The following is a 576,716-nucleotide window of genomic DNA, read 5'->3' on the forward strand; positions in this document are numbered from 1 at the left end:
TGTGCGTGTTTTCTGTCAATAGACGGAACATTTTAAGAGGTGAGAAAGTGGTGTTTATAACTGCACGCTGAATCCAGAATGAGTTCAAATGTATTACACGACATTGACGATCACCAACTTTAAGGACATTTGGAGTAGCTGATCTCTGGTTCATGAATAATGAGTTATCTTGGTTTTAATAATTTACTTTAAAAAACCTTTTCCCTCTACTCTTTATCTGTGAAGTTGCAAGAGCTCTCTACCTCACCTTAGATGATTACTTAGTTATATTCCTAGAGGGCAGATATAAGTTAATGAACAACAAGGGAGGGGACAAGGAAGCAAGAACAAAAACAGCATATTGCCTTCAAGACTATTAACATCCCTTTGTGGAGGATGGCAACAGCTAATGTCTGGCAAGAGCAGTGGAGGAAGAAATTGCTGCAAGTTCAGGTGGGAGAGTGAGTCACCTTGAGGCTGGCACTGCTGATGAGGTTTGGAGAATAATCTTTCCATTAGGAGTGGGTCCTCCTTTGAGGATGGGGGTATTATTAATGTCCAGTACTTGAAATGTTTGATTTACTTCTTGTGTGTTGCACAGGAACAAAACATTAAAGCCCCACACATCACAGATCCATGGAGGGTTTCTGTTAATGCATCTGTTCTCAAAGATATTAGGAGATTTTTAGAGTTTGGAGCATTTCTTCTGGCATGTGGACATATTACAGAGATGCAAGCTATTTGAATGGAGAGAGAAATAGGTAAACAGGTAGGTGGGTTGATACATAGACATCATCACTTAGGATTTTTAGTAGAAAAAGGTCTTGCCTATACTGTGTCTCTCTGCCAAGTTCCTGTTTATGGGAAAACTGTTAAATTTAGATATCAAAATAGTTAAATCACTTCTAATGTACTTGCAACCACAGAGAGTGTCTAGCAGATTTTATTAATAAGTGATTTTCATAGAGCTGGATTTGGAATTGTGTGCTTGCTTTAAATGTCAAGTCATTGTAATGAGGTATTAGCTTGCTTGGCTTAAATTTGTATATTTTATTCTTACTCACTTTTAAATACCTTTTCTTAATCCCTTATTTTTGGCTCATTTGGTATGATTATCATTCCAATTTCTTGCCTCCTGAATAATAGATTCTAAATCATTCTCATTTTGGTCTTTGATTCCTTATTAAAAATCCTGAAGCCTAACAGCTAATGATGCTATTGATGCATGGTAATACTGCATTTAATCAAGGTTCCCCCCCCCCATTATTACACCACATCTTTCTCATCCCAGCAATGATAATTTTTGTATTTTTCCATTTCCCCTTGTTATTTAATTGAAGCTGGGAACATACATTTACAGTCAGTGAGCCCCCCAAATGACCTTATACCTAATAAGGTGTTTTCACTTCTAATCAATATAATTTCATGGTTGACACCTCTTTATTTGAGGTGGCTTTGGGTATTTCTGCATACAGCTGTTTTACATCCCTCTATTTATGTGGATTTTTACCAACTGAGCTATCTGGGAAGCCTATTTAAGTCCATAGGCATTCTATTAAAAACAAAGGAAAAAAACATTATGTGTAGAAGGCAAGTCCTCTCAGATACAGGATTTCCAATGCTCTTACGAGATATCAGAATTCTTTTATGTGAAAAATGTGAATTTACAGAACATACGTACTTTCCCAAAGAGCTAATCACTTAAAAGATGCCAGATTTCTCAGTGTGAGATAGCTGCCTTTTGGTTTTAAATTGGTCAAATAGGTTTCAAATTGGTCTTGTTTTACTGGTTACAATAGTTGAACAATAGTTTAAAGAAAGACTTCTGGTCAGCTGGCTGGTTGTAAAAGCAAAGTTTGCCATTCATTTGGAGTTTTTCACTTCCTAAGGAATTACTCAAAAAATTGATCTATGAAAGATAAAGGTGTTTAATAAATACTAGTACATGTGAATTATGTGGCATTTGTTCCATTATCTGAAAAAAAAAAAAAAATTGCCCCATCAGTTATGAGGAAGTCCTGAGCTGCTGCTGCTGCTAAGTCACTTCAGTCATGTCCGACTCTGTGTGACCCCATAGGCAGCAGCCCACCAGGCTCCCCCGTCCCTGGGATTCTCCAGGCAAGAACACTGGAGTGGATTGCCATTTCCTTCTCCAATGCATGAAAGTGAAAAGAGAAAGTGAAGTCGCTCAGTCGTGTCCGACTCTTCGCAACCCCATTGACTGCAGCCTACCAGGCTCCTCTGTCCATGGGATTTTCCAGGCAAGAGTACTGGAGTGGGGTGCCATTGCCTTCTCCAAGTCCTAAGCTATCAGTGCTAATGAGGTCAAATGTTTTGGTTCAACCTGGGTTCTCTGGTTCTGTTCCCAGCTTCAAAATGCACAAATGTGTGCTGGGGTCACCAGAAGGACCACATCACAGTATGAAAAGGGAAGGAAAGTCTATTTTACCACTGGAGGAGAGGGAAACCTGTGAAGTCACATTTTCTACCTTTTGTCAAATAGGCATTATGTCGTTTTATGAAGACAATTACAGAACTGACACAGGATGATATTAAGTAGGAATAAACTATGGGAAAGTCAAAAGATCATTTCCAGCTCCTAGAACAACTTCTTGAAACTTCTTGGTACATTTGTAGAGGGACAAGGATTGAAAAGGGGGCAAAATAATTAAACATCCCCTCTTAGATGTAAACTCCTAGTCAGTGTGCCTCTCTTCCAAAACTTAATAAAAATCACTAGAACTAAACAGGATTAGGTACATGCAAAAATGATTTTAAATTCAGTGGCTCCAAGAACAAGACTTGCTGATGGGCAAAGTGGTAATATCACATATCTAATGAGTATGTGAAAAGTGCTACACATGCCCAGGTGTATTTGATGTGTATACAGGGAAGAAGGACAGTAACTCAGGCCTCAAGGGAGGAGTTCTATGTAAGGTAGGCTATTTGATTGTATGTGTGTTTGTAATAAAAATACCTATTAAAATACTCTACCACCTTGTGCTCCGACTTCAGCTACCATCAGTCAACCTACTGATTACTAAGAATCTCTTAGGAATAGGAGTGTTCTGGTTAAGAATAATTTTGAAAAGATTTGATTAAAAATGAATTGAAATTCTAGCTTAAACTTCGATCTCTTAGAATACTGTTGACCTACTTCTGTTGAACGATGGTGACAGCTATACATCAGGCATCTTTTCATTTGAAGAAATAATAACAATGAACATGGTCATGACTGATTTTCTCGTGGGTGAAGAGACAGTTATCATCTTTCTCTATGCCACCCTTGTCAACATTCTGTCAAGAGGTCTGCTGTCTCTATTTGCAGAAGGTATCCAGAGTCTGATTACATCTTCACCTCCCCTGCTACCCACAGTCTTCTCATGTGTGGATTTCAGCTATGGTCTCCAACAGGTCTTGTGCTTTTTCAGCTATGTCACTCTCACACATGGTCTATTCTGAACAGAGCAAGAATGATGCTTTCATAACACAAGTCAGACTGGTATTTCTCTGCTCAAAATCCTGCAACGTCTCCCATTTCACCAAGAGTAGGAGTCCTTACATTGGCCTAAAGGGCCTGGGCCACCAACTCATTTCCTCATCCTTTCTCTTGCTCATTCTCCAGCCACATCGACCTCCCTTTCCCTTCCACAGGCCACACACACCCAGACCTCCCTCAGAACCTTGGCATGTGTCCTGTCATGAGAACAATCTTCACCCAGTAATCTGCTCTGTTTTTGCTCAAATGTTACATTCTCTTATGAGGCCTTCCATGGCCACACTCAAAGTTACAATCCATTCTCTAAGTACTCCGAATTCTCTTTACTTGGCTCTATTTTTTTCTATTTGTATTTATGTAAAATTTTTTTTTTTACTATGGTAAAAGTCACAGAATATAAAACATACTATTATAACCATATTTAACTATACAATTCAGTGGCACTAGGAAGCAACAGTACGAACTGGACATGGAACAACAGACTGGTTCCAAATAGGAAAAGGAGTTCGTCAAGGCTGTATATTGTCACCCTGCTTATTTAACTTATATGCAGAGTACATCATGAGAAATGCTGGACTGGAAGAAACACAAACTGGAATCAAGATTGCTGGGAGAAATATCAATAACCTCAGACATGCAGATGACACCACCCTTATGGCAGAAAGTGAAGAGGAACTAAAAAGCCTCTTGATGAAAGTGAAAGTGGAGAGTGAAAAAGTTGGCTTAAAGCTCAACATTAGAAAACGAAGATCATGGCATCTGGTCCCACGACTTCATGGGAAATAGATGGGGAAACAGTGGAAACAGTGTCAGACTTTATTTTTTTGGGCTCCAAAATCACTACAGATGGTGACTGCAGCCATGAAATTAAAAGACGCTTACTCCTTGGAAGGTAAGTTATGACCAACCTAGATAGCATATTCAAAAGCAGAAACATTACTTTGCCAACAAAGGTTCGTCTAGTCAAGGCTGTGGTTTTTCCTGTGGTCATGTATGGATGTGAGAGTTGGACTGTGAAAAAGGCTGAGCGCCGAAGAATTGATGCTTTTGAACTGTGGTGTTGGAGAAGACTCTTGAGAGTCCCTTGGACTGCAAGGAGATCCAACCAGTCCATTCTGAAGGAGATCAGCCCTGGGATTTCTTTGAAAGGAATGATGCTAAAGCTGAAACTCCAGTACTTTGGCCACCTCATGCGAAGAGTTGACTCATTTGAAAAGACTCTGATGCTGGGAGGGATTGGGGGCAGGAGGAGAAAGAGACGACAGAGGATGAGATGGCTGGATGGTATCACTGACTCGATGGACGTTGAGTCTCAGTGAACTCTGGGAGTTGGTGATGGACAGGGAGGCCTGGCATGCTGCGATTCATGGGGTCGCAAAGAGTCGGACACGACTGAGCCAGTGATCTGATCTGATCTGAAGTACATTTACACTGTTGTACAACTCTCACCATCATCCATTGCCCTGGTTTTTCACCTTCCTAAACTGAAACTCTACCCATTAGATACCAACTCCTCATTCTGCCTCCTCCCTCACCTCCAATCCCTGGAACCCACCAATATATATATTTTTAACTCCAGTATACTTTCTGACTATGAATTTGACTATTCTAGGTACCTTGTCTAAGTGGAGTCAAACAGTATTTGTCTCCACATAAAGTACATTGAAATGCATTTTTAAGCTTAATATATGTTCTACAGACAGACTACCTTTTCTTCCTGTAGTGCTATAGAGTAGGTTCTCGTTACCTATTTTATAGATAGCAGTTATATATATGTCAATTCCAATCTAATTTATTCAATCTCCCATTCTCCCCTTGTTTTTCATGTTTATTCTCTTCATCTGTCTATTTCTGCTTTGCAGATAGATTCTTCTGTATACTGTTTTTCTAGATTCCACATATATGTGTTAATACACATTTTTCAGACTTACTTCACTCTATGACAGCCTCTGCTGCTGCAAAGTCACTTCAGTCGTGTCTGACTCTGTGCAACCCCATAGACGGCAGCCCACCAGGCTCCGCCGTCCCTGGGATTCTCTAGGCAAGATCACTGGAGTGGGTTGCCATTTCCTTCTCCAATGCATGAAAGTGAAAAGTGAAAGTGAAGTCACTCAGTCGTGTCTGACCCTCAGTGACCCCATGGACTGCAGCCCACCAGGCTCCTCTGTCCATGGGGTTTTCCAGGCAAGAGTACTGGAGTGGGGTGCCATCGCCTTCTCCGTGACAGCCTCTAGATCCATCCAATAGAATAGAAATTCTATTTTTAAGAATCACTTTCTCATATACTATATAATGTTCAAATTTATTATTTGTTTTTATCTAGAACACTAGAACAGAAGTCTTTAAGGCAGAGATTTTATTCACACACACACACACACACATATATATATATATATCTGACAGTGAGCTTTGCACATAGCAGGCATTTACTAAATTGACTGTTTAATGAATGAGCCAAGTAAAAATAAATAATCAAAAGTTGTGACAATAATTGACAAATAATGCCCATGATTTAAGTGCTTTACATATAAACTTACATAAAATTACCTTGAAAACAACCCTATGAGACAGATGCATTATCTCCATCTTAAATATGAAGTAACTGAGACACAGAGAAGTTAAAAACATGTTACCTGCTAATATAACTTGAGTTAGGGTTGAAAGGCATGCAGTTGGGCTCCTAAGAAGGCCACACTCTTAATCTTAGCATTTCAAATGCTACCACTTTTCTGCTGTCAAGATGCTAGCACTGTGACAAAAAGACAGATATAGCTGGGGAACTGGATCTGGTTTGGAGTCTCAGGGGAGGTCTCCCAATGAAATGGCTTTAAATTGAGAAAAGACAAGTAGCACTTAGCTGGTTGAAAAGAAGGACCAGTCTAAGTCAGCTCAGCTTTTGAGCGCTAAGAAGGTGGGAACTTAGCAAGCTGAAAATGCAAATTCAGCTAATACCAGCAGGTAAGAGAGTTGCTAGACATACCTCCGGTAGAGAGGTTAGTTACTGACCAGTTTTGGTGGAGAATTGCTCACACTGACTGCGTAACTTAATTATAGAGTCACTCCACTTTTCAAGGTGTAGGACAATGCTTGGAGATAGTAAAGATAAGGAAAATCATATCCGTTCTGTTAAGTGGACCAAGGAGGACCTGTAAATAGGTTTGATCATGATCCCTATGACTGAGTGGGTTTCACTAGTAAGACTGGGGTAATAGGAAGAGACTAATTGGTTCTTGGAGGTGGCTTTGACTGCTTTACAGAAAGTCTCAGCTGCAACTATTCCAAAAATTAACAGCATGAGGCAATGGATAGACCACTCATTTATATGTTAGTGCTTAACTGCAAATGGGGGAAGTAACTGGAGCATGCATATATCGAAAGTCTCAGATGGGGATGGCATCTGGATTCCTTTTTCCCAGTACCCACCCCAACTATGCTCTTTGTTTTCATGGAACCCTCATAAGCATTCACTTGTGGTTCCAAGCATTCTCCTACAGGCATAAGAGGTGAATTACAAGTAGGTTCCAGAACTGTATTATATCCCACACGCTTAAGGATCCCATCTCCATGTCATGTCACACGTCCTATGGTTTATTTAATACGAACATGGCTATGAATCATGGGTAGAAAAGTTTATGCTTTATTGGGTCTGACAGAGCAGCTGATTTCTGGGTATCCTTCTCAACAAAACTGCGTTTCAAATTGAGGCACTAAAATTCATGGGTATCAGTTTTTTCAGTCCATGTCTTCTTATGAAATTATTCACAGCAACTCCTATGTAATACTAGCTTTTTAAAGATAAATTAAATCTTTAAAATAAATATTATATACACTTGGTAATATGCAGAGATTTATGCTTTACACATTGGTTTTTATTATGAAGGTGGTAAGATTAGGACTCTAAAGTCATTTGCCTTTCAAGTTTTATTTCTTTTTGTCATCCTAATGAATCCATTCTAATTAATTCTCTAGAAAAACAGGTCTAGAGAATTATGACTTTTGAATTATGAGTTTTATGTTCTAAACCCATGAGTTATGACTTTTATGTTCTAAACCCATGCCAGCTTGTCTAGAAAGCCCCCTTTCCCATCTCTGATTCTTAAAATTCCATCTCTTAAGACCCTTTCTGATCTACCCAATAGGAAATGAATGTCAGAGAGAATGTAAGTATTTTCTATGCTGATTGTGATACTTATAATGCCTTCATTTCCCATTAAAGAAATATCTTATAGTCTTATTTTAATATTATTATACTGTTACTTTAATACTGTGATACGTCTAGGGATATAGCAGTGAAAAAATTTAGTCTTACACTTATGAAATATAGAAATAATCACAGATACGTATAAGGAGAAATTGTGGTAAGAGTTGTATTGGAAAACTATAGGCTATCATGCAAAAGAATAAGGTTAAAGAAAATAATAGAGAGGCACAAGTCAGAGAAGACTTCCCGAGGAAGTGACATTTCAGCTGAGATCTGATGGATGAATAAAAGTTATTCAGGTTAAGGGAAGAGGGAAGTATTTGAGACACAGGAACTTGCTAAGTTCTTAGGTGGAAAATGTCTTGGTGCATTCCAGGAACTGAAAAGTCACTTGTCTCATACTGTAGTTATATATGGACCCTTCTTATCTCTCAGATGGAAGAAAACTTTATTTCTTCCCCATAAATAATGTACACACTATTTTATACATAGAAGGAACTCAAAAAGTATGTTAGAGAACTGTGGCTTCCAGAAACTGTAAGTAACTTGTTTTGAACTTACTCTCCTATGTAAATAATTATGAAAACAGGAAAAAATATGAGAATAACTTTCAAGCATTGGAAACTGAGCAGCCCTATTATCCTTGAGAGAAAGGAAAATCCATGAGGTAGGCTTATTATTCCCAAATGTCTATATGGGACAGTTTCTACAACTTTGCACTAACAAGTTAAGTCCAGGACAAAGCAGAAATCTCAGGGGAGGAGTTGTAGATTACATTTGAAGTGGTCAAGGCAGGTGGAACTGGAGGAACACAGGATGGAAAGTGAAGTATTCTTCTTGTATCCTGTACAGGGACGGCACCCTGGGAGTTTGCATGAGGGTTCACTTTCTGTCCTTGGCTGAGGGCCAAGTGCTCATGAACAGGGCATTGTCCATGAGGTCTAGCAGACAGTGACTTTGAGGTGATATCAGACATTGCACAGGACTAAAAGAAGTCAGAATTTGGACCAGCTAGAGTAGAGAGACCTCACTGAATAATCTAGACATCCAATCAAGATTCTGGAAAAATCATTACCCAGAGGAAAGGAAATACCCCAGCTCTAACTGGGAGAAAAAGTCCTGAAATCAATGCTTCCTACAAAGCACAAAACCAAGTTTAAAGGATCAAAATAATCTATCAGTCAGTTGTCAGATAAAACAAAACTTAATAGGACTAAAATGAAGATAACGCACATGAAACTCTCCACAAAATAACATATACAGTGGAAAGTTATGAGACAAAAGCAGGAAAATGTCTCCCCCATAGTCAAGGAGAAAAATAATTTAAAAAATAGATATGAGTGATAGCAGATATAGATTTTAAAACAGCTATTATAAACACATTCAAGGATTTAAATGAAAAGGTGGACAGATCTCAAAGAAATAGAAACTAAAAAGAAATGGAAATTCTAGAGCTAAAAATAAAATGATATCAAATAAAAGCATTCTGGATGGTTTAAATTATCTATCTAACAAATTAGATTATATTAGACAATAGATTAGACACTATGTTAAGAAAGGATCAATAATATTATTCAAACTGAAGGGAAAGAAAAATATTTGAAATACCAGCAAAATCTCAATTACCCATGAGATGATATTATGCAAATATAAGTACAGAGTACCAGGAAGGAAAAATTATCAAGAATGCATCAGACAGAAATACTGAGTAAACAACTGAAAACCTAATGTTTGGTGGAAAATAGGACCACAAAGATCCAAGAGTTTCACGCATACTCAATTAAAGGAATATTACTATGTACAATTTAGCAAAAATAAATTTGACAACTTAGACGAAAAAGACAAAAATTCTAGAAAAAAAAAAACTTTCTAAAACTGATAAATATAGAAAACCTGAATGCTTCTCAGCTTATTAAAGAAATGTAATTCATAGGTAAATATTTTCCCACAAAGAAAACATTAGGTCTAAATAACTTCACTGGTGAATTCTACCTGATATTTAATAATAATTAATATTTTACATGAATCATTTAGGAAAATAAAGTGTGGCAGTATTTTCTATGTCTTTTCATGAAACCAGCATAACTTTAAAACCAGCCTAAACAAAGATATTAAAATAAAAATAAAATTGCAGACCAATATTTCTGATGAACATAATAAAAATTCTTAACCGAATATTAACAGCAAATGGAATCTAGCATTATATAAAAAGAATCAAATGGAGTTTATCCCCAGATTGTAAGGTTGTGACAAGATTAAAAAGAGAAAAGTCACATTAGCAGAGAATAAAAATCATAATTACCTTAATTGAAGCAAAAGAACAAGCAGATAACATTTAACACTCATTCATGACAAATTCTTAAACTAAGCATAGAAAAGCATTTCAATTATAAATGACATCTGTGAAAAACCATCCTTTAACATGATAGTTGAAACCGACATATACTCCACTTTTTCCCTACTATCAAAAACATTGTGAAGGTATTCATTTATACCATTGTGTCCAAAGCTGACTAAATCTCCTCAGTTCAGTTCAGTCGCTCAGTCATGTCCGACTCTTTGCGACCCCATGAACTGCAGCACTCCGGGCCTCCCTGTCCATCACCAAATCCCAGAGTCCACCCAAACCCATGTCCATTGAGCAGTGTAATATGGCACAGAAAAATGAATGTATAAAGATTGGAAGAGAAAAAATAAATTTGTCTATGCATAGATGACTTAGTTACATCATAATGTATGTAGAAAATCCTATGAAACCCAGAAAGACACTATGACTTAATGAGTAAGAAAGATCCTAGAATACAAGGTCAACATACAGAAATCAACTGATTTTAACACCAACAAAGAACTGGAAGATATTAATAAGCCACACAGTTTAACAGCACCAAACAATCCCATGAAATACTTAGGAATACATTTAATGGAAGATATATTTAAGTCTTCTATATTAAAAATTATAAATCTTTAAGACAGAATTTAAGGACCTAATTAAAGAAGAAACATGCCATATTAATGAATTGAAAATTCAGTATTTTTAAGATTCCCATTCTTTACAAACATAGAGATTCAAAGTAATTGAAGTAAAAGAAAATTAAGACATAGCATAGATACTGACAACCTGATTCTAAAACTTAAATAAAATCAAAAGATCTAGAATAGATGAAGCAATCATCAAAAAAAGAGAGAAAGGTTTGGAGGCTTAATTAAGTAATTAATTAACACTACTTGATTTTAAGCATTACTATTAAGTGACAATAACCGGTGCAGCATTGAAATACAAATAGACAAATAGATCAATGGAAGCAAATAGAACATGCAGAAATAAATACTTACATGGTCTAATGACGTCACTGCAGTTTAATGGGGAAAAGAAAGTCATTTCAACAGTTTCAATGAAAGTAAGGAAAACAGTGATTCCCACTTCATGTCACATACAAAAATTAAAAGCTAAAACTATAAAAGTTCTACCATACACTACAGAGTAATATTATGACCATGGATTAAACAAAAAGGCTTTTTAGCCATGAAACAAAAAACTCTAAATATTAAATTATAAAGATAGATTTGATTCAAATTTTAAAATATCTGCTCATCAACAGATGCCCTAAAGAAAATGTTAAGACAAGACACAGGTGGGAGGAATGTACCGACAATACTTGTATGTGATAAAGGATTTATCTCTAGAACATACTAAAAACTCTTACAAATAATAAGCAAACAACACAAACAGGTCAAGGTCTTGAACAGGTATTTCCCAGAAGACTTAGAAATGGACTACAAGTACATGAAAATGTGCCCAATAGCATTAGTCATCAAATCAATACTACAATGGGATAATAATTCACTCCTAACAAAAAGGCTAAAATTAAAAAATGAACAACACTAAATGTTGGCAAGGTTTTAGAGCAACTAAATTCTTATGCATTGTTGATGGGAGAGAATGTAAATTAGTATGCTTGAAAAAATCCAGTAGTTCCTTATGAAGTTAACTATAGGCCTACCATATGACTCAGCATTTCATTCACTGATATAACTTGCTTGTTGTTGGAATTATTGCAAACTTAGTGGCTAAAGTCAAAACAAAGTTATTATCTTACTGTTCTGGAATTCAGAAGTCCAAAATGGGTCTCATTGGGCTAAAATCAAGGTGTCGCCAGGGCTCCATTCCTTTCTAGAGGCTCAAGGAGAAAACCCACTTTCGTGCCTTGCCTTTTCCTTCTTCTAGAGGTCACCCACATTTCTTGGCTTTACAGCTTCCTTCTACCTTTAAAGCCAGCAACGTTCAGTCCCTTCTTTCCCACACCACATCTCTCTGGCACTGACTCTCCAGAGTTTCTCTACCTTATATAAGGATGCTAATGATAATATTGGGCACACCTGGATACCCAGCACATTCTCCCTTGCGCATCCCAATGCTCAGTCGTGTCTGACTCTGCAACCCCATGGACTGTAGCCTGCCAGATTCCTCTGTTCATGGAATTCTCCAGGCAAGAATACTGGAGGTGGGTTGCCATTTCCTCCTCCAGGGGATCTTCCTGACTCAGGAATCAAACCTAGGTCTCCTGCGTCTTCTCCATTGGCAGGCAGATTCTTTACCACTGAGTGACCTGGGAAGCCCTGCTCCCTTTAGGTCAGCTAATGATTAGTAACATTACTTCCATCTGCTACCAGAATTTCCCTCACCATGCAACTTACTCACTGGATCTGGGGATGTGGATATATGAGAGGCCATTACTCTGCCTACCACAAGTATTTATCTAAAGCAAATGAAAATATATGCTCACGATACACTTGTACAAGACTGTTTAAAACAGCTTTATTCAGAATAGCCCCAAACTAGAAACAACTCTGATGCTTATCATTGGAGGAGTGGATAAACCAATAGTAGTAAGTTATCAGAATGGAAAACTGTTAAAAAATTTTAAAAAGAACATTTAATTGATGCACTAAACAATCCCTAAAAAGTTACAGTGAGCAAAAGAAGCAAGGTATAAAAGTAAACACAGTATGTTTCCACTTTGATGACATTCGAGAACAGCAAAGCCAAACTATGGTGATAAAAATTAATATACTGGTGACTTTAGGGGCAAGATTGATGAGAAGCGGGAAGAGTGAAATTTCTGAGATCGGTGATGGAAATACTTTATGTCTTGTTGCTTGATGCTGTGAAATTACACATTTAATTTTTCAAAGTATACCCTTCAAGTTCAAATGTAAAGTCTATGTAAATTTTGGGGACAAATTTAAACATGAAAACCCTACCTTTCACTTTGCTGGAGATAATTCAGAGATGTTTTTAAAAGTGCAAAGCAGATTTTTTTCAGTTTTATTGAGGTGTAATTGCCAAAGTTATAATATGTTTAAAGTGTACATGATGATTTGATAATGCATACATTGTAAAAAGATCCCAACAATCAAATAAGACATAATTTTTGAAAGTTAGGGAGAAAAATTTTATGAAGTTTTCCCGCATGCCACAATGGGGTTACACTTCTGTATAAAATGAAGTCAGAGCTCTCAGTGTGTGCATGCGTGCTGGGTTGTGTCTGATTCTTTGTGACCCCATGGACTGTAGCCCACCAGGCTCCTCTGTCCATGGAATTCTCGAGGCAAGAACACTGGAGTGGGTTGCCATTGCCTTCTCCAGAGGATCTTCCCGACCCACGGATTGAACTCTCCTGCATTGGCAGCTGCATTCTCTACTGTCTGAGCCACGAGGGAAACTCATATATGTGTATATATTACATATACATATATATGTAATATCAGCCAGGGTGCTGATGCAAAGAAGATGATAGAAATGATCCAGCAATGGGGTGTTCCTGGGATAACCTTCTTTAGCCAGTTTACTGAAGAGTCCATGATACTAGGGTGCTGGTTAGTCAGCACTGAAGCATCCCAAGGTAGAATCTTGGAAGAAATAGATGGTTTGGATGAACTGAGAAATGTTGAAAAATTAAAGTTTTCACAAAATTCAGGAGCAAGTATCATGCATCCAAGGTAGTGAATCATAACAGGTATAAAGGATTTGAAAGGTCTCAGGCATTCATCAGTGAATGAGGCTGCTGATGCAAGATCAAAAGTGAGCTCTATGACTGCAGAGTAGAAACACAGAGGAAGCTGCAGTACTGAATTATCAACATAAGCAAAACGAAAGTATCTAAGAAATAAGGTAGAGATCAGAGGAGGAAAAATGATGGTGACACTGGCTGCCAGCAATGTACTGACACGATGTTAATCTTGGCAAGGCAGCAAAGGGAGTGTTGGTATAGAGGGATGATTTATGTATTTTTTTAGGGCATTCGCTTCACCTCTTTACCAATCTTAGATATAAACATCCTTCAAAACTTAGCTCAAGTTACTTCTCTATGAGAAGTCTTTTATGGCTGGGACTCCGGCTAGTTTGTTAGCTTGTTCTTTTATTCAGTCACACTTTTACTCTCCTAATGAGGGTGCGTCATCTGGCAGACACTGATGTCCAAACTCTTCTCCTAGACTACAAGAGGCAACACCTCTGAACTTGACTTAGGTTCCTGGAGGCCTGGGCAGTTACGGCAGGGGCATATGGACCTATGAATTGGCAATTATTGAAAGGTTGTTGTTGAATCACATGAAGACACCGGGATTCTTGGCCCCCGGAGGAGAAGAATTCAATCTGGGGCCAGAGACTAGGCTTGATCGCTCAGAGCTTTTGTGTAATAAAGTTTTATTAAAGTACAAAGGAGATAGAGAAAGCTTCTGACATAGGCATCAGAAGGGGGCAGAAAGAATACCCGCTTGCTAGTGTTAACAATGAAGTTATATAATCCAAAGAATGTCTGGAGGTTGTAAAGACCTCATCAGACCTACTCCCATAATTTACATTTTAAGATAACACTGTCCTCAGGCAGGATACATCCTTGTAAAGACCAGGTCTACTCCCATAATTTACATTTTAAGATATCAGAAGGTTTAATCCAAAGACTGTCCTCAGGCAGGATACATTATTGTTATATAATCCTAAGGAATGTGGAGAAAGAAAAAAAAGTTTGTCCTTTCTTCCTCCTTGAGAATTCCAGACCCCTCTCCCCTTGGGGACCCCTAGACTCCCTATCAACCTGCCTAGGAAATGACTCTCTCATTATGGACCTATGAATGCAGAGCATGGGAGTGAGAAACCATCACAGAGCAAAGAGGAAAGAGTACGCCATGCACACAACTATGAAAGGCCAGTGGGCAAACACTTGCGGTGCAGATAAAATTCAGGTATAACACTGTCATACTACTGCACAAAGGGTCAGAACAAGTGAGCAGAAGTCAAAACTAGGAGACAACCTACACATTTTCCTACAGCCTATACAAGTGTGTTAGTCACTCAGTCATGTCCAACTCCATGTGACCCCATGGGCTGCAACCCACCAGTCTCCTCTGTCCATGGAATTCTCCAGGCAAGAATACTGGAGTGGGTTGCCATTCCCTTCTTCAGGGGATCTTCCTGACCCAGGGATCGACTTGTAATCTCCTGCATTGCAGGCAGACTCTACTGTCTACAGTATTTTTTGACTTATAAACCTTTCCACAGTTATATATACAGTCATGAGCTCCCTTAGAATTTTTTGAAGTGATTTGCTCACTTTTGAACAGTATCATCTGGCGGGATTCCAGTGGAGAAAGAAAGAGCACTAGACAACCACTCTTGCGTGGATTGCTAAGTGGAGACAAGGTGGCTCATGATGGAAAGTTAAAAACAAAACAAATCCAAAAACTGTCAACCATAGCCCCAGGGCATGACAGGGAGAGAGTTTCATTTTTTTGCTCCCATTGTTTAGAAAGTTCACTGTTTGACAAGACAAAGGGGAGCGATCCTGTTTTAGCCATTTTACTTCGGGTTATGGTGGAGAGAAAGACAGATAAAGAGATAACAACAGAGACAGAAACTGCAAAAGGTGGGTGAGAGAGAAACGAAGATGGCCAGAGTGAGGAAGCTAACAGCATTTTGATTTGTAAGTGGCTTGGGCACAGCTGTGTAAGGTGATAGCACAGTGTGGGAGGGACTTGTTAGTTCACCTGTTGGTTCCTATCAGCTGCTTCTCCTTCTCCCCAGTTTTTGATTTGTGACAATATCTTACTCATAAATAAAATGCTATACAGTTGCAGCTTGAAGACAAGATCCATAGTTCCTGCTTTCAACCAGACTGTCCCTTCAAAGCTTCCTAAATGGCTCTGGTTTCTGCTCAAGGATGTGAGAGCATCTCTCTCACCCTGATAATTAAAAAATAAATGAATAATTAAAAATCCAGAAAATGTGCAAATTTATGACTCTTTTTTCAAGTCCACTGGAGAAAGGAGGCACAGGCAATACACGGGTCACAAATCCAAGGAGACACAGGCACCTAAGGGAGCAAAGAGATGTGAATGATTCCTTACGTGAGGACAGGCCCAGCGTCAGGAAGGAGAGTTCAGTTGGAGTAGATCACAAGGCGGTATAGGGTGCACGTGGCTGGCAGGAGAGTGTGAAGGACGCTCAGGTTTCTTCTCCATTAACCTCATCATGCTTTCACAGAATAATGAGGAAAGAACCCTTAAAAAGACTTTGTTGCGGCAGTCGTGGTGACAGGGAGAACAGCAGCTTATGCAGGATAGGTATTTTAAGACTCCATCTAGACAATTTCCCTTATCTTCCCTATAAAGAAAGCCTTAATTTGTGGCATGAAGGTCAACAAACATTTTTACCCTTAGGACCTACGTGAAAATTCATGGACTCTGGGAAAAGCAACAGAGAGACAAATATCTCTATCATTCATGCTGCTGCTGCTGCTGCTGCTAAGTCACTTCAGTCGTGTCCAACTCTGTGTGACCCCAGGGACTGCAGCCCACCAGACTCCTCCATCCATGGGATTTTCCAGACAAGAGTACTGGAGTGGGGTGCCATTGCCTTCTCCGCTATCATTCATGAGGGACAGGAATACATGGAGGGCCCAGGACTAAGTGGTGGGACTGGGGAAGAGCACTAAAATGGCACCAGGGACAGGCACCTGCCTCAGAGTCGGGGTTAATCAGAACAACAGAAAATGCTCCCCACTCCCTCCGTACCATGGCTCTCCCTTCCCCCTATCCCACTGATGAGCTTGCAGGAGCAAGTAATAGCCAGATACCACTGATAGACCTAAAAGAGATCCTGTCTTGGAATAGTTGAAGGGAAAGAGCTAAAAGGTAAAGTAGATATTGCTGTCAAATCAGCTCCTTGGCCTGCAAACACAGTTACTACAGGAATCTGATGCCTGTGGTGCCCTAGGGATAACTATAGCAATATGAGACCTTCAACCCACACCAACTCTTAAATATAATACACTCAAATCTGCACACTAAGGTCCTATCAGAGAGGAAGGAATGCTTATTTCTAGGCATAAACTATTTATGTCAATCTCCAGTGACTACATAAGACATCTGGCTTTCAAGAAAATATGGTAGATAAAGTATACAGAAAGTGAGTAAAGATACAGAAGTTATAAAGAACAATTAGACCTAATTCACATTTGTAGAAAACTCTACTGAATGGTACCAGAATACATATTTTCACTAGAGCACTGGGAACAGTCTCCAAGATAGACCATATTGTGGCTGTAAAACAAACATCCACAAACTTAAAATACTAGAAAGAAATGCCAAGTATATGCTTGATTATAACAGAGTCAAACTAGAAATATAAATAACAAAAAATTATCTGAAAAATCCCTAAATATTTTTGAAAACAAACAACATACTTCTAATGCCCCCATATGTTACTGAGGAAATTTCAATGGAAATTTTAAAATGTTTGACCTCAATGAAAATAAAAATACCACATTTCAAAATTTGAAGGACGCAATGTAGCAGCGCTTAGATAGAAACTGATAGCAATAAATTCTTCTCCTCACTTGAGCTTTGCTGCTGCCTCTGCTAAGTCGCTCCAGTCGAGTCCGACTCTGTGCGACCCCATAGACAGCAGCCCACCAGGCTCCCCCGTATCTGGGATTCTCCAGGCAAGAACACTGGAGTGGGTTGCCATTTCCTTCTCCAATGCAGATGACACCACCCTTATGGCAGAAAGTGAAGAGGAATTCAAAAGCCTCTTGATGAAAGTGAAAGAGGAGAGTGAAAAAGTTGGCTTAAAGCTCAACATTCAGAAAACGAAGATCGTGGCATCCGGTCCCACCACTTCATGGGAAATAGATGGAGAAACAGTGGAAACAGTGTCAGACTTTATTTTTTGGGCTCCAAAATCACTGCAGATGGCGACTGCAGCCATGAAATTAAAAGACGCTTACTCCTTGGAAGGAAAGTTATGACCAACCTAGATAGCATATTCAAAAGCAGAGACATTACTTTGCCAACAAAGGTCTGGCTAGTCGAGGCTACGGTTTTTCCTGTGGTCATGTATGGATGAAGAAGGCTGAGCGCCGAAGAATTGATGCTTTTGAACTGTGGTGTTGGAGAAGACTCTTGAGAGTCCCTTGGACTGCAAGGAGATCCAACCAGTCCATTCTGAAGGAGATCAGCCCTGGGATTTCTTTGGAGGGAATGATGCTAAAGCTGAAAGTCCAGTACTTTGGCCACCTCATGCGAAGAGTTGACTCATTGGAAAAGACTCTGATGCTGGGAGGGATTGGAGGCAAGAGGAGAAGGGGATGACAGAGGATGAGATGGCTGGATGGCATCAGTGACTCGATGGACGTGAGTCTGAGTGAACTCTGGGAGTTGGTGATGGACAGGGAGGCCTGGCATGCTGCGATTCATGGGGTCGCAGAGTCGGACATGACTGAGCGACTGATCTGATCTGATCTGATCTCCAATGCATGAAAGTGAAAAGTGAAAGTGAAGTTGCTCAGTCGTGTCTGACCCTTAGCGGCCCCATGGACTGCAGCCTACCAGGCTCCTCCATCCATGGGATTTTCCAGGCAAGAGTACTGGAGTGGGTTGCCATATATAATTGGCATATAACACTGTGTATCTTTAAAGTGTACAACATAATGATTTGATATATGTATATTCCATGCTGTTCTGTTGGGTGAAGTCAATGGCCAGGTCAATGGCCCACTCCCAGAGTGGGTGAGGCTGGAGATGCTTCACTGTCAGGCTGGGCTGCTGTCTAATCTCCTTGGTCAGGTGAAGCCACAGGCTATGCAGAGTCCCAAGCCTCTGAGGTTGAGCCTAGCACTATCACTTGCTAGGCTCTGAAGTAGGATGGAGTTGTAGACTAGGTTCCAGAGCTGAGAGGTACCATAGGCTGGACTCCAAGGCTACTCAGGGTCACTGTTCAGATTTCCTGGTTATGTGGTGCCAGAGGCTATGTTCAATAGTTAACAGGGTTGCTGACTTAACTTCTGGACACACAGGCCTTCAGATATGCTCCATGGCTGGCAGACCACGTTTCCTGCCAGGGCAGGACTGGAAGATATGATCAGCATTGGAAGAGGACTACAAATTTGCTTATCTGACTGGTTAGGGGCCTAGAATGGATTCCATGGCTGATATGGCCCACTGGCTAGGGATCTGAATCAAGTAGAACTGACATCTGAGCTTCTGGGCCAGATGGGGTCACTGACTTGACTCTGCAGATGAGTAGAGCTGCTGGCTGGGATCTCTGCTCAGGCACCACTGCAAGCAGAGATACAGTCAGCAAAGACCCAAGCTCTGACAATGGTAAGCTCTGCCTCTGTTCTAAGTCTGTATGGGATCCCCAGTGGCCAAACTCTGTAGGTTCCTTCTTTCAGTGGTTCCCAGGTGAGAAACAAATGAGCCTCCTGGGAAGTGTCTTGTAACACTAAGGAAGCTGTGTGTCCACCTTGGGCTCTTTTTTCCACTGGAGAAGCTGTGACTTAGAGGAGCCCCTTTGGTACAGGGGTGTGATGGCCTGGGAGAGATGGTTTCTCTTACTCTTCTGACACAATCTGCCTTGATCTGTGTTGTCAGCCTCATCTTTGGGTTCTGGGATTTTTGCAATGGTATGTCTGGTCTATGAATAGTTGACAGGTGGTCATTTTTGTGAAGGAGACTGAAGTTGGGAATGGCCTATGTCACCATCTTGATGATGTCACTTCTCTAAATTTTTATACTGGAAAAAAAGAAAGGTTTCAAATCAATAATCTAAGCTCCTATCTTAAGAAACAAACAAACAAAAGGAGAGCAAAGTAAATCCAAAGGAGGAAGAAAACAACAAACATAAGAGTGAAAATTATTTATTAAAGAAAACTCATTATCATCTTCAGAAGACAGAGTATTTGATAAGATTCAACATCAAAACTCATGATAAAAACTCTAAGGAAACTAGGAATAGAAGGGACGTTTCTTAATATGATAAAGTATACCTATAAGGTAGTTGCAGATAACATCAGACTGACTGGTGAAAGATTGAAGGCACTATCTCCAACTGGGAACAAGACAGGAAATACTTTCTCAATGCTCCCATTCAACGTTGGACTGGAAGTTCTCCCCAGTACAAAAACACAGTAAGAAAGAAAAGGATGGTGAAAAGATGAAATAAAACTGTCTTTTTTCACAGACGACTATGCAAAGAATTCCAAAGAACTTATAAAACTGTGTTCAAACTAGCAAGTGTGTAAACAAGATTTCAGGACACAAGATTGATATTCAAAAATCAATATTATTTCTATTGATCAGCTATGAATGACTGGAATTCAAAATTTTAAAAACTAATTTAAATAAAATCCCCCAAGTGTTATCTATACATCAACAATGTGTGTATTGAATTTGTATATTGAAGATATAATACGTTGATAAAAGGGTTTTTTCTGTCATTCTAAGTCTTGACATTTATTATTTTTCTAATTGAAGTATAATTGCTTTACAATATTGTATTGGTTTCTGCCATATATCAACATGAATCAGCCATAGGTATACATATGTCCCCTCCCTCTTGAATCTGCCTTCCACCTCCCACCCCACCCCACACCTCTAGGTTATCACAGAACACTGGTTTTGAGCTCCCTGAGTCACACAACAGATTCCCACTGGCTATATGTTTTACATATGGTAGTGTATATGTTTCCTTGCTACTCTCCCCATTCTTCCCACCCTCTCTTTCCCCCGCTGTGTCCATAAGTCTGTTCTCTATGTCTGCATCTCCATTGCTGCCCTGCAGTTAGATTCATTAGTACCATCCATTTAGATTCCATATACCTGAGTAAATATGTGATATATTTTTTTCTTCTTCTGACTTGCTTCACTTTATATAATAGGCTCTATGTTCATTCACCTTATTAAAACTGACTCAAATGCATTCGATAAAAAGAATTTTTTAAAGGCCTGTAGGTCAATGAAACAGAAATAGATATACCCAACTATAGTAAGTTATAGGTGTTGATTTTTGTCAAAAGTGCAAATGCAATTCAATGGAGAAAGACTAGTCTCTTCGAAAGCTATAGTGGGAAAAGTTGGACATTTGTAGGCAAAACAAAAGTTTCAACCTATATGAAAACTAACTTAAAGTGAACTATATACCTAGAGTTAATACGTAAAATTATCAAACTCTCAGAAAACAGTCTAGAAGAAAATCCTGAGTTACAAATTAATAAAGAGGATGGGAAATAAATGAACCCAGGTAAGTATGTTTGATAAAAAGTGATTTGATTAGATTCTATAAGGCTCTATAGATAGAAATAATTTTATACTACCTTCACATTTTATTTGGTAAATGTTTTTCTCCCAGAAGTATAGTTTATCAGTTCTTAAACTATACTATACTAAGCAAGTAAGTAAGTATGCCTTGATAATGCGAGTGAAGGTTCTCATCCTAGGAAAAAGAAGTTGTAGATAGGCAAAAAGGGGAGGCCCAAATGAATCATGTAGTTGATTTTAGACTGTAGTCAGAGGTATCAACATGAACTCATGATGGCCCAACTAGATACAACTTCAACAACAAAATAAATAAGAGTATTGCCAGGGGGATGGGGGAGGGATAGTTAGAGAGTTTGGATTGACATGTACACACTGCTAAATTTAAAATGGATAACCAAACAGGACCTACTGTACAGCACAGAGAACTCTGCGCAATGTTATTTAATAACAGAAATGGGAAAAGAATTTGAAAAAAGAAGTAGATACATATATATGTATAACTGAATCGCTTTGCTGTACACCTGAAACTAACACAACATTGATAATCAACTATTTTGTTGTTTAGTAGCTCAAGCTGTGTCCGACTCTTTGCGACCCCATGGACTAGCTTGTTGAGCTTCTCTGCCCATGGGATTTCCCAGACAAAAATACTGGAGTGGGCTGCCATTTCCTTCTCCATAATCAACTATACTCCAATATAAAATAAAGAGTTAAAAAAAAGAAAATTTAGCTTATTGCTGGTACTCAGTGAATATTAAATTAAAATCATATTGCTATGGATATTCAGGTTCTCTGACATGGTTACAACTTTCTATTTGGTTTTCGAAGTGTGCAAGAGCCTATAAAAAATGTTTTCTGGAAGTGAAAATAATAACAATGAATATTGCTATATAACCCCAAAGCATAACATAGGTACACATGAATCCAAAGAGATATACAAAGAAAGCTGAATACATAAATAAATGGGGAGTTAGGGATACCACAGTAGTAACTGCTGGCTGCTAAATACAGCGAGTGAAAATTTATACAGAAACAGGATAACTATTTTACCCCAAATATTTGTTAATTATGAAGTGTATCTCTTCCTACTGGAGTGGGTACCTTTCCCTTCTCCAGGTTTTTCTCAACCCAGGGATCAAACTCAGGCCTCGCGCATTGAAGGTGGATTCTTTACCAGCTGAGCTACCAGTGAAGCTGTATGTCTCCATAATACTTATTAACTGTAAATGGAAAAATAGTAATTTTACAGTGAAGAAACCTGACAGACACCACCTTATCTAAGTGATCAGCGTTAATGTTACTGGAAATATATATTGCTATCGTCTACTCCTGACAGGTACAAAGTACCTGTTATCCTTCCCAATATTACAGAGACTCAATCTAATAAAGAGGAAACAGCAGGTCATGAAAGACAAGAAAAGCCTGATGAATCATCACAAATTAGAGGAGACCAAGGACACGTGGCCACTAAATTAAATGTGAGATCTTGGATTGGATCTTGGAACAAAAGGACATTTATGGAAAATTGGTGAAATGTGACTAAAGTCTCTAGTTTATAGTACTGTGCCAGTGTTAATTTCTTACCTTTGCTAATTCTCCTGTGGTTAGATAAGTGTAAGAGGATGGGTAAAGGGCATCCTCGGCAGTCTTGCCTACCACTTTGCATTTGCAAATTTACATTAAGTCTAAAATTAGATCTAAATTAAACATTTAAAAAATGACCAAAAAGCTCTCTATACTTCAAGAGAGGCCATTAAACATATACAACGTAAAAGTTTTCAAAGCTTTTCATGAACTTGCTTAGCATTCTATGTTTTACACTTCAAAAATCAAGGGGCTTATAATTTCCACTCTTTAAAAATGGTGAAACAAAAAAATGAAGGTTTTAAACTGTGATTTATAAGCTCTTCTCTTCAAGCAACAGATTGTGGGTGGGGAGAGCTTTTATTCCCTACAAATGAAAAGCCAAATTAGATATAATCATCACTAGAATTTATCTGTTTAATTTCCATAGTACTAGAGGCATCTTTCGATACTGAACAGAATTTAGAACAGATAAATGTAACATATGGAACTGGATCTTGCATAGAACCCATGAAGCAAATTTGTAGTTAGCATTGTTTTTATACTTCCCATCAACTTGTACTTTAGCACTGGCATCCCTTATTTCTCTTTGATCTATCCAAATGCTCATCGTGGCTATAAGTTAAAAATTAATATATTATTAAAAACAAATCATAAAACTAAAAATTATCATGATGGCACTAACATTAAATTGGATGAGAGATCTACTAGAGAGTTAAATCAACAGCCACCTCATTTTATTTGGGCTTTACTAACTGCTGGAAATCCTTATCTCAAAAGAATTCGGAGATTCTCCAGTTTCTCCATTTTAAATTTTTTTTAAAATGTATTTTTCCATTGTTTAATCTTAAAAACTAGCAACTGGAACAGATGACAGTGCCGACTTTAACAGCTCCCTGAATAATATTAAATCTCTGATATTTAGTGTTTGAAAAATACAGGCCTGGTGATTAACTGGGGAGTCAACCATTTGAACTCCTTAACTTGCTTATACAGAACAAAACAGGAAAAATGAAAGAGGCAGTTTTGAATCATTTTGGATACTTCCAGCTGCAGGTTACAAGATGCTCCTAGGCAGAGTGGCTCTAGACTTTGTTATTCACCCAATTAACGAAGACTGAGAAAACCCAGCTTCTTTATATATTTCTGTTGCCACATTTTCCTACAGAATTCCAGCCATAATGAAGTCCAAAGAAAGACTCTGTTCCTCTGTCACTTTTCAAAAGAGGAGAAATCTCTTCAGGAGTTTTTTGCCACCAGTTGACAGCCTTTCATGTCTTGTCGGCCAGATTGTTTTTCTTTTCCATCCCTAAACCAATTACTGGCAGTAAACCAATATACTAATCTAGGATTGACTCCTGAAATGAGAATACACTTTCCCTGAAAGATGAATACTTAGTAAAGCTAGTTTGTGTTGACAAGGAAGACTGAGTTAATGAGTATTGAGTGGGCAGCCTACCGTGTCTACTAAAAATGTCTCCTGGAAGAATTTAAGTTTACCAAACTGCACAGAGAAGGAGAGTGCATAAATAATAAGAAACACTTAATTCAGTGTTATGAGAGCTATGAAAGAAATACAACCAAGATTCCATGAGTGTACTCAAACGAGGAGCAGTAGCCATTTTTGTCACCAGAGACGGTTTCTCGGCAAAGGTAACATGTGGGCTGGATGAGGCTGGAGTAATACAGGGTTGGGTGGGGTATGGGATGGCAACAGTAAAGACAGATGCGATCCAAAGGGGTTTCCTATTCTAAACCTAGTTTGTGGACCACCCTAGAATAAACTAGAAGCAGTTGAAGGGCTCTAAACATTTAAGGAACATTATGAGATTTGCTTTTAAGAAAGATTGCATTATACAGCAGGGACAGACATTTTACATTCTTTATTATCTGATCTTATTTAGCACTTTTGCATTCATGTTCTGCTATGATTTAGTTTTCGTGTGTGAGAGAAAGAGAATCTCATCTCCTAAACTTCGTCATCAATGCTAGAAGGCAGAAATGAATGGCTGGTTGCTTCTCAATACATAGAACAGTGACTAGCATCTAGAAACCGCTCGTTTTGGTGCCAATTGTCAACTACTTCTGTCACATTCCTTCGACAAAACTGCACTAGCCGTAGCTCTGGATGTCAGTGAAGGATGTAGAGAAAGGGTAGGGACGGACTCCGTTAGATAACAGTGTGCGATGCAGTTTCCTCGTCGGGAACACAGACGACTATCATCTTTCTCTTTCAGAATTTCAAGGATTAAATGTATTTCAGGTAGATCATCCGCACACTGGGGGCAGGATGAATACAATTTTATCTTGTTTATTTCTTTATTTTCTCTCCCTCTATGGAACATAATAAAAAGAAAAGTTTTTGCTCATCTAGCACATCCAGCTATCCAAGGGAAACACTCAGTAAGATACCAGAATAAATAAATGAATGACAGTCTGCAAAAATGACTTTCCATACGATAGTTAAAGATAATGGCACACTGAAGAGAGCCTTGGGCAGAAAGACAATGATCTTAGGCCTTCAATTTGGTAAGCTTAGATGAAATACAATTTTTTAAAGGGTGTTTTATTTTCATTTATTTAGGCAGGACAGGGCTGCAGGTATCTACATTACATCCTAACTACCTCTGAATATTGATTGAATTTCCTCTCCCTTACTCCCATGCTTTCCATACATCTTCCTCCCTCACCTTTTTGCAGGGATCTTCAGGACCAGAGCCTGAGCTGCTCGCTGAGCTGTTTCCTATTGCCTGGTTTACCTATAAGTATAGGAAGTTAGAAGAATGCCCCATAGACCAGAGTAGTGGGTCTTAATCCTGGAGGCACCTGGTGAGCTCTTTAACTAAAGATGCCAAGCCCCACTTAATACTAGAATCTTTGGGAGTTAGACCTCTGATAATATTTTCATGTGATTTTTATGAGAATTAAGTGTTGAGAATCACAGATATACATGATAAGTTGCTTCAGTCGTGTCCAACTCTTCGCGACCCTATAGACCATAGTCTGCCAGGCTCCTCTGTCCATGGGATTTCCCAGGCAAGAATACTTGAATGGATTGCCATGATCTCCTCAAGGAAATCTTCCTGACCCAGGGATCGAACCTGAGTCTCTTGTGTCTCCTGCATTGGCAGGCAGGTTCTTTACCACTAGCAGAAACTGAGAAGCCCCCCAACCACAGATATAGTACTTCCCAAAGTGTTTTGGTTCATCTATGAATTCAATTGTGGAGAAAAATCCCTGTAACATGCCTACTACTATTCTATTCAACAATTTCACTAGCAATTTGAAAGATGCTGAAGGCGTAACAAATTCACCAATGGCAGCAGAAAAGACCCAGTGTATTAAAGCCAAACATAAGGTTTTAAAAAAATAAAACCATTGTTTAATTAGCATTGCGTATAAAATGGAACCAAGGATCTAGTTGCTAACATATTAATGTGACCCAACAATATGATAAAGGCTATCAACAAAGTAAGTGCTATCTTCAGACACATGAATCAATGTGGCACATCTTTCTATTTGTCTGCTCAAGATTGGTTCAAGATGGCGGAGTAGAAGAACGTGTTCTCATCTTCTGTGAGAGCACTAAAATCACAACTAGCTGTTGAACAACCATCAACAGAAAGACACTGGAACCTACCAAGAAAAGATACTCCACATCCAAGGACAAAGGGGAAGCTGCAGGGAGATAGTAGGAGGGGTGCAATCGTGGTAAAACCAAACCCTGTAACTGCTGGGTGGGCAACCCACAAACTGGGGAACAATAATATCAAAGAAGTTCTTGCACTGTTGTGCTAGGCCCCACATTGGGCTCCCAGCCTGGGGATCCGGAAAGGGAGTAGGAATCCCCAGGGAATCTATTTGTCTACTCATGGTATAAGTTGGCAACTGGGTTAAATCTGGCTGCTGCTTGCTTTTGCAAATAAAGTTTTATTGGGACACAACTACATTTATTTATGTATTGGCTATGACTGCTTTTGCACTGCAACAGCAGAGTTGAGTATTTGCATCTGAGATCTAGTCTTTTGCAGGAAAGGTCTGTCTGTCAACACCTATTCTACTCTAAATCTCACCCTCCCCATCTTCCTTAGTAGGAGGACCTACAACTGTTATCTGCACATACGGCTGCTTAACGACTGCATTTCTCAGTATCCTCTGCATCAGGTATCTCATGTGACTGCATTCTGGCCAGTGAGACATGTATAGAAGAATTTTGTTCCAGCTTTCTGGAACCTTTCTTAAAGGATGGTCCCTTCACCCTTCATGCCAGTTGGAAATGAAACCTGATAGCTGGAGCTCAAAGAGCTATCTGGGTCCATGTAGATAAAGGCCTAGGTTTGGCAGTCTGGAACTGAAAGGGGCCTAAGATCCTGAGTCTTTAATGACTTTGTAGAATTTCCATAATAGCACTCCACTGCCATCTGCCAGGCCGTTTTTACATAAAATTAAAAGAAGTATTGGTGTGTTTAGGCTACTATTCATTGGACTGGGATGCTCTGTCACCTACATATGAACCTGCCTGATAGATACAGATGTATGATGTCCAGATTCTAGGACTGATTCTGCTAGTTTAACACATTTGGACCCTTTCTTTCCTTGTGAAGTTACAGAACTCTCCATCTCGGGAAGGTTTTCAGTTGATCCTGAGTAACCACCTGTCAGACAAGTGATGCAGAGTTCCCTGAATTGGATGGAGGTTAAATTATATGACCTCCAAGATTCTAAGTTGGTTATTCCTGGACCACATTTTTCTTTATTAATGGAAAGTGTTAAATGGGTTCTTAGTTCAAGCACTTAAAATGATTAAAGTAACCAGCCAGAAAGCCACGCTGCCAAAATGGAAAGTGCAGAAGGAGTAAAATATCAGCACAATTTTAACTTTCTATTTGCAGCAAAGCAATGATCTGGATGGTACATTAGGCTCTCATTGAGGAAAGCATTGACACTACATCAGAAGACAAAATCTCCTGTCCAATAAGCTAGAGCCATCCATTTCCATAGAAATGCTGGGACAAGGGAAATATCACTCCATAGGGGTGATTCCTTTAGCATAAAATGTGTTTTGTTTTCTGCTTATTTTTTTACAATGTAGTTAAATTGAGTCCAGCCTGAACACCAGTGAATACCTTTACATATCCTTTATTAAATAAACATGAAGGAACAGGAAATTCTTGAACTCCCAGAGGATAATAGTCAGGGATTATGTGACTCTGGCACAAACATACCTTCCCAGTGTTGATGCATCTTTCTGTTTTTGCAGGATTCATTGTAAATATAGTTCCTCAAGGATCATGCCATGACCCAGCAAGACAAGCCATGTTTTCTCATTATTTGCTTTCATAGTGTCTTATATTTATCCTTCAAGAAATGGCCACATATATAATCAATCAATCATGAGATCCCCTCCTAGTAGACCATAAGGTCCTCAAGCACAGTGGCCATGTCTGTCTTCCTGTGCTCTTGTCCTTAATGCAATGACTGGCAAGAGGCAATCAATAAAAACTTGTGAACGATGATGATGATATAGTTAGGAAAGGTAATCCTGTTCTTTATTATATGCTACCTTCACACTGGGGTGTAGCTGAAGGTTTCTCAACTTTAAACAACCTGAGGTGGGATTATTGTTTTTGAAAGAAGTTATGGCATTTTAACCAAAAATGACAGCCATATCAATGACAAGAAACTGGGAATCCTAGCAGTGGAAACTTGTCATCTTCTTTTTGGGTTGTGAACATCTGAGAATGCTTTCATGTTTGGGGAATTCCCAAACCTGTGATACTGCTTTGGGTATCAGCTTTGGGATACAGCTGAAAGTAGCAGACACTTCTCTCCCAGGCTCTCATCCACCTTGGATGATCTAGATTCTAATCATTAACAAGCTTTTGACTTTGAGTCAGGAACTCTGACAGCTCTCGTGGCTTGAAAATAAGACCTATATAAAATTTGGTACCATAAGTTGGTACTCCATAACAGAAAGAGAGAAAAGGTTTGAAGTGATGATGCTGGGAAGAATGAAGACTTGGCATGAGTTCAATAATATGGATTTCCTTTAGGAAATTTCCATTAGGTCAATCAAGCTGCTGCTATTGGTGAGTTTCCATTTGTCAACAGCACCAACCCTAACTCTTGATGGGCATCTAGATGCTGGATGTCAGGCTGATTACATATGATTTATTTAACCATGAAAGGAACTTCAATTTTTCCATATTAGAACAGATAGCTGATAGCTTATGGTGAACGATGTTGGATTCGTGATTTCCAAAGAAAATTTAGCTTTGGGACCAGAGACCAGGGTTGACCACCCAGGGCTCTTCTGTGGCAGAAGTTTTATTACAGTGAAAAGGGACAGAGAAAGGGGGCACAGAGTGTCCCCCTCGCTAGTCTTAGCAAGGGAGCTATACACTTTTTAAATTGGTTATTACAATAAATCAAAAGAATGTCTCAAAGTTGTAAAGGTCTCACCAGACCCAACAATATACATTTTAAAATGACAGGAATAGTCAGAAGGTTCTCAAGAAGGAGAAACATGTCCTCAAACAGGACAGATTATTGTTATATAATCATAGGTACAGAGTTTAAGGGAAAATATATCCTTGAGCAAGATGAGTTGTTTTGTTGTGCAATCATCAGTTCTGGGCTTAAAGGAAAACAACAACAACAACAACAAATGTTTGTCCTTTTCTCCTCCTTGAGAATTCCAGACCCCTATCTCCTCTTCAAAAGCCCCAGACCCCTCTCTCCTCCTTGGGGACCTGGGACTTCTTATCAACCTACCTTGAAATTGACTCTCTCATAGCTATTATTGGTTTGAGCTTTTTCCCTCCACCTATCATGTTTCTTTCAACAACCATCCATGGAATTACTGATACCCTACACCACACAATAGTGTCTCACATAGCACTGGTGATTACTTAGACTTATGCTTAAAACATAATTAAGGCAATAAAATGGTTATTGTCAAAATTTGCTGCTTGACCCAGAAACAACCAATGGCATATACCAGTAGGATGTTTTATTAAAGTATATTTGAGTGTCAGCTGCAAACAACTTGTGAGGCTGAGGTATAATCTTACAAAGTGATATATACTCTGAACCAGAAACCAATACACCTATCCCTTTAGTCAAGACACAGAGTTCCAAAAGCCAAAGTATGGGAATATAAGTAATTCATATCTTAATTTGGGTATCCTTAAAAGCACAGTGATGAAAGTGAAAGTGGAGAGTGAAAAAGTTGGCTTAAAGCTCAACATTCAGAAAACAAAGATCATGGCATCTGGTCCCATCACTTCATGGGAAATAGATGGGGAAACAGTGGAAACAGTGTCAGACTTTATTTTTTTGGGCTCCAAAACCACTGTAGATGGTGATTGCAGCCATGAAATTAAAAGATACTTACTCTTTGGAAGGAAAGTTATGACCAACCTAGATAGCATATTGAAAAGCAGAGACATTACTTTGCCAACAAAGGTCCGTCTAGTCAAGGCTATGGTTTTTCCTGTGGTCATGTATGGATGTGAGAATTGGACTGTGAAGAAGGCTGAGCACCGAAGAATTGATGCTTTTGAACTGTGGTGTTGGAGAAGACTCTTGAGAATCCCTTGGACTGCAAGGAGATCCAACCAGTCCATTCTGAAGGAGATCAGCCCTGGGATTTCTTTGGAAGGAATGATGCTAAAGCTGAAACTCCAGTACTTTGGCCACCTCATGTGAAGAGTTGACTCATTGGAAAAGACTCTGATGCTGGGAGGGATTGGGGGCAGGAAGAAAAGGGGATGACAGAGGATGAGATGGCTGGATGGCATCACTGACTCGATGGACGTGAGTCTCAGTGAACTCTGGGAGTTGGTGATGGACAGGGAGGCCTGGCGTGCTGCGATTCATGGGGTCGCAAAAAGTCCGACACGACTGAGTGACTGAACTGAACTGAACTGAAAAGCACAGCTTGTGGAGAAGGCTGTATATAGGCTGTTTGGTAAGTGTACTTGAGAGGAGGAGGTTAAATAGAAGGAATGAAATGCAATAAATGTCACAGCTGATACAAGTTTGTATTTTCCAGTTCACCACCACACTGGGCAAACGGTTCTACGACTTGCATCTTATGAAAAGCATCTTATGATGTTCCTTTTGGGGAAAACATTCCCTATCCTCCACCCCAACACGGACAAAGGTGGCTCCTAAGCTTCTGGTCTGCACATGCATGACAGCTGAGGAGGTTCCTGCACTGTTTGTGGCACAGAATGAGAGAGGCTCTGGAGGAGGAAACCAGAGGGACACAACACAGACCCAGACTGCACCATGCCCAGAGCTTCTCAAAGCCCGTACGGGCCTGGTCATCACTGAGGTGACTTGAGAAAGACATGGGGCTGAGAGGATTTGAAGGACACATAAGTGAAATGTTTGAAACATCTCACTAATGTCTTTAATAGAGTTACTGTCACTGATTAACATAACAATCCAGGAAGTGGAAGTGTTAGTTGCTCAGTCTTGTCAGACCCTTTGCGATCCCATGGACTGTAGTTTGCCAGGCTCCTCTGTCCATGGAATTCTCCAGGTAAGAATATCGGAGTGGGTTTCCATTTCCTTCTCTAGGAGATCATTCTGACCCTGGGATTGAACCCAGGTAGCCTGCATTGCAGGCAGATTCTTTACTATCTGAGCTACCAGGGAAGCCCAACAACAACATATGATCCTCAAAATATTTTTGCTCTGAAGACTATGATTCTTGGTGTTAACAAGTTAGAAATCTTAACATCAAAGAGGAAATTCTTCCACCAGGGGATGAGGAATAAAGTAAGAAATTATATATATATATATATATATATATATATATATATATCTCCATCCTGCTGGCTCTGTTTCTCTGGATAACTCTGACTAATAAAGGGTACACTAAATAAAAGTGTCATGAACGTGATTTCACAGCTTCCCTTTCTGCTATGACATAGGCTACTTATCCAGATACTACCAGGAATATTTGCCCTAACTTTGAATGAAGAACCAAAGTTCTTTTTGGCTGACTACAATTAAGACTCTTATGATCATAATGTTGGGAAGATAAAAAGACATTATACTCTGACTGACTGAACTTCATATACATATCAAATTTAAATATATAAAGATATGTACTTTATAAATATACATACACACACATTAAACTTTAGTCATAATCATGACTGGTGATGGCCTACACATTGTGGTCAGCCCTTTCTCTAAGGAATATTTGCTGTTTTATTTCCTATTATGCCTTAGCTGAGGCTATCTGAGAAGGTAGCTAGCCAGTTCACAAGATTGGAGAGTAAATTAGATTTATAAATAAACAATTAAAAATGCCAGAGAAATGCTCTGCTATTCCCATGAAGCAATGACATGCTTATAAATTTAAAAGAAAGCAGGTTATTTGTGGTATGAACAATGCTAATTAAAAGAATCATACATCAACTACATAGAAAAAATTTTGAAAGAAAACCTAAGGACAAACCGTGCTCTGTCCCTCTCTTTGTAACAGCTTATAATACTGTTACTTTGACTTACTTTTCCTAATTCTATGCACAACTAACTAAAGATTCTATGTACTTAAATGCTTAATAATAATTCTCATTATAGTTATCACTTTACCCACTTTTTTGTGGAAAGTAAAAACATCAGGATTATCTTTGGAAGAAAAAGGAAGATGAAAGAGAACTACCCTGTAACAGTCATTAGGATACCCTCAGAAATGGAGCAACAGAAATAAGAAACTGAATATGGCTTCCATTTCAGGAAGGCACTGTCTGGTCAAAGCTCACTGATATTTTCCAATTCATCCATAAATAATAATAATTTTGCCTTCTTCATTCAAATTCTGACACCTATGTTTACAATTTCCTTCTTACCACTTTGGTTGTGCAAAATTTGCGGTGATAAAATCAGAATTGCTTTTTGACTAGCCATGCCAAAGATGGATCAAAGAACTGATGGAGAGGAGGCCAAGCTGGGACACTGGGCGGCAGTTAGTTTAGTTGTGATGTGCTGATGAACTCTAGAAGGAAGAGTAATGAAATGAGTAGGAAGGGACACGACTGAGAAATATTTTAGGTATTTCTCTGTGAAGAATTAAGGGGGAAAGAGGAAAAAAAAAAAATTCAAGCCTTCCCTGCAGCAAAAAGGTTTAATTGTTATTATGTGCAACAGGGACCAAAATTGATAATAACCCATTCATCTAAAAAGATGTGAAAAAAAAAGTACACTAATTCAACTTTGTGGTATGTAGTTCTACATAAGTGATTTCAAGATCAATTAAGAAATATTTTTATTCTTATACATTAAATGATCTGACAATCTAGCTATATTTGAAATATGATAATTACATTAACAGTATTCTTCTACAATTTCCAAAGCAATTTTACATGGATTATTTCAGAAAGTTTGCATGAGATAGAAGTGTTTTAGTTTATGTAGCTCTTAAGTTATTTAATACTCAAATACCTATATGCTTCCTTTTAACTCACTGTATTCATTCACTGACAAAACCTTTGAACTTAAGTTTTTATAGAGACAACCTACTCTCTAACTTTATTTCCTAGCCTATCTATCTAGAGGATATCTAACTAATCCTTTAAAACCTGGTTACTGCAGGAGAGGCTTTCCTTTGCTGGGTGTGTATGCTCTTTTTACATGTGTGGGGTAGGTGTAAGTTATCAAGAGGGCAGAAACCCAAGTGTCTCATTTGCTTGGGTCCATGAAGTCAACCAGTCATCTTTGGCTTCTATAGACTATCCGCTGCAATACCTAAGGTCATGATGAGTCAAACCCACACGGAGGTGGAAAATCACAGCTGAAAAAGAAGTGCAGCTTTATTAAGATACTCAGCTTTATCAAGATAGTTGAGAGGCCCAATTTCGATAAGTTACACCACAGGTATGCAGACATGTGCTGGCCAATGAACTGAATTTTTTTTTAAATTTCACAAAAATAAAATGTTTTTAATTTTATTAAGTTTAGTTATAGCAAAAAACCTGAAAAAGATGTCTGAACTTTGCTTCTTCAACACAATAGATATTAACTCTTAAAAGTTTTTTCTTAAAGTTATGATCATAGTTTGAGTTCATTTTTGTTTAAACTGTGTACTTCTTTAATAGTTTAAGGTTCCAGGGAGTAAAACTGAGTCCGTTTTCTCAAAGAAATCAGAAGAAAGTGCTTATGTGATGTAAATATCAAATAATTTGAAACCTTTTTGATTGTAAAGAATAGTTTTCAAAACTTACACTTACTTTCATGATGATTTTACAAAAGAAATTGATTAATATGTAAACAAAATATCCTATAAAAAAGATAAATGATGTTCAGACTACCAAAAAAATACATCATGGAGAACTGATAAATCCAAAATGACTACTTGTTAACTCAGCTATTTGTCAGTCTTTTCTAAATTACCTAACCAGTGGGGTTGGGTCTATCGTTCAGGACACTGAGTCAGACACTTCCCATGCTTAGACTCAGACCATATTTTATCATGTTTCATATCTGAAACATGCCCTTATACATGTTTTTTCCCCCTTCTTCTTAAAATTTTTAACTCCCTAGCTCTCTTCTTATTCTCTACAGAAAAGGCATATGCCTTCCTCTCTTAATCGTTAATCATAATCATCTGAATCAAAAAACCCATGTAAAGGTATCAATTTTATTGTCAAGAATATTATTCATAGGGCTTACTGACTTTGGGTTCTAACATGCACCAGTGGAATTTGTAAATCTACATCTGCACCAATTTCAATTGTAAATCATGTTTCTTAGTCTAACATCTATCCTTTCCCATGTTCCTTGAAGAAAAAGGTCATATTTGTTGCTGTTAGTTATTTATTTAGTTTTCAAGTAACAGGGACTTCCCTGGCAGTCCAATGGTTTGGAATCCACCTGCCAACGCAGGAGGCACAGGTTCAATCCGTGGTCCACAAAGATTCCACTTGCTATGGGGCAACTCAGCCCACGCGCAACAACTGCGGAGACCGTGTGTTGTAACTACTGAAGCCCGTGTGCCCCGGAACCCGTTCCACAGCAGGAGAAGCCACCGCAACGAGACACCTGCACACCGCAATGAAGAGCAGTGTCCGGCTGTCACAACCAGAGAAAGCGCATGCACAGCAATGAAAAACCAATGCAACCAAACATTTTTAAAATTCAAAAAATTAACTACATAAAAATTTTTAAAAGTAACAGATTTATTAAGATATTATTGATGTAAAAAAACTGCACATATTTATTGTACACAGTTTGATGAACTTGGACCTGCTGCATACACTCAGGAAACTTTCTGTTTTCTCTTAAACAATCATGATAATCTTATTCTCCTTGCTAGTGATTGGTTTAGGGATATACAAATACTCTATTCTGGCCAATGATAATTAAAAGTGAATATGTTAGAGGCTTCTGGGATATTTTATCTACTGAATAAAAGTGGAGAGAAGGGGGTGAACACAGAGGAAGAGACTCCCTTTTCTCTCTCTCCCCTTCCACTGCTGGACTTTCTCATATCTAAATGTGACATCTGAAATGCATTGGCCATCCTGTGATCCTAGCAGGGAAATTTTCAGAAGGTGGCAAAGTAGAAAATTGAAAAGAAATTGGATTCTTGGTGACAAAATTGAACCAATGAATTAATCAACCCTGGTGGTTCACTAACTCATAATGTTCTCATTTTTCAAATAAATTTTCTTATTGTTTAAACCAGTTAAGACTTTCTGCTATGTGTAACTTCTACTAACAAACTCAGTTCATAATATCCTTTAATGACAATCTAGGTTTATTCCCCAATTCTTCATCTCTTATATCTTGCGTTTATTTCAATTCCTTTTTTTTTTTTTGCCTAAGCTTACCTTCAAAAAAAATACATCTGAGTTGTGTGATGTACACTTTTTAAGTCATATGCCTGCAAATATATATATGTGTGTGTGTGTGTGTGTGTGTATTTATTGCTACGCTTGATTGATATTTAGCTGGACATACTATTTTCTTTCAAAGTCATTTTCCTGAAAAACTTTGAAGGCAATGCATCATTGACCTCTGGCTTCCAATGTTGCTCATGAGAAGCCTCAAGCAAGTTCGATTTTCATTCATGTTTAGGTAAGCTGTAGTTTTCTTCTGAAAAATTTCAGAATTTTTTTTCCTCCTGATTCTTATATTTATGAAATTTCATAAGACAGTTTGTGTTTCTTTTTAATTTTTTTTTTTTTTTTTTTGCATTGCAAACTCACAGGAATAAAATTTTATTTCTTTGTACTCGGGAATCTCTTTTAATTTAATAACAGATATTCACTCAGGGACATTTTCTATTTCTTTCATAATTTTCTCACTTTCATTTGCTAGTGGAAATCTGACTACATAGATGAACCTATTTTCCACATCTTTTAACATTCTTAATTGTCTTTTCTTCTTTAATCTCTTTTATTTCATAATTTCTCATCTGTGTTCCTGTTTTCTTACACTAAGTTTCTCAACTCTTCCTTTCAAATTAATAATCATAATTCCATTATAATAATAAAAAAACAAACATACAGTGCTTATCTATGTGCTGAGTACATATACTAGTTTATAAAATGCAACAACCCTAGTAGTAGATACTAATATAAATCCATTTTACAGGAAAGGACATTGAAGTAAAGAGAGCTTAAGTAATCATGTAGTGTTGCACAGCTACTAACTTGGCAAAATTTAGATTAAATCCAGAGATTGTGACTCTGCACTTGGTCCTTTAAGCAATTATTCTATCCTGGTTTACAATTTGATAGCAAAAATGTTGTGAAGAAGAGGTAGAGGTTCAAGAGATGGAGAGAATAAGTGAATGGACACAGCTGGATTGTATCACAACTTCCCCACTCAGACTTCCTGAGGGTCAGTGGTCAGTGCAGCTCTCCAGAATGAGAGTACTACTATGTCAGGAAAGCCCCAAGTTGTAGCTTCTACCTTTGTACTATCACAGCACTCCAGTTTCCATACTAACAATATTTGAAACATGCTGTTGTATCCCTGCTGCATTCTTCCAAATTCTTTTTCTTGCTATCACCAGGCTAGGGTATTGCTGACAACATGTTTACTCTGCCTTTTTCTTTCTTTCCTTTTTATACCCTAATTAAGGCTTCCTAGGCTTCCCTGGTGGCTCAGTGGTAAAGAAACTACCAACCAACACAGGAGACCTGAGAGATGCAGGCTCAGTCCCTGTCAGGAAGACCCCCTGGAGAAGTCAATGGCAACCCACACCAGTATTCTTGCCTGGGAAGTCCCATGGATAAGAGGAGCCTGGTGGGCTACAATCCATGGGGTCACAGAGGAGACAAAAATAACTGAGTGACTAAACAACAAGGAACCAGGCCTATGCGCTGTGATAATTTTTTGCCATATGGATTTTGGGTCGCTTTCCAGTTTCCAGACATTGTTTCAACTGTCCTAGACATTTCGGGCAGTCTTTCTTATTGCCACAAATGTTATAGATTTATTAATTTCTTGTATAATTTTATTGTTATCATTTTAGTGGTAGGGGGAATGGATGTGTTCAGCCACTTATTTCCAATCAACTGCGTGGTAGTCTGAATTCTTCCAGTTTCCTGAAATACTCATCCTAATACTCACCTGCTGCTGCTGCTGCTAAGTCACTTCAGTCGTGTCCGACTCTGTGCCATCCCATAGATGGCAGCCCACCAGGCTCCACCGACCCTGGGATTCTCCCGGCAAGAGTACTGGAGTGGGTTGCCATTTCCTTCTCCAAGGCATGAAAGTGAAAAGTGAAAGTGAAGTCGCTCAGTCGTGTCTGACTCTCAGCAACCCCATGGACCTCAGCCTACCAGGCTCCTCCATCCATGGGATTTTCCAGGCAAGAGTACTGTAGTGGGGTGCCATTGCCTTCTCTGAATACTCACATACTCTCTATGAAATCAGGAAAGTCTTTCCAGGAAGCCCACTTCTGACAATTTTTTTTTTTTTCTGAAAGGTAGTAAGTAGGCACATTTATGAACCCTGCACAAAACCAGTGCATCCGCTGGAGTGCAGATCCTGTTGAATGTATCCAGGTCTACCAGATAGACTGTCCAATTTTCAGAGTGCACTTTGGAGTACAAAGATTTTTATCATTCTACTCTTGAGTGAAGAGGAGGCATACCTAGTGCTTGCTTTAAAACATGATTGCATTTGGCAGCAGACATATAAGATAAAAATCTTACAAAAAAAAAAAAAAAAAACCAAAAAACTTTTGGCCACTTTTGCAAATGGCATTATTAGTTTTTATTAGTTCAGGCAGCACTTGTAGAGCTATGATTCATCTGTTCCTCATATAGGAAAAAAAAAGATTAAATTCAGTAAATGAAAAATATGAACCCTCAACAAAAAAGGAAACAATATGTCATTTAAATCAACAGTGGCTTTGACTTACTATTACCAGAACTTTCACCATAATCTGTGGCACATATGTTATAAATTACATTTTTCTCCAGCATATGAAATACTTCAATTTAGTTTTGGCATTTAATCTACTAGAAAGTCCATTTATTTCTACTTCTATGTATGCCCCTGAAGTCATAGACATTGTTCTCTAAGTAACTTTCCTTTTGAATCCAAATTGAAGATACAGTTAAGCATATTTAGACCACTCTGTTTGAAATGTTTCTACAAGTTGTGACGGGGGATCAGAATCAAACTTGATAGAAAAAGATCTTGGATAATAGGCAAAGATGGTATCAGGTTAGAGAGAGAGGTTCTTTTCTACCTGCCTCAAGAACGCTAAGGAAATTTTTCACCAGCAGTCCTGCTCAATGTAGACTATCCATATTGGCAAAAGGGAGCTGTCACCCAAATTAATAGCTGGAACCCCTTAGATGTGGAGCACATGACTGTTGTTGCCTGTTGCAAGAATGCAGCTACTGACGCTCAGAACTCTGTCTGCCAGACCACATATTGTAGGATATGCCATCCATTACATCTTTTAATTTTTGTCCTTGTGTGGACCCCAGGTAACTTAGCCAACTAGAAATGAGAATGAATTGTTTGCTCCCTGAGTGTTCTCCCTGAGTTCAGCGCCAGTGATTTAGATCTGGGCACTGCTGTCTCTTTGTCCGCTGATTGTACCGTTTGCAGTGCTCAAAAAGAACGATGCTTCAGTATGAACCAAAATGGTGAGTCAAGACGTACAGCAACTGTTGTAATAATCTTAATGACAAACAAAAATAACGCTGTCACTTTATGCTTAATCTGGTTGCCCTGCCCTTTAAAAATGAACTTCTTATGACTTTGTTTTCCCAAATACTGCTTTTTAACCTTTATTTTACTCCTCAGTTTAAAGTAATGTAAAACCCAGTATGACAATATTCATCACAAGATAATTTTTATTATATTTTTGCTGCTTTATCAAGACCATTTTCTCTGCAAAAACGATAGGTAGTGTAAGACCATAGAAATAGAGTTAATTTTAATAATTATGGACTCACATTTATATTAAAGTTTCCTAATGCTCTGAGATGATGTTTGAGTTCTGTATGCATATTTCCTTTGTCTATTTCTTATCCATTGCTACCCTAGGCTTAGACTTCATTTTCTTTCAAATTGTATATGATATTTTGTGCAGATGTTCATATCTATTTATTATTTTCCTCATAAATATTAATTATTTATATCTGAACAGAAAGAACCCAGGAGGATTGGAGATTATTTTTTTCACTAATGCAATACCTTCTTTTATTGAAGTATTAAATATTTGGATAACCAAACTACTAGAAGTAAATTACCTGTCTGCCTATATTTTATTATAGTATAATTTTACTATATTTTTATATAGTATATATAATATAGTATAATATATAATATTTATAATAGTATCATATATAATATATAATAATATAATAGTATTATATATAGTATAGTAATACTATATATAATAGTCCCTATATTATAATTTAGTACTATGAATAGGTTTTCTGCTAGAAGATAGAAATTGGATAAAAGGTTGGAGACACTTTTACCTTAAACTGTTAATACTGCAGTTGCCCCCTTCTCCTTGCTTGGCCCTGCCATAAACCTTTATCTCCTCCAAAAGAAAAAATTAATACTGAGCCAAATGACTGTCCAAAATACAAATGTAATCATATTAATAATGACAATAAATATATACATTGCAGCTTGGGCAACATAGGTGTTGGCTTTTATAGTAATGTTTGATTAATCATTATTTTTACCCTTCCCACTAGAAAATAATTGTGGAATATATTTTTTTTTCCATAATGATCCAGTCTAAGAAATACAAATCTAAGAAAGCAAAATTACATCATTTCTAAAGCCTATGAAATCTAGAACTAGAAGAGTACTTAAAGTCATCATTCTGTGCATACATATTCTTTCTTCCTTCTCATCTGGGAGCTAGAGACCATTAACAGTCATTCATATCTAGCTTGTGCTTCCATGGTATAAACACACTTGTTGTTTGTTGGCCGGTTGACACTTCCTCCAAAAAAAGATTTTTTTTAAACTTTAAAAGGCACAAAAAATGCAATTAGGTAGTATAGGAACAAAGAAAAATAAGAATTGAAACATAAAATAGAGTCAGGAGTGAGGTTAAAAATTCATGACAAAAACAATCACACAGCTGACATCAGTGTGTATGTAGCAATTACTGAGAAACCTTTAGCATAGGTTTTGGGGGGAAACAGCTATTTTTTTTCAATATTGAAGATACAATGTCAAGAAAGATTGTGACTTGAAAATCTTAGATTTAAGTGTTGGTGTAACTAACCAAGGGAACAAAAAAGTTGTAAAGAAATCAGAAAAGTATGTATTTCTGTATGTCTCCTTTAAACAGGTCTCTCTTTTGAAAACCTGAAATATATATTTTAATTCAAAAGAGTAAATATTTTTAAAAATGTTAGTGAGAAAGATTATAATATTAACAAATATCATGAGGGAAGAATACACCCAAAGTAAGAAACCACCAAGATATAATCAAGTAAAGTTCAAAGATATACCAAAATATTATCAGTTTTTATCTTCGAGTGATGTGATGACAGGTAGTTATTTTTAACTTGTTTTTTTATGATTATTGCTATTTTCTACATTTTCATTCTTCTACTGAGGTATAATTGACATAATATATTAGCTTCAGGTACAGAAGTTACTGGTTTGATATTTGTATATATTGAAAAACGATCACCGCAGTAAGTTTGGTTAACATCTGTCACTATTGTCTCCAGTGAAGTTGTATTTTTTATAAAAAGAGACAAACAACACATGTTTTTTTCAAAATGAGTGAAAAATAAAATGATCATAGCTTTGGCTTCAAGAAGATTCAGAATACATATCAGACATAAATTACATACAAAAACACTAAATAATAATAGAAAGGAAACACAGGATAGCATATGTAAGTAATATAAAATTTGCATGCATAATCTCATCATATTTCATCTTTAGGTCAACTCTGTTGAATAGTGTAAGATTTACTATTCCCATCTTATAGCTGTATACCTCCAACTGCCTATATATATATATATATATATATATATATATTTTTTTTTTTTTAGCTTGGATGCCTAAATGAAATCTCAAAGTCCAAGTAGGTTCAGAACTGAACCCCTAATGTTTGCCTTCCTCTCCAAATTGCTTTACCCAGTCTTCCCCGTCTCAATTGATGGTGACTCCATTGTGCCATTTTGCCAGAAATCTTGGAATCAATCTTGACTTCTCTCTTTATTTCCATATCACATTCAGTCCATAAGGAAACCTTGAAAATACATCCAGATTTTGTCTACTTCTCCTTACTTCCATTGTTATTGTTCTCACTTAAACCATCAGCATGTCTTGCCATATTCATATATACACTCCTGACTGGTCTCCTTGCTTCCACTTTGTCCACCACAGTCACAACAGAGAAGTCAGAGTGGCCCTTCTAAAATGCACATCAGATTACTTGGATATGCCAGAAACCTGAAGTGGCTCCCATTTCACACTGAGAATAAAATAAAAAGTCTTGCAATGGACTGCAAGGCCCTTCAAGTCTTTTCTCTGTTCTCATTATCTCTTTAAATGTTTCCCTCTTTAGTCTCTTCCTTACTCATTCCACTCCAGTCAGTCCTAATTTTTTGCACTGGCTGTTTTCTTTGCTGGGATTGCATTTTCCCCAGATAGACATGTGGTGAACTCCTTTGCCTCCTTTAAGACTTTGCTTCAATACTATTTTTGTAATAAGGCCTACCCTGATAACTTGCCTCTGCCTCTCCCATCTTCTGTGTTCTTTTCTGCTTTTTAAAAATCATACTAAGGATCATCTTACAACATGCCATACCAGTTATTCACTAACTTTGTACATTTTGAAATGTCTGCGGGTTTGTCTCCTCTTCCCAGAATGTAAGGTATTTGTTTTGTTCATTGACACATTCCAAACATAGGGTTGATTCTTAATAAATATTTGTTGAATTTAACTATCTAAACTGAGGTTTTTAAAAGGTTACATGTCTTGCCCCAATTCATAAGAGACAAAAGTAGAATAGGTCTTCTTATTCTAAGTCCTTGCAATCTTTAAACTGTTCCATGGGGTTATGATCTGTGCCATAAGAGAGGTATAAATAACAGAGATAAATTATGTTCAGTAGAGGAAAGTCAGGGAGTGTTCTATGAAGCGTTTCATGACTGACCTTGGAGAATGGGCTGGATTCTGAGCTAAAGTAAGGGAAAAGGACATCCCAAGAAGAAGGAAAAGAATGAACAGAAACACAAATGGAGCTACTCAGGAAATGTGGCTTAGGATTGACTCACAGTCTAGACTGACCAGAGCATAAGGGGCATGGAAGACTAATGGGATAGGCACAAATGAGCAGCTAAGGCTTACCCTCGGGAGCCTTGAATGCTAGGGTGAAAACTTAGTATTAATTTAGTAGTCACTGGGAAGCCATCTGACATTTTAGAGCAAGAGGTGGATATGATTAAAGAAAGACTTTAGCAGGATTAATATGTCAGTTGTGAGTAGACTGCACTAGTGTTTGGAAAGGGTAGGTGAGGAGACAGAAAACTATTACAGTTGTCCAAGTGAGGAGTAATAAGGGCTTCTGTGAGGACTATGTAAGTGAGAGTAGAAAGAAAGGAAGAGATAAAGAAGACATTGTGAATTCACTGGAAGCAGAATGAACATAAACTGGCAAGTAATTTAAGGGGTCCTAGATAACCAGATTAACCTGATGTTGAAGGTTTTAAGCTGGAGTGATGGAGCAAACAGAAAATCAGAAGCAGCTGGTTTAGGAGGAGCTGCTGTATTCTCTTTCGAGATGTGGCATTTAAACTACTGAGAAGTTTGGACTGGCAGAAATTCAGCCCTCTGACATGGGAAGGTACCAGTCTTCCAGCATTTTTCTACCCCCTCAGTCACGTCTATACTGTCCCCTATGAATAGCAAAATGTCTCTTACAGGACTGTTTTCAAGCCCTGGTGTGGCTTACTGGCTACCCAAAATGCAAATTCACTTTCTGACATACAGGGAAGTGTTTCTGGGGGTTGTTTTTTATTTGTGCTCTTTTTTTCTTAGTCACTTGCAGTTGACTGCATAAACTCCCAACTCTGTTCCAAACGGCATTTATTTCTAAGGATTTTTAACTCAGCCATAGTTGCCCTCCTGCCTGGTACTGCTGTTTATTACCTGGTTCCTCAATTAGGTCAGGACAGCATACAAAAGTGCCTTGATTGCCACAATATTGGGAACTGAATTAATCCATAGCAGATGAACGAGGATAATGAAATCAATTTCTTTTCTCTCAATGGTGTGTGCAGCATCATCTCTTCTGATACACTTCAGTGTCTGACCTTTTAAACTGACAGGATGTTCACTGCTGAGGCTTTTTAAAGACATCTATCTCTCCTCAGAAAAATGGAAGCCAGACATCCAAGACCGCCTTATATTTGTCTGTGAATCAAGCTGTCATTTTTGTTCTGCCAGAGTCTGTTATCACGTCTGGACAAGTAATTATTCTCTAGGTTAGGTTCTTACAACCTTGAATTTTTAGGAAAGTCCTTGAGACCGAAGGCAGTCACTTTCTTGCTGCTACAGTTCATGCATATTAGTGAGTTATGTAGTGACTTGGCAGCTATTACTGCTATTAAGCATTTAGTCTATTAAGCACACCATTCTTTTAACTTTGCAAAAGCTTCTAGCCTCCATCTGTTTCCCCTATTTATCAAGATCCTATTTAGTTCTCTGACCGCATTTAGGTAACTGGCAGCATATTCCTTGTAGAGCAGGTGTGAGCTGGGACACAGAAGGACGGGATGGAGCGAAGACAAACGACTAGCTTCTTTAGGTTCGTGTATCTTCTGGCAGGAATCATGCAAGTAGAGAAGAGAGGGCTTCCTACTCAGTACTCATTTCCGCTGGAAACAGGGCACCCATTTCATGCTGCTGAATAAAGCACAGCCATGGCACAGTGAGGTGGGGCTGGCAGAGGACAGAAGGTCCCAGATTTTTCTGGCAGACACTGGAAACACACTTTAGTTCGTGCAACATGAAATCTAACTCAAACTGATGCAGCTCATCTAAGTTGCTAGGCACTCCAAATCAACTCAGAATTCAATAGTTTCCAATGAAAACCTTAGGTCAGATTTCAGGGGAAAAAATCCTCAGTGAGAGATTTAATAATGTATAAAGAGACCGGCACCTCCTACAGAATTCTGTTTGAAATAGAGAATTGCTGGAATAAAATTCTCATTACCTACTTCTACTTGGAGGAGAAACCATTTGCAAGCAGTTAGACAGTAGGTCAGTCACAGATATTACACAGTGTAAATTTAAGCTTGGTAGTTTGACAACAGTATTTCGACTATATTTTGAAAAGGTGTTTCTGCTTTTTCATGCTCATTTATCCATAGGAAGTCACATCCGTGGGCAAAAGCTCACTCAGCCCTCTCTGACTCCCCACTCCCAATTACCCTGCTTCCGGGGCTGTCATGATAAGTAAGATATGGCACGTTGTCCAGAGTTTTAATCTTTAAAACATCATTCATAATATAAAAGCACAGCCCAGCACACACAATAAAGACTGTAAGGAACCAAAGGAATCAGAGTGCAGGCTCTCAAGTCTACACTGCAGATTTATAGGAAAGAAGAGAAAAGCATGTTTTCCACCTCTGAAGGAGAACAGGTGAGGGGGCTACCCACATCGCATTACACTCTTTTGTTTCCAAATGACATGTGATCCTGACCATGCTTCAGGCTTTAGGATGAATGACAGCCATTTCCTCTCCGGTCCTTTATGTACAAATGGTCCAAAGAATCTTAGTACTATTAGGAAAAAATATTAAAACAAAAATATGCTTATTACTTTACTACTTGTTTTCCCCTACAATTATTGGAAAGACACAACGTTTGAGGAAATAAACGTGCTCCTGAGAAGAGCACTTTCTTATCTAAAATCTCACCCTTTTTTAAGGTATGGAAATACATTATTTATTTTGTATGGGGTTATCCTCAGCTGAATACTTTTAACAAAATAAAGTAAGAATACAGGGCTTCCAATTCATTAAAAAATTGGCATAAAACCTGAATACTACTATGGGTATCCTCATAAACATACAGACCGGCAACCACCATTGAGTTGACATCAGTGTGCCACAGCGTCATGCTTATCATTTCTTTCTAATCTTCATGGAGGCGTCTCTTCTGTGGCATTTAGAGTATGGTGGACCTATTTCCCTTGGCTCTGCTCTCACTCATACCTCTTTCATTTAGGACTGCAACAAGGATAACTGCCCTTGTCAGTGGTTTTATACTTAGTCATTGGATGTGCAGAACAGTGATCATCAACACTGTGGTTGTTGCCAAATCATCTGTTGAGTTTATAACGTTGAGAGACTCATGGTAGTTCTCATGGGTAGTTACTGTCTACCAATATGTCCAGCTGAAACAAATAGGAAATTCTAAGAGCAAAACTATTTATGTACCAGGTGATCTAAATAATTTGATGACTGCACCAATATGAGAAGAGAGACTACTTTCCATTGTCTTTTAGGCTTAACTTGGGTGACATCAAGAAATAAAATGTTTCTTTTTACTCTTCCTCTTTCGGTTGGAGCTTTTCTAAATATTGGACTCTCAAGGCCTTAATTATCAGAAAGAAAATTCAATTTCTTTAGGAAATTATCTCCCTCTTGCTTTTAAGAATCTGAGCTCTGCCAAACAGAAACAATAAATAGGAAATAGTGAGTCTTTTAGATCCGATTGGAAAAGCCAGGATGCCATCTTTCAACTTGCAATGTACATTACCAAATGGGGACTGTTTTCTACAAAACATTAAAGGCTCTTTTCCATGTGTTACTTGGCTCAGTGCTTGGGGAAAAAAAAAATTCTTGCATTTAGAAAAAATGCATTAACTGAATCTGCAGTGCGTTTCATCCAATCCTTAGGAAAATGCTCTGTCTTTGCAGGAAGGGCTGGGAGCGCAGCAGTTATATGTAAGGTAGGCTAAACAAAGGGATGTGCATCATGAGATACCATGTACTGGTTGGCACTGCAGCAAGAAGGAAACTGGAATAAGCTTCAGGACAGATTTCTCTAATCGGCAACTTCAAAAAATATTTTTGCAGTTGAAAGCTGCTTTCAGAAAACTGGAGGCACAGACCAAATGCTTTTCCAAGGTCATTATGCTCGAGTTCTGTTCTCAGTTTTGGTGTTGCTTTCTTTCTTCTTAAATTCTTTCCCTGAAATATGGAAACACCCAGAATGCATTACCTTAGAACACAAGCAAACCCGACACAGCCACTCTGTTCTTGAAGCGTACACCGGGCATCCCGTGCTGGTAGTGGGACTCAAGCCCGGTGTCCTCAAAAGAGATTTTTCCTTGAGCTGTCCGGATTAAAAGAGGTTCTTTTAATACACATAACTGAGTTTTACCTAAAGCTACCTCCTCTAGTGGCTATTACCTAAGCCTATTGTGTAACCATTACCCTTGGTTTGCGGAAGGACATGTCTGTCTCTGCTCTTGATCATACCATCTGCCACAGAAGGAACATTTCCAGGCCAGTAATTATGTTTTGCAACATCCACATTTTTACCATTCCCACTATGTAGCAGGCAGAGAGCGATTGTTACAGCGGAGATTACCATTTACAAATCTGTTCTGTCTATTAGGGATTGTTCCCTTTAGCAGGTGGTGGCTATATGGAGAGGCTACCATTTGGAATTCCCTACTTGCTAAGGCAGAGGCAGGTTCAGAGGGGCCAGAGCTGTTTCTGACTTTGAAACCTGGTTGACTGGTCCAATCGGGATGGACATTCCAGGAGTGTAAGTAACTGGTACAGAGACGCCCTTCTAATCTTTTACAACACTGCCCACTGAAGTCAGAGCACAGTGGGCTCCTGAGGGGAGCCAACGACATTTTCTGGACAGTGCTCCCTTATGTGCAGAAATCCTTCAGAATGCCACCCCTGTGACTTAAAACTAACTTCAAATAAATAACTGCACTCCAATCAAGTCAGAGGAAGTTAGTCAACATCTCTCTCTCTCTCTCTCCAAGACACTGGGGATTTTCTCGTAAGTCATAATTCAATCCTTCATTAGAAGGAAGAAAAAAATGTAAATTAAAAATATCTCAGCCAAGCCATTCCCAGAAGCAATAACTGAAATCTCTGCTGGCTAAACAAGAGGCCGCCAGGCTGCTATCAGAACCTCTCTGTTTGCTATCAGTTTAGGCCACAATTAATTTAAAAATTTTACTTCCAATGTAAAGTGAGGGAATACAATAATCCCAATTTACTTTTTTAATAAAAAGCTTAAGTGGAAAGGGTCCTTTGGGAAGGCTCAGCCCAGGCCAAGGTAATTCTCATCATGAGGAAAGGCCCCTGTTTAAGATGCAGAATCACAGGACCGCCTGTGTTTTCTTCCCAGAATGCTTCCTCTGAGCTGAAGCCAATTCCTTTATCTTTTTTTTTTTTTTCCTTTTTGGTTTTGAAAAAAAGTAAAGATGAACTTGCAAACACCAGCAGTAACTGCCTTATAAAAGCAATTCTAAGGAGTCAGGAGGCTCTGCTGAAAGAATACTCTCCAAAAGTGATAGGGACAGAGGAACGAAGGAGCAGGGCATGAAACAGAATGTATCAAACATGCAAAGCATCCAGAAAGGAGCAGGGATCTCCTTCCAGAAGCAGCAGGATAAGATGCACAAGGGACAGCGCTGGCAATCAGAGAAGGGGGCAGTAAGCAGAAGGTCATAGAAGGTTTGTTCAAAACAGTGGTCTGGATTAGAGAAAATCAACCTCAGGTCACAGAGGGCATCTGAAAAGGTGCTGATTTAGCATGAGATTCTACTATCTGGGCTAACCATTAAGAGCAAACAAGGCCCTTCTCTGCACTATCAGAACTAGTGTAGCAGGTGGACTATTCTGGGTCATGCTTAGGCACAGTGGAAAAAAGGATGTGTGTGTGTACTAAGTCGTTTCAATTGTGTCCAACTCTTTGTGACGCCATGGACTGTAGCCTACCAGGTTCCTCTGTCCATGGGATTTTCCAGGCAAGAATACTGGAGCGGGTTGCCATGCCCTCTTCCAGGGGATCTTCCTGAGCAGGGATCTAACCCATGAGTCTTATGTCTCCTGCATTGGTAGGTTGGTTCTTTACCACTAGCTCCACCTACGAAGCCTGGAGCAAGAGATGGGCATAACTAAATCAATGAAAGTTAATTTAAGATGGAGGTACTGTCCTAGGAATAATTCCCCAATAACATTCTAATGCCCAAATCAGATTAATAAAATCTTTATTTGAACATTCTATGGCTGATAACAACCATATTTTTGTTTCTATGACAACACATATTTGTTTCTCTTCCCACCCCTCAGCCTCTTCCCAGTCTCTTTCACTCTTTCTCTATGTATGGGCCATCTCAGTGTTCCCATGGGATCCATCTGTGGCCCTCTTTTTATCACACTTGTTCCTTTATATCTATACAAGCAATAAATAAATACTTCCAAATCACATCTCACCCCTCACTCCCCCATCACTTTCTGAAAATTCTAGTTACATAACCAGCTGTCTGCCAGAAATCTTCACTTGCATTTCCTAAAGGCACTCAAAATTAAACACCATCATATCCAAAGCTAAACTGATACTCTTTAGCCTTACCCCCTATTCCTCCTGGGCAAATTGTCTTTCTCCTTTACTACTCTTCACATTTTCATATTAACATCTGCTAAAGAGTGAAATGTGCCCTAAAAATTCATATGTTGAACCTCTAACTCCAAAGTGATGGTATTTGGAGGTGGAGCCTTTGGGAGATAATTAGGGTTAGATGAGGTCATGACGGTATGGCCCTAGTGGTGGGTTTAATGCCTTTAAAAGAGATTTCAAGGAGTTTGGTCTCCTCTCTCTCCTTCAGGTAAACAAAAGAAAATGTCATGTGAGCCTGGAGCAGCCACTGAAAAGCCAAGAGAAGAGACCTCAGAAAGAATCCTACCTTGCCGGCACCTTGCTCTTGGACTTCGCAGCAGAAGACTAATCTATCATTTAACGAACCACCCAAGACAGAGATCAAACATTGATTCCAGGCCCTTTCTTCTCACCTGCTTTCCATATTTTAATCAACTGTGACATTCTCATTCACTGTCATTTCTCTTGTCCTTTCTCTAATTCGACTGTCTCTCTTCTAATGCAGGACATACCATATCACATCCGGATAATTTCAATAGCCTCATTCTTGATCACTGTGCTTTAGACTGGTCACCTCCTTAACATGCCCATCTCTGCAACTATCACTCCTTCATGATGGTACCATAATGATCCTTCCAAAATGCAAAACTGACCCTGCCATGTACCTGTTTAATATTCTAATGTGTTATCAATAACTTTAGGGTAAAAATCTGAGAAATTTAGTATTTTTTAAAAGAAAAATCTTCAATGTCTGATTGAACAAGCAGAACCAAGCAGAACCCTGGTTGGGGGTGGGGGCTTTCCCAGGTTCCCCATCTATTGTTTGCAAGAACTGAAGTCTCTTAAACCTTCTCTCTGAATTGCAAAGGGTAGATTCAAAGGGTTACTGCTTAGGGAGGTGAAGGAATGCAGAAACAAAGGAAATGTAGTTAAGAAACAATAGTTTACCAATAAAGCAGAGCCCTAGTTCCCCCTCAAGGAATATACATAGTATATATATTTGAGTTCTTCTAAAGGAACTAAGGCCCCCATCCAGGAGGCAGGATGATAGCTTCAGGCTGAGCACAAGGTCCCTGGAACATCACCCTCCCTGCAGCCCTAACCCCAACTTCTCCCTTTGAAAAATCTTCCTTAAATAAATAAACAATCTCCCTTAAAAACCATTAGGGAGTTTGAGTATTTTGAGCACAAGTCACATGCTTTCCTTGCTAGGCCCTGCAATAAACTTTTCTCTGCTCCAAATGCCAGTGTTTCAGTTTGCTTGGCCTTACTGCATGTCAGACACAGAAACGTAGGTTAGACAACATGATCACTACTTATTTTCCAATTTTATCCCCTGACACAATGTCTCATAATACCAGATTACTTGTGCTTCCGCAAACACATCATGTTCTTTAATATTTTGCTGACTACTTACGTTGCTCCCTTCACTTCAAATGCTGTCCTCCCCAAAATTATCCTGACAAATTTCTATTTATTCTTCAAAATGCAGCTAAAGTGTCAATTTCTCTTTAAAGCATTTTTCTAATTCTTACTTTTTCTCACTATACTTTTCCACTTTTACAAAACTTCATTTCCAGCAAGTATTTCCCTATATTGGATTTTTTTTTTTGTTTTTTTTTTTGAGAATCATCTATAAAGTTGTATTAATTGTAATTAGTTTAGCATGATATCTTTAGTATTCCATTTTTAAATTTTTATTATTATTATTTTTTACTTTACAATATTGTGTTGGTTTTGCCATACATCAACATGCATCCGCCACGGGTGTACACGTGTTCCCCATCCTGAACCCCCTCCCACCTCCCTCCCCATATCATCCCTCTGGGTCATCCCAGTGCAGCAGCCCTAAGCTTCCTGTATCCTGCATCAAACCTGGACTGGCGATTCATTTCTTATATGATATTATACATGTTTTAATGCCATTCTCCAAAATCATTCCCCCCTCCCCCACAGAGTCCAAAAGACTGTTCTATACATCTGTGTCTCTTTTGCTGTCTCGCATACAGAGTTGTCGTTACCATCTTTCTAAATTCCATATATATGCATTAGTATACTGTATTGGTGTTTTTCCTTCTGGCTTACTTCACTCTGTATAATAGGCTCCAGTTTCATCCACCTCATTAGAACTGATTCAAATGTATTCTTTTTAATGGCTGAGTAATACTCCATTGTGTATATGTACCACAGCTTTCTTATCCATTCATCTGCTGATGGACATCTAGGTTGCTTCCATGTCCTGGCTATTATAAACAGTGCTGCGATGAACACTGGGGTACACGTGTCTGGTTCAATTCTGGTTTCTTCGGTGTGTATGCTCAGCAAGGGGATTACTGGGTCGTACGGCAATAAACTTTAATAGATGCTTTCCACAAGTTTTGATTTGTAAATATTTTATTGTTGCCAAGTTTAAAATATGTAATTTTATTATGGTTTCCTCTTTAGTTCATTGCTTTTTAGAAGAACACTTTTAATTTTTAAACATAAAAATGCTATCACCTTTGAATTGTTGATTCCAAATTTAATTAAATTGTAATAAATATGTCCTGTATATTATTTACTCTTTGAAATATGCTAAGACTTCTTTTTCTGAGCTACTAATTGGTGAAATTTGTAAATATTTTATGTGAGCTTCAAAATGTTTTTATGTCCTATTGAGTCAATAAAAAATTATTAGTTTAAGTTCACTGATGCTATTTTATATACTTGATTTATAAGTTTCTGATAGAAATGTGTTAAACTCTCCTTTTAGTTTCAATAGAATTGACTTTGTACTTTTTTTGAGGCAGTATTATTAGGTGTGTGCAAACTTGTGATATTGATATCCTGGGAACTGTTTCTTTTATTATGTGATATCTTATTTTTTTTTTTCTATTAATGCCTTTATACCTTGGTGCATTTTGCAGTAAAATTTGAGTATTTTTTTCTGATATATTTGTTTTTTCAATCTCAGTGCATATGTTGTCTATTTTTTTCTGATTAGTATATTATGGTATATGTTAACTCTTAATTTTCAAATCTTGTGTATGAAGACTAATTGGAAGCAGATACCTGTTAACATTTTTTACCTTTGAATAGGAAAATTTTTTCCATTCCCATTTCTTTTTTACTGCACTGTGATTTACTCATATATACTCAATGGTTTCAGGATGTAGCCTGTACCACAGCACAAAAACTGATTGTGCACATCTCTCTGCTTTCAGTGACATCACAGTAGTACTGGAAATAGGCTATGGCAGCATGGTAGAATTATTTACACCATAGAAATTCACAAATTCCACAAACCAGGGCCTTTTATTCTTCCAAAGAAAACAGCTGTTAAACATATTTTAGCATACCACTAGCAGAAGGAAATGGCAACCCACTCCAGGATTCTTGCCTAGAGAATCCCGTGGACACAGGAGCCTGGTGGGCTGCTGTCCACAGGGTTGCACAGAGTCGGACACAACTGAAGCGACTTAGCATGCATGATGCGTTGCAGAAGGAAATGGCAATCCAGTCCAGTATTCTTGCCTGGAGAATCCCAGGGATGGAGGAACCTGGTGGTTGCCATCCATGAGGTCACACAGAGTCGGACACGACTGAAGTGACTTGGCAGCAACAGCAGCAGCAGCATACCATTGGACATATTTGTTATGACTATCATTGTATTTTGTGTTTTTTATATACCATTCTTTTTCTGCTTCTTTTTACTTTTGCCTCTGTTCAATTGAGAAGAGTTTTCAATATTTCCTTTGAAGGCATTTTGTTTCGCCTCTCTAGATTGGATGTTCATTATTTTTAAATTCATTTTTAATGGAAGTTTTTAATCATGTATGGGTATCGATGCTGTTGTTTTGGTATTTGGTTTCTGATTTTTGCCTGCCCTCTTTCATATCTGTCCACATCCAGAAATCCTGTGGTTGCCTCCAATCTGATGTGTCATGCCTATAGTTCAAAACCAGATCTTAAAAGATTTTCAGAGTTCCTTACTTGCAATGATATTTATGTTATCACAGGTGAGATTTGAAAGGAAGGGAAAATACATGCATGCTCAGTATTGTCCAGCTCTTTCCGGCCCCATGGACTGTAGCCCTCTAGGCTCCTCTGTCCATGGAATTTTCCAGGCAAGAATACTAGAGTGGGTTGCCATTTCCTACTCTAGGGGATCTTCCCAACCCAGAGGACGAACTCGCTTCTCTCTTGTGTCTCTAGGTGTATTCTTTACCACTGGGCCAACAAGTGAGATTACTTGCTTATTATGCCACTTGACGGAGGAAATATTTTTAAATAAGTGTTTTTTCTGACCAGAAACTAATACATATTCATTGCCAAACTCTAAAAACATATTAAGAAGAAACAAAAGCCCAAATCCCACCCTACAGATTTAGCTACTTCTAACTATATGTTTATAAATTTATATTTATACCCTATTGTTTAATTTTGTGTCTGGTGTTTCAACTTCTATCACTCTATAAATATTATACAACATATCTCATCTTTTTTGAAAAATAATTTTAAGTTATGTATAACATTATCAGATAGAAACACCATAATTTAAAAAGCCATTTCACCATTGCCGAATATTTGGGACACTTTGTTTTTTGTTTGCCTACTAAAAAATGTTGTCAGCTATAGTGCCGACTTATATATCTTTAGAAATTATTTTTTCCAGTAAAATAACTATTTCAAGAATGTGACCTTTTTAGAGAGTATATTTTCATATTTCCCCAGTGAAAAATTATATTAATATATACTCCTATCAATACTATAGGCATATGCCAAGACCAATATATTTTATAATTTATCTCCAATACTACTGAATTCAAGATTGTTCATCCTGTCCTATTATTTCTTCTTATGTGGCTTAGAAGAGGCAATGTAAAGAAACTTGAGTTGCTCAGTAAATGTATTAAAATATTAAAATGGTTAGGTAGATATTCTTTGGATTTTATCTTAAAGAAAATTAATTCCTCCAACTCTTACTCTCTGTCTTCTCCTATAAGATATAAAGAAACATATTAGATAATATTAGAGGGAAGGTGAATGTACACCATTTCCTAAGAGCTAGGAACACTGGATACCACATTTTATTTATAGCTTTTTTTTTCCTGCTTTCCCCTCAGGGAGTATATGGACTGCTGTCTATCAAAACCAAGCATTTCCTAGACCTGTGGACATATCAATATACCATGTCAAATACTATAATGGATATTTTTATCTCTATAACAATAAGAAGAGTTAATAATATAAATAAATATTATCTGATTTTTTAATCAAGGATTTTAACAAAAATGAGACCTTCTTTTTTTCCCTTACATATACTCTCCTTTTTTTCTACAAACAAAGTGAAATCTTAAATAATTTATCCTGGGCAATTTTCCATACTACTACAGTAAACTCAGTGTCCCTCTTCTGTTTTCAGTGTAAATAGTAATCTTCGTCATTTCATTGTCCTCTGAGCCATTTTAAGACTATCTGTGTATAGTTGCTAGATTAATCATTTGTATTAACCTGACTCAGTGAAAAAATTTATTTAGCTCAATTGTATTTCATAGACTGGACACATTTTTTCATTTGTTTTAGAACAGTGTAATGACATTAAATCTTCCTTAGATATTTACTTTCAAGATTAAGAGATGCAAATCACCCTATGTTTCTTTAAAATCTTATTAACAAACTCTTTATATCTTCTCCTGTTTCTGTTTTGAGTTATTTAAACATTGTCACCAAAAATGTTTAGTATGAAACATAAACTTGACCAATATATTACAATGAGTATCTGACTAGCTCTGAATATAACAGAATCATTGCTTTCTGCAAAAAGCTAGTAAAAAAAAATTAATAAAATGTGCATTTTTTGAAATTTGCACTATTAATAAAAGAAAAATGTCATAGCATAGACTTCAGTAATCAATCTTCTTCTACATTAAAGATTAAAAAAAATAAGAATAAGTTAAGAAAAATATGGTACAACGGTTCACTATTAAGAATGCAATGAAGATGTTAATGCATATATGCAGATTTTTATAATATATTTAATATTTATAGAACTCATAGCATTAAAGTTGTTCACTAAGTCTGGGCCTGTCTGTTTCCTTGGTAAGGAAAAATTGAAGAGATCATTTTTTTCTTCCATTTCCATGAAATTCCTCCTCACCACAACAAAATAGACAAACAAAGACACAAATGTTTCTTGATTACTTGTTTGGTTGGAAGAGAAGGGCTCTAGGGTGTTCAAGAATGTCCTAAGTAAAAGACGCTACTATGAGATGAAAAGAGTAACTTCTTTATGAAAATATTAATAGCTCAAAAGGAAGATTATATAATTATTAGGAATAAGATTCACTTCCCCAGAAAGATTTCTGTTTTGATTTTGGTTTTTAAGAAAAGACATTCATTAACTTTGTAAGAGATACTTCATGGTCTTTATAGGACACCTGTCATTATGTTTCTATGAATGCATGATTTCTAAAAATAATTTATTGCTTCCATATCTATGCAGAGTATATCATGTGAAATGCCAGGCTGGATGAATCTCAAGCTGGAATCAAGATTGTCAGGAGAAATATCAACAACCTCACTGTAATGATAGAAAGCAAAGAGGAACTAAAGAGCCTCTTGGTGAGAGTGAAAGAGGAGAGTGAAAAAGGTGGCTGAAAACTTGACATTCAGAAAACTAAGATCATGGCATCCAGTCCCATCACTTCATGGCAAATAGATGGGGAAAAAGTAGAAACAGTGGCAGATTTCATTTTCTTGGGCTCCAAAATTACTGTGGACCATGACTGTAGCCATGAAATTAAAAGACGCTTGTTCCTTGGAAGTAAAGCTATGACAAATCTAGACTGTGTATTAAAAAGCAGAGACATCACTTTGCTGACAAAAGTCCATATAGTCATAGCTATGGTTTTTCCAGTAGTCATAGATGGATATGAGAGTTGGACAATAAAGAAGGCTGAGAGTCAAAGAACAGAAGCTTTCAAATTATGGTGCTGGAGAACACTCCTGAGAGTCCCTTGGACAGCAAGGAGATCAAACCAGTCAATCCTAAAGGAAATCAACCTTGAATATTCATTGGAAGTACTGATGCTGAAGCTCCAATACTCTGGCCACCTGATGCAAAGAGCTGACTCATTGAAAAAGATCGTTATACTCGGAAAGATTGAGGGCAGGAAGAGAAGGGGGCGACAGAGGATGAGATGGTTGGATGGCATCATTGACTCAATGGACATGAGTTTGAGCAAGTTCTAGGAGATCATGAAGGACAGTAAGCCTAGCCTGCTGCAGTTCATGGGGTCACAAAGAACTGGACACGACTCAGTGAGGGAACAATGAACAACCATAGTTAGTCAACCTCAGACTTCATCTATTTTCAGATTTAAAGTATGTTCATTCACTTTCAAATTATAAAGACGGTGAGGAAATATTTCAGTTCACTTCAGTCGCTCAGTCATGTCCGACTCTTTGCGACCCCATGGACTGCAGCACATCAGGCTTCCCTGTCCATCACCAACTCCTGGAGCTTCCTCAAACTCGTGTCCATCCAGTTGGTGATGCCATCCAACCACCTCATCCTCTGTCATCCCCTTCTCTTCCTGTCTTCAATCTTTCCCAGCATCAGGGGCTTTTCCAATGAGTGAGTTCTTCACATCAGGCAGCCAAAGTATTGAAACTTCAGCATCTCTCTTTAAAAAAACAACCTACCTCCTATGTGCTAGTTTAGCACAAATATGAAAATTTTAACACTTATGATAAGAGTATCATCTTCTCGTAAGCAAAGCAGGCAAATGAGCTTGCATTTAAGGCTTTAACTTCTTCCTGGGTTGTCAAAACCTCAGCAGGAACTGTTCTCCTCTAATTCTGTCAAGGAAAAGCCTAGCTACTCCAAAAGCTACCCTCTTGTTTTCACCTTTTATATGACAGTCAGGAAAGCACATGGCCAAATCATTACAACTTGCCACAATCTTCACACCCTCTACCCTTCTTGGGACCTATCTTGCATATTAACATTTACAGATTGAGAGATAATAGTGGAAGAGAAGAATAAAGGGTAGGATACCGGATGGACTGAAGCCATTGTTTTTCACTAGAGTACAAATTAGGATGACAGACCAAAGATTAGGCACCATTAATTTTTGGTGGCCTCCATCAACACACTAAAAATCCACATTTCCAGACATGAGTGGAGAGCTGGAAAATTCCACATTGGCCCTCTCCACATGCCTGGAAAGCAAATGCTACTTCTGCATGTCTTACTTTCACACTTCACTGCTGATTCTTTTTTAAAAAAATTCTATATTATAGCAGGAAATAACAAATGAATAAACAAACTACTTCACCCAAACAGGCCAAAGGGCCCTTATTGGGAACAACGTCAATGCCATATTCTCTACTATCCTCAACTCTTTGTCAGCTGAGACCTGTCAGACATGGCCTCAAACATAGTCTGAGTTGATGGGCCTAATTAAGAAAGCTAAATTTTTACAATGTTCTCATGTTTACTCACAGTGAGACTTCATATTATCATGAAATCCCTATTCAATTTGTGCTGCTTTTCTCAGCCTTTACATTTCCTTAAAGGAACTCTTTTAATGTTCAAAATCACAGTTAGAGAGCAGGATATAGCCTGCTATAGCTTTGATTCCCCAAGGGACATGAAATGGGTCTTCTGATTAATGTTTTGTTTGGGTGTATATCACTTACCCGGAGCAGAAAGGCTTGTTGCGGAACTGAAATGCCTTTGATGTAGACTGTTTACTGTCATGTTTATACTCTCCTGGGAGAAGTGGGTCTGCTGCTGATGGTTGCCTTGTGCACTAGGGAGAGACCTGTTAATCAGGCATCAGGATCAGTCTTACTGCTAAGTTTTTGTTAGACTGTAAGTTGGTAGGACAATTGTCAGCAACATGCATTCGTATGAATCTGTTGCCTGACACCCCAAAATAAGTACCTCTATTTTGGCAAGAAAAAAACAAAAAAAGGTGGAAATTAAAAAAAAAACATAACACCCAGAAACAGAGAACAGAACTCTCAAAATTAAATCTACGTGAGAAGATATTGCTGAAGGAGACAAAGATCAACTGAAACGATATGGGGAAACTAGCTGACAAAGAAGATGAATGTTGACCAAGAATCCCTGATGTTCCATGAAAATGTACCATAATAAGCAAAAAACGGAAATACACTAATTCACGTGTTAATATCTAAGCTTGAACGGGATGGGATATAGGAAGTTTTGCAGCCGGAATTCGGAGCGCCAACATCACTATCATTCAGATACTTGACCTGAATGAAATATTATGTAATTCTTATTTATTTCAAAAAAATGTATCAAATACCTCACTTTTTAAAGAAAGATTTTTTGAGTTTTGTGGATCTGTTTCTGACTTGATCTGCTTTGTTTATTTATGGGATTAGAAATAGTCCATGGTTAAAACATTGAATCCGTTTTGGATTTTATTTTACTTTGGTTTCAAAAAGTCTTTCAGGCTGATCCCGTTTAGAGTTCAAGTTTTTTCTAGGTGAAGTATTGCTCCAATATACTGTTTCCAAATTGGTGCAGAGCATATCCTGCAAGGATACTGCAAGGACCTAACACACGACTCTGAATGTGACAACTGAACCTTTTAGTTATATTCCATTAGGTTAAGTTCATAAAGTTTGATCAGCAATAGTTTACTATCAGTCAGGTACAGTAATACTGAAATGGGTCAGGAATGCTGTGTTCTAAGGTACCTAATACACATTAAGGGTGGTTACTATTTTAATAAATGAAGGAGAAAGTGACAAGTATTAGTGAGAATACAGGCAAATTGGAATTCTTGTGCACTGATCATGGGACTACGGAATGCTGTAGCCACTATGGAAAATAATTAAATAATTAAGAATAGAACTACCATATGATTCAGTAATTCCACTTCTGGGTATATACCCAAAAGAACTGAAAGCAAAGACTTGAAGAGATATTGGTATACCCTTGGGAATACCAGACCACCTGATCTGCCTCTTGAGAAATTTGTATGCAGGTAAGAAGCAACAGTTAGAACTGGACATGGAACAACAGACTGGTTCCAAACAGGAAAAGGAGTACGTCAAGGCTGTATACTGTCACCCTGTTTATTTAACTTATATGCAGAGTACATCATGAGAAACGCTGGACTGGAAGAAACACAAGCTGGAATCAAGATTGCCGGGAGAAATATAAATAACCTCAGATATGCAGATGACACCACCCTTAATGGCAGAAAGTGAAGAGGAACTCAAAAGCCTCTTGATGAAAGTGAAAGTGGAGAGTGAAAAAGTTGGCTTAAAGCTCAACATTCAGAAAACGAAGATCATGGCATCTGGTCCCATCACTTCATGGGAAATAGATGGACAAACAGTGGAAACAGTGTCAGACTTTATTTTTTTGAGTTCCAAAATCACTACAGATGGTGACTGCAGCCATGAAATTAAAAGATGCTTGCTCCTTGGAAGGAAAGTTATGACCAACCTAGATAGCATATTCAAAAGCAGAGACATTACTTTGCCAACAAAGGTTCGTCTAGTCAAGGCTATGGTTTTTTCCAACGGTCATGTATGGGTGTGAGAGTTGGACTGTGAAGAAGGCTGAGCGCCAAAGAATTGATGCTTTTTAACTGTGGTGTTGGAGAAGACTCTTTAGAGTCCCTTGGACTGCAAGGAGATCCAACCAGTCCATTCTGAAGGAGATCAGCCCTGGGATTTCTTTGGAAGGAATGATGCTAAAGCTGAAACTCCAGTACTTTGGCCACCTCATGCGAAGAGTTGACTCATTGGAAAAGACTCTGATGCTGGGAGAGATTGGGGGCAAGAGGAGAAGGGGATGACAGAGGATGAGATGGCTGGATGGCATCACTGACTCGATGGACGTGAATCTGAGTGAACTCTGGGAGTTGGTGATGGACAGGGAGGCCTGGCATGCTGTGATTCATGGGGTCGCAAAGAGTCGGACATGACGGAGCGACTGATCTGATCTGAAAAATGCTAAGAGCACAAATTTTATGTTGTGGGTATTGTACTACAACTAAAATTGAAACAAATAAAATGCTCTTCTGGTGAGATTATGGAAGAAATTTTAGTACCATATTTTATTTGCATTTATCATTATCTTAAAATACTAAGATAGCATAAAGAAAGGAATTTTCTGGGAAAATATTAAGGCTTTGTGTATTTGACTCAATCAACTGGTTACTTCATTTAAAAAAAAAGTAATTCATTTTTAACATCACAGATGGTGATGTCATGTAAAAAAATACTTGATTAACTAGCTTTAATGAGCTATTTTAAATATTCAATCACACACTTATTTGTCAAAATATAAAAAAATACCAAGTCTTCTAATTATTGATGTAGGTTTTTCAACTCTCTTTGTAAAGAAGGGAGTAATAAAATTATTTTTAACAAGGCACTGCAAAGCAAAATCTCCTTAGGTACCATATCTCTGGGGTGAATTAAAGTTGTATTTCAAATACTCTGACCATGCATGTGAATACTGATGCATTGCCCTTTGTTGAAAATCTACTTGAATTTTAAACAGATTTATTGAGATGTAATTTGCATACTACCAATATTCAAGAACTGTAAGTGTACAATTTAATAATTTTTTAGTAAATGTAAACAGTTCTGCTGTCAACACTGCAACCTTGTTTTTGAATGTTTTCATCAAACCATAACTGTCCTTTGGGCCAATTTACAGACATTCTTCGCAGTCACCCTTAAACCCAGGCAATTACTGTTCTTTCTTTATAGTTTGGCCTTATCTAGAAATTTCACATGAACAACATTTTCTAGAAATTTCATGGGAACAATATGTGTCTGGCTTCTTTCACTCAGTGCAATGATTTGAGGTCCATCTCTGTTGTAGCATGTATCAGCAAGTCATTTCTTTTTATTCCTACATAATATTGCATCATATGAACATACACACTGTTTATGAATTCACAAGCTGATGGGCACTTCGTGTTTGTACTTGTGGGCTATTATGAAGAACACAGTTATGGATATTTACATTCAGGTCTTTGAATGGACAAAAGTTTTCACTTTGGGTAGATAGTGGAATTGAGAGGAGAGGAACTTATGGGTCATGTGGTAAGTTTGTGTTTATTAAGAAACTACCAAACAGTCTTCTAAAATGTCAATACCATTTTACATTCTCATTTCAACATGCGACAGTTCCAGGTTCCCCAAGTTCCTTAATAACTCCTGGTATTGTCCAGTTTCTTGATTATAGCTCTTCTAATGGCTGTGTAGCCGTATCACACTGAAATATTTATTTGGATCTTCCTCATAGCTAATACCTCTTCATGGATCACAGCTTTGCTGGGGCAAAGTGGCTTATGTAACTTGAAGCTATGAGCTATGCTGTGCAGGGCCACTCAAGATAGACCGGTCATAGTGAAGAGTTCTGATAAAACGTGGTGCACTGGAGAAGGAAATGGCAATTCACTCCAGCTTTCTTGCCTAGAGAACCCCATAAACAGTATGAAAAGGGAAAAAGATACGGTACTGGAAGATAAGCGCCTCAGGTCAGAAGGTGTCCAATATGTTACTGGGGAAGAGCAGGGAAAGGGCAATTACTAACAGCTCTACAAAAAATGAAGTTGTTGTGCCAAATGGAAATGACATTCAGCTGTGGATGAGTCTGGTGGTGAAAGTAAAGTCCCATGCTATAAAGAACAATACTGATATGACACTGAAAGATGAACTCCCCATGTCGGTTGGTGCCCAATATGCTACTGGAGAAGAGTGGAGAAACAGCTCCAGAAACAATGAAGAGACAGAGCCAAAGCAAAAACTATACCTGGTTGTGGATGTGACTGGTGATGGAAGTTAAGTCCGATGCTGTAAAGAAAAATATTGCATAGGAACCTGGAATGTTAGGTCAATAAATCAAGGTAAATTGGATGTGATCAAGCAAGAGATGGAAGACTGAACATCAACTTTTTAGGAATCAGTGAACATAAATGAACAGGAATGGGAGGATTTAATTGAGGTGAACATATATTTAAATCTGTGGGCAAGAATCTCTTAGAAGAAATGGAGTAATCCTCATAATCAACAAGGGTCTGAAATGCAGTACTTGGGAACAATCTCAAAAATGACAGAATGGTCTCAGTTCATTTCCAAGGCAAACCATCCAATATCACAGTAATTGAAGTCTATTTCCCATCCACTGATGTTGAAGATGTTGAAGTTGATCAGTTCTATGAAGACCTACCTACAACGCTTTCTAGAACTGACACCAAAAAAAAAAAAAAAGATGTCCTTTTCATCATAGGGGGTTGGAATGCAAAAGTAGGAAGTCAAGAAATACCTGGAATAACAAGCAAGTTTGGCCTGGGAGTACAAAACGAATCAGGGCCAAGGCTAACAGAGTTCTGTCAAAAGAACATGTTGGTGATAACAAACACCCTTTTCCAACAAGCCGAGAGACAACTCTACACTTGGATATCACCATAAGGTCAATACCAAAAAAAGACTGCTTATATTCTTTGAAGCCAAAGATAGATAAGCTCTATACAGTCAGTATAAACAAGACCTGGAGCTACTGTGGCTCAGATCATAAGCTCCTTATTGCAAAATTAAGGCTTAAATTAAAAAGGAAGGGAAAACCATGAGACCATTCAAGCATGACCTAAATCAAATCCCTTGTGATTATTCAGTGAAGATGACAAACAGATTCAAGGGATTAGATCTGGTAGACAGAATGCCTGAAGAACTATGGACAGAGGTTAGTAACACTGTACAGGAGGCAGTGACCAAAAACATCCCAAAGAAAAAGAAATGCAAAAAAAAAAAAAAAAAGAAGAAGAAGAAGAAAAGAAAAAGAAACGCAAGAAGGCAAAGTAGTTGTCTGAGGAGCCCTTAAAAATAGCTGAGGAAAGAAGAGAAGTGAAAGGCAAAGGAGAAAGGGAAAGATACATTCAACTGAATGCAGGTTTCAGAGAACAGCAAGGAGAGATAAGAAGGCCTTCTTAAATGAACAATACAAAGAAATAAAGGAAAACAATAGAATGGGAAAGACTAGAGATCTCCTCAAGAAAATTGGAGATATCAAGGGAACATTTCAAGCAAGTATAAAGGACATTTCAAGAACAATAAAGGACAGAAGCTGCAAGGACCTAACAGAAGGAGAAGAGATTCAGAAGAAGTGGCAAGAATACACAGAAGAACAATACCATAAAGGTCTTATTGACCCAGATAACCACGATGGTGTGGTCACTCTCCTAGAAGCCAGATATCCTGGAGTGGAAGTTAGGTAAGCCATAGGAAACATTAGTACAAACAAACCTAGTGGAGGTGATGGAATTCCAGCTGAGCTGGAAATCCTAAAATATGATGTGTTAAAGTGCTACACTCAATATGTCCACAAATTTGGAAAACTCAACAGTGGCCACAGGACTGGAAAAGGTCAGTTTTCATTTCAATCCCAAAGAAGGGGGATGCCAAAGAATGTTCAAACTACCATAAAATTGTGCTCATTTCCCATGCTAGGAAGCTAATGTTCAAAATCCTTCAAGCTAGGCTTTAGCAATATGTGAACCAAGAGCTCCCTTTTTTAAGCTGGGTTTAAAAAAGGCAAAAGAACCAGGGATCAAATTGCCAACATTCACTGGATCATGGAGAAAGCAAGGGAATTCCAGAAAAAACATCTATTTCTGCTTCACTGACTTTTGTGTGGATCACAATCAACTGTAGAAAATGCTTAGAGATGGAACCAGGCCACCTTACCTGTCTCCTGAGAAACCTGTACACCAGTCAAGAAACAACAGTTAGAACCAGACGATGAACAACTGACTGGCTCAAAATTGGGAAAGGAGTACGACAAGGCTGTGTATTGTCACCCTGCTTATTTAACTTCTAGGCAGAGCACATCATGTGAAATACTGAGCTGAATGAATCACAAGCTGGAATTGAGATTGCCAGGAGAAATAACAATAATCTCAGACATGCAGATGATATCACTCTAATGGCAGGAAGTGATGAGGAACTATAGAGTCTCTTGATGAGGGTGAAAGAGAAGAGTGTGAAAGCTAGCTTGAAACACAACATTCAAAAACATAAGATCATGGCATCTTGTCTCATCACTTCATGGCAAATAAAAGGGGGAAAAAGTGTAAGTGGTGACAGATTTTATTGTCTTGGGCTCCAAAATCATGGGGGATGGTGACTGCTGCTGCTGCTGCTGCTAAGTCGCTTCAGTCACCATGAAATTAGAAGATGCTTGCTCCTTGGGGAAAAAAAAAAAAGCTATGAAAAACCTAGACAGCACATTAAAAAGCAGAGACATCACTTTGATGACAAATGTCCATATAGTCAAAGCTACAGTTTTTCCAGTATATGTATGGATGTGAGAGTTGAACCACGAAGAAGGCTGAACGCTGAACAATCTATGCTTTTGAACTGTGGTATTGGAGAAGACTCTTGAGAGTTCCTTGGTTTGTTAGGAGAGCAAATCAGTCGTTCCTAAAGAAAATCAGCCCTGAATATTCACTGGAAGGGTTGATGCCAAAGCTCAAATATTTTGGCCATCTGAGGTGAAGAGCTGACTCATTGAAAAAAAACCCCGATGCTGGGAAAGACTGAAGGCAAAAGGAGAAGGGGGCAACAGAGGATGAGATTGTTAGATAGCATCACTAACTCAACGGAGATGAATTTGAGTGACTCCAGGAGATAGGCGAGGAGAGAGGAGCCTGGTACGCTGCAGTCCATGGGGTCGCAAAGATTTGGACACAACTCAGCAACTGAACAACACAATGACCACATGGCTAACAGTGCTGAGCACTTCTCAAGGGCTTGTTAACCTCTGTATATCTTCTCTGGTGAACTATTTTGCCACTTTTTAAATTGGGTTGTCTGTATTCATATTAATGAGCTGTAAGAGCTTCTATATATTTCAGATTATTAATTATATTATTTTCAATTATTTTTCTCAGTCTACAGTTCACCATTTTGTTTTTAGTGGTGTCTTTTAAAGAGTAGAAGTTTTCCAGTTTTTTCTTTATGGAATGTGCCTTGTATATCATACCTAAGAAACCTTTGCCTTGTCTAAGATCGCAAAGAATTTTCTCCATTTTTCTCTGAAAATTTTATAATTTTAGCTTTTGTATTTATGTCTACAACATGTCTATTTGACTTTTATGTACAATAGGAAGCAAGGGTCTAAGTTATTTTTTTGCATATGAATATTTAATTGTCCTAGCATCGTTTGTTGAAAAGACTATATTCTTTCACCAATGAATTGCCTTGACATCTTTGTCAAAAATCAACTGACCATAATTTAAGGGTTTATGTCTGGATTTTGCATGCTATTTCACTGATGTATTTGTCTATTACTATGCCAACTGCACAGTTTTGATTACTGAATCTTTACAGTAAGCTTTGAAAGTGGATGGTATAAGTTCTATGTTCTTCTCCTTTTAAGGATTTCTTTGTTTCAGGACTTTTGTGTTGAATCCATAGACAAATTTGGGGAGAACAGCTATCTTAACCCTCCTACACTGTTAGTGGTAATGCAAACTGTAATGTGTAAATAACCACTATGGAGAACAATATCGAAGTTCCTTAAAAAACTAAAAAGAAAATGTTTATGATCCTGCAAATCCACTCCTGTGCATATACCAAGAGAAAACCATAATTTGAAAAGATACATGCACCCCAATGTCCATTTCAGCACTATTTACAATATCCAGAACATGTAAGCAATCTAAATATCCATTGACAGAATTATGGATAAAAAGATGTGACACATTTATTTATGCAATGGAATATTACTCAGCCATAAAAAAGAATGAAATAAGCTTATTTGCAGCAACATGGACCTAGAGATTGCCATACTGAGTAAAGTAAGCCAGACAGAGAGCAACAAGTATCATATAATATCACTTATATGTGGAATCTATAAAATGTTACAAATAAGTCTATTTACAAAACAGAAATAGAGTCACAAATGTAGAAAATAACCTTATGGTCACCTGGGGAGAAAAGTAAAGGTAGGGATAAGTTGAGAGATTGGGATTAACATATACACACTACTATATATAAAATAGATAACTAATAAAAACCTACCGTATTATGATAAGAATTATTAATAAGAACTTACAGGGAACTCTTCTTAATACTGTGTAATGAGCTACATGGGAAAATCACTTAAAAAGAGTGGATATATGTACAACTGATTCATTTTGCTGTAGAGCAGAAACTAACACAACATCATAAATCAACTATATTCCAATAAAAATGTAAAGCAAAACAATATTGAGTCTTCCAATCTATGAATCTACAATGTCTCTCTATGGATCTTCTTTAATTTCTCTTAGCAATATTTTGTAGTTTACAGTGCACAGGTCTTGCTCATCTTTTGTTAAATTTATTCTTAAATACTTTTTTATTTGAATATGAATAATATAGTTTTCTCAATTTGAAATTCATACTGTTCATTGCTAGTATACAGAAAAAGTATTGATTGTTTTATACACTAATCTTTCATCATATGAATCAAAAAATAAAAGCTTACTAGATCAAGGTCTTTTCCCCTTTTTGGTTCTTTTTTAAGGATCTTCTACTTTGAAGATTATGCTCTTTGAATAAAGAGTGTTTGTTATTTATTTGCATCTTGAATTTGCATCTTTCATTGCCATACCCTTAACTCCTTCAATCTGCCTTTTGCTCTGAACACTCAACAGCAATTGTCACAAGGATCTGTCCTTTGCCTTATGACTTTCAATAGCCTTAACTCTGGCCTAAATGATGCTGTAGAAAGAAAACTTTCTAAAGAACCAAAAGTCGGAAGTGAAAACTAGTGATACAAAAGACAAAAATCAGGAATCAAAATTCCATGAACTGGTAGAAAAACAAAAAGGAATAGCAAACACAAAGACAAATATTTAGTTTCTGAAGACTAATTGCACAAGCGTCAGGGTGTGGATTCCAGCCTCTCTGCATTGCTTCTCTCCCCATTTTCATCTTCACAAGCACCCCACCAGGGGGATTTATGTAATGCCTAGGTGCGAGTTCACATCCTCTCTCTCATTATGATGTTTAAGCTCTTCCATCAGATGATATTCACGGGTGTGTGTATTACAGTGCTTGTCATAGACTACACTCAACAAAGGAATCTTTATTTCAAACCAGCTGTTCTCTGAGTGTTCTCCTAACTCCTTCCTATGCTTTCTTACTAAAAATTGTAAGCTTCTGTCTGTGGAATCACAATTTTCCCTGACTGTTGAAGAAAACCAGGAAAAACATTGGTTCCTCCTCATTTTTCAATCCCATACCCAGTCATTTAGCCATCTTTTGGTATTAATCAGATCGGGCTGGTATAATACATTTCATAGACTGACTTAGATAACAAGCACTTATTTCTTACAGTTCTGGTGCTCAGATCATCCAAGATGAAGGTACCAGCATATTGAATATCTACTAAGGGCCTTTTTTCTGTTCTTAACACGCCCATTCTCTAATTATGTGTTCTCTGTGTCGCAGAGAACACAAACTCAGGGCTCTTTTCTCATAAAGACACTAATCTCATCTTGAGGATTTTTCCTTCATGACCTCAGCTAAACCTAATTACCTCCTGAAGGCCCACCTCCTAACAGCATCCCACTGAGGGCTAGAATTTCAACATGTGACTTTTAAGGAGACATTTGGTCAAAAGCAAGTTATGTTAATTACTCTATCTCCAAAATCTTACCTTTTTAATTTCTGCTTCCACTACCCTGGCCAGGCTTATAGTACCTTATGCCTGTATTATCACAATAGCCTTTACTACTTACCTGAAATCAGTACATAGGCTTCATAGTTTTATATTGAAGAATAGGCAAGAATGAGCAGTTCAAGTTCTTTATGTCATCTTACTCTTGAGGTATTTATAAAGCACTGCAAAGTGTATTAAAAAGATAACAATGCAAATATGTGTTTTACCAGCTTTCTTTTCTGGAGGCATGAACTTGGCAGCCCACATTGATTTGAGATGTTCATTAGGTGAAAGAGGCCAAGGATGATGATGTAACTGTCATTTATATTCCAGCCACATCTGCATCCAGAAGCAACTTACTTCATCACGTAAACTCTTTCTGCTACTCTAACATTTAAGCACAGGGCTCTGAAGTTCTTGCTGGGCTCTAAAGGAGTTGTTCCTACCCTGCCCTCAATTTTTTCCCATTCACTCTTCAATTTACTCTAATCTAGCTTTTGTGCCCAGTGTTCTATCAGAACTCCACTTTTCATGTTCTTCAGTGAACTCCACATTGCTAAACCCTGTAACAGATCTCTGTCCTCATCTTGTCTGAGGTCCTTGCAGATTTTAGCACAACATATCACTCCATCCCCCTTGATACACTGTCTTCATTCAGCTTCCAGGATATGGGTACCATTTACGTTTCATTTGCCCTTCAAGAGCCCCTCTTTTCTCCATTACTCCTTTTGGTGCAATGGGGCTGACCTGTATGGATAACATTGATAGATTGTGCCCCCTGCCTTCTAGCGGCATCTAGTGAGAAGGGAAGGATCAGAGGAGAATGAGGTCAAAGGATGTATGCTCTGGCCTCCTGTCTTCAAGGCTACCTTGAACTGGCTATGTGCCTTCTCTTACAGAATAGACTTTACAATAAACATTCCCCTGCTTGTCTCATCAAGTCCAGAGACTGTATTAGCACCTGGTCACCCCATTATCTCCAGAGGCTTCCAAACACACACATTTGGAAACAATTCTGATTATTTCTCTCCACTTCCACTGGGACGATCCTATGCCAGGCCACATGACTCACATGGATGTTTGCAAGTCTCATAATTTATTTCAACCTGTACCTTCCCAACATCACTCATCATCTATCCTCAACACAGCAGTCCGAGTAACTCTTTTAAGATCTAAGGTAATACCACACATTAATCTGTTTGAAACTGTTTAGTGTGTTAAGTCATTCAGTCATGTCCAACTCTTTGTGGCCCCATGGACTGCAGCCCACCAGGCTCCTCTGTCCATGGGATTCTCCAGGCCACAATACTGGAGTGGGTTGCCATGCCCTCCTCCAGGGGATCTTCATGACCCAGGGATCGAACCCAGGTCGCTGGCATTGCAGGCAGATTCTTTACTGTTTGAGTTACCTACAAGGCCCTACATGGTCTGGCCTCTTTACTTTGGTGATCCTATCCCCTATTAGTGTCCCCTGGCTGGATCCATCCCAGACTCACTTCCCCACGTGAATTTCTTGCTGTTTCTCCTCTGAGTTGCACTTCCCTTGCCCTAGGGCCACTGTGCTGACTGCTCTGCCTGAAGCACTCATCCCCCAGACGTCTGCAAGTCTTTGCTCACCTGATACTTTATTAACGAAGCCTATCCTACTTAACTTTTAAATGTACAACCCACTCTCTCCCCTTTATCGTCAATCCCCCCATTGAGCTCTATTTTTTCCCCCATATCTCTTATCACTTCTAAACTACTTGGTTATCAAGCCATGTACTTAATATTATATTTACTGACTATAGTTTTGTTTCTCCTAGTTAGAAAGTAAGTTCCAGGAGGTCAGGAATCTTTGCCTACTACTCTGCCTGGTACACAATACAAGTGTGATAAGTAATTGTTGAGCGAACACCTAAGCCCTGGGGCAAACTCCTTTTATCCTTGCCTTTGGTTCAGGGCACAGGAGCATTTTCATTTAGGTCCTCTGGGGCTTTGCACTCTTCCTAGAGACTTTTTCATTCAAGCTTCCCACAACCTAATTTACTTTCACATTGGTATTACTCTTCCCTGCTCAGGAGCCTTCAAGTGATATAAAGTAAAGTAGTAATTGTTCAGTCACCTCCAACACTTTGTGACCCCATGGACTGGAGCCCGCCAGGCTCCTCTGTCCTTGGAATTCTCCAGGCAAGAACATGGGATTGGGTTGCCATGCCCTTCTCCAGGTGATTTTCCTGACCCAGGGATTAAACCCTGGTCTCTTGCACTGCAGGCAGACTCTTTACTATTTGAGCTACCCAGAAGCCTTACTGACTTTTATATAATACTTCAGTCTGTATACCTGTGGCAGATTCATTTTGATATATGGCAAAACCAATACAATATTGTAAAGTTAAATAAAATAAAATTTAAAAAAAAAAAAAAGACTTCCATTCTGGTCAAATGGAAATCTCTCTCATTTTTACCAAAATACATTCTAACACTAGACAAAATATCACATTATACTTTTGTGGTATTTGTACTATATAGCCCTAGATAGGGTCTTTCCAACAAGTTTATAAGCTTTTTGACAATAGTCATACGATGCCATTTTTTTGTAATCTCCAATTGTCATATAGACAATGTCTAAACTATGCTGTCAAATTTAATTGGAAATTTAACAATAATTGATAGATCCTTGATTCATCCACACTCAAAATATTTCTCTCAAATATAAGATGAAATTTTGCTAAATTTATACGGCTTATTAATACGAAACTCATAATATGCTTTTCTAAGAAAGTTGATTTCATGCTTTGAAACATATTTTCTAAAATCTGCCAAACATTTCTTGAGGTGTGTACAAAGTGCATATATTTAATTTGAATTCTGAAGGTTAAAGCCCTTAGAATATATGTTGTGTACATGCTCTGGGTCAATCACATAATGGCAAACTACATAAAGATGCAGAATAACATCTAAGAACTCTTGTCTTGAATAAATTACATGCTCATTAATGTTACATAAGTGATTCCACATATGTGTCTTGGGACATGGAGCCACTTTTCCAATTTGTGTTTATTACCTAAAAGTGTTAATGTGTTATTAATTCCACACAGGATTTGGGAGGTCTGGGACTTCATTGTAACATCCAGTTTAGTTTAATTAATAATATATCTTTCTTTAATGATAAAATATCAATTAATAAACTTATACATATGAGTCTTAGAGGCCCTGGTGAGAGTCTCAGAGAAGTTAACTCCAAGAGGTACTGCCCAAGAAATTAAATTCTTTACCAGCATTGTTTCTAAAGCAGAAAGGAATAGAAATGTGGGGAGAGATGGAGGGACAGAATTGCAATTTGGATATATAGACCAGCACTTTGGAGTATATGTCTCTTTTTTGTAATTAGATTTCTTCACTTCTCTTGATTAGTAATTTGTTCATCATATGATCACCCCAGAATTGGTCACTTAGTTTTATTAATTTCCTTCAGTTTTCATTCTAATGCTTAAGATCATTAGAGTGACTTATCTCCTGTTTAAAAAAATTAATGTGGTTGTATTAATTTTTAATATTTTAATATTCATTCTAATGATCTGATAGCCAAGCAAAGATTTAATATCTATGTTGTTGTGGAAACAATTAATATTTTAGACTAGATTATTAATAATTATGCAATTTTCACATTCCTTCTTCTGGGAGTTATGTTCAGAATTATTTTCTTACTGCTGGGGCCGGTACCCAGAGTCACACTGTCTAAGACACTTAGCTGGCTTATCTACACTCCCCATTTCCTTCACCCTGCCTCCCAAGTCCGACTCAGAGGTATCTGCCTATTCTTCATTTTTCCTCCTCTCTGCCCCTCTTCCAGACTTTTTATACATTATCTGCCAGGATTTCATGAGGTTCATATAAAAGAGACATTTGGTTGGGAGAATCCTGTTGAAGTCCTCTCATAAAAAGCTAGATACCAATGAGAAAAATCTTGCTTTAGTTTAATCAGCAGCAGAACAGCATAGTGGTTAAAACCATAGAATCTAAAGCTTGAATTCATATTCTGGCTCTGCCTCTAGTATATGATTTTGTTTATTAATTTCTAAGAGGCTCAGTTTTCTTAATTGTAAAATGGAGATGAAGTTCCTACCTCATAGGGCTGTATAGGATTAAATATGTCAATATTTAAGTTAATATATAAAGTACTTAGAATTAACCTTGGCACATAATGAGTACTAGTTATGCTATTATTATGTAATCATTAGCATGCTATTACGCTACTGCTATTACTATATCTAAGTTATAGCTATATACATTTTAGTCAGCACTACTATTAAACTTACAATAAAGAAGAGAATGGGTTTTCATGGCAATCATGCTAGACTGTGTTCTCTATTATAGAAAAATAAGAAACTTATAAACAATGTCTCCAAATCTTTAAGCCCATATATAGCTTCTACTAAGACAAAACAAACTATAATTATAATTAGTAATTACAGTCACTGTAAAATCTTGATTAGCTTTTGTGTTCTTTGCTTAAATTTATAAAATTTGCTTTCATCTTTGATAAACATGGTATCAAAATCCCTAAATCTATAATTTCAGTGTGGTCTACAGTTGTAACTAGGAAAACTTTATTAAAAAAAAAAATACATATATATATATATATATATATATATATATATATATATTTATTTATGCAGGTACAAGTACATTTGTAAAAAGAGATTGTAGAAAATTCAGTACTTCTGTAATGTTCAATCCTTCTCATAATTTGCTGTATTCATATTAGGAATCAGAGTATCTTCCTTCCCTATCACATCATCACTAGGTCCCTTTCATCACTTAATACTATTTCCAGACTCTTGGTTGAAAAACTAAGAATCTTCTCTCTCAATAAAAGCTAAATAGACAAAGAAAAATAGGCATGTATAGATTATATACTAAAGATTGGCATTTATGGATTGAGATGTCAGCAACATTAGAGATATAAGTTAATATTTAAAAATAATTTTGCCATCTAAGAATCAACACACATTTATAATGGGCTGATAAAAGGCTGGCTTTTTAGTCAATCCTATGGTGGATAAAAAGAGATGGTACTATTTTATCATGATCTTAGGCATTGCACCAGGTGCTGGGGAGACAAAGATGAATAAAACGCAGGCTGGGCCCTCACAGCCAAGTGGGAAACAAAGCCATAGCTGTCAAGGGTCTTCAGCTTAATTTTCAAAAAACTCCATGGCCTGCAGAATCTCAAAAAGTGCTGCGTGAGAGAAACCTGGCCCCAACTTTAGGTTTGCATTTGAGCAAGTTTCAAAAAGAGGCAAGACCAAGCTATGGTGTTAGAAATTATGACTACCCTTGTAGGAATTAGAAGGGAGCACAAAGCAGGCTTCTGTGATGCTAGTGAGACTCATTTTTTAAAAATATGAGTACTGATTAAAAAGGGTTCCTCACTTTATGAATATACACCTAGGATTTGTATACTTTTCGGTTATGAATATTATGGGGCTTCCCTGGTGGCTCGGATGGTAAAGAATCTGCCTGCAATGCAGGAGACCCGGTTTTGATCCCTGGGTCAAGAAGATTCACTGGAGAAGGGAATGGCAACCCACTCTAGTATTCTTGCCTGGAGAATTCTATGGACAGAGGAGCCTGGTGCTCTACAGTCCTGTCCAAAGAGTCAGACAGGACTGAGAAGCTAACACTCTCACTTAAAAAAAAAGAAAATCCCATTACTTAGAATTCTAAAATATTCTTCTGATATTTCTCCCATTTCTGGGGAGAGGCATGATAAGAAGTCTCTTGATTTTCACTTCCTCTAGGCCTTCTGCCTTTGTGCTTTTGGAGATTTGGGAAGTATATGGGAAAGCACTTTATACTGTAGGAGTGTACTAAATTGTAAATGTAATAAGATCACTGCCCAAGAACAAGTTCTTTGTACACCCCGCCATTATGGAATCTAGCTCCAGATTCCCCACATGCCTCTCATTTGATCTTTTCCCTGTGTATTCTCCTCCCTTCCTCTGGACCGGCTCTCCCTTGTGCAGCTTCTCCAGTCTCTACAATGTGCCTGACTCCAGGTGTGGAGTTCCGAGTTTGTTTTGACTCACTTCATTCTGACAGCATCTCCCTCAGTTACACATCAAAAGTTGCATGAGGCCCTTCCTAGCCATGGTGTGGGAGGCAGGGAAGCTGATGCACAGGCCCTGGAATAGGCCAAGTGTGTGGTGGGGGACTGGGGGCTGGGGGCGGGGGGGGCAGTGGAAGGCAAAGCACTGGGCTATTCCGTGGTTCCAACACATCAGTGGACAATGCTGAGTTTATGATTATGAAGTTGGCTGACGTTTTGCACTTTGGAAGAACTGAGCCAAGAAAATGACAACATTAGATCAGACAACTATCATCTCAGGACATGCTATGAAAGACAGAAGGTCTTCCAAGGCAGTGTCTAGAGAGACACTCACTTCCTGCAGCTACTGCGCAGATTTTGCTCAAAATCAGACTCAAGGGTTTCAAAAGAAAGTATAAGTCTAGCCTTGAAAGGTTTCCCATGCTCTATTTTGTGGAGCTATAGCTTTTCTCTCTAGTCGTTGCAGTGCTTACACAGTAGGCCATGGAAGAAAAGGCAAAGGTGGCAGAGTGTCAATGATAGATGGTTTGAGAAATATGAACTCTCTTCCCAAGACTGATCTAGCTAATACACATCTGAATACCTGACTGTCAGCATCAAAGACTAATGGTGACTTCTCCCTATGGTGTTATCCCGGAGAAAACCAGCCAGCCATTTGGGCGGCTTGGAGATTTTGCCAAAACCTGTCCACCTTGGAAGTGGCAGCAAGAGTTTATAGAGGGACTGACATCTACTCCAGATTTGCTTTTACCTTTTCTGCCCATGTTCCTCCACCCCACCATCACATGAGAACTTATACAATGCCTTATTGACCGGGATGGTTTTTTGTACAATATTGTCTTCAAATCAGGGACCCAATTTATAGCAATCACTCTGTTGACCATGGAGCAGACTAGTCCTAGCATAAATACATGTATTCCACAGAAGCAGCCAGTGAGGATGAAAATAGCCTATTCAAATATCATTTGGGTGCTAGTCTAGAAACAAAACCCTGAGTGTTGAAGTGCTAAATCAAGTCAGTATACGGCATTGTGTCCTCAAAATTTACAATACCCAGGTTGAAAATAAGCCTTGGATGTAAGATTGGCTCTCTCACCACCATTTCCAGGGATCCATTTGCAGAATTTGTATTTTCAACCTTAAGGTATGTAGATCTAGAGGTCTTCATTCCCAGAGGTGACTCCTATCAAAGAACAGAGAACTGACAAGGGGTAACACCCCTACTTTCCCTGTTGGTTGAAGACTGTGTTGATTTTCCTGTACTTATGGGCTTTGCATGTGTGTGTGTCTAGTGAGTTTCCTCTGCAATCTCATGCCACAGTTTAGGTTTTCTGCTAGATTCAAGATTTCTACTGACGCTGACTCTATGGTTGTTTCCAGGTCACTTTAGGATGGCCATGCTAGTGTCCATGCCAGCAGACCAAGAAAGAAGCTCCTGAGCCATGAGATGCTAGGAATGTTGCTACATATAAGGACAGGAAGGAGACTATCTGGAACCAAAGGCATTAACTGGAACATTCCCTGCTACTTTTTAACCCTCAGTTCAGTTGCTCAGTCGTGTCTGATTCTTTCTGACCTCCTGGACTGCAGCACGCCAGGCTTCCCTGTCCATCACCGCCTCCCGGAGCTTGCTCAAACTCATGTCCATCGAGTCGGTGATGCCATCCAACCTTCTCATTCTCTATTTTCCCCTTCTCCTCCCACCTAGTCACATTGGTAAATGGCAGCTGCCATTCAACAATGGCAAAACCACTGAGGCATCATACCTTTCGGGGTAAAGGTTTATGTCACCATAGGCAAGCAGTCAGACTAGTTGAAGTTATGGTTCAGCTTGAGAAAATTTCAAATAGGTGATGGAATTAAGGCCTCATGATCTTTAGAGCAGAAAAAGGGGATCTTGTTTCACAAACCCTTCCCCTATCAAGTCCTTTGAAGGACTGAACTTAATGAAAGGCAGGAACATTACAATGGGTGAATTGTGTCAGATGACTCTTATTCACCAACTACACTTTCTTGGCCTCCCTTATCTGTGATATCAGTCATGTCCCGAGCAAATTCATTCTGTGTAGGCTTCAGTTTACCTTTAGCTGACAGTATCTTATCTCAAAATCATGCACCATAATCTTTCAAGCCCTTTGTGACACTGTATCATGGGGATGCTGATGGGGGTTCATTCAGGGGAGAGACAGGCACAAGCTGAACTGTGAGGGAGCTGAGTCTGTGCCCACTGGGGCAAACCAGAGCTAATGCGGTATGGGAAATAATCAGGAAATTCTTATCATTTTTTCCCCAATTCTCAGGTAGAAGTTTCTTTGAAGTTTCTTCTTCCTTCCCTAACTAAGCAGAATTCATGCACTTCTTTTCTTTCTTTCAGTTCAGTTCAGTTCAGTCACTCAGTGTCTGACTCTTTGCCACCCCATGAATCACAGCACGCCAGGCCTCCCTGTCCATCATCAACTCTCAGAGTTCACTCAGACTCATTCCATTGAGTCGGTGATGCCATCCAGCCATCTCATCCTCTGTCGTCCCCTTCTCCTCCTGCCCCCAATCCCTCCCAGCATCAGAGTCTTTTCCAGTGAGTCAACTCTTCACAGGTGGTGGCCAAAGTATTGGAGTTTCAGCTTTAGCATCATTCCTTCCAAAGAAATCCCAGGGCTGATCTCCTTCAGAATGGACTGGTTGGATCTCTTTGCAGTCCAAGGGACTCTCAAGAGTCTTCTCCAATACCACAGTTCAAAAGCATCAATTCTTTGGCGCTCAGCTTTCTTCACAGTCCAACTCTCACATCCATACATGACGAGATTTTCTTTAGCCTATAAATGGGCTCAATTTAACCCCAACTAAAACATTTATATACCCATATACAGAGACACGTCTATTCACACAAATTCCAAGACAAAACAAAGTCATGAAGGACACAAAAACTACTCACCTTTGACTTTATATTTTTCTTCTTCTCAAAATAAATGTGTTAGTAGCTTAGTCGCGTCTGACGCTTTGTGACCCCATGGTCTATAACCCACCAGGCTCCTCTGCCCATGGGGATTCTCCAGGCAAGAATACTGGAGTGGGTTGCCATTTCCTACTCCATCTCAAAATAAGGGCTGACATTTATTGAGTACTTACCACATGTCAGGTGTCATTCTAGCAGATTAGTTGTAATATCTCATTTTATTTCCACAAAACTCTAGGTGGTACTATTCAGTTCAGTTCAGTTCAGTCACTCAGTTGTGTCTGACTCTTTGCAACCCCATGAATTGCAGCACGCCAGGCCTCCCTGACCATCACCAGCTCCGGGAGTTCACTCAGACTCACGTCCATCGAGTTGGTGATGCCATCCAGCCATCTCATCCTCTGTCGTCCCCTTCTCCTCCTGCCCCCAATCTCTCCCAGCATCAGAGTCTTTTCCAATGAGTCAACTCTTCACAGGAGGTGGCCAAAGTATTGGAGTTTCAGCTTTAGCATCATTCCTTCCAAAGAAATCCCAGGGCTGATCTCCTTCAGAATGGACTGGTTGGATCTCCTTGCAGTCCAAGGGACTCTCAAGAGTTTTCTCCAACACCACAGATTACTATCCCCAAATATACAGAGAGAAACCTGTAGCTGTTTGATATTAATTCACTTGCTCAAGGCCATACCTTCAATGTTTGAAGAGGGATTAAAACTTATATCTCTCTGTCCCTGGAGTATGCATTCCAGGGCTGTCTAAGTATCATGGTTACTATTTTCAACTCCTCACTTCTCATTTTTTTCAATTTATTACAATGACTTCCCATTGAAACAGTATGTTCTAGGGTCACCAATATTGTCGATATCCAGTTGATACTATTTATTCTTATATTACTCAAAAGTCTTCCTATTTGATAAATAATAAGTCTCTTATCTCTATCTGAGTTTCTCCTAACTGATGACTCTTACTGCTTGTTCATGGTCTTTTTTAAAAGCTCCCCACTCCTCTCCTTGAATTTAAATACTATGATTATACACCTTAATTCTCAACTTTCTTTTTACTTTATCATCTCTTTTTGGGTGGCTGCAACTACTATCTAATATTGCCCTCTTGAAAAGCATTTTCAAGAACCAAAATCTTACCTGAATTTCCTACAAACAATTTGTATTTAAAATTGAAATAATTAATGTTTTCTAAAACCACCATTTTATCTTTTAACTCGGTCATCTACCTACCAAATGTAGAAATATGGAATCTTCATTGGGGTATGTAGGAAAGCTCATGTCACATTTCTTAAAGATTATTAGCATTAGGGGAAAGGTGGGGAATCATCAGAGAAATCTAAGTTTATTCAGACTCTTAACTGCAAGAGCTGGGATGTAAGTAAGTACTTCATGCTCAGTGAGTAGTAGGAGCAACTTCTGTGGGTAATGACTAGTTGTCTCAGATTTCCTTTGCAGGTGATTCTGAAAATACAGTTAGTCTGAAGAATATGGAGTCATACACGGAGAAGGGACTTTCTGTTTAGATAGCTTTTGATTGCTTGCTGCTATTACCATTTTTACTAAATAGTGATGCTGTTTATTAAAATGTTTTCTCATAATCTATTTCCACCTAAAAGCTTTGAACTGTGGGAATATATGAAAAATCTCTTCTGATTTGCCTCAGCTCTGGGACTAACCTTAATAGAATATGCAGCAGTGTTTATTTGCAAGCTGATTATGAAACTTGTTTTCATATTAACTCTTCTTGATTTATTAACCTCATTTAGAATTTTACAGTTTCAGATCCTTCGCAAGTGATTAAAACAAAATACTGTTGTCCTTCCAAGAATAGAAACGGTGTCTTCCTTCCATTCTATGTAAAGTTAGCTTTTCAAAACCAGGTTTGTTTTATGGTTTTGACCCTTGTATCTTGTGAACAGTTGTACTTTGCCAACTACTAAACATTGAAAATAAAGATATTGGAGATAGTTAGGAGAGCTTTCTGGAATTATTAAATGCAAGTCCCTTCCTGGCTTGCTTTTGTCAGCCAAGTCTACTTGCTAATCATATATTTGAAAAAAAAACAACAACCCTAACTAAGAAGGAAAGAAGAACCTTAAGTTCTTATGAGTAGAATCAGGTGAATCCAACTATTTGGACTGCTTTCATAAGCTGCAATGGACCTCTTCCTGGGGCACATGAGACCACTGGGAAACCCACAGACCCTATGATTAGCTCACCTGTGGGCCCTGTGTGTTTGAATCTCAGTATAGACCTTGTATTGATCTACATGTTCCTCATTTGATATCTACTTCAAAAAGCATTTCACTTACTTCATCAGTAGTATTATTAGTATTCTGTATTCTTTTCCAAAGAATAAAATTGGGAACCTCATTGACTTAATGATATGCTGCTGCTGCTAAGTCGCTTCAGTCGTGTCTGACTCTGGGCGACCCCAGAGACGGCACCCCACCAGGCTTCCTTGTCTCTGGGACTCTCCAGTCAAGAACACTGGAGTGGGTTGCCATTTCCTTCTCCAATGCATGAAAGTGAAACGTGAAAGTGAAGCCGCCCAGTCATGCCCGACCCCTAGTGCCCCCATGGACTGCAGCCCACCAAGCTCCTCTGTCCATGGGATTTTCCAGGCAAGAGTAGTGGAGTGGGTTGCCATTGCCTTCTCTAACACTTGCTTATTTCATCACTGTTTTTTAAAAAAAAAAAAAAAAAAAAGACTGCCTTTATGACTGAGGCTAAGAGTACCAGAAAAAAGTCATCTGAAATTATTTTCAAAATTCATAGTCTTATTGAACCAGTACTAAGAATTTTGGTTCTTATTTTACCCTTCTTCCATATTACACTGCTGTTTTCAAATGTCATTCTCACAGATCAGTGGTTGGTTTTTAAATCTGTTCTCTCCCCATTAAAAGCAAATAGCTTAGATGGTATTTCTTTTAAATGTAGACCAAAAATATCTTTAAGCGAAGATTATTTAACCTGACTGAATTTTTTAAAAAAGAATTTAAATTATAAAATTTTCCTGTTGACTACCTAATCAACACTTTAGTGCTTTAGTTGTGGAAGAAAAAGACTCACTTTATCTGTGTTTGGTAAATATTTTAAAATGCAATGCCCATACACACAGTTTGGTTCTTCAATTACTTTTCCTCCACACTGACAAACCATCTAACGCTATTTAATGGCCCTTCCTAGAGCGCTTCATGATTCAGAGTCTTCCAGCTGTGACAAATCAAAAGGCACCTATGTATTCTTTGGGGTTTTTATTTGCAAAAATGTCAAAAATTCAATTTAGTTTTGATTTTGATGTACATTAATCTTCACAACCTTTTATGCATCAATTAACTGGTAAAAGTTATGAGGGCATCTTTTCACGGAATGTGTCATGAAGGCCTTTTAGTCTATTTTTTTAGTATATATTCTTTGCTGTTTTTGCAGTGAGCTACACTTTTAAAGGGCCCATTCTTGGCTTCTCTTTTTGGAAGTCTGCTTTATATGAAAACAAGTTTAGTTGGAGTTCCCTAAAAGTGCGTGCTCTTTATCTAGAATGGTTCTAGTGAAGCAGGATCATAGCAAGGACATGCAAAACTGAGCTTAAAGATGTTTATTTATGTTTTATTTTTCTAATTTTAAAATATTATTAATGTATATTATAGAACTGTAAGAACTTTAGAAAGCATTCAGCCCAACTCATTTTTATAGATGAGAAAAAAGGGGTAGAGTTAAGCTGGACATCTTGTATATTCAAGGCAAAACCTCAGATCCTTTTAGCTTCTCTAGAGTTATCACCCTGCTCTTGTCAGCCTGAAACAGATTTTGTGGTTAAGAGGTTACAATCCTTTCCTGCCCACTTTCATACAGTTAACTGAGCTTCTGAAACTGAGCAGGACCCTATGGGGCTCCTGGGCATGGAAACCTTTCCGTGTCCCCCATTTCTTGTGGAGAATAGACTCCAGCCTCCATGATTGTCTCAAAGGGTAAATTCCAAAGGGAGATCTGAACAGTTGCTAATCGGGGAATGGAAGGGATGCAAAGTTAAGAGAGAAATAGCCAAGAAACAATGGTGCAGCCTTGGGCGGCACAGTCATATAAACACGTCTTTAAGTACTTTATAGAATTAAAACCCAGCAAATGGAAGATGTCAACCTTCTTCATACCATAAAGATCACCTGAGCCAGTCTAAAGGAATCAGAAAAGCTCAAAAACCATCATGATATTGTAATTATCCTCCAATTAAAATAAATAAATTAAAAAAAAAAGATTACCTGAGACCAGATTAGAGGAGCAAGGGCCCTGTACACACCATAATCTTATCAGCAACCTCACCTTTGAAGCATTGCCATAACACCCCTCACCAAAGCGCCCTGGGTTGGAATACACAGGGGAGGCGCCTGCTGTGTCCCCTTTTGCCTTGCAGAGCAGTAAAGCTATTGTTTCCTGCTTCACCTAAACCTCTGTCTCCAAGAATCAACTTGGCACCTGTGTACAGAGGCCAAGCTTTTCAGCATCACTTCCACATTGATCTCCAATGAGAACTGTGAGCTCCTCAGAATAAAACTGCCTAGGATGTCTCCAGCACACTCAATAAGACATTCTGACTTTAGCCTAACTAACAAGAATGAGAGAATTTCTAAGTGTGCGCAAAATGTGGAGCTGCCCCTGTTCCACTAGAAGAAATGAATACCCTTTTAATTTTATACCATTCCTTTGGCCTAAACCCTTTAGCATAGAAGCCTGGTGTGGTTATTTGGCTTTCCTCCCTCAAATTCATCAGTAGGACATAAATCACTTCTGGATACTTCTTGCTTCTTCCCATTCTTTAACTTTTGGAGCCAACTTTCCACTTAATCTATTATTCCTGGACCCTAGACATGGTAATTAACCTCAGAGATGGAATTTAGTCAAAAATGCACTTTGCAAACTGCTTTACATTAGAAAAACTTTAATTGTGTTCAGCAACATTTCTTAATTTAATCTGAAAGGTTACAGTATCTTCCATATCAATCAATAACCATTTAATTTCTGGATGAAGGTTGAAATGATTTTCTCTGACGTAGGAGCTTGGCATAAGGTTGTGTTTTGGGCTGTTAATCCACCTCGCAAAGGCTTCACCTGAATTCCTCTGGGTTCTGAGAGAGTGGGGCACCTTTTAAAAAGTGGGTCATCTTATTACGATAAGTCATAAGACAAACTCAAGAGTTTCTCTCTTTGAGGAACATTAAGTATAAGATGGTGGGCTTTAAAATTATGTATAACACTTGGAATGGGAGGATCCGGGGCGTGGGGGAAAGGCTCTGGGATTCATTCTCTCTCTCCCTCATTGCAGAGCCCAGAGGCTGAGTGATTTGAGATTGTTTTTGGAAGACTGTTGTTGTAAGATTTTACATTGCTGTTGTAAGAATTCAATGTTCAGATGTTATATCCTACTTAGAACATAATCTCTTCAAATAATGAAGAAAATTTTACATTATGTAGCATCTCTCTTCATAGACACTATTAATGATGACTGTTATGTCACTAAATTAAAATGACAATTTGAGAAAACTTTCACCTAGTCCTGACAAATTTTCTTGTATTCCCAGTGTGTCGCATCATTTTTCTAGTCTGTGGAACTTGTTCTCTGTAATGGTAGAAATAGAGAGAAATGCCAAGGTCTAATTACTGATGACTTTGAGGTGCAAAAGTCGGAAATTTCTGGAGTCATGAAGTTGGGATCATCATTAAAATGTTTTTTCCCATCACTCACATTTGGGAAGCACATGGCACAATAGCCTATGATATGCTTCAATTAAAATTCTCTAATCAAAGAAACTAATCCAGTGAGAATCACTGCATTTGAAAGCAGGAAAAAGAGACCTTGGAGATCTAGTTTCACAGATGAGGATGTCAAGTCTGACTTACATTAAGTGATGTGCCAAAGGTCACATAATTAATTAGTGGCAAATTTGGCACTGAAATCTTACTACGTCAGAACTCTTTCCATTAAAACCTTACATTTCTTGAATATTCAGAGCAGTTAAGGAAAAAAAAATATCTTGAAGTCTGAGTGAAGACATGCCAAGAGTTCCATTATACTGAAGATTTTAGATGTTGCTCTTCTTTTGGCCTCTGCTCCTTGGCTAGCTTCTCTTCTCCCTGTATACAGTTTTTCCTGAAAGATCTTATACGAATGCTGATGACTGCACTGAGGGTGTGCCTCAATTTCCTGTAATGTCTACAGTCATCCCAATCCACCCATCTTGCAAAATAAAGACCTAATTATGCACCTTGTTACCTTGTCAATAAAGGTCTGTATAGTCAAAGCTATGGTTTTTTTCAGTAGTCATGTATGAATGTGAGAGTTGGACCGTAAAGAAGGCTGAGTGCCGAAGAACTGAAGCTTTTGTACTATGGTGTTAGGGAAGACTCTTAAGAGTTCCTTGGACTGCAAGGAGATCAAGCCAGTTAATCCTAAAGGAAGTCGATGCTGAATATTCATTGGATGCTGAAGCTGAAGTTCCAATACTTTGGCTCTAAAGAGCCAACTCATTAGAAAAGATCTTGATGCTGGGAAAGACTGAAAGGAGGAGGAAAAGGGGATGACGGAGGATGAGATGGTTGTATGGCATCACTGACTCAATGGACATGAGTTTGAGTAAGCTCTTGGAGATGGTGAAGGACAGGAAAGGCTGGCGTGCTGCAGTCCATGGGGTTACAAAGAGTTGGACATGAATGAGTGACTGAACAGCAACAACAATGCACTCCAAACATATCGTTTGCCACCAGTTTCTGCTAACTGCACTTCGAGAGGGACTCCAAAATCTGTGCCTTGACCTCTACGGCCCTGTCATGTTTCTCCCAGATCTTTGCAAAGCAACCCTGCCCCTACCTTGTGTCTTCCCACCACATGTTCATCTCCCTAAGCCTATACTCCATTTTCCCTTAATTCCTCCTTAACACAAATCTGGTCACAGGCATTTCTGTACTTACAGAACTGCATGAGTCTGCAATGCCTTCACATCCTCGCTCAACCCACCTCCCCAGGGTAGACCTGCTCCCTGGCAGACCCATGCTGTGGTTAGACAGTCCAGCTTCTCAACTTCCTCTGCACAAGCCACAATGTTTCATAACGCCCAGGCTTGGCTTCTGACTTTCTTCTCCTGGAACACCTTCCTTCCCTCCCATTCACTGCTTCCAAAACTCTTATCATAGCTCAAACACAGCTTTAAAAAAAAAAAAAATACTTTTCAGTATGACATTTCCTGAGACCTTTGGCAGCAGAGTCCCTGCTCCATCTCATTCTGTTCATGCATTTCTTATGACACTTATGGAACTATTTATTGCAATTTAATATCACTCTGATATTATTCTATTTAAAACATATTGTGCATTCATGTTGTGTATTCAGTCACTCAGTCATGTCCGACTCTTTGCAACCCCATGGACTGTAGACCACCAGGCTTCTCTTGTCCATGTGATTTCCCAGGCAAGAATACTGGAGTGGGTTGCCATTTCTTTCTCCAGAGGATCTTCTCAACCCAGGGATTGAACCCAGGTCTCCTGCATTGCAGGCAGATTCTTTACCATCTGATCCTCCAGGGAAACCCTTAAAACACATTAGGGCCTAACAAATAAAAAGCAGTTACTTGGCTTTTTTAGAGGCAAATAGATCTGAGTTTGATATCTACTCACCAGCCACTAACAATGACTTGATACAATCTTGACAATCCTGTTTATTGATTTGGTGAAGGTTGATATTATTAATACCCACCTGTGAGTCTGATGTAAGAAACGGCAATGACATATGCAGCGTGCTTCATCTTGCATCAGCACCATTTGTCAATCAATAAACAGAGATGTTCACCCTTGTATTCTCATCATTTACTTGCCAAGTTTATTTCCTGAAATGAAAATAGCATATGTATTTACTCTTTACAAACTTAGTTTAAGTGAAAATACATTTCATATTTTGTTTCTTTATGCCTGGTTAACCTCTCAAGTTCTCATTTCTGCTGAGGGTGACTCAGAGTTGAGATGACACTGTTACTTTCTCCTATGAGAACTAGTATTTTGGAAACTACACATTCTATTCAGGATTTTCTCCCTGATCCACTTTCCTTCCACCCAGGGCAGAGTAGAAGGATTTATGTACTCTTCAGGCATCTGAGAGACACTGAATTTGCAAGCCATCTGTGCTGCTGTCTGCCTTTAGTTGAGGTGTGGCACTTCTCACCTGGTCTTGGACTTTATAGTCTCTGGCCTTGTTATTCTCACTACTATCAGATGACAGAAAGATCAGTGGAAAACCCTGAGTAAATTTGAGAGGGTCTCAGAACAGAAAGAATCATAGTCTGACCTTCCAGGCTGTATTTCCCCTGCAAGACTGCAAACTAAGTCTCATTTCCACTTGATGTTGGAGGCTAGAAGTCTGAAATCAAGGTGTCAGCAGAACCAGTTCCTTTTGAGGGCTGTGAGGGGAGGATTTATTTCGGATCTTTCTGCTTGGCTTAGAGATAGCTGTTTCCTCTTTGTTTTCTCCTTCACATTGTTTTCCTGCTATGTTTGTCTCTCTCTGCATCCAAATTTCTCATTTTTAAAAAGGACAACAATTATATTGGATCAGTGCCCACTCTAATAACTTCATTTTAACTTAAGTGCCTTTGTAAAGACTCTATCTACAGGTCAGGTCTATCTACACGTGAAGTCGTAACTAGGGTTTAAGGTTCCAGTATATCTTTTAGAGGAGGGGCAGCACAATTCAACTCTGACCATTTGGTTACTCTAACTGCAAGATCTTCATGTTGATTGCCCACCCTCTCAGGCACCATTATACCCTCTGAAGGTGCCCCCTGGTGTACACAGGACTGTGAGGCTTTCTAAGGTACATCTCTATCTGTGCCTTCACTGGCTATTGCTCTTCTATTAGTCTGGAGTGATGGTGAAATGGGTTTTCTAATGAGGTCTGCGGCATCCTGGAGGTGAAACAATCTGGAAATCAAACCATCGTTCGACCTGTCCGCTTTGGAGCTTTCCAGCGGTGTTTCTGCTATCCCACCATCTCCCCTGGTTAGCATGGGTGGAGTTCTACGCCTTGCTCAAAGACCCCAAATCACTCTACACCAGTCATGTGCTTCCAACAGTCTGCTCTCTGGTGGGCCTCTTATCTGTATTTGAGTGGGAAAAAAAAAGGACTACTTTATTGTATCTTTTCTGTAATAAAAGCAGAACTACTCAAAATTTATTACAGGTAAAGATAATTAAGCTACTGGAATTCACATTCCTGTCCTTGTCCTTTTAGACTCAGCGTAGGGCTCCATAACCTGCATTTTTATGACATACCCTAGATGTTTCTGATATGCAGACCACACTTTGAGAAATGCTGGTTTTAGTTATAAATTCATGCTCTGCAATTTGTCTCTTAGTATATAAAACTAAGTGTTTGAAATAAGAAAGTGGAAAAAAAAAAGAAATATTTTCTTTCTTAAGTACTTGGCTCTTGAAAATAAAACCCATGACTTTAAAGATCATTACTTTAGCTAGAGATTTTCAAAATCTATCTAAAAAATCTAATAAATTGACCCTTTGTTCTTTCACACTAGCTCTTCTTTCAGTTCACTGTATATGGTAAGCTCTTCCTTCTGCTTGAATGGTGAGAAAACAGATTGAGGAAAAGGATTTAAAAAAAAAACAAAACACTGAGTTAATTATTCAATATTACTCTGCTACTTTTATGCCTGCATATGCCTGTATGGGTATGACGGAGAAAGAGGAACAAAATGGAATATGGGAAAGAAAGTGAGTTACAATGGAGAAAAAGAATTGTATGTGCAACCAGTCACGACTTATTTGGAATTCTGGCTCTTACATTTCTCATTTGGGTCAAGAGAGAAAATGATTTGATTTATTTTCATTTCAGTCAGTTTCCTTCTATGTAACTACAAGATTCTATCAGAATACAAGTACATTTTACTTTAATTTATATTCTTTAATCTGGCACACTATAGAGAAATCGTCATTATTTGTTGAATGAATAAATGGGTGATGTCATTTCTAATGAAAGGCAATAGAAGAGTTCGTTTTACTTCCAATTAAGTTCTGTTCAGTCCGAATACTGTGTTTAAGGAATGAGCCTCCTTATGGCCTTATCTTCATTTCAAAAGCCACGTGACAGTCTTTAGGAATGTGCTGACGTTCTGGCTACTCCAGTGAATGTATTTTTCCTCCTTTGAATGTCAGCAGAACTTACTTTTTTCACTCATGACTTAATGTGTTATGTCATAAGTGCAAAGAAGGGGTCACTGGCTCTCCCAGAAGAGATACCCACTGGGAATGCGAACCCTGTAGTGATTCAACTATTGGAACCGGTCTGGTGGTGCTAGGCCTAATTGGGTCTTGCAGCTAGGGGTGAAGCGGGGAAAAGAAAGGATCTTCCATGGGTTAAGGCTGCCTTTCCAGATGGTCCAACGACTAAGTAGCCAGTTTCCAAGGACATCTGCATCACCTATGGAAACATCAGATCAGTGCACACCAGACAGATCCTTGGTGACTCATCCCACCATCCCTGTGCACAAGAGTTACTACACCCGCAGACAAAGAAGGCGACCACTGAGTTTCTTTTCATTACCAAATAGATATAATATCTCTGCCAACAAAAAAACAGTACACAAAGTGTCTCTTCATGATATTGCAACCAGTTGAGACCACGCTAAGAAAATCAGCTTGTCTAAATGATGACCCCTTCTTTTCTTTGGTAGCTCGGATTTGAAGGAGAGACTCTGACCTGTGTCACTGGAGGCTACTGGAGGATGTGGTTCATTAAAACAAAGGAGTAATCTAAGTAAGAAAGCATGGTGTCCTGAAAATATAAGATCTCACAAAGGAAAGCAATGAAAGAAAGTCCCATGATGACTACTGTGTCAACCTCTATAGGCTCAAATTGGAGAAGGAAATGGCAACCCACTCCAGTATTCTTGCCTGGAGAATACCCCAGACAGAGGAGCCTGGCAGGCTACAGTCCATGGGGGTCGCAAAATGTCTGACATGACCGAAGCGACTTAGCACAAGCATGTCCTCTCTCTACTAAGTGCTCAGCTTCTTCTTAGCAGAGACCTTATAGACCTGTTCTTCACATTAGCTAGCAAACGGCCCTTTACTTAGTAGGTATTGAGCAGGTTATTGTCCTTGAGGATGATAGTGATGACAGTAAATTTAAATAAGTGAATAGATTCTTTAACAAATAATGCTGATATAATTCTTCTCTAAGAAGAAGAAATCCAGACTCACATGGGTTCAGTGCGTTGAAATAGGCCCACAGCTAGGAAGAAACAATGACTTACAACTTCAGATTATGATTCCAGGGCTGTTTTCATTACAGCATGATAATAAGGTCTGTTCTTTGTGTGTGTGTGTGTGTTTTTAATTAGGATATTTGATATGAAGTTGTTAGGTCTGACAAGATTTTTTTCTAATAGGAACGACTGAGATATCCTTAAACAGGTCATCAAAAATTTTGGGTGTTATTTACCTTCTCTTTATGGTTTTTACAAGGAAAATTAATTTCTGCCTTTCAGACATGGTCTAAGGCATTGCTCTGCAGAAGTAGAGAAATTAACTAAATGTTTCTCAATATTCCTTTTGGCTCTGTACTCTTTTAAATGGAATTCTATTCAAACATTTTTTAAACTCTGAGTTCTATCTTTTCCTGGGTGTTTTGTAAATAATATGCAAGTAACAAAGTGAAATTAGTATGGATGAGTCAAAGTTGGGAGGTCAGGGAAAACAGAACGAAGTTTCTAGCCAGTGGAGTTCAGTATACATGCACCACTATTAACAGATTGAAATGGAATAAAAATACACAATATTCCTCTTCATGCCTGGGCACAGGCTTTTGAAAGTGCTCTGGCATATTCCAGATATTAAACCCCAAAGCTCAGGAGTTTGTGGAGGTCCCAGGAACTTGGAAAAGTCTTGGTTATTTGCTTTGTAAATCTCCAATCCAAATTGTGCTTTCCCCACTCTGAACATAACTTCATTTTAAAATCTCATAACTTCATTTTAAAATCTCTTTTGCAGCTATTTTTACTCATTTGTTGTATTGCAGACTACAATGGTCAGTGTTCATGTGAGATCAGCCAAACAGTTACTATTCTATGCAGCAATTACAGGAGTTTTGAAAAGCAAAGCATGTGGAACCCCATTAGCAAATAAAGAACTCAGGACTGAAAGAACCAAAGAACAAATATTAATAGTTTATTTCAGTATATCTCGTATAGCAACGCGTTACCGGAGGCAATGGGTATGAAAGATCAGATTGGCACTGGAAGTGCTAAATGATACTCATTTGCCACCATCACCAAAATAATAAGATTGCCTGGGAATATTTTTTGATTGTCAAAGATAATTTAAATAATGTGATTTTTTTTGGACCCACAGTTTAAGTCAAAGCCTTATCCCACCAGGTAATAGAGATGAGATGAATTAGAGGACTATAGCCAGACACGGAAATGGGGGGAAAAAAAAGGAAGAACCTTTTAAATTCTAATAGATGAAACATGTAGTTCAATAGAGATAAAAGTAGAATAATGATGCTTTTCATGGGTCTTTATCACAGAAGACCATGCTATTCACAAATTATGAACCATAAAAAAGGAATTTTACTCAAAAGACAAGTCTGTTTGTATCATCAATGAATGATATGAAATAGAAAGAAAAAAATGCACAGGAAAACATAAAATGGTAACGGCTTGATAACTCTATCAGCTGTCTCTACACATTAAAAAATACAGAAGAATGAAAGCTTACTCAGAATAAAATTCCAAAGACTATCCAAAATGGCACACGTATTTTCACTTTGGAAAAACACAGAAAGAATGGTTTTTGTGTAAAAAAAAAGTGGTCTGTCTAGCTTATACTGAAGTCAATTTCACATGTAGATTTTCATAATACTGTCTTATCTCAGAGGGCATATGAAATATACTCGAAGTTATACTCTTTTATGTGGACTGGTATTCATTTTTTTAATATTAAAATACTTCAATTTATACCCAGATGTGCTCCTAAATATTCTGTCACATAATTATCACATAAAAAGTTTGATAGTGACTTTCTTTAATGTAAAATTAATTTGAGCCTCTGGTAGATTATAAATTGGAGCTTTGCTATTTATTTTTATTAATATACCATGATGAATCTTTGACAGGTAAGTAACCACTCTTACATATTAAGAAACAATACTATTTGGAAAAAGATTTTTAAAAAGGTATGTAGACTTCTGAGTCCAAAGGGCCACAGTTTAAGAACAAGAGCCCTAATTCCTGCCTTAGCAGAATGGCTATATAATCCTGGGAAAGTTCTAGTTCTCTGTGCCTCATTGTTTTCAAGCTTAAAATAATGCGGCTGAAAAAAAAAAAAAAAAAAAACTTAACACTAAACTGTTTTTTAAAACTTACTACCCTATGTTTTACTGCTGGTATATTTTTGGTGTCTTTTTTTTTTTTTAAATCAGTGCTTAATCCTACTTTCCAAATTTATTCCAACTTGTCTCCTAACATCAAAAGCAGCTGTCTTTTAAAGCTGACAGGTGTGGGGGAAGAGAAGATTTCCAATCACCCAAAGGGCTTTTCCAGCCCCCTCACCCTTTCTGATCTGCCTCCATAACTCAGAATCACTGCTGCCAGGGGACATCAGTGTTGATGGGTCTCTTCCTCCTCCCCGTGGTGTGCTGGGGTGGAAAAAGATTGAGGTCCATCGGTCTAAGTCCTTCACAGAGAGTGTTCTCTGAGGACAGAAGTGCTTGTCAGGCATAGGCATTAAGGAAAGCATCCCTTCAGGGGGATGTTGTCTTCTCAGCATCACTTTTACCTCCCAAGACTCCTGGAGTAAGTGTGAGGACCGACATACAACAGCTTTCTTTATTTAATGGTCTGATTTAAAATTCTGTGTTACTGACATTGAGCCTTTCTTTTTCACTCTACATTTTATGTCCTCTCAGTTCCTAAGCTGCCTTAAAGATTCCATATGTCATAATTCTTTTGTTGAAAGCAACAGAAATGGACTCTGGCTAACTTTAGCAAAAGGAAATTTATGGGACAGATATAGTAAACTCAGAGAATGTATAGGAGCCTGAAGACCTGGGCTTAAGAGTGAACAGGTACCAATGCAGCGCTAGGAAAAAAGAGCAGGAAACACAATACAGTCCTTCAGCATCATGGGGATTGGTTCTAGGACCCCTGTGGATACCAGAATCCAAGGATACTCAAATCCCATACATGAAACAGCACAGTGCAGTTGGTCCTCTACATCCCCTACTGGAAAAAGTGTGGATATAGAAGGCCAACTGTAATAGCAAGAGATTCTGACCAGGAGGCTGACTCCCAGTAGAGAACTCCAAGCAATTTCTGTCTCTTTATCATGTTGCTCCTGTTAGATTCCAGGGAGTGAACATCCTTTTGACTTGGCAAGGCTCATATACCCACCAAACAGGTAAAGGGAAAGAGGTTCTTCTAGTATTCATTGGGAAAAAAGATAATTCCCAGGAAGGATCCAGGAATTTTCTGTTGGGAAAGGCATGCAAATGCTGAGCAGATACTAAAAGGACAAACACTCATGTGTGTTCATATGTGTATCTTTCTCCTCGTTAAGGCAAAGCTATTTCTAAGAATAGGCACATAGTCCACATTTTCTTTTGACAAACTGGGTTAATTTCTCTACTCATCACTTCTTTTCTAAAAGCATGATTTATCTTCATTTATGATTCCAATTTCATCTAATAGCGTTTTTCTTAGAAAAGTACAGGTGTGCCCCCAATGAGGAAATTGCTATGTAACCATGTTTAAAATCTGTTCTACATTAATAGTCAAGAGAGATTTAAAATGTTCAAAAGTTAGATGGGGCAAGCTTCCTTTAAAAATAGAAATTATTTGATAAGATAGCTCTTTTTTTCTTATCACCCCTAAGGATATTACTGTCTACATTCATATGTAAGGTGGTCTCAAACTGTAAGTAGCATAAAAGAACATGGCATGTAGGTAACATGTAATAGGAGTGTTCTGCAATATTTCCAGATGGGGTCATACATTATCCCATATCTGTGGAAAATTCTGAAAGAGATGGGAATACCAGACCACCTGACCTCCCTCTTGAGAAACCTATATGCAGGTCAGGAAGCAACAGTTAGAACCGGACATGGAACAACAGACTGGGTCCAAATAGGAAAAGAAGTACGTCAAGGCTGTATATTGTCACCCTGCTTATTTAACTTCTATGCAGAGTACATCATGAGAAACGCTGGGCTGGAAGAAGCACAAGCTGGAATCAAGATTGCCGGGAGAAATATAAATAACCTCAGATATGCAGATGACACCACCCTTATGGCAAAAAGTGAAGGGGAACTCAAAAGCCTCTTGATGAATATGAAAGAGGAGAGTGAAAAAGTTGGCTTAAAGCTCAACATTCAGAAAACGAAGATCATGGCATCTGGTCCAATCACTTCATGGCAAATAGATGGGGAAACAGTGGAAAAAGTGTCAGGCTTTATTTTTGGGGGCTCCAAAGTCACTGCAGATGGTGATTGCAGCCATGAAATTAAAAGACGCTTACTCCTTGGAAGGAAAGTTATGACCAACCTACATAGCATATTGAAAAGCAGAGACATTACTTTGCCAACAAAGGTCCATCTAGTGAAGGCTATGGTTTCTCCAGTGGTCATGTATGGACATGAGAGTTGGACTGTGAAGAAAGCTGAGCACTGAAGAATTGATGCTTTTGAACTGTGGTGTTGGAGAAGACTCTTGAGAGTCCCTTGGACTGCAAGGAGATCCAACCAGTCCATTCTAAAGGAGATCAGTCCTGGGTGTTCATTGAAAGGATTAATGCTAAAGCTGAAACTCCAATACTTTGGCCACCTGATGAGAAGAGTTGACTCATTGGAAAAGACTCTGATGCTGGGAGGGATTGGGGTCAGGAGGAGAAGGGGACTACAGAGGATGAGATGGCTGGATGGCATCACTGACCCGATGGACATGAGTTTGGGTGAACTCCGGGAGTTGGTGATAGACAGGGAGGCCTGGCGTGTTGTGATTCATGGGTGGCAAAGCGTCAGACACGACTGAGCAACTGAACTGAACTGAACTGAACTGAATACTTTCACAAAGTGATAGTTTTCTCACATGTTTTCTGATATACCTTTGATAGAAATAGCGTGGCATATTTTTCCCTCATTATCTCTGTTCACCTATTGGACTTTATGGTACTTTTTTTTCCCACTACTACAAACAATCTCCACAGGATTTAGCTACTTTTTAAAAGGCTTCTGTGTTTTTTATGGTACTCTATTATTTTCTTTGATCATTCAGTCCTTTTTCTTACCTTTGAGATAACTTCTTCTGTAAAGACCAATCTAGATTGTACTCGGCACAAATCCAGTCACACAGAAAACCCTATACAAGCAAATCCAAGCACTAAGTAATTTGTGTCAGGATTCTGGATAGCCTTAAGATTGGAATTTGCTAACTATTGATATGAGTCTGATGAAAAAGAGAATATGAATTCACTCAATACTAGATTCTTCAAGGACTGATTATTTATTTGGTGAGGTTTTCAGGCCTTTTGTTTGTATACTTTTACCACTTCCATTGATCAGACTCTTTTGGGGATGAAAAAAGAAGGTGAGATGAAATTCACGCTGATTTGTTTTGTTGTTTAGCTACAGCTCTGGTTAGGGAGAATAAAAAAAAAGATGTTTTGTTGAAGAGAGAAGACGAAATGTAGAAATTATTGGCTCAATTTAAACTAAGGGAATCACTCTGGAAGTTGTTGATTTATGCAACCCCTGCTTCTATTTGCATAGATAACTGAGTTAGCTTTATAAGAGTTTAGAGTTCCCTCACTCACAGATATTTTATTCATGGGTTATTGCCCTTAAAAACACTTAACTATGAAGGAAGTCCTCTAAAGGAAATTCAGCCTCTGAAATGAGGCTTACAACTATTACACCAAAGATCTGACAGGCACAACTTACCTCCTTCGGTTTAATGATGATGTTGTTGCCTTGGTCACAATCTTCCTTTTGTTCATTTAAATGGCACAGGAGCAAAAACACCATTTGCCACACTGGTTTGCACGTTAATGAATACAACATAAGGGGCTTCCCAGGTGGTGTAGTGGTAAAGAATCCACTTGCCAATGCAAGAGATTAGGACTCAATCCCTGGGTCCAGAAGATTCCCTGGAGAAAGATATGGCAACCTGCTCCAGTATTTCTGCCTGGAAAACTGAATGGACAGAGAAGCCTGGTGGGCTCCAGCCCACTGGGGACCAAAGAGTCAGCCATCACTGAGCACGCATGTATTCGTAAGACCAAATTACAGGGCTGTACTCTTCCTCAAGCTGATAGCTCACTCTAATGTTTTTCCGTGGCAATGACAGATGCCCTGGTACCTATATAACCTCCAGAATAGGAGTTCAGTAAATGTAGTATCTACACAATTTTGGAAGCCTTGAAATCAGTGAAATTCATTTCTGTGATTCCTTAAAGTGAAAAAATAACAGTTTTTGCAAACAATAACTTTCTAACATTTTACCTCATATCTTAAGAAAAAAAAGACAGTTCAAACTGAGAAATGTAAAGGAAAAGAACAAAATAAAAACCACTTTTAATGAACCACACTGCTGCACTCTCTGATGAATAGGGAAGTCTCAGCTTCTAGGTGCCTTTAGTCCCCACCCTGCCACTGTCCTGTTTGTCAAACAAAGCAAGCACCTGTTGAGATGGAAGCTCTGCTGGGAGTCTCCACAAGTTCCAGGATCCAAATGATGGAACATCATGAGCCACAACTGCACTGGCAGAACATTATCATAATAGCCCGACCTCCTGAGTTTTTCCTGATTACCTGGATCTTACCTCCCAAAGGGAAAATGACTTCAAAGACTGAACCTCTTGCCTGAGTTTTTCAAAGATTCAGCAACTTGAAGCTACAGATTCTCCCCAGCTTGTTTTCAACATGCACAATAATGACAGAAAATGAGCTGAGTCCCCTTAAGAGTCCAGGAGGATGTGGAAGCAGCGCCCTCACCACTGGCCAAGTCTCATTACACAGAGCTGCACTGGCCTCTGTCATTTTAGGTACAGGAAGAGGAAGGCTACAGACTCCTTTGTATTTCCTTCAACAGTTGTTTTTACTTTAACATATTTAAAAGGGAGCTGTAGCTTCCAAAGTCCATTTGGAAAGCCGAACAGATTAAAAAGAGTTTCCAAAGAGTGCTAGCCCAAATCCTGTTGAAACTTTTAATTAGTCTGATGTTATTTTTAGACTCTCTCAAAGCTCCATAATTGAGCCCTTTGCAGTTGTACAAACAAATAGAAACCTTGTAAGATCTTGAAATTCATGATAGTTTACTAATGAAGTCAGCTTGGAAAACTCGTCATTGAATATTGTAATTTGATTGCCATCTTATTCTGATTGGACCCTGGTTTTGCATTTAAATGAGTATATATTATTTGAAATGCAAAACAGCATGTTATCTGGGGTATTTTGCAGGAATAGACAAGATTAAAAACATCTAATGTTCCATTTTATAAAAACATTACAAAATGGAAGTGTAGAGCTGACTTTTAAAATTTATTAGTTACAGCTTACAATAATTGGACATTAATTAATCCTAAATTGCAAGACATTTCTGCGGAAATGCATATTACATCCTTCTCATCAGTACTTAGCAGATACATTAGTATATTATTTTTGTTTGGGATGCTGAAGGCACGAAGGGCAATTTCTTCCTAAAGCAGTTGCTGCTACAGAAATTGACTGTTGCTCATGTGAGTTTAACACAATAGATCACCAATTACTGATTTGCAACAACTGACCTTGAGTATCCAATTAAAAAAAAAAAAAAAAGCTGCAGCCAGAGCTGAGGCAAGCTGAATTCATGAATTAGGTTATGTGTCGGCTTGTTCCAAGCTTTGATTTTTGTCCGCCTTTGTGTTTTTAGATGGCTTGGAAAGAAATTTTCTGATGCTGTAACCCTTTATTATTCTTCTCAACTGTGGCTTTTGTGTCTTACATAGAAAATTGTTTTCAATCACATCATCTAAAAGAGAAGATCTCTGTTTGAGAAGACCATGGAGGTCTCTGGAAGCCATCTCTGTATTTGATTGTTTGGCTGTCAGAAGTTTCCACTACATCTATTCTCAGACACATGTAGTTACTTATAACCTATTATGCTGATTTTTTTTTCCTCCCTTCAAGGCCTTGTTGACAAAAGATTGTCAAAACAGGACCTGGGATTTATAAGTATGTTATCCAGGTCTTTGATATAAGTTTTAATTATTTAGATATTATATACAGTGAATTGTAATCTGTGAAAGAAAACTATGTGGAACTTAGACAAAGACATTCTTTCCCCTCTTTCATATTCCTGAGCTCAAATCTAGGGATGGAAAAACAAGAGTTCCTAGTGGCTTCAAGAGGAAGGAAGATGGTGGCAATGACAATGTCTACAACGGCGGTAGAAATAGCAGAGAAGTGGCGTGACTCTACACCTGGGCTTTTGTCAGGCCTATGCCAGCATGATGTTAATTCAACCTCAGGTCAGCCCTAATGGGCAGTTCTAAGAGTTTTCACGAAATTTTCTGCCATCTGTAAAGTGCACACAAGTACCACTGTCGTATAATCCATTTGGAGAATTCTGCTGAAGTAATTTTGATTTCTGAGATACTAAGACTAGGAAAGTCTGCATTTAATCCTTCACTTTCAACCCACTGGCCAAAATGCATGAAATACCAATTTTTTAAACTAGGATAAGTCGAATTTTCTGAACTCAAATAAAGCTTAAAATCAAACTGCCCTAGTTTAAAGAAAAGATACTTAAATGTTGAGAGAAAATCTAAATGATCTTTCTATTAAATAGGGATCATGTACTGGATAAGGACAGATGTGGGCTTGAGCAAGGTCATAGGCCCACATCTTATGAAACTTACTGTAAGTGAATGAGAGCTGCCAGCTTCCTATATGGCCCTATATGCCCAACCAAGCAAAATGATATGAGGATTAACATATTAGCTGGTCCAACAAAGTCTCTCCTAGTTTTTTTTTTACTGGAACAGAGGAAAATATCCTCTTTTCTCTGTTGGAAAAAGTGAGAATACATGAACCAAGTTTCCAGTTGCTATGACTCAAGCATCATCGATAAAGCTGACCAAAGAGAATATAATTGAACTGAAAGAGAAGTATGGGCCAGGGATAAGGAGCCATGCTATCTGAGTCCATTGTTCCGGTTGTTCCAGAGTCATTGCTTTTCTTCCCCAGGTTTACTTATTCTTGCCAATAAATCCCCCATTTTAGCCTAAGCTTGTTTGAGTTGTGTTTATCTCACTTGCAAGGAAGAACTATCCTCCTTCATACATAGAATTAATTTCTCCTTTCTGTCCCCTCCATGGCAAAGGAGTGAAGGGAAGATTGGCCATACAGTATGAGTTTTCTCCGAACTAAATCCCCATCCAAAAGTAGAGCTAGAAGATAAATATGCTTAACTGTCATCTCACTTGTCATATGTCAAATACAAAACTGCTTTTCTGTTTTTCAGATTCAGCCACATTCTTGATTTTAATTTATTACTTATTTGAGGTTTTCCAGAGTATGCACCTTGAACATCTCAGGCTTCTAAGAAGAGACTGACATGTTCAAATTGAGTAATACATGGCAACACAACTAGTTAAATGTGTACCTTGCCCCCTAAAAGAACACTTTAAGACTTGGGCACTGATGGCACAAGGGATACAAAGGCAAGGGAAGAATCAAAGTTCGTTATGAGTCTGTGTGATTAACAGTGTAGGACAAGAAGCCCAAAATGGGATTTTGGTAAGAAGTAATCGCTGCCATCTACGGGGTCGCACAGAGATGGACACGACTAAAGCGACTTAGCGCGGCAGCAGCAGCAATCAAAAAAGTAATGGAATCAAAATGCGATGGTATCCTAAAAGTTATTGTTAAAAAGGATGTAAAAAGAAGGTGATAAACACGGTGCTAAAATGCAAACGTTTAAGAGAAATACAATTTAAAAAGGCTTGGCTTTGACAGTTGTGACATTATTAACCTTCAAAAGAGCTACTTTTGACATGTGAAGCAGATGAACGTCAAACTACAACAGACAAACAACAAATGAAAACAGAAGAGAGAAATGGGAAGAGGAAACAAAGGGGGACACACAGAAGAAAGAGTCAGAAAAAGGTTCTCGAGACTATGGGATAGAAAGGAACCAATGAGTAAGCGCATCACTTAGCTGACAAAGAAGGACAAACAGAAAAATACAGAGAAGTAACAACGCAATGATGTTCTGAAAAGGGAAACCGGGAGCTAAGGGAACTCGAGTTGGGTTATCTAAAGTTCACAAGTAGGTTAGGTCATCTAATGTGCTTGAGGAGGACGAGTATGGAGTGCTGGGGACGCTGAAGATCTGGAACATTTGGAGGACACACCCTGTGGCAGGGTCAATAAGAATTAACTGAATACTATCATTACATATGCTCATGAAACATCAGTTATTATTTTATAAGGTATGTTTCTTTACACATAAAAAATATGCCTTTAAATTTTTTTTCCACCAACTATTGACAGTCTAGGAACTTGATCAAGGGAGATGAAGACAAGGTAATGTAAGAATTCACTAACATAGCTGACCATAGGGTTCAGGTTTGGTAGTTAGGCAAACAGAACAAGAAGGAGGCTGGGATCTTGGAATTAGAGATAGGGCTTGAAGGACCAGAGAAGGCAATGGCACCCCACTCCAGCACTCTTGCCTAGAAAATCCCATGGACGGAGGAGCCTGGTAGGCTGCAGTCCATGGGGTCGCTAAGAGTTGGACATGACTGAGCAACTTCACTTTCACTTTTCACTTTCATGCATTGAAGGAAATGGCAACCCACTCCAGTGTTCTTGCCTGGAGAATCCCAGGGACGGGCGAGCCTGGTGGACTACCATCTATGGGGTCACACAGAGTTGGACACGACTGAAGTGACTTAGCAGCAGCAGCAGCAGCAGCTTGAGGGACTGGAGTTCACCGATTATTCATGTAACTACAAATAGGTTTTGAGCTCCTACGGTGTTCAAGTAGTGTGCAGAGGACCTGGGATAACAATGATGAACAAGATGGGTTTCCCCTCTGGCAGCCACAGTTTAGTTAAAGAGATAGCTACATACAAAAGCAGAATTCAGTAGAAGTGAGGAACTGGGAAATAAGGAAAGAAATGGTGGTCAGAAAGAAGAATTTCTGAATTAGGTATGTAGGGGGAAAATGCTAAATAGCAAGGAGATTTTAGGTGTCCATTTTAATTGTATATACTGTATTTGTGTAGTTTGTATACGTATCAAAAGAGAGTTGAGGGCAGGAGTGGAGGGACGAGGGGCTTTGACTTAGAAACCAACACTCTCTTTTTATTGTTGTTCTTGTTGTGACCACAAAAGGAATTGGCTCCAAGTCATTTTTGGCATTCTCATTCCTTCTACTCTAAACTGAATTATGATCCAATGTCAATTTCTTAATCCATAAATCTGGCTTGACATTTCATGTGCTTCTAATAGACGGTACTAGAAAAGCTATTTCTGACTTAAGCTCCATAAAGGAAATGAGGAAAATGCAGAGAAGGCTTCAGGCTAATCTATAAAGTAATTTGAGTTCTATGCCAGAAAACTCTTCCTCAATTCATCTCAGGAGGTGATCTGAAGACTGTCGCTTCTTTGTGACACACAGAGGTCTAAGACCACAAGTTCAATATAATTAACTACATTTCTGTGTCTATAGAGCATCACTGGAGATTTCCGGAAAGTAAAACAGTTAAACCATTGGATGGCACCATGTACCCAATACCCCTCACCCCTACTCACTGTACCATCTACACTTTTGTTCAATTTTTAAAAAACTGAATTCAGGTGTATCAGTTTGGATGTGGACAAAGTTTAAAGACAAGCTAAGGTTGCAAACACAAGTATCTACAAGGGTCAAGCAGTTGGAAGAAGTGAGTGAAGCAGAAAAAGCAAAAGCTGGACAATAAACACCGTCAGCTTCCATGTTCAGCTGATGTTAGGTGGGGTAGGCACTGCAGCAAGCTGGGTAAGTCTTGGGGCAGTTGCCTGTCAGTAATAGCCTATTATTGCCATGGGGAAATGTCAGCCCAGGGTTACCAGATCTTCCAACTTTTTCCACAGTCTGGAAAATACAATTTTTACTTGCAAACTGATTTAAAAAGTTGGTTTCTAATTCAATTCAAAGTAAGTTATAGGCTGAACTAAACCCACTTGTCAGCCTCAATAAACTTTTAACTGGTTTGTATTCTCTGCTTCAGAATTCAGTTCTCACATGGATGTTTGGGAATTGCATGGCCATGGTCTAAAACCCTGATGTGCACACTCAGGTTACCGCAACCAATCTTGGATGAGCTTCACGGGAGGTAACCAGATGCAAGGGACAGTTTATTTTAAAATGTTGCTTCTACATCTCCTCTATTTAAGAAACTATTTCAATGCTGTGTATATAGGCTCTTAAGATACATAGATCAATTGTAGAATGGCTCTGTTCCAAACATGTAACAAAGACAGGTAATTTCTGTGTTCATCACTACCACTCTGGAATTGTTTTCTCCTGTTGCCATGGTTTCCATTCTGAAAATCAGAAGCATTGAACACTTCCTTCCTATTCATCCTCAGGGACAGAGTGGAAACTAACTTTTGAAAAGAAAGAAAAGCTTGTGTGCAAGTCACTACAAAGTTTGGCCCACTAATGCTCTTATCTGAAGAGGTAATTTAGCCCCTGGCCTCCAGGAAGTAATAAAAACATGGGCTCCTTAAGTCTGATTATCCTTCAAGTTCTAGTTCAGCCTCCTCATTTCTTAGAAAAATAAAACTGAGGAGTGAAAAGTATTAGCTGTTGTGTTGTTCAGTCACTAAATCATGTACAACTATTTGCGACCCCATCAACTGCAGCACGCCAGGCTTCCCAGTCTTCCACTATCTCCTGGAGTTTGCCCAAGTTCATGTCCACTGAGTCAGTGATACTATCTAACCATCTCATCCTCCGCCACCCTCTTCTGCTGCCTTCAGTCTTTTCCAGCATCAGGGTCTTTTCCAGAGTCTGCTCTTCACATCAGGTGGCCAGAGTATTGGAGCTTCAGCTGGTGGTTATCAGATGTCAACTCCACAGACTCTCATATGTCATAAAATTAGTGCTGCAAAGTCTTCTGAAATCAATGCTCCTTAGGTAGAGTAGCAATTGGAGCCAGAATTCATTTAAGTCACAGCCTGGTGGTGTTTCTGTAGTATCCATGCACTACCCACAGGCTTCTCAGCCCTGCCTAAGAAGCTTCAAATAATAGGAAAAATGAACACAAAAAGGCTTTAAAAATGGAAGCAGTTTGTTGGCTCTTTACTATTAAATTTTCAGAGGTAGGGTGGACTTCAAACACAATTTGATCAACCATTTCATTCCCGTCATGGTGATCATGATCATCTCTATCACCATCATAGCAAATTGTTAAATTACGTTTATATGTGTTAACTACTATTCTAAGTATTTCACAAACATTTACTCTATAATTTTCACCATACTCCCATGAGATGGGTACTGTTATAACCTGATTTTATCCTTGAGAAAACCGAGGCACTGAGAGCTTAAACCCCCCAGGTTTGCATTGTAGGGCCAGGATACAAACTTGGGCTACTGATTCCAGAGCCCTTGCTCTTAGCCTCTGCACAAAGATTCAGGTTGAACTAGTCAAGGATAATCCTTAGGGATCAGTGGTTTTAAAAATATCTCTCAGGTAGGTTGTGATATGCTCCCAAGGTGGAAAACTAATGCTGTTAACAGGGGGTTAAGAGGTGAAACTGATGTAGAGTAGGCAATCTGAAGGTCCACGGCAAGGAATACCATGTTGGAATTTAGGCCTAACTGCTGCTCTGCGATGCTTACATCCCAATGGAAAAGAGGAGTAAACACCATCAACTGATGGAAGAAACTTCTGGATGGAACTGCTGAGCACTGCTGAGCACAATGACTGCTCCTGCAGGGACCCTTTGCCCGAAGAACTCAGATATTACAGCCACAGTATGTTTGCAGGGTGTCCATTACCTGGGTATTACAATTTTTATATTATGGCAGTCAGAGACTGATTATAATTAGGAAAGAGAGAAAAACTTCCCAGGGACATGGTGCTTCACTATAGATCCCCTGCCTCTAACTCTCGATGCAGAAATCTTTGCAAGAGTACTTTCATGGATCTCAATGACAACAATTAAGCTTGAAGAGCATGAGAAGACATTTTAATCAGAAGCTAATTAAGAACAATGGGGGCATATGTATTACTGATGTGTCTCGAGTACTCTGACTGATCTGGGAGATTATTCCATTAATATCTGGATGTAAACAGACACCGACATTTTCTCAGGATGAAGCAACTGCACTCTGAAGTTTCCACCTCCAAATCTGGCTTTTACTTATTAGATGACAAATAAAAATGAGCAACATTTACCTTTCTGGGGAAGATGTCAGGTGCTGATTCCACATTTTAGGACAGCTCAAGTGTAATACCTGAAACAACGGTGGTCAAGAAACCAGTGCTAATCATATTTAATTGTTGCTCCATTATAAAATAAGACTAAGAATATATCTGGCCATAAACACAGAGGGATAGATTCTGTGAGTAATAGAAATATAAAAATAAAAAATAAAAAAGCCAAAGTAACCATCGTAGTAGTATTGTGTAGGTTTTACCTTCTGTTAGTGTTGGACACAATACAAACACAGTAGGGCATTTTCAGGGAGGAGGAAGTTCTCTTTGGCATACAGTCTCTGCTTCAATCAAGCAATCAGTCCATAGTGTCTCCCCTTACCAAAACAATTGGGTTGTTTCCCTCTAAATTAGCTTGGCATTTTTAAGTCCATGCTCTCTCAGGAACCATGCTTGCTAATCAATGGTGCTTGCTCTGTGACCCCAGTTTTCCTGGTCATGCTTCTCATAGAGGCTGTCCAGGAAACTTCATTCTAATCTTGTTTACACTGCTGGTAACAGATAACAGAGATCCTCTTATGTAAGGAGTGAATTTTGCATATGGAGAATTCTACCATATGACTTCTGACTGACTTCCCAGCATTTTCTTCCAGTCCCTTCTCAAGTGAGCACTGAAACATGCGTCAGGCAATCTGGGTTGTAATCTCACAATGTCTACCACTGTAAGCTATTTCAACTTCTCTGAGCTTCACTTTTCTTGCTTCACAAAACAAAAAAAAGATGAGATGATTTTAGCGTCTTCCAAAATTAAAGGTGTTTGGATGCTATTTATTTTTCCTTCTGGCTTTCCTGTCTCCTCTTTAGTCCCTGTCATAGTCATTTTGGTTTCCATGTTTTATCAGGTCTTTTTATTCAAGGAGTAATTTTTTTCTCATATTCATTGATGTGTTAATATTCTACCCATTCTTTTAAAAAATTTATTTATGTGTTGGTTACAGTATTTTCCTCTGAACTCTATATTAGTTTTTTTTTTTTTTAATTTATGGCTCTGCTGGGTCTTTGTCGTGGCGCACGGGCTCTTCGTTGTGGTGCACAGGCTCTGCGTTCTGGTACAAGGGTTCTTCGTTGTGGTGTACGGGCTCTTGCTGCAGTGAGCGGGCTTTTTCTAGTTCTGGTGGGCAGGGGCTACTTCCTAGTTCCGGTGGGCAGGGGCTACTTCCTAGTTCCGGTGGGCGAGCTTATTGTCACCATGGCTTCACCTGTTGTAGAGCACAGGCTCTAGGGTGCACACGCTTCAGAAGCGGCAGCTCGCAGGCTCTAGAGCGCAGGCTCAGCAGTTGTGGCGCACGGGCTTAGTTGTCCTGCGGCACGTGAAATCTTAGTTTCCAGACAAGAAACAGAACCCATGTTCCCTGCACTGGCAGGTAGGTTCCTAACCACTGACAACCAGGGAAGTCTCAATATTCTACCTGTTCTTTAAAGTTCTTCTCAAGTCCCAATTTCTTCAAAGAATTTTTCCAACATGTGTGAGTGTGTGTATGTGTAAAGGCAGGTGGGCAGGACAGCTATTTGTTGGGCCACGTGCCAGGGTTATAAAGATGAATGAGAGACATGTGATTCTTTCATGGAATTTAATTGAATGAGATAATAGCATCACTGGTAAATCCCATTAATAATTCTTGGGAAATAAAAACAGAATCTAGGTGATACAATAAAGTCTAACTGTCTTTTCCTTTGTGCTCATTCTAGTTTCACTTGCTCATAGAGTGCCACATGCATAGGCCCTGCACGTGGCACCTCAGATCAAGTTTCTAGTGTGAAATGGCTGCGTCCATCACTTCTGCTCGTGGACCATGACACCTCAATTCAGGATGGTGGAGGCAGACTGTGTGCACTTCAATCTGGAGTGCCACGGGCAGCACAGCTATGACTGACCGGTAAGAATTCTGCCTCCTCTCCACTGACGAGAACCCTATGAAAGAGCCTCACTGATGGCCTTTTGGGGAGAGCAAGTACTCCAGAGTATAAGCTTGCAGCTCTATATTCTTTGATTAAAGAATAAAGCTATCCTTTGCTTCTGAATTGAATTCTATTGAATGATATTAGGTAGAAGGACCCTTGTTTAGGACCAACGCAGGAGGGGAGGTAACAAAATTCTGGTGACCCAGATGGGATAGATCATGGCCTTTTCCATCTGCATGTACCCACTAGGCTCTTGACTCACCCCAGCTCCAGAGACAGGATGGCAGAGGCTTTGGGAGGTTACATGAGGATGACTGACTCTGGTCTTTGCATTCACTCTGATGGGGTAGAAGGGTGGCAGCCTTTGGTCAAATCCAGAGCAACTTGGACCAGCAACCTGATATCCAAGTGGTACAGCATTGGCCCCAGAGTATCCTCTTGAATGCACCATACTGTGGCATCACTGGGGATCAGAGACTGAATCTCATGTGTGCCTGCCTGCTGCATCTGGCTGGTCTTCCTGAGGTCCCAGGCACCTGGGGATGCTGAGGATCTGTGGATAAGAGAGAGCTGCAGCAGTCTTGCCCACTGTTTTCACCAGTAGCCCTGTCGTCTTGACTCCTGTGCAAGGCAGCAGTGGCTACACCCAGGGCTTTATAGTTCTCACCAATGCCCAGGAGTCAACAGTAGCATTCTCCATAGGCCCTTTCAGTTTCGTAAAGAAAAGTAGCCAACCTCATGAGCCAAGAGGCAAGGCTGGGAAAAGGCTCAGGTAATGAGGACTGCCTAAGATGGAATGAGGACACATAATCTGAGTTCAAGGAAAGGCACAAGGGATGCCTGAGTATGAAACGTGTCAAGGCAGGTGTGCAACCAGTAACTCGATCTCTTCTAGTCAGTGCTGGGGAACCCTGTGAGCCACTCTCAAGATCAGGAGCCCCATTATTGGGAAGCCCTGGGAGCTACTGGCAAGAACAGGAAACACCCACCACCCAACCTCTCCTCCTCACACTGCTTATGAGATGAACCTTGGGTGATTCTTTACTGATCGAGATTCCACAGGCTCCCAGTATCAGTATAGGATACCAGCTGCCTCCGCGATCTGTTGAGTACCCCATGGGAATCCTTTCTGATTTCTAGCCTTCGCTTTGTGTGAACTCTGAAAACTCCTTTTCAGCTGAAAGGAGGAAAAAACTGCTCTCTCAGACAGACAGGATACTCCCCAACAGAGCAAACCAGTCAGGGATTAATGTTGCTAAGCTGCTTTGGCTCAGATGTGGCCCCGTCTAATCTTCATGGGACATTCTCACTGGGGAGGGACTGACACTCTCAAGCAAATTCAAACTACAAATTCAAACTACAAGGTGAACCCCAGTTGTATCAGGTGTACTATTCAGACACCTCCTACTGTGGTCTTTTGAGGAATCCAATTAAGAGTGTGGTGCTGGTTCCAAATCTCCTGAATCAGACAATCTTATTTGAGTCAAATCTTTTCGCATTTGCATGTCAACAAATCACTCCCTCGCTAGTTGGAAACAAATTCATAATAGAACATCTAAGAGACAGAGAAACAAATGTCCACCAAACTGAAGGACTGACCATTAGGGTACATCCTGAAGTATTTGAAGTTTTTCAGTTATTACTCCTTGACCCCAAAACATGTAATCATGAGTAATACAGCCTGGCCCCAGTACTTCTAGGAGATGGGGAAAGGTGGCCTGTCCATGGGTCTCTAAATTACAACACCATTTTATAGTTGGACCTGCCATGTCAGAGACAAAAGAAATGGGATGAAATTTCCTATGTCTAGTTTGTTATGGTCTTATATCAGAACAAAGAATTTCAAAAGGGATGCCTGTTCTCCTCCACTGAGGAAATACCAAAGGAGACTAAAAGCTTCCTACCAGTCCCTTGACCCTCCCCATGAGGACCTTCTTGATCTCTTCCCTAACCCTATCACCCTAACTTCTTCCCACCCTTCCCTCTTCCTTCTTATGTCACAATTTGGGCCACATGCCCAAGGGGCTCCCTCCATAACAAGCCCTCTCCCCTAGAACCCAGTCTAGCAAGTCCACAAAGTGGTACTAATTACCAGTCAGGGTCCACAACCCTCTAGGAAAAGTATTCCTTTTGAGGCAGGTCCCTGAAAGAGAAGCAGGGCTCATTCAGGTATACATCCCATTGACCACTTCTGATCTGCATAACTGGAAAAGTCCTAGTGAGGGATTGAGGGAGGAGCCAGAGACGTTTCTGAATCTGAGTAGGAGAATCTTTCAGATCCATGACCCGACCTGGGTTGACATCTAGAGCTCCTCAAAGTATTCCTAAAAAGGAAAGAAAACCCTATGGTATTTCCTAAAGCATGAGATGAAGCAGACACAGAAAACAGAAACAATGCAGGTCACACTATATTCAGACTGAGGAATCAAGAGGTCCCAGATAACAAACCTAACTGGGACCACTGAGACAATGGAGAAAGAGGGCGAAAGATGTATTATAAAAATATGATCCTGAGATCCTAAAAAGAATCCAGGCAGCAGGAGAGAAACTTGTCCATTGGAATAAGATAAAGGAAATCAATCAGGAGCCAACAGAAACCCTTTGGCATTTCTACAGTGCCTCAGGGAATGCCTCTGAATCTATACTTCCATTGACCCTGAGTCCTTGCAAGGGAATGCAATCCTGAGATCATATTTTATTTCACAAACTGCCCCTGACATTAGGTATAAACTTCAGAAACTGGAAATAGAACCAGATAACCTCTACTTCTTGCCTAGCCAAGGCTGCCTACCAGGTGTTTAATAATGAAGATGTACAGAAAGGAAAGTCAGAAGATAAAAAGCCTGGAGGCCAGCTCACACACCAGTCGCCCTCCAATGTCAACTGGTTGGGACGGGAATCTGGACTAACCACCTACTGAGACTCGATTCCAGTGAATGATCTCCAGTCTCCACCAAGGGCTAGCAAGCCAAGGAAACTGGAACCCAAACAGGGCACCATATGTAAACAAGGAGGACCTGGAAGAGACAATGCTTTTGCCACCCTCAAAAGGGACAGAAATGGCAAATCCTGGCCACCGGTCTTGAAGGTAGATGGTCCAAATATAGAACGAAGGGGCTAAGGGCTCCTAACCTGGAAGTCCAGTTGACCCCTAAAGAGCCTCAGCTGACGTTGAACACGGGAGTAAAGCCTGTCCAATTCTTAGTTGACACTAGTACCATTTACTCCCTTCTGAATACTAAGTCAGGGATTGTAAAACTATGAGGCTACCAGGGAAGTCCCAAGAACAGGTATTCACAGAGCCATCAGGATGTAAACTGGACAAACACACATTCTTATATGCCCCCCAAGGCCCTATATCCCTGCCAGGAAGACATAAATCAGGGGCTACTGTTCACCTAATGGGAGACTAATTAGAGACTGGTGTCCCTTTAGACAAAGGGCACAGGATGATAATGCTAATGTCTAAGGACAAAGCTCCCAGACAGAGCAAGTCAATCTCTCTGGACTAAATCCCAAGGTCTGGGCCCAAGAACAGGTAGAATGAACTGCAGGCACCAGGCCTGTGTTAGCCCATGTAAACCTGGACATACATGACCCAAAGGAAAGCAGTACCCTCTCCAATGAGAGGCCTTATTGGGCACTGCCCTGTTATACAGGGCCTAATTGACCAGGGACTTATTAGACCATGTCAGTCAGTCTGTAACACCCCCATTCGTCCTGTTAAGAAAACCCAAAGGGGAATACCAGATGGTATGGAGCTCTAGGCAGTCAATGAAGCCACTGAGGATATACACCCAGCAGTGTCTAACCCCTGCACCCTGCTGGCCACTTTACTGTCCACCAGGACCTGGTTTTCTGTATTAGAAATGGGAGTCACAGGAAATTTTTGCTTTTGAGTGGCAGGACCCAAACACACAACAAAAACAACAATACAGGGATTTCCTTGGTGGCCTAGGGGTTAAGACTCTGCGTTTCTAATCCAGGGGCCTCGGGTTTGACCCCTGGTCAGGGAACTAGATCCTGCATGCCTCAACTAAGACTCCCACAGCCAAATAAAAAATGAAAAACAGTACTGCTGCTCCGAGGGTTCAAAAATTCCCCCACCATCTTTGGGGAAACTTTTGCTAAACACCTAAAAGATCTATATTTGGAGAAGGGAATCCAGAATATAGACAACATTCTGATTGCCAGTTCTAACTTATAGAGACCCCTGAAAAAATTGCTAACCACCCTGAACAACCTAGTCAATACAGGATAAAAGGTGTCCAAGACAATGCTTCATTCTCACAGGTCAGAAAAGCCTATCCCAGCAAAGAAGCCTTTTTGTAGCTCTGCCCCTCCTAAAACTGTAAGACAGTTTAAGGGTTCCCTGGGGATAGCCAGATTTTGTGGCATCTGGGTCTCTATTTATGGTCTAATAGGTAAGCCTCTATACGAAAAGTCGAAGGAAAAGATAATAATACTTTTATAGAACTGAGAATACAAAGGATTCCTTCAAGAATTGATCAACCAACTACTTTACGCCCTTGTTCTGGCTCTCCTAGATTTAGCTAAACTTTTTGACTGATACCGGAGAAGGCAATGGCACCCCACTCCAGTACTCTTGCCTGGAAAATCCCATGGATGGAGGAGCCTAGTAGGCTGCAGTCCAGTGGGTCGCTGAGAGTCAGACATGACTGAGCAACTTCACTTTCACTTTTCACTTTCATGCATTGCAGAAGGAAATGGCAACCCACTCCAGTGTTCTTGCCTGGAGAATCCCAGGGACAGGGGAGCCTGGTAGGCTGCCATCCATGGGGTCACACAGAGTCGGACACGACTGAAGTGACTTAGCAGCAGCAGCAGCAGTTTGACTGATACATTCATGACAGAAGGGGAACTGCCCTTAGGGTATTAGCTCAAAAACTGGGACCCCTTACTGGAGTGGTTGCTTATTTCTCCAAACAATTATATCTAACTGCTAAGGGATGACTTCCTTGCCTACGGGCAGTAGCAGCTACTTAACAACTCTGCTTAAGAAGACTGAAAAGTTAATGCTTGGTCAGCCAATCACTATATGGCCTCCACCTCAGGTTCAGGTTCACTAAAGCTCCGGTGTTCTTGCCTGGAGAATCCCAGGGACGGGGAAGCCTGGTGGGCTGTCGTCTGTGGGGTCGCACAGAGTCAGACACGACTGAAGTGACTTAGCAGTAGCAGTAAAGCTCTAAGGGAACACAATGGCTATACTCCAGAAGTTTGATTCAAGTTCAGTCTATGCTTTTAGACAACCCAGGGACAACCATAAACCTGTCACCCACTAAATCCTCTCACCCTGCTACTCACAGAAACAGGAGCCCTGGAGCATCACTGTATAGAAATCATGCTGCTGCTAAGTCGCTTCAGTTGTGTCCGACTCTGTGCGACCCCATAGACGGCAGCCCACCAGGCTCCCCCATCCCTGGGATTCTCCAGGCAAGAACACTGGAGTGGGTTGCCATTTCCTTCTCCAATGCATGAAAGTGAAAAGTGAAAGTGAAGTCGCTCAGTCGTCTGACTCTTAGCGACCTCATGGACTGCAGCCTACCAGGCTCCTCCATCCATGGGATTTTCCAGGCAAGAGGACTGGAGTGGGGTGCCATTGCCTTCTCCATTAGACACGATCTATTCCTGTCGCCCTAGCCTAGGAAGTGAGCCTCTCCCAAACACCTAAGAGCAATGGTTCACAGATGGAAGCAGCTTTATGAGAGAGCAAAAAAAAAAAAAAAAAAAATTGGAGCAATATGTAGTGACCTTCCAGAGTCAAGTCACAGAAGCAAGAAGTCTACCCCAGGAACTTTTGTACAAAAGGTAGAGTTGAGAGCCCTCACCTGTGCTCTGGAGTCAGGCCAGGGAGAATCTTAAATATTTACATAGATTCCTGGTATGCTTACACATATCATCCTACACATACACGAGACTATTTAGAAGGAAACAAGTATGCTTACTGCAGAGAATAAACAAGTAAAACATGGCTTAAGCATATTAAAGCTCTTCAAAGCAGTATAGCTTCCAAAAAAATAATAGTGATTCACCATAAGGGTCACCAAAAAGAGGATGCAGAGGTAACACAGGGAAATAACAAGGCAGATGCAACTGCCGGAAGGGTGGCCCCAGAGCTAGTAACTTGGCAACTATCCCTCATGCCTTAAAGACGGATCCATCCAATCACTCTCCCATCTACACAAAGGAAGAATTAGACAAAGCGTGAAGATGGAGCTTCAGCAGACATCTAGGAGGCCATGTGTGGCTAGTTATCGAACATGGGCGATACTTTTTTCCTCAAACTGTAGCTTGTCAAGCCTTCAGGGAGGCTCATCAAGGAACTCACTATAAGAGGGAAGCCTAGGTAATTGGCTAGTTAGGTCGTGGTAACTTCTCACATGGAAAGCGTAGTCAGTTGGATAGTTGAGACAGGCCTCATCTGCACTATGAACAGCACCAACACCAGAACCCCCCCTCCTCGCTGAGAGACTCCCAGGTAACACTTAACGCAACCAGAGGGACACATGCTAGAGAAGACTGGCAGATTTTCACTGTCATGCCAAGAGTATTGGGCACTTTCAAGTATCTCTTGGTGGTAGGAGACTTAGTTTTCTAGGTGGGCAGAAGTATTCCTTGCTAGGACTGAAATGGCGGCTGCAATGGCTAAGACATTACCTAAAGAAATAATCCCCAGGTTTGGGCTCCCAGGATTTCTACAAAGTCATACCGGTCCAAGTTTTGTCTCAAGTGACAAAGGGGATAACGAGTGCCCTGAGCATAAAGTGGAGCTACCATTCAGCATGGAGACCCCAACTGATGGCGAAAGTAGAGAGATCCAATCAGACCTTGAAACCAGCCTTAGTCAAGCTAAAGAAAACTGGACTAAGTTGGTCTGACTGCCCTACTTTCGCAGCAGTTAGCTCCAAGGTGTAAGTTAAAGTTAAGTGCATTTGAACTCGTGTATGGTAGACCCATTTCCCAATCTGAGACAGGACACCTTAGCCCCGCTGAAATGAAACCACTCAAGTATGCCTTCTAGGTAGGAGAAACCATGAAATCTCTCATACCATAATGCTAATTGAGTGCTGCCAGCACCCAGCCACCAGGCCTTCCACCTCTTCTGGCCAGAGACTAGGTGAATCTGAAAACCGGGAAAACCAGCAGCCCTCAAGGTCAGCTCACTCCTAAATGGAATGGGCCTGCCTTGGTGATTCTAACCACACACTCAGTCCTGAAGCTGCAGGGATCACTCTGGGCACATCACACTTGAGTGAGGACACTTGAGGGAGACAACTTGAGGCAATAAATCCCTTGACTACTCACATGAACCCCTCTCTGACCTGAAGTTCTTATCTTTCAAAAAACAACACAAGGGAGACCCAGGATATTCAACCATGACATTGAGCCTCACCATCAGGGCACACTTGTGCCTACAGGCAAAAGATCTGGGCACCGTCATTTTTAGGAAAAATGTGACATGTGACCATAATTCTCTTGCTAATATTTGGACCATATATCTTAAATATATCTTGACATCCTTTGTCTCCAAAAGGTGGTCACCCAGGGATACAAATGGTCAGGGGTGAGGCCTGGTCACAATCAAACAGACATAAAGGCAGCTGGGGAGAAGCTCTGTTCATTCACCCAGGGTTATGATGACACCTCAAATTAGCAGGAAGTAATTACTGAAGATGAGAGGAGGAATAAGGAGCAGGACAAAAGACAGAGGAGGGATTTGTCACTGGCAAAACCCATTAACAACTTCTGGGGAATAAGATTAGAATCTGGATAATAAAGTCTAACCTTTTTCTTTTCCTTTATGCTTCACTCGGTGTCACTTGTTCATAGGTTACTGCAGGCAGCAGCCTTGCACCTGACTGTTCAGACCAGTGGTTCTCTTGAAAAACGGTTGTGCCTAGAATCTCAGTTTGGGGATCTATGAGCAGAAGCTCTGTGCCCCTGACACCTTAATTGAGGATGGAGGTGGAGTCGCTGTGCTGGGCACTGGGATCTGAAACCATGAGCAATGTGCATCTACACACAACCGTGAGAACTCAACTCGCTCCCTGTGGACAAAAACCAAATAAAGCAGCCCTGCAGGCCATGGTCTTTTAGGGAGAGCAGGTACTCTGCAGTGCAACTCTGCAAATCTCCATTCTTAGTAACTTGGCCACTATCCCTCATGCCTTAAAGACGGATCCATCCAATCACTCTCCCATCTACACAAAGGAAGAATTTGCAGTGCAACTTTGCAAATCTCCATTCTTTGATTAAAGAATAAAGCGTTCCCTTTGCTTCTGAACCAAATGCAGTCTGCTATTGGCACAAACGGTGCCAGGCAGAGAGGCCTTTGCTGGGGACCCATCTGGGAGAGTCGGTAAACAATAGTACCTCCACTTTTCATTTAAAAAAATTGAGGCTCGGACAAGTTAAATAAGTTGCCCAAGGCCCAGAATTAGCAGAGTTAGCCTGGTGCACTGTAGTCCATGGTGTCACAAAGAGTTGGAGATGACTGGGTGACTGAACAACAGAGTTAGCAAAGAGCAGAATTCAGGTCTTTTAGACTGCAAAAATCTTTTCTTAACCATCCTGCTATTATGTAACTTACTATGTAGCCAGCTCTTGTGCCATGCTGAGTCCTGTATGATTCTTTGCGACCCTATGGACTGTTAGCTCTCCAGGCTCCTCTGTCCATGGAATTTTCCAGGCGAGAATACTGGAACGGGTTGCCATTTCCTACTCCAGGGGATCTTCCTTACCCAGGGATTGAACCCACGTCTCTTGCATCTCCTGCACTGGTAGGTAATTCTTTGCCACCAAACCACCTGGGAAGCCCACATAACTAGCACACCATGGCAAAGATGTGGCAAGTGCTCACACTTCCCCTTCCTATGGCATGATGAACATTAGTCCCGAAGTTACTTCCTTCTGAGTCTGGCAAAGTAAGATAATCCCTGGCTACACAGTTTTCCAGCCATTTACTTCCAGTTGGTAGGAAGTGGCGCTTGAGATGAAACTTTCAGTATGTGCTATCTTAACCGATGTCTGTTCCAGAACATCAAGAATCACTGATAGAATAATTCACTGAGAATTAATTATGTTTCATTTCATTGTTATTTAACTATTTCTGTTGTAGGATACATCTCATCTTTCAACAACCTTTAATTTCCACATGAACAGAGACACAACGTCTTTTATTAATATACACTCCATTTTACCTAACGTTATTGACATGGATTATGTGTGCTCAGTAAGCACTTTGCAGGAGGCACAGGGAAGAGAAGTGAATGCATGAACGCACTCATGCTGTTTTCAGTGTAAGTAACGCCTGAAGCAAAGGTTTCCTTCTGTGACCCAAGTCCCCAGTACGTGAGGTAGGGAAACATTAGATTTTTTTTCCCCCTGTCCTTTGAGCACTGTAAAAGTGTGGAGGGATATAGTTCCAGGATTTTTAGAGAGAAGAGAAAGAAGACTTTGTCCTCTAACTAGTTAGAGGCAAACTGATGCTCATCATTAAATAATCCAAGGGATTCTGCATTGATAGATGAAGAGAAGTCTTTCCTACTGCCATGTCCTCCCCTACAGCAGACTGGATTAAATTCCCCTTCCTGGTGTTCTCACGCTCCCCAGTTAATACGGAGCATCTCCCCTGCCTTGTTATCTTTGCCCTCTCTGAACATCCAGGAGTCTCTGACACATAGAACACTTCAATAAATATCTGTTGCATGAATGAATGTATATTGCTGCGACTTCAGAGGCTTTAGGTATGGGCTGGGATAATAGGCCTCTCATTTGATTATAAACATTGTGAATTCCCTAATTGTTTTTTTTAGAAACAGCACTTTTCTTTCTACAGTAAGAAATAAGAGGTAAATAAAAAGGATTCCGTCGGGGCAATGTTTTGTGGGGACACAATTACACAAACAGAAATGACTCAAACTCTGGCTGGAAATGAGAAGAAGGAAGATACAGGGGAGCACCAGAAATATGGAATGAGGGGGTCTGGGAGTAGGGGATAGTTACTGAATTAGTGGGGTAGAGACCCTGGAGACTATAAGAATGGCTAATAGTTATTAAGCTCTTACTGTGCGTCAGCTTTATTCCAAGCAATATTTCCTGGATTAACTTTCCATAGCTTTATGGATTAACTAATATTATAATCTCTACTGTATAGAGGATGAGCTTGAAGCATAAAAGATTGAACAATGTAACCAAAATCACAAAGCTAGGAAGTCTTCAAGTAAGGTTTGGAATCCAAGTAGCTTACCTCCAGCCCATGCCCTTGACCTCTGCACTCTCATCTCTCCTCAGAAAATAAGCTTTTGCCTTCTTTCCCATTCTGCTTAGAGCCAGCCCTTAAATGATTGCATCTGATAAATTCAAGGTTTCTATTCCTAATATAATATGAAGGCAAAGTCTACTTACAATTGTTCTCTTACAGTTGTTCCTAATTTTATTCTATTTGTGTTTACTTGGAATGCCTGGGGGATTTAATAAAGGTATTCCAATACATGTGCACAATCCTGAAAAAAAAAATCAATAGATGGAATGGAAATGAAGTGAGATGTAAGCAAAATTTCTGTATTGAAATCATATCATTCACTGAAGACTACCACTCTGCTTCTGTGAGGAAGTAAGCAGCCCCATGCTTCTGCCTGTTTAAGACGTCCTAGCCTAGAAAGCTGTTCTAATCAACTAGTAGCTGGAAGCTATATTACTGAACTTTGCGTTACAAGCCATGGTGGATGCCATGCTGACACACCATAGTTTTCATCTGATGATCTCAATCTGCTTAGAGTATAATAGCGTCTCTCAACCTTTACCATCTTAAGCGCCACTCAGAGATTGAAGCATCACAGGGAGGCCAAATGGAATGCATGCAATGGGTCGTATAATGGGATGGTTGTTTTGTTATATAATGTAACAATCATTCCAAATAAAAAATGCTGGGTGTCTAAGGAGTATATTTACGCTGGAGCAAATCTGTAGGCTGGGGTCACTGCAGGACAAGCAGAATAGGCACTATGGGATCTAGCTATGCAATATTATTTAAGGCCTTTAATCCTACTGCAAGAAACTCTCTGTAACACTTGGACATTCATTCTGCCAACAGCAATTCTCTGAGTTCTTGTTATGGGTCAGACATTTGCAGTCGAGGTACAGAGTCATGTTTGAGCTAATACATAATTATGATAATGTGTGATGAGATCTGTAATAGGAGGGAGGTGCTGTCCATCCCAGGAACTCAGCACAGCATATGAGATTTTTCCCTTCTGGGTGCCGGTAGCTTCATCTTCCTCCTCTTCTCCCAATTTGACCTAGTTCTAGACACACTGGAATTCTGGAAATGTCATTAAAAGGCCACTGTTTTTCACAATATCATGGTGTCTACAGCTGTTACTTCTGCTTTAAATGACACTCTTCATCTTCTCTGCCTGCTGAACTTTTACTTATCTTTTAAGGTTTAGTTCAAATGCAAACTCCTTGTTGAAGCCTTCCTTTATTTCTCCATCTTTCTCATTCTTTCATCCCTCAGTCAACCTTTCCTTCTATCAACTCCAGAGCATTTTGTCTTTTCCTCTCTTATGACATTTATTATTTGACGTATATTCTATTTTAGCAATTTATAGACATTTTGATTTTTACTCTTATTGGCTTACAAACTCTTTAGGTCAGAAATCATGCATTTCTTCCCCTCTGACACTTACTATTGGAAACTGCATATTGTTCAAAATGCTTTTTGATTAGAAAAATGTCATTTGCTTAAAAGCTATTATCAAATTTATATGTTACATCATTTAATTTTCAGAATCACCCTGCAAGATAAATTTTTTTCTGGCTTCATTCACTTTATTTTTCTCATAAATCTAGGTGGTGGCTACCAGCTAGAGCCTGGGCTATCTGCATGGAAAGTCTGGTGTGGGTCTTTATAAGGTGGTCAGTGAACTCCTGATATGGAGACCTGGGGAACACTTTATAATGAGATCAGGGGTGAACTGCCAGTAGATCTTGGAAATGGCATCAAAGTGGCTTCGGTGAAGTTGCCCAGGGTGGTGGTGCAGCCCTCAGCAGAAGGGTAGCAGTTTTCAATTCTGGCCATCAGCAGTAGCTTATTGGGCACAGGGGCTGAGATGATGCTAGTACCCCTGGGGCAGGGATGAGAGGCACCAGCACACAGCCACAGCGGGCAGTCACCTTGCAGGGGATGGTATGGGGTTTGCTGATCTTGTTACCATAGGAGCCTCATCCAACAGGGTCAATGGAGAGCTGGCCAGGATGATGGTCCCACAGACGGCCCTGGCTACCTCCTGAGAACACTTGACACCCAAAGCAATATGTCTGTCATAATCCCTAGTGGGGACAAATGCCTTCAACCTGGTTCACTAGCCAGCACAGGTCTGCTTCAGCACAGCCATAATCTTCAAACGCTGGGAAAGATTGAGGGCAGGAGGAGAAGGGGACAACAGAGGATGCGATGTTGGGTGGCATCACTGACTCAATGGACATGATTTGAGCAAACTCCGGGAGATGGTGAAGGACAGGGAAGCCTGGAGCCCTGCAGTCTATGGGGTCATAAAGAGTTGGACACAAGTGAGCCACTGAACAACAATCTTCAAAGCTCTGTCCTTGAGGGATGCCCCCAGGAAAGTCAGTGATTCCTTGATGAGCAAAGAGAAGAGACAGATCTCCAAAGAGGTGATTTCATGTCCTTAACCAGGCAGCCCAGCTTGGTGACAGGGAGCCACTCCTTGTCCTTGCCTCCGTAAGCTCTCGAGCGGAAACCTGGGTCCCAGATGCCACTACAGAAGCCTCCACAGAGGCTATTGTGGCCTCCCATTCCAGGGCTCCCAGGGCCTCGAGCCCTCTTGCAGCACCAGCATCATCTACCATTTTGTATTTTTATGGAGAAGAGCAAGAGAAATATCATCATCATTTTACAAATGAAGAAGCTAAATGGGTTAAATGAGTTGCTCAAAACCACACAGATCAGAAATGGTGACCTGATCTGGTTTTAATGGTCATTTTTATTCACGAGCCTACAAAGCATAAATGAGACTGGTTGTGCAGCTGCACCTTCATTTTTACATCCTTGTTACTCAAAATGTGATTGACAGATGATCAATCAGAATGGCATCACGTGGAAGACTGTAAGAATGCAAAGTCTTAGGCCCATCTTACACCTAAGAAATCAGAACTTACATTATGAGCACTCACCTCAAATATTCTTACAGACATTAAAGAATCAGAAGCACAAATCACTTTCAGTTTTAATCCTAGGTTCATTATGGTTCCTGTTTTTTTCAAAACTTCCTAGTTTATACAATTTACTTCAGACACACAGAAAATTGATGCTCATTAAGACACACAATTGATAAGCAGATGAAAGCCTACAATTATGGATTTGGGCATATCTATCCCAGAAGAATAGCAGAACCTTCCCTAACTTTCTTCTTTTCTTGTTTTTCCACCTACTCCAATCATTCTTTGAAAGAAGAGGGTTGGTTCAAAGTCTGAGTGACTCACAGATGTGAAAATATTTTGAGTGCCTCTCATGAGGATCCTTAGATTGTAAGGAATAAAGTATGACTCAAGTTAGTGACAAAGAGGGGCAGCTTAAGAACACATCTGGAGTGGTCTAAGTAGTGGGCTAAGTACATGATTGTAATAAACACGTCCTTGCGGAAGTGCTTCTGAACTCCATGTCTTTACAGATCTCAGGGACAGGGGTTTGGGGGTCTCCTCCTAGTGATCTACCACTAATGAAGTTTAGCCACTCCATCTCCTCTCTCCCCATGTCTAAAGTTACCATTGTCTGTTCCTGTGTCATGCCTTTAAACCCAACTCTGACCTTGATCAAAGCACCAGCTTTCAAAGTGTTATCACACACTCATGGTGGTGGTTCTGTTTCTAAGTGATGTGACTGAGATGGACTGTTCTACTCATTCAATATCTATTTTATAGCATGGTTAGAACTTGGCAAAGGTTGAACTAGAGTGAGTATTAAAGATTATGCTGATTATACTATTATTATCAGATTATTAAGCTGCATACATTTGCAGGGAAAGTATTTTTAAAAGCACTTTCAAAAAAGAACAAGTGGGAAAACTGGGTAGTAGGTGGGAGGAAATGTCTAAAAAGATCATTTCTAAGATTCGTCTTGGTGTCCTCTATCTTGGAGGAGAACTGAGCTTATAGTAAATATATAGCAAGGAGTTGTTCTTATTTTTGCTTTCTCTTTCATTCAGTTGATTAGGAACAACTTCCAGCACAGAATATTCCCCATAGAGCTCTGGAGAAAACATAGGGAAAGCACAAGAGTCAGCTGTTGACTTCTTTTTCTGAATGCTGGAATTGTTTTTCCCTCTTCTATCTGTTGGGTGGCTTTGTAAGGAAGAATGTTCATGTTCACCCTCATGGCACCTCAACACTGATAAGAAATTCATGTAGCTAGAAATTCAATAGCTAGTTTTTAGTTTGCTCTTCCTTTCAAAGAAATCTTATGCAATATGTCTACTCCTCTATCAGCAGCAGATGACATATCTGTAGCACATTTGCTCAACATGCTTACTATTTTCTGGGTCCATCACCAATGGCAATCCATTTTGGCAGATGGACCCAGAAAATGAAAGCTTCTTTGGGAATTAGATTTAATAGAACTAATTCAGATCTCATGGAGGGAACTGGAGCAAAAGCCACTAGTACAAATAAATACTTTGGTTTGTTTTCATCAGGTAGGTTACTTTGATCCACACTTGCTTAGGTTATTACTCTTTCAAATGAACAGTCCTTCTAGAACCTATATTTATTTTCCTCTAATTATTACATATTGTGAAATATAAAAACAATCAAAGAGTAACCTTTCAAAATGGTCACCAAACTAGCAGTGCATTTTAGAAGTGACAAAGGGTAAGAGTGGAAGACTTTCACAATTGTCTATAATCTCCTTTAGGCCAACTGGTGTTATCCCCTCATAGACATACAGTCTTACTACTAAAACAATCTTCTTCTTTTTCCCTTTGCTCAGTTGTGTCCGACTCTTTGCGATCCCGTGGACAGTAGCCTACCAGGCTCCGCCATCCATGGGATTTTCCAGGCAAGAATAATGGGGTGGGCTGCCATTTCCTTCTCCAGGGGATCTTCCCAACCCAGGGATCGAACCCAGGTCTCCTGCATTGCAGACAAACGCTTTATCGTCTGAGCCAAATAGGATCACACAATTCCTCTGCTATCTCTTTTGATCAGACTGCCACCTACAATCCACTACAAAATAGAAAGTTTAGAAGTACCATTGTTGCCCTTCCATCAACATTAGCTGGAATAGTCAACTGTTAATAGTCAACTGTCACAAATACATTCCTGATGGTTTGTTATCCCTGACTCTCTTGCTCAGGACAAAAGAAGAAAATAGTAAAAGATCTCTGGCAAGTTCCTCTAGTGCAGACTTAGTCAAAGATGTTTTTCTCTTTTTCTAGCCATGTTGTGGACTTTTCCACAATATAAGAAAAACAACCATCAGAAGCCAGAAGAATCTCCAGATTCAGGGATGTTGTTGTAACTGGGTCAGTTGAACCTGCTTTCAGCTCATTCCACATTGCAAAGCTGTCATAAGACCAGCAGCTTCTTTGGAGCAAATACATTCAAATACCACCAGGTTGCAAGCCTAGGGCTGCAAAAGGTAAACCAGTGTCAGTGACCACATCGTGTTGAAGAAGCGTCATAATAATTGTATAGACAGCAAAAGATTGCTTTTCACTACCATGAAGCAGCCAATTTATAAGGCAAATGCAAACAAGCTATTGTCACCTCCCAGGATTGAAACCCCAGAGTAAAAACTCCTAAGCTGTTCATTACAAGCTTAAGTGAGCCCATTAGACTTACATTAGACTTAAGAGAAAGGAGAAAATAGTGCTACTGAACTGTCAGGGATATAAAATTTCTAAATGCAAGAGCAAGATCACCACAAATTCAAAAGCTGAGCCTTATGGTATTATCTATCTTATTTTCAATTTGGAAAATTCATAAAGCCAATATGGGTATTGCTTTTATGAACTTGTTAAAAGAGATGACAGGAGAAATATCTTAGCATCATTTCCATATTTGTCTTTGCTTTTTATTTTTTCCCTGCTAGGAGTACTGCTGAGACAAAATGGGATTCAGGAGGAACTTGTTTGTTTCTAGTGTATCTGGTGCTGATCAAAAAGAAATCAAACAGAAAAGAAACCCATGGTAAAATTTTGAAACCTCATTTTTGTCAGAAGTTTATTTTGATTTTATTATGTTTGATGCTAGTGAGGGATAAGACAGACATGAAAGGTTTTGAGTATAGATTTTTAGAACTGAGTGATGAGCAAAACTGACAATTCATATTCTTATCAAATCCTTTTGAGTCTTACAAAATAGAAGTTTTCTTGAATTTTCTGACATTTTCACATCTCATCCTGCCCCAAACTTGGAGACTCTGACAAACATAAGAGTTGAAAAACATTAGTAAGAAAAAATGTTCAGCAACAGACTTGTTTAGCAAAAAAGGTCTGATTTAGTTGAGGTTGAAGTCTCTCTTTATTGTAAGGTTTTTGGCTCCACAAGGGTATTTGACCTAAAATCTAACTATCATAAATAAAGAACTGAAGCAGAATGTAAATTACAATGCTGAGACAGAGTTTTATATTGCTAGTTTCAGGTTTGTTCAAAATACAAACCCAAATCAAGAGAAAGTTATCTATGCTGTCTGGGAACTGGCAGCATTTTTGCGTAGCCAGGTGATCCCAGGAAATCTTCAAGATGATTACTCTTAGTTTTTTAAAAAAATTATAAAGCAAAGAAACAACTAAATAACCTTTGTGTGTTCTGCACATGGCTCACGGAAGTCCTCTAAGCTCTTTTGACGTTCTTTGGCAAAATGAAAACTTTCCAGTTCAAGGATGCTTTCTTCTTCATCATGTCATCATGTGGCTATCATTACCACTATTATGACTACCACAATTATCTGAATATTTAATAAGTGTACATCTAATGAGCTCCATTAGGCAGTGGAAGCATGAAAGACCTCCACGTCATTAGGCAGGGTAAGTTATCAGAGTTAATCAACAACTGATGGCTGTGGTATGTTCCTATTCCTATTGCATCAGCTCCATGGATGCCACATGATTCAGGAAGACAGCTTCCGATTCAGAGAGCTCAAGGATCTTATGGTTTCTGAGAACTGAGCAAGCATTCTCTCATGAAATTCTATGCTCCTTCTCAAAAGCACTCCGTCCCTTCCAGATAGAATCTCAGAGAACAACTGAACAGTTTGTGAGTTGGAATCCTGAGACAAATAGTGGGGGGAATTATATGCAGCAACCAAGGGTGTTGTTTCTTGTGCAGTCTGGAAGGGGAATATAATTTTAATCATATTCCCAATGCTAAGAACAGATCTAAAGAGTGTTAACACCACTGATGTTAAGTGTGTGACCTACCTTTTGAACGCATTACACCATTTAGAGCACTCTTTGGAACACTACAGGAGAAATGTATGAGGAAAGAAAGCTTGAAGGGTACTGGCTTTAATTTTCATTTCGTCTGAATTAGACTGCATTCTAACATCTCAAGTGTACAGATTAGCTACAAAGAGGGAAATAATTATGAAAGTGTTCTAGTCACCACTGCATATGGCCAGACTGCTTGCTAGAAGCAAGGATAGGCGACAGTGCAGAGTGGCAAGAACATTTTGTCCTGCATTAAGCCCTGCTTCCCTCAGAGGTAGTGTGTCAGACGCCTGGTACCCTGGTTCTTTGAGCGGGTGAGCCAATTAGCACATTCCCTAGTCTGGAACTGTGGTTGCTGTGTATGTGATCTGCATACTGATTCAGCTGAGATTTGACCTTCTGGGTGGAGAAAACAAGAATCCCAGGTGAGAGAGAACACTGGCCTAGATTTGCCTATCCTTCTCCACTGTTCTTTATTTCCAGGCATACCAAGTATTTTTTTTCTGACTAATTTAGAAACTAGAAAGCAGTTCTGCTTCAACTGAAATTTTAGATCAATGTATACACTAAAAACTATTAAAAATCATGATTTTGACTTCCCTTTGCAAATGTCAAAAAAGGAAAGCAGGTAGTTCCTTGTAATAGTGACACCCTTGGCCCACATGAGGGCAGTACTAGGTAGTCAAAAGTCTCCAGGAGCTTCCAGGGTGTGCGAAGAGTCTGGCTGGAGATGAAATGTGAGTGCATAAAGCAGAATCAGGTTAGTTTTTCATAAGCACAAGATTCCTTAAAGCCAATCATTATACTGTTCTAAATGTTCCTGCTGCAGGAATTAGGAAGCAAAGATGTCTACCAAATTTTCCACCTGCTGGTGCAATCACTTGCCAGGAGATGCTGGAGAGAGTTTGTGATTATTCTGTTTAATGCTACTTTTAACATACAAAATAGGAAACAGACAAACAGACCATTTTTTAAAAATTACATTATCAAATGCTATTCTACATTTGTTTGGGACAGTAAAGGTGTATCTTAGGTACAGATTTTCAGTTTCTTATTGTCTGATAGGATGAGTTGCTTTTTTTGATACATTTTCAAATAAAGAATTCTAGGGAAGATGAAAATATAAGTGCACATTCATTGTCAGTGGAATTTTACCACTATATTTAGTGCATGGAGGTTATAAGTGCCTTAATGATATTGAACAGGTCTTCTTCAGACAGGTCTCTTTAAACAGTTACATAAATGAACATTGGTGTAATTATGCATTCATGTGATCTGAAGAGTTTTCAACGTTGGGAGGAGAAATCTTTTCTACCAAGACTGTTAGGACAGATCATTTTGGTTATCTGTTAGGCATGCTTTAGAAATTCAAGCAAAGACCCACTTTTTAGATGGTGATGTCCCAGTCCAACCTCCAGACCACAGACTTGGAATTAGCTGATGGGCTCCTGATAACGTTAGGTCATGTGAAAGCAGTGACAAAAGACTATACTAGCCTGGGGCACAACATTACGATGCAAGCTGGACAACTTTTAGAGAGGACTCAATAGGCTCCCCTGCTGGTAGTTCGCACTGACCTGAAGAGAAGAGCATTTGCCTCTGATGTCATTAACATTGGCTCCTGAAGTCCTTCTCCCTCGCTGAACGTCCTTCCTTCTCTTCCTTTCCTAGTCTCTGATCTCTGGGATAAAATGAAACACTGAACTCTCTCCAACTTCTCCCGTAACTTTATCCCCTATTCTGCTGATACACATACCAGAACATTCATTCACACCCATGGAAACTGTTTATCCCCGAGGGGATCATTTGGTACTCAAATGGCTACCCATCTTGTGCCAGAACAATAAGATTATTGGAGTAAACTCAGTGTCTGCCTTTACATTCATTTTCAAAATCTCGTTAGTACAAAGGTTATTTCTCCCATTAAATGGCTACTTAGAATAAGGTATATTAAGAAGTACATCTTTTTGCTTGCTTTAAAATGGTAGCTTGGAATAGTATGATAGGAACTGTCTTCCTGTTCCATGAATGCTTTAAACATGGGAAGGATCTATTTGCTTTGCCTCCGTCTGGGATTTGGCAAGTAAAATTTCCCTGACTGATTTTTCCCTTTTAGTTTAGAAAATGACTAAAATGGCTATGAATTTGAACCTTGCCATAAGATTACCTTAGTGTCACCTGGCAAGTTGTGATAAGCCAGTGTTATGTAAAAATTGCTGCCCCTACCCCAACCCTTCTGGAAGGCAGTACACAAGCTCCATTAACACTTGAGCATTATTATATAATCGCTTTGTCTGCGTGGCTATACTATTTTAATGAGCATACAGGGAAGTGAATTGCATAGAAGATGTAGTGATAAACAACAGATTAATCTTTTTAATAACTTGGGACTTTGGCTGGCTGGATTTTAATTTTCCCCTCTTCTAAAATACTAAGTAGAATCTATAACATGGTAAAATGCTTTCCTATTGCTTTTGGGGTAGAGAAGATGGGATTAAGTTTAACCTATCTCTTTTCACTTGTCAGGTCCCTTAGGGCACCCACATTAAAGCACGGTCTCCTTTGTGTTTTCTGCTCTCGCAGCACCAGACTCCCAGCTCTCACTTCTTCCCACCCTACTTACTTCTTCCTCTTCCTAGTTCTAAGTCGATCATTAACAAGAGAGAGGAATGAATAAAAAGAGAAAGACAAAAAGTAATTAATTCACTGAAGTGCAGCTGCAAATGAATTTTTGATATAAATTATTAATTTTCTCTTTAATATTTCTGCATTGATACTGCTCTGTATCTGGGGATCGGGAGCGAGAGACTCTTTGCTTCACAGCAACAGTGCCTTGGGTAGAGACAGCAGCGCCTCACAGTAACTAGAGGGCCTTGGGCTAACATGATATGACTCCCGTTCATCAGGAGCATGCTTTTAGCCAGCAGCATTTCAAACAGGCGTGGGTTTTAAAGTCTATGGTGGGGAGAGCAGGCACAAAGGATCGGAATAGTTGGAATAAAAGAGGTCGAATGCCTTATCTTCTGTGTCTTCTGGTGTCAGCTTCCTAAAATACGGAGACTATGACAAAAGCTTAACATGTATGATGATTCTTAAGGAAAAAGGTGGCAGTACAAATTCTGCTCACGTAGGAGGGAGGAAAAAAAAAGTGCTGGATTGTGAAGCAGAAGTTAGAGTAGGTAGGGCTGGGTGTCAAAGGCAAAATAAAGAGCTACAACTCTTTGTGCTTGCTGACCAAGCCTGGGCAGAGGTCTGGGAATGGTTGTGGGGTGGCAAGAGCACGGGGCTGCTGGACTCCTCCTCTGGGGTCCACATCCTCAGTCGGCTCTAAACCCAGATTACAGAAGGCGCCTTTATCACTCCCTTTGCTCAAATCAAATGTTATCAGGAAATCTGCTTTTCTTGACCTCGGCAGCATGTGGATGGAATGTAAACCTAAGCATACTATGGAAAAACTAAAAATAGTAACAGAAAGCAATAGTACTGCTTCTGTGTTCAAAGATGTTGGCTCTAAATGGCAGAGGAACGATTGTTTCCACTTAAAGTGATTGATATGTCTACATACACTTGAGAGATAGAATTTCATTACCTATTCTTTCTGCAGGGACTGACTGAACACAGTTTCAAAGGAAATAGGGAGCATATTTGTATAACAGAGTACCACTTTCTTCCACAAAATGGAGAAGGAAAAAAAAAAAAAAGCCAGCATAGAAAGGGAAAAATTGTGGATGTTAAATAAAGAAAATAAAGATATTGAAAGAGCGAAGAAATTACTACCACAGAAGAACGTTCAATACATACAGTAATTAGGCTTTTAGCTTTCTGTTCAATGACAGTGAAATATTTCTATTGGTTCACTTGCAGAAGTATTTATTTTTAAATTACCTGTAATGATTAAGCACAGAAAAAAAATAAGGATTACAAAAGGCAACCTAACAAAATTCAATTTATTCCATAATAATACTACTTAAGAACTAATGCTTTCATTTTGTGTAAGGCATTTTGAAGACTTAGAAACTCAAGTTTCCCAATATCTTGCAGATGATTTTAGAAGAGAAAATTAAGAACTCTAAACTCTAATTTGGGGTCAAACATAAGGGAAAACAACTTAATGAGCTCCTAAAAATGCAATGTTCTTTTATAAAATGAGAAATCCTTCTGTAACCTGAAAAATCTGTTTTCTCTCAAATATTTTTCTCTAATGCTGTTTGGTTACCTCCTAAAGTCATTATTTCCAGCAGTCACAGAAATCCTCAGCTGTGTAGGCGGTCCCAGTAAATTTAGCAGCCAAGCCACATTGTGACATGTTAAGAATAGGCGTCCATAAATCTTCTCCAGCTTCTCTTGAAAAGATTAAATCTTTCTTTTCAAGAATTTGCTAAATTTCTGGAAATGCTGTAATATAATAAATGACTTGTAGACAAGTCTGAAGAGAGAGTAGAAGATAATGGAACCCCTTGTCTCACGAACCAAAGCAGAAGCTGAAGAAACTTCTGGACCTTTCACTTTACCCAGCAGTAAAAGGGGGAAGAGCTGCTTGCAGTAGCTCTTGGACATGAGCAGAGCCCTGTCAACACCTCCAAAGAAGCCCCTCTATTGTTAAGAGGGGTTTCTGTTTTCAGGACCAATCTCTTTAGAACGGAAATGTTATAAACAAGGTTTCAAACAAAGTAAAAGTTGCTTAGTCATATCCAACTCTTTGTGATCCCGTGGACTGTAGTCCATGGGATTCACCAGGCCAGAATACTAGAGTGGCTAGCCATTCCCTTCTTAGGGGATCTTCCCAACTCAGGGATCGAACCCAGGTCTCCTGCATTGCAGGCGGATTTTTTTACCAACTGAGCCACCAGGAAGCCCTTCCAACAGAGGAGACCTTCAAGAATCTGAATTTCATTGTTCTTCCGTATACATATTTGAGGAAGATGATTTAGGATCACTTACTCTGTCCCCCCAAATCTACTTCAAATATATTTCCTAAGCTTCCTCTGAATAGGAGGGCTTCCGTTGTGGCTTAAATGGTAAAGAATCTGCCTGCAATGCAGGAGACCTGCGTTTGATCCCTGGGTTGGGGAGATCCCCTGGAGAAGGGAAAGGCTACCCACTCCAGTATTCTGGCCTGGAGAAATTGGAGAATACTTCAGATATATTTCCTAACCTTCCTCTGAATAGGAAGGGCTCACTGCATTGAGATATACATGGAGGAGGCTTTATCTACTTAATATGTGTCTCTGTGAGTGTGGGCTGCCTTAACAAAGTGCCATAGACTGGTGGCTTAATACCAACAGAATTTTATTTTTCCCAGTGCTAGAGGCTGAAAGTCTGATATTAGAGTGCCAGTATGAATGGGCTCTGATGAAAGCCTTCTTCTGATGTGCATACTTCTCACTGCATCCTCCCAGGGTGGAAAGAGGCTAGAGAGCTGTCCAGAGTCTCTTTTATAAGAGTGTTAATCCCATTGGTGAGGGTTCCAACCCCCATGATCACATCACCTCCCAAAGGTCCCACCTCCTAATATCATCCCATCGGAGGTTAGCATTTTAACATATGAATTTTGAGATGACAGAAATATGCAATCTATAACAATGTGAGTAGGAGAAGCCTAGACTGTCTAGCATAAGCCGATGAGGAATTTACTCACAGAATACTGGACAGGTAAGAGAACTGAAGAGAGGCAATGAATGGGCTCTGGGAAAGGAGGATCCAAAGTTGCTTCAACGTAGTCAAAAGAAGGGCATTCTTACTGGGGTTTGCAACATGGAGGACTCTGCATCAGCTGTTCTCAAAGCATGTGTTTTGAAACTCTGATACTTCTAAATGCCAAGGAAATCCAGTCTCACTTACCAGGAGTCACGGGTTCTCTCACTGGCTGAGGAGGGCACAGCCATCAGGGTCATATGGAATGATGAAGGCACAGTTCCCTGGAAGAAAAAAAAAAAAAAAAAACTCCTCTTACCAAAAGAAGAAAGTGGGGATTTTGAACAGCAAGAAATGTACATAAAAGAAAAAAGAAATAATGCCATAAAAAAGCAAGTTTAACCACTCAGTCAGATAATTCTGGTTTAAAAAGCTGATCTTCAACTCTCTCGTTAGCACTTGCTCCTTTCCCCTATACTGCATTCTTCCTAAAATAGGTAAAGTTGCTCTTATTTGTATCCCATTTGATGGAACAGTGGAGAAGAAAGAGTCTGAGAAAGAACAGGAATGCTCTAGCAGGTACACACCGGCTCCAGATACCATGTGAAACCGTACCAACTAGACAGATCCATACGCATTAGACACGTTTATCTAGACATGGCTCCATACCCACTGAAAGACCCTAAAACCACATGGCTATTCTTCTCTTATACCTTTGAGTATCTTCTGACTCTTACCTTAAGAGGTAGAGTCTTGCTATTTGATTTTAGATCATTCTGTTACCAGGATGTCTATTTAACTGCAATCTATTGGCACTACTCTTTGTTAAAAGTCCCCCGAAGTGTGGTTATGTTGTGACCCTCAGCATCTACAGTTTCAAGATTAGTTTCTCAGGACATCACTTTGGACAATAAATGTTTTTTCTACTCTCCAGCAACCTCCAACCCCACATGCCAAGTCTGACTCATAAAAAAAGGACCTACAACCTGAAGAAATGGTTCTTGAGAAAATACATTTTCACCTAGGGAAAAATATATATCTCAGTTCCACTAGTCTCCAGGCTCTTTATTTATCTCTGTATCCTTGGAGCACCTAATGTGTGCTTAGCGTGATCATTAAACAAATAGCTGAAGAATCGAGTTAGCATATGAATAAACATTTACACGTGGCTGGCTATCAACCAACTTTCATCCAGAAATGTTTAGAGAACAAATCTTAGAGATTATCTCATGTAACTCTATCACTTATTATAAGCTTGGACATAGAGGCCTGGGAAAGGAAAATGACTATAGTAGGAGAGGAAATTAGAGTGAAATGTTCTGATTTTAAGTTCAATACCTTTGCCATTATAATATCCAGGTAATTCATAACATGTTCTCAAAGTGTGGCATCTCCCAGGTATACCTGTTTTTTGTTTTAATAGATACCTCTGTAGACTAAAAACCAGGTTATATTTAAACGAAGAGTGTTAGAATAATAAGGAAGCAGCCTTTGAGACTGAGGTTTGGGACAGAGACTGCCTAATTTTAGTCTTAGCCCTATACATGGTCAGTATGAGATGCTCCATTCGTATAGAAGGGACGAGCACCGCCCTGCCTTCTCAATCTACCCATAATCTTCACGGTTCAGCCCCCAGACTAGGAAGAGCTGACTCAGGGGGATATTTCCTTGGGATGCCATGATAACCAGAACCTCTATCTATTGGCAGGCTTAAGTGATCTTTGACGGAAGGGGGTTGCATTTCTGCGGTCTTTGTCTTATATTTTTGCCCCATTCAAAGCAGAGGGCTGCTGCCGGTGCCTCCGTTGTGAGAGGGAATGCATGGTGACAAGAGAGCCACTCCAGCAACCAGCTCTGATCTGCCATTGATCACCTTCACAGTTGGGTGGTATCTTAAGCTCAGGACCTACCCCCCCCCCCCCCCACAATTAAAGTGTCTCTTCTGGCCCCATCACATTTAATCTGCTAAACACCCTTCAATTTAGGTTATATGCTAATGACCCACAATTATCTATTTCAGAACTAGACCTCATTTTTTAGTTCTAGACCCATTTATAATATATCCTAATAAACTTCTCATAGACATCCTAAGTTTGATCTACCTAAAATGAAATTCATGATAAAATCTACTTTTTATATCCTGTTTCCAAGTCAGAAATCTGAGTTTCATCCTAAAATCCTCCTTTTACTTATCAATCACATCCAATTTATTGATAAGTCTTATTGACTCATTGGAAAAGACCCTGATGCTGGGAAAGATTGAAGGTAGGAGCAGAAGGGGATGACAGAGGATGAGATGGCTGGATGGCATCACTGACTCAATGGACATAAGTTTAAGCAGTCTCCGGGAGTTGGTGATGGACAGGGAAGTCTGGTGTGCTGTGGTCCATGGGGTCACAAAGAGTTGGACAGGACTGAGCGACTGAACTGAACTGAACTGATTGATTCCAGTGGTTTGAGGAACTGGTTTCAATGCCTGGTCTCTCTTGTCTAACTGTAGAGTGGTTTTCTCAGACTGTTGATATTGGCATAATTAATACATAAAGCTATTCTGAAAAGAGATCTGGTGAAAAGTAACTCTAGCTCTGAAAATTTTCTCGGGCCAGTTAATTACCTACCCAAATGGGTTTCAACCTATCTTCCTTTCAACCTATTCAAAATGGGTTACCTAAATAATTTTTTTCACTTTGAACAAATTTGTATGAATAATATGGAAGGAAAAATGTTATCAAATATTCAAAGCAGAAAACAAACAAACTTTTCCTCCTCTGATCCTTTTGGGTTAATCATGTTGCACGGGTTTGATATCACTGAATCTACTCTAACACAAACAGGCAAAATGAGAGTCAACTGCCTGATCTAAGAGGAAGGGTTATTTTGAATCTTAAGCCAAACTCTGTGTCTTCACCAAACACCAGCGGGTAGATGTCAAATCTATTTAATTTTTTTTGTTTGTTTGTTTACAGAAACCACAATGATATGGGTAAATTACATTAAAAACATTTTGGTGATTATACTTAGCTTCATATAAAAGTACAAGAGCCACACCAAAAAATCAAGTGATAAAACACCCAGGTTACTACTGGCATTATAATATCCACCATTTTTATATAGGCTCTAAACTAAGAAAAATGAAAAGTCAAATTACATTTGCCTATACTGCTCATGAAGGGCTCTGGTAATGCCTCTGTAAAGCAGAGACCTGTGACCTAATCTGCCAATACAGAGAAAATGACATGGATATGAATCTCCACTCTTAATAGTCTAGGAGCTGCCTGGATATACTTTATTCTCATATTCACCTTTGAAAATTGGGGTCTGGTTTAAAACAAAAAGACACAGTCCCCAAAGACTTCTCATCACACCTACAATTTAGAAAATATTTTCAAGGCAATTTTCAGTACAACCTTCTGATACAAGAAACAATTCCAGACCCATTCCCAGCCCATGAAAGGAAAGTATGTCACCACTATTTGAGCCTGGACTGGGAGGATCATTTTAAATCTAATCCATTCTCTGTCACTGCAATAGTTGTCTGAAGCTCTTTCTCCTCATCTGCTAAACAAGATCATCTTCACCCACTTAAGACTTCTTGATGAAGTGTGATGGCTTTTAAGGAAATTTAAATATAGCAAATATGTTTTTAAGAATACTCTGAGTATGATTTTGTGCTTTCTACCTAAAAATGTAAAATGACATTTAATTTTAGATTTGTGTTTCCTCCAAAAAGCATTCCTTTCCCAAAATAATGGTTGCTGGCTTGAATGGTAAGGTTATGGATGATTTTGGTCTCTCTACGTTATAAACTCTGTAATACTGAGTCAACTTAAGAATTAAAATAAATTTTAAAAATGAAAAGGCTTCCCTGGTGGCTCAGATGGTAAAGAATCTGCCTGCAATGTAGGAGACCCAGGTTCGATCCCCTGGGTTGGGAAGATCCACTGGAGAAAGGAATGGCCATCCATTCCAGTACTCTTGCCTGGAAAATTACATGGACAGAGGAGCCTGGCAGGCTACAGTCCATGGGGTTGCAAAGAGTCGGATGTGACTGAGCAGAGTATGTATTGAACACATATATGTTGGACATATTCTTTAAATTATGCCCAGTATAATAAAGTTGTAACAAATAATGAGTAAAAGGAGGGAAGACCAGTAAAGAGATGGTAAGTATAGAATGGGGTAAGCATACGAATTATATGGAGAGAGGGACAGGCTGTCCTAGAAGAAAGAAAAAGCTAAACATTGCAAAATTCAGATGAAGGATAGTTCTTTAATTTAGTATCTGCTACAATTCTACCTTGCACAGCATTGTGAGTAAAAGAGTTAATTTAATTTCTCTCATGATAGGAAATATTTTCCTCCCAGGAAGAGTTAACCTCAGTTCTCATAAGGACACAATTCCAAAGAATAAATCTCAAGGAAATGTTCTCAACAATGGACGTCCCTTCCTCAAATAAACACAGCTATTTAGTGTCTATAGTTTTTCAGTTTTTGCTCATCTTTTTCTAACCCTCTCACATAAAAGGCACTGCAGGATGGGCCCAGAATCTGACTTTCAGCTCTATCTGTGTTCCCATCTACCTTTCTGTAAGTAAGCTTCAAAGAGAGGTCTAATTTAAGACGTACGGTGTGTTCAAACTTGTAGTTTCAGATAAGGATTCTCCCTCTTACATAATGCATTTTAAAATGAGAGCAAAAAGCCCATGTCAGCGTTGGATTTTCACTGCTTGGCTCTCAGTATTCTTGAGGGCTTAAACTGAAGGAGATCAGGGTTTGTGAGCCACAGTAATTAGTGCTGGTGGCAGTAAGACTCGTAGAACTGTTGATGAAAAGAAACCATAATTTCTGTTAAACTCCTTAGGGTCTTTTTTCTGAAAGGGAGCCTTGCTATATTTCTTTTTAAAGCTTGGATCAAATAACTTAAGCAGACGCTATGACAATACTATTTGAAGGAAAGAAACCTATGGTATGACTCACTCACCCACCAAAAGAGACTCACTCTATACACCTACTTTTTCCTTGGCTTTACTTTCTGAGTCCTCTGAGTCAAAGCCTTTGAAAATCAGTCTGCATGTCAAATCCCCATGAAAATCTACTTGCACACATCTTTACTGTTCATCCTTATCCATTTCACCTTTTTCAGTGTAGGCTGAAACAATTTAGTGATTCATTAATAAGGTCCACATTTACCAGAAATCTCATTTTTCTCTCCAAGCTACCACTGCTTTAGTGCCCATCACCTCATTTGCTGAAGACTAAGAGAAAATTCCTTTATCCTCAGAATTTTACAAATCCTCCAGTTCACCTCAACTCTCCTCTCTGAGAGCCTCGGTTACTGAAGAGACAAACTTGCATATCAAGGTCAGAAAACTGTCCTTAGCAGCTTCTACTCTAGTATATAAAATCATCTGATTTCATTTGCCCTTGAGAGTACTGGGAAATTTTTTAATTGAGTAGAGGGTACTCTTTAAGAATTAAATTTGGTGCTCATATCATATCCAAATACCACTGCAAATAACAGATATACTGCCTGCCACAGAGTAGGTTTGCTGAATGAGTCCTTGTAAAGATTGTAGAGCTACTGTCTGAGATTATCTGGTTGTGCAATATTTTATTCAAAAAAATTTTACTGAACATTTGCATGGCAGGCATAGATGCAATGTGCACTGTGACCTCGAATCCATCATCCTGCCTCCAAACTGAAAAGTAGCTTCGTCATTTTTAGATAGATGAAAATTTATATTTCAGACATACTTCATCTTGCAAAGTATGTCTGATTCTAAAAAAAAAAAAGTATGAAAATATCCCTTTATTTTGTAATTCTAGAGACATCTTAAATCAGAAAGAAACCAAATGCTTAAAAATTATCCTAAAATAAGGTAATTCAACAATCCTACTTACATATGAGGAGACCGAGGACTAGACTAAACTTATCTAAGGTAAAGAGGGCAGTTATAAATACCTTTTCTTGGGAGGTAAGGTGAAAAGGAAAGTTACAAATAATAACTCATCCTTTCCTCTCAATATTAGGCTGTCTCTGTGAACCCTTTCTTCTTATTAATAGTTTTCTAGTTAATCAAATAATTCCCCATATTTGTCATATATTATTTTAGGAATGTTAGTTTAACTGCAGGTTCTCATTGATTCTGCTGCCCTAAAATGGGACTATATCTGTCTTTCCATAAACCTCTGGGCATTGTCTCCAAGAAAAAGATTCTAGATTTTAACCATTATTATTATTATTAGGTTTTTCTTTATGCACTACTCGATTCTACACACATTTCATTGCGTCTTTCAGCAGAGGTGAAAACTAATAAGAAACCATAATTTATTGAATGAAAGCAGTTCATTTATTTGAGGACAATTAACTAACCCCTTTTTAGCATTCCATTTTTCCAGTTAATTTATCTCAATTACCTGGCTTCTTTATGAGATAACTTGTTGATACATTTTTGACCCAGAGTGAATGCATATTAAATGGGACTAATGTATTAACATTATTTGCCTTTACCAAATATTTCCAAGACATCTCCTTCATGAATATCAACAAAGAAGGAGAGAAACAGGGCATGCACTGGGAGTCTGTTATACAACAGCAACATTTTAGTTATGCCGTCACATTTAACCCTGTATCATAGTGAAAATTGCTTCTGGAAGCTTTAAATTTTGAAACATGAGAACAGTGGGGCCCAGCAAGGTTCAACAGCTGGTCCAATGACACACAGTTAATGAGAGGTGGGGACAAGACACAAGTCCAAGTCTGACGATAACAAAGCCTATTATCTTTCCAACACAGTACTCTGACTCACAGGCAAATGAGAAAACAAATCCCCTCTAGAGATGAGATCTGGTGTCTGGAAAGATTAAATGACATACAGCAAAGGGACACTTTGAGTCATGGAGAGCCAGGTGCCATTCCTGTGTTCTGGACTGAGGTCTGCCTTGAATGTGTCCTTAAAGCCCAATCCTCCGTAGGGAACCGTGTTTTCCATCTGTGTGTTGCAAGCTTCCCACTCAGGAAAGGTTCCAGATTGACATCTGGCAATTTAAAGTTCCCCTAGAGTTATATAGGATGAGAATCTGGCTTATATTTTCTTTTCCCAACATAGCGGCTCATCATGACTCGGCTGTCACGGGCTGTTACAGTGGTTGGCAGGCTTGGTGTGTGCAGGAAGTCGGGGTGACAGAGCCAGGATGCCTCAGTGGTTAAGGATGAGAACAGAGGTCCCGAGCACTGCCACTGACTCCAACTCCTGCTTTAGGCAGTCACTTAACCTCTCTCTGCCCAGTCTTCCCATATAGAATGGAAACAGGAACACTGATAAAAATCCTCAGAGAAGCTATGAGGCAGAGCCCCTCCACAATTAACACACAGAGAGAACAATGGAAAAGTTTAAAACCATTTCAGTGCGAGATCATTCGGTATAAATGTCATTAAAATGATTACTGTTTGGCAATTCTGGTCCAGCAAGTCTTCAATATAGCATTGGCTGCTGTGTGTAGCCAGCCTTTTAGGAACTGCTGAGGCAAGAACTGCTTTGTGGAGATTTTGAAGGACAATAATAGAAAAATCAAATTTTTAAGAAGTGCATTAGATCCTCTATTCTCCAGCTTTCCAAAGGCTTCTTGATGCCATTTTCTACATCTTCTTCAAGTTTTGCGTGATCCCTAGTCCCTGCATTAGAGTTTGCATCAAAGAAACTATCAGCTGAGAGTCACTAGTTCAATGAATCAACAGTTCAAGGCCAAGAGAAACCATAATGAAAGGTCCTTGGGACTTTAACTGTTGGATAGAATGGCTAATGGCTCTGACTTTCCTTGTATTATGTGGAAATAATTCCTAAGTGCCAAATTGTTAAGAGGTTTCATATTTCTATTTCCAGTTTCTTTGGGCTCTCTAAACATGCAGTCAGTTGCACAGGTGTATAGCTTGGGCAAACACCCACTAAAGCTTTACTGGACCCTCAAGCTCCTAAGAAAGTGACCATCCACACCTGTTCATGCCTGGGTGGCGTCCTCCTTCACTGCTTTGCTTCTCCCATCTATGTGAGAAATGAGACTTGCTCTCCATAAGATGTGCTTCATATGCTATGACTGCACTTTGGACCCTCTATTTTTTTTTTTTAAGTCAAGGTAATGAAAGAAAGAAAAAGTGAAGGCTTTTTAATAAATGCTGCTGTGGCCCAAAAATGTGTTATGCAGTACTGTGCTACTGAGCAGGGTTGGGGTTGCAGGCCACTTGCATAGGTATCACCTGGAAGTTGTATTCAGTCCCACCGAGAGCTTCAGAATCGGAATCCTTGGTCTAACAATATCTCCAGGTCATTCGTATGTACATTAAGAGTGAGAAGCACTGGTCTAGAATCTGTGTTTTAGGATAAGTAGGAAAGGTTAAGATTACAATTAAAAACCAACTACTTTTGAAATTAGCAGTTAGTATCGAGCCCCATCATTGCTACTGAGCATGTGTGCGTGCATGCTCAGTCGTGTCCAACGCTTTGCAACCACATGGACGGCAGCCTGCCAGTTTCCATTATCCATCAGATTCTCCAGGCAAGAATACTAGAGTGAATTACCATTTCCTTCTCTACGGGATCTTCCCAACGCAGGAATCAAACCCTTGTCTCCTGAATCTCTTGCATTGGCAGGCGGATTCTTTACCACTGAGCCACCTGGGAAGCCCCATTACTCCTGGAGCTTTGTCTCATATATAAAAATTGTTCACTCTTGTTGTCTGAGACATTGTGGAGAGCTTGAAAACTAATAAGGCATAAAGACCATCTTCCCACCTGTGCAGTTTTGACGACCCCCCCCTCTACTCTTCCTATTTCTGCTTTGATACTTGAGGATTTCTCCATATACACCTGATGCTACTCTCCCCTCTTTTCTAGGTAAATAAGAGGCCAGAGTGTCTTCCTAACTTCCAATCCTCTCTTCTGTCTCACCTGCATCAAACTGACAACTCTCAGAAGAGCTCAGACTAGTTTTCTTTATAAATAACCCTGAGTCCTTTAGATTTGTCATAAGAGGAGGGAGAAAGAAGCAGTGGAACTCTCTAACTAGCTTACTTTGGCTCCTGGATGCCAAGGCAGATGTTACAAATGACACAACATCTCTGCTTAGGGCCTCAGTGTGGAAATTACTCAGCAGAGCAGACACGGGCCTTTCTGTTTTACTGCCAGTTATGAGCTTGTGAATAGCACACCACACTGCCCTGATTAGTGGGTGCTTCCCCTCCCTCCTCATAATCGCAGGGACTGGAGCAGAATGATAAGAAGAGCCTCCATGATAGAGTTGGTGTGGGGCTGCCCTCTCTCTTCTCCTCTTTCATTGTGCTTTTCTTAATGCAGACAACCCTTTGAAGTGTGATTTTTTTTTCTTTTTTTCTTCTGATTTTGACCAACTCACCTGAGCCATCAGAAGCTCCATATTTCCAATGTAGTTCCCTCATCACTGTCCTGACTGAGGCTTGAAAGCACCCGAGGGAGAGCTTCGATGCTAGTGCACAGCTGTTGGGTTGTACCATTCCCTGCTGCCTACCAGGGAATGGTGGTTCTCCTATTGTACTGCAATGAATAATCACCTTAATTTTTATTAGAGGCTTATCTGCAGACCTTGCCTAACTTTTCTGAAAAGCCTGAGGGAATTTGCCAGTTGATTTAGGAGTCCTGTTAGTATAGCTGAGGGATTTCTTCTGGGAAGCTCATCCAAGATTTCAACTCTGTCCTTTTCTTTTTTTGAGTATGCAGGCAAGGGCGGATGAGTGAGCAAGAGAGGATGTCTGGGCTGGAGCTCACAGTGCTCAGGTGTGTATGACTCATTTTCTTTGGATCCCGGTGGTATAGAGCTCTGACGCTAACCTTCCTTGACTTACTGAAGGGCACAGGAGAAAAACAAGTGGCAAGTGGCTGCATTAAGGTTCTGAGAAGAGGGCACAGATGCTGTCTGGCAATGGACAATTTACCCTGTCTGTGTGATTAGGTACAGAGTTAACCTGTTAAGCAGTGTCGGACTATTTCTTTTACGATAATGAGCATCCCTCTAATCTTAAACATACACAGCTCAGAAATGTGACCTTTCAATATGTAATTCTAAAAGAGAAAATAGCTCTTGAGTCCTTTACAATGATGAAGACTTACTTTAAACCAAAGAAGAAAACTGCTTTCATCTTGAACTGCTAACTGTGATCAATTGGTAGTGGTTCTTGGAGTTCTATGTTGGGGAGAATATTGAAGCAACCTCAGGGCTCATGGAAAAGAAAACTAGAGTAAATTACATAGAAGGGAACGGCTTCATTGTACCTCATCCTTTCTCTATACCATTCATACATATTCTAACTCTTAATTCATTACTGTTTGGAAGAAAAAGAAAATCTCCAACTGCAGAGATATAGCTAGCTCTGATCAGCTCATAGGTGTTTTATTATTTCAAGATACAGGGTTACTGGGGAAAAAAAAAAAAAAAAGATACAGGGTCTACTGGATAGACCAAAGCAGCTTGCCTGGATAAATGTTACCAGCCTGTTCTAACTATACTGTACTGTTTGAACAAAACTATGCAGTTTTCTTTTTTTGTTCTGTTCTCATATTTCTCTGGATTTGGTGTTAGAAGTCTCAGGCTAAAACTGCATGACTGTGGGCTAGTCCCTCAACGTCTCTAAGCTTCAATTTCTTCTTTTGAAGGCAGATGGAAAGTACAGATATGTCAATAAAGTCACAGTAGAAGTCACTAGATATGAATTGTCTCAAAAGACTTATGAGATGGGAAAGGAGAAAAACAGAATGGACTTAGCTTGAGCATAACATAGATACTGAGTAAATGGCAGTTTTATTTGAATCCTACTAGTCTCCTTATGAAATGGAAACATCAAAATATATGGAAAAGCAAACGATTTTAGTTGCAGAATGGGTGTTAAATATTTGGAAAGAATATGGGCATTTATGTGTGGACTAGGTCCCTCTAATGAGGGGAACAGATGCACATAAATGGTTTATTCTCTAATATTTGTGAATAAATATGTGACTCTCTGGAGTCACATAGAGTTTCTTATATGGTATATCTTTTCTTTTAATGTCTAGAGGCAAAGGCTCTCTTCTAGTTTATACTGAATAGACACATAAATGTACCTATACTTTTTTTACATATCTGAGTCAGTAGGCAGTGACTGTTGATAAAGTTCATTGTAAAAGATCATCTGTAAAGAAAACTAAGAAAGCTAAAGCAATGGATTTGGTTAAGTTTCTTCAACCAAAGTGAGATAAAATGAAAATGATGAAAGTAAGGAAACAGATGTTTATAGAACAGGTATTTTCTCCATTAATAACTAAAACCTAAGTACTGTCAAGACAGGCTGATAGTGTTTATCCAGGCAAGCATAACCTTGATAGATAACTTTCCATCCACTATTCCTGCTGGCGGACCATCTCAGATGTCCTGGGCTTCAGTTCCTAGGTGATGCCTCTTCCCATTGCACACATCTCTCACTTCCAGAAAAAGGTCTGAAGGACAATTCTTACTTTGACACTTACCAACTTTGTGATCCTGGGTGAGTGTCTTAACTTCTTTCTACCTCATATCCCTCACTTGTGAAATGGAGATAATAATAAGTATTACCACTCTCATTTTCTGGTGAGGCTTGAAAGAAATATATTTGAAACTCAAAAACTTTGCGGCACAAAAATGTTAGCTTCTCTCTTCATGTTCAGTTCAGTTGCTCAGTCGTGTCCGATTCTTTGAGACCCATGGATGCAGCATGCCAGGCTTCCCTGTCCATCACCAACTGCCAAAGCTTGCTCAAACTCATGTCCATGTCCATTGAGTCAGTGATGCCATCCAACCATCTCATCCTCTGTCATTCCCTTGTCCTCCTGCCTTCAATCTTTCCCTGCGTCAGGGTCTTTTTCAATGAGTCTTCATGGTAATAATAGCATTAACTTCAACCTGAAAACCTCAATACATGAACACTGGATGGGGTTCATCAGAGGTTCTCAGGGTACAGTCTGCAGACCCCTAGATTTCCGATGCCCTTTCAGGTCTGTGAGGTCAAAATTTTTTCAAAGTAATACTAAGGTGTTATTTGCCTTTTTCACTTTATTGGTTTTGCACAGATAATACAAAGGCAGTGATGGGGAACTTCTGCTTTTTCCACATCACCGCTCATTCTAACACCACCAAAAAAGCTGAACAGACTGAAATATCAACTCTTCTTGGATCTCGAAGACAGGTCAGGACACAAGCTCCAAGACTGGAGAGACAGGCGAATACAAGGAGTCACAGAGCAGAGACTCAGAGCAGAAAATGCAGTGGAAAGCAGTGCTAGAGTAGCAAAACCTGGACTGTAATTGATGAACTGCTGGAGGCTGAATGTGAACAAGTTCTGAGAGCTAAAACTCCAGGAGGACCAAGTCACAGGGGCAACTTCACAGTTTTGTAAGTTCTACCTTAACCAGGTTGCCACAGTAAATAAAAATCTTTTTACAATTCTTACAGGGTAGGGGTGGGGAAAAGGAATGATTTTGAAATAGAACACTCTTTGCTTAACAAGGCCTCAAGAGAAACTAGTTAACCAGGACCCAATCTGATGGGGTTAGGTCATGAGAGCATGACTGATCTAGGGAAACTGATCATGAGAAACACTTGCGAAATTCACAGTCCACAGGCATAGTGTCACCAAAAGCAGTGGTGGGAAAAACTGCTATAATTTACGACGGATCAACATAGCACTGCCAAAATATACTAGTAGTTATTACATTCTTTACCAACATATCCTCTAAGTTAGAAAAGTTTGTAAAAGTTAGTAATTTCATTAAATCTCAATCTATGAATACACATCTGATGAATATTTCTATCATGAAATGAGAAATAGGAATAAAGCATATTTACTGTACACGAAAGTAAAATGGCTGTCTCAAGAAAAAGTACCTGTTTTTGAGTTGTAAACTGAACTAGCTACCATTTTCATGAAAAATTTATTTTTAAAACACTTGAAAGAATGACTGACAGATTTATGTATTTGCCATTCATTTTTTCTAAAATTAAGTGAGTTTGTTTCTTCAAGGAAAATAACTTTCAGCATTTGTTGCAAGCTATAACGTTCAAGCTTTCACATAATAATTAGAACTGTGGGAAAAGTTTATGCATTATTACAAACTTGGAAGTTTCTCTGTATGTTAAGACTTTTCTCCTAAGAACAGTGGTGAAATTAATAAATGTGGTATGACTCTTTGCTGTTGCATGATAAAAATATATCAATTTTAGAAGGTTTGTATAACTAAAAAGTAAGATTTCACAAATTAATGTCTGCCATTACAACAATATGCATGGGTAAAGATACATACAAAGTGTAAGGCAAGCTAATGTATTACCTTAGATATGCAGATGACACCACCCTTATGGCAGAAAGTGAAGAAGAACAAAAGAGCCTCTTGATGAAAGTGAAAGTGGAGAGTGAAAAAGTTGGCTTAAAACTCAACATTCAGAAAATGAAGATCATGGAATCCGGTTCCATCACTTCACGGTAAATAGATGGGGAAACGGTGGAAACAGTGGCTGACTTTATTTTTGGGGGCTCCAAAATCACTGCGGATGGTGATTACAGCCATGAAATTAAAAGATGCATACTCTTTGGAAGGGAAGTTATGACCAACCTAGACAGCATATTCAAAAGCAGAGACATTACTTTGTCAACAAAGGTCCGTCTAGTCAAGGCTATGGTTTTTCCAGTGATCATGATGGATGTGAGAGTTGGACTATAAAGAAAGCTGAGCGCCGAAGAATTGATGCTTTTGAACTGTGGTGTTGGAGATGACTCTTGAGAGTCCCTTGGATTGCAAGGAGATCCAACCAGTCCATCCTAAAGGAGATCAGTCCTGGGTGTTCACTGGAAGAACTGATGCTAAAGCTGAAACTCCAATACTCTGGCCACCTGATGCGAACAGCTGACTCATTTGAAAAGACCCTGATGCTGGGAAAGACTGAGGGCAGGAGGAGAAGGGGACGACAGAGGATGAGATGGTTGGATGGCATCACCAACTCAATAGACATGGGTTTGGGTAAACTCTGGGAGTTGGTGATAGACAGGGAGGCCTGGTGTGCTGCGGTTCATGGGGTCACAAAGAGTCGGACACGACTTAGCGACTGAACTGGACTGAACTGAATGTATTCTAAGCTAAGGAGAACACACAAGATTTCACATGGTTTCAGATTTCTCACTGCAGCTAAACTTTTAGAAATGACCACTTTCTGAGTTTCAGTGTAACACCAAAGAGCAATATGTACAAATACTTGAAAATGTTATTAAAATATTCTTCTTTTTTCCAATTAAATATTTGTTTGAGGCCAATCTTCTTGATGTATTTCAATAGAAACAATATATTTCATTAAATTCAATATAGAAGTATACATGAAAAATCAGAAGTCTTCTATTAAGATAGACATTTGTTGTTGTTTAGTATATAAGTCATGTGTGACTCTTCTGCAACCCCATAGACTATACTCTGCCGGGCTCCTCTGTCCATGTGATTTCCCAGGCAAGAATACTGGAGTGGGTTGCCATTTCCTCCTCCAGGGGATCTTCCCAACCTAGGTATTGAACCCATGTCTCCTGCAGCTCCTGCATTGGCAGGCAGTTTCTTTACTATCGAGCCACCAGGGAAGGCAGACATTAGGATGTCCAAAAATGCAAAACAAGGTTCATCTTCCCCCTAAGTTTTTTTGTTTAAAAAACAGCTTTTTCAAATTAATGTTGACTATAACCTGTAATGATTTATTACTGTTATTTTAAATAAAATTTTCTAAGTATTTATAATTCAGTAAATGCTGCTACTGCTGCTAAGTCGCTTCAGTCGTGTCCAACTCTGTGCGACCCCATAGACGGCAGCCCACCAGGCTCCCCGTCCCTGGGATTCTCCAGGTAAGAACACTGGAGTGGGTTGCCATTTCCTTCTCCAATGCATGAAAGTGAAAAGTGAAAGTGAAGTTGCTCAGTCGTGTCCAACTCTTCGAAACCCCATGGACTGCAGCCCACCAGGCTCCTCCATCCATGGGATTTTCCAGGCAAGAGTACTGGAGTGGGGTGCCATTGCCTTCTCCGATTCAGTAAATAGTGATATATATAACTCTCATGGACAAGAGTTCTTTGGTGTCCTCAATGATTTTTAAAAATAAAAAGGGATCCTGAGAGAGATTTGAGGATTTTTGAGCTACACGCTAGGTTAGTGTTTCTCAAATGTCTTCTTCAGCTAACTGCTTCATAAACATCTACATTTCTTTTTAAAAAGTTAATTTCCCCAGTCCAAGGTCAACTGGATCAGAATCACTAGGTGGGGCCTATAAATCTGAATTTCAATTAAGCTCTGCTGGGTGAATCTCTTGCATAATAAAGTATGATGATTTATACTATAAACAGGAGTAAGTCCATACTATCCAACATATGTAAATTAATCTAACAGCAATCACAGCTCATTGTGAGTACTCTTCACTCAACATCCCTACTCTGTAACCCCACTTCTTTTCCACAGATAAATGGTTAATGTTATCTCATCATAGTTCAGTTCAGTTCAGTTCAGTCACTCAGTCCTGTGCGACTCTTTGTGACCCCATGAATCACAGCACACCAGGCCTTCCTGTCCATCACCAACTCCCAGAGTTCAAACAAACTCATGTCCATCGAGTTGGTGATGCCATCCAGCCATCTCATCCTCTGTTGTCCTCTTCTCCTCCTGACCCCAATCCTTCCCAGCATCAGAGTCTTTTCCAGTGAGTCAACACTTCGCATGAGATGGCCAAAGTACTGGAGTTTCAGCTTTAGCATCATTCCTTCCAAAGAACACCCAGGACCGATCTCCTTTGGAATGGACTGGTTGGATCTCCTTGCAGTCCAAGGGACTCTCAAGAGTCTTCTCCAACACCACAGTTCAAAAGCATCAATTCTTCGGCACTCAGCTTTCCTTATAGTCCAACTCTCACATCCATACATGACCACAGGAAAAACCATAGCCTTGACTAGATGGACCTTTGTTGGCAAAGTAATGTCTCTGCTTTTGAATATGCTATCTACGTTGGTCATAACTTTCCTTCCAAGGAGTAAGCGTCTTTTAATTTCATGGCTGCAGTCACCATCTGCAGTGATTTTGGAGCCCAGAAAAATAAAGTCTGACACTGTTTTCACTGTTGCCCCATCTAATTTCCCATGAAGTGATGGGAACAGATGCCATGATCTTCATTTCCTGAATGTTGAGCTTTAAGCCAACTTTTTCACTCTCCTCCTTCACTTTCATCAAGAAGCTTTTTAGTTCCTCTTCACTTTCTACCATAAGGGTGCTGTCATCTGCATATTCTATCTCATCATAGATGGAATACAAAAAACTGAGTTTAAAAGAGTTAGATTCTGGTCCTTTCCCCTTCACTCATGTATACTCTAGGTGCACCTGTATATTGGGTCCCTGTGTTCACATATACTTTCAAAAGGAGATGTAATCTTGAATGAAAAGGGGAAGACCCAGGATAATCTGGCAAAGTTTTAGAATGATGATTTTACTTTGGATATCCTCACCAAATTATTGATACTGCCTTGGGGGGCAAACCCAGCCACTCAGAGTGAGAATATCTGAGGTTTTCTTTTTGATTTTTTTTTATTGTGGTAAGATAAAACAAAATTTCCCATTTTAACTTTTTAAAGGATACAGTTCTGTGGCATTAAGTACATTCACATTGTTGTACCACCATCACCACCATCCGTTACCAGAATATTTTCATCTTCCTGAATTGAAACCCTACACTCATTGAACATTAACTCCCATTACAGCTTCTCCCAGGCCCTGGCAACCATTCTGAATTTCTTTTGTCTACCATTCAATGTGCAGGACAATTGTGGCAGGTGGTAACTGGGATGAATCTACAAGAGAACACCTACATCAAAGTGATAGACATGAGGACCACCCTGCCTTAGTACATACATATTTTCGTTCAGTTCAGTTCAGTCACTCAGTTGTGTCTGACTCTTTGTTACCCTATGGACTGCAGCACTCCAGACTTCCCTGACCATCACCAACTCCCGGAGCTTGCTCAAACTCATGTCCCTCGAGTCAGTGATGCCATCCAATCATCTCATCCTCTATCATCCCCTTCTCTTCTCACCTTTAGTCTTTCCCAGCATCGGGGTCTTTCCCAATGAGTCAGTTCTTTGCATCAAGGTGGCTGAAGTATTGGCGTTTCAGCTTCAGCATCAGTTCTTCCAATGAATATTCAGGATTGATTTACTTCCGGATGGACTGTTTGGATCTCCTTGCAGTCCAACGGACTCTCAAGAGTCTTCTCCAACACCACACTTCAAAAGCATCAATTCTTTGGTGCTCATCTTTCTTTATGGTCCAACTCTCACATTCATACATGACTACTGGAAAAACCATAGCTTTGGCTGGACGGACCTTTGTTGGCAAAGTAATATCTCTGCTTTTTAATATGTTGTCTAGGTTGGTCATAGCTTTTCTTCCAAGGAGCAAGTGTGTTTTAATTTCATGGCTGCAGTCACCATATTTACAACTTATTAGAAGTGAAGAAGAGTTTAACAAAAACTCCTGTCACACATGCTAGGCAGACAAACTTGAAGCTCCAGACATTCAACTGTCCAGATGCATTACGGATTTATGTTTTAATGTATCAGTCCATTATATATTTAATTATTTTTGTGCCAGGGATAACTATCATGTGTTCTGGAGCAAATTCACAGTGTTATAGATGAAATTCAGAACTGACATCAAAGGCTAAATAATTTAATTATCCATCTGAAAATTGGATCCAGCCATGGAGCACTCACTATCCACAGAAACAAAACATTTCTCTTTGGAGTACTAAGATTATTTAAAAAGTTTTTAATGTATTCCACTGGAACTTCCCTGGTAGTCCAGTGGTTAAGACTCCACATGCCCAATGCAGGTGGTCCAGGTTTGATCCCTCATCAGGGAACTAGATGCCACAAGCTACAACCAAGAGTTCAGATGCTGTACTAAAGATCCTACAAGAAACAACTAAAAAGGAAAAAAAAAAGATCCCACATGCTGCAACTAAGACCAGGCGCAGCCAAATACAGATAAAAACACATAAATATTTTTTTTAAAGTTATGTCACACAAAAATCTGGCCTCTGTAACTTCAAAACATCAGTCCTAATTTTGTCTCTGAGGAGATAGTGAGGACAACTATCAGTCTTCCCTTGGTCTCCTTTGTCTAGGCTCAGCATCACACCTCTATCAGATACTCTCCATGGAACAGGCTTTAATTCCTCCTGAACTCTCCTCCCATTTCTGGTATCAGTTCAGTTCAGTTCAGTCACTCAGTCGTGTCCAACTCTTTGCGACCCCATGAATCACAGCAGGCCAGGCCTCCCTGTCCATCACCAACTCCCAGAGTTCACCCAGACTCACGTCCAACGAGTCAGTGATGCCATCCAGCCATCTCATCCTCTGTCGTCCCCTTCTCCTCTTACCCCAATCACTCCCAGCATCAGAGTCTTTTCCCATGCATCAACTCTTTGCATGAGGTGGCCAAAGTACTGGAGTTTCAGTTTTAGCATCATTCCTTCCAAAGAAATCCCAGGGCTGATCTCCTTCAGAATGGACTGGTTGGATCTCCTTGCAGTCCAAGGGACTCTCAAGAGTCTTCTCCAACACCACAGTTCAAAAGCATCAATTCTTCGCTGCTCAGCCTTCTTCACAGTCCAACTCTCACATCCATACATGAACACAGGAAAAACCATAGCCTTGACTGGACGGACCTTTGTTGGCAAAGTAATGTCTCTGCTTTTGAATATGCCATCTAGGTTGGTCAATAACTTTCCTTCAAGGAGTAAGCATCTTTTAATTTCATGGCTGCAGTCACCATCTGCAGTGATTTTAGAGGCCCCCCCCCCAAAAAGTCTGACACTGTTTCCACTGTTTCCCCATCTGTTTCCCATGAAGTGATGGGACTGGATGCCATGATCTTAGTTTTCTGAATGTTGAGCTTTAAGCCAACTTTTTCACTCTCCACTTTCACTTTCATCAAGAGGCTTTTTAGTTCCTCTTCACTTTCTGCCATCAGGGTGGTGTCATCTGCATATCTGAGGTTATTGATATTTCTCCCAGCAATCTTGATTCCAGCTTGTGTTTCTTCCAGTCCAGCGTTTCTCATGATGTACTCTGCATATAAGTTAAATAAGCAGGGTGACAATATACAGCCTTGACGAACTCCTTTTCCTATTTGGAACCAGTCTGTTGTTCCATGTCCAGTTCTAACTGTTGCTTCCTGACCTGCATACACATTTCTCAAGAGGCAGATCAGGTGGTCTGGTATTCCCATCTCTTTCAGAATTTTCCACAGTTTATTGTGATCCACATAGTCAAAGGTTTTGGCATAGTCAATAAAGCAGAAATTGATGTTTTTCTGGAACTCTCTTGCTTTTTCCATGATCCAGCAGATGTTGGCAATTTGATCTCTGGTTCCTCTGCCTTTTCTAAAACCAGCTTGAACATTAGGAAGTTCACGGTTCATGTATTACTGAAGCCTGGCTTGGAGAATTTTGAGCATTACTTTGCTAGCGTGTGAGATGAGTGCAATTGTGCAGTAGTTTGAGCATTCTTTGGCATTGCCTTTCTTTGGGATTGGAATGAAAACTGACCTTTTCCAGTCCTGTGGCCACTGCTGAGTTTTCCAAATTTGCTGGCATATTGAGTGGAGCACTTTCACAGCATCATCTTTCAGGGTTTGGAATAGCTCAACTGGAATTCCATCACCTCCACTAGCTTTGTTCGTAATGATGCTTTCTAAGGCCCCCTTGACTTCACATCCCAGGATGTCTGGCTCTAGGTCAGTGATCACACCATCGTGATTATCTGGGTCATGAAAATCTTTTTTCTACAGTTCTTCTGTGTATTCTTGCCATCTCTTCTTAATGTCTTCTGCTTCTGTTAGGTCCATACCATTTCTGTCCTTTATCGAGCCCATCTTTGCATGAAATGTTCCCTTGGTATCTCTAATTTTCTTGAAGAGATCCCTAGTCTTTCCCATTCTGTTGTTGTCCTCTATTTCTTTGCATTGATCGCTAAAGAAGGCTTTCTTATTTCTTCTTGCTATTCTTTGGAACTCTGCATTCAGATGCTTATATCTTTCCTTTGCTCCTTTGCTTTTCGCTTCTCTTCTTTTCACAGCTATTTGTAAGGCCTCTCCAGACATTTTGCTTTTTTGCATTTCTTTTCCACAGGAATGGTCTTGATCCCTGTCTCCTGTACAATGTCATGAACCTCAGTCCATAGTTCATCAGGCACTCTATCTATCAGATCTAGTCCCTTAAATCTATTTCTCACTTCCACTGTATAATCATAAGGGATTTGATTTAGGTCATACCTGTATGGTCTAGTGGTTTTCCCTACTTTCTTCAATTTCAGTCTGAATTTGGCAATAAGGAGTTCATGGTCTGAGCCACAGTCAGCTCCTGGTCTTGTTTTTGCTGACTGTATAGAGCTTCTCCATCTTTGGCTGCAAAGAATATAATCAATCTGATTTTCCTGTTGACCATATGGTGATGTCCATGTGTAGAGTCTTCTCTTGTGTTGTTGGAAGAGGGTGTTTGTTATGACCAGTGCATTTTCTTGGCAAAACTCTTTCAGTCTTTGCCCTGCTTCATTCTGTATTCCAAGGCCAACTTTGCCTGTTACTCCAGGTGTTTCTTGACTTCCTACTTTTGCATTCCAGTCCCCTATAATGAAAAGGACATCTTTTTTGGGTGATAGTTCTAAAAGGTCTTGTAGGTCTTCATAGAACCATTCAACTTCAGCTTCTTCAGCGTTACTGGTTGGGGCATAGACTTGGATTACTGTGATATTGAATGGTTTGCCTTGGAAATGAACAGAGCTCATTCTGTCGTTTTTGAGATTGCATCCAAGTACTGCATTTCAGACTCTTTTGTTGACCATGATGGCCACTCCATTTCTTCTGAGGGATTCCTGCCCGCAGTAGTAGATATAATGGTCATCTGAGTTAAATTCACCCATTCCAGTCCGTTTCAGTTCGCTGATTCCTAGAATGTCGACATTCACTCTTGCCATCTCTTGTTTGACCACTTCCAATTTGCCTTGATTCATGGACCTGACGTTCCAGGTTCCTATGCAATATTGCTCTTTACAGCATCGGACCTTGCTTCTACCACCAGTCACATCCACAGCTGGGTATTGTTTTTGCTTTGGCTCCATCCCTTCATTCTTCCTGGAGTTATTTCTCCACTGATCTCCAGTAGCATATTGGGCATCTACTGACCTGGGGAGTTCCTCTTTCAGTATCCTATCATTTTGCCTTTTCATACTGTTCATGGGGTTCTCAAGGCAAGAATACTGAAGTGGTTTGCCATTCCCTTCTCCAGTGGACCACATTCTGTCAGATCTCTCCACCATGACCCGCCCATCTTGGGTTACCCCACGGGCATGGCTTAGTTTCATTGAGTTAGACAAGGCTGTGTTCCTAGTGTGATTAGATTGACTAGTTTTCTGTGAGTATGGTTTCAGTGTGTCTGCCCTCTGATGACTTCTTGCAACACCTACCGTCTTACTTGGGTTTCTCTTACCTTGGGCGTGGGGTATCTTTTCAAGGCTACTCCAGCAAAGCGCAGCCATTGCTCCTTACCTTGGACGAGGGGTATCTCCTCACAGCCGCCCTTCCTGACCTTCAACGTGGGACAGCTCCTCTAGGCCCTCCTGCGTCCATGCAGCCATGATCCTTTGACGTGGGGTTGGTCCTCCTGGCCGCCACCCCTGGCCTCGGGCGTGGGGTTGCTCCTCCCAGCTGCCACCCCTGACCTTGGATGCGGGGTAACTCCTCTCTCCGCTGCCCCTGACCTCGGACGCGGGGTAGCTCCTCTTGGCCACCGCCCTTCGGGCATGGGGTCCTCCCGACTTCTGCCCCTGACCTCAGACATGGGGTAGCTCCTCTCGCGCATGCGCCGGTCATCGCAGCCACCTGTGCTTAGTGCTCAGGTCGTTGCAGCCGCCTGCGCTTAGTGAGCAGCCTGAGTCTCTTCCCCAGGAGATTCTGTATCTGTAGGTGATTCTCAAGATCAGTGGGGTGAGCCTGTTAGAGAATGTTTGACCAGCTAGATTACAGAGAAACTAACACTTTCTTTATTCAGAATATCGTAATTATGCCCAAGCCATTTTCCTATTTTTAGAAGGCAGGAGGAGAAGGGGACGACAGAGGATGAGGTGGCTGGGTGGCATCACTGACTCAATGGACATGAGTCTGAGTGAAGTCCGGGAGTTGGTGATGGACAGGGAGGCCTGGCGTGCTGTGATTTATGGGGTTGCAAAGAGTCGGACATGACTGAGTGACTGAACTGAACTGAACACAAGACAAATTCATACTTTTATTGTTATTAAAATTCGTAAAAATAATATTTACATCTTTCCCTAGATGTTCTTTCACAGATGTTTCTATTTAAAAAAAAAAATCAAAGATTAGGCACGTGCATTATTACTAAACTTAACTTTGTTGGCTCTAGCCACTGTCCCAAGATAGTATCTTTTTGAAATCAGATGCTACAGTATAATATCTTTTCAATTTCTTATAGCATAAAATATACCATTTGAAAATTTGATAATCATGCATTTAATACTCCGATCTAAGTAGTTGGCAAAATATGTGAGCAGGACAAAGCCACAGAGACAGAATCTCTTGACACTTTGTAAAAACCTTTCTCCAAATTAATGGAGATACTATAATTTACATACTTAAGATTTAATCAGTCAGATTTTGTTTTTCTATTTTACCTGTAAATAATTACAGACAATTTGACAAATGTCTTGCTGGGGCTATTTTATATCTCTGGGTTTTATTTACCCCCAGCAATTTAATGGAAATTTAAAGTGTATCACGTCTCAGAAACAGGGTATTTGTGAGATAAGGTCAATTGGATGCTTCAAGTTTCTTAGAGGAGAAAGGACTATATATGTCTACGGTTATTAAGAATAACAAAATAATTTACTTTGGAGAGTCCTACTAATCTTTCTGTAACCATTATCATTTACTGGGGAAGTAACTACACTGGACAAGGAGACTAAGTTACTACAACTCTGAAACACTGTGATGAAAAGATTTTGAACTTAAGAGGTGTGTGTGTGCGTGTGTGTGTTAAGATCAAAGACATTCCATTTTCTTGTTAAAAAAAAAAAAAGACAGTAGGGAGCATCACTAACTTCATTTTCCCATTCATCTTTCATTTATCCTTTATACACACTTAGATCAATTATTGCTAGTATGTCTTCATGAAGGGGTAAAAACAGACACTTTTAGACAAGGACCTGATTTTCAGACTCAAGTGAATCATCTAGTTATAAAGACTGGGAAAGCGGGCCTTAGAGGAGAGAGCCCAACAGACCCTTTAGCTACTGGAGTGTACTCTAGATTTGAAGGTCGAAGTTCTTAAGTATTTTTCCTGGTCCACTTAACTGCATCATCTAAACTTGATAAAAATGACCTTACAATGGCAGTCATTTTCTTGAAAATATTAGGAAGTGCTGGAAAGCAACTGAGAATAGTAGGAAGGCCAGCATTTAATGGGCTGGGCCATCATAAATACTATTCATTGGTTAGGGGTGGTGGGGAGTGCTCTGCTGAACAGAATCTGAATCAATTACAAACAAACTCTCGCCTTCCAGGTCCAGGAGCCCAGAAACCCCTTCACACCGGAGTAAGGATGCCAGGGAAAATCAATAAGCTATTGAACTGGGTTCTCTTGGGGAGAACACAGTGTATTTTGTAATTTCAAAATAGCTCTTTTATTAGAGAGCTGAAGAGGGTATAGCAGACATTACATTTATATGAAATATAAGCCAAGCAAGGTTCAGATCTGTTTTAAAATTAATAGAGCTTCAATCTTTTTTATTTTGCCAATAGATTGAGTTGTGATGCCTGCTAACTCTGTCTTCATTCTGATTTAGTAAGCATTTATTAAGAACAGTTTTATATTTCTCTAACTGCATCACCAAAGCCTCTCTCTGTCCCCTGGACATTAAATTAAATATAAAATAGATTGCACCACAGCTAAATAAATAGATCCTTAATTTTCTCAAGCAACATATACACACATGTATAAAATAAAATAAATGTTATAGCGTTGGGCGTTGGGAGTAGAGAAAAGATGGCTCGCATGTAGGTTTAGTTATCAAAATCCACAGCATATAGGCTGACAGCTTTTGAAATACATAAACTGTTTCTCTCTCTCCTGTTTCCATAGCAACAGAGTGCACAAAGCCTTCGTTTTTGCACATAGAGAGAAAAAAAATTGGGAATGGAGTCTGGAATTGTCTGAAACAAAAGAAAAATGTAGAAAATGGAAAATTAAGCATCTATCGTCCTCAAGACCTTCATACTTGCTCATGCCCCCTTCACGTTTGTTATTTAAAATATCTATTTGAATACATGTTAGCATAGCTTTGAGGAGCTGGGTCAGGACCTAAAAGATTAGAGCATTACACCTCCCCTCTGCAAGTCAGAAGTCATTGCTGTCTTTGTTTTGGTCAATTTCATTATGACTCCCTCCTACAAGGCATTCTCACCAGAGTTTTGTTGACTAGCTTTTGTCTGTTCACCACACTTCAGATTAAGATTTATTTTCCCTTCTCCAGGGGATCTTCCGAAGCCAGGGATCGAACCCAGGTCTCCCACATTGCAGGCAGATTCTTTACCAGCTGAGCCACAAGGGAAGCCCAAGAATACTGGAGTGGGTAGCCTATCCCTTCTCCAGGGGATCTTCCCGACCCAGGAATTGAACCGGGGTCTCCTGCATTGCAGGTGGATTCTTTACCAACTGAGCTATGAGTGAAGCCCAAACAGAAGGAATAATAGAAAACAGATCTTAATCTGAAGTGTGGTGAACAGACAAAGATCTATTTTCTATTTACTCTTTCAGTTCATTCACTTTAAAGGGTCAATGACTATGCCCCCAAATTCAACAAATAATAGGAGATGTGACACAGCATTTAAAGAAGAGTGTCACAAAGCAAGGCATGGAGCCCAGCAAGCAGCCAAAACCTAAGGGGCCCCTCGCTGGGGACATCCCTGATAGGCAAGGGTTTAAAGGGCTGCATCGTGTATCTTACTTACTGCCCCATCATCTACATATATCTGTTTTAAGGCTCCTTCATATCCATTCATAACCACTTTTTCTGAGTTTGCCTTAGATTTCACTTCCCACAGGGTGGTATCTTGGGGATGTATATACACAAAAGATTAACATACAGCCAATAAAATAAATATTTTACCAAAGTCTCATTCCTTCAGCTACAAGGGAAAAAGTTCAATAAGGAGTATCAGTGTTTTAAAAAATAAGCCAGAACTTGTTTTTTTTTTTTTTAATTGAAGGATAATTGCTTTACAGAATTTTGCTGTTTTCTGTCAAACCTCAACATGAGTCAGCCATAGGTATACATATACTCCCTCCCTTTTGACACTCCCTCCCATCTGCCTCTCCATCCCACCCCTCTAGGTTGATACAGATCACCTGTTTGAGTTTCCTGAGCCATACAGCAAATTCCCATTGGCTATCTATATTACATATGGTAATGTAAGTTTCCATGTTACTCTTTCCATACATCTCACCCTCTCCTCCCCTCTCCCCATGTCCATAAGTCTATTCTCTATGTCTATTTCTCCACTGGTGCCCTGTAAATAAATTCTTCAGTACCATTTTTCTAGATTCCATAATTATGCGTTAGAATATGGTATATATCTTTCTCTTTCTGACTCACTTTACTCTGTATAATAGGTTCTAGGTTCATCCACCTCATTAGAACTGACTCAAATGTGTTCCTTTTTATGGCTGAGTATATTCCATTTAGTATATGTACCACAACTTCTTTATCCATTCATCTGTCGATGGACATCTAGGTTGCTTCCATGTTCTAGCTATTGTAAATAGTGCTTCAACGAACAATGGGATACATGTGTCTCTTTCAATTTTGGTTTCCTCAGGGTATATGCCTAAGAGTGGGATTGCTGGGTCATATGGTGGTTATGAAGGAAATAAAACTTAAAGAATCTCTTATAAGAAGCCCAGCTGAGATTAAGTGGAAATGAGCACTGCCCAGTTCCTAAAATCTCTTCTCTGTCTGGGGACCCCAAAAGCAATGCACTTCACAGATACCAAATAGCTGATAGTTACTTTGTAGTGACAAATTTGTGTCTGTGTTCTCCCTCGACACCGCTCAATGTCCAAAAGTCTCCACTGTTACCTGTTCAGCTGGGGACAAGTTCTGGACGGTTACTGAAAAGTAATTGAAACCAGGTATCTGAACTGTTTTTGCTTGAGTACTCCTGGAGCAAGAAGTGAATTGCCAATCTTTGCTTAGAGAAAAAAACAAAAAGAAAAACAATGCATGTAACACCACAATCAGGAAATTTGATGAATACTATTGTGGTTCTTGGCACTCTGTACAGGGTTCTCACAGGGAATTTTTTCTGAATGCAGGACATGCCCTAAATATATAATGACATAATGAACTCGATTAGCTCAGATAAAGTCATTACTGTCTGTCTGTAAATAACAGACCTTTAAGAAGCATATGAATGAAACCATACTTAACCAACAGACTACAATGGTTCCTAAGGGGCTTTTTGGTTGGTTGAGAAAATAAATAAAACATGCTTTCTAAAATTTCCAAAGCATGTATTGACCTGCTAGACCACAAGGAAAATCACTGGGTTCAGAAAACTTGCTTTTAAACATAAACAAAGAAAGAAAGTAAACCCAAATACAAATCCTCTGTAACCAGCAGCTCTTGGAAAAGCAGCTTTAGAAGTTTTCAACTTTCACAACACGGAAGACATGTTACTTTTTGACTTGCTGAATGAATTTTTTTGCTGGAGATGGGAGAAATCTATAGTGGTCTGTCTTCAAATAGTCAATGCCTTCTCTGGCACTTCCTGCTATTCCTCTTGCCATGAGTTAACATGACCTGAGAAACAACTTCTTTTCCTTGCTAACCTCTTATTTTTAGATTCTTAAAATAATGTTTTATCTCTGCTACTAAAAGCAAGACCAAAGGACTTTCTTCTTGTGAGTCGACGCTGCCCCTAAACCCCAGCTACACACCTGGCCCTCATGTTTTAAAGCACTTAGAAGAAGTGAGACTGAGGTCATAGCCCCGATTTTGTGGGAGTCTCTTAGACCAACTGTGGCTGCGGCAGTATCTATTAACCCTGTGGCAGGCATATGGACCTGTTCCTGTGAGGATGGGATAAGTCTAAAATTCTACCCACTTTCCTTTGGCCCAGACCCCACTTGTCATGGCTGACTCTCATTTTTGGCTGTATGAGAACCATTGTTCTTCTCTTTAGTCATCCTCTCCCTTTTTAAGCTCTCAAATCATACCTTTTAAAATCTCTTGTTTTTCTTTGTATTCTTTAGTGATTTTAAAACTGTTCACCTCCACAGGCCCGCATTGTTCTCTCCTTGTCATTACACGCCCCTTCCGTTCTCTTTTCCCACATTTTCGGTAACCTCTTTCACATTCTCAGTGAAGTGGCTCCAAAGCACTTGTGCTGAGAATCCAGAAGGTAACACTGCACGCTGGGTTCATCTGCATGTGGGTCAAGTAGGAAATCCAAAATTTTGTTGTATGTTTCTCTCTGATTTTCAACACTGGATGTACTATTCTCCAATAGGCTTCCTCAGCATTTTCTTTTCTTTCTTTATTCCTGTTTTAGTAGCTTCTCCTAAAGCAGTCCGTGAACTTCCTGAAGAAGCCGGCTGCTCCTAAAGTCTCTCACATGTTCTTCTAAGAAGCAATTCCCGAATGTGGTTCTTTTACTTGTACACCTGTTTTTGGCTGAACGCTTCTATGTGGGCCAGTGCTTAATATGACCCATACAATGCTTGTTCCCCCTCTAGAAATACAACCCTATTTTCAAGAAAATATTTTACAGAAACCAAATACTGGAGCCTGCGTTGCTGAGGCTGGGGTGGTGGCTGGAAACAACTACCTGGTCTCGTAACAGCCTCACCAGCAAGGCTACTCGGCACCCATACTAAACCCTAGGTCTTCCAGAACAATGTTTTAAAAATGTTGCCGTGACCCATAAAATGACCATGGATGAGTCAAGTATGTTATTAGTCAAAGTGTAGGGTTACATAAACAATTCTACCAGTTGCTCCTAACTCACTCTTGCTGACACTGTTTTTACCAGCTCTGATCGTGACACTCACCACTCATTCCATGGTGAGTAGCATAAGATGGCTTCCAAGTTACTGATCAATGAGATCCCTCTTACAAGCCTTGTATGGTTCATCAGCCACTGGTTGTCAGCTTTTAAGTTACTGCATTTGTATTCAACAAATGATATCTTAATGACCTGAAATACTGAATATCATTTCCAAATTGCCACTAGGAATTTATTGTTTTGGGAAAAGCTATCCTACTTAATTACAAAAATAATCATAATATCACCTCTTCACTAAATATTTTCTATGATGTCACTCTTTCTAAACTTAGTGAAAGGTCAAGAATATAGTGGTGAGAGGGAAACAGTATGTTAAAATCAAATCATCTATAGATACATTTATTTTCTGGATTTAGATTCTTATTCATTATTTTTCTTTATTAATTTTATCTTTAATTATCATACAGCAAAATTACTCCTGATGTAAAAGAAGTGTTACAAATTTTTAACATATGTATACATTTGCTCCGAGATGGCACTAGTAGTAAAGAACCTGCCTGCCAATGCAGGAGAGGCAAGTTTGACCCCTGTGTCAGGAAAATTCCCTGGAAGAAGAAAAGGCAACCCATTCTAGTAATCCTGCCTAGTGAATCCCATGGACAGAGGAGCCTGGCAGGCTACATTCCACAGGGTCACAAAGAGTCAGACACCATTAAAGTGACACACCACACATATGTTTGTGCAATCATCATCCGAATCAGGATACAGAACAGCTCCATCATCCAAAAAAAAATTTCTCCATGTTGTATCTTTATTCACCTTCATTCCTGATGTAGAATTCTGAGTTGACAGTTGCTTTCTGCTAGCACTTTAAAGCTATTTTGGCAGTTCCTTCTCATTTCCAAGGTTTCTGATGAGAAATTCATCTTCGTGTGAATACTGTTCCCCTCCAGGAAATCCACCATTTTACTTCGGTTGCATTCAAGACTGTATTCATCTTCTTTAGTTTGCAACTGTTTGATTATGCCATGTATAAGCACAGATTTTTGGAGGTTTACACTGGGGTTTACGATTGATGTTTGTCATGTTCCCCCAAACTGGAGATATTTATCTTTAACCAAAAATGTGAACCTTTCACTCATTATTTATTCAACTATTGTTTAAAACATTACACTCTTTCCCCTCTTCTTCTAGGACTCTTCATGACACAAATATTAGGTCTTTTATATTATCCCATAGGTTTAAGGCTTGTCTTATATTTAAAGCTCTTTTTATTTCTACGTTTCAGACTGGATAATTTTTATTAACCATTTAAGTTCACTCTTCAGATTTAAGTTAGTCTCCAATCTGCTATTGAGTCCATCCAGTGAGATTTTTATTTCATTTATTGTATTTCAGTTCTATAAATAACATTTGAGTATTGTACATATCTTATACTTTGCTGTGCTTAGTCACTCAGTTGTGTGCAACTCATTGCAACCCCATGGACTGTAGACCACCAGGCTCTTCTGTCCATGGAGATTCTCCAGGCAAGAATACTGGAGTGGGTTGCCTATCCCTTCTCCAGGGGAACTTCCTGACCCAGGAATCCAACTGGGGTCTCTTGCATTGCAGGCAGATTCTTTACAAGCTGAGCTACTGAGGAAGCCCACTTCTTTGCTAAAACTTTCTATTTCTCCATTCATTTCAAGATTGTCTGTCATTATTTACTGAAGCACATATATATATGGGAATACCAGACCACTTGACCTGCTTCTTGAGAAATCTGTATGCAGGTCAGGAAGCAAAAGTTAGAAGTGGACATGGAATAACAAACTGGTTCCAAATCGGGAAAGGAGTACATCAAGGCTGTATATTGTCACCCTGCTTATTTAACTTATATGCAGAGTGCATCATGAGAAAAACGCTGGGCTGGAAGAAGCACAAGCTGGAATCAAGATTGCCGGGAGAAATATCAATAACCTCAGATATGCAGATGACACCATCCTTATGGCAGGAAGTGAAGAAGAACTAAAGAGCCTCTTGATGAAAGTTAAAGAGGAGAGTGAAAAAGTTGGCTTAAAGCTCAACATTCAGAAAACAAAGATCATGGCATGCAGTCCCATCACTTCATGGCAAATAGATGGGAAAACAGTGGAAACAGTGACTGACTTCATTTTTCTGGGCTCCAAAATCATTGCAGATGGTGACTGCAGCCATGAAATTAAAAGACGCTTACTCCTTGGAAGGAAATTTATGACCAACCTAGACAGCATATTAAAAAGCAGAGACATTACTTTGCCAACAAAAGTCTGTCTAGTCAAGACTATGGTTTTTCCAGTAGTCATGTACGGATGTGAGAGTTGGACTATAAAGAAAGCTGAGCACCAAAGAATTGATGCTTTTGAGCTGTGGTGTTGGAGAAGACTCTTGAGAGTCCCTTGGACTGCAAGGAGATCCAACCAGTTCATCCTGAAGATCAGTCCTGGGTATTCATTGGAAGGACTGATGTTGAAGCTGAAACTCCAGTACTTTGGCCACCTCATGCGAAGAGCTGACTCACTGGAAAAGACTCTGATGCTGGGAGGGATTGGGGGCAGGAGGAGAAGGGGACGACAGAGGATGAGATGGTTGGATGGCATCCCTGACTCCCTGGACATGAGTTTGGGTAAACTCCAGGAGTTGGGGATGGACAGGGAGGCCTGGTGTGCTGCAATTTATGGGGTCGCAAAGAGTCAGACACGACTGAGCAACTGAACTATATATATATATATATATATCTTTTTAAGCTTGGTTTTACTTTTAATGGTTTGGATTTTTCACTGAAGTATAATTTACAGTGTATTAATTTCTGCTATACAGCAAAGTGATTCAGTTATACATACACATATTTTCTTTTTTATACTCTTTCCCCTTACAGTTTATCAAAGGATAGGGCATTTAGTCAGAGAAGGCGATGGCACCCCACTCCAGTAATCTTGCCTGGAAAATCCCATGGACGGGGAGCCTGGTGGGCTGCCATCTATGGGGTCGCACAGAGTCGGACATGACTGAAGCGACTTAGCAGCAGGGCATTTACCTCCTTATACTATACAGTGGGGTCTTGTTGTTTGCCTATTCCATATATACTAGTTTGCATCTGCTAACTCCAACCTCCATTCTATCCCTACCCCACCATCCTTTCCATTTGTCAACAACAGTCTGTCCTCTGTGAGTCTGTTTTGTAGGTAAGCCTGTACGTGTCATATTTTAGATTCCATGTATAAGTGATATCATATGATATTGGTGTTTCTCTGACTTACTCCACTGAATGTGGTAATCTCTAGGTCCATCCATGTTGCTGCAGGTGGCATTATTTCGTTGTTTTTATGGTTTTGTAGGATTCCATTGTATATATGCACCACGTCTTCTTTATGCATTCATCTGTTGATGGACATTTAAGTAGCTGTCATGGCTATTGTAAATAGTGCTGTTGTAAACACAGGGGTGCATGTATCTTTCTGAACTATAGTTTTGTCCGGATACATGCCCAGGAGAGGGATTTCTGGTTCATATGGCAACTCTAGTTTTAGTGTTTTGGGAAATCTCCATATTATTCTCCAAAGTGGCTGCACCAACTTACACTCCCACCAACAGTGTAGGAGGATTTCCTTTCTCCATACCCTCTCTAGTATTTGTAGACTTTTTATTGACGGCCATTCTGACCAGTGTGAGGTAGTATCTCATAGTTTTGATTTGCATTTCTCTAGTAATTAGCAATGTTGAAGATCTTTTCATGGATGCACTTATATATTAACTGCTTCAAAGTATCTGTCAGAAAATCCAGCACCTGTGTCTTCTTATCACTGGTAACTATTGTCTTTTCCCATGAGAGTTGAGGTTTTGCCTGTTTTTAATATATCTTGAGTAATACTGGATAGTGTCCTGGACATTCTGAATATTATAGGACTCTGGACCTATTTAAATTTTATGGAAAATATTAGGATTTTTGTTTTAGTAGGCAATTGGCATGGTTAAGTTCAATCTGCAGGTTCCAACCAGTTTTGCTTCTGTGGACCGTGGTTCCCATGGCAGCTCAGTTTTCAAAACTTTTGTAGTGTTATTCAGATCTGCCCTACATATGAACCACTGTTAGCAGTGATCTGTTAGTTTGATTCTCAAAGTCTCTGGTATGCTGATTAGATCCATACATGCACAGCTTGAGTGAATGAAGGTGTTCATAAACAATATTATGGGGTAGCTATCTTGAGGCTCTCCCTCTCTGCCATCTCTCTGAGTTTCCTCTTCTCTAGGGCTCCCCTGTGTGGTTATCCAGCTAAAAATCTGAGCCTCTAGTTGCCTCATTTTGCCATGCATTTCTGTGACCGCATTGGGAGCCAAAAGGCAGACAGATAGAGAGAGGACAAAAAAACAACAAAGGTTCATGCACTTTTTTGGGACCATAGCTCCACCAATTGAAGAGGGAGGTCCCTCCTTTTCTTTTTGTTTCTGTGGCCACCCCCTACATTTCAGACAAGATCGTTTAGTTGCTAAGTTGTGTCCAACTCTGTGACTCCACGAACTGCAGCGTGCTAGGCTACCCTGTTCTTCCACTGTCTCTCAGAGTGTGCTCAAATTAAGGTCCACTGAGTCAGTGATATTGTCCAACCATTTCATCTTCTGTTGCCCTCTTCTCCTCTTGACCTCAATCTTTCCCAGCATCAGGCTCTTTTTTCAATGAGTCAGCTCTTTGAATTAGGTGGCCAAAGACCAAAGTATTGGAACTTCCGATTCAGCATCAGTCCTTCCAATGAATATTCAGGGTTGATTTCCTTTAGGAATGACTGATTTGATCTCCTTGCTGTCCAAGGGACTTTCAAGAGTCTTCTCCAGCACCACAGTTTGAAAGCATTGGTGCTCATCCTTCTTTATGGTCCAACTCTCACATCTATACATGACTGGAAAAATCATGTATAGATATATAAATCTATATAAATCTATATAAATCTATATAAATCATGTATAATCAAATCAAAAAAAGCTTTGACTAGACAGACCATTGTCAGTAAAGTTATGTCTCTGCTTTTTAATATGCTAAGTTTGTCATAGCTTTTCTTCCAAGGAGCAAGTGTCTTTTAATTTCATGGCTGCAGTCACTGTCTGCAGAGATTTTAGAGCCCAAGAAAATAAAATCTCTCACTGTTTCCACTTTTTCCCCATCTATTTGCCATGAAGTGATGGGACTAATGCCATGATCTTAGTTTTCTGAATGTTGACAAAGTGGATTGTGCTTATTCCTCTATCATCTCCTAAACATGGGAAATCCTCAAACAGGACTGTCTTGTATGATTCTACAGAGGTGCACTGTCCCTCTATATGAGAGTTTTATCATATCAAATATGCTCTGAATGGCAACACCTGAAACTTGCAGTAGATAACATGTAATAAATACACAGAGGAATCTTCTGTCCATGTTCTCCTGCTGTTATGTACCATCCCTTCAGTGATCACATCAATTTTTAAGCTTTATTATGCACCTGGATCTCAGTGTGTCTACATCTTCACACTGACTTCTAATCCCATATTTTCAATCACCTGATGAATATTTCTATTGGGATACCTCACTGTTTCCCTTACACACAACACAAAGCAAAACAGATCTTGTCATCTTGCCCATAATAGCTCTTTCTAACTTCACTATTTCCATCTGGAGCATCATCACTCTTTTTTCGTTCACCAAGCTGAAAATCAGCATTGATGTATTTTCTCTCACTCTGCAGATACAACTAGTCATAAAGTACCATCCACTCTTACTTTTGCATTTTTTTATTCACCTGTTCACTTCCATTCTCTGACTATTAGTCGAAGCCCTTAAGCCCAAGTCAAGATATCAGCAGTAAACATTACAACTAAAATTACTACTACTGTTGCTGCTCACTATCACCATCACCATTGTAATCACCTTCACTGTTATTCACTGGACATCTAATACAAGTCTCCACAACACCTGGGTATATGACTTAACCACAATCCTAAAGGCAGGATCAACAGTCTCAATTCAAAGCTAGGTGAACATGATTCCATGCCTGGCTAAGTGGAGAGTGAGGGATAAAACCCAACCTGGGTTACACTCAACATGTTCCCCACACACATCACACTGCCAGAATCTACTCAGTGACCTGGAGGAAGTGTTTTCTTTGTACAAATGTGCTGTCTGGTTCTGCAGTGTGCTTCTGGGTGCTGCCTGACCCACACGGCTCCTTTTCTAATTCACACAAAGGTCTATTTATGTTGGTGGTAGGCTAAATCCCACAAAGGAGAGGAAGAAACTTTTTCAGAGCAACATAAATAGTTTATTGAGATGGGTTTGGAATTTTGTCTGTCTCTTGTATAAACTTCCTAGATACAATTTCCCACAAAACTCTTTGGCACAGTATTATCAGAATCATCTTCCTGAAGTCTGATTTTGCGCTATTTTGCTCTTAAAGACCTTCAATGACTTCACATTCCCTCTAAGATTATTTAAATACTTGGCCTTAAATTCAGGGTACTTGATGATTTGATCTGATCTCATTGAACTTCCTTGAGTTTTCCCCTCAAACTGTCCACTGTTGGAATCTAATCTAGGAGATTGGATTGTAATCTAGGAGATTCCAATATTCCTGGATATAACATAATTTTGTTTGTTACATTTGTTTTTTATAAATTTCTATATCAGAAAATCTCCTTGCATTCTTGCCCATTTTACCTGTCCTACTCATTCTTTAGGCTACTTTCCACCAGAACCATTTTATTCTTGCTTCACCACAAGTCACCCACTCTGGTCTTTCATCAGGTTTTCTGTGTTTCCCTTACGGCTACATTATTGCAGTCATGCTGTATTACATATGACTAAATTGTATTATCTCCTTTTACGAGACCCAAGTTAAAGTTGTATCTGTATTTATCATTAAATTCCTATCCATCATACCCAGAGTGATACTGGATATGTATTAAGTATCAATAAATATCTCTTGAATAAAGGACTCTTTTAAAACTATCAAAAAATATCAAGCAGGGGCAGTGCAAAGGCCCTAAAACATGCCACCTTGTGAATTTTAAAGAATGGTAGTTGAAATACATTTTCTCACAAGTTGGTGCAGACTTAACAGAATCCTAGAACTAGGCATGTTTTTATGAAACAGATTACTTCAGTTGTGAGAAGGCGAACAAGTAGATTCCTAGAAGTGATATTACCAAGGTCAAAAATATTAATAAATATTTAAAATATTTGAGATTTTACTGCATACTAAGGCTCTCCTATTTCACAAAATTTGCTCTGGTGGATAGCCACTTTGTTTTTATCTAGTGAATTGAAAATGTGAAAGTTCAAGTGTTTCTGAATGAAGTTCTGCCTTTATATTTCATTATATTTGATACACCGGATCTATTTAGCAGTATTCCTATTCTTGGCTATTTAGATCATACAAAAGTTGATTATGATAATAATTCTGTACTTTGATATATAAATTATTTTTACCATATCTCTTTTTATTTCCCTAAAACAGATTCCTAGAAGTGAAGTTACTGATTTTAACAACACTTTTTAAGGCTCTTAACACATATTTTTCAAATGCTTTATAGAAACTGAGTACCAATTTACACTCTCCTCAGCAGTATATCATAGTGGCCATCTCACTGCACCTTACCCATCACTAAGGATCATAGTGAGAAAATAACTGCCAATATGACAGGTTTTATTATTCTTATTTAACTTTGCATTTTTAGTAATCAAGGATGGAGTCCTTTCCAGATGCCATATATTTCCTAAAAAATTATTGTATGATTTTAATAAAGGGTAGACAAAGCCCAATTTTTTTTTTTTTCCTGCCAGGGAATTTTGGTTCTCACAGACTAGTGCTATGTTGAATTAGATGAGGACTTTGATATAACATGTTAATAACTAACATTAATGACACAGCACTTTGTAATTTATGAAGCATTTCAATGCATTACATCATTTGATCTTTCAACAATTCCAGGAGCTGCAAAGGCAAGATAATATCATTTATAGGTAAAGACACAAATCTTAGGTTGCCCAGGTAGTTAGAAGAGCCACATAAGGACATTTGTATATTCCTAAAAACACAGAACTAGGACACAGACTCAAATTCAAAACGTTACGATCCTTAGGCTGGCATCCTTTCTTCAGTCTATAGCAACACCTGGCCCCTAGAGGCACAGCATGGGCATCACTTGGGAGCTTTGTAGAGTTACAGCATCTCTGGCCCAGGAGCTGTCTACACAAACTGATAAGTGCTGCTCTGGATCGTGCTAAAAGCACATATGCACTCAAATGTGGACAGACTTCACAGATAAATTACACAAGGACGAAGGGAATTACTGATTTGTGTATTTGTCAAGTAATTTGTAAACTACTGATGGAACTTTAAAGGAACCAAATTTTTAATTTTTCTTTAAAGAAGGAAATCGAGGTTAAAAAGAATTCCATGACATCCATCAACTGGTCTATTTTTTTCAAGAAAACATAGGCATTAACCAAGAGCTCTGTCTACTCTTCAAAATGTTGATGGGTCCATGAGAAACATGTTCCTTTCCATATACAGGAATCACTGGTGGAGGTTTTCCAAAATACAAAGTTATCTTTGCTAGGCTTCCACTTTAAGCCCCATCGGACACCGAACACATACACAGAATCACTGCACTGATGTGACCCACATTTTCACAATTAGTAATATACACTTTTGGCTTAATGATTTACCTATTAATGAAAACAATGCCAGGGGAACATACTGCATCTTATCAATCAACAAAGGAGGTTTCCTGTTTGAGAATCAGCTATGAAGCATCTGAGTGACATTGAGTGATTCAGATAACACGTCAGAATGTCTTTCCTTACTTTTAAAAGTAGTGTGTTGAGTAAGTTAAATAAGAACATTTCCAAGTCCAACAGTCTGTTACTTTTTTTCTTATAAAGAAAGTGAGCACCCTAGATGACTGGGCCTAGGATAAAAGAGATCAAGTAGCTAGTGGGGAAAGTAGCCAGTTGAAAAGTAGAGTAGAAATGCAAGTCATGGAGAAAACAGAGATAAATTTTATTTGAGTTATAATTTTGAATTTGGAGAAGGAAATTGCAACCCACTTCAGTACTCTTGCCTGGAAAATCCCATGGACAGAGGAACCTGGTAGGCTACAGTCATGGGGTCGCAAACAGCCGGACACGACTGAGCGACTTTACTTTTACTTTTTGAATTTGATTTATAATTTTGCATAGAACCAGACCTCAGTTACAGGCAATAAGTTATAATAATTTGTAATCACAATGGGCACTAAATTTAATTGCAAAGCTTGTCACTATTTACATGTAGTCATTTTAGAAGTCTTACTTTAATGTCTATTTGATATTCCTCCAAATATAAAAATCAGTGGATATTGATCTCAACAGAACTTTTTTTCTTTTTTTGCTCTTGAAGGACATTATCTACTTAAATGGTTTCTCTATAGTACTCCGACAGAATTGCTTAACAAGTTTGTGTCCTATGCCCACGAATCTAACTAACATGTCTCAAGAGGCCTGGGCACAGAAAATTTCTGGTCAGCAACACCACGCCTCATGTGATTCCTGTAGATTTATAGCAGCACAGTCCCCTGGTCAAATTTGGCTTATTGCTCTGAATCCATTTTTGTAATAATGATGCTGGTAATGCTGTAATATATTATTTTAATAGGATAATATATTGAACTCTAATTTCTAGGGAATAAGTATATTATTCAGCCTTGGCAGCAATTACTATACTGTGCCCAAACAAAGGGAGAGGAAACCAGAAAGAGGGCTCACTATTATGAAAAAGTGGTTAAGAAATGGTTGGATTATCACGTTTATATTGAATAGCTGCCTACTTTTCATTCCTGATTCTCTTAATATTGCATTTACTGGCATTTAAATTGACATTTTTGGCAAACTGTAAGGGCCCAGAACAGTAGTGATTCTAACTACAGGATCTGACATGCAGAATATACCTTCTCTGTAGTTAGAAAATCTCCTTTCTAAAGTAAACAAAGCTGTCATATGTGCCAAGAACTATAATCATGAGATGTATAAATGTTTTAGCATCTCCCCTTCTAAACATTTTCTAGTAAGTCTCACCAGGTAAAGGTCATCCAAACAAGAAATATTTGTCATTACTCTAATCTTAGACTTCATCCTTTGTATGTTAAGAGTTTGCAAAACTAGAATGGGGCTTGTGTATGTCTGTGTGAGTCATGTATGTTTTATGTTTTAATTATAATTTGAATAGAATTACCAACAAGCAAATGGTTCTACCTGGATAATTATCCCATTTTGGAAAGGTATTGGCTTTAAAAAGGTATTGGAACTTAGTTTGTCTTTAATATGATTAAATACATAAAATATGGCATGCTCTTTCATGTGATTTTACTCTATCAGAAACCATATTCTACCTATAAAATCCATGAGTACAAAACTCTGCATTCATGGTGCTTTTAAAATTTTAGAACTTAAAGAACAATCACCTTACTTAATATTGCGTTCATTCTTTGCATAACTCACACCTGATTTCATCTCTATTTGGGATGCATTGAGGAACAACAAAAACAAGTTAACACAAAATGAAATATAACAGAAATCAGAGAACCTCTGTTTTCATCTTTCTCAAGACAAAAAAGTTGTAAATATAGTGATTTCTCTGTGTAGGCATTTGGCAAGAACTAGGAATTATATTATAGGAGCTTATAATATATCCTCACCTTCTTTACACTTATAATTGTTTAGGAAAATATTGTATTTATCAAAACAATTTGGCTTCAACTAATGGCAGTTTATTTAGTAAATATAAAGGCTTGAGTTTCTCTCCCCTTTACCTTGGAGGGTTCTCTGGCCCCTGCTTCAGAGCAGTTTTCTTCCATCCCTGATCTGATCTGTGCCCTTTCTTCCTTGCCAGTCATTATTCTCAATTAGCAATTGCTATGGACGGTCATTATCTATCGAACCCATTTAGAAACTTGGCCACAGACTTCATCAACTCTAACCTTTCAAGGATACTGAGTTTGCTGGCAAGAAGCACGGCCTTTGAATAAACAAGCCAGGTTTGCTCCCAAGTATTATATTATCAAGTTTCAACCAATGTTCTTTTCTCTGGGAGTTAGCACCTGATTAAAGCTGTTCTTTTTGCTAATTCAGCTCTCTGGGTAATAAATATTTTATCTTATCAATAAACATGAATTTCTGTGATCCAAAGATATTTAGATCCTTAATTAGATAGTACATCTAAATTGGTTAATCAGAGTGTTTTCTGGCAGTTTCTGAGTCAAAGTTACACTTCTAGTTAGCCTTTGTAATATTCAAGCTGAACAACTTAAAATTCTTAGTTCAAACTACTTACAATCTGTGTTAATCAAAATGCTGTAATTAAATTGGGCATGGACTTATTCTGTAACCTTATCCACTTTGCATTTAAGTTGTCTCTACATGAATGTTTGACACTAGTACAGTCTTTAAATATTAATGCACAGGGAAAAAAAGAAGATGAAAGAAACAGTTGGAGTCAAGAGAAAGAAAAACATAGCAAGGGGCAACTGTAATAAAAAAACCTTCAGAAAGTTAGGAGAGTACCTGAAAAAAAATACACTTGTCAAAGAGGATTGTAACCGGTATAAAATAGCACAATTCATACACAATCTAAAACTCTAAGCAATGAGTAGCCATAACAAGCTTTTGTGCAATACAGATTAGAATCTCTATGAAGCAGCTTCCTGTATTTTTTTCTCTGCTTTTGAATTTTACTTTCAAATGGTCACAAAACTACATGTTAAAAATGAAACAAAGCAAAACAAAGAGAAAAACCTATTTTTTTTCTTTTGCATATAAAGAAAGCAGTGTGTACCTGAAAGTCTGATTTTGCACCTCTAACCTCAAGCTCCCTGTGACGTTGGTATAAAATGGTGTGGCTCCAAACAACATCACAAAATATTGTGTTTGTGTTCCACACACAATGGAAGGTTCTTTTGCATAATGTGTAAAAGTTTCAAGTGGCTATATTGCCAAATAGTTTGGCTTTTACTATGAAAAAAGGACGGTGAATGTATGAAACTGAATGTATAGCTGGTGTCTCCTTACACCAGATAGAGAAATTATATTTGTTGAGACATTGCACTGCTGAGATTCGAGGAGAGAGTATGCCCTCAATTTCACTGCACTGTACTGGTGTTCATTCAACTGATGAAGTTCTCAACTCAAAGGGCAACATCCACTTTGTTCTAAGTTCCTGCTGGAATGGAAAAGCTGACAAGGGAAAACTTACACAAAGGATATTGTGCTGTTAAAGTTTGTTCAAAGCCACACTTGTCAGATCTCTTTGAAATGAAATTGAAAAGGAAAAACCAATTTTCTTTGAGGACAAAGTTCATCTCATTTGGTGTGCTGCACCTGTCTAATTTTCTTCTTGGAGAAAGAAATCTTGACTAGGAAAATTTTAAAAAAATAGTTTATAGTAGTGTAGGTATGTATCATAATGTTTAATTCAAACTAGTGTTACATTCTGAGAAAATAAATATAAGTGAATTACTGTCTGTTTGAAGCTGTGATAAATACCTAGCTTGGCTGAAATTATTAGATACCATTATTCTGTTTCCAAAACGTTGGTGAAGGGCAACAGTCTGAACAACGCTGAAGTGAGCACTCTCCAATGTTTTCCTTTGTTAGGGAAGTGCAGGTGTGCTGTATGATGGTGGGTGTTATCACACTGAAAACCGACACATACCCCTCAAAGGTGTTCCAAGTGAATACCTTGCCTGCTTCCAAATTTGGAAAAAAATAATCAGCACCTATTTTTAGAGTAGCATGTTTATAAATATTAAAATTCACAATTGACTTTTTTAAATGCCACTAAATAAATGCTTTAGATAAGTCTGTATCCGTAGCAAACAAGAGGGCTTTGCTATCTGAAGTTACGACTTCCTGTAAATAAGAATGCTACAAGATTACAGATCAACACAAAATAAAATACAAAATACGAGTGAATATGTCATCTAAACTGGAAGGAAATATAGCTGTGACCCCAGACAAGGATTTATGTTCAAGATAGAAAAATGATATTTTAGTCAATGGAAAAAAGAAAGTAATGAAAAACAAACCCAAGGGTAATCCTCCCCTTTAATGCATCTTGTCTCCTATTTCCTTGCCTCTTTGGTCTTTTTCTATTTCCATGTCAGCTCTCCTTGTTCAATCTTACCTGTGCGATTCGCTACATGTTTATATATAAATCCCATATATAGGAAATAGATGCATGATTAAAAATGAGAAAGCATTTGAAAATAAAAAGGACAAGCAAAATTTTATCTTATCTGTTAGATCATGGGAAACAGATGATCTCGGCTTTTGCCAAATTCGCCTCAAAAATTTATATTCCCTAGCTTCCTTCTTTGTGAATGTTTTCCATTTGGAACTACACTGTCAGTGCCTTTTTATTTGTTCTGTATCCAAATGTGGATTCAGCTGGATTCCTCTGATTTTGTTTTCATTCCATTTGTATCTCTGTAGAAGACTGTTCCACATATCCACACCCTTTATGCAAAATGTAATAGCTATTAAATACAGTGTTCACCATGACCTTCAAAAATGAAGACCTACTATTTTAAAGTTTTGGACAGTAGCTACTTTCTTTTTAAAATCAAAACTCAACCAATGTCCTGATATCAAAGAAGACTTGTCTTAGGGTAGAAATAACTAAATGAAAAGCACACTTACTCATTTTCATCCCTCTTTTAATTTTTATTTTCTTTGTGCTCCATCTGTTATAGAGTAAATGTGTTTCAATTTAGTGAAAACAAATTCAGAACTGAAACATTCCTCTTATAGCTTAAAAGCTGAATGTTATTTGTGTTCATTATTTGTCAGAAACACAATTTATTATGTGCTTATTTATAAATTAATTCCTCATCATTATACCTTCAAAGTTCATGAGTTGAAGGCAGTGAATTCTGGAGAACAGCATCTTTACCTCACACATGCTTTATTTCCTTCAATGCCTGTTTATATACTCAATAAGTATTTGTTGAGTAAATGAAAGTATGTGGCTTTCCCTCATTCCCTTGAACATCACTTTTTGGTCTTTCCCTTTAACAATGCCCAGGGTACTAAAGTCATGTCACAGGAAGAAGTGGTGTTTCCTCCTTCACAGTTCACACACTAATTAGACAGTCCTCTTTCTGCCCCATCTTCCCCCAGGGATAGTTCAATGAAGCACCTGCTGTAGGAGATCCAATCTTTTGCTATCTCTGGGAGAATGTCTACAACCTACATGCCTACTTTACTAGAGTTTTTTCCTTTGTAGTTCTACATCTTTAGGCATTAAAGGATCTCTAGCAGAAAATGATGGAGAAGGCAATGGCAACCCACTACAGTACTCTTGCCTGGAAAATTCCATGGATGGAGGAGCCTGGTGGGCTGCAGTCCATGGGGTCGCACAGAGTTGGACGTGACTGAAGCGACTTAGCAGCAGTAGCAGCAGCAGCAGAAAGTGAACCAATAGCATTGCATTGTATTTCATGTCTCTACAATGGAGCTGGTCATCACTATGCCTTGCATCCTTCTTTTCTTTCTATAAAGGCTTATGACTTGGGATCAGAGCATGGGTACACTTTATAGTACACATTTACTACACAGCACACAGTATCAAAGCATGCATATACTTTGCAGTACACATTTACTGGTCATAGCAAACACCCACTGCCAACAACACAAGAGAAGACTCTACACATGGACATCACCAAATGATCAAAACAGAAACCAGATTGGTTATATTCTTTGCAGCCAAAGATGGAGAAATTCTATACAGTCAGGAAAAACAAGACCAGGAGCTGACTGTGGCTCATGGACTCCTTATTGGCAAATTCAGACTTAAATTGAAGAAAGTGGGGAAAACCACTAGACCATGCTGGTATGACCTATGATTTGTTGAACTATAAAGAAAGCTGAGCACTGAAGAATTGATGCTTTTGAACTGTGGTGTTGGAGAAGACTCTTGAATCTATTTGTGGAAGTGACAAATAGATTCAAGGGATTAGATCTGATAGACAGAGTGCCTGCAGAACTACGGACAGAGGTTCGTGACACTATACAGGAGGCAGTAATCAAGACCGTCCCCAAGATAAACACAAAAAGGCAAAATGGTTGTCTGACAAGGTCTTACAAATAGCTGAAAAAAGAAGAGAAGCTAAAGGCAAAGGAGTAAATGAAAAATATACCTATTTGAATGCAAAGTTCTAAAGAATAGTGAGGAGAGATAAAGCCTTCCTCAACGATCAATGCAAAGAAATAGAGGAAAATAACAGAATGGGAAAGACTAGAGATCTCTTCAAGAAAATTAGAGATACCATGGAAACATTTCATGCAAAGACAGGCTCTATAAAGGACAGAATCAGTATGGACCTAACAGAAACAGAAGATATTAAGAAAAAGTGGCAAGAATACACAGAGGAACTACAAAAAAGATCTTTATGATGCAGACAATTACAATAGTGTGATCATTAACCTAGAGCCAGACATCCTGGAATGTGAAGTCAAGTGGGCCTTAGGAGGCATCACTATGAACAAAGCTAGTGGAGGTGATGGAATTCCAGTTGAACTAGTTCAAATCCTAAAAGATGATGCTGTGAAAATGCTGCACTCAGCACATGTGGAAAACTCAGCAGTGGCCACAGGACTGGAAAAGGTCAGTTTTCATTCCAATCCCAAAGAAAGGCAATGCAAAAGAATGCTCAGACTACTGCACAATTGTACTCAGCTTACACACTAGCAAAGTAATGCTCAAAATTCTCCAAGCCAGGCTTCAACATGAACCATGAACTTCCAGATGTTCAAGGTTGGTTTAGAAAAGACAGAAGAACCAGAGACCAAATTGCCAACATCTGCTGGATCATCAAAAAAGCAAGAGAGTTCCAGAAAAATCTACTTTTGCTTTATTGACTATGCCAAAGCCTTTGACTGTGTGGATCACTACAAATTGTGGGAAATTCTTCAAGAGATGGGAATACCAGACCACCTTAACTGACTCCTGAGAAATTTATGCAGGTCAAGAAGCAACAATTAGAACTAAACATCGAACAACAGACTAGTTCCAAATCGGGAAAGGAGTATGCCAAGGCTGTATATTGTCACCCTGCTTATTTAACTAATATGCAGAGTACATCATGTGAAATTCCAGGCTGGAAGAAGCACAAGCTGGAATCAAGATTGCCAGGAGAAATATAAATAACCTCAGATATGCAGATAATACCATCCTTATGGCAGAAAGTGAAGAGGAACTAAAAAGCCTCTTGATGAAAGTGAAAGAGGAGAGTACAAAAGTTGGCTTAAAATTCAACATTCAGAAAACTAAGATTATGGCATGCAGTCCCATCACTTCATTGCAAATAGATGGGAAAACAATGGAAACAGTGAGAGACTTTATTTTTCTGGGCTCCAAAATCACTGCATATGGTGACCGCAGCCATGAAATTAAAAGATGCTTGCTCCTTGGAAGAAAAGCTATGACCGACCTAGCCAGCATATTAAAAGGCAGAGACATTACTTTACCAACAAAGGTACATCTAGTCAAAGCTATGGTTTTTCCAGTAGTCATGTATGGATGTGAGTGTTGGACTATAAAGAAAGCTGAGCACTGAAGAATTGATGCTTTTGAACTGTGGTGTTGAAGAAGACTCTTGAGAATCCTTGGACTTAAAGGAGATCCAACCAGTCAATCCTAAAGGAAATCAGTCTTGAATATTCATTGGAAGGACTGATGCTGAAGCTGAAACTCCAATATTCTGGCCACCTGATGTGAAGAAGTGACTCACTGGAAAAGACCCTGATGCTGGGAAAGATTGAAGGCAGGAGCAGAAGGGGATGACAGTCGATGAGATGGTTGGATGGCATCATCGACTCAATGGACATGAGTTTGAGTAGGCTACAGAAGATGGTGATGGACTGGGAAGCCTGGCGTACTGCAGTCCATGGGGTTTCAAAGATTTGGACACGACTGAGTGACTGAACTGAACGGAACACACTTACTACCCAGCACATAGTATCAAAGCATGGGTATACTTTGGAGTATACCTTTACTACACATTGGTACAAGAGTCATTCTCCTGACAAAACTTTTGTGTACACCCACTCTCTCAGCAAATATTTCCAGCCCCTACTGTGGGCTTAATACAGTGCAATGTGAACTACGAGGAGGCATAAACCAAATAGTACCTACACTTAAAAACAGAATTTTGCATTTTCTAGAGTATTTCCATATTAATTATCTCATTTGATTTTCTACAGAAGCCAAGAGAGGCAAGGAGGATAATTATTACTATACACATTTTCCAAATGAGAAACCTGCAGTCTAGAAGTCTAAGTCACCTACCAGTTATGCTGGGACCTCAAGAAAATACCTAAGGGTTTGATTATACCATTTAATAACTCTTCCTTTCTACTCCAGAGAGAACCATCCATTTTCAGTGGTAAATTGCCTCTCAGGCTGCATAAGAGTATTTCTTCTGAATGTTTCTACCTTACAGAATTTAAGGCAGGTCAATAATTAAAAGTACTATGGCTCTAAATGGAACCATTTAGTTCCTATGGCTTGCAATTCCTAGACCTGTCATGTTTCAAACCACAATCTATTATTTGAGGATGAGTGGTAAGAATCCTTTGAGTTTGTGGAGTTTGGAAGACAGCTATGGTACACAGTCCCTCCTTCCCCTTCCTACTTCCATTGTCCCAGTTCAGATCATTATCCTATTATATCAACAGCCTGTCACAATTATCTTTCAGGCTCCCCTCCCACACCTGTCCATTTACATGCTGTTGCCAGGTAAATCTGGAGTATAATTATATTTCAGTCAAAATGTTCCTCAGAAAACATACATGGCTCGCTGTAGCCTACTGGGTTAAGTCCTAACTGCTTAGCCCCTCCATAAACTAAGCACAACTCATCTTTCCATCCTTCACTCAATCTACATAAAATCTACATAAATCTATATAATTTTCTGCTTTCTGTACACACTCATCTCTTATTTTTGTGCCTTTCCTGTTATTCTTTCCACCCGGAACGCTCACCTTCTTCTGGAAACTTCACTAACTCTTTCAACATAAATAACACTGAAGTCTTTATTGTAAGCTCTCCCTTGCAGTATCAGCTAGGGATAATCACAACTTACTTTGAACCCACACAAAACTTCCTCAGAATCTCTTCCCTGAAACTTATAAAGTAGCAAGTATTTTATGGACAGACAAGCATATGGAATTAGGTTTAAATCCTGAACTGGTTAAACGGGCAAATAATTTAACTTCTCCAAGCATCCATTTTGTTACCTGGTTTTTGGTAAATATTAGTGATTATCCATACAAATACCTTTTGTAATTCTCAGCATATATTAAGAATTAGCAATAAATGGCTGCTCTTATTTTTAGATTCTGCTTTACATTGTAATTATGTCTGTACATGTTGTGTAAATGTCTGTACACTGTCTGCTTTCAGGAAGGCTGAGACCATAATTGTTGCTTTTATTTTTCATCTTTGTATCATACAGGTCTTGATACAAAAGAAAAAGTCTGTTAGTGATGAGCATCACCTTCATTGTACACCTACCTCATCATTGGAGAATTATGGACAATACACATACTGATGAATTACAATTCCCTAATTTCCCTTAGTCCCCTGGAGTAGGAAATGGCAACCCACTCCAGTATTCTTGCCCAGAAAATTCCATGGACAGAGGAGACTGGCGGGCTACAGTCCATGGGGTCACAAAGAGCCAGGCACGACTGAGCGACTGAGCACAGCACAGCACACGGTATCCCTTAGTAGTGATATCATGGAATAGACTTCTCTTCAGTTTCAGAATAAGAAAAACAGTAGGCTTAGTTTATGAATTTTCCAATTACAGCTTCTTAATTAAAATTTGGTGGTGTAAGAAATTTAAGAAAGCTTAAATGCAATTAATATAGCCCAGGAAATCAAGCATTTCTATAGCATCGTAGCCTATAAAAATGGAGCAGGGCTAGAAAATTGTATGTTGTATTTCTTGTATCACTGGGTCTGCTTTTTGTATCCAGGCTGTGCCCAACCATGGAGAACATGTAGTGGTAAACACAAAGGTTGTAAAGCTGACTGCACCCAAACTAAACTGGGATAAGTCTCAAACATCACAAATAAACTCTCTGTTGGACTGAAAAGAAATGGGATGTCATAAAGATTTATGGAGGAGATTAGATGATGTAATTGCAACCCTCTCTGTGGAGGAACTATTAGAACATTCTTAATAATAATTTTATATAATTATATAAATTGTATGCAATTATGTTACATTATAAAATATCCATAGAAATATTTTATGAGGACATTCTTAAGATCATGTAAGCTACATATAATCCTGTGTGTATACGCACACACACAATCATGTCCAACTCTTTGTGAATCCATGGACTATATAGCCTGCTAGGCTCCTGTTTCCATGGAATTCTCCAGGCAAGAATACTGGAATGGGTTGTCATTTCCTTCTCCAAGGGATCTTCCTTACCCAGGGATCAAATCCATGTCTCCTGCATTGGCAAGTGGATTCTTTACCACTGAGCCACCTGGGACTCAGCCTATATATATATATATATATATATATATATATATATACACACACACACACACACATACACACACACACACACATATATAAATATATAACACTAATTATAAATAATGTGTATTTATCAGTATTTATCAATATCAGTATCAGTTCAGTTGCTCAGTCGTGTCCAACTCTTTGCGACCCCATGAACCGCAGCACGCCAGGTGTCCATCACCAACTGCCGGAGTCCACCCAAACCCATGTCCATTGAGTCGGTGATGCCATCCAACCATTTCATCCTCCCTTGTCCCCTTCTCTTCTTGCCTCCAATCTTTCCCGGTCTTTTCCAATGAGTCAGCTCTTCGCATCAGGTGGCCAAAGTATTGGAGCTTCAGCTTCAACATCAGTCCTTCCAATGAACACCCAGGACTGATCTCCTTTAGGATGGACTGGTTATACACAATTTAATATGAAAATTAATTATACACTATTTATGACTACATATATGGTTGAAAGTGAAAGTCACTCAGTCCTGTGATTCTCCAGGCCAGAATACTGGAGTGACTAGCCTATCCCTTCTCCAGCTGATCTTTCTGGCCCAGGGATCAAATCCAGGTCTCTGGCATTACAGGAGGATTCTTTACCAAATGAGCCACCAGGGAAGCCCCATATGTGGTTATATACAAACATACAATATATGGTCATTGAAAGAATACTGTCATTGCTAGTTTTTGGATTTTTTTTGTTTTTTTTTTTTTTTAGCTTTAGAAGTGATACATCTCACAGAAAGACAAACCATTGGCCTAATGAAATAAAGTGTTTAAGAAATAAGACAGTAGTATCTAGCACTGTTTTTTAAGTTGGGATAAGAGTTTTGTTTTACAATGTGGTAGAAAAAGAACTTTCTGATACTTAATGGGCATTTATATATCCAGGAATTTTTTTACAACCAACTAAATCTCCTTATTTGGGGAAGTAACTAAATCTCCTTATTTGGGGATGAGCTTTCACATGCAAAAGCCTCTAAGATATTTACAATTATTTGTTTTCTTTTCATTCTCAAATACTTCTGGGTCACTCTAACTGCAGTGTGAAACACAGACCAGAGGTGTAAATCTATAGGCAGAAATACTTGTTAGGAGGTTGCAAAGGTGATCCAGGTAAGAGGTGATGGTGGCCAGATCTGTGGTAGGGCAGTCAATGGGACAAAAGTATGACACAGTTGGGCCACACAATTTAACTTCAAACCTAAAGGACTCTGAAATTTAGGCTGCTGCTTTATGTTAGTCTTCCCAATCTGTGCAGGAGATTAGTGGCTCTTAAAAATATTATGTACATCTAATCTGGAATTATTTTAATGCTTTTCTGGTCCCAGGGAAATATGAAGTGACAGGATATATCAAAGACTGAGGGGACTCAAGTTCTCCACACTTCCTTTCCCTGGGTCACAGTACTATTCATACAGGCCTAAAATTAAAGACAGGAAAAAAAAAAAAAAAAAACTGATACAGGTTGGACATGAGGCAGGGAGGGAAAAAGTGCAGATGAAGATTTCACCAAGTCTCCAGCTTGGGCAAGCAGATGGATGATGATACTATTTACTGAGACAGAGAACAGAGAAGGGAGAGTAGACTTTGGAGTTGATGAAGATACTAAATTCACTTTGGAACAATTTAAGTTTGAAGTAGGACAGGAAAATACACATGAGCTGAAGGCAGTTAGGCTTTCTGAGTTTAAAACTCAGGAAGAAGTTTCTGTTGTATTAAGAGTCATCAGCATATAAATGTTGAATGAGATTTCCCACAGGAAAATTATGTAAGTCTAGAAGAGAACAGAACCCTCAATAAAATAAACATTTGATCTTCAGGCAGAGAAAGGGATGCCTGTAAAAGGAACAACCAGGGACATGGGGAATTGGGTGTCACTGAGGTCAAAAGAAGAAAGTACTTCAAAAAGGAGGAGGTCATCAGTGGTGCTCAATGTTGCTGAGATTTCAAGTAAGTTGAATTCTAAGAAGTTTCCATTTGTTTTACTGGGAGAAAAAAAAAAAAGCATATATGACTTTCAGTAGAAGAAGTTCCAGTGGTGTCATGGGACTGGGACAGCTTTTTGTATAATGAAAAGTGTCTCTGGGAATTCCTGGCGGTAGAGTGGTTAGGACTCCGTGGATTGCATGGGGCACAGGTTCTATCCCTGGTTCTGGCTGAGGAACTAAGATCCCATGTGCCTCACGTTGGAACCAGAAAACAAGAAAAGAAAAATGTCTTATTAAATGTACTCTTCTGTAATTAAGAAGTCTGGCTGTTAAGGGAAGGATAAAGACATGAAATAGAAGAAAGTTTTAAAATTTCTTCCTTCCTCTGTTTCTGATATATTCTGTGTTCTTTTATTTATGGTTCACTAATATAGGAATGAGTTGGCTTGTAATGGCAAAGAAGAACTTTTTTTTTTTTTTTAACAAATGCCTGACACACTCCCTTGGCATAGTTCTAGTTCTGGGATTTTATATTAGGCATCCAGTGACCAAGAATAGGAAAGTTTTTACATGAACCCTTCTGCTGACTTCTTAGGAGTAAAAATAAAAAAATCAAAACTTACATATATTCCCTCCTTTGGCTACACTATACTCAACAATCTAGTCACTGGAATTTGCCTCCACTCACCTACAGGCAATGAAGAAGTTATTTAGTAGAGTTCCATATTGAGTCATAATATTTTATTAATCCTCAGAAAATAAGAATAGAGAATAAAAATGTTAGCAATGAAAATTTTAATGGTTTTAAGTTGAATTTTTCAGGTTTTCAAAATATGTGTTGAAAGAGATTTGGGAAAAACTAGTATATCATCTCTCACCTTTATGGAAAATTCCATGAATCTAGATGTTGGAATTATGAAAAATATTCTTCTTAAAGAAACATTTTCTTATTCAGAAGATAAAGCAGGTTTTATCTCATCAATATGAGGAAATATATAAAATTATATTTTCAATTCTCATGGTCTATAAACTACAATTAGAATTACATGAAATATTTTAGAAACTGATTTTTTATTGGAACATAATTGCTTTACAATGTTAGTTTCTGCTGTACAACATGAATCAGCCATATGTATGCATATATCCTCTCCCTCTGGGACCTTCCTCCTAAGCCCCCATCCCACCCACCTAGATCATAACAGAGCACTGAGCTGAGTTCCCTGTGCTATTTAGCTGCTTCCCAGTAGCTATCTGTATTACACATGGTAGTGTATATTGTCAGTGCTACACTCACAATTCATCCCATCCTTTGGTCTTCCCCTCCTGTGTGCACAAATCTGTTCTCCATATCTGCATCTCTAGTCTGGCTCTGCTCACACCAATCAGAATGGCCATCATCAAAAAGATCTACAAACAATAAATGCTGGAGAGGGTGTGGAGAAAAGGCAACCTTCCTACCCTGGGAATGTAAGCTGATAGAGCCACTGTGGAGAACAGTATGAAGATCCCTTAAAAAACTAAAACACAGAACTGTCATATGACCCAGCATTCCCACAACTGAGCATATACAGTGGGAAAACCATAACTCGAAAAGATACAGGTACCCCAGTGTTCACTGAAGCTCTATTCACAATAGCCAGGACATGAAAGCAACCTAGATGTCTACATGGAAGCAACCTAGATTTCTACTACTAAGTGAATGGATAAATAAGATGTGGTATATATATATATACAGTGGAATACTACTTGGCCATTAAAAAGGAATGAAATTGAGTCATTTGTATTGATGTGGATGAATTTAGAGCCTGTAATACAGAATGCAGTAAGTAAGCAAGAAAAAAACAAATATCATATATTAATGCATGTATATGGAATCTAAAAAATGGTACTGATATAGAAACTGCTTATTTTTCATATCATGAACAAAAAATTATTTCAGAAAACCAAATATTTAGCTACCAATCTCATTATAATAATACCACACAAAATAAAAACTACTTTTGGACATCAGCTATCAGAATAATAGCACTTAATTTCTGTATAGGACTTAAAAACTCAACAGGACTGTTGAGATCTGATATCTCACTCAAGCCTTAGAATGAGCCTATGAATTAATCAAGGCAAGTATAATTATTGTCACTTAATAGAAAACAAAACTGAAGTCCAGTGTTATTTGTAGTTTGTCTTGCCTCACTGGATTTAGTAAGAGATAGAGTTGGGTTAGGACTCAGTCTCCTAATTACTAAACTGATATTTTCCACTATATGTCAACAGTAAACATCAAACATTGTTAGAAACAGTGAAAGAAACACCTAGACATGCTTACAACTGGGCTGGGAAGATCAGACATGTAAGACATTAGCGGCCAATACAAACAACATACAATTAAGTGCTAAATACACTTCATTCTACAAAAATCTGACGTTTTTAACTGGTGTCACAGACTTACAAGGTCTCTTCCTGTGATCAACATGGCTACTGTGATGGTTAATTTTAAGGATCAATTTCGCTGGGCTAAGGAACACCCAGATAGCTGGTAAAATATTATTTCCAGTGTGTCCTCAGAAAAGATTAACATTTAAATTGAGTAGTAGAGACTGAATAAAGCAGATGGACTTCACCAATGTGGGCAGGCATCATCTAATCCACTAAGGGCTTGAATAGAACCAAAACGTGAGAAGGGTAAATGTGCTCCTTCTGAGCTGAGACATCTCCTGCCCTTGGACACTGACTGCTTTGGTTCTCGGACCTTGAGGCACAGGTTGAATTACACTAGCAATTTTTCAGGGTCTCCAGCTTACAGACAGCAGATCTTGGGACATCTATGCTTCCATAACTGAGTAAGTCAATTCTCTAATAAATCTCCTCTTATCACCAATTATCTGCCTATCTGTCATCCCCTATCTATTATTTATCTGATCTATCCTATTGGTTTTGTTTCTCTGGAGAACACTAATGCAGCTCCTAATGCCTTCTGCTAATAAACACTCCTTAAAAAAAAAAAAAAAAGAGGTCTGCAAAACATAATCAGATTATTTAAATTTCATGGTATCTGAAAACATACATCCTAAATAAGAAGAAATAAAATATGGATCTATGATGTCAAATGGAGAACTAAATCACTGCCAATATATGCTTATGTTTTCCCAAAGTCAACAGTGTTTGAAAAGTCTTAAAAATGATAAAAGTAAACTTCATTTAATTGTCTGGAGTTTTTTCTATCTATTGATCTATCACGTCCAAGGTGCTTCTTCACCTAATCTAGAAATAATATATTACAAATGCTTCTATTTATTGATGGTTTAATCCAAATAGTATTCAGTGTGACATGACCACAGGAGCCTGTCTTAAGCTTATTCATGCTAACCATGATTTATTAAGGATTATCTCTTAATTATTAATATATAAGAGAGTATAGACTGTAGTAACATGCTAAATATTTTAGGGGGTTGTGAGGAAGGTGAGATACAAGAGAAGTACAAGTCATTGTTCCTACTATCAAGGGGGAAACAAAACATGGTTCAACCAGAAAAGGAAAGGCATTAATTATAACATAAGTTCAGAGAAGGAACATAGTCCAGAGATTGATCACTGTGTAATAGAGCAGTTAGAAAATGCTTCATAGAGGAAGTAGGATGTAGTCTGGACCTCAAGACATAAACAGAATTTGCTTAAATATAGGGGAAGAAGGGAAATATTCCAGTTACATAAAAATGGATGAATGAATCTTGAAATGTGTGGGAGCTCAGACAGTAGAACTTTCTAAGCAGAGAAAACCCTAGTAATAGAAAACATTTTAATACATTTTATTACATTTGAGCACATGAAGCATGACAGAAATTTTACAGGCAGCTTCCCTGGTAGCTCAGATGGCAAAGAGTCTCGTTGTAATGCAGGAAACCTGGGTTCAATCCCTGGGTCCGGAAGATCCCCTGGAGAAGGAAATGGCAACCCCTTCCAGTACTCTTGCCTGGAAAATCCCATGGACAGAGGCGCCTGGCAAGCTACAGTCCATGGGGTCACAAAGAGTCAGACACAACTGAGTGACTTCAATTATTACTTATTATTCCTATTTGTGTGTTTATGCATTTTTCTTATGAAGCATGCATGACCCAGAGAAGTTTGATAAACTAATCAATATCCTATTGTAAGTGGTATAAACATACAGGTCAAGCCAATTTCACCATCTAGTTCAGTTCTTCCTGCTATACAATGCTATCTCTATTACACAAAAACAATGCCCTGAGCTATCACAGAATTTCAGCAAATCTAGCCCTGCAATTTAAAACCAGTAATAAAATAACACAAAAGCAAAATAAGGATGGATACATATTCTCTTTGCTTTCCATAAATAGAGCTTCAGTGGAAAGATAAAGTCTAGGGATGTAGATGCCTTATAGTTTATAGTGAACCAAGGTAAAAGTAATTCCAAGAGCATTCTGGACCATCAGTATACCAGGGATAGAGTTAAGAATACCCCAAGTTTATTAGGGTGCAAACTCTATTACATGGAATCATCACACTCACAGACTGCAGAGGGTCCTTGATATGGTCACATAACTAAATGTCAAGAGACCAGTTACCCTGAACCTCATTAACCTTCACCATTTCCTGTCTTTTACACACCATAGATGTCTACATTAGTCGTTTTTCAGATTTTCTGTTTCCAGACTTCATAAAAGAAGAATTTGCAAATAAGTTTTTATCATCATGAACAATACTATTGCTAAAGGGCATATGTGAAGTTTTATGATGGTTTAGCACATTAATATTTTACAATCAGGCTTTAACATGCTTTTATCCTTTTTACACAAGATTAATATCCTGCTTGAATTAGTTTTATTACATGCATTTTCAATTTTCACTAAGCTGATTTTCCTGCACTAGAATTTAAGTTTTCTTCCTTGCAACTTTTTTCCTTCTCATTTGTAGAATTTAATACATTTTACCCATCTTAATATTTTTTTTCTCACAATATTGCAAAGATTTTCCTGTTGCATTGCCATTTGCAATGCAGCTCCATTAGTTAATCACACTGTTTGGTGTTAAATCTTTCATTCTGTTACAACATTTACAGTTTTGTTCTTTCTGAAGCTTGTACACTTACTGCCTTGTCCATCAAGTCTAGGCAAGAAGGTAGATTTAGTAAGTAATGAATTTGATAAATACAGATGATCTAATCAAGTAATTCAGGATCATATTTTTACTTTATGGCAGGTTAGCCCTTCTATCAAAGATTGCCAAAACTGACATCTTATATCTTATTTTGGAACCATTTTAAAATACCAAGAAATATTTTAAAGATTAAAAAGTAAGTATACTTTGAAATTAGTGCTTCTCATTCTAAAAAGTCTTGTTATCTCCAATATCCATCTTATTGAATGGCAGGGTGTAGGCATCGTCTCTCAGTCTGGTCTACATTTTGGTAGATCAGAATGTGAAAATCAAGTTTGGGGTCTCAATGGAGACTGAAAATCTATTCTTGATTGAATCTCAGTCTGGCCAGAAACTAAGGGTAATAGACAAGACAGAACAATTTATGAGTCAAATTACAATGGCAGAGAATGACTTTTGGAGTAAACTAGTTGCAGTGATACAGATGGGGCTTCCCAAGTGGAGCAGTGGTAAAGAATCCACCTACCACTGCAGAAAATGAGGGTTCAATCCCTGGGTCTGGAAGAACCCCTGGAGTAGAAAATAGCAACCCACTCCAGTACACTTGGATTAAAGATTTAGGGAGCATGGCCCCACCCATCAGAACAAGACCCAGTTTCCCTGCTCAGTCAGTCTCTGCCATCAGGAAGCCTCCTTAAGCCTCTTATCCTTATCCCTTATCAGAGGACAGAGAGAAAGAAAACCACCATCACAGAAAACTAATCAAACTGACCTAAATTAAATCCTTATGACTATACAGTGGAAGTGAGAAATAGATTTAAGGGACTAGATCTGATAGACAGAGTGCCTGATGAACTATGGACAGAGGTTCATGACATTGTACCTGAGACAGGAATCAAGATGATCCCCAAGAAAAAGAAATGCAAAAAAGCAAAATGGGTGTCTGAGGAGGCCTTACAAATAGCTGTGAAAAGAAGAGAAGTGAAAAGCAAAGGAGAAAAGGAAAGATATACCCATTTGAATGCAGAGTTCCAAAGAATAGCAAGGAGAGATGAGAAAGCCTTCCTCAGTGGTCAATGCAAAGAAAGAGAGGAAAACAATAGAATGGGAAAGATTAGAGATCTCTTCAAGAAAATGAGATACCAAGGCAACATTTCATGCAAAGATGAGCTCAATAAAGGACAGAAACAGTAGGGACCTAACAGAAGCAGAAGATATAAAGAAGATGTGGCAAGAATACAAAGAAGAACTGTACAGAAAAGATCTTCACAACCCAGATAATCACAATGATGTGATCACTCACACTCACCTAGAGCCAGACATCCTGGAGTCCGAAGTCAAGTTGGCCTTAGGAAGCATCACTACGAACAAAGCTAGTGGAGGTGATGGAATTCCAGTTAAGCTATTTCAAATCCCGGAAGATGATGCTGTGAAAGTGCTGCACTCAATACGTCAGCAAATTTGGAAAACTCAGCAGTGGCCACAAGACTGGAAAAGGTCAGTTTTCATTCCAATTTCTAAGAAAGGCAATGAATGCCAAAGAATGTTCCAACTACTGCGCAATTGCACTCATCTCACGTGCTAGTAAAGTAATGCTCAAAATTCTCCAAGCCAGGCTTCAGCAATACATGAACCAGGAACTTCCAGATATTCAAGCTGGTTTTAGAAAAGGCAGAGGAACAGAGATCAAATTGTCAACATCTGCTGGATCATGGAAAAAGCAAGAGAGTTCCAGAAAAACATCGATTTCTGTTTTATTGACTATGCCAAAGCCTTTGACTGTGTGGATCACAATAAACTGTGGAAAATTCTGAAAGAGATGGGAATACCAGACCACTTTACCTGCCTCTTGAGAAACCTGTATGCAGGTCAGGAAGCAACAGTTAAGAACTGGAAAAGACCCTGATGCTGGGAAAGATTGACGGCAGGAGGAGAAGGGAACGACAGAGGGTGAGGTGGCTGGATGGCATCACCGACTCAATTGACATGCTGCTGCTGCTGCTGCTAAGTCGCTTCAGTCATGTCCAACTCTGTGCGACCCCATAGACAGCAGCCCACCAGGCTCCCCGTCCCTGGATTCTCCAGGCAAGAACACTGGAGTGGGTTGCCATTTCCTTCTCCAAAGCATGAAAGTGAAAAATGAAAGTGAAGTCGCTCAGTTGTGCCCAACTTAGCGACCCCATGGACTGCAGCCTACCAGGTTCCTCCATCCATGGGATTTTCCAGGCAAGAGTACTGAAGTGGGTTGCCATTGCCTTCTCTGCAATGGACATGGGTTTGGGTAAACTCCGGGAGTCGGTGATGGACAGGGAGGCCTGGCGTGCTGTGGTTCATGGGGTCGCAAAGAGTCGGACACGACTTAGTGACTGTACTGAAGTGAACTGAATCAAACTGATTAGACCACAGCCTTGTCTAATCCAATGAAACTATGAGCCATGCTGTGTAGGGCCACCCAGACAGTGGGTAATGGTGGAGTGTTCTGACAAAACGTGGTCCACTGGCAAAGACAGAGTGCCTGAAGACTATGGATGGAGGTTCCTAACATTGTAAAGGAGGCAGTGATCAGGACCATACCCAAGAAAAAACAAATGCAAAAAGGCAAAATGGTCGTCTGAGGCAGCCTTACAAATAGCTGAGAAAAGAACCTAAAGGCAAAGGAGAAAAGGAAAGATATACCCATTTGAATGCAGAGTTCCAAAGAATAGCAAGGAGAGATAAGAAAGCCTTCCTAAGTAATCAATGCAAAGAAATAGAGGAAAACAATAGAATGGGAAAGACTAGAGATCTCTTCAAGAAATTAAGAGATATCAAGAGAACATTCCATGCAATGATGGGCACAATAAAGGACAGAAATGGTATGGACCTAACAAAAGCAGAAGATACTAAGAGGAAGCCTTAGGTTAAATGTAGTTAATACCCCCTCTTTTTTTTTTTTTTTTGCTGTAACTATTACAGTAGAACAGTAAGAGAGAAAGATTCTACCAAGCAAAATTCCCACTCCTCAAATTCAGCCTTCCAACTAGATACTGCTAAAACAAAACAAATACTTCTCCATATAGTCAAATTGGAAAGAACTTCTATATAGTCAGAATCACCTTTCATTATATTTCCCAACCAAAACAAAGTATGATTATCAGAGGCAGAATAATTAAAACTGACTGGAAAACATGGGTTAATAATGTTCTCCTCTCCATGAAATGAATATATTGCATACTAAAACAATATTAAAGGAGGAATAATTGTATAACAAACATCCACGTTCAAATAAGTTATCAGCAAGTGTATCTTGCATGAACAACATGCACTAGTTGGGATCCCCGAAGATACACAAAAAAGAGAGAACTTACTTTCAGAGAATCAGATACTTTTGGAGATGGAGTTGACAAGAACCGAAGTTCAGGATTTTCTCAAACACAGAAACCAAGACAAACTTGCTAGACGGCGGTAGCCGAGCACGTCCCGGAAGGGGATGCTGATGCACTTCCGGGCCTGCCCCTTCTCCCTGACCATCTATCATATCAAATAGAAACATATGTTCTTTTTTCCAAAAGCGGGAGGGAAGGGTCCCCCATGGCTGTGTAGGCAAGAAGCAGATGGCATTTTCAAGGAGGATGTGGAGTCAGTACTGACCAGACCCCTTTAGGAGAGCTGGGTGCCTCTCCATGCATACTAACTACTTCGGTCAACACCAGGATGGATGAGAGGCGTAATTAGTATAATACGGACTGAGAGAAAACAACTGTGGAAATTTTGAATTGTGGCAATGCAGATAAGATAACTCCTAAGTGCTAATTCAATTACTATTAGAATTCATCTGCCACTCTCCCCTCCACTTCATATTTAATTATTACAATAAAGAAATGTGAGTGATTTTTATCATTTTCATTCAATTCCCCAATGCACTTATTTCCTTCCTGGACACATTTTTCTACTGTATTCTCACTGTCTTATTGTATAGATTTGGAAAATGAACTCAAAAGACCAAAAAGCTGAGGATAGTATCAGACGTCTTTTCCCTATAGATTTAAAGGAAAAATTTTTTTTTTACCATTTGTGGTTGCCTCTTTTGAAATGTAACTGTTTAACTGGGCAGAGAAACCCAGGCTTTTGTTTCTCAGCTTTGGAAGCCCCATGTATTTGTTTTCAGTTAAGTCAGCGTCTGCTTATCAAAGGTGTCTCCAAGGTTCTGTTTTGAAAACTGTGTATTAATTTTAGGCACTTCCATTTATTACTTTCTGTGAAAAAAAAAATCAAGCATTCAGCAGCATCTTACCTTTGGAAGTCTACAGAGATTATCTTCTTATTTTCAGTCTCCCCATGAAATGAACAGGTGTAGAGACAATTAATTTTGTGTTGATAAACTGGTCCTGGACGAGCAGGGAGTGAGTCTCTGTCTCCAAGGAGCTCCTCATCTAAATCCAGTGGCATCTGGAAGGGAAGGTGAGATGGATACACACTTATTCCATATTTTCAACCTACTTCATAACTGTCACAGAGTTTTTGGTTTTTCTAAAATTGGCAATTAGATAGTTAACTCTGTAATCTAGTCAACACAGCACTAAGAAAATAGAGCCCTTTTTATCTCCTAGACACAACCTGTTTTCACCAGCACTGACTCCTTCATAAATATCAAATGATCAATTAATTCAGATTCAAAGCCCTGAAAGAGGTTCAAAAGCACCCCCTCATCTAAAGCTAAAGCTGCCACTCTGCACCCCCCTTGAGTTGCTTGAGAAAGTAGACAGTAGGATGAAAAAGAACTTGCTCTCCAGGTATAAGGACATGGCTTTAGGGTCAGACTGCTGCTGCTGCTGCTGCTAAGTCTTAGCTTCAGTCGTGTCTGACTCTGTGCGACCCCAGAGACAGCAGCCCACCAGGCTCCTCTGTCCATGGGATTTTCCAGGCAAGAGTACTGGAGTGGGTTGCCATTGCCTTCTCCAAGGGTCAGACTACCCAGGCCTAAATCTTAGCTCTTTTACATACTGGGAATGCATGTGTGAATTAAATAAGCTAAGGCTCAGTGCTATAATATTCTAAAGCAAACAGAACAGCAGCTGGCATCAAGTAAGTGTTAAACACTAATTACTATTATTGTTTGTAAACTTTGTCTTTTGAAACTTGTTTTTCCTTCACAGGCTGCTCTCCGTGTTGTTATTATCCTATGAAACCCATTGAGGTTAGGGAGGTAGCACAGAGGGATTATGACTTGCAGGTAACTGTCCAGCTCCCATGTTCTAGCCTATCCAGTCCTCATTTATTGTTTTGGTTGGAGATTAAAAAAAAAAAAAGTAATAAGCAGGGATATCCATGGGGCATTTAGGGACCAAATTCAGTTAGGGAGAGGGACAGATAGTGGAAACGAATGGAAACTTTCCTACAAACATGATTTTACTAAGATAGTAGGCTTATTGGGGGTGATTCTGTGGACAGATGGAATATAAAGGGAGCTACAAATTTCATCAATTCCTTCCTGTTGCCAGTAGGAGGAATGAAGATGAACACAAAGAGATCTTGGAAGAGACATACAACACACATTGTGGTGAATCAGTATTGCTACTTCTGCTGAGAAGCAGCAAAACACGATAAATGGTCCTAAAACTTTAGAAAATTTTGAATCTTCTCCTAGCTTTCCCTCCACTCCTGTGAATCCTCTTTCATTTATCTCCCACGAAGAGACCTTGTTAAGAGTGGAAAACCACAGTGGTTCTGTCCCTGCCTTAGCAATATTTGGCCAAGTGAGATGGGATTCTGCAAATGGTGCCACTGGGAACCACAATTTTGATCTTACTAGTTAAAGTTGTTCACCAGGTTCCAGTATCGTATGTACAATAGCCAAAAGATTCTTTAACTTGGCATTGTGTGAAGATGACAAAAATAATTTTATGAAGATGGCTTAACAATCTTAAATAAAAGTGTATAGACTCCAATAGACATACTTAAAAAAACTAAATTTGTAAGATATATAGTGTATCCTTAAATGAAACTCTAAACCTTCACAGTAAGGAAATGACCATAAATTTTAAATGATGTGACTAAGAGAATAAGAGTCCAACCTGACTCTTCTTTTCTATAATATATGCTTTTTTTTTTTTCCTTTCTGTATTAACTGATCTGGTCTGCATTTGTTGATTCTTGAAGTCATCGATATGAAGCCATGATCTTTGCTAAAGCATTTAGTGAAAGTGCACTTCTAAGGTTTGAATGATTACCAGTTGATTTCTATGAACACTTTCCTTCCACCCATTAAACTCAGAAAGGTTCCATATATTCATCTTCCTCTACAACTGAACTATGAGTATTTTAAGGACAGGGACTCACTATTGACTTGTTATCATTTCTATCCTAGTCCCTGACATTCAGAGCTCACTAAGAATTTATGAAATAAATGAATTAATGAAAGCGATTGCAAGTTTCCAACTTTAAGTTTGTTTTTCCTCGTACCCTGCAATAGGCATATATAGAGGAGGCTTCTCCAATTTTAAGCCCACACTTCCTTCTCAGGAGGCCATTTAAAGTAATTTGGCCTAAGTTTCTCCAGCTGCTATTGGTTTCTATTACCTATCAAAGGTACCTGACACGGCTCCAAAGAAGAAAACACTTCATCCTCATTCTGGAAGAAAGAGACTTAATCAAAATCAAAAGATTCGTTTCTCCCCAGAGAGGCTATACAATACTGGCAACAGTGATCAAATAGGGGGAGATTTCCTAAAATACTTTCCGGTAACGAGCCACTAAAACTGTCTCAAATGACTGATAAAGGAATGAAAGTTTTAAAATCCTTACCCATGCATCAATCCTGCATTTTAGAGTGTCTCATTTTATTGTACTGATTAATCATATGCTCAGAGGAAGTTGGCAAAAGCTATTAAAGCCAACCAGTTTAACTGGAATGCCAACTTCACAAAATAATCAGGGTCTGGTGGGATATGTCATAAAATATGCCAAGATGGGTCATTCTCATGCACTCTTGAAAGAATTATACATATTCATCCTCCTCGTTTAGCACCTGAATGACAACAAGCAGGTGAAAGCATCAGAACCAATGTATCAAGCCAGACAGTTGCCATTATGAACAAAACATAAAAAGAGAGTGACGGTGCTGAAAAATGGTAGGAGTCTTCTACTCAGACCTTGCAAGCACTGCTCTCTTTTGATAGGGAAATGAAGCTTGCTGGGAGAGAGAGAGAGAGAAAGCTATGTTTCATTGTCATGAAGGCTTTCATCTTATGGCAAATTTACATGAAATACACTTTTCTTAATAGAATTCACCATAACTTTTTAGTTTGTTTGTTTTAGAGACATCCTAAGAGTCGAAAAACTGTCAATCTAAACTAAATGCTTTCCTTAAATATCTGAGATCATCTCTGAGCAATGGCGGGCTCTATTAATTGCTAATGAACTCCTAAATGCCACCTTCAGCTGAAATAATGATAGGTAAAATTATACCATGACACACTGAGTGACAAAAACAGCCCCCTTACCCAGTTTCATAGTGTGTTATTGGATTGCAAGGCACTGATTTAAAGGAATAAAATAAATTGCTAATGGGCTCCAGTAGAATCATTTGTATTTCACTGTGTGTGTATGTGTTTATATGTATGCATTGTATGTGTATTCTTTTGCATAATTTTAACAGAGAGTTGTCCAGAATCCTTCTAGCCACTGTCATTATAACTTCTCTCTCCTCCTTCTTTGCCATGTTTCAATGAAGAGAGCCCTCTTCTCAGCTATTAAAACAACACCTCTTAATGACCGGGACTATGCAAAAGCACAGATAAGCTAAGCACAAATAATCACTCAAACTCTGGAAAGCATTAATATTTTCACACACCTCCAGTGTTCTTTTAATTGCTCTATTTTGCTTTGGAGAATGGGACTGATTGAGAGAAGATCCAACTACCCAATATGACTTTTGTATTTTAAAAGATACAGTGAAAGGGCAAGTTGCCCCTTTAAGCAGAGTTTGAAGAGGCCATTCTTAGACCTTAACAAAGAATGCTGCTGCTGCTGCTGCTGCTAAGTTGCTTCAGTCGTGTCCAACTCTGTGCAACCCCATAAATGGCAGCCCACCAGCCTCCCCGTCCCTGGAATTCTCCAGGCAAGAACACTGGAGTAGGTTGCCATTTCCTTCTCCAATGCATGAAAGTGAAAAGTGAAAGTGAAGTCACTCAGTCGTGTCAGACTCTTAGCGACCCCATGGACTGCGGCCCACCAGGCTCCTCTGTCCATGGGATTTTCCAGGCAAGAGTACTGGAGTGGGGTGCCATTGCCTTCTCCGAACAAAGAATGCTAGTCCCTATAAATTAAAGAGAATACTCTAAACTGCCCTTGTATGACCTGAGTGCCTGCCCCTGACCAGCTTTCGTTCTAGTTAGCTTTTACCCCAAATTGCCAAGGGGAGGGTGTCTCATGTATTTGATTGCTGGGATTCTGGTGTGTCTTCTTGGCTCTTCTAGGAGTGGCTTCCTGGCCCTGGCCCCCAACATTTCTCCTTCCACTGGACCTGGATTTGTTATTCAACTGTGCCCATTCAGATTCTTCCATTTTGACCTAGCTAAGGTCCAAGTAGATGTCTTGCACCAGCCTCACAGAGACACCACTAACACTGAACTGAAAATTAAAGCCAAGAAACCAGATGACAGGCTAGACTGGTGAGCTCATCTAACAATAATCTCTATACATCAATGGGGAAAGTTCCCAGAAAATTGTGTGTGCTATGGAGATAGGAAAAGCTCTTTGGAGATACTTAACTTTAGCCTTTTATTTTTTTGCTTTCAACATTTCCTATAGTCTAACTACTTTGTAGCTAAAGCTAATCCTTTTCTTTCCCTCTTACTGTTAATTTGAAGATATTTAGAGAAGCCATAATAGAAGGATCTGAAGTTAGAACCATTGCCTATAAACTGCCTGGACTACTTGGTTCCTGCCTGTGTTCTTCACCTTTTTTAACCCCCGCCTTCTTTTCCAATTATTATGGCTCCTTTTATACCATCTAATTTTGAATCCACAAATATTACAAACTGCCACCTAAGTTGAGACCTCTTGTGTCCTTTGAAACAAAAGTAGTTCATGTAAACCCTGTTCCCCTGGGCTGTAGAGGATTCTAAGGATTTCCCTGCAACCCCTCTATGAGAGGTTCGGAGAAGAGCACCATCTGAATGAGGAAAGTTTTATCTGGACATTTACTGGTTCTATTAATATCTTCTCCTATTGAGGTTTGAACCAAGTTAGTAACTCACTGTTTCTTCTGGGAAGCCCATGATTGCCTACTAGGTGCATAATAACAGATGGTCTTTAACCATTTCTCTCTATACCCAAACAAAGTCTCATTATCATGGGGGAGTTGAGAGAATTAGAGGGTGGCAAATAAGAGACCAAATTGAGTGAAGGCTTGTCTATGAATCTGCAACTCTGTCCTATCTTCATCTTTTGCTGCCCTTCTGCCAACAAATATTTCTGCCCATGTCTTTCCTTTCTCATCTCCTTGCTTACAACTCTGGCCTTAAAAAAGGGTAGGCCACTTCATTTGCCTCTTACCAAGCTATCATCAGAGAAGTACCCTACTCCAGTACTCTTGCCTGCAAAATCCCATGGACGGAGGAGCCTGGTGGGCTGCAGTCCACGGGGTCGCTAAGAGTCCGACACGACTGAGCGACTTCACTTTCACTTTTCACTCTCATGCATTGGAGAAGGAAATGGCAACCCACTCCAGTGTTCTTGCCTGGAGAATCCCAGGGACGGGGAGCCTGGTGGGCTGCCGTCTATGGGGTTGTGCAGAGTCGGACACAACTGAAGCGACTTAGCAGTAACAAGCTATCATTGGGCTTCCCTGGTGGTTCAGATGGAAAAGAATATGCCTGCAATGCCAGAGACCTGGGTTTGATCCTTGGGTCAGGAAGATCCCCTGGAGAAGAGACTGGCTACCCATTCCAGTATTCTTGCCTGGAGAATACCACGGACAGAGGAGCCTGGTGGGTTACAGCCCATGGAGTCGCAAGGAGTCAGACATGACTGAGCAACAAATAACACAGACACACACAGACACAGACACACACACACACACACACACACTCAAGCCATCATTAATTCCTTCATTTAAAAAATATTTGTTGAATATCCATCAGTTTGTAGGTATTGTTAAAGATGTTGCAGAAAAACAAAGAAAATCTCAGTTCTCATAAAACTTATATTCTATAAACTGCTTATATTGCTAGTGGTGGAAGATAGAAAAATAGGCAAGAAGAGATTTATTGTATCTTCTATTATATCCATAGATTGAGTTTTTAGTTACGATTATTATAATTTTCAATTCCATAACTTTGATTCTTTTTAATAGATTCCCCATCTTGTCATCTGTATTCCTGGACATATTTATCATGGTTATTTAAAAGTCTGTGTTTAATAATTGCAAAATTTGTATCTCTCATGGGTGTCTTCCTACTATCACTTACATTCCCATTATTTTTTGCCATTTGGCACTGTTTTTTGCTGTGTATGGTTAACTTTTGACTAAATAATAATCACTGTGTGTGAAAACTGTCATATTTTGAGAGTCTGAAAGATTCTGTCCTCTTCTATCAAGGATTTAATAGTTTTTGTTTTTATTTTTGACAATTTTAGGTTGTGAGGAAAATGTATTAATCCAATCTGTGATTGAGCTGATTAAAGCTAGGTTTCAGTTTCAAGAAGGCTGATCAATTTTCTGATTTGCTCTTTCTCATAAGATATTCCACAGCTCTCTCTCTCACACTCACAAGATGTATCTTTAGAAATCCCAACTAGAAGCCCAGGCATCTCACTTTGACAGTCCCTAAACTCTGATGCTGGGAGGGATTGGGGGCAGGAGGAGAAGGAGATGACAGAGGATGAGATGGCTGGATGGCATCACTGACTCGATGGACGTGAGTCTGAGTGAACTCTGGGAGTTGGTGATGGACAGGGAGGCCTGGCGTGTTGCGATTCATGGGGTCGCAAAGAGTCAGACACGACTGAGCGACTGAACTGAACTGAACTGAACTGACAGAACTCCAATATTTGTCTCCCAAGCTCTAGGACACTGAATAAAGTTTTGCTTAGCTTTTCCTTGGCCACTTCCACGAATGAATAAACACTAGGAGGAAAAAGCAAATCTGAATATTAAGCTCACCTCTCTGTTACTCCACTCTCTCCAGTATTTCTCTAAGATCTCAGCCTCTGTAGTCCTTGCTGACTTTGTACTATTTCCAGTGCATTCAAATGGACTTCTCTTCATCTTATCCAGTCTTACTTATTCTTACAGGAAGAAAGGCTAGTCTTTACAAATTAATTCACCATAGCCAGAAATATAAAACTCTTACTACAAGAATTGTTTTAAAGTAGCCAAGGTTCATTTTATCACCATTAGGGCCTGGTAGCTTTATCCTATTCTCTAGTCAATGATGATAGCTCTCTTCACCATCACTTATCTTATAAATAAAGGCCATCATACTAAGGAACAATTAGTAAGATGCTATGGATGGATCATGTATCTTCATCACTGAAATAAAATGCAGAGTACTACTGCACTATTGAATATGCATCGATAAGAACCTTATATAAAGACAACAGTTTAACTTTTAGGTCCCTATAAATATTTCCAGACTACCAAAATGGAGCATTTTGTTTTCAATACGTCAAGTGATTTTATGGCTTTTGAAAAATAGCTACAGATAAGCAATTTAGTCACTAGAGGGATTTCAAATGCTGAAATATGTTCTTTTTTGCTTTACCTGACAGTAATGTACAAATAAGACTCAGGATAGCTTAGTAGACCTTTCACGGTATCTAGGTAACTTAGCTGGGTTCATCTTGAGATTGAAGTTCACTTATCTTCTCTGACATAAATATGATTTATTATTTCAACACACACACACACACACACACACGCATGCCCATTTGTTTCTATTTCCAAATTTTGAGTAGCCATTATATTTAGTGATCTTGTTCATTTATTTCAAATACCCAAATAGGAAACATTTTTTGCTACACAGTATGCTAGTTGAACAATCAGCTTGGAGTGCATTTCCAGCACAATCCTATTGTAATGCAAAATTACAATTTCAAGATCTAGAATACTCCATTTTGGGTCATTCATTTTTGGGGGATGAGTGATAATTATCAGAATTCTTTATAGTAGCAGGATGCAAGAATTTTATTTGCCTGACTGCAATGGATACTGTTAAATATTCTCATAAGCCTTATAACTACACAAAAAAATAATGAAAAAAACAGGGAAGAGGCAAATGGTACAGAGTACCATGGTATTAAACAATCTGATTAGCCAGCTCCATTTTTCCATTTTTCTGACTAAAGTAAAATGTAATATGGAAAGTGAAAATCCATCGACAGAGGAATGGATAAAGAAGATTTGGTGTGTATATATATATACATATATATATGTGTGTATATATATACATATATATATATATATATATAATGGAATATTACTCAGCCATTAAAAAGAATGAAATAAGGCCATTTGCAGCAGCATGGATGGGACCACAGAGTGAAGTAAGTCAGTCAGAGAAGGAGAAATATCATATGGCATCCCTTATATGTGGAATCTAAAAATAAATAATACAAATGAACTTATTTAACAAAACAGAAAGTGACTCACAGACTTAGAAAACAAACTCATGGTTGCCAGGGGAATGGGACAGTTAAGGACTTTGGGAAGGTCATGTACACAGTGCTATATTAAAAATGGATAACAACAAAAACCTATTGCATAGCACATGGGACTCTGCTCAATGTTATGTGCCAGCCTGGGTGGGGAGGGGTTGAGGAGAATGGATACCTGTATATGGATGGCTGAGTCCCTTCACTGTTCACCTGGAACTATCACAACATCGCTCATCGGCTATACCCCAATATAAAATGTTTTTCATGTTAAAAAAATAAAATAAAGTAAATAAAAATTCAAGAAATCATTATAATCATAGACAAGCTTTCAACATGCAGGATATGAAAGAGTTAAACAGAAGAAGTGCTGCAGAAATGGGAGACGAGGTAGAAGATGGAAAACAATAAAAGGGTCAAGAAGTGCTTCACTAACAAAGAGGGACTTTAAACAATGTAGCAGGTAAAAGGTTAGATATTATTTTTGAAAGTCATTTTCAAATGTTGCTTTCCATTAGAGATTCCTAAAAAGAGTCTCAAGAGCAACAGAAAAGAATGGGTGGAATAGAAAATGGGCACCTAGCCCTATCATCCTCCACTTCAATCATTCGATTTATATTTTATGTTCTGTAAGATTGTGGAGTGGAAGGGTTTCTAAGGCTCTCTCACTCTCTCTCCCTTTATTTATTTAAACATAAAATCAAAGTCAGAATCTGTACTCTGGAAACCTAAAGCCCAGCCTTTCATACCATTTCTCTTTCCACTTCTTCCTACAGCAATAATGAATAACACTCACTACCGATCACCTTTTCTCAAAGTCATCTGTTATGAAGGAAGATCTATCTATGTATCTGTCTCTCTATCATCTATGTCATCTATCTATAAGAGCAAGCATGCCCTGAAATATACAAACTTATATTAAAGTATATGAGAAACCACTAGTCTGTTCCTCCTTCAATAATTGAATCAATGAAAGTTCAGTGAGAGGAGTTGAAACACCATTCCAAGGTGATTTAGCTAATTGAAATCTGAATCTGAACTTCCAATTGTCCCTGTAGTCACTGAGTAATATCCACCACTGATCAGCTTTTCTCATATCCACCTCTGAGAAGGAAAGTGACAATTCTATTCTAATTTCTATCCACAGACTTTAGAGACTCTTTGTTCATTCAGTCCCCACTGATTTTATTTACTAACCATTTCCAGAAGTTTCTTAAAAGGAGGTTTCTATGTTTGTCAGAGACACAGTACATGAATGGATAGGTGATTAAAAGTATAGCTTGATTAACTCTTCCTTTAACTTGAACACCCATATCAATAGAATAGTGGGAATTTTCCAGTGATTGAAATACTGAGGCTTAATGAGAATGTACTCTGACTAGAATTTATACATATTTTATCAACCCACACATCTAATACAATTTAAATACAAAATGGATAAATATATTACACGTTTTAAAACATAAATTTATAATATATTAAAGTATATTATCTTTCTAGTACAAATTGTTAGCAGATAATACATTATCCAAATAATATGATAAAAACTGAAACCTGCCCTCTAAGGTACCTGACTAGTGGTGGTAGGGGTTTAGTTGCTCAGTCGTTTCCGACTTTTTGTGACTCCATGGACTGTAGTCCGCCAGGCTTCTCTGTCCATGAGATTTCACAGGCAAGAATACTGGAGTGGGTTGCCATTTCCTTCTCCAGGGGATCTTCCTGACCCAGGAACTGAACCCAGGTCTCCAGCACAGCAGGCGGATTCTTTACCACTGAGCCATCAGGGAAGCCCCTAATAATATGATAATTATTATCTAAAATGAAGGGAATTTGATCAGTCATTAAAACTGAAAATAAAATAATGTGTGATTTTTTTAATGGTAAGATTAAAAACAAAGTGTGTCAAACGTAATTATTCAATTAGAAGTATTTTTGTGCAAATTTTTCTAGCTACTGATAAACCTGTTCCTGACTTTACATGAGTTGGTAGAAAGGTGAAGAGACAATTATTTCTGTAGTACAGAGAGCAGTATAATTTTTCTATTAAGGGCCAGATAGAATATGCTTTCAACTTTGTAGGGCATACTACTTAACTCTGCTAGGCAACCATAGGCAGTTTGTAAGTAAATAGCCATGGCTTTCTTCCAAGAATGTTATTTACATTATAGCCTATGGGCCAGACTCCTATAATTTTGACTATAATTTCTCAACCCTTTCTCTAGTTTCAAGTATTTTCTTTTGACTCAATTTTTTTGGTCCAACTCTTTTTTTTTTGTCTCATGTCTGTGCCTATTTAGAGTTCAGGGGTTTCCCTGGTGGCTCAGATGATAAAGAATCTGCCTGCAATGCAGGAGACCTAGGTTCGATAAGGAATTCCCTAGATAAGGGAATGGCTACCCACTCCAGTATTCTCGCCTGGAGAATTCCGTGGAGAGATGAGACCAGGGAGCTATAGTCCATCAGGTCACAAAGAATTGGACACAATCGAGCAACTAACACTTTCACTTTCTTCACTATACTTACTTTAGAACCTGAATGAACTATTTATTGAAAAATATTTTTAAACTTATAATGGATTGTACATATTATTTTTAAAATTAGATTTCTTTATTTTCTTCAATTTTATCTCATGTAGATGGAACTTCTATTGCAGAATAACCGATATCAATTTCCATACTAGTTTTGGAAGGCTTCAAATTCAGGAAAAGTATTTTTCCAAAACAAACTTTTAGTAATACAGCTATACAGATATATATCTGTCTAAACTTTCAATCTACGCAAATGTGTATCCATTTACACAGTTAGTGAGTCACTGATCTTGATTTTAAGCTGTAAATAACTGAGCTTTCAAATTTTGCTTAAACACCTAAATAAGGGTATTTGTGGCAGAAATAGCTAACTGGATACCAAAGATCTCTGATCCTATTTCATGCTGTAGCACTGTTTCTGGGCAGCAGCTGCCTGGACAGGGACTACCTTTTCCAGATCCCTTGAAACCCAATGGAACCACGGGCCTAGTTCTCACTGCTTTGTGCTAGTTCCAGGTAAGGACATTTAGGAAGCAGGTGTGCCTTCTCTACTCTCTCTCTTCTCACCAACAAGCTAGATATCACTGACTAGACTGGCGTTAGAAGACACTCTGCCAAATGGACTTTTTTTTGATTAAGAAATAAACTTCTATTGAATTCAGTCACTAAAATTCAGGCTTTATTTGTTGGGGTAGTAAGCATTATCTTAACTAATGAAATATTAGACAACAAAAGGAAAACAATTCTGGTATTTTTGGTGATACATCCTGGTATTTTGGTATCTAAAAGTAGCACATTTTATTTGAAATCCTGAAATCCTGAAAGTGACTGTTACAAGCATTAGACTTCGCAGTGAATGCTGTTCTCACATGTAATTCACCTCTTATTAATAATTGATATACAGTCATACAGCATGAATTTGTGTTTAGACAGAAAATGTGAGGAGTGTTATAAAAATGAAACTCCAAACCAATGCATAGAAACTAAAAATACTGAATTAATATTATATTAAATGTATCTAAGAAGAGACCACTGGTTAAAAATATAAAATGATTTAGATATTATAGTTGACTCCATATCTTGAAAAACTCAATAAAATAGCACTATAGGCATTCCCCAGAGAAACTGGTTTTGTTCTAGATCACTCACTTCAATAAAGCAATTCATATAATTTTTTTATTTCCCAGGGCATATAAAACTTATGTTTATGCTAAACTATATTGTCACCCTGCTTATTTAACTTATATGCAGAGTACATCATGAGAAACGCTGGGCTGGAGGAAGCACAAGCTGAAATCAAGATTGCCAGGAGAAATATCAATAACCTCAGATATGCAGATGACACCACCCTTATGGCAGAAAGTGAAGAAGAACTAAAGAGCCTCTTGATGAAAGTGAAAGTTGAGAGTGAAAAGGTTGGTTTAAAGCTCAACGTTCAGAAAACTAAGATCATGGCATCCAGTGCCATCACTTCATGGCAAATAGATGGGGAAACAGTGGAAACAGTGGCTGACTTTATTTTTCTGGGCTCCAAAATCACTGTGGATGGTGGTTGCAGCCAAGAAATTAAAAGACGCTTGTTCCTTGGAAGGAAAGTTATGACCAACCTAGACAGCATATTTAAAGGCAGAGACATTATTTTGCCAACAAAGGTCTGTCTAGTCAAGGCTATGGTTTTTCCAGTGGTCATGTATGGATGTGAGAGTTGGACTATAAGGAAAGCTGAGCACCAAAAATTGATGCTTTTGAACTGTGGTGTTGGAGAAGAGTTTTGAGAGTCCCCTGGATTGCAAGGAGATCCAACAAGTCTGTCTTAAAGGAGATTAGTCCTGGGTGTTCATTGGAGGGACTGATGTTGAAGCTGAAATTCCAATACTTTGGCCACCTGATGTGAAGAGCTGACTCATTGGAAAAGACCCTGATGCTGGGAAAGATGGAGGACAGGAGGAGAAGGGGACGACAGAGGATGAGATGGTTGGATGGCACCACCAACACAATAGACATGGGTTTGGGTGGACTCCAGGAGTTGGTGATGGACAGGGAGGCCTGGCTTGCTGCGGTTCATGGGGTCACAAAGAGTCGGACACGACTGAGTGACTGAACTGAACTGAACTGATACTTTATTAAGTGTGCAATAGCATTACACCTAAAAACCAATGTATATACCTTAAATAAAAAATACTTTATTGCTAAAAATGAGCCATCTGAGTCTTCAGCAAGTCATAATCGTTTTGCAACAGTAACATCAAAGATCACTGATCACAGACTACCACAGTAATACCATAATAAGGAAAAAATTTGAAATAGTGTAATAATTACCAAAATGTGACATGGAGACAAAAAATGAGTAAATTCTATTAGACACATGGTGCTGATAGCTTTGCCCAATGCAAGGTTGCCATGAATTTTCAACTTGAAAAAAACTCAATATCTGGGAAGTGCAATGAAATGAAACACAATAAAGTAAGTTATGCCTGTATTTCAGAAAAGATAACTCTTCTATACTGAGAGAATTGGGGATATTTCTTGATCTAGTGGCCTTCTAGTCCTTAAATGAAGCTACCTAGTTACACATTGACCAATTTAGTTTCTGTGAATTCTTTTCCTTTTTCTGACTATCCATAGGCCAATCTTGAATACTTAATGCATATACATAAACACGTATGGAGAAGCTTGGCATCTGTGTTCTAAGTGCCTAGAATGGCATGTTCATCCTGATTTTTACCATAAAAAATAATAATGAAATGAAAAAGTGCCCTGGAAAATGAAGTACAAAGACACCTGAGGAGTGGGCTCAGCAAAACATAAGTACATTTCTCTCTGAATTGCATTTTCTCTTCCATGGCTATCTGTGATTCCAACTGATCCTGCAAGGAACATTAGTAATCCCAGTGTTTTCTTTTCACTGAAGCTTAAGTAGCTGATTTTACCACCTCTTCTTGAATGCAGACAAGTTTGTGAGTAATTGTATTTCACAGTCACACGACTGGATTGACCAATGAATAAATTTCCAGGAGTCACTTCGCAAGATGGCTCCCAGTTTTGTTTGCATGACTATAAATTGATAGAAGTTGCTTTTGGTTTAGGTAGTAGAAAACATTAAAAGATGAATAAGCCCGTATGGACTGGGGACCACAAAAAGATAAACACTAAGATCTGACCTAATGGAAGATTTTTAAAGACCATGAATGGAGATACTGCCTTTCCCTCTTAAATTCTTTCATTGTCTTTCTTACTATCACTTTTTACACCATTGTCAAGGCACCATTCCAATAAATCTGGGACACACTCTCTTCCTACTACTATTTTTCTTACTTACTACAATTTTAAGAATTCTCCAGTAACCCTAAGTGGTTAAAATCAGTAGGGTCTTTTATAAAACTAAAAAATCTTGACAACTTGAGTGTTAAAGAGTATTTCCAGTTCTAGAGTGGATACTCTTAGGACCAGGCAGATAATGGAGAGTCATTGAAGATTTTATACAACAGGGATGTGCTTAGAGTAGTATTTTAGGAAACTTACCAGAGGACCACTGAGTACCAAAGAATGAAGTTGGGAAAAGGGTTAAAATGGCATTTAGTTAATAAAAGCCGTGACAGTAGAAATGAAAAGGAAATGATAAATGTAAGAAACACTTCAAAAGAAAAGAAGGGTAACTGCAAATCAAAACCGCAAAAGATATAACTTCACATTAGTTAGAATGTTGTTGCTGCTGTTCAGTTGCTCAGTCTTGTCTGACTCTTTGCCATGCCATGGACTGCAGCCAGGCTTCTCTGTCCTTCATCATCTTCTGGAGCTTACTCAAACTCATGTCCATTGAGTTGGTAATGCCATCCAACCATTTCATCTTCTGTCATCCCTTTCTCCTGCCTTCAATCTTTCCCAACATCAGGGTCCTTTCTAATGAATCAGCTCTTCATATCAGGTGGCCAAAGTACTGGAGCTTCACCTTCAGCATCAGTTCTTCCAATGAATATTCAGGATTGATTTCCTTAGGATTGACTAGTTGGATTTCCTTGCAGTCCAAGGGACTCTCAAGAGTCTTCTCCAACACCACAGTTCAAAAGCTTCACTTCTTTGGCACTCCATTTTCTTTATGGTATAACTCTCACATCCATACATGACTACTGGAAAAACCATAGCTTTGACTGTATGGATATTTGTCGGCAAAGTAATGTCTCTGCTTTTTAATATGCTGTCTAAGTTTGTCATAGCTTTTCTTGTAAGGAGCAAGTGTCTTTTAACTTCATGGCTGCAGTCACCATCTACAGTGACATTGGTGCCAAAGAAAATAAAATCTGTCCCTGTTTCCACTGTTGTCCCACCTATTTGCAATGAAGTGATGGGACTAGATGCCATGATCTTACTTTTTTGAAGGTTGAATTTTAAGCCAGCTTTTTCACTCTCCTCTTTCACTTTCACCAAGAGGCTCTTTAATTCCCCTTGGCTTTCAGCCATAAGGGTGGTGTCATCTGCATATTTGAGGTTATTGATATTTCTCCTGGCAATCTTGATTCCAGCCTGTGCTTTATCCAGCCCAGGACTTCACATGATGTATTCTGCATATAGGTTAAATAAGCAGGGTGTCAAAATACAGCCATAACACACTCCTTTCCCAATCTGGAACCAGTCAGTTGTTCCATGTCTGGTTCTAGCTGTTGCTTCTTGACCTGCATACAGATTTCTCAGGAGGCAGATAAGGTGGTCTGGTATCCCCATCTCTTGAAGAATGTTCCACAGTTTATTGTGATCTACACAGTCAAAAGCTTTGGCATAGTCAATAAAGCAGAAATAGATGTTTTTCTGGAACTCTCTCACTTTTTCGATGATCCAACAGATTTTGGTAATTTGATCTCCAGTTCCTCTGCCTTCTCTAAATTCAGCTTAAACGTCTGAGAGTTCACAGTTCACATACTGTTGAAGCCTGGCTTGGAGAATTTTGAGCGTTACTTTACTAGCGTGTGAGATGACTGCAATTGTGCAGTAGTTTGGACATTCTTTGGCATTGCCTTTCTTTGGGATTGGAATGAAAACTGACCTTTTCCAGTCCTGTGGCCACTGCTCAGTTTTCCAAATTTGCTGGCATATTGAGTGCAGCACTTTCACAGCATCATGTTTTACGATTTGAATTAGTTCAACTGGAATTCCATCATCTCCACTAGCTGTGTCCATACTGATGCTTCCTAAGGCCCACTTCACTTCACCTTCCAGGATGTCTGGCTCTAGGTGAGTGATCACACCACTGTGGTTATCTGGGTCATTAACATCATTTCTGTATAGTTCATCTGTGTATTCTTGCCACCTCTTCTTCATATCTTCTGCTTCTGTTAGGTCCATACTGTTTCTCTTCTTTATTGGGTCCATCTTTGCATGAAATGTTCCCTTGGTATCTCTAATTTTCTTGAAGAGATCTCTAGTCTTTCCCATTTTATTGTTTTCCTCTATTTCTTTGCATTGATCACTTAGGATGGCTTTCTTGTCTCTCTATGCTATTGTTTGGAACTCTGAATTCAGAAAGGTATATCTTTCCTGCAAGGAGATCCAACCAGTCCATTCTGAAGATCAGCCCTGGGATTTCTTTGGAAGGAATGATGCTAAAGCTGAAACTCCAGTACTTTGGCCACCTCATGCGAAGAGTTGACTCATTGGAAAAGACTCTGATGCTGGAAGGGATTGGGGGCAGGAAGGGAAGGGGACGACAGAGGATGAGATGGCTGGATGGCATCACTGACTTGATGGACGTTAGTCTGAGTGAACTTCAGGAGTTGGTGATGGACAGGGAGGCCTGGCGTGCTGCGATTCATGGGGTCGCAAAGAGTCAGACACGACTGAGGACTGATCTGATCTGATCTGATATCTTTCCTTTCTCCTTTGCCTTTTGCTTCTCTTCTTTTCTCAGCTAAATGTAAGGCCTCCTCAGACAACCATTTTGCCTTTTTGCATTTCTTTTTCTTGGGGATGGTTTTGATCACTTCCTCCTGTACAATGTTACAAATCTCTCTTCACACTTCTTCAGGCACTGTTTCTATCAGATCTAATCCCTTGAATCTACTTGTCATTTCCACTTTATAATTGTAAGGGTCATCCCTTACAATTTAGGTCATCCCTGAATGACCTAGTGGTTTTCCCTACTTTCTTCAATAGCCAGTTAGAATGGCTATTATTAAAAGGATAAGAAATAGCAAATTGTTGGTGAGGATGTAGAGAAGAGGAAATTCTTGTTCACTGTTGGTAGGAATTTAAGTTGATACAATAACTATGGAAAACAGCATGAAATTTTCTAAAAAGTTAAAAATAGAGTTGTAATATGATGTAACAATTCCACTTTTGGGTATTTCTCTGAAAAATACAAAATCACTATTTGAAAGATGTCTAGCACTGCCACGTTCATTGCACATTTACAAAAGTAGACAAGGCATGAAAACAGCATTGTGTTCACTGATGAAAAATTGATAAAGAAAATATAGTCTCTCTCTACATATACACAATGGAATATCATTCAGCCATAAAAATGAGGAAATTTTGCCATTTGAGACAACATGAATGAACCCTGAGGGCATTATGCTAAGTAAAATAAGATAGAGAAAGGCAAATACTATATTATCTCATTTATTTGTGGAATCTTAAAAAAATATAATACTCATAGATATATCAGAAGCTCATCCACAAAGAATTATTCTCACATGCGCATGGAACATAATCTAGGGTAGACCATTTGTGGTAGGCCACAAAACAAGTCTTAACAAATTCTAGAAGATTGAAATTGTACTAAGTATCTTCTCTGATCATAATGGCATGAAACTAGAAATCAATAACAAGAGGTAAACTGGAGCATTCACAAAAAATGAAAATTAATCAACACTCTGCTGAACATCCAATGGATCAAATGAAATGAAAAAGGAAACTGAGACCAAAGTTACCAGAAGAAAGGAAATAAAGTTTAGAATAGGAATAAATGAAACAGAGAATAGGAAATCAGTAGAAAAAAATAATCAAATTAATGGTTGGTTCTTTGAAAAGATAAACAAAATTGTCAAAGCTTTAAGCTAGACTAACCAAGGAGAAAAGAGAAAGGACTCAAATGAATAAAATTATAAATGAAAAAGGAGACATTACAACAGATAACATGGAAATTCAAAGATTATAGAAGGCTACTATGAACAGTTATATGCCAACAAACTGTACAACCTAGAAGAAATGGAAAAAAAATTAGAAACATACAACTTACTAAGATTAAATCAGGAAGAAATAGTAAATCTGAATAGATTAAATACAAGGAAGGAAATTAAACCAGTAATCAAAACTTTGCCAACAAAGAAAAACTCAAGATCAAATGGCTTCACTGGTGAACTTAATCAAATATTTAAAGAAAAATTAAACCAGTCCTTCTCAAACTCTTCTAAAATTTCAAAGAGAAGGGGACATTCCTAAACCTATTTTAGAAGGCCAGGATCATACTGATTTCACCAGAGACTCCCTGGTGGCTCAGATGTAATGCAGGCTCCTGCAATGCAGGAGACCCCAGTTTGATGCCTGAATTGGGAACATCCCCTGGAGAAGGAAATGGCAACATACTCCAGTATTCTTGCCTGGAGAATCCCATGGACAGAGGAGCCTGGTGGGCCACAGTCCATGGCGTCACAAAGAGTTAGACATGACTGAGCAACTAACACACATACTAATACCAAAACCAGAAAAGGATGATACAAGAAAAGAAAAGCATGGCTCAATGCCGCTGATGAGTACAGATACAAAAGTTCTCAATAAAAATCTAGCAAACCAAATCCTGAAGCACATTAAAAGGATTAACCATCATGATCAAGTAAGATCTATCTATGGGGTGCAAGGATATTTCAACACATGTGCGTGCTAAGTCAGTTCAGTTCTGTCTGGCTCATTGCAACCGCTTGGACTGTAGCCCACCAGGTTCCTCTGTCCATGGGATTCTCCAGGTAAGAACCCACTCTCCACGTGGGTTGCTATGGCCTCCTCCAGGGGACTATTTCGACCCAGGCATTGAACCCACAACTCTTATGTCTCCTGAATTGGCAGGTGGGTTCTTGACCACTAGTGCTACCTGGAAAGCCCCATATTTCCACATATGCAAATCAACGGATGTGACACTTCACATCTCTTTAACAGAATGAAAGAAAAGGATCATGGTAATCTTAATCGATACAGAAAAAGCATTTGACAAAACTTAACATCCATTCACAATTTTAAAAAAGACCACTTACAAATTAGGCATAGAAGGAAAATACATTAACATAATAAAGACTATATATTACAAGGCCACAGTTAACATCCTATTCAATGGTGAAAGGTTAAAACTTTTCCTCTAAGATCAGGAATAGACAAGGGTTCTCACTCTCACCATTCCTATTTGACATAGAAGTCCTAGCTAGAGCAATCAGGCAAGAAAAAGAAGTGAAAATCAGAATTGAAAAGGGACGCAAAACTGTCTTTATTTGCAGATGACATAATTTTATATGTAGAAAACCCTAAAGATTACCTCCCCCCAAAACTGTTATATTTAATCAATGAATTCAGTAAAGTTTACAGGATACAAGATAACATATAAAAATTCATGATTTTCTGATACACTAACTATACATTTTGTGAAAAACAAATAAAGAAATCTATTTCATTTATAATATTATCAAAAACAATAAAATACTTAAAAATAAATTTAACTAAGAAAGTGAAAGATCTCTACTCCAAAAACTACAATATACTAGTGAAAGTAATCAAAGAAGACATAAGGAAATGAGAAAGTATTTCATATTCATGGATTGGAACACTTAAAATTTTTTAAATGTCAATACTACTAAAAGCCACCTATAGATTCAATGCAATATCAATATTACAATGATATTTATTATAGAAGTAGAAAAAACACTCCTCAAACTTATATGGAACCACAAAAGATCCTGAATAGCCAAAGAGATTCTGAGAAAGAAGAAAAGAGCAGGAGATATCAGACTTCCTGATTTCAGGATATACAAAAAGGTACGGTCATCAAAACAGAATGGGGCTAACATAAAAACGAATAGACCAATGGAAGAAAATCAAGAGCCCAGAAATAAACCTAAGCATACATGGTCAGCTAACATTTGACAAGGGAAGTAAGAACACTCAGTGGAGAAAATACAGACTTATTAATATACAGTACTAGGTAAATTGGATATTTAAATGTAGAAGAACAAAACCGGACCCACATCTTATACTACTCACAAAAATTAACTAAAAATGCATCAAAGACTATAATGTAAGACCTGAAACCATGAAACCCTTAGTATAAAACACTGGAATAAAACTCCTTGACATGAGTATCATTAATGATCTTTTGGATATGACACCTAAAGCATAAACAATAAAAAAAAAGTGGAACTGCATCAAGCTATAAAGCTTATACACAGAGCAAAACATCTTCAAGGTGAAAAGACAACCTACGGAATGGGAAACAATATTTGTAAACTTTAAATCTGATATACATATACATACAGCTTAATAGCAAATAAACAAATAATTTAAAAATGAGCCAAGAGCTGAATAGACATTTTTCCAAAAAAGATATATGAGTGGTCAATAGTTACATGCTCAATCAACATCACTAGTCATAAGGGAAAGGGAAATAAAAGCTACATCACACCTGTTAGAATGGCAATTATCAAAAAGATTAAAGATAACAAATGTTGAAGTGGAGTAGAGAGAAAATCCTTGCATATGGTTGGTGGGATTATAAATTGGCACAGTCACTATGGAAAGCAGAAGCTTCCCTGATGGCCCAGTGATACAAAATCTGACTCTAATGCAGGAACCACAAGAGACTGCATGGAGCTGTGGGCTCAATTCCGGGGTCAGGAAGATCCCCTGGAGGAGGGCATGGCGACCCACTTCAGTATTCTTGCCTGGAAAATCCCATGGACAGAGGAGCCTGTTGGACCATGGGATCACAAAGAGTTGCACAGGACTGAAGTGACTTAGCACACACACACACAGAAAGCAGTATGGAGGATCCTTAAAAAATTACAAATAGAAATACCATATGACCTAGCAATCCCACATCTAGGCGCATATCCAAAGGAAATGAAAACATTAACTCAAAAACATATCTGCAATCCTATGCTCACAGAAGCATTGTTTTTAATGATCAAGACATGGAAACTTTCTCAGTATCCACCAATGGATGAATAAAGAATTCGTGGTATATTTATAGCTACAAATGAATATGATTTAACCATTAAAAAGTGAAGAAATCCTACTATTTGCGACAATACGGATGGACCTTGAAGGCATTATGCTAGGTGATAGGTCAAAGATAAATACTGTATGATCTCACTCCTGTGTGGAATCTTAAAAAAGAAAAGAATAAAAATAAAATTAACTCATAGGAAGAGATCAGACTTGTGGTTACTAGAGGTAGAGGGTGGAGGAAGGTGGTCAAAAGTTCCTTGCAGTTATAAGATACTTATACCTGTGGCGGATTCATTTTGATATTTGGCAAAACTAATATAATTATGTAAAGTTAAAAAATAAAATAAAAAAATAAGATACTTAAATACTAGGGATGTAATGGACACGTGGTGATTATAGCTAATGTTGCAGGAGGACATATACGAAAGATATTAGGAGAGTAACTCCTAAGAGTTCTCATCACAAGAAAATTTCTCATTTTTGCTTTATTTAAAACTGTTTCTATATTTAAAAGATGGATGTTAGCTCATAATCATCTCAGAATACATGTAAATTAGACCATCTAGCTATATGCCTACCCACTCCAGTGTTCTTGCCTGGAGAATCCCAGTGATGGGGAGCCTGGTGGGCTGCCGTCTATGGGGTCACACAGAGTCGGACACGACTGAAGCGACTTAGCAGCAGCAGCAGCAGCTATATGCCTTAAATTTCTACTGTGACCTGCGTCGATTATCTCTCAATAAAACTGGAGAACAAAAAAGCAAAAATGAATATCTAGATACAGAAAACAGATTAGTGGTTCAGAGGCAGGGGGCATGGGAATGAGGGAATCGGCAAAGTGGATGAAGGTGGTCAGAAGGTACAAACTTTCAGTTATGAGGTAAATAAGTCGTGGATAAATAATGTATAGCACAGTGACTATAGTTAGTGATAGTGCACTGTATACTTTGTTAAGAGAGTAAATCTTACAAGTTTTTACCCCAGGAAGAAAATTTTAACTATGTGTGGTGATAGATGATAACTATTTTGATAATCATTTTGCAATATATACATATATTAAATCATTACTTTGTATACATAAAACTGGTATATGATAGCATATGTCAATTATATCTCAATTTTTAAAAAGAAAAGAAAGGTTAGATTTGGTTTTAAACATAAAGAGTTGGGTGTGAAAATGGGATACTTGGAGGTATTCAACAGGCAACTAAAAATGCAGGATATCTATCAGCTTGTCAGGGCATCAGGTCTGAACATATAGATATGAAAAGAAACCTGATAAGTGAATTCAACCAAGATGACCTTAATGTTCCCCTAAGCCTAACTAAACTTTAGACAGATTTCTTTTAGTCTAAATACTCTAACTTCATTTTTCTTAGAGCATTTACTTTAGAAAATGTGTAATTGTAAATTATGGTCTGGCCCATCAAGAGGTAAATTTTCTCCCAGCCTCTTGCTAGTTTTATAACTCAGGAAAGTCTTGTTCAAGGACCTGGGAGCCATCTCTTTGAAATGTAATCTTCAAGAAAGATAGTGTTTTTATCCCTCAGTCTCTATGGGAGGGTATGAGCCTAACTTCAATAAGCCCCAATCAGCAAACACAGATGGTCTATACACATTGATCAACCTCCCCCTAGTACTCTTTTCTATGAGTTTTCCACAAGCTCACCCCACTGCTTTAAGCTCTCTTGCCTTTTGTCTCAGCAGAGTCGAGTTCAATATCTCTCATCTATTGCAAAGGTTTTGAATAAAGTCTTCCTTTTCTGTTTAACTTATCCAGTACAGTTTTGCAGTTTTTCTTTGTCACATCCATCAGAGTCATGGGAGTATCTGAAATACCCAAGAAAGACAATGAGAAAATGAAGGACAATTATGTAAACTGGGGAAACTCAACCATTTAATTATAGGACTGGAAAAGGAACTGAAGAAGTAGGAAGAAAATGCAGAATATATAAAACAGAATTTAAAGGCCAAGAGAATTTCAAGAAGGGATATGTCAACAGTATCAGTTTTGCATTAAGATATGGAAAATTGATTAGTGAAAAAATGAATAAAAAGCAATTAGACAAAATTAGTAGGAGATGTATTGATGTTTTTTCTAACATCTTTATTGAATGTACACTGTGTGCCATGAGATTTTTAAAGTTTGGGTTTCCAAGGTGAGTGAGACAAGCAAGATCCCTGCTCTTATACAACTTACATCAAGTTGGAAAAGACAAAAAAAAAAAAATAAAATGACAATACTAATAATAAAAGAAATATCAGAAATGATATATGCTATCAAGGAATTTGAAGAGAATGCTCCACTAGAAAGTGACTCAAAAATATTTTTATTTTTGATTGGTTTGGCCTCTCTGAAGAAGGGGTAATATGGCTGTGATCCGACTTACTGGGAGGAGCCAGCCATAAAAAACTGACATGCTATGGCCAAGATCCTATTGCAGGAACAACTTGGTTAAGTTCAAAGATGCAGAGGGTGGCTATAGTGCAGTGAATGAGCCTGAGAACTGTATGAGATGAGATTTACAGAGACCATAAAATTGCAGACCAGAGTATGGTATTGGGATTTTATTTTCAGTGTGAAGTGAAGCCAGTGGAGGGTTTAAGCATGAGTGACATCATCAAGTTTATGTTTTAAAAGGATAACTCTGACAACTTTATGGAGACTGAATTTTAGAGATGCATGATGGGAAGTGAGAGATCCTTTAGGACTCTGAAGCCCTCCAGGCTAGAAACTGTAGTGGCTTGCACCAGGGTTCATGAAATAAGCAGTTTCAATAAAAAAGAGAGGCCAGGAGTCAGATTTGTGTTAGAGGAAGTAAAGATGGGTGATGTGGGAGCAGGGACAACAGATATCATCTCTTCTTACATGCTTTGAATGTGAGATTTGGAGGCCAGAAGTGAGAAGCATTAAAAATCTTTTTCATGTAAAGGAATAATGGGATTTTCAGAAGAGGAAAAACAAATGGATGTAAAGGAGAAAATGAGTTTACTGCAGAAGGAAATGGTTTAACTTTTGAAACAGAAAGAGCAAGAATAAAGAAAGCTGTTCCAAAGAATGTAGATGATTCTTGGAATGTTGTAAACCTTTCTGTAGTTTAATAAATGAACAAGAACTCCTTCCTTTCTTTCCCTTCTACTTTGGAAGAAGAAAATACAAAATGGGTAAGATAAATAACAATGGAATATAAAGCCTAGCAAATGTTAATTTGTACTGCTAGAACCTTAGTTATTCTGGAACTTTGCAGATTAGCATCAGTGACTACATCCTGTATGAGCTGTCACTGAACCCTCTCTATGGATCTCAGAGGAACTGCACAGGAAAATCACAATGTAAGAGGACCAGAGTGAAAATAAAGTAAAATAAAACTCACTGCTGCTGCTACTGTAACCACTACTCCTACTACTACTACTGATAATAAAAACAAGAATTAACTGTTACAGATTGAGAAATTCCGAAAGATCTCCCTTCTGAATAGAACTGGTTTATTGAAAAAGGCCTAAAAAGACTGTACCTTTACTAAAAAAGGAAACCAGTGAAATTCTGAAGGTGTTTCTGAATATGAAATTTATGCTGGAAAGTAATTCAGAGCATGTGACCCAACTCTTCACTAATGTGTCCTCCTAGCTCCTCAACTAACTTAAGAGTAAAGATTATGAATACAATGGCCAGAGGGGAATTCTTCTTTTTCCATAATCTATTTTAAAAAAACTTTCAAAAATAGGAGAATCTCTAGCAGTTGCAATAGCAACTATAGCCCACAGGATGAAAACATTTTTTTGCCTTGGTGCCCCTAAAAGACGAGGCATGTTGAGCTTTGATATTTTTGTTAGAAGATATTCCCTCAAACGGAATTGATCTCTCAGTGCTTTTTATTGTCACTCTAATAGATACTTTCTGGGAAGCTAGACTAAGAGGTAAAATATTTTGGTGGCATTATATGAACATATTATCATTGTCATTCATTTCTGAAATCACATCATGATAATGATTCCTTATCAGGTATACCTTTTGTTTCAAGATCACTAAGTTCTGCCAGATTTCCAGTATGTAGGATTTATAGTTGTGTTTCTGACAAGGAGTAGAGAGATGTTCATAGTAGCTTAGAGGTTGGACCAGAATATCACCAATATCTCTTAGAGTTCCAAGATTATATGAAGTTTGTGCTTCCTATGAGAAGCAAAGGACTACGAACCTGTGTCATCTTAGCTTCTAAGCTAAACTCACAAGGCCTGACTCCTCGGAAGATATTGTAAGTTGGGGGCAGAGGGTGTGTGTGGGGGGAATGTTTACAGTACTCCAAGCACAGTCTGCTGCTTGATCTTTGAAGCTCCCAAGATATCTAGATGATTATTTCCTTCCATCATAAGCTTATGAAAGGTGAATTTTTGTGGCCTGGGGATTGGTGTGAGTTTCATTCACAGCCTGCTTTGCTGTACTCCCTTTAAGAGCGGAAAGTATATATGTCATCTTTAATTGGAACTCCCAGACAGAAATGATGCCATCAGGGAACTTAAAATATGTGGCCATTTGAATTACCCTGCAGACCAACCATATTGCTATAAAGCAAATAATTTACATTTAAATAACTTATCTGCATTCACCTAATTTAAAAGTAATCTTTATTCTTTCTCAACTAATCCCCAAACTTATGGACTAGTTTGATCATATTTGTGCAATAAAATTGAAATTTTCAGATATGGTAGGTAATCAATTTTAGTCACCTCATCTGCGTTTCCAATCTCATTACAGATTGCAATTTTCAGTGCAGATTACATGATGACCCATCAGTGGCTTTGTTGTTTCTGAATTACCGATTCCTTGCCTACTGCCAGATAAGAACAAAGCCTATGCATCAGCCTGACAGCTTGCAAACAGAAAATGGGCTTGTAGGATTGGATTTAAATCCCAGGTGTAGGGGATAATTACCACATCACTCATGCAGTAACTGAAAAATGGTATTTCAACAAGAAAAATTACATTCCTTTTATAGTGCCAACAGAAATCATTATTTGAGGCTTCACACTGATTCACTGTATCATTACATGTGCACTGTACTCATTAAATGTAATGTTTGTTGCAACATAAAAAAGTTATTGTTTTTGGTACTTTGGTGGAGCAGGTAGCTTAAATTTAAGGTTTGTGGAACCTTGATGGTGTAGAGGTCGTTTGGACTCTAATATATACCATGCAAGAGAAATGACAACCCAGACGCAGAGCTTTCCAACCGGCTCCTATTACAGGAGGCGTGGATGGATAGTACGAAAGAAAATGGAGTATAAATCTTTTGTTTCAAAAACCCCAACCATTTAACCCTACAGTCTGTCCAGAGGAAGAGGACAAATAATGATTCAAATCTTCTTGACAGAGCGATGCTGCAGAGTGCATATTTTACCATTAGCTTTGAAATCATTGAAGCTCAACACACACTTTCTAAAGGACGGAAGGATGGAGACCGTATTCGTTTGAAAAATCGTTAAAGAAAACAGTGGCAGACATACTGGAAATGCACTCCTCACGCTGGTGTTTGGTCCGTCAGCCACGAGGCTGCAGTTGTTTCTCAATGATTGTGCAAGCAGCACAATAATGAGAGAGATGGGCGGATCATCTGTACAAGCAGAAGGCTATGTGTGAACCGCTGAGAGCAGCAACCCAAGCTGTATTCATTGGAGCCCTAGTTATGTTTATGGCCAACTGGCTTTCTCATGAAGATGATCAGAATAGTACAAAAGAGGACATACCCTCAGATTTGCTGTGTCTCTGCACACACTCCAAGGGGAGGCACTGATGATAGATAGATAGATAGACAAATTATAGGATTTTAGGTGTCAGCTCACAGCTTCTCTGCCTTGAATTCATAAATTAATGTAATGAGCCTAACTTTCTTTCCACGGGTAGAGAATAAGACACTTTGTGGAGAGGCTTAAAGTGGAAGCGTGAAGAGCTGAAATGTCTTTCTAATTCTCTATTCCTCTCATCTGTATAGTCTTTTTGTCTTGACAATCTCTTTAGAGAGGCTAAGCGCTTACCAATGCTGATGCAGGCTGTGTGTGTGGAAATCATGCAAGGTTTTCTAATTTCTTTCCAAGTCTGGGAAGATACTGCCAGCAACAAACTTAATTTTCTGAGTGCTAGTTCCTATCCACTTGTTTTCCAGGAGAAAATGCACCTATCAAACTTTAAAGTGGTATGTATATACAGATATGCTACCTGCCCTCAAAGAGCGTATAGCCTATTTCAAAAAGAGGGATGTGGGAAATATATATACACAATAACAAAAGGTTAAAAGTCTCAGGGGCTGAATAACAGGGTCACAGGTCCTACAATAGAGGCAGTAACCCAGGTGAAGGAGGGTGTATGCAGGAGGAGGAACAGTAAGGGAGACAGCCTTTAAATGAACCAGGGAGACCCGAGGGAGCTCCAATAATAAAACCTTCTTTCACGATAAGACCACAAGGTACTATGCTACTCTCCTAGACATAAGTTTTCAAAGATGGAAACTGGCAATGTTGCTGGTACTTATCAAGCATTCAAAACACATTAATCTGACCCTTAATCACGATAAAAGTAAACATTTATGTATGTGCACATTTTATGTAAGGCATGGTGCATAGCCCTTAAGCCAATTTATCTCAGTTAACTCTCAAGCCAATCCTATGAGGTTATTATCACCCCACTTCAAATAGGTGGAATTTGTCACTCTGCCAAGGGACAGAGCCAGGATTTGAACTGAGCATGTCTTTCTACAGAGCCTGTTCTCTTAATCACTCCCCTATATAGTTACAAGATCTTCAAGGCATTATGCTGTAACATTTTGTTTTCACGTATAAAGCTAACATTACCTGAAAAGTAAAAGTTCTAGTTACTCCATCGTGTCCAACGCTTAGTGACCCCACGGACTACAGCCTGCCAGGCTCCTCTGTCCATGGAATTCTCCAGGCAAAAATACTGGACTGGGTTGCCGTTCCCTTCTCCAGGGGATCTTCCTGACCCAGGGATCGAACCCAGGTCTGTACTGCGAGCGGATTCTTTACTGTCTATGCCACCATAGGATTTTCAACACTACCTAGCCCCAGTCATTTGATAAATAAAACACTCATGGCATTGATGGCCATTTTAAAATGATTTGAGGATCCAATTAACAGTCATAACAACACATATCTCAGGTATGGGTCAAATCAAATTTTCTTTGAAGAGCACACTCTGAGCTCCAGCTATGCACTATTTAAATTCTGTGTTGTTGGTGGCATTTCGTTCTATTTCTTGAAATGCAAAGCATAACCTATTCCACCTACTCAGAAACTCAACAAACTTAAAGAGATAAGTCCCTTTGCAAAGATGCCTTAGAGGAATTTTTTCCCCTAGGCTTATCAGGGAGAACAATGCGCGTTCGATTCTGGATCAGGTGGTCATATTAGAAAATGCATTAAAATGCAGGCTGACAAACAAGACCAAATGCAAAATTACCATTCTATTCTGCTCCTGACAGCACTGTGGAGAATGGGATTTCTCTGTATTCATGCCATTGGGGTCTTACATGGCATGGTTTAATTGGGGGTCAACATGTGGCTGAACTGCGGATTGTAAGCTGTGTTCGAAATTAAAACTGACCAGACATGAATGCCGTTTCCCACCTGCGTAGTCCCTGTAGGGCACAAGCTAAATTTTCCACATGAAGATTCCTGCACCTTCCCAGCACTCCATCTCTGGTCACACTTCCTCTGCAGCTCCTAATTTAGTAACAAACCAAGCAGCCACATTCATCTAAGAACCCCTGTGCAGGGAGGCTGATCAAACGCCTCCCCTATGTGAATAAATTGGCTGCGCCCAGAGTAAGAAAATCTGCTGTGTATTCTTAAAAGGAATGCGATCAGAGCATGTGTGATTTACAAACTATCCAGTATTTTTATTGCAACATGAAAATAAATGGATTTGGTCCCTATTGCAGCTCAGTTCTTTCTCCCCGGGGCTGGAGGGGTTGCCTGTTTGGCCCTGTGGCATGCCCTCGTGAGAGTGGTGAGAAAGCAGCTGCTTACATTACCTGGGGAGGACTCCCTTTAAAAGGCTCTCTTGCTCTAAAGAGCTTTGCTGCTTAATTTTGTTTTTCCTGAACATGTTAGATTTCGCCCGTTGGTGCTGCCTCCCGCCGCCTCATTGTTCACTGCTGGGTCGTATGATGTTTCCATGCTTGGGAAAGGTGCTGGAGAAATTACACGGGGTATCTCACTGTGTGGGAGTCAGCGCCAGGCCAGGAAGACCTCTCAGCATTAGCAACTGGCGCTCCTCCAGCCCGGGAGGCAGGGGTAGGAGTGGGGAGGTGCTACTAACCTCACACCATGGCCATGCACAAATAAGTGAAATGACTAGCCTGAAGCCCCCCAGGAAGGGAAAGCCAAATACAGAGTGAACTTGAACAGAAATCATATGAGTGCTTCCCACACCGCACTGCTGCATCTTTCTTCCTTTGTTAAAAGTGGCAAAATGGATTTACGTTGTTCATGACAGGAAGGAGGTTTTCCTTGCTTCCCATTTCTGATCCCATGGTTAATAACCATTTCCATGATTTTAACATGCCCCTTTGAAACACTATTGGGGGAATGGGACAATAAAGTCTGTCCCCTCCGGGCAAGGCCAGAATGCAGCAAAGGAGACGGAGAAGTCAACTGTCTGCCTGGTGTTTGCAGTGGCAAACGTGGCCATGCACCTTCAAAGAATGTGCTCCACTTTGAATTGTTCAGTGGTCTGAATGTGAGGAAACTGTTGGATCTTTCACAATGAAATACAAATCCTGTTACAGTTTTCAGAATTCTGGGGCAGCCAAGATAGCCATTTCAGACGTATTCACTGCTTAACCAAAGACATGAAATTTACATTTCTGTCCTATCCTTAACTTACTTAAGTCAGATGCTTCATAAGACTCAATCCAAAGAGATTTCTGGCACAGTAGACTATTTCTGAGCTTTCCCTAACTATTCTTAAACTCCAAGGCTCTGTACAATTGCTCCTAGGCTGGCTCTTTCACTTAATATTTATTAATCACTTACCAACAATAAAACCCTATGTTGGGTGCTCAGGGGAAGATAAACAGTACCTGATTCTACTTTCAATCAGTTTATAATCTCATAGAGGTTTTAAGGCTCCCCAACTGGCTACAATGTTGATAGAAAGAGGTCTGAAATACAGACCCTGGAAGACTGGGGTCATTTTTAATGGAGGTGACTAGAGAAAGATTCTTAAAGGAGGTGCCTTTGAGTCAAGTCTTAATGAAAAGGGGAGGATTTTTTGAAGGGCACAGATGAGAAAATGAATTACAGATGGAAGGAAAACAAAAGTGAACTATGCAGCGAGGCTAGAACTAGAACGTAGGTTACATGATCAGCAGTTGGGGAAGGCAGATGCCAATGCTGGCTTGTATTTCGTTTGCTTGTTAATAGGAATGCAGGATGCTCAAGCCTGTTGAAACTGCCGTAAGCAAAGCAATGTTTTAGGAGTGTACATCTGGAACTAGAAGCAGGGGGACCAGTAAAAAGAATAAGCGTTCAAATGAGAGAAGGAGTGTTGGAGAAGGAAAAGAGAAGACCAATGTGAGAGGCATGAGGGCTTGCTGGACTCTGTGCCAGGACACAGCCCACTGAGCCCTGAGCCGGAGTAGATGGTCACGCCTAACAGAAAGCAGGAAGGTAGGAACCAAAGAGGAAGGCAGAGAAAGTGCAGAAAGAGAGGATTCAAATCAGTATTGGGTATTGTAAAGAACCAAAAAAGAAGAGAGTTTTTTTTTTTTCTTCCTCTCAAATAGAGGTTTGAAGTCAATAACATCAAATGCTGTAAGGTCAATGATAAGAATGATAAATAGCCATTGGAATGCAAAATTGGGAAGTCATTGTTCACTGCCAAGAGAATTTCAGATTACAAACAGTAAGGGGTGAGAGATGGCAGGGGAGTCTGCTCGCAGCTCAGTCTTTAAAATATTTGGGCCTGTAACTTGGACAGGATGTGAGGAAAATAAGCATTAATATGTGGATAATGGCACAGGGAAAAAGGCATGATTTTTCCTGAGAGCATTTTTTTGCTTTGGTTGTGCCATGAAGCATGTGGGATCTTAGTCCTCAGACTAAGGATCAAGCCTACACACCTTGAATTGGAAGCACAGAGTCTTAACCACTGGACCACCAGGGAAGTCACGCTGGAGACCACTTTGGTGGTAACAACTTGAAATGGGAATCCCCTTGGATTACAAAAGCAATGACATTTTATTTGAATTTGTTTTAAGGAAATGTATATTGTTGATTTTAAAAATGATCTACAGGAATGCTTATTACAAGTCTTTATATAATGGTGAAAAATTTGAAGTAACCTAGATGAATTCTGATACATCTGCCACAGAACTTAGGACTACATAGCCCTATGAAGATGTGCTTAAAAGAAAAAAAAAAACAAACAAAAAAAACAAACCTCATGACACAAATAAAGAGGAGTTTATCATTTTTGTCAGTTATTAAGTGAGTTAAACAGGTTATAAGGCAATAACCAAAGGTGTGATTTCATTTTTGAATGCAATTATACATACTGCAAGCATACCATACACACACACACACACACACACACACACACACACATTAGGGGGCTTCTCTGGTGGCTCAGCTGGTAAAGAATCTGCCTGTAGTGCGAGAGACCTGGGTTTGATCCCTGGGTTGGGAAGATCCCCTGGAGAAAGGAAAGGCTACCCACTCCAGTATTCTGGCCTGGAGAATTCCATGGAATGTATAGTCCATGGGGTCACAGAGTAGGACACAACTGTGCGACTTTCACTTATACATTAAGAATATATATATATATATATATATATATATATATATATATATATATACTATATATAGCCAGATATTTTTGTTTGCCTCATCAAACCCATGTTATACACATCTCTACCTGATTTTCTGCCTCTTGCTTTCTGATATATTTGAATGGCCTTACTAGCTCCCTTTAGCTATAGTAGGGTTAGGACAATGGAAGAATGAGTCAGGAGATTGGAGGGAGTGAAAGGAGAGAGGATTTGTGTATGTAATTCACCAACTCCATCCCAGTGTTGTTACCTTGGTCTCTTCGCCTTCCAAAGTACTCAGTTCCTATCCATGTGGCATTCTTGCCAAAGTTCTTGGCTCTGAGTTCTAGTACTGCTGTTTTCCCTCACACCTTTAGGTTCAGGGCTGATAAAAAAACAGGTAATAGATACGATGCACTATGCCTTATGGTTCCTCTACATCTTGTTCACACTTAAATAACATCTCTTTATTGAACTCTTTAATTTAGGCCAACTTGAGTTTGCCTAATTTTAGTGGGATCTTGTATCATATGTGACATCAATCTTATACAAACTATTTCTTCAACTTGAAAAATTCAAGGTCTGCCTGGAGAAGGTTAATTCATTTAGTCTTGTTTGTGATGCTAGAAGTTTATACAATTTTAGGGGCCCTCATTAAGAAAAATAATACAAATATTTATATATTTATAAATATTTATATTTATAAATAAAAATATATAAATATTTATATATTTATAAATATAGATCTAGGTATAATAGGTATTTAGAATGAGAAAATAAATGATAACATACTACACATTTTAAAAACCATATTACAAAATTTCCCAAACTGGAAAAAATAGAATAATGTTTTTATTAATCAACCTATTGACACAGCTCTGTAATATGGTTTTGCCAACATTTGTTGCTCATATATTCTTTATTTTTTTTTCTTTTGTTTTCTTTCTTTTGTTTTCTTTCTTTTGTTTCTTTATATGACAACAATTTTGTAATCTTGTTTTCACTAGAGAAAACACAAAGATAAGCTGATCTTTCCTCTAGTATGGATGAAAAATATTTTGATAGAAAATTCATTACGCTTCATAACATTATAAGATCATGTCATTTTTTAGGAATGTGAAAATCTGAGAAAAACCTCTCTAATATTATTCATATATATATACATACATATATATATATTCTAAGATTTTAAGGCACTATTGAGTGTATTCCTGGGAGGAGAGAATACACTATTTTTTTCATTTTGGCCACTCATCAATGAGATCAAATCCTCTTAGATTTAAAATTTTATACACCGAATGACTGGAAGAATTTTCCACAGATTAATTTCTTGTTCTGCACATTTTGACTCTTGCTTCTCTTCCTCCATCCACATTCTGATGGTGTCAGTTCCATAGGAAATGTTCATATCAAGATATGAAGTCTGACCCTGTACCTCTGTGACCCAACCCTGAGTGAGTTGACACTGTATATTAGAGGGATAGCCTAGAACTGATACATACATTGCGATGGCTAGCCATAGCTTATCTACACAGGGATATGACTGCAAACCGCAAAAATGTATTCCACTAACCCAAACTATTTCCATGTCTACTTCCTCCAAATCACATTCTAAAAAGGATGTGGCCTCTCCAAGCCCACCTGAACCAAAAGGAAGTGTGTTGGAGGGGATGCTGGAGTAAGAAAAAAAGAAAAATGACCTTAAATATCAATGGGTAAAATATACTGCACAAAACACAAGACCATAAGAACACATTGGAAGAGATCCAGTTGCATGTAACCTCAAGGCCCTGAAGTATAAGCTTCATTAGTAAGTCCACCTCTGGGTTTCTTGAAACCACCTCTGTGTAGATGCCCTCCTTGAGTCTCCTGTCTCCCAGACCTAGCTCCTTACATTCCATACACTATAAGCAGAATCAGTCCCCTATTTCTGTATTCTCATAGTTCCTTGAAGAGTCTTCTTTATAAATACCTTCTTGTATTTGTAGAATTAATGGTTTAAAAACAATTTGTCTATAAGATCTTGATTTTGTCTTAGTTAACAAAGATGTAGAACCTGGCAACTGATGAAACTTATACCTTTGTGCAGATGTTCAATAAATGTTTTCTTTTAAATTAATAGACTGACTAAATGATATGTGATCAGATAAATAATCGTCAAAAAAGGACACAGAAAAATTCACAGCATGATCATAGAATGGAAAAAATCAACTAAAAGAGGATTAAACAAATCTTAAAGAAACAGAGCAATGATGCAGTAAAGAAGAGAAAATTAAGTTTTCAAAAGATGCCTTGATCCTTCTCAGAAAGGGAAGGTGGATAAATCATAGCTAAAAGGAAGGGATATAACTGAGATTTAAGTTATAAGAGACCAATCAAAAAAGCCACTGATAGAAGTATATCACGGAGAAGGTCCTGGCACCCCACTCCAGTACTCTTGCCTGGAAACTTCCATGGACGGAGGAGCCTGGTGGGCTGCAGTCCATGGGGTCACTAAGAGTCGGACACGACTGAGCGACTTCACTTTCACTTTTCCCTTTCATGCATTGGAGAAGGAAATGGCAACCCACTCCAGTGTTCTTGCCTGGAGAATCCCAGGGACAGGGGAGCCTGGTGGGCTGCCATCTACGGGGTCTCACAGAGTCAGACACGACTGAAGCGACTCAGCAGCAGCAGCAGCAGCAGTATATCATGTAATCCAAAAGGAGTAAACAATAGATGGTGACAAAGGACTCAAAGCTGTTTTGTAACTAGCTCAAAATCTAATTCTTTTCAGTAATTCTGCTCTTTGCAAAAATCTATTTCGACAATCCAGCCACTATCATTAAACAGAGATTATCAAAATGTTTCAGTAGAGAATTCCATCTCCTGAGCCATTACCAGGAGAACCAAAGTTCTACATCAAACATCTTGACAGCATTATGTGGACCAAACAAAATACATCTGCAGATTCAATCCTGCCCATAGGCAACCGGCATGTAACCTTTATTTCAACACCATTCAACATCTATAAAAATTATGAAGAAGGACTCTGCTCCCTCCCCATCACCTCCAGTGAACTACATTACAGAGCTACAGGTGGGGCCAAGGAAAGCTGGGGAATTGCATTACTGTGAGAAGTTTATTAAACATGTTAATTTGTTTATGTCAGAGTGATATATTCATTATTCTAAAACTAACATGATTAGCCCTTAATAATGGTGACATGTGTCAATAGAGGGGATGCCAAATTAAGAATTGATGGGTTAAGAGAAAAACAATTAAAAAATCAGTCAATTGATGTGATTTGCACAGCGTCTCTGACCAATAAAGGTGGAAAGACAAGTGTATTAATGATAAGGCAAGTTCGCATTTCACCTATTTGTAGCCTGACTCTAATATAGAGCTCTATCCTACCACAGCTAGAATTCTCTCTCCAATTACAAATCCCTTGACTGATAGACACCACCATTCTGCTAGCAGAATGCATCATGCCTTAGCCTGCAGGGGAAAGAGATGTGATTTCATTGTTACACTTATTAGAGAACTAACTCCATTTAACAGCATTATGAACAGAAACTAAGTGCTAAGTGTGTATAGATGACTCCACTAGGCCTTATAAAACAGTCATAGACTAATAGCTTCAAACAAATCCTTCAAAACAAATGTGTAGTCCAGGATTCAAAACAGATACAGAATTCCATCATTAGTGATAAATGTGGTTTTTCAACCTTGTTCCTCAGTCACAAGTAGATGCTTAACAACAGAAGGAGAAATTTTATATAGGCTATAACATGAAATGCTTCCTTTTCATAGGATATTAAATCTCATATGCAAGTAATATGGACTCTTCTCACCTTTTCATTAAGGTGGAAAAATGACTTAATTGTCTCTATGAAGTGGGGACTCTTATTGAACTTCAGTCTGACTATGCTAAAAAAAAAAAAAAAAAAAAACTTATGATGATGAGATTCTTAAATTCACAAAGGAAATTTGTTCTGTGTCTAAGTGTCTTTTCTCAACATGTCTCTCTCTAACTTAAATCTCCTGTTGTTTCAGTTTAATACCATTTATTCTGGTTTGCTCCCCAGTGGCCACACCAACTAAAGGTAACCCTACCTCTGGGAGTGAAAGTGCAGTCCTGGACAGGCAGGTTTATCAAGGCCACTAGTGAAGGAGAGGAGAAAAGAAAATGCCTCAGGTGGTCACAAACGGTCCAAATCCAATATAAACGGCATGACGCATCAGTATTTATAACAAATGGTCTAAACCAATAAACACTCTAAATGTTTCAGTGGGCAAGAATCGGGGATATGAGCAAAGAGAAGTGAGAGACGATATACTATTTATGAGAACATTTGAAATGATTCTCTGAAAATTTCCTATAACTGATTCTTAAATTGATAATTTTTAAGTTCATGGAAAAGACCTTTAAGATGTAAAAGCTTATGAATTCACAGAGTACAATTTAAGCATGACAAATTAATTTCCTTATTGCATAGAATTGTTAGACCATGGACTGGATAAGACTATTCCCAGGTTTCTGGGCTCCCTACCACTTGGTGAATAAATGTGGGTTGACAACAGACTGGTTCCAAATCAGGAAAGGAGTACGTCAAGACTGTATATTGTCACCCTACTTATTTAACCTATAAGCATCATGAGAAACGTTGGGCTGGATGAAGCACAAGCTGGAATCAAGATTGATGGGAGAAATATCAATCACCTCAGATATGCAGATGACACCACCCTTACGGCAGAAAGCGAATAAGAACTAAAGAGCCTCTTGATGAAAGTGAAAGAGGAGAGTGAAAAAGTTGGTGTAAAACTAACATTCAGAAAACTAAGATCATGGCATCTGGTCCCATCACCTCATGGCAAATAAATGGGGAAACATTGGAAACAGTGACAGACTTTATTTTGGGGGGCTCCAAAATCACTGCAGATGGTGACTGCAGCTATGAAATTAAAACACGTTTACTCCTTGGAAGAAAAGTTATGAACAATCTAGACAGCATATTAAAAAGCAGAGACATTACTTTGCCAACAAAGGTCCATCTAGTCAAGGCTATGGTTTTTCCAGTAGTCATGTATGGATGTGAGAGTTGGACTATAAAGAAAGCTGAGCACTGAAGAATTGATGCTTTTGAACTGTGGTGTTGGAGAAGACTCTTGAGAGTCCCTTGGACTGCAAGGATATCCATCCATTCCATCCTAAAGGAAATCAGTCCTGAATATTCACTGGAAGGACTGATGCTGAAGCTGAAACTCCAATACTTTGGCCACCTGATGCGAAGAACTGACTCATAGGAAAAGACCCTGATGCTAGGAAAGATTGAAGGTGGGAGGAGAAGGGGACGGCAGAGGATGAGATGATTGGATGGCATCACTGACTCAATGGACATGAGTTTGAATAAACTCTGGGAGTTGGTGATAGACAGGAAGGCATGGTGTGCTTCAATCCATGGGGTCACAAACAGTCAGACACGACTGAGCAACTGAACTGAACTAAACTGAACTGAAGACTGAAGGAAGACAAGTTTAGGAAGAAAGAGAATAAATTAAATTTGAGATATCATGATATACCCATGTGGCTTCCCAGATGGCTCAGTGGGTAAAAAATCCGCCTATAATGCAGGAGACGAGGGTTTGATCCCTGGGTCAGGAAGATCCTCTAATGGAGGGCACGGCAACCCACTTCAGAATTCTTGCCTGGAGAATCCCATGGACAGAGGAGTCTGGTGGGCTTTAGGGTTGCAAAGGGTTGAACATGACTGAAGTGACTGAGCACATGCATGCATGAGATACCCACGTGGAGCTATTAGACAACTGGATACCAAAACATGGAGATCAGAAGTCAAGCTTGGGTTGGAGAACTACAGTTGGAAAAACATATATGGAAACGAAGGAGAAAAAAGTAACTGGATAGGTAAGAGAAAAATTTGGACTGGGTTGTGTCATAGGAGTCAGAGAAGAAACGTTTCAAGAAGGCTATGATGGTAACTGTATTGAGTGCTGCCAAAGAGTTGAGTTGGATGAGGAAAGAAATGTTTCTATTATGTTTGAAGATGTGGTATTATTCTATTGACATGCTATGGAAAAATACCTTAACTGTAATTTTTCTTTTTCTTATTTGTAACTTCAGTTTCTCAGCTGTTACCAGCAATGACAACTGATGTCATTTTGTTACGATGAATACCCAGCTTTTTCTTATTGCAAAATATCTCCCGCTGGCCAAAAGAGAATTCACACCTTAGTTAACTGGGTTCTCCAAGGATGCTGACATTATCTATAAAACAGTATTGGCTATTGTTTGCTACCAGTAGGGATGGAAACTTACCACACCTGCTGCCAATGAAATACAAGAGCGGTGCACAACACTGACCTAGCATCTCTGAATATACAGGCAGATCCATCCCCCAGTTGTATTCAGTTTAGAATATGCCATATAAAGCTGCTTGGACACTAAAGTTTATAGAACATACTGAAGCAGTCCTATCCTCAGAGAATACACTTGTCTTCAGAATGGCTGAACTTAGCATGAGCTCAGCCATCACTATTGGAGAAGGAAATGGCAACCCACTCCAGTATTCTTGCCTGGAAAATCCCATGGACAGAGGAGCCTGGCAGGCTACGTACGGTCCATGGGGTCACAAAAGTTGGACACGACTGAGTGTCTGAGCATCAGCCATTGCTATAGCTGGCAAACTAGTCCTCTATGCACCATCATTGAGCTTCCGCTATTTGGGAAGTTCTATCTTAGGGGATTCTCTGTCCTTCTAGCAATCCAGCATCTTTCACTGACCTCCCAGTGCATCAAATTTACATGAACACGGTGGAAGCTCACTGAACTCTTCAGTTTCTTTGCAAATTAAAGGCTACAAATAGGGAGGTTGGAGCATGCACCATTTCACTGGTATAGGAGCTCTCTCCTTCACTCATTTAAGATACTTTATTACATACATTCACATCACTTCTACGAAGCTTGAAAGGATTCTAATAGAATCATAATAAAAATAAGCCTCAGAGAGGCCAAATAACTTGTCCAAAGGCATACAGTGAGTGGACAAGGTAAAACTTAAATCCAGACCTAACTGATTTATTTTTAAAAACAGCTTTTTGAAGTACAATTGTCATGAAATATACTGCATATATTTAATGTGTCAATGTTGATAAAATTTAAATACGTATACCCATGAAACTATCACCACAATTAAGAAAATGAATATATATGTCCTTAACAAACATTTGTTCATGCTCTTTTGTTATATTTCCATTCTACCTCTCCCTGACACCCTAACCCCAGGCAACCAATCACCTACATTCTGTCAGAATAGATTAATTTGCATCTTCTAGGATTTTATACAAATGAATATTTATAGTATGTACTCATTTCTCAATTTTTTTCACTTGGCATTATTTTGAGGTTCATTCACAGCATTTTGTACACTTATATTCTTATTCATTGCTGAATAGCATTCCATTTTATAGAGACACCAAAATTTATTTATTCATTCACTGATGGATAGATATTTGGATTATTTCCCATCTGGGGTCATCACAAATAAAGCCACTCTGAATATTAAGGTACAATGTGAAGTCTTTGTATGAACATATGCTTTCCTTGGGCGATTCTGTGAGTATATGTTTACCTTTTTTTAAAAAACTTCAAAACAGTTTTTCAAAGTAGTTTCTAAGATTTTCCATTCAGTTTGAGAGTGTATGAGAATCCCCGGTTCCTACATACCCTCACCAATATTAAATATAATCTCTATTTTAACTATTTTAAGAGTTTTGTTGAAGTATCTCAGTATGAGCTTCATTTGTGTTTCCTAGTGACTAGTGATGGTGAGCATGGTTTTGCTTGTTTACTTTCTATCAGTGTATCTTTGAAGAAGTGTTGGTTATTTTGTCCTCTTTGTATTGGGCTACTTCTTTTATTATTAAGTTTTGTGTTCTGAATACAGTTTTTCAAATCAGATACATAATTTTCAGATATTTTCTACCATTTTAAAAATGGTATCTTCTAAAGACTTTCATTTTCTTAACAATGTCTTTCAAAGAGTAGGAACTGATCATTTCGATGAAGTACAGCTTATCAATGTTTTGTTTCATTGATCATATTTTTTGTTTAATTAAGGAAATCGGCCTAACTCAAGGTCACAAAGATTTCCCTGCACGTGTTATTCTAGAGGTTTTACAGTTTTAGGTTTTACATTTAGGTATACGAGCCATTTGGAACAATTTTTGTTTCCAGCTTAAGGTATGGATTTATGCTTACTTGTTTTGCTTATGAGTATCCTTTGGGGCTTCCCTGGTGGCTCAGTGGTAAAGAACCCACCTGCAATGCAAGAGATGCAGGAGATGCTGGTTCAATCCCTGAGTTGGGAAGATCCCATGGAGGAGGGCATGGCAACCCACGCTAATATACTTGCCTGGAGAATCCCATGGATAGAAGAGCCTGGCAGGATACAGTCCATAGGGTCACAAAGAGTCAGACACGACTGAAGCAACTGAGCATGCACGCATCCTTTAGTTCTAGAATAATTTGTTAAAAGATTATCCCTACTCCATTGAATTTTCCTTCAGTGTTTATACATATATATATAGATAGATAGATATGGACCTATACTGGACTTTTTATTCTGTTTCTTTGATCTATTTGCCTATATTTAAGTCAGTTCTGCATTGTCTTGATTATTAGCTTTTTATTAAGTTTTGAATTCAGGTATTGTTAATCTCTCAATTTTACTTTTTTATTTTTCTAGGTTGTTTGGGCTAATCAACATCTTTTACATTTCCACTGGACTTGTAGAATCAATTCATTGATTTTCTCAAAAAAAAAAAAAATCTGCCAGGATTTTGATTGTGATGGTGTTGAATCTATAGATCAATTTAAGGAAAACTGACATCTCAACAGTATTGAGCCTTCCAGTCCATAAAGGTGGTCATTTTTTTCATGTAAGTTCTTTTTAATTTCACTAAGTAGTGTTTTACAGTTTTTGGTTTAGAGGCTTTACATATCTTTTGCCAAATTTGTCCTTAAGTTTCTAATATTTTTGGATGTTATTATAATTGGTATTCTTAATTATAATTTCCTTTTGTTTGTTACCAGTATATAAAAATACAATTAAAATGCTTGATATTATATCCTGAAACCTTGCCAAGATTACTAAATTTTGTCATTTTATATATACTGTACATTTTCTGGAGAAGGCAATGGCACCCCACTCCAGTACTCTTGCCTGGAAAATCCCATGGATGGAGGAGCCTGGTAGGCTGCAGTCCATGGGGTCGCTAAGAGTCAGATATGACTGAGCGACTTCACTTTCACTTTTCACTTTCATGCATTGGAGAAGGAAGTGGCAACCCACTCCAGTGTTCTTGCCTGGAGAATCCCAGGGATGGGGGAGCCTCATGGGCTGCCGTCTATGGGGTCACACAGAGTCGGACACGACTGAAGTGACTTAGCAGCAGCAGTACATTTTCTACAAAGATAATAATGTCTGAGAATAGAGTTTTACTTCTTTCTTTTCAGTTAGAAGCCTCCTATGTCTTTTTCTTGCTTAATGCACCACCTAAACTTGTACTCCTACTTCTTCATTTATTCATTCAACAAATATTTTTTGATTGCCTATTGTGCATGAGCCATAGTTACAAGTAAGATGAATTCAGTGTGAATGAGACAAGGAGGGTGAGTACATGTTGTCATGGAATTTACAACAATTATTCAATTGTTTAACAAAATAGATGTATTTAAACGTAAGTGTTAATATAAACAGTGTTAGTCACTCAGTTGTGTCCGACTCTTTGCAACCCCATGGACTGTAGCCTGCCAGGCTCCTCTGTCCATGGAGTTTTCCAGGAAAGAATACTGGAGTGGGTTGCCATTTCCTTCTCCACAATATACATAAGGAATAGCCAATAAAAATAGGAATATTTAACCTAAAATATAGCATAGAGAAGATAATTATGCTTTTCAAATATTCAAGGGAGTATCTGGCAGAAGTGGATTATTTTCTTTCTGTATAATTTCAGAGAACTTAACTGGGATTAGTGGTGGAAAGTGGAAGAGAGATATTAAAGCATTTGTTTCCACAAAAATATTTGATATTAAAACAAACTGCTTCATAATAATCTTGCTATGAAAAGTTTATCCAGAGGCTGGATAATCTTTCATGAGTGAAATATCATAGAGAGGCACCATTCTCAGGTAGAAGACATAGCTAAAAGGATTACCAGAGTGGTTCCCAATTTGGATGGTCTAAAATTCCTTTGTTTTTAAATAAGATTACCCCCACGCCCGCCCCACTGTGGGTTTTCTTTTCTTTTCTTTTTTTTTGGCTGTGCAGTCTTGGTTGTGGCACCTGGGATCATCAATCTTTGTTGCAGCATATAGGATTTTTAGTTGCAGCATGAGAACTCTAAGTTGCGGCTTATGGGATCTAGTTCCCCAACCAAGGATCTAACTCAGATCCACTGCACTGAGAACACGAAGTCTTAACCACCAGATCACCAGGTAAGTCCTAGAAATTCTTTATCTGCAAAGATGAATGAGATAAGGCCTTTGTTTTTATTATGCTTACAATCTCCTCCTCAGAAAGAAAGATAGATATATGATAGAGACAAATAACACAGTTCAAATTATGGTTCAAGACACCAAATGAAGATACTTAGACAAAGTAGGATGCAATTAATGGCTAAAATAAATGGGACAGATCATATACTCAGTAAGAATTGTTCAGACATTTTCTGTCAATCAAATTTTTATATACATACATATATATATATATATAAAATATTGTTTTGTTCACACATTCCAGCCTCTCTCCAAAATTCCTATCTGCCTTGAGTGTCCCTTCCTTTCCTTTACATAGCTTCTAATTCTTAATTCCTCCTTCAGTGTTGATCTTAAATCCCAAAAGCATCCTTCATGAAGATCCTCTCAAAATTCTAGTCTTCTGTGGTCATTCTCTTTTCTCATCGATTGTTTATACTTTAGTTAAATCATCAGGAAAGAAAATAAGTCTTACATCTCTAAGTAGGTCTAACATTCAAAACATGCACTCATTCAATGGGAGCTAATATTAATATAATGGGAACAATGCATAAAGGGGATTCCCAGGTGGTGCTAGTGGTAAAGAATCCACCTGCCAATGCAGAAGACTCAAGAGATGTGGGTTCAACCTCCTGGGTTGGGAAGACCCCTTGGAGGAAATGGCAACCTACTCCAATATTTTTGCTTGGGAAATCCCATGGACAGAGGAGCCTGGCAGGCTATATATAGTCCACAGAGTCACAAAGAGTCAGACGTGGCTGAGCACATATGCAACTAACTTAATAATGCAAAAGAGAGACCAGGGAGAAAAGACCATCATGATGACTTTGGGTAGCACAGTTAGAAAATATTCTTTAGAGGAGGTAGAATTTTACCTCCTACTTCTCTCCTAATTCACTGATACATTTAGCCATTCAATAAATATTTATTGATGACTTCTAAGTCACATCCTGTCAAAGACTGAGAACACAAAAAAGAACAAGGCAGACATGGCACCCTGACTCAAGAGCTTACGTTCTAACTATAGAAATAAGGACAAAGACAAAAAAAAAAGAATTACAAATCATTAAGGAAACAAGCCGGAGACTAATTTTGCGTAGAATGGTTAGGAATAGATTTTTTGAGGAAATGATAGGCTGGAACTTGATGAAATGAACATGCAGACAGTGTTGGGAGCAGGGCAGTTAGGGTGCATTTAGGCAGAGTAAAGAGCTTCTGCAAAACTTGTCATGTGAGAATGACCTTAAGTTTTTTTCTGGGAATGAATAGAAGGTTACGTGGCTGCATCTGTTGGCGAAAGGGGAGGTGGTGAAAGATGATTTTGGAGAGGTATATGGGCCTGGGTTGTATGAGGCTTTGAGGGCCTTGGGGAGGAGCTCAGATTTTCTTTTAAGTAAAAGGGAAGACATTACAGGAGTTTAAGCAGGAAAGTGACATGACCTCCTGGTTTAAATTTTTTTGAGAACATTGGTTGCTCTATAAGAAATGGACTGACAAGAGTATGGAGTTAGAAGGCAGTTGGCAGTAACCCAGAGAAGAAATGACACTTTCTTGAACACGGTTGAAGTAGTAGGATGGAAGAGAAATCAACAACCTTTCATTGTGCAAACTGATGTGGCTGCTTTAAGTTAACCCTTTGAGCTTTAAGAATATTAGAATTCTGCTCTTTTAAGACTCAGATACTGGCTGGAAGCAATGATTTGTTTTTACCAAGGACATACTTTGTTCTCTATTTGGATGCTGTTTTTTTATGATGGCTTGGGAGAGGGCTGCAGAGGAATGAGGTTAAGGGACGCCCCAGGTCTCCATCAGCCAGTCATTGGTGACACCACAGATGACCCTCCCCAGAACAGCTTTCTGCTGCACTGGCAGCAATGTGACCTGCTCCTCTGCAGTGTCAAGGAGCTCTAACTGCTACAGGATCTAGTCTGGCATAATGCTTGCTTGATTAAGAAACACCATTAGGCTCCGTTCATTATCAAAGGCAACAATCTGGCCAAGACAGTGACTCACGTTGTATAGCTAGAGGTCAAGCTGAATACATGGGCACACCCAGATGGATAAAAAAATAAATTTCATAGTTTGGGGAACACTGCCCCCTCCTGTGACACAATGTTGGCATTTGAGCAGAAACAATTCTAAAAGGACAGGAAGACCATACATTTTGGGATGGAGCTGCTTCTACAGCTAGGAAATACTTTGGTCCACTGATAAAGGAGGTTCGGTTCATTCATGTCCAAGTCGATACTCCCACTTTCTTGAAGTCCATCCTGTCACTTCCTTCAAGCCCAATCTCAGTCCCAAGTTTTCATCAGCTGCCTTTAGAACCGTAGGCAGCAGGACTGGGTCAGAAACGTTATGTTAAACCCAACTAACTGTGTGCAGATATTTTGAGAATAAGAGGCTCATTGTTTCAGTAAAATTTTGTGGCAAAGGTTTGTTTATCCAATCCTATCACCTTCTATACCTGATACAGCATAGGAGAGAAATTGCCTACTGAGCTTTCAGCACAGTGACTATAGCCTCACTGGTTCAGAGAATAGGATCCTTGCCCTCCTGTTTTTCTCTAATAAGATGGGCACATGTCTGTTTAGTCAATTGCTTCAAAAATTGGGTCTCCAAGAAGTATATTAGTGCTGTTTAGTGCTGCTCTGGTGGCTCAGTAATAAAGAATCCACCTGCCAATGCAGGAAATGCCAGTTTTATCTCTGGGTCGGGGAAGATCCCCTGGAGAAGGAAATGGCAACCCACTCCAGTAGTCTTGCCTGGGAAATTCCATGGATAGACAGCCTAGCAGGCTACAGTTCTTGAAGTTGCAAAGGGTCGGGCATGACTGAGCGATTGAACACACACATGACATAGCCCACATCCAAAAGGAAGTTAAATGGAAACCAAACTTTCAAAAAACCCAATTCATTCAATTCAAAAACTTCCCTATGTGGACATGACAAAATATGAGAAGGTAGCTGCCAAGAACCTTTCAGGAAGGTTGTTCCATTCTTAAAGCCATAAGAAAGAGTGGACCCACATCTGTGCCTCTGAACACCCTGCCTGAACATGATAATTGGGATGGCTATAGCAGCCTTGGTGCTGAGCAGAAAGTTGGAGCGGATTAGAAAGGCACACAGACTAGGGTTCTTCTAGGATATCTAGGACTACTGGACTCCTTTTTCCTTGGGGAGGGGGGCTTTTTATGTGAGATAATTTTATTGTTGAAGCCAGTTGTTACCTCAGCTTCAAGTTTTCCTTCTGGTGGAATGGGTGACTCCAACTAGAAGAGTTGATTCAAAGTTTTAAAGCATAGAGGGACCCAGGCTATTAAGGATGCTCCCAGTGAAACTAATGTGTCCCCATGGCAGACGATACCTCATTCCTCAGCTGATTTGCAGGAAGACTCGGCCCTTCTCAGGTGAATTCATGGGCTGCTGCTCTGATGGTTCTTGAAGTTCCTTCTGACCTTGTGTCTGTTCCTTCACATGCACTCACTCTTCCTTGGTGTTTTGTTTTCTGTTTGCACAAGTTCTACCTGTTAATGGGAGGAAGATGCAAACATTTAAAGAATCACTTGCAATCCTAACATTCAGGCAATGTTTAATATTATCTTGGCATATAATACTTTATATGTATATGTGTTTCTGATTCATATTTACCCCTTTAAAATTTGAATACCATATTGCATATAAAGTTTTACATCCCCCCATTTGAACTATATAATAAGCATCTCTATATATTTCTAAGTATATTTTGAAAGCTTAAAAAAGTGTCCTTTGATTTGGGCAATGTCTCCAGGCACCTGTTGAAGGTATTTGGGGATGAGGCAGATAATTTTCTGTCTTAATTTAAAAAATTTATTTCTCACTACCATTTCTAGATTTAATCTAGAAAAGTAGATTAATGGGACTTCTCTGGTGGTCCAGTGGTTAAGACTCCGCAATTCTACTGCAGGGGGCACAGGTTTGATTCCTGGTCAAATACATAATTCTGTATGCCTATGCTAGGTCACATTCTCTCTACCTAAAAGATTATTTCTCTAGCCATCATGAAGACAGTCCATACTCACTGAGCACACAACTCTTCGGAGGAATGCATTGTGCAGTATTTGGAAGCAAAGCCACAGGCTTTCCGGATTCCTCCTCACTTTGCTAACTGCCTGTGAGATGAACCTAAATATGCTAGGTAGCACCTCTAATCCTCCTTTACCTCCTTTGTAAAATGAAAATAAAAATAAAATCTGTTTCATACAGTCATGGTAAGAACCAGCATAATTCTGAATACAAGGCACTCAGATGTTAGCTTTTTTATTATTATCAAAGTTTTAGGAATATTACCATGAATTGATACTTACCTTCTTTAACTATTCTTCCAAAAAAAAAAAAAAAGGCAGGAATTAAGGAAGGATTCAATAGGCAGTTTTCCCCTCTCTGCCTCACTCGATCGATTCTCCTCTAGAATGTCTATGTGCCTCAGATTTTTATCATGTGCAAATCCTCACCAATCCCAGACTACAGCAGACCTTTCCATAAATGATTTCATAATCACTTGTCTACACGTGATTTCTTCTGCTAGAATGCTCACCCCCTCCTTCACCCACCTGCCAAATGCTTGCTCATCCTTTAATATCTCCTCCTCTGTGGAGCCCTTTCCCAAATCTCCAAAGAGCTGTTGTTCCACTCTTTACACTCCCGCAACACCATTTTTAAACCAATTTCCTTAACATAGCACTTGCCATGATATAGTTGTAACTGATCTGTTAACATGACAATTCTTCCACTGGAGTGCAGGTGTTCTTTTTTTCAGGGTGGGGGGTGGTCCAGGAACATGTTTTTATCACCTCCAAAGAGTGTAATAAATGCTTAATGTGTGGGAGAAAAAATGAAATAAAACTATAAACCATACATTTCCCCCAGAGGAAAAAACACAGGGATGTTCAGGAGTCTGAAGGGCAGATCAGTTCCCCTACTCCGCTCTCCATGTGTTCAAGACTAGAAAAAGCCCCCAAAGGAGTCGGAAGGAAGGGTTCCATTCAGCACACACCTAATTACAGTCCTCGCTCGATTCTCTCTTATAAATGACAACCATCAAATGCCAAGATGTGACAGAATGACATCTGGCTCTTTGGCAGGCACCCTCGGCAGCGGCGTTAATGACTTGGGAGATGGCTCTGGGTATGTAACACTGTTAAGTTTGTTGTCTGGATTATATTATCCTCTTCGACATCTTTTTACATTGTCCTCTAACTCACTTCTGATTCTGATTCAGTGAAACCTGGACACATTTATCCAAATTTGCCCAATGCCCTTCATGGCCTTGACATCCCAGTCCTTTAATATATTTTCATCAGCTCCTGTACATCATTCACAGAGAGTTGTGAGTGTACTTCACAGCCAGTTTGTATTCTCACAGACAACTCAAAGGGGAAGGTTTTTGTCATCTGGGAAAAAGTTCTTTAGTGCTCGACCAAATTACATTTTCTAAGATGACCACATTTGGGGCTCCTTTTGAAATCACGCTGTACAAAGAAAAAAATGCCTCAGTGACTACATATGCTTTGAATTTGAAACCAATATGCAATGCTTCATTAGCTCCCAGGATGAACTATAAAAAGGCAGGAGTTGCAACCATAACAGTCTTGCCTCTGACTGAGAAAAATATATACATTTTAATTTTTTCCTACGCATTAAAAACAAAGCCTGTATCTGAAATTTCATCCAGTTTTCAGAAATGATGCATTTAATTTCAGTCCTGAGTTCTTTTATTTTTTCCTTTTTTTTTAAAAAATTTCTCACCATATAGAAATAGGAGGCCAAACTAGGAAAACAGAATAGTATGAGAAACAAAATCCCCAAAGCTTCCTCTTCCATATCAGTTGTTATTGTGATTTTGGAAGAGGTCAAAATGTATCAAGCTTGCATATATGAAAATGTAAAAAATATTAACAGAAATGTTAGAATCCAAATGGTAAATCCTTATAATATAAATCAGCCCCTGGAATCAATAGGCTGAAATGTTAGCTTCATTCTATGGGTATTTTAACTATTTAAAAAAATTTTGCTTACAAAATAACTGCAATACTCACAACTGAAAAAAATCATATTATCTAGTGCTTTGACTTATTGGAGAAACATTTATGTGTAGAACCAATACATTCATCATGTGTAATTGGAAATTAATGAAACAGTATTTATACTGTTTATATTTTTACTTTTTTTTTTCATTTAAGCATGCCATCTTAAAATGTATTATACCTATTTAAAATGCTGATGGAAATCAAAGATATAGGATTATGAAATGTCAAATATAAAATTAAAAAGAGAAGGATTATTTTCAAAACTCTATACAGTAGTTCTCAATGATACCATGGTACTCTCTAATTCTTCAAAATTCTGAAGTGATTTGTAGGAAATAGAAATGTCCATGGTTCAAATCCTGTGAGTTTCAAATAGCATATATTTTGTTTGTTTCCATGAAAGAGACAATAGACATCAGAACATAATGTACTAAAATGGTTTTCTATTAACTAGCTTGACGAGGAATAAATAATGGGATCTTTCCAAAAGTTGTCAGTCTTTGACCAAAGTTTCCTGTGCCTTGGTTTAACAAAACTTCAATTTCCATAAATATATTGATGCCTCCAGAAAGGTGTGAACAGATGCTTCATCTCTACATTGTGTACATAAATGTATGTTCTGAGATGTAAATTGATCAAACTGTAGAAACAAATCATTTAAGATTCGTGCAGTGATTAATAACAGAAGCCAGTAATCAAATCTCCCTGCCACCAGCACATCTGTTACAGAGAGTTTCTAGTTTGCCCTATTATGCAAATGTGCAATAAAACAAATACATTACTTAATTTAGCAGCTGGTTCAAAAACATTATTTTAGGTGATTTCTTTAGGTTTTGTGTACTTTTGCCATTGATAGTGGTTAATGTGAACTAATTCAATTGTTTATGAGATGAGGGCTTCTACATAAAAAGTAGCCCCCGGGGAAAGCCAGCCTTTTGAAAGTCATTTTGACCCTTGTCTCTGAGAACCAAACACTGAGACAAACACAAGATAAGTCATGGCTCTCAAGGATTCCACTCAGAAAGCACAGGATTCTTAAATGGTTTAAAATGGAAACTCCCTTGATTTCCCTATTCTTGAGAATAGAGGAGAATCCTCAGTGCTAGAACTTGCTGGCTTTGGAATTTAACTTTTTAAAGCTGAAGTTGTTTTTACATTAAAAAAAAATATCTGGACACAAAAAAAGGAATTTTACAGGTACCTTGTACTGTATGCTCTGATGTTTTCCTGGCAAAAGGCAGGAGGATCTCATGGAATCAGTGGGAACTTTTTGAATAGCTGGTATACTAAAAAGTAGGAAACATGCCTCTCATGAGCTTGAGAATGATATGAAAAACCACAAGCAGGTGGGCTGCGCTCTTAGGAAATGCTCAGAGGGTGCCTTTTAGGCAGTGACCAAACTTGTATTTGTGAGACCAGTTGAGGGAGGAGATGAGGAAAGGGAACAATGGCATCAAGTACAGCCACCCACAGAGTCTTCAGTAGCTGGACAGCAGGCAAGAAAAGAATAGCCCTGAGTTTTCAGCAGTGGAGCTAACTAAAATGGTAGCTGGAGAACAAGGAGTCATATGTTACTCTCGAGTTTTAAGTTGTTTGAAGACTGCTGCCTTACTTGGTACAGGAGATAGTTGAAAAGCAATATCTATGCCCAGTTCATATTCAGGGTCTCTTAATTAACATGCAGAATCTCAAGTCCCTTCCACTGTGGGTCCATAGGACTTCTTTAAAAGGACCCTTTAATTAGTTATTTTTAGATCCATCTTTACCAGTGGCTGAGCTTCCCTAGTGGCTCAGACCGTAAAATCGTCTGCTTGAAATGCCAGAGACCAGGGTTCAATCCCTGGGTCGGGAAGGTCCCCTGGAGAAGGAAATGGCAACCCACTCCAGTACGCTTGCCTGGAAAATTCCATGGATGGAGGAACCTCATAGGCTATATATAGTCCATGGGGTTGCAAAGAGTCAGACATGACTGAGTGACTTCACTTTCACTTACCAATGGCTAAAAACTATGGCTCTAAGGTGAGGAATTACATACATGCTTACATGTTTAATAATATAATATCTATAATAATCTAAATAATCAATATTTATCGAATACCTGCATTAGCACCACCTTATAAAACATCCTTACAAACAATATCTCTTTTGAGCTTCATATTTTGCCAGTGTTGGTAGTGGGGCTCAAAGTGACTTGCCTAAGGGCACAGGATGTTGAGACCAAAACTAAGGACTAATTCCAAAGCCCATGTTCACACTTATGTTACTAAAGTTAAATTTCATTAGAAGACCTGAGGAAAAAGACAAATTGTGGAGTGTGTCCTCAGAACCATAGATAGAAGAGGGAGAAACTTCAGTTTTCTTAGTAAATACTCAACTTCATGCTCTGCAACCATACTGAGACTTCAAATTCAAACATTAACATTAAAAGAGAAAATACAGGGACTTCCCTGGTGGTCCAGTGGTTGAGAATCCACCTTCTTATGCAGGCTATGAGGGTTTGATCCCTGATCCAGGGAACTAAGATCCCACATGCAACTAAGCCTGAGTACTGCAACTACTGAGCCCTATATACTGGTGAAATGTAGGAGGATCTCACGGAATCAGTGAGAACCAGTTAAATAGCTGGTATATTAAAAAGTAGGAAACAAGTCTCTTATGAGCTTGAAATTGATATGAAAACCCAGAAGCAGGTGGGTTGCACTTTTAGGAAATGCTCAGAGGGGTGCCTTGCACCCCAACAAGAGAAACCCACATGCTGTAACTAGAGAAGTGCTCATGTGCCCCAAGTAGAGAAAGCCCATGCACCTCAAAGAAGACCCAGTGTAGCTAATTGGAAGAAAAGAAAAAAAAAAAAGCAGATTTAGGATACATGACTGAGAGTAGGCTTTTTGGAAACGTGGATTACCCAGTAGACAGACTGTATTATTCAGGATTCTCCAGAGAAAGAGAACCGATAGGATATGTGTATATATATAAAGAGATGTGTTATAAAGGAATTGGTTCATGTGATTATGGAAGCTGGCAAGTCAAAATCTGCAGTGTGGACCCCAAATTGGAGACCTAAGAGATGAAGGTGCAGGTGAAATCTGAAGGCACTCGGCTGAAGAATTCCTTCCTGAACAGGGAGGCCACTCTTCCTGTTCTATTTGGGCATTCAATGATTAGATAAGTCTCATCTACATAATGGAGGGCAATGTACTTTACTCACAGTTCCCCAACTAAATATACATGTTCATCTCATCCAAAAATGCCTTGCAAGTTAACACATAAAATTAACCATCACACAGACCAAGTTTATACTTAAGTGACAGTGCAAGTGGTTTTGCTCAGTCATGTCCAACTCTTTGCGATCCCATGGACTGTAGCCCACCAGGCTCCTCTGCCCATGGAACTCTCTGCAAGAATACTGGAATGGGTTGCCATGCCCTCCTCCAGGAAATCTTCCAGACCCAGGTCTCCTATATTGCAGACAGACTGAGCCACCTGGGAAACCCTTATACTTAAGACACCAGCAAATTACGGTACTTTAAAAGAAAAAAAAAGACTCTTGAAAATAATCTGATGTGTGATATTTCAGAAAAAAAACAATCATCATCCGAAAAAATTGGACTCTGGCTATCTTATCCTTAATTTTACAGTTTAGCATTTTTAATATTTTGATTAGATGCAGGGTGGAGAGGGACCGAAAAAATCTCCATAATCCACTCTAATACTGTAGTGCTTGGGACCCTTAAAGGCCTTGCCTTCTCGTCATCACTAGAAATTTCAAGCCATCACTATACAAATTTTTTCTGTCCAATGCTTTAGAAGTGATAATGAAAGTGAATTGAATTCATTTGGCAAATATTAGGCCTGCCAACAATATTCTTACTTTCTGTAGAGATTGTGAGGTCAGCATAGCATAAGGGGCAGGAGCAAGACATCGAAGTCACAGAAAGCCTCATTTCCTAACTCTTTTCAACACTTTTCTATCAGTGGGATTTTTGGCAAGTTACATAACTCTCCAAGTTGCAATTTCCATATCTTTAAACTAAAGATAATTGAGCCTATTTCCCACTGCTGTCACGAGGATTAAAGGAGTTAAAGCACTTGGAACTCTGGGCACAGTGTCTGACATATGATAACTCAATAAACATTATTCTCATGATAGCCATAGAAGAAGAAAATGAGTTAGGGTAAAAAGCATACTTGTTGGACCAAACCCATCGATACTTTCTACATGTTGCACAACGGATATTCCTGGTAAGGAGGCCACTGAAGAATCATCATGGACCCTATTCCTCTATTTTTGGAGACCATATTCTATATATCAAGCATATTAATAAACTCATATCCCATGTTAAGAGAAGCATTCAGAAGGTAAACTGTTTTGTAAGATTTTCTAAAAATACTTTTGCTATAAGAGCTATTTGAAAGGGAACGTGTTAGTCACTCAGTCATGTCCAACTCTGCAACCCCATGGATTGTAGCCCACCAGGCTCCTCTTTCCATGGGATTCTCCAGGCAAGAATATTGGAATAGGTTGCCATTGTCCTCTCCAGGGCATCTTCCCAAACCAGGAATTGAACCCGGGTCTCCTGAATTGTAAGCAGATTCTTAATTTCTTATATATCAACTTGGAATTTCAGAAATTCCTTAAAAGTAAAAATCTAAAATGTTTCTTACAAACTGGAATTTTCATAGAATTTAATGGTTAATGAAGTTGTCAATATTTTGTGTGATAAACAGTTTAATAAACATTTAAAAATTTGACTGCATTTTAAAAAATATTTTGGAGACAGTAAAGCTGTATACAAGTAACAAATATTCTTGAAAGTTCACAGATCCTAGATATTATTCTTATACTGCATAATGGTTCAGTGGTCTTGCATAAGTTTTAAGTTCTTCAGAAAAGTAGAAAGAGAGAGAAAGAGTGGGGGTGGGGAGTCAGAAAACCATGCTTCCATCATGAGTTAAAAAGGTGTTTATAAATTTTTATTTTTAATCATGAAACATTTCAAACATACAGAAAAGTATATAAGAAATATAATTCATTCCATTGCTTATTGCATCTCCTGTTTTACTTACAAGATAATGTACTTTCTTCCAGAAGTGTATTCATTAATATCAGTTTGGGCTTCTGTTTGAAGGCTATGCTATGCTAAGTCACTTCAGTTGTGTCGGACTCTGTGCGACCCCATAGACGGCAGCCCACGAGGCTCCCCCATCCCTGGGATTCTCCAGGCAAGAACACTGGAGTGGGTTGCCACTTCCTTCTCCAATGCATGAAAGTGAAAAGTGAAAGTGAAGTCGCTCAGTCGTGTCCGACTCTTAGCAACCCCACGGATTGCAGCCTACCAGGCTCCTCTGTCCATGGGATTTTCCAAGCAAGAGTACTGGAGTGGGATGCCATTGTCTTCTCCGGTTTGAAGACTAGGTTAACTAAATATAAATTTCTAGTCTCAAAGATAATTTTTCTCAGCAATTTGAGGATATCATTCCATTGTCATCTGATCCCTGTTACTGTAGTTGAAGAGTTTGTAGTCAGTCAAATGGTCCTTTGACCACGCTCTGCCTACTAGCTTCTCCGGTTTACTCGTATCTTTGGCATTACGCATTCGGTCCATAGTGTACCTAGGTGACAATTTTCAAAATTTATTACCTGTTTATCTTTTTCTTTCTGGAATCCTATTAGTGGCATGTTGAACAACCTTATTTTATTTGTTTATTAAACTCCTTTGCATATTTTCTACATTTTTATTTCTCTTGTTTTTACCTGGTAATTTCCTCAGATTTATTTTACAGAGTACAAACATATCCTTATATTTTTTAAGTCTATTTAACTCTACCATGATTTTCTTTTCTAGTCCACCCTTCCAAGTTCTTAGACTTATGTGTACATCATAGTGCCAACACTTTGCTTTATCTGGGTCCAGAGCTTCATGTTCTTTCTCTGATGGGGGGTCTAAAATCCAATCTATTATGTTAGTTGGACAATAACCTACTCTAGTCAACTTATGTGTAAATTTACCTTCTTTGTTTAAAGATCTTTGTTTTTAGCATCTGAAGATTTATTTTTCTTTTTTTGCTAATTCAACTGACATTTACACTTTTTTTTTTTTTTTTTTTGGTCTATCAAAATTAGCAGTATTAAATTTTTTTGCTGGAGGATACATTTTAGTCAGTATTACTGGTTAAATTATATGTCCCCTAAATTCGTATGTGGATGTCTTAACCCCCAATATGATGGCATTTGTAGATGGGGGTCTTTTGAGAGGTAAACAGGTCAAGACGATGGGACCCTTAGGATTGGATTAATTCTCTGATAAGAAGAGACTCCACAGAGCTTGCTCTCTGTCTCTCCTTGAAAGGAAGATCACAGCAAGATGGCAGCTGTCTGCAAGCCAGAAAGGAAGTTCTTACCAGAACCAGAACATGCTAGCATCCTGTTCTGGACTTCTGGACTCCAGAACTGTGAGAAAATGCATTTCTTTTATTTAATCCACCCAGTGTATCATATTTTGTTATGACAGCCATCTTTCTGAAATATTGAGTCTCTAATAACTTGTATTTATTCAATTAATACTGACAAGTTTTAAGAAGAAAAAGTCTTGCTGCTTTTACTTTTAACTTATCAACTCAGGCTCCCTAATATGGATTTGTAGTAAAGTTTGACCTCACCTGAATTCAGATAAACCACAGTATCTGAGCAAGTGATGCACAGTAATTTTAAAAACCTACTAATTTATGTGGAATTGACAGTTCAGTGCATGTTAATTCCAAATGGACCACAAGGCAAAGAATCGGATTTGGAAGAATAGCCAAGAATAGAATGATTTTACTTTGATGGGCTGAAAAAAAAAACAACAACAAAAAAAAACAGAAACAAAGACACCTTCTAAATGGCTTCTGTTTGAATCCAGAAGGCAAGCCATAGAAACCTAATAAACTTTCATCAAGATTACAAATAAAATCTTGAGGGTATCTGTATAATCAATAAAAAAAAAATAGGATGGAGCTATCATTATTGTGGTAAATGCAAATTATTACTAAGTGTCCTCCAGCTAATTTGAAGGACCTTTCACTTTTATGTGACTATAGTAAGAAATGAGAAATTTACTATAGTAAAATACGCAGTATCTATTGCAATCTTAAAGAAATCTGTTGGTTGGCAGCAATATAACCCTGAGGCATTCTGATGAACTGTAAACAATCCAGGCTCTACTGTGTATGCAGAAAAAAAAATATTAGCTTCATATAGGATTGTATTCCTGCCATGTGACCAAAGGCTTTAAAAGCACCTTTTCCTTGCATTTCAGAAGCTGATATTAACAAAATTACTTGGCAATCTGGCAGTTGTAAATTGCGACCTCTTGTCATTAGTTGGGTCACTGATGTCCTCCTCTTTTCCTTTTTAAACACTGATGGATTCAATAAAGTAAACACTGACTTTATAAATAAGCAGGGAGTCGGAGCACTAGGTTCTAGTCACTTCCGGAATGGGAAGTAAGCAGAGCAATTACTGAGAGGGGAGGGAAGGGACGCTAGGACTGTAGTCAAGCAGATGATGGAATGAATACCCTATTTAAGTATGCCACGTGTCGCCATGTAAAAGAAACGGTGGGTCACAAGAAACAACAGGAATGCCATAGTGCATTGATCCCATAATTAAGGGAGAAGACATAAGTCAGAAGCCTCTCAGACCGAATGAGTTTCTCTACCATACACTGTAATTATTAGTCTTAGAACTCTCATTCCAATAGGCGCTTCACACTGATGATACAGAATACCTTCTTTCAGTATCAAAACTCAAAGAATAAAGTATGAGACAAATTGGAAAGTCAGCTAAAGCTCCCGCTCTTGCCAAGATAGACTGTGGTCATTACTCTATCTTGGCAAAGCCAGAAAAGCAGGGATTTCCACAGGGCAGCATCGAAACTGGCTGACTCTAAAAGAATCCATCACTTTGAAGACATCACATACCAGATGATTTTCTGCCAGTCCTTTCCCAAACTAGGCAGTTAGTAATCAGGGAAGAAAAAGGTTAAACTCCCACCATCACTATCACCACACACGGGTGCACACGTCCAGTGCAAACAGTGGCGTATTGCTCTTCTCTCCTAAAATCTCGCTCCTCATAACATCTCCAGAATGTATGTGGAAGACATGAACCCCTCTTAGCATTTTTTCTGGCTTACTATTTTGTTCAGGGTGGAATATGCCCAACTCTGGGCTTCCCAGATGGCACAGTGGTAAAGAACCCATCTGCCAATGTAGGAGATGCAGGAGTTGTGGGTTCGATCCCTGGGTCAGGAAGATCCCCTGGAGAAGGGAATGGGAACCCACTGCAGTATTCTTGCCTGGAAAATCCCATGGACAGAGGAACCTGGAGGGCTACAGTCCATAGGGTAGCAAATAGTTGGACACAACTTACGTCTGAGCACACAAACACACATATGTCCAACCCGAGATAATGAAATGATTGGCTAAAGCCATTCTCGACAGTCCCTTCTGTTACTTTAAAAACTCCTAGACGTAGTTATATAAAAACTTCTGTCCAGTGAGATCTGAAAGAAAGTCTGTTGTGTAAGTTTCTAGGGAAATATTAGCTTTCTGGATAAAAGAAAACACACATCTCATGTCAATTTTCCTCTTCCTACCTACTTTGTTCTAGAACACAGTATGGCAGCTGGTGCTGCTGCAGTCATCTGTGATCCTAAGAGGAAGATGAAGACCATTCAGGCGACATGGACCCTTACTTACATCACTGAGCTGCTGACCAACACCAGCATTAGCTAACCTCTGGTTTTTAGATTATACAGGAAAAATAAACTCCTCCTTGTTTAAATGACAGAGAAATTTTCTGTTGCTTTCAGGCAAATCCATTTCTAACTGATGCAAAATATATGGTACTACCATTTTACATGTTCATTACCTAGTTACCATTAACAAACATGCAGCACTTAATTTCACATTAACACCAAGGTGAAGGTAGCTATTCACTTCAGATTCCAGGTTTACATACGGGGAAGCTGCCAAGTGAAAATTACTGACTCACCTTGGGATGGTATAAAACCAGGTGACTATTTCCAGGCAAAGAAATGCATTCAGTGCATTTCTGCAAATGTCTGCATTCAGTGGTATCAATAAGGAAGTCTGAGTTGCCCAGCACTACCAGCACCATTTGGTCGCCATCCAATGGAACACAACCAGTGAAAGCAGAGAGTCCTCTACTAAGATGAGATATAGAGTTCAATGCCTGAACTTATGCAAGCTACCAGGATCCATCAAAGAGAGACAAATACAGATGCTGAACTTTCTCCACTACCCAATCACAGCTGTGCAATGTGATCTAGTATCCCAGGCGCAGACAAAAAAGAGGTGCACTGTTTGCAGAGAATTTTAAATTGTATTTACTATAAACTTATTACTATAAAACCTACTTAAAAACTGTCTGCTTTTCATAACCACCATGCCAGGTTGCTCAGTGGTAAAGAATCCAGCAGGTTCAATCCCTGAGTTGGGAAGATCCCCTGGAGTAGGAAATAGCAACCCACTCCAGTATTCTTGCCTGGATAATCTCATGGACACAGAAGTCTGGTGGCCGACAGTCCATGGTGTTGCAAAGAGTCGGACATGACTGAATAGCTAAACACACACACACATAAGTAATTCAAACAATGTAGAATGATAAAATATTCCACTGAAAAAAATTTCTGTTGACTTAATTCCTGAACAGTCATTGAGATTATAGTTGAGTTCTAAATATGGTGATGGTCATATATGTGCATATATATATATATATATATATATATGTATCAGTTCAGTTCAGTCACTCAGTCATGTCTGACTCTTTGCGACCCCATGAATTGCAGCACACCAGGCCTACCTGTCCATCACCATCTCCCGGAGTTCACTCAAACTCATGCCCATCGAGTCAGTGATGCCATCCAGCCATCTCATCCTCTGTCGTCCCCTTCTCCTCCTGCCCCCAATCCCTCCCAGCATTAGAGTCTTTTCCTATGTGTGTGTGTGTATGTATGTGTGTGTGTGTGTATATATATATATATATACACACATATCAGATCAGATCAGTCACTCAGTTGTGTCCGACTCTTTGTGACCCCATGAACCGCAGCACGCCAGGCCTCGCTGTCCATCACCAACTCCCGGAGTTCACTCAGACTCACGTCCATCGAGTCAGTGATGCCATCCAGCCATCTCATCCTCTGTCGTCCCCTTCTCCTCCTGCCCCCAATCCCTCCCAGCATCAGAGTCTTTTCCAATGAGTCAACTCTTCGCATGAGGTGGCCAAAATACTGGAGTTTCAGCTTTAGCATCATTCCCTCCAAAGAAATCCCAGGGCTGATCTCCTTCAGAATGGACTGGTTGGATCTCCTTGCAGTCCAAGGGACTCTCAAGAGTCTTCTCCAACACCACAGTTCAAAAGCATCAATTCTTCGACGCTCAGCCTTCTTCACAGTCCAACTCTCACATCCATACATGACCACAGGAAAAATCATAGCTTTGACTAGACGAAACTTTGTTGGCAAAGTAATGTCTCTGCTTTTGAATATGCTATCTAGGTTGGTCATAACTTTCCTTCCAAGGAGTAAGCATCTTTTAATTTCATGGCTGCAGTCACCATCTGTAGTGACTTTGGAGCCCAGAAGAATAAAGTCTGACACTGTTTCCACTGTTTCGCCATCTATTTCCCATGAAGTGATGGGACCGGATGCCATGATCTTTGTTTTCTGAATGTTGAGCTTTAAGCCAACTTTTTCACTCTCCACTTTCACTTTCATCTAGAGGCTTTTGAGTTCCTCTTCACTTTCTGCCATAAGGGTGGTGTCATCTGCATATCTGAGGTTATCGATATTTCTCCTGGCAATCTTAATGCCAGCTTGTGTTCCTTCCAGTCCAGCATTTCTCATGATGTACTCTGCATATATATTTCATTATTTATTCCTTAATAAACATTATACATAAAAGTTACTTTAGAGAATTCAGTCACACAGAAGCCCCTGATACATGTGGACTGAGCTACATAAGTTTAGTTCAAAAGCAGTTTTCAATGGTTTGACAACCTTCAAGTTTGTCTCCAAATGCTGTGTTCTGCATATTCCTAGGGTTAAATACTAGATGAACAATGACTGCACATAACTGTAAGATGAAGAAAGAGACCATGAATCACTTAGTCTATGTGACTATTTGAAGTTTGTACCTGTGTTTAAAATTTTCAAGAGTGAAACAAATGAACTGCACATTGCTGGTAAGTGCAAATTTTAGATTATACATGAAATAATGGAACAAATTTGAATAACTCACTTAATGTTGAAATACATTCTTTTTTTTTTCCACAAGCTGTTGAGTAATATATTTAAAGACCACCCTTCCAAATCATCAAACTAGAATTGTATAGATAACAAATAAAAATGTATTCTTTTTAAGTTGTTACTTCTTTGCTTTAATAATAAGAGATAAATCAAGAAATTAATGACTATTGCTGGTTATTACATGATCATTACTGAAAATAATTTAATTGGTCCATTTTGAGGATCAAATAACCTAAGTACAATAGAAGGAGACATTCAAAAGTTCCCTAAGAATTGTTTTTTGAAAGGTTAGTGCTCTGTTTGTGCTATTAACTGACCACACTGCTGAACACTCAGCAGATTTTAATTCACAGCCAGTTCTAGACATGTCTTAGGAGTGGAAACATGTTCTCTGATACATGGTGCCCTCTCTTCCCTCTGGCCACTTAAACTCAATGGCTTTGGAAAATTCCTCAATACTGTTATTTACACTATGAACAGAAAACACTGCAATATTGAGAGACTGCTTTCGGGAGGTGATACAGAACTTCCTTATTTTGTTTGGAAGTTATAATTGGGAAGTTTCACTCAGAAACATGAGTCCACATATGCTTTCAGAGGCTTAAATCTAACTATTCTCATACATTTGTTTGGATAAGAACTGTCTGGGATGTTCCCAGCTGGACAGACTCCTGTAAATACAGGACTCCTGGAGTCTGTCCCTAAGGCTTCCAGTTCAGAAGATTTGGGGTAGAGCCTACAATTTATGTTTTAAATGAGCATCAATCCCATTTAAGTTATTCTTGAACTAAACTTTAATCAATGTTAAGAAACTGTAGATATCAGAAAAGTGGAACACTTTTTGTAACTTTTTTCCTATTAAGACTTCCAATTCACCAGGTCAGCCCTTTTGTTTAAAGGATAAACAAACATGTAAATAAGGAAATAAGTAAATAAATATTACTTCCCTCCCCCCCAAATGATAAGAGAACAAAACAAGCATGGTAGACAAGAAGATAAATGGCTGTTGAGAGAGATGATTCAGGGGAAAGCACCTGTAATAGTGAAATGATCAGAGAGTAAAATACTGTGCCAGATTCAAAGGGAAGAGAAAACAACTTACTTGGAGTCTGCTGTGGTCTGAAGATCTGTGTGCCCAAAGCAGAACCTTCATGAATGAGGTCTGTGCCCTTATAAAAGAGACTCCAGAGAGCTCCCTCAGCCTTTTTACTATATGAGGGCACAGTAAAAAAAAGCCCCTACCTATGAACCAGGAAGAGGGCTCTCACCAGACAGAATCTGCCAACACCTTGATCTTCCCAGCCCCTAGAACTGAATTTATGTTGTTTCTAAGATATCAAGTCTCTGGTGTTTTGGTGTAGAAAGCTGAAGGGACTAAAATAGAGTTTAATAAATATAATGAAATTTGGGTCTTGAATTCTACTTCAAAGAGATTTTAGAAAAGCAAAAATTACATAATTTAAGAAGCTCAAAATATAAACAAGACATTTATTTTTTTTTCTTAAAATCTTACATTTCAGTTTTAGGAGTAATGATTTTTATATTTGGTTGAGAGTTTAATTCAAAAAATATCTACAGGGCATCCATTAGGTGCCAGACATGGAGACAGAACTGTCATCACTTGGGAGGAGCTTGTAGTCGAGCTGCAGACATGGTTGCATCAGGAAGTACAGACCCAGCTGGCACCTTGCTATGCAGACACCAAGCTGCCCAGAATACACTCACTGGCCTTTCGCTGGTTCAGGCCTCTCTGGGGTTTAACGTGAGTGACACAGGGGGGCCACGTGTGGCATCAGTGTGTGTGCATGTGCGATCGCACTGCTGGTAAGGTAGACTGGCTCATGTCTCCCGAAGGGGACATCTCTCAAACACAATAACTAGCACTGTCACCTGGATGTGTCCCTGGAAGGTAGCAGTCACATGCCAGACTGAATATAGACAAGCACATGCCAGAAGGATGAGTGGAGAGAGGAAGTTTACTCCTTATATAGATGGAAGTCCCAATAAGCCCTTATAGCCGCCTCTCAATGCTCCTTACCTGGGACTAGGGGAATGTAACTGCCAGCCTCATCCACTGGACAGATTTGTGGGCAGTTTCTATTAGATATCCTTTTCCTTCCTGTCACTTCTCATTTTTCCACAGTGGCTGGACGACGCTGTTACTGCCACGGGCCTCTCCCCAGATCTAGTAAGGCATGAGAGAAGTAGGAAGACCATCTTGTTCTGATATTAAATAGGAGCCTCTGGGGTGATGTACAAGGCACATCATGTTCCTTAGACTTGTTTCCGATGAGAAAAAAGTAACGTCTGTGTGTGTTGGGTGGTGGATTTAAGACATTTCATTTCTGAAAACACAGAGATTATAACAAGTGACAAAAAAGGTTCCCCCGGTTCCTCCCCCGACTTCTAATGAACCAGAGCTAGTTCTCCCCCTGGGGAGCCCTTTCCTGCCTGGCTCTCACTGAGCCCTCAGGAGAGTGTTCCTTCTGGTAATTTCTCACACCTTGCATGTGTTTTCCTAGGGGCCAATGTTTTTCTCTGTTCCAGGCTTCTCCCTCTTCCCATTTGTTGCTCTGCACTCTAGAAAATCAGATTTGCTGGGAATACCAGGGACTGCAAAGAGAGCCGACCTGGGGAAAGGAAGGCCTTTGTGGTCTCCCAGAAACTGTCTATCGACTGAGCTCTGGATCACCCTGTGTTAACTGCCTCTGCTGTCTCTCGGAGAGAAATTTCATACCAATTCCGCAGGTAACCAAATATGACAGAACTTCAATACTAAATTAAAAAAGCTGTTGCTCCCCAACTCTAGTTTCTTCCGTGATTCTGAAATTGATATTTCACTTTTACAAATGTTAAGACAAAACATTTAAGTTTGAAAGTATATAATAAACATCCTCAAAGGACACAGAGACAAAATGCCCATCCTTTGTGCCTTCCCATCTTGCCCCACAGCCCCCTCCTCAGACGCAGAGTGTAGAAGGGAGCCAGAAATTGCCCATAATCACGCGCTGCCTTTCTACTATATGTCCAATATGTGCTGTCATTATTTCAGTGTTTGAAGCTCTCGTGGCAGCATTGCCAGGGAAGATAATGGGGCCTATTATTTTCAATGAGCTCCATCAGAGGTTTCAATGGGCCTGCTATCACTCGAACAAAGACACGTTGGGAAGCAACACTACTTTCTTGTGATCAAAATGGCTGAGTTTGTGTGAAGCTAAAGAACACCCCTTTTTTTTTTCCTTTTCAGCCCTGTTGGATTTGAAAGGGCCAAGAAAGGCAGTTTACAAAGAAGCAGGCCTGACTCCTTGCCGAGTGCCCTTTGCCCTGGCCAGATGTACATACGTATTTTATTGAATCAATAAGTTCAGCAAAGTGAAACCTGCTTTACCATGATTTCCTATTTCTACCCAGAAATATGTTCCCATGAAAAATATCTTCCAATAGAATTATAAACAGCAACAACAACAACAAAAAAACACAAAAGCAAAATAAATAAATAAATAACCTGCCAACATGGAAGTTGTTTAGAGAGTGGTTGAGTTTAAGGTGAATTAAAAGATTCTGGCTCAGCTTAGAAATCTCTTTTCCAACCCGTTTCTGACCCTTCTTCCCTAAACTTGAGAACTTTTCCTTTGTCTTTACATCTGTTGCAACTTGAGCTCAGTCCCAAAGTGTCTTTTGTCTGAATATTTACAAAACCTTACGAGTTACCCTTTATGAGACTGTAACAAGACTACTTGTCTAACTTCCTAACTGTTGGGCAATTTTAGGATTGGTAAAATATATTTTCTTAGGGTTGTAAATATGTGAGTCTGTAAAACAAGTTCACATATGTTAATAGTTCTAACAGTTCGTTGAAATGTTTCCATTTTTGAGTGTTTATTATGTTCATGCTGTTACATATTTACTCGTTTAATCTTCATAACAACTCATGAGAAAGAGAGCTGTTGTTATTCCCATCTGTGCATGAGGACATCCTTGAGACCTAGAAAGATCAAATCACCTGTTGAGAGTGACTCCACGAGCAAGCGCCAGAAGAGGAATCGAATCCTTACAACTTCATTCCAGGGTCCATGAACCATGGGAGGCCTCTATGCATAACTGAGCCACTGTAGAGCTGTTTGAAATACTAATCAATTTTTTCTTCTCCTTGCTTATACTCTTCACTCCTCTCAACCTGTCCCTTCTTTCCCTTAAGTATCTCTGTTCAAGCAGTTAGTGGGCTCCTGGTATGTGTCCTCAAGTTTACAGAGTAAGAAACAGAAGTAGCCTGCCAATCTGCCTTTAGTGTTTTCAAATGCATAGATTTTATTAGATGCATTATTTTAGATGTCTGTGTCAAAAGCATAAAAATGGAGGCAATGCATTTGAGAGGGAGAAGCAGAGAAAATAAGGATTTTTAGAAACGTGGTGAATCTGTAGGATTCATACAGGAATGAAAGATAGCTCAGCCAACTTACTTCCAGCAGGGTAATCTGTGGTGTGTTCAAAAGCTCTGTGAACACTGTATCATAATTGCAGAACATCCAGGCTTTGCTCCAGTGAGGTCTGTCCAAAGTTCGAAGCCAAATTTTCAACTGGGCTGCCTTCCCACCAGTGGCAGGGGAGCATTGGCCTTCATGGGAAACCCCCAGTGCAGTCCCAGAGGATGTGGTGCCCTTCTGTGCCTGTAGATGCAGACCTCATTTGGCCCTTTTCAATTTATCCCTGCAATTTAATCCTGCAATATTCCAGAACACCCATCACCCCAAGAGAAGGAGGGATGATGGAGCAAAGGGAGTGGTACTGAATAGAAATAGTTTACTAGCTTTTTTTCTGGGGGCAGGGAGAGTGCTGTGTCACGTGGCATGTGGGCTCTTACTTCCGGACCAGAGATCAAACTTGCACCCCCTGCATTGGAAATGTGGAATCTTAACCACCAGATCGCCAGGGAAGTCCCTGAATAGAAATAGTTTAAGTTCCTCTGAGCTAGGATGGTGATTAGATACAGTCTTATGCCAGCTTCACTTTCTGCTGTGTTTGAAAAAATTACAATTAGACTCTGGATATAGGTAGGAAAGAATGCTATACAGCTAGTCTGACCATTTCAGTGGTCAGCTTAGTAAGTATAGGTTACTGCAAGGTAAATTGACTTATAATAGTATTGTCAATGAAGAATGATTAGAAATGTTTAAAATGACCATAGTATGGCAGTGAAAAAAAATCAATGTTTTCAAAATGCTATTTGACCTCTAGTTTCTGTGGGGTTGCTGGGAGGCACACATAAGAAAAGGTATTCTATTGATCTGTATGTCAAATATGCTCAGTTAAATGTGGATAAGGTTATGATATTTATTTATTATCTCTTTGCAAAAAAGGCTGGAGATGACAATGTCTGAAACAGTCTAGCAAAGATAACTTCCATGATGAATAAATATGGCCATAATTATTTATCAACATTGGTTTGGCTCTATCCCCACTGTATTCTAGTCACCTCAGCACCCAAGAATTCTCATTTGTTTCTAACAGATCAAGAGTGGCTACATTTTTAAGGACTTATTTTTAGGATAAAACACATGATGTTCACCACCTTCCTACCATATACAACAGTCATACTTCGAGTAACCATTTTTAAAAGAAAATATATAAACAGATACGGTGCTCAGATACTGCAATAACTTCACAGGTTGGGAGTCATTGATTTGTTCACATAGCCTATGCTATAACTGATGATTTAAGCATTTTAAAAAAAACCACTGCATTTTAAATCTTTCCCATAAAAATCATTCTATCTTAATTGTGCATAAGCACAAGTTAAACACAGTGTCTGGAATGCAGTAGGTGCTTAATAAATGTTTCCTGCTGCTGCTGCTGCTGCTGCTGCTAAGTCGCTTCAGTCATGTCCGACTCTGTGCGACCCCATAGACGGCAGCCCACGAGGCTCCCCTTGTCCCTGGGATTCTCCAGGCAAGAACATTGGAGTGGGTTGCCATTTCCTTCTCCAGTGCAGGAAAGTGAAAAGCGAAAGTGAAGTCGCTCAGTCGTGCCCGACTCTTAGCGACCCCATGGACTGCAGCCTACCAGGCTCCTCCGTCCATGGGATTTTCCAGGCAAGAGTACTGGAGTCGGGTGCCACTGCCTTCTCTGATGTTTCCTGGGGGATGATCAAATATTTTTATTCAAATGAGGGTAAGCTAGAGAACACAGACTATGAAAGGGGTTGGGGAAGGTTGCCTGCATAAGTTTGTGGTAGTGATGGAGAGGATGACACTTTCTTAGCTAACAAACATGTACACTCTGCTTACTATATAATGTTTTTTATAAGACTGGCAGAACTCTAGTTATCTCATAAATATGATTAATCCTCACAATGACCCCCATGAATTATCGCTATTTTTACTGCTGTCTTCTGTACTTTACACATGAGTGGACTAAGGCATATCTGAGAGGAAGATATGCTGAAGGTTACATTATGAGTGTATCAATGAAAATCTTTAGTTTTTTTCACCATCCTGTATTTATATAGATGACTCAGGTTTATTGGAAATGGCAGGTGAACTTGTTGATGTTCATTTGATGACAAATCAAATGAAGTCTAAAAGTACTTTTTTAGGTAAGACTGGCCATTTCCCCCACACATTCCTCTGTGGGGAGGGGGTATTTCAGAGCTAGGTGTCTTGGACTCCAGATTTAAGATAAATATTTTGAACCATGGCTTACTCTATAGAAGTCCATGCCAGCAGTTTACCAAACAGCTTAATAGATGTGGTAATTCATGAATCACTTTCACTTATACAGCAGCATAAGCTATTTTAAAATATAACTGTCCAGGGATTTTCCCAGACACCTGCCCAACTAATTCAGCCTGTCAAATTATCAGATTATGTGGACAAATGGGAACCATGCAAATTAAGTGCTAAAAGGTAGCCTAACAACTATTAAAGCAAAAAAAGATCTGGGGGTACTGGTTGACCACAAGTTCAAAGATTATGACAAGACTTTTAAAAAGATAATGCCATTTTATAATACATTACTAGATGTACATTATGTGGTTGGTGGGGGGTGATGAGTCTAAATTTGAAGTATCAGTTTTAATTTAGGCTCCTTATTTGAAAGGAGGAAAATGATAGATTACTCACAAAAAGTATGCTAGGGAAGACAGAGCAACTCTAAATTGAAACAGTTAAAGGGCTAGGAAATGTTTGCCTTGACAAAGGGAAGAAAACTCACAAGAGTTGTCTTAGAATATATACAAGAGATTCTGTAGTGAGGTATAAACATTTTCACTTCAGAGTCCTGCCTTTCTATTGTCTCTGAAATACACCTTCATCTCTTTCTTTCCACTGCCTCTGACCTAAAATGCCTTTTTGCAATAATTTTCTAATTAGTGTCCCTGCATCTCATCTCATATTTCTCCCACATAAACCCTTCACAACATACCAGAATTATCTTTCCAAAACACAAATCTTACTGTGACATTTCCTGGCTTCAGAACCTCCCAGCGGCTCCATGCTGTGCGCAGAGTAAGCATAAACTTGTCAGCCTTACAAGGCCTCTGACTGTAATTCCATTCATATCCTGCTACTGCTCTGCTCTCCCAACCCACAACCAGCTCCCTTTCCTTAAACCCACACTCTGGTTTCTTAGGACTACTCACGCGAAAGGACTTAAACCTGTTTTCCTCTACACACATGGTTCTTTCTCTGTGTCTGGAATTCTCTACCCCCAAATCCCAATGCCCAGTTAATGATCTTCTACTTACCCTTTAGAACCTGCGAAAATATGTCACTTCTTCTACGAAGCTTACAGTCAGGATTCAAGACCCTCTCCTTGGCACACCTCTAGCACTTTGTACATAATTATCAGATAAGTGTTAGAAATTCATGTGCAAGTCCACTTCACCACATCTTCAACTTCTCAAATCAATGTCTTCATGGCCTACAACAATGCCTGAGTCAAGAAAGAATCATTTTCTGTTGAGTCATGAATGAGGATAACACACTAAGGGGCAACACATGGGAGCAGATAGTGTATTAATGATGACACTGATAGTATCAGCTACCATTTATACACATCTTGCCAAAGAATTGATGCTTTTGAACTGTGGTGTTAAAGAAGACTCTTGGGAGTCCCTTGGACTGCAAGGAGATCCAACCAGTCCATTCTGAAGGAGATCAGCCCTGGGATTTTCCTTCTTCTTTGGAAGAAATGATGCTAAAGCTGAAACTCCAGTACTTTGGCCACCTCATGCGAAGAGTTGACTCATTGGAAAAGACTCTGATGCTGGGAGGGATTGGGGGCAGGAGGAGAAGGGTACGATAGAGGATGAGATGGCTGGATGGCATCACTGACTCGATGGGCATGAGTTTGAGTGAACCCCGGGAGTTGGTGATGGACAGGGAGGCCTGGCATGCTGTGATTCATGGGGTCACAAAGAGTCAGACATGACTGAGCAACTGAACTGAACTGAACTGATACACATCTTGAAGGTGTCAAGCAATGTCTTAGGAACTATGAATGTATGATCTTGATCCACACAACCCTAAGCAGGTTGTGCGTGCTAAATTGCTTCAGTCCTGTCTGACTCTTTGTGACCCCATGGACTGTAGCCCACCAGGCTCCTCTGTCCATGGGATTCTCCAGACAAGAATACTGGAGTGGGTTGCCATGCTTTCCTTTAGGGGATTTTCCCAACCCAGGGATCGAATCCGTGTCTCTTATGTCTCCTCCACTGGCAGGAGGATTCTTTACCACTGTGCCACCTGAGAAGCCCAGGCAGAAGATTGCTTACAAATAAAGAATCTGAGAGTCAGAGAGGTAAAGTGGCTTGTCCAAGGTCAAACAACAAATAAGCATTGGACTGGGATTTGAAAACAAGTCTCTCTGACTCTAAAATCCATGCCCCAGGCCATAAACCAAATCATCTCCTTTAAACTTCCACATGCACACACACAAAAATAAGAGGTATCTAATTGAGAAGGAAATGGCAACCCATTCCAGTGTTCTTGCCTGGAGAATCCCAGGGATGGGGGAGCCTGGTGGGCTGCCGTCTATGGGGTCACACAGAGTCGGACATGACTGAAGTGACTTAGCAATTGATTCCATGGCTTCCTCTGGAAGTTTGTTTCTAACCACTGCAAGTGAGAGTTTCTTTCTTAGAAATACTTCAGAATGGGAACTTCAGTCTTTGGAAGACTGTACTGTACATTCTGCTTGATGCTGATTATGTACATTGGCTATCACTCTTCTATCACTGTCCACAGATAACACTGTGTCTGACTCTGCCATGGTTGTTTTTAAGTTATTAAGATTGTGGGCTCTTGCTTATGTTTTTGGCTATTTGAAAACCTAAGAAACATTCTCAAGTTGTTTACTGAAAAATTACTTACCATTTGCTTATCTCCTTACCATTGGATACATGCAAGGAGTTTCATGCATTTATCTTCTCCCTCTGATTGCATCTTGCCATCTGTGGTGCAACCAAGAGGACCAGAGAGGCCTGCTTCTGTAATGATTGTACTTTAGTATTTTGGATTTGGGAGGGAACCAAAGCCTAGGGACATATAGGGCTGAACTCAGCTCAGTTACCTTCCTTTAGATGACCTGCCTGAAGAAGAACATTCTGAAGTTTGCAAATTGGTACGTGACATCTTTTAAAATAGCTCTAGATGTGCAGCCGGCTCTGTTCAAAAAATGGAACGTCAAAGGTGACTCAGCCCAGCTGAAGCAGAGAAAGTTTAATTCAGAACATAATTTGCTTTCCTTTATTTGCACACTGCAGTTCTGGGGGAATAAAAGCCATTATGGAATCAAAGGACAATTTGCTTTTTTGTTTTGTTGTTGTTCTGCACTGAATTTTTAAAGGCTTTTTTTTTTTTTTTAAAAAAGAACATAAACAGATGAATGATACTAGATTCAGTGCAGCTTAAAACTAAGTACCTTGAGCTCTTTTCCATGATAAACAGAGACCAATCCTGGCTCTCTGCCCCTAAGCACAGTTCTGTGTGTTCTCAGTCAGACGGGTTAGATCTTTTCCTGGTCTGGGTGAAGGGAGTCCAGGCAGATTGGGTAGTCATCCTCAGGGAGATGGGAATTTTAAAAGATGTTTAATGATAAACGTTCCCCTCTCCTCACACAATGAAGTCCCGCACTGCCTTTTTGGTCTCTCCATTTCCAAACACTGAAGGCAAATTTTGAACCTTTCTCTGGGCCTTTCTATGCATCTTGTGAAAGTGCAAGTCACTCAGTCGTGTCCAACTCTTTGCGACCCCAATCCATGGAATTCTCCAGGCCAGAATACTGGAGCAGGGAGCCGTTCCCTTCTCCAGGGGATCTTCCCAACCCAGAGACTGAACCCAAGTCTCCCACATTACAGGTGGATTCTTTACCAGCTGAGCCACCAGGGAAGCCCATGCATCATGTTGGGGAGGGGAAATATCACTGAGGTGGAGAGAGCAGGAAAAACTACACTCATACTAAAAAATAAATGAAAGAGAAAGTCTGATAGAGTGAGGAAGACAGTCAAGATTCCAGGAGACAAATAGCATGTGCTTCTATAAGGGATTTTGTAGGATGTGGATTATCTGGTGTGGACACCAAGGTTTTCGGGGCAGTGACAGAATGTGAGGATATTGACATGAATTATGCATTAAACCCCTTGGACCTTCTTCAAGAAATATCAGTAAAAGGTGGGATTGCTTTTAATTACTTTTTGATGGCTGAACTATTTCTCACGTGACAGTGTACAAAACATAGACAATGTCAGGGTCCAGCTTATACTAGGAATTAGAGAAGAAACTAAATCTAAATTCAGGAGGGAGAAAATGAGTTCTGTCTGTATAGCTCTTCCTAAAATGGGAATGCTGCATGTAGCCTTAGGTCCTCCATGAAGTCTTGGACATATTCCCAGAAAGAATGACCCGGAGCATGATGAACACCTCCAGAAAATTCTCTATGCAAACATTTATTCTACAGTGTAGGATAGGACTTCACTGCTGGCCATGGGATAGCAGGACTGGGATTACCGTTAAGAGATCACCTGCTGTAGTTAAGAACAAAGGATAATAACAATGATGTGTTGAGGATCTGTCAAGGGCTCAGGACTGGAGTGAACTAAGAAAAGTGTAAAGCGCAGCTATAACCACCCAAGGGGTTTATCCTCAGGGTAGGGAATTATGATCACACACAGATCACAACTAGAGACTAAATGGAATTGAAAGAGTCGGAAAGGGTACATTCAGTGGCAGCTCAGTAGACCTTTCTCAAGCACTCCTGATCCAGGTATGAAGTGTGTCCCAGCACAGAGGTGGCAGTCCCATGGCGGATGGGGAGTGGGGTTCACCCATTGCCATGGGTTGGGGTGATAGTCCCATCAGAATGGGAAATTGACTTTTCAACCATTGGTAAGGGTCCCACAGGTTCACTCTGCACGGGACACCAAAAATTATGTAGTTGACCCTGAAGATAAATCGTGTTCATATTGTAGAAACATGGAAGAAAGGAAGAAAGGAATCTTCCTTCTGTATTTACTAAGAATCCAAAGTTCTTTCTCAGCTCCAGACAAGAGAGACTGCAAAAAGTACATATAACTGTTTACCATATAATTGCACTCTTTGTTGAGTCTCCAGAGCCCATTTGTGATATTAACCCTTGCATTAATCTACTACTAAGGCCAGAAAGTTAAAATATTCAGCCTCTCACTCTATCTTACTGTCAGAGGCAGGCTTATGACACAGTTCTGGCCAATGAGATGTCATCAGATTTTCTTTCTAAAATCAAAAGGCAAAATCTAATGAAGCTTAGGCTTCACCCTTCTGCTGGCCAGAAGTGGCAACATAAAGTGAAAATTCCATTTTTCAACCTTGAGATAGGAAATATAAGGGTTAATAAGTGCATAATAACAGAGGGGCTGAGGATGGAAACAGCTTTAGCTCCTAATGATACCACTGAACTATCACGGCAGTCATGAATTTCTCACTTTTAACTTCCTGCTTCATGAGACAAAGAAAACCTGTTTAAGCCATGGTAATATCTATTATTTACTGTCAAATGGGTTCATAACTAATACACTTTTCAATTCAATAGGAATGCCACTTATTCCCTTGCTCATGTCACTGACATTTTTCCACAGGGGCAAATACAGCTTATGTTTCCTTCAGAAACCCACAATGTCTTTTTGAATTTGCAGCCAAATCTCCATTTTTCAAAGGAGATACATTAACTCCCAAAGTCTTGTATTGATTTACAGATGCTTCCAAAAGTTATGCCCCATTGCCTGCAAAACCATAAAACCATATTTAGCTCCAATTAGTACTAGACCCTTGCAAGTCAAGCTTGTATGCTAGGTAAATTTTAAAATAATTACTATGTATTTTGTACTTTCACATTAAAGTGGTGATAAGCCATGAGTAGAATGTTTCAATTTATGATTGATTCTGTGCAGTTTTAAAATAGCTGGTTGACACACAGTAAATATTCAAGCTACTTCTTTGAGTCAATGTAAGCAAAACTCAAGTTAATTATTTCCTAAAATTCCCTCCATTTTTGTTGCTGCTGTTGTTCAGTAGCTAAGTTGTGTCTGACTCTTTGTGATCCCATGGATTGCAGCACACCAGGCCTCCCTGTCCCTCACTGTCTCCTGGAGTTTGCCCAAGTTCACATCTACTGAGTCAGTGGTGCTAGCCAACCTTAGTCAATTTAGTTTATTTACATTCTAGTATTTTAATCATATCAAATATCCTGGCAATATGCCAAAATTATTCTCTTAATTTGTATTCCTTACGCATGTCACATATTTTTGAAACATGTTGTACTATGAAATGTTATAATATTTGTTTATGAGCTTTTTTGACCCAAGTGATCTTAGTTAGGATGCATTCAGCTACTAGAACAGAATACCTAAATTATAGTGTTTTGAACCACTGTTTAAGATTATGCATTCTTTACTTACTAAGAATTCTGTAGGCTGGCAATTGCATTGTAGTTCTGGGAGTTTAATGATGACACAAAGGACATTGGCTTTTTCCATTGCTCCAACCTTTCATTGTCCATGTGTTTGTTTTTACCCCATTTTTGTCACCTCATGGTCACATGATGGCTGCCATAATTCCAATCATGTCATCTTCACCCAATGGCATCCAAGATGGAAGATAGGGAGAGGAAGGCTAAAAAAGGTATTTTCACTATGCAACTCTCTTTCATTAGGAAGGAAATTAATTCCAAGATGTCCTCTGCAAACTTTTCCTTGGGGAAATCATCCCAGAACAAAGTCTGTAAAGAGTAAAAGGAGAAAAGTAGTGCCATTATTGGCCTAGACTAATCATGACACATTCCTTAGGGTGAGGTGCATTGCTATACAGATTCTGTTAACAAAATAAACATTCCCAAGGCAAGTAGCCAGTAACAAAGCTACAGAACCAGCTGCAAACCCACATCCCTGATCACAAATGTCATAATGAATGTCATTCATTATCCTCCAGCGTATTCTTATATCTCACTGCAAGTTAAAAATCAACAGTAAATTAACTGCCAGAGAAGCCTATTTTCTCTCATTCATTCGTTCATCCAATAAAATTTTACTTTCTAGCTACTAGGTGACAATCTCCATACTAGGTACTTATATTTATCAGGGAAAAAACAAACACAACAGATAAAGAACCCTGGCCTTGAGGTACTAGTGGGAGGAGCACACAATAAATAATAAACATCAACTAGTATTAAGCCCCCTTCTGTGGAGGATTTTCCTTCCTACATTGTTGACCTCAGGCTTGGCCATATTGCTTGTTTTAGCTAATGAAATGTCAGTGGGAGGGATGGGCGTTATTTCTAAGCAGAAGCTTCTGCTGTCTCTCCTCCTTGTACCAGAAGAAAGGCAATTCAGCACGATATTTTCAGAATGAAGAAGACACTGCAGCAGAGCCTCAGTCAAGCCAGGCAAATACAAGGTTGGTATTGTAAGTCATGGTAGTCTTTTTGTTTTACCACAGTATGACAGAATTATGATAGGCTAAACTGACCAGTAATATAGTTAATATAGTATATGTCGTTTAGTCGCTCAGTCGTGTCCGATCTTTGTGACCCCATGGACTGTAGCCTGCCAGGCTCATCAGTCCATGAGATTTCCCAGGTGAGAATGCTGGAGTGGTATCAGCCCTGATAAGCACTATGGGGGAAAGGGGGAGAGTAGAACAGAGTGCAGAGGGTCAATAGTAAGATATAGTGTGTTCAGATGGCAGTGGGGTAGTCAGGTAAACCCCATTGAGGAGATGAGGTTTGAATCTGTCTTCTGGATTAAAGTGAGAGAATTTTGCCAAGAGGACATCTGGGGAAGGGGTACTCTAGATAGTAGCACCAGCTAGGGAAAAAGGCCTCTGGGGAGAAGATGTTTAGAATATTTGGGGACCTCTGTGGCTGCAGCAAATAAGAAAGGGAGAGTAGCAGATGAGTTCAGAGGGGTAGTGGGGCCAAATGGAGTGGGATTTTAGACACTGAACAAGGATTTTGACTATTACTCTGTGTTAATTAGGAAGCCACTGCAGGGTCTCCAACACAGTTAAGGAAGGGTGATAACTTAAATTTTTTAAAATATCAGTTGGCTGCTCTACTGAACATAGACCGTTGAAGGACAAAGGTAGAGCATGGAGACTAGTTAAGAGTCTGTTTCAGGAATCCAGGTAGATACGATGGTTACTTGAAGCAGAGAGGTAGCCAAGTTGTGGATATGTTACTATTCTCAATAAATTTTGAAAGTAGGGAAAATAGGGTATAGTAATGAACTAGTGTGGGGTGAAGAGAAGACCCTATGCTCTTTTGACAAAGTGAAGTATGCTCCCTTACAAATGGTAACTCTCATGCTCCCTAGAAGACAGGCCATTCAGCACTGTCATTCTTGCTGACCATTCGTGTGTGTGTCTGTCTGTCTGTGTGTGTACACAGTACCAACAAATCTTCAGACAGCAGTATTGATAATCACAATTACCTGTGAAATAAAAGGAGAAATCAGAAATGGACTAGTCCTATCTAGAAAAGATTCTGAGCTTTCTTATTACCATGGCTTTATCATTTAATATATGTCATATTGTATGGCAGAAATCTAGATCTTTTTTATTATCTTGTAACCATTTCATAATAGTTTTCAACAAACTATTTTGGTTTTGTGTTAATCACTCAGTCATGTCCATGGACTGTACGCCACCGGGCTCCTCTGTACGCCTCCAGATCCTCCTCTGGAGGATCCTTGCCTGGGATCCTCCAGGCAAGAATACTGCAGTGGGTTGCTATTTCCTTCTCCAGGGGATCTTCCCGACTCAGAAATCAAACCCTGGTCTCCCACATTGCAGGAGGACTCTTCAGTGCCTGAGACACAAGGGAAGCCCCACTTTGCTTTTGCTGAACTACAAAACAACAAATTCATGTTTAATAATAACAAAAAGTACTGAGTTTTCATTCCTCAAGAAAGTTGATGATAAATATGCAACTCTACAAACTCTTGTTGATATTTACCATCTCTCATGGCGGTGACTTAGCACCAGCACGATGGTGGTATTATTAACACCACAGGCCACAGGAAAAGCAGAACACATAAACCTGATGATGAAGCATCAGTAAGGATTTTACAAAGACTTTTCCCCCAAATTACTTCCTAGTTGACAAATGTAGATTTATAGATGACTAAATGAAGAATGGCTTTCCGTTTAGATCAATGCTCATTATTTTAAATTACTTTTGCTTATCCTCTTTTTCAAGTTTTCTTGTGGTCCAATAGTTGAAGAGATTTGTGAATAATTAAGTGATGCTGGTGCTATATGAGTTTCATCAGATTCTTCAAATAGAAAATGAGTTAAGCTACTAATGGTTGGATTACTTTTTTCATCTAGTTCAAATTAAAGCTTTTAAAATTTCACTCCTTTGTAGGTATTCAAATGCCACATGGTTAGATGCAACAATAAAAGTAAAATTACTTGTTTTGCAGTGAAAATCTGAATGCAAATTTTGGGGAATATGGCATTATAATCATAATGAAAAGAACAATGTTATTAATTAAGATCCTTATGTAGTAGAAATATGTTGTAATTGACTGTAGAACATATATAATTCAAAAGTCCAAATTTGGGATGATATTTTACAAAGAAAATAGAAGTTCTGAAAATTTATTATAAATACTATATATATGTATATATATATACATATATACATTTTAAAAAAAATAACAAACTTGAGCAATACAGTGTATCCCATGTGAGTAACTACCATGTTGTAAATGGCAATGGACTTTTTCGGAGTGAGTTCTCTTAATGTTGGTTGATTTTCATTCAAATCAGTTGGAAATCTTTAATTGATGTATTCAGTGATGATAAAACCTAATATAAAATAAACCACAGCTAGTAAAGATTTTATTTAATTATAGCTAATTATGAAAATTAAAGCCTGAAAACAGAAAGACTTCCAAAATTATTCCTGTAAAAGCAAAGAGATAACAAAAAAATATAAGCTATAATAGGTCAAATGATGTATATAATTTCATTTTAAAATTTGACAACTTTATTATGCAATATCTTAAGCATGGAAAAATTCTCTTCATAGATCTCTTATTTTTAAGTAGATATGTATATGTGTGGGTATATATACATATATTTTGAACCAATGGAATAAAGATGGAAAGCCCTAGGGTTTAATAGCATCTAAATTTCATGAAAAACTCAAAAGAATCACATGTAGAGAAAACCATTTGACAAATTTTTTATTGTAAAAAATCTTTACTAAAGAAAGGTCTTCTTAATGGAGGCAAAAAGAAAGAACTTGTGCCATATTTGAAATTAATTATAGATGTACCTTGTTTTCATTCCAATCCCAAAGAAAGGCAATGCCAAAGAATGCTCAAACTAACACACAATTGCACTCATCTCACACGCTAGTAAAGTAATGCTCAAAATTCTCCAAACCAGGCTTCAGCAATATGTGAACCGTGAATTTCCAGATGTTCAAGCTGGTTTTAGAAAAGGCACAGGAACCAGAGACCAAATTGCCAACATCCGCTGGAACACTGAAAAAGCAAGAGAGTTCCAGAAAAACATCTATTTCTGTTTACTGACTATGCCAAAGCCTTTGACTGTGTGGATCACAATAAACTTCGGAAAATTTTGAAAGAGATGGGAATACAAGACCACCTGACCAGCCTCTTGAGAAACCTATATGCAGGTCAGGAAGCAACAGTTAGAACTGGACATGGAGCAACAGATTGGTTCCAAATAGGAAAAGGAGTATGTCAAGGCTGTATATTGTCACCCTGCTTATTTAACTTATATGCAGAGTACATCATGAACAACGCTGGGTTGGAAGAAGCACAAGCTGGAATCAAGACTGCTGGGAGAAATATCAATAACCTCAGATATGCAGATGACACCACCCTTATGGCAGAAAGTGAAGAGGAACTCAAAAGCCTCTTGATGAAAGTGAAAGTGGAGAGTGAAAAAGTTGGCTTTAAAGCTCAACATTCAGAAAATGAAGACATGGCATCTGGTCCCATCACTGCATGGGAAATAGATGGGGAAACAGTGGAAACAGTGTCAGACTTTATTTTTCTGGGCTCCAAAATCACTGCAGATGGTGATTGCAGCCATGAAATTAAAAGATGCTTACTCCTTGGAAGGTAAGTTATGACCAACCTAGATGGCATATTCAAAAGCAGAGACATTACTTTGCCAACAAAGGTCCATCTAGTCAAGGCTATGGTTTTTCCAGTAGTTATGTATGGATGTAAGAGTTGGACTCTGAAGAAAGCTGAGCGCCAAAGAATTGATGTTTTTGAACTGTGGTGTTGGAGAAGACTCTTAAGAGTCCCTTATACTGCAAGGAGATCCAACCAGTCCATTCTAAAGGAGATCAGCCCTGGGATTTCTTTGGAAGGAATGATGCTAAAGCTGAAACTCCAATACTTTGGCCACCTCCTATGAAGAGTTGACTCACTGGAAAAGACTCTGATGCTGGGAGAGATTGGGGGCAGGAGGAGAAGGGGATGACAGAGGATGAGATGGCTGGATGGCATCACTGACTCAATGGACATGAGTTTGAGTGAACCCCAGGAGTTGGTGATGGACAGGGAGGCCTGGCACGCTGCAATCAAAGAGTCGGACACAACTGAGTGACTGGACTGAACTGAACTGTACTTTGATTTAAAAAAATAGAATTGAAGCATCTTCCTTTTAGCGGAATTCTCTCTGAGCTTCCTAGAGACCTCAATACTTACAGTACTTTTCTCATTTATAAATATTATAGTGTACAGAGAAGAATTCACTGAATGTATCAGCTATGCAAAAATTACTATTTTGTACATTTTAAAATATAAGAATACATATAAGTTTTATTTTAGGAAAATACTATTTTTGAAAGTAGTTTTGAATAATTTTTAGATCCATAATAAGATCAATTTTTTAAAAAAATACCTACTTCAAAAATTAGATAATTTCATTTACTTTTCATGTCCATTTCTCTCCCCATGTGAAAAATTGATTTAAAAGCCACTCTAGACAAAGGTATTCAAATAACTGAACAGAAGAGAAGTGAAAGGCAAAAGAGAAAGGGAAAGATATAATTTGAATGCAGAGGTACAAAGAATAGCAAGGACAGATAAGAAAGCCTTCCTCAGTGATCAGTGCAAAGAAATAGAGGAAAACAATAGAATGGGAAAGACTAGAGATCTACTCAAGAAAATTAGAGATACCAAGGGAACATTTCATGCAAAGATGGGCACAATCAAGGACAGAAATGGTATGGACCTAACAGAAGCAGAAGATATTAAGAAGAGGTGGCAAGAATACACAGAATAACAATACAAAAAAGATCTTCATGACCCAGATAATCACAAAGGTATGATCACTCACCTAGACCCAGACTTCCTGGAATGCAAAGTCAAGTGGACCTTAGGAAGCATCACTACGAACAAAGCTAGTGGAAGTGTTGGGATTCCAGTTGAGCTATTTCAAATCCTAAAAGATGATGCTATGAAAGTGCTGCACTCAGTATGCCAGCAAATTTGGAAAACTCAGCAGTGGCCACAGGACTAGAAAAGGTCAGTTTTAATTCCAATCCCTAAGAAAGGCAATGCCAAAGAATGCTCAAACCTCCACACAATTGCACTCATCTCACATGCTAGCAAAGTAATGCTCAAAATTCTCCATGTCAGGCTTCAACAGTACATCAACCGTGAACTTCTAGATGTTCAAGTTGGTTTTAGAAAAGGCAGAGGAACCAGAGATCAAATTGCCAACATCCGCTGGATCATGGAAAAAGCAAGAGAGTTCCAGAAAAACATCTATTTCTGCTTTATTGACTATGCCAAAGCCTTCAACTGTATGGATCACAACAAACTGTGGAAAATTCTGAAAGAGATGAGGATACCAGACCACCTGATCTGACTCCTGAGAAATCTGTATGCAGGTCAGGAAGCAACAATTAGAACTGGACATGGAACAACAGACTGGTTCCAAATAGGGAAAGGAGTACGTCAAGGCTGTATATTGTCCCCCTGCTTATTTAACTTATATGCAGTGTACATCATGTGTGATACCGGGCTGGATGAAGCACAAGTTGGAATCAAGATTGCCGGGAAAAATATCAATAACCTCAGATATGCAGATGACACCACCCTTATGGCAGAAAGCAAAGAACTAAAGAGCCTCTTGATAAAAGTGAAAGAGGAGTGAAAGTGAAAAAGTTGGCTTAAAACTCAACATTCAGAAAACTAAGATCATGGCATCTGGTCCCATCACTTCATGGCAAATAGATGGGGAAACAATGGAAACAGTGACAGACTTTATTTTGGGGGCTCCAAAATCACTGCAGATGATGACTGCAGCCATGAAATTAAAAGACACTTACTCCTTGGAACAAAAGTTATGAGCAACCTAGACAGCATATTAGAAAGCAGAGACATTACTCTACCAACAAATAAATAGTTTTGTTGTCCATCTAGTCAAAGCTATGCGTTTTCTAGTAGTCATGTATGGATGTGACAGTTGAACTCTAATGAAAGCTAAGCACTGAAGAATTGATGCTTTTGAACTGTGGTATTGGAGAAGACTCTTGAGAGTCCCTTGGACTGCAAGGAGATCCAACCAGTCAATCCTAAAGGAAATCGGTCCAGAATATTCTTTGGAAGGACTGATAATGAAGCTGAAATGTCAATACTTTGGACACCTGATGTGAAGAAGTGACTTACTGGAAAAGACCCTGATGCTGGGAAATATTGAAGGCAGGAGGAGAAGGGTAGACAGATGATGAGATGGTTGGATGGCATCACCAACTCAATGGACATGAGTTTGAGTAAACCCTGGGAGTTGGTGATGGACAGGGAGGTCTGGTGTGTCCAGTCCATGGGTTCACAAAGAGTCGGACGTGACTGAGCAACTGAACTGAAATGAAGCAAAGGTAACATCATGGATTTTACCAGGGCAGCTAGAGGGATGGATTTGCTATTAATCGGGATAGTGAACGTGGTGTGTAAAGCCACATTTTCCAGAGTAAGAAAGATGAGGGGTTCCGTTTTGGACATGTTCATTTTAGACATCCATTTGATGTTAGGTTGGCAGTCAGATATATAAGTCTAATCCTAAAAAGGATATGCGGGCAGAAGATAAAATTTTGATAGTCCTTATCATATAAATTGCTTTTTTTCCCCCTGTAGATAGACACAGGCTCATTCTGTCCAGTTTGCCTGCACCTTTGTAACATAACTTTTGTCTCCTTCCATCAAGGAGTGAAATCTGTTTTCCCATCTCTTACTTGTACATTGGTTTCATGACTTGCTTTGACCAACAGATTGTGGCAGAAGGGATAATACAACTTCGGAGGTTGTCTATATAGTTCTTTGAGCTTTCCTTTTCACTTTCTTAGAACACTGCCCTGAAACTGCCTTGTAAGGAACTCCATCATCTGACCTGTGGGATGATGTGAGGTAACAAGGAAGAGAACCAAGGTGACTTAGATGACAGCCAGAAACAGCTGCCAAACCTGCATAAGAGGTAACCGTGGACCTTCCAGCCTATCGTCCAGCTGAATAAAAGCTGCAGAAGAGAACCTAGTGTCACCATAGGAGTAACTACCCAGTCACCCCACAGAATCATGAAAGAATAAACTGGTTTTTACACCACTAACTTCGAGGGTGATTGGTTATAGAGCAATAGATAACTGATAGAATATTTAAACAATGTGATTCATTAAAATTATCAAAACAATGATGGAAAAGGGATAAGGATCAAGAATTAAGTCCTGGGCATGCTTGGTTGCTCAGTCATGTCTGACTCTTTGTGGCCCTTTGGACTGCAGCCCACCAAGCTCCTCCGTCCATGGGATTTTTCAGGCAAAAATACTGGAATGGATTACCATTTTCCTCCTCCAGGGGATCTTCCTGAACCAGGGATAAAACTCACATTTCCAATGTCTCCTGCACTGTAGGTGGATTCTTTAGCCACAGAGCAATCATGGAGGCCCCATGTCCTGGGCACTCTAACAGTAATAAGATAGCCAATATCTATATTATACTAGTATATAAATATTGTTGCTATTTAGTTATGAGTTGTATGTGACTCTTGCAACCCCATGGACTATAGCCTGCCAGGCTCCTCTGTCCCATGGGATTTCCCAGGCAAGAATGCTGGAGTGGGTTGCCATTTCCTGCTCCAGGGGATCTTTCTGACCCAGGGATCAAACTCATATCTCCTACATTGGCAAGTGGATTCTTTACCACTGAGCCACCAAGGGAGCATATTATTTATATGCATATAATATTAATATCAAGAAATTATACTAAAATTTGGTTATATCAATGGAAAATATATTTGGAATCAAAGATAGGTATGGAAGTGATTCTCTAGAATTCCAAAAATGTTAACAATGTGATGATTTATAGCAACAATGTAACCCTTGTTTGCATCTGTTGCCTAACAAAACCTAATGTGTTTGCAAATGGGAAAACATGAAAGGTATATTATTTAAATTAATATATATATTAATTATATATGTGTGTGTGTGTGTGTGTATAGGGCTTCCCTGGTGGTTCAGATGGTAAAGAATCTTCCGTACAGGAGACTCTTGTTTGATCCCTGAGTTGGGAAGATCCCCTGGAGAACGCAAAGGCTACTCACTCCAGTATGCTTGCCTGGAGAATTCCATGGACAGAGGAGCCTGGCAGGCTATAGTCAGTGATGTCACAAAGAGTCAGACACAACTGAGTGACTAACACAACACAACCAAAATAATCACAATGACTGATCTGATGCCATGGAATGTATACTACAAGCTCTGTAGTAGGCAACCAAGAATATAATGACAAACAAGAAGATATGGTTTATGCTACAATGAAATCTGCAATCTAGTGGCAGATATAGACAATTAAATAAGCAATTAGAATGCAAAAGGAAGTTCAGTTTGCTATGGGACAACATACACAGACAACTTAACCCCAGACTAGGGGAAGATCAAGGTCAGAGACATTTTCTGAATAATGTCTCAAGTGAGACTTGAAGAATACAAAATATGCTAACCAATCAAAGTCACAAGACATGAAATCTCAAAGTCAGAGAAAGAGACAGATCACTATATGTTCTAAGACTTAAGATGTGGTGCATAGTGTCAGGGGAGGGAGAAAGGTTGGGCACGTGAACACTGAGGAAGGCATGACTAGAGATGAGAATCAAAAGGGAGCCTTCTTCATTCCTACAAATTAGGACTTCATCCTAGATTTACAGTAATGGTCTCAGTGTAGCGCTAGAGGCAGAAGTTAGAATATAGTAGATGGAAGAATGAGTAGAAAGAAATGAATAACCACAAATATGGTAAAGCCTTTCAAAGTCTGTACCTACAAAAGAAGGATAATAAAAAAAGGTGGTGGTGAGATAATACTGTGATATCAAGAAGAGGCTGTTTTTAAAGTTTGGTGAGCAGGTTTAGTACTGATGGAGAAGGAAGCCAAAAATCATCGTAGAATTGAAGATACAGGAGAAAGAATTCTCCCTGATCCATACAGTAAGAATACCAAAAAGGTGAGGAGATCAAGAGCACAGGTGGGGAAAGTAGCATTAGGCAGCTAATTCACACACTGAAATGAAAGAGAGGAGGAGAGGGTAAGTGTGGGTGCAAATAAGCTGCTTCAGTTGCATGAAGTTGAGAAAGTTGTTGGTAGGCTTCTATTTTCTCCTTGAAGTAGGAGGCTAGGACATATGCTGTGGGGAGAGAAGCAAATTGGCAGGAACAGAGGGTTTAAGGAGAATGGAGAAGGTTGGAAATAGCTGTTGCAAAGAAATGGGGGTGAGAACTAATTAGGAAATCCAGAGCAGCCCAACTGAAGATGGATATTGTGACTTTAGAGGAGCATCAATCAGCTAGATTGTGAGTTTACCCCTTAGTGCACAGCAATACGGACTTATGAAGGTAAGTAGTTAAACATTTGGTAAGAGTTGCTTTTCCCAGGTCAGTGTTTTAGAAAGACAGTAGAGCCATAGGACACACATATGTCAATTACAGGCAGGTTGAGATAAATCTCACGTCTGTAAGTGTAGGCAGATGAAGAAACTCAGTACTGGCCACATTTGTTAAAGGGAACAATAAGCATTGTTCATTGGGCATTCCAGGGGAGGGAAATTCATAGGTGATGGCTTGGGTGTAAAGAGAGCATAGCAGAAATGATAGATCCTTGGTGAGAAGTGATATGAACTATGTTAGGTAACTGTGCCTTAGTCTGGAAAAGTATGTGTGTTTGTGTGTGTGTGTGTGTGTGTGTGTGTCTGTGCATATGTAAATTTGGAAAAGCTAGGAACCTTGGGACAAAGCAGTGAAAGACTGTGGGCAGGAGTTGGGGTTGAAGAACACACCCATGCACATAAACTCACATGCCTTTATTAACGCCACTACTGAAATAGACCTCAATACTTTAATTTGTTTGGACACCTAAGGTTATGATCAAAAATATGATATTCGTGTGTGCATACATGATAAGTTGCTTCAGTCATGTCTTTGCAATCCTATGGACTATAGTCCACCAGGCTCCTCTGTCCATGAGATTCTCCAGGCAAGAATACTGGAGTGGGTTGTCATGCCCTCCTTCAGGGAGCTTATTCACAGAGCTTATAATATTTTAAGTATAAAAGTATTTTTAAAAACAATATATTGCCCAGATTACATATTTTAAAAAAAAACCTCATTTCTTTCATTCTTTTAATAAACATTAAGTACGAAGTACTGTTGTAGAAACTAAGATTACAGTCTGGGACAAAACAGTAAAAGGAAAAAGCCCTGTTGTCAGTGGGTTCATATTTTATTGGGAGAGGCAGACAATAAAAACTACATAGATAAACATATGTTATGCAATGATGTGGTAAGTTCTTTGGGGAAAAAAAGATTGAAGAGAAATAGGAAGTTCTAGGGCTCGGGGTGTATTTTAAAATATTAAATTGAGTGGTCAGAACTCTTTGTGGAGCTGACATTTGGAAAAAAGCTGAAGGGTGTAATGAAAAAAGCCATGAGGCAATCTGACGTGATTGTAAGGATGTTGGCTTTGACTCTGAGAGAAAGGGCAGGTCATTAGTGGTTTTTGAGAAGAAGGGGGAAATAGAATCGGATTTAAGTTTTGCATGAACCAGTTTAGTAACTGTACAGAGTACTAAGTGGGAGGGACAGAGTAGAAATGGTCGCTCAGTTGTGTCCGCCTCTTTGCAACTCCATGGGCTGTAGCCCGCCAGGCTCCTCTGTCCATGGGATTCTCTAGGCAAGAATACTGGAGTGGGTAGCCATTCCCTTCTCCAAGGGGTCTTCCTGACCCAGGGATCAAACCCAGGGTCTCCTGCTATTGCAGGCAGATTTTTTACCACCTGAGCCCACCAGGGAAGCCCCAGTAACATAAGTAATTAGAATATTACAGTCATTCAACAGAACACCGATGCTGACATGTACTCTTGGTAAGACCACTGTGGTGGCAACCTATTGGAATATGGACATATTCTGAAGGTAAGGCCAACAGGATTTGCTGAGGGGATGAATATATAGTATGTAACAAAGGGTGAAATGAAAGATAACTCCCAAATTTTTCACCTGAGCCAAGGGATACAGTCACCATTTATTAAGATGGAGAAGATGGTAGATTAGAGACAAAGATCAGAATTTCAGTTTTGGTCATATAAAGTCTGAGATGTTTATTGGGCATCCAAATGGTGATGTTTAATGAACAGGTAGATACATAAACCTGGAGTTCAAGTGCAAGCTCAAGGTGGAAATATAAATTTTGGTAGTGTCTTATAGATGAGTACAGCTAGATCATAAAAAACCCTGAACATTGGGCTCCAGAGCCCTGAAAGGTTTAGTGGAAAACTGAGGAATATGTTGGTGAGGTGGTGGTTGTTGTTCAGTCACTCAGTAGTGTCCAACTGTTTGTGATCCCATGGACTGCATCACGCCAGGTATCCCTGTCCACCACCATCACCCAGAGCTTGCTCAAACTCATGTCCATTGAGTCAGTGATGCCATCCAACCATCTCCTCCTCTGTTGTCTCCTTCTCCTCCTGCCCTCAGTCTTTCCCAGCATCAGGGTCTTTTCCAATAAGTTGGCTCTTCGCATCAGGTGGCCAAACTATTATAGCTTCAGCTTCAACATCAGTCCTTCCAATCAATATACAGGGTTGATTTCCTTTAAGATAGACTAGTTCGATCTCCCTGCTGTACAAGGGACTCTCAAGAGTCTTCTCCAACACAAAAGTTTGAAAACATCAATTCTTCAGTGCTCAGCCTTCTTTACGGTCCACTCACATCCATATACAACTACCAGAAAAACCATAGCTTTGACTATACAGATCTTTGTTGGCAAAGTAATGTCTCTGCTTTTTAACACGCTGTCTAGGTTTGTCATAGCTTTTCTTCCAAGAAACAAGCGTCTTTTAATGTTGGTAAGGTAGGAAGGTCCAAAGAAGAAGGTGGCAACTTGAAGCCATGTTGCAGAAGTTTTGTTTTTTTTTTTTTTAAAGAAATCATCAACTCTGTAAAATACTACTGAGAAATGATAAAAGATGGCATCTGAGAGTTAACCTTTAGATTTAGCAACATGGAGATTAATTGGTGGATATTACCAGAGCATATCAGGTGGAAAAGCAGATTGATTGGTATGGAGTCAATAGAAGATAAAGGAAGAATAATGGGAGACAACACATGTAAATGGTTCTTTTGAGCATCTCGCTATATAGAATAAAAATGAAGTTTTAGCTTGAGGGGGATTTAAGATTAGGAAATTTGGGATTGACATGTACACACTGCTGTATTTAAAACAGATAACCAACAAGGACCTACTGTACAGCACAGGGAAATCTGCTCAATGTTATGTAATAAACTAAACGGGAAAAGGATTTCTCAAAGGATAGATATATGTGTACGTAAAAAATAATTAGGTCAAAATAATGACCTATCTTTTTCAGTCAAGATAATGTCAGCACTTTTGAATGCTGATGGAAAATGATCTAGTAAAAGGAGAAAAAGTGGTGACTCAGAGGGGAAGTATCAAATAACTGTTGTGATATCTTTCCGTAAGTAAGAGGGAATGGGACCTAGTGGACAAATGGAGGAGCTGCACTGAGACAAGAGCATGGTTACTTCCTTCATAACACCAGGCAGCCAGCAAAAGTATAAAGTTGTGGGCATGTGATAAAGGTGGTAGTAGACAATTGTGGCAAATTTCTCCTTGTTGCAATTTTTTCAGTGACACAAGAAGTGATTTATAAATTTTAAAATGATAGTGGTAGATAGAATATTATCATCTATCTGGAAAGTATCAAGGGTCTATTTGAGGTCAGTCTTCATGAATCAAAAAGTGAAATCAATTTATAAAACAAGGATATTTGTATACACACTGACTTGCATTAATTTAAGAATAGAAGAGTCCGGGATTTAGGTTCAAGATGGCCTGAGGCCGTGCCAGGTGAATGTGATGAAGCCAGAAGTGCCAAAGGGAAGTGAAGGTGCATGCCTCAGGTCTTAAGAGAGACAGGGAAGATGAGGTAGATAAGGGACAAGGGTGAGGTCAGGAAGATCTCCTGGAGAAGGAAATGGTAACCCACTCCGGTATTCTCACCTGGAGAATCCCCATGGGCAGAGTAGCCTGGTGGGCTACAGTCCATGGGACCACACAGAGTCGTACACGACTGAATGACTAAGCAGCAGTGGCAGCAGCAAGGGACAAGGGCAAAGGAGAAGCCCAGCAGGACAGCAGGAGGGGTGAATTCGAATTTAGAATCAAACCCCATCTCTGCCAGAGACGCTGAGAGCACAAACAAAGCTTGTGTGCACTAGGCCCCAGAGACCCACAGAGACTGAGACAGAACTGTGTTTGAGCGTCTCCTGTGGAGGTATGGGTCAGCAGTGGACTGCCGCAGGGGCGGGGGCTCTGGGTGCAGCAGACTTAGGTATGGCATAAGCCCTCTTGGAGGAGGTCGCCATTAACCCCACCACAGATCTGCCAGAAAGTACACAGGACTGGGAAATAGACTCTTGAAGGGCACAAACAGAACATCGTGTGCACCAGTGCCCAGAAGAAAGGAGCAGTGACCCCACAAGAGACTGACCCAGACTTTCCGGGGAGTGTCCAGGAGTCTCCAGCCAGAGGCATGGTTCGGCGGTGGCCTGTTGCAGGGGGCACTGAGTGTAGCAGTACGTGCATGGGACCTTTTGAAGGACGTTGCCATTATCTTCATTACCTCCACCATAGTTTGGCCCCAGGTAAATAACGGGGAGGGAACATAGCTGTAACCATCAACAGAAGAATTGGATTAAAGATTTAGGGGGCATGGCCCTGCCCATCAGAACAAGACCCACTTTCACCCTCAGTCATTCTCTCCCATCAGGAAGCTTCCATAGGCCTCTTATCCTTCTCCTTCAGAGGGCAGACAGACTGAAAACCGCAATCACAGAAAACTAACCAATCTGATCACATGGACCATAGCCTTCTCTAACTCAATGAAGCTATAAGCCACGCTGTGTAGGTCCACCCAAGACGGATGAGTCACGGTGGAGAGTTCTGACAAAATGTGGTCCACTGGAGAAGGGAATGGAAAACCACTTCAGTGTTCTTGCCTTGAGAACCCCATGAACAGTATGAAAAGGCAAAAAGATAGGATACTGAACTCCCCAGGTCGGCAGGTGCCCAATAGGCTACTGGAGATCAGTGGAGAAATAACACCAGAAAGAATGAAAAGACGGAGCCAAAGCAAAAAGAATACCCAGTTGTGAATGTGACTGGTGAAAGAAGCAAAGTCTGATTCTGTACAGAGCAATACTGCATAGGAACCTGGAATGTCAGGTCCATGAATCAAGGCAAATTGGAAGTGGTCAAACAGGACATGGCAAGAGTGAACATCGATATTTTATGAATCAGTGAACTAAAATGGAATGGAATGGGTGAATTAAACACAGATGACCATTATATCTACTACTGTGGGCAAGAATCCCTTAGAAGAAATGGAGTAGCCATCGTAGTCAACAAAAGAGTTTGAAATGCAGTACTTGGATGCAATCTCAAAAATGACCGAATGATCTCTGTTCGTTTCCAAGGCAAACCATTCAATATCACAGTAATTCAAGTCTATGCCCTGACCAGAAATGCTGAAGAAGCTGAAGTTGAACAGTTCTATGAAGACCTACAAGACCTTCTAGAATTAACACCCCAAAAAGATGTCCTTTTCATTAGAGGGGACTGGAATGCAAAAGTAGGAAGTCAAGAAACACCTGGAGTAACAGGTAAATTTGTCCTTGGAGTACAGAATAAAACAGGGCAAAGGCTAATAGACTTTTGCCAAGGGAACACACTGGTCATAGCAAACACCCTCATCCAACAACACAAGAGAAGACTCTACACATGTTCATCACCAGATGGTCAATACCAAAATCAGATTGATTATATTCTTTGCAGCCAAAAATGGAGCTCTATACAGTCAGCAAAAACAAGACTGGGAGAAGACTGTGGCACAGATCATGAACTCCTTATTGCCAAATTCAGACTTAAATTGAAGAAAGTAGGGAAAACCAGTACACCATTCAGGTATGGCCTAAATCAAATTCCTTACAACTATTCAGTGGAAGTGAAAAAAAGAGATTATATCTGATAGACAGAGTGCCTGAAGAACTATGGAAGGAGGATCATGACATTGTACAGGAGACAGGGATCAAGACCATCCCCAAGAAAAAGAAATGCAAAATATAAAAATGGCTGCCTGAGGAGGCCTTACAAATAGTTGTGAAAAGAAGATAATCGAAAAGCAAAGGAGAAAAGGAAAGATTCACCCATTTGAATGCAGAATTCCAAAGAACAGAAAGTGCAGATAAGAACGCCTTCCTCAGTGATCAGTGCAAAGAAATAGAGGAAAACAATAGAATAGGAAAGACTAGATATCTCTTCAAGAAAATTAGAGATACCAAGGGAACATTTCATGCAAAGATGGGCACAATCAAGGACAGAAATGGTATGGACCTAACAGAAGCAGAAGATATTAAGAACAGGTGGCAAGAATACACAGAAGAACTACACAAAAAAGATCTTCATGACCCAGATAATCACAAAGCTTTGATCACTCACCTAGACCCAGACAGCCTGGAATGTGAAGTGAAGTGCGCCTTAGGAAGCATCACTATGAACAAAGCTAGTGGAGGTGATGGAATTCCAGTTGAGCTATTTCAAATCCTGAAAGATGATGCTGTGAAAGTGCTGAACTCAATATGCCAGCAAACTTGGAAAACTCAGCAGTGGCCACAGGACTGGAAAAGGTCAGTTTTCATTTCAATCCCAAAGAAAGGCAATGCCCAAGAATGCTCAAACTACCGCACAATTGCACTCATCTCACATGCTAGTAAAGTAATGCTCAAAATTCTCCATGCCAGGCTTCAACAGTACATGAACTGTGAACTTCCAGATGTTAAAGCTGGATTTAGAAAAGGCAGAGAAACCAAAGATCAAATTGCCAACATCTGTTGGATCATTAAAAAAGCAAGAGAGTTCCAGAAAAACATTTATTTCTGCTTTATTGACTATGCCAAAGCCTTCAACTGTGGGGATCACAACAAACTGTGGAAAATTCTGAAAGAGATGGAAATACCAGATCACCTGGCCTGCCTCCTGAGAAATCTGTATGCTGGTCAGGAAGCAACAGTTTGAACTGGATATGGAACAACAGACTGGTTCCAAATAGGAAAAGGAGTACATCAAGGCTGTATATTGTCACCCTGCTTATTTAACTTATATGCAGAGTACATCATGAGAAATGCTGGACTGGAAGAAACACAAGCTGGAATCAAGATTGCCAGGAGAAATATCAATAACCTCAGACATGCAGATGACACCACCCTTATGGCAGAAAGTTAAGAGGAACTCAAAAGCCTCTTAATGAAAGTGAAAGAGGAGAGTACAAAAGTTGGCTTAAAACTCAACATTCAGAAAATTAAGATCATGGCATCTGGTCCCATCATTTCATGGCAAATAGATGGGGAAACAGTGGAAACAGTGACAGACTTTATTTTTCTGGGCTCCAAAATCACTGCAGATGGTAACTGCAGCCATGAAATTAAAAGATGCTTACTTCTTGGCAGAAAAGTTATGAGCAACCTAGACAGCATATTAAAAAGCAGAGATATTACTTTGTTGACAAATGTCCATACAGTCAAAGCTATGGGTTTTTCAGTAGCCATGTATCTATGTGAGAGTTGGAGTATAAAGAAAGCTGAGCACTGAAGAATTGACGCTTTTGAACTGTGGTGTTGGAGAAGACTCTTGAGAATCCCTTGGACTGCAAAGAGATCCATCCAGTCCATCCTAAAGGAAATAAGTCCTGAATGTTCATTGGAAGGACTGATGATGAAGCTGAAACTACAATACTTTGGCTGCCTGATGTGAAGAACTGACTCATTGGAAAGACCCTGATGCTGGGAAAGACTGAAGGCAGGAGTAGAAGGGGACGACAGAGAATGAGATCATTGGATGGCATCACTAACTCACTGGACATGAGTTTGAGTAAACTCCGGGAGTTGGTGATGGACAGGGAGGCCTGGTGTGCTGCGGTCCATGGGGTCACAAGGTTTGCCACAGATATTCTCAAAATTCAGGAATTTCTGTTTCTTATGTATTTGTAAATACTATCTTGTGATTGTGCTAAGTCGCTTCAGTCATGTCTGACTCTTTGTAAACCCATGGACTGTAAACCGCCAGGCTCCTCTGTCCATGGGATTCTGTAGGCAAGAATTTTGAAATGGATTGCCATGTCCTCTCCCAGGGGATCTTCTTGACCCAGGCATAGAATGGGCATCTCTTATGTCTGGTGCACTGGCAGGGAATTCTTTACCATCTATTAAACACAAAATGATTGGTTTCATCTTTTTAAAAATTTCGATGCACGATACTGGATGCTTGGGGCTGGTGCACTGGGACGACCCAGAGGGATGGTATGGGGAGGGAGGAGGGTTCAAGATGGGGAACACATGTATACCTGTGGCGGATTCATTTCAATATTTGGCAAAACCAATACGATATTGTAAAGTTTAAAAATAAAATAAAATTAAAAAAAAATTTAAGTAGAAAAAAAAAAATTGGTCCTTTATCAACACTTCCAACTTCCGACCCTTTATAGATAGTAAATATACATTTTATATGTTGCAGAATGCATGAACCCCATTTATCCCTGATAAGGCTAAAAATTAAATATAAACTTTCAGATGACTAATCATAATGAGGGAGCCGAGGAAATGTACAAGCGTTGTACTTTTTATTCTATACTCCCAAATGTATGTCCTCCTGGAACTGGCGTATAGAATCAAGCAATTCTGAGGCACAGTAGTGTTTTTCTTTGGGATTAACATATGATAAAAGTTCTGTAAATGAATCCACGAATTGCAAGACTATTTTCTAGAAATTCTGCAGGAAAATAGATATGAAAACAAGAGACACGTTCTCTGGTATGGAACCTTGGCTTTCTCTTGCTGTGACTGACACACCAAGACAGAAATTTCTACCATTCCCTTTGTATCATTTAACACCTACTTGAGGACCCATGAATAAAAATAAGAAATAAATATAAATGCTGAATCCACAATGGATTTTTGAGTCTCCTAACCTGATGATAAAGCCTCTAGTGTTTATGTATATTGTCACTGACTCTCAAATCAAAGATAGCAGAGTATACCAAGTTTAAGAGCTAAAGGATGGAATTATACTATTAAAACTTCTCACCTATCAATCTAAAGCACCTGGTACCACCAGACTTGAGTAGACGTCCCAAGAAGTAAAGCTAGTTTCTCACACCTCATTTTCCTATTCATATTTCTATGTTGCCCTGTTTTTAGGCAGACACATATGTTCTCAGTCATAAATCTGGGGCATAACTTCAGAAGGGATTATGTCAGAAAGAAAATATTTTCACAAAAGTCATAAATAAGTTAGTTTTGGATACAGGATAAGCTGTAGGCACACACGTCAGCAAGTATAGATTATTTTCAGTGACCACTCCCCACAAAAACTCTATACTTTAATCAACTAAAAAAAAATCATACTAAATATACGCAACAGTTTTCAGCAATTGGAAAATAGGCAGACAGGACATGATCCCTGAAGGAAGGGAAACAAATGAGGTGCATTCTACCACTGTTTCAGCTTATTGCATAAAAGCAGGTTTTAGGTCACATGTGGGGGTAGGAAGGGCTTCCCAGGTGGCACAGTGGTAAAAAACCCGGCCTGCCAATGCAGGAGACATGAGATGCAGGTTTGATTCCTGGGTCAGGAAGATCCCCTGAAGGAGGACATGGCAACCCACTCCAGAATTCTTGCCTGGAAAATCCCAAGGACAGAAGTGCCTGGGGGGCTACACTGTGTAGGGCTGCAGAAAGTCAGACACGCCTGAAGCGACTTAGCACCCGTGCATATGGGGTAGGAAATGGGGCCCTGGTCTCACTGGGTAGAGGAGATACAGCTCAGAGTTCAAGGAGGCCAAGCAGCCAGAATCCACAAAGCAGGGTACCAGACAGAAGAGAGCTATGCAGAGACAGAGAGAGCAAACTCTAGAGAGCTGTAAAGGATATCCCTGTACCTTCAGCTGAATATTCATTAACACATCCACAGGAAGAAAACAGTAAGACTGGAGAGAGAACCACCAAAAAGAAGCAGGTCAAGCAAATCTCAGAGACCCCATAGGACTAGAGATAGTTTGATTTTTCAAACAGTGGAGTGAAAAGACCTTTCAATATACAGAGAATCGAACAAAATTATAATGATTCAGTAAAAGCCCACATCAGTCCTATTACTAAGTCCTAAATTACTAAGGGTTCTTCTAGATCTGCCTAACAAAGCCTGAAAGCAAGACTTGAAAGGATCAAACTGTTTACACACAACTTAGCACAAAGCCCCACTATATTTAAAAGAATAAAAAAGTCCAGCATTCCAAAAACCAAAATTCACAGTATCTGACATTTATCAAAATAAGGAGATAAACCAATCAATAGTGACAGACCTAGAAATGACATGAATAATTTAATTTGTAGGGAAGTATACCACAGTAGCAGAGAAGGCGATGGCAGCCCACTCCAGTACTCTTGCCTGGAAAATCCCATGGACGGAGGAGCCTGGTGGGCTACAGTCCATGGGGTCATGAAGAGTTGGACACGACTGAGCAACTTCACTTTCACTTTTCACTTTCATGCATTGGAGAAGGAAATGGCAACCCACTCCAGTGTTCTTGCCTGGAGAATCCCAGGGATGGGGGAGCCTGGTGGGCTGCCGTCTATGGGGTCGCACAGAGTCAGACACGACTGGAGCGACTTAGCAGCAGCAGCAGCAGCATACCACAGTAGCACTTAGAAAGGTACTTCATATGTTCAAGAAAGCAGAGAAAAATAAGCAGGACAAAAAGAGATATCACACACACATACATGCAGTTATAGGTACATACATGCATATAAATAGATACATAGATACCCAAATCATACTTCTTGAGATGAAATACAATAAATGAGGCTAACAGAAGATTCAATACTGCAGAAGAACAAACTGGTAATCTTAAAGACATAAATGGAAATTATCTAAAATAAAGAAAGGAAAATAAATGAATCAAGCATCAGTGAGTCCAAAAACAATATTAAGCTATCTACATGCAATTAGAATCTCAGAAAGAAAGAATAGGAAGATAGAATCAGGAAAATATATTTAAACAAATAATTGTGAGCAATTTCCAGAGCTTACAAAAAATTTGAACACTCAGATTCCTGAAGCTCAACGAAGCAGAAATAGGAGAAACATGAAGAAAACTACAGTGAGATACATCATAATCAAACTGCTTAAAACACTGACAGGCATAATTCGAAATGCAAACAGAGCAGAAAAACATATTAGAGGAACTTAGAGGAACAAAGATAAGGATGGCAGTAAATTTCTTTTCAGAAATAACACAATCTAGACAGGAGTGGAATATTGCCTTTAAAATACAGGGGAAACTATTAACCCAAGGAAAAACCTTTCAAAAAATGAAGGTGAAATGAAGACTTTTAAAGAGATACAAAAGGTGAAAGAATGCATCACCAGAAGCACATATACTATAAAGAATATTAAAATAAGTCTTTCAAGCATAAGGAAAATAATACTAGATGAAAACCAGATCTAAAAAAATGAATGAAGGGTAATAGAAAGAGCAAATACACAAGCACAGATAAATACAAAAGATATATTTTTCTTCTGTTTAAAACTCTTGAAGATAAATGACTGTTTAAAGCAAAAACAATAACAATATTTTGAGTTAATAACTCATGTAGATATAAAATGTATGAAAACAACAGCAAGAAGGCCAGTGGGGAGGAAATGGAAGTGCACAACTATAAAAGTTTTATAGTCTATGAAAAGAAGAAAAATATTGTTTGAAGGTGCTCATGACCCTATGAAAATATATACTATAAGCACTAAAGCAATGACCAGCAAAAAAAAAAAAAAACGAGGAAAACAAAACAAAAAGGTATAGCTAATAAATCAATAAAGACAATAAAATAGAACTATGAAAACTATTAATTCATAAGAAGGCAAAAATAGAAAAAATGAGACAAATAAAACCAAGTAACAAAATGATAGATTTAAACCCAATCATATCAATAATCCTATTGAATATAAATTTCTATGATGGCAATGATGATCATAATGGATAAAAAGGAAAGACATGTTGTCTGCAAGAAAATCAGTTTAAATTTAAAGAAATAAGCTAAAAATAAAACTATAGCAAAAGTTTCCATAATAAATACTAATCAAAATAAAGCTAACGTAGCTATTTTAATATCAAAGTACAATTCAGAGCAATGAATATCACTGGAATTAAGAGGATTATTTCATAAAGGGGTCAATTCATTAATAAGCTATACAAATTCTAAAAATTTATGCATTTAATAACAGGCTTCAAAATAAAATCAAAAACTGAAAAAGACAGCAAGGAAAAACAGAAGGGCCTCAATTATAGCTAGACATTTCAACATTCCATTCTCAATATATAAAATTAAATCAAAAGTTGGTCAGCATATAAAAGACACAAATATTATTGTAAGAAGTTGGCCGAGTTGATACATATAAAACATTCCAAATAACATTTCTCTCAAATACACATAAGCATTTTCTAAGATAAACCATATTCTGAAAGTCCATAAACAGCTCTTAATAATTTTAAAGTAATGAAATATTACAAAGAATGTTCTCAGCCAAATTCAAACTAAATCAGAAATAAATAATAAAAAATTCTTTGGAAACTCCCACATATAAGTTTGAAAAACAAATTTATAAGTGACTTGTGGTTCAAAGAAGAGATCACAAGAAAAATTAGAGTACATATTGAATAAAAATGATAGTATAATATGTCAAAACTTGTGGTATACATCTTATTCAGTACTTAAAAATATTATAGCATCAAACATTTATATTAGTAGGTAGAAAGGTCTCTAATCAACAGCCTTCATTTTCACTATACAGAACTAGAAAAAGATGAACAAATTAAACCCAAAGATGAAGAAGGAAGTAATATAGCTAAAAGAAGAAATCAAATAAGTAAAACCATAAACAGCATAAAAGCAAAAACTCATTCTTCTAAAAAAATTAACAAAAATAATAAACCTTTAGCCAGATTGAACAAGGGGGAAAAATACATAAATTGTTAATATCTGAAAGAAAAACTATCATTATAGATATTATAGACATTTAATAGACTAGAAAGGAATATTTTGAACAGTACTATATTAAACCCCACATATTAATGCATGTGATAACTTACATGGAATGGAGAAATGCTTTGAAAAAGACAAACCACCAGAGCTCTCTCAAGAAGAAATAGAATACCCCATTTTCATGTATCTATTAGAAAAACTGAATTTCTAGTTAGATATCGTTCAACAAAGAAAAGTCCAAACCCAGATGAACTCACTGGTGAATCCTATCAAACATTTAAAGTAGTGATATTACTATTATACAAGCTCTTCTCAAAAACAGATGTGGGAGCACTTTCTAAATCATTCTGTGAAGCCAACGTTACCATGATATGAAAACAAGACAAAATCATTACAATAAGACAAATCCATGCACCAATAGTCTTCATAATGATAGACACAAAATTGTCAACAAAAGTTTAGCTGCATCTAAAGACATACCAAAAATGAAAAGACATTGAGACCACACTGGCCATGCACTCTTGGTCACAACTATTTAACAATGTACTACAGGCAGTCACGGACAATGCATAAATGAATGTGTGTGGCTGTGTTCCAATAAAACTTTATTTATGGACACTAAAACCAAATTTTACACAATCCTTACATTTTACAAAGTGTTATTGGTTATTTCAAGCTTTTTTCCAACCACTTGAAAATATAAAACCCATTCCCATCTCACGGGCCATACAGAAATGGATGGCAGGCTAGATTTAGTCCATAGGACATATTTTGCCAATCTCTGGTATGGAGCAACCAGAACTCACACACTGCTGGTGAAAACTGAAATAGTACAACGGCTTTGGAAACAATTTGACAATTTCTCTGAAAGTTGAACATTCACCTACTATATGATTCAGCCATCTCACTCAGGTATTTATCCAAGAGGAAAGGAAACATATAACCTCTTAAAGCCTGCTGCTATCGCTAAGTCGCTTCAGTCATGTCCAACTCTGTGTGACCCCATAGACGGCAGCCCACCAGGCTCCCCCATCTCTGGGATTCTCCAGGCAAGAACACTGGAGTGAGTTGCCATTTCCTTCTCCAATGCATGAAAGTGAAAAGTAAAAGTGAAGTGACTCAGTTGTGTCCGACTCTTCACGACCCCATGGACTGCAGCCTACCAGGCTCCTCCGTCCATGGGATTTTCCAGGCAAGAGTACTGGAGTGGGGTGCCATTGCCTTCTCCGTCTTAAAGCCTAGTGCAGGAATATTCACAGCAGCTTTATCTGCAGTAGTCCCACCCTTGAAACAACTTAAATTTCCATCAGCTGATGAATGGGTAAACAAAGTATGGCATATCCTTCAATGAAATCTCAGCTGTAACAAGGAACAAACTATCAAAGTACACTACAACATAGACTGCGTCTTAAAATAATCATGCTGAATGAAAGAAGCTAGTTAAAGAAGAGTACGTGCAGTATGATTTCATTTACATTAAATTCTACATAACGCAAACTCATGTACAATAAGAGAAAACAGTAGTTTCCTGAGGGAGAGCTGCACAGCTGAGAGAAGCCTGGATTACGAAGGGCTATGAGGAAACTTTTGCAAGTGTTAGAAATCTTCACTGTGTTGACTGTGATGATGGAATCAATAAACATATATTAAATTCATCAACTTGTATACTTTAAACATGTAAATTGAATTTTATGTCAACTATACCTTAATAACATTATAAAATATGAACTTACATTGGAAAATAATTTTGTAAACTTTACATTCCACTCTACATTTAAAATAATCATTGCCCCTCTAGGACAACTGCTTTTTAAAACTTCCTTCTAATTATAAACAGTGGCCTTTAATTTCTTTAACACGGTACCAAGGTTTAGCAAGCAAATGGGAAATATACTTGCAGAGTCAAACATATAGTAGGCAATTACGATTTTTTGAATTGCGGAAGGAATGTGTTACAAGAGACATATACATGCTGTTTAAGCATTTACATTCTGGACTGTTTATAAAACAAGTCATCTAAGGAAATAGACTAGGATGAATGGGTTCTCTTTCTTTCCAGTTTGATTTCCTTTGCTTTTCAATTTTGATTTTTCTCAAGTCTCAAGATTTCCAATGAGAAAAGGTAAGTTTGTTGTAAATTATGCCAACTGGTGGGTTGAGAGTTAACAAACTAAGTTGTACCACTAAAAATCCTATGTGCCAAGTGAGAACTTCAATATAATCTATCCTAACTCCTTTATTTTGTAGATCAGAAAAGTGAGGAACAGAAAGGTAAAGTGACATTGTTTAACACATTTTAATACTTTCTGTTACACACCAATCAGGTATCAGCCAAGGTACCACGGGCAAGCAGTAGTAGATAAGCTTATTTATGTTAACAAGAAAAATATATAATCATATAAAAGTTCTTAATGATCAGTGAATTATTATCATAGTCAGTTCCTTTTCTTTATGTATTAAAATTGCTAATATATGCACATATGAAATGTTGCATATATAGCAATTTTTGTACAATAGATTGGTGTATATTTCCTAATATGTTCCATTTTAAATAATCTGATACATGCAAAAAAAATTTTTTTTAATTGTTGGACACATATGAATTAACACATAGGCCCTGAAATCAGTAACAATGGTTTCAGCTTTAGGTATGACCTCATCCTGAAAAATACGATCAGCTTGAAGAGATCATGCAGTGTTTTCTATTATATGTATGATCCGATTTAAATTCAGCATTGATTAAATGGTTGAAATAAGTTTAATAGCATTGCTTTCATTTATGTGGGTGAGCCCCAAATGGAAACTCTGAAGCCCAAATTGATTTAGAAAGCCCTATTATTCTCACGTTTTTTTCCCCTTGTAAAACGTCTAACCCAGCATGGTATTATTTCACAAACAAAAGCTTTGCAAGGTTATCTTTTTTGTCTGATTTGTAGGGTAGCTCCCTTGTCTCCTAGGCCTGCATTACACATTCTGAATAGGACCCTGTGAACATAATTAAGGGTCACACATATGGTATAAAGAGTAGGGGATGAAGAATTAATTTCTCAGTTTTCCTTCCCTGGGCTACAGATTGGTTTCAAGTTACTATTCAATTCAGCAACAGAGAGCTCAGAGGAAAAGACCAAACTGCTACAGCTGCTCTACATTATAAAGCAAGACAGAGAGAGAGAGAGGGAGAAAAAGATTAGATTTTATTTGCACACAAAATGAACATCCACAGTCTGTACACTGTTTGGGAATAGCTCCACATTTTAGGTTAGGTAGGTTTTTTAATGTTCTTTATCTTTTCCTCCAAAGTTCTACTCAGTTCATGAAAATTATTAAAACTCAGAGAGTACCCTTCTGGGTCTCATTCATGCAAATTGTGGACCATTCTTAAGGAGGTGATATCGCCAGAAAACTGAGGGTGGTTATTAATGACATGAAAGAATTTGGGGAACAGGATTAAACCATGTCTATACTGAGCTACTATCAAATATCTTGACCCCAAAATGTGGTTTTACTGTGATGTAACTGACATCTACTGAGACGATGAAAATTAAAATGCTTCTGTAGACAAGAAAACATTAAAATGGGTGGATCTATCTACTAATTGAGAACATCACAGGCATTGATACTGGGGAGACTTGCTGCTGCTGCTGCTAAGTCACTTCAGTCATGTCCGACTCTGTGCGACCCCATAGTCAGAAGCCCACCAGGCTCCCCCATCCCTGGGATTCTCCAGGCAAGAACACTGGAGTGGGTTGCCATTTCCCGGGAGACTTGCTAACATATTTAATAGACATTAATCACTTCATCATACAGAAAAGGGAACCTTGGAATTTCTCATAGTTGTCATCTTGTTCTTATCCATGGTTGATTGGTTAGGTCTCCAGGAAGTCAAATAAAAACTAGACTAGCCATTTCTGCATGACTAAATTCATGGGTTGCTGCAAACATATTTGCAACATTTCAATAGCAAATCAATGATAACACTTTAACTTGTAAAACTCCTTACTTAACATTTGGATCTATTAGCTACACAACTTTAGTTGAAATTTTATAGGTTCTGTTTTAGGAAAGGTTTTACATTCCTGCCCTTTCCCCCTAATTATCAATTGATTCAAGTCTGATTTTGTTCCCTCCTTCTTACAGTGTACTCAGTTCCTCTCATGTTGTCCCAAATGAGGTTCCACAGGAATCCAAGCAACATCTTTTCCTTTTTTGCATCCTCCCAACAACTTTTATGCTGTCTTTATCCTTATCTACTTGCTCAAGAAAACAAACTGAGGATGTACGTCTGTTTTCTTCCTCCTCAATGGAAGAAATAATATTTGGAAATAAAAAGAAGCCATAATAGTTCTGTAATGGTGGAAGGTGAGGGGAGGAGTAGAAATAAGGATTAAAAAAGAACCACAAGTGAAACACAAGTTTTACTGAAAGAAAGAGAGTCTAGAGGAACTGGATCAATGAAGAAAAAGCAGAGAGAAAGCTCCAGGAAAGACAACTGACATACAAGTGAGTCATCCTTGTACTCTGAAAAGGCTCCAACAACTCAAAACAACACATTTACAATAATTTACTGTGGGTGAATAATTATTCTTTAAATTAAAAATATGAGGACAGCCTTTTTTTGTTTTTGAAAATCTAATGAAGAGACAAAATAATCAAATGGGAAAAGCAGCAAGAAGTGTCTAACTTAAAAGATAAAACTGAGGAAATTCCCCAGAATGAAGTTTAGAAGAGAATATGTCAAAAAAAAAAAAAAAATGAGATTCTTGAGTGATACATAGAAGAAGTTCAGGAATTAAAGAAGGGCAGGGGGAAGGAAGAGGAAAAAGCAATAAAATCATATGAATACAAAATAATTTCCCTGAGCTGAAGAACAGTAATTAGCAGCCCTTCTGATTGAACCAAACCACCAAGAATCAAGAAAAATGCACCTTAAAGATCCACATTTGCACAGATCTTGGTGAAATATCAGCATTTAAAGATACAGAGGAGGCAAAGGGCACAGGTTCCCTACTAAAGTACTGAGAATTACGGCACTATCAGACTCTTCATCAGCAATCTGGGATGCTAGAAAACAACAGAACAGTCTTCATACTGTTAAAGGAAAAACTCAACTGAAATGTGCTCAGGTTTCAAATCATTTTGTAATTATAATAAGGAGAGAAAGGAAAGCCTCTTATTTTTATTTTAGACAATAGATCACAAACACGAAAAAGATGAAAGTGGTCGTCCTCGGTAGTGTCCGATTCTTTGAGACCCCATGGACTTATCCCGCCAGGCTCCGATGTCCATGGAACTCTCCAGGCAAGAACACTGGAATGGGTTGCCATCCCCTTTTACAGGGGATCTTCTGGACCCAAGGACTGAACCCAGATCTCCTGCATTGCAGGTGGATTCTTTACTGTCTGAGCCCCTGATCCTTTGTTTTTCAAACTATATCAGGTTAATCTTCCTTCTCCTCACTCCTGCCCCCAAATTTGTTCAATCCCATGTCCTATTTCCTCAGGGCTGCCTAAATCTTGTTGGCTAACATGAGTAGCAATAAGTACATTAGTAGGAATCAAATAAACAAGCTGAAAGGTAATAGAATTCTAGCTAAAATGAAGTCAACAACCAATATGAAGGCAAAATAAAGACATTTTAAGCATGCATGGACTCCTAAATTGTACAACCTCTCAAGACAACACTCCAAAGCAACAGAAGAATAATATAAGGAAAAGGGCAATATGATACAAAAGAAACAAAGGCAGCAAATTATGAGCTCGACAAAAACAAGAGAACAGAAAGGACATTAGAAAGAAATGCACTGAAACTTTGCACACAAATCCTTTTCATTTGAGCAGAGATTCAACATAAGAATCATATTCCTTTCTCTATAAGTTCAGTCATACAACATAGATCTAGAGTGAATAACATGTATATGATAAACTAGAAAGAATGCTTTATTCTGTTTAAGCTATTAGACAACCTATGGATAAAATGAGAACTATTTATTTATAAGTCAGAATATAAATTTTACATGACTTGACAATGAAACAATAACAATACAGTTAACAAAAATCAGGGTTACAATGCTCAAATCTTCATACTTCTAGGAACTGTCTGAAGTTTGTCAAGAAATAAAAGTTGAAATAATCGTTACCAGAAATGTTAATTGTGTTTACCTATGGAGAATGTGAGAAACGCATTTACTCTTTATTTTAATTTTAGACACTTTATCGTTTGACTATGTGCTGCTGCTGCTGCTAAGTCACTTCAGTCGTGTCCGACTCTGTGCAATCCCATAGATGGCAGCCCACCAGGCTCCCCTGTCCCTGGGATTCTCCAGGCAAGAACACTGGAGTGGGTTACCATTTCCTTCTCCAATGCATGAAAGTGAAAAGTGAAAGTGAAGTCACTCAGTCGAGCCCGACTCTTAGCGATCCCATGGACTTCAGCCTTCCAGGCTCCTCCATCCATGGGGTTTTCCAGGCAAGAGTACTGGAGTGGGGTGTCATTGCCTTCTCTGTTGACTATGTGCAGGTACCCAGAATGACAAATACAGTGTTGTTTCCCATTCTCTCAGGAAGGCTTAACATTTTGATGGGAAGTAAGGGTAGAAATAAACACATCAGTGCACATTAGCATGGATCAAAAAAACAAGCTTAACAAAGTATGCTTGAGTCAAATGATGGTTATTTCTGGGTTAAGGGTATAGATTAAATTTGGGTCTGACAGTTCAGGTGGGCATGTAGATTAATGGATGACCATTCTGAGAGTGTGGAGAAGGAAATGGCACCCCACTCCAGTACTCTTGCCTGGAAAATCCCATGGATGGAAAAGCCTGGTAGGCTGCAGTCCATGGGGTCGCTAAGGGTCGGACAGGACTTCACTTTCACTTTTTCTTCTATGCATTGGAGGAGGAAATGGCAACCCACTCCAGTGTTCTTGCCTGGAGAATCCCAGGGATGGGGGAGCCTGGTGGGCTGCCGTCTATGGGGTCGCATAGAGTCGGACGTAACTGAAGTGACTTAGCAGCAGCAGCATTCTGAGAGTGGAAGTGAATCAGGGTCTGTTCTGGGAGACTGATGTGGATTTTGGCCACAAGGTAATGACTCCTGGACCCCCATGTAATCCAAATATGCTGGAACCAGCCAAGGATGTCATAAATTAACCCACTTCATGAAAATGGCCACTGAAGGACTCCTGGTTTCTTGAAGTCAAGATCTCTCCTTAAGGTTGCACATCAGGCTAAAGTCAAACTAGTTCCTACTGAGCCCAGGGAAATGGCTCACTCAGTGTGAAAAAAGTACAACCCAGCAGGCTTCCTGCCTTCAAGTGTTTTTCTCTGACTAAAGCAACATGAAATGGAAAGGGAATAGCAACCAAAAATAAATAGTTCAAGCAAATGTCTTTTGCAGATAAATTACCTGGAGAGCCAGGCTGATTTTCATGGCTACTCTCCTCTCAACCCTGTTATTTCTTGTCTTCACCCAAACCTATGGGATAGGGATCTATCTTGCAGGGTTCATGCTTTGTTTATCATCCATTCATCTGAACAATTTCATGAGAAAGTCTAAATCCTTGAGGGGATTTTTCCCTGCTTGTTTTTATGGACTTTGGCCTTGCAGTATTTTAAAAGTCATTTTTTGTTTCCAAACACCACTGCCACTTCTACTCCCTTCTGCTTTTTTCCACTTCCTCTTCCCGTGAGCAGTTTTTTTTTTTTTTTCTTCTTTTTTGTGCTTGAGGAATTAAGTTCTGACTCTCTCACCTCTTTACTCCAGTTAGCTTCCCCCTGCTGGTCCCAACTGCTAATCGGACCATTTCTCTGCACTAAATTACAGAATTATCCTGAGGCAATAAAACTTCAACGTGAATGTGTTTCTGTGCAGTTCAAAGTATTTTAGGCACTAGGTGAATGCCTAGTGAGAGTTCATCCCAAAATGTACACAGCAGTATTCTTTGGGCTTTAATTTAAGCTATGAAAACAAAAGATAAAGAAGTATTACTTCACCAACATGTGTTTCCCTCCTTTGCTTGGTGTTTATCATTGCTTCAAGGTCATCCTCAGACACTGGCAGCATCAGACACATTCTACAGCCTCCTCTATTAACAAACAGCCCTTATGAGTCCCTCTCCTTAGCTTTGCAGGGTCCGTTAACCTTCTGTGAGTGAAAAACACTAGACAGCCTTGTTTCCTCTTTCCACTGTCTCTCAGATTTGCTCCTGAACCTCTGCTGAATTCTATTTGAATAATTCATCCAACTCAATTTTTACTGAGTGACTAATGCGCTAATTAAAAGAGGAGTCATTTTAAGGTTGGATTGGGTGCTCATTACTAAACATAACTATAAAATATTCATATTATATTTGAGATTTGGGGGGGTGGGGATGTGGAAAGGACATATATAAGCATGTTAATACCTTTTCAGAAACCATGAGCTGAATCACCATTTTTCTGATTCTGGGAGTGTTGATGTTATAAATCCCTGGGCTCTGCCATTTCTTGCTGGGTAAAAATGCATTTAGGTAATGGATGATACAATTTAAAACAAAAGGATCCAAAATCTGCACCTCTGCCTGAATCACTCAAGTGTCTGAAGAGCAAGTGGATCCAGTAAACATGGCTATCTTGATTCCAGGAAGACCTCTTCATTTTTAAAGCCATGTCTTGAATGTATCAACATATCTCTGCATTTTATTGTGCCTTTATATGTATCTAGCCACATGCAATCACAGAAATAAGGCCACTCCTGTTTGACAAGGAAATCAGATTATAGTGACAATTGTTTAAGGTACTATGTGACTCTGTACAGGCAAATGTACAGAGAATGTTCCCTAAAAGTCATAGTCTAAAAGCTCTGCAAAGCATATTTGAAATCTTTAGTAAGTGACATTCCAATACCCTGACTTCTCAGATAGTTTTGATTAGACTTCCTATCTAGAAGTATAGTAAAACCTTGATTAATGGAAATGCTTGAAGAATGGGATGTTCTGGTTAATTTAATTCTGTGATGAAACAGACACCTCTTTCTATTTCACTCTTTATTACTGAAAATCTTTCTCAAATACAGTATTCCTCTTTCCTTAATACCATAGGGATCAGATACGCATTTTCCTTTGATCACTGAAAATTATGGAATTATCATTGTGAACACCTCAGATCGTCATACATTCTAATACGCAAAGTTAACTTTGTAGTACATATGTTGCAAGTTATAGATTTCATAATGTCTCTACAAGATTATTAATCTGGCTTTCACCTACTTTTCCTTGTGCACACTCAGTTGCTTCAGTCGCGTCTGACTCTTTGCAACCTGATGGACTGTAGGCCATCAGGCTCCTCTGTCCATGGGATTCTTCAGGCAAGAATACTGGGGATGGGTTGCCATGCCCTCCTCCAGGGGATCTTCCTGACCCAGGGATGGAACCCACATCTGCCTGCATCTCCCCAATGCAGGTAGATTCTTTACCCACTGAGCCACCTGGGAAGCCCACTATTTCTTAGAGGGTATTTCATAGAAATAATTTGATTGGATTATCTACTTGATCAAGATTTACTGTGTAATATTCTCATAAATTAGTAATGGACTCATTCTCTCCTGATAAGCTGGTCCTTGGGAGCCGATTATTACTAAAGGAGGCACACAGGATGCCTTGAACATTGTAGTTATTTGGCATTAAATAGAGACACAATCTAAGTGTTTTAAAATGATGGGAATAAACATATTAATATGCAGATAGAGCCTCTACAAAGTGGCTATAACATGGTTAAATATTGAAATATCTCATGACTGTAACTGAGAGTAAGGGATAGAAGGATATTGTTTTATAATATGATAGTGCTGCTGCTAAGTCACTTCAGTCGTGTCCGACTCTGTGCGACCCCATAGATGGCAGCCCACCAGGCTCCCCCATCCCTGGGATTCTCCAGGCAAGAACACTGGAGTGGGTTGCCATTTCCTTCTCCAATACGATAGTAGCTCATGGGAAATACCAGAACATATAGGATTTTTTGCAAAAGGCTTTTTTTTTTTTTTTGAAGATTAGTATTAACCTGGAAGATGCTTTTCTCTTCCACAAAGCCAGAAAGTGAAAGTGTCAGTCTCTCAGTCATGTTCAACTCTTTGCAACCCCATGGATTATAGCTCGCCAGTCTCCTCTGTCCTTGGGATTCTACAGGCAAAAATACTGGAGTGGGTAGATATTCCTTTCTCCAGCAGATCTTTCCAGCCCAGGGACTGAATCCAGGTCTCCTGAATTACAAGCAGATTCTTTACCATCTGAGCCACCAGGGAAGCCCGTGCCACAAACCCAGAGGGCTCTATAACTCCTCCCACAAAGACTGGAAATTAGAGAAATACCCTCACACAGCGCTGAACTAAACTAGACAAGTAATAGTCAAATTAAGATGCTTAATTTGAAGGAAGGGATTTTTACAGGGAAGGTAAACTTCCTTGGAAATAAAAAGAAAAAAAATAAATAATTCTGAACTCAGTATAAACTTGGAGGAATTCCAAACAGAGAAACTGAGAGTTTTAACGTGAATATTATTTAAAAAGTTCTACCATCTGTAAGAAAGGAAGAATGTAGAGTTCTAAAGAATAGCATGGAGAGATAATAAAGGCTTCCTCAATGATCAATGCAAAGAAATAGAGGAAAACAATAGAATGGGAAAGACTAGCGATCTCTTCAAGAAAATTAGAGATACCAAGGGAACATTTCATGCAAAGATGAGTAAAATAAAGGACAGAAATGGTATGGACCTAACAAAAACAGAGGATATTAAGAAGGGGTGGCAAGAATACACAGAAGAACTATACAAAAAAGATCTTCATGACCTAGATAACCAAGATCCTGTGATCACTCACCTAGAGCCAGACATCCCCGAATGTGAAGTCAAGTGGGCTTTAGGAAGCATCACTATGAACAAAGCTAGTGGAGGTGATGGAATTCCAGTTGAGATATTTCAAATCTTGAAAGATGATGCTGTGAAAGTGCTGCACTCAATATGCCAGCAAATTTGGAAAACTCAGCAGTGGCCACAGGACTGGAAAAGTCCAATTTTTATTCCAATCCCAAAGAAAGGCAATGCCAAAGAATGTTCAAACTACCACACAATTGCACTCATCTTACTTGCTAGCAAAGTAATGCTCTCAAAGTTCTCCAAGCCAGGCTTCAACAGTATGTGAATTGTGAACTTCCAGATGTTCAAGCTAGATTTAGAAAAGGCAGAGGAACCAGAGATCAAATTGCCAACATCTGTTGGATCATAGAAAAAACAAGAGAGTTTCAGAAAAACATTTACTTATGCTTTATTGACTATGCCAAAGCCTTTGACTGTGTGGATCACAACAAACTGTGGAAAATTTTGAAAGAGATGGGAATACCAGACCACCTGACCTGCCTCCTGAGAAGTCTGTATGCAGGTCAGGAAGCAACAGTTAGAACTGGACATGGAACAATCAATTGGTTACAAATTGGGAAAGAAGTACATCAAAACTGTATATTGTCACCCTGCTTATTTAACTTATATGCAGAGTATATCATGAGAAATGCCGGGCTGGATGAAGCAGAAGCTGGAATCAAGATTACTGGGAGAAATATCAATAACCTCAGATATGAAGATGACACCACCCTTTTGGCAAAAAGTGAAGAAGAACTAAAGAGCCTCTTGATGAAAGTGAAAGAGGAGAGTGAAAAAGTTGGTTTAAAGTTTCGATGTTGGGCAAAACTGATACAATATTGTAAAGTTTAAAAATAAAATAAAAAAAAAAATAAAGTTCAACATTCAAAAACTTAAGATCATGGCATCCAGTCCCATCACTTCATGGCAAATAGATGGGGAAACAATGCTAACAGTGACAGACTTTATTTTGGAGGGCTTCAAAATCACTGCATATGGTGACTGCAGCCATGAAATTAAAAGACACTTGCTCCTTGGAAGAAAAGCTATGTCCAACTTAGACAGCATTTTAAAAAGCAGAGACATTACTTTGCCAACAAAGGTCTGTATAGTCAAAGCTATGGTTTTTTCAGTAGTCATGTATGGATGTGAGAGTTGGACTATAAAGAAAGATGAGTCCCCAAGAATCAATGCTTTTGAATTGTGGTGTTGGAGAAGACTCTTAAGAGTTCCTTGGACTGCACAGAGATCCCACCAGTCAATCCTAAAAGGAAATCAATCCTGAATGTTCATTGGAAGGACTGATGTTAAAGCTGAAACTCTAATACTTGGCCACCTGCTGTGAAGAACTGACTCATTGGAAAAGACCCTGATGCTGGGAAAGATTGAAGATGGAAGGAAAGGGGGCAACAGAGGATGAGATGGTTGGATGGCATCACTAACTCATGGACATGAGTTTGAATAAACTCCGGGAGTTGGTGATGGACAGGGAAGCCTGGCATGCTGCAGTCCATGGGGTTGCAAAGAGTCGGATATGACTGAGCGACTGAACTCAACTGAAGAACTTTAAAAAGTGAAAATGCAAAAATAGAAGAGATTAAGTGATACAGAACAGGGAAATATAGCACTGCAAAACTATGATAGTGAGAAAAAAGTGAAGCTCTGCGAGCAGATTCGTCACCCTTGGTCACAACTGCTTAAGTAGATTCTACTGATCTCCTTGTGGTGATCCTTTGGAAGGCCATTTGGTGGAGTGAGAGGGCTAAGGCTTAGGTTCTGGTCTATGTTTAGGTCCTTTCTAATCAGTAGATGTTCAGCAAGTTATTTAACCCCAGTTTCCCATAATGACCTTAATAAAGTTACCTTTTTTACTGAATGGAAGATTCTTTAAATTTTATAATGTTTTACAAGGTCACTTATTTCTTGATATTGTTGTTTCAGGATGAACTAAGAGATGTACAATGCAATCATGTATGAAGTATTTAAAGCCTATTATCCATGGGACTGCTGCCACTTCTGCTATAATTATGGCTAAATATGTAAACAAAGTACATAATGACCATGGAGGAGAACATGGCTTTCTCTGCCTGGAAGAGAAAGGAATGCTTCACATAAGAGGTAACCTTCAAGCTGGGTCTTGAGAAATGAATAGAGGTCGCTTAGCCATGTCCAACTCTTCGCGATCCCATAGACTATAGTCTACCAGGCTCCTCTGGACATCACTAAATGGCTAACAGTCTCACTTTTAGGTCATTCACTAGGAGACTTATTTATGCATTGGAATTGTTAGTATCCAGGCAAGAATACTGGAGTGGGTTGCTATGTTCTCCTCCAAGGGAGCTTCCCAATCCAGGGATCGAACTCAGGTCTCCTGGGAAGCCCAGATTGAAAAAATATAGAGATTATTTCAGGGAATGGGAAAGAAGTGGGAGTATATGTGAAAACACACACACACACACACACACACACACACACACACACATGTACACACATATATAAGTTAAAAAGAATAAGGAGTAGGGTCAGAAAAGATATTATCTTAGGGACTTGAACACAGGGATGCACAAGAAACTTTACAAGGAAGCTTCAGTTCAGTTGCTCAGTCATGTCCAACTATTTGTGACCCCATGGAATGAGGCATGCCAGGCTTCCCTGTCCATCACCAACTCCCGGAGTTTATTCAAACTCATGTCCATCGAGTCAGCGATGCCATACAACCATCTCAACCTTTGTCGTCCCCTTCTCCTCCCACTGTCTATCTTTCCCAGCATCACAGTCTTTTCCAATGAGGCCGTTGTTTGCATCAGGTGGCCAAACTACTGGAGTTTCAGCTTCAGCATCTGTCCTTCCAATGAACTTTCAGGACTGATTTCCTTTAGGATTGACTGACTGAATCTCCTTGCTATCCAAGGGACTCTCAAGAATCTTCTCCAACACCACAGTTCAAAAGCATTGATTCTTGGGGACTCAGTTTTCTTTATAGTCCAACTCTCACATCCATACATGACTACTGGAAATACCATAGCCTTGACTAGACAAACCTTTGTTGGCAAAGTAATGTCTCCGCTTTCGAATATGCTGTCTAGGTTGGTCGTAACTTTCCTGTCAAGGAGTAAGTGTCTTTTAATTTCATGGCTGCAGTCACCATCTGCAGTGATTTTGGAGCCCCCCAAAATAAATTTTGTCACTGTTTCCACTTTTTCCCTATCTATTTTCCATGAAGTGGTGGGACCAGATGCCATGATCTTAGTTTTCTAAATGTTGAGTTTTAAGCCAACTTTTTCACTCTCCTCTTTCACTTTCATCAAGAGGCTCTTAGTTCTTCTTCACTTTCTTCCATAAGGGTGGTGTCATCTGCATGTCTGAGGTTATTGATATTTCTCCTGGCAATCTTGACTCCAGCTTGTGCTTCATCCAGCCTGGTTTTATTCATGATGCACTCTGCATATAAGTTAAATAAGCAGGGTGACAATATACAGTCTTGATGTACACCTTTCCCAATTTGGAACCAGTCTGTTGTTCCATATATGGTTCTAACTGTTGCTTCTTGACCTGCATACAGATTTCTCAGGAGGCAGGTCAGGTTGTCTGGTATTCCCATCTCTTTCAGAATTTTCCACAGTTTGTTGTAATCCACACAGTCAAACGCTTTGACATAGTCAATGAAGCAGATGTTTTTCTGGAACTCTCTTGCTTTTTCTATGATCCAACAGATGTTGGCAATTTGATCTCTAGTTCCTCTGCCTTTTCTAAATCCAGCTTGAATATCTGGAATTTCATGGTTCACATGCTGTTGAAGCCTGGCTTGGAGAACTTTGAGATCATTACTTTGCTAGCAAGTAAGATGAGTGCAATTGTGTGGTAGTTTGAACATTCTTGGGCATTGCCTTTCTTTGGGATTGGAATGAAAACTGACCTTTTCTGGTCAAAGAAGCTTAACAGAAATTATTTCATTTGATTTTCTTAGTAGACTTGATAAAGTAGGTTAGCAGTTTTTACAAATGCCAGAATTCTGTCGCTGAAAAAATTTTCCCAAGGACAAAATATTTAAAAATTATTATCTGATGTATGATCCCAGCCATACAAAGGTCCCTGTGTATCAAGGACTAGTTTGTTTGGACTTGCAGAAATGGCGTGTTTAGATCTAGAGTCAAGTGAGAATTCTCTCCTGAGTAGTAAGTTAAGGTTAAAGTCAAAGATTTGTCCTAGTTCAGTTGAGAACACTGAGGGCATATGAAACAGAGAGCCCTAAAGAGCACCAACTCTTGATGGGTGAAAGGTTAGTTCAATGTCAGGACCTAAACACCAAAAGTTTAGAGCTAAGTGAAGCTGGATTATAAACAAAATCACCCTGGGGTTAAGAAAACAGGAGCCCGGGGTATTAACATCAAACACAAGCCAGGATCCGCAGGACTTGCTTTTGTGGACTGGAACATATGTGGTGTACAAAATAGCCAGGCTCATTTAGATTTCCAAGGAAGAAACTGAAATACTTTAATAGGAGCCTACAATTCCAATGCATAAATAAGTCTTCTAGTGAATGACTTAAAAGTGAAAGTGTTGGCCATTCAGTGGTCCGACTTTTTTCAATCCAGTGGCGATAGCCCACCAGGCTCCTCTGTCTACGGGGTTATCCCAATAAGAATACTGGAGTGGGTTGCTATTCCTTTCTCCAAGGGATATTTCTGACCCAGGGATTGAACCCAGGTCTCCTGCATTGCAGGCTGATTCTTTACCATCTGAGCCTCCAGGGAAGCCCATGAATGACTTAATAAACTTCAAATTTTAAGAATCATCTAGAACACTTCAAAGGAATTTTAACTATCATCCAATTCAGCCCTGACATTTTACAAATAAGAAAGCCCATTGGTCAACAAGTCATGTAACAGGAAACCTACAAGAAAACCCCAGGCCTCCTTTTCCAATTGCGCTACTATAGAGCACTGGATTAGGAATCATGGGTTACAGTATTTTTTTTTCTGCCTAGATTCTGCCAGGTGCTCTACTTGCAAATACATCTTCTCCCTTTCCCATTGTTACCCCCATATTTCTAAGAAATTCAGGAAGGTGAGAATCAAAATGAAGATGCAGAAACTCTAGCAAACGGAAAGAGCAAGAGACTTGGTTAGAAGCATTTAGGAATGGTCATGATCTAGAACCAGCTCTTCCCTATCTAGGTCCATGCTACTTACCTCAGTCCTATACATTCTTTCCTCAGATGACCACAGTTGCTAAAATTGCTAATATCTTCAGTTTAGCAACTAAAATTCTAACCTTGGCTTTCCTATGTGCCCTGGCCAAGGGCATTGTTAAATAATGCTCTTTATCAGCCTAATTGATAAAACTGTTATGAATATCTTCACTAATTAAGGATGAAGAAATTTATTGTATACAGTAATTCATTTATAAGATATGGAATTGTCTCAGTTTTCTTTCTGCTAGTACTTCTGTTGGTATTTTAAGAAGACCAGAGCAGATTTAAAATTTATTTGAAGAATGAGGTGTGCAAATATGAAGTGTAAATACAAATGTATTTTACCATCTTATATTAAATTCAATGAAGAAAAATTGCTATTTGGAATAAAGAGAGAGATACATCAATTAAACATAGGAAAGCTACCAGTTATGTAGAAAGAACTTAATAAAGCTAGTGAAGGGGACTAAAAAAAAAAAAAAAAAAAAAGGCATTTTACAGATACTGCAGTGAGAAAAGAAGTAGCAGAGAGAAAATAGGTCCACTAATAAATGAGGAGCATGAAATTAATGATGAGTCTAAAATGGTAGAGATAATGAACTCATTTGTAAAATCGGTCCTTAACAAGAAAAATGAAGATAGGAAGTTTGAACAATTAAGAAGTAATGAAAACCTTGCAAAAATAGCTGTTGACAAAGAAACAGGAAAGAAAAGGCCAATTCTATTTTGGGCTGGATCAAAAGAATTATGTCATGGCAGTGAGGGAAGAGGGCTTTTATTATGTCAGTGATGACGTATCTAAAATTCTATTCTAAGTTTGTGGCCATATTGGTCAGTTTCATTCTCACATAGAAGACAAGATGTAAAGAGACAAGAACTATGTAAAGAACAAGATGTAAAGAGACAAGACACTCGTCAGGCTTGTGCTCAAGCAGAAGAAACTAGATACACCATGTCTAAAAGGATGATAAGTAAAAGGCTTTTTCTGTGCTGTTTCTACCCTCCAAGAAGTATGGGTAGATATGGTGCACGTGTAAACAGCTGAAAATACATTTTGCATATATAAAATGTACTATCGTTCTCTCTTAAATTAAAGTGGTAGAAGTTGAAGAAATGTTAATTAACCATCTCAAATAGGGCAGCAGAAAGCAAGATAAGCTGGTATCATTATAAATCACCCTGTCTGCCCAGTAAATCTCTGCTTTCTACTTATTGTGGGCATGTAGAAGCTATGCTGCTGCTGCTGCTAAGTCACTTCAGTTGTGTCCGACTCTGTGCGACCCCATAGCAGCCCACTAGGCTCCTCTGTCCCTGGGATTCTCCAGGCAAGAATACTGAAGTGGGTTGCCATTTCATTCTCCAGTGCATGAAAGTGAAAAGTGCAAGTGAAGTCGCTCAGGCGTGCCTGACTCTTAGCGACCCCATGGACTATAGCCTACCAGGCTCCTCCGTCCATGGGATTTTCCAGGCAAGAGTACTGGAGTGGGGTGCCATTGCCTTCTCCGGTAGAAGCTATATGACTATGAAAAATACACAAAGAAATACTTTGATATTAAGAAATACTCGATACTTGCAGCATCAAAGCTTAACTGCCTCCTTCTTATCCTCCTCACAGATTCAATCAGGTGCTAGTTATATTTAAAAAAAAGATTACACGGAGGAGCTAAGATGGCGGAGGAGTAGGATGGGGAGAACTTTCTCCCCCACAAATTCATCAAAAGAACATTTAAACGCCGAGTAAATTCCACAAAACAACTTCTGAATGCCGGCAGAGGACATCAGGCACCCAGAAAAGCAACCCAAGTCTTCAAAAGGAGAGAGAAGAAATACAGCTCCACCCACCAGAACACCGACACAAGCTTCCCTAACCAAGAAACCTTGACAAGCCACCTGTACAAACCCACACAGAGCGAGGAAACGCCACAATAAAGAGAACTCCACAAACTGCCAGAATACAGAAAGGACACCCCAAACTCAGCAATTTAAACAAGATGAAGAGACAGAGGAATATCCAGCAGATAAAGGAACAGGATAAATGCCCACCAAACCAAATAAAAGAGGAAGAGATAGGGAATCTACCTGATAAAGAATTCCGAATAATGATAGTGAAATTGATCCAAAATCTTGAAATCAAAATGGAATCACAGATAAATAGCCTGGAGACAAAGATTGAGAAGATGCAAGAAAGGTTTAACAAGGACCTAGAAGAAATAAAAGAGAGTCAATATATAATGAATAATGCAATAAATGAAATTAAAAACACTCTGGAGGCAACAAATAGTAGAATAACAGAGGCAGAAGATAGGATTAGTGAATTAGAAGATAGAATGGTAGAAATAAATGAATCAGAGAGGATAAAAGAAAAACGAATTAAAAGAGATGAGGACAATCTCAGAGACCTCCAGGACAATATTAAACGCTACAACATTCGAATCATAGGGGTCCCAGAAGAAGAAGACAAAAAGAAAGACCATGAGAAAATACTTGAGGAGATAATAGTTGAAAACTTCCCTAAAATGGGGAAGGAAATAATCACCCAAGTCCAAGAAACCCAGAGAGTCCCAAACAGGATAAACCCAAGGCAAAACACCCCAAGACACATATTAATCAAATTAACAAAGATCAAACACAAAGAACAAATATTAAAAGCAGCAAGGGAAAAACAACAAATAACACACAAAGGAATTCCCATAAGGATAACAGCTGATCTTTCAATAGAAACTCTTCAAGCCAGGAGGGAATGGAAAGACATACTTAAAATGATGAAAGAAAATAAGCTACAGCCCAGATTATTGTACCCAGCAAGGATCTCATTCAAATATGAAGGAGAAATCAAAAGCTTCTCAGACAAGCAAAAGCTGAGAGAATTCAGCACCACCAAACCAGCTCTCCAACAAATACTAAAGGATATTCTCTAGACAGGAAACACAAAAACGGTGTATAAATTTGAACCCAAAACAATAAAGTAAATGGCAACAGGATCATACTTATCAGTAATTACCTTAAACGTAAATGGGTTGAATGCCCCAACCAAAAGACAAAGACTGGCTGAATGGATACAAAAACAAGACCCCTACATATGTTGTCTACAAGAGACCCACCTCAAAACAGGGGACACATACAGACTGAAAATGAAGGGCTGGAAAAAGATTTTCCATGCAAATAGGGACCAAAAGAAAGCAGGAGTAGCAATACTTATATCAGATAAAATAGACTTTAAAACAAAGGCTGTGAAAAGAGACAAAGAAGGTCACTATATAATGATCAAAGGATCAATCCAAGAAGAAGATATAACAATTATAAATATATATGCACCCAACACGGGAGCGCCGCAATATGTAAGACAAATGCTAACAAGTATGAAAGGAGAAATTAACAATAACACAATAATAGTGGGAGACTTTAATACCCCATTCACACCTATGGATAGATCAACTAAACAGAAAATTAACAAGGAAACACAAACGTTAAACAATACAATAGGCCAGTTAGACCTAATTGATATCTATAGGACATTTCATCCCAAAACAATGAATTTCACCTTTTTCTCAAGCGCACATGGAACCTTCTCCAGGATAGATCACATCCTGGGCCATAAATCTTGCCTTGGTAAATTCAAAAAAATAGAAATCATTCCAAGCATCTTTTCTGACCACAATGCAGTAAGATTAGATCTCAATTACAGGAGAAAAACTATTAAAAATTCCAACATATGGAGGCTGAACAACACGCTGCTGAATAACCAACAAATCACAGAAGAAATAAAAAAAGAAATCAAAATTTGCATAGAAACTAATGAAAATGAAAACACAACAACCCAAAACCTGTGGGACACTTTAAAAGCAGTCCTAAGGGGAAAGTTCATAGCAATACAGGCATACCTCAAGAAACAAGAAAAAAGTCAAATAAATAACCTAACCCTACACCTAAAGCAACTAGAAAAGGAAGAAATGAAGAACCCCAGGGTTAGTAGAAGGAAAGAAATCTTAAAAATTAGGGCAGAAATAAATGCAAAAGAAACAAAAGAGACCATAGCAAAAATCAACAAAGTCAAAAGCTGGTTCTTTGAAAGGATAAATAAAATTGACAAACCATTAGCCAGACTCATCAAGAAACAAAGGGAGAAAAATCAAATCAATAAAATTAGAAACGAAAATGGAGAGATCACAACAGACAACACAGAAATACAAAGGATCATAAGAGACTACTATCAACAATTATATGCCAATAAAATGGACAACGTGGAAGAAATGGTAAAATTCTTAGAAAAGTACAACTTTCCAAAACTGGACCAGGAAGAAATAGAAAATCTTAACAGACCCATCACAAGCACGGAAATTGAAACTGTAATCAAAAATCTTCCAGCAAACAAAAGCCCAGGTCCAGATGGCTTCACAGCTGAATTCTACCAAAAATTTAGAGAAGAGCTAACACCTATCCTGCTCAAACTCTTCCAGAAAATTGCAGAGGAAGGTAAACTTCCAAACTCATTCTATGAGGCCACCATCACCCTAATACCAAAACCTGACAAAGATCCCACAAAAAAAGAAAACTACAGGCCAATATCACTGATGAACATAGATGCAAAAATCCTTAACAAAATTTTAGCAATGAGAATCCAACAATACATTAAAAAGATCATACACCATGACCAAGTGGGCTTTATCCCAGGGATGCAAGGATTCTTCAATATCCGCAAGTCAATCAATGTAATACACCACATTAACAAATTGAAAAATAAAAACCATTTGATTATCTCAGTAGATGCAGAGAAAGCCTTTGACAAAATTCAACATCCATTTATGATAAGAACTCTCCAGAAAGCAGGAATAGAAGGAACATACCTCAACATAATAAAAGCTATATATGACAAACCCACAGCAAACATTATCCTCAATGATGAAAAATTGAAAGCATTTCCTCTAAAGTCAGGAACAAGACAAGGGTACCCACTTTCACCATTACTATTCAACATAGTTTTGGAAGTTTTGGCCACAGCAATCAGAGCAGAAAAAGAAATCAAAGGAATCCAAATTGGAAAAGAAGAAGTAAAACTCTCACTATTTGCAGATGACATGATCCTCTACATAGAAAACCCTAAAGACTCCACCAGAAAATTACTAGAACTAATCAATGATTATAGTAAAGTTGCAGGATATAAAATCAATACACAGAAATCCCTTGCATTCCTATACACTAATAATGAGAAAACAGGAAGAGAAATTAAGGAAACAATTCCATTCACCATTGCAACGGAAAGAATAAAATACTTAGGAATATATCTACCTAAAGAAACTAAAGACCTATATATAGAAAACTATAAAACACTAGTGAAAGAAATCAAAGAGGACACTAATGGAGAAATATACCATGTTCATGGATTGGAAGAATCAATATAGTGAAAATGAGTATACTACCCAAAGCACTTTATAGATTCAATGCAATCCCCATCAAGCTACCAAAAGTATTCTTCACAGAGCTAGAACAAATAATTTCACAATTTGTATGGAAATACAAAAAACCTCGAATAGCCAAAGCTATCTTGAGAAAGAAGAAGGGAACTGGAGGAATCAACCTACCTGACTTCAGGCTCTATCACAAAGCCACGGTTATCAAGACAGTATGGTACTGGCACAAAGACAGAAATATAGATCAAGGGAACAAAATAGAAAGCCCAGAGATAAATCCACGCACATATGGACACCTTATCTTTGACAAAGGAGGCAAGAATATACAATGGATTAAAGACAATCTCTTTAACAAGTGGTGCTGGGAAAACTGGTCAACCACTTGTAAAAGAATGAAACTAGAACACTTTCTAACACCATACACAAAAATAAACTCAAAATGGATTAAAGATCTCAACGTAAGACCAAAAACTATAAAACTCCTAGAGGAGAACATAGGCAAAACACTCTCTGACATACATCACAGCAGGATCCTCTATGACCCACCTCCCAGAATATTGGAAATAAAAGCAAAAATAAAGAAATGGGACCTAATTAAACTTAAAAGCTTCTGTACAACAAAGGAAACTATTAGCAAGGTGAAAAGGCAGCCTTCAGAATGGGAGAAAATAATAGCAAATGAAGCAACTGACAAACAACTAATCTCAAAAATATACAAGCAACTCCTACAGCTCAACTCCAGAAAAATAAATGACCCAATCAAAAAATGGGCCAAAGAACTAAATAGACATTTCTCCAAAGAAGACATACAGATGGCTAACAAACACATGAAAAGATGCTCAACATCACTCATTATCAGAGAAATGCAAATCAAAACCACTATGAGGTACCATTTCACACCAGTCAGAATGGCTGCGATCCAAAAGTCTACAAGTAATAAATGCTGGAGAGGGTGTGGAGAAAAGGGAACTCTCTTACACTGTTGGTTGGAATGCAAACTAGTACAGCCACTATGGAGAACAGTGTGGAGATTCCTTACAAAACTGGAAATAGAACTGCCTTATGATCCAGCAATCCCACTGCTGGGCATATACACTGAGGAAACCAGAAGGGAAAGAGACACGTGCACTCCAATGTTCATCGCAGCACTGTTTATAATAGCCAGGACATGGAAGAAACCTAGATGTCCATCAGCAGATGAATGGATAAGAAAGCTGTGGTACATATACACAATGGAGTATTACTCAGCCATTATGAAGAATACATTTGAATCAGTTCTAATGAGATCGATGAAACTGGAACCTATTATACAGAGTGAAGTAAGCCAGAAAGAAAAACACCAATACAGTATACTAACACATACATATGGAATTTAGAAAGATGGTAACAATAACCCTGTGTACGAGACAGCAAAAGAGACACTGATGTATAGATCAGTCTTATGGACTCTGTGGGAGAGGGAAAGGGTGGGGAGATTTGGGAGAATGGCATTGAAACATGTATAATATCATGTATGAAACGAGTCGCCAGTCCAGGTTCGATGCACGATACTGGATGCTTGGGGCTGGTGCACTGGGATGACCAGAGGGAGGGTATGGGAAGGGAGGAGGGAGGAGGGTTCAGGATGGGGAACACAGGTATACCTGTGACGGATTCATTTCGATATTTGGCAAAACTAATACAATAATGTAAAGTTAAAAAAAAAAAAAACAAGATGCAAAAAAAAAAAAAAAAAGATTACACTATTTTTTCCATCTCTTTATCAAACTTTACTCATGTGGCTGAAGTATCACATTAAAAGAACAACAGAAGGATTGCAGGATCTGATGGAGCCAGGACACAATATATAGAATGGCCTTTCTCTTTCCTCCCACCAGAAAATTTTGGACCACTGCTTTCATTCAATGGAAAGACACAGTAGATGACATCATCAAGGTCAACAGAAACAAAATATATGCTATACAGAAATTAAATGCATTAGCAACTTTTAATTGATTGACTCAACAAGTATTTAAATATATACAAGGGAAGACCTGCAAAGGGGTGGATGGGATTTGAACTAAGATATGCCTGACAAGGTGAGACCCAGGTGGTGCTAGTGGTAAAGAACCCACGTGCCAATGCAGGAGACACAGAGACGTGGTTCAATCCCTGGACTGGAAAGATCCCCTGGAGGAGGACAGGGCAACCCACCAGTATTCTTGCCTGGAGAATCTCATGGACAGAGGAGCCTGGCAGTCTATGGTTCACAGAGTTGCAGAGAGTCAGACATGACTGAAGCAACTTAGCACATGATTGACAAGAATTTAGCCTTTCTGAAATCTGGGGAAAGGACTTTCTAGGCAGAGGAAACAGCAAGTAGGAGCAGCAAAGGCTTTAAGGCAGGGATGAATATGATGAGTCTGAGAACTTTTAAGAAGGCCCGTGTGGTTGGATCATGTTAAGAGAGAGAGGAGCAAGCTCCAAGGTTATGTGAGAGGTAGGCAGGAACCCTGTTAAGCAGAACCTTATATTGTGCTGTGCTGCGCTAACTCACTCAGTTGTGTCTGACTTTTTGCGACCCCATGGACTGTAGCCTGCCAGGCTCCTCTGTCCATGGGATTCTCCAGGCAAGAATACTGGAGTGGGTTGCCATGTCCTCCTCCAGGGGATCTTCCCAACCCAAGGATCAAACCCTGGTCTCCCATGTTGCAGGAGGATTCTTTACTGTCTGAGTCACCAGGGAAGCCCAAGAATACTAGAATGGGTAGCCTATTCCTTCTCCAGATCATCCTGATCCAGGAGTCAAACTGGGGTCTCCTGCAATGCAGGTGGATTCTTTACCAGCTGAGCTACCCGAGAAGCCCAGGAGAACCTTAGACACTGTGACTAAAAATTTAGATGATAGGCTGAACTTGGTGGAAGCTACTGGAGCATTTTAAAGTGGATCACAATGATGTTATTTACAGTTTTGATCTCATTCTAATAAATAAGGATGGTTGCCTTGTAACTTGAGGGTAAAAAATGAATATGACATACTAGATTATTAACAGAATTGAAAGACACCAAAAATTAACAACTTTAGTTACAAAATTAGGAATCATTGCATGTTAGAGAAACCCAAACCCTCTGAGCATCCCATGACATCAAAGTGGTTAAAAGAAGCTGTTGATAGGGGGCGTGGGTTTATTAATACAAAGTTTAGACTCTTTACTGGAGTGGTAAATAAGCAACTGGGAGCAGGTGAAGGCATGGACAGGTTTCTAAAGAAAAGAGCAGAGAGAATCCGCATGTCAATTTAGGAGACATAAGAGACCTGGGTCCAATCCCTGAGTCAGGGAGACCCTGGAGGAGGACATGGCAACCCATTCCAGTATTCTTGCCTGGAAAATCCCATGGACAGAGGAGCCTGGTGGGCTACAGTCCATGGAGTCACAAAGAGTTGGACATGACTGAGTATCTAACATAATATGAATCATCCTCCAAAAAGAACTGATACACACACACACACACACACAAATATGTATTTGTATTTCCATTCCCAATCACCAGAATCCTTCATCTGTAAAAAAGCCTAACAGAAAAATAAATGTTTGGCTATTGTAAGTAATTCTCAGGGTAATTCTTACATACAGTCTGAGAAGAATCAGCGTTCTGAGAAAGTAAAAGGAGGCCTGGAGTGACAAAGTGAGAAAAGAAGTTTGACTTCTATTGAGGGTGGATTTCAGACCAGATTCACCAGTGTCAAAATTATCTTTTCAGGATGATCTTACCAGAGATCCCTGAGGAATCATGAGGAACATAACACCATCAGGCAGAAGAGATATGAACACAGTGAGAATCAAACTGGCTGAACTGCTAAAACAGGGCATATAGAAAAAAGTTACTAATGAAAGAGGTTGAAAAGATAATTGGAAACAGAAAGGCCAGGCAATTTAAAATGGGAAAATTACAGAGACACTAAAGGAAAGAGAGAACAATAAGGAAGAAAGAAAAGAGGCAGAGAACAGAAGGGAAAAAAAGTACAGAATATCCTTTCCAGGGTAGAAGAGAAAACACACCTCTTTGGGTTCTGCTGCTCTTGAATTCAGCTTCAGAAGAAACATTCCAGGACCAATACATGCTTCTGCAGTTACTGCGTTAAAAGGATGTTGCCACATGTATTCAAAATGGTCTGACTATAAAGCCACCACACCCTCAAAGGAAAGGAGTATTTAGTGCTCACACAGATTTTGCTCTTTTAAGAAACAGTAATCAGTCTGTGTATGTAATTTGGAGAGTGGTGTAAATTTGGATAGGGCTTGTTTATAATGGGGCACTAATGTGGGAGTATTGTACTAATGAAAGAGTCAAGAGGGAGGCAGAGGCTGCTCTTTAATAGACACTTTGTAATAGCAGTAATTGTAGACTCAGCAATTTTGCTTAACAATTGCTCCATCCGCTGGTTTGTGAAGGCCTGTTACGTTTTTCTATGGCATCTTTTTAATCATGGTGCATGGTGGTGAATTGGCCTAGGTTTTAGGTAGGGGATGGATTCATGGAGTAGTTATTTCTTTTTATGGGTAGGATGTCTCAGGAAAACAGGTGCCCTAGGTGATGCCAAATGTCACTCTGCAGCTCAGTCACGGTAGAGGGTAATTGCCTCTGTAAATGAGAGGCAGTGGGGAGATGGTAACCCGGGGGGTTGCATTATTAAGGCAGCTTCTGCACACTTGGGAATCATTGTTTCTTACTCAGTGCCTTGCCCTGGGCCAGGAGTCTGGAGCCTTGATCTTGAAGAAAATTGAATGAGATGAAAGTTGGGATTCAGTAAAGGTAGGCAGTGCAGCATAAAAGAAAAAAAAGTGCAGAACTAGGGTTATAAATACTCATGTTGGAATTCCAGCTCTGCTACTGACTAGCTGTTACTTCATGTGAATAATTTAAACTTTCTGAGCTTTAGCAATAAGAATAATCAAATCTAGTGTTTAAAATTAAATAAATTAATATGTAAAGTGCTCAGTTACAGGGCCTATCTCATAGGACCAAGGTATTGTTATTATTTTTACTATCAGCATTTCAAAAGAACATTTTAAATGTTTTCCATTTAAAATCAGGAGGTATACGTACAAAGGTATAAGACTCTAAAAAGCATGAAGTTGAAAGAAAAGAGTATGTTGCCAATGATAGAATGTATATAGAGATTTTACACGATAGAATGTCTACAGAGATTTTAAAAGCCTAAAATATTACTATGTACTGTTGACCCTAACATGGATTTGAACTGCATGGGTCCACTTACATGTGTATTTTTCCAGTAGTAAATACCACAGCACTATACAATCTTTGGTTGATTGAATGCATGGATGAAGACCACCAAATGTTAAGTTATAGGAAGATTTTTGATTGCTGGGAAGAGAGGAGAGTAGGGGGCCATAACTAACTCCATATTGTTCAGTGGTCAATGGTACAGGTTTCTTTCACTATTCAAAAGTAGAGTGTTCCTAGGAAAACTTTTGTAAGCTGAAATGGCGTAAAGCAAGGAAACAATTACCTCAGGACACAACTTGCTAAGGAATACACAGACTAAATCAAGATGAAGACGGATGCTCAGAGACACAGTTCAAAGCTATGGCAGGTTCATGCTGAGATACTGAGTATAGATCCCGGGGAAGGAGCTTGGCAGCACCATCCTGCCCGAGTGAGCGAAAGTTGCTCAGTCTTTCACTCACTCTTTCAGACTCTTTGTGACTCCACGGACTATATAGTCCACGGAATTCTCCAGAACAGAATACTGGAGTGGGTAGCCTTTTCCTTCTCCCAGGGGATCTTCCCAACCCAGGGATCGAACCCAGGTCTCCCACATTGCAGGTGGATTCCTCACCAGCTGAGCCACAAGGGAAGCTCAGAGTGTGCCGCCTCTATAAATACTCACTGCAAAACCATCAATGAACACTATTTTCACATTTTATCTTTTTTTTCCTAAAAGTAAAAGCCCTCTTCAACTTCATTTGATTAGCAAAAACAAATATCAAAGTAGGCCTTCTGTAAAAGCCAAGTAACTAACATAAAGCAAATTTCTGAAAAGTGGGGGATATCTGTATTTCTTACAGATTAGAGAAATAAATGAGAAAGATAAATTCCACATTCAGGATAGTAGTTTTCTCTGCAGGAAGATGGAAGAAAGGGTGGGAAGGAATGTAAATGACAGGGGAGAAGTACAGATAATGCAGCGCAGCTTTAACAGGTGGCGCTGGTGGTAAAGAACCCGCCTGCCAATGCAGGAGACATAAGGGACACAGGTTCGATCCCTGGGTCAGGAAGATCCCCTGAAAGAGGGCATGGCAACCTACTCCAGTATTCATGCCTGGAGAATCCCATGGACAGAGAAGCCTGGTGGGCTACAGTCCATAGTGTTGCAAAGAGTCAAACATGACCGAAGCAACTTAGCAAGCAGAAAATGTTTCAGTTCCTGGGTTGCATTGTAGGAACATGAGTATATAATTATTTATTTTATCTCTATCTCTTCATAGGTCTGGTAAGCTTTAAATTATTTAATTGTTCACTTCTGTCTACTCTATATTATAGGAAATTCAAAGTCATTAAACACGTAGGAACACTATCCTTGAGCATTTACATCGTTGTTGTTGTGCAGTCACTCACTCGCGTCCGACTCTGACTCCATGGACTGCAGCACGCCAGGCTTCCCTATTCTTCACCATCTCCTGGAGCTTGCTCAAACTCATGCCCATTGAGTTGGTGAAGCCATCCAACCATCTTGTTCTCTGTTGTCCCCTTCTCCTCCTGCCTTCAATCTTTCCCAGCATCAGGTAAAAAATACTGTAACAGATACTTCTGTGTACACTGTCTTACAGAAACTACAAACATCAACACATTTAAGCAAACTAGTGTGGTAGAAAAAAAAATCTAGCTCTAAGTTAAGATAGGCTCAAAACTTGCCTTTGGTGACTTGAGCCCTGTGATTTAGACAATGTCCTTGGCCTTGATGTTTAGTTTCTTAATCTATAAAACCAGAATAACAATACTTACTTCACAGGGCTTGTGATGATTCAATAAAATAACACATTGACCTTATATACAGAAGGCTCTCAACTAACATAAGCTTAACTAGTACCTTCCCCAGAGAAAGCCACAGTGACGCTATGAAGCTCTGCTATGGTCCATACTGGGTAAATGTGAGTTTCTATTTGTTTAAATACAATTTGAGGCAGCAATATACTATTTTTTAAAATCATCAGAGCAGAGGTCCCATGTGACCTAAAAGCCTGGAAGGAGAGTTAGATTTGGGGACTGGAGAATAAGTCAGAGAACTATTACTAATGTCATTTAGGAAGAATTAAGTTGATTACTATTTTGCTGATGAGATATCCATGTTCTATCAACAACAGAGTCAGGAGTAGAGATACACTGAATCCAAGTAAATGTAACAGATAAAATGAAGTCACACGAAAAAAATACAGCATCCACTCAGCCTGGAAACAGGATTTGTTTCTTTTTCTCTGAGACCTCCTATCTCAGGAGGATGATAACAAAACAGAGCCCCAAGCTTTCTTCTCCTTAAGCTATTTCCCACTTTACCTTTGTAATCCCTCTTTCTCTCTGTCCCAAACCCTCCGTCCTTACTTTTCTCTTCCCCACCCCCTCTCAGCTTGTAAGAATTCACCAGCTTTTAATTCTGGATAAAGAATTATTTAAACTTGAAGTACTACAATTATTAGACAATCTCTATGCTAATCAAAGTATAACCTACCAAAAAAAAGACAAAGAAAAGTAAGGGTAAAACCATGAGTCATAAACTGGTTCATTAAAATAGGTGACCTTTAACTATGCCTCATTGGCATTTTCTCCTCACAAAATATGACCACTTATATAAGACACCATGAAATTACATACCTGTTATAGCTAGTTTTGCTCTTTGCAAATGGAGCTGCACATATTAGAAATTAGAACAATGTTTTGTATCCAAGTGCATTCTTTTTTAAAGAAACCTAAAACATATGTATGAATTTGGGGGTTGAAGTGTGAGGGTAAGAGAATTTACACACACCTTTTTCTTTAAACTTCTTTCATAGAGAGTTAAATGAAACTGATACATTCTTGTTGCTTTGATTTTCATATCAAGTGAAAAGGTAAATAAGCTATATCCTGATGGCATTTGTAGCAACAACAAGAAAATCGAATCTTCTTTTCAAAAAGTAAAGATAAAAACATTTGATATTTTGCAATTTTAGTAAAGTTATAGAGAAACAGGCATTCTCAACTGCCATTGGTAGGAGAACTCCCTTTAGAAAGTACTTTGACAATAGTTGTAAATATCAAATTTTAGTTGCACTTACTCTTTGATACAGTATATTCACTTCTAGGAATGTGGGCTACAAAAGGTACTCACTCACACAAAGGGTATTAGTGAAGCAATGTTTCAGTAACTAAAGAAAAGACCCAGCCTATATATCAATTAATAAGATACTGGCCAAATAAGTACATTAGTACAGCTGTAACATGGAATACATTTCTGCAGTTAGAAAGAATGAAATAGCTCTCAAATATAATGTATTGAATGATCACCAAGATATATGTTTAAGTGAAACAAGGAACATTAAGAAACAACTTATTTAAAATACTCACACATAAAATGCAGAACTATACATAGAATATTTCTTGGAGAAAAAAAAAAAAACAACTAGTTTTTAACTCTGGGAAGGCTGATTAGAATCAGAAGTAGGAAGTGTATATGATTTCATATTTTATCATATTATGGATTCATTTTTTTCAGTTAAAAATACTACTATTGGTGTTCAGAAGGGCAATATATATATATACAATATTGATTCTATCTGCCTACCTGAATTTGAAACAAAATAACACAAATGGAAAATTTGGCATTAGGGTTATAGACAAACTGCCTCGCTATCATCCTACCCCTGAAATAGGTACACTAAACCATTCAATCATAGACAACACTGCAGAACCAGAGGTCTCCTCGCAGGAGCCTGAGAATAAAGGTCTGTGCTGTATGGATAGTGAAACTGAAATAGAAAAAGATCCCATTGGAAACTAAGCAAAATGTGTTTAGTTCTTTATCCTAAGTGCTTATCAAAGAAGTCACTCTTCCTATCTACAGTAAGTTTCTTCACACATGAACTCTCACTCATTTTTGCTGGGAATACCAAATGGTACAGCAACTTTGGAACAGTTTGGCAGCTCCTTACAAAATGAAGCATACTCTTTGTATACAATGCAGCAGTTGCACTCCTTCATTTTTACCCAAATGGATTAAAAATTTATGATTACACAAAAATCTGCACATGATTGTTTATCTCAGCTTTGTTAATAATTGTCCAAACTTGGAAGCAACCAAGATGTCCTTCAGTAGGTGGGTAGATAAGTAAACTGTGGTATATCCAGACAATGGAATGTTATTCAGCAGTAAAAAAAAGAAATGAGTTATCAAGCCATGAAAAGAACAGAGGGATCTTAAATGCACATTACAAAAAGTTAAAGAAGCCAATCTGAAAAAGTAACATACTGTATGATTCCAACTCTATGATGGTCTCAAAAAAACAGTACAAAGATTAGTGGTTCCCAGGGGTTAGAAGTGGAGAAGGCAATGGCAACCCACTCCAGTAATCTTGCCTGGAGAATCCCATGGACGGAGGAGCCTGGTAGGCTGCAGTCCATAGTGTCGCAAAGAGTCGGACACGACTGAAGTGACTTAGCAGCAGCAGCAACAGCAGGGGTTAGAAGGGAGTAAGGGATGAATCAGTAGAGCATAGAAAAATTTTAGGGCAGAGAAACTATTCTCTATGCTACTAAAATGATGGAAATGTTATTACATAGTTGTCAAAAGCCACAGATTATACAGTGTCAAGAGTGAAATCTGGACTTCCCTGGTGGTGCAGTGGTTAAGTATTCACCTGCCAATGTAGAGGACATGGGTTCAGTCCTTGGTCTAGGAAGGTCCCACATGCCACAAAGCAACTAAGCCCCTATGCTACAACTACTGAAGCCCACAGGTCTAGAGCCCATGCTCCACAAGAGAAGCCACCGCAATGGGAAGCCTGCACACAATGAACAGTAGCCCCAGCTTGCTGCAAGTAGAAAAAGACCAGGTAAAGCCACAAAGACCCAGCAGTCAGAAATAAATATATTTTTAAAAAGTGAATTCTAATGTAAACTATGGACTTCGAGTAATCATCATTTGTCAAGGTAAGCTCATCAACAGTAATAAAGGTGCCATTCTGGTGAGGGATGTCGATGGTGGGGAAGGCTGTGCATGCGTGGTGGCAGAGGTATATAGGAACTCTGTACTTTTCAATCAATTTGGCTGTGACTCTAAAACTCTCCTAAAAAATACAATTTATTAACAATAAAAAAGCAATGTTTTCTCCATTATTATCTACCTAGCTACAGACAATATTTTAAAAGTAAAATTAAGACAGTAATCTTATACCTATTGGTGTTTATGACTATTTTATGTTTCTTTTAAATCTAGTACAAAGGTAAATTTCTTAATGAACATTGAATCACTATGCTAAAAGGAACTATTCATGGTAATTCAGTAAATAATGTGTAGAAAAAGTTAAGGAAAAGTGGCATGAGGACAATAGAGTTTTGCAGTGACTATTACACTTTTATATCATTGCTTCAACCTTAGATTGCCTGAAAATTGATTGCAATCTTTCAGCAGTGAAACAGTTTTAGACTATTCATTTCTTGAGTTTCTTGATTTGATATTAAGGCTTCCTGCATGCCATCAACTTTCAAGTAAAAGGAAAAAATTGCAGTCATGATATCAAAAACTATTCACCTTGCTTTAGGTTCATTTATGAACAAAACAAACATTTTTTAAAAAACAACTCACAATATAACTACAGAAGTTAAATTACCAAGGGCTTTGTTTTGGTGAAGGATAGTATAGGGGAAGCATTAGCATTTAGATCTTTGCATGAGATTGGTTTAACTTGACTAAGACTGTAGAATAAACTTTTGTATTTATTGCTTATTCCAAGGCTTTCTGACCCTGAAATAGCAGAGAAAACTACTGACTTGGAAACATTACTGTTTACAACTCACCACCCCGAGAACCAGAGGGATTTACAAGGTTAGGATGACAGGTGTGTCATGTATCTGCATCATGTTTGAAATGTTAGTAGCATATCATACACATGGCCAGCATATTTGTTTTGCAATATTCATCTCAGTTTCTCCTGTCAAGCACAGGAAGTACAGGCAATATGACTCTCAGATACAGGTGGTAAAAGAGCTTTCCTTTTCCAGCTCCTCTGCTCAGTGACCATGAATCCACACCTCTAGAATGCAGTGAGACTCTAAAACCTTCAGTGTTTCAGTAAGCTCAGCATACTTTTTACTTCTCCATTTATTAAAACCAGTGATCACATTCAGGGATGAACACAGCATAGGTCCATTTTTTTTTTTTTCTTTTGGCCACCTATGTGGTAAGATTTAAAGGGTTCCATATTTTCAGCTTGTTTAACATCTCCTAAATCTCTTCACCCCTATACATTGGTTAAGAGGAATACATTATATTTTTATAAGCTAGCACCTAAATTCTTTAGGTTAGCTGGCCTGGATAATATGACTTAGGAGGGCCTTAAAAACATCAGGCACAGGTCAGGTAAATTTTTGATTGGAGAGAAAGGGAAAATTCTGGAATATAAAATGCCATTCTGCAGTATATCTGCAGTCTCAATAACAGCAAGCATGAAATTTGTTCTCTTCCTTGTCCTATTAATAGTTAAGAAGAACAAAGACAAGATGTTAAACGTGGGTAAAGAAATCATTAAAAAAAGAAACAAACACATGTTTTCCTTCTATTACAGTTTTGCTAAGTTTTGTAAGGATCACTCAATGCAATGTCATTGCAATAATTCTTCAGATTACTGATTTTCCAAAGCATTGTCTGAGAACGAGAAGAGTGCTATGACTCCTCAGAGTAGTGATATTGTGTGGAAGTTCTTAAAAAACAAAGAAATTAATTATTTATAAATGCCAATATTTAGCTGCAATTTCTCCTGATGAAAAGGCTGTCAGAGGCTCCTTTTTTTCTATGATAATCAGCCTGAACTCTTTTCTTGGCTTCCAGATACTCATAATTTTGCCCGAAATTTGTTTTCTATGGTTCTTCAACCTAAATCTTTCCTTCACATATGCCTGCATGAGCATCCTGCTGTGCCCAGAGTTTCCCTATTTCAGAACATCTTCTTTTTCTCTACTTATCTAAAAATTTCAAGAACTAGTTAAGACCCACCTCTATAAAGCCACTCATATCTATTAATTTAATTTTTAAATAAATTCCTATAGCATTCAATCTGATCAAATAACTCAGCTATATAATTATAGTGGTTAGCAGTGGTTCTACAAATGTGGAAACTGTTAACAATTGGTGAATCTAGATAATGGATATGTGCGTGTGTGTGTGTGTGTGTGTGTGTGTGTGTTTATTGGGCTATTCTTGGCACTTGCTCACAAACTGAAAATTTTTTCAAACATTTAGGGAAGAAATGTCTTGTAACTGACAGCCTATTTTCAAATGCTAGTTCCCCAATCTACCAGCTGTGTGTCCTTGTACAAGGCCTATCTTTGACTCAGTTTCTATTGTAAAACAACAATTAAAAAATGGCGTTTACTCCATGGGGTTGTTGTGATAATTACATGAGATAATGGCTATTAAAAGTTTACCTTAGTAATTGCAAGATAAGTTTGTTATTTACAATGTGTACAATGCAGTACAGCCCAGAGGTTAAGAATCCACTCTCTGCAATCAGATCCCTAAGTTCATGTCCTGACTCCACCTCTCACTGCCTATGTATGAGCACACATGTTGGACTTTCTGAGTTTTGGTTCCTCTTCTCCTTTAAAAAAAATTTGATGAGGATTATAAAGGTAATATAGAAAGAATTTTACACAGTATTTGGCAGGTGTGTGTGTGTGCTTAGTCATGTCTGACTCTGCCACCTCATGGACAGTAGCCTGCCAAGCTCCTCTATCCATGGAATTTCCAGGTAAGAATATCAGGCTGGGTTGCCATTTCCTACTCCAGGAATCTTCCTGGCCCAGGGAGTGAACGTGTGTCTCTTGGTCTCCTGCCCTGGCAGGTAGATTCTTTACCACTGTGCCACCTGGGAAGCCCTATTTGACAGATAAGTAATTCAAAAATTTGTCTCTTTGATCTTATAGAATTTTTGATAGTAACGTGAACAATTTTTACCATAACAAATTCTACATTTCTTAAAGTCAAAGATCCCTTCTTATACTTTTAAACTTGCCACATGATCAAGCAAAAGACTGAGTATATAACAGTTATCTGATACATATTAGTTACCTTACAACCTGGCCGAATTCATTTTCCTTATCATAGACAGGAGACCTAGAAGGCATCCGATAATTATGTGAAGAAAGAGACGGGCTGGGGAGGAAAGATTTACTCATATTCTTAATCAGCATGATGAGTAACTTGCTCAGAGATTATGTTCTTAAATATTTATTATGGCAAATTGAATAATTTTTAAGGAAATAATTAACACTGGGGAAAAACAAAAGGAAGAGAAAAACAGAACAATACCCAGGCTGGGGGAAGAAAGATGCCAAGGATGTCCCTGGAGCAAGAATGGCAAGTAGGTCTGTTCCATGTGCCAACTATGATGGAAGGTAGCTGCCTGGCTGTAGGGATGAAAGAGATTTGGGACTCATTATGAACGAAACAAATACTCATACTCATGAGTATTAATCAAGGTTAACGTTATCTATTCTAACAGATACACTTCAAATTTTCAGTGGCTTGGTACACTTAAGTTTGTTTACTGCCACTGTAAAGTCTTGAAATGGATGTTCCTACTTAGAGGGACGAAACTCTCTGCTCCATGAAGCCACTGAAGGGCCCAGATGAAAGGAGACTCATCCACCTTCAAAATGTTTCTTCTACAGCTCCCCTGGGTATTACCTTCATTCTAGCTCATCAAAGGGGGAAAAACCATGGAGGCGCACAGATAGGTAGTTTTATTGTGGTAAGAATGAAGGTAAAGTACATCACTTTCCTATGCATTTCATTAGCTCTTGACTTTAGTCACATAGTTATAACTAAGCATAGCTAAGAGCAAAGACACCTGGAAAATCCGATCTAACTGGTCCAAGAAAGGGATCAGCTAGCCATGCTTGACACAACAGGGCCAATCAAAGATACCTGCATGAAGCCGGGAGCTCAGTTGTGAGGACATACTGGCTGATGCTGAGCCACACAAAAGAACACAAAAGGATATCACAGAACTCAAAGTCGGGTCTTTTGTGCTTCACGTATGGGGATTAAAGACTTGAGAAATCTGGAGAATCTGAGGGCATCTGGCTTCTGAGGTTTAGAGTGAAGCAGAGGGAATCTGAGAAGATTCGTGCAGATGAGTATCCTTTGCAGGGAGAGTATCTTCAGCACTGTAAATCGTTCCAGGAGGAAGTATGAGTAACAGCAAAGCAAAAAAAAACAAAACCAAAAAACTTCTCAGGACTGACTTTAGGCCCAAGAGATGTAGGAAAGTAAAATGTAAAGGTTTCCTTCCAGGTTAGGAATGGAAAGGAAAAAGAGTAAGATTGTGTACTGGTCTAGGACATCACTTTTTGTTTGTCTGTTTCTCTTAGTTACCCACTATAGAACTCTTTACCTTGGCTGAAGGTTCATAAATCAGCCTCAAATAAAGTCTAAAACATCACTAACTCTGTAATATAGCTAACCCCTCCATAAAATTAATGTATCTTTCTAGAGGCTCACTGTTAAAAGAATAAGTTTCATCCTTTTTTGGCATGCCCAACCAGGCCAATGAAACATTATTTCCTATTCTTGGAAATTTTGGGAAAATAGCTCATGATTCTGATTCACTTGCTCATCCCAAAGGAAAAAACATTACTTGTCTCATTAGTAAGGGTAGAAACCGAACCGAACCGAAAGTCGCTCAGTCGTGTTTGACTCTTTGAGACCCGTGGATTGTAGCCCACCAGGCTCCTCTGTCCATGGAATTCTCCAGGCAAGAATACTGGAGTGGGTTGCCATTTCCTTCTCCAAGGGTAGAAAAAGAGCCTGCAAACACATGACCTTGCGCTTCAGGGTCTTGTTCTTAGAATTCCCAAACTTGGGGGCATAAAATAGGGATAGGGACAGGAAAACCTGTGGTTCTGACTGTGACTTTGTCAGTTATTTAATTCCGAGAGATATGTGTAAGGAAGTCATATATGGTCATATTTTCAACCTACCTTTGCTAATTCAATTCTACCATCAATAAAGATTGTATTTTTATATTTATTTGTCTGAATCTTGTGCATTCTTTCTCAAATAATTCTTAAACACACAGGGAGAGGGTATCATTTACTGGCTACCAATTCCAAAAATTACCAATATTGCTATTTCTTCTCCAAATTGTATATTGTCCTACTGCTATAAAGGCTCCAAATAATAAGAATAAAATAATAATAATCCAAACATCTGCAATTTTACAACTCGCCTCACATGTTCTTTGAGAAATGTATAGGGAATATGGAAAAAAGCAGAGTATTGAATATTTCATTTCTGTGAGATATAGAAGCTTGATTTCCCTATAGACCTAATTTCTTTCAAACACAGAATATTAGTGCTGGCGTTGAAGTGGCAGGGAGATATACTCAAGTTTAGAAAGCCATAGTCTACTCAGTGAACATTCCTGGGTAGTTTACCTCTTCCCTCTTCCGCATACCAAATGAGAGAGTTTTTGATGAAGTATATATTTCAACTTGAATGTTCAGTCCCTAGAACACAACTTGACCCTTGACCTACTTCATTGGGGCTCTCATCATGGTTGGAAAGCAAGAAATAGAAAGTCATAAGGATGAATAAGATGTCTGTGCCAAATAGTCCAACTTGTTTGTGGCTAAAGACAAACAGCAATTTCACTGATAAAACCATGTAGATAGAGAAATTTGCTGCTCAGATTAACTCTACTTATTCAGCCCTTTATACATTTGGTAAACACTGATCCTAGTTTACAACACAAGAGTTAACTGATCTTCCTTAAAGTAATCTATGGAGGAAAAGAAAATCCTCCCCAATTCTGTGAACCAGCATTTCCATCAATCAAGAATTCCTTTAATATCTTTGCTTTGCTTCTCCTCATTCACCTGTAAATGACCTCAGGCTCCTCTTCATAGGCAGAACAAATAGCACTATCTAAGAGCTTCCAGTCTGTACTGAGAATAAACCTGGTCACTATTCCAGGTTGACCTAAAAGAGAAACATGTTTGTGTGTGTGTGTATGTGTGTGTGTGTGTGTGTGTTGGTGATGGTAGGGGTCTTTCCACAAGGAATCCAGTCCTCTGCTCTCCAAAGGGAGGGGAGCAGGGAAAGTCTCCTGTTCACAAAATCTCCTGTTCTTTCTGAGTATCCACACCCATCGCAAAGATTCTAAAGAAAGCCTTTTATGCTTCTTTGGCTATTGCTTTTCCCAATCCTCCAGAATTTATTTTAAAAATAATTAAACCTAATTAAAACCATCTAGTTTACTGCCAGAGTGGCCCTTCAATGCCCCGGAAAGACAGAGATTGCTCAGAGAGGGGCTGGGAAACAGGAGGAAACACAGAGCTCTGCAGCTTTTCATATGTGAGAAAATAAGCAGGAAGAGAGGTTAATGTTATTGGAAAAAAAAAAGAGAGTGAAGACAGGTGTTGGGACCCGAGGCAAAATTTGAGACTGTGGGAGATGATGTGCCTGGAATGAGGGTGTAGGCGCGTCTCGGAAGATTCAGCTAGCAGTCCTGACCTATTTGCTCCACAGGAGTGACCGCATTATTACTTGCAGTTTAGTGTGTCAGCCTCCATGCTTACTGGACCCTGGATGCTGAAGGGTACGAGCTCCGTGGCAAACATGGCTTGCTTAGATTGGTGGTTTAATTTTCCTGCTTCTCTCTAGAGAGTCTGTTTCTATACTGTAGCATATTTATTATGAATATTAAGTGATAAAACTAGCTGTATTTGAGAAAAGAGTCATGCCCACTGAAAACTTCATGTTAATTAGCTGCAGATAAAGCCCAAGTATCCCTAGAAAACCTAATGCTTTACGTTCCAAATCTATGAGCTGTTAGGTTTCCGTTTCCCCATCACCCCAGAGCCACAGGGTGAAGATGTTTCCCTGTTAATGTTAATGTTAATGTTAATAATATTTTCAAAGAGGTTCTTCATGCCAGTTTGTTCCTCAATTTAAAAACATTTAGAAATGTTCTAGCTTTAACAAGGAAATAGAAGACACAGGGGCACATGTATCATGAAACTGTATGGAGGCACCGAATTTCATTTTAATCAATAATTTTGACATTTCACCTCCTGAACAAAGCCCTGATGTCAGCTCATTAATAAAATCATCCCTGTGATTTGTTGATGTTGTTCAGTCACTAAGTCGTATCCGATTCTTTGCAAACCCCATGGACTGCAATGCACCAGGTTTCCCTGTCCTTCTCTATCTTCCAGAGTTTGCATAAACTCATGTCCATTGAGTCAGTGATGCCTTCCAACCATCTCATCCTCTGTGATTAAGCTCAATTATGAGAGCCCCAAAGATCAAAAGGAAGATAGCAAAGGATGTGATATGAGCATGTGTGTGCTGGGGATACGGGCAGTACAGAAGAGGCAACGGGGAGGGGTAAGATTGGAAGGGCAGAGAGAGACGTGTGTAGGAAAATACACCCCAAGAAATATTACTTTTGAGCAACAGTAGACATAGAAATACTTAAAAAAGAATTTCACTAACAAGATTTCCCACTTTAGAACATTTCTCTCTGGAATGTAATACCCTTAATCTAGAGAAGGTAAGAGTATTATAAGAGAGGCTGCACAATTGGAAAGTAAAAAGGGTAAAATCTAGGAAAAATATAAATCAAAACTGTAAAAAAAAATTCTAATTTATGTATCAGCTCTTTCAGAATTCCAGAGACATGGTTAATATTTCTCCATTCACAAAAGTGTTCAGCAGAAAGTGTTCAGCAAGACCTACTTTAGAAACGCAGATCTGGATCTCTCTAGCTATTAGGTGCTAAGTTATAAAAGAGTCATTCTTGAGTTAGTCAGCTCTAAATCTGAAAACTCAATACACTACACATACTATCCTGGTAAGTAAATTTCTAAAAGGGACTAGCCCCTGTCGCTACCATCGTGATGATCTGATACATAAAGGCATATTCAAATAGTCCTCTTCGTATTCACGTTGCCCATAGGCAACTGGGTCTCTTTGGTTGTTTGGATGGTTAATTATTTTGTGGTTGTTCTTAGGTTGCCCTCCCCCTGTTCTGTTTTGTGATATGAAAATAAACATAATCTAATCCAAATTGGGAAAGGAGTACGTTAAGGTTGTATATTGTCACACTGCTTATTTAACTTACATGCAGAATACATCATGCAAAATGCCGGGCTGGATGAAGCACAAGCTGGAATCAAGATTACCAGGAGAAATATCAATAACCTCAGATAAGCAGATGACAAGACTCTTACGACAGAAAGTGAAGAAGAACTAAAGAGCCTCTTGATAAAGTGAAAGAAGAGAGTGAAAAAGTTGGCTTAAAACTCAACATTCAGAAAACTAAGATCATGGCATGTGGTCCCCTCACTTCATGGCAAATTGATGGGGAAACAATGGAAATAGTGAGTGACTATTTTTGGGGGCTCCAAAATCACAACAGATGGTAATTGCAGCCAATAAATTAAAAGCTTGCTCCTTGGAGAAAAGCTATGATCAATCTAGACAGCATATTAAAAAGCAAAGACATTACCAACAAATGTCCTTCTAGTCAAAGCTATGGGTTTTCCAGTAGTCATGTATGCATGTGAGAGTTGTCCTATAAAGAAAGCTGAGTGCCAAAGAATTGATGTTTTTGAACTGTGGAGTTGCAGAAGACTTTTGAGAGTCCCTTGGACTGCAAGGAGATCCAACCAGTCCATCCTAAAGGAAATCAGTCCTGAATATCCATTGGAAGGACTGATGCTGAAGCTGAAACTTCAATACTTTGGCCACCTGATGTGAAGAACTGACTCATTGGAAAAGACCCTGATGCTGGGAAAGATTGTAGGCAGGAGGAGCAAGGGATGACAGAGGATGAGATGGTTGTATGGCATCATCAACGTGATGGACATGCATTTGAGTAGGCTCCCGGAGTTGGTGATGGACAGGGAAGTCTGGCGTGCAGCAGTCCATGGGGTTGCAAAGAGTTGGACACAACTGAGCGACTGAACTAAACTGAACTGAAATGTCTACTGAGGTCTATCTGTGAGAACAAATGAAACTACACTACTAGAAAAACTGAGTATCTACCCCTTGTTGAAAAGCCAGATCCTCTCTAACATCCTTGCCAAACTCATGGTTTCACGTGTGTTGCATCCTGGGGCTCTCTTCCTTGCCCAAAGGTTGTTAGGCATCAACTTTCCTTTAATCCCAGCTGTGTCAGCAGGCCAGTTCTTTCAACTTGGCAATAGCGTCCTGTGATCCTAGCCTTAAGAGTCCCTTTCAACCCAGTTCAGTCACTTAGTCATGTCTGACTCTTTGCGACCGCATGGACTGCAGCACCAGGCTTCCCTGTCCATCACCAACTCCCAGAGTCTACTCAAACTCATGTCCATTGAGTTGGTGAGGCCAACCAACCATCTCATCCTCTGTCATCTCCTTCTCCTCCTGCTTCCAATCTTTCCCAGCATCGGGGTCTTTTCAAGTGAGTCAGCCCTTCGCATCAGGTAGTCAAAGTATGAGAGTTTCAGCTTCAACATCAATCCCTCCAATGAACACTCAGGATTGATCTCCTTTAGGATGGACTGGTTGGATCTCCTTGCAGTCCAAGGGACTCTCAAGAGTCTTCTCCAACACCACAGTTCAAAAGCATCAATTCTTTGGCACTCAGCTTTCTTTATAGTCCAACTCTCACATCCATACATGACCACTGAAGAAGCCATAGTTTTGACTGTATGGATGTTTGTCAGCAAAGTAATGTCTCTGCTTTTTAATATGCTGTCTAAGTTAGTCATAGCTTTTATTTCAAGGGTCAAGAGTCTTTTAATTTCATGGCTGCAATCACCATACGTGGTATTGGGGCCCCCCAAAATAGTCTCTCACAGTTTCCACTGTTTCCCCATCTATTTGCCATGAAGTGATGGGACCAGATGCCATGATCTGAGTTTTATGAATGTTGAGTTTTAAGCCAACTTTTTCACTCTCCTCTTTCACTTTCATCAAGAGACTCTAGGTTCTTCTTCACTTTCTGCCATAAGGGTGGTGTCATCTGCATATCTGAGGTTATTGATATTTCTCCCAGCAATCTTGATTTCAGCTTGTGCTTCATCCAGCCTGGTTCTAACTGTTGCTTCTTGTCCTCCATACACATTTCTCAGGAGGCAGGTCAGGTGGTCTGGTATTCCCATCTCTTTCAGAATTTTCCACATTTTGTTGTGATTCACACAGTTAACAGCTTTGGTGTAGTCAATAAAGCAGAAATAGATGTTTTTTTTTTGGAAGTCTCTTGCTTTTTCTATGATCCAACAGATGTTGGCAATTTGATCTCTGGTTCCTCTGCCTTTTCTAAATCCAGCTTAAACATCTGAAGTTCATGGTTCACATACTGTTCAAGCTTGAGTTGGAGAATTTTAAGCATTACTTTGCTAGTGTGTAAGATGAGTGCAATCATGCAGTAGTTTGAACATTCTTTGACATTGCCTTTCTTTGGGATTGGAATGAAAACTGACCTTTTCCAGTCCTGTGGCCATTGCTGAGTTTTCCACATTTGCTGGCATATTGAGTGCAGCACTTTCACAGCATCATCTTTTAGGATTTGAAATAGCTCAACTGGAATTCCATCACGTCCACTAGCTTTGTTCATAGTGATGCTTTCTAAGGCCCACTTGACTTCACATTTCAGTATGTCTGGCTCTGGGTGAGTGATGGGATTGTGGTTATCTGGGTCATGAAGATGTCTTTTCTATAGTTCTTCTGTGTATTCTTGCCACTTCTTATTAATATCTTCTGCTTCTGTTAGGTCCATACCATTTCTGTCCTTGATTGTGCCCATCTTTGCATGAAATGTTCCCTTGGTATCTCTAATTTTCTTGAAGAGATCTCTAGTCTTTCCCATTCTATTGTTTTCCTCTATTTCTTTGCATTGATCGCTGAAGAAGGCTTTCTTATCTCTCCTTGCTATTCTTTGGAACTCTGCATTCAAATGGGTATATCTTTCCTTTTCTCAGTTGCTTTTAACTTCTCCTTTTCTCAGCTATCTGTAAGGACTATTTAGACAACCATGTTGCCTTTTTGCATTTCTTTTTCTTGGAGATGGTCTTGATCACTGCCTAGTACAGTGTCACGAACCTCTGTCCATAGTTCTTCACATACTCTTTTGGGTCAGGCTATATCGCCATGCCCGCCTCAGTGGAACTGCTCCTTATTAGTAACCCCTGGCACTCCTTACTTCCCCATCTACCTATTATTGAAATAAATTCCCAGGTCCAAGATATGAGCAGCTCTTGCCTGGAATTGCACATCAGCAAACCAAAACTTAGATAATTTTTGTCACCTTGCAAATGGGCAGTTGACCAGAAATTCAGATATATTCAGGCAGTCAATCCCCACACACCAAGCCAACTCTGGACCTGCTCACCTCAAACGAGGCTTGACAATGTGGCCTCAGCCAGTCAGATATTTTCCATTTGTCTCTTACTTTAGACTTTATCCTATATAAGTGTCTTACTTTCCATCCATTTTGCAGTCCTCTGAGACTGTCCACTTCATGAAGTATTGAAGTTTGTATCACCTAAATTTTCTTCTTTAACCAATTTTTAACAGCATGAAAGACAACTCTTTTCATACTTGACTGGAGGCCCAGATATAGGAAGAGAGAAGTTCACACAGGGATTATTTCACAGAAGCAACTAGAGATGACTGGAGAAGCCACAGTACCAGGCCCTTGGCTGTGAAGCTCCTTAAAGCCTGCTTCCTTGCTTGTCCAGTGAGGGAAGAACTTCTTATACCCAAGAGTCTTCAAATTTGGCTAGAATCCCTAGAGATAAGACATCCTAGGCAGATGAAGCTTTCCCCTCTTTTCCTCATGAGGAAATATTCATTTCTGGTCTCAAAATCAACATAGAGACTGAATGGAAAAATTCATCATGTAAGAACAGGCTCAATAAAACATCCACAGGTCAGAATCCAGCCATCGTACCTCCAGGTGATTCCATACAGAAGCTGGAGACTCAAGAGAAGCTGCTTCTTTTTATGCCTTGCTTCCAGATTACTAAAAAACATTGATAGCTTCTTCAGTTTTTAAAGTCTCACAGGTCTGAGCTTGCAGTCTTGAGCATATCACCTATGCATGCTAAGTTGCTTCAGTCATGTCAGACTCCTTCAGGAGGGTTTTATGTTCCTTTGGTGAATAGGATTCCTGCATATCTTTGTCAAAGTCTCAGGATCTCAGAGTCTCATTGCCTCCATGAAGTTGCTCAATATAAGACTCAAGACAGTTCCACAAGGACAAACAGCAGTTTGCAGGCATCTAAATCCATACTTAGAAACTTTTATTTTAGATGAAGCAGCTTGCAGAAATGCTATTCAGTTTACCACACAGCTGACCTTTTCCAAGATCACCGAGAACGGTTTAGCTCCCTACATCTACAGCTTCTCAAACACCCCACTTTCTAATTATGACCTGTGATTTAGATCTGTGTAACTGAAAGGCCCGTGTGATGATTTTCCTCAAAACAGAGAAGTGTTCTACATCAACACTGTGTTCAAGTCTCAACTTCTAGCGAAACAGAAAAGCTGCTTACAGTTTTGAAATGACTTTCTCCAAGTTCTGTCAGTTCTATCAATATTGCCAATAGTTTGGGACCAAATTCCAGTTCAAAGTACCATTTGCTTTTCCATAGTCCCTTCAGCAATTTCTGCAAGAAGATATGTCAATAATAAGAACTCGGCCCAGAGGTGATGGCCAGGGGGTCATTCTCATACTTTTTTAAGAAATCGCTTCCTTTTCTGTACATAGTCAGCAAACAACCTTTCTAGAAAGCACTCAATTAAATGTCAGTTGAGTAATAGTAATCGTAAACACCACTGTTCCAAGTGCGCCACATATGTGACTTAGTCTTCAGCTCTACTGCATTTGGACTACACGCTCATACACATACACGTGCAAACTCACACATATGCACAGACAGGCACACACACAAATCCTGAGTGATTGCCCACTTTATAGGCCACAGAGATTAATCTGACTCCAGATTTGATCTCTTAATCACTCCACTCCACTGCCTCATGAGATGGGCTATCATGCTACTTTTCATAAGTTCCCAATTTAAAAAGCTGACCAAATTGACTTGGAGTATTCCAGCCAATATCCTGCTTCATTTAGTTTCTGCATACAATTTCAGGGTCATGCCAACACAGGTTTGCAGCACACCATTGTAGGAGGGAGATGAATACTTCAGTGCCCACCTCATGGGTATTATTATAGCCAATCACCTGCAACGATCATTTGTGGAGTTCTTACTGTGTCCCAGGTATTGAGCTGACTGCATATGATGAACTGCATATCATTCAGTTTTTCAGAAGTCCATGGAATAGGTACTTTATTCTTCTCTATTTTGCAGAATAGGAAGCTGAGTCTGTAAAAGGTTAAGTAATTTGCTGACTGGCTACTGAATTTGAGAACAAAATATCTGAACTAAGCAGTTAGATTTCAGAGTCAATGCTTTTGGCTGCCCCACCTCTTCAGTGTTCCTTTGTTATTCTGAGACAATGGGATGTGATGTGAATCATCATGGTGTAGTGAGGCCATTCAAATTATTCTAAAAAATGAAAATTCACTTTCTCGTATGCCTGAAACATGGCCTCAGATTTTTCCTTTGTGATTTATTTTCATGCTACTTAATACATCATACCTAAACTTCAGAAGCTAGTTTTATAGAGAAGAAAAAGCAAGACACTTGGAGTTAGGGTATCTGAGGGATGGAGCTCTGTTATTAGTTTTTCCATTTGTTTATTCATCTCATGAAACCTGAGATTGTATTCATTACCTCCTTGGTGCAAGCCCCAATTTACATGCATGCAGGCAGTCTGGTATGAAAACTGTTGTTCTTTGTTGTATAATTACTTTGACCTGGGATTCAATAAATAGAAACATGTTTATAAGACTGTGATGCTAATTTACATGAAACTGGAAAACTTCCAATGCTAAAAAATTAACAAAGGACGTATGACATCAAGAATAGCTGGAGGAGTCAAAATAATCTCAATACTGTTATTATGTTTATATACGTTTATTTTCTCTAGGTTTTCTTACCTAAAGAATTCAAAAGACTTTTTTATGTACCAGTGCATTACAGTCTGAGGGACTCTAACATAAGGTAATAGAGTTGTGCAATAGAAAATGCTGTGTACAGGGAAATAGCCCAGCACAGTGAGAAGAACACCAGCTTCAGAGGCAAGACATTTGGGTGACATTTACGGAAAGCAAGCATATCAAAATCTTCCAGTTATTTTTGTCACAATACGATTGCAGTGCTTGGTTTGCTCATCTAAATTGGCTGCAAGAAGGCAGTGAGAACAAACCAACGGTTTCAAAGAACCACTTCTTCCAAATGGTTTATTGACATACACATTTTCCACACCTGATGCTGCCTCCCTGGGATCCATAGGGTCAGCACAATCACTCATTAGGACATATTTCAGTCACCTAATGACTGGAATGGATGTGAAACTATGCCTGCTTATGATCTTTCTTATTTCTAACTAGCTGGGTGCTCAGTATGTGGATTTTAAGCTTGGGAAATACATGCATAAATTTATACATGCACACATGCATAACGTACCTGGACTGGTTCAAGGCTCATACACTACCGGTAGGGTGTAAATTGATACAACCACTTTGAGAGTCTGTTCACCAATATCAGCTAAGGCTGGATATTTATTTGCCCTACACTCAGCAATTCCACCCCTAGGAATATGCCCCTCAAAATGTGTACATATTTTCACAACAGTACATATACAAAAATTTCAGAGCACTATTTTTAATAATCAAAAACTGAAAAATATTCAAGTGACTTTTAATAGTTGAATGAATAAATGAAGGGAACACTAAATAAGAAAAAATCATAAACTGCTGCTACATAGCAACACAGAAGAATCATGAAACTGTAAAGGTGAATAAAAGAGGGCAGACACAATAAGCACATACTCTATGATTCAATTTCCATAAAATTTGAAAATGGGCAGATCTAACCTGGAATTAGAATTCACAATAATGGCTGTCTATAGTGAGAAAGAAGAACTAGACTAGGCCATGAGAGAGCTCCTTGAGTATCAGCAATGCTTTATTTCCTGAGCTGGCTACTATATTACACAGATGTGATAACTTTGTGAGAATTTATTGAGATGTACACTTAGGACTGTGGACAAAGGTCCATTTAATCAAAGCTATGATCTATGTACAGATTTGAGAGTTGGACCATAAAGAAGGTTGAGCACCGAAGAATTGATGCCTTCAAACTGTGGTGCTAGAGAAGAGTCTTGAGAGTCCCTTGGACAGCAAGGAGATCAAACCAGTCAATCCTAAAGGAAATCAACTCTACGTATGCATTGGACAGACTGATGCTGAATCTGAAGCTACAATACTTTTCCCACCTGATGCAAACAGCCAACTCACTGGAAAAGACCCTGATACTGGGACAGACAGGGCAAGAGGAGAAGGGGATGACAGAAGATGAGATGGTTGGATGGCATCACCGACTCAACGCACATGAGTTTGAGCAAACTCTGAAAGATGGTAAAAGACAGGGAAGCCTGGAGTGCTTCAGTCCATGAGGTCACAAAGAGTTGGACATGACTTGGCAACTGAACACCACCACCACTTAGGACTTTTGCACTTTTCCGTTTATATACTATACTTCAAAATAAATCTATATTAAAATTATTCTATATTTGTATTTATGAAAATTCTATACGTTTTTTCTCAGATTACCTTATAGAAGGATTTCTTAATTAGAGTACTATTGAAATCTAGAGGCTGGATAATTCTTTGTTATGGAGGCTGTCCTGTGCATTGTAGGATGTTTAGTAGCATCCTTGGCCAGTAACACTCCCCCCACACAACGTTCCTAAATTATAATAACCTGCGTCTCTTATATCTTCCCTGGTGGCTCAGAGGTTAAAGCGTCTGCCTGCAATGCTGGAAACCTGGGTTCAATCCCTGGGTCGGGAAGATCCCCTGGAGAAGGAAATGGCAATCCCACTCCAGTATTCTTGCCTGGAGAATGCCATGGACAGAGGAGCCTGGTGGGCTACAGTCCACGGGGTCGCAAAGAGTCGGACACGACTGAGCGACTTAACTCTTTCTTTCTTATATCTCCTGAATGGGCAGGCAGGTTCTTTATCACTGCGCCACCTGGAAAGCCCCAAAAACCATCTCCAGATTTTGCTAAATGTTCCCTGAAAAGCAAAGCTGTCCACAGTTAAGAACCCATAGTTTTAAAGTAACAAAAGGGTCACATTTTATCAAGGTTACTGATAAGTTATGCCATCCACATTTTTTCCCAACCATTAGTGAAATGCCAAGAAGAACTGTCAAATGGGGATCAGCCTGAATATTAAAAGAAAGAGTCATTTGCATCTCAGAGACAGAATTATTCACGTTACATGTTGTGCAAATGGAAATAGGGACAAGGAAAATTCTTAAAACTATGTCAATATTCTTCTCTGAAAAAAACTATGTGATAATAGACAATAATAAGCCCTATCTGGACATGACTCAAATTCCTTAATTTAAAAAGATGAATACTGGAAGGGAAGGTGGACAGTAGAGCAGATGTGGAACACTCCTTAGGCTCTCTTTGGTCTCTACAGCATGTAAGGAGGCATAGAGGTCAATGGACCACACTAAACAAAAAGTTATGGCAGAAATTCTTCCTAACACGGTGGATCATCTCTTATATGACAAAAAGCTGAAACCAAAACAGGTCCCATCATTCCAATCTTAAGAAGTAATAATGCAAGGACATGGTTTCCCTGCCAGAACTGCTCTTGGGCCCACATCTCCCAGTCCTCAGTAAATTTCTCTATCACTGATTAGATCTTTAACTTAAGATGCCAGAGGACAGTCTGTAAGAGCATTATCTAGGAGAAAAACAATGTAACTGCAAATTATACATGTGATTTTATATATTTTAGTTGTCACAGCTTAAAAAAGTAAAAAAATAAGAAGTGAAATTAATTTAGATAATACATATATTTACCCTGGAGGAGGGCATGGCAACCCACCCCAGTATTCTTGCCTGGAGAATCCCCATGGACAGAGGAGCCTGGTGAGCTAGAGTCCATGGGGTTAAAGAGCAACTAAGCACAGCACAGCATATTGTATTTAACCCAAATCTGAACTATCAACATTTTTATATAATAGAAAAATCATTAATGAGATTTTTGTCTTTTTTCATAGTCTTTGGAACCTAATGTACGATGTATAATAAATAACATCTCAGTTCAATTCAAACTAATCACACTGCAAGTATTCAAGGGTCACATTTGGCTAGTGGCTGCCATACTGCACGGTGCAACTTTAGAGTCAATAGCAACAAGGTGGACAGTGAGCGTATCTGGGGAGAATCTTTTTTTTTTTTTTGAGGCTTATAAAAGTCATAACTAATTTCTCATAAGAAAAGAATCAATAAATAGAAAGTAAGGTTGATGTGCACTCTTCCTAATGTAGTTTTCACTTCTAACTTTTTCATGTGATTCCCGTTATCATTTCTTCTTTGATCCATACATTATTTAGAAGGGAATTTGTGAATTTCCAAATTCATTTGGAAAGAGATGGGGAGAGGATGTTCTTATTTTGTTATTTTCTGTTGCTTTTATTTACTTGTGGTCTGTATTATATAAATCTTTGCTGTTTGTTGAGCATTCCTTCGTGGCCTCAGACATGATAAATCTAGCACATGAGTTGTTACTATAAATATTCCATGCATGCTTGGAAAGAAAGACAAAGACTAGTAATTATATTGCTCAGTTCAGTATAAATTTTGCACAATGCAAAGAAGTTTGTTAAAATCTTATAACTATAGATTTACCTACTTCTGGGAACTTAGTAGTATTTTCTTCATATGTGGACTGAAGTATATGAAATGGCCAGGACTTCTTCAGTTTTAATCTAAAAATATTTCATTTGGTGTCTATTTGTGTGGAATATCTTTTTCCAGCCCTTCACTTTCAGTCTGTATGTTTCCCTTGTTTCGAGGTGGGTCTCTTGTAGACAACTACAAAGCCACAGTTATCAAGACAGTATGGTACTGGCACAAAGACAGAAATATAGATCAATGGAATAAAACAGAAAGCCCAGAGATAAATCCACACACCTATGGACACCTTATCTTTGACAAAGGAGGCAAGAATATACAATGGAGAAAAGACAATCTCTTTAACAAGTGGTTCTGGGAAAACTGGTCAACCACTTGTAAAAGAATGAAACTAGAACACTTTCTAACACCATACACAAAAATAAACTCAAAATGGATTAAACATCTAAACGTAAGACCAGAAACCATAAAACTCCTAGAGGAGAACATAGGCAAAACACTCTCTGACATACATCACAGCAGGATCCTCTATGACCCACCTCCCAGAATATTGGAAATAAAAGCAAAAATAAACAAATGAGACCTAATTAAAATTAAAAACTTCTGCACAATAAAGGAAACTATAAGCAAGGTGAAAAGACAGCCCTCAGAATGGTAGAAAATAATAGCAAATGAAGCAACTGACAAAGAATTAATCTCAAAAATATACAAGCAACTCCTGCAGCTCAATTCCAGAAAAATAAATGACCCAATCAAAAAATGGGCCAAAGAACTAAACAGACATTTCTCCAAAGAAGACATACAGATGGCTAACAAACACATGAAAAGATGCTCATCACCACTCATTATCAGAGAAATGCAAATCAAAACCACAATGAGGTACCACTTCACGCCAGTCAGAATGACTGCTATCCAGAAGTCTACAAGCAATAAATGCTGGAGAGTGTGTGGAGAAGAGGGAACCCTCTTACACTGTTGGTGGGAATGCAAACTAGTACAATCACTATGGAGAACAGTGTGGAGATTCCTCAAAAAACTGGAAATAGAACTGCCATACAACCCAGCAATCCCACTTCTAGGCATACACACCGAGGAAACCAGAATTGAAAGAGACACGTGTACCCCAATGTTCATCACAGCACTGTTTATAATAGCCAGGACATGGAAGCAACCTAGATGTCCATCAGCAGACAAATGAGTAAGAAAGCTGTGGTACATATACACAATGGAGTATTACTCAGCCATTAAAAGAAAAATACATTTGAATCAGTTCTAATAAGGTGGATGAAACTGGAGCCTATTATATAGAGTGAAGTAAGCCAGAAAGAAAAACACCAATACAGTAAACTAATGCATATATATGGAATTTAGAAAGATGGTAATGATAATCCTGTATGTAAGACAGCAAAAGAGACACAGATGTATAGAACAGTCTTGGACTCTGTGGGTGAGGGTGAGATGATTTTGGAGAATGGCATTGAAATATATTATCATATGTGTAATGAATTGCCAGTCCAGGTTTGATGCATGGTTTTTCCAGTAGTTATGTATGGATGTGAGAGTTGGACTGTGAAGAAAGCTGAGAGCCGAAGAATCGATGCTTTTGAATTGTGGTGTTGGAGAAGACTCTTGAGAGTCCCTTGGACTGCAAGGAGATCCAACCAGTCCATTCCAAAGGAGATCAGTCCTGGGTCTCCTTTGGAAGGAATGATGCTAAAGCTGAAACTCCAGTACTTTGGCCACCTCATGCAAAGAGTTGACTCATTGGAAAAGACTCTGATGCTAGAAGGGATTGGGGGCAGGAGGAAAAGGGGACGACAGAGGACGAGATGGCTGGATGGCATCACCGACTCGATGGACGTGAGTTTGAATGAACTCTGGGAATTGGTGATGGACAGGGAGGCCTGGCATGCTGCAATTCATGGGGTGGCAAAGACTCAGACACGACTGAGTGACTGAACTGAACTGAACAGGATGCTCGGGGCTGGTGCACTGGGATGACCCAGAGGGATGGTATGGGGAGGGAGGTAGGAGGGGGTTCAGGATGGGGAACACATGTACACCTGTGGCAGATTCATGTCAATGTATGGCAAAACCAATACAATATTGTAAAGTAATCAGCCTCCAATTAAAATAATAAGTATAAAAAATAAAACTATTTCAGCTCTATATGGCTCAATCTAACATTTTAATTGTTCAGTTCAGTTCAATTCAGTTCAGTCGCTCAGTCGTGTCCAACTCTTTGTGATCCCATGAACCGCAGCATGCAGGCCTCCCTGTCCATCACCAACTCCTGGAGTCCACCTAAACCCATGTCCACTGAGTCGGTGATGTCATCCAACCATCTCATCCTCTGTCGACCCCTTCTCCTCCTGCCCTCAATCTTTCCCAGCATCAGGGTCTTTTCCAATGAGTCAGCTCTTCGCATCAGGTGGCCAAAGGATTAAGAGTTTTCAGCTTCAACATCAGTCCTTCCAAAGAACACCCAGGGCTTATCTCCTTTAGGATGGACTGGTTGGATTTCCTTGCAGTCCAAGGGACTCTCAAGAGTCTTCTCCAACACCACAGTTCAAAAGCATCAATTTTCCTGTGCTCAGCTTTCTTTATAGTCCAACTCTCACATCCATACACGACCACTGGAAAAAACAGAGCCTTGACTAGATGGACCTTTGTAAGCAAAGTAATGTCTCTGCTTTTTAATAGGCTGTCTAGGTTGGTCATAACTTTCCTTCCAAGGAGCAAGCATCTTTTAATTTCATGGCTGCAATCACCATCTGCAGTGATTTTGGAGCCCAGAAAAATAAAGTCAGCCACTGTTTCCACTGTTTCTTCATCTATTTGCCATGAAGTGATGGGACTGGATGCCATGATCTTAGTTTTCTGAATGTTGAGCTTTAAGCCAACTTTTTCACTCTCCCCTTTTACTTTCATCAGGGCTCTTTAGTTCTTCTTTACTTTCTGCCATAAGGGTGGCATATCTGAGGTTATTGATATTTCTCCCAGCAATCTTGATTCCAGCTTGTGCTTCTTCCAGCCCAGTGTTTCTCATGATGTACTCTGCATATAAGTTAAATAAGTAAGGTGATAATACACAGCCTTGATGTATTCCTTTTCCTATTTGAAACCAGTCTGTTGTTCCATGTCCAGTTCTAACTGTTGTTTCCTGACCTGCATACAGGTTTCTCAAGAGGAAGGTCAGGTGGTCTGGTCTTCCCATCTCTTTCAGAATTTCCCACAGTTTATTGTGATCCACACAGTCAAAGGCTTTGGCATAGACAATAAAGCAGAAATAGATGTTTTTCTGGAACTCTCTTGCTTTTTCCATGATCCAGCGGATGTTGGCAATTTGATCTCTGGTTCCTCTGCCTTTTCTAAAACCAGCCTGAATATCTGGAAGTTCATGGTTCACATATTTTAATTGTTACAGGCATTTAAGCATAGAGTACATATATCTTTCTCATGCTTTTTTCATTTGGTAATACATATTTAACCCTTTTTATAGTAATATATATAAAATGTATAGTAATAAAATATAATAATGTATTGATATACTGACCCTTTTTATGGTAATATTTTTGCATTAAATTTTGTTATTTGATAATATTGTAGATAATTTTTATTAGTATTTGTTTTGAAATCATTTTATATATCTTAAATTTTATCAAACTTCCATATTTTATCATTATATTTTAGGCATATTTCTAATGAGCAAGATATTGCTAAATAATTTTAATCTGAATGTTCATTATTTAACTGTAAGACATTTTAAAATTACATTTGGTGTGATTATTGATACTTCTGGATTCATTTTTGTAATATTCTATTGTGCTTTTCTAAGTTATCATAGAGTTTTTTGCTGTTTTTAGTTTGCTATCTTCTTTTCTTGAATTCTGTAGGACTTTTTTCTTCATTTGCTTCTTTTTACTGATGAAAAATTACCATTATTTCTAAATGTGTGATGGTTGTTCTTAAACTACCCTTTTCTTCCCAGTTGTTTTCTGTGCCTCCCAAACTAATTATTATTATGGAGGTGACTGTCTTAAATATTAAGTGTTTTGCTGGATTCCTAACTGAAACAATTTCCTGATTCTTTGCTCACAGAGATCAGTTCTCCTTTGTCTTGAGATCATTTTTTTGCAGGATGTTTTGTGAAATATCACCATCTTCAATACTGTTTTTTCATCTCTCATTTATTATGGTACTTTATTCCTATACATAATTCTAGATTGGCTTTTATTTTTGGTTGGCACTTTAAAGGACAAAATACTGTCATTTTTCTGCACTCAGTTGTGTACTCTGTCAATTTAATTCTGGCTCTTTTGTAAGACATCTGTCTTTTCTCTCTAGTTGCTTTTTTTTTTTTTTTCTCTCTGGCTTTAGTGTTCCATAGTTTCACCACAAAGGGTCTGGGTATTCATATGTTTGTATTAATTCTGCTGGCTTTTCAAATATCAATTCTGGGAGATATGTAGCTAAATTCTTCTCTTGGAATTGTTGTCTAATCCCCAAGTTGTGTCTGACTCTCTTTTGACCCCATGGACTACAGCCTACTAGGCTTCTCTGTCCATGGGATTTTCCAGGGATTTTCCAGGCAAGAATACTAGAGTGGGTTGCATTTTCTTCCCCAATTCAATACTTAGTTATTAATTTATTTAATATATTAATTTGATTTTTAATTTAGATTAAAAATTTCATTTTCTAAATGTTTAATCACTCCTAGTTTATTTCACTGAATTTTAATGTCAGACATTATCAAAAATATACTCATTTTATTTTCTGTTTAAGTCTATCATTTATTATTTCAAGTTCTTTAGGCTATAATCATTCTATTACCTATTCACTAACATAAGGCTAATAATTTTTAGAAATATTTTGTAGTTTATGTTGTGACATTACTTTTACACGGGTTCAATTTTTCACTGGAAATCCACATAAGATGGATTGTAAGAATGTGAGACAATGTGGGAAAAGAGTATGACAGGGCTGTCTGTTGTCACCCTGTTTATTTAGCCTATATGCTGAGCATATCATGAGAAATGCTGGCTGGATGAGTTACCAGCTGGAATCAAGATAGGCAGGAGAAACATTGACAACCTCAGCTATGCGGGTGATAGCACTCTAATGGTAGAAAGCAAAGAGGAACTGAAGAACCTTTTGATGAAGGTGAAGAAGGATAGTGAAAAAGACGGCTGGAAACTAAATATTAAAAAAAAAAACTAAGACCATGGCATCAGGACCTATTGCTGCTAAGTCACTTCAGTCGTGTCCGACTCTGTGAGACCCCATATATGGCAGCCTACCAGGCTCCCCGTCCCTGGGATTCTCCAGGCAAGAACACTGGAGTGGGTTGCCGTTTCCTTCTCCAATGCATGAAAGTGAAAAGTGAAAGTAAAGTCGCTCAGTCGTGTCCGACCCTCAGCGACCCCATGGACTGCAGCCTTCCAGGCTCAGGACCTATTACTTCATGGCACATAGAAGAGGAAGAGGTGGAAGCAGTGACAGATTTCCTCTTCTTAGGCTCTAAAATCACTGCAGATGGTGACGGCAGTCATTAAATCAGAAGATGACTGTTTCTTGGTAGGAAAGCTACAACAAACCTAGACAGTGTGTTTAAAAGCAGAGACATCACTCTGCTAACAAAGGTCCATACAGTTAAGGCTATGGTCTTCCCAGTGGTCACGTACAGTTATGAGAGCTGGAACGTAAAGAAGGCAGAGCACCAAAGATTTGTTGCCTTCAAACTGTGGCACTGGAAAAGACTCTTGAGAGTCCCGTGGACAGCAAAGAAATCAAACCAGTTAAAGGAAATCAACCCTGAATACTCTTCAGAAGGACAGATGCTGAAGCTGAAGCTCTAGTACTTTGGTCACCTGATGGGAACAGCTGACTTATTGGAAAAGTCTCTCACGCTGGAAAAAGACTGAGGTCAGAAAGAGAAGAGGGCATCAGAGGGTGAGATAGCTGGATGGTATCACTGATGCAACGGACATAAACTTGGGAAAACTCCAGGAGATGGTGATGGGCAGGAAGGCCTGGCATGCTGCAGTCCACTGGGTTACAGAGAGTCAGACACAACTAGGCAACTGAACAACAATAAGACATTCTTCACGGTAAGAATGTCCATCAAGAACAGTCATGCTTAGATATGAAATCTAGTGGAAATGGTACTGATGAACCTTTTTGTAGGGCAGGAATAGAGATGCAGATACAGAGCATGGACACCGCAAGGGATGAAGCAGAGAGGGTGGGACGGACTGAGAGAACAGAGCTAACATATCTATACCACCATAGGAAAAGCTGCTGTATAACAAGGAGCTCAGCTCAGTGCTTGATGACAACCTAGAGGGATGAGAAGGATGGGAGGCTCAAGAGGGAGGGATATATGTATGCTTGGTGCTGACTCATGCTGCTGTACAGCAGAAAACAACACAACATTGTAAAGCAATTATCCTCCAATTAATAATTTTTTTAATTTAAAAAAGAATAGTTATACTTGCTTCTATCAAGTAAGTCACTAATAGCACCAGCCATAGACCAATTTTTATGTTAATATTTTGGTTTCTTGTTAATGGGCTAAGTGGATAACAAATTCAGACTTCAAACTCATGTTTGATTTAAAAAAATTTTTTTTTTACTGGAGTGTAGTTGATTTACAATGTGTTAGTTTCAGGGGTACAGCAGAGTGAATCAGTTATACACATACATATATCCACTGTTTCTTTTTTTAAGATTCTTTTTCCATGTAGGCCATTACAGAGTACTGAGTAGAGTTCCCTGTCATGTTTGATTTCTGACCTTTTAATGAGACTTGCAAATCCTTCCCCACCTCTTTAGAGGAAAGTTTTTGCCATCTTCCTGTTCTACAGACTAGATTTTATCTTATTTGAGGATGAAGTCACCCAAGGGTCCCAAATTTATGAAGGGATCTCACTATCAAATATCTAGCTCAAGCGATCCCATGCTTTACCTCAATCCCTCAAGAGAGGTGAGACCAAAGCTACCTTTTCTCTAATGACAAAGCCATTCAAAGGCCCAGCTTTATGTGGGGATTTCACTCCCAAATAACTAGCTTTAAAGAGGCTAAGACTTGACCTCTGTCCCATAAGTGAGGTGAAATGAAAGCTTACTAGCTGTCAGCTGTTAATTCTCACTTAACCTCGCAGTCCACAACAGCCACAGATTCAACACATGTGTACCTTCTGGTTTTCAGTCTCACCTGTGTTTATGACACCTGGAGATGTCTCTTTCTCTTTTGAAATTTTGGCTATGCATTAAAGAAACGTTGCTTTTTTACAGTGTATGGATAAACAATTCTAACTGCCAGGTTACCCTGATCTAACATCCTGTAGAATCTAAATGCTCTTTGAACATTTTCTCTACCTCTCCATTCATGACAGCCATGATATACTCCTATTCATAATTGTTAGTAATGCAGTGAATTGTGCTCACATAAATAACATATATTTGCAAAGACTCCTAAGACAGTACCTGTCAATCTTTAATTGGCTCATAATTCACCTGTGGAATCTCATTAAAATGCAGATAGTAATTCAGTAGGTGAATCATGCCATGCCAAGGCTGCTGGAGACTCTACTATAAGGAGAAAGGCCCAAGGAGATTCTGATATACATTCTCTAAGGAGGCATCTTCCGAACAATTACTTGCTATTCCAAGTGGCTGTTTATAGCAAAATATTTGTAATATTTAGTGTGGATGATCTGATCAGACCAGCAAAATGCTACATATTTAATAACACATAAGTTTGATTCAAGTTTTTGCTGTTGTTTTCTTGTTACTTTGTATTTTACAAGTGTCACTTCCAATTTAGTAACTTTGACTATTTCACTTACCTGCAGTATGCTTCAGCATCCCAAAATGTGGTGGGAGGTGCGGGGGAGGTTAGTAAATCTTTGAATTTAGCAATATTATCCACACTTTCTATATCCCACAAATTATCTACATAAAGAGGACCACATAGAAGGCACTCAATACATAATTGCCAATTACCAAAAATGAGATAATGTAGTTTTATCCACAGATGGACTCACTGCCCTTGGCTTTATTCTATAGTTTTATGAAAAGAGAAATGCTTACCACCAGAAGACTGTCGCCTGTCCATTACCTATGCTGGGCACTTTAAAAATGAGGTACAGTCTGGAAAGGAGAGACTGTGGGGAGTGAGTCTGCTCTCCTCAAAGACTGTCTGTCTTCAATTCCTCAAGGTGAACACCACTGCCTAGAGGGGAGCATGATAAATTGCTTCCCCAGCTGGGATGTTAAGGACACAGCTTCGGAGTCTAGTAGTTTCATTACTCTCTAACCTGGTGGGGAAGGAAGACCTCAAAAGAGATTTTTATGGAGCTCTCTTTGCCCTTTTGCATACCCTAATGCACATTACTAACTATACCTACCAGAAGACATTAGTAAGAAGGAAGAAATAAGTTTGAAATGCACAGAAGAATCTGGGTACACAAGAATCATGTTAGTGTTCATCCTCAAAGCAGTATTTGAATTGTTTTGCTTGTTCTTCATCGGCTCATCACTGAGCTCCATTTATGACTGAATATTTTTTAAAAGTGTGTATGTATGTTTGTACATATTCACACACACACACACACACACAAGACCACAAAACTTCCTAGAAGAGTCAACATTTTATGCCACATGCTACAGGAAGAACCTGGGGTGAACTATAACCAACAAAGTAAGCAGGCATCAGAAAACCTGGACTTGAGTTCTCAGACTGTTGGTGGCCATAGGTAGGTTTCAGCCATCCAGGGGCAGTACTCTAGGCTGCACACTTTACACCAAGTTATTTCCCTTTACTGTGCTTCGCTAGTCCACGTCTAATTTAAATGATACCCTAAAGCAGCTGCAAGAAGAACAGGCCAGCTTATTTTTACAGGCCCTGCTTCCCCTGGAGGCAGTCTGGCTAGAATTCACTCACCACAGAGGTGCTCTGAGCTATGTGGACAGGCATTTCAGTGTTGCAGTGGTGAAAAATGTACTTAATGGCATCAACTCTTTAACTAACCTACTGGGGAATCTGTTAAAGAGTAGAGTTGGTTTTTTTCTTTTATTCCAGTCAGTATTTCAACTCATTTTCTTACTGTTTCCTCTGACCACTGATGATCTATAATTGACTGTTCTCAAAAATGAGTCAAGAAGCAGAAGAAAGTCCAATTAGTGCACCATTTTTCAAATAAAAGTACTCTGGCTAAACTTAACAAAGAACATTGGTTCCTTTAACCTAAAAATTAACCTACTGAATTTTATGGCTTTATTTTCACAGACATCCAATTCTGATGTCTGAAAAGTGAAAGTGTTAGTCACTCAGTCATGTCTGAATCTTTGCGACCCCATGGACTGTAGCCTGCCAGGTTCCTCTGTCCATGGAATTCTCCAAGCAAGAATGCTGGAGTGCATAGCCATTCCCCTCCCCAGGGGATCTTCCCAACCCCAGGGATCAAACCCAGGTCTCCTGCATTGCAGGCATTCTTTACCGTCTGAGCCACCAGAGAGGAAAGAAGAAACCAGACCACTGGCATACAAACAATTCTCAAAGACCACTGTAGTCAGTAATTCCTACTAAAACCTTTGACAGAAGAAAGCCAAGGTGACTGATGGAATGTAATCTCCTCTCCTGTTTCACCATATGGCAGAAGATCTTGGGTGAGGAGAACTCAGAGGTAGGCAGCCCCAAGAATAAGAGATCTGAATGAGCAGAGAGAACAATTGGTTGCCATGTTATACAGAACAGGCTGAACTCTATGTATTGTGAAGTCTGAGGTCCTGGGATCATTCAGTCTATAAGGAGACCCCCTCTGCAGAAATTGCCATAGAAAATCCTACTGAATCATGGGCTTCAGAGGGCAGCGATGTGTCTGTTCTTATTTTACCCCCACTACCTAGCATACTGTCCGACACGTGATAGGTACTCAATAGACTCTCAATATAGTTTTACAGAAGGAAGAAAGGGAAGGAGGGGAGAATGAGACATTTTTATCTGGTTATACATTAGATTTTCTTGCTTCTTACTGATGGAGCAGCACAGTGACTCTTTTTTAATTTCACAAAGCTGCTGGTGTTTGTTGAGCATTACAGTATACTCTTGACTGATCCTTTATCACCATATGCCCTGGTCACCCATTGAGGTCTAAATTGGCAGTTACTCAGTACATCCCAAGTATAACTTTGTGACCATAGGAACCAGTGTTTTCTGTAATTATGCTCCTGGGCTGTGAAATCTGTTCCCTGTTGAGATTAAGAGAGGAGCGTCTGTTGTAAAAATTAGGTTAAAATAAAAGAGGTACATGTATTTGCTGATAGCTCTAATCCTGGCTATTGTTTTAATTCTATTTTTACTTGATTTTCTTTACTGCATCACCACTTGATAAAGTGGTAATAATTATAACAGCAACCAACACATATAATTTTATCAAGTACCTAACACTGTTCAACTTTCATATAAGCTCTAATGGAGGTACTGTAATTCACTTTATTTTACAGATTTTAAAAAACTGAGGGACAGAGAGATTAAGTAACTTAAGTAACACAACCAGGATTTAATCCAATGAATCTAATATTCTGATATATTTAAAATTTATTTCAACTATATATAAATATGTGTTGTGTATATGTGTGTATGCATGTATAATGTGTATATTTTAAAGTAGATCTCACTATTAAGTTTGAACAATGGCTGACATTCTTGGACATGGTATATTACAGCAACATATGAGAGATCATACAGCAGCAAACATCCCCATGTTCCAGTCATTACACTGCTTTATATGCTGGATCTTAATACACACAGGTGAGATCCCATTTTACAAAGTAGATCATTGGTTTATATGATACTCTCTCAAGGTATTTTCTAGTAAATGGTATTGCCTTAAACTAAACTTAAGCTAATTCCAAAGTTATACTCTTAGAAAACAGAAATATGTAACAGTTTGGTCCAATAATACTTAAAATCTAAGACCAGTTCATTAGGAATAAGAGTCAAATGTTGACAAACTGGGACATATTTTGGCAAACATATTATAGACTTTGAGTCTACTTTCAGATACCTTTGCTTCCTTCTCCATCTCCATACCCACAGTCTGCAACCATCTCCATGTATGGTCATAATACCCCTTCACTACATACACACACACACACACACACACACACACACACACACAAACACACACACAGAATCAAATGAAATGAATCCCAGAGACTTAACTAAGCCATTAAAAGGAGCAAGAAATAAGAGAGTCTTTGGAAAAAGAGCATTGAGTGTGTCATCATAGTTAATGAATCTTTTCTTTTTTCAAAACTTGGGTCTTGACTAAAGAAGGAGTCCTTGATAGTTTGAAGAAAGGGGCTCCAGAATGCCCTACCCCCTGGTCAGGCACTATTCAAGAGTCCCCAGGCTTTGCTCATGGCAAGCTTGGTTCAATAACCAGAAAATTACAGCATTTATAAATATTCTCTTAAGGGATTAAGAGAATTCTCTTAAGATACAGGGGTTGTTAGTTCAAGTTTCTCTTGGATGATGATCTAGGACCATGTATAAAGCAGCTTGGTTAGAAATACCTGAACTTTCCCTATCAGGCTATACAGAATACACTACCCAGACAGTTTCAGTATCTGGGTGTCCCCACTGAGAACTATAGAAGACAAAAGCAACTATATGGAGACATATGTATAGCATCTGTATCTGCTCTAGGCCCCGCTCACTGGTCCTATTCCTAGGACCACTCTTGTCATGAACTGTCTCTTGTCAAGTTCTCCAGGAAACAGATGCACGTGCAGGACATTTACTAAGTGATGATGTCTGGAACGACGCTATGAGAGAGTGAGGGAAGCATATCTGGGCAGAGGGAGATATTGAACTAAGATATATTCACAACTTAAGATCCAAACTGTTCATAATAGAGGCCTGCAGCTAGGATTGCCTTTTATAATATTCCTGGATTGAGCCATGAAGGCCGGGTGTTGGTACTCTAAATATAACAATCATTGAATGCAAGCTGCTTCTAGAAAGGGGAAGTATAATCTTGGGCAAGGCAGTTCCTTTTTGCTGAAGTTAATTCCCAGGAAATTACTCCATTATGAGTCACCAGCAACTAACATTTCTACCAGTTAAGAAAATAATATCCTGCATAGGGCATCTGGGTGGCACATCACCGCTTATACTGACATTTATCAGGCAGGTGGTGGATATAGATTTTGAACCTAACCTCATTTTCTGTTCTTAATCACTGCCTCCGACATCTCTGATTCACTTTCTCCCTTCCATTATTCTCTAACTACCACAGACTGGACCTTCATTATCTTTTTACTAAAATATTGTGATATTCTGCTTCTCCTTACTCATCTCTCTCCTCGTCAGTCTGGCTTTTACATTCCTACCACAATGACCCTTCTAAAGTGCAAATCCTCTATATACTACTCACATTTGTTCACTGACACTCTACTGCCTATAAGATAAACTCCAATAACTCAACATAACATGAAAGCCTTCATCTAGTTTCTATCTCCTTGCACAATTTCATCTACAGCAGTAAACTCTCCCAAGTGCACCAACATTCTAGCCAAATTTTAAACCACTTAATGGTTCCATCTTCTTTCACAAATCTTGATGTTCTCATGCAGAAACTTCTATCAGAAAACTCCTTCCTCCCATCATCAATCACGTGAACTCCCAACATCTCTTCAGAACCCACCTCAAACTTAGGATACCCTGAAGCAGCTGAGATGACTTTATGCACTGCTTTACCAATTTGTCTAGGATATATCCATATTGATGACATAGCCTTCATAGTCATTTGTCTATTCCCAAAGCTCAAACATGAATTCCTTGAAAGCAGGTACCATATCTCATTCATCAGTGGCTCTCCAGTGCATGACTCTTATTTGGTGCTCATGAATGGTTACTGAACAAATAAATGAATTAGTGAGTGAACCAGTGAATTAATGTGACTTTCTTCCTCTTCTCTTTACCTAAATGTACTCTGTAAATTTCATTAAATCTTTATGTAAACACAGTAAGCTTCATAGGCAGTCAAATACATTGTCTTTCCAAATTTCTTTCTAAGGTTTGATTCTATACACTATAACCTTTACTGCTTCTTCATTTTTCTCTTCCTTCCAGCTCCTATTGGCCTTATAATACACATGTAAGTTAACAGACCAAGTGAAATAGTTAACAGGTAAATTATTTGGTAAGAATGAGGTCAAGAAGAGAAAAATTCTTATTGCTAATGCCTGCTATATCACTGCAAATCTTAAAATACCACCACACTTGTAAAATCAGTAAAGCAGATAAAAATGCATTTTCTAAATGCATTTCATCTTCCAAAGATAACTACAATTTTTCTCTTAATAGAATTTCTTCTGGTCTTTGCATGCATGCAGGTGTATTTATTTTTCACAGAGTGTGGATCACAGTATGCACAAAGTTCTATAGCCTGAAATTTTACTTACCATTTTACTGTGACCATTTTCCCATATCTTTCCAAGCATGAATTTTAATGAATACATAATTTTCCTTTGTGGAATTTGTATAATCAACTCTTCATTTTTTAGACTTACAGAGTCAAATTCTACTGAAAATGAGATGGCTATCTAATACTTCTAGGATAACTAGTTTGTCAAGTATCATCTGCAATATAGAGAAGTTAAAAGGAAAGAGAAATGTTGAATTGAAATACACAGTTGTTGAGCTTTATCTTTCCATGGAAGAAATTTATTGGTTAGCATTTCTTTGATATTAAATAGTGAAGAAGATTTTAGCAAGTTACCGAAAGGTCCTAAATTAAGGGTTGATTGATTAATATTTCTATATAACTTCCCCTATTTCATTTCATCAATATGGCACTTCAGGCCTTTTCTCTCTTGCATCATTATGCACTGACCTTTCCATTGTTAATGCTTCTATTCTATGCCTGAGTAGAGAGAATTTTTTCCCTCCTTTTCAGAGATTAGCTGTGAAAAAAATTTATGTGACATTCAAAAGACTTATTTCCAACCTACCCTTTCAAATGCCTTTCTGACATCTAATGATGTAATTGAGCTACATTAATTTTAGGGAGCATGTTATTTGCATAATAAAATTTTTATTTTAATGTACTTAAAACTATGCATTGCTCAAAATTAATGCAGTATTTTTCTGCAAAAGATACTAAACTGCATTTAGTTTGGTACTCTATTACAGTATACCTTGCATTTCATGGTTGTTATAAACCTTGAGTCAATTTCAATATTGTAAGGTTTTTTCACTTTATCCTGTCACCTATATGCAAATTTTCTCACTAGGAACCATATATTGATGCCTAAAAACACCAAAAGTATTTTTAATACAGAGTATTAAGAGAAGTGAAAAGCAAAGGAGAAAAGGAAAGATATAAACATCTGAATGCAGAGTTCCAAAGAATAGCAAGAAGAGATAAGAAAGCCTTCTTCAGCGATCAATGCAAAGAAATAGAGGAAAACAACAGAATGGGAAAGACTAGGGATCTCTTCAAGAAAATCAGAGATACCAAAGGAACATTTCATGCAAAGATGAGCTCGATAAAGGACAGAAATGATACGGAACTAACAGAAGCAGAAGACATTAAGAAGAGGTGGCAAGAATACACAGAAGAACTGTACAAAAAAGATCTTCATGACCTAGATAATCACGATGATGTGATCACTGACCTAGAGCCAGACATCCTGGAATGTGAAGTCAAGTGGGCCTTAGAAAGCATCACTACGAACAAAGCTAGTGGAGGTGATGGAATTCCAGTGGAGCTATTCCAAATCCTGAAAGATGATGCTGTGAAAGTGTTGAACTCAATATGCCAGCAAATTTGGAAAACTCAGCAGTGGCCACAGGACTGGAAAAGGTCAGTTTTCATTACAATCCCAAATAAAGGCAATGTCAAAGAATGCTCAAACTACTGCACAATTGCACTCATCTCACACACTAGTAAAGTAATGCTCAAAATTCTCCAAGCCAGGCTTCAGCAATATGTGAACTGTGAACTTCCTGATGTCCAAGCTAGTTTTAGAAAAGGCAGAGGAGCCAGAGATCAAATTGCCAACATCCTCTGGATCATGGAAAAAGCAAGAGAGTTCCAGAAAAGCATCTATTTCCGCTTTATTGACTATGCCAAAGCCTTTGTCTGTGTGGATCACAATAAACTGTGGAAAATTCTTCAAGAGACGGGAATACCAGACCACCTGATCTGCCTCTTGAGAAATTTGTATGCAGGTCAGGAAGCAACAGTTAGAACTGGACATGGAAAAACAGACTGGTTCCAAATAGGAAAAGGAGTTCGTCAAGGCTGTATACTGTCACCCTGTTTATTTAACTTATATGCAGAGTACATCATGAGAAACGCTGGACTGGAAGAAACATAAGCTGGAATCAACATTGCCGGGAGAAGTATCAATAACCTCAGATATGCAGATGACACCACCCTTATGGCAGAAAGTTAAGAGGAACTCAAAAGCCTCTTGATGAAAGTCAAAGTGGAGAGTGAAAAAGTTGGCTTTAAACATTCAGAAAATGAAGATCATGGCATCTGGTCCCACCACTTCATGGGAAATAGATGGGGAAACAGTGGAAACAGTGTCAGACTTTATTTTTCTGGGCTCCAGAATCACTACAGATGGTGACTGCAGCCATGAAATTAAAAGACGCTTACTCCTTGGAAGAAAAGTTATGACCAACCTAGATAGCATACTGAAAAGCAGAGACATTACTTTGCCAACAAAGGTCCATCTAGTCAAGGCTATGGTTTTTCCAGTGGTCATGTATGGATGTGAGATTTGGACTGTGAAGAAGGCTGAGCGTCGAAGAATTGATGCTTTTGAATGGTGGTGTTGGAGAAGACTCTTGAGAGTCCCTTGGACTGCAAGGAGATCCAACCAGTCCATTCTGAAGGAGATCAGCCCTGGGATTTCTTTGGAAGGAATGATGCTAAAGCTGAAACTCCAGTACCTTGGCCACCTCATGCAAAGAGTTGACTCATTGGAAAAGACTCTGATGCTGGGAGGGATTGGGGGCAGGAGGAGAAGGGGACGACAGAGGATGAGATGGCTGGATGGCATCACTGACTCGATGGACGTGAGTTTGAGTGAACTCCGGGAGATGGTGATGGACAGGGAGGCCTGGGGTGCTGCGATTCATGGGGTCACAAAGAGTCAGACACGACTGAGCGAATGAACTGAACTGATTCCCTTAAAATCTAAGTATTGTCTGATACTCTTAACAGTTTAGGGTTAAAACCAAAACTTCTGCCATGAGCTATAAACATATCCATGACTCAGCCTTTGCCCTCCGCCATCACACCTCCACAAACATTCCTTCCTGAACTTACCCCATATTGTTTTTTAAATATATCGAGCACACACCCATTACTGTGTGTTTGTACTTATAGTTCCCTCTGCCTAAATGGTTCTCCCCCTAACTATCTGTGGCTTGTTAATTCATGAGTAAATGAATGAATGAATAATTTTAAAACTTGGATAGTTGCTATTTTCCACGAAGGAAGTCGACCTGCATGAGAGAATACACAGTATCAGATTTGACCTTAAATTCTGTATGATTATATACAAGAGTTTAAAGAATCCTAATGTGAATATAAAAGAAAATTAGGAAAATGAAATTTGAGAGGAAAAAATTTTGAATTTTACCTTCACCATTTAGGGTTATATATATCATAATAGACTGAGAAATTAATGTAAATGTCCTTCTGTTTTTCTTTTTTTCCAGTTCGTAGAATGCACTGTGATAGATCTAGAAATGACTCCGGAGATTTTCTACAATAATCTCCTTATTTTCAAAGTAAAATGAGACACCAAAAATTAAGTGATTTCCCCCAAATCTCATAGCTAGTTTTAGATGAATCACTAGTAGGATATACATTTTCTACCTTCCAATCCAGCGTGCTTTGCATTCCCCAGATGTTTTACATTTTGCACTACATGGTAAGCTATCCAGAGGCTCATGAATTGGCCATGGGGCCAGAGTTATAACTTAAGGGTAGAATGGAATGAGAATTTGGCTGAATTTCTTTGTTTAGAGCGGAGAAGAAAAATGCTATGCTGAATATTTTCTCTTCTTACAACTTAAGGGATATCTTCCAAAATGGCTCCTGGCTTTGCCTCACAGTCTGCCAAAAAAAAAAAAAAAAAAATTAAGCTCAAGTAGAAAAGCATGAGAAATGGCTGAAGGGGCTTATCATTGTATCCTTTTCCATATCAATATTCTTTATGAAATTTGAACAGTTTTAGTAAAAAGTCTATACATCCCTCTGGCAGAGAGTACCCAAACCTTGAAGACCCCTTTCATGAATAACTTCTGAACATAAAGCAGAATAATTTCACATGTGAGATATTCCTTAAAGCAACACTCAGTTTTAAAGAAAGTAAAACATTTCATTTCTGAGCAAATAAGTGGTTATTTTTATACTCTTCCTCCATATTTTCATCAACTTTCAGTGATTTGATACTTCAGAGAATACTCTGAGGCAAAGTTACATATATTCTTCATTTTTTTAAAGGAGTAGTATACTCAGTCATGAAGGGGATGACAGAGGATGAGATCGTTAGATAGCATCACTGATTCAATGGACATGAGTCTGAGTAAACTCCAGGAGATAGTGAAGGACAGGGAAGACTGGTGTGCCACAGTCCATGGAGTCGCAGAGAGTCAGACACGACTTAGTGACTGAACAACAACATATTCAATCATACAGCATATAAATCAATTGTAAGACTCCTTTCTTCTCTTAGAATTGTTTTCAAGCCCCGTTATTGAGTACATGGGCAACCTCTTATGCCTCCAGCTAATGTAGGAGAGAAAAATATCAGATATAAGGACTTGAAAAACTCTTTGTCAGAGGCATTTATGAATAAAAACAAACTTAAGGGAGTGATATATTCTTATGAAAGAAAGTTTCGTTAATTCTAAAAGTAGTCCAAAAATAATTCTGTTTCATTTGTGGGAGATCATTACTGGTTTTCCTTTCAATGGTGCCATTCTCTTTCCATTTTCTCTTTAAGTCTACTCTGCAGGGTTATGACAAGGAGGAATAAATTTTAAAGTAATTTCAGAAGGAGTATGCTCTCCACACCTCTTTGTACCCATCAGCTTGTACATGGGCAAGTTAATTTCTATTTTCAGAGAACTTTATTGATATTGGTTTTCCTATAAAATGTTCATAGAAGTGGGGAGCTGTTCAGCATGATCAGCATTTCCATCCCTACAGCAAGTGAGGCGAAGCAGCTGTGTATATGGAAAATCAGTTGCAGTTTGAATGAGGTATGTATCTCTATCCCTCACTGCCATGTTGAGCACTTCCCCTTCTTACTATTTCAGTATTAACCTACTGAACACCTGGCGACTTGTTTTGCTCTCTTAAGCAGATCTGTTATATTGCTATTCTTTTCTGTCATATTTTTAAATCCACTTAGTTCCATGAAAACACAATTGCTTTTTAAAATAATTATTTGCAATAAATGGAAATAAAATAGCTGCCTTGTACCCAATAAACGTACAAAATTATTACCAGAGGAGCGAAATAAATCAAGATGAACCTTTGCCTACCTCTCCCTAATTCTATGTGAGTATGTGTATCTGTGTGTGTACTACTATCTGGCCAAACCCACTGGAAATTTTAAAGAAAGTAGGAGTAATGACATCCTTCCTAGAAGCCAGAAACTTGGAAAGAGGCTCATACCACCTACTGGGAGGGATTTCGTTTGTGACTAATTACAAATTCTGTGGATTCTGGTATTCACAATCTCAGCTGGGGCGCTATTACTAAAATTAGATATTGAGAAGGGCCAAATCCTTTCATTTTCTTTCCCAATAGTTATTAATTTTGGCAAAAGATCCTGCTTAGTTTTAAAATGTAAGAATATAAAAAGAGGATCAACAGTTGGGAAATGGTACTGTGAGGTGGAATGAAATCACCAGGGTCCTCCACAGAAAGTGCACAAAACGAAAATTTGAGTATAGACATGATTTCTGTGGCTTATATTCCTGTCTTCTCGCACCTCTGTTCTTTCCTTCCTCCTCATTTTCTTGGTCTGATACTGAGAGTTTTTCACTTCTCTTGAATAAGAAAAAAATGTGCTCATCTCTTCAATTTAGCCAGAAAGGTCACAGAGACATTTTAAAACAGTACTCCTTGGCAATATTTTAGGACAGTTAAAATCTCTTAATTCTCAGAGGTTTCACTGGAATCACTACACTTTTGTACTTGATGACTATCCACAAGAGGAAATACCATATACCATTTTCTTTTTTTTCTCCTTTTATACAGGAGAAAAAATTGTCAGGGAGAAGAAATGGGTTCTAAATGGCCTAGGTTAGGACTCTGCTGAGACTACGTCACTGACACACAATAATCCATTTCAGTTATCAGATCAAATTCAGAACGGGGTCACACAGTTCAAAATAGCCTTTAAAATTGAATCAGAAGGTTGTCCCCATTTCAGTGCTCTCTGAGAAGAATTATACTGTATCCCCAATACACGTTGAGTTAGAGCTGCTTCACTTTTCTCTCTGGAGTTTCCTCCTTTCTGGAGAAATGACTTCAGAGGTCCAGCATGTTCCCTGAGCTTCCTCTCTCACCCTTGAAACCCATTCTTTGGCTTCTGATCTGTGGATGGGCACACTTAATAGGCTGAGGTTAATTGGAATGAAGCTTTTGAACATCTTCCCCAAAGATCTTTAAATCCTCAAACTGTAGTACAAAGAAGTGATTAATTTCTGTTTTCTCAAGCTCACCATCTGGAAGCCTTACAGTTTTTTGCTCCAGTGTGAGTCTAAAAGAGAAAGTATCCAGGTGTCATCTCTCTTTTTGTTTTTGCTTGTTTCCGGCAAAACTAATACAATTATGTAAAGTTTAAAAATAAAATTAAATTTAAAAAAAAACATATAATTGTCTTTATTTTGTGCTATTGCGCCCACCCTATCTCTTTCTAGTAATATAAATGATGAAAACTCGTGATGGCATCTACTTCTGCTTCACTGAATATGCTAAAGCCTTGACTGTGTGGATCAAAACAAACTGTGGAAAATTCTGAAAGAGAAGGGAATATCAGACCACCTTACCTGCCTCCTGAGAAACCTGTGCACAGGTCAAGAAGCAACAGTTAGATATGGAGCAACAGACTGGTTCAAAATCAGGAAAGGAGTACGTTAAGGCTGTATATCATTATCCTGTTTATTTAACCTCCATGCAGAGCACCTCATGTGAAATGCTGGGCTGGATGAAACACAAGCTAGAGTCAAGATTGCCAGGAGAAACATCAATAACCTCAGATATGCAGATGACACCTTCCTAATGACAAAAGCCAAGAGGAATTAAAGAGCCTCTTAATGAAAGTGAAAGAGGAGAGTGAAAAAGCTGGCTTAAGACTCAACATTTGAAAAACTAAGATCATGGCATCCGGTCCCATCACTTCATGGCAAAATATGGGGAAAAAAATGGAAGCAGTGACAGACCTTATTTTCTTGGGCTTCAAAACCACTGTGGACAGTGATGAAGTTAAAAGATGTTTACTCCTTGGAAGAAAAACTATGACAAAACTAGACAGTGTATTAAAAAGCAGAGACATCACTTGGCCTACAAAGATTCATATAGTCAAAGCTATGGTTTTTCCAGTAGTCATGTATGGATGTGAGTATTGGACCATAAAGAAGGCTAAGTGCTAAAGAATTGATGCTTTTGAACTGTGGTGCTAGAGAAGACCTTTGAGAGTGCCTTGGATACCAAGGAGATCAAACCTGTCAATCCTAAAGGAAATCAACCCTGAATACTCATTGGAAGGACTGATGCTGAAGCTGAAGCTCCTCTATGGCTATCTGATGCGAAGAGCCGACTCACTGGAAAAGACCCTGATGCTGGGAAAGATCGAGGGCAGCAGAAGGGGGCAACAGAGGATGAGACGTTTTGATGGCATCATTGACTCAATCCACATGAGTTTAAGCAAACTCCAGGAGATAGTGATGGACAGGGAAGCCTGGAGTGCTGCAGTCCATGGCGTTGCAAAGAGTTGGACACAACTGAGCAACTGAACAACAACAACTTGATGGCATGATGCAACTTAATGGGATCACAGCTGCACCACCTCCTGTATCTCGGACTGACATTGGAGTTGGTCATCAGCTACATACAGCCACTCTGGGTCAGATGCTATGAAAGCAAGGGTATGTGCCAGGTATTGTTATCTCTGTTTTATATCTAGTGGAAGGAAAGTTATGACCAACCTAGATAGCATATTCAAAAGCAGAGACATTACTTTGCCAACAAAGGTTCGTCTAGTCAAGGCTATGGTTTTTCCTGTGGTCATGCATGGATGTGAGAGTTGGACTGTGAAGAAGGCTGAGAGCCAAAGAATTGATGCTTTTGAACTGTGGTGCTGGAGAAGACTCTTGAGAGTCCCTTGGACTGCAAGGAGATCCAACCAGTCCATTCTGAAGGAGATCAGCCCTGGGATTTCTTTGGAAGGAATGATGCTAAAGCTGAAACTCCAGTACTTTGGCCACCTCATGCGAAGAGTTGACTCATTGGAAAAGACTCTGATGCTAGAAGGGATTGGGGGCAAGAGGAGAAGGGGACAACAGAGGATGAGATGGCTGGATGGCATCACTGACTTGATGGACGTGAGTCTGAGTGAACTCCAGGAGTTGGTGATGGACAGGGAGGCCTGGCATGCTGCGATTCATGGGGTCACAAGGAGTCGGACATGACTGAGCGACTGATCTGATCTGATTGTATTTACTCTTTTTATACTACATTTAAAGTTAGATTATACTCATAGATGATTAAATTCAAGATCATGCTGTGTATGTGATATAAAGCCTGTAGCATGAAGCCTTTAGCTGAGGCTCAGAAAGGGGATATTATGGACTGAATATTGTATCCCCCCCAATATTCACATGTTGAAGCCCTAGTGGTATTTAAAGGTAGGGCTACTGGCTGGAGATCAGGGCTTGATGAGGTCATGATGGGATTAGTACCCTTATAAGAAAGCCCTTTCTCTCTCCCCTCACCACCCTGTCCACCTCATGCTCCCACAAAGATGAGATCAGACGTGCACACAGTGAGAGGGCACCATCTATATCTCAAGGGTTTCAGCTCACCAAAAACAATGCTGGTATCCTGATCTCAGACTTCCAGCCTCTAGGACTGTGAAGGAAATAAACTTCTGCTGTTTGGAAGATGGTAGAGAAAAAATGTGAAAGAAAAAAATTAATAATTTTAATTCATTGATTTGATGCCAAGAAATTAAGAGAAATTCATAGATATCAGAAATCTTAAAGGGCGAATCTTGAGAGATGTGAAAGCACTGAAGGAGGATTTGGCCCTCTGGCATCTGCCAATGGTTGATGGCCTACAGAATTTTAACTTACTGAAAAAGTTGAATGTAGACCAGGGCATATCAAAGAAGGAAGGTCAGATCAGAGACTCACTAAAAATAAATTCAAGGCCCTAGAAAGGAAATAGTTACAGAGTGTAAACTTAACACACACACACACACAAACACACACACACAGTGGAGACCATGGTGATAATCACCTTGGCTCTAGGAAAAAATGGGGGAAATATTTTGTCTCTCCTGAAATTTCTTGAACACCTTTGTGCAGGTGAAGGCCAAAAATCATATGTGCATTCTTTACCTCCACTGCCCAACAAAAACACAAGTTAGAAATTGACTTTAAAATGGTTCTGAGTCATGCCTTAGACAATTTGTATAGCTGTTACCATGGTTCTGCATGTCAACCCCTGGCAAGCTGAGATAAGGGCAAAGAACCATGCTGGGCACTTGAGAGAATGAGAATGAAGAAAAGATGGAGTAAAAATTAATGATCTCAGTAATGTGCCAGATGCTCTATGCTCACCATTCTATTTAATTCTCACATCTACCTGAGGGATAAACAGTGCCTTTTCCACTTAAAGATTAGGTCACTGGCATTCAGAGAGGGTAGGTAACTTGCTAAAGAACACACAGCAAGAGCATGGTAAGCCACAGAGATAGTCCAGTTCTGTGCCCTCCAAAGTCTTTTATTTACAGCAGAAACCATATATCATGATAACGGTTATAGTGTGTACACTAAAACTTGATGAATGAAGAGCATGTATGCTACACAGATATCACTAAGATCTAAGTGGGCTTTTGTTTGTTTGTTTTACTGCCATACTGTCCTCGGGCAACACTGGAAAAATCTTTAAAAATTCCAGGTCGTCAAGAGGTCATTTAAGTGGTTCTGGAAATTGTAAAACAAATGGTTGTGAACAGGCTTTTTAAACAGTTTCTTGGCAGGAATTGAATAATCAAGTGCAATGGATTTGATTACAGAGCATGTTCTTTTGAGCTGATGCAGCAACTGCTTTTGGTCTATTTGTGGCTTGGAATGTGAATTGATGCAATGTCTAGCCATGTTACGGTGTTCCTGTTGGAAAAGTCCTCAGTGAGAAAAACTGGAAATATTTAAAGTGAATTGTTTCTTAAGGTATACCTTCCTAGTATGTAAAAGTGACTGCTCTCCATAGCCTCCTTGCTTAAGTCTTACCCTGATTCTTTTTTTTCTCAATCTTAGGACTTGATTCTCTGAGTAGAGAATGAAGACCATACAAATGCTCATGATTCTCAGGTCTTCACTAACTACAGCCAACCCTTGAACAACACAGAGGGGAGGGACACCAAACCACAAGCAGTGGAAAATGCATGTATAATTTACCCAGCCCTCCAAACCCATGGGTCCCGTGTATCTGATTCCACATCCACAAAACCAACCATGGATCAGGTGGTAGTGTAGCATTTACTACTGAAAAAAATACCCAGATAAGTGGACCCTTGCAGTTCAAATCCAGGCTGTTCAAGGGTCAGTTATAGTTGTGTGAGCTTGGTCAATTTGTTGAACCTCCTGTCTCAGTCTTCTACTTTCTAAAATGGAGGAAATAATAATACCTACTACCTTATGTAACGTTGTAATGATTGAAGAAGTTGATATTTCAGTATATTACCTGGGACTTCCCTGGTGATACAGTGGATGAAAATCTGCCTGCCAATGCAAGGGACACAGGTTTGATCCCTGGTCCAAGAAGATTCCACATGCCAGGGAGCCACTAAGCCCGTGCACCACAACTGCTGAGCCTGTGCTCTAGAGCCCATGAGCTGCAACTATTAAGCCCACGTACCTCCAACTACTAAAGCCCATGCACCTGGAGTCTGTGCTCTACAACAAGAAAAACCACTGTAATGAGAAGTCCATGTACCACAATGACAAGTAGTCCCTGCTCGCTGCAACGAGAGAAAGCCCACGTGCAGCAACAAAGACCCAGCACAACCAAAATAAGTTAATTTAAAATATATATGTGTGTGTGTATATATATATATATACATATAAATGTATGTGTGTATATATATATAACCTGAAACACGGCAGATGGTCAATAAATATTGATATTTTTAGTAATAATAAAAATAACAATTTCTCTTGAATGTGATGTTAACATCTCACATTACTGAAAATTTGTGGCCATAACCCAGTTGGGACTGGCTGTTGGCAATTCTTTGGGATTTGTAAAGAATGTTAGAAATCAGAAAAACTTACGGGAGAAAAGGGACTCAGGAAACTATCTTATGGGACCATAGATGTGCATGTCTAGAAGACATCTGGGGCAGTGACTGAGGCTGATATGCTACTTGTCAGCTCCATATTCCAGTCTGACCTCCTGTGCTAGTCTGCTATAGGCTATCATAACAAACTGCGGCTTAAACAACAGAAATGTATTGCCTCACCATTCTGGAGGCTAGAAATACAAAGTCAAATGTTGGTAGGGTTGATTCCTTCCAAGAGCTAGAAGGGTAGGGTCTGCTCCAGGACCCTGTCCTTGACATCCAGATGACTGTCTTCAAATTCACATGGCATTCTCTTTGCATCTTCATACTGTCTTCCCCCCCATGCATGTCTCTGTGTACAAATTTCCTCTCTTTTTGAGGACATTGTCCTATTGGAGTAGGGACAACCCTTGTGTGCTAAGCCACTTCAGGTGTGTCCGACTCTTTGCAACTCGATGGACTGTAGCCCACCAGGGTCTTCTGTCCATGGGATTCTCCAGGCAAGAATACTGGAGTGGGTTGCCATGCCCTCCTCCAGGGGATCTTCCTGATGCAGGGATCAAAGCCCTGTCTCTCATGTCTCCTGCATTGATAGGTTGGATTCCTTACAACCTGGGAAGCCCCTCATTTTAACTCAATTACCTCTGTGAAGACTCTCTCTCCAAATAAGGTACTACTTCGAAGTGCTGGAGAGTAGGATGTCAACATATTAATTTGATATAGACATAATTCAACCCTTGGCCCTCAATGTTCTTATCACACGCAAATATATTCATCAAACCCAATAGCTCCTCAAACCCTAACCTATTCCAGCAACAACTCAATATTATCTAAATATCTTAATCTCAATATTACTTAATATTAATATTACTTAATATCACTTCAGTTCAGTTCAGTTGCTCAGTCATGTCTGACCTTTTGCAACCCCATGAATCACAGCACTCCAGGCCTCCATGTCCATCACCAACTCCCAGAGTTCACTCAAACTCATGTCCATCAAGTCAGTGATGCCATCCAGCCATCTCATCCTCTGTCGTCCCCTTCTCCTCCTGTCCCCAATCCCTCCCAGCCTCAGAATCTTTTCCAATGAGTCAACTCTTCGCATGAGGTGGCCAAAGTACTGGAGTTTCAGCTTTAGCATCATTCCTTCCAAAGAAATCCCAGGGCTGATCTCCTTTAGAATGGACTGGTTGGATCTCTTTGCAGTCCAAGGGACTCTCAAGAGTCTTCTCCAACACCACCGTTCAAAAGCATCAATTCTTTGGTGTTCAGCCTTCTTCACAGTCCAACTCTCGCATCCATACATGACCACTGGAAAAACCATAGCCTTGACTAGACGGACCTTTGTTGGCAAAGTAATGTCTCTGCCTTTCAATATGCTATCTAGGTTGGTCGTAACTTTCCTTCCAAGGAGTAAGTGTCTTTTAATTTCATGGCTGCAATCACCATCTGCAGTGATTTTGGAGCCCAAAAAATAAAGTCTGACACTGTTTCCACTGTTTCCCTATCTATTTCCCATGAAGTGATGGGACCAGATGCCATGATCTTAGTTTTCTGAATGTCGAGCTTTAAGCCAACTTTTTCACTCTCCTCTTTCACTTTCAACAAGAGGCTTTTTAGTTCCTCTTCACTTTCTGCCATAAGGGTGGTGTCATCTGCATATTATCTAAATCAGATAAGGGTAAAACTCAAGGTGTGATTCATCCTGAGGCAAAATTCCTCTCCAGATGTGAACTTGTGAGGCAAGCACCAAGTTACAAGGTCAGGGGTCAGACTACATGTATAAAAACTAACAGGTGCAAACACTGGCCCATAGGAGGTCATGTGGTATGATTTCTAGGTCAGATTTGGGGAATAGAATGAATAGACTACACTTAAGACATTTACTACAAACATTGAAGGTAGGAGTTCAAAAGAGAGATACAGGAAACTATATACTGAAAAGTTTGATGCATATATATAGAATAATTTTCCTAGTATGGAATGTGGAGTCTCAGAAAAAGTGACTTACAAAAGACTGGATGACAAAATTATGGACCACTGTAGATAAAGGGTTTATTTCTGCAATGAACAGAAGGAATGATCATGTAATTGTAAAGTACCTAAAACCTCAAAATCCAACTCACAGCCTTTCTTTCTAAACAACACAATTTCTAACAGAAAGCACCAAAACTACCTAATATACAATTTTGCCCACATAATCACTCTGAAAGCATTTATGTAATCAAAAGCAACCTCTGGGAATGGAAACGGGAATCTGGAAGTGAAACTCAAGAAAGATTTCATCATTGCACAAACAATTTCAAATTAAGTACTAATCAGAGGGGAAAATTAGGTTTATTCGCAGGGGCCACTCAAAATAACCCTCTTAATAATGTAGAAATTGGCTGTAGCTAAAGTCCCACAAGTCTAGACACAAATACATTTAAAATACAGCAAAGCCAGTCAATATAAAATGTAGCAAATACAAGAAGTCAATGTAAAATAGATTTCCCAGATATGAGGAACATGATTCCAGGATTGTAAGCAAACTGCTCAGAAAAAAAAAAAGAAAAGAAAATCTGTGATTTAGCAGAATTTCAGACTTATAAGAAATGTCTTTGCTTTTATTAGTGTCTTGGTCTTAAAATGTCATTTCATATTCTTCTTCTACTAATCAGGATAGACGCTGACCAAAAACAAAAGGGTGACTAGGAACTGAGGACACATTTATCAAGCTTAAAAAATTTTTAAAAAGAAAGGGAAAAAGAGGGCACAAAATAGTAGCCAATCTATCTAAGGTGTTGTTAAACTCACTTGGAGTTGAATTCAGATAGGCTATGGCACCCAACTCCAGTACTTTTGCCTAGAAAATCACATGGGTGGAGGAGCCTGGTAGGCTGCAGTCCATGGGATCGCTAAAGTCAGGCACAACTGAGCGACTTCACTTTCACTTTTCACTTTCATGCACTGGAGAAGGAAATGGCAACCCACTCCAGTGTTTTTGCCTGGAGAATCCCAGGGACGGTGGAGCCTGGTGGGCTGCCATCTCTGGGGTCGCACAGAGTCGGACACAACTGAAGTGACTTAGCAGCAGCAGCAGCAGAAAAGTATAAACAGAATTAGCAGACTTCCCCCACCCACAACTGCCCACAAGCTCAAGCCAAATTTTGAGACAAAGTATTTGTGACCGATTCAAGTACAGGTTTTCTGGTAAGAGGGTCTGGCTTCCTGGGTGTAGATAGTCAGAGGTAGAGCTGCGACTAAGATCACTGTGAGTCACATTCTCACTCTCCATCTGAGTATTCTGACTCTGTCCTTTGCTTTTTTAATCTTCCTTCTCCTTCCCTACCAACTGTTTTTCACTCCTTTGCCTTCTCTTCATGCCTCCTTGGCTCAAGACCCTTGTACCAACACTGTTTATTCCTGCAGATGGTCAAAGAGGTTGCTGACCTCTGCCTTTTCTCATGAAATTTTCAAACACACCTGCTCCTATGCCTTGCAAATGAGCCCTATCTGAACCTTCAATCACACCAAGGTGCCCTGCATCCCTAGCTGGAAAATATCTGGTCTCCAGGCAACCAAAGAGGAGCATTCTGTCTTCAGAAAAACTACTAAGTGCTCTCTTGCCCTGAGAGTCCTCTTATGTTGAGAAAAAGGGTTTGGACAAGATGCAAACCAAACTTCATAAGCTGGACCAACTCTCCCTGGTAGTAAGTGATTTTGAAAAAAGAAAAAAAAAGTAAAGAAGAGAGTAGCTAGAGAGGGCCTCAACTGTCATTCATCAACACATGAGCAATACAGATTGTGTCAGAGATAAATAATTGGTCTAACTTACGCTGCCGTGGCTAACTTGATACCCATTAGCCGCACGTGGCTACTATTCAAATTTAAATTTAAGTTCTATTCCTCAGCCACAACAGTCACATTTCAAGTTCTCAGTAGCCAACATGGGCTGGTGGCTACTGCGCTGGATACTGCACATAGCATTTCCAGCACCATGGAAAGCTCTACTGGACAGCACTGGAAAGGCCTGCAGATGCAGGAAAAAGAGAAATAGAGAGGCAGGGAGGGAAAAAACAAAGAATGCTTTGCCTGATCATCCCTTCTATTCACTGCAGAAATAAACCCTGTATCTACAGCAGTCCATACTTTTGTCATCGAGCCTTTTGCAGTTCACTTTTTTTGAGACTCCACATTTACTCTTTTTGAGACATCAACATTATTTACTTCCTTTGGGCAAAAGAGGAGAAAAAGAGAAGGAAAGACAACGATAAAAAAGAGGGAAGAAAAAAAAAATAACTGAAAGAGTAAAACTGCAGGTCTGAGATTGAGACTTTTTCCTCCAGCCTTCAGACACTCTGAGAGGCATGTGAATATGTTTAGAGAAGCATATTTTCCTAAACACTTGACTTTAAGAGGCTGTCTTGGGTGTAAGTAAAGTCAGTATGGAGACTCACCTATATGGGAAGTTAGAGTTTTTGCAACCAATTAGTTGCTTTGACCTGAATCTACTCATTTTCATTTAGATGCTTCCTTGTAGCCTACCAATCAGCATCCTATACCACTCCACTCTAAATTCCCCTAAATCTGCGAATGACCATGGAAATGAGTTCACACACACTAGAATTGAAGAGCATCACTGAGAATTGAGAGACTGTTTCTAGTTTGGAAGAACCCAAGGGAACTTCAAGAAAAGTAATCAGAGTGAGTAGGGAAGAATACATAATGCAAAGTGTTCCCTCCAGGAACCTTACTTCAGCAAGAACAAGAGCATTTCCCTGAAGGACATGAGTAATGTTGACTGTAACTGTTCACCATGCTTCTCCAAGGCACCAAACCGGCTTTTAAGTCACACATTCCTGTGGGTTTAACAGTGGATTCGAAATAGGAACTATGAATCTGCTCTCAGACTTTCTAAATTTGTAATGAGATGCAGACAATATTACGGTTGTTGTATGGCCTGACTCTCGTAGCTCAGTTGGTAAAGAATCTGCCTGCAATGCAGAAGACCTGGGTTCAATTCCTGAGTCAGGAAGATCCCCTGGAGAAGAGAATGGCAACCCACTCCACTATTCTTGCCTGGGAAATCCCATGGAGAGAGAGCCTGTTGGACTACAGCTTATGGCATCATACGAGTCAGACATGACTTAGCAACTAAACCACCATCATGGCTGGTGGTATCTGCTTACAATTCAATGAGAGGTTTGTCAAAAGTGGATTGGTTAGTATCTCAGAGGTCTCAGCGTATTTGACCCTCTATTTTATGTAGTAAACCACAAGACCAGCCAAGAGCAAAACTTCTGGCAGCCTCTGAAAATATTTGCTAAAGTTAGTTGCAGAGAGTAGGCCTGTCTTATGAATAAACAGCAATAATAAAGATATAATATTCATTTATAATACCTTAAAATTAATGAACCTTTGTCTTAGCTATTTCCTCAGAGGGCAGAACAGGTCAAAGATTTTCTGTTTCATAAAATGGAAACAACTGCTCCTATTATACCTCAACCCTCAAGGAAGGAGAGGAGGCCTCTATCCTTCACCTCTGTGCCTTCAGTTCCAAAATCCATTTTGCATCAGCCTGTCCCTTCCTTGTGGCTTTCCAAAGAGAAGCTCTGGGATCTCTCAATTACCAACAGATGCCTCTTGATACAGACATTCCCAGTCAAAATGATTTGTCCTGCTCCCCATTATTATTGGGGCTTCCCTAGTGGCTCAGACAGTAAAGAATCTGCCTGCAATGCAGGAGACCTGGGTTCAATCCCTGGGTAAGGAAGATCCCCTTGAGAAGGGAATGGCTATCCACTCCAGTATTCTTGCCTGGAAAATCCCAAGGACAGAGGAGCCTGGCAGGCTACAGTCCATGGGGTTGCAAAGAGTCAGACATGACAACCATTATTATTAGCCCTGATATCTTAACATCTTTAAGGACAATTGTCCCAATGTTGAACGTCCAGGCCAGGAGAGGCACAGCACACTGAGGTTGGAGGAGGGACCCTGCAGCCACACTTGATGTGTGAATTCTTTGACCTCTTTTCATGTGTGGGGCCTTCAGTAAGTCATTTAGTCTCTCTGAACTTCAAGTTCCTTCTCTGCAGAAGAATGTTGTTCGGAGAACTGAAAAAGTATCTCTAAAGTACTTAGAACAGGATAGATAGAGAGTTAAACAGATAGACAGATAGATAGATAAATGTAGGTAGGCAGAAAGATACAGATAGACAGACAGATAGTTGGGGAGTGTAGTCAAAGTCTGGCATTTATCCTTCATTTATTCATCTCCTGCATGAGCAGCACTAAGGATACAAAGATAGCGAAGACATAACCCATGCACTTAGGCAATTCAAAGTTTAATGGGAGACAGACATTTATAACACATTACAAAGGCTGTGATAGAGTCAGAAACTAATTACTTTAGGAGTACATAAGAAGAAGTAATTAATTCTCCCTGAGGCTTTAGGAAAGATTCATGGACGAACCTGTGCTGCCCTGCAATGCCACTATGCATCCAGAAGCCACTGGGAGTGAAGTCAAGGGCAAGGTGAGCAAGGGCCAGAAACGATAAGCTCATGAATGACACCTCTCCTAGTACAGCACACCCAACAAAGTTATCTATTCACACATATCCTCCCCAACTGAACCAACCTTTGGCCTTGTTTTTGCCACCAACCCTTCAAGAGTTAAAGCTCCTCTCCAGGACTATTGCTTTGAAAGCAGCCTTTATTCCTCTATTGAGCAGTCAGTTGTTAGAGGCACAAGAGGCCATACACTCAAGTACACATACACACACAAACACCCCTACATAAATGTACATATGCATGTATGTATGTACACAAACAAAAGTATATTTTATATTAATTAAGTATACGTAGTATGTACTAAGCACCTGAGCGTGTAGCTCTTTGCTAAGGCTCAACAGATAAAAACCAGTATAAGACATGTGCCCATATAAAGCCTATAATACAGTGAGATATATGGAATGCCGTACCACATGCACTGCTGGCACAGAGGCGAAGGAGGAAGGCATTTGGTAATAGTGCCTAAGCTGCTACTTACAAAGTTGGGAGATAAACTGAGATATTTCAGTCTTCTCTACTTGTAGGCACTATTAGCACCAACTAACAGCCATGAAATTAAAAGACACTTACTCCTTGGAAGGAAAGTTATGTCCAACCTAGATAGCATATTGAAAGGCAGAGACATTGCTTTGCTAACAAAGGTCCATCTAGTCAAGGCTATAGTTTTTCCAGTGGTCACGTATGGATGTGAGGGTTGGACTGTGAAGAAAGCTGAGCACCAAAGAATTGATGCTTTTGAACTGTAGTGTGGGAGAAGACTCTTGAGAGTCCCTTGGACTGCAAGGAGATCCAACCAGTCCATCCTAAAGGAGATCAGTCCTGGGAGTTCTTTGGAAGGACTGATGCTGAAGCTGAAACTCCAGTATTTTGGCCACCTCATGCGAAGAGTTGACTCATTGGAAAAAACCCTGATGCTGAGAGGAATTGGGGGCAGGAGGAGAAGGGGACGACAGAGGATGAGATGGCTGGATGGCATCACCGACTTGATGGACATGAGTTTGGGTAGACTCCGGGAGTTGGTGATAGATAGGGAGGCCTGGCATGCTGCGATTCATAGGATCGCAAAGAGTTCGACATGACTGAGCGACTGAACTGAACTGAACAAACAAAAAGGTAAAGTAAAAAAGGAACCACTATTAGATACTTTGTATCCAATACAAAATCCCTGGTGACTCAGACGGTAAAGAATCTGCCTGCATTGAGGGAGACCTGGGTTCAATCCCTGGGTTCGGAAGATCCCCTGGAGGGCATGGCAATCCACTCCAATATTCCTACCTGATGAACTTCCATGGACAGAGGAGCCTAGCAGGCTACAGTCCATGGGGTCGCAAAGAGTCGGATACAACTGAGCGACTAAGCACAGCACATTCAATACGTACATTCTGTGACCATCAGGAAGCCACGTTCTCTTAGCAGGGCCTCACTGAAGATGGCTACTGTCTTCCCAGCCACATGTGCCACTCTAAGACAGCAATGCTCCCTTTAGGGTCCATGATTTTAGAGAGGCATCCTCATTCAGGGATCAGGAAAGCCACATTCTAAACCTCAGGAAATCCACATTCTAAACCAAACATGGCTATAGAAATAGTTGAATGCCTTCAGCCATCTCACACGTTTTTGTTTTCCCATCTAAACGTGAAGAGACTATGCTAAATAATCAGTAAAATGATTTCCAATTGTAACCTTATTCTAAAGACAGAGGCACCCATTCCTGAAAGCCCACCCAAATGGCACCTTCTTTGCTTCTGTGCTCCTCTTTTCCCCAGCCCAAGTATCCTCATTTTATTGCAGAGCCAGATAATTCAAACTACAGATCCCCTTGGGAATGCAGAGTCATCCTCAGACTTCTATGCATTGGCTGATTCGAAATCTCTTCATCAGTTTATTTTCAAATGTATTTGGCCTGTAAGAAAGACATGAATTTGGGGGGTCCAGTGCACAGAATATTATGGGCTGAATGATATTCATATTCATACGTTGAAGTCCTAAACCCCAATACTTCCGAATGTAATCATATTCGGAGCTATGGTCTTTAAATGGGTAATTAAGTTAAAATAAGGCTTTTAGTGTGGAGCACTAATCCAACATGACTAGTGTCCCTATAAGAAGTGGGAGAGACAACACAAAATGCACAGCAGGGAGAAATGGCCACATGAGGACACAGAGGGAAAGTGGTCATCTGTAAGACAAAGAGAGGGACCTCAAGAAAAACAAAACCTCCCAACACCTTGTTCTTGAACTTCTAGCCACTACATTGTGAATTCTAACAATCACTTTTGGGGGGCCAAAACATCTGAATCAATTGGCCTGCATAGACATTTCCCAAATGCATGAATCCTCTTGATGTAAGAACTGGTGTCTTTGTAAGTTACACTGAACTAAAGCAAAATATTGTATCAGAAGATAATTTGATTCAGTGTCTTCTGAAATCTTCTTAAGAAAAGCTGTCCTCCACAGTACAACTTTTATTTTTTTTCTTCTGGGAAACTTTGTTTTAGCAAGTTTTATTCAGACCATCTGAGCTAAAGCACAATTGTGACTTGATTAATACTTACTTCCAAGTGGAAACCACTGCAAAGTTTCTTCTACATTGATTAGTGTCTTCCAGCTGCCTAAAAACCCACAATGAATTCACAACACATTAGGGATCGCATCAGGGGGTTATTTATGGGTGAGGAACATGCTTATCACCATCTCTATTGTGCTATCTATATGTCAAAGGATCAGAGACTTATTATTGGGTCCTTTCAGGCATTATTCCCACCCAGAGTGAATGACTGTTTCTGATTAGTCTTAAATTAGCTTATGTGCAATTTATTTTTTACATGGGATGCATTCATTTGCTTTTGTATGAATAAGAATCTATACTTATCCATCACCATGTCTTGCCATAAATCTGTACAGAACTGCCGGTGGGCCTGAGCTAGAGCTTAGTCACCAGCATTAATGGGTTACCCAATATGTTTACCACTGAGCGTGAACCCAGTCTCTTATCTGGCTCCACCATGAAAGTAAATAAATAAGCAAAATGCTAAAAATAAATGGAGCCCTATCTTATTCAAAGCGTTATCTGCATCAGCTGAGGAAGAATCCAAGGGAATCAGCTCTGTCGTGGAGTTTTGTGGTGTTAAGAACTGTAGGGCATTATGCCTGAGGAGACAATGAGGTACAGAACTGAGATTCCCCAGTATCTGATTAGAATTTACACAATATGAAGTAAATAATGAGCTCCAGATTCTTAGCTAGACAGGCAACAGACCTAAGTTTTATCATGGGCATGGTGATTTTTAATATGGGAATGGACAGATGAAATCAAAATGCAGGGGAAAACATGAAGCTCAATTAAACTGAGTATCTATTCTCCGAAAGAAGTTACTCTATTTATCCCAAACCAAGATCTGCAGCTTAGTCTATGAGTGCTACTGAGCAATCAATAATCAAAGGCAGGAATGCTTTCAATACCCAAAGCTTCTAAACTAACAAGAAAGAAGTGGATGGATAGAAAAAAATAGAGAACTAGAGCAGCCAATTCTATCTTAAAATGGTTCTTAAATGCAGCTTTACCTAATGGGGCCTGAATGTCATGCCAAAAGAAAAAAAAAAAAAAGAGAGAGAGAGAAATAACAGTACCAACCAAAACAAACAAAAAATTTCTTTTGATTACATTTTCTAAAACATGCAGCTTTTCAAGCCACTTTCTCTTTGAAGTAGCTAGAGTGTTTCTGAGTATACACATGCAATCTAGGGCATGAATTTTAGTTATTCTGTGTCTTTTATTTCTGTTAGCCTTAGGGCTGTACAGATATCCCTCTAGGTTAATATCTCACTGTCAAGGATCGTGCCCCATTGGGAAGTTCAGTCGCTTCTTTCAGAAGTTCTTTCAGATCCTACCCCTCACTGTCAAAACTTCTGGCATCTTCTATTGCTTTTTCATTCCCTTTTATGTATCTTCTTTTTATTGTTTTTTTCTTCTTCTTTATATGTTTTCCTCTCTTTCCTCCTGCTGTTCTTATTATCTCTAGTCCCACAGGTTCTCATCTTTAGTTTTCTTTGTTTTCTGTGTTTCATTGGAAGTTTCTTTGACTCCAGCTCAGTTATCTCTAGGATTCTCTTTCAGCATTAGTTTCCCCTCCAATCAATGCCTTTGTTGTTTAAAACTACAGTGGTCTTCAGTTAGTCTCATGGGCTATTTGCCTTATTGTGACAAGAAGGATGACTTGTCTTCTTCTTTTCCAGCAGACCTAACATGCTGCCATCCATCAATCTGGAGATTATTTCATGTATTTATGATGTCAGGGGTCAGTATGATACTAAATAAACAATACTTGGCTGAAAAATCCCAAGGAGATTACTCTCATTCTCTGTGGGGCTCCTATTCCTGGTTAGCAGTATCTGCCAACAGAGAAATCAAGTACTGATCAATTTTATTGTTATTAAAACTGTCAGCATTCATAGAGAATGTGGATCTGCCAATGTGTTTCAAAGCATCAATAGGAAATAGATGTGGATACACAGTGTTTGCTTTTATGTACTACTGACTAGTCATATGTATGTTTGTAATTGGTGGGACTAAGAATTCTCTACACAGATGCATATACCATGAACTGATTTTATTCTCAAAACTATACAATACTGTTATGACCCCTGAACAGCCCTGAACACACCCAAATTGCTGAGGTGAGCTATTTTACTTATTTGGTTGATTCTTAAGTAAACATTCATCTAAGCTGTTGATTTCTGCAATACAACATAGTTCTGAATGTCCTGGTTTTTTTTTTTTCTGAGTAAGTACTAAGTCAATTTGAATTATAATCATTTTTCAGTCAATGATCACAATCCATGCCCCTCTTTCTGAATTCCTCCTCTTGCCTCTGTCTGAGCCTAAAACCCTTAAGCAGCCTTACTTGTTCTCATTCCTCCAGAAGCAACAGCAGCAAAGGAGGAAAAATTCTCCTTGAATTAATAACACTGGTGATAGAGGGGCATCCCAGTCTTGGTCTAGATCACTTAATGACTCTCATTTCTCAAAGGTGAGCCATGCGCTATTCCCATCACTGCTGTGTACATCTTATGACATGAGAAAACCTCAAGTTAGGCACATGATTTTGTCCTCTTTATTGACCTCCTCTTCTATAAATTCTGAGAGCCAAGAGGTAACAGAAGTAGGCATTTCCCCCCATTATTTTGGGGGGAACAGTACCTCCTATTGAGGAGGAGTATATTTTCCTCTCCTTTCCAATTTCTTCTGAATGATATAATAATTCAATTGACATGAGACAGAGTAACAGGAGGAAATCAAACAAAAGTTTAACAACACATGTACACAGGACAGACCCAGGGAAATGCATAACTCACCAAAATGGCTGAAACCCTCACCTTTAAATACTATCTTCAGCTAAAGACAAAAGAGAATGTTGGGCATAGTAATATTTGGGGACTTTAAAGGGGAGGAAGGCAATTCATAGGAAGATGAAAAAACAAATGTTTGGTAAACATTTACTGGGACACGCAGAGACAATGGAACACAGAGAAATTTTAATAAACAGGCTTTGCTAGGTTCTCCCGTCTATCCCACCTAGCACATACTACCATTTGCTATGATGACATCTCCCTTCCTAGAACAGGTTTTCTATCTAAATTCTTTTAGGCAGGTAAGGAAAAGGTCAAAGTTTCTTCTTGAGTCATCTTTCGGACCTTGATAGTTTCAAAATGACCTACACGTCGAAGAGACTTTGGAGAGGGCAGACTGTACTCCCCCCTACAGCTCCTTCACGCCCTACTCATCAGCAGATGCTAGTGAGTCTCCAGCCTCCAGACAAGAAGCGAACAGTGGTCTCTCTGTTCAAGAGCTCTAAACCGTAAGAACATATGTCCAGAGAGTCGGTGCAGAATGAAAATGCAGGACGTCTTGTTTAAAAATTACTAAGAACATTCAGGCAGCTACCACAGAGTATTAAACCAAGTTTCCTCTGAGTGCTGGGCCCTGTGTGACTGTACTGGTAGCAACTGATTACATGAGCCCTACCAGCACCTCACTTTCTGTACTAAAAGCTCCTCCAATTACTTGTTCTAAGAACAGCCCTTCACATGCTTTTTTCCAACTCTTTTGTTATATCTCTCAGTGAAAAACTGGTTCAGTCTCTCCTAAACTTGAAGTTTATCTGAGAACATCAAATTAAGAACTAAATTTTCTTTGAATTTGGATGGTGGGAATTAATCAAACTTGCATAAGAGTGCACAGTATCTTGGTTATGTTTTAAATTCTTGGGGATTGTGTTCTTCAGTCGCTAAGTCATGTCTGACTTTTGCGACCCCATGGACTGCATGCAGCATGCCAGACTTCCCTGTCCTTCACTATATCCCAGAGTTTGCACCAATCCATATCCATCGAGTCGGCAATGCTCTCTAACAATCTCGTCCTCTGCCACTCTCTTCTCCTTTTGCCTTCAATCTTTCCCAGCATCAGGGTCTTTTTCAATGAGTCTGCTCTTTGCATCAGGTAGCTTATGTATTAGAGCTTCAGCTTCAGTATCAGTCTTCCCAATGAATATTCAGGACTGATTTCCCTTAGGATTAACTGGTTGGATCTCCTTGCAGTCCAAGGGACTCTCAAGAGTCTTCTCCAGCACTTGATGATTAGTTTTTATTATTTGATAAGCCATATTTTCTCCATACTCCCTGGCTACCATTACAATCTCAGGGAAAAGAAGGTTGGGGGCAGGGCGGCAGATGCCATCTCAATAAGCAGTACAATATTAGGGAAACAATCCTGCATTTAGCCAAAACAAAAAGAAGGGGACAAACTATCTTTTCTAGTGCAATAGTTCTGGGACTAAAATGGATATAGAAGGATGGGCACGATCACATGCGTATTCTGATTTTCCCTTTCCAGTTTTCTTAGGAGAGACTCTTGTCCTGCTCTTGGTCTGGGACTCATAAGCATGACTGCTGCATATGGCAACCCTACGTATCCTAGTACATGCTGAGATTCATGGAGTCACAAAAGAGTCAGACACGACTGAGCAACCGAACTGACTGACTGACTGACGTATCCTAGTATAGTTAAGAGAGAGCACAGAGGTAAGATGGAGAGATAGTCCGATTTTACATACCTTGTCAAACATGGCTGTGAGGTGGTATGCACTTAGAAGACTCAGGGAACCTTTTGTGGGGCCAACTGATGAGTGTGTATAAGTAGGGGGGGAATGGTGAGGTGATTCTGTGGTAGAGACTATGAGGTGGACAGGCTAAGCCTTGTGCCAGACAGATGACATGAAAAAGACTCAAAGGGGTTTGTGGAGGCCACAAGAGAATAGAAAAGGTTAAATAAGCAAGGTGGGGGCCATTAGGCCCTGTCCAAGACAGGAAGGTCAAGAGTTGACTATCCTCAGAAGTCACGGGTGGATGGCAACAAAAAAAGAGGAAAAATAACTTTTCCTCTACCTTTCTGAGTTCTTGTCTGAAAGCCCTATAATAATATAGGGCTAATATAACAGATTAAAAGAAAATAGAAGTTTATGAACATGCATACCTCATATATACATGGAAATTCCCTGGGGAAAATGAGTAACTCCCTGAGCTGGCTCAAACCACCAGCTTACATACCTTTATTTTCAGTGGAAGACAGATAAAAGAAAAGATGTGGCAAGGTCAGTTATGGGGAAATGACCAGGGAAGGTATGGCAAACAAGAATAAGGTTTGTTATACAGATTTAAGTCTGCACCTTCTCCGTTGATAAGATTCTCTTATGATTTAGAGTCACCCTTCTCTTCTTGATACAACAAAGGAGACGCCCATACAGATGGAGATTTCCTTTACAAATGTAAATATCCTGTACAAAAGGGTAACTTCTGTTCTCAGGGATTCTTTGGTATCTACTCTTTCTCAAAATAATTGGCTCAAAATAACTCCTATGCCGAAGAGGTCTGTATATTTTGAGATGGCATACTCTGCTACCCTTCGTAACAATATCCCATGCACTAAAGTTACAACTCCACAGAAAAATGTGGGCACAGCTAGAAATACATCTCATGAATAGCACCAGTTAGACAGTCAACTTCTGCTACTTCTACAAGCCCATATAATCTTCTTCCCCAGGAATTCAGATGTTGTTTTTGCAGAGAAGGGATTCAGAATTTGAAATACAGCATTTTGCCTAAAGAACCTGAGTTATTCAAAAGAGATGCATTAGTGTAGCCATGACAGAAAGCTAAAATTTAAATAGAGTAAACGCTGAAACAAACAGACACTCATTTAAGCCAGCACATGGGATACTCCTAATAAGCCTCAGTGAAAAAGTATGTTTGAGCAAAGAACTAAGCAAGCTGAGGAACTGAGACATGAAAATAAGTATGGGAGGAATATTCCAAAGAGAGAGAAGAGTAAGTACAAAGGCCCAAGGTGGGAAAATGACTGAAAAGGTCCAGAAAGAGCAAGCAGACCAGGGCAACCAGAGTGGCCTGAAGGAGGGGGTGAAAAATAAGAGATAAGGTCATAGCAACAATAGAGGAATCAGCTCTTTTTAACTTTGGGGCCATTACAAGGACACTGGTTTCAATACTAAGTAAGAGTACATCATGAGAAATGCCAGGTTGGATGAAGCACAAGCTGGAATCAAGATTGCTGGGAGAAATATCAATATCAGATATGCAGATGATACCACTCTTATGGCAAAAAGTGAAGAAAAACTAAAAAGCCTCTTGATGAAAGTGAAAGAAGAGAGTGAAAAAGTTGGCTTAAAACTCAACATTCAGAAAACTAAGATTATGGCATCCAGTCCCAACAATTCATGGCAAATAGATGGGGAAACCATGGAAACAGTGAGACATTTTATTTTGGGGGGTTCCAAAATCACTGCAGGTGGTGCTTACAGCCATGAAATTAAAAGACACTTGCTCCTTGGAAGAAAAGTTATGACCAACCTAGACAGCATATTAAAAAGCAGATACATTACTTCGCCGACAAACGTCTGTCTAGTCAAAGCTATGGTTTTTCCAGTAGTCATGTATGGATGTGAGAGTTGGACTATAAAGAAAGTTGAGTCCCCAAGAATCAATGCTTTTGAACTGTGGTGTTGGAGAAGACTCTTCAGAGTCCCTTACACTGCAAGGAGATCCAACCAGTTTATCCTAAAGGAAATCAGTCCTGAATATTCATTGGAAGGACTGATGCTGAAGCTGAAACTCCAACACTTTGGCCACCTAATGCTAAGAACTGACTTATTGGAAAAGACCCTGATGCTGGGAAAGATTGAAGGCAGGAGGAGAAGGGGATGACAGAGGATGAGATGGTTGGATGGCATCACCAACTCAATGGACATGAGTTTGAGTAAGCTACGGGAGTTGGTGATAGACAGGGAAGCCTGGCATGCTGCAGTCCATGGGGTCACAAAGAGTCAGACACAACTGAGCAACTGAAGTGAACTGAAGAAGGAAGCACTTTAGATGAATGGACTACAGGAGTGATATAATCTGATTTCTAAGATGATCATTTTAGACTGTAAGAATTAAACAAGAAAGAGGCAAAGAGATTGTTTAGGAAGATACTGTGATAATCCAAATGAGAGATGGTGGAGCCTTGAATCAGGATAGTTAGGGTGGAGAAGTAAGAACTTTAATTTGGGACATTTTACCTTGAGGTACTGATCATGTATTCAGGTCCAATCTGGACCTTCGGCTTCTGGATGGTACATATTTGAAGCTACTTGACTGGGTGAGCTCATCAAAGCAGTGAATGTAAAGGGAGAAAATAAAGTTAATCTAAGGATTAAGCCCTAAAGTAATTCTCTACTTAGAGGCTAGAGAGAAGAAGAAAAAACAAGAAAAAAAAACACACACACACACACACACACACAAAAGTCCTATCCAGCAAAGTGGAAAGCAAGCCAGGTAAGTGCTGCTATTGTGGAAACCAAGTAAAGAAAGACTTTCAAGGAGAAGAGAGATAGTATGATGTCAAATCATACTGATAGGTCTAATAAGATGAAGACCATGAATTGATGGGATTTGGCTATTAAGAAGTCATAGGTGAATTTACCAAGATCAGTTTTGCTGCAGTGATGGAGGTGACTGATTGGATGGAATTCAGGAAGAAGTGGAGGATAACTGGAAAAGGCAAATATATGCCAATAAAAATATTTTGCTGTAAAAAGTAGTGAAATGAGGAAATAGTCAATTAGGTATGTAGAGTCAAGTGTTTTTATCTTCATGACTAGAGAAATGGCAACATATTGTACATTGATGAGAATATCACCAAAAAAAAAAAAGGTGGAGAGAATTGCTGGACAGGGTAAGAGGAGATGGCAGATACTATACAAGTAGAGGAGTCAGCCATAAAAAGATGCCCTAACAGAAAGCAGGCAAGTCCTGACATGCTCACAAAATCTCATGAGATATAAAAGGGATTACAAAGACTGTCATTTTAGTAATGAAATTGAAGAAAATTATTAGAGATTTCCAAAAGCCAAGGAGGCAATGAAGCAAAGGGGCTTAAAGCAGAGACTAAGTCAAAAGAATGAGTCCAGCTCTACCATTCTAAACTCAGGCTTCTTTATTGTGAGAACTAAGAGTGATACTTAGCTAATCACAGTGTTACAGAGCTTAGTTGAGGTTACTCAGCACCGTCCAGGCCCGCTCTTCCTTGGCCCATGTTTTTCCATAATTCCTAGCTTTGGTTGCAAATGGTATGGCTGCATGACTGAGCTCTGTATGTGTGAAAATGGGCAGACTGATAAACATCAGTTCCAGGCCTGGCCCCCTCTGACTTCTGTAACATTCTTCGTCTCTTCTGCTTCCCTCATCATTCTGTCAGCAAGTGATGCAATGGAGGATTTTGAGGCCCTAGAAGATGGCAGAGGCATTAACTGGAATGAGAATGGATCCCTTCTGATTTGATATGAGCAAGAAACAAGCCTGAATTACATTAAGGCACTAAGATTCTTGGCTTGGTGATTAGAGGTGCAAGAATTAATTAGCTAATACAATAAGTCCTTAATAAATGTTAAGTATCAATATTAATGTGGTTAGCCCCAGACCACAGTGTTAATTGATGACAGAGGTCAGCAAACATTCAGGTTTTTAAGTCCCTAATGCTCTCCCATGCTATGCACGAAATGATCTAATTTTTGTCCACTGTACATAAGCCATTATCCCTTTCAGAGCATAAATCCTATCAGCTAGAAAAGGAAGAAGAGAGTTAGATCTTGTCAGAACTCCCTCTATAAGCCATCTTATAATTACCTTGAGCAGCAAACTCTGTTGCTTTGGCTTTCTCCTTTTAAGTTGAAATGTAACCAAAAATAAATAATTGAGATTATGTATCACTGAATAAATCAGATTATGAGTATCTGATCTATTGATGCAGAATACCTCATACTCTACAGTTTATATCACAACCAGGTCACAGAGAAAACACTCCCAGCTACCATCTCTAAACTTTATGTGGACAGACACTGGTTGACTTTTTTCAATTACAAATATGATAATTGCTATGCTAGAATTTGCTTAATTCAAAATGAATCCAATTTTCTTTCTTATGCCTTTCCACTTGTTTAATTGGAACATAACATTAGGAAAAAACTCTTTAATATTCAAGAAGTATATCTCAAATAGCATCATGTCATGAATATTCCCCACTGTAAAGTCATATTTCTGCTTTGACCTTGTTGTCATTGTTTTGTTACATAAATTATTCAGCCTGGTAGGTCTCACAGATTAAATACTCTAGAAACAAATTAAAACGCATCCCAGTAGCTTAAAAATGTCAAGGAAGTCTTCTTTTCTCCCAACACCTCTTGTCAAATGGGATAGTGAACAATAACCCCACAAAATAGGCAAGATGATTTGTTTAGAGATCAAATTGCCAAGTGAAATCAGCATCTGTCTCTTCAAAAACAAACAAACAAAAAAAAACAACTTATAACTCATTTCTCATTGTTGAATTCAGTCAGGCATATGCAGCTTGCCCACTGACGTGTGGAAGAGAGAACCAACACTCCTTGCCCTGCCCAACACCACAGGCTTTTTATAGTCAGGACATGCAGGCTTGAAGAAGACATATTCTCCTCAGAAGAAGCCTGCTCGAGCTTTCTTTGCCCACAGAAGAGAAGTGCCAGGAAGACAAGAGAGTTCCTGAGCAGAGCTTTCCAGAAATATAATGGACTGCTCTGCCAGGCGTCCTGTCACCGGAAGTTCTCACCCAGAAGCAGGGTGCCCGATCACAGCAGAAAATAAAGAGTCCTTTAATTGAATCAAAGGCTCATTCAGTCATTACTTCAAGAAACTTCTATCAAGCAACTAATCTGAGGGTAAGCACCAAGAATACAATAATAAAAAGGCAATATCCCTTAAGAAGCTACTGGCACTCCCATAAAATTTTGACTGTGCCAAGAGCTGTTCTGAGTAAGTCTGAGCTTTATAGGTATTAATCCATCTAATTCTAACACCACCTCTGTGAAGGTGGCCTTCTCATCACACCTATTTTATTGACGGTAAACTGAGATCCAGAAACTTGGCCAAGTTCATGGAGGACACATGAGAATGGGCTGGAACACAGGCAACCTGACTCCGGGTTCCTGCTCCATCTCCTGTGTACTCTTCCTTATGCTCTGAGGCCCAGCATCCACCAGGAGAGACCACCTGAGACCACCACAGTTTCACAGTCACAAGGGCAAGAGGAAAGGCATGTACAGAGTACAGGGAGATACCTGTTTTCAGGAACTTCCAGATGGCTTTCCAATCTTTATGCCTTATTTTTAAATGGACAAGCTGAGTACAACAGAGAGAGAACAGAGTTAACTTTAGAGTTATGCAATTTATTCCAAATTTGGGAGATAGTATCGTTCATATGTGGGCTTCCCTGGTGGCCTAGGGGTAAAGAACCCACCTGCCAATGAGGAAGACATGGGTTCAACCCCTGGGTCAGGAAGAGCCCCTGGAGAAGGAAACGCCAACATACCCCAGTACCCTTGCCTGGGAAATCCCAAGGACAGCGGATCCTGGTGGGCTACAGTCCCTGGGGTCTCTAAAGACTCGACTAAATAACAGCAACGATTGCTCTTATATGTAGTAGAGCCCATACACTTGTGAAGAAGGGTATCTAGCCTTCCCACTTCATAACACCACTCTTAAACCTTACAGAAGTGCTCTACAGTGCTAAAGTCATCTATGAACTCTATTGCTATGTCTAGTCAGGCCTCTTTCCACTAAAATCAGGAGAAACAGGTTCATGAGGCCATGAATTCAGGATTTTAAAAAATTTAAAAATAGTTAATTTAAGCTCTTAGAGTCATTTTGACATTAAAATGAATTAACCTCAAGACCATTATGATCAGCCATATAGGAAACAATATATCAGATTCTCTAACAAATTGATTCCCCTTAAATACAGTTGATTCTGAGGTTCTTTATATTGTCAGCCTACCTGCAAAAGGCATAAATGGTAAAGCCCGTCCAATGAGGCTTCAGTAAATATCCCTAATATATTCACATTCCATCTTTCTCCTTTGCAAGGCTGTCACATATTCTGATAAAAATTGATCTGCATTATTCAATTCTTTCAAAAGTTCACTCCTCCTTAAAGATGGCTGCGAGTAGTGATTTAGAGATACAGGCAACAAGTTTGTTGGTCTTTTTGCTTCACAAATAAACCTCTCCACTTAAGAATAATAATTACCATGGTAACCCTAACAGCTTAGGAATCATTCAAGCAAGCAGTTTCTAGGGAGAAAAAATCTCGCCATTTCTGAAGTTCCTTTAACCCTTCAAGATTCAGTGTCCATTTTCCCATGGCAGGGTCAATTTGATTTAACTTTTTAAATCAAAATACATACAACATCTTTTCAGTGGAGGCATCAGGAGGAGATGGACACAAACAGAAAGAGGAATACTATTTTTAATAGTAACCTGATCACATTTAAAGAAGTATAAGCCAAATATGGCATTTAAAATGACATTTGCCTCACACACAGAGACACTTGCACATCTCAGCTCTGAGATGAGGGTCTAAGTGAAAAACAGCCTGTCGGTCTGCAGTCAATGGGGAGGTTGTACCTCAAGCCCTTCAGTCTCCTCTTCTTTTCCTTGTGGAGCATTAACTCAGATTGTCAGGAAATGAACAATCTAGGTAGCATAATTTAGCTGTAATTGTAACTCTGGACTGGAAGTTTTGGCTAGACCAGGGTCGCACAACTTCTCTGTGTGCTTTTTCCTCTTCCCTTTGCTTAATATGGCATTTTGCCAGCAGTGCCAAATGTGAGAGCCAATGAAAGCCTGAAAATTTGCTGCACGTGAAGTGTAATAGGAGCAAATGCATACCTCCCAGCAAAGTACAATTCCTACTGAACTAACACCAAACTGGATTTACACAACCACATTAGAATAATGGACTCTCAGCTAATCTCATGGACTATGCACAAAATCTTAAAAATATCATATTCTTTTTAGCATTGCTTATTAGTGGTTAGAGAAGAAGGAATTCTCAATCTGAATCCCTCTCCAGTAAAAACTGCATTCTGTCAGTGCATTTGAAAAGCCAGTTAGAGCACTATCAGAGGAAGAAATGGAAAATTACACTGTCCACATACAAGTGCGTTCATCTTTCTCTGAGAAAACCTAAGCTTGATTCATGAGCCTCCTTCATTAATATCTCAGAATATAATTTTTTCTCATTTATTTTACTCCATTGTTTGCAATTTCATTATATAGTTTAAATTGCATTGTCTCCGAACAGTATAGTTGATCTTGGTGAATTTGTTCTGTCAGTAAGCTTACTTCTCTGTGTGTGTCTATTAAAATTTTAATAAAAGTTTCACTAGTAGGTAAGTCAGCAGTACTTTCAGAGAATTATCAATATTTCGTACATGCTCTTTATGACAATGAAAATGGAGAACAGGAAGGTAAAAGATGGAGGGATATGATAAACACAATTTTCTAACAAAGATTTGATGATGATTAACATTATTATTATTATTATTTTATGAGCATTTCCTTCTTCAAGGTAACCTCTCCAGAAGAAAAAGAAAATGTATTAAGAGGAACAGCCAGGCAATTTTTCCCTTGCAACCCTTTATCTTCCCATCAAATCTTGATGCACATACAGTGCAATGAGCCTCTGAAAATAATGGTTTGTGGCCTTGGTAACTGAAGGCAAGAGGCAATATAACCATTGCCGAATCTCATGATGGGAATGAAATAAACTTCTGTCACTACACTTTATCTCTTTCCCAATCCTTTCTCACCTTCAAATCATTCTTCATTTTCAGCCGTTAGCATTACACTTCATTATTTCTTCTTTCCAAAAATGTTACACCAAGGTCTACAGCCAGAGGAAGAGCTTCAGGTAGACTAAACAAGATTCTCTTCAAAACTGCTTTAGGCAGTTTTTGAGTTCCCCTGGTTCAGGTCTTGGAAGCTTAAATGACACTGAATTCATGACACCAACCCAGACAGTTTTAATTTTCACATTGAGATAAAGACAGTGTAATAACATCACCCTCTCCAAATGACCTGAAAGTCCCTGAGATTGGCATCCAATCCTCCTTATTGTCATCTCCTAGTCCTCCCCTACCCTCTAATAACATGGTTTTCTTTATTCACAAATATTATTATCTCTGCTGTCTTGAATGTAGTAAACTAAAGTGATTTCAAACTCTCACGAAAAGCTGGATGTCTTTTCAGTGTCTCCAGCAGCCCTCGATTGTAGAAGTACCAAGGAAGTTTATGCTTTCAGATCTCTTTTCCTTCTCTCTGCCAGAGTGCCTAAACTTCCAAGTTAGAGGCCATTCTTGGGTATGATAGTAATATTTTTTTTTTTAACAGTAAGGCTTCCTCTCTTAAAATGTAACTGACTCAGGCAGGAAAAAGGCATTAAGTTAGTTATCTATAATGGTCTAGGTAAATTCCTGCATTTGAACTCATTGTCTTCCCCTGGCATGTAGCTTAAATAGAGTATCAAGGGAAGAGTATTTATTATTGGTAAAAATTAATAAGGCTATTGTGCCTATTTCAGAGCACTGAACATTCTCAGGGGAAGACACAGTTAGGGGAAAACCTCCACAAGAACTATAGAGAGATTATGGAGATAATTTTGCAAGCAAAGAGAAAAAAGACCCAGGATGGCCATGAGATGGAGTTGAAACTAAAGCAGCTCAGTTCCTCTTTTTACTACCCAGGACCATAGGGGTACACCAGGACACTACATAAAGCCCCTGTGGACATATCCTTCAACTAAACCTTCTATCCTGGGACCTGTAAATCCTATATTCTAATTATCACATTGCTGAAATGATTTCCCAATTATTAGAACTACCAGACTTATTGTTAGGTGTTAAGGAACATATATAAATATACACAATATACATCTGTAAATATAGATGCAAATACATATAAGTGCACCATCAGACTGACATTGACATGGGGCTCTTATTGACCGTTTTCTTTTGCCTTCACCTGACTGGCTTCCCCCTAAGTTACAGGCTATATTATTCCAAAGTTTTCTGCATCCAAAAAGAAAGTTAATAATCATACTCAGATTATTTATCTGAGTATAAATAATTATATATTATAATCATACTCAGCTTATGTCATGAAGGGATGAAGAAAGTACAAGCGAAGAGAGTGATGCAACATCGTACTAGAGTGCAATCTATTTTTAAGATACATGAAAACATGTATTCAAATAAAACTGAAGAAAAATGAATTTAATAAAGAAAAAATGGGAAACTATGTGACGGGTATATACAGACTCTTCCTACTATCTTTGCATCTTTTCTGTAAATCTTTAATTACTTCAAAATAAAATTTTATTAAAAGAACAGAAGAAAAAAAAAGAGGAAAAGATGTAGAGGAGAAGAAAGAAAAGGAGAAAGAGAAAGATCATAATATTAAGACTGGGTGATAAGTAAGGAGAGACAGCTAACTTTTAAAGAGTTCTCACTCTCTCCAGGCACTGAGGTAGGCGCCTTCTTTGTTGTTGTTCATTAATTCTGACACCATTCTTATGAGGCAGATATTATTATTCTCATTTTAAGATGAAGCATGATATGACTCTAGAGGATAAAAAAGTATCAAGATCACCCAGACAGGAAGCAACCCAGCTAGAATTTGATTCACTGTGTCCTAGATTCTAATTCTAAATCTTCTAATATAACATTGTATATCAATTATACTTCAATAAAAATAAAATATTTCAAAAAGAACCCTGAACTTTTCCTCAGGTCCACTTTCACCTCTTAATGTTCCCTGCAGTCTTTGCCTTTGCTAGACAACTATTTGATAGACAGGTATCCAATCGAACCTTCCTCCTATTCAGTTGATGTTATTTTTGCTTCAGCATAAGATAAGCTGTCCTTGTGAAACACCCAGGTCTGTGTTTAACTTTGTAAGCCAAGGAGTTCAAGGAAAACCCAGCTGAGGTAGCCAACCCTCAGTGCTGTGATAGCTGCATTTTATATCAAACAGTCTTCTAATATTCTCTTTGACAAGTAGAATCCACACTCCCTCCTGTTAAATTGTTAATGGCTTCCCTTGTGGTTGGCTTCTGGTTCTGATTTCATCATAATTTAGACTCCTTATTTTATGTCAGTAAAATTGTCTAGAATAACATCATGGCCCTTGGCTGGAAGCCCTTGATGTACCCAAGAAACCAGGTGTATGCTCATAGAAGAGTATCACTGTCTCTCTTGCTCTTGCATTTTTATTTCTCCCTCTCCCTGGCTGTTTTTGTTTTCATTTTATTTTTTCCTCTCCCCCCCCCCCCATTGTGCTTGTAATGTTTTTATTGCTTCTTAAAACACACTTGAAAAGAATCCATAATGGATTCATGTTATTTGTTCGGAGATATTCCTAAAGGATGTATCTGATCTCAAAATCTTGAGTTGCAATTCAGTGATGTATTTTATTATAGATTTGTGCATTGTTGTTCTATAAATGTTAAGTTATCTCAACCTCTGGGAAAGAGGGAAAATATTCAGCACCACACACCATACCTTTTCCTCCTGGTGCTTTAAGTAGTTTTTTGGTTTGTTTTATATATATATTTAATGCCTGAAGGAGTCTGCTCAGACAATGACCTTATTTCAATTTAAGTATAAAAATTCCTCCAGTTTTCATAAAAAGCATCCATATTTGGGAGTGACCTTCTATAAACTACAGCACAGGAATTCTTCATTTCTCTCAACATTCTCTCAAAGGCTGAAGTTATTTAACAGGAAAGATTTTATTCTTCAGATATCCTGGTAACTACTAGAGTTGATGCAGGATGCTCAAAAAAATCTGTTCCTCTAAAACACAGATTAACAGTGCTTTTCTCAGACTCAAGATGTCTGAACCCATAATACCATACTCTGAGACAAAATAAAAAACATAAAATTAATGTCTAATTTGCCCTTGCTTCTTTCTACCAGTCTGTCTGTAATAGGCAGAATTGCCCCACAAGGTCCCTCACATATGTTTGCCACCGAAGTTCATGTTCTGGAGTTCTCTTTGATAGCAAGTTCAGATGGGTGCAAGACAAGGCCGTCATTAATTAGTTTCATATACAGGATGACCATACAGCTGGTCCTCTAAATCAGGATATTTTTGACAGTGAAACTATAAGCTATTAATAATATATACTAGGAACACTTGTACAAACTAACATTGTCCTAGCTTAAGTTGAGATGTAATGTCATTTTGTTCTCTGGTATAATTATTAATAGTATCTTCTTTCACTCTCAAAGTGTCACCATTTGAAGCAAGAGATTAAATTAGTGGTTCTCAAGCTTTCTGGTCTCAACTACTTAACTGTATTAAAATTAATTAGGACCCACCCAAAATAGCTTCTGTTTATGTGGATTATATCTCTCAACATTTACATTATTAAAACTGAGATGTTAAAAAAATATGTATTTATTAATTTACTTAAAAAGAAAAATAAATGCATTATATGCTTACATAGATATTTTTACAAACTCTATTTTCCAAAATCAGTTAGGGAGAAGGTGCATTGTTTTACATTCTTGGAAATCTCTTTAATGTCTGGCCTAATAGAAGACAGCTGGATTCTCAGAGTTGCTTCAAGATTCCATCTGTTGTAATATCACATGTTATATAGCTTCTGGAACTCTCATGAGAAAATGAGAGTAAAAAAAAAAGATCTTGGTATTATTATGAAAATAATTTTGTCCTTGCAGACTCCCTGTTTACACTCTGAGAACTGCTGGATTATGTCATCTCTTTACTTTTAGGCGGAGAAAGCTACTTCACAGAGCTTCCTAAAACTGGCAAAACCACACATGCCTTTTCTTCTTGTTTTCTCAGCCTAGGACACAAGTCCCATTAGTCTTCAGTTACTCACTTTCTCTATACCGTTTATGTTTTCACTTTAATGTGGTTTCCTGCAGAAAGTCTCTCCTGATCTCCAAGAGACTAAGCTAGAATCTCTGCTAAATAGTTTTGAAGGAATAGTGTGCTTTCTTCCTCCAAGTATTTCACGTCACTGCTGATGGAAATAACTGTCTACATCACAGACTGTAAGTCTCAAGATGGTGATGGCTGGGTCTCTGTCCTTCTCAACACAGTGCCTTAGGCTACTTGGCCATCCTGACCTCTCTCCATCCTTCTCAATGCTGTGCTCCTTCCACCACAATAGTGCTTGACACAGAATAATAGCTTAGTGAATATTTCATGTTCAAATTACTTGTTGAATGAACCAATTAAGGGTATGCCTAACATTCATATCCTAAAAGCCAGAGCATCCATTTGTGATAGGGCAGAGATGAGGTTACTGCCTGTGACAGAAGAAAACTAAATGTCTGTATTTCAATAATTAAAAAACCTTAAATTTCGGACATAAATCTCATAAGTTTGGCATAAGTTTTACTAAACACTGAGATACAGACCTAATTATAATAAGGGCAAAGTAAAGGTAAAACAGGAGGGAAGGGGAATGAAACAGGAGGCAAGTGGGCAGGGTACAACCTTTAAAAGGATAGCTTAGCCTTTCCTTTGTTTAGTGACAAACAGTTGTTTGCTATTGTTTAGTCACTAAGTCACATCCAACTCTTTGTAACCCCATGGACAGTAGCCCGGCAGGCTCCTCTGTCCATGGGATTCTCCAGGCAAGAATACTAGAGTGGGTTGCCATTTCCTTCTCCAGGGTATCTTCCTGACTCAGGAACTTAACTTGGGTCTCCTGCACTGGCAGGTGTATTCTTTGCCACTGAGTCACCAGGGAAGCTCAACATAGCCATGCTGCTGCTGCTAAGTCACTTCAGTTGTGTCCGACTCCGTGCGACCCCATAGATGGCAGCCCACCAGGCTTCCCTGTCCCTGGGATTCTCTAGGCAAGAACACTGGAGTGGGTTGCCATTTCCTTCTCCAATGCATGAAAGTGAAAAGTGAAAGTGAAGTCGCTCAGTCGTGCCCGACTCTTCACAACCCCATGGACTGCAGCCTACCAGGCTCCTCCATCCATGGGATTTTCCAGGCAAGAGTACTAGAGGGGGTTGCCATTTCCTTCTCCAGGGGATCTTCCTGACCCAGGGATTGAACCCAGGTCTCCCGCATTGCAGGCAGATGCTTTACCGTCTGAGCCACCAGGGAAGTTCAACATAGACATAAGACATGACAAAAACTGGTTAGAACTAAGTAGCTCCAAGATGGCAGACTATTTGGCTTTAGTAGACCTTGGTGCCTCAGTCATCTCTGACTCTTTATGGCGCCATGGACTGTATCCTGCTGGGTTCCTCTGTTCAAGGACTTTTCCAGCGAAGAATACTGGAGTGTGTTGCCATTTCCTACTCCAGGGGAATCTTCCACACCTTGAGCCTTATTACATGCTCGTGCATGTGTTCTAAGTCTCTTCAGTTATGTCCAACTCTTTCTGAGTCCATGGACTGTAGCCTGCCAGGTTCCTCTGTCCATGGAATTCCAGGAATGTCCAGGGATCTTTCCAACCCAGGGATTGAACCCACACCTCTGACCTCCCCTGCACTGGCAGGCAAGTTCTTAGCCACTAGTACCACCTGGGAAGCCCATGATATGCTTATTGTAATACATTAGCTAAATGACATAGCCACCAGCACCATGGCAGTTCAGAGTTAATCATAAAAGGCCAAAAAGTGGATGGTGGACCAACTCCTGGAAATCCTCACTCTTTCCCCCAAAATAGCTGCAATAATCCTCACACTCATTAGCCTATGAGATTGCCCAAGCCGGAAAAACTAACTGCACCATATTTTGGTGCCTTTCATCTGAGATGGCCCACACTCTTGTCTGTGGAATGTGTTTCACCCAAGGCCTCTCTCCTTCTGAGATGGCTCACACTCCATCTGTGGAGTGCATTCTCTCTTAAAAAAAAAAAAAAAAAAATCCACTTCTTACCTATCTCTGTTTCTCATTGAATTCTCTCTGTGATGAGACACGAAGAACTCAAACTTCATTAAGTCCTGAGATCGGGTATGTGATCTCAATTAAATGGCAGTGGGTTCAAGTCCCAGTCTGAGTTGCATGGTTTCAAAGACAGACTAAAGTTTGGAGAAGTGATAAGACTTGGCTACTCCAAAAGCTTTTATGAATATAAAGCAGCTCGGTTGTAGCATGAACTTAGTACTTATCTTGATTACATTACACAGTCCTTTGCTATCTCATCCTCAGGGAACTCCCTCTCTTCTGAATTTCTAAAAATACCAGGTGTATATATCCTTTTGATGTAAAGCCCATATATTGCCATTTTTCATGAGCTCTATCATATTCTTTACTGGATGATAAGTTTGAGAGCTTATTCTATGTGTCTTATAATTTTTTATCTACCCAAAATACCTGTATAGGAAAACATCTTGCACACAGTAGGTACTGACAAATAGGTATGCAGGATGCAGAGGTATACCTTAGTAGAACATAAATTGTATCAAGTTTACCTTATTTTTTAAAAAGCAAAAACAAAAAAATTGTTATGTGAACTACACAAAAGTCTGAAGATTAAAAAAAAAAGAAAAACAAGTATTCTTGGAACCCCGCTATGTATCCTGACTGGGACCCTTTGTGATGAATACTAACCTTTAGCAACTTTGATACCCATGGGTATTCATGAGGAAACAGAGCTCCAATTCCACAGTACATTCTCAGCCTCAGGGTTTAGCCCATCTCATCCTCTTTGAGTTATGGGTCCCTGTTCTTTTACTCAGATTTATGAATTCAGACAGCATCACAGGAGGCAGGTACAACACATAAATCAAACAGCACAGGCACACGGGACAAGCTGCAAAATTATCATTGTCCCTTTGCACACCTCACAATGTCAGAGTGAGGATGTGTCTAATAGTTTAGAAGCTTGAAAGAGTTAATGTGACTCATTAAGTGCCTAGCTTTTTTTATGTGGATCTCATTTAGGCACATGAAAAAGACTGATCATATATTTCTGCACTCAATAAATTTACAGCCTAACTGCATAATGTGGTTATGTTGGTTAGAAAATGGTGTTGAGTGGATCATTCTCCAAATTTCCTTCCATTTCTAACATTGTACAATTCAGTAAGATAATATTTTAAATGCTTGATATTGTTTGATAACAGTGACCTTGAGGACATTAAAAACCAATTTTCCCATCAAAAAATAATAACATTCAGTAGTTTTCAATGGATCTCCACTGTTCAGACAACAAACAGTGGTAAGTGCCAGCAAAGCCAAGTATTATCTTTACACTAACAGATTTTGAATGATCTATATCAAGGTAACTCCATATAAGTATGGTACAGTTAACTGGTTTTCCATCAATAGCTCATTTTCCCACTTAACGTTTTTTGTTGTTTTGATTTTTCCCATTTTATTTAAACATTTTACTTTATATTGGAGTACAGCAGATTAACAATGCTGTAACACTTTCAGGTGCGTAGCGAAGCAACCCAGTCATATATACATATGGTTTTAAGCTGTACTTGAGAACTATTTGCCAAGTCCAAGTTCCCCTGATATTTATGTGGCAAACAGGATAAAGCCATTCAACTGTGGTCAATGAAATTAGAGCATAAAGGATATACATCACTTCTAGGATTACTTCATGGCAAATAGATGGGGAAAAAATGGAAACAGTGGCATATTTAATTTACTTGGGTTCCAAAATCACTGCGGATGGTGACTGCAGCTATGAAATTAAAAGACACTTGCTCCTTGGAAGAAAAGCTATGACAAATCTGGACAGCATATTAAAAAGTAAAGACATCACCTTGCGGGCAAAGTCTGTCTAGTCAAAGCTTCAGTTATTCCAATAGTTATGTACGGATGTGAGAGTTGGACCATAAAGAAGGCTGAGTGCCAAAGAATTGACGCTTTCAAATTGTGGTGCTGGAGAAGACTCTTGAGAGTCCTTTGGACTGCAAGGAGATCCAACCAGTCAATCCTAAAGGAAATCAACCCTGAACATTCATTGAAAGGACTGATGCTGAAGCTGAAGCTCTGATATTTGGCCACCCGATTCGAACAGTCAACTCATTGGAAAAGACCCTGATGCTGGGAAAGATGGAAGCCAGGAGGAGAAGGGGACAACATAGGATGAGATGGTTGGATGGCATCACCAATTCAGTGAGCACGAGTTTGAACAAATTGCAGGCTATAGTGAAGGACAGGGAAGCCCAGAATGCTGCAGTCCATGGGGCTGCAAATAGTAAGACAGGACTTAGTGACTGAACAACAATAATAACGATCCTTAACGCTCTCTTTCTTGACACTCAGAGCAATCTCAGAAACCACACGATGCAGATAACAGAGCCTCCATCTGCCTGGGGCCCAGAATGACTATACCAGGCAGAGCTCCCTTCCCACTCCCTGAATAATCTACCTCACCCCAACCACTAATTACTAAACTTCGAATGAGAAACATGCTTCTATTTACAAGCAGTTGACATTTTGGAGTTTTGTAAGTTATACAGTAGCTACTACTACTGCAGCCAGTGTAACTGAGCTTACATTATTTCTTTCAAAATGAACCACAAAGTATTATTTTCTTTAGAACTGTTAAGAATGTTTCCTTTTTCTTCCTCTGAGTCTTAACATAGGTGCAGGCTTGTCAAAAGCAAAAGAATGTGTTTTGGTTGAAGGGTTAAACTTTGTTACAAGGCCTAGATACTTAAATATTAAATTCTAAAAAGAATTTAATATTGACAGAGAATGAGGTCATGCAGAAGAGATTTCTACTGCATCCATGATAATTAAAAAAAAAAAAAAAAATCCCTAGAAGGGTTAGACACAGGGTAGATCTCATGCAATTTGAAGTAACTACATTTTCCACCAGGATCTTCCTGTCATTTCAATTAAACTGACTGTTCATGTTGGTAAAAATGAAATTTGGGGTAACAACCTCCCCTTGTCATTTCTATTATTCTGAAAGGTGAAAAATAACTTTTGGAATGCTCTATTTTTCAACTAAAATTGTTTTCACAGCTCTCCAGAAAAATGAGGGTCCGTCACCTCTACAGCAGTTTCGGTACCTGCAACCAGTACCCACCACTCTTTCCCTCTCTGGCTACTGCTGCTGCTAAGTCACTTTAGTCGTGTCCGACTCTGTGCGACCCCATAGACGGCAGCCCACCAGGCTCCCCTGTCCCTGGGATTCTCCAGGCAAGAACACTGGAGTGGGTTGCCATTTCCTTCTCCAATGCATAAAAGTGAAAAGTGAAAGGGAAGTCGCTCAGTCGTGTCCGACTCCTAGTGACCCCATGGACTGCAGCCCACCAGGCTCCTCCATCCATGGGATTTTCCAGGCAAGAGTACTGGAGTGGGGTGCCATTGCCTTCTCCGACCCTCTCTGGCTGGGTAGTCTAAACACATTCACATAGCCCCATCAGTAGTTCTGTTTTCATCTTCTTATTCTTACTCATAATTTGCCCATGAGGACTCAGTTTCAGGTTGGTACCTTTTTTCTAAACTCATACTGCGTCTCTGCCTTTCCTTCTAAAAGGCTTGAAATTTGGGGATTTAGTACCTCCTTGAGTTATTTCTGTTGCAGAATGTTACCAAGCTTCAATTTTACTTATGCTATCACACTCTTTATTACTTTACCATTTCACATTCACTTTCTTTATTGGCTATACTTTGTGCTATAATTTATAGCCATTAAAGTCACTAAACATTGCTTTCCTTCCTTGTGCCAATCATATTCTCTTGTATTCCCTTTACATTATTATTACACTCTTATCATATGATAGTAGTGAACTATAGTTTCTTCAAAGAATTCATGGGGGATTTAGCCAATTGTTTGAAGAAATTAATTATTCTACATTTTTTCCAGAAATATCAATCTACTAATTATTCCTTGAAAAGAAACTCTAGTTATTCTAACTCAAACTACCAAGTCTGAGATTCAACTATTATGTCTTAAACTCATATTGCATGTGTTTACCCCTAAATGATCATCATATACTTTTATGAAAGCTATTTGGTACCCAATTGATATTAAATTTATGTTCTTGAGTTTCTAATTTTTGCATTTTTGAGGATTTGGATATTTTTCCATTTCTAGCCATGTGACACCAATTCCATTTTTCATTCCTCTCCGTGCTTAACTGTTCAGTTGCTCACTCGTGTCTGACTCTGCGACCCCACGAACTGCAGCACGCCAGGAGTCCTATCCACTGTGAAATAATACAGAAATTCCTGGCATAAATTCATCTGAGTTTAGTGCCTTCTTCTTATATCCTAACATTATCTGATCAAAAAATTTGAAGGTCTTTTTCTTAAATGAATGTAAAAAGAGCTGAGTGAGTTGTCTGTCCCCTGTTGCTTTTGTTTTTTTAAAGGTTCAGTTTATGTGAAAGCATTTTATTATTACATTGATTCAACGAAGTCTAGTCTTTTTTAAGTCTAGAAGTTAAATGACAAAAGAATGAGACAAGCAAAAATATATGTTTATAAAGCCAAAGAAGGAGAATACTTTAAAACCCATTCTCATCACCCTTGTCTGGGTTTTACTCATAGTTCTTGCAAGGCAATCTCACTAACAATATATTGTGTGCATACCCACAGCTGTGCATCCTTAGGACTCTCAGGAGTAAAGGTCAGTGAACTTCAATTACACTTGTACTCAATCAGCACCTGCCTACTTGCATTTTATTTTGCTTGCTTTTTTCAGTTTCAGTGAAATTTCTATCTCAAGAGGTTTAACTGATTTTAGATCAAAACTTTGTAAAAGGTTGATGTTGTAATGCTTCTAAGGATAGCTTAAGGTCTTTAAATTTGATATCTTTCAAAGATTTCCCTGGGATCTAGAATTTCTCTTCAATGTGAAAGATGTATTCCATAAACAGAGGAGTTTTCAACTTTATGGTTTGCAGTTCCTTTAGAACTACATCATGTTCAAAAGCACATTTTGATTTTGGTTTTACATTTCAGCCAGGCTCACTGCTCTCTATTATACCCCATACTCTGTGCAAGCTACTTCAAAGTGTCCATGGGAAGGGAGAAAGCCTTTCATACTCTCTTTAAGAAATTAATTCATAAGGGAAAATGAATACTGAAGCCTATGAATACAATGAGTAGGAGGGAAGTTTTCCAGTTGCTGTTCCAGGCCACCATAAAATAACACTGGCCTCTGTGATCTCAGTGATCTTGTTTTCCATTACTTCCTACTGCTGTTTACACACCTGTTTTCACTTGTTTTGTCATCCTTTTCAGAACAACAAAAATACACTGTTTTTCTCATTTCACCCAATATGTTAAAGAGAGGGTCTGTTTCAGCAGTTCATAGGAAAAACAAGAATGACTTTCTACATTTTTTCCTAAACAGGGTCCTAAAGCAGCTTTAAGCATGGCAATAATTTCCTCAGTGATTACATATTAACTGTGAAAGCAATTATTAAAGATTTCATTTCTCAAAAACAGACTGCTTCTAGGCCTGCAATTTATTTTAATTGAAGGCTGAGAGACTCGCTGGCTGGAAAACAGAGGAAAACAGTTCATGTGGGTCTAAAAAATGGACACAAACCCAAATGCTCACAGAGGTCAGACAGGGAACAGAAACAAGTGAAGCAGACAGGGTGAATTCGGCAGTAAGCTGAGCAGTAAGGCTCAGGCCTTATCTAAGGAGGTGCTCCGGCTGCTGAGATCTGGCTAGCCCATGGATGCCTTAAGGGATTTAGATTTCTGTTTCTGGATCTTCCAGTATTTTAAAAGATGCCAGGAACTTGGATTTTCATGTGAAACATTTTGCTTTTGAAACGCTGGCAACCAACTCAAAATATTTTTAAAACCTTCTGCTCACTAAAAGAAAAAAAAAAAGGAACAGAAACATACTGGAGGACAGATTGGGCCTGGACATTACCATTTCACAACCTGTGTTCTCAGTGAAAAAATGAGTCTTCTTTATGTAGAAACAAGCTTTTGCTTTTTTGTTATGCTTTCATTCTCTTTTATTGCATCTTTCTTCCATTCCATTCCCCAGTGAGTCACTATTGAAAAAATTCAAGATAAAAGGAAGCCAAGAAATTATCTTTATACAGAATTATATGTATACATGCATATACGGTTTTAGAGTCCAGAGAGAAGAGGAAAGCAAGTGTTTACTTTTTCAGAAATTCTGAGGTAGGAAAACTGCCTGAACTTCTAGAAAGAGACACTGAGGAGACACCGAGGACACACCTGAGCATAAAGTTCAGCACACTCCTTTGACATAGGCTGGAATCTGGAGTCACTGCCAGACAACTGCCCGGGGACAAGCCTCTGTGAACAAACAGGAAACTGACTCACCACAGACAACCAGCAGCGGAAACTTCCTCGAAGACAACTTGTGCCCAGAGAGCAGTAGCTTTTCACGCATGCTCAAAAAGGGCAATTTTGACGTCCCATGTCCCTCCTGGGTTGGCAGGACTGAGCATGCCCACCATCTTTGAAGTGCTGGGCGCAAAGGCGGGGGTGGGCGGGGGCAGGCGGACTGCGCATGATCCCTGCACACCCCAGCTGGCAGGGCCTCTGCAAGACGCCTCGCGTCTCACCACTGGATCCCAATCCTCTCCACATTTTAGGGTCCAGCTCCCACTCCTGGGGAGCGAACTTTGGCTCCTGACTCTTGCTTCAGCTTCCCTTTGCCGCAGTATAAGCCCCAGTAAAGCTTTGCCTGAAATTCTGGGACAGCCCTTCCTCAATTTCTATTGAAAAAAGAGTCCAAGAGCACAGGTCTCTAAGACTGGCCTTTTGAAGGAAGGCCATACAGGGTGAATAGGGGTGGATCTGTGTGTTTATAGTAGTTTACAGCATTGTACGTGTTCTGATTACTTTGCACGGTCAGTCAGTTCAGTTCATTTCAGTCGCTCAGTCGTGTCGGAGTCTTTGTGACCCCATGGACTGCGGCACACCAGGTCTCCCTGTCCATCACCAACTCATCACCAACATGAGCTTGCTCAAACTCACGTCCATGGAGTCGGTGATGCCATCCAACCATCTCTTTCTCTGTAGTCTCCTTCTCCTCCCGCCTTCAATCTTTCCCAGCATCAAGGTCTTTTCCAAAGAGTCTGGTCTTTGCACAGTACCTGAGACAATTTATTCTGTTGTGGAATTCAAAAAAACTTCTGACTTTTTTCTCCTCTGTGGAATTCAAAAACTCTTCTGACTTTTTTTCCCCTCTACCTTTTAAATCTCCATTTCAGAGATGTCCTAATTATATGACAGTGGCATTATTTCCTGTATGTGTGAAAATTTTCACAAAGCCCAGAAAGAATGACTGGTGGTGGTTTAGTCGCTAAGTAGTGTCCGGCTTTTGTGACCCCATGGACTGTAGCCTGCCAGGCTCCTCTGTCTGTGGGATTTTCCAAGCAAGAATACTGGAGTGGATTGCCATTTCCTTCTCCATGGTATCTTCCCAACCCAGAAATTGAACCTGGATCTCCTGCATTGCAGGCAGATCCTTTATCAACTGAGCTATGAGGGAAGCCCAAAAGAATGACAAATAGTTACAATTCTAGTTGATTCTCTTTCTTTCTCAGGCATTAGAAATTATATATGGTATTTACTAGATGCCGCTTATATGATATAAAATAGAGTTAAATTAAATTAACATACTATTTTTCTTTATATTCCTGTTGGGTTTTTTTTCTCTTAAGAAAAAAATAAGAATAATAACATCAGTTAATTAAATGTGTATACTCCTGTATATACGTGCATTCTCAGTAGTATCCAACTATTTGCAACCCTGTGGACTGTAGCCCGCCAGGCTCCTCTGTTCATGGGATTTCCCAGGCAAGAATACTGGAGTGGGTTGCCATTTTCTACTTCAGGGGATCTTCCCCACCCAGGAAATCATCTCTGGGGAAAAATATCTTTGTCAGCTTTTTTTGGGTACCTATTAATTGTTATATTCTGCCTGCCCCCAGTAAGTATTTTGGGTAGTGTACAGACAGCTTTACATGTGAAATGACCAGCTAGCTTAAACACAATAGCTTGTACTTTCTACTTCCCAACTTCTATGTCGCCCCTCAGGAAGTTTTTAAATTACTAATCTAATTATTTTACAAATCTGTTCAGATTTTCTATTTCTTGTGTGTCAGTTTCAGTCATTTATGTCTTTCTGTGGTTTTATCTAGTTCATCCACATTATCTAATTTGTTAGTATTCAGTTGTTTGTAGTTCCTTATAATCCTTTTCGATTGTTTTTGATTGAATTGATGCTTTTGAACTGTGGTGTTGGAGAAGACTTTTGAGAGTCCCTTGCACTGCAAGGAGATCAAACGAGTCAATCCTAAAGGAAATCAGTCCATAATATTCTTTGGACGGACTGATGCTGGGAAGCTAAAGTTCCAGTACTTTGGCCACCTGATGCAAAGAACTGACTCATTTGAAAAGACCCTGATGCTGGGAAGGATTGAAGGCAGGAGGAAAAGGGGATGACAGAGGATGAGATGGTTGGATGGCATCACTAACTCGATGGACATGAATTTGAGCAAGCTTAGGAAGTTGGTGATGGACAGGGAAGCCTGATGTGTGCAGTCCATGGGGTCACAAAGAGTGGGACACGACTGAGCAACTGAACTGAATAATCCTTTTTATTTCTGAAAAGTTGGTCATGATGTACCCCCCTTTTAGCCTGGATTTTAACCATTTGAGTCATCTCCTTATTAGCCCAGCTAAAGGTTTGCCAATGTTTTTTTAATAAGTAAGAAAACTTTTGATTTTATTGAGTTTTCTACACGCAATCTCCCAGAAAATCAAAAGGGAAAAAAGACTTCCCAACTTATTCTATAAGGCCAGCATTATTCTGATGTCAAACACACAAAAATATTGCAGGGAAATAAAATTTTCCTCATAAACACAGATGCAAAAAATCTTTTAAAAATTACAAATCAATACAATAGTATATATAAAGATAACATACAGTGGTCAAATGTGATTTATCCCAGGAGTGAAATGTTGAATTTACATTAGAAAATCAATCAGTGTAATTTACTGTATTAACAGACTAAAAAAGTAAAACCATATGATCATCTCAATAGAAGCTAAATAAGCTTCTGACAACATTCCAAATCTATCCCGAATAAAAACTCTTGGCAGACTGAGAAGAGAACTTGCTCAGCGTGATGAAGGGCATTATGAAAAACCTACAGATAATATTAATATCGTACTTAACGATGAAAGACAATGCTTTCACCCTGAGATCAGGAGTAATGCAAGGATGTCTGCTCTAATCACTACTATCAAACATTGTACTTGCTGTTCTAATCAATTAATAGGTAAGCCTAATGAGTAGATGGCATCAAGATTTGAAAGATGTAAACTTGCCTTTTTCTCAGATGATATGACCATCTACATAGGAGATACAGTTAATTTACTAAAAGACCTGTTGGAACTAATAAGGGATTTTTAACATGACTGTACATTATGAGATCTATGTACCAAAAATCAATGAAAAATAAATAGTTTAAATACCACTTACAATAGTTTTAGGGCTTCCCAGGTGGCGCTTGTGGTAAGTGCAAGAGACATAAGTGACGCAGGTTCGATCCCTAGGTCGGGAAGGTCCCCTGGAGGATATGGCAATCCACTCCAATACTCTTGCCCGAAGAATCCCCGTGGACAGAGGAGCCTCGTGGCCTGCAGTCCATAGAGTCGCACAAATTCGGACATGACTGAAGTGACTTAGCACGCACACATGCATAATAGTTTTAAAACATTCAGTTCTCTGGTTAAAAGACTAATGAAAGATGTATAAGATTTATGTGCTGAAAATGACAAGACGTTGCTGAGAAAAATTAAAGTTGACTTAACTAGAGAATATACTATGTTCATTAACTCAAAAACTCAGTGTTGTTAAGATGTTCATTCTCCCTGATTTGATCTATAGATTAATCACTTTCTGAATAAAATTGCAGCACATTTTTCTTAGATACAAACTTTTCTAAAATTCATATAGAAAAGCAAAGGAACTAAAATAGACAAGACAACTTTGAGAAAGAAAAGCAAAATGAGAGAAGTTATACTAACTGACTCAATAAATTATTGTAAAGTTACAGTATTAAGACAGAGTGGTACCCGACGTCATCAAAGACAAATAGATGAAGGGAACCAAATAAAAAGTACAAAAGCAGACCCACATTTATGTTGTCAGTTGACTTTCAAATAAACTGAAAGGTGTTTCAGTGAAAAAGTATAGTCTTTTCACCAAATGGGGCTAGGATAATTTTGTACCCGTACACAAAACCAAACTTTGATTATTACCTCATGTCATCTACAAAAAGAAATTCAAAATGGATCATAGACATACTTGAAAAACTGTATAAGACTTCTAGAATAAAGCACAGGAAAAGATCTTTGTGACCTTGGGTTAGAAATTTCTTAGATAGAAGCATAATCTTTGGGAAAAAAATTAGAAAATGGCTTCATCAAAATTAAGGACTTCTGCTTTCAAGAGACTCAAGGGAATAAAATGACAAACTCTATACTGGGACAATGTATTTTAAAACCATGTATCTGAGAAAGGACTTACGTAAGTAATATATAAAGCACTCCCAAAGCTCAATAATAAGAAAAAAATGACCCAATAAAAAATAGGCAAATGATATGAACAGTCCAAAGAAAGTAAAATAATTGCAGATAAGCCCGCAAAAATTGCTCATCGTTACTCCTAGGGAAATTCAAATTTAAAAACATAATAAGATATCTTTACATATCTGTTAGTATATTTATAGTTTTAAAAAACTAACCATGCCAAATGTTGGCAAAAGGATGGAGAAACTAGAACTCACATACACTACTATTAAGTTCTTTGAGGGTAGTCTATGACTCTAATTCAGCTCATTGTTTCTATTAGGAACAAGTTAATAAATATTTATAAAACTTAACAGTAAAAAGTTTATAATTTGTTAATAACCAACCAATTTTGAGAAACTCAACCAATATATATATCTCTAATCACTGTACTAGCATAAAAATCCTCAAACTAAATGACATGTCTAAATCACTCTGTCATTTATTATAATCCTAATATATACCAACTTGTATTTATCAAAAATATTAAATTATTAATGGATGCTAATTTGGTCTACTTTCCCCCCAAATTCTATAATTTCATGGTAATAAAATTCTGTTCCACATGTCATTTTCCTGTTTGGAGATATCCAATTAAAATATGTGAATTCTTAAATAGACTAAAAGATAATTAGACACAAAAGGGAAAATGTGAAAAACAAGTCCCCTGCCCCCGAATAAATAGCTTATTTAAAACAAAGCCCTTTGGCCATTTCTTTCCTGAAAGCTCCTGGGCTGTGCTGCCAGTTCTGATGCCTCAGTTGCTTTTCATCATATACATATAGAATGTTTCTACCAGAGGGAACTAGCAAGCATGCCCAGAGTCATGAGGTTAATAATTCAAAGCGTTTTCCAGTTGTGGATAAGAGTATCCTTTACTTAAATGTGGCCCACTAGCTAAAACTTGAAAAACTTTTAGTAGGCTTTTTGAGTCTCTTTTCCAGTTAAGAAGCTCAGTATTCCTATACTAGAGCAGTAAATATTCCTTGTGGAACATGATTTCAAATTCTATTATCAGGATGGTGCATATTCCGGGGTGATGCTCACATGATTATTTTCTATAATCTGTGCAGGCAAAGAGGCTCTCTTTGCCTCAGGACCAAGACAACTACACATGCATCTTCCATTAGTTCCTTCTCTCTCTGAACTTAAGATGGGATAAAATTGATAATTTTTCACTTTACTGGGTATTTTTCTACAAAAACTATTTATCATTCTGTAAATACATTTGGTGAATCTCTGAACTTATTGCCATCTGAGAGCTGCACATAGAAAATTAAACAGCTCTGGTTCCTACCCACTAAGAGATTGTAATCAGCTACTGATATGAGAGTAGGCATTAAATTTACACTGTAGAATTGGAATGTCAAGTATGAGGTATAGATTGCAGAACTTCACCTAGCTGTCTGGCAGAATTAAAGCTCTTAAAATAATGGAAAATACTGGTGAAAAATCACCAAGTAAAAAATTGTAAAATGGGCTACTGATTCTTACTTTACGTTAGTTAGAAGACATTTAATGTTTGAAATAAATCTGGGAAGATGATATAAATAAGAAGCAATAAATGTAAAGATGCATGCAGATGGACCTTGTTAAAGAGGTGAAATACACATATTAGTAATATGATGCTTTTAAGAATAGGATGAAAGGATTTGTCAAATCTTGAGATTTTGCATAGGAGTTATTAGCATAGCTATGACATTTTCTACTTCTATTCACATATGAATTCCCTGCAAAGCATTGTTTTGGAACAGTAGTAATCATACTTTCAAATAAGCTGCAAATAAAGGGACAGAAGGGCTTCCCAGGTGGCTCAGTGGGTAAAGAATCCACCTACAGTGCAGGAGACAGAGGAGACATGGGTTCAATCCCTGGATCGGGAAGATCTCCTGGAGGACGGCATGGCAACCCACTCCAGTATTCTTGCCTGGAGAATGCCATGGACAGAGGAGCCTGGCAGGCTACAGTCCATGGGGTTACAAAGATTCAGACACGACTGAAGCAATTGAACATGCATGCACAAAGGGACAGAAACAAATAATGGTAATCAATTATAGTGAGTAAGAAACATGAGTAACTTCACTTGAAACCCCTTGTGCTAATGATTTCCACTATGGGGTGAATAGGTTGCTAACATTTTACATATCTACTCCATATATATTATTGGAAATAATTGTCAAGATGTCTAAGTTGTTAAAATAGATTTGTGGTTCAAGGAGCCAAATTTTAGCATCAAGTAGTAGACACTGAATTGCCATTGAGATCACTATGGTGGGCAAACTGCTCAAGTTCAAAAACTTACAGCTGTTTCAGTTCAGTAGCTCAGTCGTGTCTGACTCTTTGCGACCCCATGAATTGCCAGGCCTCCATGTCCATCACCAACTCCCGGAGTTCACTCAGACTCACGTCCATCGAGTCAGTGATGCCATCCAGCCATCTCATTCTCCGTCGTCCCCTTCTCCTCCTGCCCCCAATCCCTCCCACCATCAGAGTCTTTTCCAATGAGTCAACTGTTTAGTCTCATGATAATAAAATGTTCCACGGAGCAACTAAGACATCTACTTGGCTCCAAATGTGAGAGACAAAAGACCTACTTTCTGAAATCTGAAAACTGGAAATCAAGTTTTAAAGAGAGGCAGACTTGAATAAGCTTGCATCACTGAGAAAGAGAAAGAGAAAAAAAAAATCGGAGTTAGAACTTGGCGAGACTTGCCAAACTAAGATGCCACTGGCTGAACTTTCAAAACTCATGTAATTCCTCATTTAGCACCAGGAAGGGTTAGGATTCAAGTGCAATTAGCAGAGGTAGGGAGGGGTAGAGGGGATAGGAGGTTCACATATTAAGTTGGGAATTAGATTAAATCCCCAAGTTCATCAGGGAGAAGTGACAAAGCTGTATTTAAAATTCACTAAACTCTTGGGAAGATAAAGCCCTTTGAAAAAGATAAAAGAAATATGAAGGATATGTTTCCTCTTCCCTTTCCTTTAAGAAAAGGTTGAATGTGGTTTATTACCCTTAATTATTATGACTCCCTTGATTCACCTGGCAACAAATTGGCTTATCAGCCAGGGACTATTAGTTGTGCATTAGCATCAAGTTAGACACTGTATCAGTTTTCAATAAACTCAATGAATAATAACTTGACATTTGAACAGAGCTTTGTAATTTGAAAACTATTTTTCACAATATTCTTTCTCTTCATGGTTAGACCCTGGAGCAGGGGTTGACAGATTACAGCCACAGAACAAATCTGGCCAGCCACTAGTTTTTATAAATATTTATTGGGACACAGCCATGTTCCTTCTTTTACGTACCATCTGTGGTTGCTTTTGTGCTACAAAAGCAGAATTGAGTAGTTACAAAAGATATTGTATAGTCCACAAGATTAAAATATTTACTATCTTGTACTTGACAGTGAACGATAGCTAAGCCTTGCTCTGCAGCTCCATTCTGGTATCCTCTTTAAGTCAGTTACCTTCACAGCCTTTGTTTCACAGTGATATTTGTAATTGTACTATTGTTTTCTAAAGTACAAGCTACGTGAAGTCTAGAGCTGTGTTTGACTTATTTTTTTATTCACTGAAATAATAAAAATAATAGGTGATGAAAACATTAATAAAGTCATCTTATTTGATTCTCTTAAAATTCCTACAAGATTCCATACAATCTTTACCCTTCATATCTGGAAATGAAGTAAAATAAAGTGATGGTTTGTCTTATTCTACTGTGTAGCTGGTTTTAGAATGCTATTCAAATACACTAAAAAGTCTGTATTTTTCCTTTGTTTTCACACATCATTGAACACAATATTTTCTTTACATTTTAAGAAAATTTGTTGATGGCATTTTACTAATTTACATTTGCAACCAGGGCTTACCAAGTCAATGTGTAATCAATATTTTATTGTTCACTATGAACCTGGACAGTTTCTTTGGTTTACAGTTGCAGTAATTGTTTTCAAGACCTTTCTCTATCCATGAAACTAGTTAAGACTCTTCAGAACAAACATGTTGCATGTTGAGCCACTACTAGTAACTATCAATAGACCATAACAGCACCGACATAGCAACTATGAGGTCCTCTCAGTATAGCTAATATTCCCATCTGAGGATTACCTGTGTCTACAAGTCTCAAACTAATCTATAGAGCAGTTTACAGAGACATCATGCAGAAAGTAGAGAGTTCCTATATACCTCTTACCCCCATAATATCTCCTGTTATTAACATCTTGCATTAATGTTATGTAGCCACCATTACAGTACTTTACAGGCAATGGCACCCCACTCCAGTACTCTTGCCTGGAAAATCCCATGGACGGAGGAGCCTGGTGGGCTACAGTCCATGGGGTCGCTAGGAGTCAGACACGACTGAGCGACTTCACTTTGACTTTTCACTTTCATGCATTGGAGGAGGAAACGGCAACCCACTCCAGTGTTCTTGCCTGGAGAATCCCATGGACAGAGGAGCCTGGTGGGCTGCTGTCTATGGGGTCGCACAGAGTCAGACACGACTGAAGCGACTTAGCAGCAGCAGCAGCAGCATAGTATAGTTTTACTACACTGATATCACACACCTGTGAAAACCCAGTGACCTGTACAAGACAAACAGTAAACCCTAATATAATCTATGGTCATTAGATAATAGTATCAATTAATTTATCAGTTGCACAAATATACCACATTAATGCAAGGTGTTAATAATAGTAGAAACTATGGGGATAAGGGGTATATAGGAATTCTCTATTTTCTGCACAGGGTCTCTGTAAGTTTCTCAAAAAACTAAAATTTATTTTAAAAATAGAGAAGTTTCTTTTGTAAGATCAGATGTTCACTTGTAATAAAAATTATCCTCCTGGCTTGACTTTCCAAATTCTGTCCTTGACAACCTCTACATTTGTTTCTGTACTGACTTCTTCAGAAATGGATATTTTTCTTGACAGCCCTGGGGGGACTTTCCAGCCCTTTCCCACATGGCTAAACATCAGTCTTGGTCTTGGGCTCTCCTGTCCAAATTTGTCTGGATAATAAATAATCATGAACATCTCACCATGGCTCAAAGTGATGGCAAGTAAGAATGATCTGTGATTTTGCCTTTTTGACACTCATATTACTGGGCACTCAGAGATGTCACTGAACATATAGAAAGAATTCTTATTATCCAGGGTCTCTGACCCAGAAACAGTGAGGCCTAATACTTTCTTCCCTAACCAGGGCTGCAAAGAGTTTCTCCTTGGCTCCAGAAAATCTTGAACCTGTGGCTATCCTGTTGCCAGCCTATCTTGGCCCAGACCGTCAGACAACATGGCCTAAGAAGTGAAAATATACAATGGAATATTACTCAGTCATAAAAAGGAACAAAATTGGGTCATTTGTAGAGATGTGGATGGACATGGAGACTGTCATAAGAGTGAAGTAAGTCAGAAAATAAATATATATTAACACATATATGTGGAATCTAGAAAAATAATACAGATGATCCTATTTGCAAAGCAGAAGTAGAGACACAGGCATAGGGAATAAATGTATGGACACCAAGGGGAAAAGGGGGGCGGTGGTGGGAGGAATTGGGAGATTTGACATATATACACCATGGGACTTCCCAGGTGGCACGAGTGGTAAAGAACCCACCTGCCAATGCAGGAGACATAAGAGACTCCAGGATCGAATCCAGGGTTTGATCCCTGGATCAGGAAGATCCCCTGACGGGGAGCATGGCAACCCACTCCAGTATTCTTGCCTGGAGAATCCCATGGACAGAGGAGCCTGGCAAGCTACAGTCCATGGGGTTGCAGAGAGTCAGACACGACTGAAGTGACTTAGAATATGTATAAAAATAACTAATGAGAACCTACTGTATAGCAAGGGCGCTCTACTGGATACTTCGTGGTGACCTAAATTGGAAAGAGATCCAAAAATGAGTGGATATATGTATATGTGTAGCCGATTCACTTTGCTGTACAGTAGAAACTAACACAACGTTATTAAACGGCTAAAGCGAAGTGCAAGTGTTAGTTGCTCAGTCATGACTATTGCGATGCCATGGACTGTGGACCGCCAGGCTCCCCTGTCAGTGGAATTCTCCAGGCAAGAATACTGGAGTGGGTTGCCATGCCCTCCTCTAGGGGATCTTCCCAACCCAAGGATCAAACCCAGGTCTCCTGCATTGCAGGTGGATTCTTTACCATCTGAGCCACCACAGAAGCCCATAAAACAACTATACTCCAATAAAATTTCATTAAAAGGGTAAGTAAATGTTTAAAAAGAAGAAAAAAGTCAGTTGGGAGTAAATCGAAGAAAACGACACTGGTATTCAAGAAACCCTTTCCATAATTAGTGCTGTACTACCTATCTGGGCTTTCTTGAGCAAACTGCGTTACCTTGCCTATGTTTCAATCTCCAAGATCCCTTTCAGCTGCTGTTTTTCTGCATGTAGCAGCAGAAAGAGGCTCATTTTCTCCCCTCCCACCCCAGCCTTATTGAGATGTGGTTCATTGACATGTAACAAACACATAAAAAGGTGCTCAACATCACTGATCATCTGGGAAATGGGAATCAGATCAGCAATGAGATATTATATTAGACCTGTTAGAATGACTGTTATCAAAAAGATAGAGAAATGCTGATGAGGATGTGGAGAAAAGGGAACGCTGGTACACTGTTGAAAATGTATATTGGTACAGTCAATATGGAACACAGTATGGAGATTCCTTTAAAAGTTAAAAATAGAACTACTATATGATCCATCAATTCCACTTTGGGTATATATCTGAAAAAAGTAAAATTACTATTTTAAAGAGATATCTACACTGAATGTTCATTACAGCATTATTCACAATAACCAAGGTATGAAAACAAACTATCAGTGAGTGAACATATTAAGGAAATGAGATTTGTGTGTGTGTTTAGCCATAAAATATGAAGGAAATCCTGCCATTTGCAACAACATGGATGAACCTTGAGGGTATCATGCTAAGTGAAATAAGTTCAGCATTGTCTAAAAGCATTTACTCTGGTAGCCCCTGGTACAACTACTTATTTTAGCCTGGTTTGGTGTGCTTTCTTAAACAGCTTCTTATCATCCACTCTTTTCAGAGGCCTGCCCAGTTGGAGTTCAAAGGGGAGTGTCACAGCATTGCTCATACGGGTACTAGGACAACTTTCACTGAGAGCTTGCCTGTTCATTTAGTGTTAAGTGACTTCAATTTTAATACATTTGTTCACTACCTCCTTTCAGAAAGGATTTGTTAGTTTCTAAAATGATAAATATTTTTAAAAAGTAGTAAAATATAACAATACAGAAACATAGCTAAGGAGAGAAAACAGATGCACCAATAATAAAGCTCAAAATGGTTTTTGGGATTGAGCATAAAAACTATGTATGTTTCCTTGTATCCAAGTCAAGGATGTATACAAGAGTAGAATACATATAATTTCTTATGGAAACCAAAAGTTTTTCTACCTTCAAACTTTTAAAGAAATGTCTAATGTTAGGTTACTGTATGGCAGACATTGAATGCTATGATATACAACATCCTCCATAGAAATTTCATGGTAAATGCAAAAGTTGTGTAACTATTTGTCTATATTTACCTTACAAAAATTAAAGATATAACAATTCATTAAATATTATTTTGAGGGGAAATAAAGCTCAATGATTTAGCTTTCTTTTTTCTCAGATTTTTCTAGGAAAACCTGTAAGACTTGAATTATCTTCCAGCCATTTGAGCTACTGACTATAAATAGCTATAAGATAGTCTAAGATTAAAATCTCCAGAAAAAGTCTGGGGTAGTGATAACTTAGAGTAGATCTAAATAGTTTGAATCACAGTAGAATAAATGATAGACTTAATATCCTATTATTCACATTAGACATTTTAAGTTATTATTCTTACTCATCTAGAAATCGATTTTACTTCTATGTGTGATTGTGGGCTACAAGGGAATTATCAGGTAAAACCACCTTTCTCCTCAAGAAGAGGCTTTGCAAACATTTTAGCACTCCAATCAGTGTTTGCTTAGACTATTATCAGCAATGGCAAATGAATACTGTATTGACAGTCTGTTTTGCCCAGAACATTCAGTTGTGTGTTGTGAATAGCAAAAATAGAAATAGCAAAACTGTACTTTCAGTGGGGTTTACAACCTAGTTAGGCAGAAAGGTAAGAATCAAAAAGCCAATGGAAAAATATGTTAAATATACAAGTTAAATGTCAAACGACTGTCAGTATTTTATGTTACTGGGAAACAGTGACCAGGTTACTCATCTATGATTAAAATTTGTCTTCACTGCAAAAATACATACATCTGTTACTTACTGCATAAGGATACAGGTGCTGGCGTAATTAGCTGAGTTCTGGTTGGTACCTCGGACCTCTTGGCCACACTCAGTCACTTTTCCTGGGGCAATAGGTAGTAAACAACTTGCAGGAGGGTGATTTCACTTAACATGAGAGCTCTATCCTTTTGGAATGCTGCCCACTTTTACACATTCTTATAGGAACTCCTAGAACTCCAGTTTTGTTATTTCTATTTTTGTTATTCCCAACACTTTGTAACTTAACGTCAATAATTCTTACATTATATATAACCAAAAACAGCTGTAAGCGGAGATACACAAAATATATTTCTGAGATTCATGTGTAGTCAGCTCTCTGAATTGGTGGCTTCCTAGAAATTAATTTTAAGTCATCGTCTAATTTCCCAGTAAAGTGAAAGACAGTAAGTTAAATAAGAGTGAAGATAAGGGAACAATCTCTGAGGGCCATAGGAGTTGAACAAAGTTTATGAGGGAAGGGGAGCTTGAGACAGGCTTGGAAAGAAGGAAGGGATTGAGTTAAGCAGGGAGAAGGAGGCACTGGGAAGAAATCAATACTGTAAGTTTGATGAGGCTCTAGAACTGCAGCCTCCAGAAGGACATGGGCTGTGGTGATCCACTTTCCCTACTTGCATTAAGTTAGCAGAAAATTCATTAGAATCATGTAGTTCATCTCAGGTTCTCCTTCAACTAAATGATGATAGCTCAGGATTTCCATATCCTACCTTGCCCCCTGATGAGTCCCAGTTGTGCCAAGGAGTATGTGACCTGCAGTGGCTTGGGATTTTGTCAAAATCTTCTGTCCTCAATGTATCAGCAGCTCATCAGCTTCATGGGCACAGTCTTCTTCCTGCAGTAGATGAAAAGTTTTCGTGTGAAGAGCAGCGGAAGCCCACCCTATAAAATGGAGTAAATTTTATATTAACCCATCAGGTTGGATGGCTGCTCAGTTTGGCACAGGGACTTCAAATTTTATCTTCAGTAGTCCTCTCCAAGTAGCTGCAGTCTGTAATAATGTGCATGCCTTCTAGTTCATTTCCTTCAAGGTCAGTCATCAGTCCACACTGGAAATGAACTCAGGGAATATTGAAGAAACAATCAAGTTTAGAAGAGATTTTCAGAATTCCAATACTGTACAGCTAGTAATAATCATGCTGCACTTGAAAGAGGAATTGGAACTGCAGTCTGTTTTAATATGCAACATAATGTCTATGCTACATTAAAGAAATCCAAAGCATTTTATTGACATGGGTTTAGAGTAGGGCTTACTCTGTAGAAGGGAGAAACATGCTTGGGTGATACACTTGTGTGTGTGTGCTTAGTCACCCAGTCATGTCCAACTCTTTGCAAATGCATGGACTGAAGCTCACCAGGCTCTGTCCATGGGGATTCTCCAAGCAAGAATACTGGAGTTGGTTGCAATGCCCTTCTCCAGGGAATCTTTCCGACCCAGGAATCGAACCAGGGTCCCCGGTATTGCAGGTGGATTCTTTACCAGCTGAGCTACCAGGGAAGCCCAAAGAGTGATCTATTTCTGCCTGATAGGTGATACACTTGCAGGCATCATTACAGAAGACTAAACATCAGTCTCAGGAAAGTCATCCAAGGAAGGGATAAAGGGTGGGGGGAAACCAGGAGTTAAGGTGGTGGCCTTTGGAGACCTGGCTTGCAACCCTGTCTCTACTACCCACCATTCTGTGACCTTGCACATCCATGACTATTATACCCTCAAGGAGCAGATGACTTTAGGATCTTGGGGAACTTCTCACAGTTTCTAAACTTTCTAGGCTGTCTGTGCCTGTTCTAGATATAATTTCAAAAATGGCCAGTCATTGTCTTTTGCAAATTCAAATACCTTTTCTTCAATAAATCATAACTGAAAAGGTCTTAGTTATGACAATTCCAATGAGGTGGTTCGTATTTTATCCTCCAACAAAGAATGTTAAATTTGTAGGATTTTAGACATTGGTAAATAAACAGATTAAGGACAGAGGAGGTATCCCTGATGTCTTTGAAATCACATCATGGTTTTACTACTACTTAAATAAAAATTTTAACAGTTCAGGGACAAATACTGAAAGCATTTACCAATGCAATAACATGATGCCTGGAATTTTCTTAAAAATAAACCTTGAGGGAGAGAGAGGAAGTGGGTGTACACATAGATGAAACAGGACTTGCCAAATACTGATAATTACTGAAGTTTTTGATGGGGATACATTTTACTGTTCTATATAGGTTTTATTTGAAAATATCCATAAGAAAATTTTTTTCAAAATTATCCTTTACAGTGGACAGTACAGAAACATAGAATGAAGTTTATACTGTAAATACATTTCTACATCTCCTCCTGTCCTTATTGTACCTTATACACATAGACAGATTTAATCAATTAGTGGTGAATCAGGCTTCAGTTCTTAAAATTTGTTGCAAAAGTTTTATAATAGCTTTTGGTTCAAATGTTAGAGTTGAAACTCAATCAGCCATATTCATTTTTTTTGTGGACCACAGTAACCAGCAGCAACAAGAATAATGTCCACCCAGGAAATAAAGTTACCACATTGGATGCTGAGCAACAAAAACCCTTGTCTATTAAAACAAAATATAAACTCATCAGGCTTATTATTACTAGTAGGAATAGCATCATCGATTTTTGTACTCTGATACTGGCATGAATTTCTTAGTTCAGCTGACATTCCCATTCAACTACCCAGATTCCCCGGGTTCAACTCATTTTGTGGTGTTAAATATCTTGGGGATGATCCCAGCTATAGGCAAAACATCAATCTGAGCCAAATTTACCAATTTTTTGGGAGCCACAATTAGTCAGAACTCTCCTTCTGGGTGTTGAGGACCAAGCTGTTTACTAAGATAACAGTGGGAACACTTTGTACATTAGCTCCTTGTCAAAGCAAGTCCTTTCACTGGATGGCTGTCCTCATACAAATGTTGAGACTATTGCTGGCTCCTTATTTCTCTACCCATTTCTTCCCAAAGGATGGCTCAAGTTTCACCTTTTCCATATGAGCATTCATTGACAAATTTAGTCTATAGTTAACTTTCCTTGAATTTTTTGCATATTTATTCACTCAAAAAACATTGATAAATTATGAACACACTACACACATGTAAGTACACACACATTAAGCACAATGACTACATGGTCAATGTTCAATAAATACGTTTTGACTGATTGATTAAAATATATAGATTTTTTTAGTGGGATAAATGTTGCAACCAAAATTTACCACACAAAATTAGGGAGCTATTTTTCTCTAATAAATTAATGCTGGCTACATGTGAATCATTTTAGTAGTCTTTGTGTGGAACAATGATAAACAAAAGAATCCTCTTAAGAAATTAATATTCAGGGGTCTAAGCAAAAATATGTATACTGATAACTAAAGTGAAGTCAATTAATGGCCAAGTGAATTTTGAGTAACAAACTAGGTAAATTCCAGATTCCCTCCAGGATGTTGCTATCCTGACCTCAGTTCAGTCTCATGGTTCCCAGGAACACCTAATGACAAATTCTTCACCTCCTGTTATCAACTCTACTGACCTGATGAGTAATAATGATGTCACACAGCCAAATTCCAGTCTCATCTTTCATCAGGAAGCTGGGGAATAGCTGTTTTAGAACCTGAATCAGCATCTGTTTTGTCCCTGATTCCCAGCCACCATTTTTCCCCCCAATAAAGCATGCATTTAAATCTGTTAATCACAACTTAATGATTATAATCCAGGATCATAACAGGGATCCTGGAAGTGGTATATCATCACTTTACACAAGTTTATAATGTTCCTGCCAAGTCTGCAATAAAAAGTGGCTTCCTCATGTAAAATGCAAATTTGTTTGCCATGACACTTAGTTAACAGTCTCAATTAATTGGTTAAGAAAATCTCTCATCTTCCAGAAGAGGTGAATACTTTAAAGATAAATTCCTTTGCACAGGATTTACTTAGAGCTGACCTCTCTTTCCACTACTTTTAATGGGCTCATAGCTTACTTACTTAATTTTTTTCTTAAGAATAAAATCCAAATGAACTTTTTAATCTGTTCTATAATAGAGGAACAGAGAGATCTACTAAAATTATATAAAAAATAGACTACATGCAAGTGGTATCTGTGTTCATTTCTATGTATAGAAACATAACTGAAGTCACTGATAAATGCGTAGAAATTATAAAGTGCCATTTACCTCTTTCTTCTGGGCTCCAAGTTCAAATATCCAACTGCATCTTGAAATCTCCCACTGGAAGGCTTACCATAACCTTCACCACACAGATTGAAATGGATTCCTTGGTTACCACCTACCCTCACACTGATTTCTTTCCCAGCCCTCATCGTTTCACTATAGGGCATCTACCCAATTGCTCGAGCAAGAAGGCTACAGATACTCCTAAAGCCTCCCTCTATACCATTCTGTATATTCAACTGTCAGAAAATATTGGCATTTCTTCCTCCAAAATGTATTTAAAATCTATTTGCCTGCCTTGATCGCCACTCTATTTCTAGTCCAATTTCTCATCACGTCTTGCCTGAACCAGTGCAGTTTCCCCCACTGTATCTCCCGGCCTATATTCTTACCCTTCTGTAATTCATTCTCCCCACAACAGCCAGATCAATTGCTGTAAACATAAATCACCTCCTCTTACTTTCCTGCTATATACCCATCAGTGGTTTTCGATTTTACTTGAATAAAATCCAAATCTTCTACACAGCTGAAGCTGTTTGCTCTGCTTGCAACACTCTTTGTCCCCACTTCTCATTTTGTAGACCTGGACAATTGACTTCCTCGGAGAAGACATCCTTCGTTACCTACCTATATAGATTTCTAGGTATGAGGGCTTTTATTTCTTTCATGGAACTCACTACAATGAATGGAAGCTTGGATTAAAGCATGGAGACTATTTATTTGGGTTCATCCAAAAGCAAGACTCTTAGGCTACTACCATTCTACTTCCTGTCTATACTGTATGAAGTGATTTAATGGTTTGGCAAACATTTCTTTTTAAACTCATTGTAATATTCCACTTGTATCCTCCTGGTTTTGATTGATGGGAGAAAGGTGAAGATGCTAAAATGGGTTAGCCTGTCTGTCAATATAAACTATATTCATCCTTCTAGGCACATTCTTTTCTTCATGGAACTGCCATCATTTTGGGGACACCTTTTTGTTTGCCTGAATAGCACAATCATGATAGTTATATAGTAGTCACATGGCAATTCTGTATAATGGTTGAAGTTTGAAACCATGCCGTTATAGTTTCATCTTTTAAAGAACAATGTATTTTAGGCTAAATTTATCTTACCATATTGGCAGCCTTATATTTCTAGTCCACAATTCTATGTAGGACCATAGTAGTATCTTTTCAAATTTAGTAAATTTGCCAATTAAATGTAAACTGGGAAGGATAGATGGATATAATCAGAGAAATATTTTCATTTTTAATATATTCTTTGACTATATTTTCTACCTTTCTTTGTAACTAATGGAAATTTCAACTGTGAGCCAATGGCATAAACAAAGGATATTTCTAGCATATATTTTTTTCCCAAACATTTTTATACCTTATGAATCCTTATGAACCTACCATAATCAGAATTCCTGCTGAGTATGGAAGAGAGTAGGAAGGGTTGAAATTGCAGCAGCTGTAGTACGCCCGGACTCTGCTGAAATCAAAGGCAGTTGAATCTTTTCTTCCATACTGGCTGACTTCTGAACAATAGATTGGATCCCAGCTTTGGATTCTAAATCTTTTTGATGTCTATTGTGAAAATACGTTCTACCATCATAGGATCTAATAGCTGCTCTCCCTCCTGGAAGGCATCATAGTCTGGTAGCACTCAGAGCTTTTAGCTTGTTAGTGCAAATCAAATTTTATTGCCTGCATTTGAGAGAAAAGGACAGTAAAATCGCACATCCATACATAATTTTGGTTATTTGTAAAAGGTTAAAAAAGAAGAATGGTGGCAAAAGCTGCAGCATTTTCTGAAGGCTTAAGAAATTACACTGAAGCACACACGCACACACAGCAGCAGCAGCCACTGGTTCCTGATAGTGCACAAAAGACAAACTAAATGTTAGCTAAGTGATTTACTGTCAACACGGGATGACATTTTGACATGCACTGTTTTTATGTTTTCCCATTTCCAGTATGAAATTTGTGGAACTTTTAAAGCTGTTTGACTCTAGAAGCCTGCTTAGCAGCTCTGAGCACTCAAACCCTGGAGACAGTAAGTGGCGAGGGGAGGTAAAGAATTACCAATAAATTGGGAGTTGAGAAGCAAGAGTGATGAGAGAGGCAAGTGCTGATATTAGAAACTTTGATTTGGGGGTTTATAAAGGTAACTGAATGTGACATTCAGTCATCTGGATTCTGAAATGGGTGAGTGCAAGGATTACAGATGATGGCTTTTAGTGAAGGGCAGAATCTTTTAAATCTTTTATGGCTGAAGTTTCAAGGCAAAGTCAAAAGTAGATTAGAAGATAATCAATACTCAGGCTTACCAGGAGGTTTTGAACATTTTTACTCAGAGTACCTAACTTAGGAAATGGTTTTGGAAAACAGTTTTCAAGTAGAACCAGGAAAGGGGGCTTTTTTAAGGTGATTACAGAAAAAGATATTTTAAAAATACAGATTAAGTAGTATAACCATCTCATTCATCCATATAAAACATCCAAAATGGTTATCTGCATATAATTATGGCATTTCTGATATGCAAACATCCAAAACTTCTACTGAGCAAAACCTTTAACCTCACAACTTTTTTCACATGAAGCAGAGGACTGGGGGCAATTAGAAGTGTATAATAATGACTGCTTTTTTCTAATCTGGAGTCTTGATGACATGTTCTCTAGGCCATGGCTGGAGCAAATTGACAAGTGTGACTATACTTGTTGAACCTTCGAGAGATTTTTGCAAAAAGTGTTTTTGGACCCAGTCTGGTATATGTAAAAATTTGTCTTTGTTTTCCATCTGAAAATTAACTGTGAATGTGTTCTTAAAATGAAAATGCCATAGTTTAATCTATTTGTCAACATGTATCAAGCCTCTATCAAATATTAGGAACACCCATATATGTAAATATTTTCTAAATGTTACTACAGCTTGCTAGACATTTCTCCTCCGTCAAAATTCCTGCCCTACTCTTTCCGTACATCTCAGGTCATGATTCTGCATCATATTTAAATGATAAATCTATATGTCCTTGTCTTCCACTTCTCTGCATCTGTATCCATTTTTACCTTGTCCCCTATTTATTGAAGAAATTCCTCTATTTATGCCAGCAAATTTGGAAAGCATAGCAGTGGCCACAGGACTGGAAAAGTTCAGTTTTTATTCTAATGCCAAAGAAAGGCAATGCCAAGGACTATTCAAACTACCATACAATTGTACTCATTTCACATGCTAGAAAGGTAATGCTCAAAATCCTTCAAGTTAGGCTTCAGCAGTATGTGAACCAAGAACTTCCAGATGTACAAGCTAGATTTAGAAAAGGCAGAGGAACCAGAGATCAAACTGCCAGTGTTCATTGTTTCATAGAGAAAGCAAGGGAATTCCAGAAAAACATCTGCTTCGTTGACTATGCTAAAACCTTTGACTGTGTGGATCACAAACTGTGGAAAATTCTTAAGGAGATGAGATAACCAGACCACCTTACATGCCTCCTGAGAAACCTCTATGCAGGACAAGAAGCAACAGTTAAAACTTTACATGTAACAACTGACTGGTTCAAAATTGGGAAAGGAGTACATCAAGGCTGTATATTGTCACCCTGCTTATTTAACTTATATGAAGAGTACATCATGCTAAATGCTGGCCTGGATGACTCATAAGCTGGAATCAACATTGCTGGGAGAAATATCAACAACTTCAGATATGCAGATAATACCTCTCTAATGGCAGAAAGTGAAGAGGAACTAAACAGCCTCTTGATGAAAGTGAGAGAGGATAGTGAAAAAGCTGGCTTAAAACTCAGCATTCAAAAAACTAAGATAATGGCATCTGTTCCCATTGACTCATGGCAAATAGATGGATAAAAAGTGGAAACAGTAACAGGTTTCATTTTCTTGGGCTCCAAAATCACTTCAGATGGTGACTACAGCCATGAAATTAAAAGACACTTGCTCCTTGGAAGAAAAACTATGACAAACATAGACAATGTATTAAAAAGCAGAGTTATCACTTTGCTGACCAAGGTCCATATAGTCAAACCTATGGTTTTTTCAGTACTCTTGTATGGATGTGAAGGAGATCAGCCCTGGGATTTATTTGGAGGGAATGATGCTAAAGCTGAAACTCCAGTACTTTGGCCACCTCATGCAAAGAGTTGACTCATTGGAAAAGACTCTGATGATGGGAGGGATTGGGGGCGGGAGGAGAAGGAGATGACAGAGGATGAGATGGCTGGATGGCATCACCGACTCGATGGACATGAGTTTGAGTGAACTCTGGGAGTTGGTGATGGAGAAGGAGGCCTGGCATGCTGCAATTCATGGGGTTGCAAAGAGTCGGACACTACTGAGCAACTGAACTGAACGGAACTGTATGGATGTGAGAGTTGGGCCATAATGAAGGCTGAGTACTGAAGAACTGATGCTTTCAAATTATCATGCTGGAGAAGACCCTTGAGAGTCCCTTGGACAGCACAGAGACCAAACCAGTCAGTACTAAAGGAAATCAACCATGAATATTCACTGGAAGTTCTGATGCTTAGGCTCCCATACTTTGGCCACCTGATGCGAAGAGCCAACTCATTGGAAAAAATCCTGATGCTGGGAAAGATTGAGGACAGAAGGAAAAGGGGGTAACAGAGGATGGGATGGTTGGATGGCATCATCAATTCAATGGGCATGAGTTTGAGCAAATTCTGGGAGATAGTGAAGGACAGGGAAGCCTGGTGTGCTGCAGTTCATGGGATCTCAGAGAGTCAGACATGACTTAGCAACTGAATTACAACATTGAAGATCAAACTGCCCACCTATTGAGCCTTTTCATAGGCTTAGCATCTCTTTATTAATTCCACTGTCAGAGTCTTTCTCTGCCTTACTTTTCCCATTAGCAAATTTTCCCATTAGCAACGAATGTGTTTAGTCTCTAGTCTTCAGGAACAGTCCTCTTTGAGTCTCAGATTCCTATCCAGATATCCCCTTTTATATATTCCTCTTTACAGAATGACTTTTCAAGAATTGTTTATACCTACTGTTTCCATTGACTCTCATCATTATTTACTCCTTATTCCACTCCAGATTGGGCTACATCTTCCCATCCTCACTCCACTTAAAAGCTATTTATTCCAAGGTTCCTAATGATGTCTCCACTGTTAAAAAGAAGGCTTCTTTTCTGTTCTCATTTCATCTGCCTCTTACCATATTCAGGGGTGTAGATCATGCCCTCCTTGAAATACTGTCTTCCTTCGATTTCCAGAACACTATTTCCTTCTGGTTTATCTCTGAAATTTTTTACCACACCTTCTCAGGGTTTTTTGTTTGTTCATTTTCTTGATGACTCCAGAGATTGTTCCAGCTTCTCTATACTTCTCTCAACCTTTTTTTTTTTTTTAATCAATGAACTCTATCCCTGTGACTTTAAATACGTTTTATCTCAAGGCTTTCTTCTGGGCTCCATGTTCAAATATCTAACTGGAAATCACCTATTGGCAGGTTTACCGTAACCTCCACTATACAGATTGAAATAGATTCCTTGATTGCCACCTACCCACCCAATGATTTCTTCTCCAGCTCTCATCTTTTCATTAGAAGGCACTATCTACCCAATTGCTCAAGCAAGAAGCCTACAGATACTCCTAAATCCTCCCTTGCATCATTCTTTATATTCAGCTATCAGCAAACACTGCATTTCTTTCTCCAAAATGTATTTAAAATCCATTTGCCTGCCTTGATCTCCACTCTCACTATTCCTAGTTCAATTTCTCATCATGTCTTGCCTGGACCAGTGCAGTTTCCCCCACTGTATCTCCCTGCCTATATTCTCACCCTTCTGTAATTCATTCTCCCATAACAGCTAGATCAATTGTTTTAAACCTAAATCATCTCCTCTTACTTCCCTGCCTACCAACTCATCAATGGCTTTCCATTGCACTTGAATAAAATCTGAATCCTTTACATGGCTAAAGCTGATTTCTCTGCTTGTAACACATGTTGTCCCCAATTCTCATTCTTTAGAGCTTGACAGTTGACTTCCTCAGAGAAGACATCCTTCACTACCTATGTAGATTTCTAGGTACTGGGGCTTTATCTCTTTCATAGAATCCATCACATCAATTTGTTCATTTTTTCTTTGTTAGTTGATTCCAAACTACTGAGAACAGGGCCCATGATTGTTTTATTCATACATTATCCAATGCCTACTTCTTCCTCTTAAATATTTGTAGTTTTATCCTTATATTTCAATCAATGAAAGAAAGAAGAAAGAAAATGATTTGATTTTTAACAAATTTACCAAGACTTGACTTAAATCACTCAAAATTCAAAATTCAGAATATCTGGCACCAGCAAGTTATTGATCTGATGGCACATTTCACTGAAGCAAGAGCTGTGTGTAGTTCACATCCCCTTCTAGTACTGTTCCTTCAATAATAACACAGGGTCACCCTATATACCTGTTACTTTTAAAATCTATTTAATCAGCTTCTCAAAATGGTCATTCAATTTCCTCTCTGAGAAGAAGCCTGAATTTTACTTGCAATTTTAGTTTCAAGCAAAGTATAAGGACTATATTATACTTAATTTTAAAAACTTTCCTTCATTAAGGAATGAATCTTTGTACTTTGCATTCAGTTTTAAGAGCTCATCAAATGTTAAACACAGTAATGAAAGTTTTGCAAATTCCACCATTTTCAGATTCTATCTTTCCTTAGCAGTTGAATTATTTATATGATACACTTACTGACAATATAAATTCTAAGGATGACTAAACTGAATCACAAGTTTTCAGACAAGTTAACAATCAGCCCCTTTGGGCAACTGAATATTATCAGCTATTATTTGATGTTAGAGGCATTTCATATTAAATGAAATTAGATGAAAATTCTCAGATGAGGTTTAGACTTGAATGTGTGATATGCATCCATATAGAACTGGATGAACTGGTACAAAAACCTGAGCAAAAAGCAAATGAACACTGGCCTAATGAAGGTCAGGGAGAGACCTCATGAGAATTTTAACATGCTTCCACTTCTTTGCCCTTTTCATTTGGTTTTTAAGGACATCTATAATTATTGGATGACCAAGAGGTTGTATTGATATGTGACTATTGTATCAATCATTTTTTTTCCATTAGAGTTTTTTCTTCCTGTGATCCTAATAGTCAATATCTGCATAATCAATTGAATTGTACATTCAGTCAATGTGGTCTGGTAATGGAGAAGTCACTATCCCTCTAATCCACATTTCTAAACCCTAATTTGTACCATGAAATCTGACTTAAATTGGTTTTCTTTTGGCAAATATCTGCCTTCACTCAGTACGAGAAAAACAGAAACATTTACCAACAGAACACATATTTGCAATGTTTACTAGGGAGCAAGGTGATGAACCTTAATAAATGCTAATACAGAACACTGCTTGTTGCATGCCCTGTAGCACTTCTGTGTCATAACTTTCAGCTTTCCATCTAGACTATAAGTTCCCTTAGGCAGTGTTGTAAATCATATCATTGTCAAAAATATTCCCTGCCCCTCATTTCCAGGCCTTCTTGACAGAAGGATTATTCTTTCCACCTCATTGACAATTGGCTTGTAGATGTGACCTAATTTGGCCAACGAAATATGAGTTAATGTAACATATGCCACTTCCAAGCAGAAATTTTAAAAGCTACCATGTGATTCTGCCATTGCTATTTCCCCACTACTGTAAGACCAGCATGAACAGGCAGGAGTTGCTCCTTCAGCCTAAATTGCAAAATGATAATTGACATGGAACATAGGCAAAGCCAAGCTTTAAAAACATATCAGCAACAAATAAGTCTTTGTCATTAAAGGCATCTAGGATTCTTGGTGGTTCATTGTTCTTAGAGAGAAACCTACCTTAAACTAACTAAGGTAAACTATATAACCTCAAATCCCGGCAGAATGTATGGTGCAAAGATGATTGATAATTTGTAGAATGAGCAAATGAACCAGAAAAAGAGACACTAGAATGCATTTCATTGCAAGATTTTATTCCTTCCCAAACCATATCTGTTACAGAAATAAAACGTATTCTAGTCACTGAGATAAAGAATCCAGTTCCAAGGCAGAAATCTATTTAGGGATAAGTTGTTACTACCATTGGTACTCTAAGAAAACTAGCAGCAATTTTTATACTTGGAGATTTCGAGGTTTTAAGTATAGCAAAATATTCAAGTACATAAATTATAAGTACTACTGAAAAAAAGATCCCAGTTCTTGCAGATTAAATGGTAATCCCTATCTCTTAATTTTCCCTGCCTGGGGAGCTTTGATAAGAATAAGTGATGCTGTGCTGCCTATGCTTATCAGACATGACCACACGTTTCCTAAGGAGAACATCCATCAGGCACCCCTACTGCCTGTGGGGGTTATATCCAGAGTCAGAGGAAATTACAGCAGTCAAGCTAGCCTTAATTAGTCCTGCACTTAATTTTGGTAAGTGCTTTGAGTAATTGTTTATTTTCCCCAATTTAAAAAATGCCAAACTATTAGTATTTCACATCACAAGCACTATCCTGAGGAACTTTTGTGCTCCATGATCTTTGCAGCCTCCTTTGTTGTCTCCATAGGACTAATTATTGGCCTCATGGGCTTGCCTATTTCACCTCGGAGGCCAGCGTGGAACAATAATGTACTTTAGTAAAATGTGATACAAAAGTTTAAGTCTGAATTTAAATAACAAGGATAAGAAGAAATCTGGCAATCATATATGAAGCTCATCTGTATGTGCAAATATATTTGGATCTACGTTGAGTTGTCTACATGATTGGCCGCTGCAGTGTTCACACGTGGTTATATAGACTGGCCATCTGAAAGATGCCTGCATGGTCACAGTCAGCCATCAATAGAAGGTGATTTTTGCTGTCTTCCAAAAGCCCTCTGGATCCATGACCAAGGATGGTTATAGGAAGCAGAAATCTATCTTTTGGTTCTCCCTGACAGGTCAGAAACAGTTAACCACTAGGAACACTTTCTCTCCCCACCCCTACCCTTACTCTTCAACAACAGATGGTTGAAACAAGAGTAGGGCCTAGGTAAGACGCAAATGAAGATACCTCTCAGGTCATAGTGTAATATCAATTATTGTTCTAGATAAGAGTGTATGCCTCGGGCTCTCATTTATTAAAAAAAAAAAATAAGAAAAGGGAAGAAGCCAGTTTGGTTTCGGATAATACCAAGGTTCCAGTCACCAACTAAACATTTGAATTCAAAATGTAATGTGGGTGCACAGTGCTCCTATTTTTGTGCCCTAACAAAGTACCTTCTTTGGTATTTTTCCTTTTCCTATATCCTACTCATGATTGAAAGCAAATAATTTATAATGAATGATGCCTTTAAGGTAGAGTGAAATTGCTACCTGCTTTTATAAGTGGTAATGGAAACCTGTAGACATGGTGGGTAATAACTTACCTCATTAATTTTCCCAGACTTGTTTTAGGCAATAAACACCTGATTTGAAATGTTGAGGTGTACAGAAACACCTTGGCCTTCAAGGGAACATATTTGGTCCCATAATATCCCAACTTTTGACAACTTTATCCAATTTTTTTATCTAGTGAATTAGGATATTCTGAATGTGGACTGACTTTTTTTGTGGGTTAATGTATATATGCTACTTTGCCTTTCTCTCATCGTGGAATTACATTTAATAAGAAAAATGCATCTATGTGGTCTTTGAATGGAACACAAAAGTAATTTCAGAGCATTTGTCTATAATTGGAGGGCCCCTGCCTATGAAGTTACAAAGACAGAGTGACCCTGCAGACTCTTGTTTTGATAAAGTAACTAAAGTGCTTACATTCAGGCACTGTCGATATGTGAAAGTTTGCTCTGATGGGTGATTCAGAGAATAGCAATAATGATGATAATGACAAGGATGATCATAATGAAAGTGGGAGTATTTTTGGAAAACAGTGTTCTGCCTCATTCAAAGCCAACAAAACGGGGACACTGGGGAGCCTGTTGGGCATAGAAACTGCCTACAATGAGTTGCAGCTCCTGCTGCCCTTTTCAGACGACCTCGCTGCTGTGGATGAGCTCCTTGAACCATCTTTCCAATATTTGCAGTGTGCAAAATCCTTATTTCTATCAAAAAGAAAGAAAAACAAAGCAACCAAGACCTTCCTACTATCAGCACTATCTTGACTGAAGAGAAAATGCATTACGAGGGCTGCGCTCACCCAGTCACCTTCTAAGCTGTTTTCTATACCAGAAGAGCAGTAACTTCAGAAGATTCTTTTTCTGGATTCCCAAGGGTGCTACAGTCTCTCTTATATTCTCAAGGCTGTAACCCTGAAGGGTCTACCTATTGCTGAGAAGGTAATTCTATATTCACAGCAGGTAGTAGGAGCTCAATAAGGGAGTTCAAGTTGACTAGAGAAGCAAAGAAATCATTTGAACATCCTCAGATTTAGGTAGGAAAGTGGTTTCATGCCTTACAAGAAGAACTCCAAACTGTCAAGTTAATTTTTTTCAGCCTTCTACATCCCTCCTTTATTCTTTCTCTTTGCAAAGTAATACTCTTCACCTGGCTTCTCCTGCTACCTGTACTAGGAGGCCCATGCTCTCATTCAGCCTTCAGTACAAGAAAATAAAATCCAGAACAGAGGTGTGATTAATAAAGCCATGTTGACAAGTATTTCAGCTGTAGCCTGGATGGTGTGTGCAGGCATGCTAAGTTGCTTCAGTCATGTCCAACTCTGTGCGACCTTGTGGACTGCAGCCTGCTAGGCTTCTCTATGGGATTCTCTAGGCAAGAATACTGGAGTGAGTTGTCATGCCCTTCTCCAGAGGATCTTCCTGACCCACGGTGGAACCTACGCCTCTTATGCCCACCTGCATTGGCAGGTGGGTTCTTTACCACTAGTGCCACCTGGGAAGCCCCATAAGCCCGGATAGTACTTCCAACAAAGCTCTAGAGCATGCTCATGATGTCAGAGGCAGTATCCCTCTGCTTTCTTTTTTCTTTACTCTAAAATAAACAAAAACATAAAAAATAAATGTCTTAAAACTCTGATTATCCCCCAGATGACCTGGCAAATTTATTTCTACTCTATCAAGTTATTTACTCCTACAGCAGTTACTCCTCATGAGCTATCAGATTAACACTAGATGCTAAGAAAGTGGCCTGCCCATGTTTTTGTCCTCCTGGAATTTATAGTTGAGGAGGCAGGAGGTAAAGGCATGGATAGTTGCATGACAATGCAAGCCACCAGCCAAAGTCATGCACATGATTCTGGTTAAGTGTATAATGAGTTGGACATCATGTTTTCAGGAGATCAAAGAAAGCTTATATGAGACTAGAGCGTGACAAACATGACTAAGATAGAGTAGGTAGTTTTGGAAAGAGTACACAAGGGTTAGGTACTGTTATGGGAAAAGCAATATAACGTGGAGAAACTGGAAGATTGTCCTGTTGTGATGAGATAGTGCACTCAAAGTTGAAGATTTATATAGAAAAGTAGCAGCATTTAGTTGGAAAGATTTATTTGGACTAGATTGTTTAAGGACTTAAACTGCAAGTCTTGAGTCATCCTAAAATTTCACTCTCAGTACAGTTGACAAAAAGGAACAAAGGAAGGAAAAGTAAAATACCCAGAGATAGATAGATAGATATAGATGAATACACACTGATTGATTGATTGCCTTTGCTTAGTCGTGTCCGACTCTTTGCGACCCTATGGACTGTAGCCTACCAGGCTCCTGTGTCCATGGGATTTTCCAGGCAATAGTACTGGAGTGGATTTCCATTTACATATAATTACCCTTTGTCCCTTAATAAAAGCTGAATTATCATGTTATGATATAAGCACAAAACTTATGATATACATACAATACAGTCTAAAAAAATCACCTATCTTCTAATTTATGACGTAAGATTATTATTAATTTATCAAAGTGAAAGAAAGTGAAGTCGCCCAGTTGTGTCCGACTCTTTGTGACCCCATAGACTGTAGCCTGCCAGGCTCTTCTGTCCATGGAATTTTCCAGGCGAGAGTACTGGAGTGGGTTGCCATTTCCTTCTCCAGGGGATCTTCCCAACCCAAGGATTGAACCTGGGTCTCCCACATTGTGGGCAGATGCTTTACCATCTGAGCCACCCATTAATTTATGACTTAAGATTAAATATGTTTATGTAAATTAACTTCTTATCATATAAAAATTGCATACATTTTTGAACTTTTATTTCTTTGAACGCTTAAAAGTTTTAAGAAGCATAAACATGGATGAAGCCTTTGTAAGACTGCTGCGCGTGTGCCCAGTTGCCCAGTCATGTCTGACTCTTTGTGATCCCATGGACTGTAGCCTACTAGGCTTCTCTGTCCACGGGATTTCCCAGGCAAGAACTAAGTCAGACAGAGAAGGAGAAATATCATATGATATCCCTTATATGTGGAATCTAAAAAGAAATAATACAAATGAACTTATTTTCAAAACAGAAAGAGACTCACTGACTTAGAAAACAAACTTAGGGTTGCCAGGGGGAAGGGATAGTTAGGGACTTTAGGATCATCGTGGACACACTACTATATTTTAAATGGATAAACAACAAAGATCTATTGTATAGCAATGGAACTCTGCTCAATATTATGTGCCAGCCTGGTTGGGAGGGGGGGTGCGAGAAGAATGAATACATACATATGTATGGCTGAGACCCTTCGGTGTTCACCTGAAACTTCTACATCATTTTTAATCGACTATACCCCAATACCAAATGAAAAGTTTAAAGTTACAAAAAAGAAAGAACACTGGAGTGAGCTGTCATTTCCTTTTCCAGAGGATCTTCCCAACTCAGAGACTGAACCCACATCTCCTGCTTTTCCTGAATTGGCAGGCAGATTCTTTACCACTTGAGCCACATGAAAAGACTGTAACATTGCTGAGAAAGCATGTAACTGAATGGATCCTGTTAGTGTAGATAAACACCAAGCTGCAATATATATGGAAGAGTAACTGGAAATATGTGTTTTAGTTGAGGCACTGCCATATACATCTTATGGAGGGTTGGATCATTGAACTCTTGTCTTATCTGAAAAGAAAGTATTTTTTATAATGAAAAATGCATATGTATATGTATATATATGAATTAATACTATATTTATAATGATTAAGATCTGCTAGAATGGCATATGCTATACTAGCTATAACTGTTTAATATTTTAGGAAGTTGTATAGATAGTTGTCAATAAACTTTTTATATCATGGTATTTAAATTTGGTTGGTCATCAACTTTTAATGTGTCCAGTGATTTGGTGGAGCTGTCCTGCAACGTGAAAGCTTTTAAGGAATGAGGAATCACAGGGAATTTTAAGCAAAAAGTGATGTGGATAAAGCCAGACTTTAAGAAGATTAACTTGACAACAGGATGTTGTATAAATTGGAAATAGAAGTGACTAGATTCTCCCTGGACTGAAACCACCCTCATTAGCCAACCCTTGGCATTTTTTTATCATTCCCATCAGCATTTCAGTGACATTCCAATTCTTTTGTTTTGTTCTACCTAAACTCGTGTTTATCCCATCCTATTGGGGAGCAGCAATTTGTATAGCTAGTTGTAAAGAACTTCACTAAGAAACTGTCCTGATTTTTTTTTTTTTTCACTTCTGCTCCTGACTTTTCCAGAAGATATATGAATATGAGGTTTAAAGTTTCTCTCCAGCTCTCCCCGGTAGTAACTACATTCCCTATTACTGACACTATCTCAGCATCAGTAGAGAATATACAAGGCTGCCAGCTCTTTCTTCTCTTGTGTCTTTGATCACTGCTCCTCTAAATAATATAAGAGATTTTCAGGATTGGGCTTTAGTGTCAATTTATCACAAAGAAAGCACTGTTGCTTGTTATTGGTTCAAGCTGCATTCCTATGGAGGCCTATTTTTGTATCAAAATTATTACCAAGGTGGTAAATGATGAGGCTTCAGTGTATTCAAATGATGTTGTATCATCAGGAAAAATCCATCCAAAGAATACATTTAGATATCCGGCCTTTGAAAGTTCTCTAGACTAAGCAGTGTATTTCCCACGTCCAAATTGAATGAGAGAAGATTCTTTTAATTTAAATTTTAAAGTTTCTATTCAGTTGCCTACGCAAAAGGAGGAAAGAAAAATACAAGCTTTCAGGGAGATCTGTATCTCTTTTGCATAAGGTGAACCAATCAGTAGTATTAGTTTTAAACTGCAGTAGCTTTACAAACTAGCCAAGATATTTCAAACTAACTTCTAGTGACACCTGAGCTCCCTGAAACTTTTAAATAATAGCATTAACATGAAAATGAAACTGACTAAATATTGGAGATTTCCATTTGTTAATGACACAGGAAACAATCCTTTTCTACCTGAAAGATGCAGAGGAACAAAATATATTAGGGTTTTTGATATTTTTTTAATGATTCCCTCCCTCCCCACTCCCTTTGTCTCTTGGGCTCTCCTCCTTCCTATCTATCTATCTATCTTCCTTCTTAACTTCTGCTAAAAGAGAAATTGAGGCATAGTAAAAAGGTTAAGAGTTTATTTCAGTAAATATCAATGTTAATTGGGCAGTGCCAAACAGGAGCAGTTAGGAGGTCACCGCTCATACAAATTCAGAAGGAGACTTTCCACAAAGAAAAGGCAAAACAAAGTAAGGAAAATTTGACTAGCTATGGCTTAAAGCCAATTGGCTGTTTGTTATTGGTAGTCCTTATGGTTTTCATTTTCTTAACCCTGAGCCATTTACAGTGTTAAATGGAAAAAAAAAAAAGTACAATGTGAGAGTTGTGAGTTAAGTTTTTTCTTGGAACAAAATGAGAACTATAGCCTGGGAGACAGCATTTCAGATAGCTCTGAGAAACTGCTCCAAAGAGGTTTGGGGGAAGATTAGTGTAATACAGTATATGATTTTAGTGAAGAGGAGTATATGTGCTTAGTTACTCAGTCGTGTCGGACTATTTGTGACTCCATGGACTGTAGCCCACCAGGCTTCTCTGTCCATGGGGATTCTCCAGGCAAGAATACTGGAGTGGGTTGCCATGCCCTCCTCCAGGGGATCTTCCCAACCCAGGGATCGAACCCAGGTCTCCTGCATTGCAGGTGGATTCTTTACCATCTGAGCCACCAGGGAAGCCCAGTGAAGAGGACTGCATGCAGTTAAGCACATATTTTGGCAGAGGCTTGCTGCTAGTCACTAGGAGCAGATGTCACTGTTAATGATTTTAGTGCTTCTCTAGATATGTGGAGATGCAAGAATTGGGCTCATAAAATCTTCTCCTGAAAATATCTGTCAAAAGGCCTGTTCTGCCAGTTTTACCCAAAGCATAGCGTGCCTCATTCCTTATCTCCACCTGAACTCCTTGCAGGGTGTATTGAAGATCAGTGGTCACAGCAGCTCATGGTGTAATCATTGTACAGGTAGATGACAATTGCCAATTTTTAGTTGGCACAAGGTTAGATTTTGGGCTTCTCACTAGGCTGCTAGGGCATTACATCCACATTAGTCAAATGACTTCCTTGTTTAATTAATTTAATCCTTCCTCCTTCCCTCTCACCCCTCTCCCTCCCTTCTTTTCTTTGTTTGTACTCTCCTTCCTTCTCTTTCTTTCTTTCCATTAAGCGTTGAAGATTTCCCAAGAAGGATTCTCTCTCCAGGAGTGAAGCACAAGTCAAGATATACATTTGATTATGTATCCTCATAAACACAAAAAATAGTTGCTCTTTTCCTTGTGCTGCCCAAGAAAATGGACTCTTCATTCAAACTAAGCTCCATCTTATCTAAATAGCATCATAGCTGGTGTTACTTTCTGTCTAATGAAAAAGAACCTCAAGGTATATATGTTTATGGGTTTTCCCATATTTTTGCCAGCTAATTAAAAGCTGAAAATTTTCTACAGTTCAATGAGAGAAAGAACTAAAGAGGTTGACTCACTACACTTTTGTATTCTTTGTATTTTTTAAATGTTTTCAAACTGCTAAACCTACTTTAAAATTTTGTATTTGTAAAAATGCTTAGAAATCTTTTAAGTTCTAATATGCCAACTATCATTAGTAATGATCACATTGTCTGTAAAACATGTCTTAGATTGGGAGAGTCACCAAGTACATTATTTAAACCATCTAATGGTATATTGTTTGTAAAGGATCAAGGTTTATTAAAGCATTATTTTTTAATTCACCACACAATTTGAAAGCCATGAATCCATGATTTTGAAATATTCTTTCCAGCAAAAAAAGAAAAAAAATGGCATTTAAAAGATGGACTTTGGTGTTTGGTGGAATTTAAAACATGGTTCAAATTTGACTGGTGACCTCAAGAAATAGAAAAAACAATCTAGTGTTGACTTCTAATCAGCAAGTAATTAGCATTTCAGACACCGTCTTAGCTGATCTCTGGTAGACTGGACCTCTTTGAACAAAGATTCATAAGAGCTCATTAGAGCTTTATCTTCCTAAAAGTAAAACCGTTCCCCAGATATGAGAAAATGTACACAAAGAACCCTGGGGAATACGTGGTTGCCAAGTAAGTTGCCAATTGATCAAAGACTTTAAATGAAGTTGATTGGTATATGGGAAAAATGCATTACATTAATAAATACATCCGAAATATTAGATACAATGGAGAATAATATGTGTTACAGGGTATACTAGTACAGTATTTTTCCATATACTCAGGTAACCTTATTAAGTAATCCAACAGTAAAGAATAGATGATTCTTATTGTCTCTGACTCTATATCAGTCAATAACTAGACAACAAAGTCAACTTGAAATTTTGAACAAGAAAGTAATTTTGCATTTTATATTCTCTCAAACTTGGTGACAAAAGATTCATGTCTATAATGGGATGATGGAAATATACCACCTCTTCTAAAAATACAGTTTTGTTAGAGGGCTGTTATCAACAGTGGGCTGCCCAGGTGACTCAGTGGTAAAGAACCTGCCAGCCAAGCAGGATTTACAGGTTCCATCTCTGGGTGAGGAAGATCCCCTGGAAGGAGGAAATGGCAACCCACTTCAGTATTTTTGCCTGAGAAATCCTATGGACAGAGGAACCTGGTGACAGTTGATGGGGTTGCAAAAGAGTTAGACACAAAAGTGACTAAACAACAGCATTATTAACAGTAGTAGAATCTAATTCTTCTGCACCCATGACCACATAGAAGACCCTCCATTACTAGCAGGTAAGTCTGGCCCAGTTTCTTATGGGGTCACTGCTTTTTGCCCTGGGTCCTGATGTGCAGGACACTTTGTATGCCCTCTCCATGAATGGAGTTTCTTTTTCCCCCAATCCTATGGAGTTCCTGTGATCAAACTCTGCTAGCCTTCAAAGCTAGATTCCCCCAGGGCTCCTCCTCCCATTGTCAGATGCCAGCCTGGTAACCCTGAGATGTGCGCAAGGCTTTCACTCCCAAGTCAGAACTTCTCTGGTATAATTATTTTCCAGTTTATGGGTCACCAACCCAGCAGGTATGGGATTTGATTTTATCAAGATTGTGCCCCTTCTACAGTATTGCTGTGGCTTCTTCTTTGTCTTTGAGTGTAAGGTATCTTTCTTGGTAGGTTCCAGCATATTTTTCTTAATGATTGTTCAGCAGCTAGTTGTGATTTCAATGTTTTTTTTGAAGAGGTGAGCTCACCTCCTTCTACTCTGCCATCTTGCTGACAAGCCCCCTGAAAAATCACCTTTAATATTCTAAACAATCCACAGCAAAAGTCCTTTATTTTCCATCCCAAGTCTCAGAGTCTAAATATATTTGGTACATAGGATAAAAGATAACTTTATCTCTCTACTATAGCCTTGTTTATCAAATGTGTGTGAAAAGGAAGAAGTGGGGGTAATAGTGAGAAGAGAATTTGATGAGTCATGCTTATTTGAAAGATCAATTCTAATTCAATTAAGTGGAAAGAAAAAGAACAATCAGTTGAATATAATACTATATTACTAAAAAAAAAATGATGGAATTAATAAAAATTAAGTACTTATCATGGGCTTCCCTGGTGGCTCAACTGGTAAAGAATCTGCCTGCAATATAGGAGACATGGGTTCAATCCCTGGGTTGGGAAGATCCCCTGGAGAAGGGAAAGACTACCCACTCCAGTATTCTGGCCTGGAGAATTCCATGGACTGTATAGTCCATGGGGTTGCAAAGAGCTGGACATGACTGGACACACTTTACTTTATAAGTACTTAGCATAGCATTTGCCATAGTAGACAATCAGCAGTAAAACTCCTGCCTTCACTATCCCTTCTCTAAATTCTAAAACTTGGCCAGAGGTAAGAAGTTTCAACTCTCCTGGAAAAATAAACAAAAAATGTGAAATTCATAACTTTGTGATAGTTGCAATATCACAGAAGACAAAAGAAACCATGCAAAAAACTCTTACATAGAATATTATTCTGTTTAACAAGTGAAGTAAAACAAGCTTAAGTCAAAGGTACAGGAACTGAGTAGGAGTGATAAGGTTGACTTGGAGTTCATGATAATAAGCAAAGATAAAGCTAGATGTGGTTAAACATACAAAGAGTGTAATGAAGTGAGAGTATGTGACTTTGGAGTCAGCCAGATGTGGAAAATGCATTTAATCTCTCTTTAAATAAATTTAAAGATTAAATTTATTTTATCTTTCTTCATCAATGTATGTATGAAAGAAGAATACCAACTTTTAACTTTTAAGAATACCAACTATAAGGATTAAATGAGATAGTGTTGGTAAAAGCTAGGTAATACCTAGCAAATACTAGTAACTCAATTTATTTTACTTTCCCTTCAGGTTAGGAACATACATTTCAAATAGTTAAAAGAAAAGATTAGTATGGCACCATGATAAAAGATTTGGGAAAGAAAGTGGCTTATTCAAAAGATTCTGGAAAATGGCACTGGGGCCACACAATTGCAATTGATCCATGAAAAAAAACAAAACTATTCAAAGAAATGTTGCAGTTGTTCACAGAGCTGTATAATCAGTTTAAATTTTATACGGACATGAATAATTTGGAAGAGGGACACAAAACCGAGAACATACACAAAAGTTTAGCACTAACCTAGGAATTATTTGAAAAGATGAACACTCAAAATGATCTGAGACTTGGTGGGTGAAGCATTCAAAGAGAAAAGAAAACAAGACTTTTAAAACCACATTCTCAGCAGGATGCCTAACAAGGAAGAAAGGGATGTGCCTGATGCTTAGGGGAAAGAATCTTGGAACATCAGCTATCTGGGAGAGTGCAAACCAATAATCACCTTCAGGAATGTGAATAGCCTTCAAACTAGGTGTGGACAAACAGGATAAAGAGGAATTATACCTTAAGTTAAGAAAGGAAAAACTTGAGAAGTAACATCTCATTTTAACTTATTCTTAAGTAGATATTTATCCTCTACCAGGCATGTAGAAATGTGCTGTTAATAAAATGGAAACAAGGCAGTTATAGTTGCTATTTCTGTGGAGCTTATAATCTAGTAGAAAAACAATAGATAAATAATCATATAAATAACAGTCTGAAAACTGCCTGGCTAAAAGCATTTCAAAACTCTTTTTTTTTTTAATTTTATAAAGGCAATATATATATACACACATACTGTGTATTAAAAAGAAACAGAAAACAAAGAAAACATGTCCTGAGACACACCCCATAATCAATGCCATTAAAGTTTTTCCAACAAAATGTAGGAATAATCACCAAAAGTCAGATTAAAAAATATAAACATTATTATAGTTTATGTATACAGAAATAGGGCTTCCCTTTTGGCTCAGATAGTAAAGAACCCACCTACAAAGCAGGAGACTTGAGTTCAGTCCCTGTATTAGGAAGATTCCCTGGAAAAGGAAATGGCTACCCACTCCAGTATTCTTGCCAGGACGAGATTACATGGACAGAGGAGCCTTGCAGGCTACAGTCCACAGGGTCACAAAGAGTCAGACACAACTGAGTAAATAAGTGCAGCATGCCACAGAAATAAATGATAAATGGAAGAGATAGAGAGGATAAGCATTTTATTGCTAATTCTAAATTTTTAAAATTTAATACATATATGGCCTTCCCTGGTGGCTTAGAGGATAAAGCACCTGCCTGCAATGCAGGAGATCCGGGTTGGGAAGATCCCCTGGAGAAGGAAATGGCAACCCACTCCAGTATTCTTGCCTGGAGAATCCCATGGACAGAGGAGCCTGGCGGGCTACTGTCCACAGGGTCGCAAAGAGTCGGACAGGACTGAGTGACTTCACTACTATACGTATATATATTCAAACTAATTAAACTCATGCTTTATAGTCCATAAATATTTACAGTATCTAAATGCATGAGAACCTTAAAGAAAGGGCTACATGCTGCTACCCTTAACATGAAGGGTAGAAGAATATGCCAAAATATGCCATTTTGGCTAAGGATTATTTTGAAATGTAGGCAGTTAAGGAGAAAAAGCGGAGACCCTACTTTGCCAACAAAGGTCCATCTAGTCAAGGCTATGGTTTTTCCAGTGGTCATGTATGGATGTGAGAGTTGGACAATGAAGAAAGCTAAGCGCCGAAGAATTGATGCTTTTGAACTGTGGTGTTGGAGAAGACTCTTGAGAGTCCCTTGGACTGCAAGGAGATCCAACCAGTCCATTCTGAAGGAGATCAGTCCTAGGTGTTCATTGGAAGGACTGATGCTAAAGCTGAAACTCCAATACTTTGCCCACCTCATGCAAAGAGTTGACTCATTGGAAAAGACTCTGACGCTGGGAGGGATTGAGGGCAGGAGGAAAAAGGGACGACAAGAGGATGAGATGGCTGGATGGCATCACTGACTCGATAGACGTGAGTCTCAGTGAACTCTGGAAGTTGGTGATGGACAGGGAGGCCTGGAGTGCTGCAATTCATGGGGTCTCAAAGAGTCGGACATGACTGAGTGACTGAACTGAACTGAACTGAAGGAGAAAAAGATATAAGAACAACCTTCTACCCTTATTTGTTTAAAAGCAAAACATAAATTTGTAAAGATGTCCTCCCTTGCCTCTCTGCCATGAAGGACAAAAGCTAATCTTATAAGCCCAGGGACTGCACCAAAGGAATTTGCCTAACAAACTTCAGTAAATAGCCTTTATCTTCAATTAGTTCCCCCATATATTTACCTTCCCATAATTTGCCAAGTTATAAATGCAAAGTCCTTTGTCATATCAATTTTCTAAAAAATTATTATTTTGCTGTTGTTGTTATATAAGCCTGAGTTCTAACTACCCCTTACACATCTCTCAGAGTTCCCACATTCCTTTTTGTTTTTTCTAGTTAATTTGTCTTTTGCCAGTCTAACTTACAGGGAACCAGCCAATAAATCTAAGGTGAGTAGAGAGAAAATACATTTTTCCTCTCCTTCAAGTGTCACAGTTGCTCATTAATATTAGTTTGGAGTGGGACAGAGTAAAACTCTTGCAGTCACAAGGCTGAAGGCCTCATTGAGAGAAATTAAATGGAAGAGTATTTATTTTTATAAGAAGTTAGAGAGATTTGTGTCTAGAAGTGACAAAATTTCAGATTTTTTTCCCCCAGCTTAGCTTTCTTGCAATGGTCTTACAGTGCTAAAAAATATTTCCTGTCCACATAATAACACACTTGACTACGCAAAAGCCTTTGACTGTGTGGATCACAACAAACTGTGGAAAATTCTGAAAGAGATGGTAATACCAGACCACCTGACCTGCCTCCTGAGAAACCGGTATGCAGGTCAAGAAGCAACATTTAGAACTGGACATGGAACAACAGACTGGTTCCAAATCGGGAAAGTAGTACATCAAGGCTATATATTGTCACCCTGCTTATTTAACTTATATGCAGAATACATCATGAGAAATGCCAGGCTGGATGAAGCACAAGCTGGAATCAAGATTGCCAGGAGAAATATCAATAACCTCAAATATGCAGATGACACCACCCTTATGGCAGAAAGCAAAGAAGAACTAAAGAGCCTCTTGATGAAAGTGAAAAAGGAGAGTGAAAAAGTGGGCTTAGAACTCAACATTCAGGAAACTAAGATCATGGCATCTGGTCCCATCACTTCACAGCAAATAGATGGGGAAACAATGGGAAGAGTGAAAGACTATTTTCTTGGGCTCCAAAATCACTGCAGATGATGAGTGCAGCCATGAAATTAAAAGACACTTGCTGCTCCTTGGAAGAAAAGCTATGACCAACCTAGACAGCATATTAAAAAGCAGAGACATTACTTTGCCAACAAAGATCCATCTACTCAAAGCTATGATTTTTCTAGTAGTCATGTATGGATATGAGAATTGGACTAGAAAGAAAGCTGAGCACCAAAGAATTGATGCTTTTGAACTGTGGTGTTGGAGAAGACTCTTGAGAGTCCCTTGGACTATAAGGAGATCCAACTAGTCCATTCTAAAGGAAATCAGTCCTGAATATTCATTGGAAGGACTGATGGTGAGGCTGAAACTCCAATACTTTAGCCACCTGATGCAAAGAACTGACTCATTTGAAAAGACCCTGATGCTGGGCAAGATTGAAGGCAGGAGAAGAAGGGGACAACATAGGATTAGATGGTTGGATGACATCACTGATTTGAGGGACATGAGTTTGAGTAAGCTCTGGGGGTTGGAGATGGACAGGGAAGCCGGGTGTGCTGCAGTACATGGGGTCACAGAGCTGGACACAACTGAGCGACTGAACTGAATCTCAAAACTTCCAAATATCTCATGCTGGCTTTCTCAGTCCTCAGCATCTTCACTTGATGTGTGCCTACATCATTGCCTTCTAGGAGATTTATTCCTTTATACTACTGATGTTCTCTCATGGGCTATGTGTAAGGTTTTGGTAAGAACAGAGCACTAGTCCATCAGCATTATAAACTTGCTCAGGAAGCAGGGATTTTTTTCCATAGATAATCTGTCACATCCATCAGTGTGATTTTCAGCTGCATCATAATTCATGTAAACTTCTTTCCAACAGATTTTTTTGAAAGTTTATGCCATGACACTCTTAAATTTTGTTTAGACGACTTTCTAAATATTCTTTTCATCTTCAATGTTCTGTTTCCCTTGTTTCATTCTAGTTTGTTCATGACTAATAAACTAGTTAAAGGGAAAGTATTGGAGGAACAAGTTGGTGGAGGAGCAGGTGGACTAGTAGTACATCTCTCTCCATGGATACATCAGGAATACAGCTTCAGACACAGAAGTGCATGCAAAACACCAGGTGAGAGTGGACAGGAGTACCTGACCTACAGAAAAGAACATATAGAACCATGCAAAACTCAGTAGGATGAAGGAACTAGGGGGAAAAACAGGAATGTTAATAGGAATGGGCATGCCTTCCGCAGGTGGGGGAACAGAAGCAGGGGCCCGATCCTCACATCAGAGCAATTATCTGAGTTAGAGAGTAACATTTAAGGCTGAGAATGAAACAGCTGATACATGGCAGCCTAAATGGAATAAGAATCAGACAGTCCTTGCCACATCCATACATATCCTGGAGAGGGATGCAGATCCCCTGGAAGGGATCAAGGGGATGTGAGGGAGGAGAATGTGGTGGGAAATGCCTGTGGAGGAAAGTCGGGAAGCCATGGAAGTAAGGCAGTACTGCTGAGTCACATGTAGTGGGTGGAGCCATCACCATAGCCTCTCTCTCCCCACACGCCAGCATCAGCAGCTGAACAATAGAGATGCTGGCCCATAAAACGTCTGACGCACTGAACTGCAGAGCAGGACCCCACCCAGGGTGCTCCTTTAAGTGCCTGATGCACCAGTTTACAGAGTAGGACTCCAGCCAGGGGGCCCCTCTATGTGTCTGATGTGCCAAACATCAAAGAAGGACCCCAAGCAAGAGAGCCTCTAAATGCCTGTACAGGCAGAGCTATGGAGAAACACTGGCCAAAGAGGCCTTCTGATCGCCAGCTACAAGAGGCTTGAAGAAAGACTCCAATAGGGCCATAACTCCTGCAGTGGAGACAATCCCAGTTCCTGAACACTTGCTACCACCAGGATCCCCGCTAGCCAAGCAGCTGTGCCACCTTCACGTTCAATTATCACTGGGACAGAGCTGCCACAGGCAAAAAAAAAAAAAAAAGTCTTGCATCTATGCACACAGGGTTGCTTCAGTGGTGTCCAACTCTTTACAACCCTGTAGACTGTGGCCTGCCCGGCTTCTCTGTCAGGGGGTTCTCCAGGCAAGAATAGTGGAGCATATTGCCCAATACTGGTACCATATCCTTCTAGAGCACTATATTTCTTGCTGCCCTAGCCACAAACTCCCCTGAGCACCTGGTGCTGCCAGAACCCCTGAGACTCAAGCAGCTGTACCACCTCCACACTCGGCCTTCACAGTGGCAAACCCATATCCTCCAGGGCACTCTCAGGAGCAAACCCCAGTGAATGACTCACATGCAGAGGTGGAAACAAAATCACAATCAAAACCCAGGGCCAGTGTGGCTAAGGAAGAAGACCCAAAACCTTCCCACCAGCTGGGCAAGCTGTAGATTAAACCCACATGATCAACTAGGCAGACTTTGTGTCCATGGAATATATACAAGGACATTGAGAGCTCCCACAAAAGAAAATGCACTAGTTCTGATAGCTATGGATATTGAAGGCAAGAACACACAGGAGTATGACCAGATTAGAATCTGAGATGCCCCTACAGCAGGCCGAGATCAGCACAGTGTTGGAGGGTATCCTAGGGAGGTTAGGTGGACAGTGACTCCCAGCAAGGGAAGGACACTGATAGCAGTGAATCAAGAAAAACATTTATTATTCTTATGCTTTGACTTGTTCTGTAGATTCTTTTGGATATTTTTTTCTATTTATTTTTCCTTTTCCCCCCACCTCTGCTGCAGTTGTCGATTTTACTGGCACTGTGACATTTAATTAAGCTTTTGAACTTTTTCATTTCTCAGTCACATTTTTTATTGTTGTTATAAACCTCTGCCTCTATGTTGGGCTTTTGTACTTCTCTGGAGTTTTCCTTTTTGTTCTTTTCTCTTTTTTATAGTTTTAATTATTTTTAAACCTATTATATTTTTTCTACATCTATTCCTTTGTTTGCCTTTCCTACTGGTCTTTTCCCTTTGCAGTTAATCTTTAATGTATATAAATCTTTCTTCTTCATCTGCCTCTATTTAACGTTACATATCCAGTCTTTCTTTCTGTTCTTTCTTTCCTCTCAACATATTCGTTGGTTTTATTTTCATTGCTTTATTCCCCACTTGACACCTTGTTGAGTTTTGTTTTCCAGTTTGTGCTTTAGTTAGTTCTGCTCTTAACTGGTAGATATAACTTATGCTTTCCTTTGTTCACCAGGTCAATCTATTGTACTTTATTTTTGTTGGACTGTTTTGACTTTGCTTATGGGTATATGTGTGTAAATGTATATTCCATTATTTTAATTATTATTTGCCTGATTTTGTAACTGCCATTTGTCTGGAGTTCATCTTTGGTTTCTCATTTAGGAGCATTTGTTTTAATCTCACTTAATGCCATAACAAACCACTTGTGGAATCTTTGTTCATGACCAGACATCAAGACCTGAGTCTTTGGAGTTGGAGCCCTGACTCCAAGACCCTAGACTACCCAAGAACTAACCCTAGGGAGTATCAAAGAGTGAGAACTCACACAAAGGAAACCACTTGAATATAAGACCCAGCATCTCCCAACCACCAGTGGCACCCTGTGCAGGACGCCTCATCTGAACAACAAACAAAACAAAAATACAAACCCAACCATCAGCAGACAGGATTACCACCTCACTCAGCCTTGCCATCAGAGGAATAACAAACAAATAAACAACAACAACAAAAACTCAGCACAAATCTCATCCTATAGGAAGCTTACAAAAACCACTGGACCAATCTTAGGAGGGCAGAAACCAAAAGGAAGAAAGAATTTAACATTGAAACCTGGGAAAAGGAGACCTCAAACACAATAAATTAAAAAAAAAAAATGAAAAAGCAGAGAAATACTACACAAATGAAGGAACAAACTAGAAACACAGAAGTCCAAATAAATGAAGAGGAAATAGGCAACTAACTGAAAAAGAATTCAGAATAACGATAGTAAAGATAATCAGAAGCCTTGAAAACAGAATGGAGAAAATGCAAGAATCAATTAACAAAGACCTAGAAGAATTAAAGAATAACCATATAGAGACAAACTACACAATAACTGAAATTAAAAATACTCTAGAAGGAATCAGTAGCAGATATATATGAAGCAGTAGAACAAATCAGTGAGCTGGAAGATAAAAAGGTGGAAATAACTTCTGAAGAGCAGAATAAAGTAAAAATAATGAAAAGAGCTAAGGGTAGTCTCAGAGACCTCTGGGACAACATCAAAAGCACCAATATTTGAATTATAGGGGTCCCAGAAGAAGAAGAAGAGAAAAAGAAAGGGTATGAGAAAATTTTTGAAGAGATTATAGTTGAAAATTTCCCCAACATGGAAAAGGAAATAGTCAATCAAGTCCAAGAGACACAAAGAGTCCCATACAGGATAAACCCAAGGAGAAAAATGCCAAGACACATACTAATCAAATTAACAAAGGCTAAACACAAAGAAAGAATATTAAAAGCAGCGAGGGAAAAGCAACAAGTAACATACAAGGGAAACCCCTGAGCATTTAACAGCTGATCTTCCAGCAGAAACTCTGCAGGCCAGAAGGGAATGACAGGATATATTTAACATACTGAAAGGAAAAATCTACAACCAAGATTACTCTACCCGACAAGAATCTCATTCAAAATTGATAGAGAAAAACTTTTCAGACAAGTAAAAGTTAAGAGAATTCATTACCACCAAACCAGCTTTACAACAAATGTCAAAAGGACTTCTATAGTCAAGAAATACAAAAGAAAAAGATCCAAAAAACAAATCCCAAACAATTAAGAAAATGGCAACAGGAACATATATATCAATAATTACCTTAAATGTAAACGGATTAAATGCTCCAACCAAAAGACACACACTAGCTGAACAGATACAAAAACAAGACCCATACATACGCTGTCTACAAGAAACCCACTTCAGACCTAAAGACACATAGACTGAGAGTGAGAGGATGGAAAAATACATTCCATGCAAATGGGAAGCAAACAAAAGCTGGAGTAGCAATCCTCATATCAGACAAAATAAACCTTAAAATAAAGAATATTACAAGAGACAAGGAAGGACACTACATAATGATCAAGGGATCAATCCAAGAGCAAGACATAACAATTGTAAACATCTATGTACCCAAAATAGGAGCGTCTAATACATAAGATAAACACTAACAGATATAAAAGGAGAAATTGACAGTAACACAATAATACTAGGAGACTTTAACACCCCACGCACACCAATGGACAGATCATCAAAACAGAAAATTAATAAGGAAACACAAGTCTTAAATGATACATTAGATGAGATGGATCTCATTGATATCTTCAGGACATTTCATCCAAATGCAGAAGAATACACCTTATTCTCAAGTGCCCATGGAACATTCTCCAGGATAGACCACATCTTGGGTCACAAATAAAACCTTAGTAAATTTAAGAAAATTGAAATCATATCAAGCATCTTTTCCGACCACAACACTATGAGTCTAGATGTCAAGTACAAGAAAAAAACTGTAACACATGGGAAAAAAACACAAACACATGGAAATTAAACAATACATCTCTAAACAACCAACAGGTTATTGAAGAAATCAAAAGGGGAATCAAAAGATTTCTAGAAACAAATGACAATAAAAACACGACAACTCAAAATCTATGGGCTGCAGCAAAAACAGTTCTAAGAGGGAAGTTTATAGCAATAAAATCCTACCTCAAGAAATAAGAAAAATGTCAAATAGACAACCCAATTTTACACCTAAAACAACTGGAAAAAGAAGAACAAAAAACCCCAAAATTAGAAGGAAAGAAATTATAAAGATCCGAGCAGAAATAAATGAAAAAGAAAGGAAAGAAACAATAGTAAAGATTAATAAAAGCCAAAGCTGGTTCTTTGAGAAAATAAACAAAATTGACAAACCTTTAGCCAGATTCAAGAAAAAAAGAGGGAAGAATCAAATCAACAAAATTAGAAATGAAAAAGGAGAGATTACAACAGACAATGCAGAAATACAAACAATTTTAAGAGACTATCATGAACAGCTAGCTATATGGCAATAAAATGGAAAACCTGGAAGAAATGGACAGATTCTGGAAAAAGTTCAATCTCCCAAGACTGAACCAGGAAGAAATATAAATTATGAACAATACAATTACAAGCACTGAAATTGAAGCTGTGATTAAAAAAAAATCTCCAAAAAAACAAAAGCCCAGGACCAGGTGGCTTCACAGGAGAATCTTATCAAACATTTAGAGAGGAGCTAATGCTTATCCTTCTAAAACTCTTCCAAAAAATTGCAGAGGAAAGAACACTTCCAAACTCACTCTATGAGGCCATCATCACCCTGATATCAAAACCAGACAAAAACAACACAAAAAAAGAAAACTACAGGCCAATATCACTGATGAACATAGATGCAAAAATCCTCAACAAAATTTTAGTAAACAGAATTCAACAACACATCAAAAAGCTCATATACCATGATCAAGCTGGGTCTATTCCAGGGATGCAAGGCTTCTTCAATATATGTGAAACAATCAATGTGATATGCCATATGAACAAATTGAAAGATAAAAACCATATGATCATCACAGTAGATGCAAAAAAAAAGCCTTTGACAAAATTCAGCACCCATTTATGATTAAAACTCTTCAAAAAATGGGCATAAAAGGAACCTACCTCAACAGAGCACAGGCCATATATGATAACTCTATAGCAAATAGTATTCTCAATGGTGAAAAACTGAAAGCATTGCCCCTAAGATCAGGAACAGGACAAGGGTGTCCACATTCACTACTATTATTCAACATAATTCTGGAAGTCCTAGCTACAGCAATCAGAGAAGAAAAAGAAATAAAATGAGTCCAGATCAGAAAAGAAGCAGCAAAGCTCTCACTGCAGATGATATGATACTGTACATAGAAAACCCTAAAGATAGTATCAGAAAATTACTAGAGCTAATCAGTGAATTTAGAAAAGTTGCAGGATACAAAATCAATACACAGAAATCACTTGCATTTCTATATACTAACAATTAAAAATGAGAAAGAGAAATTAAGGAATCAACCCCATTCACCATTGCAACAAAAAGAATTAAATATCAAGGAATAAACTTACCTAAGGAGACAAAAAAACTGTACACAGAAAACCATAAGACACTAATTAAAGAAATCAAAGATGACAAAAACAGATGGAGAGATATTCTATGTTCCTAGGTAGGAAGAATCAATATTGTGAAAATGACTATAGTACACACACAATCTGCAGATTCAATGCGATCCTTATCAAATTTCCAGTGACATTTTTCACAGAACTAGAACAAAGAATTTCACAATTCATACGGAAACACAAAAGACTGAATAGCCAAAGCAGTCTTGAGAAAAAAGAACAGAGCTGGAGGAATCAGTCATTCTGACTTCAGATTATGCTACAAAGCTATAGTCATCAGGACAGTATGGTACTGGCACAAAAACAGAAATAATACAGACCAATGGAACAAGATAGAAAGCCCAGAAACAAATCCATGCACCTATGAGTACCTTATTTTTGACAGAGGCAAGAATATACAATGGGGCAAAGACAGCCTCTTCAATAAATGGTGCTGGGAAAACTGGACAGCTATGTATAAAAGAATGAAATTAGAACACTTCCCAACACCATACACAAAGATAAACTCAAAATGGATTAAAGACCTAAATGTAAGACCAGAAACTATAAAATTCTTAGAAGAAAACATAGGCAGAACATTCAATGACATAAATCAAAGCAAGATCCTCTATAACCCACCTCCTAGAGTAATGGAAATAAAAACAAAAGTAAACAAGAGGGACCTGATTAAACTTAAAAAGCTTTTGCACAACAAAGGGAACTATAAGCAAGATGAAAAGACAACCTTCAGAATGGGAGAAAATAATAGCAAATAAAACAACTGAAAAAGGATTCATTTCCAAAATATACAAGCAGCTCATACAACTCAATACCAAAAAAAAAACCCAATCACAAAGTGGGAAAAATACCTAAACATGCATTTCTCCATAGAAGACATACAGATAGCTAACAAACACATGAAAAGATGCTCAACATCACTCATTATTAGAGAAATGCAAATCAAAACCACAATGAGATTTCACCTCACACTGGTCAGAATGGCCATCATCAAAAAGTCTACAAACAAATGCTGGAGAGGGTGTGAAGAAAAGGGAACGTTCTTGCACTGTTGGTGGGAATGTAAATTGATACAACCACTATGGAAGACAGTACGGAGAGTCCTTAAAACACTAGGAATAAAACCACCATATGACCCAGAAATCCCACTCCTAGGCATATACCTTGAGGAAACCAAAATGGAAGAAGACACATGTATCCCATTGTTCACTGCAGCACTATTTACAATAGCTAGAACATGGAAGCAACCTAGATGTCCATCGACAGATGAATGGATAAAGAAGTGTGGTACATATACACAATGGAATATTACTCAGCCATAAAAAGGAACACATTTAAGTCAATTCTAATGAGGTGGATGAACCTAGAACCTATTATACAGAGTGAAGTAAGTCAGAAACAGAAAGATAAGTATTGTATCCTAATGCGTAGAAATCTAGAAAATGGTACTAGAAATCTAGAAAAATGGTACTAAAGAATATATTTGCAGGTCATCAGTGGAGAAACAGGCATATAGAATACTCTTATGGACATGGGGAGAGGGGAGAAGGTGAGGTATACGGAAGGAGTAACATGGAAACTTACATTACCATATGTAAAATAGATAGCCAATGGGAATTTGCTGTATGGCTCAGGAAACTCAAACAGGGGCTCTGTGTCTACCTGGAGGTTTGGGATGGGGAGGGAGATGGAGGGAAGTTCAGAAGGGAGGGAATGTATGTATGTATGCCTATGACTGATTCATGTTGAGTTCTGACAGAAGACAACAAAAATCTGTAAAGCAATTATTTTTCAATAAAAAAAATATCTTTTTTTAAAACAGAAAGTATTAGTCGCTTAGTCACAACTGACTCTTTGAAACCCCATAGACCATAGTCTTCCAGGCACCCCATTTCCATGGAATTCTCCAGGCAAAAATGCTAGACAGGGTAGCCATTCCCTTCTCCAGGGGATCTTTCTGAACCAGGGATTTAACTTGGGTCTCCTGCATTGCAGGCAGATTCTTTACTGTCTGAGCCACCAGGGAAGCCCTATAAACCAGTTAATACCTATAGTTGTCTAATGTCAAACTCACTTGATACACAAATGGTTAAGATATTTTAGGTTTTGCCATATGCATTTTATTTTATTAGTTTTTATTTATCATGGTCACTAAAATCCTTCAGCAACTTGTCTGTCTGTATTTTTTAATCTTATATCAGATCAGATCAGATCAGTCGCTCAGTTGTGTCTGACTCTTTGTGACCCCATGAATCGCAGCACGCCAGGCCTCCCTGTCCATCACTAACTCCCGGAGTTCACTGAGACCCATGTCCATCGAGTCAGTGATGCCATCCAGCCATCTCATCCTCTGTCATCCCCTTCTCTTCTTGCCCCCAATCCCTCCTAGCATCAGAATCTTTTCCAATGAGTCAACTCTTTGCATGAGATGGCCAAAGTACTGGAGTTTCAGCTTTTGCATCATTCCTTCCAAAGAAATCCCAGGGCTGATCTCCTTCAAAATGGACTGGTTGGATCTCCTTGCAGTCCAAGGGACTCTCAAGAGTCTTCTCCAACACCACAGTTCAAAAGCATCAATTCTTCAGCACTCAGCCTTCTTCACAGTCCAACTCTCACATCCATACATGACCACAGGAAAAACCATAGCCTTGACTAGAGGAACCTTTGTTGGCAAAGTAATGTCTCTGCTTTTGAATATGCTATCTAGGTTGGTCATAACTTTTCTTCCAAGGAGTAAGTGTCTTCTAATTTCATGGCTGCAGTCACCATCTGCAGTGATTTTGGAGCCCAGAAAAATAAAGTCTGACACTGTTTCCACTGTTTCCCCATCTATTTCCCATGAAGTGATGGGACCGGATGTACCTTACTATTCAATAATATGCTTCATAGCTGTACCACACTGAAGCATCTATAGTAACTCCAATCTCTATGTGATTGATATTGACAGATGCTGCCTTTCTTCTTCTCACTGTTAAGCATATCACTTAATGCAATTACACACAAAGTCACAAAATAGAAAAAAGAACGCAACAAAATATTCATTCTCAACAAAGGCATCTGTTATATGGTAGTAGCCCTGAGTCAAACTAATGGCTTATATCAGTTAAGGTTAAAAGAGGAAGTTAACACAAACTTTAAGAAAAAATTTAAGTGGTTCAAAGTCTTTTAGGTCTTGGGATTTAGGGATACTATGGGATCTTTTAACCAAGCTGTTAATGTATCTAGGTCTATATGAATTACATCTTTTCAGCTGAAATAATTTCAATGCCATCTATGTCACTATTTAGGATATTTGAAAAATTATAATTACTTATAATTAGGACTATAAATGTGCAAAAGTGTCAATCTCCAAAAGGAGGAACAATATATTGCAGAAAAAAGTTACAGAAAAGAATTTTGAGTGTCTACCCTTGACCACATGCTCAGTCTTCTGAGGACCAACAAGTCCATTATCTCAGGGGATGCTCGAGCAGAAGCTGATTTGTTCATGAGGTTGTTTTGGACTCATCTCCAACTGAATGCTCCCTTCACTCTGCCCACTGTCTTGCTTCTGTCATTTTCTAGATGTGGACACTCTATTCTCCTACGTCTTCAACCTCCTACAAACCACTGCATCCTTTTTCAGTCCAGGTTGTTCCTTTCTTTACTATTCATGTGTTTCAGACTGAATGATCACTGCTTAGCCCCAGGACTCTAATTATATGATTTGTCCCCATTAACAGACCAAGACTTGAAGCCCATTGTGCCCTGACCCTATCCCTCCACCTAGGCTGCAGCTTCCAGTTGGTCCTATGTCAGAAAGCAAACGCATTGACAGTCAGCACAAGTGTGTTCATGTACTCATACCAAACTCCCTTCACTCTTCTACCCTGCTTCTTTCTTTGGATTGGTGTAGCATTATAAGGTGGTAGATCAAAGAACTATGATGAAAATCAATGAACAAATTAATCTAAACTATCTTATAGAATAAAATAGTAAAATGCATATTCAATAATTGTTTCCTTTAGGGTTTTCACATGCTACCCAGTTTAGAGTAACAACTGGAGCCCTAAAAATATGGCTATGCTGCTGCTGCTGCTGCTAAGTCGCTTCAGTTGTGTCCAACTCTGTGCAACCCGATAGACGGCAGCCCACCAGGCTCCCCCGTCCCTGGGATTCTCCAGGCAAGAACACTGGAGTGGGTTGCCATTTCCTTCTTCAATGCATGAAAGTGAAAAGTGAAAGTGAAGTCGCTCAGTCGTGTCCGACTCCTAGTGACCCCATGGACTGCAGCCTACCAGGCTCCTCTGTCCATGGGATTTTCCAGGCAAGAGTACTGCAGTGGGGTGCCATTGTCTTCTCCGAAAAATGTAGCTACCCATGTTTATATCTATAACTTAAGCAAGAACATAAAAACAACATTTATAAAGAATGCAAATGATACTGCTTACAGGACATGACAAAGTAAAGATTGGGCTGAAGTAATAAAATAACATCTAGTGAGGATAAATGTTAATGTTATTTGGTTCCAGAAATATGTATAAACTCATTAATATAAAAAAATAATTTAGCCCAGGCCCCATCAGACAAATTAATTCCCTTAACAGTATCTTCTGTCAGTAATTTTTCCACTGTTTAAATCATTTTCACCATTGCCCAAAATAGCCTATGCCACTTTTGAAAAAAATCTAATGATAAGAGAATTCTTCCTATTATTGCATTAAATTTTGCCTTGTTTTAACATACAGTAGTTAAACTTCTACCTTTGGATATCAGCCATTCAGATGTTTGAAGAGAGCTCTCAGAAGAAAAAGCTATCACATCACTTTTTCTTTATGCTTCTTCCCACTTCCTTTGACAGTTCCTCATAAGACATCTCCTTAAATCCCCTAAGTATTCTTGTCCTTCATCCCAGATACTAAACTATATCAATATGTCTCAAAGTGCAAGACGCAGAAATGAACACATCAAGAGGATGTGATTGTCAGTTAACCCAAGAGCTGGACTTGGACGGTGGGAATCTTGTCCTTCCCCACCCCTTGTCTTTCCCCATCCCCTTGTCCTTCCCCATCCCCTTGTCTGACCACTGTTCCCATAGTCAGAGCTGTTTCAAGAATGCAGCCTTGAGAGAGTAGTGTGTTTTGAGACCATCCAGTGACTGAACCCATTTAAGACCTCTCTGGAAGCAGAAGTGTTAGTTACTTCAGTCGTGTCCAACTTTTTGTGAACCTATGGGCTGTAGCCTGCCAGGCTCCTCTGTCCATGGAATTCTCCAGGCAAGAATGCTGCAGTGGGTTGCCATGATCTCCTCCAGGAAAGCTTCCCCACCCAGGGATTGAACGCACGTCTCTTATGTCTCCTGCTTTGGCAGGTGGGTTCTTTACCACTAGCACCACCTGGGAAGAGGCCTGGGAAGTCCTCTTTATAAACTTCTAAAATACTATTCCTCTGTGCCCACCTAAGACAAGCCTTGTATGTAAATTCCTTTTTTTTATTGAAACTGCCCTCTGCCCATCTGGAGTGATCTGCCTCTTTCTTGTGACTTCCTTGCTATCTGTCTCTGTGGACCAGTTTTGGATTTTACCTGGAGAACTCTCAAGGTTATGAACAAACAGAGATACTTCAGGTGGGAGCTTATAAGCACATAATAGCACATAAACCACATCATCTCCAAAACTTGATCTATTAATATAATCTTATGACACATAAAGGCAGGGTAGGAAAGACCTAGTTAGTAAGTCACTTTACTTGTGTACAACTCTTCGTGACCCTATGGATTGTAGCCCATGGGATTCTACAGGCAAGAATATTGGAGGAGATTGTCATGCCCTTCTCCTGGGGATCTTCCTGACCCAGGGATCAAACCCACAACTCTTACATCTCCTGCAATGGTAGGGAAGTTCTTTACCCCTAGCACCCTCTGGAGCCTATATATAAATGAAAGTGTCTGAAGTTCTTGACTGACTTCAAGCTTCACTTCAGTTCAGTTCAGTTCAGTCGCTCAGTTGTGTCTGACTCTTTGCGACCCCATGAATCACAGCACGCCAGGCCTCCCTGTCCATCACCAACTCCCAGAGTTCACTCAGACTCACGTCCATTGAGTCGGTGATGCCATCCAGCCATCTCATCCTCTGTCGTCCCCTTCTCCTCCTGCCCCCAATCCCTCCCAGCATCAGAGTCTTTTCCAATGAGTCAACTCTTTGCATGAGATGGCCAAAGTATTGGAGTTTCAGCTTTAGCATCATTCCTTCCAAAGAACACCCAGGGCTGATCTCCTTTAGAATGGACTGGTTGGATCTCCTTGCAGTCCAAGGGATTCTCAAGAGTCTTCTCCAACACCACACACCACACTCCAAAAGCATCAATTCTTCAGCACTCAGCCTTCTTCACAGTCCAACTCTCACATCCATACATGACCACAGGAAAAACCATAGCCTTGACTAGACGAACCTTTTTTGGCAAAGTAATGTCTCTGCTTTTGAATATGCTATCTAGGTTGGTCATAACTTTCCTTCCAAGGAGTAAGTGTCTTTTAATTTCATGGCCGCAGTCACCATCTGCAGTGATTTTGGAGCCCAGAAAAATAAAGTCTGACACTGTTTCCACTGTTTCCCCATCTATTTCCCATGAAGTGATGGGACCAGATGCCATAATCTTCGTTTTCTGAATGTTGAGCTTTAAGCCAACTTTTTCACTCTCCTCTTTCACTTTCATCAAGAGGCTTTTTAGTTCCTCTTCACTTTCTGCCATAAAGGTGGTGTCATCTGCATATCTGAGGTTATTGATATTTCTCCCGGCAATCTTGATTCCAGCTTGTGTTTCTTCCAGGCCAGTGTTTCTCATGATGTACTCTGCATAGAAGTTAAATAAGCAGGATGACAATATATAGCCTTGACGTACGCCTTTTCCTGATTTGGAACCAGTCAGTTGTTCCATGTCCAGTTCTAACTGTTGTTTCCTGACCTGCATATAGGTTTCTCAAGAGGCAGGTCAAGTGGTCTGGTATTCCCATCTCTTGGAGAATTTCTCACAGTTTATTGTGATTCACACAGTCAAAGGCTTTGGCATAGTCAATAAAGCAGAAATAGATGTTTTTCTGGAACTCTCTTGCTTTTCCCATGATCCAGCAGATGTTGGCAATTTGATCTCTGGTTCCTCTGCCTTTTCTAAAACCAGCTTAAACATCAGGAAGTTCACGCTTCACATATTACTGAAGCCTGGCTTGGAGAATTTTGAGCATTACTTTACTAGCATGTGAGATAAGTGCAATTGTGCGGTAGTTTGAGCATTCTTTGGCATTGCCTTTCTTTGGGATTGGAATGAAAACTGACCTTTTCCAGTCCTGTGGCCACTGCTGAGTTTTCCAAGTTTGCTGGCATATTGAATGCAGCACTTTCACAGCATCATCTTTCAGGATTTGAAATAGCTCAACTGGAATTCCATCACCTCCACTAGCTTTGTTCATAGTGACGCTTTCTAAGGCCCACTTGACTTCACATTCCAGGATGTCTGGCTCTAGGTCAGTGATCACACCATTATGATTATCTGGGTCGTGAAGATCTTTTTGTACAGTTCTTCTGTGTGTTCTTGCCACCTCTTCTTAATATCTTCTGTTTCTGTTAGGTTCATACCATTTCTGTCCTTTATCGAGCCCATCTTTGCATGAAATGTCCCCTTGGTATCTCTAATTTTCTTGAAGAGATCTCTAGTCTTTCCCATTCTGTTGTTTTCCTCCATTTCTTTGCATTGATTGCTGAGGAAGGCTTTCTTATCTCTTTTTGCTATTCTTTGGAACTCAGCATTCAGATGCTTATATCTTCCCTTTTCTCCTTTGCTTTTCACTTCTCTTCTTTCACAGCTATTTGTAAGGCCTCCCCAGACAGCCATTTTGTTTTTTTGCATTTCTTTTCCATGTGGATGGTCTTGATCCCTGTCTCCTGTACAATGTCACGAACCTCAGTCCATAGTTCATCAGGCACTCTATCTATCAGATCTAGTCCCTTAAATCTATTTCTCACTTCCACTGTATAATCATAAGGGATTTTATTTAGGTCATACCTGAATGGTCTAGTGGTTTTCCCTACTTTCTTCAATTTAAGTCTGAATTTGGCAATAAGGAGTTCATGATCTGAGCCACAGTCAGCTCCTGGTCTTGTTTTTGCTGACTGTATAGAGCTTCTCCATCTTTGGCTGCAAAGAATATAATCAATCTGATTTCGGTGTTGACATTCTGGTGATGTCCATGTGTAGAGTCTTCTCTTGTGTTGTTGGAAGAGTGTGTTTGCTATGACCAGTGCATTCTCTTGGTAAAATTCTATTAGCCTTTGCCTTGCTTCATTTCGTATTCCAAGGCCAAATTTGCCTGTTACTCCAGGTGTTTCTTGACTTCCTACTTTTGCATTCCAGTCCCCTATAATGAAAAGGACATCTTTTTTGGGTGTTAGTTCTAAAAGGTCTTGTAGGTCTTCATAGAACCATTCGGCATCTTCAGCGTTACTGGTTGGGGCATAGACTTGGATTACTGTGATATTGAATGATTTGCCTTGGAAACGAACAGAGATCATTCTGTCGTTTTTGAGATTGCATCCAAGTACTGTATTTTGGACTCTCTTGTTGACCATGATGGCTACTCCATTTCTTCTAAGGAATTCCTGCCTGCAGTAGTAGATATAATGGTCATCTGAGTTAAATTCACCTTCAAGCTTACTATGAGCCAATTCTGCTGCTGCTGCTGCTAAGTCGCTTCTGTAGTGTCCAACTCTGTGAGACCCCATAGACGGCAGCCAATGAGGCTCCCCCATCCCTGGGATTCTCCAGGCAAGAACACTGGAGTGGGTTGCCATTTCCTTCTCCAATGCATGAAAGTGAAAAGTGAAAGTGAAGTTGCTGAGTCTTATCCGACTCTTAGCGACCCCATGGACTGTGGCCCACCAGGCTCTTCCATCCATGGGATTTTCTAGGCAAGAGTGCTGGAGTGGGGTGCCATTGCCTTCTCCGATGAGCCAAGTCTATGATAAAGCTAATCAAACATTTAAGCAAATTCAATGGCTTTAAAAGAGGTATGATATCTAGGCCTTCAGTTCAGTTCAGTCGCTCAGTGATGTCCTACTCTTTGCGACACCATGGACTGCAGCACGCCAGGCCTCCCTGTCCATCACCAACTCCCAGAGTCCACCCAAACTCATGTCCATTGAGTAGGTGATGCCATCCAACCATCTCATCCTCTGTTGTCCCCGTCTCCTCCCACCTTCAATCTTTCCCAGCATCAGGGTCTTCTCAAATGAGTCAGCTCTTCACATCAGGTGGCCAGTATTGGAGTTTCAGCTTCAACATTAGACCTCCCAATGAATATTCAGTACTCATCTCATTTAGGATGGGCTGGTTGGATCTCCTTGCAGTCCAAGGGACTCTCAAGAATCTTCTCCAACACCATAGTTCAAAAGCATCAATTCTTTGGCATTCAGCTTTCTTTATAGTCCAACTCTCACATCCATACATGACTACTGGAAAAACCATAGCCTTGACTAGATGGACCTTTGTCTAGGCCTTAGAAATCAATATTCTTATTACACACTTCATTGATTATACCGTATCTGGAATACTGTTTCCATTCTTAGAAAATATTTACTGTTGGGATCTTGACAAACCAGCATGTATTCAGAAAACAGTATCCAGGAAGTTAGGGCAGTCTCATAACCATGTGATCTGAAGACCTGCTGATGTAACATGGCATCTCAGGTCAGAAGAAAAAGAACTAACCAGGGATGGCTGCTGTCAAAACTCTGAAGTGTAACACCTGGAAGAGAGCCATTCACTGTGATTATTCCATGGAGCAGACTAGACAAATGGATGAAATCTATAGGGAGGCAGGATTTGGAATACTATCTACTTTGGCATGTAGTATATTTACAATCACTATAGCTATTCTGTTAGAGGTGGATTTCTGTTCAGCAAGAATAATGTGTTACGGATTCAGACATTAGGTGACAGTTTGAGTAAATCTCTAATTTCCCTTCAAAAGCTAAGCTACTATGATTTCTAATACCATAATTCCCCACCAGTTCAAGAAAAAAAAAAAGGGCATATTGATAGTGAGATAATGTAGAGGCAGAAAAAGAAAGCTGTAAGTGTATCATGCAACACTCTTGTGAGACAGACAAGGACTTTCCTATAGCATTAGTGCATCATTTCCCTGATGGCTCAGATGGTAAAGAATCTGCCTGTAATTCAGGAGACCTGGGGTTCAGTCCCTGGGTTGGGAAGATCCCTTGTGGAAGGGAATGGCTACCCACTCCATTATTCTTGCCTGGAGAATTCCATGGACAGAGGACCCTGGCGGGCTATAGTCCATGGGGTTGCAAAGAGTTGGACATGACTAAGCAACACTTTCACTACTTTTACCCTTGGTTCACTGTGATATTTACCTCTGGCAGGTCATTTCCTATCAACCTGAGACAACTCTGCCCTATACCTCCTGGTGTCTGCTTCTCCCAGAAGCTTCAACCGCAAGAAGCAACAGGGGGGCGGGGGGGGGGCAGTTTAGTTCTCTCCATTAATTATCTTACACTCTAACCTCTGAAGGCTCTTTTGAAAGTGTTTTTTCTACATTAAAGTATAATTTTTGATGAAATATTAGATGTCATTTAAATAACTAAGAAAAATTATGTATGTTAATATACATCCATACATGCATTTAATCAAGCATATACAAACATTTATTTCAAGTGTCACTCTTAACTCATTTCTCAAAGCAGGCAAAAGGTAAGACTTTTCATTTATCTGCTCTTATTTAGTAAGTTAGGAATTAAACTAGTAAAAATGTAAGTTGCTGCTGCTGCTAAGTTGCTTCAGTCCTGTCCAACTCTGCGTGACCCCATAGACAGCCTCCTACCAGGCTCCTCTGTCCCTGGGATTCTCCAGGCAAGAACACTGGAGTGGGCTGCCATTTCCTTCTCCAATGCATAAAAGTGAAAAGTGAAAGTGAAGTCACTCCGTCGTACCCGACTCTTCACAACCCCATGGACTGCAGCCCACCAGGCTCCTCCATCCATGGGATTTTCCAGGCAAGAGTACTGGAGTGGGTTGCCATTGCCTTCTCCGAAATGTAAGTTAGGTGTAATAAAAATGCAAGATTCTAAGTAGATGATAAATTGGTAGGCCAGTGAAGAATAAAAGTTCTAAGAGACACTTGTGTACCTAACTGTCACTATGATTGGTAATAATTTAAAAATATTAGGTATTAAAAAGGTATTACAATTAGTATTTGATGTTCCTATTCTTTTTTAAAAATTTACAGTTTGCTTGGTGAAAAGCAAGAACTATAGGTGTTTCTTTCTTCTTTCCAGAAAAAGGAAAAAAGAAAAAAAAAGTAGTTGGTAGATTTAACATTAGATAATAATTTAAGAGTTTCCATAAAGTGAGAAAGGCTGAAGTCATTATTGTAAGTGGCCTTCCTCTCCCTTACCATTTTAACCGTGTCTTGGTGTGTAATTACTAAGAACAAGGAGACTATAAATATCCTCAAGCATTATTCACATAGAGAGAAGTGCTTATGGGTGCAGGCCTTTGGTACTTGACCATCAATTTCCCAAAAGTAGTGTTGGTGAGAAATGGAGAGTTAAGATTGTTGAACACAGAACTCAGGTATAATTTTCATGCTCTGGCAGCTCTGCTTCTCTTATTTAAGGCAACAACAAAGAAAAATGCCATTACTCTGCTACATGCCTCTCGAGTAACAGGTGCTGTCTCTCTAGATGAACAATAATGATGCCCCAAGAATTAAATAATGACAACACTGCTGCTGCTGCTGCTGCTGCTAAGTCGCTTCAGTCGTGTCCGACTCTGTGCGACCCCACAGACGGCAGCCCACCAAGCTCCGCCTTCCCTGGGATTCTCCAGGCAAGAACACTGGAGTGGGTTGCCATTTCCTTCTCCAATGCATGAAAGTGAAAAGTGAAAGTGAAGTCACTCAGTCGTGTCTGACTCTTCGCGACCCCATGGACTGCAGCCTACCAGGCTCCTCTGCCCGTGGGATTTTCCAGGCAAGAGTACTGGAGTGGGGTGCCATTGCCTTCTCCGAATGACAACACTATGTGATAGCAAATAAGAAATGGAATGGAATGGGATAGCTATGAGTTAGCTATTACAAAACTTATGTGCTAATATTTGGTTTCTAAGATTACGCATCAATAGCTCACTCTCAGTTGAATTACTAAATGTGAATAAATTCTATTGGAATGCTAACTCACCAAACTAATTGTATGCAATGACGAGGATTGCATGTTTGGGATATATTTGATAAAAACAGTGGAGCTAACTGATCATGTGGTTCCAATGAGCAGACATATTTCCAGAACAAACACGGCAAAGAGAAATAAGTATGTCTGTCTGATTAAGGACCTGTAACAAATTTGAAGATTGAGATGCATCAGAGTGAAACTCATCATTTCAGTGACAGGTATGGCTGTGCATGCACTAGTTAAACATCTTAAATTACTGAGAATTGTTATGCACAGACTGTTTTTGCTAGTTCAGAATAGGATCATCTTAGATATCCATGGCTAAAACTTAGAGATTGTTTTTTTAATACCAGTGATAGATAACTTTAAATATTTATAAGTGAATACAATTCTTTTTATGAACAATAAGAAAACAGGAAAGAGAAAGAGTTATCTACTAACATTCTGCTCAAAATTAGTAACATAAAAGCCTGCAGCCTTATTTGCTACATAGGGTGACAAATAAGATAAGGTTTAGAGCTAAATTATGTTGTAAGTACACTACATAACAGCATAGAATGTCCAGAGCATCAGTCTCCTCTACTGTACATTCCATTTCACCTGTTTTTTTTTTCCCCTTGTCTTCTCCAAGTCCTGAATGCTTCTGATGTGTGGCAGAATCTGTTTGTAATGTATTTCAAAGCCAGAAGCACCTATCTGCTCACTGAAGCACGTTAGTGTCCTCAGACTCCTTTATTACCTTTCAGTCCCCTTCTGAAACCATTACCAAATATCCCTTCTAGCTCTGGACTTCTCAGCTCCACTCTCGCTTCCGCTAATTTCATCCCCAGACAAAGACAGACCATGATCTAATGGTTACAGCACGAAGTGTGGCAGGGTCTCATTTGGTGTCTCTGGTTCCCACAAAGGGACTGATTCACCGCATGGCCCTGGGTGAGTTACTTAGCCTCCATTGCCCCTCATGAACCTGAGTCTTAATAACACCTACCTCACCGGGGGTTACAAGAATTCATTAATAAGCTATCATTATCGGTCTTCATTATGCACCTGTGTGCAACCCCAAACAATCCCTCTTGTTCTAATTGAGCAGTATAGTGTGTTTTTTCCTGTGGTTTTATTTTTTTTTATGTGTGGGGAGGAACCATTGCACACTCCCTCTACTCCTGCTCGAGAAGGCCATTAGGACCAGACCACATACTTTATCTGGGTAATTCAGCCTCGTGGAATTTTTCAAGTCATACAGCAACCTAGATGTTGACACTGAGAAATTAAAATGATGATTATTAGGCTGGGTTCCCATCCATTGCAAAGTGACAGGCTCATTTTTCTCTCTTCACAACTGCCAGCTAGCTGGCCCCTTTGCTTCTCAAAGCAGCAAAGTTTTAAAGAAGCGAGGAACATTACCAGAGCCACAGTGCAATAACTCTAATAAACTGCACCTGTGGATGACTTGCTGGTTTATTTATATACTGTATCACAGGTCATTAACAGAAAATAACCCACTGAGATACAACATTCTTGTTTACAGTGAGGTTCTGGTGGTGACAGCAGGAATATAAAACACAAAATCAACAGGGAACACTGAACTAATAAAAAGACAAGGGTCTATAAAGCATAGGAAAAAAAAACAAAGCCAACTGTGCAGGCAAAAATAAAATAAAATAAACTTCTATCATAAAACAATCAAAAGCTATGGTATATTTATAGAGACCGGGGAACCCAAAGACCTACTGAGCTGGAATATTTATGGGTGTCAGATTCAAAGTCAGGAAATCTGTGTGCTGTTGGGAATGAAAGCTTGATCCGTTGGATGTATCCTTAGAAAAACAGACTTGTTTCTCCTGCTTTCAGTTGTCTTTATCAAACTTTCCAGCCAATAGGCTTTCAGCCATCTTAGTAATGAGGTTCTGCAATTAACCTTTCAAAAAAGTTAATGCATGTTGAGTTGAGAAAATGCTTGCCAAGAAATTCTTATTCTAAAAAGTAAAATTTTGACCACACTTTCACTATCATGCCACTTCTCAACCTTTATTGGTAAGAGTGATGGAACATTTCTTTACAAGCAGTTGATCACTGGTAGGTAGTATAACCTTAAGTTTTATTGAGACCGTTTGCCTTGATAAAACTTCCCTAGTCCTGAATCACAGTATTTGATATTTTATACTTTGATCTTATATTTAAGGTTGTATCCCTCTACCATTCATATCTTTAACGCTAATACTTTTTAAGATGAATGATGCAAAATTTACAACAAATGTTATTATAAAAAGCATTCAGGTAATTCTGGAAGAAAAGGAGAAGAATAAAGAAAGGAAGGGATTAGGGAAGGTTGGAGAGAAGGGAGGGAGGAAGGAAGGAAAAAAGAGGGAGAGAGAGGAGGAGGAAGGGACGGAGGCAGGCAGGTGAGTTGGACTCTTAAAAGCACGTGTTTCGTTATCAGTCCCTCCTGAGACTACTTTAACTGTAGTCCTTTTGATGTGGATACAGTGACAGTGATACAAACAGCACTTAATTTAATCAAATCATCCAGAGAATTGCTGCACAATAATTCTCAACCATCCCATATCACAGTCTTTTTGCTTCCAGGCTTCTGTGTTTTTGCCTCTTCAACACAAGCCATCTAGTTTTGTAACAAATATTTATTTCTGCTGCATGCAAAACAAGTGAAAAGAATAAGATGAATCTCATCTTCTATGAACTTATCTACTCAGAAGCTAAAATCCTTGAAGGCGGTGACTGTTTTGCTCACCAATGTATCCCCAGCACTTAGAATAACTCCAGGCAGGGGTCCCCAAACTCCAGGATCTAATGCCTGATGATCCGAGTGGAGCTGATATAATAATAATAGAAATAAAGTGCACAATAAATGAAATACACTTGAATCATCCACAAACCATCCTCTCCCTACCCCCAGTCCATGGAAAAATTGTCTTCCATGAAACCGGTCCCAGGTGCCAAAAAGGTGGAGAGCACTGTGATAAGTGGTCAAAAAATATGTGTTAAATGAAGGAATGAGTGAATGAATGAATGAAACAGAGATGAGAAATGACTTTAGGGCTATAGAAATAATGTCTGTATATAAAGAATCTATTTCAGTGTCTGTCAAATGGAGTTGCTCAATTAAATAGTAATTGTTCACCTTGCAAAGTGGAAACTAATATTATTCGGAAAATTCTCTGTGATGGAAGTAGCAAACTTGCTGAGTCAACAAGAGAAGTCTGGTTTAGGATGGATAAAGATTACCAAAGGAAAGCAATCTAAGTAGAGAAAAATCATATTACCTGGGGAGCCAAGAGGTCCAAAATGCATTGTGCATACTCTGTGCAGGTAAGTGTTGCTAACATCTCTAAAATGATCACTGGTCACACCATCTCCAATACTGGAAGCTTTTATGAAATGCTGTTTGTAAGATGTTATGGAATCTTTAGCTAATAAAAACCACGGATACTGAAAATAGGCCAATCCTTATAAATTCATTAATTATTTTCCTGGTGGCTCAGACGGTAAAGAATCTGCCTGCAATGCAGGAAACCTGGGATCGATCCCTGGGTCAGGAAGATCCCCCTGGAAGAGGAAATGGCAACCCACTCCACTATTCTTACCTGGAAAACCCTGTGGACAGAGGAGTCTGGCAGGCTACAGTCCATAGTGTTGGACATGATTGAGTAACTAACACTTTGGAAACAATTTAAGCAAGATTAGCCACAGCTTTGAAATATCAGAAGGGGCAGTTCATGCTGACTTTTGGCAATCTTCAGTTTTGAGAATAATCAACCAAGATTGTCAATTTATTTTTTTAAAAAAAGAGCCAGAAAACCAACTTTAGTGCACCAGAGTACAGGCTCTGTGAGGTGGTTTCCCAGTAGGAGTTCCAGTGGTTATCACAGGAACTGGAAAATTGCAAACACTCAACATATTTTAATAAATCAAAGAGTAGCCAGTTCAAGCTGTTTTCCTTTACACAGGCAGCAACTGAAGCCCAGAGAACTTACCAGACTAGCTCATAGTCACAGAGTTTGTTAGTGGCAATGTTAGGCCAACACTTCTGATTCTTGGCTCAGCGTTTGGTCTGCTTTCCTTTGTTTATTTTAGCTTATAGTGATTCCATTAAAGGACCTGGACCCACTAGCAGCTGCTCTCTAGACATTTTCCTGATTTGAATCTTTAGCCATGAGACATACATCTCTATTCTTGTTTCTAGTGAGAGATGAACTGACATCCTGCGCTTGTTTCTGAGGAGGAAATCATTTTGAGCTGAAACACAGCCAGATTGAGGAAGTCCTGCTGAGTCTGAAGGAAGTTCACTCATCCTTTGCAAATGCTCTGGAAGGAAGAAAAAATAATTCTTGTCTTTGCAGTTTTAGCTAGCAAATATTGGGCAACAATCCATTGGATTATTTCCTATGCACCTGTATGTAAATAATCCAAATGGAACTGATTAACATTTAAATTCTAAGTTACTGAAGTATCCAAGGGGAAATTGATTAGATTGACTTGATTTAGTGCCAATGTGGCAAATGCCTTAATGTTTTAAACAAATTGAGGCAGCAATCTGTAATGATTTTGAAACATTATACTTTAAAAATCTTCATTTGGACATCTATAAGAAAGTAATGATCTCAGTTTGTTTTCCTTCTCCTTTGTATCAAATAAATTCTGTGTTTATTTTTACAAACATGGAGATACCAGCAATGGATCACTATTGTGTCCCTCTAGTGGATTACTGCTAACCCAAATGGCTTTTTTTGTTGTTTAAAGAAACCAGATGTCTTTGGGGGCTTAATGTGCTTGGAAAATATGTAAATGATGGCTTTCCCCTGTCAATCTGGGAGTGACAATTCAGTAAGCCCTTCATCCACATCATCTGTAGCATAATAGCATTTTAATTTAGAATGAACCTTTTTGCTTAGCTCATATGTATCTTGCACATTTTAAGAGAAACTATTTACAGAGAAGTACAAAAGTCCCTAGAGATGCAACATCTCATTTTCAATTCTGTTGGCAGGAATACTAATTACATTATCACATATTCAGCAGCATTCAGCAAAGTTATTTATTCATTCATCCTTAAGACCTGGGATGCCCACCAGGTCAGTTTCAATAAGCAGTACCTTGAGAATCTCGGCTGATGGTACATACAGATAATTAGGTGTAGAGTTGTGAGAAAAATCTCACCCCCAAAAGCTCAGCCTGGAGATTTGCCTGCTTCTTATTTCTTTGAGTGAAAGAAAATAATCCAGTTGCTAGAAATGAGGAAACATTTATCACTCAGCTCTCTCCTCTCTACTGTTCTGGTTTCTTAATTGAAGTTTGATTTTAGTTCTTAGAATAGCAAATGGAGTTGCTAACAGTTAATACTAAAGTCTGGGTGAATGGTCTTTTAAGAATATTGTCCTCAATATGGTAAAAATACTGAGAATTTGGAACAATATTGCTCCTCAGATGATTTTTTAAGTATTTTTTAATGCTACAAACCTTTGAATAATCATTGCTTAACAATAATGATTTACACTGTAGACCATCTTTTAGTGAGCTTGCTCTACTGAGATGTTAAAGGAATTAGAGAATTGTATAATAAATAGGCATATTTACATTCACATATTTACTAGTAGTACTAACTCAAAGGTCTAGAGAAAATGAATACCTGACAATGACTAGAGCTTGGAAGAAGACAGTCCCATAGCATACATACAACGTGATCCCAGAAGTTGCCCCATTTCATCAACTAATGCTAGCTTTGTTATTAAGCCAGGTTTGCAGCAGTGAAAGATGCCTTCTGGCCCACCCCACTCAAAAGGTGGAGAAAAAGTGAGGTTATCACACATGCACAAAGTAAATTCCTGGTGGTATCTTTAGAGTTTGCTTTTGTATCAGGTGTGGATTTTCTACCTTTTTGTCTCAAAGATTTGTAAATGACCTTGGATTCGATGTCACATCTGGGCTAGATTCCATCTCATCCTGTGTCCAAGCATCCCTTCCCTTTAATATAAGAGAGCCCCATCTTCCCTCCCTACCATAAGGCTTAACATAAATTCAGATGTAGGAGAGGAGTTTCATTCTCAAGGTGTTGCTTCATAGTCAATGTCAAAAGCAACTGAAAAAAAAAAAAAGCAACCAGAAGCCCAGTTAGAAATCTGATTTTTGCATATCCTTAATGTCACTTTTCTCCAGAAATAGAGGGTAAAAATGGGTAGGCTGAACAAGCCCAGTGGGACATATTTCTGAAACCTAAATGCTACAGAATATTGTAACATTACAAATCTATTCCTTAGAGATTTAAGATTCTTAACAAAGATTCCAGAATGCCAAAGATTTCTTGCTAGCAGGTGACAACAATGGGGAAAAATGCTCACTTTCTGAATTATTTTTTTTTAAGTGAAAGCGGTTTTATTTAGAGAGATACACGTTCCACAGACAGAGTGTGGGCCATCTCAGAAGGCAAGAGCAACCCCAAAGCATGGGGTCAACCTGGAAAGTAAGATCAGCCAATAATTTTTTTTATTAGAGATTATGGTGACTTAGGGGCTTCCCCGGTGGTTCAGATGGTAAAGAATCTGCCTGCAATGTGGGAGACCTGGCTTCCATCCCTGGGTCAGGATGATCCCCTGGAGAAGGGAACGGCTACCCACTCCAGTATTCTTGCCTGGAGAATTCCATGGACAGAGGAGCCTGGTGGGCTATAGTCCATGGGGTTGCAGAGAGTGGAACACTACTGAGCAACTAACACTTTCACTTTTCATGGTGGATTTAGGGGCCCAGTTGTCAGCCTCCTAATTGCCATTCCTTTCTCCAGGGGATCTTCCCAACCCAGGGATCAAACCCAGGTCTTCTGCATCACAGGCAGATTCTTTACCAGGGAAACCCCAGTAAGGCCAAGGATAATTTGATTTGGGTGAAGAATATATTCAACTTATCCTCATAAATACTCTTAACTTTTACAATGGCTTTAGAAAAAGCTTCTTTGGGTTCATTTCTGTTTTGAATGTGATAACAGCTCACATACACTGGTTATGAGATGAGTAAGCTGTACTCTCTCAAGCTGCTGAAGACAGGAGGATATTTATGTAATTACACAGTCCAGATTCCATCAGGAAGCTCTTTTCTGGTCAACAGGGTGGAATATAATCTCTTCCCAATCCTGCAGTGAAGTCAAAAACAGCGATAAGAACTGAAAGAGCATAAAACCCATGCTGGAGAGACAAAGGGGCACGGCCAAGCCAGCAGGCATGCCATTCCTGTTGTAGTAGGTAGGGATGGAGAAGATTTTAGAGTTCACTTAGGAAAAACCAAACTCTTTAGCAAAAGAATCAATTCTTGATATATGAAGTGAACTTTCAGTGACTACAAATGGATGTTGAAAATATGCAAATAGCAATAATGGTTCTACTAGACAAAATTGTTGTCCAAGCACAGATTGGGGTGGGGTAAGGAGCTGTGTGTAGATGGGCAAAAAATGAGCAGAACTTAGATACTGAAAAAACAGGGGGCGTCCAAACTGAGCTCACATTGAGATCTTTCTCTTGGACAAAAACTACCTAAGAGTTTTCTCTATTTTTTTTGGTGTGAAATGATATAAAAATAAATATACCTTTTTTCTAATCTGTTGTGATTGTGCTTGAGTTCACAATAAAAAGTTTATTGTGCTCTTTCTATGGTATGGATTAGACTATTCCAGTAAATCATTTCCCTATCCGCATGAAATCCTAAAGCTATCTGGACTAACAAGGACCCCTAATTATTGTGGTGAAGGTTCTGAAGCTAGAATTCTACAAATGTGGAAACAGTTCACCTTTCAGAGGGCCCTACGTTGCATGTGCATACTTACTTTATGATACCAGCCAAAGAGATTCACAAGAGCTACACAAGACGGACTCTGGCTCATGATTCTCCTTACAGGAATAATGGCTTTTACAATAATAATACTTTTCAGTATACACTCATCTTTTGAATTACTTACTTTCTGATGTATTTTCTAAGTTCCTTTGAGACAGAACTATTAAGACACAATTATGTACATTTATGTGTGCCAATGTGTACGTGTTTGAGAGAGAGACCTTGTTGTTAATAATATCAAACAAATGAGCTCTGTATATATTAGTCTAGAAGAAGTAGAAATAAGAAAATGGTACTCACATCTTGGATTTCTGTTTTACTATTTGGCTTTGGTTGTATGTAAATATAAAGATGGGCTATGTCTAATGTGACCTATCAGCTATTTTTCCAATGGCATTGACTTGTGACTACTCCAAAAACCAGTTTCTGAATGTCACAGTTAAGCATGTGGAGTGGAACTTCATCAGAATGTTCCAAAATTCAGGTTCCAAAATCAAAATTACCTTTGAAATTCTTTTCAGTCACCCACAGAATGTTAGTATCATTCCTTCTATTAGTAAGTCCAACACAACCATTTCCTTTCCATTTTCACAGTAAGCCTGTGTTTCTTTGGGTGGGCATCATATGAAATAATTTACATGCATTTTTAAGGACCATACTGAATAGGAATATGTATCTTTAATCATAAGAAGCATGCTCATAAAAGTGAGATGCTTGCCTTTGGAGATGTCTGTGGGGACTATAGGCTCATGAAACACTCGTATGAAGGTATTTCTACATCAAGAAGAATGCCAGGTGAGATGTTAGGCAGTTATAAAACTGCATGTGCATGTTGTCTTTAGCTGAACATATACAGTAAGTATACAGTGCAAATGCAACCCCACCCTAATGGATTCAGTTTGGTCACTTCAGTGGTTAGAGTCTGGCACGGACTGTTTTCCAATCTGATATTTGTTCCTGAACCACAGAGACACTGCCTAATGTTTATTCAAACTTATCAAGCCCAAGAATATTCTTTAACCTTCTTCTTATGGTAGCCCCCACTGTTCCACCTGCTGAGACTCAAACAAACACCAGTGTGTCTTAGGATGCTTTCGTTGCTGCTGCAGTCAGATGATTCCTCAGGGACCCTAGGAATAGCAACAACCCTGGAAATTCCATCAGCATTATAGCTACCTGCCTGAGCTTTGGTTAATCTTCTAGAACTTGGAGAAGAGGTAGAGGGAATGGGTGGTAACACACCTGAAATTTTACTTTGGAAGAGATCAGAACATTCTTTCTCTGTCTTACCATAAAGCTCCCACAATGCTGACTGCTTTCAGAGATCTCCAGTCCTGTTCAAAATAAGATCATGCCATAGCACCTTTTTCATGGAATACTTTCTCACTGTTTCAGAGGTTCAAATTAAAAAAAAAAAAAAAAATGCCACCAGGGTTGAGTCACTTGAGTTGTCTGAAAACAATTACAGGAGTTTCATCTAACAAATTATTTAAAGTGTCCATTAAATCTTATCATTAGTGGCCTTGATGGTAATGTAGTCTAAGCTAGACCTTCTAAATAGGAAAAGGTTCATTTTCTAAACACGCCTTTGTGGGGAAACTGTCCCTTCATAACTGGTGACTGTTAGAATTCAGTGAACTACAGCTTGGTGTAATCTGACAGTGTATACTGCAGGGCTTCTGACAGTTATGGTAAGAGATGCCACTCATTTATATTAAAACTAAAAGGGTAATTTTTTAAATTTTTACTTCTGAGTGATTGCAAAACTAAGAACCACAAGTCAGTTTTGCATTTGACTTGAACAATGATTATATAAACAGTCCGTACGACTCAATAACCTTTAGAAGTTAATAGACATTAAATGAGGTGCCAATAAAGAACGAAGACTGTGTAGACATTTTTAGTAGGAATGGTGCAAGAAATAAACATGAAAAGGACAAGTTAATCTTTAGGAAGTATTATTCCTAAAAAAGGAGTGCAAAAAAGAAGAAGAAAGGGGAGATAGAGGAGGAGAGGTACGGGGAGGAGGAGAAATGAAGGCAGGAAGGAAGTGGAAGAGGAAAAGGACTTGATTAAACCAATGTTTAAACATGAGTTAAATTGCACTAAGATTTGTGTGAAAAAAATGTAGACACATTCATATTTTTTTAATTTGGAAAAGACCAGATTAATAAGGGAAATGCATTAATCCAAAGGAAACTTTTATTACCAAGCCATCTTGGTTTTAATACAAGCAATATACAATGTAGTGAGCAAAACACGGAGCTTGGAATCAGTGGAACCGGATAGTAGTTCGCACCTTGCCTGTGCATTAGGCACGTTGCTTGGCTGCTGGGTCTTTGTTGCTTCGCTTGTAAAATGTTCCCCATCAATCTGATTATGTACAAAGTAGAAAGTACCTCTCAGTATATTTCACAAATTATCCTTTTTTTTTCAGCAAATTGTATTTGATGGAATAGAAGTGAGCTTTCTTTCCTGCTCCGCCACCGTGTGTGATCGGAGGCAACCTCTCACTCTGTAGGCAGATGGAGGGGAGTGGGAGCGTGATACAAGGCAGTCCGCATGATCCCTTCAACATTACAGTCCTGATTGTATAATAATGCAGAAACTACAGGCCAGTTAGCTGTTCCAGCAAATTCTCCCTGTAAGTGGTAAATTTCTGGAAAAAAATAATTTCTAAAGAGGCTTTTGGTGGCCTGAAAGAGTTAATGCAGATTCCTAAACAGCCTGGTGACAGCCTGGGAATAGTGATATTTGGTTGACTGTGACAAAGAATCTGATCTCCCTGTATTTGTAGTGCCAAAATAGCATTGCATAAGCTGTCAAGCCTCAAGCACCAGGAGCCTATCACCAAATATTAATTTACCTGTTGTGTGCATCTAATAACTGACAGCTCTGAATCCCATATCATTTTTGGTGGCCTTCCTACTGACATGTTCTTTGATTAAGAAAATAGTCAGCCAGAACGCCAGTGTGTCCCTAATGTGGCCACCTCCATTTAGCCTCCTTATTATGCTGGAATATTTTTCTCTAAATTAGATTTCCTGTCTTCATAGTGGCAGTTTACATGAATTTAATACATTATAAAATGTGCAGTCCCCTTGAGATTCCGTGATAGATTGTGGTATTTGAAACCCATATTTCCATGGGAAATAAAAGTGTAGGCCATGGCCAAATATTTTATCAGCTTAACATTATCTTGAGATAATGGTACTATTAATGCTTGTCACCCCTGTCTGTTTCCCAGAGCTTGTGTTGCTTCCTTTCTTGCCTCTGAACAAGGTGCTGAAAGTTTTAGAGCTTTGAGCTCTACTAGTAATATTCAACCCAGATAGGTACCCTTTGTTCTATGTTGTCTGGGAAAAATCATGCATGATGAGCCCCTCTGTTATTTCCCCCTCACTGATACTGAATCTAGTTACCAATTATGGCTACATGGGATGGGACCTCTGTATATTACAGCTTGGCTGTGATGGGCCAGTGATACAGTGTCAAGGATAGCAGCACAGCTGTGATCTCTTCCTGTAGGATGGCTGGAAGAAGGGAAATAGTGTGAAGAAAGATAGAATACAAAACCCAAAGACTCAGCAAAATGAAATCTAAAGCTGGTATAATCAGATTATGTGTGCATGCTAGGTTGCTTCAGTCATGTCCAACTCTTTGTGACCCTGTGGACTGTAGCCTGCCAAGCTCCTCTGTCCATGGGATTCTCCAGGCAAGAATACTGGAGTGGGTAACCATTTCCTTCTGCAGGGGATCTTCTCAACCCAAGGATTGAACCCTGGTCTCTTATATCTCCTACCTTGGCAGGAGGGTTCTTTACCACTAGCGCTACCTGGGAAACTCATAATCAGACTACCAGTGGTGAAATATCAGACACTCCTAGCCAGAGACAAAAGGGGAATTGGAGATAAGTTTTTCATTGGTTTATTCAGCCGCATTGGACTAAATGGAAAGTAAGCAGAATCAATAACTATAGACATAATTGCATTGACTATTCTACCTTCTTCACTATTCATTTTCATGAAATTCTAATTATTTATCTAGGATTTGAGTTCCTACAGGTGAAAGGTTGTTTCTGACTTGACAATTACATCAGTCTTTTTTCTTGTCCTACATTTACCCAAGATAGAGCTTGTGTCTGGGCAAAGAATACATTAGTCCCTGAGGCATTCAGAAAGTAATATTGTAGTACACATTACTGCTTTGCCCTTGTGTTTAAATTTCTGTGCCTTAATGGGCATAAGCTAACTTCTGTCAGTAGATTGTGCCTTACCTAGAAACTGAAAAACAAAAAATGACTTTTCTGGTTTTAGTAATATTCCAGCCACAGTCTGAATAGTAGCTGGACATGCATGGTAGCATTCGGGTGTAGTGAGAGTGTTCTCCTATGCAGACACAATAAAAGCATGAAAGAGCTGAAATCAAAGAGTTGTGAGATTCACAAGCAATGACTTACGGATTTTTTACAAAATTTGCCTGTGAAAAGCAAATTTTAATGTCTAGTGATATGCCAGTTTAATGTCTAGTTATATGCCAAAATAACAACTCAAGAATGTGGAATCTGGTTTTAATCAAAGGCATCAGGATTGGAAAAGAACCAGGGTGAGTATATAACTGCAGTCAAAATAATTCCCCTCGTGTGTTATGGATATGCAAGTGTGCTCTGTTGCTCGGTTGTGTCTAATTCTTTATGACTCCATGGACTGTAGCCCACCAGGCTCCTCTGTCCATGGAATTTTCCAGGCAAGAATACTATAGTGAGTTGCGATTTGCTTCTTGAGGGAATCTTCCTGACCCAAGGATCAAACCTGTTTCTCCTGTGTCTCCTGCATCGCGGGCAGATTCTTTATTGTGTTCTGGATAACCTCAAATGATTTGGATTACAATTAAACATCAGTCTTCTGGGAAAATTGCTCACAAATATATCAACAATAATAGATTTGTATGATTGCATGCATTTAAGGGAGTTACTTTATGGGAAGCGGACAGCAAAGTTTATGCTGTCCTGTTCATGGTAAGAACATTTTTGCTTTGAATTGGAAACAATGAGGGAGGAAAATACAGTAGTGGTAACACCTGAGAGCTAACTTTAGCACTCATGGTATTTACTGAAAGCCTTTGGAAAGAATTTTTCTTTTGCTCCATGATTAAGAGACAAGAATAGGGCACGCTCCCCTAATAACTAGCTGAGACATGACCTAAGTTGCAGGTGAGTTTTTGGGAAGCAGAAATGCACATAGAAAAAGTTTACTGAGAGGAACTTCTGAGATAAACGTAGTGGGTAGCATCGTGAAGAAAGTAGGATTGGGAAGAGAGAAAGGTTACACTGCGATGTAGCCCCAGGTCCAGTCAATCCTGTTGAGGGCTATGGCATTAGGATACCACTCAGAGTAGTCCCAACATGGACCAGTCACTGCATAGGGACTGCCCCTGGAAAGGGTATGTCCTCTCAGGTAAAGCTGCTGTCTTTAGCTGAGGGCAAGTTCCAGGGAGGGACACGGCTAATGCTCTCAACCACCTGTAGTCTCAGCTCCTGGGAGAATAAGTGCCTCATTCTTGGAGGGAGAATCTAGCTAGCGCCTCATAACACCCACTATAGGAAGTGGATAGTATTAAGGTAGTAGTTCGGTGGATTTGGCAAGACATGGGCTTTGAGTTCAGACAGATATAAGCTCAAAGTTTACATCAGAGCAAAGTATTGCAATTCTGGCCAAATTATTTAACTTCTAGAAGTCTTTTCTTCCTCATCTGAAAACTGAGAAATAAGAATATCTCTCTCACTCTGCTTTCACTAAGATTAAATTACACACACACACACACACACACACACACATGCAGAGAGAGAGAGAGAAAGAGTGATTGCTAGCACTATGCCTGCAACATACTAGATGTACAGTAAGTATTTGTTCTTTGCTTCTCTCCATTCCTTAAAAACAAACACTCATTGGTTAAAAAGTATTTGTTTAGCACCTTCTACCCTCTAACCACTGTGCTATTAATGTCAGAGGATAAGAGTAAGTACAAGACATAATCTCCACCCTAAAGAGTACTTACTACATTGCTAGAAAAGAACAAGATTAACACAATGAAATTACTGCAAATAATTACATAAGAAAGAAAAGTATTGCAAATAATTACATAAGAATCGCTTTTCTAAGGAGTGGAAAGAAACAGAACAAATACTTTTTGTACATGTAATATGTTGCAGGCATAGTGCTAGTCTCGTAATCATCTATGAAATCAAATATATGGTTATGAGAAGATCAGTGATAGCAGAGTAATCAGGAAAACAACAAACAAAATGTTTTGTGGAAGAAATAACTCTGAAGCTGGACCTTAAAGGAGAGGTTAAACTGAAGTGTGTGGGGATTTTGCCAGTGGCCCTGTGGATAAAAATCCACCCGCCAGTGCAGAGGTCATGGGTTCCATCCCTGGTCCTGCTGCAGAGCAGCTAAGCCCGAGCATGACAACTACTGAGCCCGGGCTCTAAAGCAGCCACAACTACTGAAGCCCGCGTGCTCTAGGGCCCACAAACCACAACTACTGAGCTTGCACGCTGCAACTACTGAAGTCCGTGCAGCCAGAGCCCCTGTTCCCCAAGAGAAGCCACTGTAATGAGAAGTCCGTGCATCCCAACAAAGAGTAGTCCCCCACTCGCTGCAACTAGAGAAAGCCTTTGCACAGCAACAAAGACCCAGCACAACCAAAAAGAAAACAAGATTAAATGCTTGGTTGAAGAAGTAAAGGACTGTGAGTGACGGAATCCTTACTGAAGACACATGAGAAAGAGCAAGGCTTTCTCTGACTGGAGTGTCATTTTGTGTATGGAGCTACACAATGTTGAATAGCCATTCATAAACTCTCACCCCTGCAGTTCAACCTAATCCCTCTAGAGCTGTTGCAAAGCTGACTCTCTTTAACCTATTAAAACAACATTGGCTAGTAAAAACTGAGATTTCATGTGAGAAAGAGAGAAGCCAAGCTTTATATCTGTGGTCACACACACATTGATTCCTGGCATCTTTTGACCTTAATATTATACCCTACTGCCCCATCAGATAGTCACTTGCCCACTAAAATTGGTTTATATGAGTACTAAAATACTTGGTCATAGGCTGAATTGAATGAGCATGAGTTGTGTTTAGGTAAATTCTCTATCTACTTCCTGCATGTCTGGTACAGATCTGCTATTGTCAATATAGAAAGAGCAGGGTATATTGTCTTGTATTTTTCATTTGTATAATCCCAGCACACACAAAAAATTACCTAATTTGGACTGGATAAAATGAACTATGACAGTGAAGAGATTTGCCTAATCAGAGACTGTTGTAAAGTAAAAGGATAAAAGATCGGACAGTTGACAAAATTATGAAAGATTTTGGGAAATAGGTGGAGTAGCTTATACTCAAAGTGCCTGTGGTCTTGGACCAGAAGAGCTATATAATCAAAATTGTTTAATGTGGAATAGTGTAATAGCAGATTACAAGATTGACAGCCAGGAGCCATGGGGGAAAACTAATGACTTTTTAGGAATTGGATGAAGAAGTACAACAATAACAAGACACCTCCTAGATAAGAGGTCAAAACATAAGAAAATCCAGAAGTCATAGACAGCAACCTGACAGATAAAATCAATGTAATAGATATGTTCTCCAAGATTGAGAACTAGAAGGGGAGAACCCAGAACTAGTAACTAAGCCTTGGAGGATGCTCACAGCTAGTCAAACAGGCAGGAAGAAAAGAAAGTTTGACATTGTGTAGAAATCAAAAAGAAAGGAATGATTCCTTGAGGGTGGAAGTAGTTAAGCATACCAAAAGGTATAGGGAGTTTAAAAGCCACGGGAATTACTAATAAGGAATTAGTAATACTAATTACTAATACTTTATGCCCTTTGAGGAAGCTATGTTTCAGGCTAGAGATGGGATTGGAATGTAGATTGCTAAAGGTTGAATGAGGGAGCAGGTGGAGAAAATATGGAGGTCATGTACATTTATTGCAATGATTAATTTTGTCAATTTGTTTAAGCTATGATGCCCAATCTTTTGGTCAAATACTAAGTGCTGCTGTGAAGGTATTTTCAGATGTAATTAATGCTTAAATTAGGAGACTTTGTGTAAAGCAGATTACCCTGCTTAATGTGAGTGAGCCTCATCCAATCAGGCAAAGGCCGTAAGAAGGACCTCCTGTCACCCTTCAGACTCAAGATCAATCTCCAGTCTCCCTTCAGACTGGAGACTGCATCATGAATTCTTCCCTGTTACTCCAGCCTGCCAATCTACTCTACAGATTTTAGATTTGCCAAATGTCCCTCCCACACACCCACTCAATCATGTGAGCCACTTTCTTAAAATAAGAACCTATACCTACATCCTATTGGTTCTGTTACTCTGGCAAACCCTAACTAATATAGACAATATCATTCATTTTAGGAATATTAAAGTGAAAAAATATGAGAAACAGCAGTAGAGAAGAAATCAACATATTGTCATTTCTGAAGTGTAGAAGACAAATTTGAGAGCAAGATAATTTCCAGTTGCACCTTGCAACTTTCCCTGCTGCCCAGACACCCTGCAACAATTGAGGACCAAAACTGACTTCATGCAGTGAAGTCAGATTAACCCCAAAGCTTCCTAAGACGATGACGATATCCAGATATCAATCCAGGCTAAAGCAATGGACTGCTCTCACCACAAGGCTTCTGTGGCTACTTCTTTAGACAAAATGTACACTCCCTGTCATGTTTCACTCCCTGTCATTGCCAAAGTGTAGCATCATCTACTTATGTACTAAATTTCTATATCCTCCTCTCCATGTCCTCAGTGCTTTCTTTCGCCTTGTGCCAACTTCACATTGCACACCTGTGAATCATGTCCAGGTCCAGTGTCCTTGCTACACAGTCCTGTGCATCTTATACTTTCCTTAATAGCTATTATACTATGTTTTCATCGCTATTTACTTGTATGTATCTCATGTGTTTGTTCTCAGTCATTCAGTCATGCCCGACTCTTCACAACCCCATGGACTGTATCCTGCCAGGATCCTCTGTCCATGCATTTCCTAGGCAAGAATACTGGAGCAGGTTGCCATTTCCTCCTCTAGGGGGTCTTCCTGACCCAGAGATAAAACCCATGTCTCCTGCTTCTCCTGTATTGACAGGTGGATTCTTTACCACTGAGCTTACCTGGGAAGCCATACAAGACTTTAAATTCTGTGAGACCAGAGGGAGTGTTTAGAACTACTTTACAAGCACTCAACAGATGTTTATGATAGAATAAATAAATGAATGAGTAAAGTCTTAATACAACAGTCAATACTCATCAGTAAATTTCTAACAGGAAGCATAAAGTGTACTAGAATCAGGAAAACTCTAGGAGAGTTTACTTACAAAAAGATGAATTACAATGTGTAGACAGAGCATGAGGAACTTATGATGGGACAATGAAGGAATCTAGGACTCTTAAGGGAAGATTTATGGCCACCCTTAGGCCCAGAGCAATAAAGTTAACAGAAGGAGCTTACTAAAACCTGGAAAGAAAGCAACCCAGAGGCAGAACAGATCAAATTATGTATAGTAAAGATCACTAAACAATGGGAATAGCCAGTCCAAGACTACTTTCCAGAGAGGGAACCAGAGGAATAAATATCTTGATCTCTCTCTCTCCATTCCCTCTGCTATATTCTTGGGGTTTTTCATTGACTGGAGTCAAAGCCAGAAGGCATAAGAATGTCTAGTTATAGTTCATACAACTCAAGTCATGAGGTAGAGAGCAACAGAGAAAAGATCAGATAATGGAGTTAGAAGGAAACCAGATATCCCTCTGGCCCATTATTTACAACTGATATCTGGTCTTCCCAACTATGTCTTCTAGTGTTCAGTGTGGTAAATAAAATCTTCCAAACATGTTTCCTCATTTTTTTTTTTTGCTAGAAATATCTTTGCCTCCCTCCACATTTAGAAAACCTTAATTTTTCTAGATGTGGGTCAAAAATATTCTTTCCAGTATATTCTCCAATTCCGTTGCTGCTGCTAAGTCGCTTCAGTCATGTCCGACTCTGTGCGACCCCATGGACGGCAGCCCACCAGGCTCCCCCGTCCCTGGGATTCTCCAGGCAAGAACACTGGAGTGGGTTGCCATTTCCTTCTCCAAGGCATGAAAGTGAAAAGTGAAAGGGAAGTCGCTCAATTGTGTCCAACTCTTAGCAACCCCATGGACTGCAGCCCACCAGGCTCCTCCATCCATGGGATTTTCCAGGCAAGAGTACTGGAGTGGGGTGCCATTGCCTTCTCCTGTTATGTAATTATATGCAGATGATGCTGTAGTATTTTTCTTATATTCATTGAGTCGCTATAGTAGTAGTAACAGTGCAAGTAGTCATAGTAGTTAACCACTTGTTGAGGAGGTATTATGTACTGGGCATTGTTTTTCTGTTTGTTTTTTGTGGATTTTTTTTTTTAGCTTTACAAATACGTGTGCTAACTCTCAGTTGTGTCCAGCTCTTTGCAACCCTATGGGCTGTAGCCCACCAGGCTTCTCTGTCCATGGGATTTCCCAGGCAAGAATACTGGAGTGGGTTGCCATTTCCTTCACTCTCTACATATATACATACATTGTATTAGTCAACTTCGGCTGTCATAACAAAATATCACAGACTGGCTGGCTTTAATAACATTTATTCCTGTACAGTTCTGGAGACCAGAAGTTCAGTATGAAAGTGCCAGCAGGATTAGCTACTGGTAAGACCTCTCATCCTGGCTTGTCAATGACTGTCTTCTCACATACTCTCACATGCTCTTTCCTTTGTGTTCATACAGAAGAAGAGTTCTGATGTCTTCCTCTTTATATAAGGACACCAGTTATATTAGATTAGGGCTTCATCCTTACTACCTCAAAGGCTTTATCTTCAAATGCAGTTACATTGGATATTAGAGCATCAACATATAAATGTTGGGGGTACCTAATTCATTCCATAACATCCATAATCTCATTTATTATTTACAACAACTTGTGAGATACCTTCAGAATTTACAGATAAGGGAACTGAAGATTGGAATTTACATACATTAGTTTTTATAGATAAAAATGATAGAATCAGAATTTAAATCCCAATCTGTCTTATTCCAAAACCTATGCTTTTTAACTACTCCCTGCTATGACCATGAGTTGTGTTGCCTTTCACTAGGTCCCCACGTGGAAGGGGCCATGTCCTACTCATTTTTAAACTCCAGCACCTTATGTAATGTCTGCTCCATGATATACATTCCATAAATGTTCCTAGAATTAAATATGAATGATACAGAGAAAACAAACAAAAAAGGGCTTATGGTTTCAAACCACATTTATCAACCATAAATAATAGAAAAATACAAAATATAAAACAAAGGAAAAGCAAGAAAAAGGTAAGTATAAGAAACAGTCATTTCTTTTCCTCGACATGCAGTAGGTTTACTTTCATCTCCTTCTCTCAGTTGGGTTCTAGTTAATATTTCTTTTCAACTCACTGTTTTGCTGAGAGCCAAGAGATCAGATTTTTTTTTTTTTTTTTTTGGTTTGAAACAGCCAGTTTCGTTTTCTTGGAACAGTCTCCTCCTGAAGCAAAAACCTCTGTTTTGGAGCAAAGCCTCCCTCCTGGGGTTCTCTGTTCTGCCAGTGCTGAATTCCTTTGAGTTTCTCTCTGGAGCAGGTGTGGAGCCAGTAGCTCTCCCTTCTTTTGAACCACTGAGCAAGTCCTCTCTCATCTTGGTTTCCCCTTGCTGTGCTGGAGGCCTGTTCAGTCACACTCTCTGTTTCAGCTCTTTTCAGTAAACCCCCACCAGCAAAATCCAGTTGAATACACAAGCAGGTTGACTTTTTTAAGATAAGATTATTTTGATACAGCACTAATATCTTGCATAAAAAGTGGTATATCACTTTACTATAAGCCAGTCAACTTCTTCACAAGCAATGCAGACATAAGATCAAAACTTTAATAAGTAGAGAATGAATCCAAAAGATTATACACTGTTAAGATATGGAAAGGATTTCAGGCATCATCACATCAGACGAACTGCCTATCTAATGAAGAATTCCTACTATAATAAATTGAGCGTTAGTTTTCCAGAATGAAACCTTTTGCATTTTGAAAGAAAAGCCTAATTCTGTGTTAGACAGCTCTGCTAATAAAGTTGCCTTAAATTAAACAAATATCTACTTCTCTTGAAATTTTGTTACTCGTTATTTTAAGTCCCTGTGGATGGTGAATGCAGCAATGAAAGTAGAAAATGATTGCTTCTTGGAAGGAAAGTTGTGACAAACTAGACACTGTGTTAAAAAGCAAAGACATCACTTTGTCAACAAAGGTCTTTGTAGTCAAGGCTATGGTCTTTCCAGTAGTCATGTATGGATGTGAGAGCTGTACAATAAAGAAAGCAGAGTGCTGAAGAATTGATGCTTTCCAGCTGTGGCACTGGAGAAGACTCTTGAGAGTCCCTTGGAAAGCAAAGAGATCAAACCAGTTAATTTTAAAGGAAATCAACCGTGAATACTCTTTGAAAGGACTGATGCTGAAGCTGAAGCTTCAGTACTTTGACCACCTGAGGCGAACAGCTGACTCATTAGAAAAGACCCTAATGCTGTGAAAGATTGAGGGAAGAAAGAGAAGAGGTTGGCAGAGGGTGAGAAGGTTGGATAGCATCACCAATTCAATGGACCTGAATTTGGACAAACTCCAGGAGATAGTGAAGGACAGGGAAGCCTGGCATGCGACAGTCCATGATATAGCAAAGAGTCAGACAAGACTTGGTGATTGAACAACAATATTTTAAAAACATGTATGAACTCTATGCTCAATTAACAGGTGCTGTCCTTGGTGCTAGAATTTCTACTCATTTATCTACCAAAACCAATATGCAGTGGTTCAGTTCAGTTCAGTTCAGTCGCTCAGTCATGTCCGACTCTTTGCGACCCCATGAATCACAGCACGCCAGGCCTCCATGTCCATCACCAACTCCCGGAGTTCACTCAGACTCACGTCCATCGAGTCAGTGATGCCATCCAGCCATCTCATCCTCTGTCGTACCCTTCTCCTCCTGCCCCCAATTCCTCCCAGCATCAGAGTCTTTTCCAATGAGTCAACTCTTTGCATGAGGTGGCCAAAGTACTGGAGTTTCAGCTTTAGCATCATTCCTTCCAAAGAAATCCCAGGGCTGATCTCCTTCAGAATGGACTGGTTGGATCTCCTTGCAGTCCAAGGGATTCTCAAGAGTCTTCTCCAACACCACAGTTCAAAAGCATCAATTCTTCGGTGCTCAGCCTTCTTCACAGTCCAACTCTCACATCCATACATGACTACTGGAAAAACCATAGCCTTGACTAGATGAACCTTTGTTGGCAAAGTAATGTCTCTGCTTTTGAATATGCTATCTAGGTTGGTCATAACTTTCCTTCCAAGGAGCAAGCGTCTTTTAATTTCATGGCCGCAGTCACCATCTGCAGTGATTTTGAAGCCCCAAAAATAAAGTCTGACACTGTTTCCACTGTTTCCCCATCTATTTCCCATGAAGTGATGGGACCGGATGCCATGATCTTCGTTTTCTGAATGTTGAGCTTTAAGCCAACTTTTTCACTCTCTTCTTTCACTTTCATCAAGAGGCTTTTGAGTTCCTCTTCACTTTCTGCCATAAGGGTGGTGTCATCTGCATATCTGAGGTTACCGATATTTCTCCCGGCAATCTTGATTCCAGCTTGTGCTTCTTCCAATCCAGCGTTTCTCATGATGTACTCTGCATATAAGTTAAATAAGCAGGGTGACAATATACAGCCTTGACGGACTCCTTTTCCTATTTGGAACCAGTCTGTTGTTCCATGTCCAGTTCTAACTGTTGCTTCCTGACCTGCATACAGATTTCTCAAGAGGCAAGTCAGGTGGCCTGGTATTCCCATCTCTTTCAGAATTTCCCAGTTTATTGTGATCCACACAGTCAAAGGCTTTGGCATAGTCAATAAAGCAGAAATAGATGTTTTTCTGGAACTCTCTTGCTTTTTCCATGATCCAGCGGATGTTGGCAATTTGATCTCTTGTTCCTCTGCCTTTTTTAAAACCAGCTTGAACGTCAGGAAGCTCACGGTTCACGTATTGCTGAAGCCTGGCTTGGAGAATTTTGAGCATTACTTTACTAGCGTGTGAGATGAGTGCAATTGTGTGGTAGTTTGAGCATTCTTTGGCATTGCCTTTCTTTGGGATTGGAATGAAAACTGACCTTTTCCAGTCCTGTGGCCACTGCTGAGTTTTCCAAATTTGCTGGCATATTGAGTGCAGCTCTTTCACAGCATCATCTTCCAGGATTTGAAATAGCTCAACTGGAATTCCATGACGTCCACTAGCTTTGTTCATCGTGATGCTTTCTAAGGCCCACTTGACTTCATATTCCAGGACGTCTGGCTCTAGGTCAGTGATCACATCATCATGATTATCTGGTAGTTTAGTTGCCAACTCATGTCCAACTTGTGTGACCCCTTGGACTATAGCCTGTCAGGCTCCTCTGTCCACGGGAGTCTCCAGGCAAGAATACTGGAGAGGGTTGTTATTTCCTTCTCCAGGCGATCTCCCAACCCAGGAATTGAAACAGGGTCTCCTGCATTGCAGGCAGATTCTTTACCAACTGAGCTATGAAGGAAAACCAGTATGCAGTAACTCCTCCCAATTATCTGTGTTATCAGTTGAGGGGACCGAAAATGAAGCTGAAGTGGAATAAGGTGGAGATCCCATTGGTGAAAACTTGGAATTATTTTCACAAGGTGGAAATAGAAAGCCATGGAATAGTAGATCCAAAAGGCATAGGAGTAGAGAAGACGTGGATATGAATGGCCATGGATATGAATGGATATCAATGCTGGGTGTGAATTGGATGGTATGGACCATATTCAAAAAACAAAATAAAATTCCCCCAAAGTTACAGACAAATTATAAAAGTAGAATGCATATTAGAATGAAAAGCAAAATAAATCTCTACATAATTATAGATCCTTAATAGAAACATTTCATAACTTCTCACCTCTTTTTCACAAGGTAATGGTGTTCTACTTGTTTTATAGAACTAGACCTACAGAATGTCTTTTGTCAGTTCCTCATCTGCTCACAATCCCAACCAGCACATATTATGAATATTGGTAAAACCTCAAACAGGAATAACAGGGTGGACATAGTATATCATACTCCTGACCCTACCAGGATTATCTTTTCCCATGACCATGCAACTTTGTCTGAACTGTTCAATTATCCTCCTCACCCCCTTTCATAATAGAAATAGATACACAAGCAATATTATGATTGCCACCATGGAGGAGTGGTCTTCATAGATAGTAAGTACTTTTTTTTTTTTTTAACAAATTTTCTTTAATTGTCTTTGTTGATTTATTTTTGGCTGTCCTGGGTCTTGGTTGCTGTGTGGGCTTTTCTCTAGTTGTGAAGAGTAGGGGCTACTCCCTAGCTGTGGTGCCTGGGCTCCAGGGTGTGGGTGTTTCAGTAGTTGTGCTACATGGGACCAGCAGCTGTGGCGCCCAGGCTCAGTAGCTGTGGTGCATGGGTTTAGTTGCTCCGCGACTTGTGGGATGTCCCCGGATCAGGGATGGAACTCATGTTCCATCCTACATTGGCAGGTGGATTCTTTACCACTGAGCCACCAGGGAAGCCCGATAGCAAGTACTTTCATCTAATTCCTATCAGGAAAAAAAAAAAAAAATCTAGTGTTTCATCTCCCAACAACATGAAAACATGTTGTAATATTATCTATCTTTACAATTATTATATTCTCTATATTTATCTTATTGTCAATCCTTATCTATTACCTTTCTTAGAAAAAAATCCTCCTAATCCTATTGCACTCATCTAGAACCTCAAGCACAAACCTATTAAAAACATGTATGTTTCTGCATTTATGTTTTACAGTTTTTTCTCCAATGTCTCACTCCCCTGGCATTATCCTCTCAACCTGTTCCATTTGAGCCATTCCAGAACCATTTTCATTGAGAATACAAATGAATACTTCAAATTTTTAATATAAACTTAATTCATTCTAAAGGAAATAAATACTAATCCTATAACATTCAAGAATGTGCCAAAAGGGTCTAAAATGAATTTCCCTCCCTACTTATAACCCTAGCCACAGTTCTCCTCCATAAACTGTTACCTAGTTTTTCAGTGTGCATCTGGAGAAGTAAAATAGACATATACGCATTTTGTTGTTTTACATTTTTTTCTTCAAATGGTAGCATGTACTCCTCTGATCGTTCCATTTTTCACTCATTGTATATTGGACATCTTTCCATATCGACACATGAAACAAAAATTTTTATCCCCTTTCCCTCTTCCGTTGTGTGCCTCTATATTATGTATTTAATTGGTCCCCTCAACCAATTGATCCCCATTAACATTTTGATGTTTTTAATCTTCTGCTATTATAAATGATGCTATAATAATAAACTGTACATATGTCATGCATGTTGCAGTTTGCAGAAGAAATATTTTGAACAGAATTTCTAAGTCAAGGGATATGGGTATTTTTCATCTTTGCTATATGACTATACTATATTGCCCAGCATATAAATCATACTTATTTATATTATTCCCTAACACAGTTATGGGTATAGTGCATTGTCAATCTTTTTAATACTTACCAGTCTAAATATAGTATTCCTCTGCAATTATAATACACCTTTCTCTCATAATGTACAACTATTTACATATTTACGGCCATTTAGATCCCTGTTCTGTGAGTATATACACTGTTTCAATTTTTCTATTTTCATTTTAATAATAATTTGTAGGTATTCTTTATATAATAGAAAAATTGGTTTTTTTGTGATATGAGTTGCAAATTTTTTTCCCAAGTTGGTCTTTATTTTCTTTAATTAAGTCATTTTTAATTTTACAGGGGCAAATGTATTAATCAGTTCTTTTATGATTATGCTTTTTCTGGGTCATACTAAGACATTTCTTCCTTGATAAAAGATTATTTAAAATTCTTTTCTAATAGGTTGTCTTTTACCTTTATGATTTTATTTGTGCCTTCAAATTTTACCCTTTTAGATTTTACTTTGCCACAGGAAATGGCAGCCTCATAATTGTTGTGCAGGCATTGTCACGTCTGTCTCTTTGCAACCCCATGGACTATAGCCCACCAGGTTCTTCTGTCCTCCACCATCTCCTGGAATTTGCTTCTTTGTGGTCCAGTGCTCACATCTGAAGATGACTACTGGAAAAATCATAGCTTTGACTATACAGACCTTTGTTGGAAAAGTGATGTGTCTGCTTTTAATATGCTGTCTAGATTTGTCATGGGTTTCCCAGGTGGCTCAGTGGTAAAGAACCTGCCTGGCAATGAAGGAAATGCAGGTTTCTCATAACTTCCTTCCATGGAAGGGGGCTATCCTGGTAGCTCAGACGGTAGAGTGTCTGCCTGCAATGCGGAAGACCTGGGTTTGATCTCTTGTCGGGAAGATCCCCTGGAGAAGGAAATGGCAACCCACTCCAGTACTCTTGATGGAAAATTCCATGGATGGAGGAGCCTAGTAGGCTACGGGTAATGGGATCGCAAAGAGTTGGACTGGACTAAGCAATTTCACTGGTTGGTTCCTTCCACGGAACAAGCATCTTTTAATTTTGTGACTACAGTCACTGTCTGCAGTGATTTTGGAGCCCAAGAAAATAAAATCTGTCACTGCTTCCACTTTTCCTCTTCTATTTGCCATGAAGTAATGGGACCAGATGCCATGATCTTCATTTTATGAATATTGAGTTCTAAGCCAACTTTTTCACTCTCCTCTTTCACCCTCATTAAGAGGCTCTTTAGTTCCTCTTCACTTTCTGCCTTAGAGTGGCATCATCTGCATATCTGAGGTTGTTGATATTTCTCCCGGCAATCTTGATTCCAGCTTGTGGTTCATCCAGCCCACCATTTCATATGAGGTACTCTGCATATAAGTTAAATAATAAGCAGGGTGACAATATACAGCCTTGTTGTACTCCTTTCCCAATTTTGAACCAGTCAGTTATTACATGTCTGGTTCTAACTGTTGCCTTTGACTCACATACAGGTTTCTCAGGAGGCAGTGAGGTGATCTGGTACACCCATCTCTTGAAGAAATTTCCATAATTTGTTATGATCCATACAGTCAAGGCTTTTGCATAATAAAGCAGAAATAGATGTTTTTTGGGAACTCCCTTGCTTTTCCATGATCCAACACATACTCTCAGTTTGATCTCTAGTTCCTCTGCCTCTTCAAAGTGCAGCTTATACATCTGGAAATTTTTGGTTCACATACTGCTGAAGACTAGCTTGAAAGATCTTGAGCATTACCTTGCTAGCATGTGAAATGAGCACAATTAAGGTAGTTTGAAAATTCTTTGGCATTGCCCATCTGTGGGATACAATATCATTCACTGAATATCTTTCTGTCTTTTCCCCATCAATTTGAAATGGCACTTTTAACATGTATAACATACGTATCTATCTATCTGGATATTCCTTTCAACTAACCATCTATTCACATAGCATCATCACATTGTTTTAATTATTGGAGGTTCATAAAATATTTTGTCGAGAATGATTAGACCTTTCTCATTACTTTTCATTTTCAGAGTATGCTTAGCAACTACATATATATTATTCATACATTATATATATTATTCATCTTTTGATCGCCAGAACATCAGCATCCCGTAGTGTCTTGAAGAAGGCCTCACAATAATTACACCACCTGAGCTCTTGCATGCTCAAAAATGTTTACTCTTTATTTTAGGAAATGGATGCTTCTATGCTATTTTCTAGTGTTAAATATTGCCATGGAGAAGTCTGATTGAATGACTTAGGCCAGATTGCAAACAAAGAGAATGATAGCTATTGACAATCACATATATTTGGGAATACAAACTCTCTGTGGGACTATTTTTTGTTTTGCTTCTGCTGTTAAAATATTTACTCTTATTTCATACTTCCATGAATATTGGTGTATATTAGATATATCATACAATGCCAGATAGCAAATGTTAAGCAATGGGCATTCAAGCATTAAATATTTGACTTTTAAAACAAAACAAAAAATTCCATCCCCTCTGGAATTCTTGCTATTAAATAGAGTGATGGATATAACTTGGGATTTCTGTCACAGATTTCATAAGCAGCCTTTTCTGTGCAGAGAGTCTGCCTTGAACCAAGCTATGCCTTGGCTTTGAATGAGGTAATATTTTTCTTCCACTGAAAATCAGAGATTGTTCAACATTTCTAACATTTATCAATTTTATTTTCTTCTGTAAGTAATATGCATTACTTTATTATGTTTTAGCAAGTCAACAGGTATCTTTGCTTCAATCACTAAAGAGCTTATTTTGTATTTACCATCTTCAAAAAGCATGTATGAATATGAACCTTTGATGCTAATGGATTTACTGTTCTTCTGGACATAACTGTTGAATCCCTAACTAGGATTCTCTAATGAGATGTCAGTCAGTTGTAAAATCTTTAGTGAGACTTCGCTTAATGATATTAGCTAATTTTCCTGAGTATTAAGTATCTGCAGGAGAAGGAAATGGCAACCCATTCCAGCATTCTTGCCTGGGAAATCCCATGGACAGAGGAGCCTGGCGGGCTACAGTTCAGAGTTGCAAAGAGTCAGACACGACTGAGCAACGAAGCACAAGTGTCTGGAATGTACTAAGCCCTGTACACATTTTATAGCTGAATGGTTGAGCACATTTAATTCCAATAACAAAACTAGGGTAGATTTTGTCAATACTCACATTTTATGGAGAAAGAAATTGGGTTCCAGAAAGGTTAAGTAAGTTTCCTAGGGTCACACAGCTAGAGAGGGGACAGAGCCATAGTTTGTATACAGGCATTCTGATTCTAGAACCCACCCACTTTACTGCAATTGTTAACACAGTCACCCAAGTGATGTCTGGGATGACCATGCTCTCAATATGCTATACCTTTCATAGGATCTAAATTTAATACCATTGAGAGAGGGATGTTTTGGCTTATCATTAGGTGCACATATTTTCTAATTCTGGCTCAAGTTAGCAACATTAAAACAATGAAAACATTAAAGCCAGTACAACTGGTTCACTGAAATCAAAACAATTTTTGTTTGTAGTTGTTTGAATTTTTCACTTCTCAATCCACTGTTAGACATAATATGAACATCTCTAGAGAGATTATTAAGGAATAAAAAAAAGGGCACACACACACATCCTGCTTTGAGGATGATACTATAAATCCCAGATCTGTGCAAGGCTCTTCTATGCTTCAGATTATGTCGAAGGCAGGACTCGATGTGTGACCTGATTGTTTCCTTGCTTTGCCTCTCACCTCTGCTCTGCGGGAAACAGTAGTGACAGCATCATTATCACATCCTCATGCATTTCAACTTAGGGCATGCTAAAGTTGCAGTGAGTGCAATTTCTTCTGGAAGAATAAAACTTTTGCCTCTTTTCCAGTAATTTGCAAAAATGAATAAAAGCAAAACAAATCAGAAGGAGAAAAAAAAAAAAAAACAACACTTGAGTGAACTGCTCTGAAAAATACACTCAGACAGAGAAAAGTTTAAAAAAAGACATTGTTATCAGGTGAAAAATAGCACATTTGAATAAATATTTATGTATGTTTTCATAGTTTTCTGGCTTATGATCCTTCATGTACCTTGCAGGCTGTTAAAGAAACAACTATAAATCATAAATAAGGAATGAAATGAGCTCTATGAAAGCCTCTGATTACTCCCTTACTGAAATCCAGCTTAGCAATCATTTCCTTTCCTTCCCAGTATGTTTCTATAAACAATCCAAAACAAACCTATAGCATGTTTAGGATGCATTTAATATTGACGAAAGTAGGACTATGCACAGAACTGGCAAGAAATTAATTCATATTTCCTCTCTAGCAAAAAAAAAAGAAAAGTGTGTTGGGAAAACATATGCCTAATGAGAAACAACATGGAAGAATTTCAAATAACTTGATATAAACAACATATGATGTTTCTGTGGATTATGTACCAACCGGGAAGCTAGTGGACGGAACATTTTACTAATTTTCTTCCTATCCCTGAATCTTGTGTGAACTTAGGCATGTCATTTTACCCTGGTTTCTGTAATGACAAAGGTGATTAAATGAGCATGAGCCAGCCCAGCTGCCGGAATGACAAAAACTAATCTAACAGAAACCAAAATGTGTAGTTTTAGCTGAGAAATGCATTTTGCAAATAATCTGTTAGGGCTACAAAGATTTCACATTGTAATTGGAATCCCTGAAAATAGCACAAAAAAACCTCAAACTTTTCCTTCATCCATATGTATCTGGTCAAAACTGATTTTGTTATTCCTGTTTCTTCTAGGGAATTTGCACCCCTGTATTTCTCCATGTTGGAGAATTTCCTAAACATCTTTGCCCAATGGACATCTGCAACTAATCCTATGGCATCGCATCCATTATGGATATCCATTCTCCAAATTTAATACAAAAAAAAATCAAGTGATCTGTAAATCATAACTCTGGATTATAACTTCATAAAAACTTGATCTAGTATTAATTAAAGATTATATATAATTTTAAGTATGTTCAAAATGCATCAGAAAGCCTGATATTGCAGGATTATCTTCATGCTTCTTATTGTAGAAATATAATTTTAAATAGATTCCAGTTACTGACAAAACTATTTTTAAAGTAACTGGATATTGGTTTTGTTTTTGAAAAAAGGAAGTTGAGGCTTCCCAAGTGAGTTCACAGCAAGGTGGAAACTAATATCTATTTTTCTCAAATGTGTTAGACAAGGCCACCACAAACTATGTTAGGGGCTAAAATTAGCCTTTGTAATAAAGCATAAAGCAATAGTGTTATGTGCTGTCACTGTGTTCCAATATATAATATGTTTTGATGGAATTCAGTAGTTTTTATAAGTTGGAATCATTCAAATAACTCTTCTTTTGTCTTTGTCTATATGCTAAACAGTCAGTATGATAAGGTTAGCACTTTTTAATCAAATGTTTTGGTATAATGTAGGCACAGTCTTCATATAATTATTATGGACAATTGAACATTAGCTATAAAGTATATATGCCATGAGTTTTTCAACTGAATGTAATTCAGATTTATGCATAAGAGTTAATGAATATCTCTGTTACTAAAAACAACTTTAAGGCATGATCAATTGGTCCAAATAACTATACCAACCCAGAAAATTTCGAATCAAAGTGGCAAGCTTAATTTATTGCAGAACACAGGCAAAGAAGAATGCATAGTAAGGAATAATTCCAAAATCCCACATCAAAATAACTGAAATTAAGTTCATCACAGGAGCAACTCTGGGAAAAAATATTACCATTAAAGTTCTCTTTCAAAGAGATTTTCAAAACCAATAAATATACTCATCTGAACTTAGCCTTGGTCTTATCTGGAAATTAAAAAGGCATAATTTTGTACTTCAATTCTCTTCTAGTTAAAATTAGTGCTATTTGATATTGATAGACAATAGGAAACCAACTTATCAGCAAAATCCTGATACACCACAGTTATTGCAAGAGATTTATGAATTTGTATGTCCACCAAGTTTTGTAAGCTAAATAAATCACACACATATATTTATTGCTATTTTTTCAAATATAGATAGTGTTGAGAGTTTGGCTAAGGTAATCCATGGTATCACTGGCTCTGCTTTTATTTTGGTTTAGTAAACTTCAGAGTCCTTAAACTGACACTAGTCCCACGCCCCACCCCAATACGAGCTCATGTACTAGAGAGCAGCCTTCAGAGTCAAACAAATACAGGTTCCTGATATGACTCCCCCAACACTGTTCCCTGACCGCTGATCACTGTTGTTATCAACAGACTTTCATACCTCCCAGCACTTGCATGCCTTATATGCCCCTTAGGTAAGACACCCCCCACCCCTCATGGGGCTTACCAAAACCTAACTCTTTTGGTTTGAATTGACCCATCTAGCATTAGCTGGGAAACCCAAAAGCACTCTACTCACTGACTCTAATGAAACCATAAGCTGCAAGTCCTGCCTTTTTCTCTCTGCACTTTGCCACTGACCTCCCTGCATGGCCTCTGGAGGTGTGCCAAGTACCTCCTTCAGGACCTAGAAGTAATAACCATCTCTATTTCAGTTCCTCATGTGGTCTCTTGTTGAACTTTGGCTCACCATCCAACACCTTGTGCTCCACTTAACAAATGTTAATTTAATAAAGTCATAACAACTAGTCACTATTGTGTTTACTGCTGCTGCTGCTGCTGCTAAGTCGCTTCAGTCGTGTCCGACTCTGTGTGACCCCATAGACGGCAGCCCACCAGGCTCCACCATCCCTGGGATTCTCCAGGCAAGAACACCGGAGTGGGTTGCCATTTCCTTCTCCAATGCATGAAAGTGAAAAATGAAAGTGAAGTCGCTCAGTCGTGTCTGACTCTTAGCGACCCCATGGACTGCAGCCTACCAGGCTCCTCCATCCATGGGATTTTCCAGACAAGAGTACTGGAGTGGGGTGCCAAGCATAAATTCACTAAACATGTATCACAAAGTCAGCACACACACCCCAAATTCCATGGGACTTCCTATATTTCTGTGTAAGTAGGCTTCTCCAATAAAGAGTGGTATGGGTCACCTCAGGGAAAGCTGAGGCAGTTAGGAGCCTAATTGCTATTCCATTCTTCATTTCCCAACCTGCAGTGACCTTCAGTTCAGTTCAGTTCAGTCGCTCAGTCGTGTCTGACTGTGACCCCAAGCAGCACGCCAGGCCTCCCTGTCCATCACCAACTCCTAGAGTTTACCCAAACTCATGTCCATTGAGTCAGTGATGCCATCCAACCATCTCATCCTCTGTAATCCCCTTCTTCTCCAGTGACCTTAGAGACCATGAATTCTAAAGGGTATAATGTAGGAAGATCACTGACCCATACTTGTCTCTATATAAATTATGAAATAAGCACCTCATTGTCGAGGAATGAAGGTTTCAGCTAGTCTGTTACAACAGCTAGCATTAATCCTTCCGATCAGTACTAAGTGAAATAGTGAGTGCGTGCCTGCTCAGTCATGTCCAGCTCTTTGGGACTCCATGGACTGTAGCCCACCAGCTCCTCTGTCCATGGAATTTTCCATGCAGGAATACAGGAGTGGGTTTCCATTTTGTACTCCAGGGGGTCTTCCCAACTCAAAGATCAATCCTTGCATCTCCTGCATTGGCAGGTAGAATCTTTACCACCATGCCACCAGGGAAGCTGGTAAGTGAAATAAGCTAGTCACAAACATCGTATGACTCCACATATGTAAAGTATTTAGAATAGTCGAATTTATAGACACAGAAAGTGACTGACAGGGGCTGGGGGCAGGAGGGAATGGGGAATTGTTTAATGCAATACAGTTTCATTTTGCAAGATGAAAAGAGTTTTGGAGATTGGCTGCATAACAGTGTGAATATACTCACTGTGAGTACCCACTGAGCTGCGCATTTAAAACTAGTTATGCTGTTAAATTTTTTATTAAGTACATTTTATCATAATTAAAAATAAAAATAAGGGAAAATTAAGATGTCAGAGTAAAAATGTACTTCATTTTTGTTAATTAAAAAAAATCTTACAAAAACTAAGCCTCAGTGGCACAGAAGTCCAAGGTGATTCCCTCAAGAGACTTCCAAAAGAGATCTAAACTGTGGGTGTACAACTAGAATAAAAATAAAGCAGCTTTACCTAAAATGACTGCCTAGGTCCATGAGCTGTCTGAAGACAAACAAGCTTCCTAGCCAAATATTCCATTTTTGGACATCACAACATCTTTTAATGAGTTAAAACTCTGAGAAATCCTATAGAGGAGAAAAAAAAGTTTTCAATTTGTGTAAGCCAGCCTTTCTTAATCATTTAGCTAATGATGCGGTTTTTTGCATAATATCTATTATTATCTGAAATGCCTAACTTTCTCCACAACATTCTTTTCAAAATGCTGGAATAGCATCTCCAAAATGACACGTTAAACTATTGTGTTTGCTTACAAAGTGTCTTATTTTTTATACATGTTTATAATTGTGCCTTGAAGAGCTAAGTGCTATCTGTCATAATCAGTCCTAATCCCACATCACAGAAATAAAGCTAAAAGTGGTTCCTGGCAGATAAACACATAAACACACATATAAGTATAACACACATATAAGCATACACACACATGCACAAAGCCGACATATAATTGAGTATTTGCTATGAGCCTGCCACTATGCTAATGCATTACATATTCTTTACCTCATTTAATCAACACAATAGCATTATGATAAAGTGTTATTAATACCAGGATTTTGAAGGGTGAGGAAACTGAGGCTTCAAGAGGTTAAAGAACTTGCCCAGGGTCACACGATTAGCAAAGGGGTATAATCTGGATTTAAACCAGAGCTATGGAATTCTAGCACCAAGCCCTGAGCCACTGTTTTATATTAATCTAAATCTGAGTTTAATTAATCTTTTCTAGAAATCTAAATCTGAGTTTATAAAATGCTTCATTCTACAGTAATAAAACCTCACTGTGAGGGAAGATTAAAAGAAACAACAAACCAAAGAAACAAGTAAAACCCACAGCACCGAAAGAAATATGTGGACTTCCTAAAACTCCCATTTTTAAGATACTTAAAATGGATTTGATAGCCTGTGAGGACATAAAATGGCATGCTGCGATTCATGGGGTCGCAAAGAGTCGGACATGACTGAGCGACTGAACTGAACTGAACTGAGGACCTAAAAGTTGGACAGAAGTTAAGAGTTTTTTGTTTGTTTGTTTAAAAGAGTTCTTGTAACAAATGGCTTGAAATAGCAGAGCACCAGGAGAAAGGCTAGGCTGAGAATTGGAAGACTTGTATTCTAGACCTGATTCTTCCAACATCTAATTGGCCCCTACCTGGCAACATCTGCCAACCTTTTTATGCCTTAGTTTCCTCTTTTGAAAAGCATAGAAAGGGGCCAAACTAGCTGATCTCTAAGGTTTTTTTTGAAAGACCCATACTGAACTGCAGCTCTGTGAATATGTTTGATGACAGGGTTGCTGCTGCTGCTACTGCTGCTAAGTCGCTTCAGTCATGTCCGACTCTGTGCGACCCCATAGACAGCAGCCCACCAGGCTCCTCCATTCCTGGAATTCTCCAGGCAAAAACACTCGAGTGGGTTGCCATTTCCTTCTCCAATGCATGAAAGTGAGAAGTGAAAGTGAAGTCGCTCAGTTGTGTCCGACTCTTAGCAACTCCATGGACTGCAGCCTACCAGGTGCCTGTGTCCATGGAATTTTCCAAGCAAGAGTACTGGAGTGGGGTGCCATTGCCTTCTCCAGATGACAGGGTAGGGGAGTCTAAAACATTGGGGAGTCTAAAACAGGTAAAAGATATTCACTTTAAATATGACATGTATCAACTTTTGAACTGAGGGACAAGCTGCCCCTTGACTGTACTTGCGAGTACATCACTTATTTCATTTTAATAAAGTTCATATAACATACTATGTGTATATGTGTGTTTGTGTGTGCATGCTTAGTCACTTAGTAGTGTCAGATGCTTTGTGACCCCATGGACTGTAGCCCGCAAGCCTCCTCTGTCCATGGGATTCTCCAGGCAGGAATACTGGAGTGGGTTCCCATTTCCTACTCCAGGGGATCTTCCTGACCCAGGGATCGAACCCAAGTCTCTGGCATATCCTGCACTGGGAGGCAGATTCTTTGCAGGGGATAGAACGGCTCTCTAAGAAGACAGAGGAAGCCCATTTTCCTCTCATATCTCTCTGCCTTAGTTGTGCTAATGATGACTAAGGTCCAGCCGGAAAAGGAGTCCTCTCTCTCTGTTCAGTCTCCTATCTCCTCTATGGCTGGCATCCTGGTTTGAGAAACTTTCCCAACTCTCTAACTTAGAAGAAAAGAACAGGAACAGCACTGACTATGGAAGCCGGACTATAGGACTCAGAAAGAAAAACAGGTAGCTGGCCTCTTATTTCTAAGTTTCAGCTAGGATTGTAAAGAACAGTAGAAAAGAGGTATATAGTTCATCTGTCATCTCTGTACTTGTCCTGCTGATGTTAGAAGGAGTGAGAACAAAGAAAGGTTCATTGAGATAGCTCGTACTCTCACGTTTCCACTGAGGCAACAGGTTCAAAGACAGGCTTCAAAGCAAAAAACAGGGTCCATATGAGACATGAGCTGTCACACAAAGTAACAGGCATTTGACATGAGGGTAAGCTTACATTTCTGGCCCCAGATTATCTTTGTGTGTGTGTGTGTGTATGTGTATATATATATATATATATATTTAAAGGTATCAATTATATTGCATATAATCACTCATCAGGGGTAGATGAATGTTTCTGTAGTTACCTTTACTCTAAAGAAGTTGCTGCCAATATGAGTCCTGTTTACTTAGAGTTCTTCCCCACTCTGTCCCACCTCTTTCCATAGCTCTGCATTACAAAATCAATTGGTCCCATCCTCTCCCAAGATTCTGCTGACATGTGGTACTTCCACACCTCTAAATGGAAGTAAAGACTTAATACTGCATCTCCATGGTGGTCTGTAGTGATTCTGTTCTCTCTCTCTCTTTCTCCGTTCCTCCCTTACTCTCTCTCTCTTTGTCATTCTGCCTAGTTATCAATCAATTGATTGATATATCTCCTTACGTTTCTCTCTCTACCTCTTCCCTCTCCACTCAGTCCCATCAACATGAACTCTTCCAAGGCCTAGTTTTACTATTGAGCATTTGTCAAACCTCAGAATGATTCCTGAGCCTTCATGTTCCCATAGTTATAAATCTTGCCGTGTCAGATGATCTCTGTGCTCCTACCATTGCTCACCAAATGCCTTCCACTTTTCTAAATGAAGATGTCTTTGCTCCCTGTTCAACTCTCTGAAGCCCCTGTCATGATCATTTCAGTCAGTTTGAGGGTAACTATTTACAAGCCAAGAAACCAACGGAATCAACTAGGATTTTTTCGCTTTTTTAAAAAAATTGTTCCCCTCCACCTTCTCACATCAGTCATGAAAATTCACACTAGAAATAATAAAAGCTTTTAAACAAGTAGAATTCCTAATTCCTAATAAGCTCCACATCATCCTCCTTGTCAACCTTTATAGAACATTCTTTCCTTTTCTCCTTTGACTTGGCATAGTCTTTTGATAATTTCACACTGTTGCTTTTCCATAAGACAGCCACAGAAAACAGACTCAGGGTTTGAGCTACCCTTCAGATAGTAGGATATGCATAAGTTCCAGGGACCCAGTGGGCATCAATAAGTCATTGCTAAAACACAAGTCTTTAGATAATAGTACACATCACACTCTTTCTTCAAACCCAGTATTGTTTCTTACATGAGGCTGTTTATGAGAACTAGCTCCTCAAATCCTAGACAATAACCTCTGGAGAGTGAAATATCAAATTCTCCAATAAAAGGAGACAGCACTTAATGTTATCTCACTCAAGGTCCAGTGAGTAAGATTTTGATAAGTCTGAATGAACGTGAACAATTACTATGGTTCTTCTCTCTTGGGTGTTATGACCATGGGTCAGTTGGTGAACTGTTGTGGCCTCCATGGCTTCATCTGTTTTATGAAGGCTATAGTTCCAAAGTGTCATATCCTAGGGAGAGTTTAAAATCCCAGTGAGAGAAATAGGACCATCACCAACTTTATGGACTAGGTACACTCTCTCAAGTGTTTTTAATATGCAATTATGCTTCAGTGCATAATGCCTGTGTCTTGCAACGTTCAGAATTACTATAATTGGAATTGAACTATGTGTCTCTATAGGTCAATGGAAGCATAGCTTTTGGCAAAAGAAAATGAATTTCCTTATCTATATGCCATTCAAGGTCACTATTCTTTGGTGGCACAGTGAAGGATGCTGAGGAAGTAAAGTCAAAAGTAGAAGTGAGATTCATGAATTTAATACTGCTTTGTATAAATACAGACAACCTCTCCCAGGTAATTTTAGTTACAAAGAAATGCTTTGAAACCAGTTAGCCAGCAAAAGAGAATGACAAAAAGAATAAAAGGAAAAGTAAAGGGTAAAAGATCACGAGAATCTAGAAAATAGGCAGAAAAGTAATAGAAAAAAAGAGAAAGAAGAAGCGGAGGGAAGGAAGAAGAAAAGTAGGAGGAAGGAGAAGAACAAAAAGTCTCTGGACATCTTTACATATATTACATGCTAATTAAATAATGTGAATTTGAAAATGCAGCATCATACTTTATAAAGGCAAACATGTCCATGAAAACAAGAGTCAGCTTTGCTTCTTTGAACCTGAATGGGTCCTATGCCCTGGGGAGTCCAATCCTAAATTCTGAAATGTTCTCTTCCTTGTCTCTTCAACCCATGGAGCTAACAATTTCAATCATGAAAAGGTCATCAAAGTCAAGAAACTCCATGCTAGGCCTTATTTAGAAGATTAGAACATTTCTTCAGAACGTTCAAATCTATTTGCAGTCACATTAAGTATACACACTATTTGTAGAATTACTGGTAAATCTAGTTAATGGGAAGGAAGAAACTTAGATGGACGTTAGAACAAGCATAACGAGTCTACCATAGTCAAATTCTCCTAGAGACAGAACAGATAACTTTAATTTTGTTTATTTCAAGAATTTTTAAAATACGCCAACAATAAATTTACTAGCGTGTAACAAGGGCGGCGGCCGGGAGGAGCAACCCACGCCCGAGGCCAGGGGCTGCAACGAGAAGAGTTACCCCGTGTCTGAGGCCAGGGGCGGTGGCCGGGAGGACCAACCCCATGTCCAAGTAGCCATGGCTGCGTGGGCGCAGGAGGGCCTAGAGGAGCTATCCCACACTGAAGGTCAGAAAGGGCCGCAGTGAGAAGATACCCCTCGTCCAAGGTAAGGAGCAATGGCTGCACTTTGCTGGAGCAGCCGTGAAGAGATATCCCATGCCCAAGGTAAAAGAAACCCAAGTAAGACGGTAGGTGTTGCAAGAGGGCATCAGAGGGGCAAACACACTGAAACCATACTCAAATAAAACTAGTCAGTCTAATCACACTAGGACCACAGGCTTTTCTAACTCAATGAAACTACGCCATGCCCGTGGGGCAACCCAAGACGGGCAGGTCATGGTGGAGAGATTTGACAGAATGTGGTCCACTGGAGAAGGGAATGGCAAACCACTTCAGTATTCTTGCCTTGAGAACCCCATAAACAGTATGAAAAGGCAAAATGATAGGAAACTGAAAGAGAAACTCCCCAGGTCAGTCGGTGCCCAATATGCTACTGGAGATCAGTGGAGAAATAACTCCAGAAAGAATGAAGGGATGGAGCCAAACTAAAAACAATACCCAGCTGTGGATGTGACTGGTGATAGAAGCAAGGTCCGATGCTGTAAAGAGCTATATTGCATAGGAACCTGGAATGTCAGGTCCATGAATCAAGGCAAATTGGAAGTGGTCAAACAAGAGATGGCAAGAGTGAATGTCAACATTCTAGGAATCAGCGAACTCAAATGGACTGGAATGGGTGAATTTAACTCAGATGGCCATTATATCTACTACTGCAGGCAGGAATCCCTCAGAAGAAATGGAGTAGCCATCATGGTCAACAAAAGAGTCCGAAATGCAGTACTTGGATGCAATCTCAAAAACGACAGAATGAGCTCTGTTCGTTTCCAAGGCAAACCATTCAATATCACAGTAATCCAAGTCTATGCCCCAACCAGTAACGCTGAAGAAGCTGAAGTTGAACGGTTCTATGAAGACCTACAAGACCTTTTAGAACTAACACCCAAAAAAGATGTCCTTTTCATTATAGGGGACTGGAATGCCAAAGTAGGAAGTCAAGAAACACCTGGAGTAACAGGCAAATTTGGCCTTGGAATACAGAATGAAGCAGGGCAAAGACTAATAGAGTTTTGCCAAGAAAATGCACTGGTCATAACAAACACCCTCTTCCAACAACACAAGAGAAGACTCTATATATGGACATCACCAGATGGTCAACACCAAAATCAGATTGATTATATTCTTTGCAGCCAAAGATGGAGAAGCTCTAGACAGTCAGCAAAAACAAGACCAGGAGCTGACTGTAGCTCAGACCATGAACTCCTTATTGCCAGATTCACTTAAATTGAAGAAAGTAGGGAAAACCACTAGACCATTCAGGTATGACCTAAATCAAATCCCTTATGATTATACAGTGGAAGTGAGAAATAGATTTAAGGGCCTAGATCTGATAGATAGAGTGCCTGATGAACTATGGAATTAGGTTTGTGACATTGTACAGGAGACAGGGATCAAGACCATTCCCATAGAAAAGAAATGCAAAAAAGCAAAATGGCTGTCTGGGGAGGCCTTACAGATAGCTGTGAAAAGAAGAGAGGCAAAAAGCAAAGGAGAAAAGAAAAGATATAAACATCTGAATGCAGAGTTCCAAAGAATAGCAAGAAGAGATAAGAAAGCCTTCTTCAGCGATCAATGCAAAGAAATAGAGGAAAACAACAGAATGGGAAAGACTAGGGATCTCTTCAAGAAAATCAGAGATACCAAAGGAATATTTCATGCAAAGATGAACTCGATAAAGGACAGAAATGGTATGGACCTAACAGAAGCAGAAGATATTAAGAAGAGATGGCAAGAATACACAGAAGGACTGTACAAAAAAGATCTTCATGACCCAGATAATCACGATGGTGTCATCACTCACCTAGAGCCAGACATTCTGGCATGTGAAGTCAAGTGGGCCTTAGGAAGCATCACTACGAACAAAGCTAGTGGAGGTGATGGAATTCCAGTGGAGCTATTCCAAATCCTGAAAGATGATGCTGTGAAAGTGCTGCACTCAATATGCCAGCACATTTGGAAAACTCAGCAGTGGCCACAGGACTGGAAAAGGTCAGTTTTTATTCCAATCCCAAAGAAAGGCAATGCCAAAGAATGCTCAAACTACTGCACAATTGCACTCATCTCACACGCTAGTAAAGTAATGCTCAAAATTCTCCAAACCAGGCTTCAGCAATACTTGAACCATGAACTTCCAGATGTTCAAGCTGGTTTTAGAAAAGGCAGAGGAACCAGAGATCAAATTGCCAACATCTGCTGGATCATGGAAAAAGCAAGAGAGTTCCAGAAAAACATCTATTTCTGCTTTATTGACTATGCCAAAGCCTTTGACTGTGTGGATCACAATAAACTGTGGAAAATTCTGAAAGAGATGGGAATACCAGACCACCTGATCTGCCTCTTGAGAAATCTGTATGCAGGTCAGGAAGCAACAGTTAGAACTGGACATGGAACAACAGACTGGTTCCAAATAGGAAAAGGAGTTCGTCAAGGCTGTATATTGTCACCCTGTTTTTTTAACTTCTATGCAGAGTACATCATGAGAAACACTGGACTGGAAGAAACACAAACTGGAATCAAGATTGCCGGGAGAAATATCAATAACCTCAGATATGCAGATGACACCACATTTATGGCAGAACGTGAAGAGGAACTCAAAAGCCTCTTGATGAAAGTGAAAGTGGAGAGTGAAAAAGTTGGCTTAAAGCTCAACATTCAGAAAACGAAGATCATGGCATCCGGTCCCACCACTTCATGGGAGATGGATGGGGAAACAGTGGATACCATGTCAGACTTTATTTTTCTGGGCTCCAAAATCACTACAGATGGTGACTGCAGCCATGAAATTAAAAGACGCTTACTCCTTGGAAGGAAAGTTATGACCAACATAGATAGCATATTCAAAAGCAGAGACATTACTTTGCCAACAAAGGTTCATCTAGTCAAGGCTATGGTTTTTCCTCTGGTCATGTATGGATGTGAGAGTTGGACTGTGAAGAAGGCTGAGTGCTGAAGAATTGATGCTTTTGAACTGTGGTGTTGGAGAAGACTCTTGAGAGTCCCTTGGACTGCAAGGAGATCCAACCAGTCCATTCTGAAGGAGATCAGCCCTGGGATTTCTTTGGAAGGAATGATGCTAAAGCTGAAACTCCAGTACTTTGGCCACCTCATGCGAAGGGTTGACTCATTGGAAAAGACCCTGATGCTGGAGGGATTGGGGGCAGGAGGAGAAGGGGACGACAGAGGATGAGATGGCTGGATGGCATCACTGACTCGATGGATGTGAGTCTCAGTGAACTCCGGGAGTTGGTGATGGACAGGGAGGCCTGGCGTGCTGCGATTCATGGGGTCGCAAATAGTCGGACACGACTGAGTGACTGTTCTGATCTGAACAAAGTATTAACAGGAAATTTTGGTGACTATTTAAAAGTTAATGTCGAAGATATTAAAGTTAGAATGAACTCAGACCGGCGAAAAACAAGAATAAAATTAGGAACCCGCAAAGAATTGTGTGAATTTGAACCTGTATGATTATCTGTATAGACAAGTTTGTGTGGGTGTTTCAAATGTAAGAGTGAACAACCACAAGATAGCTAATGTCTTTGATAAAATATGTAATAATTTTCATGGCATAAAACTGATTTCTCCAATTGATTTGTTATCTTCTCAGTAAAGGCAAGTGACGTTTTAACTCAGGACATTAGAACACACAGCACAGGAATTTTTGTATTGAAGTGTAATTGATGTATAATATTGTGTTAATTACTGCTTTATAGCAAAGTGATTCAGCCATGCATGTATATATATATATACCTTCTTTGTAAAATATTCGTTTCCATTATGGTTTATCATAGGATATTGCATGTAGTTCTCTGTGCTGTATAGTAGGACCTTGTTGTTTAGCCACTCTACATATAAAAACTTATATTTACTAATCCCAACATCCCGTTCCATCTCTCCCCCAACCTCCTACCTCTTGGCAGCCACCAGTCTCTTCTCTATGTCCATGAATCTGTTTCTGTCTCATAGAAAGGCTCATTTGCATCATATCACATGTAAGTAATGTCATATGGTATTTGTCTTTCTCTTTCTGACTTACTTCACTCAGTATGATAATCTGTAGTTGCATCCAGAATAGGAATTTTCTGAAGGAATGTCCTCACTGTAGGAAAATTGGAACATAGCCTCAGAGAAACATGGGACATCAATTAGCTAACCAACATAAACATAATGAGAGAACCAGTTCATTGATCTGTCTCCTCAATTTTACTCTTAAGCCCCTTAGCAGTTTTCAACCATTTCTTAAAAAATATTTTTCTGATCCTATCCCACCCTCCTCTCCTTCTGGTATTCCCATTATTAGACATGTCTATATGTTTAATAGTGTCCCAGATTTTTCTGAGGGTCTGTTTTTCTTCATTTTTTCCTCTGTTCTTCAGATTACGTAATCTCTATTACCCATCTTCAAGTTTGTTGTTGGCTCATATCGACTGTTAAGCTCCTTTAGAGAATTCTTAATTTTCATTATTATAATTTCCAATTCCAGAACTTCTATTTTGTTCTTTGTAATCTTTATTGATGTTATTTATTTGATTAGATATTGTCACCATACCATCCTTTCATTTTTAAAAATACAGTTTTCTTTGGGTCATATTTATAACAGCTACTTAAGTATTCATCTGCCAAGCCCAAAGTCTGGGCCCCTCCCCCCCGAAAGAAGTTTCTATTATTATATTGCCTGCTTATTTTTCTTGCATATAGGTCAATACTTTTCTATTTCTTTGCGTGTTTCTTTTTTTTTTTTCCTAAAACTGTGCAATTTAGATAATGTATTGGAGTAGTTCTGAATGATGATCCTTCTTCTGAGGTTTGTTGCTAATTGCTGTGAGGTTATTTACTGTTGTTTGTTGTCTGTTGACTGGCCCAGTTCAGGGAGGCCTATTTCCCTCTAAGTGTGTAGGATTCTTGATACCTCTCCTCAGAGGACACAGATTTGTCTACATAATCTTCCTGACCACTGGGGACATCTGTGGCTGTAGATAGGCTTTCTTTCAATTCTCTTTTCCACATCAATGTGCTGGGTCTTAAATTGCTGCACAGTCTGATCCTAAATTTGGGCCCCTTTGCAAGGGCAGGGTATTGCCAGCTTCTAAGTCTTTCTTTGACTTTCCCCTGGGAGGTGCTGGGAGGTTGGGAAGATTCCCTAGAGAAGGGAATGACTATCCACTCCAACATTCTTGCCTGGAAAATTCCATAGATTGAGAAGCCTCGTGAGCTACAGTCCATGAGGTCACAAAAAGTCAGACACAACTGAGCGAGTAACATTTTCACACTTTCTAGGAGGTGCTAAGGAGCACAAGCTGGAGCACATGAGGAACTCTCTCTGCACTGACTGCCCACCTAGAGTTTCCCTGTCAGGTAGGAGCTGTGTAAGTGTGTAACTAGGGGAAACTGGTGTCACCACTGGCTGCCACCACCATGCAGTGATGGATCCTCTGCAGCCCAGATCCAAGAAGGATAGGACTGGCTGCTGTTCACAGTTGGCACAAATACCCAGACTAGGTCTTCTGCTCTAGAAAGCTGGGAGAGATAGGAACTGCCACTGACCTGCTGAGCCTATCAGAGCAGCTTCCTTCAACACAGATCAGCAGGAAAGTGAAGCTGCCTTCCTAACCAGCTTTCTCTGCCTATATCACCTACTGCTTAGAGTTTCAGTGGAGGAACAGGCATGGCTGGCTGCCTCCAGTCACTCAATATAGATCTGCTACAGGACATAGCTGTGGAAAATGGGAACTGCCAATGTTCATTGGCTGCCAAAACCACCCAGAATAGCTCTTTCACCCTAGGGAGCTGTGGGAGATGGGAACTTCTACTTGGCTGCTGAGCCAGCTGAAATAGTTCTTCTGTGAGGCAAGAGCTGCTGGAGAAGGCTGCAGTCGTAGTTTGAATGTCATGGCCCCTCATTGTTCTTATTGAATTTCTGTATGTTTTGCTGAATAAATACTTCCAGATTTGCTGTGAGCCCTTCAGTCAACCTCCAGGAGACTTTAAATGATTGCCTTTGCTAATTTTGACCTGCTTAAAAGATGTTTGTCTGGGAGAGAGCTTTCCCTAAATGCCTCATACCACACTATACTGAAAGTCAGCCTCTAATTCTGTTCATTTTTGAGTTACATACATATTTGAGTTACATTGGTAGGTATTTACAAATTCATGATAGCTATATTTTCTTGTCAGGTTGTTCCTTTAAATATTATATACAATACAATTTCACTCACTTGTTTTTCATTTAAGGTCTGTTTTCTTAAAATATAAATATTGTCATGCTACTTTATTTTGGTTAATATATTTTCTATCATTGTATTTTAGTCTTTTTCATAGTTTCTACTTTTAACATGTTTTTCTTTAAACTCTTTTGATCTTATAGTTCTATTCCTTTTTATTACATTAATTTCATCCTGCTGTGGAAATTGATCCTATCATGATTGTGCCCCTCCCACCATCTCACCATGGCTTCCCCTTTGTCCCTGGATGTGGGGTACTGTTTTGGTAGATTCCAGTGTTTCTTTGTTCATGATTGTCCAGCAGTTGTTTATCATTCCAGTGTTCCCATAAGAAGGGGTGAGTGCACGTATTTCTACTCCACCATCCTGCGCTAATCTGACATTCAAGTTGTAAAATGGTATTTTGGGACTTCTGCTCCAAGTAATTAGGTAATAATATCAATGGATCCAGTCCTTGAGCCAGCAAGTTGTCTGAATCAGTTTCTTATCCTGAGGCACCCCGTCATTCTTTCCCCATCTCCCTAAACCCAAAGCTGCCTCTAAAGCCAGAATCCAAGTTGTCAGCCAATGATTCTTCAGCATCCTTTAGTAAGCAGGAGCACATCAAGGCTCCAGACTCTACTTACCATGGTGTGTTTTGTCTCTGTTAGACTTCCAGATACTGCTGCCTACATCTGTCCTGGAAACTGAAAGGCCCAAATTTTACCCTAACTCACCACCTTCTATGGCTGTTCTATTTCATATGTATACAGTGAATTGTGTGTAGTATTTGAGACAAAACTTTTTGGTTATATCTTCAATATTTCATTTAGTATTACTGTGTATATAAATAACAGAGAAAGGGAATTGAGTTTAGGATAAACTACTATGTCACCCACTCCAGTGTTCTTGCCTGGAGAATCCCAGGGACGGGGGAGCCTGGTGGGCTGCCGTCTATGGTGTCGCACAGAGTCGGACAAGACTGACTCGACTTAGCAGCAGCAGCAGCAGCAGCACTATGTCATCCTCATTGAAACTCTCCAAATTAAAAAAAAAAAAAAATCCTAATCTTACTAGATTTATTTCTCCCTAAGACAGAGGCTCAGTCTAAATGGCATGCTAACCAATTAGGGAGAATATGATACCAAGAGAGCCACGTGTTGGTGCAGGGACAAATCTGAGAATTTTAAACTATCCCCATATGATTTGCCTTCATTCACACTATAAAGACAAAGTTCTTAGTAGGCTTACTCTCCTACTCTTGGTTGAAAAGTAGATTCTTCAGCCCAAAACAATATTTCTCAAAATGTAGCCTTTAATGAAACTTAGAATTCTGTGGCTTAATTTTAATTATGGAAATTAATATAAACTTACTGTGAATTATCCAAACACTGATGTTATAATTAAATACCAAGTAATGCAAATTCACTGCCTCTGTTTGCATCTGTGTAAATAGTTGTACACATGTGCCAAAGGAAGGCCATATAATGTTGAAGCATAGTGTATGAATTGAATTTTCAAAGTAATTTGAATAGAAATTACAGAAATATTGAGGCATCACACATCATATGGTTTTATTGACATTCCAAAATCAAAAGCATCTATGCAGAGGAGAATTAATTCTGTTCTTGCAATTACCAATAGTTCATTAGCAGTCAAAAGAGATACTCAATGAATTCCTTTTCCATTTGTGTCTCTTATTTTATCAATAAGAGAACTGGAAATTTATTAAAATTCATTTTAAATAACCCCCAAAAGATAACAAAGCCATATTTTAACATGAACAAGAATGCTTTACACTGTCATTAAGTGATGCATCATTAAAACTACCATTCAAAAATCTTTCAAAGACGGGTTTGGTAAGAAAGGGTTCTAATTGTTCTAAATTATTAAACAAAAGTTTAACGTTATTAATGTCACCTGTCAAACATGTTTATTCAAGTAGTAATTCCCTGAATTAGAGTGATCATACTCAAGATTTTTAAAAACATAAATTAAGAATTTCTAGTCAAAATACTAGACTAAGAAGATACAAAAGGCTTCCTTCACCTTACATCACACACATAGACACACTACTTGAAGTATCTGAAAAGTTATGAAAAATTTATAGCTAAGTTTGATAGCAAGAGAGGGAAATCTTCGTGTGATAGAAATGAAGAAAATCTATAGTCATAGTGGACCTGGATTTGATGTCCTGAATGCATAGGATGATACAGAACAGGTAAATCCTTTAGCAGTTGGAATCTTAATGCCTCTGAAAGTAGGGTTTCCTAGGCCACAGACTCTCAGCATTTTAGATAATAGGCAGGAAAATGCTGCTATTGTTTGAAGAGTGATTAGAAAATCTCTACTCAAAAGACCAGAATCCTAACCTCAGGCAAAATGCTTGAGCTGCAGAACCATGTGTGGTCAAGGCCTTCAGCACAGCCTGGCCTCCCTGACAAAGCATATGGCTGCCTCCCTGACTCTAGCTTCTGAAGACCCCAGGTTATCTCCATTTACCATGTGGCTGATCTTTACTGCACTCACACTCACTGTGTGCCTTCCCTGCTGCAGGCTCTCGACTTCCCACCATGCAGAGGCTAAGATCCCTTCCAGGTATCCTGCATCAGCATGTGGCAGAGTTCTATTCTCACTACATTGGCCTTCCAGTGAGCACCAGCCTCAGTGCCATTCCCTTCAAAAGGCCCAGCCTGGCTGCTTCTCAGTTACAAATCACAGCACTGAGCCTGTATTACACAGTTTTACTTGCTATTTTCTCTGTCTCTTGATTGTTTTAATTGTTTTAAAGCCAGAGTCTTCTTTCCATAATGTTCATGGGGTTCTCAAGGCAAGAATACTGAAGCAGTTTGCCATTCCCTTCTCCAGTGGACCATATTTTGTCAGACTCTCCACCATGACCTGTCCATCTTGGGTGGCCCTACACCACATGGTTCATAGTTTCACTGAGTTAGACAAGGCTGAGGTCCATGGGATCAGATTGGTTAGTTTTCTGTGATTGTGGTTTTCAGTCTGTCTGCCCTCTGATGGAGAAGGTAAGAAGCTTATGGAAGCTTCCTGATGGGAGAGACTGACTGAGGGGGAAATTGGGCCTTGTTCTGATGGGCAGGGCCATGCTCAGTAAATCTGTAATCCAATTTTCTATTGAAGGGTGGGGCTGTGTTCCCTCCCTGTTATTTGACCTGAGACCAAACTATAGTGGCAGAGAAGGCAATGGCAACCCACTCCAGTGTTCTTGCCTGGAGAATCCCAGGGACCACGGAGCCTGGTGGGCTGCCGTCTATGGGGTCGCACAGAGTCAGACACGACTGAAGTGACTTAGCAGCAGCAGCAGCAGCAACTAACTATGGTGGAGGTAATGAAGATAATGGCAACCTCCTTGAAAAAGTTCCATGCACACATTGCTACACTCAGTGCCCCCAACCCTTCAGCAGGCCACCACCAACCCACACCTCTGCCAGAGACTCCTGGACACTCATGGCAAGTCTGGGTCAGTCTCTTGTGGGGTCATTGCTCCTTTCTCTGGGGTCCTGGTGCATACAAGTTTCCCTTTGTGCCCTCCAAGAGTCTGTTTCCCAGTCCTGTATAAGTTCTGGCAGCTCTGTGGTGGGGTTAATGGTGACCTCCTCCAAGAGGGATTATGCCATACCCAGGTCTACTGCACCCAGAGTCCCTTCCCCCACAGCAGTCCACTGCTAACCCATACCATCTCAGGAGACACCCAAACACAGTTCTTGCTCAGACTATGTGGGGTCTCTGGATCCTGGTGTGCACAAGGTATGTTTGAGCCCTCTGAGTGTCTCTGGTGTGTATGGAGTTTGATTCTAGGAGAGTTTCACCCCTCCTACTGTCTTACTAGGGATTCTTCTTTGCCCTTGGACGTGGTATGGACCTAACAGAAGCAGAAGGTATTAAAAAGAGGTGAGAAGAATACACAGAAGAACTATACAAAAAAGACCTTCATGATTCAGATAATCACGATGGTGTGATCACTGACCTAGAACCAGACATCCTGGAATGTGAAGTCAAGTGGGCCTTAGAAAGCATCATTACGAACAATGCTAGTGGAAGTGATGGAATTTCAGTTGAGCTATTTCAAATCCTGGAAGATGATGCTATGAAAGTGCTGCACTCAATATATCAGAAAATTTGGAAAACACAGCAGTGGCCACAGGACTGGAAAAGGTCAGTTTTCATTCCAATCTCAAAGAAAGGCAATGCCCAAAACACTCAAACTACCACAAAATTGCACTCATCTCACATCTAGCAAAGTAATGCTCTCAAAGTTCTCCAAGCCAGGCTTCAACAGTACACAAGCTGTGAACTTCCAGATGTTCAAGTTAGATTTAGGAAAGGCAGAGGAACCAGAGATCAAATTGCCAACACCCATTGGATGTTGAAAAAGCAAGAGAGTTCCAGAAAAACATCTATTTCTGCTTTATTGACTATGCCAAAGCCTTTTGACTGTGTGGACCACAACAAACTGTGGAAAATGCTGAAAGAGATGGGAATACCAGACCACCTGACCTGCCTCTTGAGAAGCGTATATGCAGGTCAGGAAGCAACAGTTAGTACTGGACATGGAACAACAGACTGGTTCCAAATTGGAAAAGGAGTACGTCAAGGCTGTATATTGTCACCCTGCTTATTTAACTTACATGCAGAGTACATCATGAGAAATGCTGGACTGGATAAAGTACAATCTGGAATCAAGATTGCTGGGAGAAATATCAATAACCTCAGGTATGTAGATGACATCACCCTTATCACAGAAAGCACACAAGAACTAAGAGCCTCTTGATGAAAGTGAAAGAGGAGAGAGAAAAAGTTGGCTTAAAGCTCAACATTCAGAAAACTAAGATCATGGCATCTGGTCCCATCACTTCATGGCAAATAGATGGGAAACAGTGGAAACAATGACTGACTTTATTTTTGGTGGCTCCAAAATCACTGCAGATGGTGACTGCAGCCATGAAATTAAAAGATGCTTACTCCTTGGAAGAAAAGTTATGACCAACCTAGACAGCTCATTAAGAAGCAGAGACAGTACTTTGCCAACAAAGGTCCGTTTAGTGAAAGCTATGGTTTTTCCAGTAGTTGTGTATGGATGTGAGAGTTCGACTATAAAGAAAGCTGAGTGCCGAAGAATTGATGCTTTTGAACTGTGGTGTTGGAGAAGACTCTTGAGAGTCTCTTGGACAGCAAGGAGATCAAACTAGTCCATTTTGAAGGAAATTAGTCCTGAATATTCATTGGAAGGACTTGATGCTGAAGCTGAAACTCCAATACTTTGGCCACCTGATGTGAAGAACTGACTCATTTGAAAAGACCCTGATGCTGGGAAAGATTGAAGGCAGGAGGAGAAGGGGACAATAGAGGATGAGATGGTTGCATGGCATCACCGACTCAGTGGACATGAGTTTGAGTAAAATCCGGGAGTTGGTGATGGACAGGGAGGCCTGTCACCCTGCCGTCCATGGGGTCGCAAAGAGTTGGACAAGACTGAGCAACTGAACTGAACTTCTTCCCATAAGACCATAAGCTCCTTGAGACCAGGGACATCAGAGGCTTATGGGGAGTAACTGGGGGTTTTCTTTTATGAGTTCATGACATGAAAATCAGACCTTTTCTATTCCAAAGGCCTTGATGGAAATCTCCAGATCCCCCTGCCAAGTCTTTTGTATTAACTCCCTGCCAAGTCATTTTTAAGAACTTCTAGGTAAAGGGCAGAGGGAACCCTTTTAAAAATGCATGCATTTATGGATTTTGTGTTGGATAAAATATTCATTTGGCTCGAAACTTGAAATGAAGTCAGCCTCCTACTTTTGTTTCTCAAACACCCAGTTCCCCTGCTGAGAGGCAAACAATGGAGCAGCACACCAGGCTTCCCAGTCTTTCACCATCTCCCAGAGTTTGCTCAAGGTCATGTCCATTAAGTCAATGATGCCATCCAACCATCTCATCTTCTGCCACCCTCTTCTTTTGCCTACAGTCTTTCCCAGTATCAGGGTCTTTTCCAATGAGTCAGCTCTTTGCATCAGTTGGCCAAGGTATTGGAGCTTCAGCTTCAGCATAAGTCCTTCCAATGAATGTTCAGGGTTGATTTCCTTCAAGATTGACGGGTTTGATCTCTTTGCAGTCCAAGGGACTCTCAAGAGTCTTCTCCAGCACCACAATTTGAAAGCATCAGTTCTTCAGTGCTCAGCTTTTTTGTGATCCATTTTGCATATATTTCATTAATAATTATAAAAACCTAAGTCAACACTGAGGATAAATAATTTTTCTCCTTAAAAAATAGTTTGTGTAATAGTGAAGTGAAGTCACTCAGTTGTGTCCGACTCTTTGCGACCCCATGGACTGTAGCCTATCAGGCTTCTCCATCCATGGGATTCTCCAGGCAAGGATACTGGAGTGGGTTACCATTTCCTTCTCCAGTCTGTGTAATAACTAACACTAAAAAACACCATTCTAGAGGGATCCTTTATAGTAATATCCCCTAGACTCCTATTTTTTTTCATGTTCAGTTCAATATTTGTATCAATGTTTAATATTCAGTGAATAATTCAGACAAAGACATGGAAATCATGTTCATGACATTTATATATATTCTAAAGTTGGTAGGGAGAGCTAATGCTGAATGAAGTAATGAAAATGTTTAAAAATCTCTTTTAGCTAGAATTCTGAGTTTAAATCTCAATGAAAATAACCAGTAATTTAAAAATCCTGTTTACAAATAACCATGTTGCTAAAATAATCTAAAAAAGTATAATACCTGGATTGAAAGCAGTTCATATGCAAAGGCTTTTCTATGAGCTGAGCATATGCTCCATAATGTCCAATGAGTTCCTACACTTGAGGTTATTGTTCAGTTGCTAAGTTGTGTTTGACCATTTTCAATCCCATGGACTGTAGCACACCAGGCTCCTCTATCCTCCACTATCTCCTGAAGTTTACTCAAATTCATGTCGATCAAGTCAGTGGAAACCATATCACACACACAAAAACAGTTGATCATATCTTAACCTGGGCAAGCAGGAAAAAGGCTTGGAGGGGACATGCTAGCTCATGTCATATATTTGAAGAACCCTCTTTGGAAGCAGGTTTTTAAAATAAACAAAATTATTCATAAAAATACATCATTGGCTCATGTCTTAAGGCTGGAGGAAATCACACTGCACTTCACGCACATCAGCAGTTAGATTCGGTGCTTCTTTCCTGTGCGCTCTCAGAATGTGTCACAGATAGAAAGTAGAGTTGCTGTTTTGACTGAACTGAATTGAAATATCGGTTCATTTTCACCACTCAGAGTGATTTGGCAGCTATAATGAGAGACAGCCCACCCCATTCTTGAAAACTCCCAGGAGAAAACTGTTCTTATCATTAAAGGGGTGGAAAATCTCTCAGTAGAGATCAGTTAATCCAGATAATCAAATTAAGGCATAGGAGGAACACATTAGTGCCTGATTTTGTGACTAGACTGTTTGGTTCACATGGTTAAACTGCTCATGGGACAATTTGTGAGAAAATTCCCCAGACAGGTAACCAAGAAATTCTGTTCCCTTACCCGACACTAGGCTAAGGAAGGAAAGACCACTGGGAAGATCAGAGATTTGAGAAAGAAGTGCTTAGGGTTTAATGTTGCCAAATTCAATGGAAATTTTGTATTAGGGAAAAAATCATCATAAATGGCAACTAGTTCAAGGTTGATGTCAGTCAAAAGAAAGAAAGAAAATATATTAGGGAAGGAGGGGGTGGAGGAATATATTCCAATTGTCTTATTCTCATGATTTTCAAGAGAAGAATAAAGTATCTCCTAAACAAACAAACCTCACAGCTCTTGAATGATGTCTTGGATTACTTAGTAAGTAAAAAAGTCTGGGGCCTGCACTTAGCATCCTGTGGCCAGTAAATAGTCGTTTCAATGTTCTATTTTCCTTGTAATGCAAGGTGGCTAAGAAGAATGTCATCAGGCCTAGAGCAAGCAATCTACCACCCTTAATTCCCATCCCATTAGCTGCATAATGATGTTTATTATGCTACTTTTATTATCTTACAAGCTTTATTGTTCCCATTTCATCATATAAAATTGAGGCAATGTACTGTACTTACATTTTGTTTACTTCATTTTTCTAGTTAGATATTAGAAATGTTCCTGTTTGAATAATAACTAGATGCTGAGGCATGTTAGGTGGTTTTGTTCTTTTCTGTGACCTGGTTGGTAAATGGGAGATGAAAGAAGATTGATTTAGGAAAGAGGAAAATGCATGTGAAATATACAAATGAGAGGTCAGATAGGGGAGGGGTGGGAAAAAGCTGTTCTTAATAATATATGCTATATATGAATATGTATATGTATGTATGTGTGTGTGTCTATATATACTTTCCTTGTTCTTGTCTTTACTATCCAGCATACCAAGCACAGAAACCATTCAAAATATAAAATCTCTTCAAAACACCAGTCTCCATAGCCCAAATGACTCTTCAAGGTATAAAAAGTAAAGTAGTTAAAAACAAATGTTAAAGACTTTAATGGAGAATAAAATACTCTATTTTGCAACGCATGAAGTAGAGTGTAGATGGACTGAGTAAAAATGTAATAAATCTATGTAATTTGTTCTGCCCTTGGAAGAATCACCCTCTATTGAAAGAAGATGTTATTAAGTCTCTAAACCCAGAGAGTCTTCACTGTTTTTCATCCAAAGCAAACATATGTAAAAGACAAAAGAGGATGTTTACACCTAGAGCGATGTCATTTGTTCTTTGTTCATCGTATTGCTGATTCCATCAGCATCATTAGGTACTTCAGAGTGCTGACATTGAACCTGCTTTGGTCCCACCAATGACTTAAAGGAAAACCCCAGAGAGGAAAAACTGAGGGAGAAGATAAACTGGCGGTCTTAAGCAGAAGACAGACACCATCTTAATGATACTGCAGTTTCATGATGAACACTGACTATTTTTTAAATTATGCAGGTCATTGAAAACACTTTTCCTAATCCTAGCAATTGGGTGTGGCTAACTTCTCTCCACTCTTCAGTAACTCTATGGAGGGAATCCCTTAAGAAAAGTTGCTATGGCTTTTAGCATCTTCTGCACCATACATCATAACAAACCTTATACCACTACTTACCTAAGAACATTCTGCTCCAAACAAAACACATTCCTAGAAGTTCATGTACATATGCTTTTGGAAAAATAGCTGTATTTTAAAATAACATAGGGAACTTGTTTTTGTTACTTTTAATGGAATGAATATTTGGAAAATGAAGTTAACTTTCTAATAATCATGTTTATAACTTTTGTTTTGTTTAGGGTTTTTTAAGTCTATATTTGTTTTTTAGACTTTTGTCAAAATAGAAAAATATGACAATGAAGAGTAAGGAGATATGGGTCTTAATTCCATATCTTTCACCAACTGATTTGATTACTCCTCTTATCTATGATATTTCAGTTTTCCTAACTGTCAAATTATCATAAAACCTCTTTCAGCTCCATAATTTGAACATCTATAGTATTAAGAAAAACAAAGTTAGAAAGAAATCTCTAAGCTCTACCAAGATGCCATATGCAGCTGTACAATTGTTTTCAATTAGGGGGCACCATTTGCTTTGGAGACAATTTACAGCAGAAGAAGCTGAAATGTCTTAGGGCAGGATATCTTTCCCTCAATTGCCATTTGGGATAGCAGTGCTCTTGTCAATTCCTTAGTTCGTTGCTGCTAAGAAACCACACAAAAGATTTTGTAAGCATGTACACAGTGTCCATGGGACTTCCCTGGTGGCTCAGATAGTAAGGAATCTGCCTGCAATGCAGGAGAGCTGGGTTTGATCCCTGGGTAAGGAAGATCCCCTGGAGAAAGGAATGGCTACCCACTCCAGTATTCCTGCCTGGGGAATTCCATGAACAGAGGAGCCTGGAGGGCTATAGTTCATGGGGTCACAAAGAGTCGGACACGACTGAGTGACTAACATACAATGTCCATCATTTTACAGAAAACTAACCTAGGGAAAGATTATTTGGGGAGTCACAATTCAACTGCATATGACATGTCTTCTATTTCATTGCAAGAGTTTACAGTGCATGGAAAAACAAAACAGTGCATGGAACATAAAGACTGGGTAATATCATTAGTGATCAGTGCCAACTGAACCCTCAAGACTTTCTCGAAATATTCTAGAGACCACTGAGGTTCTTATATTACCCTAACAAGAGTGAAAAGTTTCCCTTAAAAATGATCGGCATTTTTATTTCCTGGTAGCCGGGTGTGTGATGACACAGAGCATATTACCTGACTCAGTAAATGAATAGGATAGTTCTTTTAACTGCATTTTGAGGAGTGAAATCATACCTGCTAAGTATATGGATCGTTCATGATAACACATAGACAGTTTCATTTCTGTGAACAATTCTTTGATCATTGAGACTTGTAAACAACAGATTTTGGGGCTATGTGAACCAAAATCTCTTTATGAGGGAGACCTTCCCTTGCCTTTGAGGTCATCACCTACAATTAAGAGAAGGTAAGATTAAGTTCATTGAAAAGTTGGTTTATGGTAACAATTACATCGGGCTTTTCAGGTGGTATTAGTGGTAAAGGACCCACCTGCCAATGTGGGAGATATAAGAGATCAGTTTCGATCCCTAGGTGAAGAAGATCCCTTGGAGTAAGAAATGATGACCCACTCCAGTATTCTTGCTGGAAAATCTCAAGGACAGTCCATAGGTTGCAGGCTACAGTCCATAACGTTGCAAAGAGTGGGACACGACTGAAGCAACTGAGTACATGAAGTAGTGAAGAGAGCAAGTTTGTGCTCTCTGGGTGCCTTACAACTTCCATAAAACTTATTTTCAAATGCCTGTTATGTGAATAAAGTCAAATTCATTAAGATGCCATCTAATGATGCATAAATCATAAACAGAAAGTGTACAGAAAAATATCCCTTTCTGTGTCCTCTCTTCCCCCATCTTAGAGGCCAAGCTTTGCCCTTGAATGAGCACAAACACCTCCCATCTAAATGACTCACTGTCAGCTGCTGGCTCTGAGTCTATTAGATTATCATCATGTCATCTTTGTTTTTGGCAGTGTTGGAAAGCACCTCTAGCAGCTTTATTTGAAGACTGTTTTCATACCTAAAAGTTTGAATCTGTAAAACAAACACAGAAACATTTATAGACATCTTTATATCACTTCAAATTGCTGTGATTAGTGTACACACTTTGAATATTATTACTTAAACAACCTCCAGCTGATGTTTAAAAAGTAACACTTTAGAACAAGGCATTCTCCAAATGTTCTATTAAGGATGCTGTTTATTTATATCAGTGTATAGAAAAGTACAGCTGTACAAAACATAAATCAATGTCAAAAGTAAAAGGCATTAAAATTCATAAGGTTCATTTTCCGACATCCAGAGCAAACTGTAGCTGAGAGTTTGTCACAGACTTAACATCAGCAATAAAATTATATAACTGCTGATGTCACATTCTTTGAGGTACACTCAAAGGCATCTAAAATTTTATAGCTTAGTTTGGCTTATTTTTAAAATGAACATATATTACTCTTAATTTTGTTTCTTATGATACCTAGAAGACCTGAATATAAAAACAGCATCAGAGGGGAAATAACTTATCTGTCCACAGAGTTTTAACCAACATGAAAAAATATGTACATATGCACTCGCTTTGCTATTGATCAGGAAACCGGAGGAATTAGTGGTTGGTTTAACGCCTATTAAGGGAAACAGTGTTTTCTACAGTAGAATGAAGAAGGATTATTGCAAAATAAGAAAGATCTTAAAACAAGTCGTGCAGATACTAATACTCATTCACAGTTAGGTAATTTTCTGCTTTGACTTTCATAATTTTAAAGCTCTGGTGCCATTTCCCCAGAGTGATTTATGAGATATTTATTCCTACTTCAATATTCACCTGGTTTGGGGAGGATATACATTTGTCATATTAGTATCTGGAAACCTTATTTTCCATCATATTCTAATTTCCTTGAAGACAAGGACCACATGGTTACATCTACATATTCCCAAGAATCTGGGATAAACTTGCCACTATTTTTCCCTAGATGGTGAAATGGTGATGCTGAGATCTATTACTGTGAGGGTAGAGGCTGAGGTGAATCAGACCATTTTTCTGTCCCCAGAAGGAGTAACAGTCACCATTGCTTATTCAGTCCTTACTATGGGGCTGACACTGTTCTAAGCAGGTTACTCATTGAAATTCATTTAACTCCCTCTGGAGTTCAGGAGAACTCAGAGTGGTTCTATGAGTTAGGGACTGTTAAGATTCCCATCTTACAGGACAGGAAACTTCAACACAGGAAGGTTATGAAATGTTGCTGGTGCTGCAAAACTGGGGTGTGGTATAGCTACAGTTCAAGCAGACAGTGTGGTTCACGAGTGTGTTCTTTTAAGCATCACTTCATACCACCTCTCTCAGAGATTCATAACTTCACAATAATGCTGCAGGAGAGTAGTATTTCAACCCCTAACATCCTTCCCTAAGAAAAATACAACCTGCAGTCTATAATCTATTAGAAGGTCTCTGTACTGTGAATAGCATCAGAATCATTTTGCCTTTGGAGGATCACTTCCACTTCTCCTGGGACTTTCGGTAGTTTATGAGTCATTTTATGCAAACACGTACATGCACGCACTCTTGGAAAACTATATTTATGTGGTAAAAAATTAGATTATATGTGGGCAATCACCATTGCTATACAGGGAACCTGAATTCAAATGCCTTTCTTAAGAACACAGAGAGAAAGTAGAATTTGGGAAGAGAGGGAGGAAGGAGATTTACCCACAGTCCTTACATAATTAGCCAAGGCTGATTTCGGTTGTTTTTCACTTACTATGTACCACTCACAACATTCATGCCTGCATTTATTAATGTAGTCAAAATGCCCCCATTTTGCATTCTCCTTTGCTCACATCTGTAAGGAAACGCAAGGGGGAGAGCCTGCACAAAGCACAGTGCCCAGGTCCCCAGGCGTGTCCTCTGGCTACAGATTGCGGGAGAGATGGATGTGAAGGTAACTCGGCTGCGCCAGGACCGGCTGCACGGCCAGTCCCTGATTCCAGCATCAGAGACTCGGCGTGTGGAATGCAGTCTGGTCTGACTGCGAACAGCACTGTGAATACAAATGTGTTCAAAATGGCTGACTCTGTACGAGAGGAAATAAGAACCTTTTCAGCTTTTCATTTAAGTCACAGGATCAGGAGGTCTTGTCACCCCAAATAGAGGAGAGAATTGAGGTAGTTTTCCAGCTGAGAGAGGCAAAGTAGGGAGCTGGAGGAAGGTGACTTGAGCAGCAAGGACTTTGCCTTTTAATGTTCTTTTTAAAAGAATAGAGCTCAGACTGAACTAATCCCCCACATGAATATATATGCCTTAGGAAATAATTTTTATTAATAGCTGAATATTTTTACTTTCATCCACATGCACCCAAATATTGGGTTTACAATATTTAGTTGCATGCATATATCACTGTGTCAAAGAAAAGGGGGAAATCTAGCCTTAATAAAAAATGATTTATTAACTTCTCCACATCCTATAAATTTAATATGCTATGGGTTCTTGCTCTCATTGCAGATTTCTTTTAGAAGTATAGTTCTGAATATGAGCTCATAATATTTCTGAATAATGTATTGGTACATACCAACAAAATAAAACATCTCTGATGCACACAATGCACAGACACACGACTGAGGGGATGGCATGTCTGTTAGCGGTGCTATTTATTTTGCATCCTTTTTACTTTCAACCGGTTCATCGCTTTCCTCAAGAGAAATAGCCGAAGCTGGTTTATATTGCTCCATAACGTTAAGCAGCGATGTATTCATTTTCTGAACATAAAATAACACAACAACGATTTTTTTGTCATTCTCCTCCTAAATCATACTCCCTGTTCTTAGTAGCTTTATTTATTTATTTCTGGTTAGGATGCAAACAAATTTTAGTTTTTTTGGTTCATAATCATGATGATAACAACAAAGCATGATCCCTATATAATTTTCTTCTCCATAATTGCACATAAAATTCATCCTACTTGGAAACCTCAGAGAGTAAAAGAATCACTATAAATGCTGGCCTCAGGAAATCTATGCTACCTACAAGATTTAAGGTAGAAACATTCCGAGACCATGTTACTCAAACAAGACCCTACCATTTTTTGTTGTTAGTTTCTTTCCTTTTCTTTTTTTGCAGAATATTACCTAAAGGTAGCTCTAAGCACTAGGGATTGAGGTTTCTATTTAGTCTACAAGAGAACTAACAGGTTTTTTCTACCTGTAGGTATCAACTTGGGATTTCAGTTAGCTAAGCAGCTTTGGACCTAGAATAAAACATTTAAGGGACCAGGGAAAATGTAGGCAGCAAAAACCCTGCAGATTGCAGCCTTTACTACTTATTTACTTACTTATTTGTTTACAAAATATACTTTATTTTTTTAGCTTGATTGACAAAAAATTGAAAAGCTAGTACAGAGAATTCCCATATGCCCCTACCCATGCCCCTATTTTACATGAATGTATAAAAACTGTGCATTTTTATATTCCTCTTTTCCTATATGTGCCTCCCTGTGCCCATTCCTACGATGCCCCAGTAATTATTGTAGACAGAGAAATAGATTTTGTTGCTGTTTAGTCCCTCAGTCATGTCTGACTCTTTTGTGACTCTGTGGACTGTAACCCCTCCAGGCTCCTCTGGCCATGGAATTCTCCAGGCAACATTACTGGAGTGGGTTGCCATTTCCTTCTTCAAGGGATCTCCCCAACCCAGGGATCGAATCCAATTCTCCTGCTTGGCAGGTGAATTCTTTATCACTGAGCCACCTGAGAAGCAGAGAAATAGATACTTAATATTATAAACTGGGGCATGGAACTCTATAGTATTGCCCAAGTAATACCACCTCAACTTGGCTTAAGAGGTCAAGAAAACTTGGACTGACATAACCCAAGGTGACCAACGTCTTGTGAACTTTGACCCTCTGGGGAGAACTACCAGTCAGGTAAAGGTGGTATCTCTGCCATAAAACCAACACTAAATCTAGAACTTCTTTTAGGGATCCAGGATAGCAGGGCATGGCGGGAAGAGTTGCTTAATGTTGTCAAATGTTTAAACCTCTGATCTTTGAAGTGAAATGTTGGGCTAAATAATCTCAAATTTCTTCTCAAGTCATACTAATGTACAAGGCAGAGGTTTAAAAAATAAATGTGCTTTACAGCATATTAAAGAAAAGAACTCTTATCAACCTGGACCCCTCGTTTTGTGCATTATCAGGACAAATTCTGAAAGCACAGTTTGTTGTTCAGCCATGTTTATTCCAAGATGATAACAAATGGAGACATTTGAAATATCTTTGAAGGTTTTTCAAAAAGTGTCATGGCTGATATGCAGAAGACATAAATTTAAACTTTTTTTGTTACCCTTTCTTCCACCTTAGTAAAGATAGTAGCTCTGAGTAACATTAGCCTGAAGGCATTCTGTTTCTCCCTCCCTATTTCTCTATCTTCTTTTCCTATTAGGCTAGTAAACAAATTCTGAAACTTTGTTTCTTGTCTCCTAAGACTCTGACTATGCAACAGGGAGCACTAGGAGAAGACTTAACAGACTAACTTAAAGTTACCCTGAGGATGTTTGTCCACTTTTCTTTTATTTTGTCCTTAGATTGGCTTTAGGAATCTGTAGTCTACGCTTAAACAATATAGTTAGGGGCAGCAGAGGTACTGCGTGTATGATTTGTTCTTGTACCTATTTCCCAATTCCATCTGTTTTTTAATATATTCTCTTGATAAAATTTTATCCCTTCTTTCCAGTCAGGCTTTTTGCCTGATTTGATAGAGAGTCCCTCCGGCTCATGTTGAAATTGAAATGTATGATATCTTATTGTTTGCCTATATACCCAGATGTCCAGGCACTGAGTTTACTTTTATAAATGAAATATTGAAAACAAACATAAAGCTAAGGAGATGCAGTTGCAAGGGACGGGAGCAACATTACTATATTAAGAATGGTCAACATAAGACTGCAAGCTTCTGTATCTCAGGCGGCAGATCTGTGGGCTTCCCTGAGTACATCATCTCTAGTAACATTTTTCTCTTTGCATGAACATTTCACATGCTCTAGGCACAGAACCATTACTGTCATAAAGTAGCAGAGCAGTGTTGAATAGTTGAAACAATGTAGTCTGGGGCTAGATCTGGATTTAATTCAGGCTCTGCCATTTATAGGGTTTCCCAGATGGCTCAGTGGTAAGGCATCCTCCTGCCAATGCAGGAGACGCAAGAGATACAGGTTTGATCCTGGGGTCAGGAAGATCCCCTGGAGAAGGAAATGGCAACCCACTCCAATATTCTTGTCTGGAAAATCCCATGGACAGAGGAGCCTGGGGGGGGCTACAGTCCATGGGGTTACAAAAGAATTGGACACAACTTAGTAACCAAACAGCAAGAACAATTGCCACTTATAAGCTTCTTGACTTTAAGTCATGTAAACTATGAACCTCACTTTTCTTGCCTGAATTTTAATGCTTCCATCATGGAAAGCTTGTAAAGACGAAACCAAACAACCCACTGTAGAGACTAAAGAAGTAGGCAATATCACAGGCCCTCAGGCTACAGTAGTGAACAAGGAAGATGCTGTTCCCACCCTCATGGGTTTTGCAGTCCTGTGAGGAGCCATAGCCTATATATGAGCAATTAGAATAGACTTGATAGATAGGTGGGGACATATAGGACGGACAACTAAACCAGACCTGAATCATTTTGAAGATTTGCTGAGTAAAGACAGTGACATCTAAGCTGTTAATTAAAAGCTGGGTACGGAATACCTAGGTATGTATAAAGAACCTATCGCTTGCCTGGTGCTTTATAGTTGAGTGAATTGCATTTCTGTTCCCCGTGCTGCCTTCTTCTGTGTCCCCTGAACCCCTCCAAACAGATCCTGCATAATGAGTTGCATACATTGATTTAAAAAATATTTACCAAGCACCTGGCAAATGCCAGACAATGTTAGTGACTAGAGGCATGTCCATGAAAAAGGGGTGATGCCCTTCAGCAGTTTACTGTCTGATGGAGCCGGTTCAATACAATACAAACCCAAGAGATCATCACATGCATTCTGGAATGGGTAAATAAGATTCGTCTATTGGGCTCTTTAGAAAGAACCTGAAGAGACCCAAAATTTAGAGAGCCACTTCCAGAATCTTTAGAACTGGAACATTTGACTTAATATGCCAACAGCTGAAGTTTTGATTCTGTGCCTTTAGATTATTTCTTTTCATCAGAGCAAGCACACACAAAAAAGACTTAAAATCAGAAGACTTAAAAATGGCACTGCCCTAGACTTCCTTGCTGTCTTAGAAAACATGAGTAAAATTCAGCTATTGCTTAGAACCAGACCCATGGCAGGGAGAAAGACTGCAAAATAACAAAACCTGGGGGTGGGGGTGGGGGTGGGGTGATTCTTTTCTTTTTTTTTTAAATTATAAAGTCTGTCCTTTGCTTTATACAAAACAGTCATAAAGTAAAGGACCCTGCTCTGTCTTTTGGAGGACTACCGATTCTGATTTCCTAAGCATATTAATTTGCGGCAATTCACTGCAGAAGCTAATTCTTATTTTTTGGAATTAATTGAGCTGAAAGCTGGACTCCTGACAGCCCATCCCTTCCATGGCCAGCACAGAAGCCGAGGACAGACGGCCATTTCAACTTTACCATCCTGACATCCTGCATAATCAATGCACGTCAGTCACAAAGACCGGCTGCCTGTGCTCAGGCCCATTCGCAAGTTGGCTGAGCGCCCACTCAACAAATTGGGATGCCAGCTCCACTAGGGCACACAAGTGTCAACAAAAGATCACTTCAAACCAGAAGCCTGCTCCGTTTTGCAAGACCCATCATTTTGTTAGGCAAAAAAAAAAAAAAAAAGGAAAAGGTTTAAGGTGGTTAATCCCATATTGCTGACAAGTGGCTATTTACATCCCATCATACCTTTGGCCTCAAGGGACATTTTATTTAATGACTTAATGCAATCTTCTCTAGCCTTTAAATTTGACTTTCAATCACTGCATTTCAAATGAGGCAAAGAGGAGACAGTATGTCAATCTGAGAGTCACTGGAAATGTCCATTTTCTTCATTCCCATTACATGCATCAGAGATGGAAAGAGTAAGCAAAGCTTTATCACGTGCATAATGTCTCTAGACACCAATTAGAATGGTGAATAGTGCACCTAACAAAATGCAAATACATGCTTTAATATTCAATTAATTCAGCAAATATTGGTTAAGCGCCAGGCACCCAGTAGGGATTGGTTTCACTGCCTGGAGTCTCTTCTCTTTCAATGGAGCCTGCACAGTTGCTGTCATATTAATCAGTCTCACTGAAGCAGAGTTCTCACCTTATGAATTCCATGCTCAAAATGCTCTTAAGGTTTGCCACTGTCCCCTGAATACTTTCAGACATTTACATGAAATTGAAGACCTTTAGCCTTGTCTGGCTAAAACAAATGTTTTTATTCTCATGAATTCTTATAGAAGCATATAAAGGCAAAATTCATAGAACCAAAATGGACTCCATCTATGTCTTGGATCTCATTGCATTTATAAATTTCTCTGATTCCTTCCTCTGTTTCCACCTTCTCTCAATGTTGAAATTCTCCTCATCTAGGTAAGAACCAAGTGCCTCCTGAGATTCAACTAACTCTCTTTTTTCAAGTTCTGTGTGACAGCACAGTCCAGATGCTATTACAAAAATTACCTCATTTAATTCTCCATTCAAACTCAAAAAGAAGATATTATTATCCCCAATTTTCATACATGAAAGTAAATTGAGAGTAGCTAAGCACTGGCAAGGCATCCATTTGGACATCAGCAATCCAAAACCTGAACGCAGGCTCTCCACACTCCCTGACCTTCCACTCTTATCTTTCCTATTTCGTCTTGGGACTCTCCCTGTCTTCCCCCCTCCTCACCCATAACATGGCCTTCCTCTGTACGTTTAGCACTTAATCCATGCTTGAGATTTTAACTTTATAGTACACATTATTTATAAAGCGAAAGTGTTAGTCTCAGTCGTGTCTGACTCTTTGTGAGCCCACCAGGTTCCTCTGTCCACGGGATGCTCCAGGCAAGAATACTGGAGTGGGTTGCCATTTCCTTCTCCAGCTCAGTAATTTTAATGGAGACTGTCGATGATGATAATGTAGGGAAAGAGAAGGGGAGGGCAGCGAGGGGATGTTACATTCTCTCTCCCCATAAATGTGTCAGAACTGTATGGACTACCTCCAAGGTGTCACCTTGGATCATTACAACAAACTTCCAACACAGGTGTTCTCATCTCCAAAAAACAGAGAAGGAAACTGGGGCTCAAACACTTAAGTGACTTTCACAAGACTGTGACCAGATAGTTCTTAGGTAAGAATTCAAATCTACTCATTTAACAAAAAATTTGAGTGCCTATTATGTGCCAGACACTCTTTTAGTTTTCTGAATTCACATTGAACAAAATAGAAATTCCAGCCCATAAGGAGCTTGGATTCTAGAGATCAGCCAGGTGCTAAACACTAAGCGTAACTAAAAAGGGAATATACAGTATTTTAGAAGATGAGATGGGGAATGAAAATTGAGCAGAGTAGGGGAAATTAGAACTAGCAGCGATGGAGATTGGGTCTGCAATTCTGAACAGCATGGTCAGTGTAGCTTCACTGAGAACACGAAATTTGAGAAAATAAATGAAATACTAGGTGGATAAAGTGAAAGGCATTCCAGGCAGAAGGAACTACAAACTTCCAAGGAGGGAACAATTGTATCTGAAAGCAAGATGGATAAAAATGACGCCACCTAACAATTTTTTGATTTGTGATAACAAAATATGTTTCTTTCTCATCTGAAAACAAAACAAAACAAAACTAAAAGCAAAACAAGCAAACAAAAAGCCCTTCCTGAAATGATAGGCAGTATTTGAGAGCTATGTGTGAGGGACCATTATAAATAATTCACATGTATTTACAATTATTGTTTACAAGAAACAATGAGGTAGATCCTATTACTATTCTCACCTTTGGGATGAGGAAAATGGAAAATGTGATAAGGAGTGGCTAAGTATGTTACTCGTAGTCAGGCAGATTTTAAGAGCTGGCGTTCCGTATGAACTTGGGCAGCCTAGTGTCAGAGCTCTGCTCCGAACTACAGTGGAGTTCATTAGATTTTGCTGCTGTACGTAATGTATTGTTCTCTTCTCTTGTTGATAGGCGTTTTGAATGTTTCCAGCTTTGTTATTTTTATAAATAAGCCCATTATGACATTTTTGCCTATCTGTATGGCATTATATGTGAGACCTTCTCTACGCAATGTACTTCAGAGGAGAAACATATACAAAGATACTGTGTAAGGCCTTTTCTCATGCAAGACAAGGAGACAATCACATTTTCAATTCACCCCTCCCTCTTTGCCAGAATTATTTACTATGGCTTGGATTTTATTATCGTTTGTTTACTTGTGAATTCTTTAGTGAATATTTTATATTTTTAAGTTATTTGTGATCATTGCCTTTTGTGTTTTATCATGTTACAAAAGTATTTAATTTTATTTTGAAGAGAATTTATTGCTCACTGCTTTTTTTTAACCATAATGTATAATTAAAATAGAATGAAAGTTTGAAAAAACTGAATGAAATAAAAGTGGCTCATACATAGTTTAAAATATTATAGCTTATTTAACAATTAGGTATTTTGCACCACTAGAATAATATTTTCAAACATTTTACAAAATAATAAATAGCTCTGGTAGAGCATGAAATAAATTCAGAATATTATGGTCCATAATCTTAGTATATAAATTATGTATATATTATTTATAACAATTATAATTATAATATATATTAGACATTATATAATTATACATTTATATATTATAATTTATGTAATGATTAATATTTAAAAGCATAGTTACTTATACATATATTTCATGTATATAAATTTTTATAACTAGTTTTAGATTTGAATTTTATGTTTATCTGTATCTTCATATAAATATTTCTCTACTTATCTTACTTACATCTCTGTATACACATAAATTTCAAGGAGTTGTAGGTTAATTGTAGAAAGAGCCTCAGTGTTCCACTTTTTCCTTTGCAATGTGTCTTTGGAGCATCTACCACCAAGAATTAAAGGTTATTCCCTTACCCTTTGATATCCAGTAGAATTCAACTGAGTTGACATGGTGCCAGCTTCCAGCTTAGACCTCAAGGGTCCTTAAACATTTCTCCCTTCCCTCTCAGAATGCTACTTCTGCCAGGAGAAATAATAAACCTGGGTTAGCCTCCTGGAAGATGGGAGACTGTGTGGAACAGAGACAAGTCATTCATGCTGAGGCCATCCTAGACCAGCCAGACACTGGGAAGCTCCCAGCTGCCCCCAGCTGCCCCATCAGCTAATGATAGATTCAAAAAGGAGCCCAGCCTGAAATCAGCCATCCCTGGTCCAAATCAGAAGTGCTACCCAGCTGACTTGTAAACCCAGGAGCATTAATAAATGACTCGTTTTTTAACTTATTGTATTTTGAAGTTTTTGTTGTTGTTATTCTTCGGTTGCTAAGTCGTGTCCAGCTCTTTGCAACCCTATGGACTACAGCACACAAGGCTCTTCTGTTTTCCACTATCTGCCAGAATTCACTCAAATTCATGTCCATTGAATCAGTGATGCTACGTAACATCTCATCCTCTGCTCCACGCCCCCCTCCACTTTTCCTTTGCCTTCAATCTTTCCCAGCATCCGGGTCTCTTCCAATGAGTTGTCTCTTTGCATCAGGTGGCCAAAGTATTGGCACTTCAGCTCGAGCATCAGTCCTTCCAATGAATAGACAGGGTTGATTTCCTTTAGGATTGACTGGTTGGATCTCCTTGCTCTCCAAGGGACTCTCAAGAGTCTTCTCCAACACCACAATTAGAAAGCATCAATTCTACAGTGAGATTTTTAGCAAGAGGTAATAATACAGGAATTCCTTTGAATGTAGGAATTAGAGTGATTTTTGTGTCATATATGTTCTTTTTCATTTGTTTACATTTTGATCAGTGAGCTTTTATTATATTTTTGAGAAAAGTTTAACATAATTCTGCAAAGATATGTCTTGGATAAATTATCTCTGTTCCTTCTGGATCTCAAACAATGATGCAAAGGTATCAGCTAGAGCCAGCAGGAAGCTCAAAATCAGCATATGAATAAACAGGATCTATCTGAGAATGCAGAATGGAGAACGGTGACATTTGGCTGTGACTCCAGATCAAAGTGATGACAGTGATATTCTATGTTACTTTGTCACTCTGACTAGGAACTTATGCAAAAAACTGTGTAAACTCATGTTATTACAGACCTGGGAGTGCCCTTGAGTCCAGAGGAGGTCAGAAACATCACTTTGCATCACCTTTCCAACATTATAGAGTCCTTTCCAGATGTCCAGCCACCCTCTTTGATTCTCTTCTTGTTGTGGACTGAATGTTTGTGCCCCCCTCCCAAAATTGTATATTGAAACCCTAATCGCCAATAAGATGGTATTAGAAGGTTAGGCCTTTGTAGGGTGATTAGGTTATGAGGGTGGAGCTCCCATGAATAGGATTAGTGCCCTTATTAGACAAGACATTGAAGAGATGATTGCTCTCTCCACCATGTGAGAACACAATGAGAAAATGGTCATCTGCAAGCCAGAAGAAGGTTCTTTTCAGAACCTAACCATGCTGGCACCTTGACATCAGATTTCCTGCCTCCAGAATTGTGAGAAATAAATGTCTGCTGTTTATAAGCCACTGAGACTATTGTGTTCTGTTATATCAGCCTGAACAAAGACAATTCTCAGTGTCTCAGCTTCAGCCTGCTGCTATACCATATTTTCAACACTCAGTTTCCCTTTTATGCTGGTGGTCCTTAAATTCAAGCCAGGAAATCTAATAGCCCTATTTCTTTGCATTATTTAATAATAAATGGAGTTTGCAGGGGAGAAGCTTCACCTTGCTAGTATTGTTTGCTACTCTTAACATGCTTCTGAAGCAATATTATTGAAGGACCCGCAACACACTTGGAGAGAGGATAAGGTGGGGAAAGGGGAGTAAAAGGGATGAGAAAAAATGATCACCACTTTTGAAGGGACGATGTTTACATGGTCAAGAGAGCAGAGCACCGCATCCTGCTATGCTTGTAAAAGAAAGACCTGTGGCTTGGTCTTTCTCGCTCACGAATGAGTCTTACATATTCTTATTTGTTTCTCCTTTTTGTGCCTGCAGGCAACATTATGAAAATGGACAAACCCTCTTCGAGTGAGTCATTGTTTACATCATTGATGTCTAAAAGCTGGTCTCATTTCAGAGTAGAGAGAATCCATATCCATAGGATGCACACACCAATTTTGGTTTTTCAACTTGCCTTTTATGTTTTTTACCATTTCGTACTCTGTAATGTAGTTTTGATAGTAGGAGCAGAGTGTAACTACTTTCCATTATATGAAGGGCTATTCCAAAGTCACTGGGTACACCTCAGATCTTATAAGCAGAAAGAGAGAAGCAGAAAACATTTTGGGCAGAAAGAAAATAGATATCTGGAAAGGTTTCTTCTACTATGACAAGGAACCTTTAGCAATGACTTTAGGATGCACAAGAAAACTTGAGATTTTTGGTTTGAGCTTGCAACATGGGAGGATCCTAAACTAACCTCCTCCCACAGATACACCAAGTCTACAGCTGCACACAGAACAATTTCCTCTGAAAGAAACCTCTAAGCTAGCTGACCAACTCCTGCACATAATGTAGATAAGAAAAAACCCACATCGAAATGAGTAGGAGAGGCTAAGACACAATCTTGCTATACATCCAACCCCCTGCATAGCAACCCACGGTAGGGATGAAACTCAAAACCCCTGAGGGGCAAGCGATTTAAACCCTAAATCTGGTACCTCAGCTTTTAAGACTTTCACCTTAGAGATGAGCCCTCAAAGCATCTAGCTTGGAAAGCCAATGTGTTTTTCAATCACAAGACCCAAAAGGCCACAGTGAACTGAGAAATGGTTCTTAAAGGTCGCTGAAACTCACCTGGCTACACCCCAGGGCCCAGCACAGAGGCAGCCAACTGAAAAGCACCATCTTTCTGTGAAAGAAATCTATTTGCTTTTCTTAAAGCCTCAGCCTGAGGGGAGGCATCTAGTTTAACATACATAAGGAGCTTATTGAAACACTCTCGATAGACTAAGCCTGGCAGTTTCCATCTTTGAGCTCTCCCTCTGCCTCATTCCATGTCACAGGTATCTCTGGAAAGGAGCTTGTGCACATGTCTGGTTGCCCTGGTTTTCTTTGCTGTGCCCCGGGGACACACCTGACCACATGACTGCTCCCCAATGCACATGTGAACTCTAAATAGACATGAGACAAAAAGAGTTGTGCCAAAAAGAAAAGAAAAGAAAAAAGGTACTCTGAAAAATGAAACAACTGGAAATGACTGCATTAGGATAGAAGATGACATGCATTAAGAGCTGGATAGCTACAAAGAAGGAACTCAGCAGTGGTGATGACTTCACCTTTCAGGGCTATTTGATAGGAAGAGAGAGTCCAAAGGACTTCTGTATTCTCTAAACCAGTGTAAGACAAGACAGACAATACCAGATCCAATTCCACTGGCAAAATGAAGAGCTGAGTGGCAGGTACCCGTGAGTTCATCATAATATTCCCTCTATGCTTCTGTTTTTGAAGCTTCACAATGTATAAATGAAAAATAAATAAATTCTAGATCTGCTGTTGCTGCTGCTAAGTCGCTTCAGTTGTGTCTGACTCTGTGAGATCCCATAGACGGCAGCCCACCAGGCTCCCCCATCCCTGGGATTCTCCAGGCAAGAACACTGGAGTGGGTTGCCATTTCTTTCTCCAATGCATGAAAGTGAAAAGTGAAAGTGAAGTCGCTCACTCATGTCTGACTCTTCGTGACCCCATGGGCTGTAGCCTACCAGGCTCTTCTGTCCACGGGATTTTCCAGGCAAGAGTACTGGAGTGGGTTGCCATTGCCTTCTCCAAATTCTAGATCTGCTGCTGCTGCTGCTGCTGCTAAGTCGCTTCAGTCGTGTCCGTCTCTGTGTGACCCCATAGATGGCAGCCCACCAGGCTCCCCTGTCCCTGGGATCCTCAAGGCAAGAACACTGGAGTAGGTTGCCATTTCCTTCTCCAATGCATAAGAGTGAAAAATCAAAGTGAAGTTGCTCAGTCGTGTCCAACTCTCAGCAACCCCATGGACTGTAGCACACCAGGCTCCTCCATCCATGGGATTTTCCAGGCAAGAGTACTGGAGTGGGGTGCCATGAATTCTAGATCAGTGGTAGCTAAAAACAACAAAGAAAAACTGTCAATTTCAAAATGTTCTCAATGAGGCCTCAGACTGGCAGGTACATTCCTCAAATCCCCAGTGAAGTTGTCATTTATACTCAAGACAATATACACTGAAAATCTAAAAGCAGACCGCATTTTAAGACCACTTTGAATGGGCCCACTACTGTGATAGAGCAATGTTGCCTCTTCTTTTCTGTGTAACCAGAGTCTTGATATGTACCCAGTTGTAATGCCTTATAGAGACCTTTCTCATCATCTGAACTTGAAATATTCAGCTGCAGTCAGAATGTCAAGAATAACTGAAACTGTATGTCTCAGCATCTTGACTCACACAAGATGCCCAGAAGTGGCCCCAAAGGGGAAAATGGTAGGAGTTAAAATCATAGAACGAACATTTATTTTCAAGGAACCTGCAGGGTTTTTTTTTATACATTTTAGGATATCTTCTGAAATTTTTCCCATAAAGAAATATTCTGAACACTACTGGTTTTCAGATGTACTATCTATGGAATTAATCTTTCCACCTCTTAGAAACCCATAGTGAACGACCTGCTTCCTCATTTTAATTTGTGATCTTTCCTGTGGCTATAAACATATACACAGAATTTAACTTACTCGCGTTCAGTTTTATGGAGTGATACAGAAAGAATTGCTACACAACCAGGTATAATTTTGCATCCACTAGGACAACAGGTGAGATATTTCTGATTGCAGGCAAATTCATTATTATCCCTGACACTGTGTATCATCTAAATGAGACTCTTCCCTTTGCTTTAAACTCATAAAAAAAAGAAAGAAAGAAAAAGGAGCTAGCAAGACCAAAGCAAATATTAATTTTCTTTTGTTTCAAGTCTTTTTCAGGTGTATATTGATTGGAAACCAACTCAGCAATTTAATTAGAAATACAAGCTTTTCTCTTTCCCTTAGGTTCAGATCAAATTTAACTTTTTTTTCCCTTAGATTTTCTTATGCTGAAGCTATAAACATCAGAGAAGGGCTGAGCTCCTAGGTATTCTTTAATTTGTTCTGGAGTAATTATGATCTAAAGATCAGAGATAATAACCAGCTACTGTGTGCTGCGTCAACTTGCCCTGGGGGCAGTTGACTCCGTGATTGATAAGAATGTTCAGGGTACATAAATCCGAAAGCCTATAGACACCACAACCATCACCATCCAATTGCCCAGTCATTTACCAGTATTTTTTTTAGGAAATCCACCTGGGAAATGCAGAATGGAACACATGGGATGGTTTCTATTCATCAGTCCCAATAAATTGTCTTTGTTTCATTGAAAACACAATTCCATTTTACTTAGAACTCAATTAACATAAAAGAAAACAGTTGGTGAAATAAACCCAAATAGACACTGAACTTCAAAGCAAAACTTTTAAAATTCTGGTTTGGAGGTACTCTCACTAAAGCAGAGCAAATATTGCGTGTTTATGTCCAAAGGTGAAGTATGCTACTCGTCACGGCCTACGTGGTCAGAAGTAGTAGAGCAGTGAACATATTTGTCTGATGAGACAAAACCAGAAGAGGAGGGCAAGGGTTCTTGGACTCTTGCTACTGGGAGCCTGTGAAAGCCCTGGAAACTCAGGGATACCACGGGCGACAGACCTTCACATCCCCCAATCACCAGGGTGAGATAAGACAAAAGCACACAGACTATCCAGAGTGTTCAGGCCAAGGGATCAGAAAAAGGGAAGCTGGTTCCAAGTACAAATTGTACTCATTTATTTAAGCCAGCAAAGCCAATCAGACTGCATTGTGTAGTAACCGTCTGTATTACTTCCAGATGCACATGTGTTCCTTTGCATAGAGTCAAGGTGATGTCACACCACTGAGGATTCCGGTCTGGTGATCTCGTCTTACTTGTAGTGAATAGTAACTGCTTAAGACTGCAAAGTCAGTGAGCGCAAAGACGGCTAGGGCTTTGGCTCATAAAGTCATAACATCAAATATGGATTCTGTTGCCTCATTGTTAAGGGAGCAGATTCTGAGACCACATTTCCTGGCCCTGAATCATAATTCCAACACATCTTAGACTTGAGCAAGTTACCCAAGGTCTCTGGGCTCAGCTTCCTCATCTGTGCATTGGGAATATACTATAAATGTATAGTATTTTTACATTTATAAATGTAGTTCTGCTGTGTGAGTTAAGTGAACTATTACATCCATGCGCTTATAGGAGCCTGGATCACAGTGAGACAACAGACATCAGTTACTATGATTGGGAGGCTTCCCAGATGGCTCGGTGGTAAAGAATCCATCTGCCAATGCAGGAGATGTAGGGAACACAGGTTTGATCCCTGGGCGGGGAAGATCCCCTGGAGGAAAAAGTGGCAACCCACTCCAGTATTCTTGCTGGGGAAATCCCATGGACAGATGAGCCTGGCGGGCTACGGTGCATGGGGTCATAAAGAGATGGACATGACTGAGGGACAACGCCCCCATACACACACTGTGATTGGAAATCCTGCTTATTCCTCTTCTCCAGCTTCTGCCTCTCAGATATAAAATAAGGGAGCTTCCTTCCCCAGCACAGATGAATTGCACAAACTCTGGGACATGTAAGCGGCTATCAAGGTTCTCCAGGATTAGATGTGGGGAAAGGAGCCTGAGAAACAATAGAGACTTGAAAAAGCACAAGGAAAGCCTCGGGGAGCAGACAGGCCCGGAGGCAGAGAAAAAGAGACATCTTGAATGCCAGCAGAAATTAGAAAAGAATCTAAGGAGAGAAGCAACTCCCTAAGCAGGAACAATATAGAAGGAAATATGAACCTTCCGAGGTAGCTCTTTTTGTTGTTGTTTGTTTATTTCAGGACAATTCTTTTTCTTGTGACATGGGGGTGAAACAAAATACTGTCTTTTGTTTTTTCTTACCCTTGTTGAGTTTTGAGAATTTAACTTCCCCAATTATATTTCTCAAAAAAAAAAAAGGCTACCAAAAAAAAAAAGTCCCCAAATCTGAAGAATGTTTGCAATTGGCACCTGGACAAGACTGTAGAAGGAATAGCACAGGAGATTGTAAAGCTGGAATTCCTCTCTTACTAAACCATCACTTATAAAATAAATAAAAATTGCACTTGGGTTGTTCTCCTTCTACAAGTTATTTACTGGAAAGCATTAGGGCTGGGATTATGTTCAGCAGCTAGCTCTTTGCCAGGTCAGATAATATTCAAAAGAGCCTATAATCATTTTTTTTTTTTTCTGTGTTGAAAATAGTCAACCACATTCACATTCTTCTAAATAATTACCAAAAAAAAAAAAAATTCACAGAACATCTGGAATTCTGGGAAACGTGTAAAGTGAGCTATAAATATGGAAAACTTTCCCAAACCAAATTATACCTTACCACTTCTGTCACTACCATTAAGTCATACATAGTATTTCTTTACTCGGCTTCAATTGATCTAGTAGTGATTTATCTGGTACCAATGAACTGTTCTCTATGGTACATTATAGCTTCCTTACAGTGAAATTAATACTAACTCGAAACTTGGCAGTTACTGGAAATGGTACATTATCTTTTTTCCACCATGCCCTCAATACACTTGAAAATCTCACACACTGAAGAGAATTATGTAAGAGGATCAGGACTGTAGCTTCAGAAAGTATGCATTCAATTGTCTGAATTCTGCCCTATTCTCTCTCTCTCTCCTAATGTTCTATAAATACAACATCCCTATGAAACTGATTTCCTTTAAAAATGCAATGAAAAAGACTCATGTAAGAAATGTTTTGTATCTGTGTAGTTTAAATAAAACATTTTTTCTCAGCGTCCTGCATTTTATCATCACAAAAATTATTTAATTCAAATAAAAATTTTGATTAAAAATGCGGGTTCTATCTCTGGTTCAGGAAGATCCCCTGGAGGAAGGAACAGCAACCCACTCCAGTATTCTTGCCTGGAGAATCCTGTGGACAGAGGAGCCTGGCAGGCTATGGTCCATAGGATCACAAAGAATTGGACACAACTGAGGTGACTTAGCACAGCACACTCAGCATATCTCCACAGGGTAAGCTAAAACACCACTACCCATTCACTGAATCTCCATTGAAAATAAGGATTACCCTTCCAGGGCAATGAGCTCTAATGGGAAATATGCTGTGGGTCTTCTAAGGTATACATATTTATTTCTCACATAACAATAACTATGGCAGTAGTGGGGAGAGGGATAGTCTAGAGAGTGAAAAGCATTGCCCATTTCCTCACTTCCTCCATCTGAGCTCAGTTACAATACCTGATGCTGCTGCAGCTGTATGGGCACCATGAGTGAAAAATCTGCGGATGAAAAGCCATACCTGTGGTGGATTCATTTTGATATTTGGCAAAACTAATACAATTATGCAAAGTTTAAAAATAAAATAAAATTAGAGAAAAAAATAAATAAATAAATAAATAAAAAAGAAAAAGAAAAAAAATAAAATAAAAGCCCTAGAGAATATTCTTTTGAATATGTTATGGATACCTCAAAAAAAAAAAAAAAAAAAAAGAAAAGCCATTGTGCTGACGATGACAGAATAGTAAAATGATCCTTAATGGCATTAGTGACCAATACCAGTAAAAGTCTAACTCCAGATTTTTTGTTATGTTAAAAAACAAAACAAAACACTGTTATTTGTTCTGAGCGTTGATTTGTGTTTTTTTTGTTTTTTTTTTTGATAATTTGCAATGTAAGGAGTTGTATTCTTAGAGACTCTTTAAAAAGCTTGCCTACGAGGGTAAGTAGGACAGTGGCTAAGTTAAAAGGAATTGAAATTTGTGGGTTTGGTATGTTTTGCTTTCTTGTTTGAAAAGTTGGGCATTTGTTCTGATTTTTTTTTTTTTTAAGAAAGGAAACATCTATGCTAATTTGTAAACTGATGGAAGGAATCAATGGAGAGAGCAAAATTGGATCTATAGGAAAGCAAGATAATGAGTGATGAAGAATGGTCTCAGATAAGATGAAGTGATGGGTGCTACAGGTGAAGAGATTAGCCTCAACTAGATGGAGGAAAAACTGCCTTCCTCTGGAGTCAGAGACAAATTTGGAAAGGGAGTTGGAAGGAAAGGACAGAGGGAGGCTGAGAGAAGTGTTGTCTGATTACCCTGTACCCTTGCCCCTGGGCAAGCCAATCTTGCCATTTGGACCTGCTCAGCTAGCCTAGAAAGTCTTTTCCACCCTGCCTGGAATCCAAATTAGCTCCAAAAAATGGAATCACAATTAGACTAGTGACGGATTAATTTCTCTCACCTCTCTCCTCCCCCAAGGCTATTGTGCATTTTAGTACAGGATTTATTCAAAAGAATAAATCTACTGGTAGAATTGCAGGCAGGCACGGAGCAGAGAGATTTCAAGCGCCTTCAAACCAGCCCCATTAATAGGCAGTGACCTACTTACCCTTCAGGTAACACGGGTCCTGCCAAAAGGCTCAGCGTGTGCCTCTGTACTGTCCAGGAATATAGAAAGGTGATGTGAGATCCCTAAGCAAAAGATGCAGTGTCAGAACAAGTTTGACTTTCATTATCTGTGTCTCTGGGTTTCTCTTTGGCTGCAGTGATTTATTTAGTATTTTAAAATAAAATCTCAGTAAGACTATGTGAAAATTAAAAAAAAAAAAATTTAAAGGAAAAGAAAAACCCCTGCTTTTTCTCCACAATGAATACAGGAGCAAAAAGTCAGCTACTGTTGAACTTTGCTGCCCGCCTCAATTGAGTAACTAAGTTTGCACACTACCTATTGACCTTGAGGTTCAGAAATGGCAAAGACTGACTTGATCAAAGATGGAATAAACTTTCTTATATTCTGACCTCCAGCAATCACTTTGCTTCTTTTTAGATTTTTAGCATCATAGTAAAATGGTCAAGTGTTTCACATAGCTAGCAAGTTCTCCATGGTAATTCTCAGGAGCAGATTTAGAAACAGTAGAAAGCTTTCAGCCTCCCCTCTTGGCTTGCAAGAAATTTTGAGGGAATTGGAATGACTCCTGCCATCCATCCTCCTCTCCTTGGAAATGACTGCACAGGATTCTGAGCCTCACATTCAGTTGGGTTCAATGCAGAGCATTACAAGAGGGTTCACATGATCTTAGGAATTATTACTCATAGCTGGGCTGCTTCTAAGCCAACGGAAGGTGCATGCTGTACTTCATGGAGCCAGAAGTTTTCATCCTAAAGAGCCTGCCTACTCCATTCAATTCTAAGCACTACTCAGTGTTCATAAAGAGAAGAAAAAAAGGCATAATGATGCTTTATGCCCTTTACGTAGAGACCCCATAGAATAAGTAGGTGTTTAGGCTCATTTTAAGATGGCAAAGAAGTATCTGTCAAGTGTTGATTAGTAAATTAACTTTCTCTGATATAAGCCAAGACCTGCTACCACCTTTCCCTGTCCAAAAGCAAGGAGAAAGTCAGAAAGCCAGGCATGTGATATGAGAAAGCTTTACCGAAATCACTAAGCATCATTAATGCTGAACTTTACCTGAGCCCTGTGCTCCTTGAAAAGAGCTATGGTCAATAAGTCCCCTCTCCCTTTATGTTTCAGAAAATGGCTTACTGTAAAATAAAAAACCTTCCCCACATAACTTAGATAACATTTTCATAGATGGCCTCCTTGTTTACCTATGACAAAGTTAGACATAGACCCTCCAAATTCTCATTTTCTCTCATACAACTGAATAGCTGAACTGTTTTTGCCATAGACTAGTGTGGACAAAACAAACACTTGCTAACTGGACTTGTCCAAACTTCCAGGCTTCTTCCAGTTAGACAAGACTGAACTTTGACCCAACCTCAGCCTCAGCCAGCATCTACTTAAGGACCCCTCCTGAAAATCAGCTGACCACAAAAACAAACATTCCCTGATGAACTGTCCACATGCTACACATTCCTCCTGTACCCTACACCCACTTCTTTCTAGCCTTGTTTATTCCTCTTTGTTAAAAAACAAACAAAAAAAAACATTTTCTATCTGACTTTTGAAATGCTTACAGACCTTATGGTCTGAGCATTCTCCTATTGCAGTAGTGTCTTTTCAAATAAAATTTCTTATGTAAGTCTGGATTTGTATTTACTTGACAATACTTGTGTTTACTTAGGTATCATTTTACGCATATCTTTATTCATAGAGAGAGTAGGTTAGTCTGCATTTTTTTAGCAAACTAAAACTGAGGCCCAACAGGCTGAATACTCTTGACCAAGCATTTTCTACCTCAAAACTCAAAATACAATATGATACTGATCTAATTTGCAACTAACTTTGTAAAGGGGAAAACAGTACCATATAACCTGTGCAAGTTATGAAGCTGTCATATCGTACAAAGTAAGGGGCATAAGGAGATGGTGTTATACAGTGTGCTACCTAGCAGGGCAGTGTGGTATGGGAAGAACCACCGCTGGCCTGGGGATCCGAGGCCCACATTTCTATCCCACATCTACCGAGTGACCTTTGGAAGATGACTTATTCTCTTTGGGGCCGCTGTAATTTTATCTGTAAAATGAGGGGATTGAACTTTGTGATCTCTAACCTCCCTTCCAGCTCTAGAAGTCTACGATTCTAAAACAATTTAGAGTAAATCATAAAGATGGACCTTCAGGCAGTCAGATCAGCAAAGGGGAGTGCAATGAGGGCTACATGGTGTTATGGCCAGGGCCGTAATGAGATTTGTAATTAAATATAACAACATGGGGTCATAATCAGATCTCACGCTTCAGAAACCACATTAATCATGATAGGGATCAGGTAGGTCACTCCCCAGAACACAATGGGGACCTTGAAAAGGAAAGTGAAGCATCCTTTTCATCTCCAGGATCAGGCAGCATGTTTCAGAGGGGAGAGCCACGGCTGGGGGACCTGAGCCTTAGTTTTAGGTTATACTTAAGTTTTCTCTATAGTAAAGTGAGAAATTCAGATCCATGCTTTCAAACTTTCCCAAACTCTCTCTAAAGTAAACCGGAAGAAAATGTCTAAAAAAAGAGGAGGTTCAAGACTTCTGAAGGCTGCCAGACACCTGTCAAGTTTTTATTTTCTTAAAAGTGAGTGGGATATTTACCCCTATTCTAGATTATCTCTGACACTGCCTCAAACTTAGAATATTTAAAAATAATTTATCACATTGCAAAACTAATGAACTTTGAAGACAATGAAGTTTTATCTATGACTTCAGGTCATTGCCATGAGGTGAGTGGTTGGGATTCTGCAAAGAGTAGATGTAGATGTACCCCATGTAGACCCTTCTGGAATTGATATCCAATGATCCTTATACTTAGAAATATCCTTGCTTCTGGAGTAATAGTTTATCATATTATAAATTCATCTGTATGTGTGTATGTGTGCATGCTCACACGTGTGTGTCTGTGTGCACACGTGTCTGTGTAAGTGTGGGAATAAAAAAGAGGGAACGAGTCTGGAAGAGTAAGTGGCAGAAAGGAGGCCTTTATAATGAAAATTCTTACTCCGAGGAGAAGGAAAAGGCAGGAAAAGCAGACATGGTGAGGCCTCAGACTCCTTGGGGCACAGATCAAATGTAGCAGATCTCCCAAGCCTGAGGCAAGCCCCGCAGCACAGAGACAATAAAATGGCACAGCCTAATAAGTGCCTCAAACCCTGCTCTGTCTGATTCAAAACTAGCATTTTACACAATGCTACACCATCTATATTTAAACTGAAGCCATTTAGCCACATTTAATTCACACATACCCATACTATTTTCAGGCCCGCTCCGGTGGCTCAAGGAGAGATCGCTGAGATCTCATCCTTCGGCTACTGGTCTGAATCCATGTGTTGCCAAATTACAGGCTTGTTCACAAAAGTCAAATTGGTTTATCATGGAGCTGTCCTTTCAAGGCTACCCTGGTGTACCCTATGATCTTCACAACTGTTCTCCCCACCCTGTTAAAGAATACTGAACCTGTGCATGTGTGCTAAATTGCTTCAGTGTGTCCGACTTTTTGTGACCCCATGGACCATAGCCCTTCAGGCTTCTCTGTCCATGAGATTCTCCAGGCAAGAATACTGGAGTGGGTTGCCATGCCCTCTTCCAGAGGATATTCCTGACCCACGGCTCAGACCCATGTCTCTTACGCTTCCTGCATCGCAGGCAGGTTCTTTACCACTAGCGCCACCTGGGAAGCCCTCAACTGAACTCGGTTAGTTATGTCCGACTCTCTGCGACCCCATGGACTGCAGCCTACCAGGCTCCTCAGTCCATGGGATTTTCCAGGCAAGAGTACTGGAATGGGGTGCCAGTTCCTTCTCCAGGGGATCTTCCTGACCCAGGTACTGAACCCAGGTCTCCTGCATTGCCTGCAGACGGTTTACCATCTAAGCCACCAGGGAAGCCCTGGGAAGCCCTCAAGTACAGGATAAATAGTTGATTACAGGGCAATTCAATTTAATAGATTTATAAACTTCTGCTCCCACTTCAACCCTGGAGCAGAATCTAGCATAAACAAAATCCTTCTTGATGCCTGCTTCTTGGAGAAAGTGAATGCTAATTTAGAGACAACCTGAAGACCCTGGAATGACCTTGGTACTTATGACTATGGAATCTACTTCAAAATGCCACACACTAGACATCACAGACTTAGGAACATTAAGAACTACCAGTAATTTGTTATTCACTGGTTGAATATTTGAAATAGTCCTTGTACTGTCTGAATACACAGTACAATCTTCAAAAATTGGTCCAGTACAAAAATCGACAGAGAGCAACCTCTGCCTCTCTGATCTCATGGTCAAGTTTCAGAAAATTTAACCTTCCAGAAGAGTCTTTAAGTTTGAAGAGAAAAAAAAACCCACAATCTGGTTAAAACAGCTGCCAAAACAGCAACCACAAAACTATAGTCTTCTGAGATACAGATACCTTGGCTGATTTTACACACATTATTTGGTAATTTAATTTTTCTTGAAATATTTTAGTATTATCCTAGGTAGGTAGACAGCCCCCTCACTGACCCCCCCAAAAGTCATCTGCGTCTTGATTCTCATAATCTTTGAATATGTTATGCTTCTAGGCAAAGGGGAATTAACACAGCAGGTAGAATTAAGGCTGCTAATCAACTAACCTTGAGATGGGAAAATGGTCCTGGATTATTGGGGTGGATGAAGTATAAGTGAAAGAGGGAGGCAGAAAGAAGAGAAGTAGAGAGGCAGCAAAATGAGGACTCACTCGAACAGTGCCAGCTCTGAGACATGCACAGAGGATGAGAAGCCTTGGAATGTGGGCTGGTTTCTAGAAGCTGGAATGAATAAGGAACAGATTCTCTGTGAGCGCATCCATAAAAGCATGCAGTCCTGTGAGCACCTTGGTTTTCGCTCAGGAAACCCATTTCAAACTTCTCACCTCTAGAACTCTAAGACAATACATCTGTGTTACTTTAAGCCAAAAAGTGTGAGGTACTTTGTTACAATAGACGCAGAAAACTAATACACTAGTTACAGCGGAAAAAGAGAAGGAGCTGAGACTGCCAGCCAACAACCAGCTCAGATGGGGAACTGGGAGTCACGAACACAGTGGAAGTAGACCCACAGACAGCTGGAAGGAGTGCCTGAAGAGAGGAGAGAGTAAAACTACCAAGGAGGAAAAAATCATAGTGTGGGGAGCCCACAAACCACAATAACCCCTGAGAGACAGGGGCATAAAGCCACTGAGTAGTTAGCCATAGAGCAATGGGAGTCCTTTGAAAAATATATCATCCTTACAATGACTGCCTGAAGTCATCATTTATTCTAAGGCTCACTCTCTTACATTCACAAAACAGGCCCTGAGTCACCATGAAAAAGTTAAAGTCCATTCTGAATCTTAGAAGGAAAGGGATTATAGATTATTAACAAGTATTTTAATTGGCAGAACTAGCAGAGTTTTCATGTCTTAGCTATTTTAACCTATGGCTGCAATTCTCAATCTTTCTTTCCTGCCCATAATTCATTTACATGCATAAGAACTACTCATTAACACAAACTTATTCTTAATTTGGAGACTCATGAGAAAACAAATGTGCATCCGGATCTCTGTGAAGATGATGGCATGCACAGCTTGAAAACTATGAAAGATTTCTACGCCATTGCTGTCTCTTCTCTACACTGACCACATCTCATTTTCCTTCCCCATGTTTCCTCTACCCGTCACATTTTTGTTCTCTAAGATTTGCTCTCACCAGTATTTTTTCCTTCTTCCTTTCTCTATATGCTACATGAAGTCCTCCAAGGTGGTGACTTTCACCACTCTCTACATGCTGATGTCCCCAAGCCTTATCCCAAACCCAAGATTTCCTTCTGAGATCCAGATTGACATTTCAATCATTCGAATGGCCAGTCGAAAAACTGATATAGAGCAGCCTCTGCTTCTCTGGTATTATGGTCGACATCAGAAACAGAAAATGTATCCCAATGAAGCTCAGAATCTCTACCCTTCTTTACCTCAAAAGTCTATCTAGTCCTCTACTCTTTATCTCATTGACTTGTAACTGAACCACCAAATTGCTGAAACCTTTCAGCTAAATATTGTCCTCAGTCTTTATTGACACCAAAATTTCAGGTAGGGGAACTTTTCTTAAAACTCACATATACCTTATCATGGTACTTTTATGGTTATTATTGCTGCATAACAAACACTAAAAGTTAGAGGCATAAAGCAATCACTTTATTATGCTCGTTTATTCTGTGAGTCAGGAATTTGGACAGAAGACGATGAAGATGACATTTCTTTGCTTGATGCTACATGTGATCTCAGATTCAAAGCTGTGGATGACTCCATGGCTGGAAACTGACATCTGAAAGCATCTTCACTCGCACTGTTGTGACAATCTTTGGAAAGCATAATCTGCAAAAGATACTATGCTATTATGAATTTTTTTATCTATCTACCACTTTTGTTAGATTACAATTGCTACAGAAATGTGTTATTATTTTAAAATTATTTCAGTTACTTGATCCACTGCTAGATCTTATCATTTGATGCATTAATGAAGACGCACATATATATCACAAAATTTAAAAAAAAATTTTTGATAAATATATTTTAATATGTATCTTTTGCAACCATATACTTTTTGGTTGATCATTAAGACCCACTACTTTGAGAAAGATTCCTCAGTCGATGGGACTCAGGCATAAGAGAAGGTTAAGAATTCTTGTGTTATTTTGAATGATAAATAAATAAAATGCAGAAATATAATATTATTGGAATTTAGTGGTAAATTCTTGTATGTAAACTTTTAAAAATACATATCACCTCGCTTCCAAGAAGGCTAAACAAATATGATGATCCTCTCTAGAGCTAAAAACACATTTTATGTTGTTTGTTTCAGTCCATTGTTCACTAGTGCCGAGGAATCCTGTAAGTACTATAATTATATAATAATTAAGCAATAATTAAAGTAATATATTGTGGTTCCTGTACTGTAGCATTTGAGTAGGTCTAGATTCCAGATATACAGGAGAAACAAAGCAACCTAGAGAAGGTTCATTTAATATCCTGCATTTCCCACAAGGAGTTCCTTAGAATGCTGGTTCTGCATCATATTAACAAGCAAAATATAAAAAGAAAGAAAGAAAAAGGAAGGAAGGGAGGAAAAAAGAAAACAAGTTAGAGAGTTCTTCGGTCACAGCGGGTAAGGAAATTCTTGGTTAAACCAAATGGTAAAGATTTCTCTGTAATCTGATGTCCATGTGCACAGTGGGTCACTAAGAAGAGATGGAGAGCATGTGGTATTTTCCAAGCCTGCTTCCTCATGAGTATCACATTTTATGGAAAGAAGGATCCATTCCAGTTCCTTCACTACCCATCCACAGAAATCAAGGTCTAAAAGGTAAATGACATGCCTAAAGCCAGCCAGCTGTTGGGAGAGTTGGGCCAGAAATGGAACCTGTTTCCTGGCTTCCAGTCAAATGCTATTCCCACAGTCCCACCAGGCCAATTAATTAAGAGTGCAGGTGCCTGCCTGCATAGATAAGAGCAACAGTTATAAGTGAAAAAAATCAGTTATGGACTGATTGTTGGAATGTCATCTAAATGGGTGAGAGTGATGAGAGAGAAGTAAATCTCCATAGCTCTGCTTAAATAAGAACTACTGACAGGTTTTTGGTACCTAGCCTCTCTGTGAAGAACATCTTCTTTTCACCTCCCTCTAGCCCTGAAATCTCTGTAGGACTTGTGGTTGGATGAAGATTGGGGGAAGTGGGGTACTTGCCAACAGGCAGAACAGAGAGCTGAGTTCTACAGCTGAGCAGAAAGCAGGCGGCAATAATGGCGAGAAACCGAAGTGAGAGTGTGGCTCCAATGGAGTACCATTATTCAAATTTCATTACCAATAGATCTAATTTGTTTTTCATCCTCATCTATAGGTTGGAAAGAATTTCTTCTCCTAAAAAAGTCACCTTTAATATAAAAAGCAGATGAGAAATGGACAGAGTTGTTCATTTGATTCTTGAAAAGTCTGAATATTCTCTCTCCTCCTCTACTCCCAGGATCTAACTTCTGCTATGAGTAGTAGGGGCCTAAGGACCGATAACTCACTCAAGAAAAAGATGAACAAAGTCCAGGATGCCATGAAGAAAGAGAAGAAGAAATGATCGGTCCAAAGGAGAAGCCCTATAGCCGTGAGGTAGAGGGCAATTTCCAGGTCAGTGAACAGAGGCTTCCAACCAGTCAGTGAAAAAGGATGGAGGGCCAAGGGGGTGACAGAAGATGGTATACAAAGACTGTTTTAAACCTTATTCTCAGCCTCATTTGTGTACTTGAATGTCTAGTAAATCAGGCCCCCGGAGTTATGCATCGCACAGGTCCTTCTTCCAGCTGTGAAGCATAGTGTCAGAATTATGGTGTCTTATGATGGAAATAGTAGGATGTTTTCAGATACTGTAATAAACTCATTCAATGTGCACTATCTTTTCTTCAACTGCAGCCACTTTTCTGCAAAATTTAATAGTAAGGGAATATGTGATAGGACTGCAAGGTAACTGTCATGAGACTTTGAGATTCTCCCTGGAGATAATCCAAGGTAGTCTACCTTGTCCCCAAAGAAATGCTAACTTTGAAAGGCAGGTGAGGAGAGACATAGGAGAGACGCCTTGAGAAACAAAGTAACTGAAAATTCCCTGTGTACAAAGAAAAGGAGAGAGAAAAACCAAAACAAAAACCTTCCTCATCTTAAAGGAACACAACTCTGAACAGTGAAAGCCTCCAAGCCACATAACTGAGGTGAAGAGAGCACATATTAACAAAAACAAGAAAGAAAATATTTCTGAAGTGCTGTCTGTTCCAGAGCAAGCTAAAATAGTTAAGCTAATAATTCTAACAGGAAGCAACAGCCAAATCTTATTCAGAGATAATCCAGTCCCTATGAATCCCTCTTTTCACAAAATCTTCTCCCCACCTTTTAAGCTGGGTGACTGGGAATCATCTTTCTGAAGAAACTCAGCTAGATTTTTCATTTTGTCTTTTTACAAAGAAGACAGCGAGCCCAGAAACCTCGCCCTGCAATGAGCCAGGTGGCAAAGGGCTCCCGCCCACAGGCTCTGCAGCCCGCATTGGTGGCTCTCCATTTAGTGTGTCCTTCAAAGTCCGGAGAATGACTATTCCATAATTCTCTCACCTGATTAATTCTTAACTATGAGCATAATTACACTCTCCAGAAGGTAAATCGGTCTTATAAATCAGTCGTGGCTGACAGTTCACTGTGCGCAGCGCAATCGGCTAGGGTGGGGAAGGGAGATGCTCGCCCAGGCGAGGAGTCCTCCACCCCAGACTCCCGCCCCCGGCTGGTCCTTCTTCTCAGAGCCTGGGAGCCGCCACCCAGGGACAGACTGAGAGGACAGGGGGCGGCCGGAGGGTTGCAGACGGTGCGATTTCCTTTTACAGAAAGGCGAAAGGGAGATGGGGAGAAGGAAGCTTAGAGACTTCTCTATTAGAGCTGCGCTGAACTCTAGCCTTCTGGCAAGCTGCGGCAAGCCGCCAATTTGAAGTGTGTGAGCTTTAATCTGCTTCTGGCCTGATGGGTTCTCCTGTCCGCAGGGAGCTGGGAGGCATCCATTACGCCGGACCAAGGAGATGAGCGTCTAGGAAATATGTTAATACGAGCCCTCCCCGCCCGCCCCTGCCCTTGCCTCGTCTGACAGCCTCCGAAAGTGACATTTTAGGAGTGTGTCGCTCCTATCAGGGCTTACAAAATTCATTTCTGTTCATTGCATTAAACTTTTTTTAGAACTGCGATGAACAATTGGGTAAAAACAAAAACAAAAACCCTGAGCTTTGTTTTTAAGTCCTGGGGATGGACCGAGGTGGGGTGGTTAGGTGAACAGAAAAAACCACTTATACTTCTGGAATAATGTAACAACTAAGGAAAAGTAACTTGGTTTTCAAAATTAATACATGACTATTTTTTATTTTTATTTTTAAACTTTATATAATTGTATTAGTTTTGCCAAATATCAAAATGAATCCATCACAGGTATACATGTGCTCCCCATCCTGAACCCTCCTCCCTCCTCCCTCCCCATACCATCCCTCTGGGTCATCCCAGTGCACTAGCCCCAAGCATCCAGTATCATGACTATTTAATATATGGGGACTTTTCAGGTAGTGCTAGTGGTAAAGAATCTGCTTGCCAATTCAGGAGACATAAGAGATGCAGGTTGGATCCCTGGGTGGGAAAGATCCCCTGGAGGAGGGCATGGCAACATACTCCAGAATTCTTGCCTGGCAAATCCCACTGACAGAGGAGCCTGGTGGGCTACAGTCCATAGGGTAGAAAAGAATCAGATAGGACTGAAGCGACCTAGCACATATTAAATGTTACTTTACTGGTTTAAAATCTAGTTTTTCTTAAGCTTTTGATTTCCATCTATAAATCTCATTCAATTTTCAGTTCAGTTCAGTTGCTCAGTTGTGTCAAACCCTTTGCGACCCCATGGACTTCAGCTCCCTGTCCATCACCAACTCCTGGAGCTTACTCAAACTCATGTCCAGTGAGTCGGTGATGCCATCCAACCGTCTCATCCTCTGCTGTCCCCTTCTCCTCCCGCCTTCAATCTTTCCCAGCATCAAGGTGTTTTCCAATGAGTCAGTTCTTCACATCAGGTGGCCAAAGTATTGGAGTTTCAGCATCAGTCCTTCCAGTGAGTATTCAGGACTGGTTTCCTTTTGGATTGACTGATTGGATCTCCCTGCCATCAAGGGACTCTCAAGAGTCTTCTCTAACACCACAGTTCAAAAACATCAATTCTTTGGCACTCAGCTTTCTTTAGAGTCCAACTCTCACATCCATACATGACTACAGGAAAAGCCATAGCTTTGACTAGACAGACCTTTGTTGGCAAAGTCAATTTTAAATGTAGCAAATTATAAGGCAGACTTTCATTAATATTTGATCCCATTTAAAAAACTTTAAAAAATATGTCAAATATTTTAAACTGGGTTTATAAATTGAATGTTTCCTAGTTTAGTTCCTCAACTGTCTTACTGACAAACTTTCCTAGGCATGTTAGTATGGCAACCCTTATAAATTAAACTCATGCCGTGGTGAACCTTATATTTTCTTAAAGGTCTAAACTGAGTAAATTTAGTAAGATGTGAACAAAAAATGACACGTATGATTCCTGTGGTCATGTATGGATGTGAGAGTTGGACTGTGAAGAAGGCTGAGCGCCGAAGAATTGATGCTTTTGAACTGTGGTGTTGGAGAAGACTCTTGAGAGTCCCTTGGACTGCAGGGAGATCCAACCAGTCCATTCTGAAGGAGATCAGCCCTGGGATTTCTTTGGAAGGAATGATGCTAAAGCTGAAACTCCAGTACTTTGGCCACCTCATGGAAGAGTTGACTCATTGGAAAAGACTCTGATGCTGGGAGGGATTGGGGGCAGGAGGAGAAGGGGACGACAGAGGATGAGATGTCTGGATGGCATCACTGACTCGATGGACGTGAGTTTGAGTGAACTCCGGGAGTTGGTGATGGACAGGGAGGCCTGGCATGCTGCGATTCATGGGGTCGCAAAGAGTCGGACATGACTGAGTGACTGAACTGAACTGATGAATCTTTTATGCAGTTAACATGTTCAGTTGGAATTATAAATTGACTTATTCTCACAGGTCCAATTCTCTTAAATGATGTAACAGTTAAAGGTTAAAATATGCTCAGATTTATAAACAAAATATCAATAGTGTGTGGTTAATTTTCTTAAATATTTCTATACCTATTTCTAAAGCTTCAATCAAGTATTTTTAATTCACTAAGAAAAAATATGTCTTAGATACAGTTTGGGCATTGTGTTTCTGAAAGAATGGCCTCAGTGTTTTGATGTTTCTTAAATAACCAATGGATATCCATCATACCTAGGCTTCCTTGTGGCTCAGACAGTAAAGAATCCACTTGCAATGTAGTCACTGGGTGGGAAGATCCCCTGGAAAAGGGAATGACAACCCACTCCAGTGTTCTTGCCTGAAGAATTCCAAGGACAGAGGAGCCTGGTGCGCTACAGTCCATGGGGTCACAGAGTCAGACACAACCGAGCAACTAACACACACATTCATCAGACCTACTGATCTATAGTCTTGACAGGAAATGAGGAGTGTCATTTACTGTGGTCATTTCAACAACTTCAGAATCTAAAGAAGGTGGCCATGGAGCTTATGCCCTCTGGTTTTGAAACTTTTCATTCCCTGATTGGCAAATCAATTTAGAGTTAGCAACCACACCCAAATTGACTACAATACTCAAGTGAATATTTTTATATCTTTTGCTTTTAAATGATATGTGCTTTCTGGTGTAAACTTAAAGTTTTAAAAGATTACTTAAAAAATTTTTGTTTTAAATTATGGAGAACTTTAAACATACACAAAAATAAAGACAGTATAATGAAATCCTGATTACTCTGCATGCCCATAGTTCAGCTCTCACAAGAGACATGTCCCATTCTCACACCTACTTCCCCCACATTATTGTGGACTAAATCTTGGATGTCAGGTCCTTTTATCTGTAAAGAAAGGATGAAGACTGTTTTTGTTTATAAATACAGTCATTTATGATTACTGCACCTAAGAAAATTGACAATTTCATAGTATTATCAAATATCCAGTACAGTATTTGAATTTATTTATTGATGATATGAAGGATTTGTCCCACAGGGTTTTTCCTATTCTAGATTTTGCTGATTGTATCCCTTCTGTGTAGATTTACATGTTTGTTCTTCTCATATATTATGGTTTTTGATAAGACTACTTTATGGATGGTATGTTCACCCACGTGAAAGCACATAATTTCTATCTCTCTGTATGTCTCTCTTTGATTTTAGGAAATGTTGATGACCAGTTCCTAGATACATTCATCCTTCTGTAAAAAGAAATATTCCCTTTTTTTTTTCACTATTCAGTTACCTAGTAGGATAGCTCACACAGGAAATGCCAGATATGCTTTTAACCTGCTGCCATATTGACTGATTTTCAAAATATTGAGTGGGTACAGTAGAATCCTCCAATGATGATTAATTAATTTTTTCATTACAGATGCATGAATTTAAAAGTAAAAGAGAAAGATAGTCCTGTTTTCAGATGTTTTTCTCTTCAGTGAAAAAGCATCACTCCCCGCTTCTGTAACCCATTGGTCCATGCCTCTGGAGCCCTGATTTTAGGAGCTAGTTAATAGGAAGACTTTGAGGGAAAGAACACTTATGAAACTTTAATATCCTATGCTCTAGGAAATGAAAACGATTGCCATGTCTGAGTAGATGTAAATATTTTATTGGTGATTTTTATGTGTCAAGCTGTCTAAAGCATTTTAATTGTATTAACATGTATTAACTAGTCTAACCCTTATATTGATAATATTATTACTCCCATTTTACAGATAAAGATACTGAGGTACAGAACCATTAAGTAATGTGGCCACCATTATGCATGCAGTAAGTAAGCAGAACAGATGAGATTCAGATTTACAGCCTGATCCCTTAACAACATGTTTTTGCTTTTGAAATGCACTCAGTGTAGGAATTTCAAAAATGAAGTAACTCATCTCTCTGAACAGCAAGGAACTTTAAATCCCTGCATGGCATTGAGAAAACAAGGAAAGCAATTCATACAAGCCAAGCACTAGAGCAATCAAAGATATTATTTCTGGCAAAGTGAAAAGATGATCTTACTTAGAAATGAAATACAGAGATTTCAGTTTAGAATGTACAGTACTGAAATTTTAAGAACATTCTGAATTTAAGACAGTTGGAAACCAGCATAGTAGAGGAGAAAGTTTAGTTGGAGTCAGACTCATCTAAATGCAAACCCGGCCTCTACCACTTCCTAACAGAATGTCCTTGGCGTTAACTGAAATCCTTGAAACCTGGTTTCTTTCCCTGTAAAATGGGATGAGTAATATAAACTTTTCCATTCAACTACTGAACAATTACTATTATAAGGTACCTTATACATAGTCAATAAATGGTTGTTTCTAACCCCTTATCATGTTGAGAATTTTAATATTCTATTTTATGTATTTTTTGGTAAGTTTTTTTTTTTAATTCTGTGAAAAATTAAATAAACTTGGATTAGTCTATTAATGTAAGCTTTGCTTCTTTTAAACAAAGGATAATTATTTTTGTCATCTTAACCTGGGCCAATTCCTTTTATTTCTCCTGAGTTCTCTAGGAAATAGGTAGGGGGAAAAAAATAGAAGGCAACAGCTTTCATTATATAAGAATTTATAACATGATGTGACCATAGGGAGCACTGAGCAAAGAAAGAAAACTGGCTATATAGAATGAAACAGTCAAAAGCAAAGAGAAGAGGTCTTATTTTTAATTCCTTTATCAAAGTAAGGCACTGGCACAGAGAAACTTCCACACACCTCAAGACAGAAAGGGATGGAAGAGGCACTGACACAGTCAGTAACATCAATAATGGAGATAACGAATTCACTGGCCGTTGTGCACATAACACAATGTTTGTTTCTTAAATACACACACAGGCAAACACACACATGCTCTCATAGGCACACACAGTGCTCATTCTCAGTATCCCATCAACTACGTTGCGGCTGGTATTAAAACATTAACCCTTTGCTCCCCGTGCTGGTAGTCCCAGGCACTGGCCACTGTTCACTTCCCATCAGCACCACAGTAAGTCTTTAATGCCATCTTCAAGCCAAACTTCCAAGCATACTAGCACCAGCATGAACTAGCAGGATGAGGTAAGACCAGCCTCTGTGCCCATTCAAAGTGAACTAGTTAGATTTTACTCAAGACACTGTGGTGCAAGAAATGCCAAATCTCATTCATTTTTAAAAAATCAAAAATTATGTGACTTTATGCCCTTTGTTACTCAGGTACAAGTTTCCCTATACTAGCCAGGAAGCAGAGGGAAGGCTTCTATTCCCAGGTCAAGAATTTCTACTGAGGTTCCAATATCCCAAATATGGTCAATTTAAATGAAGGAGATTCTTCTTTCTATTCATCTAGCTGGGACTTGGAGGGTTTTGTCATTATTCATTCATTTAACAAATATTTATAGAGCACATACTATGTACCAGGAATACTTCTAAAATTAGAGTATTGAATCAAGCAGATTAAAGTCCCTTCTAGCCTGAAACTAACTTTCCTTGCTGTCTATTTCCCTCTGTTCCCAATAGAAATTAAGTAAAAAAGAATCAGTGCTAAGGAGACATAGTCAAGAGGGAAATGGACAAGAATCAGGGTGAAGGGCTGACATGTTTCAAAGAATAGCCAGGCAAGGCCTCACAGAGAAGGTGAGTAGAGATAGGAAGGAGGTGAGCCACATGACTTAGAGCAGAGCAGCCCACACAGAAGGGACATGGAGCATGAAGGCCACAGGAAGGAGCAAGCCTGGCTAGCAAAACACTTGGAAGGCCAGTGCAGTGAAAGGTCTAAGTGATAGAGATGAAGACAGAGGGAGGCCTGGCGTGCTGCGATTCATGGAGTCTCAAAGAGTCGGACACGACTGAGTGACTGAACTGAACTGAGAGAAGAGAAGGCCCTGCACACTCTAATAAGAGCTCCTGAAGGCTAAGGCGTCAAAGAGGGACACAGGTCCCCGTCAACTTAACCTCCCTGGCCTCCCCCACCACCTCCTTTTTCCAACAGTTCTGCATGAAGCTCACCTTCTTTCTCAGGGGTCAGCTCCTCTGCTTTCAGGACCCCAGTCCATTCCTGGCTCCACAGGGAAGACAGGGCTGTTTCAGGCAATTGGCTAGAATCACAAACAAAAGCCTCAGAGTTCCAGACTCATTTGTTTTCTGCCTGAAGGGAAAGGACCTTTTACAACACCCTGATGCAAGAGACAAGAACTCAGATCTCCAAGGCTCCATCTTTTAATCTCAAAAGGTAAGGAAGGGATGAAGAACATTACCCCCTGTGAAAGGGAGAACACAGAACTCACTCAGCAAATTATTCTGTGGCTCTGCAGGATGTGGAGGCTCTGAGGAGAGCGCCTGCCATACAGTTTGTCTCTTCACATCGTCTGTTTCAATTCCTGACTTACTCGCTGTGTCACCATCCTCAAACTGTGAACGATATGAGGAAAAGACTGATCTTCCATCTCCAGCTAACATGGGATCATGCATAGTCAGGTCTTTGTAAAAGGATTGGTTGCTCTTGAAAACCAGTTCAAAAGAGGCAGCAGCACAATGTGGTATAGCCCATCCTGAAGGGGTGACTCCAAAATTTCATGGGGGTACTGTGTCAGAAACTGTCAGTTGTCCCCCTAACATCCATTCTCCCCAAGCTAAAGTTACATAATTTTCAACTGGGCTCAGGTGCCCCCAGAAAAATGTGACCATTTCCCCCATCATCTCTTGCATCTTGGTGTGGCCCTATGATCAGATTCTAGGCATGGGATATTTTGGACGGATGTAGAAATGATGTGTCCTTCAAAGGAAGAATGTGTCATCCTGTAATCTGTCACACTGGTGGGAATGAAGAGGCAACAGGGGACCATCCGGGATCATGCTGACCAAGGAACACCCTATGGCTGGAAGTGTAAAGCAAGGGGAGAATCTGTCCCCACCAATGTCAAGTCTCTAAATAAAACACCAGTACTGGACTGCTTATGCCTGGACTGTGAAAATCATCATCATTGTGGGTCTTGGTGACAGCAGGTGAACCCCTATCCTAACTATCACTAATGATTGTTCAGTTACTTACTTTATTACTTTATTAAAACTGACTCTTTTCAGCCCAAGTACAGAGCTTCTTGCTAAGGTAAACTGAGGATAAACATTAACAATGCTTAATAGAACTTTAAAACCATCAAAAGGAATAATGATTTAGAGAGGATTATGATGGTTTCATCCTTAATTTGCTACAAAACAGCTAGGAAAATATAAATATCAAGGATCCTTTCTCATGTGCAACTAAAATATAGCACTAGTTATACATTCTCCAAAGAATAGCAAGGAGAGATAAGAAAGCCTTCCTCAGCGATCAATGCAAAGAAATAGAGGAAAACAACAGAATGGGAAAGACTAGAGATCTCTTCAAGAAAATTAGAGATACCAAGGATACATTTCATGCAAAGATGGGCTCGATAAAGGACAGAAATGGTATGGACCTAACAGAAGCAGAAGATATTAAGAAGAGGTGGCAAGAACACACAGAAGAACTGTACAAAAAAGATCTTCATGACCAAGATAATCATGATGGTGTGATCACTGACCTAGAGCCAGACATCCTGGAATGTGAAGTCAAGAGGGCCTTAGAAAGCGTCACTACGAACAAAGCTAGTGGAGGTGATGGAATTCCAGTTGAGCTATTTCAAATCCTGAAAGATGATGCTATGAAAGTGCTGCACTCAATATGCCAGCACATTTGGAAAACTCAGCAGTGGCCAGAGGACTGGAAAACGTCAGTTTTCATTCCAATCCCAAAGAAAGGCAATGCCAAAGAATGCTCAAACTACCACAAAATTGCACTCATCTCACATGCTAGTAAAGTAATGCTCAAAATTCTCCAAGTCAGGCTTCAGCAATACATGAACCGTGAACTTCCAGATGTTCAGGCTGGTTTTAGAAAAGGCAGAAGAACCAGAGATCAAATTGCCAACATCCGCTGAATCATGGAAAAAGCAAGAGAGTTCCAGAAAAACATCAATTTCTGCTTTATTGACTATGCCAAAGCCTTTGACTGTGTGGATCACAATAAACTGGAAAATTCTGAAAGAGATGGGAATACCAGACCACCTGACCTGCCTCTTGAGAAACCTATATACAGGTCAGGAAGCAACAGTTAGAACTGGGCATGGAAAAACAGACTGGTTCTAAATAGGAAGAGGAGTATGTCAAGGCTGTATATTGTCACCCTGCTTATTTAACTTTTATGCAGAGTACATCATGAGAAATGCTGGGCTGGAAGAAGCACAAGCTGGAATCAAGATTGCCAGGAGAAGTATCAATAACCTCAGATATGCAGATGACACCACCCTTATGGCAGAAAGTGAAGAGGAACTAAAAAGCTTCTTGATGAAAGTGAAAGAGGAGAGTGAAAAAGTTGGCTTAAAGCTCAACATTCAGAAAACTAAGACAATGGCATCTGGTCCCATCACTTTATGGGAAATAGATGGGGAAACAGTGGAAACAGTATCAGATTTTATTTTTCTGGGCTCCAAAATCACTACAGATGGTGACTGCAGCCATGAAAGTAAAAGACTCTTACTCCTTGGAAGAAAAGTTATGACCAACCTAGATAGCATATTCAAAAGCAGAGACATTACTTTGCCAACAAAGGTCCGTCCAGTCAAGGCTATGGTTTTTCCAGTGGTCATGTATGGATGTGAGAGTTGGACTGTGAAGAAAGCTGAGTGCCGAAGAATTGATGCTTTTGAACTGTGGTGTTGGAGAAGACTCTTGAGAGTCCCTTGGACTGCAAAGAGATCCAACCAGTCCATTCTGAAGGAGATCAGCCCTGGGTGTTCTTTGGAAGGAATGATGCTAAAGCTGAAACTCCAGTACTTTGGCCACCTGATGCAAAGAGTTGACTCATTGGAAAAGACTCTGATACTGGGAGGGAATGGGGGCAGGAGGAGAAGGGGACGACAGAGGATGAGATGGCTGGATGGCATCATCGACTCAATGGACATGAGTTTGAGTGAACTCCGTGAGTTGGTGATGGACAGGGAGGCTTGGCATGCTGCAATTCATGGGGTCGCAAAGAGTCGGACACGACTGAGCGACTGAACTGAACTGATAAATTCTCCATTTCTTCTTCACTTTATACAAGCTTATAGAATATCTGAATACACACAATGTCAAGTTTCCACCTTCTATTTCCCTGTATTAACCAGACCTGGTGTGGGTGACGGAGGTGGGGGAGGGGTATGCTGACACAGCAAACAAAGACAGTATCAAACATTACATGGAAAACTCAACTAGTAGAGAAATCAGTAAGTCTGAGTCCCATAGATTCCATAATCTAATTGTTTTTTTTTTTTCTAATTTATCCTCTCTTCTGTCACTCTAATGCCACTGCCTCTTACTCCCTGAAAATAAATTCACTGCCTCTAATCCCAACTCCTTTCCATTGTAAATCAGAGTGTTTTTTACAATGTAGAAACATGACTATACCCTTTGGTTACTCAAAGATGCTTTAAAGATTCCTGATATCTTTGGGATACAGTTCCAAATTCAGAAACAGAAAAGTTTCTGTGATCTAGTCTCTGCCTTCTTTTCAGCCCATCCTTCCTCATAAACCTCTCAGTTTCCTACCCCCACTGGACTACTTACAATTCCACAAATTCTGCACACTCTTTCCCATGTCTGTCTTTACGTGTGTCCTTCCTGTTGACTTTAGCAGCATTTCTCCCTATGTGCCTTAACAGTAATTTCCTATTTTTCCTTCTCTTTCATATCTTCTCTGATTTTTGCCCTAAGAATCATTCCTCTACTGTGTTCCCACACCATCCTCTGGGTACCTGTATAATGGGATTTACACTGCACTGTTTCTGTATCTGCCCCTCGTCACTAGATTTTTTCACATGTTCTTGAAGGCAGGTGCCAGGGGTCTATCTTTTGCATCTCTGGTATATAGCAGTGTGCCTGCCATAGAGAAGTCCCTCATTAGGTAAATAAATGAGAATTGATTATGCAACTTCCTTCCCATGTCAGAAAAATCTCTATTTTTGCACATTTGTATTTTGGGCTTTAAATGTTTCGAATATTGACTCAACTTCCCTTTTCACTTGCCTTTGGAAGTCAAACTAGGGCAGTTCCAGAAAGGACAGAAGGCATCTACAAAGCACCCCCGCCAACAATGAATACTTAACCAATCCAGAGGGCATCTACCTGAAAGCCAAGCCACTGCCTTTAGTTTTCAGAAATCTGAATTACAACAGAAGGGTCTATGCACACTGAGAATTCTTACTTCTGACTATTAATAACACAGCAAAGGAATACAGGCAGAATTGTCATAGTTACATGCAAAATAACAACTTTAATTGGCAAAATTAAACTTCTAATAGCCGAAGCTATATCAAGGTGGCTGAACTCCTCTTGGAGCAGAAGTGCCTTGGAGAATAGAAACCACATCTGATGTATTTTAAGGTCTTCTGTGACCATATGTGCCCCACTCACAGTGACAGATGGGTATTGGTGTTTTTTTCTCAACTGCACAAAAGCTAGCTGAAGCATATGCAAAATTCTTAATGGCATTAAAGTTTTGCCAATTAAAAACATGTTCAAGCATTTGATACAGTACTTGATATCATGTTTCACAAGTTCCATGCTGAATTTTAAATCATGATTTTTATTGCACTGTTTGTCAAGCTAGTGTGACAAAAACAATTATCACGTGGGTCATATTTTTAGCCCTTTTATCATTTTGGCACCTGTCAAATTTAATGATGAAAAAGCAGTAGAATCATTCAACAGTTATAGAAAAATTAAGTAGTAAGTTACAAACGGTATACATAAACAGAAACCAGGTTTCATGTTTTCATTGTAATCTATACATGACTGAAGATAAACAAATTTGGTGGGGGGGTGTAAAAACAAACCATTAGCAGAAAAGTACACCCCAACTGACTAGCCAAAGTTATTTATTTCTTAAACTAATCATGAAATTTAAAGCAATTTCTATTGGATGGGATAATTTTAAGATATTAAAACTCTGTTAAGACACTTTTGGGGTTTGTTTTATATTAATACTTCAAGGAAGTTTTAATTTGTCCCCACTCCTTGGGCAGGCTGTACATATGGTTCTCTCTCTGGATATTTGACTAAGATCTCAAGAAAGGTATTTTACCTTTTGATCATCCTGTGTCTTTACTATCCATGCACATGAATTTAAAAGAATCCGTGGAATTTCTCCTAAAGGTAATGGAAATTTTCAAATGTGTCCACTTGCACATTTCAATACATGTGTTCGCTCTTTTATTAACTGACTTCATCAACTTCCCTTTGCCACCTTGCTCCCTCTTTTGCAATCACCTCAAGAAGACATTAAGGGGAGGAGGAAAAAGGAGAGAAAACACAAATCAGTAAGAAAGATCCAAAATGAGTCAGCATATGATTATTTTTAATTCCCTTCAGAATCAATCAGGCAAATTTATGGAAGCAATTTTTGGAGTTAATTTAATTGAGGCAATGTCATAGCCAGAGAGGTGAAGACACTTGCCTAAAGCCTCAGAGTCAACTGACAGATCACAAATTAGAACTCCCATCTTCTGACTCTTGCAGGGGAAAGAGTGCCTTTTCTATGACACTGCAGAGCCCTGCACTGCCTGACAGGCACTGCTGTTCTGCCTTCCAAATGAAATCATCAATTTCTACACCAATATACAAGGCCTATGTGTTCCACGGGAAAGGATAATCTGGATGGTAGAAACCAAAAAGCCATACAAGATCGACAATGTTAACCGTAAGAAAAGACCATGAAGGTCTCAGGTTAGAAAAAGATTGAACATTTCAGACTGGAACGTTACCCTCTTCTCTGAGAGGGTATGGTAATATTAGTAGGAGCGGTCAAGTAACTATCTTCCAAAATCCCTGTTTACGACCAAGATGAGGCATGCGCAGTGGCAGTATTCTTATTGGACAGAGATTGAAAGGGTAGAAAAGTCAAGTGTCCGCCAGCCTCATTTCCAGTTTTGCAGGCAACTGGAGCTCAGCAACCCGCTCCTGTTCCCCAATGCACATCACTGAGTCGGGAGACTGGAGTTTTATAGAGACCAAGAGAAATTTTCATTCCGCTCAAGCGTGGAAATGTCGCCAAAATCTGAAAGCCTGAACTCTGCAGGAATGAGAGAACAGTTGGCTCCTGCATCTGAAGTAGGCTCTGGCAGTGGTGTTGCGTGTAGCTAGGTCGCATTTTGCAAAATAGAAGCCATTATCTTTAGCATATCAACCAGACAAAATTAAATTGTAATTACATGGAGACATCCAAAAGCAAGCTATTTTGTCTTCAGTTAAATTCAAAGAAGTGTAATCGAGATTACCAATTTGAAAAGAAGTTTAGACAAGCAATAAACGTGGCTAGAAGAAACATAGAATTAGACATTTTAAAAACCACCAGCCTGAATTTTAATGACTGGCAAATAATATTTCAGAAACCCAAGTACTGTACTGTAGTACATTTTTCCAGCTTTAGATGTTGAGAAAGGGATGTGAATTTTCTTGAAGTTTCACTGATTTATTAACCAAATTCTTTCATTAATAGATTTTCATTTGCTCTTGAAGAAGTAAATATAAAGGTACTCATACTCAAAATGTTGTAAAGAGCTCATACACTTAGAAAATTGCTTACCCAAAGAAATAGATTAATGCCATTTTATTCCACAGTTTTCTTTAATATGAGAATTAGGCCTCTGTTGAGAGAGAATATTTTTAGAATAGATAAAAACCAAATCAGTCACTGTGGAGACTTTGAAAGAATAATGTGTATCTATTTAAGATGGCCAAGAGGAAAAGGTAAAGAAAAGGTCACACACCAGGGCACTGCCCAATAATCAAATCCTTCCTTTGGGTACTTTAGTGGTTTTTTGTTTTACAACCCCTTGATTAGATTCTGATCAAAGGAATTAATAGCCAGTTAGCTTTGCAAACCTTCGTCTAAAATTTTGACCTAGCAGACTTGAAAGCAAACTGCAAATGAGTTTTAAAAATTTCACCTTTCGGTGATGTCTGATGAAGTGGTCGTACTGGCCAAGCTGAAAGGAGAATCAGCAATTCCCCTTCAGAGCAAACCTTTGTTCTCCTTTCATCTCTAAAGATGAGAAATCTGGCTCCTTCTCAAGGTGTGTTACCACGGTGGGTTTTGATGGGAAAGCATTTTCATGAACCTTCTCTCCAAAGTCTGGTTAAGTATGTGTAACTTATACACACATACATATACTTCTTAGGAGAAAGACAGAAGTTAAACAACTAGGTAAATTAAATAACTAATCATACTGAATAAATTGATTTTGAAAAAAATTAAATCGGGGACCATAGAAAGATACAAAAGGGATTTTAAGTATCACTTTAGTCAATTTGTGGCTAATGTTAACTTTATATCCACAAGAAATTGGGATCTATTTCCTCACATATTTATTTGAGTGTAAATGTCACAAAGAAGGTAATAGAATATATTCATTCAACAATATAATGACAAGGTTCCCCCCCACCCCCTGCCTGGGTCAGGTGCCATTCAACCTCTGCCCATAACACCGAGAAATCTTTCATGTTCAACTGTACAAATGAGGAATTTGAATATAGTATTACCTTTAAAGAGCTTCAAATTCCAAGAATAACGCCTCCCTTTTTGTCACTTACGTTGTATATACTTGGCACTATCTTGAAGATCCAGGCACTGTTTGCCTTGTACATAAATAACCCCAATCTCCCCTTGACTGACCTTTTATAATCCATGCTTGCGTCTTTCCAACAATTTGTTCCTTGATTCCCATTTGCCCTCCATAGCAAATCCAAGTTATTGAATGCAGCCAAAAGGCCCTCCATTTATCACCTCTACCAGGTCAATCTGAGAGTGCGACAATCTATAATGGTCCTTGTAAATAAATAGAAAGCGAACATGTGAAAGAGATAAGGCAGCTGCCGAACCTGGCCAATGTCCAAGACAGTAAGTGGTTTAGTCAGAAAGAGAAACTTGGGTTCAAGAGCATCCTCTAGGTACAAAAAAGAAAGAAAAGGTGGTGTATGCATGTCAGTTCACCCTGAATACCAATGCCTTGCTGAAAATAAACCAAGCATGGGACTAAAAGCAGCTGGCTTTTTTATTTTTGTTTTTTAATCTTATTTATAAACCCATCAAATGGCTTAACTAACAAATGCACCAACTCATTCTCTGGCCTGGATTTGGGTTATACATGGCCTTGACAAATATTGTCCAGATGTTGGCTAAACTGTGTCTGCTTTCAACAGAAGGTCAATAAACTGAGAAAACTGGCTTTGTGTTTCCTACACATTTATTGATCCAAATCCTAGAAATGAAATTCAACCACAGTAGGGATAACCAGGACTTGAGATAGGAAGAAGGAGCCAAATGTTTTTCTCCTGTTTTCTCCAAGCATAACTATAATTTGTCCACAAATTAATTTACATTTTGGAGAGGGCCAATGGTTGTTAAAGAAAAGAAGAGGAAGAGAAAAGTGATGATGGGAAAGTTAGGGAGAGAAGAGGACAAAAGAAAGAAGGATGAGAGACCAAGAAAAGTACAGGATGCAAGACCAAGCTGAAACACGCTGAGTAGTGTGAGTGGTTACACTACCCTGAAAACAAATACACAGAATCCCCACCACTCCTTTCTCACCCGTTTGCACATGTACCATTCCTAAAATTTCAGGGCTACTATAAATGAAAGTATCAATAAGATGGTGTGCACACATCTGTGGTTCATTTTCATAACCCCTCTACCAATGATCAGATGTTTTTCTCACTTAAGATCCTAATGCTTATTATTTCAAAACCAAGTCAGTGAGCCAGAGAGCTCTTACCTCACAAGACATCTTTTGATGTCATGTGATCATCTTTAAAGCTATTTGAACCCTTTCTGGTCATCAGGAAGTTATTCAATATAAACATCTTACTATAGTGAATGGAATTTTACAAAGAGAAATGTGTCATCATGGCATAAATAGGACACTAACAGCATTTGATTTGCCTGGAATTTGTTTTTTTTTTATCCTAAAATATACACACAAATGAAAAAAGCATTCAAATTATTCAGAGATAATCACATTTTATGGTGGTTCCCACAATATAAAGTATATAGCTTTATGTCATGCCAACCTTAGACAGATGTGTGACAGGTAAGGAAATAAAAATATTATTTTATGCTTGATTTATTTGAAGATCAGTCTACCACAAATTATCCAGGAAAGAGGCTGAAACCAGAAAAAAATCACAAATTAAACCTTTCAGCTCAAAGGAAAGATGCAAAATGCAAGATTTTACTTATAAGAAAGTTTTGAAGCCAAGACATTGCATTCACTTAGAATAGCTTGAAACAAATGGCAGCCAATGGGAAACAGGAAAACACACACTGATAGTCAAGATAAATGGCTGTTGAAAGAAGAGACCATAGGGAAAAAAGGAATACAACAGTGCTCTGGCATCATTTGGAGCTGAGGAAGATAACCTAGGGAGTCATATTAGTGTCTGAAGTCCTTGCTAAATTATAATTCAGCATATTTTTAGCACATTTTGACAACATTGGAGGATGAAGAAAATATTTAGTATTATTAATATCAATGAGACAAAAAGCAATATATTTTGTAAAAAACTTTATCAAAAACTATTAAAATATACTGCTGATGCTTAAATTTGTGAAAATAATGAATGGATATGCAAGAAAAAGAAATGAAAAGAATAACCAGTCAGATGTTAGAGGATTATGGGGCATCAGATTAGATGGATAAATCCATGAATGCCAATGTATTTCTTCATTTCTTTCACCATGGAGAGAACATCTTAATGGAGGTAATTTAGGTACGATATTATTTTATGTATAAGGCAGTCATTAAGTCCATAGTGAAGATCTTAAAAAGGAAGTGGGGCAGAGAATGTACGTTATCCTACTGAAGACCAGTGATTGGCCCTTCCACAATGGAAGGGACTCTTGTTTGGAAATAACAGTGCGCTGGGCTGGAGGGAGGGAGGGAAGGAGTCATAGAATGAAACTGGAAAGGTAAGTCGAGATAAGGCCTTGCAGGGCCTTATAGGCATCTTAAGAATGTATATTCTAGATCTTCTAAGCAGAAGGAATCCACGAAAGTGTTTTAAACAGGAACATGAACATGACTACACTTGTGTTTCTAAAATGTCCCTCTGAAAGTAGACTAAGAAGGGATGTGGATCCTGGGAAAGTCTAGGAGCAAGGTGATAAGTTATGGTGGTTAACAGAGTGATGAGATGAGATATGTGGAGATGAAGGATTGTGTAATGAGGTGTAAGTACAGAGGGAAGTAAGACGATGATGAGTGCTGGGGGGCTAAGTGATGCATTAAGACAGTGAGTAGGGAGATAAAGTGAAGATTATGAGCTTAGTTTTGGACATGATGAGTTTGAGGAACATTAAGGCATCTATGAACTAATGTATGCTGGTGGACATAAAGTCTAGAGCTTAGAGGATGGGTGTGGGCTATTTATATAATGTGTTCTAGATAAAGAACCATGGAAATACTGCTTATGGTTCTGTTTAAGAAGATAACTTTCCCTTTGCACAATAACACACGTTTATCCCAATATTATGAAATGAATATTTATGATCCCCCCCAAATTCATAATTAGTGCCCTTATAAAGCTCTCTTGCCCTCTCTCCACCACATAAGGATACAAGAACGTAAAGGCAGTCTACAACCCAATAGAGAGTTTTCACCAGAACCTGACCATGCAGGACTCTGATAAAGGACTTCCAACCTCTAGAGTTATAAGAAATATTTTTTTTATTGTTTATGATATGGTACTTCGCTATTGTAGCCTGAACTAAGAAACCCAATAGAGGTTTCAATATTTTAGGAGTCTGCTGAGAACTAGTGCCAGCTGTTACATAGAGCAATAAGAAAATCCTCTAAACTGAAATTTAAAAACCCTGATAAAGCTTTAGGTGAAATTGTAATTGGGCAGGTATATACCTGTGAGCAACTTGATAAAGTTTTTTTTTTTTTTTTGTATGGGCCCTGTCCCTTACTACCCAATAAGCTAAGAAGTACTTATCCTTAATGTACATTAATACAAGAAAGTCAGGCTTCATATAACTTTCTAAAGTGGATGACAAACTCCAGCTTCCTTTTGCAGAAATTCCATTGGGTCATCATCTTTTCAGGCAGCAATTTTTGAGTGCTTGTTGGGCACCATGACTAAAACAGGCATGGTTCTGCTCCCCTGAAGCTTATATTCTGCTTATTACACACTAGGAACAAAGTGCATGTCCCATTCTCTGAGAACGCAGACTTTCTTGTATTAATATACATTAAGAATAGTAATTCTTAGCTTGTTGGGCAGTATGGGAATGGGTCCAAATAGATTAAAAAAAAAAATCTACACCAAGTTGCTCATAGGTCTATCAGATCAGATCAGATCAGTCGCTCAGTCATGTCCGACTCTTTGCGACCCCATGAATTGCAGCACGCCAGATCTCCCTGTCCATCACCAACTCCCGGAGTTCACGCAGACTCATGTCCATCGAGTCAGTGATGCCATCCAGACATCTCATCCTCTGTCGTCCCCTTCTCCTCCTGCCCCAATCCCTCCCAGCATCAGAGTCTTTTCCAATGAGTCAACTCTTCGCATGAGGTGGCCAAAGTACTGGAGTTTCAGCTTTAGCATCATTCCTTCCAAAGAAATCCCAGGGCTGATCGCCTTCAAAATGGACTGGTTGGATCTCCTTGCAGTCCAAGGGACTCTCAAGAGTCTTCTCCAACACCACAGTTCAAAAGCATCAATTCTTCGGCACTCAGCCTTCTTCACAGTCCAACTCTCACATCCATACATGACCACAGGAAAAACCATAGCCTTGACTAGACGAACCTTTGTTGGCAAAGTAATGTCTCTGCTTTTGAATATGCTATCTAGGTTGGTCATAACTTTCCTTCCAAGGAGTAAGTGTCTTTTAATTTCATAGATCTATAACCATCCAATTACAATTACACCTAAAGCTTCATCAGAGTGAAGGTTTACCTAAAACTTTGCCTAAAGTTTCACCAAAAACTTTCAGTTTTAGAGGATTTTCTGATTGCTTTATGAAGGACAGGGAAGCCTGGTGGGCTACAGTCCAAGGGATTGCAAAGAGTTAGACATGACCTTAGCGACTGAATAGCAACAGCAACAACATGAAGACTTCTGGAAAATATTTCCTTTCCTTTAGGAGATACCAGTAAAAAAGTATCTGCTTTTTATATCTCTGGAAAATGTCTGTCTTTGACATCAAATGCTGCTGCATCTATCAAGCTGTAAGTCTCAAGATGGTGACACAGGAAGGAGGTTGAATTAAAATAACCACAGAGAAGCAGAGTTTGGAGCCTCTACCCATGAGCGCTTCCCATGTGAGACGATAACTTTGTTATTGCTCAGGCCAAGTTGAGTTAAGATGCCCTGTTATTCATAGTCTTAGACACCCTAACTTACAAAATACCACTCCCACTTGAAAATAACATGCTGCTAGGCCTGATTAACTTGGTGAATATGTCAGATGGCATCCAATTTATGCAACTTATATCCCTGTTTTGAAGAGAATATTCTAATATCCTTCAAACTATTAAAACCAAGGAGCCACAATCAACTAGCAAGGTATCAGCACCCTGTGTTTTGTCAGACTTACCTCTTCTCGTTTTCATCATTCTAGACACATAATTTACCAAGACAGATGAATTCAATTTTTTGTCCTTCAGAGATGATCAACATTAGCATCATTATTACAGTAAACTTGTATCATGTGCACTAGTAGGATGTCTTAGGGGAGTCAAGGACTTCATTAATTACATTGTGTCATAGACTCCATTACAAAGTTGACTTCTCCCTGGAAAGCACAATAATAGTATTAATCTACCCTGCCAAGGGAAGGCAAACTTTTAGGATTGATGGATACAAACAAAACTGTGCTCAGTTCAGTTGCTCAGTCATGTCCAACCCTTTGCGACCCCATGGACTGCAGCATACCAGGCTTCCCTGTCCATCACCAACTCCTGGAGTTTGCTCAAACTCATGTCCATCGAGTCGGTGATACCAACCAACCATCTCATCCTCTGTCATCCCCTTCTGCCTTCAATCTTTCCCAGCATCAGGGTTTTTTCAAGTGAGTCAGTTCTTCACATCAGGTGGCCAAAGTTGGGAGTTTCAGCTTCAGCATCAGTCCTTCCAATGAACACCCAGGACTGATCTCCTTTAGGATGGACTGGTTGGATCTCCTTGCAGTCCAAGGGACTCTCAAAAGTCTTCTTCAACACCACAGTTCAAAAGCATCAATTCTTCGGCACTCAGCTTTCTTCACAGTCCAACTCTCACATCCATACATGACCACTGGAAAAACTATAGCCTTGACTACACGGACCTTTGTTGGCAAAGTAATATCTCTGCTTTTGAATATGCTATCTAGGTTGGTTATAACTTTCCTTCCAAGGACTAAGCCTCTTTTAATTTCATGGCTGTAATCACCATCTGCAGTGATTTTGGAGCCCAGAAAAATAAAGTCAGCCACTGTTTCCACAGTTTCCCCATCTATTTGCCATGAAGTGATGGGACTGGATGCCATGATCTTAGTTTTCTGAGTGTTGAGCTTTAAGCCAACTTTTTCACTCTCCTCTTTCACTTTGTGTACTAGCCAACATGAATCGAACAGGAAGGTGATAGAAACACCATATGCAATAGATTGATTTTTTAAATAATAGTCCTGATACTCCATCCCACCCTGTATCTACCCTCTTCCTTTGCCATATGACTTTATAATTCTAACTAGAAGTATATAGTCTTTTTTTTTCCCCACCCCATGGATCTGGAATGCTCTTGTGAATTACTTTGGCCAGTAGAATGTGGTGGAAGTGATGGTGTCCCAGCTTTGGACATAGATTTCAAGAGACCTTGTGTGTTCTGCTTATTTTCTCTCTTGGTCTTTTCCAAGAAAATATGCCTGCATTTGTCAACTTGAGGATGAGGTAACACAGAACAGAGTTGAGTTTCCCCAGTCATCTCAGGTTAGGCTTTCCTAGATTAGTCAGCAGCCATGCCACCCAGACATGAGGGACCTTAGCCCAAATTAACAGAGTCACCTAGTTGATCCAAGTGCATGCTCAGTCGTTCAGTCTTGTCTGACTCTTTGTAATCCCATGGACTGTAGCTCACCAGGCTCCTCTGTCCATGGCATTTTGCGGGCAAGAATACTGGAGTGGATTGCCATTTCCTCCTCTGGGAGATCTTCCCAACTCAGGGGTCGAAACCACATCTCCTGCATTGTAGGTAGATTCTTTACAGCTGAGCTATCAGGAAAACCCAGCTGATCCACATGTTTTCTTAAATAATACGAGTTAACATCAACTGAGTTAAATAAATTATTTTTTATCTAAAGATATTATTGTTACCTGACACTGAGGTTTTGTGGTTATTTATTATATTGCTTTATTTTTATAAATATTTAACTGATACAACATGCATTCATTTCTAAGGTCTTTCATTAGCAGAAATTAGAAATCAGCAGCAATTTCTACAATGCTCTAGGTTTTTTGTTTTGTCTTGTTTTATGCTTTTTAATGCACATTCAACTTGTTAAGAATGGAGATTTCAGAGATCATTCATTTGACTCTTACCACCATGTTAGCCCTTATCTTAAAAGTCAAGGAGTTGTGGGGTAATAGGAGGATTCTGGCAGCTGCCAAAAATTCCAATTCTAAACCTCCACTAAAATGCAGACCATATATGGCCTACTACCTACTGATTTTGGCAAAGACACCACAACTCAATATGTCTATCACTAAACTCATAATATTTTCAGTAGACTTATTTCTCATTCCTTATTCACTATCTCAATAACTCACTACCATTTGCTCAAGCCTGAAATGGATGTTGAATTCCTTTCTCTCTCTACCTCCAAATATAACCAATCACAGAATATTGTAGATTATACATAAAAATATCAAGAATCCATCCACTTCTCTCCACGTTGGTTGCACTGCCCTGTTCCAAACAACTTTATTTGATCTACTACAAGCCAACTTAAGCAAATAGATAACTCATTGAAGTATATGGTCACCTCCCCAAATCAAAAGCAAAGCTTCAAATTCTGGCTCAGAAATGGCAAGAGCCAGAGCAGCTCTGGAGATTTAGGTAACTAGCATTGGTGAAAAATCTCTGGTTTTGGATCATTTATTTCAATACATTTGTTTCAACTCTGGTCACTCAATTCAAGATCTAAAGCCAAGATGGAAAGCCTGATCAGTTTAGCTTGGGTCATATGCCACCCTTATCTAAGGTAATACAAGGCACCTTACCTGACTATCCCCCTCAAAAGGAAATCAAGGTGCTGTTAACCAAAGAACAAGAGATTGAGTGTTGCATGGCAAGAACAGTGTTGTCAACTCCTCTGGCATACCTGATTTCTCTCAAATATTCCTATTTTAATTGTCAAAATCTCTTTTAATCTGTGTTTAAACCTTTATCATGGAAACTAGCACTTCTAGGAAATTAATTACAATTTGAAATCTTCTAAGATGATGTTCTGACCTTATCTTTAAGCAGCTTCAGCATGTTGGCTGCAGAAAGAAGTCTTCCTGCATCTAGGTTACATAAAGACTCTGTTTCTGAATACACATAGTCAGGTATTCTAAGACTAAGCTTTATTTACATGTTTCCCCATCCTCTCCATAGTTTGCCTCATGAGAACCTTTTCCTCTGTATATCACGGATTATTATTTTCCCATCCTGGAATATGGAAGCATGTCTCATTGTTCCCATAGACCTGATCATCAAATCTCTATGTCCCACATTCTTTTGCAGGTAACTATTTTTTATTGAAGGTGGCGAAAATTTGTGTTGCAAGAAATGAAAACACAGTTCACAACTAGCTCAAATAAAGATGTAGCAAACATTTCTGGATGTAGGTATCGGAGAAAAGGAGGTTATTGTAGACAGGGATGTAAGATTTCTCATGGAAATACAGAAAACGCTGAGTACTCAGAGTTCTGGAAGTGAGCATCAAGGCAGCCTAGTGGGCCTTAGGAGCAAGAATTCATAGCCTCTCATTCTTGTGCTTCACTATTAATTTATCTCAGATGTTTCACAAATATCAGCTAATTTGCAACAAAATGAGGTAGTTCTTGTCCCATTTCAAGTTTCTTGAAATTTGGTTCAGGGTTTTTTGTTTTTATTTTTGTTTTGTATTTTTCCCTCTAGAGAGATGTACAATGTAGAGACAGACTACTTCAGGCCCTGTATCTGTACATGACTTAGTCCATAGGATGTGAATCAGAGGGAAAAACCCTTCTGGGTAGATGCAGCTATGATGGATCTTACAGATTGCCTTTTTCATGGCCACACCCTTCGTTTCTTTGCTCATAGAATTAATGCACCTAAGAGTTGCTTGGGAGTATTGATTGGGTTAGATCAATCAGTGTACTTTACCAGTAGCTAGCTTGGGCATATGACTCAATTCTGCCCAATAAGATGTAAGGCTCAAGCTGGATTTAGAAAAGGCAGAGGAACTAGAGATCAAATTACCAACATCCGTTGGATCACTGAAAAAGCAAGAGTTCTGGAAAAACATGTATTTCTGCTTTATTGAAAGCCTTTGACTGTGGGCATCACAATAAACTGTGGAAAATTCTGAAAGAGATGGAAATACCAGACCACCTGACCTGCTTCCTGAGAAATCTGTATGCAGGTGAAGAAGCAACAGTTAGAACTGGACATGGAACAACAGACTGGTTCCAAATAAGGAAAGGAGTACATCAAGGCTGTATATTGTCATCCTGCTTATTTAACTTATATGCAGAGTACATCATGAGAAGTGCTGGGCTGGATGAAGCACAAGCTGGAATCAAGATTGCTGGGAGAAATATCAATAACCTCAGATACGCAGATGACACCACCCTTATGGCAGAAAGTGAAGAAGAACTAAAGAGCCTCTTGATGAAAGTGAAAGAGGAGAGTGAAAATGTTGGCTTAAAACTCAACATTCAGAAAACTAAGACAATGGCATCTGGTCCCATCACTTCATGGCAAATATATGGGGAAACAATGGAAAAAATGACAGACTTTATTTTCTTGGGCTCCAAAATCACTGCAGATGGTGACTGCAGCCATGAAATTAAAAGACTTTTGCTCCTTGGAAGAAAAACTATGACAAATCTAGACAGCATATTAAAAAGCAGAGACTTTACTTTGCCTAGACAAACAAAGTTCTGTCTAGTTAAAGCTATGGTTTTTCCAGTAGTCATATATGGATGTGAGAGTTGGGCTATAAAGAAAGCTGAGCACCAAAGAATTGATGCTTTTGAACTGTGGTATTGGAGAAGACTCTTGAGAGTCCCTTGGACTGCAAGGAGATCCAACCAGTCCATCCTAAAGGAAATCAGTCCTGAATATTTGTTGGAAGGACTAATGCTGAAGCTGAAGCTCCAATATTTTGGCCACCTGATACAAAGAGCTGACTCATTGGAAAAGATCCTGATACTGGGAAAAATTGAAGGCGGGAGGAGAAGGGGACAACAGAGGATGAGATGGTTGGATAGCATCACTGACTCAATGGACATGGACATGAGTTTGAGCAAATTCCAGGAGTTGGTGATGGACAGGGAGGGCTGGCGAGCTACAGTCCATGGGGTCCTAAAGAGGTGGACACAACTGAGCGACTGAACTGAACTGAAGATGTAAGGGAAGTCTGCTGAGACAGTTCTGGGGAATATTTTCTTCTGCAATACAAGGAGATCTTAGGAAAAATATCTCTCTGTTCTTTCACTAGATGTTTCCCAGAACTGCAAGATCTATGACCACAAGGGGACAACTCTAAAGACTAAAATGATTCCTGGTTGTGTTAGAGAGAGTTTGATCTATGATGATCTGGTTGATTTAGTAGCTTAATTGGCAAGTGTCCTACAAAGACACTTCTTATTATATAAGGTAATGATCCCTATATTAAGCTACTTTTAATTGAATATTCTGCTACTTGTAATTGAAAGATCCTGTTTCAATTTTCAACAGGATTTCTGTTTTTTGGGGACATGGGTAGGAACTATACCCCAAAATATGTCACATTAGAAGGATTGAGCATGGTACTTAGTTGTATATCTACCTAATTATGACTATTTCTACCTTTTTTGGAGATGTATGAATGCCAACATTTTAGATCCTTTAATAGAGACCCCTGAGTGATTAAACCATTGACTAAAATGACAATATTCAAGAAGCTATTAAACATAATTATTCATGTCTTCTAAAACCTAATCCCTAGCCTTAACCTTCATTTTTCTTTCTTGTTTTCTTTACCACTATAAATGAAGGATATGTTCTGACTGTGAGATCCTTTAAAATCTGAACATAGTAAATATTAGATAAAAGTAAATTCTGCTATGGCCTTTCTTATTTTTCCCAATAGCCTTTGTGAAAGTCACTTAGTCATGTCTGACTCTTTGTGACCACATGGACTGTAGCCTTCCAGGCTCATTTGTCCATGGAATTCTCCAGTCAAGAATACTAGAGTGGGTGGCCATTCCCTTCATCAGGGAATCTTCCCAACCCAGAGACCGAACCCAGGTCTCCCGTCGAACCCAGGTCTCCCATATTGCAAGTGGATTCTTCACCAGCTGAGCTACCATGGAAGCCCAAAAGTGAAAGTCACTCAGTTATGTCTGACTCTTTGTGACCCCGTGGACTGTAGCCTGCCAGACTCCTCTGTCCATGGAATTCTCCAGGCAAGAATACTAGAGAATAGTCATTCCCTTCTCCAGGGGATCTTCCCAACCCGCAGATCAACCCAAGTCTCCTGCATTATAGGCAGATTCTTTACCATATGAGCCACCAGGGACACCTTTGGGGTTGCCTATATTTAGTTTCCAGAGTTTTGATGCTAGTAGGAATCAGGAACATTGTTTTATGAGAAAATTCTTACAGAAATAAAATAAGGTTGTTATGTCCTTTCAAAATGGCTACCTTCAAGACAGTATCTCAACATTTTGCTTGGAGTTATAGTGATTTTTAAATTGTAAATTTTTTAAATCATGAAAATTAGAAAACATTGACTATTTCTACCTTTTAACTGGAGTTGCTATTTAGTAGCTAAGTTATATCTGACTCTTTTGTGACCCCATGGACTGTAGCCCACCAGGCTCCTCTGTCCATGGAATTTTACAGGCAAGTATACTAGAGTGGGTTGCCATTTCCTTCTCCAAATAATGAAGGAAAACATCACTGAAAAAAATAGTGACTTTGCTGAAGTAATGCAAGTTAATAAAAATTCTAGCATCTCTTTATATTTTAATGTTTTGCAGTGATTTTTTCTTAACTACTGTGTAGTCATGTAGAATTTGCAGATAAGTCCTATCATTTTTATTACTCAATTCCTTTCTCAGGATTAAGGGAGTTATAAATATATTTTGAGTCTCTAATTTTTATTTATTTTTTCTAATTTTCCCATTCCTTCTACCTTCCCACCACTCCCACATATTGCTATTTACAAGAAAGATATTTTTTAATATACATGAATTTATTTGTGAAAGGCAATTTTTTCAACCAAATCCTCCGCTGAGGCAGAGGTATCACCATCACTTAGATAGTTTATTTATTTAGAATTAGGTCCATGAATGGATGACCGAAACCAAGTGCCCTGAGGTTAAAAGTCCACTTTTATAGTTTGACTATGTTTTTTGCTAATATGGATAGTCTCACCTGTTACTACAAATAAATAGAAAACTAGTTAAAGCACCATATTAAAGAGTTGCTTTTTCTATTTAACCAAAGAAAAGCAAATGAATAGGTACAACTCAAAGAAAGCCAGGGTTATAATTGAATCTCCTGCATATGGAATAAAACATGAAAGAAAGACTGTATCTGTGGGAAATGGAATTAGAAAATTCCCACTTTCTAGCCTAATATGCTCCAGCTAAGCATGCAAATTACTTAGACCCACAGGTGATGAAAATATCACTTTTAAGAAATGAAAACTGCAGGCCAATAGTACACATGAATGTGAAGTCCAAGTTTATTATATCTGCCTGATAGGGTTATACAGACATCTCTAGGTATCTATCACATATCTATTCTTCCCTGCTTATTAAGAGGATGCCTGTTCTCTGGTGGCTCAGAGGTTAAAGCGTCTGCCTGCAATGCAGGAGACCTGGGTTCGATCCCTGGGTTGGGAAGATCCCCTGGAGAAGGAAATGGCAACCCACTCCAGTATTCTTGCCTGGAGAATCCCATGGATGGAGGAGCCTGCTGGGCTACAGTCCATGGGGTCGCAGAGTCAGACATGACTGAGTGAGTGGCTTGACTTGACTTATGTTTCTGGGCTTGAGGATAACCCCAGTTAAATTGTATATTTGGTAGTAGTGTGGGGTTGGGAAGGTGATTGTCTTGCACCTAGGTGTGGTTACTTGAAGAGTTCTGGCTGATTATCTATGGTCTGATGTTTCTGAAGGCTTTTAGATGGCAAATGAATATACTTTCTTTTCCCTTCCACTATCCCTAGCTTCCTCTCTTGAGGAAGGATGCAATAGTTTGGGCACTAACAGTCGAAGGATATAAGCTGTGCATTAAGGGTGGTGAAGTAGAGAGAAAATGAGTCTGTGTCTCTACAGACTTCATCAGGATTATATAATCCATGGACAGGCCACTTGGACACTAATTTTATCCAAGAAAAACCACCTTTATGTCAAGGGTCCCTAGTAATAAAAATCAGTTCCCAACCATTTTATATTGGATTACCAAAATGGAAAAATCATATTACATTGTTTTAAGACCTTTGTCAAAAGCAAAATGAAACTGTTTTATGAAACATTCACTATTCTGAGCACAAGAATTTGTTTGTGCACACACACCACACACCAAGCTGAAGATGTTCTCAAAAAATTAAATAAACCCATCCCCCCACACACATGCACTGTTGGGGGAGGGGGACTGTTCACCAAGAGAGAGAGTCAGCAAGCAGAACAGGAGATTTAACACCCCAAGGTAGGAAACTATACAACACTTAAAAGAATCTATAAAATTCAAAACATTGTAATTATGATAGAGGTTAAAGACAGGATAGAAGACATAATGGAGGAAAGAACTGTATTATTTGAAACTAAAGGATTTGAAGCTCAGAGAATCTTGAAATTAAAAAAAAAAAAAAAATCTAGCCACTGAAATAAACACACACAAACACACCACAACGCAATAGAGGTGATTTAACAAACTAGGCAAAATAAAGCCACGTCTAAAAACATTTGGTATATAGCATAAAGCAACAGCAAATGTGAAATGCAACAGAACTGTCAGGAGAAATGGAGGATAAAATAAGAAAGTCTAATGTGTATTAACTGAATATTCAGAAAGAAACAGAGATTTATGGAGAGGCAACAACTGAAGAAATAATGGTCAAAATTTTTCTGGAATTAAAGTTAAGCTCTAAGTCCTCAAAAGAAGAAGTAACATGAATACAAAGTGGAAAAAGTAAAACAAATCCTAGCCACAGTGTTATGAAAAAGCAGAACTTCAAAGATAAAAATAAAAATCTTAAAAGTAACCAGTGAAAAATGTGGAATATCTAAATAAATAATCAGAAAACCTTGAGATAATAGCTTCAAAGTGCTGAGGAAAATAACTGTCAGTATAGAATTCATTTCTTAAACACCTATTCAAGAAGAAGAAAAAAATTGTAAATATTCAAATAGAGGCTGAGAGATTTTACTACTTACAAACCCCTGATAAAATATGAAATTCAGGAAGAACAGAATAGAAATGAGAAAAATGGATGGTTTCAAGAAGCAAGATGAGCAAGAAATTGACAAATATTTTGGTATCTAAATAGTCATTATATATAAATGCTACTGCTACTAATGATTATTTTGGTAAAACTCTGTGGACGATGGAGATGGGAGATTGGAGATGAGGTTCAGTATTTTCAATTGCTTGAGAGCAGTCTAGAGATAAGCGCCTTAGAATGTTTAAACCCAGCTGTAATTATTTATAAACTTAAGGGGAACCACAAAAAATAGAAGCATAATATTTAGCTTCAAAAACAAAAAAATAAGACATAAAAGAATCTAATCCAATAGAAAGCTTAAGAAAAGGATAACAGAAGCAAAAAATTACAAGTATGACTAGATAAAAAGAAATCATAAAATAAGATAAAATGGTAGAAATATTTCAAATATATCAATAAGCATAATAAATATTCACATATTAAGCTTGTCTGTTAACAGATTCCTAATTTGAATAAAAATAATATTAATATCAAACTGTATTAATATTATAATAGACATAAAATAAATGACAAGATTGAGAGTAAAGAGCAAGGAAAAGGTATAACAGGGGAATCATGCTCAGAAGAAAAATGATGTGGCACAATTAATACTGGAGAAAAATAGTCTTTAACATAAGAAAAATTATTCTACAGTATGAAAGTGCCATCGCTTAATAATAAAGGGGACAATTTGCCAGGAACATATATCAATTCTGAATTGTATGCAGCTTACATTATAACTATATAATATATAATCATTGAAAATTATTTTTTAAATTAACAACTATGCGTGTGTACTCAGTCATGTCTGACTCTTTGTGACCCTATGGACTGTAGCCTGCCAGGCTCCTCTGTCCATGGGATTCTCCAGGCAAGAATACTGGAGTGGGTTGCCATGCCCTCCTCCAGGGAATCTTCCTTACCCAGGGATCAAACCTGCATCTCTTGTCTCTGTATTGGGAAGCAGATTCTTTACAACTGCACCACCAGTTTAGATATCATCACTACTTTCCCAGATCCAAGAGATTAAGCATTCAAAAGAAACATTAAGGATATAGAAAAAATATTTCTTTTATTAAATTTTGCTTTAAAACATTTTACTGGAATCTTTTTGTTAAATAAAGGTCACCTAATTGATTTTGGCCACCAAATTTCTATGCAGTCCCCTCCCCGATGCTGGGAGGTTGACAGCTGCTAACATGGGTTAATACAAGAAAGATGTGAAGTTCTGAGGACCTGTCCAATATCAGATAAAGGATATCCTTTGTGTCAGCAAAAGTCTAAAATCACAGTACCCAGATACACAGCACATTGCTCTTCACTTCTTGTCACAGCCTGTGGTTAAAGTGACAGCCCAGCCATCCCTTACAGCACTTCTCCAAGAGAAGCATTCCAAACCTTGAGCCTGCAGTCACCAGGCTACCCCTGAATCTCTGCCATGTGGCACTGCCCTAGCTGGCTTCCAAAGCTCTCATGCCTTATTCAGGGATATCACATCAGTGGATATCTTAAATCCCCTCATGGCACTGCAGACCCTCCTTTGAGAATTAGGGGCTTGGGAAGAAATCAACCAGTCAGCAGAGACCAGGGTGATTCCAGAGAGAGAAAATTTGAATTAAATAATTATCACCTTTTTCTAGAAGACAGGGAACATTTCTTATTTCCAAGCACAAGATTACACACAAACATGAATTACGCAGTCTATCTTTCCACCAATATATGTCACTAGAGTAACTTCAAAATCAAAGCCAGAAAACAGTACAAGACAGAAACATGTATCCCAACCTCACTTATCAACATGGCTCTAAACTTGTTAAGTTATTAGCAAACCAAATTCAGTTTACTGAATTTGTTTACTAAAAACAAACCACATTTGGTGACAAACTTTCATTTCAGGAATGTAGGAAAGGCTTCACATTAGAAACTGTATTAATGCAATTCATTGAATTATAAGATTAAAGTAGAAAAACAACTTTTTGTTTAAGACAAACAAAAATGACCATAGCAACAACAATGATAAAAAAAAAACCCCTCAAAGTAATATTAGAATGCTAATCTGAAAGTGAAAGTGAAAGTGAAGTCGCTTAGTCGTGCCCGACTCTTTGAGACCCCATGGACTGTACCCCACCAGGCTCCTCTGTCCATGGGATTTTCCAGGCAAGAGTACTGGAGTGGGTTGCCATTCTCTTCTCCAGCGGATCTTTCCAACCCAGGGATTGAACCCGGGTCTCCTGCATTGCAGACAGACTGAAATTAGACTTAAATAAAATAAAGTGGTGCAAATCAGCCCCCAAAGTAATGTTTTTGATACAAAGTCACTTACATGGCCTTGTTAGGCAATTTGAGATGACATTGCCCTTGTGTAGGAAAGGTAAGCATGACACATGTAGCATTTATAATGGGAAGTCAAGTGTTCCTAGGCAATCTACATTAAACTCTCTTCCAGAGTTTATAACCAGAATTCATAGGAATTTTGAATTAGTCAAGGTTAAAATAGATGAAGATACTCATAGAATTAAACTTTGGGGGAAAATAAATTTAATGAAGTTTTTACATGGTATTACTTATTGAGAATGGCACCCCACTCCAGTACTCTTGCCTGGAAAATCCCATGGATGGAGGAGCCTGGTAGCCTACAGTCCATGGGGTCACTAAGAGTCGGACACGACTGAACGACTTCACTTACTGAGAATGTGAGATACTCTGGAAGACATCTGATAAATAGTTTAAAGGTAAAAGGTTAGAAACATTCCCTTTAAAGTCAGGAAAAAAACAAGGTTACCTATTCTCCCACTTCAACATTTACTAGACCTCCTATGAAATACAAGATTCTGAGGAAAAGAAATAAGGAAGAAATTACAGTTTTCAGATGGCTAAATTATCTGTCTAGAAAAGACATGTACACAAAATATTAGAACCAATGAGTTGAGCAAAATTGTAGGATTCTGAATAAATACATGAAAAGGATGGCATTTATTGCTCAGAGAAATGCAAATCAAAACCACAAAGAGATGCCACCTTACACCTGTCAGAATGACTATCATCAAAAGGAGAAGAGATAAATACTGGTGAGGATGTGGAGCAAAGGGAACACGTATACACTGCTCATGGGGATGTGAACTGATGCAGCCACTATGGAAAACAATATGGAGGCTCCTCAAAGAACTGAAAATAGAATTACCTCATGATCCAGCAGTTCCACTGCTGGGTATATATCCAAAGAAAACAAAAACATTAATTCAAAAAGATATAGACACCCTAATATTCATAGCAGCATTATTTACAATAACCCAGATATGAAAGCAACCTAAGTGCCCAACAGATGAATTGATAAAGAACATGTATAATACACACATACACACAATGGAGTGTTCAGTTCAGTTCAGTTCAGTTCAGTCACTCAATCTGTCAGACTCTTTGCGACCCCATGAATCGCAGCACGCCAGGCCTGCCTGTCCATCACCAACTCCCGGGGTTCACTCAAACTCACGTCCATCAAGTCGGTGATGCCATCCAGCCATCTCATCCTCTGTCGTCCCCTCTTCCTCCTGCCCCCAATCCCTCCCAGCATCAGAGTCTTTTCCAATGAGTCAACTCTTCGCATGAGGTGGCCAAAGTACTGGAGTTTCAGCTTTAGTATCATTCCTTCCAAAGAAATCCCAGGGCTGATCTCCTTCAGAATGGACTGGAGAATGGAATGAAGTGTTACTCAGCCATAAAAAAGAATGAAATTCTACCATTTTCAACAATGTGGATGGACCTAGCCAATATTATGCTTAGTGAAATAAGTCAGACAGTAAAAGACAAATACTCTATGTTATCACTTATATGTAGAATCTAAAAAATTAAACAAATGAATATATATAACAAGACAGACACAGATTCATAGATAATAGAGAATAAACTAGTGGTTACCAGTAGGGAGATGGAAGGAGGGGAGAGGAAAGACTGGGGTAGAGGATTAAGAGACACAAATCACTATATATAAAATAAATAAGCAACAAGAATATATTTTATAGCATAGGGAAATATAGCCATTATATTAATTAATAATTAAAATAATAATTTTAAGCCATTAATCATTATAAATGAATATAATCTATAAAATGGGTTTCCCAGGTAACTCAGTGGCAAAGAATCTGCTTGCCAATGCAGGAGAAATGGGTTTCATCCCTGGGTCAGGAAGATCTCCTGGAGAAGGAAATGGCTACCCACTCCTATATTCTTGCCTGGTAAATCCCATGGACAGAGGAACCTGGCAGGCTTCAGTCCATGGGTTGTAAAGAATCAGTGATTAAACAACAAAACACATCTGTAAAATACTGAATCACTCTGTTGTATACCTGAAACTAATATAATATTGTAAATCAGCTATACTTCAATAAAAAAAAATTAAAGAATGTTATATATACTAACATTTATAACTAATAGCAATGATCAATTAGAAGTTGTATATAAATATAAATATCATTCATAATAACAGCATAAACTTCTAGGAACCTGGGAAAAAATCTAACAAAATAAGTATAAAACATATAAGCAAAAATTTGTACTTTGTATTAAAGAATGCAAAAAAGTTAAAGATACCATGTGTTTTTGGAACCTAAGATTCATATAGAAAAGGTCCCAAAATACCAAGTTCATTCTGAAGAAGAAAAGAATGTGAAGGCCCTACCAGAGAAAAATAATTATTATGAAACTATAGCAATCGTAGAAAAAATTTTCTTGGTGCCTGTGTCAGGCCCTCAGGGGTCGTTTTACTGCCTGCCGTGGTTCCTGCAGTTTACTGCTGATTTCTGCACAAGTTCTAGGTAGGACTGTCCTTAGGTGATGGGAGCTGTCCCCAGTGGAAGAGTCTAGGAATTACCACCCCACCCAACGTGACCTGTAGCTATGATCCTCTGTCCTGGAGGTACAAAAGCCCTCCTCCCTTACCTCAAGACAGACTCAGCTGTGTCAATGATGGCTCAGAGTTCCCTGAAGTTGAGGCTTGATTTTTATCTGAAAGTACATTCTTACTGAACTGCTCCTCCTCTATCCTGCTTTCACTTCCCTACCGGTTTTTTTCCCCAAATGTGTACTCCTAATAATTCCTTGTACAAGAATCCTCATTTCATTCTCTGCTTTCAGACGACCTGACCTAAGATAGAAATTAAGTGTACAATGACACCAAGACAGCTCAACCAATAAAGCAAAACCATTGAGGAGCATATCAGAAGAACAAATCAATGTATGAAAAATCACTGTCTCACCTCATAAACAGAGAATGCAAATGCAAATTAAACAGCACTCGCCAGATTAGCAAATTTTTATTATCTGAAAAGCCTAAGTGTTGATTAAGATGTGAGCAAATGAGAAATCTCATATGCTGTTGGTGGGAAAGCAAATTTGTTAACAACACCTTTTGAAGTGCAGTTGGTTACTATCTAAACAAAACTGAAGATGCTCATAAGCTATAACCTAGCAATTTCATGTTCAGGTACATACCCAGGGGATTCTGAGCTTTGTGCTTAGAGAGAGGCGCATGAGGAAGTTTACTGTGGCATCGCTGACAAGACTGCAAAACTAGAAACAACTTGAACACTTGTCAAGAAGGAATGGATAAGTTATAGTGCATTCACAAGGTGCAGCTGTTAAAATAAATGGTAACCAAATTTAGACGTGTCAACATGGAAAAATGTCAAAGGCAATTTTTAGTGAATAATGCAAATTAAAGATGGGCACCTTTACATATCAAACCAAGTGATACAATATCTTGTTTATGGACATGGATATACACATATATATAAATATCTGTATATATCTCGATCTTGTATAAAGTATGTCAAGAGGATGCTGTCTGAGGAAGAAATGAGAGGAAAAGGACTGTAAAAGATATGAGAGGTTTTCAATTCTCGTTTAACTTTTACTTCACAAAAAACCACCTGAAGGAAAACAGTAACAATTACTTAAACCTGGGATGAGGTACCAGTGAATTTGTTACATTGCTCTCTGTACTTTTTTATATGCCTGAAATATTTCATAAGAGAAAACCAAAGAGGAATGGTATCCAAAATATAATCAAACCCTAAATTTTGTTTTCAATATAACCATATGAATTGTTTTTCTTTAAAGCATGCTATTCTTGAAGCAATTGTGAAAAAGAAGTCATACATTATAAAACAATCTAATATTCATCTTCCTATATTTCATCTTTTTTCTTACACTTTCTCAGAAAAGTAGGAAGATAGCTTGGCACCCTTCCTTGGAACTTCAGAAGATTTCCTTTAGCTTTCCTTCCTCATTCCCTCCCTTCCTTTTTTCCTTCTTTTCTTTCTTGTTCTTTTCAAAAGAATTACTATATATATCTCATCTCCTAATTATTCCCTAATTATTTTCCTAACTTCTAGAACTGTCAAATAAAATATAGGAAGTACATTTAAATCTGAATTTCAGATAAATAATAAATAATATTTTTGCAGAGGAATTTATACTAAAAAGTTATTTGTCTTTTATCTGAAGTTCATATTAACTGGCAGGCCTATATTTTTTTTTGTTACTAAATTATAAACCTACGAAGTTCAACTTACCATGTGCTGTGCTGTGCTAAGTTACTTCAGTCGTGTCTCTTTGTGACCTATGGACGGTAGCCCACCAGGCTTTTCTGTCCAAGGGATTTTTCCAGGCAAGAATACTGGAGTGGGTTGCCATGCCCACCTCCAAAGGCAACTTACCAAAACTGCACTTTGTTTATATAGATATCTATCTCACAAATGTCCCTTTTAATTCTTAAAAAAGTACACAGATTCTAATGGTCTTCTCATCTTACTTCACATGAAAAAGGCTATCTGTCAAGAATAGATTATCTATCAATGTTAATAATATTCTTGTACTAGTTGTAGTATTGAGGATGTGAAAGTGTTACTCACTCAGTTGTGTCCGAACTTTTGTGACCCCATGGACTGTAGCCCGCCAGGCTCTGCTGTCCATGGGATTCTCCAGGCAAGAATACTGGGTTAGGTTGCCATTTCCACCTTCGGGGGAGCTTCCTGAGCCAGGGACTGAACCCAGGTCTCCTGCTTTGGCAGGCAGATTCTTTACCATCTGAGCCAACAGGGAAACCCAGTATTGAGGATGTAACCTTGACTGATTTCTTACAGTCCTCCTCCTCTTCGAAATATCTTTCCTTTTAGCAACAAACAATTACACAAAACAACAAACTTGAACCATTTTTTTCAATTTATTTTTACATAGGCTAAACAATCTGAAAGAACCTTGTGGTATTCATTGCTTCCTATTTTCTATTTTTCTTTTTGCCTTTCCACATTTTAAAAATTTTATTACAAAGCCAAATATATTCTTAAAAAAAAAGAAAGCACAAAACGGGCAAACAACCGTATATTTTTTTCTGTATCTATTTAGTATGGTGTTCATAAAATAAAACTTTCATAAGATCACATATATACTGTTTTGGATTTTTTCTTAATATATAGAAAACATTTCCCTTCTTACTAAATATTCCATCACATTTTTCCCAACAGTTTCCTAGTACTGCATTATCTTTTTTAAATGAAAGCTTGACTTTTTTGAAAATTTTTCATCCTTTGAAACTCAGAGCTTTTATCTATAAAATAGAATTTGTGGAGAGAGAGAGAGGCGATGAAGGCTGAGCTGTGATGGAGTGCCTATGAAAAAGAGTATGTTCTTGTCAGTATAACTAATTCTACTGAGGACTAGAGGACGGTCACAATGTGAAACCATGTTTTACAACTCCAGGGATAAAAATCAGTGAAAGGAAAGGTGAAAATGATGAAAGTCAAAGTGGTGACACCGTTAAAGATTCACCTCAATGTGCCTTTGTTGGTTAGAACTCACTGTGCTGCCTGCAAGAGAGGGGGAAAAAAAAAATGGATTCACTTTATTGCACTCATCTGTCATAGATAATACCCTGAACAAAAAGGTGGAAGGAAGTGGTGAACTTATAATCAGTCTGTGTACACATACAATAGGAAGGCAGTCTGGAAACTCAGCGGGCCGGGGGAATGAGTGGCTGTCATAAAGGGGACAGTGACACTCTACTGAGATCAGTGAGCGCCAAGCTCCAAAGAGAGGGGCAGGCCAACTTGATCTTTTCTTTGTGTGCAGAGATCGGGTGTGCTACACTTGGTGGGGAGTCGCATTCAACTGCCAGACAAATGCAACCCACTCTGCCACCAATAGGAGGGAGTGAACTTGTTGTAGTCTTTAAAGGATTCTGCAGAGAATACATTCCTCCTATAACAGTGATGGATGGAGCCTGCCTTTTTCTGACCAACAGGGTATATTCCAAAGCTGCTGAGATCAATGCCTATGTGTCAGAAGCAACTGTTAGAAGCAAAATTTCTAACAATTTCTGGAAAAGGCTAATTTATTTAGGCAATGTCTGAAACTTTCTAGCTATCACCACGATAAAGGGACCAGAATGTTATTCTTATGAATCTCCCCTTAATTTATCATATTCCTGAGAATTCTATGAATCAAAAAGCGTTCATAGTCTTTTTCCCTTTCAGCTCTATATACCACACCAGTCCTTGTTTTTATGGCCTAAAGTTATGTCAAGAAGTTTAACTGCCAGGCAATAATATCTAACAATGTTACTATTCTATATACCATCATTATAGGTATAATGGGGCTTTCCTGGTGGTTGAGGTGGTAAAGAATCTGCTTGCAATGCAGGAGACCTGGGTTTGAGGCTGGGAAGATCCCCTGGAGAAGGGAATGGCTACTCACTCCAGGATTCTTGCCTGGAGAATTCCATGGACAGAGCAGCCTGGCAGGCTATAGTCCATGGGGTTGCAAAGAGCTGGACATGATTGAATGACTAACACTCTCACTTTCACAGGTGCAATATTCGGCACTATATATATTATATTTTCTAATATCAAATGGATGCTTAAATGAAGTAGTGCCAAGTTCCATCTTTGAATATTTTCTTTACCTCTGGATGGTCAACCTTTCAACCTGTCCTCTAGTTCTAATGCTCATGTCACTTAGGCCACCCCACCTCCAAAGTTCCTACCTGTATCCCCTAATGAAGAGTTCCACTGTGTACAATTCTGGGACCCTCAAGTGGTATGTATGTTGCTCTTTGTAGTGCCTTGATATACGTTTCATTCTCCTGATTCCCTATGAATGCCAGGGCAAAAGGTGGATACTTGAAATGTTTTCAAAAAAGGAATGGTGAACTCACCTAGCCCATCTTAAAATTACTGTCAGTTTTTCCGCCAGAGAAGCTTCTTGCTCTCCTCCATGCTGTTTTGAAGATAAAGATTTACTCCATTCATCCCTTGGCAGCTCTCCCAATGAAAGTGTGAATCCCTCTCCATGATGGCCCACCACCATGGACACAATCTAGCTAATATACCATGTTATAATTATTGATGAGGGAATGACCTGCCATTAAGAACTGTAGACTCCACCCCTTTTACAAGCCACTGGAAAGCACAGCAACCCACCCCAGTATTCTTGCCTGGAGAATTCCACAGACAGAGGAGCCTAGCAGGCTACAGTCCAGAGGGTCACAAAGAGTCCAGCATAACTGAAGAGACTTAGCACCCTCAACATTCCAGCTTTTATTCCACCAGACAAATTGACCATTTAATGCATGAAATTATTTCTTGACCTTTATGTCATACAAAACAGCTGGAAGAATGTCTAAGTTTACAACCGCAAGACAAGATGACAAATCAGGTACAATTTTTTGTTGTTGTTTTTGAAGAAAATGTTTAAAATTCTAAGCAAAAAAGGTTTGGGGAATGTCATTGTCAGAGAAGCAGCAGAGAATGCATTTATCCGAGCTATCATCAGGGCAGAGCTCCTTAGGGAGGCTGGCGTGGAGTCAAGTTTTTGATAAAGGAATACACGTGGCTTTGTAGACAAGGATTAGAAGGTTATTCTGAGCAAAATGTAGAGCCATTCCTTGACAGGAAAGAGAAAATAAATAAAAAGGTGGCAAGGGTGAATGGTTTCTCTTTACCCCTTGAATCTCTCATTGTCCGCCTGACAAATCATATCTATCCCACTTTCCAAAGCTCCCTTCAAGGCTTAGGAAAACAACTGAAATCCAGTCACATTATTGTATCTGTCACAGAATGAGTCTCCTGTTTTCCTCAAGATGTATCTTGCAGTTGATGCAAAATTTAATTTAATCATGAACTGACTGGTTGGAAAGCGTGTATACCTCATACTTCATGGGATTGCATATCACGTTTGCTAACCTGTTCCACATTAAACCATTTCACACACAGGTTCTAGGACAGGCAAGGCTTTGTTTCTGAGGATTTATGGATTCCTGATGATGTGTGTTTGGGCAAGATACGTATTGTCTCTATGTCTCCATTTTCTGCTTTGTAAAATAAAGGTAATTAAGCTTACTTTCAGAATGTTGTGAGGATTAAACGAGATCATGTCTGGGCATCATTTTGCACAGTGTTTGGCACATAGCTATAAATAGGTGGTATCTTTCATTATTGTTAATTTTCTAATTAACATGCATGAATTATGAATGCAGGAAATACAATGGTGGATTCATATTTTGAACACCAGTTATTGCTGACTATGGAAAAACTACTCAAATGTCTTGACTTCTTACAGGAGAAAGGGGAAGATCAGAATACACAGTCTGCATATGGAGAAATAGGTGTGGGAATCATCTAATATGGTGAAATGTTTACATTTCCAGAAGGTTCCTCAATAATTTTATGATTATAAACCTGGAATTAGGTCACTCAGTGTTTAATAAGTACCCACTAAATAATAGTACTTTTGTTTCAAGAAAAAGTTTTTAAATTTTAATACCTTAACTCTGCTACCCTTACAGTGTGTGCAGATTTTTGATGACTGCTCCAAAGGATCTTGTTTCTCAGATGCTTCTGGATCAGTCCTTGACCCAAAGAAAGAATTATTACTGCTCAGCAAAGTTTGATATAGGAAAAATATTTGGACAGTTTGTGCTTCATTAATCCAAGTTTGGTTTGTTAAATCCCCAAGCATTGCTTTACAAGTCTTCAGATTAAAAATTAATTACAACAATTATCAACAAATATAAAAAGTCAAGAAAATAATGAACACCCATCTGTCTGCTTGGCTTTCAAGAGCATAGCACAATGGCAACAAATAAAAATTACCATCTTTTATAGGGCATTCTAAAAGTCATCTATCACAGATACTCATTCTTAATCCTTTGATGCAAACCATATAAATTTCTTCTTTGAAAAAAAGAAATTTTTACCTCTTCACACAATGCAGTCTTATCTCTTAAGCAGAAATAGGTCATGTAAATGCAAAATTATACCTGACACTGAAATTTTCAAAATGGTTGGTTACTGTTCAGTCCCTATTTGCCGATATCCTGTCCACAAAGGCAAGCGAAAGATTTTTCACCGGTTACTTCCATTATAGTTAAACTTTTCAGACATTTTGACTGTAGGTAAGTCATCATGCATATGCGAGCATGGAAAGAAGAAACTTGTTACAGTTATTTACATAAGATTAATTACAGTTATATTTAAATGGTCATTTGCTTACATAAAGTCATAACGTTTTCTACAAACAACTGCTGTTTTCAAACATGTTTTATCTCTAACCGTCATACTGACACATTTATCATACAAAGAAAAATAATGAATATTTAATTTGCCTTTAAATAAAATGAAACAATCAATAGTATAAGATGTAACTGAATAAGTAACTCTTTTATGGTCAGAGGGAAAAAAATAAGAATTCTCAAATTGATAATTAAATGGTTTTGTGTTTATTCCCAAGTTATTGTGCTTCCCCAAAAGGAATCTTCTGAATAGTAAAGAGATATAATTAATGAAAAGGGAAACTAATAAATATGTCAGAAACAATTTACTGTTGGTTTGTATGTATTCCAAATGCCTCTACAGGAATGCAAATTAAACTTCAAAATTGGGTTATTAAGTTAAAAAAAAAAAAAGACTGTCCTCACAATTATGGGAAAAATTATCTCTGGTTGCTAATATCTAGATTTCTAGGTTTTAAAACAAAAATTGGCTTTTTTTTTAAAATGAATGATTAGTGTAATAGTCAAGTGGCTAAATATGTATAATTTTGTTGTGTTTCACATATAGGTCTTTTAACTCAATGAATTTATAAGGAATATGACTTATGTTGAAGTTTGAAAATTAAATAGCACAGTGTTAACACCTAGTAGAAAAAAAAAAGCAATAGTCAGAAGGGAAACTAGATACTTGGAAGACTCCTGCTAATATGTAACCACAGCTTGGATAAAGTATAGCAAATATACTTTTTAATCAATTGTTATGTTCGCTAAGCATAAGTGAAGTTTCAAAACAGAGGAAAAGTACCCAGCTGAAAATAGAGCTGAAAACAGTAGCAGTAGAAGTAAATGGAGCAGGGAATGTTAAGGAGGATTTACTTTGAGGGAGATGCCTCGATCAGCACTACCATCCAAGGAACATGTCTCCTAACACTGGCATGAGTGGAGCAAAACTTGAATCTCTTGCATTATTCATAAAATCACTGAAGGGAGTTAAGTGATCCCAGGTTAGTACTGACCCTGGATCTTGCAAAACTACAAGCCTTCTGTAGAGTAAAATCTCCCATTTATGTCTTCAGATTTCCTGCAGAGTAGGTTCAATAAGATACGTATCCACAATGAAAATTCAATAGTAATCAGAAGTAAGCAAGAATTGACAAATGAGGATCAACAACAGAAATGAAGACAAACATGATAGCCAACTACCTAGTTCAGAATCCAGAATTATCAGATACGAAAAACAAATTCCCTATGTGTGAAATATTTAAAGAAATAAAGACACAATGAAAGAGAAGAAATGAGAAATTATCAAAGACATTTTAAAAATAGAACTTTCAGAAATAACAAATATGGATAAAACCTTACCTGAAAGGAATAAACAACAGATTAGAAATAGCTGTGGATAATTCATAAACTGGTAAATTGATCACTAGTAAAAAAGAGAAAGCAGAACAATGAGAAGGAAAATATGAAAAAGGTTAAAAGACACAAAGTAGATAATAAGAAGGTCCAAAATACATGATCAGATTCCCAGATGGAGAACCCTGAATCGTTAACATTTTTTTTTTATGATGTGAGATTTGGAAAGTTCCTGAAGAGTACATATATATTTAAACAATATATTCTTTAGCAATAACTTACAAATGTGGGAAAGTTTTTTAAAATAAAAAGTTAAGGAGTTTGGCAATAAAGAACAACAGAAAAAGTTGGATAGATAATATCACACAGTATTCTCAGTCACTGATTTAGTAGTGTCCAACAACAGACACATTCAAGTTGCCATAGCTTCTGAAAACAAATATTTTTTATGAAGAAACGCCAGAAATGGTATTCCATAACACACTTTCCCAGCCTACTGAATCTCCTCTGGAGAGTTTAAAAGACAAGGACACATAAAACTCTCTGGGATCTTCTAAATAGGAGCCTTCACTTCTTTAACCGTGACCCACAGTACCGCAGTAATAAAGAAATACATTTTATATCATAAAATACATATGCATGTATGATATTACTATGTGATATTATCTATAAAACTTTTTCTATTGCTCTTCATTGTCAAACTACTACTGAAAGACTGTTGTAAAAAGCTTCAGCAATATGCTTGATTTCTAAGAGGAAACACGATCTTTCAGAATTGTATGTCACAGAAATAAAGTGATGTATATAATTTCAAAAAAATAAGTAAAGAAGTAATAAAATTTAGCAGTTGGCTAGAATATGGGAGGATAGAACAGAATACAGAAGGTCTAGAGTTTAAAATAAAAGAACACACAATGATTCAATGGCATTAGTGATAGATCTTAAGTTGGATAATAAATTACTGTAAGTACATTTTGATATTATTATATAATAAATTATTATATAAAATTATCAAAATTAAATAAGAACAATTTTAAAGAATACAAACAACATAAACAAAGCCTCAATAAACTAAAGGAAAATCAATTCATAGTAATGTTTTTCTAGTAATTTCAACAGTGTTGGAAAAATAAGTAAATTTCTTTATTAACATTTTCTAAAAGACACCAAACAAGTTTTGAGAAGCTCATATCACTGTGGTACACATATATACTATGTGTATAAAAGCTTACATATTTTTTCATGAGATTTTTAAAGGAATTACAAATAAATTACTAATTAAAAATATCCTAAAGAATATATGACTTTGCAATGGATTTTTACCTTATGAGTTATGAAATACCTTTCATAAGATCACTGAATATAAATAGTATAGAAATATGAAGTAGCATAGGAAATCTAAGTTAGCAGGTAATTTGATGATTATTTAAAAAAAAAAAAAAAAGAACAGTCCCTTGCTTTGAATAAAATGTTTCTATTTTTACTAGTTGCTGATATCTGGAAAGATCATATTGTAAGATAAATTCCACAAAATTTTAGAAAAACACAAACATTACTTTAAAAGTTAAAATGGTCAATGAAATATAATAATTAAACTAATAGTCTGTAAATGACGAAAAAATCAAAGTACATTAGGATGCAACACAGATGCACAATCTCTTGTGCATGCATGCTAAGTCACTTCAGTCATGTCTGACTCTTTGCGACCCTATGAACTATTGTAACCCTCCGAGCCCCTCTGCCCATGGGATTCTCCAAGCAAAAATACTGGAGTGGGTTGCCATGCCCTCGTCCAGGGGACCTTCCCCACCCAGGGATTGGGTGCACATCTCCGGGCACCTCCCGCATTGGCAGGCAGGCTCTTTACCACTAGTTCACCTCAGAAGCCCTCACAGTCTCTTAGGTACCAAGAATGACTTCAGAAGAACAAATCAGTAATACTGTACTCATACCATACAATGACAACAAGAAAAACACAAATTCAAATAAAACAAATGCAGGTCAGCGATACTCTGGGCTTGCATTTTCTAATAGTAGGTCTACTTCTATAGTGCATCTTCAGGCTTTGGTAAACCAGTCCTTTATTCCTTTGTTATGAAAAAGCACCCCAAACTAAGTTTGTTCTCCTGTAACAAATACTAAATCTAATTTCTTTTATTGTAATTCTGTCTTTGTGCTGTTCTTTTATTTTGTAGACAGGAGCATTTTATGTACGCCTCTTCTTCAGCTTTTGAAAGACTGAGCCTCTGGGTGAGACAGTTGCCCCCTTGCCAGATTCACTTCAATTAAGAATTGCAGTGCCTTCTGCCTGCAAGTTTGCTATGTGAAAAAAACAGAGGCAATATAATGTAACTAACAGGGGATATCTTAATTTATATAGACACTGAGAGTGTACTAGAGAGAGAACAGACTGGAGTAAGGAAATTTTGAAAAAGACATCACTTTTTTTAGTACAGTACACAAAATTATCTTTCATGCAAGGTTATACTTATGGTGCAAGATATCTCCGAAGTATAAAATAGAAAACACAGTAATCAGAATCAATTAAACAAGAGTTAAGCAAGAAAATTTTAAGTTCTGTTTCAAAACATAATAAAAGTGTTTACATTTTCAGTATTTTCAAATGTTTTCAGTGTGCTTTAATGAACTTTATCTTACCTGGATGGGCAGA

The 576,716-nt window shown here is 39.0% G+C and overlaps 1 long non-coding RNA gene and 1 pseudogene across 2 annotated transcripts; both read right to left on the bottom strand.

Annotated features, from left to right (window-relative positions):
- Positions 1–84,480: 84,480 nt before the first annotated feature.
- LOC133234405 (uncharacterized) lies at positions 84,481–476,742 on the bottom strand. Of its 2 annotated transcripts, XR_009732128.1 has the most exons (9): positions 476,656–476,742; positions 409,013–409,306; positions 404,140–404,264; positions 394,010–394,167; positions 259,130–259,449; positions 232,186–232,345; positions 186,375–186,529; positions 127,469–127,545; positions 84,481–84,604 (listed from the first exon to the last, which is right to left on the bottom strand). It is a non-coding gene; the product is annotated as an uncharacterized LOC133234405 (long non-coding RNA). The 2 variants fall into 2 exon arrangements; XR_009732129.1 differs by lacking the exon at positions 259,130–259,449.
- Positions 116,019–117,050, bottom strand: LOC133234704 (small ribosomal subunit protein uS5-like; annotated as a pseudogene).
- Positions 476,743–576,716: the final 99,974 nt, after the last annotated feature.

This window comes from Bos javanicus, chromosome 21 (assembly GCF_032452875.1).
Source record: "Bos javanicus breed banteng chromosome 21, ARS-OSU_banteng_1.0, whole genome shotgun sequence".
Classification (NCBI taxonomy): Eukaryota; Metazoa; Chordata; class Mammalia; order Artiodactyla; family Bovidae; genus Bos; species Bos javanicus.